The 557,404-nt window shown below is 33.1% G+C and overlaps 73 protein-coding genes, 5 long non-coding RNA genes and 3 other non-coding genes across 119 annotated transcripts in view; 45 read left to right on the top strand and 36 right to left on the bottom strand.

Annotated features, from left to right (window-relative positions):
• Positions 1-2,432: 2,432 nt before the first annotated feature.
• Positions 2,433-2,516, top strand: TRNAL-CAA (transfer RNA leucine (anticodon CAA)). Its single transcript has one exon. It is a non-coding gene; the product is annotated as a tRNA-Leu (tRNA).
• A 909-nt stretch (positions 2,517-3,425) lies between these two features.
• On the bottom strand, positions 3,426-6,958 carry LOC103500575 (nitrate regulatory gene2 protein-like). Of its 2 annotated transcripts, XM_008463930.3 has the most exons (5): positions 5,811-6,958; positions 5,512-5,687; positions 5,205-5,428; positions 4,236-5,096; positions 3,426-3,809 (listed from the first exon to the last, which is right to left on the bottom strand). In XM_008463930.3, exons 1-4 carry the CDS (start codon positions 6,697-6,699, stop codon positions 4,268-4,270), a joined length of 2,118 nt encoding a protein of 705 aa, XP_008462152.2. In that variant the 5' UTR covers positions 6,700-6,958; the 3' UTR covers positions 3,426-3,809; positions 4,236-4,267. The 2 variants fall into 2 exon arrangements, with proteins under 2 accessions (XP_008462152.2, XP_016902857.2); XM_017047368.2 differs by having other exon boundaries at positions 3,426-5,096.
• A 1,276-nt stretch (positions 6,959-8,234) lies between these two features.
• Positions 8,235-11,225, bottom strand: LOC103500577 (uncharacterized). The gene is made up of 6 exons (XM_008463931.3): positions 10,556-11,225; positions 10,293-10,425; positions 9,937-10,040; positions 9,686-9,830; positions 9,432-9,572; positions 8,235-9,284 (listed from the first exon to the last, which is right to left on the bottom strand). Exons 1-6 carry the CDS (start codon positions 10,594-10,596, stop codon positions 8,481-8,483), a joined length of 1,368 nt encoding a protein of 455 aa, XP_008462153.1. The 5' UTR covers positions 10,597-11,225; the 3' UTR covers positions 8,235-8,480.
• Positions 11,226-15,838: 4,613 nt separating this feature from the next.
• On the bottom strand, positions 15,839-25,762 carry LOC103500578 (uncharacterized). The gene is made up of 14 exons (XM_051082886.1): positions 24,415-25,762; positions 23,883-23,990; positions 23,525-23,733; positions 23,211-23,421; positions 22,864-23,101; positions 22,570-22,720; positions 22,146-22,490; positions 18,273-19,506; positions 17,830-17,937; positions 17,485-17,693; positions 17,171-17,381; positions 16,825-17,062; positions 16,540-16,690; positions 15,839-16,463 (listed from the first exon to the last, which is right to left on the bottom strand). The coding sequence occupies exons 1-14, from the start codon at positions 25,679-25,681 to the stop codon at positions 16,119-16,121; spliced, it is 5,025 nt and encodes a 1,674-aa protein (XP_050938843.1). The 5' UTR covers positions 25,682-25,762; the 3' UTR covers positions 15,839-16,118.
• Positions 25,763-26,045: 283 nt separating this feature from the next.
• Positions 26,046-30,503, bottom strand: LOC103500798 (G-type lectin S-receptor-like serine/threonine-protein kinase At1g67520). 3 transcript variants are annotated; one of them, XM_017047358.2, is made up of 7 exons: positions 29,163-30,502; positions 28,032-28,139; positions 27,719-27,927; positions 27,423-27,633; positions 27,071-27,308; positions 26,804-26,954; positions 26,046-26,753 (listed from the first exon to the last, which is right to left on the bottom strand). In XM_017047358.2, exons 1-7 carry the CDS (start codon positions 30,433-30,435, stop codon positions 26,382-26,384), a joined length of 2,562 nt encoding a protein of 853 aa, XP_016902847.2. In that variant the 5' UTR covers positions 30,436-30,502; the 3' UTR covers positions 26,046-26,381. The 3 variants fall into 3 exon arrangements, with proteins under 3 accessions (XP_016902847.2, XP_016902848.2, XP_016902850.2); XM_017047359.2 differs by having other exon boundaries at positions 26,046-26,732; positions 29,163-30,500; XM_017047361.2 differs by having other exon boundaries at positions 26,571-26,758; positions 29,163-30,503.
• A 2,899-nt stretch (positions 30,504-33,402) lies between these two features.
• Positions 33,403-37,219, top strand: LOC103500579 (putative pentatricopeptide repeat-containing protein At3g23330). Of its 3 annotated transcripts, XM_051091194.1 has the most exons (4): positions 33,404-33,687; positions 33,846-34,229; positions 34,321-36,720; positions 36,834-37,219. In XM_051091194.1, exon 3 carries the CDS (start codon positions 34,355-34,357, stop codon positions 35,861-35,863), a length of 1,509 nt encoding a protein of 502 aa, XP_050947151.1. In that variant the 5' UTR covers positions 33,404-33,687; positions 33,846-34,229; positions 34,321-34,354; the 3' UTR covers positions 35,864-36,720; positions 36,834-37,219. The 3 variants fall into 3 exon arrangements, with proteins under 3 accessions (XP_050947147.1, XP_008462155.2, XP_050947151.1); XM_051091190.1 differs by having other exon boundaries at positions 33,403-33,687; positions 33,809-36,720; XM_008463933.3 differs by having other exon boundaries at positions 33,403-33,687; positions 33,846-36,720.
• Positions 37,220-39,851: 2,632 nt separating this feature from the next.
• Positions 39,852-41,405, top strand: LOC103500580 (mitochondrial arginine transporter BAC2-like). Its single transcript, XM_008463934.2, has 2 exons — positions 39,852-40,417; positions 40,533-41,405. The coding sequence occupies exons 1-2, from the start codon at positions 40,184-40,186 to the stop codon at positions 41,226-41,228; spliced, it is 930 nt and encodes a 309-aa protein (XP_008462156.1). The 5' UTR covers positions 39,852-40,183; the 3' UTR covers positions 41,229-41,405.
• A 569-nt stretch (positions 41,406-41,974) lies between these two features.
• On the bottom strand, positions 41,975-42,877 carry LOC103500799 (pyridoxal 5'-phosphate synthase-like subunit PDX1.2). The gene has a single exon (XM_008464228.1). The coding sequence runs from the start codon at positions 42,875-42,877 to the stop codon at positions 41,975-41,977; it is 903 nt and encodes a 300-aa protein (XP_008462450.1).
• Positions 42,878-44,912: 2,035 nt separating this feature from the next.
• Positions 44,913-50,531, top strand: LOC103500581 (kinesin-like protein KIN-13B). The gene is made up of 12 exons (XM_008463935.3): positions 44,913-45,315; positions 45,663-45,884; positions 46,336-46,479; positions 46,723-46,824; positions 46,908-46,985; positions 47,102-47,183; positions 47,397-47,556; positions 47,633-47,935; positions 48,679-48,897; positions 48,996-49,347; positions 49,433-49,498; positions 50,059-50,531. Exons 1-12 carry the CDS (start codon positions 45,160-45,162, stop codon positions 50,233-50,235), a joined length of 2,061 nt encoding a protein of 686 aa, XP_008462157.1. The 5' UTR covers positions 44,913-45,159; the 3' UTR covers positions 50,236-50,531.
• A 1,300-nt stretch (positions 50,532-51,831) lies between these two features.
• Positions 51,832-55,021, bottom strand: LOC107991904 (uncharacterized). Its single transcript, XM_051091208.1, has 2 exons — positions 53,039-55,021; positions 51,832-52,943 (listed from the first exon to the last, which is right to left on the bottom strand). The coding sequence occupies exon 2, from the start codon at positions 52,600-52,602 to the stop codon at positions 51,973-51,975; it is 630 nt and encodes a 209-aa protein (XP_050947165.1). The 5' UTR covers positions 52,603-52,943; positions 53,039-55,021; the 3' UTR covers positions 51,832-51,972.
• Positions 55,022-61,173, bottom strand: LOC103500582 (uncharacterized). Of its 2 annotated transcripts, XM_017047369.2 has the most exons (9): positions 60,947-61,173; positions 59,737-60,363; positions 59,572-59,660; positions 58,114-58,467; positions 57,357-57,650; positions 57,030-57,275; positions 56,727-56,948; positions 55,930-56,494; positions 55,022-55,509 (listed from the first exon to the last, which is right to left on the bottom strand). In XM_017047369.2, exons 1-9 carry the CDS (start codon positions 61,080-61,082, stop codon positions 55,298-55,300), a joined length of 2,745 nt encoding a protein of 914 aa, XP_016902858.1. In that variant the 5' UTR covers positions 61,083-61,173; the 3' UTR covers positions 55,022-55,297. The 2 variants fall into 2 exon arrangements, with proteins under 2 accessions (XP_016902858.1, XP_050947159.1); XM_051091202.1 differs by lacking the exon at positions 60,947-61,173 and having other exon boundaries at positions 58,114-58,451; positions 59,737-59,790.
• A 1,082-nt stretch (positions 61,174-62,255) lies between these two features.
• Positions 62,256-63,524, top strand: LOC103500584 (60S ribosomal protein L37-3-like). Its single transcript, XM_008463937.3, has 4 exons — positions 62,256-62,375; positions 62,464-62,599; positions 62,922-63,023; positions 63,259-63,524. The coding sequence occupies exons 1-4, from the start codon at positions 62,373-62,375 to the stop codon at positions 63,303-63,305; spliced, it is 288 nt and encodes a 95-aa protein (XP_008462159.1). The 5' UTR covers positions 62,256-62,372; the 3' UTR covers positions 63,306-63,524.
• Positions 63,525-64,067: 543 nt separating this feature from the next.
• LOC103500585 (uncharacterized) lies at positions 64,068-71,454 on the bottom strand. Its single transcript, XM_008463938.3, has 16 exons — positions 70,900-71,454; positions 69,516-69,909; positions 69,257-69,434; positions 69,002-69,141; positions 67,700-68,915; positions 67,479-67,582; positions 67,242-67,386; positions 66,829-66,897; positions 66,689-66,734; positions 66,433-66,606; positions 66,171-66,355; positions 65,535-65,614; positions 65,285-65,420; positions 64,787-64,958; positions 64,615-64,697; positions 64,068-64,518 (listed from the first exon to the last, which is right to left on the bottom strand). Exons 1-16 carry the CDS (start codon positions 71,003-71,005, stop codon positions 64,381-64,383), a joined length of 3,366 nt encoding a protein of 1,121 aa, XP_008462160.2. The 5' UTR covers positions 71,006-71,454; the 3' UTR covers positions 64,068-64,380.
• Positions 71,455-75,670: 4,216 nt separating this feature from the next.
• LOC103500590 (ras-related protein Rab7) lies at positions 75,671-78,459 on the top strand. The gene is made up of 7 exons (XM_008463944.3): positions 75,671-75,944; positions 76,181-76,207; positions 76,313-76,412; positions 76,888-77,034; positions 77,129-77,209; positions 77,330-77,475; positions 78,201-78,459. The coding sequence occupies exons 1-7, from the start codon at positions 75,892-75,894 to the stop codon at positions 78,265-78,267; spliced, it is 621 nt and encodes a 206-aa protein (XP_008462166.1). The 5' UTR covers positions 75,671-75,891; the 3' UTR covers positions 78,268-78,459.
• Positions 78,460-79,877: 1,418 nt separating this feature from the next.
• LOC127151455 (uncharacterized) lies at positions 79,878-82,073 on the bottom strand. Its single transcript, XR_007824425.1, has 2 exons — positions 81,929-82,073; positions 79,878-81,800 (listed from the first exon to the last, which is right to left on the bottom strand). It is a non-coding gene; the product is annotated as an uncharacterized LOC127151455 (long non-coding RNA).
• An 828-nt stretch (positions 82,074-82,901) lies between these two features.
• Positions 82,902-84,032, top strand: LOC103500588 (uncharacterized). Its single transcript, XM_008463942.3, has 2 exons — positions 82,902-83,435; positions 83,619-84,032. The coding sequence occupies exons 1-2, from the start codon at positions 83,298-83,300 to the stop codon at positions 83,769-83,771; spliced, it is 291 nt and encodes a 96-aa protein (XP_008462164.1). The 5' UTR covers positions 82,902-83,297; the 3' UTR covers positions 83,772-84,032.
• Positions 84,033-84,103: 71 nt separating this feature from the next.
• On the bottom strand, positions 84,104-88,941 carry LOC103500587 (uncharacterized). Its single transcript, XM_008463941.3, has 4 exons — positions 88,522-88,941; positions 87,905-88,420; positions 85,348-85,851; positions 84,104-84,891 (listed from the first exon to the last, which is right to left on the bottom strand). Exons 1-4 carry the CDS (start codon positions 88,939-88,941, stop codon positions 84,373-84,375), a joined length of 1,959 nt encoding a protein of 652 aa, XP_008462163.2. The 3' UTR covers positions 84,104-84,372.
• A 2,215-nt stretch (positions 88,942-91,156) lies between these two features.
• On the bottom strand, positions 91,157-97,354 carry LOC103504255 (uncharacterized). The gene is made up of 4 exons (XM_051082901.1): positions 96,834-97,354; positions 94,589-95,106; positions 93,593-94,148; positions 91,157-91,991 (listed from the first exon to the last, which is right to left on the bottom strand). The coding sequence occupies exons 1-4, from the start codon at positions 97,254-97,256 to the stop codon at positions 91,473-91,475; spliced, it is 2,016 nt and encodes a 671-aa protein (XP_050938858.1). The 5' UTR covers positions 97,257-97,354; the 3' UTR covers positions 91,157-91,472.
• Positions 97,355-99,838: 2,484 nt separating this feature from the next.
• LOC127151458 (uncharacterized) lies at positions 99,839-102,797 on the bottom strand. The gene is made up of 2 exons (XR_007824426.1): positions 102,648-102,797; positions 99,839-100,531 (listed from the first exon to the last, which is right to left on the bottom strand). It is a non-coding gene; the product is annotated as an uncharacterized LOC127151458 (long non-coding RNA).
• On the top strand, positions 100,243-103,313 carry LOC103500592 (rop guanine nucleotide exchange factor 12-like). Of its 2 annotated transcripts, none has more exons than XM_008463946.3 (7): positions 100,243-100,564; positions 100,925-101,041; positions 101,164-101,318; positions 101,486-101,560; positions 101,660-101,932; positions 102,012-102,332; positions 102,665-103,313. In XM_008463946.3, exons 1-7 carry the CDS (start codon positions 100,243-100,245, stop codon positions 103,070-103,072), a joined length of 1,671 nt encoding a protein of 556 aa, XP_008462168.3. In that variant the 3' UTR covers positions 103,073-103,313. The 2 variants fall into 2 exon arrangements, with proteins under 2 accessions (XP_008462168.3, XP_050947186.1); XM_051091229.1 differs by having other exon boundaries at positions 100,415-100,564; positions 100,936-101,041.
• Positions 103,314-104,075: 762 nt separating this feature from the next.
• Positions 104,076-104,784, top strand: LOC103500591 (30S ribosomal protein S17, chloroplastic). Its single transcript, XM_008463945.3, has one exon. The coding sequence runs from the start codon at positions 104,169-104,171 to the stop codon at positions 104,661-104,663; it is 495 nt and encodes a 164-aa protein (XP_008462167.1). The 5' UTR covers positions 104,076-104,168; the 3' UTR covers positions 104,664-104,784.
• A 1,010-nt stretch (positions 104,785-105,794) lies between these two features.
• On the bottom strand, positions 105,795-110,521 carry LOC103500593 (homeobox-leucine zipper protein GLABRA 2). Its single transcript, XM_008463947.3, has 11 exons — positions 110,321-110,521; positions 110,004-110,218; positions 109,800-109,917; positions 109,501-109,710; positions 109,045-109,407; positions 108,833-108,934; positions 107,464-107,676; positions 107,173-107,350; positions 106,785-107,056; positions 106,320-106,406; positions 105,795-106,224 (listed from the first exon to the last, which is right to left on the bottom strand). The coding sequence occupies exons 1-11, from the start codon at positions 110,399-110,401 to the stop codon at positions 105,847-105,849; spliced, it is 2,217 nt and encodes a 738-aa protein (XP_008462169.1). The 5' UTR covers positions 110,402-110,521; the 3' UTR covers positions 105,795-105,846.
• Positions 110,522-116,566: 6,045 nt separating this feature from the next.
• Positions 116,567-119,538, top strand: LOC103500595 (protein CURVATURE THYLAKOID 1C, chloroplastic). The gene is made up of 6 exons (XM_008463948.3): positions 116,567-116,884; positions 117,910-118,001; positions 118,401-118,487; positions 118,638-118,700; positions 118,805-118,842; positions 118,989-119,538. The coding sequence occupies exons 1-6, from the start codon at positions 116,782-116,784 to the stop codon at positions 119,041-119,043; spliced, it is 438 nt and encodes a 145-aa protein (XP_008462170.2). The 5' UTR covers positions 116,567-116,781; the 3' UTR covers positions 119,044-119,538.
• A 507-nt stretch (positions 119,539-120,045) lies between these two features.
• LOC107991897 (uncharacterized) lies at positions 120,046-125,543 on the top strand. 8 transcript variants are annotated; one of them, XR_001764193.2, is made up of 8 exons: positions 120,048-120,447; positions 120,569-120,897; positions 121,021-121,307; positions 122,189-122,279; positions 123,469-123,776; positions 123,869-123,925; positions 124,005-124,362; positions 124,571-125,543. It is a non-coding gene; the product is annotated as an uncharacterized LOC107991897 (long non-coding RNA). The 8 variants fall into 8 exon arrangements; XR_001764197.2 differs by having other exon boundaries at positions 120,050-120,897; positions 124,005-124,031; positions 124,187-124,362; XR_007824431.1 differs by having other exon boundaries at positions 120,054-120,194.
• Positions 124,364-129,642, bottom strand: LOC103500596 (protein NRT1/ PTR FAMILY 1.2-like). The gene is made up of 4 exons (XM_051091249.1): positions 129,140-129,642; positions 128,810-129,027; positions 127,304-127,857; positions 124,364-125,466 (listed from the first exon to the last, which is right to left on the bottom strand). Exons 1-4 carry the CDS (start codon positions 129,288-129,290, stop codon positions 124,515-124,517), a joined length of 1,875 nt encoding a protein of 624 aa, XP_050947206.1. The 5' UTR covers positions 129,291-129,642; the 3' UTR covers positions 124,364-124,514.
• A 7,832-nt stretch (positions 129,643-137,474) lies between these two features.
• On the bottom strand, positions 137,475-139,240 carry LOC103503139 (probable inactive nicotinamidase At3g16190). The gene is made up of 5 exons (XM_051091273.1): positions 139,057-139,240; positions 138,854-138,967; positions 138,521-138,755; positions 138,313-138,429; positions 137,475-137,791 (listed from the first exon to the last, which is right to left on the bottom strand). The coding sequence occupies exons 1-5, from the start codon at positions 139,102-139,104 to the stop codon at positions 137,712-137,714; spliced, it is 594 nt and encodes a 197-aa protein (XP_050947230.1). The 5' UTR covers positions 139,105-139,240; the 3' UTR covers positions 137,475-137,711.
• Positions 139,241-140,368: 1,128 nt separating this feature from the next.
• LOC103503272 (transcription factor bHLH68-like) lies at positions 140,369-144,697 on the bottom strand. The gene is made up of 7 exons (XM_051091275.1): positions 144,298-144,697; positions 143,887-144,205; positions 143,699-143,791; positions 143,342-143,407; positions 142,568-142,633; positions 142,273-142,332; positions 140,369-140,833 (listed from the first exon to the last, which is right to left on the bottom strand). The coding sequence occupies exons 1-7, from the start codon at positions 144,393-144,395 to the stop codon at positions 140,654-140,656; spliced, it is 882 nt and encodes a 293-aa protein (XP_050947232.1). The 5' UTR covers positions 144,396-144,697; the 3' UTR covers positions 140,369-140,653.
• Positions 144,698-147,786: 3,089 nt separating this feature from the next.
• LOC103500597 (protein THYLAKOID ASSEMBLY 8, chloroplastic) lies at positions 147,787-148,749 on the bottom strand. The gene has a single exon (XM_008463950.3). It carries the CDS (start codon positions 148,615-148,617, stop codon positions 147,844-147,846), a length of 774 nt encoding a protein of 257 aa, XP_008462172.1. The 5' UTR covers positions 148,618-148,749; the 3' UTR covers positions 147,787-147,843.
• Positions 148,750-154,408: 5,659 nt separating this feature from the next.
• Positions 154,409-157,448, top strand: LOC103500598 (auxin-responsive protein IAA27-like). The gene is made up of 5 exons (XM_008463952.3): positions 154,409-155,418; positions 156,068-156,303; positions 156,457-156,598; positions 156,941-157,002; positions 157,156-157,448. Exons 1-5 carry the CDS (start codon positions 154,826-154,828, stop codon positions 157,191-157,193), a joined length of 1,071 nt encoding a protein of 356 aa, XP_008462174.1. The 5' UTR covers positions 154,409-154,825; the 3' UTR covers positions 157,194-157,448.
• A 1,938-nt stretch (positions 157,449-159,386) lies between these two features.
• On the bottom strand, positions 159,387-162,645 carry LOC103500599 (uncharacterized). 2 transcript variants are annotated; one of them, XM_051091292.1, is made up of 7 exons: positions 162,425-162,642; positions 162,111-162,300; positions 160,891-160,920; positions 160,649-160,750; positions 160,073-160,210; positions 159,898-159,952; positions 159,387-159,655 (listed from the first exon to the last, which is right to left on the bottom strand). In XM_051091292.1, the coding sequence occupies exons 2-7, from the start codon at positions 162,212-162,214 to the stop codon at positions 159,587-159,589; spliced, it is 498 nt and encodes a 165-aa protein (XP_050947249.1). In that variant the 5' UTR covers positions 162,215-162,300; positions 162,425-162,642; the 3' UTR covers positions 159,387-159,586. The 2 variants fall into 2 exon arrangements, with proteins under 2 accessions (XP_050947249.1, XP_008462175.1); XM_008463953.3 differs by having other exon boundaries at positions 159,441-159,655; positions 160,073-160,180; positions 162,425-162,645.
• A 322-nt stretch (positions 162,646-162,967) lies between these two features.
• LOC103500600 (uncharacterized) lies at positions 162,968-168,297 on the top strand. 2 transcript variants are annotated; one of them, XM_008463954.3, is made up of 14 exons: positions 162,968-163,086; positions 163,447-163,495; positions 163,818-163,962; positions 164,224-164,438; positions 164,523-164,560; positions 164,637-164,716; positions 165,084-165,151; positions 166,178-166,493; positions 166,818-166,930; positions 167,019-167,084; positions 167,286-167,376; positions 167,488-167,555; positions 167,675-167,712; positions 167,839-168,297. In XM_008463954.3, exons 1-14 carry the CDS (start codon positions 163,025-163,027, stop codon positions 168,029-168,031), a joined length of 1,542 nt encoding a protein of 513 aa, XP_008462176.1. In that variant the 5' UTR covers positions 162,968-163,024; the 3' UTR covers positions 168,032-168,297. The 2 variants fall into 2 exon arrangements, with proteins under 2 accessions (XP_008462176.1, XP_050947258.1); XM_051091301.1 differs by lacking the exon at positions 163,447-163,495 and having other exon boundaries at positions 162,977-163,086.
• Positions 168,298-169,573: 1,276 nt separating this feature from the next.
• LOC103500601 (aquaporin TIP2-1) lies at positions 169,574-172,313 on the top strand. The gene is made up of 3 exons (XM_051091309.1): positions 169,574-169,972; positions 170,054-170,304; positions 171,704-172,313. The coding sequence occupies exons 1-3, from the start codon at positions 169,846-169,848 to the stop codon at positions 172,070-172,072; spliced, it is 747 nt and encodes a 248-aa protein (XP_050947266.1). The 5' UTR covers positions 169,574-169,845; the 3' UTR covers positions 172,073-172,313.
• Positions 172,314-172,683: 370 nt separating this feature from the next.
• Positions 172,684-174,310, bottom strand: LOC103500602 (photosynthetic NDH subunit of subcomplex B 3, chloroplastic). Its single transcript, XM_008463956.3, has 6 exons — positions 173,995-174,310; positions 173,782-173,892; positions 173,636-173,692; positions 173,324-173,386; positions 173,083-173,145; positions 172,684-172,973 (listed from the first exon to the last, which is right to left on the bottom strand). The coding sequence occupies exons 1-6, from the start codon at positions 174,205-174,207 to the stop codon at positions 172,887-172,889; spliced, it is 594 nt and encodes a 197-aa protein (XP_008462178.1). The 5' UTR covers positions 174,208-174,310; the 3' UTR covers positions 172,684-172,886.
• An 84-nt stretch (positions 174,311-174,394) lies between these two features.
• On the bottom strand, positions 174,395-174,468 carry TRNAN-GUU (transfer RNA asparagine (anticodon GUU)). The gene has a single exon. It is a non-coding gene; the product is annotated as a tRNA-Asn (tRNA).
• A 1,124-nt stretch (positions 174,469-175,592) lies between these two features.
• Positions 175,593-180,345, top strand: LOC103500604 (tRNAse Z TRZ4, mitochondrial). Of its 2 annotated transcripts, none has more exons than XM_008463958.3 (12): positions 175,593-176,009; positions 176,107-176,196; positions 176,359-176,403; positions 176,517-176,571; positions 176,727-176,770; positions 176,883-177,365; positions 177,450-177,718; positions 177,803-177,950; positions 178,039-178,089; positions 178,529-178,929; positions 179,013-179,691; positions 179,851-180,345. In XM_008463958.3, the coding sequence occupies exons 1-12, from the start codon at positions 175,647-175,649 to the stop codon at positions 180,157-180,159; spliced, it is 2,937 nt and encodes a 978-aa protein (XP_008462180.2). In that variant the 5' UTR covers positions 175,593-175,646; the 3' UTR covers positions 180,160-180,345. The 2 variants fall into 2 exon arrangements, with proteins under 2 accessions (XP_008462180.2, XP_050947276.1); XM_051091319.1 differs by having other exon boundaries at positions 175,744-175,887.
• On the bottom strand, positions 180,276-182,930 carry LOC103500603 (uncharacterized). Its single transcript, XM_008463957.3, has 4 exons — positions 182,723-182,930; positions 181,920-182,008; positions 181,701-181,798; positions 180,276-180,704 (listed from the first exon to the last, which is right to left on the bottom strand). The coding sequence occupies exons 1-4, from the start codon at positions 182,730-182,732 to the stop codon at positions 180,614-180,616; spliced, it is 288 nt and encodes a 95-aa protein (XP_008462179.1). The 5' UTR covers positions 182,733-182,930; the 3' UTR covers positions 180,276-180,613.
• Positions 182,931-183,599: 669 nt separating this feature from the next.
• Positions 183,600-186,318, bottom strand: LOC103500605 (uncharacterized). Its single transcript, XM_008463960.2, has 9 exons — positions 186,111-186,318; positions 185,497-185,573; positions 185,050-185,278; positions 184,773-184,927; positions 184,638-184,683; positions 184,472-184,563; positions 184,278-184,374; positions 184,107-184,163; positions 183,600-183,994 (listed from the first exon to the last, which is right to left on the bottom strand). The coding sequence occupies exons 1-9, from the start codon at positions 186,261-186,263 to the stop codon at positions 183,869-183,871; spliced, it is 1,032 nt and encodes a 343-aa protein (XP_008462182.1). The 5' UTR covers positions 186,264-186,318; the 3' UTR covers positions 183,600-183,868.
• A 5,928-nt stretch (positions 186,319-192,246) lies between these two features.
• On the top strand, positions 192,247-193,216 carry LOC103500606 (dehydration-responsive element-binding protein 3-like). The gene has a single exon (XM_008463962.2). The coding sequence runs from the start codon at positions 192,366-192,368 to the stop codon at positions 192,969-192,971; it is 606 nt and encodes a 201-aa protein (XP_008462184.1). The 5' UTR covers positions 192,247-192,365; the 3' UTR covers positions 192,972-193,216.
• Positions 193,217-194,950: 1,734 nt separating this feature from the next.
• TRNAR-UCU (transfer RNA arginine (anticodon UCU)) lies at positions 194,951-195,023 on the top strand. Its single transcript has one exon. It is a non-coding gene; the product is annotated as a tRNA-Arg (tRNA).
• A 596-nt stretch (positions 195,024-195,619) lies between these two features.
• On the top strand, positions 195,620-197,788 carry LOC103500607 (ankyrin repeat-containing protein NPR4-like). Its single transcript, XM_008463963.3, has 3 exons — positions 195,620-196,125; positions 196,236-196,651; positions 196,729-197,788. The coding sequence occupies exons 1-3, from the start codon at positions 195,672-195,674 to the stop codon at positions 197,734-197,736; spliced, it is 1,878 nt and encodes a 625-aa protein (XP_008462185.3). The 5' UTR covers positions 195,620-195,671; the 3' UTR covers positions 197,737-197,788.
• Positions 197,789-199,879: 2,091 nt separating this feature from the next.
• Positions 199,880-210,105, top strand: LOC103500608 (cycloartenol synthase). The gene is made up of 18 exons (XM_008463964.3): positions 199,880-200,170; positions 200,405-200,590; positions 200,750-200,839; positions 201,336-201,530; positions 201,609-201,693; positions 202,340-202,506; positions 203,669-203,857; positions 204,074-204,187; positions 205,607-205,729; positions 205,805-205,927; positions 206,453-206,551; positions 207,496-207,552; positions 207,638-207,684; positions 207,771-207,914; positions 208,146-208,323; positions 208,894-208,974; positions 209,119-209,202; positions 209,745-210,105. The coding sequence occupies exons 1-18, from the start codon at positions 199,949-199,951 to the stop codon at positions 209,856-209,858; spliced, it is 2,298 nt and encodes a 765-aa protein (XP_008462186.1). The 5' UTR covers positions 199,880-199,948; the 3' UTR covers positions 209,859-210,105.
• An 8,004-nt stretch (positions 210,106-218,109) lies between these two features.
• Positions 218,110-225,950, top strand: LOC103500609 (isomultiflorenol synthase). The gene is made up of 15 exons (XM_008463965.2): positions 218,110-218,445; positions 220,604-220,879; positions 220,962-221,150; positions 221,252-221,336; positions 221,990-222,156; positions 222,245-222,436; positions 222,531-222,764; positions 222,916-223,038; positions 223,336-223,491; positions 223,795-223,841; positions 224,105-224,248; positions 224,361-224,538; positions 224,915-224,995; positions 225,316-225,399; positions 225,645-225,950. The coding sequence occupies exons 1-15, from the start codon at positions 218,245-218,247 to the stop codon at positions 225,774-225,776; spliced, it is 2,289 nt and encodes a 762-aa protein (XP_008462187.2). The 5' UTR covers positions 218,110-218,244; the 3' UTR covers positions 225,777-225,950.
• A 1,464-nt stretch (positions 225,951-227,414) lies between these two features.
• Positions 227,415-235,333, top strand: LOC103500610 (pyrophosphate-energized membrane proton pump 2). Of its 3 annotated transcripts, XM_051091341.1 has the most exons (16): positions 227,510-227,674; positions 227,818-227,926; positions 228,135-228,505; positions 228,731-228,934; positions 229,879-230,030; positions 230,128-230,275; positions 230,347-230,479; positions 230,801-230,973; positions 231,791-231,911; positions 232,039-232,229; positions 232,396-232,833; positions 232,943-233,107; positions 233,195-233,350; positions 233,414-233,525; positions 234,480-234,699; positions 234,893-235,333. In XM_051091341.1, the coding sequence occupies exons 3-16, from the start codon at positions 228,413-228,415 to the stop codon at positions 234,990-234,992; spliced, it is 2,406 nt and encodes an 801-aa protein (XP_050947298.1). In that variant the 5' UTR covers positions 227,510-227,674; positions 227,818-227,926; positions 228,135-228,412; the 3' UTR covers positions 234,993-235,333. The 3 variants fall into 3 exon arrangements, with proteins under 3 accessions (XP_008462188.2, XP_050947294.1, XP_050947298.1); XM_008463966.3 differs by lacking the exon at positions 227,818-227,926 and having other exon boundaries at positions 227,415-227,674; XM_051091337.1 differs by lacking the exon at positions 227,818-227,926 and having other exon boundaries at positions 227,459-227,624.
• Positions 235,334-236,029: 696 nt separating this feature from the next.
• LOC103500611 (auxin-responsive protein SAUR50-like) lies at positions 236,030-236,749 on the bottom strand. The gene has a single exon (XM_008463968.2). The coding sequence runs from the start codon at positions 236,680-236,682 to the stop codon at positions 236,065-236,067; it is 618 nt and encodes a 205-aa protein (XP_008462190.2). The 5' UTR covers positions 236,683-236,749; the 3' UTR covers positions 236,030-236,064.
• A 989-nt stretch (positions 236,750-237,738) lies between these two features.
• LOC103500612 (uncharacterized ATP-dependent helicase C29A10.10c) lies at positions 237,739-259,224 on the bottom strand. 4 transcript variants are annotated; one of them, XM_008463969.3, is made up of 21 exons: positions 258,725-259,224; positions 258,084-258,468; positions 254,505-254,621; positions 254,323-254,402; positions 253,426-253,572; positions 253,195-253,343; positions 252,965-253,095; positions 252,725-252,847; positions 252,492-252,565; positions 249,471-250,058; positions 249,202-249,313; positions 248,937-249,074; positions 246,123-246,449; positions 244,460-244,736; positions 243,060-244,336; positions 241,715-242,117; positions 240,733-241,643; positions 240,534-240,599; positions 240,325-240,450; positions 239,211-239,455; positions 237,739-239,117 (listed from the first exon to the last, which is right to left on the bottom strand). In XM_008463969.3, exons 1-21 carry the CDS (start codon positions 258,847-258,849, stop codon positions 237,983-237,985), a joined length of 6,936 nt encoding a protein of 2,311 aa, XP_008462191.2. In that variant the 5' UTR covers positions 258,850-259,224; the 3' UTR covers positions 237,739-237,982. The 4 variants fall into 4 exon arrangements, with proteins under 4 accessions (XP_008462191.2, XP_016902852.2, XP_008462193.2 ...); XM_017047363.2 differs by lacking the exons at positions 258,084-258,468; positions 258,725-259,224 and adding an exon at positions 255,752-257,460; XM_017047364.2 differs by lacking the exon at positions 237,739-239,117 and having other exon boundaries at positions 239,261-239,450.
• Positions 259,225-259,901: 677 nt separating this feature from the next.
• Positions 259,902-263,627, top strand: LOC103500613 (probable mitochondrial adenine nucleotide transporter BTL1). 2 transcript variants are annotated; one of them, XM_008463973.3, is made up of 6 exons: positions 259,902-260,228; positions 260,360-260,557; positions 261,251-261,345; positions 261,758-262,091; positions 262,391-262,628; positions 263,164-263,627. In XM_008463973.3, the coding sequence occupies exons 1-6, from the start codon at positions 260,199-260,201 to the stop codon at positions 263,412-263,414; spliced, it is 1,146 nt and encodes a 381-aa protein (XP_008462195.1). In that variant the 5' UTR covers positions 259,902-260,198; the 3' UTR covers positions 263,415-263,627. The 2 variants fall into 2 exon arrangements, with proteins under 2 accessions (XP_008462195.1, XP_008462196.1); XM_008463974.3 differs by lacking the exon at positions 261,251-261,345 and having other exon boundaries at positions 260,051-260,228.
• A 756-nt stretch (positions 263,628-264,383) lies between these two features.
• LOC103500614 (pre-mRNA-processing protein 40C) lies at positions 264,384-277,572 on the bottom strand. The gene is made up of 13 exons (XM_008463975.3): positions 276,721-277,572; positions 276,443-276,606; positions 276,019-276,056; positions 272,382-272,460; positions 271,282-271,746; positions 271,081-271,164; positions 270,141-270,281; positions 269,790-269,896; positions 267,806-267,929; positions 267,293-267,436; positions 266,099-266,245; positions 265,658-265,780; positions 264,384-264,946 (listed from the first exon to the last, which is right to left on the bottom strand). Exons 1-13 carry the CDS (start codon positions 277,334-277,336, stop codon positions 264,638-264,640), a joined length of 2,541 nt encoding a protein of 846 aa, XP_008462197.1. The 5' UTR covers positions 277,337-277,572; the 3' UTR covers positions 264,384-264,637.
• A 1,599-nt stretch (positions 277,573-279,171) lies between these two features.
• Positions 279,172-282,745, bottom strand: LOC103500615 (uncharacterized). Its single transcript, XM_008463978.3, has 7 exons — positions 282,443-282,745; positions 281,852-281,931; positions 281,093-281,556; positions 280,629-280,932; positions 280,138-280,542; positions 279,852-280,057; positions 279,172-279,558 (listed from the first exon to the last, which is right to left on the bottom strand). The coding sequence occupies exons 3-7, from the start codon at positions 281,375-281,377 to the stop codon at positions 279,313-279,315; spliced, it is 1,446 nt and encodes a 481-aa protein (XP_008462200.2). The 5' UTR covers positions 281,378-281,556; positions 281,852-281,931; positions 282,443-282,745; the 3' UTR covers positions 279,172-279,312.
• A 1,082-nt stretch (positions 282,746-283,827) lies between these two features.
• On the top strand, positions 283,828-289,458 carry LOC103500616 (uncharacterized). Its single transcript, XM_008463980.3, has 9 exons — positions 283,828-284,195; positions 285,317-285,520; positions 285,655-285,757; positions 286,115-286,194; positions 286,266-286,343; positions 286,533-286,624; positions 288,448-288,559; positions 288,846-288,971; positions 289,048-289,458. Exons 1-9 carry the CDS (start codon positions 283,965-283,967, stop codon positions 289,162-289,164), a joined length of 1,143 nt encoding a protein of 380 aa, XP_008462202.2. The 5' UTR covers positions 283,828-283,964; the 3' UTR covers positions 289,165-289,458.
• Positions 289,459-290,338: 880 nt separating this feature from the next.
• On the bottom strand, positions 290,339-291,379 carry LOC103500617 (uncharacterized). Its single transcript, XM_008463981.3, has one exon. The coding sequence runs from the start codon at positions 291,144-291,146 to the stop codon at positions 290,403-290,405; it is 744 nt and encodes a 247-aa protein (XP_008462203.1). The 5' UTR covers positions 291,147-291,379; the 3' UTR covers positions 290,339-290,402.
• Positions 291,380-292,194: 815 nt separating this feature from the next.
• LOC103500618 (uncharacterized) lies at positions 292,195-301,653 on the top strand. 2 transcript variants are annotated; one of them, XM_017047378.2, is made up of 14 exons: positions 292,195-292,695; positions 292,778-293,095; positions 293,721-293,900; positions 294,452-294,608; positions 294,729-295,063; positions 296,071-296,197; positions 297,299-297,421; positions 297,590-297,634; positions 298,537-298,616; positions 299,373-299,469; positions 299,569-299,658; positions 300,308-300,361; positions 300,459-300,524; positions 301,304-301,653. In XM_017047378.2, the coding sequence occupies exons 1-14, from the start codon at positions 292,316-292,318 to the stop codon at positions 301,472-301,474; spliced, it is 2,223 nt and encodes a 740-aa protein (XP_016902867.1). In that variant the 5' UTR covers positions 292,195-292,315; the 3' UTR covers positions 301,475-301,653. The 2 variants fall into 2 exon arrangements, with proteins under 2 accessions (XP_016902867.1, XP_008462204.1); XM_008463982.3 differs by having other exon boundaries at positions 292,196-292,695; positions 294,452-294,587.
• Positions 301,654-303,527: 1,874 nt separating this feature from the next.
• LOC103500619 (V-type proton ATPase catalytic subunit A) lies at positions 303,528-309,609 on the top strand. The gene is made up of 19 exons (XM_008463983.2): positions 303,528-303,893; positions 304,460-304,586; positions 304,805-304,860; positions 304,942-304,998; positions 305,080-305,191; positions 305,290-305,327; positions 305,421-305,522; positions 305,624-305,680; positions 305,773-305,844; positions 305,951-306,052; positions 306,142-306,337; positions 306,755-306,861; positions 307,850-308,044; positions 308,146-308,232; positions 308,327-308,431; positions 308,541-308,638; positions 308,759-308,837; positions 308,942-309,030; positions 309,151-309,609. Exons 1-19 carry the CDS (start codon positions 303,816-303,818, stop codon positions 309,263-309,265), a joined length of 1,872 nt encoding a protein of 623 aa, XP_008462205.1. The 5' UTR covers positions 303,528-303,815; the 3' UTR covers positions 309,266-309,609.
• A 3,219-nt stretch (positions 309,610-312,828) lies between these two features.
• Positions 312,829-319,890, top strand: LOC103500620 (7-dehydrocholesterol reductase). The gene is made up of 13 exons (XM_008463984.3): positions 312,829-313,167; positions 313,389-313,611; positions 313,752-313,807; positions 314,229-314,331; positions 314,428-314,493; positions 315,328-315,441; positions 317,239-317,365; positions 318,073-318,173; positions 318,527-318,652; positions 318,739-318,803; positions 318,889-318,970; positions 319,531-319,613; positions 319,686-319,890. The coding sequence occupies exons 1-13, from the start codon at positions 313,073-313,075 to the stop codon at positions 319,750-319,752; spliced, it is 1,308 nt and encodes a 435-aa protein (XP_008462206.2). The 5' UTR covers positions 312,829-313,072; the 3' UTR covers positions 319,753-319,890.
• Positions 319,891-320,692: 802 nt separating this feature from the next.
• On the top strand, positions 320,693-325,808 carry LOC103500622 (KH domain-containing protein HEN4). The gene is made up of 7 exons (XM_008463985.3): positions 320,693-321,565; positions 321,654-322,085; positions 323,725-323,976; positions 324,652-325,029; positions 325,122-325,195; positions 325,279-325,387; positions 325,467-325,808. Exons 1-7 carry the CDS (start codon positions 320,810-320,812, stop codon positions 325,608-325,610), a joined length of 2,145 nt encoding a protein of 714 aa, XP_008462207.2. The 5' UTR covers positions 320,693-320,809; the 3' UTR covers positions 325,611-325,808.
• A 128-nt stretch (positions 325,809-325,936) lies between these two features.
• LOC103500623 (GATA transcription factor 24-like) lies at positions 325,937-331,245 on the bottom strand. Of its 4 annotated transcripts, none has more exons than XM_051091408.1 (8): positions 330,960-331,245; positions 330,278-330,590; positions 329,639-329,725; positions 329,397-329,530; positions 328,316-328,447; positions 328,112-328,217; positions 326,465-326,533; positions 325,937-326,344 (listed from the first exon to the last, which is right to left on the bottom strand). In XM_051091408.1, the coding sequence occupies exons 2-8, from the start codon at positions 330,584-330,586 to the stop codon at positions 326,309-326,311; spliced, it is 873 nt and encodes a 290-aa protein (XP_050947365.1). In that variant the 5' UTR covers positions 330,587-330,590; positions 330,960-331,245; the 3' UTR covers positions 325,937-326,308. The 4 variants fall into 4 exon arrangements, with proteins under 4 accessions (XP_050947365.1, XP_008462212.1, XP_008462210.1 ...); XM_008463990.3 differs by having other exon boundaries at positions 325,937-326,356; positions 330,960-331,244; XM_008463988.3 differs by having other exon boundaries at positions 329,397-329,557; positions 330,960-331,244.
• A 2,614-nt stretch (positions 331,246-333,859) lies between these two features.
• LOC103500624 (mannosyl-oligosaccharide 1,2-alpha-mannosidase MNS1) lies at positions 333,860-342,327 on the top strand. Its single transcript, XM_008463991.3, has 15 exons — positions 333,860-334,397; positions 335,402-335,449; positions 335,561-335,734; positions 337,152-337,264; positions 337,681-337,746; positions 337,910-338,081; positions 338,762-338,851; positions 339,206-339,330; positions 339,473-339,538; positions 340,247-340,355; positions 340,442-340,540; positions 340,855-340,935; positions 341,030-341,200; positions 341,457-341,685; positions 342,005-342,327. The coding sequence occupies exons 1-15, from the start codon at positions 334,245-334,247 to the stop codon at positions 342,043-342,045; spliced, it is 1,737 nt and encodes a 578-aa protein (XP_008462213.1). The 5' UTR covers positions 333,860-334,244; the 3' UTR covers positions 342,046-342,327.
• A 1,385-nt stretch (positions 342,328-343,712) lies between these two features.
• Positions 343,713-350,036, top strand: LOC103500625 (metal tolerance protein C4). Its single transcript, XM_051091422.1, is given in 15 exon segments — positions 343,713-343,769; positions 343,772-343,837; positions 343,891-344,272; positions 344,411-344,465; positions 345,135-345,267; positions 345,373-345,428; positions 345,793-345,907; positions 346,043-346,100; positions 346,204-346,322; positions 346,838-346,957; positions 348,221-348,322; positions 348,410-348,482; positions 349,006-349,073; positions 349,473-349,533; positions 349,610-350,036. Coding segments are annotated over 15 exon segments (1,575 nt in total). The 5' UTR covers positions 343,713-343,727; the 3' UTR covers positions 349,735-350,036.
• A 1,897-nt stretch (positions 350,037-351,933) lies between these two features.
• Positions 351,934-354,321, bottom strand: LOC103500626 (60S ribosomal protein L7-4). The gene is made up of 7 exons (XM_008463995.3): positions 354,201-354,321; positions 353,267-353,445; positions 353,085-353,182; positions 352,936-352,993; positions 352,703-352,782; positions 352,508-352,610; positions 351,934-352,418 (listed from the first exon to the last, which is right to left on the bottom strand). The coding sequence occupies exons 2-7, from the start codon at positions 353,441-353,443 to the stop codon at positions 352,203-352,205; spliced, it is 732 nt and encodes a 243-aa protein (XP_008462217.1). The 5' UTR covers positions 353,444-353,445; positions 354,201-354,321; the 3' UTR covers positions 351,934-352,202.
• A 5,410-nt stretch (positions 354,322-359,731) lies between these two features.
• Positions 359,732-376,658, top strand: LOC103500627 (calcium-transporting ATPase 9, plasma membrane-type). Its single transcript, XM_008463997.3, has 34 exons — positions 359,732-360,016; positions 360,231-360,506; positions 362,892-363,008; positions 363,099-363,138; positions 363,486-363,595; positions 363,677-363,808; positions 363,896-363,985; positions 364,413-364,482; positions 364,818-364,888; positions 364,972-365,055; positions 365,145-365,222; positions 365,317-365,388; positions 365,845-365,928; positions 366,021-366,103; positions 366,184-366,292; positions 366,366-366,421; positions 366,525-366,567; positions 366,750-366,833; positions 367,605-367,742; positions 368,060-368,125; positions 368,224-368,322; positions 368,540-368,650; positions 369,230-369,397; positions 369,860-369,919; positions 370,637-370,801; positions 371,012-371,128; positions 372,195-372,293; positions 373,022-373,159; positions 373,696-373,796; positions 373,893-373,938; positions 374,028-374,162; positions 374,620-374,727; positions 374,816-374,907; positions 375,681-376,658. Exons 2-34 carry the CDS (start codon positions 360,309-360,311, stop codon positions 375,784-375,786), a joined length of 3,270 nt encoding a protein of 1,089 aa, XP_008462219.1. The 5' UTR covers positions 359,732-360,016; positions 360,231-360,308; the 3' UTR covers positions 375,787-376,658.
• An 807-nt stretch (positions 376,659-377,465) lies between these two features.
• Positions 377,466-380,645, bottom strand: LOC103500628 (protein MANNAN SYNTHESIS-RELATED 2-like). Its single transcript, XM_017047366.2, has 6 exons — positions 380,192-380,645; positions 379,655-379,784; positions 379,464-379,534; positions 378,991-379,076; positions 378,188-378,761; positions 377,466-378,014 (listed from the first exon to the last, which is right to left on the bottom strand). Exons 1-6 carry the CDS (start codon positions 380,291-380,293, stop codon positions 377,736-377,738), a joined length of 1,242 nt encoding a protein of 413 aa, XP_016902855.1. The 5' UTR covers positions 380,294-380,645; the 3' UTR covers positions 377,466-377,735.
• Positions 380,646-385,686: 5,041 nt separating this feature from the next.
• LOC103500629 (exocyst complex component EXO70B1) lies at positions 385,687-387,725 on the top strand. The gene has a single exon (XM_008464001.3). It carries the CDS (start codon positions 385,701-385,703, stop codon positions 387,723-387,725), a length of 2,025 nt encoding a protein of 674 aa, XP_008462223.1. The 5' UTR covers positions 385,687-385,700.
• A 1,668-nt stretch (positions 387,726-389,393) lies between these two features.
• On the top strand, positions 389,394-392,399 carry LOC103500630 (uncharacterized). The gene is made up of 8 exons (XM_008464002.3): positions 389,394-389,710; positions 389,875-390,118; positions 390,279-390,341; positions 390,534-390,667; positions 390,911-390,948; positions 391,031-391,076; positions 391,517-391,681; positions 392,096-392,399. The coding sequence occupies exons 1-8, from the start codon at positions 389,581-389,583 to the stop codon at positions 392,254-392,256; spliced, it is 981 nt and encodes a 326-aa protein (XP_008462224.1). The 5' UTR covers positions 389,394-389,580; the 3' UTR covers positions 392,257-392,399.
• Positions 392,400-392,999: 600 nt separating this feature from the next.
• LOC103500631 (uncharacterized) lies at positions 393,000-395,236 on the top strand. The gene is made up of 2 exons (XR_007824540.1): positions 393,000-393,804; positions 394,903-395,236. It is a non-coding gene; the product is annotated as an uncharacterized LOC103500631 (long non-coding RNA).
• A 559-nt stretch (positions 395,237-395,795) lies between these two features.
• LOC103500632 (ATP synthase subunit epsilon, mitochondrial) lies at positions 395,796-398,382 on the top strand. Its single transcript, XM_008464003.2, has 2 exons — positions 395,796-396,056; positions 398,158-398,382. Exons 1-2 carry the CDS (start codon positions 395,873-395,875, stop codon positions 398,184-398,186), a joined length of 213 nt encoding a protein of 70 aa, XP_008462225.1. The 5' UTR covers positions 395,796-395,872; the 3' UTR covers positions 398,187-398,382.
• A 1,869-nt stretch (positions 398,383-400,251) lies between these two features.
• Positions 400,252-406,698, top strand: LOC103500633 (exocyst complex component EXO84B). Its single transcript, XM_008464004.3, has 7 exons — positions 400,252-400,873; positions 402,245-402,342; positions 402,684-403,737; positions 404,250-404,762; positions 405,045-405,233; positions 405,508-405,644; positions 406,271-406,698. Exons 1-7 carry the CDS (start codon positions 400,730-400,732, stop codon positions 406,431-406,433), a joined length of 2,298 nt encoding a protein of 765 aa, XP_008462226.1. The 5' UTR covers positions 400,252-400,729; the 3' UTR covers positions 406,434-406,698.
• A 754-nt stretch (positions 406,699-407,452) lies between these two features.
• Positions 407,453-411,958, bottom strand: LOC103500634 (uncharacterized). 2 transcript variants are annotated; one of them, XM_051091466.1, is made up of 9 exons: positions 411,500-411,953; positions 411,175-411,354; positions 411,014-411,089; positions 410,458-410,587; positions 410,117-410,231; positions 409,665-409,756; positions 409,488-409,557; positions 409,282-409,366; positions 407,453-408,838 (listed from the first exon to the last, which is right to left on the bottom strand). In XM_051091466.1, the coding sequence occupies exons 1-9, from the start codon at positions 411,662-411,664 to the stop codon at positions 408,744-408,746; spliced, it is 1,008 nt and encodes a 335-aa protein (XP_050947423.1). In that variant the 5' UTR covers positions 411,665-411,953; the 3' UTR covers positions 407,453-408,743. The 2 variants fall into 2 exon arrangements, with proteins under 2 accessions (XP_050947423.1, XP_050947416.1); XM_051091459.1 differs by having other exon boundaries at positions 407,453-409,366; positions 411,500-411,958.
• A 1,289-nt stretch (positions 411,959-413,247) lies between these two features.
• Positions 413,248-415,304, bottom strand: LOC103500635 ((R)-mandelonitrile lyase-like). The gene has a single exon (XM_051091475.1). The coding sequence runs from the start codon at positions 414,698-414,700 to the stop codon at positions 413,300-413,302; it is 1,401 nt and encodes a 466-aa protein (XP_050947432.1). The 5' UTR covers positions 414,701-415,304; the 3' UTR covers positions 413,248-413,299.
• A 16,968-nt stretch (positions 415,305-432,272) lies between these two features.
• LOC103500638 (protein STRUBBELIG-RECEPTOR FAMILY 7-like) lies at positions 432,273-437,869 on the top strand. 2 transcript variants are annotated; one of them, XM_008464009.3, is made up of 16 exons: positions 432,273-432,600; positions 432,854-432,986; positions 433,063-433,134; positions 433,220-433,285; positions 433,626-433,697; positions 433,786-433,857; positions 434,219-434,290; positions 434,379-434,444; positions 434,536-434,598; positions 434,702-435,003; positions 435,597-435,880; positions 436,050-436,327; positions 436,455-436,587; positions 436,892-437,028; positions 437,135-437,291; positions 437,372-437,869. In XM_008464009.3, the coding sequence occupies exons 1-16, from the start codon at positions 432,504-432,506 to the stop codon at positions 437,516-437,518; spliced, it is 2,151 nt and encodes a 716-aa protein (XP_008462231.2). In that variant the 5' UTR covers positions 432,273-432,503; the 3' UTR covers positions 437,519-437,869. The 2 variants fall into 2 exon arrangements, with proteins under 2 accessions (XP_008462231.2, XP_008462233.2); XM_008464011.3 differs by having other exon boundaries at positions 432,451-432,600; positions 433,063-433,139.
• Positions 437,870-438,979: 1,110 nt separating this feature from the next.
• Positions 438,980-442,135, bottom strand: LOC103500639 (uncharacterized). The gene is made up of 8 exons (XM_008464012.3): positions 441,617-442,135; positions 441,449-441,513; positions 441,260-441,358; positions 440,982-441,029; positions 440,553-440,622; positions 440,332-440,403; positions 440,093-440,203; positions 438,980-439,626 (listed from the first exon to the last, which is right to left on the bottom strand). The coding sequence occupies exons 1-8, from the start codon at positions 441,839-441,841 to the stop codon at positions 439,489-439,491; spliced, it is 828 nt and encodes a 275-aa protein (XP_008462234.1). The 5' UTR covers positions 441,842-442,135; the 3' UTR covers positions 438,980-439,488.
• Positions 442,136-445,873: 3,738 nt separating this feature from the next.
• LOC103500641 (RING-H2 finger protein ATL60) lies at positions 445,874-447,191 on the top strand. Its single transcript, XM_008464013.3, has one exon. The coding sequence runs from the start codon at positions 446,093-446,095 to the stop codon at positions 446,909-446,911; it is 819 nt and encodes a 272-aa protein (XP_008462235.2). The 5' UTR covers positions 445,874-446,092; the 3' UTR covers positions 446,912-447,191.
• A 1,365-nt stretch (positions 447,192-448,556) lies between these two features.
• On the bottom strand, positions 448,557-454,858 carry LOC103500642 (pumilio homolog 23). The gene is made up of 12 exons (XM_008464014.3): positions 454,718-454,858; positions 453,704-454,009; positions 453,214-453,577; positions 452,666-452,932; positions 451,956-452,123; positions 451,428-451,571; positions 451,073-451,192; positions 450,800-450,985; positions 450,185-450,333; positions 449,691-449,873; positions 448,858-449,547; positions 448,557-448,720 (listed from the first exon to the last, which is right to left on the bottom strand). Exons 2-11 carry the CDS (start codon positions 453,970-453,972, stop codon positions 449,160-449,162), a joined length of 2,238 nt encoding a protein of 745 aa, XP_008462236.2. The 5' UTR covers positions 453,973-454,009; positions 454,718-454,858; the 3' UTR covers positions 448,557-448,720; positions 448,858-449,159.
• A 10,570-nt stretch (positions 454,859-465,428) lies between these two features.
• On the top strand, positions 465,429-469,640 carry LOC103500802 (pectinesterase-like). Its single transcript, XM_017047375.2, has 3 exons — positions 465,429-466,073; positions 466,674-467,205; positions 468,781-469,640. Exons 1-3 carry the CDS (start codon positions 465,516-465,518, stop codon positions 469,470-469,472), a joined length of 1,782 nt encoding a protein of 593 aa, XP_016902864.2. The 5' UTR covers positions 465,429-465,515; the 3' UTR covers positions 469,473-469,640.
• Positions 469,641-474,406: 4,766 nt separating this feature from the next.
• Positions 474,407-479,782, top strand: LOC103500643 (alanine aminotransferase 1, mitochondrial). Its single transcript, XM_051091496.1, has 15 exons — positions 474,407-474,958; positions 475,422-475,472; positions 475,713-475,763; positions 476,025-476,090; positions 476,169-476,230; positions 476,568-476,646; positions 476,725-476,829; positions 476,940-477,050; positions 477,216-477,353; positions 477,520-477,594; positions 477,743-477,863; positions 477,967-478,121; positions 478,275-478,349; positions 478,777-478,980; positions 479,353-479,782. The coding sequence occupies exons 1-15, from the start codon at positions 474,902-474,904 to the stop codon at positions 479,467-479,469; spliced, it is 1,467 nt and encodes a 488-aa protein (XP_050947453.1). The 5' UTR covers positions 474,407-474,901; the 3' UTR covers positions 479,470-479,782.
• A 2,980-nt stretch (positions 479,783-482,762) lies between these two features.
• On the top strand, positions 482,763-484,040 carry LOC103500644 (uncharacterized). The gene is made up of 3 exons (XM_008464018.3): positions 482,763-483,160; positions 483,546-483,670; positions 483,777-484,040. Exons 1-3 carry the CDS (start codon positions 482,987-482,989, stop codon positions 483,916-483,918), a joined length of 441 nt encoding a protein of 146 aa, XP_008462240.2. The 5' UTR covers positions 482,763-482,986; the 3' UTR covers positions 483,919-484,040.
• A 302-nt stretch (positions 484,041-484,342) lies between these two features.
• LOC103500645 (1-phosphatidylinositol-3-phosphate 5-kinase FAB1B) lies at positions 484,343-494,667 on the bottom strand. 2 transcript variants are annotated; one of them, XM_008464020.3, is made up of 12 exons: positions 494,025-494,667; positions 493,004-493,679; positions 491,873-492,613; positions 491,400-491,553; positions 490,922-491,266; positions 489,589-490,473; positions 489,166-489,497; positions 488,183-488,306; positions 487,934-488,101; positions 485,809-487,320; positions 485,183-485,449; positions 484,343-485,094 (listed from the first exon to the last, which is right to left on the bottom strand). In XM_008464020.3, the coding sequence occupies exons 2-12, from the start codon at positions 493,609-493,611 to the stop codon at positions 484,756-484,758; spliced, it is 5,475 nt and encodes a 1,824-aa protein (XP_008462242.2). In that variant the 5' UTR covers positions 493,612-493,679; positions 494,025-494,667; the 3' UTR covers positions 484,343-484,755. The 2 variants fall into 2 exon arrangements, with proteins under 2 accessions (XP_008462242.2, XP_008462241.2); XM_008464019.3 differs by having other exon boundaries at positions 485,809-487,344.
• Positions 494,668-501,752: 7,085 nt separating this feature from the next.
• LOC103500646 (uncharacterized) lies at positions 501,753-505,689 on the top strand. Its single transcript, XM_008464021.3, has 5 exons — positions 501,753-502,404; positions 502,857-503,009; positions 503,106-503,247; positions 504,901-505,142; positions 505,268-505,689. Exons 1-5 carry the CDS (start codon positions 501,964-501,966, stop codon positions 505,472-505,474), a joined length of 1,185 nt encoding a protein of 394 aa, XP_008462243.1. The 5' UTR covers positions 501,753-501,963; the 3' UTR covers positions 505,475-505,689.
• Positions 505,690-511,943: 6,254 nt separating this feature from the next.
• Positions 511,944-533,370, bottom strand: LOC103500651 (uncharacterized). 3 transcript variants are annotated; one of them, XR_007824694.1, is made up of 4 exons: positions 533,295-533,354; positions 533,046-533,098; positions 532,876-532,934; positions 511,944-515,939 (listed from the first exon to the last, which is right to left on the bottom strand). It is a non-coding gene; the product is annotated as an uncharacterized LOC103500651 (long non-coding RNA). The 3 variants fall into 3 exon arrangements; XR_007824695.1 differs by lacking the exon at positions 533,046-533,098 and having other exon boundaries at positions 533,295-533,370; XR_007824693.1 differs by having other exon boundaries at positions 533,046-533,363.
• Positions 515,414-520,463, top strand: LOC103500649 (AT-rich interactive domain-containing protein 4-like). Of its 2 annotated transcripts, none has more exons than XM_008464023.3 (15): positions 515,414-515,566; positions 515,682-515,870; positions 516,097-516,150; positions 516,304-516,392; positions 516,479-516,755; positions 516,885-516,941; positions 517,075-517,106; positions 517,332-517,467; positions 517,551-517,721; positions 518,075-518,716; positions 518,907-519,044; positions 519,130-519,228; positions 519,419-519,519; positions 519,703-519,793; positions 519,977-520,463. In XM_008464023.3, exons 1-15 carry the CDS (start codon positions 515,414-515,416, stop codon positions 520,091-520,093), a joined length of 2,346 nt encoding a protein of 781 aa, XP_008462245.1. In that variant the 3' UTR covers positions 520,094-520,463. The 2 variants fall into 2 exon arrangements, with proteins under 2 accessions (XP_008462245.1, XP_050947454.1); XM_051091497.1 differs by having other exon boundaries at positions 516,479-516,692.
• On the top strand, positions 529,414-532,337 carry LOC103500650 (subtilisin-like protease SBT1.5). Its single transcript, XM_008464025.3, has one exon. It carries the CDS (start codon positions 529,745-529,747, stop codon positions 532,076-532,078), a length of 2,334 nt encoding a protein of 777 aa, XP_008462247.1. The 5' UTR covers positions 529,414-529,744; the 3' UTR covers positions 532,079-532,337.
• Positions 533,371-543,528: 10,158 nt separating the features above from the next.
• Positions 543,529-546,947, top strand: LOC103500652 (ethylene-responsive transcription factor RAP2-12). Of its 4 annotated transcripts, XR_007824696.1 has the most exons (4): positions 543,672-544,114; positions 545,036-545,977; positions 546,112-546,238; positions 546,597-546,947. XR_007824696.1 is itself a non-coding variant. In XM_008464027.3 (3 exons), exons 1-2 carry the CDS (start codon positions 543,838-543,840, stop codon positions 545,926-545,928), a joined length of 1,170 nt encoding a protein of 389 aa, XP_008462249.3. In that variant the 5' UTR covers positions 543,529-543,837; the 3' UTR covers positions 545,929-545,977; positions 546,112-546,423. The 4 variants fall into 4 exon arrangements, 3 of the variants coding, with proteins under 3 accessions (XP_008462249.3, XP_050947459.1, XP_050947462.1); XM_008464027.3 differs by lacking the exon at positions 546,597-546,947 and having other exon boundaries at positions 543,529-544,114; positions 546,112-546,423; XM_051091502.1 differs by lacking the exon at positions 546,597-546,947 and having other exon boundaries at positions 543,664-544,111; positions 546,112-546,423.
• Positions 546,948-553,458: 6,511 nt separating this feature from the next.
• Positions 553,459-557,404, top strand: part of LOC103500654 (GDSL lipase-like) — a 7,741-nt gene continuing 3,795 nt past the window's right edge. The window contains exons 1-5 of one of the 3 annotated variants that reach the window (XM_008464031.2): positions 553,459-553,974; positions 554,069-554,190; positions 554,288-554,515; positions 555,581-555,836; positions 556,859-557,216. In XM_008464031.2, the coding sequence (XP_008462253.1) occupies positions 553,710-553,974; positions 554,069-554,190; positions 554,288-554,515; positions 555,581-555,836; positions 556,859-557,109 (1,122 nt within the window). In that variant the 5' untranslated portion in view covers positions 553,459-553,709 and the 3' untranslated portion in view covers positions 557,110-557,216. Of the gene's footprint in view, positions 553,975-554,068; positions 554,191-554,287; positions 554,516-555,580; positions 555,837-556,858; positions 557,217-557,404 lie in introns of those variants that run through there. The other 2 variants (XM_017047367.2, XM_008464029.3) reach the window with 2 other exon arrangements.

The raw sequence follows: 557,404 nt of genomic DNA on the forward strand, positions 1-557,404 counted from the left end.
AGGCTGAGAATTAAAATTGAATAATTGAAAATACATGAACTAAAATCGAACAAAACTTTATAGACCAAAATGGTATATTAAACAAATTAAAATTTATTATTATTATTTTTTTTTAACCATAGACATTGAACTTAGTGGAGTGGAGGAATTATGGTCCAAAGTCTAGTTGAATGTAATTATGGTCTTCCTGACTAAGTATGTGGAGGGGTTGATTTGGATGAATACCTAACAAGTTTACTTACATTTTAAATTGATGAAAATTGATGGTGGGAGTTCTTTGAAAAATTAAAAAAAAAAAAAGAAAGAAAGAAGATGAAAATGGTGGAAAATAATTGAATTCAGGTTTGAATTTTAGAGAAAATAAGCAATTTCTTCTAGTAATTCTATGTTTAAGTTTTTAGTAATCTATTTGTAGCCTTCAATTCATTCTGTTGATTCCAAATTTAAAAAGATGTGATAGGTCAATGCAAGAATAGAATTATTTTTTGTGGTGACCAAAGTTTAATAACAATCTATTTTATTTTATTTATTCTTTTTTCTTTTTTTTTTTTTTTAATTTCTTTGAGGAAAGTTCTAAATTAAGATTAAGGTCTTGATAATTTTGGAAGATGGGAATTTGAAATTGGAAAAATTGGTGCTTATGGAAGTTTGGAACTTTGGAATCTTAAATTGGAGGAAATAAGAAATGAAGCAAATTAGGATTTGGTTACCAAATAATTATTGAATAATGAAAAGTTTTTCCTTATAATATAAAATGGAAAAATTGTAATTAATTTTTTTAATCATCATTTTTAGTAAGTTGTTGAAGAGCACAAGAATTGAAGCATGCATCTACCCATAATCTACCATAACTTAATTTACTTACTACTAATGGATTATTCAAATGTTTATTTTATTATGATTAACTAACTCGATGTTTATCCAAAACAAACCTAACTAACTATCGGTAAACAAACGTTTTTAGAGATTAAATTGTTTGTTTGAAGTTTGAATCTTTTTATTTCTCTTAAGAAAAGTGTTTCATTTTTTATATATATTTGTAAATAAAATGAAATTTTGATATTTTTTCTCGGACAAAACATGAATTATTTAATTATGGTTGTATTATATTGAATTTTTTTGTATTTGTTTTAGAGTATTACGGAATAATTAAAAAGTAAACTTTATTTCGTGGTATTTACATGATTTCATATCTATATTTGTTTTACCGATGTAACAAAGTCATACTTTTTTCTTTCTCGTTTATTACGAAGCAATTTAACGTGTAAATGAATGTCCATTTATTTGTAAAGAAAATGCTACACTAAAAATTATTATGTAAAAAACAAAAGGTAAAGCAATATAAACCTTTTCTTAGTGTATAAAAAAAAAGGTTAGTAGAAGACAAAAATACGACGATCAAATCATAAACTAAAAAGTGCATTAATTTTCAGTTCCGTCCATAGTTGACACTAAAATCGAATTGCTCGTGACTAGTGATACAATTATTTTGCTTTTATAATTACAAAAGGAGAAAAGCTTTTAAATAATAATTTTTTTAAACTCAACTTTTAAAACAAATTAAATTATAGGTGTATGGTCAAATCTACGCCTTTGTCTAACTAAAACGATATACATATTTTAATATATCTTAGTAATAGTTTAAGTACTCCACAAAAACTAGTTGAACGAAAACTCGCCTTAAAAAACTTATTTTTCTTCGATAACCTTTCAACACATTTGTTATTAAAATGAATCAATAAACTATATTTTAAAATGAATGTTAGTTACACCTTTGAGCTTACAATAAGAATAGAAACGAGCATGTAACACACGGGAGACACAAAATTGAATTTATATAATATAAAAAGAGCAAGGATTTTTATTTTAAGTATAATAAAGAGATGAAAGATATGACTTAAAACGGTATGATTAGAATTTGGTCAAGTGACCTTTGCTCTTCACTAATAGCCTATTTAAACCTAAACAAGAGGTTATTACATCCAAATTTTGTAGAGAAAAATAGCTCTCTTTTTTTTTTCTCTCTCTCTCTCTCTCTCTTTTCCAAATTGAATTATAAATGCTTATATACTATTTAGTTTGACATTTTGTTATATGAATATGTAATGGATTGTAAAATTAATATTCATGAGAGTTTGAGTGATGCTTATTGTGCTCAATGAGTAGACTTTTGTTGGGTTGGTAGACTTTTTTATTTCATTAAAATTTAAAAAATGTTACTATGGGTAGAGATTATTTGAGTCCATTGGTATTGGGCATCCAACAATGAGTTGTTTTTTCAACTTATCACTAAAATCAAATCACGCCTACAACATGGTGGAAATCCAATTCACACTTTCGAATTGTTTTTTCATTAAAAAATTGATCTTGGATTAAATTGTGATTTGGAATCTTAAGTTTTAATACTATGGTTTAGGTCTCATATCAAAAGTGTCAGGATGGCCGAGTGGTCTAAGGCGCCAGACTCAAGTTCTGGTTCTCGTGAGAGAGCGTGGGTTCAAATCCCACTTCTGACAAATTTTATTTACATTCGTTTTTTTTGGTTAATGTTCGGTACATTTTTAATATAATTAAATATAATCGAGTCTCCCAAACACATAAAACTAGGTTTATCATAACACTAACCCTCCATAATCCAACCTTTACCCTCAAACGGTCCCTAAAATTTTACCCTAACAAATACGTATATGTATACATGTGTTGTATCATGTACGTATATATGTATAAGACTTAAATTTTGGTTCTTGATAAGACCTTTTTTTTTCCTTTTGTTGGGCTTACATTTTCTAGATTCTTTGTTAAAACATGTTAGACTAGGATTTGAGACCTAAGTTTAAAATTTTAGGTAAGACAACACAAACTCCTACTTTTGGAGTCTTTTAGTTTCAAATTTTAGGTTAAACAATACCCACTCATCTATAATTTTTCTTTCTAGTTCATTTTGTTTAAAGATTCTTGGTTAAATAAGAAGTTAGTAATTCTTTTTCCTTTCCTTTTGTTCAAATCTAGTATTTTAGTAATTCTTTTTCCTTTTCTTTTGTTCAAATCTAGTATTTCCCACGACTCCGAGTATTAGTTATTGTTCACATGGTGCCTGTTCTTGACAAAATTTTAGTTCATCAACTTTATACTTCATTCTTTAGTTTAAATACACACTTCAAACCATGTTTTAAAATTTAGATCTTGGAAACATGAGATTACAAAATAGTATTTTAAAACTTAAGAACCAAATAAAACACATTCTTGTTAGAACCAAACACCACTTGTACTTCTTAATTTTCGCTATGATTAGTTTATCTAATCGGATGATTTGAAGACATATCAGTCTAAGATCCTAAACCTAAACCAAAAACTCTTTCATGGTAAGTATAGATTAGATGTTTGGTTTCCCAAGTAGTTTTGTGCACATAAAAACAACAAACAAGTTGGGTGAAAATGTAAGCCTCTAAATCAGCAGCAACACATCATTCCAAAGTTTCATGTGCCAAATCGCCAAGTGTTGGCAACAAGAAAGGCCTTACCTCTCTTTTTAGATAACTCTCGCACCTTCCATTCATATTTCATTCTTCCATACTAATTCCAAAAATCAAACACTTCCTCTCTTGCTCCCCTTTTTAGCCATTTACAAACCGTCTTCTTAAAGAAAGAAAAAGAAATGTGTTATCCAACCCATCCCTTTCACAGAGCCACCGCCTTCGGCTTTGCCAGCCACGGAAGGCCGGTTGTAGCGGCGGCGGAAGAGGCCGTCCGGCAGCAGAAAAGTGGCGGTGGATATAAGTGTATTTGCTCGCCGACGACTCACCCAGGTTCTTTCAAATGTAGATTTCATCAAGGAGATTATAAATGGGTTAGTCGGTCCAGATCGTCAAAAGCAAAACCCAACATAGTTTAACTCTTGAAATATTTGTATAAATTCATATAATATATACATACACAAAACTTTAAGTTATGTATAGATGAAATATGTGGGTAGGCTCTGTTTTTTAAATTCAATAGGCTGCAGCTTGATTTGCTGTGTTGGTGGGTTAGAATTGTGTTGAAATCAAGTGATAGCGACTAGAAAATTAGAAAGAAAGTGTTTTTATTTATCCGTCTCTCTCCAATTACTTCATTTTTTTGTACCAAACTTGAAGCCCACGTTATAGTTCTGTATGTAATTATAATATTTATAGTATTATATTACTTTAGTATAAGTTTATATAACAAGAAGCAGCAGGAAGAATCAAGAAAAGCACCTTTAACTTGCTGACTCTGTTCATGTTCGTGTTCATGTTCCTGTTCCAACTCCTTGTGTTGTTGTTTGATTTTGTGACCCATTGGGTATTGGCTGTGATATTGATTTCAAGTGCCTATACATGCGTGAACAAGCAAGAGAAAACTCGAACAATGCCCTGAAAAGCTCTGGCAACTGATTTTTTAGGCTTCCCAAAGACTTTTCCCTCACATGGAGGCATAGTTTTTGGTGTTCTTCCCTTTCCTCCTCCAGCCTCTTCTCCACGGCCTCCACTGCAGCTTGCCGCTCTGCAATGGCATCTTTGTCGCCAGGTTCTTCCATGTCCACTTCATCGGCATTGGAACCTCTCCGTTGCACATACTTCTTCTGCCAGTCCTTGAATTGCTTACTTTTCCGGGCAAGCTCCTTCTCAGTCTCCTGACATTTTAGCTTCAACTTCATCTCTTCCTCCTGGCTTTGCATAATGGTGTGAATCACAGTTGCAAAAGTGAATATGGTGTTTCGTAGGACCTCGTCGGGGAGCTTCTCGAGATGGTCTTGCCAAGCATGAAGGAGGCTTTGAATTGGAGGGCTGCGAACCCTTGGAGGAGAAGAAACCTTCTCCTTCAAGCTGCTTTCAGTAGGGATCAGATTCAATCTCAACCAATTTGAGAGTGCTTTGATGTAATCTTTTTGACGGTTTACAAGCTTCTCCAATTGAGAATGCCACTCTTGCACCACAGCCCAAAGCTGCACTGTTCGTTCATGGTGGTGATCACTTGTTTCCTTTGGCGATTGAGAGATATCCAGCATTCTAAGAGCACCCACAACCTTCAATTGGCTTCCATGGTGAAAATGCATTGTTTCCCACATACTAGCCATTCTACAATTCAACCCACAACTTGATTTAGTCTCATCATTACTGACACATTACCTAAAACAAAATTATTTTGAAACGGTATCAAAACTAATGAATTCATCATGGTTTTACCCATTGATAAGCTGAACAAGTTTAGGATACAATTGTTCATCACGAATGCGGTTGATTTCAGAGACAGTGGAGTCCATCGATTGCATATCCACAATGTATCTGGTGTGCAAATGGCTGACAGTTGCCTTAGCTTTCTCAATTGCTTCAAAATTGGATCCCTTTTTCTTAAGTTTGTTGAGTGCAGCAACCTTCTTTTGATACTCAAACTTCATGATTTCACCTGCCTATCTAAATAACAGTCAGAACAAGGGATTTTTTCAGTGCAATACAAGAACAAGAGACATTGAAGGATTAAAAACACTTTAACCTTCACTTCCTCAAATAGTTTCTTCTCCCAAGCGAGCAATTTATCCAATACAGTGGCATGAGTTTCGTTTTCCTCTGTATCAAAATCATCATTCAAATCATCGTTGTTGGGTAACCCTCTAAATGATCTGTTCCATGTTATAACACGCATCACTCTAGCAGAATGATCGATATGTCCTGAAAGATAAAATTTCATAAACAAGTTGGAATGGTTTGTCAAGCAATAAATTGAAATTCCTCTGTTCCTTCAAATGATTGAATGTTAAAATATGAATTTGACGTGGAAATCAAGAGAAATACCTCGATTATCGGCAAAATTTGAGTGGAAATGAAGCCGAGTTGCTTCAAGCATCTTCGAAACATCGTGAGCACTTTCAGAGGCTTTAAGAAAATGATCATCAAGCTCCATGAAGATCTGTAGCAGATTTATATTCCCTTTAACGATCCTTTTACCCTCGCTCGAACCTGGATAACCTACTTGCTTCATCTTCTTCGACGTTTTCCCCGCCGAAGACGACGGCGGTTCTTCCCCGGATTTCTCCATCGCCGCTCTCCTTTCTACCGTTTCCGTATTAGCACCAAAATCCTCGACCCCGCTCAACGTCGGAGCTGGCATATTATCAACGGAGAACAGATAATCGTAGGTCGAATCCTGAGGCGACGGTACGGGAACACGACGGCTTTCGCCCGAAGCCGGAAATGGCAGAGGCGGACCGTTTTCTTCTTCCGCAAGCTCCCCGGGACCAGTTCTACCGCCACGTCCACTACCGTCTCTATTGCTTCTCCTCCTCCGCAATGGACCAACGGAACATTCAATCTCAAAGTCATTCTCATCTACCTCCTGAATAACCGGCTCCACACGCTTCGGTTCAACCTTTGACGCCTTGATTTCAAGCGACATACCAGGGGAACCAGGAAGCGGAGGCGGAGGTGGAGGCAAGCTATTATAACCCGCCGCAACAGCCGATTGAACAACAGCGGAGCCAGGGAGAGACGAGGGAGCCGGCGGGCCTTCACCATGAGCATAATCGCTCAAAACAGCGCCGGTGTTCTTCAAGGACATGGCATAAGAAGAATGAGCGGCAGCGAATGCATTCCTAGCGGTGACGGCGTCTTTCATGAACATCTTACGATCCTTACATCGAGAAACCACTTCTTCATTTTCGATCTTGGATTGAGAACAACCCATTGGAAAGCGGTATGGGAGAAATTAGTGTGAGAATTGAACATGAAGATGGGCTGAGCTTTAAGACGAATGGGAGAATCAAGATCCACTTTACGCTTGTGATGTTGTTCTTCGATAGGCGGAAAAAGCGAAGCGGTTTCTTTCATTTCTTCATCGTTGCGTTTCTTCTTTTAGAGGGAAAAGGCGAAAAGCAGAGAAAAAGCCACACTCACGGAACAAATGAAGAGGATGAACAATTATACGTCGTCGTTTCTAGCGCCTTCCTCCACTTTCATTTCTTAATATTTAATTTGGTTTACGCAACTAAATGCAAAGGTTTTCTCTTTTTGATATTCCAATGTTGTTTTCATTGACGAGAATAATTACTTTTTTTAAAAAAAAAAAAAAAATGGCTAACCGAATTTGGTTCTCTTCCTATTTTGTTTCACTTTTAATCAAATTACAATAAAGTAATTCTTTTTAAAACCTTTACAACCCTAATTCTCTTTTTTTAAAAAAAAAAAAAAACTTATTTACACTAGTAAATATTTTATTAACTAAACTTTTTTTATATTTTTTTACTATACGTAATAATAGAATCAAACTTCTGACTTTGAAATTAATAATATAATTATTATATTTATTTTAGCAACCTATCATGATAGATCGAAGAGTTAAACTCCGATCTCTCTAGGAACATAGTTTGCATGTCAACTCACTTAACTAACATATACATCATATTAAGGAAACATTATTAGTATTTTGATATGCATAATGGATAAGCATTGATTTATAATATGATTTATTTTCTAAATAAATTTTCAAATTTTTTTAGTACAATCAATTCCTTTTATAAACTATTTTAATCTTGAAAACTTAAAGCTAAATATATTTTATTTTGTAGGCCAAATATCATTTCAGTCCTTATACTTCTAAATTTCTTCAATTTTAGGCTTTATACTTTCGGTAAATCTTAAATTTAGTCCTTTCATGTATTATCATTGAAATTGATCAAATAATCACAATAATTTGCAAAAAAAAAAATGTAAATGTATTTATAAATTTTATAGTGAATATGCTAATAAAAAAATAAAATGATGATAAAAAAAACATTATAATAAACTAGTAATAGAAACTAAATTTAAGATTTATTGAAAGTGTAGAGACTAAAATTAAAATTTAAAGCCATAATAACTAAAATTGAATAAACTCTAAAATCGGGGAACCAACTTGATGTATATTAAATAATTTTTCATAACTTTGTTTTAAATTTTCCTATGAAACTTAGCATAGATGTGTCAAGAACATTCTCCTTGTTTGAATAGCGAAAATGAAGGAAAAAAGAATCGACAATGCGATGAAGATTTTGGTCATTTTTTGAGTAAGTAGAAAATTTGTCTGTTAGTTCTAAGAAAAAAGTGGCCAATGATAAGAAGAGTGGGCCAATCATGAAATTCTTTGGATTAATTAACGATTCCCAAGGCTGTCTTCTTTCTTGTCGTTGATTCTCCGACAAACCCTAAACTTTATCATCATATGAGTAAAAATGGCACTCAAAATATCACACTTCAACGTGAATTTATATACTCTTAAGAGCTACACAATATATATGATATGATATGATATATCAAAGTATTAAGATAATACTCCAAACCTTTAGCAGAGTACGTTGTCAGAAAGGATTAGAATTTTCCTATAGAATTGCAAGTGTGCAATTGGTCTAGTTTCCAAGTAAAGTATCTTCTTTTTACCATATAGAATACATGGAGCCTTTTTAACATGACGACGTAACGGATCGATGTCTTTTACTTCTCTTTCAGTGCTGCAATCCGAGCTGCGAGTTGGTCGTATTCTGGGAGCTTAGGATGAACAAAGGAATTTGTTCTGGTATGCTTTTTTGTTGACTCATTTTGGTCTGTGGGAAGTGACACTGCTCTGGTTGTGGGCCTTTGATGTTCAATATTGTCTTTCTCTTGCTGTCTTTGTGGTTTAAGGTTGCTTTTTCCTCTACTTTTTGATTCTTGATTTGTTTTCTTCTTACTATATTGCATTAAAAGCCCATCTAATACCCTTTCTTCATCATCCCTTGCACCTTTCTCTTCCCCTATCATGGTTTCTTTACCTTTGTTTCGACTTGAGCTAATTTTTGTTGTTACATCGATTGTGGAACTCCCAACGTCGTCAATGTTGATGTCTCTTGCAGGCTGTGGTTTCACATTTCTTCTCCTCACGGACCTCGGTTTCGGCTTCTCTTCTGTGGGTGATTTTGGATTATTACTTTCATCGTTTTCGATAGTTACTTTTCGAGGTTCCTTTTCATTTGCTTCTGTTTTAATAGGTTTTGTTTTAAGGTAGGGAGGTTGGACAAATCTATGGTTGAAGGGTTTTTGATCTTCTACTTCATCCTCCGAAACGCCTTTATGAATATCTTGATCGGTACTATCTCCTGTCGAGGTTTCGGTTGTGTTGCCTTCACTTCTACTATCAAAGATGGATTCATTATCACTATTGTTCTTGTTTCTCGGTGAGTTTGCCTTTCTTTCATACACTGGAACGGAAACAACCTTTGTTTTGTTTCTTTTGGTGGCTCCACTCCGTTCACCATCAAGCTGTGAAAAGAATAACCATTGCAGTAGACACAACCATCAATAGAATGAAGAGAGATTATCGACACAAAACATAAATTCACTCGAACTACTTTAGCATTCACTCAAGTCAATTGAAAAACAGATAAAATTAGATACAAACAAGCTTACTTCGTTTTGGGGAGGAGGAGTATACAGCTGCTGTTCAAGAGCCTTGGAATTCCAATCGATGGCTGTTTCCTGTGCTATCTCTTGGAGCAGCTGAATCTTCATCTCTTTAGTTTGAGTTGTTGCCCTCGACTTTTCGATAAACTAAAACGAAAAGCAAGAACACCAAACAGTCTTTTACCGATGATAAAAAGGAAGAAACTCCCACAAGCAAGACAGTTGAGTTTCATTCATGGATAAGAGCTACTAAGAACTACCTCTTTATTAGTAAATGAGCCGAAGGAACTTCCATATTTCTCAGTAAAGAGATTTCGAAGCTCTCGCAATTCAGGCAAGTCAGCGAATCTCGCTGCGGCGTAAATTAACGTTGCGACCGCTTCTTTGCATTCATCTGGACATTCACTGAAGAGAAACAAAAACATGGGAACAACATTTAAATCTATCTCAACAGGTTCAAGCCTGAGAAAGAGATATGTAATGAAAAAAAATCCATGGTATATCTATCTACCTCTCCTTATTTAGGACAGGAATTTGATTGGAGATTGTGCCACAAAACTCATCAATCAGTTCATAACATCTCAAGACATTTCGCTCAACAAGAAACCCTTCAGCCTATTTCACCAGTAACAGAAATAGATTAGCGACCAAAACCAGAGAAGATAAGCCAAAATTTCTCTTTGACAATAACTCAAGGTAAAAGAAGAATGTGTAAAGGAGGACAAAAGCTCTGTTGAGTGGTATCTAAAAGTAACACATAAAGCGAACCCACAGAAGAGGACTAAAGCCAATAAAGACGAAATTAACCAGAGATCAAGAATCTAAAACCCAGCTTAAGAACAGAATCCGTCAAGAAGATGAACTAACCCTGTTGAAAGCATTGTAATCAAGACGACTCTTGAGAAGTTCAACTATGTCGTTCTTCAAATACTTGAGAACCGCATTCTTCTTCTTCCGAATTGTATCCAATCGCGTCTTCGTCATCTTTACGCAAGATTTGCTACATTATGAACAAAGAAAAAGAAATCAATAAAAAGAAACCCCAGACAAAAAAAAAATCAGAATCAGAATCAGAATAAAAAAAATCAATCCCGAGGAGAAAAAGTTAAAAGAAAAGGCTGCAAAAATACCATTTTGTATAGAACTTAGGCTTCAAGAACATGTCGAACATTGTGATCGCAAAGCAAAATTGACAGGAAACGGAATTTTAGGGGGTTAAAATAAGGAAGAAAACCGAAGAATCAGGGAAATGGGGAATCCAAAATCCCCAACAACAAAGGCAAACAAGAATTTCCCAAATTGAAATCGGTAAAAATGTACTAAGAATCTAAAACCAAGAAACCCATAAGCACAAGAAACTAAAGATCAAAAAAACAAACCAGACGCCAAGAAAGAACAACCCCGAATGAAGGACAGTTATAAGAAGGAATGAAAATAGAACAGTCCCACATCCACCATAGAAGGATCTTCAAGAAATAATAAAAAAGGACGATGAATAATCAACCAAATGGAATAACATAAACGAAACACAGAAACGACAGAGCAAGAGAAAACAGAGAAGCTTAACGACAAAAACAAAAAGTATCCCCAAAAAAAGGGACAAAAAAGAAACCCCCAAATGAGAAAACAGTAAAAGAAAAGAAGAAATGTGAATGAAGAAGAAGAAGAAGAAGAAGAAGAAGTCCGATAAAAAGGTAATGGATGATCCCAGCTGTGAGGAAGAAGAAGAAGAAGAAGAAAAAGAAGAAGAAGAAAAGGGAGGTGCCACGTCGGAGGGTGGCATTTCCAACTAAAATAAAAAACGCGCGGATCCATGAAATGGGGTAGTGAAAAGACGATAAAATCCATGAATTTAATTTTGGTTTCCTATTTTGTTGGTGAAAATTGGTTGGTAAAAAGTAAATGAGCCAAGTCATTTGGAGAAGTAAATCCAATGCGGTAATAAAAACAAAAAAGACGAAGGGACGGGAATTTAGCGGGGAAGACAAAACGTGCAGCCGTCCGTTAATAGCTGGCATTCCTTAAACGGGGTTTTTTTTTGGAGTTTTTTTCACAATGACAGTTCTGCCCTTCCTTACAATTCCCACCACAATCTCTTTATCTCATTTTTCCTAAATAATTAAATTATACCCTTTCCCATTAATATTATAAATTCATTTCTTAATCATTTATCTTTAGAACTAATATATATATATAAAGACTTTGGGCTTATTTCTTTTTTTAGTTTGTGATTGTTTTTAATCTCACTTTTTTTAAATCACATTTTCAACTCCGACGTCAATCAGAATTTGAACCTAAAACCTCTTATCCTTAAAAATAAAGAGATGTCAGTTGAAAGCCAATTTTCTTTTTAATAAAAAGGATAGTTGAATTTTGAACTAGGGACGAGCATGATAAATTGAAAAGTCGACCGGCCAAATCGACGTCGGTTCATTGAAAAGCCAAAGAGGTCGATCTAAGGTTTCGAAAAGTTTCATATTGAGAATTTCCAAAAAAGAAAAAGTATTTTTAAGTGTTTAACCAACCAGACCGACCGACCCTTACTTATCGAAATCGAGATCGGTTTGATACTTTACTAAACTGACTATGGTTAGTTTAGGATCAATTTTTTTATAAAAAAAAAAACCGACTTTGAATGATCGATCTAATCACTCCTATTTTGAACTATGATTTGAGATTGTAAACTACTCGATCTCTATTACAAAAAGTGTGTAATGGTTTATATGATAGTAGTGTATATATATATATATGGGGTTAAATAATTGAAAATATTAGTATCTTAATCTTAAAAGAGGGAAGAAGTTGTATGCTTGGTGTTGTTGGATCCATGTTGTGTTTTTCTTTTCATTTGAAATTAATATAAGAGAGTGTCTTTGGTGTAGAATACTAAGAACAATTATTTATAAAATTTGATTAAAATAAATAGTGACATGCATTAGTGAGTGTGTGATTAGAATTAATATTGAATAATTTGATTAAGTTTATGATGTGATGGTAAGAGATTATGAGTCATCATTAAAGTTCAAAGGTTTATTTTTCTAAGTTGACAACCTTGATTGTTAAGATTTGAAGGGAAAATGATAGGCACATGTGAAAATAGTTGACTTCATCATCAAGAACATGCTGTGGTGTAGGGGAGTGGAATGAATAATAACAATTCAAAAGAATGAAAAAGAGAAGGAAAGGAAAAAACACTTTATTTTAACGTGATTTAAATTATTATTTTGGTTATATACTTTCAATTTTAGTTTTATAATATAGAGTTTTTTCAAAATTGACAAATTATTTACTACTAAGAGATAAAATTCATTATACTTAATTTTTATATGAAGTGTAAATATTTTGTCAAATGTTTTTATTTTTTTAAAATAATAAATATCAAAATTATTTACCCAATATAGCAAAATACATTAAATTCTATATAATATATTTAAGTTTTTTTTCCTTTGCAATATATATATATATATATATATATATATATATATAAATTTAAAATGAATGCAATAAAAATTATTTTCAAACATAACAAAAATAAAACAAAATATTAATAGCAAAATTTCAAATTTTATCAACAGTAGTTTCTAATTATCATCAATAAAATTTAAAATTTCACTACACTTCATAAATATTTTAAATTTTACCATTTACAATAATTTTTCATAAAAAAAAAGTAAAAACTTTTTAATTATTTATTCTTAGATAGGACTATTAAAAAGAAAAATTGTCAAAAATAGAATATTTAATAAAATATTTATTCAATATATGGAAATTAAGCATAAAAATAAGAATAATTATAATAGATAGCAATTTTTAGAATAATTATTAAGTATGTAGCAATATTTTTAAAAAATTACAAATACAACAAAGTATATCAGTGATAGCTATCAACGATAGACTCTTATGGTTTATCAGTGATAGACCAACATTTACTACCTGGTCTATCAGTGATAGACTCTTATCATTGATAGATCACCGATAGATTTTGCTATATTTACAATTTTTTTAAAATGTTGTTATATACTTAATTATTTTGAATAGAATTACTACATTTGCAACTATTCCTAAAAAATAAACGTAAATGACTTGTTAATTTTTTAAAATTTTTAAAAAAGAAATCCACTCTAATAATCAGCGGAAATTGAGGGAAAGCATTGGGGTGAATTGCCGATTGGCCAAAGTTTGTGACTCGGCGGCCATGGAATTGACTTATTTAGTAACTTATTTCATAAGGTAAGGATTTATTTGATTGGTGCCTTTTTTTTTTTTTTCTTTTCTTTCTATTTTCTTCCTCTTTCTTTGTTAATGAGCTGTAAAAATGTTTAGACAGTTGTTTTGTTTGTTACCCAAACTAAAAACTTTCATTTCCTTTTTTTAATCTCCATTATTTATGCTTTAATTATCTAAATATGCCTTTCAACTTTGCATCTAAATCATATTTGTAATTATTTTCCTTTCCCTATTCCCATTTCTATTCTATTCTATTATATTGCCTTCCTTAATTCAATGTGTTTGTTCTTATCCATGAATTAATGCCTTAATTAGGCTAAAATTAAATTAATCTTCAATTGAAAAAGAAAAGAGATTTTATAGATAATGTGATAGTGATCTACAATTAGGCATAAAAGGTATTGGATTAGACGAAGCGTACTTTATAGATAGAAGATTAAACGTTCGTTTTTTTTTAACTTATGGAGGGGAGGGAGAGGTTTGTAACTTTAATCGGTTGACCTACGAAAAGGGTGTTAGTGTCTAATCTCCTATCATTGATCGATGATGATAATTAGAGACGATTGTTAATATTTTGTTTGGTTCAAAAATTAAGTTTGGTTGTGAATGAGTGAGTTAACAACGTTCTATTTTGATAGGTAGCCACTTTGGCCTCGAAAAAATTTATATTGTTATTGGAATACCTATTGTTCTCATCTATTATTTAACACGTCATTAAATTATTTTGTAGAATTTACGTAGTTCTTGAATGTCAATCGTATGACATACAAATGAATGTTTGGGCATGATTTTAAGCAAATTTAACACAATGTAAAAGAATTTGTAAACATAACTATAAGAGTATGTTAGAATTTGCAAATCATGCCCAAACAAAAAATAAGCAAATTTAAATCGTCGAGGTTGGCTCCTCAAAAGATATGATGTTTGAACTCTTACAATATTATTTTCTTTTCATTTAATATTATATCATCCATTGTCGATAAGAGTGTGTTATTTAAAGGGGTGGATACAAAAAAAATTGAAGAATTTTCTTCTCTTCGACTATATAAGTACGGAAAATTTCTTTTTAACGTCATAATTAGTACCGGCCAAACGAAATTCCTCACATAGGAAATTCTTCGTTAAAACATTTATAACATTTTGTTTACGTCATAATTGACTCAATATCCTATTTGGAATGTCTAATTCGAATAGAGGTAGAGGTGGAATCTCTTTGTTCTTCAATTTGGAGATTGAGTAAATGAAATATGTCTCCTTGAAACTTGATCAAAATAGACTTCTCGATATGTTAACATGTCCTTCAAGAACTCGAACCAACGGTTCTTCCAATTCCCACTGCTCCAGAACACACTGGATTGATGCGAAATCAATAACTGGTTTGTAATGTTTGAATCCATTATTGCAAGAGTGTGTTCTCTCCTACATCGCCGTCGTCTTGTAATATCGGACTGGTGGTGGTTTTTTGTCCGACATCAAAGAGTGAGAAAAGGCAAGAACATAGCCATGGAGTTAACGTGGAAGTTGGAAGACTTTGATTCACATGAAGTCAAGTGAAAGTTGATGGAGTAATCGATGAGTCCAACCAATTGACCGACCAGTCCCTTCCACCCAAAGCTGACCAATTCCAAGAAACCTATCAATGGAGTCTCTACAAACAAAGTCTTTCAAGTCCAAATTAAATTTATATGAATGTATTAAGTATATATGGTCCTCCAAAATTTAATGTAACGTCGTTGTGACATTGAAAAGTATTACTTTTTTTTTTTTTTTTTTTTTAAAATATAACAAAATAATCACAATATGTGTGTGATAGACCACGATCGACTACCATATGTGTTTTTCATAATACAAATAGAACAAAGATAGTAATCTATTGCAGTTCATCGTGATATTTTGTTTTATATATATATATATATATATATATATATATATATATATATATATATTTGTAAATATTTTGGTTCATTCCCTTACATTTAAAATAACAACTTCATTTATTTATTTATTTTTAAAAGATTATTTGATTATTTTTTACAAATTTTCTAATGATTTTTATGAAACCATCTGAATTTTTTAGTCAATTAAAAAAAAAGTAAAACCATTTTTATTTATTTATTTATTTTAAATAAAAAGCTGTATCAAGTATAATGTTGTCTTTGGATTCCATAACTCTAGCCGTAACAATATTTTCTCAAACAAATGTAAAAGGTAGCTCAATTGATACATATATTATCAACTTCTAAGTTGGAAGATTGAATCTTCCACCCACACATTTAATCTAATACCTTTGAAGAAAAGTTGAGCATTACAAACTAATTAATGAGATTCACGGTTTAAATAAGGGAGATACACGTCCAATTACTACCTGCAATACAATAACGGTAAAACACTGCTAGAACTATATATTATGATAGATATAAGGTGACAATATTAAGTTGATTTGAGACGCATGATCGAGAGCTTCACCTAGCAACCATCATTGACAGTGTCGTAGAATTCAACGAAAAAATTTCTGGTGTTTGTTCTATAGGTCGTATGAGTTTCACTATCCACCTCTTCCATTTCCCCTTCGGAGGAACTCGGGTTTTGAGCAACAAAAAAAGCAGGTTGTTTGGGAGATGGAAGTTGAGCGAAATCATTGTTGATCATGAAATAAATATCCAACATCGTCGGCCTATCTGCCGCGATTTGTTGGACACATAAAAGACTAACATGAATGCACCTTAGGGCCTTTGCTTTTTGATCATCGGAATTGCATAAACCCAAGTCAATAAGCTCTTCTCCTCTCCCATTCACCCACAATTCCCATGCCTGAGAAGATACAAACATTATCATTTAGTTCACTCACACATTCATAAACAAAAACAAACAACCCTTTCTAACTTACATATCCTACGAGGTTGAGTGGTCGTTCTGAGTCATAATTGTTGTAGTTCTTTTGACTTGTTATGATCTCCAACAATAATATTCCAAAACTGTACACGTCGGACTTTATTGAGAAAATACCCTCCATTGCATATTCTGGTGATATATACCCACTGCAGTATAATATAACTAAGTTTATCATGAAGTGCAGATCAACATCCATATTAACTTTACATGAATTAATTACTTTAACGATTTTTTTTTCTTCTAATGCATATATATAGCTAGATATATAAGATTCTCTTACTATGTACCAACCACCCGACTTGTGATTGCTTCATTGTCTGATGGCTTAAAGACCCTAGCCATACCAAAATCCGATATTTTTGCATTCATTTCATCATCGAGTAAAATGTTGCTAACTTTTAAATCTCGATGAATTATTCGTACTCTTGAGTAGTAGTGAAGGTAGAGTAGTCCTTGAACTATTCCTTGGACGACGTGCAAACGTTTTTCCCAATCAAGTATTAACTTCTTCTCCGAATCTATAGATATAACCGCAATCATATGGAAAAAGAATAACAGTTATATTGATGTGCAATAATGAGAAAAATAGAGGAGAAAGGACTAGAAAAGAATGTAAAATGACTAACCAAAGAGGAAAAAGTCAAGGCTTTTGTTGGGCATATACTCATAAACCAACAATTTCTCTTCTTTATGAAGACAGCAACCAATAAGCCTAACCAAATTTGTGTGTTGAAGTTTAGCAATCAAAATAGTTTCGTTCTTAAACTCAACCAATCCTTGTCCTGAGTTCTTCGACAGTCTTTTAATCGCTACTTCTTGCCCATCTGTCATAACTCCCTGCATATGTACATTAAGTTTTATATAGCAATTCAACAACAACAATAACATATCAAAACACAATTAATTTGTTATATATATAATCAAACATACAAATACATACCTTATAAACAGGTCCGAAACCACCTTGTCCAAGCTTACAGTCATCTCCAAAATTATTTGTAGCAGAGAGTATGGTTTCGAAGTCAAAAAATTGCAATTCAGGGTTCTTTTTACCATCTCTAATTTGTATGATCGTTTTTCTTAAAATGTTGTAACCTTCGGATATCATTCCCATCCCCCGAAGAAAACCTTTCTTTGCTTTTCTGATAGCTGTGGGTTAATTAAGACATAAACAATCATTTTGTAATATATCCAACGAAATTAAATGAGGGTTTTTTTTTTTCTTTTCGTTTTTCTTAAAAAGAATAATCAAAATAATCAAAAAACATTTAAAGAAACAATATACCTTTGAATATTTGTGTTCTCCATTTGGCGAATATAATAAAACAGAGTAGGAGAAAAGTTGCAGGTATGGTTAGAGCCACAGTTATTTGCACCCAAACCTTCCATTTTCCTACATGATTAAGCTAATTAATTAGAAGTAAACCCAACATCAAATAAGAGAGGAAGAAATAGGGGTTGTAATCTCATTTGTTAAGCAAACTAAACAAACAAGAAAAGCAAAGAGAGAAAGAAAGAAAGAAAGCAAGAGAATAATCTCTAGCTAGAAAGTGTCTGTCTTTGTTTTTTCATAATAAAAGTTACCTTTCTTCAAACTAGGCGTTTCTCTTTCCTTCGTGTCAATTTTTTTTCAATCTATAGGAAGAAAAAAGAAAGAAGAAGAAAGAGAGAAAGAAACAATCAAGTCTAGGATTTTGATATGGAATAATTAGATGCAAGAAACCTTACCATTTGGAGACTGGTTATTTGTGTTTGGAAACTCGTAAACATATGTGTCCAGTGACCAAATCTGTTGTGAACTGTCGTACCCTCGAATAAACTTGGCACCTGACTTCCAAAACTCACAGCCGGAGTCACTTTCGTACGCTGGAATCCCAAAAGCGATGCAATCACAATCTTTAATGCAAATAACTTGGCACTCAAACTTGGTTAAGTTCCCACTTAGTTTGTAGTAATAATTAGAACCATTAATCCTCTCCCCATTGTAATAACGATTTTCCCACCGAACGAACGAACCATGGCCATTATAGAACTTATACCTGCACTCCGGTATTATGTCCTGCTTTCTCCACACACAACCATCATCCACCCCATCTTGGCAACTGAAAACATCTCGATTATCGTTGATTGTCAAAGACCCTTCATTTTCTAATCTTATTTGCTGTAGTATAAGTTCCCCTGACTTTCCGTAACGACATGAATTTCCAGGGATGTAATAAACGAAATACGTTTCGTTCTCATTCGAAACTCGACCGAAACTGATTTCTTCCAAGTGTTTGAACGAACTTTCTTTCCAATTCCCACTCCTCCAAAACAGAGCATCTCGGACAAACATCACTAACTCATATGTATTGTTCGGATTCATTCCCAGACTCAGACCTCCTGGCTTCGGAGATTTATAGTTTCTCCATGATATTAATGACCAAGTGGAGTTAGTTTTGTGATTGATCCCAATTTTCATTCCGGGAACCAGAGTATCTGTTGGATGATCAAAGCTCTGCCAAACAATCTGCTTTACTGACCCATCTCTGTTCAACTCTCGTAGTACAAAGTTGCCGTCGTCTTGTAATATGGCGCTGCTGGTGGTTGGTTGTCCGCCATTAAAAAGAGAAAAGGAATAAATCCCACTTCGGATTTTCAAGCTGCCATTCAAGTCGATTGTAAGGCTCATCGAATCAAAATTGATGGGAAATGGGGAGTTTCGATTGGCTATCCAGATCGGTCGTTGCTGGTCAATTCTGTTGTAGGAAATTCCCAAATAAGTGGAATTAGAACGTCGAGGAATGTAAAATCCTAGAATAAAAGTGGCGGTGGATGAAATTAGTTGAGACCCAATTGATAGGGGTTGGCCTTGAGTAAGAACATTATTGGTTTGTGTGGTCTGGCCATGGGAAAACTCCGCCATGACAAACGCTACAAAGAAACAGCAGAATACAAAGAGCTGAGGAAATAGAAACATGGTTGTTTAGGTAAGCATATAACGATAGATTTCAATGTTATATCCTAACACCACTTCCGTTTTTGTTCTTATGAACTCAAATATAATATGAACATAAGGGGTCTCCATTTGTGTTACTTGGAAATATTAGATCATGAAAGGAACTTTTGGCTTGCCTTGACCCACCATCATTGGAAAAATTCAAAACACTTCCAATAAAAAATAGACTGAATTAGAAGTAAGGGTGAATATTGGTTGGGCTGAGTTGTTTTTCGACAAAATCGTCATCCAATCAACTAAGAAAGAAAGAAGTACAACAATCACAAGTATGATATTTTTATAATCTAGGGATGATATAGATTTCCATCACCAATGTATTATCTTAAATGTAGATTGTTGAAAAGCATCTTTAAATAGATTATTTTCTACATTTATGGTTGGTGTGTTTTAGTAACTAGAACAACACATTCATGAAGCAATGGAGGTTTTCCTTTCCTACCCATAACTTCTATTCATGAACTTAGTTCAAAGCTTCATAAAAGAATTTAAATGACAAATTTAATTCATCAAGTTTCAATTTTATGTCTTTTATACATATAGAACATTCAACTCCGAAAATAATATTAAAGGGGTCTCTAAAGTTTCAATTTTTGTGATTAGTAGGTTTTTAAAAACTATTAAATAAAAAAGAAAAAGTTATTGTTTGGTATAGTTTTCTTTGAATGATTTAATGCAGATAATACCCTTAAAAACTCCCAAAGTCGGTCAATGCCTTTACTTCCTTTTGATTAAAATATCTCTCTTCCTTCAATAATTGAAAGGAATTAAGTTTGTCTTATTTTTCTTTCTTTCTTTCTTTCTCAAACCATCTAATTAGTTGCTTAGGAAATTTACATTTTATATATATATATAATGGATCTTTTAAAAAATATAACAAAGCATTGAAAACGGAAAAATTCCGACCCACAATTGAAGAAAAATAAAAAATTAGATATTAAAAAATTTGGTAGATGATCTTGAACCAAATAATAAAACCAAATAACAGTTTGAAAAAAAATAAAAAATAGATCTTTTATATTTGGTACACGATCATGAACCAAATAATAGTTTGAAAAAAATAAAGAAAAATTGCAGAAAAAAGAAGAAAAACTATAGAAAGAAAAAAAAATCGTTAAAAAGGAAAGGCAAGCTTAAAATATTTATCTATTTTTTTCATTTTGTTACACAAGTCGTAAAATATTTTGCTAGTTTGAGTCACACTTGTTGATTCTGCCCTATAGTTGTTGTTGAAAGAGAAGTAAATGAAATATGTTTCGTTCTCATTCGAAACTCTATTGAAATTGATTCCTTTATTGTTTTCCAAGAATTTGAACGAACCGTCTTTCCATTTCCCACTCCTCCAAAACAGAGCATCTCGAACAAACATCACTAACTCGAAATATTGTTTGGATTCATTCCTAGTCTGAAAGCTCCTAGCTTCAGAGATTCCTCTTTTCTCCACGATGTTAATGACCAAGTGGAGTTAGTTGGTCTGAATTTTAAACAAAATAATTATCAAAGAAGATAATTTAAATTGGAAATACGATCAAAATCTCACATAAGTTAGATAAGTAGATGATTGTATTCATAAATTTATAAAAAAGAATAACTATCGTATAATAAAAATCCAAAACTCAAAATAAATAATATAGTTATAATCATATCATTGTAGAGTCACGTGGAAGTATATAGACTTTGATTCACACGAAGTCTAGTGAAAGGAGATGGAGCAATTAATGAATCCCACATTGGTTGGTATTAACCGACTAGTCCCTTCCATCGATGGCTGACCAATTCCAAGACACCTATCAAAGGAGTCTACGAACAAAGTCTTCAAATCCAAATTATTTATATGGATGTTAACTATGTATGATCGTCCACAATTTAGTGTAACGTCGTTGTGACATGGAAAAGTATTTTTTTAAAAAAAATTTACTTTAGAAAATTTTAAACTCATTTCTCAATATCTAAATTAGTGAAATAATTTTAAATTACAATTTTATTTTAGAATAGTTCTTACAACTATAACAATAATATCACAATCTATTTTGTGGTAGACAACTATCGGTTACCATATGTGTTCATCATACGTAGATCATTATACTGTGTTATTATTTTTTTTTTTTTTGTAAAAATTTTAGTTCATTTTGTATATTTGAAAATAATCCTTATATTTATTTTTAAAAGTTTAGTTATTTGTTTTTTACAAATTTTTTCATGATTTTTATGAAACCATCCGAATTTTTTGAGTCAATTAAAAAAAATAGAACCACTTTCTTTTTATTTCTGTTTAAAAAATATCAAAAAGTAGTAACATTTTCTAAAACAAACGTAAAGGGATAGAGATTTAGCACTACAAACTAAAATGAACATAGCTCGGTTGATACATACATTTTCAACCTCGAAGTCTAAAGGTAGAATCTTCCACCCACGCATTTAATCTAATATCTTTGAGAAAAAGTTGAGCATTATAATGATATTCATGATTTAAAGAAGGAAATTACGTCCAACTACTTGAAGTACAATAACGGTAAAACACTCATGGAAGTACATATTATGACAGATATAAGGTGATAATCGACAATATTAAGTTGATTTGAGACACATGATGATCGAGAGCTTCACCTAGCAACCATTGTTGAGAGTGTCATAGAATTCAACGAACAAATTTCCGGCGTTGGTTCTATAGGTCGTGTGAGTTCACTATCCACCTCTTCCATTTCCCGTTCGGAGGAACTCGGGTTTTGAGCAACAAAAAAAGCAGGTTGTTTGGGAGATGGAAGTTGAGCGGAATCATTGTTGATCATGAAATAAATATCCAACATCGTCGGCCTATCCGCCGCGATTTGTTGGACACATAAAAGACTAACATGAATGCACCTTAGGGCCTTTGCTTTCTGATCATTGGAATTGCATAAACCCAAGTCAATAAGCTCTTCTCCTCTCCCATTCACCCACAATTCCCATGCCTGAGAAAATACAAACATTATCCTTTAGTTCACACACACATTCATAAACAAAAACAGACAATAGCCCTTTCTAACTTACATATCCTATAAGGTTGAGGGGTCGTTCTGAGTCATAATTGTTGTAGTTCTTTTGACTTGTTATGATCTCCAACAATAGTATTCCAAAACTGTACACGTCGGACTTTATTGAGAAAATACCCTCCATTGCATATTCTGGTGATATATACCCACTGCAATATAACATAACTAAGTTTATCATGGAGGACAGATCAACATCCATATTTTAACTCTACATGAATTAATTACTTAAATGATTTTTGTTTTCTAATGCATATATCAATGAACATATAGCTAGGTATAAAGATTCACTTACTATGTACCAACCACCCGACTTGTGTTTGCTTCGTTGTCTGATGGCTTAAAGACTCTAGCCATACCAAAATCCGATATTTTTGCATTCATTTCATCATCGAGTAAAATGTTGCTAACTTTTAAATCTCGATGAATTATTCGTACTCTTGAGTAGTAGTGAAGGTAGAGTAGTCCTTGAACTATTCCTTGGACGACGTGCAAACGTTTTTCCCAATCAAGTATTAACTTCTTTTCCGAATCTACATATATAACCGCAATCATATGGCAAAAGAACGACAATTATATTGATATGCCATAATGAGAAAAATGGAGAAGAAAGCACCAGAAAAGAATTGTAAAATGACTAACCAAAGAGGAAAAAGTCAAGGCTTTTGTTGGGCATATACTCATAAACCAACAATTTCTCTTCTTTATGAAGACAGCAACCAATAAGCCTAACCAAATTTGTGTGTTGAAGTTTAGCAATCAAAATAGTTTCGTTCTTAAACTCAACCAATCCTTGTCCTGAGTTCTTTGACAGTCTTTTAATCGCTACTTCTTGCCCATCTGTCATAACTCCCTGCATATGTACATTAAGTTTTATATAGCAATTCAACAACAACAATAACATATCAAAACACAATTAATTTGTTATATATATAATCAAACATACAAATACATACCTTATAAACAGGTCCGAAACCACCTTGTCCAAGCTTACAGTCATCTCCAAAACTATTTGTAGCAGAGAGTATGGTTTCGAAGTCAAAAAATTGCAATTCAGGGTTCTTTTTTCCATCTCTAATTTGTATGATCATTATTCTTAAAATGTTGTAACCTTCGGATATCATTCCCATCCCCCGAAGAAAACCTTTCTTTACTTTTCTGATAGCTGTGGGTTAATTAAGACATAAACAATCATTTTGTAATATATCCAATGAAAGGGTTTTCTTTTCTCTCTCTCTCTCTCTCTCTCTCTTTTTTTTTCTTTTCATTTTTCTTAAAAAGAATAATCAAAAAATATATAAAGAAACAACTTACCTTTGAATATTTGTGTTCTCCATTTGGCGTATATAATAAAACAGAGTAGGAGAAAAGTTGCAGGTATGGTTAGAGCCACAGTTATTTGCACCCAAACCTTCCATTTTCCTACATGATTAAGCTAATTAATTAGAACTAAACCCCACATTCAAACAAGAGAGGAAGAAATAGGGGTTGTAACCTATTTCTGAACCAAACTAAACAAACAAGAAAAGCAAAGAGAGGAAGAAAGAAAGCTAGAGAGTTAAGAGTATAATAATCTTCGGAAAGTATCTATCTTTGTTCTTTCTTCGAATTGGGTGTTTCTCTTACATTTGTGTCAATTTTTCAACATAAAAATTGAACTAGGTTTGTTTTGGAAAAAAAGATACTAATTTATTAGCATGTGCTTACTACTAAAAAACAACACTTGAATATCAGTTTAATAACTCACGTAGCTATCTTCTTTGTTAATGTTTAAATTTATAAAAAAAGAAAGAAAGAATCAAGTCTAGGATTTGATATGGAATAATTTTGATGCAAGGAAGTTTACCATTTTGAATCTCGTAATTATCTGTGTACAGTGACCAAATCATTTGTGAACTGTCGTACTGATCTGTACTAAACTCGGCACCTGACTTCCAAAACTCACAGCCGGAATCACTCTCGTACGCTGGAATCGCAAAAGCGATGCAATCACAATCATTAATGCAAATACTTTGGCAATCAAACATTGAGAAGTTCCCACTTCGTTCGTAGTAATAACTAGAACCATTAATCCTCTCCAAGTTGTAACCATTAATCACCGAAAAGAGCGGACCGTAGTCATAAGACAACTTATTCCTGCACTCCGGTATTTTGTCCTGCTTTTTCCACACACAAGAATTAGCCACTTCATCTTGAGGGGTGAGGCAAGCGAGAGGAAAATATTTTTGATCGTTGATTGTCAAAACCCCATCATTTTCTAATCTCAATTGGGGTAGTATAAATTCCCCTGAGTTTCGGTATTCATATGAATATTCATATGAATCTCTATGGACAGAATATCGATCGAGTTTTGGGATGTAGTAAATGAAATACGTTTCGTTCTCATTCGAAACTCGATTGAAATTGATCGTTCCTTGATAGTATGACAAGAATTCGAACGAACCGTCTTTCCAGTTCCCACTCCTCCAAAGCAGAGCATCTCTGATAAACATCATTAACTCGTACGTATTGTTTGGATTCATTCCCAGTCTGAAATCTCCTGGCTTCGGATATTCATTGCTTCTCCATGATGTTAATGACCAAGTGGAGTTAGTTTTGTGATTGATCCCAATTTTCATTCCGGGAAGCAGTGTATCTGTTGGATGATCAAAGCTCTGCCACAGAATCTGCTTTACTGACCCATCTCTGTTCAGTTCTCGTAGTACAAAGTTGCCGTCGTCTTGTAATATGGCGCTGCTGGTGGTTGGTTGTCCGCCATTGAAAAGTGAAAAGGAATAATTCCCATTTTGGATTTTCAAGCTGCCGTTGACGTCGATTATGAGGATGATCGACGCAGAATTGTTGGGAAATGGGGAGTTTCGATTGGCTATCCAGATTGGTTTCTGGTCATTTGTGTTGTAGGAAATTCCCAAGTAAGTGGAATTAGAACTTTGAGGATTGTAAAATCCTAGCACAAAAGTGGCGGTGGATGAAATTAATTGAGACCCAATTGATAGGGGTTGGCCTTGAGTAAGAACATCATTGGTTTGTGTGGTCTGGCCATGGGAAAACTCCGCCATGACAAGCGCTACAAAGAAACAGCAGAATACAAAGAGTTGAGGAAATAGAAACATGGCTGTTTAGGTAAGCATATAACGATGGATTTCAATGTTATATCCCAACACCACTTCCGTTTTTGTTCTTATGAACTCAAATATAATATGAACTCTCCATTTATGTTACTTGGAAATATTAGATCATGGAAGGAACTTTTGGCTCGCCTTGACCCACCATCGTTGGAAAAATTCAACACTTCCAATAAAAAATAGACTGAATAAGAAGTAGGGGTGAATATCATTGGACAAAACAGCCATCCAAAAAAGTTCTTGTTTGGTGTAGTTTTCTTTGAATGATTTAATGCAGAGAATACCCTTAAAAACTCCCAAAGTCAGTCAATGCCCAACCTTTTCCTTTTGATTAAATTGTTTATTCCTCCAATAAATGAAAAGAATCAAGTCTGTCTTATTTTTCTTTCTTTCTTTGTTTCTCCATTAAATACAAACCTTTAGATAATATAGGACTTTTCCACCCACACACACTAAAAGTAGAAACTAAACCTTTCAAACTAATTAATGAGATCATGACTTATCAAGGAACGAAATATATCCATGTCTTCTGGTTGAATATATAGACAAAAACAATCTCAAACCTACATGGAATACAATAACAGTAATAATATAATACTCATAGAACGTAACTTATGACGACAGACATAAAATAATTGCCATGGCACTATATTTTAAGTTGATTTGAGAACACACATGCATGAGGGCTTCATCTAGCAACCATCACTGAGACTGTCATGGTATTCGATGAATAAATTTCCGGTGTTGGTTCTACAGGCGGTCGTATGAGTTCATTATTCACCTCTTCGATTTCAGGTTCGGAGGAGTTTGGATTTTGAGCAACAAAAAAAGCAGGTTGTTTGGGAGATGGAAGTTGAGCAGAATCATTGCTGATCATAAAATAAATATCCAACATCGTCGGTCTATCCGCTGGGATTTGTTGGACGCATAAAAGACTGACATGGATGCATCTTAAAGCTTTTGGTTTCTGATCATCAGAGGTGAACAAACCTGAATCGATGAGCTCTTCTCCTCTCCCATTCACCCATAGTTCCCATGCCTGAAAAATACAACCATACAGCTATTCTTTAAAATCATTATAATTTAAAGTCACAGACAAAAATAACTTACGTATCCTATGAGATTGAGGGGTCGTTCTGTGTCATAATTATTGTAGTTTTTTCGACTTGTTACGATCTCCAATAATAGTATTCCAAAGCTGTACACGTCCGACTTTATTGAGAAAATACCCTCCATTGCATATTCCGGTGATATATAGCCACTACAACACACAGTATATTGTACTTTTAAGTTAGTTTTCTAATTAAACATCATTCATGTGTTTCAAATAATTTTATGTATGTTTGTGTGTATATATATAAGAGATTGATGACTTACTATGTACCAACCACCCGACCTGTATTTGTTTCATGCTCTGGTGGTTTGAACACTTTAGCCATACCAAAATCCGATATTTTTGCATTCATCTCATCATCAAGTAAGATGTTGCTAACTTTTAGATCCCGATGAATTATTCGTATTCTTGAGTAGTGATGAAGATAAATTAATCCTTGAATTATCCCTTGGATAACATGCAAGCGTTTTTTCCAATCTAATATTAACTTCTTCTCCAAGTCTGCATATACTCCCAACCACAGCAAAAGAAGAAACATATATTATAAATGGATACATATCAGAGAATAGTATTATAATTATTAAAGATCAGATCAAGACACTATATATATACTACCAAAGAGGAAGAAATCAAGGCTTTTGTTGGGCATATACTCATAAACCAACAATTTCTCTTCTTTATGAAGACAGCAACCAATAAGCCTAACCAAATTTGTGTGTTGAAGTTTAGCAATCAAAATAGTTTCGTTCTTAAACTCAACCAATCCTTGTCCTGAGTTCTTCGACAGTCTTTTAATCGCTACTTCTTGCCCATCTGTCATAACTCCCTGCAGTACATTAATCAATAACTATTATAACCTAAAGTGTGTGTGTGTGTATATATATATATATATATATATATATATATATTACCTTATAAACAGGTCCAAAACCACCTTTTCCAAGCTTACATTCATCTCCAAAATTATTTGTAGCAGAAACTATGGTTTCAAAGTCAAAAAACTGCAACTCAGGATTCTTTTTCCAGTCTGTTATTTGTCTGATCACCATTCCTAATATCTTACAATCTTCGGTTATGAACCACATCCTACGTAGAAAACATTTCTTGAATTTTCCTAGAACTGTGGGATTAAGACACAAATACAACAATATAATATTGTCAATTCATGATATAGTAATAATATATAATATAATCTAATATATATCCAATAATGAATAGATTTACCTTCAATGATTTGTGTTCTCCAATTTGCGTATATTATAAAACAAAGTAGAAGAAAAATTGTAGAAAGGGCTAGACCGATAGTCACTGGCACCCAAACCTCCATTTTTCCTAACCAAATTCATAAACTTAAGTTAGATAGATATTATACCAGTTTTTATTGATTAAAAAAATTACCAAAGTTAATCAGTGTATATTTTTTCTTAGTATATAAGAAATAGCACACAATTGGTTATATATCATATTCTTTGGGTTTGTTAGAAACAAATATTTTTGGTGCAATTATACAAATATATAACATAATTAAGTAATAAAAGTAAACATAGCATAGTGTAAAATAATTTACAAATATTGCAAAATTTAGATGATATCGGTAATTAATGAAAACTGTAAATATATAAATGAGTGAATTTAATACCTTCTATCAATATAAAAAATTTGTTGGTAATCAATATTTGGGAAATTGTCAAAAATGGCAAATTAAACAAAATATTTAGTAAAATTTCAGATTCTATCGATGATAGATATTGGTAGACTGTTTCTATTAGTCATATTGATAGACAGTAATAGAAATCCATCATGGATAGAATCCAAAATTTTGTTATATGTTTAAATATTTTAATTCATTTTATTATATCACAAATATAGTTGGTATCTTTTATAAATACTCGTAAATAAATAAAATATCATCTCTATTTGATCTAATATGACTAGTAAGGCTAATAACAATTCTAATAAATGTTCGAATTGTACATAAATGTTTATAAAGATTTAGAAAGTTGTTTCATACGCGTCCATAAGAGAAATATTTAATACGGTAATAACCACCTCTTGCTATAGTAAATACTATTTAAAATTCGAATGGTATACTATAAAGGTTATTTCAAAATCCTTCCTTTGCTACAATTTTTACTATTTACTCTTCAAACTAATTAAATAGTTTATATCTCAAACACATAAGAAACTATGAATATAATAACTCATTCTTTGCTCGAGACGTTCTCTTAATTATTAATATAGACTAAGTTTTTTAAAGAAAAAAAATCTATCAATTTATGAGTGAAAGTGAAACTTTAGTATGGAAAATGTAATGAAATTAGGTGTTAATCAGAAGTTTGATGTAAACTTAGTTACCGTTTCCATAGTTATATGGATAGGGGTGTGGACTTGGAGCCGGAGGGTCGGACTCTTCTCCGTCTAGAAACCAACCCTGTCTTTGACCTTCATCCATCAGAACAATCTTGGCTCCTGACTTCCAAATCTCACACCCGCCGTTGCCATCTTCTAGTTTGCTAACACCAAACCCGATGCAATCACAATCATAAATGCAAATAGTTTCGCATTCAAATCTAGTTAAGTTCGTGTCCTTGTAAGAAGAAGAAGAAGAAGAAGAAGAAGAAGCATTAATGGCATCTTCTAATGTGTGAACAAACATCGTTTTAAAGGCCACTCCATAAGGGTACAACCAATTCCTACACTGAGGCATTTTGTGCTGCTTTTTCCACACGCACCCTTCGTTATCTTTTTCCAACAATGGGCAAATGGAATGCTCGTAATCATCATTATTCATATTCATCCTCAAATTCCCATCTTCTTTTAATCTGAATTGGGTTTGAATCACACTTGTTGATTCTGTTCTGTAGTTGTTGTTGAAAGAGAAGTAAATGAAATACGTTTCGTTCTCATTCGAAACTCTGTTAAAATTGATTCCTTTATTGTTTTCCAAGAATTCGAACGAACCGTCTTCCCAATTCCCACTCCTCCAAAACAGAGCATCTCGGATGAACATCACTAACTCGAACGTATTGTTTGGATTCATTCCCAGTCTGAAAGCTCCTGGCTTCGGAGATTCCTCGTTTCTCCATGATGTTAATGACCAAGTGGAGTTAGTTTTGTGATTGATCCCAATTTTCATTCCGGGAAGCAGTGTATCTGTTGGATGATCAAAGCTCTGCCACAAAATTTCCTTTACTGATCCATCTCTGTTCAGCTCTCGCAATACGAAATTGCCGTCGTCTTGTAAAACTGCGCTGCTGCTAGTGATTGATTCTCCGACATCAAAGAGTGAAAAGAAATAACTCCCATTTTGGATTATCAAGCTGCCGTTGGCGTCGACGACGAGGCCCATCGAAGCAGAATCGTTGGCAAATATTGGAGAGTTTGGATTGGCAATCCAGATTGGCTTCTGGTGATTAAAGTTGTAGGAAATTCCCAAATAAGTGGCATTATTCAAAGAGTTGGGATTGTAAAATCCCAAGACAAAGATGCCGGTGGGTGATATTAACTGAGACCCAAATCTCAGTTCTTGGCCTTGAGTAAGTACATTATAGGCCATTATAGACTGAACCTGGGAAATCTCCGCCATTACAACCGCCACAAAGCAACACCAGAATGCAACAAAGTTCATCGCTTTGTTAAGATGTCCCAGAACCACTTCAGTTTTTGGTTTATATGGACTCAAATAATATCAACAAATTTAGTGATATCCATATCAGTAAATTGGAAATATCAGGAAGAAACCTTTTGGGCAGCCTTGACCCACCATGATTTGAAAATTCATAAGCTTCCAATCGAAAATAGACTGAATTAGGATAGGACTCCTCCAAACGAAGTCTTCCATCTCCACCAAATTTTTAGTTGATCATTTCTAAAAACAAAAAACTCTTGTGAGTTTTTCATTTGGGTTGCTTGCAGGGCAAACTAAATGTTAATAATTAGGCTTGCGGCCTACACATTTTACTTTTGTTGTTCGTAAAAATGGCAAAAACGAAGTTCATCCCACGTATAATAGATATAAAATGTCATAAGTTCTATCGTTAATGATATGTATTTGATACAATATTAATATTCATTTAATATGCTGAACTGTTTTACTTGATGATGCTGCACTCGATTGATAATGATACAATTATTTATACTACTAATACACCTTTGTTTGATGCAAACATAGCCATTTGAATCAAAATATCAGCATATATAATAACATATTTAAAAAATTATAAATATAGCAAAATATATCAAAGTTTATCAACAGTAGAAACCTATAACTAATAAATCATGTTGTAAATATTGGTCTAGTAGTGATCTATGTATTGATCTATTACGGATAGATTTTGTTATATTTACCGTTTTTTTAAAACAATATTATCTAGATAAGTATTATAATTATTCTATATGTAAAAGCATACACACAAATGAAAAAACAGAAAACAAAAGTCTTTCTTGCACCAATTCTCTTTTCCATTTTGTCTCTTTCTCTTATTTTCCTCTCTTTCTAATGTTTTAGTAGCCATCAATTGGAAAAGAATACTATGAAAATTTGATTTGATGTTTCTGACAATGAATATAAGAAACCTGTACAGCTCCAAGCCTTCTTTTTCTTTCTATGATGTTATCAACTACTGATAAAAATCTGAATATATATTTATGTGTAAAACTGTTTTAATCTTAGCTTCCAGCTTAGGGACCGATAACACAATATTGTTCTTTACGTGTCATTGATAGCAACCTAAAATTATACATTCATTTTACTATATTTGAAAATAATTCTTAAAAAATATACAAATCATATATGAAAATATATTTCTCAAAACCTTTCAAAATGGAGACATTGAATATCACAAATGTACAAACCATCCGGTTTTGATGATGAATATCATTGCTTAGGAGTTTCATTACGAATTACTTTTGACTATGGAAACGTGACATGTAACAATGATATCATCCTAGCTAGGTAGCATTTGTTCATGAAAAGTTAAGAGTTTGAGGAATATTTTTTTAACGTGGAGTGACCGAGTAAGATATATATAACACGTCTGTTTGAACATATATTATAGAATTTTCAATTAATCCTCACCCAAATGATGGTAAGGACAGATCTTTTTTCAACTTATGCTCAACCAGTCCCCGTCCCTTTCTTGAATTTTCTGATAAAGGTTCGTGGCTGAATTATCAAGACCGCCATTGTTGATTGAAGTCATTGTGTGTTTTTATTTTCTGGTTTTCCTTCTCCTGATACCAACTTCAAAGTATTTTTGCTAAATAAGAAACTCAATTGATAAAAACCAAAGACGAACAGAAGAGAATTAGCTTTGGTAAAATGGCGATTGGGAATGGAATTACAACTCAAATTCTTCCATTTTATTTCTGGCTTTCTATATTGCTATTATTGCTTTATAATCCTGTTTTCTTTGGTCGAGTTTTCCCTCAGTTGCTGGCACTACTATTAAAGATCATAACAAGTCAAGAAAACTACAACGTAATGATAATAAAACACAGAACGACCACTCTCAATCTTATAGGTAAGCTAAAGAAGGAATAAGTATGTGAATTAACTATATATGTTTGCATTTCATGCATGGGAATTATGGGTGAATGGGGGAGGAGAATAGGTTATCGTTTTGGGTTTGTGCAACAATAGTGATGAAAGTGCGAATGCTCTAAGGTGCATTCATGTTAGTGTTTTGTGTGTCCAACAAAATTCCGGTGGATATAGGTCAACAACAATGTTGGAGGTTTGTTTCATGATTGATAATATGATTCAACCCAACCTCCACCTTCCAAACAGCCTGCGTTTTTTGTTGCTCAAAACCCTAATTCATCTGAAAAAGAAGTATTCTTGGAGATGGTGGAGGAGTGTACGTACTGGGCTCACACAGCCAACTGCAGAACCAAAACAACAAATTTTGTTCATCGAGTACTATGTCAGTTTCCAGTGATGGTTGCTAGGTGAGGCCACGGTGCTCATGGTTTTACTTCAAACTAGTTTATGAAAGGCATGACTAGTGACATCTGTGCTCCATTATTATTTTGATTTAGCACAACCAAGGTAAAGATTCAAATCATAGACTTCCTAATTGCTAACACGTACTGTTTATTATTATTATGAAATGTGCTAAATGAAAATGCTATTATTACTCGCTTTCTACTAGCTATCAAGTTAAAATGTCTTTCGTTGTTGTTCCAAGTTGGAAGACAAATTTGAATATTATTTTCCTACTTGCATAAATCGTATGAGAGAATGTTCACTTAGACTATTTGATAATATGATATTAGATCTCAAAATTAATTGATAATAAAAGAAGTATTGAAACATGAAGTTATTTTCAAATCAATTGACCATAGAAGTGCGAGTGATAATTATTTTTTAACAAAACAAAATGAAATAAACAAAAATAGTAATCTTTTCTTAAAAAACACCATAAAAAATAAAACAATTTATAAAATATTTACGTAAAAGTATAATAAATTTTATCTTTGTATGGTTTTGTTTGTAAATTTTCTTAAACTCCAATTTTGAAATTGTTAAAATAATTTATCACATTTAAATTTACTAAATGGTTATAAGTCACGTTCATAGCACGTGCACCATGGTGTAAGTAGACGCCGATTAGGGATTTGCGAGCCGTGAATTGCCGCGCACGAGTGATCGCCGAGTCCTCTTTCTGCTCTTCGACTTGCGCCATTTTCTCAGCCATGTCGTCCAAGCTAGGCACCTTATTTTATGGAAAATTATAGCTTTCTATTTCGATTTCACCATCCCTGTCTATGCTATGATATGTAATTATGATATGGAGAATCGAATTTTGTCTATATATTTGTAGGAGGGAAAGCCAAGCCTTTGAAGCAACCCAAGGTTGAGAAGAAAGATTAAGACGAGGTATGCTTTGAATTTTTTATTATTTTATTTTATGGGTCTTCTTTATTTTGAATGCAACTTTTGGGATTGAAGAATTTCAATCTGTCTTACTTTTGTTTTTTGGTTCTGTGCTTTTGGGTAGAAATCAGGATATCTTATTGTTTGTTCTTAAACGCTAGGTGGAATTTGCCATGTAACGAGCGAATCGACAAGTCAAATGCCTCTTTTTTTTCTTTTTTTTTTTTTTTGGCTTAGTTTGACTTGTAGAATGCCTCTCCACCTTGTATTGTGCCAAAGGAGAATTTCTTCATGTTCGTTTCTTTCCTCCTTCAAATTTGTATTCTTTGATTCATATCCTCCGTTTGGATCGTCCCATTTCTGTTTATGTTCATCTCGGAACCAGAGCACTAAAACTCACTCAGTCCGATCATCTCCAAGACCAGCTCTTGGGCCCACTTTGAAGCAGTCGCCGATGTCTTACTATGCTTCTCTCCTACAATCTTGTGTGGTTCGAAAGGCGATAGAGCCTGGAAAGCAGCTTCACGCTCGTATTTGGCAAATGGGTATTAGTTTCAACCCTCTTTTGGCTACTAAATTAGTCAATCTTTACTGCATTTGCAACTCTTTGACAAATGCTCGTCTCTTATTTGATAGAATTTCCAAACGAAATCAGTTCCTTTGGAATGTTATGATTCGAGGTTATGCTTGGAATGGACCATATGAGATTGCAATTTCACTTTACTACCAAATGCGAGATTATGGGCTTGTGCCTGATAAATTCACCTTCCCCTTTGTGCTTAAAGCTTGCTCGGCTCTTTCTGCAATGGAAGAGGGAAAGAAGATACATAAAGATGTTATACGCACTGGGTTGGAGAGTGATGTGTTTGTTGGTGCGGCCTTGATTGATATGTATGCTAAATGCGGTTGTGTAGAGAGTGCTCGACAGGTGTTTGATAAAATTGATGAGAGAGATGTTGTGTGTTGGAACTCCATGCTTGCAACTTATTCTCAAAATGGGCAACCTGATGAGTCACTTGCTCTATGTAGGGTGATGGCCTTAAATGGATTGAAGCCCACTGAGGGGACATTTGTCATCTCCATCGCAGCTTCGGCTGACAATGGCCTTTTACCTCAAGGGAAGGAGCTTCATGGTTATAGTTGGAGACATGGATTTGAGTCAAATGACAAGGTGAAAACTGCATTGGTGGATATGTATGCTAAGAGTGGCTCAGTAAATGTGGCTAGGATTTTGTTTGAGTTATTGGAGGAGAAGAGGGTAGTTTCTTGGAACGCCATGATAACTGGGTATGCAATGCATGGTCATGCTAATGAAGCTTTGGACTTGTTTAAGGAGATGAAAGCAAAAGTTTTACCTGATCATATAACTTTTGTTGGAGTTCTCGCTGCCTGCAGCCATGGAGGGTTGCTTAATGAAGGGAAGATGCATTTCAGATCAATGATAAGTGATTTCAATATATGTCCTACTGTTCAACACTACACTTGTATGATTGATCTACTTGGTCATTGTGGTTGCTTGGAAGAAGCTTACAAACTCATAATGGAAATGAGAGTAGAGCCAGATGCTGGTGTCTGGGGTGCGTTGCTTCACTCGTGCAAAATCCATGGCAATGTGGAGATGGGTGAGCTAGCATTAGAGAAGTTGATTGAGCTTGAACCTGATGATGGTGGGAACTATGTGATTCTATCGAATATGTATGCTCAAGCTGGTAAGTGGGATGGAGTCGCAAGACTAAGGGATCTCATGATGGATAAGGGGTTGAAGAAAAGTATTGCTTGTAGTTGGATACAAGTGGGAAACAAAGTTCATGCCTTCTTGTCGGAAGATGCTTCTCATCCCAAGTCTGAAGCAATCTATGCCGAGTTAAAACGGATGGGGAAGTTGATGAAAGAAGCTGGCTATGCACCGCAAGTTGGGTCAGTTTTCCACGATGTTGAAGATGATGAAAAGGTTGATATGGTGTCCTGTCATAGTGAAAGATTGGCCATTGCTTTTGGACTCATCAGCACATCTGCGGGAACTAAGCTCTTAATTATCAAGAATCTTCGAATTTGTGAGGATTGTCATGTTGCAATAAAGTTCATATCGAAGATCACTGAGAGGGAAATTACTATCAGAGATGTTAATCGTTATCATCACTTCAAAGATGGAGTTTGCTCTTGTGGTGATTTCTGGTGAATGGTTGGAATTTTTTTTAATACTCCAACTGGGAGGTGAACATGAGAAGTAGATGTAATCTTATTATACTGTGGATGAGAATTGAAGAATTCTGGGTAAAACATTTAAGGTAAAATCATGTTCGAAGCAAGGATTTGCTTGCTACCAATAACCTCGAAACCTTGAAAACTGTGAAGTAAAAGCAATAACCTTTGCCATTAAAAAGACCTTACTCCTGAACAAAAGAAGGATTGAGGCATTGGGCAGCTGCCTTTTTCATCTTCCATTTCCAAATTAAAAAAGAAAAAGTAAAAAAAATCAAGGCACCAGTGCATTAAAAATCTCGTACTTTGTTCGAGTCTTGACTAATAATCTTGAAAGGACTTCTTCAGCTTACTCTTACTCTTCTACATCCAAACTGGCAAATGAAGTCTTAATGTTGTAAAGGATTTTATGCTTCAAAAGTTTCAAATGTTGGGTACCCAGCTTGAAGTTCTTATCAAAATTTCATTGGGACAAAAAGACGTTTATTTTTAAGTAATGCAAACCTGATTTATGGATTTGACGTAGCTTTTTGAACCAAGACATTTTGCCCATTCCATTCACCGTGGGGATGGGAGGTTCAAATAAAATTATTAATGGATGCCCCCTCACTTGAAAGCCTACTCTATTCTTTAATCATTTTAGTTAATGGTTGCTTTGATGCAACTATCTGCGCCTTAATTCGTCGTGGAGAATTCTTTTTTGTAGTCAGCTAAGGAGCTTGGCAAGATAGTGGTTGAAAGGCCCGTATTATGCTCAGAACTATGGTTTGAAATTTACTGGATTTTCTCAACAGGTGGATCTGGCCAATATTCAAAAAGAAGGAAGAGGAAAAGGTGAGAACTTGAACTTTAAAGCTGAACTTGTCTCATAACTTTTCTTCTGGTCCATCAGTTGGGTCGGATCGAAGATTGCTATGAACCATAGTATTGAGTTTGATGTTATGCAGGCGCTCAGGGAGCTTATAGAGCAAAGGCCCAACTGATGGGAACCTTTGGAGGTACTGGCCTGAAAAAAAGTGGGAAGCAGCGAGAGTTCCTGACACAATATACGTAGATTACTTGTGCTGAAACGAAACTGCAGTCAGCTGAACTCTTTCTGATCAATTGATTGCGTCACATGTTATTCTGCTGCATGAATCTGAATAACGTAAACTTGACCGTGCTCCTACTTTCATGTTGTGTCGTTCTTTGTAAGGGTCTGGATGATCATATGCTCTTCTCCTTGCTTCTTAAGCAAAAAACCAAATAGCCGGAAGAAATCAATAACCTGAACTTCAATGATCATATGGAACAATCTTCTTGGAAAGTAATGCAACACGTTATGGGTATCTAAGTAGGGCCATCGGAAATTATTACATTTTATATGGTTGTTCTATGATAACACGCAACTGATTACTCTATCACTGTATTATGGTTTGATTAGCTTGATGAAAGTGACGAATACACAAAGGAATGGAAGAGAGGAGGGTAAAATGTCAAGTCACCTTCTATAAAGGTGATTCATCTCGACCTTTGGGGTCTTTGACTAACCAACTTATAAATTGATATCAAACAATTCGACTTCGATAAACTATTGAAGAGTTGCATATTATTGTTATTTGATTTTTTTGTACTTCAGACATAGACTTTTCAATTCTAACATATTAATAATACTTAAAAGCTTAGTGAAAATGGATCGGTGTCCTCAAATCAAATTATTGTCTTGAGATCATGGGAAGTTGATGTTTATTGCAACACTTGTCTCAATGTTAGCCATGTTTTCATTTTTTTTTTTTTACTCTTTTAGTGCAACAATAGCAAAAAGGGGATCAAACCTCTCATTTTAGATAAAAGATTATGTCAATTATTGGTGAGCTAAATTTATTTTTACACCATCTCTTTCCTATTGAGATAGAAATGGTAAAAGTTTTATCTTGCTTGAAAGAGAATTTGAGATGTGAAAAAATTCCCAAAAATATTTTAAAAGAAGATCAAATAGCTCTTTAAATTCTCGAGGGAAACAAATGTTCTTTTTTCTTTTTTTTGCAAACTAAACATTAAATGCTCTTTTATATCGCCAACAATACAGTTTAGTTCAACAACATTGGTGTACGATAAGGACTAAATAGTCTATGATTCAAACTATCACACCTTCATTTGCACTAAAAGGTTTTTTTAATAAAAAAATTCATTTTATGATGCATAGAGATGTTTCAAAAAAAAAAAAAAAACATGAACCAAAATATCACTTATAGATGTTTTAAGCACTTATAGACTACTAGTATCCATCTACCATTAATAGACATTTATAAACACTATTAAATATCTATCACTATCTATCATTCATATAATATGAAATTTTATAAATATTTTAGAAGTTTTTTTTGTTAAAATAATTTTCAATATATTAGCAAATGAAAATGACATGTGAAAGCTTTTTTTTCTTTTTTTTTTTTTTCTTTTTTTTTTTTTTTTTTTTTTTTGCTGCTTTGGGAAGGAAAAAAAGAAAAAGGGAATCTCCTGTAGAAAGTGACAATATATGAATAAAATGGTATTGAAAGTATATGGATGTGTTTTGCATAAAAGTTGGGACCCTTTGAATCTGCCTTTATTTATGCAAATATTAATGTGATGTTGTTAACTCATTTCATTAATTTCTGCTATCATTTATTTGACATTCTTGCTTTTTTTAAAACGTGAAGAATAATAATATACTTCTTCTACTAGTAAGTAACTTCCTACCCAATTTATTCCTTTACAATTGTAAAATTTAAAATGAGTTTTGACATTCTTACTATTTTATTTTTAAATGTGAACCGAAAAGGTTACACTTTTTGCAATATAAATTATAAAATCAATCGTAGCAGCAGCAACAATAGTAGTAGAAGTTGTATGGTATATATTTGACTATATAAAAATTCCTCTCTTAGGGACGGTATTTAAAATTGTTGGAATATTACTTATACATACATTTTTTAATATTCGAGCATCTCGAGATTGAGTATTACACATTTAATACAAAAACAAACGTGTGGTAAACCAGATGATCACTCTACGAATATTTGATTTTTGAAAACTAAATAGTTCTTTAAAATTTATCAGAGAAAAAAAATGCTAGTATTTAAGTTGAAGCGTTATTTCTAATTAGTCAATTATATTCTTCGAACAAAAAAAATGATGAAAATTAAAAGAAAGCTCGTTAAACTTTCATAGAAATAATAATTTAGTTCTTTTAAGTTTTAGTTGGTAATAATTTAATTCTCAATATTTTTTAATTTATAGCAATTTAGGCCCTAAAATTTTAACGAGTAATAACTTATTCTCTATATTTGAAATTTATAAAAATTCTAACTCCACCGACCAAACCAATTGTCAATGAAAATTTATTAAATCTTAATAATATGTTTAGCAATAAAAACTAAATCATTACAAAATTATAAACAATTAAAATTTAAAAGTATAATAACTAAACCTTTGCAAACAAAATTTATCAAAATTCACCTATAATTATAGGTTAAAAATAATTTTAAAAAAATAATGTCTAAGTTTGAAAAGACCATCCCCAAGACTAAATTTTAATTACAAATGATCTAAACTTAAAAAAATTTGGGTAGAAAAGGAAATTACTATTTAACCCAAAAAAAAAAAAAAAAAAAGTTAAAAAAGTATCCAAATTTTAGAAGTAAAAAGGGGATGTGAAATAGCGATTTGTCAAATGGCCACGTGGTAGTCTAGTAGTGCTCCTCCGAAAGTTGGTGTTGGCCATTCTCGTCTTCTTCTTCCTTCTCTCTTCTCTCTTCTCTCTTCTCTCTCATTAAAAAACCAGCAACAATATGTACCTTTTGTTTTTGCCCACTTTTCGTCCCAACAAAATAAAAATGTTCGAACACGACAATTCTAAATTGTGGCCCTTCTTCTCTTTTCTTCTTCTTCATTGCGCCTTTCTCAACTTCCCTTCACGTTTTTCTTCCATTCATCTAATTTCCTCCTCCTGCACATAAACAAAATTCATCCTATATTACAATTTTGTATGTATTCGAATATTCAAAAGCTCTGTTTTGGTATATTCCGTTCAAATATATCTACAAATTCAGAACCCAGATGAGATTTGATCTCTTCTCCCATGAATTCTCAATGAAATATGGTGACATGAGCTTAAACGACAACAGATTAACAAGGCAATAGATTATCAGCAACAGGTATTGAAAAAATATTGAAAAAAGCAAGAAAAAAAGTGAGATTTGAGAGTACCTTTCTGTGATTAAAGTTTTGTTGTTGTTGGTTGGTTGGTTTGGAGAAGCGATAACATATTGTAGTAATGGATTTCTGGCCAGAATTCCTTGCAAGCAGTTGGGGTAGAGAATTTGTCGCCGGTGGATTTGGTGGCATCGCCGGCGTAATCTCTGGCTACCCTCTTGATACTCTTAGAATAATGCAACAACAATCGATATCTGGTTCTGCTTCGAAAATCTTTCGCAATATCATTGCTAACGATGGCCCTGCTGGTCTTTTCAGAGGCATGGCTGCTCCTTTGGCCTCTGTCACTTTTCAGGTCGGTCTTATTATGATCTTATCCTATCTCCATGGATGTTTCTGTTCTCAAACTCCCTTCGATGGCGGATTGAGATTCAAGGGGCAGATACTGATTGATGTTTTTGCATTTACAGAACGCCGCCGTGTTTCAGATCTATGCCGTTCTTTCTCGGGCATTCAACTCCTCCTCTCAATCCAATGGAGACCCTCCAAGTTATAAGGCTGTTTCATTTGCAGGAGTTGGTACTGGAGCTCTTCAGAGCTTCATCTTGTCGCCGGTGGAGCTTGTGAAGATCCGCCTGCAATTGCAGAGTTCAAGGCATGCAACTTCTTCTTCTTCTTCTTCTTTTTCTCATAGAGGTCCATTGAGCGTCACCAAGAGCATCTACAAAACAGAAGGATTGAGAGGGATTTACAAAGGACTTACCATAACCATACTCAGAGATGCACCTGCACATGGCATCTATTTCTGGACATACGAGTGCATGAGAGAGCAGTTTCATCCTGGCTGCCGAAAGACCGGCCAAGAGAGCGTCGGAACAATGCTGGTCGCCGGAGGGCTTGCCGGAGTTGCTAGCTGGGTTTTTTGTTATCCACTGGATGTATTGAAGACAAGAATTCAGGGTCAAACACAAAGTTCATCTCGAAAGTACAATGGGATTGTGGATTGTCTTAGCAAAAGTGTAAGAGAAGAGGGTTATAGAGTGCTATGGCGTGGACTAGGGACAGCAGTTGCCAGAGCGTTTGTGGTAAATGGGGCCATTTTTGCTGCTTATGAGATAACTTTGAGGTGTTTGTTTAGCAATGGAAGCAATCATAGACAGCAATAAAAGCTATGATTGCCCAAATTTGTCACAATCACAGAGTCCTAAAATGAAATGAATTCCCTCACCCTTTGATTTCTTGTTTTCATCTTCTATTTCAATTCTGGTATAAAAATAATGTAGCAAAGGAGGATATGCTTCAGATTTCATACAAAGTTATGCTAAAGCCTTGATTCCCCAATTTATCTAAATTTGTATCCCTAATTTTATGTGATGAAAAGTTGGGTTCTGAGACGTTTGATAATCCATAAAGAATCAATTTAGACAAATTCAAGACCTATAGGTAAAACCAAAGTGTTCCCTTGTGTTGTCTGGGAGAAAAGAAAGAACTATGCAAGAAAAACTGTGTAGATGTAATTGGAATCAGAAAAAGGAGACTAAATTACACGAGTTAGTCAAAATATGCCCCCGAAAAAGAAAAGTTCTTATACCAAACGAAAGGTAACTTTATGAATCACACATTAAAAAAATGCATTGAAGTCATCACGTCAGTGTAAAGCAAAGATCAGGGAAAGAGATAACAAGCAATTCTGGAATTTTATATTGCATGAAAATCATTTCAATCTTTTAGAGTTTCACTGTAATGAATGAAGAATATATTCTAAATCATAGCTATGTATTCTCAACAATCCGGAAGAAGAAGGTAAAAAATGTTCATATCTGATTTGAATCTATACAGTAGAAGAAGTATATGCTCAGAAACATACTAAAGAATTTTGTAAGAAGACGATTATTTACTCTATTTGGAACAACTATTCAGCCACTGAAGCAGACTGTTCGATCCGATTCTCACGCGGCGCCAAATCAAAACTAGCTCGCACCAGAGCTTCGGGATTGCGGTGATTCCTCACTGCCTCAACCATTCTCCTTAATCGGTCGCGAGGATTCGGGCATTCGAATATCTCCAATCCAAGGAAGATACCATCACAACCTAACTGCATCATCAAAGCGGCATCCGCCGGAGTCACAATGCCTCCGGCCGCGTAATAGATTGCCGGTAGTCTGCCAAGTTCCCTGGTTTCTTTGACAAGATCATAAGGCGCACCGATCTTTTGTGAGTAAGCGAAAACCTCATCCTCATCCATGTTATGTAAATATCTAATCTCCGACATCACAGCCCTCACATTACGCAACGTCTCCGATATATTACCTGAAGAAGACCCCATATTCCCCAGAGTCTTCACTATTGCCGCACCTTCCTTTATCCTCCTCAACGCCTCGCCCAGGCTTCGACTTCCACAGACGAAATACGAGTCCTTAAACTTGTGTTTGTTGATAAAATTCTCGTCATCCACAGCCGAAGCTTCGTCGCTCTCATCGAAATGCCTCACACCAATACAATCAAGAATCTGCGCTTCAACGAAGTGCCCTATGCGGATCTTTACGATTATCGGAATGGAAATAGCGAGCGTAATTTCCTTGAATAGCAACGGATCAGGAATTTGCGATATGCCTTCGAAAATCTGTTGGGAGAACAAAACACAACACGCCCCGGCTTCCTCTGCAATTTTTGCTTGATATACGTCCTTAACTTCCACAATGACTCCTCTATGAATCCGAGCTAGTTCTTTCTTGAAATAATTTGGACGCTCCTTGAATCCAAAGGCGGTATTTCCATTGGCGGCAAAGGGCGCGATCGAACTTTCTCCCGGCATTATTCCCAAAGACTTGAAAAAAAAGATTGCAAGAATTGTAGTTGAAAGAAAGATTGTGGGAAAAAGAGAAATCCAACGCCTGTGAACTAGAAAGAATCAAAAGGTTAAAGGAAGAAGACGAACGAAGAAGAATGTAAGAGAGTTGGAGAAGATTCTTCGATTGGATTTCGGCAGAGTTTCAATTTGTTATGCTGATAGTGACTGAAAATGATGAAGGAGTATTTGGGAGGATGAAGTTGTGTATTTATAGCAACGGAGGAAAAAGGAAATAGAAAGAAAAATGATCTGGAAACGTACGTCCAATTAATCGGTGTCACGTGTCATTTTTCCTTCTTAGAAACCCTTTTTCTCTTTAATAGAGAAGTGGAGTGGAGAAGGATTTAGCTTATGGTATGTTGAATCAAATGCACTTATCATTGCTCTATTTTTGTGCATCTTTCTTAACATTGATTCTATACTTTTAAAAATAATTAAGAAAAGTTTTCTTTCTTCTTAAAGTTTAATTATAAATCAGTTGCATGAATGATCTTTTAAGTCAAAAATAATAAAATATATAACACACGGATAAAATAATTATTTATATACTACAAAATTTGGTAAAAGACTAAAAGTCTCATTGTCTAGTGCAAAAACGGACGACTACTATCATTGATAAATGTTACCAATGTATATCATCAATAGTTATAGCTTTCAATTTGAGAAATGTATTGTCAATTGTTATCACAGATAGCCACTATCACATATGGCTTCCAATTTGAAAAATGTGCTAGTTTTTTAGTTTATAGTTGAAAAATGTCTGATTCCATATTTTTTTTCATACCGTTTGAATTTTTTCACATCAATTCTTTTATTTTTTTTCTAGAAATTGAAGGTTTTTCTTTTCTAAAAAAAGTAAAGAGTTAAATAGATGGATGACCGTTGAAGAAAATACTTGACGACATTAACATATCATTAGGGTTGTTTATCTGTAACCATGTTTAAATCATTATTAAACTCATTTGTTATTGAGCTCTTCAAGTACATCATTAGAACCAAAATACATAATGGCTCATGTTTGTTACCCGTACCTAGTCAGATCTAAAAGAAATAACTCATTTGGTTAAAAACAAAATAGATATTCCCATAAATATGGACGAATCCATGTGGGACTAGAAGGGGCACATGCCTTTTGAAATTATGGATTTTTTTATTTACACATTTTAAAGTGAATCATAAACAAAAGATACATTGTTATCTATGTAACACAAAGTCCACATTATCTAAAAAAAAGTTGAATTAATAAAACATATGAGCAAAAATAAATCTAAAGTAAATAATATCATATGCCAAAACGAGTATAACTTAACTACAACATGTTTGATCGTTCAATTCTTCTACTTACACACTTTATATATATCATATCATTGTAAAAATAATTTTTTAAAAAATGTGTACTCGAATATTAAAGAAAATAAGAGAGATAAGAGTAAAATCTTTATATTTGTTTTCAAATATAGCAAAATAGACTAAAATATTTATAAATATAATAAAATATCACATTTTATTATGGTTTATAGTTGAGATATTTTGTTATTTTTGTAAATATTTTAACGGTTTTATCCTTTAAACCAAATAAATATAAGAATTAAAAAAAAAAAAAAAAAGCCATGTGTTTAAAGAAAATTTAAAAATTTAAAGAGAGGATTAGAAACGTATATATATATAATCCAAGGGCTGCGTTTCAAAGAAGGACACGTGGCAATTAAACACGCGCCAGGGCCCCACATAATTTGAACGAGGAGGAGAGCGCGGAAATGATAAGCTTTTTTTAAACTTAAATAAACTCCTCGGGACCCACCACGTGGCATTTAAATTATTGGCCAAATTTCAAAATGCCTAACGTATCCCCACTAAAACGTTGTCGTTTAACTTCTTCACCACCGTCTCCACCCTCCACCTCCGTACTCCTACCGCCACTTTAACGATTTTACATTCCCACGCACACTATTTCACGCGCCGGGCGTGTGTCTTTCTCTTCGAAATATTCAAGGCCCATTGCCCTTTGTCTTTTGGCTTTGGCTTTACTCAAACTCTCTCAAAACTCCCCAACTCTCTCCGCTCTGCTCACACCCACATTCTTACTCTTTTAACTTCTTTAAGGAAGCCATCTGATTTTTGCGAGTTGGGATTGTTGTAGGCTCTGATTCAAGCCACTGAGTTGAATCGGATCCGATATTTGTAACCGGTGTTTGTTTATTGGGGAAGGTTTGTTTTTTTTTTTTTTTTGGATCGGGTTTAGAGAGATGAACGGAATGGGGAGACAAGGCCAGAGATCTGGAGCAGCTGTGAGGAATCACCAAAGACAGTACTCCGATGACTATTTGGACGCCTCGTCCAATGGAAGATGGCTTCAAACAGCTGGTCTTCAGTCTCTCTATTCCAATACTTCTGCCCCACAGGTTTAAATTTCTGTTTATCCTTCTGGGTTTTTGTTGCTATGTAGACCGTGTGATTGTTTTTCAGTTCAATCGACGAGCTATGTGGAAATGGATGGCATTGGTTCACTTTCTTTTTCCATGTTTGTGTTTTCTGTTGGATCCCATTTCGAGTGAGAAACCGGAGTTTGTAAGCATTGCATCTTCTTGGGTTTCGATTGCTTTTGGCAAACTGCTAAAACTGAAAGCATATTATCCAGCACCTGTGATGTTGTCTTTTTACTTCTATTTATTGTTTTCTAGATGTGGGGTTTAGTTTTTTTTAAATGGGTTCTGTTGATTTTTGTACCGACTGGTTGAAATGAAAGCAGGACTATGGTTTTTCTGTCGGTGGGGGAGGGCAAGGACCGAGAATGTATAATAGAAATGCACAGAGAAGCTTTGGTGGGATGAATGAGTATTACATGGAGCCATCAACTCCTCCAGGCAATTCCCGGCCGTCAAGCCAGCGGAAAAGTCGCGAGGATTCGCCAAGCGATTTCAGTCCCGGACTCTTGGATCTGCATTCCTTCGATACTGAATTGCTGCCTGAGGTGGAATTAAACTCATTTCCTCATTTCTTATTACCCTCTCGAATTTCTGATCCTTTGTTGTTTTTCAGAATTCTCAAAAAATAACTTAACGATCCATGAGATTATGGATTCACAAAGTGAATTTATCTTTCACCTACAGCTATATTAGGCCTGCCAATCCTAAACTGATAATGCTGGTTACTGATGTTTATCTAAGCACACAGTCCTCTGCATTTGGAACATTAAACTTGAAAGCAACTGTTATTTTGAAGTTGATATTAAGTTATTGACCTTGTCAAATTAATTCTGGATTGCCCTATTTCGATTTTAGTTCTATGCAATTGTAGAGGCTAGAGAGGTGGTAAGAAACTTCTATGTCCATGTATTTTGGGGCTTTTGAAGCTGAACTAAAGTTATCCCATATCACTTGTTGGGAGGTTTGAGAAATCTCATGTTGTGTTATCTCGTGCAGGATAGAGGCTTTGACGATTCTGACGTCTTTATTTCAAACAACATCCAAACAAGTAGACCTCAGGATATGACAGAGAACAATCTCCTGAAAAGTGTGGCTGCAGACAAAGAGAGGGCAAACTCTGTTGCCAAGATCAAAGTTGTTGTATGTACTCTTCTATGAATGTCTTTATTTTATTCCCATCTCTGAATTTTGTATCCCGTTTGCTTCCCTGATGTACAATGCCATACTTTTGCAATTTATATCCATAAGTTGCAAACGTTGTTCCGCATACATAATGTGACATGTATATCACATTTTCAGTTAATTGTTTCCCGCAGATTGATTTGGTGACAAGTCATTTTCAATTACTTCATCTATTTATTAGCTTGTTCGTGTTGAATGCAGGTGCGTAAAAGGCCACTGAACAAAAAGGAGTTGGCGAAGAATGAGGAAGATATTGTTGAAACAACTGCTAATTATTTAACAGTTCACGAGACTAAACTCAAGGCAAGCTTTGCTACCTACTGCTTTCATAAACTTCTGAATTGCAATGCCGTAATCATTTTCGTTCTCCTTTTTTGGCTAAGCAGGTGGACCTTACAGAATACGTGGAGAAGCATGAGTTTGTCTTTGATGCAGTGTTGAACGAGGAGGTTTCAAATGATGAAGTGAGTATATTACAATTAATTGAATTGGAGCCTATAAACTAGCTGAGGAAGAAAATGAGTACAGTAAAAGTTAAATACAAGTTCTTAGCATGTCTTATGTTCTTTTTGGGATCTAGGTGTACCGGGAAACAGTGGAGCCAATTGTACCCATAATATTTCAACGAACAAAAGCAACCTGCTTTGCATATGGACAAACAGGTGATTAGGTGTTAGTTGGCACTTGATACTTTTTCTGGCTTGCTTTGTCAAGAAATCCTCGTTTTATATATGTAGAAATTACTCTGTACTTTTTAGATGCCATCAAATTCTTGTTTCCAGAACTGAGTTTTGAGGTCTTGTTGTTCTGCTAGCTTGAAAATATTGTAGTGTTCTTTCCTGAAGTCTTCATCTTTGGCCCTTTCTATTGTACAGGGAGTGGCAAGACTTTTACCATGAAACCATTGCCTTTGAAAGCGTCCAAGGACATCTTGAGGTTAATGCACCATACATACAGGAACCAGGGATTCCACTTGTTTGTGAGCTTCTTTGAAATATATGGGGGAAAGCTATATGATCTTCTCAATGATCGAAAGTAAGTTACTGATCCTTCCCTTCTACCATGGAATAGTAGTTGTTAAGTTTATTTAGCTAAAGATTCTATGTTGCAGAAAACTTTGCATGAGAGAGGACGGTAAACAACAAGTTTGCATTGTGGGTTTGCAAGAGTATAAAGTATCTGATGTGGAGACTATTGGAGAGCTCATTGAAAAAGGAAATGCCACGAGAAGTACTGGAACAACTGGCGCTAATGAAGAATCGTCTCGTTCTCATGCCATACTCCAGCTTGCTGTCAAGAATTCAGTCAGTGGCAAAGAATCAAAGCCGCCTCGCTTGGTTGGAAAACTCTCTTTTATAGATCTTGCAGGAAGTGAACGTGGGGCAGACACCACCGACAATGACAAACAGACAAGGTATGGTTATTCCTCAATCTTCAGATTTCCGCTTAATTGTTGACACAGTTATTTCTATATTTTATACTTCAACATAAGTTGTATGCATGTTTCACTTTACAAGGGAAGTCACATGTGGGATTGGTTTGGATTGACTTTTAGTCGAAGAAAAAAAAATGATAGATTAAGGTTTGACCAAAACCTACAAAAATCATCCAAACAGTTTTTAGTTTAGATTTTTTACATTTCAAAAAATTAAATTGACATATGAGAGTAGTTCAAACCAATTGAACCAATTTGCTTCCATGGGTTCAATTTTTTCCCATTTTTTGCTTGCATCTCTAGGAAATAGTATGCGTTTGATATCGTAGACTGTCGGGAGTTCAGGCATCACCTATTTCATTAAAAACTTCGGTTTTTCTAGATTTCCTCTACCTTTGTTGTGATAAGGGACACTTTAAAGACCCCACCCATGAGAAGAATGATAACTGTTAAAAGGACGTGTTTTTTCTTGAAGAAACTCAAAGCTAAACGTGGGATTAGTAGACCTCCTTGTTCTTACAAGTGTTAGTAAATGGCATGACAGGAAATCTGAAAGTAATCACACTTTAGTTAATCCTTACAGGATTTAACCAAGATGTGAAGTATGGGGTTAGTACATTATCTTTTGTTAGCTAAAACTCTGTTCGAGTTGATTGCATTTTCTACCTCCATGTATGGTATCATTTCCTACCTATTCAATTACATTCTCTTAAACAATGCAGAATAGAAGGTGCTGAAATCAATAAAAGCTTACTTGCTTTAAAGGAATGCATACGAGCTCTTGACAACGACCAGGGCCATATACCTTTTAGAGGCAGCAAATTAACTGAAGTTCTAAGGGACTCATTTGTTGGCAATTCACGAACTGTCATGATATCTTGTATATCTCCCAGCTCCGGATCATGCGAACACACTCTCAATACGTTAAGATATGCAGACAGGTAACCAGTAATTAACTTTAGGGCATTAAATTCGTGATGATGCAGTTCTATCTCCATAGACTTGTTTCTACACACCTGTTCTGATTATTATACTCCAGAGTGAAGAGCCTTTCAAAAGGAAATAATGTCAAGAAGGATACATTTTCTTCCACTTTAAACCTCAAGGAATCAACTACTGGACCCTTGACGTCAGCATTACCTTCTGGAACTATGTTTGAGAATGAACCAGCATGGGTTGGACGAAATGAAAGAGAGGAGGTTGATGCATCAGAGGAGATCTTTGAGCAAAGAAAACCTTCGTGGAAGAAAAATGGGAAGCTTGAGCCATTCAGAACATCTGTTGCGGTTGAAAATGTACAAAAATCCAATAATCAGCCGAAATGGAAGGACATGCCAAAGGCAGATTCTCATAACTCAAATTCAGACGATGATTTGAATGAACTGTTGCAGGTAAAACGGAAGAAACTTATCTCCATCATCAAATTGCAATCCTTTATTGTTCCAGACATTTATGCACTTTTTTCATCTGTCACAGGAAGAGGAAGATCTTATAAGCGCTCACAGAAAACAAGTCGAGGAAACAATGAATATTGTTAGAATGGTAAGTAACTGTGCTGGTCAGCATACTTCTTGCTTTCAATATGAACCTAGTTTATAGATTCTTCTGCTCAATGAAGTCACACAATAGATCGCAGCTTAAAACTGATCCCATATTGTGAATTACTCGAACCCAAAAGCTAAATCCATATCTTCACTGAGACCTAGAAAGGAAAACTTTATGTCAGCAATATGATTGTGCCTATAAACTCAATATAATCGTAAAGTTCAATTATAAAAAATACCTTTGAACTCTGGTATTTGTTGAAAAAAATACTTCTATACTTTTCAAAAGTTACAACATTGCCATTAAACTTTAAAAAATATACTTGAATCACCGCATCATTTTAAATCATTGCCTCACAATTCTAATTCCTGAATTTTGTTCAAAATTCTAAAATTGTAGTTTTGAAACATTTATGAAAGTTGGGAGATATATGGGTATTTTTGAGGGAAAAAGGAAGTTAAAAGGTATTTGTTGTAAAATTCGAGCCTAAGTGAGTAGTGACAGTGTGCAGTTACTTTGGTTATGATCATTAATCATATACAATTTGTGATTTGCAGGAAATGAACCTTTTAGTGGAGGCAGACCAACCAGGAAATCATCTGGATGGTTATATATCTAGATTGAATGCAATTCTATCACAAAAGGCTGCAGCAATCTATCAACTTCAAAATCATTTGGTCCATTTCCAGAAACGTTTGAAAGAACATAATGTACTTATATCTTCATCTGACTGATGAACTTGTGCAGAGAAATGCAGCTCAAAACACCATGTGAAGGATGCATTCCCGGAATACCAAAATGGGGATGTGTTTTTTTTTTTTCTTTCTTTCTCTTTTTTATTACTTCTGATTTTCATGGGAACATTCCTAGAAATTGGATATCCAATTGAGGTTTTTGTGTGGTAATTTCCATTACATAGCGATTGGAGTGATTTAATACCTATTTCTTTATCCACACAGGATATACTATTTGTAAAATTTGTTACCTTATTCTCCTCCAATATAAGAAATTTGCAATATTTTGTTCACAAGATTTCTTTGTAGAGTGAATTATGTGATCAAAATCAAGCGTTATGTCTGTTTTCACATAAAGATGTTTTTTAAAATAATATTTTGGTCGTGGGATTGCTATTTTAGTTTTTAAATTTATTTTTCTGATATTTAAATTTTATCTTCCACGTTGAATAAAATTCAATGGTTTTACTTTACGGTAATTATAATGGGTAGCAATTTTTAAAATAATTATTAAGTTTGTAGCAATATTTTAAAAAAATTGCAAATATAGCAAAATCGGTGATAGACTGGCTTTTATCGTTGATAGACTCTTCTAATTTATCAGTGATAGACCAACATTTGTTACTAGTCTATATAGATCCCTATCATTGATAGACTTTTATAGATTTTGCTATATTTGCAATTTTTTTAAATTGTTGTTATGTACTTAATTATTTTGAATATAATTGCTACATTTGCAACTATCCCTTTACTTTATTTATTTTCTTCTTTTTTCTTGTTGATTACCTTTTTTCCATTTGCTCCACCATAAATTATAGAAACACGTTCATATTTCTTTTTTTTTTCGAAATTTTTTAAAAAATAGAAAAAATTGATAAATTATATACACTCCATAAAATAAATAAAATTCATTACACCTGGTTTTTCTATGCAGTATAAATATTTTGTTAACTGTTCTACTATTGCTCTTTCCTTCTTTTCGAAAATATTGGATTTAAACATTTAATAGTACAGGAATGAAATTTGTTGATTGCTCCAACGTTAATCAAAGTAAACAAAGTCTAATATTTATGAACATGTTACCTTCCATTTATAAATGCCTTTGTTGAATTTGACGGATCCAATATGATCCATTTTCTTCCCTTTCCTATTAGGATTAAAAAAGTTGTATTTTGCAATCACAAATTGAATTTAAAACATTACATGCCTGTTGGGAGTAATTTAGTAAGACAAATAAAAAGTTTTCATACATATAAAAAGTGATTCCAAATACATTTTTCATGGAAAGTTTCGTTTAAATTTAAATTTAAATTTTAAAATAAAAAGAACAAAATGTGTAGAGATGAATTGTCATTTGGGCAGTTTTTGGATCATAGAATCTTTGTTAAGAGTTAATGAAAACTATACATAATTTCCTTCTTTGGAACAAGTTGTAGAGTGACATAATATAATGCCTTTCCAAATCAATCAAGTTTGTTTCTTATATTGCTGAAAACCACACCAAATCAAGGAATTGCTAAAAGCACAATAAATTTCTTCTTTTTTTTTTTTTATTGGAAACTTTTTATACAGAAATGAACAAAATGAGGCAATGAATCAGTAATCACACAAAAAGGCATATTCTCAGAAGCAATAGAGGAATACAAATATGGAAATACAATCAAACCAGATTTTCCAAAAAGAAGGAAAAAGGGGGGGAAAATAGGTAAAAGATATAGTTCACTAACATGAAAAATTCTATAATCTCATGGACCCCATTCTTCTCTTTGAGCTGTTCATACTCCTAGCTGAAGGCTCAGGAACAGAAATTTCTGAGTGCATGTCCATGAAAAATTTGTCCACAATTTCAAGATAAACAGGACTTCTAAGGCGAGAGTAATAATGAATTGCTTCTTCTATATCCAATTCTTGTTCCATATCACTCCTATCCAGCATCTCCAATTCTTTCATTTTTTCTACTAAACCATTACTTCTTGTACTACTGTTTTTAACATCACCTTTTCTAAGATGGGAAGCTCCTGGTTTCTTCTTCTCTTTCACAGCCTTCTCTTGTTTGCTCCTTGGAGGGCTTTGTATTGCAACGATTGTGTCTTCTTGCTTCACATTTTCCTTGGATGCGATCACACTGCCTTTGTCAATGCTTCTCTTTGCAGCTTTTTGGAGTGTGGACTGCCACTCATCGTAAAAATCAATGTAGAGTCGATCTGTTGGATGGGTATGTTGTGGCTTTCCTTTGCTGCAAGAGAAGGTGATCAAGGAAGTGGGTTTCTGCAGCTTTTGAAACCCTTTGAAGAATAAATCCTTGAAGCTTTCAAGAGTTTTATGGAAGAGGTTGTTGGTTTTGTGGATGGTTTCCTTTAGCAGCATTTGGTTGTTGCTATTGCTATAGCGTGGTATAAAAATCAAAGAACTTTGCTAACTCTCGGTCTGTTTGCAAGAAGAAAGAAACCTCTCTACCTCTCTCTCTCTCTCTTGCTTTCTTCACTAAATATTTCTGCAACACAGAGAAGAAAGAAAGAGACAATTCGTGTTTCTCGTGGTTACCTAAAGACCATGCCAGAGTAGGTGGAAATTCCAAGTCTTGCCTTTAACTTCCTCTCCTTCCTTTTGGGCCATTCTCTCTCTAAAAGTTGAAAATCTTAACCGCTTCAACTTTGTTAATTTGTAGCACGGAATCCCATGAGCTTGAATGCTTCGTTTTTGACTACCTGTAGTGTAAAGAGCAGGGCATTCACTAAGATGCAAAGCTAAAGATGGTGGGTGTTAAAAGTGTAATGACATTAAATCCACTGTTTGCATGTACCTAATTGTTGTAAAGGCAATCCCCGGCCCATGAAGGACCCATTTGGCAAATGGTCCCAGCAAAAAATTAAAGAGGGATGTCCCCATGAAACAAAAGGGGAATTGGCAACATATTCATTTTTGGTATTTCAGACTGTCCTGTTTTCAATCAAGTACGTAACAGAAAGATTAATTCAAATTAGCAGAGTCAATTCACCATTGATCAAATTTTGAATGGCAGGTTTGCTGCATACTATCTTTTTTGTCCTATCAAACAATACGGCAATTAAGACAACTTTAGAATTTAAACAGAGAAAAAGTGAGACAAGAATGATTCAGCCACAGAAAATGGCTACCAATCAAGAATGAACATTGCAAAATATAGAATTGTACATTCAAATTGTCTTATTTGTATTTGTGATATAATATTCTAAAAAAGAAAAAAGAATCGACAACTTGAACCAAGTAGGTATTATATTGTCGACTAAGAACTTACGAGTGCGTTTGGGCCAAGGAAGAGTAGAAAGTTCGGAAGTATGGAGTTGTGAACTCTAGTCCCTACTCCTTGTTGGACCTAAAGAGCCAAAGAGTTTGCAAGTCTCACACTAGAAAACATCAATAATTATACCGTATTGACTCTTTACATTGTGGGTCCCAAAAGTTTACAACTCCCCAAAACTTCATAACTTCACTCTTTGGCTCAAACCTCCCACTTTAGAGGTTTGAATCCATACCCACACACATTGAACTAAAAGAAAAATACTAAAAAAATTCAGAAAATGAAAAATACAGTTAGTTGCAACTTGTAGGTACGGGTAGTGGATTTAGGGCAATTGGCCTTTCATGGGGAAACTAAAAAACATGGCGAAATTTAGCAATTATTGCTGTTAATTTTGCATACTAAGTGGGTTTTACTAACTCAACCTTGAAGACAATTCCAAATTCTATAACGTTCATAATTCCAGACTCGACCTGATGAATCATGAATGAAAAAGACATGCTTGATTGGGGAGAAATTTGTACATTAAAAAGACAAGGGATGATCGCATCTGAATCAAGATATCTATAACATTTCATTTCATTTAGTAGATTTCTGTAAAAACAATGGACGCTGAGAGTTGTAACTTTGAATGACACAACACATTCTGCATTAAATTTCATTCAATGCAGTTGAGAAATCGTGGTCATAATTATGTGAGGCTTCTTTGGTCCCCAGTATGCAAAGAGATTGGTACTACCAAGGCTCTCAACTGATGATAGGATAAGGTGCATCACTAATATCTTCAGAGCCAAGTCATTTTCTAAGTAAAAGCAACTGAATCCAACCTCCTAAACCAATCTAACTCCTGACTGTAAACTACTTTCTTTCAGACGCAGGGAATTATTGTATAACTTTATCAACGAAATTACAAATCAACTTTTTGACTTGAATTTATTAACTTTGACTACTTATAACCACACTCAGGCACAAACTTATATGGCCACACGCAGAGGCCCTATTTAAACGACCCCTATTAAGTAGGAAACCTGGGATTTTCTTTAAAGTGAAACCATCAATCACCATATAAAAAAATTAAGGATTGGATAACAGTCCATGATTATTGGTTGGTTACCTTGGAAAAGAATCTATAATCACGGAGCTTTTGAATAGGCAAACTGTTGCTTGATATGACAGCAAGATTTGTCAAATGCCCTGCATGTGAAGACTTGATAATCTATTTGGTAAAAGAAAACAAATCAGGCAGGTAGTCATTCAAACTGAAGCTGTGGCAAAGCATGCAAGTGGTGGGTATGGCATCAGTGAAATGCAAAAGAACAAAGCTAGATCTTATTGTTCAATACTTACCCAGCTAGGCTCCTCAAAATAAAGTGTAGAGATCAATATGCTATACATCTTGGTTCTTAGTTGTTAAAAACTTACACATTGTTGAAACATCTCAAAACTGTTACAAGAACCGATGGAAGAAAGCCACCACCAATATAATTTGTTGGGAAGAAATGTAAATAGGGGCTAGAAGTGCATCATTTGTCATAGAAGAAAGGTAACAATATATACATGTATAAGTTGGGCTTGTTTCACAGATCCCACAATTCAATCGCGAATCTAAGTTACAGCTCATTTGACCTTTCCTACTGGGACCAACTGCCATAATCAAAATTATCACTCAAAGTAAAACAATGGTGAAGAAAGGGTCTGTGTGGTGCCTTTCTCAAGTAAGTAGGGTATATGAATCTGCCTTCAATAATGAAGGCAGATTCAACATAAATTTGTACTATGGATTCACTGTCCCATCTTTCTGTTAACTTTAAAAAACTGATTCAACCTTCGATGGACTTCACCATAATTCTCAGTTGAAGCAATGAGACAGTCCTTAATCCACTTCGGAAGCTTGTCAGCTGGGTGTGAAAAGCTTCTCTTTGAAGAATTAGATGCATACCGAACATCAACCAGTAAAATTGCTGCATAATCATTGATATGTCGAATCGCTCTACCTGTAAAAAAGGCAAGGAAGGCAGGCATTAGATAAAGACAAGATGAGAGCGCAATGGTTTGGATGTAGAGAACACTACATTATCACTACAACTCTAAAAGATTTAGGGAAAACTACCAATTCGGTGGCCAGGATTACTCTTTCCAAGCCTGATCAAGATCTCATCTAGGCAAGATTCTTTTATTGCTGTAGTTAACTAAGTGGCCAAGTATAAAGCATAATCAATAAACAATCAGATTTGGAGAGACTAAAAATGCTAGCACTGATTTCAACCAAAACAATCAAGTCAGCCATTCTCTGATTGAGCTGAAAGTAATAGGCACTGAGCAAACCCAAACTACACAACTCGATTCAATTCGATAGTTCATTTAGGAGGATAACTTATGTCTCCCATAATGAGAAAACGGAAACCATTACTTACCGATTGACTGATTAACGGCTTTCATGCAAAGATTCTCGTAATATTCTTTTCCTCTTTTGCAACTTCTCAAGATCTCTAAACCAGTTTCAACATCTCCACTAGGAACATCATTATAAAACTTCGAACTTTTAATGGAATTTGAATTCCCCAGATTTTCAATATGCTTCACTCTCTCCATTAACTCAATGTCAGATGGACTTGGGTAGGGTAGGCCAACCATGACAATACACCTACCCATCCCATCGCTTAAGTTGATGCCTTCAGATAATTTTCCCCCAACAACAGCAAATAGCACCGCGCCACTAGTAGACAAAATATTTTGTTTTGGATCCTTCTTAGACAATGCGTCGATGTTTTCCTTGTATTCCTTAAGAACAGATTCCACATCAGTATTTTTTCTAGGCTCTCTGAATATACGTTTTTTCTTCAGAATCCTGTCAAGGATGCCTGAAGTTTTCCATAAACCATATACTTGTTCTTCATAATCAAATGAAGAGAAGAACACAACAATTCCTTCTGGAACCACAGTTACTATATTACAAAGCAAAAGCCCTAGCTCCTTTACCTGTAAAGTCAGGGCCATAAAGCAATCAGCTACTGTAAAACAAACAAGGAAACAAGCTGAGCAACTGAACAGTAAGAAAAAAAGCTAACTACATTATATAAAAAAGCTAACTACTTTATATCTGAGCTATCTGGAATAAAACAACAGGAACAATACAAAAACATGATAAAATACAAGGTAAAAAGTGAGAAGAAAATGGGTACAAATCAACTAAAGCCTGTAATATCCTTACAATAGCAGATGAGCTTCTGCTGTTGTAGCTAAAATCAAAAAGCTGACCAGAAGGACCGGAGGAAACAGCCATAGGCAAAATACTTTCTGGAGGAACAATGTGACTACATGAAAAAAAATTCAACTGAGAAGGGGGTAACCATGGAAAGAGTCGCTCTCTTGTTTCTTCTATAGGTTGTAAAGTTCCCCCAGCAAGAACAACAGCATGTGCTTGATCTACAACCTACAAGATTAACTTAAGTCTCAGAATAAGGTATAGTACCCAAAATTCATGATATAAATTTCTTTTTTTTTTTTTGCAAACCTCAGAAAATATCTTGTCCCCCCTAAGCTTCACAAATTTTATATATCCTCCATGATCCCCTAAGCATGTTGGTCTGTTCTTAGAGATGATCATTTTTCCATCTCCATCAAAGTTAATAAGGGATAGCAGCATGTCAGCTAATGCCCTAAAGCTTGAGAGAGTACTTTCCTTCTCGTAACATTCTCCAGAAGGTTTTATTCCCAAGTCATTTCTTGGTTTAGTAGTTCTTTCTCCATACCCACTAACCTGGAAAATTTAAATCTTAACCCAATATAAGAAGAATCATTCAACATGTGTGGATATAATTAACAAATAAGAAAGACATACCTTGTGCATGATGTTGCTTTCCTTAATATACTGTAGTAGTTTTACAAAGTTGATATTATCTATGTTGAGAGAGAAGAGAAAATCATTTATAGCCATTGAATAGTCCAAAGCACCATTTTTTCCAGTACTATTATTTTGACAAGGTTCCACATAAGACGCTTCCTCATTGTGCACGAGTTTAAGGAGAGCCCGAGTAACTATTATTAGAGTTTGAATATATCTCCGATTCCCTGGTCCCAAAAGACTGCAAAATCTTTCAAAATACCTCTCGATGTGGTGATGCACATTCTCCAGCTGTAGGTAAGTTTGGAAATTTGTTACCAGTAGGAAACAAAGTACTTAGAAACAGTTCTATAAAAATTAGACATGCCATTGCCCACTGGGTGCTGATTGTAGGACATATAAAGGGACACCAGGCAATCGATTCTATACAAGGATTAAAAACTCAAAAACACTTAACTAGATAAATAACCTGGTACCATGGTTTTATTTCTTATCAAAGTTTAAAAATTGTATTGTGTTAGAATTAGTGACTTGGCCCACGGAAAGATTTAACCTAATTTCTTTCCTTTTTTATCATAGCTTGTTGTCTATTTATTTTCCCCTTTGTATTCTTCATTCATATGAAATAATAATAAGAAAAGTTAGATCATGGTTTTTCTCTTGGGGCTCGGGTTTCCATGTAACTCGGTGTCTATTTTCTTTTACCGCTTTTAACATATTGAATAACCGAATTCAATAAAGCTGGTAGCCATACCTGCGAATAAGTGATCTTTGAATCATACATACTTATGAGTGAATCAGCTAAATTGTGTGCCTCATCAATAATTACAATGCTGTTCTTCAAAACAAGGCCAAGAGATTCACGGGATGATTTTGACAGAAGAGACTGGTAAGGTAAGACGATAAGATCAGCACCCTGGACCAAACTTCGGGAGCCATAATATGGACACGTTCCCACCTTTCTTCCAAGGTGAATAAGATCTTCAATGTCTAAGGCTTCTCTTTGAGAGATCTGACTCCTAAAATTCTTCTGTAATTTTGGGTTTCTAAGCATTGGGCACCCATAAGAAGCCTTGGTCCGGCACATTTTTCCTGCACCAGCTAACTTCTGTAAATGGATGTAACCATAAGTTCATAGCAAACCCAGAAATCTCCAAATCCAATGATAGAAAGTACTATTAACATTATTCTTTAACAATGGGAGAGAGATGCATGCGTCTGTGCAATATGGTGGCAAGCAATTCTACAAAAATTCTGTCTCCCTAGAAATCAAGGACACAAACATCAACCTAGAGCAGACCTTGTTCGAGTAAGGTCGTGCAATGCTATAAAACTTAGAGAAGACAAATTTACAATCGATAAAATGATAAATGAGTAAGGATGAACCCAATGAAACTATTTAGCAAACAAGGTGCCAGATGAAAAGTCTGCATTTCATACACCTAAAAGTACCCATGTCTCAAAAGATCAATGAAAAATAAATAAATTTCATCATTTCCCATCAGTTTGATTTCCTTCCTAATTTTAGTTTTTTTTTTTTTTTTTTTTTTTTTTTAAAGTGAGCGACATACTATAGTTAATTTAGTCAAATATGTGCACATTATTTACAATGTGGACCAAATTCTACTGCTAGTAGCAGGATGGTAAATGCTAGAATAATGAGCAAAACTAGGTTCCAAATTAAATGATTCTTCGAAGAAAAAAACCTCTTAATTGCCAAATACATGCAGACAGTTATTCTCAGAAAATAATTGAGAATGAGAAGTCTGGAAACAAGCACTGTTTTTTAAGGTTTCGACTATTCTTTAGAAATTATAACTTGGCAAATGTAGAGTCTTCATAATCTCAATTTTGATAATTATTTTTTTTATCTTTCATTGTGATATACAAGGGCATACAAGAAAGCAGACCAACCTTTAAATAGGACTTCTCATCCAAGAATAACCCCTAAGTAATAATTACAATAGGTCTAAAAGGCCTACCCACAAAAGGAAGTATTAAACCAAAATTATACCAATTAACATTTTGAGAGCAATCAACCCCTTGAAAATTCCTACTATTTCTTTTCAAGCCAAACACTCCATAAAATCGAAAAAACAAACAAACAAACAAACAAAAACAAAATAAATAAACTTGCTAGAGGACTTTCCCTTTATAGACAGGTTATAGATAAAAAGTTCCAATCTACCGCTGACGCTAGACTATCACATACCTTGGCTTTGGATGTGTCAGTAGTCTTTTTCTTTTGAAGCTCCAAGCATTTTTCATTCATGTGACTTGCACTACCAAGTTTGAGCACCTCTGAAACATGCATCAGTAGTGTAAGGAATACAGACACGTGCAAACACATTAGAGAAAAGCCAGGAGATATATGTACCTTCATTGATACAAAAATTCTTCCTAGAACCCAGGCAAATGACATTCAACTCACTTGCAAAGACAGTCTTCCTTAACTCCCTTATAAATTGTGATAGTTGTGAGTGTGTTCGACTACAAAAGTAAACTTTCAACTTTTCTTTATTAGATTCCTCTTGTTCTTCTTCATCATCACTAGATGAACTGTTTGGAACTCCACTGACCTTCCTCTTTGACTTCCCACTACTAAGAGCCACTTCATCGTCGCTTTCATAATCCTCCACCAAAAACTCTTGATCATCCATCTCCAGACTATCATTTGGAGTCTGCATATTCTTTTTTTCCCTTGTAACAAAATGGTCTTCCTCCTCTTGTGGAAACAAGTTCTGATGATTATTCTTGGAACCTTCTTTCTTATGTCTTCCTAATCCCATTCCAAATTCTTTTATCTTATTCTTCTTCTCCTGATTGTGATGATCTTGACTTACAACAAACTTCCTCATCCAATCAGGCTCGTCGTCCAAATTAAACTGGCTTTCATTTGGGCTGGTCTTGTCAGGCCCATCTTGTATCTCACCATTCTGTTTCTTCCTTTGGTCAGCCAACCACTGTAAAGCGCCACATATGATGCTTAGAGTTTTTCCCGTACCTACAGCAGCAGAATAAATTTCAATCAAGAAATAGAAAGAAAATATTTCTTTTCCTAAAGAGGAAAAAATTAAATAATTTTTTGCTTAAACTGAATTCTCACTAGCAAATACCCTCGAGTTTTACAAACACTGCAAATTGCTCAAATGCAACTACTTTTATCCCAATTCTTCATCTCAAGAAATGCCGCATTTCCTCCATCCACTCAAATTTCTGATCTAACAACAGTATAAATTTATCCAACAATAAAGCAAAAGACATACATCGAATCCTATACTTCAAGCTCAAGCATTGTTCTAATTAGTATAGAGATAAATTCACCCAGACTCGGAATGGGATCCTACATTTCTCAAGTAAGATCGTTGGTGAACGTCTACAATCGTAAGGATTCAAATATCAGGAAACCACAACTGAGCATCATAACCCAGTAATAATAGGTAACAGTAATGAAAAAGGAATCTCGTAACGTATGAAACAGGAGCGACAAATGCTGTTCGAGTTTCATTCCATTCCCCATCCCAAAAATACTTAACCAAACCAAAAGCTACCGATGAAACTAAGAAATAGAAAGAAGAAGACGTAACCAGTGGGGCTTTCAAGCATGGAGATTCCGCCTTTGTTGAGATATTTGTACAGCGCCTTCATGAAATCCAACTGGATCGAGTAGGGCTTGTACGGAAATGCCGGAAATTCGGGTTCCGTTTCGTGTATTCTCTCCATCTTCTTCGATTCACGGTCTCAGTCGGCAGCCCAACCCTTTCGCGCCTTTTCTCTATCAGTTTTATTCAGTTGCCGTAGGGCGCGAAGCCGTATTTATACACAATGTTGTTTCAAGTAAAATTGCCTTAAAAGTGCAAAGGTCAATTTTCATCTTTAATGATATCAACTAACCAACCCCCATTTGGGTTGTGTCTAATAGAATTATTACAAATTAAATTCAACTCACAATCTCTTTATTAGATATTGAAATTATGTTTTTTAAATCCTTATCAATATAAATCTAATGTTTTTTTTACGAATGTAACTATTTATTATATAAACACGACACCTAATTAAGTCGGTGTAAATTTCAAATTAAAAATTATTTGAAAATTATTTGTGCTAAAAGTGTAAATATCTATAATTATAATAATCAAAATTCTAAACTTATATAGATGCACACGCACAAAGTATCGTTGCGAAGACATGAAGGTTTCTCTTTTCATATTTTGATAGTCTACAATATTACACGACAAGCTTTACCCTTTCGTGGTTGGTGATATCAGTGCACTAAAAATTAGCTTGAATATCACTTTAAGTCATTATTGTTGTTAATATAGATCATTCGTTTTTTTACGATGTTTGTTTGTGGTTGGTTCTTTGTTAACTTATAGAAAACTAATAAAAGTCGGGTGCAACTTTTTATCAAATAAGGAAAAAGTACATCGCTTTAAAAAATAGTTCAATATTTCGAAATAAAAATTGTTAAAATGAATACTTTTTTTTTTGGATAAATATTCAATATTAGAGATATGGTGTATTTATTGGGAGTTGGAAATTCAAATCACAAACTTTTTAGTTACTAATACACTTTAATGTCAGTTAAAAGTAAATTCAGACTACATTTTAATAATTTATCCAAACATTGTTAAATCTTAGTTTTACATTATAATCCTCTCAAGAGTGATCAAAGTGAAGTTAATACATAGGATTAACATAGAAAATAAATGGCTTAATTAATCAAAATATATTTCATCCACCAAAAGTGAAATTCATTACAAAATGGACTAAATCGAACTAATGGGCCAACCGACCCAATTTAAAGTGGGCTGGAAACTTCTAAAGCTTTGAATATTGGGCCGGTCCAACTTTCTCAAAAAGTGGGCCGCTTCATCAACAGTTTAGAAACTGAAGCTCAAACCCTAAACGGTGTATTTCGGTCATATAAAAGAGCCATTTTCCTTACTGCTATCCCCATAGCCAAACTGCAGAGAGAATTCTTCCTCCCTAGGGTTTCTTCGTCCTGCATCAATGGTACCTCTTTTCACCTTTCCTTTCTTCATTGATTTACTCGTATGCGTAGTTGGTTTCATCACTGTATTCTTGTTCGATTAATTTACAGGGAAAGGGTACGGGCAGTTTCGGTAAGAGGAGGAACAAGACCCATACTCTCTGTGTACGGTGCGGCCGCCGCAGCTTCCATCTTCAGAAGAGTCGTTGTGCAGCATGTGCTTTTCCGGCTGCTCGCAAGCGCAAATGTGAGTGATATCCATTTTTCTGCATTTTCGTCAAGCTTCTTTTTACTTAGATTGATCTAAATCGGATGTTCAACTCGTGTTTAATTTGATTCAATGTGTGGCTGCTTTGGATTTGTTTAGTGAACATTCTGTGTATACAGTAGTTAGTAGTTAGTATTGAGGTGCTATCCATGAACGGGGAGGCTAAAGTATGTGTGATAATTGATGAGATTCGTTCTTTTGGTGATGTAATATGACTTCACGAGACGTTTGTATGGGTTGTAGTGTTCCATGGTTTGTGGATTGGTTTTGATTGCTTTCTTTGGCTTTGGGCTTTGTTTAGATAACTGGAGTGTGAAGGCAATTAGAAGAAAGACAACTGGAACTGGAAGGATGAGGTACTTGCGCCATGTTCCGCGTAGATTCAAGAGCGGCTTCAGAGAGGGTATGATGATATTGTGTTCATTATTTATTAATATCAGAGCATAGGTTTTGTTATATCTAATCTTACTTCCCCATTTACATTGAGCTCGTTTTTATTGACTTTTTGAGTGTTTATGAACTGTTTGATTGCCCTTGCAAACACTCGAAGTCAATTCAAACACACCCATCATTTATTTTGGGTTTTAATACCAATTTTTAACAATACTCTGACCGAAATGTTTTGGGTTTGTGGTTAGGTACTGAAGCTGCACCCAGGAATAAAGGAGCTGCAGCATCAGCGTAAGGTTTTGGAAGAAAGTTCAATTTAATTTCAGTACCCACCTATAGTTTTCAGTAGGGGTTTTACTCATCTGAGAATCATTTCATATAATTTTGTTTTTCTAGTTTTTGGCTTTTTATGATTTAGTTGAACGATCGCTGTTTCTTTAAAATGTACTGTTTCTTTAAAATGTATTGTTTGAATTTTGGACAAACGACGAATCAGATTGTTCGTATTCTGCTACTTGCTTCTGCATTTTCCAGTATGTTCTATTACCTACTCCTATTCGTTCCAAAGTTGTGCATCTTTTGGGAGAATCGTTGTCAAATCACTAGAATGAATTTGGGTCATCTTGAGGTTTTAATCATGGCGAAAAGAGATGGTCGGATAGTAGAAAATCTGTTTTCTCAAAGGTAGTTTGAATACAATACACTTCAAGGTGGGAGACATTTTTAATTTTTAGCTACAATGGTTTGCGTTATTTTTGTACTTCAACGAATCGGTAATTTTAGGAATATCCAGTTCGGACATTTATTAAGGAATTTCATTTCTTTTATAACAATGACTGCTCTATTGATGCAACTTCGAGCTAACCCGCTGTGCGAAATAGGGAGAAGGGGTGTGTGTATGATATATCAACTTAAAATTTATCATAATTGCGATTGTATCGTAACCATTGGTTTTATGATTGTAAACTTAAAATTTTATGATTGTAAACTCGTAACCATTGGTTTTCAAATGAATTACCAAATTGCTTGATAAACACTCCTGATGGAGGAGAAAAAATTTGAATCAATGACAACCAAACCAACCCTTCCAAAATGGCAATCACCTCAAATGCGAACAAATTTACACTATACAAACCACCACAACGGAAAGTTGTTAATGCTGCACAAAAACAAAAATGGGGGAAGAAGACATTTCAGATGTGGGATAGCCTGTAGAAGGGAATAAATACTACAATTTCCAAAATGGGGGCCAGTAGACTCTAAACTGCAGAAACAAAAATGTAGTTGCCGCAAAGCAAAATCGATATGGTGCTACGGAATGCTGGAGTGATGCTTGTCCAAGAACATAAACTGTGCATGACAAAGCTATTTTAGATGTGTGCATCGAGTTCGCCGAACTTCTCCTTTCTTTCGTGCAGCTGTTTGAAGACAGAATCAAGCTCTGGAAACAAGGTTAACAGCAATAGCTCAATGAGGTCCAGTGCCAATAGCTTCGTGCATACAGCTGACTGCAGTTTGCATTTTCACACAATCAAGAACAAGTCAATCCAAATTCAGCAGAGGAAAAATGATTTTACATTGCTCATTTAATATATGCAAAATACCTGAAGGAAGTAATACAGATCCTTGGCACATTGCTCGTACTCCTTTCGACCAACTAGCCCCACAATAGCAGGTGGAGCATTGGCTTCATTACAAAATTTAATAGTAAGTTGTGATCAAAACAGATGTTAATGTGACGGTAACTTTAAAATTGAGCTTGAAGTGTGAACGTACTGATCATCAAGTCATATACAAACTTTGCACGACGATCGGCTTCTTGCTGCTGCAGTTCCTCAAGGGATTGAGGAGATAGGATTTCGTTGGAGTTGTTGCCGGAAGTGGAACCTTCAAGTGATGGTGGTTGCTTTGGACGCTTGGTTATGAATACCCCACCAGGCCATAAAATCTATTTGATTCACATTCATACCCCCATCAATTAATCAGAGGATTTCTATGATATACATTTTTTGTTTGAGAAGCTCCAAATCAAGTGAAATTATTCTAAAGTTATGGGAATTGTCATGGGTAACAAAAAAGAAAGTGAAACTATTTACAACATAAAGTAAAAAAAAGTTAATGGGTTTAGGAAGTTTGAACAATTTTGCTATATTTTATAAATAATTTTAATATTTTGCTAGATTTGAAAATCGATGAAGTTAGAGATCATTCTATTGTACAGCCAACAAAAAGTACATCAACAATGAGAAAAGTACATTTCTGTCTCATAAGTACCTGTTCGAGGCGGTTGATAGCAGAGGCCATGGAAGATCCCTTGCGAAAACGCTGGATTTTCTGAATCAACCAATCCTCAAGAGCATCCCCCATGCCCAACTGTAGCACCTGTTTTGCCACCCAAAATGCCTTTCTCCTGTAATACAACAATAACACACACTCTACTATCAACCAACCAACTAAGAATCTACTACAAAAGTAACATACGATCTCAATGGATGAATGATAATAAGTATTCATAATCCAGTACCTGATCCATCCCCCATCTTGTAGCTGGAATATCACATCCACCAAATCAAATATTGGTACTGTTAAATTTGGCGGCACCCACTGCAAACAGGTTCAAACCAAAAACCACATGTTACCTTACCCCTGAATGAAACAAATAGCCTGACTACGCACATATAACTTATTCCTCAACCAGAATTTTCAGTTTCATCAACCAACTTTTTAATATTTTCAATCTCAATTGTAGCTGTACTGTTATCTAACATTTGAGAAGTAAATACGAAAAGGGAATATAAACATAATTTATATGAAGCTCATAATCATTGTATGATAATACTCTTCTTTTTCTTTTGTTTCATTTTCAATAATGGTAAGTCATTTAATTTCAAATAAGATAAACAATTTTATATGTCTATTGCTACTAAACAAAACATATGGTATTTTCGACCCAATTAATAAATCATATTCTTATATCAGTCTATTAATTTATCAATACAATTTCACATTTTGTGAGAGTAAGAACCCAATAGAAACAAAATAAATACATGGAGTGTGAAATTGAGATTTCCAAATTTTCTGACAGGAGATTAAAGAAATATTTAGCTTGATAGTATTGCTGCAAAAAAGCTTGAAAACAAGAGAGGGAGTAAAAGATTACCTCAGTGGGCAACATTGGATCAGTAGCAGCATCAAGAAGCAAATCAGAAGCCTCTCCAGACTTTTCATTCTCATTCGGGCTCTCAGTTTTCCCTGAATTTTTATCAGATAATGTTCCATTCTCCTTCTGATTCTCAGTTCTCCCAGGGTTCCTATCAGACAATCCACTTTTCTCCATAGTAGCATCTGAATCAATATCATAGTCGTCAAAATAATTTACAAACTTCCTGAAAACTTGTTTTTTACTTGAGAAATAGACGTGCCTTTTGAGTTCAATCTCAAGCCATTAGGCTGAAGTTTGGTTTTCGCCTGCAGTTTAGGCTCCAAGCATTCAGCTATTGCATGGTCTCTCCTCAGTGGTAATAATCCTGATAAAGGGCTGTTCGGGTTTGAAACACTTCTATTATACTCTTCATGGGATTTATCAGATGGATCAACTGTAACATTTTCCAACAAATATTAACAGATTAACACAAACAAAGGATATGATAGTTGTTTATCAGAATTAACAGGATTTACCTGACAAAGTTTCGATGATGGAAAATGAATCCAAAAATATGTATGTCTGTGACGTATAAACATAGTAACAAAGATTAAACATCCTGGATTGAGATTCCGGTTATCAACGCTGATATCCAGTAGGTAAGTAAAGATCTAACCTGAGAATCAACACTGAGAAAGTCCCAAACTTCAATAGACCCTGAGATTCTCGGGAGCTGTATAAGCCTCTGAAGAAAAAGAGAAGAAAACTGGTCAAAAGCTGTAAATAAAGAACTTAACTATCATACAGGAAAAATGACTACCCAAGAATAAGAGTTAACCAAATACTCAAACAGCATAATATGCTGCACTCGGCTCAACAGAACTGACAGCTGAAGCTTACATTAACAACAATACCGAAATCTCAACAACCAAAAAGTGACAACATAGAATGAACTAGTTCATGAAAATGGATAGACCCAGTTGAAAAATGCAATGATAATGCAACTCATATTCATTCTGTAATAAGGATATACACCTAATAAGGTAGACAAAATGATGAAACAGGTATTCAAGTAAGAAAAACTTGGACCTTTAAATATTTATCGAGTAAATTACATCGTTCCTGAATAACAGGAAAATCTAATCCCGTGGAAAGGAAATGTTTTGGTGGCAAATGTAAATTGTACTCTGAAAACTCTTTTAGACGCCTATGCAACTCCTCAAAATGGCTAAACCTGCAAGAAGAAGAAAGACAAGTGCATGCAAAAGGTTAAAAATAATAAATGAACTAATTAAAAAATAAACCCGGAGAATTTTTAGTACCAACCTTCTTTTTATAGACCAGCTATGATTACTATTTACATCTGTAACAGATATGGAATATACAGCAAATGTTCTCGAACCGCTTTTGACTATATTTGCACCCATCACCTGCATGCACAATAAACTCACAAAGTCACAAACAGATCATCATATGTGAAAGTGAAATTTCTACATGCTTAAGATTATAAACTATCAAGTTTTCAATAATAACAAATAAATAAATACCTCACACTTCAGCCTAAAGAATGAATCCACCATCTGAGAACTTTGTGAGTAATCGCTAGGAAGAATCTGGGAAATTGAAAGTACAGATGAAGAAGCCGCTGCTCCGCTGTGAATTCTTCCTGAACTCTCCATATCAGAATCATCACTAGAGTCGTCGTCATTTGCAGGTCCTAGAGGAGAATTTAGTATATCCTGCCCATCACCAGATATAAAGCTTGTTCTCTCAACCTCTTGCCAAACAGGTAGCTGCTCACTGTTATGACGGGATCTTTTCCTTCCAGACTGATTCCTTGATAACCTATTATTGTGATCTTTCCCTTTAACTGCCTTCTTAACTCTACAACCATCAGAACTCTCAAGCGGGTGATGAATGTGTGAAATTCCAACATTTCTATTGTTTCTAGCATTCCACACTTTGGTTACAGGAGAGTCAAGGCCTGTAACATTGGTTGTTTCCTCATCTTCAGAAGTATTTCCATCTGAGTCGAGATCATTCAGGTGCATGACATCACGATCATTATCTTGATAATGCATCTCGGTAGAGTCATTTAGAATGTCTGAATCTGTTCGACAGGATGAACCATTAACTGTAAGCGGGTCACTACAGCCTAAGTGAACAGTTGTATTTTTAGAGGAATTAAGCTTGCCCTCATTTTCTATATCAATCGTTTTAGAGATTTTCTTCTCACGCTTCACTGAGATTGAAAGAGGCTTCCCTTGAGGGGGGCCATGCTGGGCGTTCTTGTTGAGTTGATTCTCATTTTCTTTCATTTTGTAGTTTCTCCCTTTTGCCCACATGTTTTCAAAATGCTCAGGAGCTAGGGCCTTAACCTTTCTACGAGAAAACTGATCCAACTTTTCACCCCATTCTCCACTGTTATGTTTCTGAATAGTGCTTTCGTGAACATTTTGGGATGTCGGGGGCTCAGAGTTCCAGGACCGGGAAGATCGAGTATCAATCGAGAGAAGTGGGTCCTTGGAAAAGCTAGCATTGGAGTTGAATTTTGTTGGTAAATTTGTAGGAGTGGTGGATTGTGCATTTTTCATCTGCACCAGCTCAACACCAGCCATAGAAGGATCAAGGAACTTGGAAAGATCATCAGAGGGAATGCTTGAAGATCCATCAGGTTTGGACCCTAAATTTTCATGCATCGATTCCACTGTCTTAGGCTTTTTCATATTTATGACTAAGGATTCTATTCTTTCGTTAATAAACCTGTTATCAGGAATTTTGAAAATATATTACAGCATCTAGTCAGAATGACATTCTAACACAATCAAGGAAAATAAATAGGTTAATACCTTGGGCTAGCTAAGTTTAAAACTGGCCGCATTACTGCAGAAGCAAGAAGCTCCCTCGCTGTATAGCGGAAGTATAAGCACTGGAGATCCTCATGCCTGAATGTATATAAAATAAGACCATCCATCACATGCTGCAAGACCTGTGTAAGGAAAATAATTCAGTTACTATGACATACAATTAAGTGCAAGGTACTTCCCCCTTGCGCAAATCCTATTGGATCTTATATCATCCGTAGTCAAATATAGAATTGAGACCTTATGCTGAGCTTCAGAAGAAAATAAAGCAGGGTGCAACCTGTTCTCCATAGCCAGGTGTTGTCTGAGTTCTGTATCCAATTTTTCGATAGTGATGTTTCCTAACTGTCGTTTCTCTATTTTTAATTTAGTTGAACGAAAATTTTCCAAGTGTGTGCAGATGAGATTAATAAGATCCCTGCACCCAAAATTAGCACCATTTTAGACAACAAAAGCCTTCAACTGTTGGATATAGTGCATAGATATGTCAGAAATTAACCTCATTAGAAGATCAATCAGATTAATATTCCTAAAGCGTCCAGCGATTTCTCCAAGCACACCATTGACAATATTTATCAATTCCTCTGGACCTTCTTTATCGGGTGTTAAACGAGAATACCAAAGATCTGTCACCCACTCTGAAATTAAATGTCTACTGAAGTGATCTATTGCATCCTCAGCAACACGTGAATTCACTTTCCTTCTCCACTCTGACTTCTTTATAACTTTAGGACATTCTAGAGGTTTCTCTTGGGAAATAGCATGTTCTGGTAAAGGTCTACGTATATAAGTAGCAGCTTTTTTCCTCATTTCTAAATCTAAAGAGAAATAGCGGACGAGGATGATAAAAAATGCAGCAGCAGGTAAATTTACCCAAACAGAGGAGCTTGTCACTGAAACAGGAACAAAATAAATGTAAGATATCCATCCCCAAAAAGGAGAACACAAAAGTCAGCAGCAAAAATAATGCACACGCTATCTAAAGACTACATCCTTGAAGTGTTGACATTGAGCATATAATGTCAGGCTTTGTAAAAGACTGCATCCTTAACCTATGAAGGCAAACCCACCTGGCTTCCCGGAGAGAAACTCAAAATAGATTGAAAACCCTCAACCAAGTCTCTTCACATAAACTTTACAGTGCTAAGCTCTAACAGGAATATGTGTCAGAGAGAAAAGGGAGGGGCGGGGAGGGGAAACTTTTCCAATTGTGCAGAATGGTTCCCATCAAAAGAAGCTCGAACACAGAATACACACACATATATAGATATAAGCATCACGCGCCAATGGTATTCTCTTAGAGAACTCCACAAACTATTTTCCATTAAAAACTGATTCAATATGAAAGTGGATTTCTTCATCGAAAAACAACCAATTCATTATATAAATTCAAGAACAAACTATGCAAGTGCAAAATAAATGAACCGTTATTTCAACAATAGTGCACAAAAGGAGCAGTAAACCAAACAACAAACGGGATTCAAATTATCCAGTTTAACGAGTGGGATTTTGTAATCCTCATATAATTACCAGTAGCCTCTCATTTTCTCTACGCAAAACAACATAGTTAATGCTGCTTTGAAACCATAACTCAATGAAAGCAAGTAACCATAATAATGTTAATGAACAAGAATTGTATCCACAACTGAAGTAGTGTTCTTCTGAGGCCTAAACATGTGGTTATGGCCATAAATGGTTAAAGGGGCTTGTGAGATTCAAGTTACTACAGGTAATCCAACAACAATTCTTTTACAAAAGAAAAAGATAGAAGTCATGAGCATCGAATTGAATCGTACAGCATGCAAGCTAAAACAGATATCCCAAGATGGAGTAACTTCAATCAGATCATAACAAAATTAAGCAAAAGAAAATTCATTTCTTACATGACATCATATATGATAAACCCACAATGCATATCACCAGAAAAAGAACCCGTTTCTTTGCTTCCTCGAGAAGGTCCCGAGGCGTAACCTGATTCTGCGAGCTCATTCCGGACCAGAAACAAACCAATTTGCAGTCGCGATATATTAAAATGGAGGGAAATGAATTCAATCAAAGTAACCCCAGTAACCAAATGAAGAATCTTTCAAATTTCAAGCAGATGATCACCCAAGTTCCACACGAAAAAAAACTCAGAAAGCCCCAATCGGAGATAGAAGCGATCACGAACTGGGTATCGAAAAATGAAGGCAAAGAATGAAAATTTGTGAAAGAATTGGGGAGAAATGGAAAAAATAAATCAAATAAAACCACATGGTTAGTAATGGGTTAACTTCATTGTCAGTTTCACTTTTACACTTCGTTGGGGATTATTGGGATTCGATTTTGGGCATTGGAATTTCATCTGCTTCTTGGACGATTGGGATTTTTGAGATGGGAATATCGGAGATTTTTCATACAATCATCTATCATCCTCTAATTTTTCAATAATTGTTTTGGTCCATTCCTCTGTTAATTAAAAATCCGTAACAAAGCAAATTTTGTTTCTTGAAAAATTAGTGAATAAATAAATCTATCACAAGACGGAACCGAATTCAAATGGTTGAAGTTGAACACAATTTTGAATGAATTTTGGACACTTACCTTTTACGCCTTTTAAAATTACCTTTTTCAAAATTTGGTATATCATTTACTTATAAATAATACAATTGAGAGCAAGAGATTCAAACAAAAAAAAATATATATATATATACATTAATGTGACAAATAGTTAAAATTATTCGATATGAAAAGATAACAACAATAATGATCAAGTGGCTTTAGAATTTTTACCGAGAGAACTCACAAATGTTTACAAGTGACCTACGAAGATTTACTTTTTCATATTTGGTATGTTGTCAATTGAGTTTTTGACTGACCTACAAGTGGTTTTTTAGTATAAATTCGGGGTGGGAGAATTTGAACATAAGACGTCTTGTCTTCTAAGTACATACAAATGTCAATTGAGTTTTTGTTGGATGTTCCTAATATTTTAAAAGGTAATTATAAGAGTAAATAACGTGAATATGTAATTTATTTAATTTAGTTGTTTTCTCTTCCATTTCTCCTCTCTCCAATTATTCGGTCTTTAGGGTTTTTTTAGATATAAAATTATAATAACCACCTCTTTACTACCGTGAAAACTATTTAAAAGTTTTCAATTACCTGTAGTAAACACTACTTCAAAATCTTCATATTATTTGCTACAGTTTTTTACTTTTTATTATTTTACACTCATCGTTTTTTTTTAATTCTTTGCTAACTCATGTTATTACAACTCAAAGTAAAATAATCTACTTGTAACCTAACAAAAATAACCTAAGATTATAATAGCTCATTTCTTGTCCCAAACACCTCCTTATGCTTTGAGTTGAATTAATTCTAAAAAATATCAGTATACTAGACAACGTCGTTTTCAAGTAGACTTTTATATGTATGTATAGATATATATGCTATGATTTTTTTAGGGAAACTTGAGAATATTTATTTGATAAAAAGAAGATTAGGAAATAGCGTGCAATACACGTTTTTTTTCTTCTAAATATAGATAATTATAAATATCATCTTAACTAACATAACGTTTATACTATTTTAACCTTGCAATTATAAGTTCTATTTCCTTCCTTCACATATTATATTTTACATGGTAGTGAATTCAAATGATCTAAACAACGTAAATTACATTTTCGTTTTTTCAAACATGTATTGCTTGGTGCAAGGCTAAATTACAAGTTTAATCAATAAATTATTTTTTCTGATAATTCTATATGGTATTCACATTATAATAAACATCCAATAAGTTTTAAAGATTTATGTTTAATAGGTATTTGATATTTCTTTTCTAAAATTTTCAAACATATTCAACTCTTCATTACACACAAAAAAAAAAAAAAAGTAATAATAAAGAATATTATTTTTTAAAGTCGGAGAACATTTGGTAACGTTTCTATTATCTGTTTCTTGTTTCTTGTTCTCTGTTTCCTGTTTCTTCTTTTTTTAGAACAAGAAACAGTAATGCGTTTGATAACTGTTTCTATTTTTTGTTTCTTGAAAAAAAAAAACATAAACAAAAAAAGTGTTCGATAACTGTTTCTGGTTTATTGATTTTCTTCTAGATTTATTTTTTATTTTTCACATCTACTTCAATTAAACATTAAACAAAAATATAGGTCTATCCATCAAACATAACAAATAAAATTATCAAAAGTTTATTCATTTAATACGAAGAAGTATCAATGCACGAATAAAAATAATAACATAAACATAAAATTATATTTATCCTTCAAATGTTACCAAATTTGATTGACAATATCATCTCTTACTCAGGCAATTTCTCTTTTTAATCCATCAATTTCTACAATCTCATCGTTATTTCGTGACATCTAGAATTTAATATTAATTTTAAAGTAAGTTATTATGTCTTCAATATTCAGAATTGAAAGAAACAAAACAAAATTTAACCTTTAACTCTTAACCTATGATGCTTTAGAGAAAAACCCACAACGAAAGTCCAGATTTGCACAAAGAGAAAGATGAAAACTATGGATCCGACGAAGAGGAACAATCAGGCAAAAACAATGGATCCGACGAAGAGGAAGAGTTCGGGTTGTCGAGAAAGACGGTGAGAGGTGAAGAGGAAGACAGTGTGCAAAGAAAAACGATGAGTAAAAGAGGAAGAGGATGATTATTTGGAGAAGACGATGGAGATAAAAGGATAAGGAAACCAATAAAAATAATTGAAAAAAGAAAAATGAACCAATAAAAATAATTGAGAAAAAGGAAAATAAAAGAAATAAAAATAATTGAGAAAAATGAAAAGGAAACCAATAAAAATAATTGAGAAAAATGAAAGGAAAAAAAATAATTGAGAAAAAGGAAAAGGAAACAAATAGAAATAAATTGAGAAAAAGGAAACCAATAAAAGTAATTGAAAAACGGAACAGAAGAAACTACTTTTTTTTTGTTCCCAATAATTCTTTATAAAATGAGAAACGTTTCTACTTTTTTTGAGAACGAGAAACAAGAAACGTTATCAAACACTTCTGTTTCTTAAAAAATGGAAACAGAAACAAGAAACATGAAACAAGAACGTTACCAAACAGACCCTTACATTCCAAATCGAATCTTTAGAAACTTATTATACAATTTCCAATGTAAAAAAATACTTAAAACTTTAGGATACGTAAACACAACCAAAATTGAGAAGTGTGAAAATTTTAACATGTGAGGTTTTGGACTTTATGATATGTTGTATTAGAAGATATAAGTTTTTAACAAAATTAGCCCAAACTCAAATAGAAAGAAAAACATATAACCTTTGATTTCAAAATCGATACTAAAAGTTCATTCAAGTGTTTTTTTTAGTTAAATTATGATTTTTTTTAGCACAAATTGAAGTGGAAAATTTGAATTTGAAATATCTTGTAGATACATGAGTCAGACGAGCTAAGTTTTTATTCACAATCTATTAATTTAATCAATCAAAACCTAGGAAGTGATTTAAGTGACTAATAAACTTAGTAAGTAATTGTCCATATATAAAGGAAAAATGACTTTAAGTAATTATCCATATACACCGTCAAGGTTGGTGAGCATTGTGATTGAAAACCTACCAATATGATGAAGAAGGGAAGAAAAACAACTTCACGACTTTTCTCATTCTAATACCCATTGCAATTTCACGCTCTAATACTTCATTGAACTATGAATGCAATGACTACAAGTATTAAAATCGTTCTAATACGGTATTCTAACACTATTCAAACACACGTACTTTAAGTATTTTTAAAATGTTCATTTTATTCGTCTAATTTGAACTTTTTTGTTCACTATAGAATTTGTATTTTGAAAATGTTTATCTCATTTTTAAAAGAATAAAATGATGACTTTTTAAAAGTTTTTTATGAACCAAAATCAACAAATTGAGAAATATAGAATTGAAATAAACATTTGAAAAAAGCAAAGATCACTGCTATGAATATATAAGCTGAAAATATAAAAACCAAAGTATATTACACTCTTTTTGTTGCACGATAAGTAAAGTTCCTATTTTTCTCGTACATATCACAATTATTCATAATCATTTTTAATATAATCCTTTTCAAGAATACTAATTTGACAAATCACATCATACTAATAAGATGGTTTCCAAGTGATCATTCATGTATGCACTATCATGTTCGACTTCATAGTGATTTTGGAAGGGATTCAAATAACTTCCTCGTTGATACATCCTCAAAACATCTTCAAGTTGGATAGTGAAGATGTCATTCAATTATTAAAAAAAGAACTGAAATTCTACATCCACTAAAACCTTAACAAGAGAGGTATTTTCCGTGCATCACCTAAACGAATCTGTTGTTTCCAAAGTTTTGATTCCAAACTCGAATATCTAATATTCAATTGGTTAACTGGATCATAAGATTAGTTTTTTCTTGTTAGCTCTGTAAGTTTGTAATTCTTATGTATGTATGTATGTATGTATAATTAATTAATTAATTAAAATGGATAAAATGATATTAATCCAATTTTAAAATTTGGGGCTAAAATGATATTTGTTTTGGAGAAACTAAGAAAGAATTTAGAAGAAAGGGAAAGGGAATATTCGATTAGGAGAGCCAAATTTCAAAATTAGGAAGAAATGGCATTTAATGTAAAAAGCCTCAAGATTATGAGGGTATTTTGGGGACATAGCAAACTCAACCGCCCATTGCTGTCCTCCCGTTGTTTCCTACTATTTTCCAATTTCCGGTCGGCCTTTTCCCTCGACACCACCAATTTTAGTTTTTCAGAACTAAAATTTTCCCCTTCTTCTTCATCATCCTCTCTTTCTTTCAATTCGTAATCTCTAAAAATTCCCTAAAATTTTCACCAATTCCCTGTTTTTTTTTTCATCCATGGCTTCTCGTAGGCGCATACTTTTGAAAGTCATTATCCTTGGCGACAGTGGGTGAGCTTTCAATTTTCAATTTTTTTTTTCTTTTGTCGCATTTTGATTATGGTTTCTGTATCTCAATTGGGTTTCTTGAATTTGAGAGAATTGAAGAGAGTATGGTATGGTGTGGGAATTTGGAAACTCATAAAGCCTGTACCGCCTTTTTTTTTATTGACCCTGTTGTTCCTTTATTGGATGTGATGGGGGTTCTTTTTTCTTTTTCCTAATTAAGTTTCTTCAACTTTTGGCAGCGTGGGGAAGACATCGCTAATGAATCAGTATGCTTTTGAACCCAAAGCTTTGAATCTTTGGTTTGGAACACTTTTTATTTATTGAGTTGTTTAATTTCCTGTTGGCGCTGCTACTTTTATTTGAATGACCAGGTATGTGAATCGTAAGTTTAGCAATCAGTACAAGGCGACTATTGGAGCAGATTTTCTCACAAAGGAAGTTCAGCTCGATGACAGGTTATTTACGTTACAAGTAAGTATGGCTATAGTGGTTGTACTGTTTTCTTCTATTGGGTATCTTTGGTGCTATGAGGATTGGGGAATGTGTTTATAGTTAATGGGCTCTGATGGTTACCGTGGTTACCAAGCGTTACCAATTCATGCTAGGATTGGTCATTCATTGGCGATCTCTTGAAAGTCTAGTTTGTGCAATTTGTGACGTTAAATCATAATATTTGAAATGAAAAGCAATGCAAAAAAATGGCAGCTGTGGGTTGCTCCCTTACTCTGATAATAATTATCTTTGTCATTCCTCTCTGACTTGGTTAAATTTGAGATTGAACTGTCACCCCTCCTTCCCTTGGTTGGAGTTTGGTTTAGTTTTATATAAATATACGACATATCCTGTGTTTTATTTGTTTATTTTTTGTTGAGAAAGTGGTGTGGTTTTTCCTCATAATGTTAATGTATTGAGATGGTCGATTTACGTATGTAGTGTCAAATTGCAGATTTGGGACACAGCTGGGCAAGAACGGTTCCAAAGTCTTGGAGTGGCATTTTACCGTGGTGCTGATTGCTGTGTTCTTGTTTATGATGTGAATGTTATGAAATCATTTGATAATCTTAACAACTGGCGAGAAGAGTTTCTAATTCAGGTCGGTGTCGTTGATTCAGTGTAGATACTAGATAGATAGAAGCCTATGGCATCATGTGTTTGTTCATAATGACCGCTTGTCTTTTAATGATTAGGCGAGTCCGTCTGATCCTGAAAACTTTCCTTTTGTGGTATTGGGGAACAAGGTCGACGTTGATGGTGGGAACAGTAGAGTGGTGAGTTTTGCCCAATCTTGCTTTTATCATAGTTATCTGAATTACAAGGCCAGAGTGAGGATTTTTCTTTTCTGCTTTGGTGTAGATACTTTTCTAAGAAGGATTTGTTTGGTATTGTAGGTTTCTGAGAAGAAAGCTAAGGCGTGGTGTGCTTCAAAAGGAAACATACCATACTTTGAGACGTCTGCAAAAGAAGGATTCAATGTCGATGCTGCATTTCAGTGTATAGCTAAAAATGCCCTTAAGAATGAACCAGAAGAAGAAATGTTAGTATACTACGCTCCATATGAATTCAACTGCAACTTCATTTCCCTCGTGATGAAATATTTTTATTGATTACATATGCAGCTAAATTTTATCTTTAGAAATCTTATTGAAGTAGGTTGGTCGATAACATGAATACTAGAGCATCTTAGCAAAATAAGTTAACAAATAAAACCAAAAGGGGGAAACTGCTGTCGTCATTTTAGGGTTACGTTCTGTTCTTCGATATCTGCTGAAAACTTGCTCCAACAGAGCTCGGGAATATCCCCTCACATTTTCTTGTTAGGATTCAAGTTGTCAATTTGTTTAAAATATTTACTTCAAAGCACGCTTAAGGGATCTCTTACGATGAAAACTGCCAGTTTTGTAATGGATATCATGAGTAGAGTTGCCCTGTGTATAGCCAGCCATGTGCAATAGACATTGGAATACCTGACATTCTGCATCGTTCCAATTTTTACTGGAAGTTGCTGAAGATTTGAGTGACCGACAACTGATAAACGACTCCTTCAAATGAATAGATTGCTAGCACATTACGATGATACACTATCTATTTAGAATTTTCTGATCTTCATCTAACATAGTTGTTGTATTGTTCAACCTCTACTATGTAGGATTCTTCGTAGAGTTAACATCTGTTTTCTTGTAGAAGAGTCAAGAGTGAGTTGAAGTTTGTATTCCTTGCTTGTCATTAATTAGTGTTTTTTACTTTTTGGGGCAATGGCAGATACCTTCCCGACACGATTGACGTTGCAGGTGGACGGCAGCAAAGATCAACAGGGTGTGAATGCTAAAAATGTTAAACTAACTAATGGATTCTGTCTACTTCCTTCACTGTATTTTTTCTGTTTAATGTTTCCTCAAACTATATGGTCCAATTGTATTAACATGTAGTGGTCTAGAGATTGCTGGTAAAGTGTTCTACTTCTATTCTATGTTGAACTTGTATTAACATTCATTGATGTTTATATATTTTGCTTTAATCATTTGGGTGTCAAATAGAATCAAATACTTGAACCAATGTACACAAGGACATAACCCATGTGAATTGAGGTCACCCAAGCTTGACCCTTTGATTATTCAACATGAGAAATGTTCATCAAGAACCCTAACTTGATGCATGCTTCTTGCTGTTGATACAATCTTTGTTTGCAAGTCTCCATTAGCATATTCTGAATTGAGGTTCATAAGTTGTACTAATTGATTGTTGACCTTCCAAGTACTCAAACTATATATCAGTCAATGAGATGTGTTTATATCAATTCATTTGACTCAAAAACGAAGAAATCTCTTGTCGAGTAGCGTATATTATTTTCATTTAGCATTTGACTCATCATTAAAATGATTTACTATGCTATCCTATTTTACAGATTAGCACATCATTATTTAAATTCTTCTTTTATGACATACAAGTGAACAAAGGTTTTTAGAGTGCGATAGATAAGTTGGAATGTTTTTTTCGTTAAAAAAATGATACTAGTAAAAACAATTCACTCTATTTTATAAGAGAATAGATCACTAATTAATTCTTTCATTGTTTGCTTATCATCCACGTTACATAGACAAGAAAGGGGACAATCTTTTTTAGAAAAGACAGGTTAGGTTGATCTAATAACTAAAATAATTAAAAGAGACAACGTCTTGAGAAACTCGTTAATCTAACGATAATATAGAGAATTATCTTTACGTTTTGAGAAATTACTCTATTAGTCTTCGGATTTCTACATTATTTAATCCATAAATGTATTTTTTAACTTCAATAATTTATCATTCGTTTGTTAAAATAAGAATACAAATAGAATTTTAATAGATTTTTGTTCCTATTTTGTTAACGAACTACACAAACATGAGGATCTAATGTTATTGTACAAGACAAATCAAAATCAAACTTAATTTAGATAATGCCATAATCAAATATTTAAGTATGAAGCTTAACTTTAAATTTCTTAATCAAATAATTAAGTAAACAATTTCAAGAAGAAAACAAATATATTCTAATTAATCAATAAATTATGATCGTTCAATTGTGGAAATTTGGGGAAGAAGAAGATGGAATGGATGTTTTTACACATTTTGTCGGTACATAAGTTGCCCTTTTTCACATCTCAATAAACAAACAAATAAATTAACAAAGGTGAATAGAATTAATGATAATTATATCATAAAAGATGATGAACTATTGGTTGGTTTATTAATGTTTGTCTTGATCTTGTGGTTGTAACTACTACATCACTAGCAGCCGAACCCAATTTGGTTCCACTTTATGGGAATCTTTTAGTATTTAAACTATATAATATATAGTTGGTGACATTATAAATTCATTTAACAAAATTAATTATTGTCTTTAAAGTTTTTAACTTTTTAACTTCCCAATGACAGATTATTTAATTAAAACATCAAAACATTTGTTGTTAAATCAAATTATATAATAAGAAGATCCACTACAATAAGAAACATGACTAGAAGGTTCAAATTTCCACCTTGTAAATTAGATAATAATTTGCTGCCGACACTCATTCTCCCTACTAGTGGTTGTCCTTTGGCTTCAAGCTTTTAGGCCTTGCTTGGTTCTCCGACCTTATAGCATTTCATCTCCTTCCTGCTTGGCCCTTTCAGCAAAAGAGTTGAAGAATTATCCACAGTGCCTATACAAGTTTCTATTGAATGTGTTAGTGCTTTGTTCTTTCTCCAACCCCATTTGGGTTCCTACTATTATGTGGTTTTTGTTGTTCTGAAACTATCTTCAATTATCGTAATCTGTGTTAGCATAATCTTAAGAAATGATTTCTACAAAATCTGAGTCTGATGTTACCAGTTTGGCGCCATCATCGCCTTCGAGGTCACCAAAGCGCCCAACATACTATGTTCAGAGCCCTTCAAGATGTTCTAACGATGGGGATAAATCTTCCTCAATGCATACCACTCCAATCTATAACAACAGCCCAATTGAGTCACCTTCACACCCGTCGTTTGGCCGGCATTCGAGAAACTCATCGGCGAGCCGATTTTCGGGCATTTTCCGGTCATCTTCTGGCAGAAAAGGAAGTAAGAAGCAGATTAGTAATGAAAAAGGATGGCCTGAGTGTAATGTAATCATGGAAGAAGGACCTTATGATGACCTTGAAGACAAAGCTCTGTCAAGACGTATTCAAGTTCTAATTGCTCTCCTGAGTTTCATTGCTTTGTTCACACTTTTCTGCCTTATCATTTGGGGAGCGAGCAGGCCTTTCAAGGCTCAGATTTCTGTCAAGGTAATCAAGTTACTAATTACTGTGATATGATTTGTATTCTTTACACTGTTCTAGATGATATCAACATGAGTTTAACAAATGATGTGATTACCTATGTTTACTCGAGAAGAAATAAATGATATGGTAGAAATTTTAACATAAAGATTCTATGTTTGAAGGAAAATAAAGAAACTAACTGCTTATATAACTCATTTAATCATCTATATCTATTCATAAAAATTCTTTTAACTGAATCGAAATTCAAATTTATGAAGCTAGATCATTTGGTTAGCCTCTCTTCTTGACCATGTCAAATTTCCAGCCCTTCATGAACAGAGACGTTCATTCTTTCGATAATGTAAAATCTGATTTCTTCCAGAGCTTGGCTGTGCACAATTTTTACGTTGGAGAAGGTTCAGATTCCACTGGGGTTCCTACCAAGTTGCTGACATTGAATAGCACATTGAGATTAAGTGTATACAACCCTGCTACAATATTTGGAATTCATGTTACCTCCACACCAATTGATCTCATTTATTCAGAGATTGTTGTGGCCTCTGGTCAGGTAATAAACTATGCCGAGCTTCTGTTTTGTTACTCATAACTTTGAAACTGATTGGTTCGGAAAAGAGCTTGGATTGGAGTCCAGCTTGCCTTAGGCAATGAAATTATGAATTTAAAACAAAGTCCGGTTTAGAATGAATTTCAGTACTTTAAACCCGTAGTCATTCCAAACGAGCCAAATATCATCTTAAAGAGGAATTTGTGATTGTTTCATCCTCGATCGCCAAGGACATAACTTTCATGACTTGTGAATTGTGATCCTATGTGCAGTTGAAGAAATATTACCAACCAAGAAACAGTCACCGGAGAGTATCTGTCAACTTGGAGGGAATAAAGGTTCCTATGTATGGAGCTGCATCAACTTTGACTGTTCCCCCAACAAGTAGCCCGGTTCCAATGACATTGTCGTTCAAAATCCGGTCACGAGGATACGTGGTAGGGCAGCTAGTAAAAACAACACATATAAAGCAAATCTCTTGTCCTGTGGGTATTGATTCTACCAGCAACAAAGCCATCGTGTTCAAGAAGAATACCTGCACATATGAGTGACTGTTCACACTGGAGTCCTAAATTTCGTATCGATTTGATTAGTCTGTCTCTCAATGAATTTGATAAGAAATTTGTCTGCAGATTGCTTTTTTGTTCGTTTGTGCAGAGATACCTCAGTATGAATAAAGAGTGGTTGCCTTTGTAAAGATCCATCTTTTTTATTCTGTTCAAGAAGTGTTACTAAACTGTAAAGATTCGTCTTCCTTGCAATCATTTCTGGATGGCGTCAAATGACTAACAATAACAGGAAACTTTCAAAATGAAAGCACACTTAAATTTCATTTACAGAAGATCAAGTTTTGGAAGAGAACTGATCAAGAATTCTACACCGAAGGTGGCCTTAAATGTATTTTTATCTGAAGAATAGAGAATATATGGTAAAGTTATGTCAAGATGAAGCTATGAATATGGGAATACTTGTGTTTATGATGTGAATTAACCAAAGGAACTATGACCAATTTAGTGCTATTGATATTTTTCAATTGATATTTCTTGGTTCATTAAAGATCTCTCAATCTCCAATTTATTTCATATTGACGAGCTCTATTCCAAAACTAGTGGGGGCCGGGTGGGTTTAATGCCAAAAAAAAATTCTCTCTTTGAAAGTAATAGAGAATATGATCCCTTTCTCTCTTTCCAATGTGGCAGGAAGACGTTTCCATTTCAACGTTTTCTTCAGCTATTTTTATCAAGCAATTGGATAAATTGTTGCGATTTTATAAAATTAGCATCAACAGGATATCGTTCATTTTGATCTGCTTCCAAGTTAATCTCAGAATCAGATCTAAAGCCTCATCCTTTAAAACTGCTAATTTATCCATTTAGACTGGTGTCAGTGAAGAGTTTGTTGGGGTTCAGACCGCCTTTCATCGGATGGCATCAAAGAATTCACGTGGATCCTTTTATATATATATCTATTAATTTCAACGTGGATCCTTGACTTTGATCCACATCATAGAGCGGGTAATTTTTTTTCTTTCTATTATTTAACTTTAGGACAGGACTTAACAGCCCTATCCCACATCAACCCATTGACAGAAAAATCCAAATCAAAAACTTGGCTTCATTATTGGCCTCAGCACCTTTATCCTCTACCCATAATTATCTTTAGCGCAGGGAAAAGGGAAAGTAAGAGATAGAGAGAGAAAAAAAAGATTTTTCATTAATAGAATATTGTTAAAAGTCCTTAAAGTGGGGAGAGAGAATGACAGGAAAATAATATTTATCGGAATATGTACCATCTTAAAACTTGAATTTCAAAAGATTCCATCACATTTGGAAGAGGGGCTTCCAGAGGCTTTCCTTGTATATAATCATTGTCCATTTACTTCCTTCATTCGTGTTTCTTTGTTCGTTTATACCCTTGGAATAAGAAGCACTTGAGTTTGGGATAATCTTTTCTGGGTTTTGAAGATAAGACTCAAAAGAGATCTCCGAGAGCCAATCCCTACCAGTTTTCTCTTTTCAGCAAAGGGGAAAGGATGTTGGAAGGTAAAGCTTTGGTACAGGATACAGATATGCCTGGCAAGATGCAGATCCAAGCCATGGACGCTGCTTCTAAAGCTCTGGATCTCTATGATGTTTTTGACTGCAAATCCATTGCTGCCCACATAAAAAAGGTCCTCTCTCTTTCTCCCTCCCCTCGTTTGATGTGTATGTAGGAGAAAATGGTGGGTTGCAGATGTTTTTTTCTTGACTTTAATAGCAGAACCGTGTTGGTTCTGTGTCTGTATAGAAGACAAGAGGTCGGTAAGAGAATCTCAGGCTTTGATCCTTAAACTCTTTTGGTTGTTGATGTGCAGGACTTCGACAACAAATATGGAAGCGGATGGCAATGTGTGGTTGGTTCAAATTTTGGTTGTTTCTTCACCCACTCCAAGGGGTCTTTCATCTACTTCAAACTGGAGACCCTCAACTTTCTCATCTTCAAAGGGGTGACTTCTTCGGCCCCATGATTTTTAGTTGTGTTTTCTCTTAATTTGAATCTCTAGAGAGTTTGAGAAGCAGAAACAATCGCTTTCCTTTCCTGTGGCTACGTCAATTCGATTGAAAGGGTAAGGTCGAATTGAAGAAGCGTAAGGGAGATGGTAGGAAACGTACAAATTGACATTGTGGAGTTGTTTGGATGTTTATGTTCAAAAAGCTTTTAATGCTTTTGTGGGTATACTATGTAAATATTGAAATCAGGGGAGACGGTTCTTAATCCTTTTCACGTATTTTCATTGCCCCTTTGCTTCGTTTTCTATTTTCTGTAAAGATTGGCTAATTATTGGATAAAGAAAATCAATTACAGAAAATCTCCTTGTTGATTGAAATGGTAATAAATTGTCCAAGACTTGTCAATTGGAATCGTATTTACAAATTGAAACCCCTAACAAGGCCGCCTGATAAATAAGGGGCCAGCTAGAATGAGAAATGGACATATTTTTCATCCACTAAAGACTGCATGACAACGATCTTTCTGGGAAACAAGAGAGATCGTAAGACAACAATAAGATTAACACCCTTGTTCAAGAGTTTCAATGACACCAGGAAATGGCTAAAAGTATAACAAAATCAAATCACAGGAGTAATCAGAGGTTCATTCCTGAAATGTGCCTCCAAGTTCCTAATCACAAGGTCCGCCATTGCGATGCTGGTCTCAATGGTATCTGTTCCCACATGAGGCAGAAGAACTACATTATTAAGCTCAAGCAATTTTTCAGGAACATGGGGCTCATTTTCAAATACATCTAATCCCGCCCCACCTAAACGTCGTTCAAGTAGCGCTGAGACTAGCTCAGATTCATTGACATGAGCACCTCGTCCAACATTGATAAGAATGCCATTTGGTCCTAATGCATCAATTACTTCTCTATTGACAATGTGCTTAGTTTCTTCAGTCAGAATGCATGACACAAACAGAATCTGGGAATTTGCAGCCAAGTCTAAGACGCTGGGAAAGTATTTGTAACCACTGTGATGCTTTTCAGTCCTTGAGAAATAACCGATGTTGCAGCCAAATGCTTCTGCTCTTTTGGCAATGGCTGAACCAATCCTTCCCAACCCAAGAATGCCAACGGACTTGCCATTGAACTGAAAAGACAACTACTAAATCAATCAACCAATCAAGTAACATGAATTAGCAATAGTGTTCATAGTTAGGAAAAAATCTATCGCCATCAAGACTCGATTATACGTTTTGGTCCAAGATTAAAAGAGTGGTATAGATAGGATTAGGAAAAACCAGATAATGTGAAAAGCTAAAAAGAGTAATCTTGGATGTTCAATCAGATTTGAGTTTATGGAAAATTGGAAATGACAAAATAACATCTCTCTAATATCCACCATAATATCTATTATCTCAAATTCATGCCACACAACCCGAAGGTTTCTCTCCTCTAGCTTCCAGCTCAATCAAAACAAGCAATATCATCAATGATTTTCTCTATAAGCCTATAATCCAATTCCAGACAGTAGATAATCCAACGACTAAAAACTAGTTCACAACAATCTTTAACCTATCGTAATTCGTAAACAAAAGCAGCATACCCTCGTTGCCAATCCGAATTCATCTTTCATCCAAGACCCACTTCTGACGAACCGATCAGACTCAGAAATCCTCCTCAGAACCGCCATGGCCAGTCCAATCGCAGCGTCGGCGACATCGTCCGTCAACACGTCGGGTGTATTAACAACCCTTATCCCCTTCTCCAAACATTTCGGCAAATCAATCTTGTCCAGTCCGACGCTGAAGGTGGCTACGATTTCCAAATTGGGGAATGTATCAATCAAATGAGCGTCGGCGCCGGACGTGGTGCAGCCGACTACTGCTCTGATTGATTGAGCGTTGTGTTGAAGGAAGTCGGAGTCGAGAGGATGGTTCCAAAGCTTGAAGAGATTGAATCGTCTCTCAAGGTTTTGTTCAAGATAACCGAACATTGGAGTGGTCATTGCAACTCCTATACTCTCCATTCTCAAAAAGCGGCGAAAAGTTCCGGCGGATCGGAGCAACAATTTCCAAACATAAGCAGATATCATCAACCAATTTTCCGGGACCAAATGTCGTTTTTATGTACCAAAAACATTTTTAAAAAATTATAAATATAGTAAAATATATTAAAGTTTATCTAGGATAGATATCTATTATTAATAGACCATGATGCAAATATTGATTTATCGGTAATAAACAATAAGAGTATCAACGATAGAAGTTTATGTAAATTTTACTATATTTGTAATATATTTAATTATTATTATTATTCATAGAGTTTCTATACATTGTAATTACTCTATACATAAACTTTCTAATTCTCACATTCTTCAAACAAATTTGCTTTCGATGTCACGTGAAGATATCTTTTTTTTTCTTCATTTTTTCAATTATTACTTTCTATATACTTTTCATATTTTAGAAATTATGTAAAACGTGTAATATTACGTTTACCCTAAGTTTAACGCGATAAATCAAAAGTAGTATGCAAAATAGATATTATTTTGATGAGGTGAAACACATTTGACTACGTTTCATGTTGTTTACCGGCGTTCTATAATTATTACGAGAATATATGTCAATTTTTTTTTAAAAAAAAAAGACAAAAGAAAAATGGTAAAATAAAAAGTGTGAAATCTTAAAGATTCAAATATTTTAAAATTTGAATATGAGCCATAGAGACAATTTAAAATGAAAAATAATAAGCAATCATTTATAATTAGGCAAATAAGGCCTAAGATAGAAAGGAAATGAAAAGATTGAAAAATTAGGCAAATAGGACAAAATTTCATAAATGTCTAAAGATTTGAATATTCATATGTTAAAATTAGACTATGTTTGTTCATCCAATTTCCCCCCTATAATCATTCACCTATTTGCAATTATTTCTTAATACCAATTTCATGAAATTATTTCCTTTAATAAATGTAAATATGACATTTAATTTCGAAGATAAATCCAACCATTCAATTACACATTACCTACATAATCCAATTCCACTAAAAAGAAAAAAAGCTACTTTCTTCTCGTAAAAACTCCATGATCTTCTTCTAATTATGAGTGACGATGTTGAATGTTGTGAGCTTATTCCTTATAACAATACTCCATGTTGAATGTTACACACGAGATCTATGATAACACTGTTTCACACATAAAATCAATCTTAGTCGTCAAATAAAACATTATATACCTATGTATGTTTCATCAGAATTTTTCATTAAAATCTCGAGAAATTTTGGGTTCTCACGTATTTCGGTAAAATTCGAAGAAAATTATGAGTTAAAAAATTTTCAACTTTATGTTCATAGTTATATACGATTCTATAATTTCATTTGTCATCGTTATTTTTTACGGACGATGAATATTTCTTAACGTGCTATGTACCTTTTCATATTTATAACTCTTCTCGATTTCAATTTGGAAGTTTCATTTTAAAAGAAAATGAATTTGAAAATATATATATATATATATATATATATATATTTATAGAATATTTTTAAATATAGTAAAATAAATTAAAATATTTATAACATATATCATTTTGGATTTTATCGGATTCATGGACTTCTATTACTGACTGATAAATAAAAGCATATTAGTGTGTATAAATGTCTACCATCGATAGAATTTAAAATTTTGTTGTATTTTGTTAAATTTGTTATTTTTTATAATTTCTCCTGTATTTATTTTTTATAAGAATTTTAACCGTCATTTCACCTCAAATTATTCCCTAAACTTCTTTTATTAACGAATTTCAGTTTTCTTTTTAAAGGACTCTAACATGTACTTTTACACGAACATTTAAATTTATTTTACTTTATAGAACAATGATTAAAATTGGTCAATTACAATCTAAAGTCACGATCAAATTTTTATTGATATCCATCGAGTTTTTCAAACTTTTTATTAATATTTTCATAAAATCGATCTTCTCGACGTTTCCATCGAAATGATATTTCAACATTTAGATGTACTTTAACTTCCATTTAGTAATGCAATTACAAAACTTGTAAACAGTAGCAATTACTTTTTTCTGTTAGTCAAACCACAAATAAGTAGAGATCTCAACATTGTAAATAAATATATATATATATATATATAACAGAATTAACTCACAGGAGTGATGAGAGGTTGATTCTTGAAGTGAGCTTCCAAGTTGGCAATGACAAGGTCAGCCATGGCAATATTAGTATCAATGGTATCAGATCCCACATGAGGCAAAAGCACTGTATTCTCAAGCTGATGAATCAATTGTTCAGCTACATGGGGTTCGTTTTCATATACATCTAATCCCGCTCCTCCCAAACGACCCTCCAGCAGTGCCGAGATGAGTTCGGGCTCGTCGACGTGAGCACCTCGACCCACGTTGATAAGAATGCCATTTGGTCCCAATGCATCAAGTACTTCCCGATTCACAATGTGCTTGGTTTCTTCCGTTAGAGCACATGAAACGAACATAATCTGGGAATTCTTAGCCATGTCTAGGAGTTTGGGGAAGTATTTGTAGTCGGTGTGTTGATGCTTTTCGGTCCTTGAGAAATAATTGATGGTGCAACCAAATGCTTGAGCTCTCTTCGCTATGGCTGACCCAATTCTTCCTAACCCAATTATCCCTACTGATTTGCCACTGAACTGATCAACCATGCACACATATATAACCAAAGTTTAATGTTTTGTATTCAAATTAACAGACTTTTTTATTTAAATGAGTTGATCAGCCATAACTAACAAACCTTAGATGTCAATCTGAATTCGCGAGTGAGCCAGGAACCACTCCTAACAAAGCGATCACACTCACAAATCCTTCTCAAAACCGCTATGGCAAGTCCAATCGCAGCATCGGCGACATCGTCCGTCAAAACGTCGGGAGTGTTGGTAACTCTAATCCCCTTTTCCATACATTTCTTCAAATCAACTTTGTCCAACCCCACACTGAACGTCGCTACGATTTCCAAAGCCGGAAAGGAATCGATCAAATCGGCGGTGGCACCAACCTGAGTACTGCAAACCACCGCTCTGATGGATTTGGCGGTGTGGGAATCCAGCGTTGTAGATTTCCAAAGCTTGAACAGATTGAACCGCCTTTCCAGCTGTTCTTCAAGGTAACTCGACATTGGGTTGGTCATAGCAACTCCAATGTTATTGCGTTCCATTTGTTGATAAGCAAAACAAAAGTTGCTAACTTTGGGTAGTGATCTTTTTCTTCTTCTTAACACATATCAACTCTCAAATATATACCGTTGGTTTATTGCCTTAACTTATAAGCTAAGTATTTTTTTAAAAAAATTAATAATAAAAGAAATCTGATCGCCTCTAGAAGGATTTCACTAAAATATAATAAAGTTTTAGATTTCTCTATACATTGATGTCTGTTAATATCAGTCATCTCTTTTCTTTTTACGAAAAATTTTCTTTCTTCTCCGTTATTCTAACTTTCTTTTTAACTATGTATATGTGTAGGGATATATATATATATATATGGTTGAGAATTTAGAATGTGTTTTATATTTTTGTTCTATTTTTGAGAAGTAGTGTAAGTTTTAAATTTTTTTATTGAATTCAAGCTCTTTTTTAATTTTAGATTTAGAATTATAGTAAATAAAAGATTAAAAAAAACATTACTCAATTCATTTAGAAACAAATTAAGTGAGGTTTTGATACATACAAAAATATTTAGGATATGGAGTTGAACGGTGGTAAATAATGAGTATGAAATCTATAGAGTTGGCGTGAACTCATAGAATCTATGATATAAAGAGTTGATAAGATATAAAGTTAATGTCTTTTTAGTAGTGTGGTTTATAAACTTTTTGGACCAAATAAAGAGTGTCGTTCACAATTCAATATATGTTCCTACTCTCTACTCTCGAACGACTCCTTGACCAAACATACTCTAAATAATTAAAATATTGATATACGACAAATCTCTAAGTGCGACAACGAGAAGCATAGTCTAAAATCAAAGATTAAGATACTTAAAAGATCATTGCTAATATAGAAGTTGATATATGCCCAACTTATTCAAATCTATTCTTTTTATTAAAAAAGTTGAAGTAACATGAACTTGTTACGTGTCAAATAATTATATTTAGATAATTTTATTTATTTTGTACAAATATTCCTAAAAGATAGTATTAGATAACCCATTTATACTTTAAAAAAATGTCTCAAACTTAAAATAATCTTGAAAAAATAAATGTTCTTAAATATATTAATTGATTATAAAAAAAAAAAGTGTTTTCCTTTCAACTTGTGTACAAAAAAATTATTAAAATAATAAATAAAATGTATCTTTAGAGTATCCTTTCTTTCTTCTTTAATAATAATAATAATAATAATAATAATAATAATAATAATAATAAAAGGATATGGAACTTTTTTAGGACTCTTTTAATAAAGAAATGAAAATGTTAACTAAAGAAATTAATAATAAAATGTTGAGGTACTCATAATAATTCCCCTAATAATAATAATAATAATAAAATGTCAAATACTTTTTTTTTTTTTTTTTTTTTTTTTTTGCAATTGGGAAAAAAGTTCTTTAGGAATATGATAGCAAAAAATTATATCAATCTAATTTAAATATCTTTCTACAAGGGAAAGAAAAAAAAACACAAATATAAGGGAAAAATAATACAAACAAGAGATATAATAAAGTCTTAACTTATACCTTTCTCCTCCTTTTGGCTAAGATCAAATGTCATGATAAAGTAATGAAATATTTTTTTATATGATATTCCTAAAGTTTATTGGTTAAATGTAAAATTGTGCACTGCAAGAATCGAGTTTTGAAGCATCTTTCAGAACCAAAATATGGTATGAGCTCAAAAATGAAAAAAAAAAAAAAAAAAGAAAGTACATTTTCTTAATATAGTAAAATGAATAAAAATATGTATTTTTCTTGATTTTTCTTTTTTTATTTTGTGTACTTATCCATTCGTATATTTAGACATTCGTATTTTTTTCTAAATATTTTGAGCAATGGCATCAACTTGCCCGTAATTATTAATTTGATGGTTGTTAATTTTTATTTTAATTAGTTATTGAATATAATTATATTATTCAATACATGTATCGTTGGTATTCTGTGTTATTTTAATTATTTAGTATAAGATTTTATTATTACTTATTAATAATCTAAACTAATCTATATTATTTTTATATTTAATAATATTTAATTAAAAGATATTCTAATAGTAATTAAATAATTAAATTCAATTATGACTATATTACTTATTTTCGGATATTTTCGATAAATAATTATTTGATTTTGATTTTCATATATAAAATTGAAAAAAAAAATAGAGAATCTAACAAAATATTAGGGGAAAAAACAAAAATTAAAGTTCTAAAATGTGGAAAGAAAAAGAATCAAAGTATTAAGGAGTTTTCAATTTTGCCTTTCAGTTTTGGATTATACACAATTGTAATAGAAAACTTCGCCAAACAAATATCACATATAGCATTGCGCCCAATAACGTTTCTTCAGATATCATCACATATCATATCGACAGATAAGGGCTGAAAGCAATAATCTTAGAAGATTCAAATTATGAACATCACCAGGTAGTAATCATCGAATTGAATCGTTCACTCGAGGTGTTTGTCTGATGGTTACTGGATGCGGATGCCATAGAATTCTCCAGGCAACAGCATTAGGCTAATATTTGTTTCAATAACAAAACTATACCACCGGAGTTAAGAGAGGTTTATTGGAGAAGTGAGATTCCAGGTTTCCAAGAACAAGGTCAGCCATTTCTTTGCGAGTTTCAACGGTTCCACTTCCTATATGCGGCACCAGGACAACATTTTCGAGTGCAAACAGCTCTTGGGGGACTTCAGGCTCATTTTCAAACACATCAAGTCCTGCACCGCCTAATCGGCCTTCAACCAGGGCAGCTACTAATTCAGGTTCATCGACGTGAGAACCCCTCCCAATGTTGATGAGAACACCTTTTGGACCCAATGCATCGATAACTTCTCGATTAACGATGTGGTGGGTTTCTTTAGTTAGCGCGCAAGCAATGATCAGAATATCAGAGTTGGAGGCCAACTCGAGAAGGTTTGAGTAGTACTTGTACTTGGAGTCTTCCTTTTTTGTTCTTGAGTGATAAGATATTGGACAGTTGAATGCTTCAGCTCTTTTGGCAATTGCTAAGCCAATCCTTCCCAAACCAATAATGCCAACTGATTTTCCAGAGAACTGAGAGGCAATAGCAATGCAATTTTTAGTACTTTTATAGATCAATAGGTTAGGTCAATTATAATTACAAAGATATAACTGGATACCTTATCCCTTAATAGAAGGACAAATAAAAATGTTTGCCAAAGTAGCAACATCACAACAAAACAAGACATAAAAAGTTTCGAAAGATAAAAGGATCCGAAGTCTTTTCTGCTTGCGTTATCTTTGGTTCTGAAAATTAGCAAGAAATGTTCAGACATAAACACTAGAAAGTAGTTTTCATGTTCAAACCTTATGTTCATCCTTTTCTTCAAGCCGATAATTAACTGTGGGCATTATTGGCACAGGGCGAAGTTCAAACCAAAATACATATATAAATATTGGCACTGATTTCTTATTCTGTTAGTGAGAATGAATAGCAAGAGGAAACTCTAACACTTGTAAAACCAATGAACTTTCCAACAAACACATTAGCTAATTGCAGATGCAAAAATAGAAAGAAAGAAATGAATATGTGTGTGTGTGTGAAAATTCTTGCACTGGTACTATTAGATAGAATAACGTTTGAATAAAGAAATACGCTGCACTTGGCTCAAAAAAGAAAACAGAAACATAAGTTCATTCAAGTCAATTGTCAGTGAAGCAAGGTGCAACCTATGCATGGGTTTGCCAAAAGGGAAAAACTAAATACCCTTTTGTCCCTGAGATTCAAATTGTCCCTAAATTTCCAAAGCTAACACTTGAAACTCTTAAGATTTGAATTTATTTTCTATTTGGTCATTGAAGTTTTAAAAGTGACATGTTGATCCCAAGATTTAAATTTGATTTATAACAGTCCCATGAAGTTTGAAATTAGTTTCAAATTGATCACCAAGTATAAGGAAAAATACATATCAACGAAGTCTAGTCATCATTCCATTATATTAAACAATGTTAACTCCACATACAGACCCTTATCAAACTCCCGGGACCAATCATAAATCAAATACAACCAGACCAAACATGTCACCCTGAAACCTCAAATGAATGTTTTGACAATCCATGAACCAAGTGAAAAAGAAGTTCAAATCAGGGAACAAAAGCCTATCTTACTCTCTAAACAACAACTTCTGGCCCCAAATCCTAGATAATAGTTATTTCATACAGATGAAACATTTCTGCTAGCTAAAGCCACATAACTAAGTATACAGTCACAGAAAAATTAATTGGTAGAACTTAGTTCTTCTGATCTACAAATGGGAAGGATAATGGAATTATGGAAACCAGTGCATTTTGAAAAAACAACACAGGATTTTGAACTTCTGGAAAATGTGTGGAATTACTTCAACGACTAGAGTCAGGTCTTAGGGAACTTCTTCCTTGGTTACATAACCTACACTCTGATTGTGTCAATGCCACAGAACAAGAATTCAACCACTTGAGTATTAGTACCACTTCTTAATTGAATCAAGCAATCGACCATTTGGGTTTGCTATCACTAACAACAATATAAATGATGAGAATGCTTCAATTAAACATGTTAGATAATAGTACCAAATCCAAGCAATAAACCCCTCCTTCATTAATGTCCCACCAAAGAAAATACCAGGTAGCATTAATTAAGCACAAAAACACAGAACCTTGGTAGTCAATTTGTAGTTACCAATCTTCCACTTCCCGCTCCTGATATATCTATCACATTCACACAACCTCCTCAGCACCGCTATAATCAACCCAATAGCCAAATCCGCAACGTCTTCAGTTAAAACATCAGGAGTATTAGTGACCCGAATCCCCTTCTCCTTGCACTTCTTGAGATCAATCTTATCCAATCCCACACTGAAGCTGGAGACAATCTCCAACTTGGGCAAGGCATCAATCAAAGTGGCATCAGCACCAGCTGATGCATTCCCAACAACAGCACGAATCGAATTGCAATGCTCGGTGAGGAATTGCGTCCTCTGAGGAAATTGCCAGAACTTGTAAAGATTGAAGCGCTTATCGAGCTCCTGCTCAAGGTAAGCGTTCATCGGACAAGTCATCAGTACACCGATGGATTCCATGGGCTGAAAATTTAGGGTTTCGGAGGAGATGGAGTTGAATGTAGATGACGAACGAATGTGGAGAAAAGAGGAAGATTCGACGACGCGCGTAAACAAACAGAAAAGAAATGGTAATACCGAATTTATATTATAATTTTAGTAATTAAATTAATTAATCAAGGTGATAATACCTTCGACTTTAAGGTCAAACGACGACGTTTGCTGGGATTTCCAAATACCGTTTATTTCGTTAGGCGAAGGGTTCGAGGTAAGGGAATTTGTAAAATTATTACTTCACAATTTGTAAATTGGTAAATATACTATATTATAGTTCAGTCCTTACAAAAAGGGGAAATATCCTTTTGGTCCTTGACTTGTAGGTCCTATTTTTAACTTAGCTTTTACATTTAAAATATTTTAGTTTTTTTAGGGACGTTTGAGGTAAAATGTGACTTATTATAGTTTTAAATCATTAGTAATCATCGAATTGAATCGTTCACTTGAGGTGTTTGTCTGATGGTCGTTACTGGATGCGGATGCCATAGAATTCTCCCAGCAACAGCATTAGGCTAATATTTGTTTTAATAACAAAACTATACCACCGGAGTTAAGAGAGGTTTATTGGAGAAGTGAGATTCCAGGTTTCCAAGAACAAGGCCAGCCATTTCTTTGTGAGTTTTAACGGTTCCTCTTCCTATATGCGGCACCAGGACATCATTTTCGAGTGCAAACAACTCTTGGGGGACTTCAGGCTCATTTTTAAACACATCAAGTCCTGCACCGCCTAATCGGCCTTCAACCAAGGCAGATACTAATTCAGGTTCATCAACGTGAGAACCCCTCCCAATGTTGATGAGAACACCTTTTGGACCCAATGCATCGATAACTTCTCGATTAACGATGAGGCGGGTTTCTTTAGTTAGCGCGCAAGAAATGATCAGAATATCAGAGTTGGAGGCCAACTCGAGAAGGTTTGAGTAATACTTGTACTTGGAGTCTTCCTTTTTTGTTCTTGAGTAGTAAGATATTGGACAGTTGAATGCTTCAGCTCTCTTGGCAATTGCTAAGCCAATCCTTCCCAAACCAATAATGCCAACTGATTTTCCAGAGAACTGAGAGGCAATATCAATGCAATTTTTAGTACTTTTATAGATCAATAGGTTAGGTCAATTATAATTACAAAGATACAACTGGATAACTTATCCCTTAATAGAAGGACAAGTTATAAAAATGTTTGCCAAAGTAGCCCATCACAACAAAACAAGACATAAAAAGTTATGAAAGATAAAAGAATCTTAGTCTTTTCTGCTTGCGTTATCTTTGGTCCTGAAAATTATCAAGAAATGTTCAGACATAAACACTAGAAAGTAGTTTTCATGTTCAAACCCTATGTTCACCCTTTTCTTCATGCCCATAGTGGGCATTATTGGCACAGGGCGAAGTTCAAACCAAAATACATATGTAAAGATTGGCACTGATTTCTTATCCTGTTAGTGAGAATGAACAGCAAGAGGAAACTCTAACACTTGAAAATAAAACCAATGAACTTTCCAACAAACACATTAGCTAATTGCAAATGCAAGAATAGAAAGAAAGAAATTAATGTGTGTGTGTGTGTGTGTGAAAGTTCTTGCACTGATACTATTAGATAGAATAACGTTTGAATAAAGAAATATGCTGCACTTGGCTCAAAAAAGAAAACAGAAACCCAAGTTCATTCAAGTCAATTATCAGGGAAACAAGGCGCAAACTATTCATGGGTTTGCCAAAAAGGGAGCTAAATACCCTTTCTCCCTGGGTTTGAACTGTCCCTAAGTTTTCAAAGCTAACACTTTGAAACTCTTGAGATTTGAATTTATTTTCTATTTGGTCATTGAAGTTTTTAAAGTGGCACGTTTGATCCCAAGATTTAAATTTGATTTATAATAGTCCCATGAAGTTTGAAATTTGTTTCAAAATTGATCCCTAAGTATAAGGAAAAATTGTCTAACTCGTTTATAAAATACATATCAACAAAGTCTAGTCATCATTCCATTATATTAACCAATGTTAACTCTACATAGAGACCCTTATCAAACTCCCGGGACCAATCATACATGGAATACAACCAGACCAAACATGTCACACTGAAACCTTAAAGATCAAATGAATGTTTTGATGACCCATGAAGCAAGTGAAAAAGAAGTTCAAATCAGGGAACAAAAAGCCTATCTTACTCTCTAAACAAGAATTTCTCACCCCAAAATCTCTAACTGCAACACATTCACTAGGTTTGAGACTATGAAACATTATTACTTAACTCAAAAATTCTCGCCTCCAGGGAGGCAAGAATCTCCAAATCCTAGATAATTGTTATTTCATACAAATGAAACATTTCTGCTAGCTAAAGCCACATAACTAAGTATACAGTCACAGAAAAATTAATTGGTAGAATTTAGTTCTTCTGATCTACAAATGGGAAGGATAATGCAATTATGGAAACCAGTGCATTTTGAAAAAACAACACATGATTTTGAACTTCTTGAAAATGTGTGGAATCACTTCAACGAGTAGAGTCAGGTCTTAGGGAAACTTCTTCCTTGGTTACATAACCTACACTGAGATTGTGTCAATGCCACAGAACAAGAGTTCAACCACTTGAATATTAGTACCACTTCTTAATTGAATCAAGCAATCGACCATTTGGGTTTGCTATCACTAACAACAATATAAATGATGAGAATGCTCCAATTAAACATGTAAGATAATAGTACCAAATCCAAGCAGTAAACCCATCCTTCATTAATGTCCCACCAAAGAAAATACCAGGTAGCATTAATTAAGCACAAAAACACAGAACCTTGGTAGTCAATTTGTAGTTACCAATCTTCCACTTCCCGCTCCTGATATATCTATCACATTCACACAACCTCCTCAGCACCGCTATAATCAACCCAATAGCCAAATCCGCAACGTCTTCAGTTAAAACATCAGGAGTATTAGTGACCCGAATCCCCTTCTCCTTGCACTTCTTGAGATCAATCTTATCCAATCCCACACTGAAGCTGGAGACAATCTCCAACTTGGGCAAGGCATCAATCAAAGTGGCATCAGCACCAACTGATGCATTTCCAACAACAGCACGAATCGAATTGCAATGCTCCGTGAGGAATTGCGTCCTCTGAGGAAATTGCCAGAACTTGTAAAGATTGAAGCGCTTATCGAGCTCCTGCTCAAGGTAAGCGTTCATCGGACAAGTCATCAGTACACCGATGGATTCCATGGGCTGAAAATTAGGGGTTTCGGAGGAGATGGAGTTGAATGTAGATGACGAACGAATGTGGAGAAAAGAGGAGGATTCGACGACGCGCGTAAACAAACAGAAAAGAAATGGTAATACCGAATTTATATTATAATTTTAGTAATTAAATTAATTAACCAAAAGGATATTATAGTTTAGTCCTTACAAAAAGGGGAAATATCCTTTTGGTCCCTTGACTTTTAGGTCCTATTTTTCCACTTGGCTTTTAGTTTTACTTTTGAGGTAAGAAGAGAGTTATTACAGTTCTAACTATTAGTTAGAGTAGTTTATGTTTAGGTATAGATTATTTTTGTTTGAGAATAAAGTAGTAAACACTGTAACAAATAATAAAAAAGAATGACGAATGTCAAATAGTAAATAGCAAATGAGGGTCGGTTTTGAAACACTATTTACTTTAGTTAGAGGTAGTTATTATAGTATTGAATAACTCTCGTTCCAAAAGGCTGCTTTATGTTTTGAAACTTGTCATTAATGACATATGTCTTAATCAATTGAATTATGTTTCAGTTAACAACTATTTATACTTCAACTAATCTTTTTTTTGTCAGAAATTTGTACTAAACTTTTCATTTTTGTGTTTCATAAGTTATTGGATTCTAAAAACGCCTTTGTCGAAAATTGATTTTGAATATTGAAAACTTATTTTATTTGGATAAATGAATTTTGATGGATTAGAAATATTAATTAAAGTGTAATTTAATTCTCAAGAAATTATTTTAGAGGTCCATAGAGTAGGCTTTATGTTGTTGGTTGAAAGCTAAAAAAAAGCTAAACCCTAAGCCCTTTGGTTTCAACTTAGACTTAGAACAGTCAAACATTATTAAATTCAATAGACCTAATTTAACCTCATAAATGTGAATATGACCCCTAAAGTGAACCATATCCAACCCCTAAAAGGTTTAAGCTTAAGTTTTTTATTATCTTAAAACATCAAATACAAAATAAACTAAAATTTCCAACGCCAAAAAAATATTAATTTGTAAAATTTAAATGTTATATAAAAAAAATTATTGTAAATGATAAAATTGTTGAAAATATTTACAAAATATAGTAAAACTTTATATTCCATTAATGATAGACAATAAGAATAGAATATAAAATTTTAATTAAAAAATTAAGTAAAAAAAATGTATGGAAGGTTTAAAAAATTGATGTTGATGGGAATACTAATATTCTAATTTTACGAAAATTTCAATGAAGAATATCAATAAAAAGTCGATTTCGATGAATATTTCTAGAAAATTAAAAAAATGTGCTTAAATTGTTAAAAAAATATTTTATTATTTTCAAATATGTGAACATGTCATAATGAAGATATCGATTCACCTCTCTTATCCTATCCATATTGAATCCATAAAATCCTAAAGATATCAATGAAACTACAAACACATGGATAAAAAAAAAAAAAAAAAAAAAAAAACGAAAACTTTGTTCTTCAAAACGACGTCGTTTCCGATATCAATTACGTGGGTAGAGATAGAAAAGAATTATACATATTATATTTTTAAAATGTTTGAAAGAACAATTGTTTTAGTTTTCATCACTATAAATTGTGTTTTGTTCGTAATTGACATGTTTTTTTTAGTACTAAAAAAAGTAGTTGTTATAAAGAATATATTGAAACAAGATCATTTAATTAAGAATTTTGAAACTAAAATGTGAGTGTTTATCTCTTAAATTATAAAATAAATAAAAAGCTCAATTGGACAAATTATTCTTTTGACTTTTAGATTATTCCAAGAAGTGTGGTTAAAGGGGTTTTTGTCTTCTTCTTCTTCTTCTTCTTCTTCATCATTAAATGGAGACTTAGGTCGATGCAACAATTTATTCTAAAAATTAGAAAAACATACCTAACATTTATCCAAAAAAAGTTTCTATAGCTTAAGAATATAATTGAAAAAAAAAATTCAATTATGTTGATTAATGTATTCGAGGTTTGTTTAATTTTTTAAAATGTCAAACTTTAGTACCATAATTTAATCTATGTTACTTTTCTATAGTTGATTTTTCTCCAAAAAAAAAAATGGTTATTCATCGATATTTTTACTATAACTTTTGAATACATATTTACAAATTATATTTTCTTATATGGAAATAATTGTTATTATATATATATATATATAAATCTCTTAGAGACTAAATTTTAGATTTTTTAAAATTATTTAGACTACAATTGAATGAACTCTAAAGTTGAACAGAAATTAATAATAGATTTTCCTTTTACACAAATTTCCCTGAGAAAAAGACTAACATATATAAATAGAAGTTTAGAAAAGGCAAGAAATTGAATGTGTGTGTGTGTGTGTGTGTGTGTGTGTGTGTGTATGGATTGGTCTTCCTTCTTCCTTCACTTAAAATGGATATTCATTATAGGAAAAGAAGAGAGAGAAGATGGTTATGAATGAAGGATGGTTGTGTTTCCAAATCTTTTTCAATTTTAGCAAAGTTTGACCTAAACCATCCAATTGAGGCACTGCTGAAAGGAAAGAGAAAAAAGAAAAAAAAAAAAAACAAAGCAAATTCTTCCACCAAAAAGCAAAAAGTAAGTTCAAAACATTTCTTTCTTTCTTTCTTTCTTTGTCTAACCAAATCATCCTTTTCTTAAGAGGAACCTCACATTGCATCGATCTCCTTCTCAAAAATAGAAGGAGAAAAGGAAAGATCAATCCAATAACCAAAAAGTAAAACTAGAGAGAGAGTAAATAAAACAAAAACTTTCCTTATTCTTTAGTTCAAAGGAGGTAAAGAGAAGCGAAACAAGAATATCCTAATCCACCTTTTTTTTTTCTTCTAGTTCTTCTCTAAATCCTGCTTGCTTCTCTTCCTCCTTTTTCTCAATTCTCTTCATTTTCTCTCTATGCTGTCTGTCTGAAATCCACATCACCACCCAGTTGCCGGTTTGTTGTCTCTTGTGTTTTCAGTCAAACGTTTCGTCAAGAAACTGAGAATGGTTCGTGCTATGGAGCAAGAGCACGAAGGTTTCAGGTCCAGATTCTTTCTTTTCAGAGGAACGCATGAGAATACAGGCAGACATGCCAAGAGCTTGAGTGTGGAGAGTGCAAATGTATTTGACTCTGCCAATGAAGATGATTTGTCGACGTCGAGAAGCCAGGGATCGACACCTGTTCACAACAACTCTTCTGAGAAACACCAAGCTGGGCCACCGCTGGCACCGTCCAATCGATCTGAAAGGGCTCCAAAGCCAAAGTTGAGCAGCAAAGACGATGATCTTGCCACTGAAAAAGAAGCCAGGGAGAAGATGGCCTTAGGTTCGTGTTTCTTTTTAGTCCTTGAGACTTTCAAAACAAAAATTCTGATCCTTGTAACTGTTTTATAATCTAATATCTACTTAACCAATACTTACCTTAATCAACTTCAGCACATGCCACGTTTGTACACATTCTTGTTAATGTTAAAGACAAAAATAGTTATTGTTTCAAGCGTTGGGACAAAAATAGAAATTTTAGAGGTTGAAGGGCTAAAACAGAGCTAACATAAAGCTTGAGGACCAAAAAGGACTAAAATAGTTGAAGGTTAGGTATCAAAATAAGGTCATTAGTTATTCTAGATGGAGGGCTTTTTATTTGATTCTGCAATTAATTTCCTCTTCCAATTGGGTTATAATTCAGAAATGGAACAGATGAAAGAGAGGTTTGCAAAGTTACTCTTGGGGGAAGACATGTCTGGGGGAGGGAAGGGCGTTTCCTCAGCCTTGGCATTGTCTAATGCAATCACAAACCTTGCTGGTACGTCCCTAAAATTTCTTCCATTGTACCCTTGAGAAAATTTTCCCTCGGTTTTCAGCCTCAAAATCCAGCTGAACCAGTACAGAAATTTTTGTTAGATATAAATTCTTTCAATTTTGCAGCTTCTGTTTTTGGAGAACAATGGCGTCTTGAGCCAATGTCAGCAGAAAGAAAAGCAAGATGGAGAAAAGAAATCGATTTGCTCTTATCCGTTACAGATTACATTGTAGAGTTTGTTCCTTCACAACAAAAATCCAAGGATGGATCGAATATGGAGGTAACAATCCAATTTCAACTCTGTAATTAAAATCCATTGATATGAGTCTCACAAGCTTAGATTAGGAGAATATTATTCCTTTTAATTCTCATTAATATCCCGACCTTAAGCCTAATGCTCCTACCTTTCTTTTTCTATCTTACAAGTAAGGTTTATTATTGTTGTAGATCATGGTGACACGGCAACGAAATGATTTGCACTTGAATATCCCAGCTTTGAGGAAGCTTGATGCCATGTTAATTGTAAGAACTATGGCTTAAATCTACTTTACTTTTTCTTGTTGTTTCTGCTTCAGTCAAACGAATCCTATGTGATATTGGGTCTGCCATGACAAAATGCAGGATTGTCTGGATAATTTTAAAGATCAAAATGAGTTCTACTATGTATCAAGAGATGCCGATGACTCGGAGAAAGGAAATAACAAAAGGAAAGATGATAAATGGTGGCTACCTACGGCCAAAGTTCCCCCAAATGGTTTGTCAGACATGTCGAGGAAGTTTCTGCAGTACCAGAAGGATTGTGTCAACCAAGTTCTCAAAGCAGCCATGGCTATAAATGCTCAAATCATATCAGAAATGGAGATCCCTGAAGACTACATTGAGTCTCTCCCTAAAGTAGGCAAAGTCAATTCTGTTTGTAACAATTTCAAAATGAATCTTCAATCAAAATTAAGTTTTGTTTGTGGTTTTACAGAATGGAAGGGCAAGCCTAGGGGATTCCATCTACAGAAGTATAACAGTTGAGTTCTTTGATCCGGATCAGTTTCTCTCCAGCATGGACCTAACATCAGAGCATAAAATCCTAGATCTCAAAGACAGAATTGAAGCCTCCATAGTGATTTGGAGAAGGAAGATGAACCAGAAAGATGGAAAATCTACTTGGGGTTCAGCAGTGAGTTTGGAAAAGAGAGAACTATTTGAAGAAAGAGCAGAAACCATCTTGCTAATACTTAAACACCGCTTCCCTGGAATTCCACAATCTTCACTAGACATCAGCAAAATTCAGTTCAACCGGGTAAAAGAACGCTCCTTCCTTGTCTATAATCTCATCTAAAATTATCAACAATCCAAACACAATTTATACAAACTAAAATGAAAGCTTCTCAACTTTAGGCTACAAAAACAGATGCTTATTATAATTCTGCCCAACAATATCTTCTCCTAAATAAGATGATATATGTTTTTTGCCCATATAATCAAATAGGAAATAACAATCCTGTGCCCATTTCTTTGGAGTGTGAGATCATAAAACACTGTCTAAAACAACATGTCCAAACATATCGTAAATACCTAGTTTCATAGTGTGATGAACCACCACAAACAAACTTACTCTTTGGTGAACTGCAGGACGTGGGGCACGCCGTTTTAGAGAGCTACTCCAGAATACTGGAAAGCTTAGCCTTCACAGTGATGTCACGAATTGAAGACGTACTCCACGCCGATAGGTTAACTCAGAACCCATCACAAATAGCAACAAGGAGGAAACCGACGAGCGAACCCCCAATGGAGAAATCAGAAGAGTTGAACAACAACGGCCCAGAAACGCCAGCTTCAATGACGCTGTTGGATTTCATGGGGTGGGGACAGGATCAAAACGAGTTGGAGATGAAGAAGGAATGGTTTGGGAATTCAGATGATTTAAACGCGGATTCAGATCTGAAACAAGGGAATAAGCCAGGGAATATAGTGACGAACAAGAGGGTTTCATACCTGGAGAATTTGAGCGCTGTGAGAAGTCCAACGGCGCGCCATTGAAGAAGAAGAATAGATAGAGAGATGATTTGGAGGCAAAATTCCATGATTTCAGTTATATACATTCCTTTTGTGTAAATAGGAAGAAGAAGAAGGAGAATGAGATCAACCCCATTTTTTTCTCTCTTCTTTTTTTAATTTGGATTTTGGAATCACAACTCTTTGTGTTTGTGTAAAACCAAAATTGTTCTATGTATCATTTGTATCAATTAATGTAGTCATTTTAGATTCATACATTCAAAAATATCAACTCCATTTTCCAACTACTATCTTCCTCCATCTCACCTCTAATCATAATTCAAAGCGGATACAAATTCATGTTAGAATGAAAGATTCGAGTATAGCCTATTCCATTGATCAAATGCATGTATCTATACTATTGACACTTTTCAACTCAAGTCATGCTTGAACAATTGTTTTTTATAAATGTTAATTACAAGAGTGTACACAAATCGAGTTGGGAAAAAATATGAACCAACCCAAACCAAAAACTTTGAGTTGGACCGAATTTGAATAAATAATTCAATTTTCATTATTTTTATATAGTTTTTCAACCAAATTTTTTATCTTTTTTTTCTCAAATTTCAAGTTTACAATAATGTCCATTCAAAAGTTTAAATTTTCATATTTCGAACATTGAAGTTGGAAGGTCCAAACGAAAGAACTAAATGATTATGACACATGTCTAGGGTTTATATATATTGTTGAGTTGAGTAATCCAAGTTTTTGAAACACCACTAGTTATTTATGTTAAATAATTAACTGAGTACTCGACTTTCTTAGTTCGAGAATATTTTTTAGAAAAAAGAAGAGAGGATGTGTTTAGAAATAATAGCAAGTTAGGGTGTTGGTGAGTGAGAAATATTTTGGGATCTTCTTGTAATAGTTATTAAGAAGATTTTTCAAAGAATTTGAGAGTTAAAGAAATAATAATAATAAATAAGTAAACATTTAATAGTAAACGACATGTCGTTTTATACAGCATCGTATTTACTTACCATGTGCTCATTCACACACGATTCCTCCTCCTCCTCCTCCCGTTCATCTCTTCTTATCTTCGTCTTCTTCATTTCGGATAACACAAAAATCCCTAAAAAAAATGTCTACAACTCTAACTTCCTCATCCCTTCTTCAAATTCCTCCATTACAAAGCTTGAAGAAGCTCTCAATTTCTTCCTCTTTCCTCCATGGCTCAACTCCTCTCTCATTCCTCTCTAAGCCCTCTTCCTCACCGTCGCCATTGGCCTCCCAAACCCCCAATTTCCTTCCCTCCATTAGGGCCATGAGGTCCCTGCAAGGCCGCGTGGTTTGTGCCACCAACGACAAAACCGTCGCCGTTGAGGTAGTCCGATTAGCGCCTCATCCGAAATATAAGCGTCGGATTAGAATCAAGAAGAAGTACCAGGCGCATGATCCGGATAACCAGTTCAAGGTTGGAGATTTTGTGGAGCTTGAAAAATGCCGTCCGATTAGTAAGATGAAGACGTTCCTGGCTATTCCGGTTCCAGCGAGGACTTCGAAGAAGAAAGCGGCGGAAGGCGGTGAGGGAGGAGAGCTTGGAATTCCATTGGAGTCTCAGCAAGAACAGGTTTGATTGTAATTGGTTGATTTTGTGGATCTGAATGTTGTTTGTGGTTTGATGAATGACTCGTGAATGTTGTATTGATGAGACTGGACCCAAGTTGTCCGAATTTTATAATATTTTCTTTTTCGAATTCTTTTTTGAGTCTACATCTCTGCCATTGCCATTGCCATTGATGATGAACAAAGTGTTGTTGCTATTCAAATTTTCTTGATTCTTCCTTTTGGTTGAGAAGATAGTCTGATTTGAATTTCATGGTATCGTTACGACTAAACAAACTCTAACATTTTAGTCCCAAACTTTTTAAGAATATCCTAATTCTCTAATCCCAAATTTAGATGATTTCTTTTGAATTCGAGTTTTTTAAAATGGGTTTTAAACTAGTTTTCAAGAATTCTTCTAAAATGTACGAAACAAGAAGAGAATCGAGAATGGGTAACGAAAGTGAGGTCGCAAGTGTCATGCCAATAAGAACGATCGAGAAGCCAATCATCAAAAGGTTTTTATGAGCGTTTTACAATGTAGTTATGGAATGTTTGCATGAGTGCTTCACTAGGACGTTATGTACAATGAGTCACAATGGCACAAGACAATGTCAAAAGAAAGTTTAATTCCTATTGAATTCTAAAATTTGCCATATTTATAAAGTTTGAGTGTCTGAGACACCAAATAAAGTTCAACAACAAGATTGACTTTTTTCACTAAATTTGATCTTTTAGTTTTATTATGCTTACTACATTAACAAAGGAAAAACACAAAGAAGATGTTTAGACATTATTGATCAATAAAGCAAGGTAATTGTCACATATAAGTATATTTGGATTGATACACATTAAACTTTTTATAGTACTTCAATATTATGTATTATTTTTTCTTTTTAATACAACAATTATGGAGTTTAGAATTGAATTTCGTATTTATCATTATTTATCAATAATTTAATATATTTAAAACATGCAAGTTTTTAACCTACGTATATATATTCTTTTAAGAACAAAAACTTACGGTCAGTTTTCGAAAACAGTAAAGAAAAATTCTTGAACCGAATTATGGAGGGATTTGAGAGAACTTCAGTACTGTTTCTCCAACGGTTAGCGGGAGAAAGGAGGGGGGAAACACCTATATAATGTTAGAATTTGAAAAGAAAAGAAAAAAGTGTTGATTTTAATATTTTAAAAATAATAAAGGTTGATACTCAATCATCTTCACCTTGTAGGCTTGCTTTAATATTTTCTAAAGTATGTGATATAATATTGTTAACATACTCGACGGACTGCGACGTTGTTTCGGCTGTTGGAGAGGGACTCACTAGGATTTGAGAAGCTACTGTTAGCAATGAGCCTCCAGTTTCCCTCTCTTCTTTGCTAGAACTGATAACCAATGGCCTTGTTGGGTGGCCATCCGGAAGTATTGAGAACCCTGTCGGTAATGTCGTGATGTTGCCTGAGTCGAACCCGGCCATTACAGACTTCATACTGTTCATGTCAACTTCAGCGTAGACAACCGTTGATTCGTATTCATTTGTTAGACTATCTTGTAGAATCCACTTGTTGCTTTCGTCTGATTTTATTGCCTACATTAGTCATTTGTAATTGAATTATATCTCAACGGTTTATAGGTTGTGACGATGTACAACTTGCATGTGAAAAGAGAGGAGAGGATACTCACTTGGATAGTAACTGCATTGCCTCGATTTTGTCCTTTGGCAAAGTTTGCTAACATTTCTACTTGACCGCCACTTAACATCACATCCCACTAAAAGTTTCATGGTTCAAAACGGTTATGTTAAAACTCTGAGATAATTAGATTTACCATAAGCTATTAATGATCTAAGAAGATATAAAAGTAAAACTTCATGTATTTAAACTCCGATATAATGTCATTTCCTTCTAAAACCCTCAAATCTAATTTACATTCATATTTATGTTAATAACAATTAAGGAGGTATATATGTTTTAATTAAGAGGAGCGTACTATATATATATAGACTAACTCTACTAATGTTTTGAGTTTGTATTATCTAATATATCTATCTATTAAAATAGAATATCTCTCTTTGCATGCGACTTACAATAGTTTACCTTACTTGCTTACTTTATTTGTCGATTTGAAAAAAGAATTAGGGAGACAAACCTCGGGACGGCGAGCTTCATCGATCAAGAATTCGAACAAGATTTTAGGGGAAACAGGTAGCCAAACAGAAGCAACTGCACACAAGATCAAACCAGTAGGTTCATGTGGGTTTTTCAAGTTCTTCCTGGAAGCAATCCGTATGGTTTCACCTATTTTGCTCTGAACTTTGGTCCATGTATGGCTGCTGGAAGCACCGATGGCTTGATAAATACTAGAGGTCATTCTCTGAGCCAATCGAAGAACACTTTTTCTCCCACCAACAGTGGTGATTCCTATATATTATTAGGTTTTTAGAAACTGAGATCGACGAGACCAGACAAAAGCATTATAATATTGAAGGGATATATATTGAAACATTAAGAATAATGGGTGAAGCCTTTTAAATTACCGGTGGAATCCTTCATGGGAACGTTGGTGGCCATGAAGAAAACCTGCCACTCACAATGCATTTGTAGCGTGGACATCCAATGCGTTGCTCCGAATATCAAACCGCTATTGACGATGGTTCGGTATATGGTGTGAAGTCCAATAATCTTGTGACATTCCCAATGCTCCACCCATGTGACCTGAAAAACAAAAACCACTCCTATATATAACTCAAAAACTACTCGATACGAAGAACCCCCCAACGTCAATCGATAAAATTAGATGATGATGAATTAATAAAAGGGCCTTGTACCTTACAATGACCGTCAGATGTGTCTTGGATGATGCAACCAGAGGGGCGTTTCCTACAACGAGAGGCGGAAGATGAGTCGAGATGGTCTCCGACTTTGTCGATGGAGACATCAGCAACGACCCACTTACCGGGGCTTAGTTGCTTGCAACTTCGAACGAAAAAAATCTCTCTTGGAGGGATGGTTGGAGTCAGCATTTGGAGCTCAGCAAACATCTGCAACCCTGGCAGAAAAATGAGCTTCCTGCCATAACTACCATATAATCCTATATCATTATAACTATATCTAAACTCCTTACATACCGTCATATACACACGTCAAAGTTTGTAGTTTGAATCTCTCTTTTATTATTTTAAGTTTCTCATCTTAATTACGATATATCAAGATGTATATGAAATAATGAGAAAAAATGTAGTGATAGTAAAAATATTAGGTTAGATATTTTTCTATTAAAAAAAAAAAAAAAAAAAAAAACTATTTTTCAAAATTTCGATACACGATTTAAATTCTTTTAGCAATTTTACCTTGTTTCCTTTTATTTATTTTCTTTTCCTGTCTTAATTTAATTAAGTGACAAATACTTCTCGGACGGATTAAAAATATGTTCTTTGTCATCCACATATTTGGAAACGTATTTATGGATATTTCCAAAAGCAAAGAAAACAACTCATACACTTGCCTTTTTCTTCAAACAAAAAAGAGAAAAAGAAAAACGATTTATTGAGCTACTTCAACATAATAATCATAATATAATCATAATGTCAATAAAAGTTTAGCTCAACTAGCAACAATGTATGTTGAGGATTAAAAGATCGTTGATTCAAATACTTCTCTTTCATTTATACCGAAAAACATAAAAATCATAGTAATAAATGACAATAAGCAAATTACAGGTTTCCTCTTTTAGCACTCCTATAAAATATTTGAATCAACAAAATATTGACTCTGTGAATCAAAACCACTAAAAGATAAAATTTATTATGCTTAATTTTTCTATAAGTATAAATATTTCGACAAATTTCTCTATTTAATTTCAAGAAAATCCAAAAACAAAAAGGTAAATTTATAATAATAAAAAGTCTACTAAGAAAACTTCTCACCATTTTTTCTAAGATTATAAATACAAAATTTTAATTTCAAATAAAAAAAATTAAAATTTTAAATATATAAAATTTAAATTTGAGAGTATAATTACCATTAAGGTCAGAATGAACGTTGAAAAACCAACCGACGGAATCAAAGAAAAAAATTTAGATGGAAAATATTTTTTAAAAAATTCCAAAAACTTAATATTGGTCCGTACACTTTCGTGGCTTTTTCTGATTTTCTTTTCTCTGCCGGAAAAGAAAGAAATAAGAAGAAGAAACTCACCAGTTGAACTGCACCATCCCTGTTGTTACCGTCGCCATTGAAGACGACCTCCATAGTCGACGCCTTCGAGATCATCGACGGAAACATTTCCTTCCATTGAACCTTCACAAATAACCCATAAACAAACATCTCATCAATTCCATTAAAAACTCACAATCTTTCCAACACTACATTTTTCACTCAAAAATAAATTCATTCATTCATTCATTTACCACATCCATGAAGCTCTGAACCAATCGATGAAGATCAGCGAACACCACACCCGTTTCTCTCGACGCTTCCACTTCTCTCTTCCCTCTCTCATTTCCTACCGCCAATTCCTTCCTATACACATCGTAATTCAATAGCTCTCTTCCTGTTTCAACGCTTCTCACCCACAGCGGCTCTTCCGAATCCCCCATTTTCACCACCTCCTCAATCGCTCTCTTCCCTATCAACATAACTCTACCTTTCTCCAATCCCAATATACTCTTCGATTTCTCCAAATTCCTCCCCCTCTCTATTCCTCCTTCCTCCTTGCTGTTCTCTGTCTCCGCCGGCGCGTATTTATCCAGAGCTGTTCTTAATCTCTCCACCTGTAAATCCAAATTTCAGTTTGAATAATCGATCTTATAACTTGTAAGAGCAAAAAACAAAAAAAAAAAAAAATCTATGTATGTATAATTAACCTCAGCTTTGAGTCGAGCAATTTCAGTTACTAATTGCTGTTGTTGTTGATCAGAAGTGTTGAAAACTGGGTCTAGGGAATTAGTTGAAGCAGAACAACAACCTTTAGGGCAAGAAGATTTACTTATCATTTCTCTCATCGCTTGATTTTCCTCTCGTAATTTCTCCATTTCTCCTTTTAATAAAGCGTTTTCGTGACGCTCGTGAATAGCCTGTTAAAGAAAAGTAAGAGATGAAGAACAAACAGAGAGGAATAAAGAAAGAAAGAAAGAAAAAAAGTGTTGAATATGTTTTGAAAAACCTTGATTTGGGTTCTACGATTCTGAAACCAGAACTTGATTTGTTTACATGAAAGACCAAGTTTCTCACTGAGTTGTTGCCGTTGTTTCTCATCTGGATGAGGTGATTCTTTAAACAACCTACAAAATGCACAAAACAAATATTAGAAGGAAAGAAAGAAAGAAAGAAAGAAAGAAAGGGAGTTTCCATTAATGGGTTTCTCTACATTTCCATTTCTCTGATTTGCTCCGAAGTATGACGATTCTTCCTCTTCTTTGTATTCCCCTGCAATTTATCTTCATCTTCATCATCTGGGTCGACTCCCAAATCCTCCGCCGACCTCGATCCCGCCGGCTCAGAGTTATCACTACAGCTATCGTCCCTCCTTCCCGTCGTGTCTGCTTCCACATCCATCGGCCCCGCATTCTCAAAAACCCCAGCCTAAGAAGAAAAACAAAAAAAAAAACAAAAACAAAAAAACCCATTAGAGCTAAGCTGCATTTTTTGGAGGTAACCAAGTAAAGCAAGCAAGCAAGTAAGTACGAGAGTGAGGGAGAGAGCCGGAGAAGAAGGAAGGGTTTTAAGACGGCGAGAAGCATGGTTGTCGGACATGACAACGGCCATGAATGGCGGTGGGATTATTGATTAAAATTGAAATTGGTTCTACAAATAGTAAAAAGGGATATTTTGCGGAGAAAGAAAGAAAGAGAGAGAGAGACAAAAAGAGAAAGAGAGTATGAACTACGAATGGTGTTTAGTGATCGATGAGTGAGTGAGATAAAGACAAATTGGAGGTGGGAAAACTTCACGTTTTTATTTTTAAGGTTTACAATCAAATACAGAAACATTTACATCATGCACTAATATATCATATTGTTAATTACATCAACAACAACAAGATCGAAAGAGAATGATTTGATCAAAAGAAAAATGTTATATATTGTTTGTTTAAAGTTGTTAAATAACAAACCCCAAAAGAAAGAAAGAAAGAAAAAAAAAAAAACACACTCTTACACTTTTTTCAGTACCCGAAGTGGAAAAATAAGAGAGAGAGATGCTGAATGGTACAAATTCTGGATGAATGGATGGAAACCTTTTGAACCCAATTTTTCTTTTCTTTTTTTAACTTATTCTTCTCTCTTAAAATAAATAACATAAATAAATAAATAAATAAATAAATAAAGGATTTTTAAGTTACAAGATTATTTATTTTATTTTTATCATTTTGTTTTCCAAATAAACGTGAGTGATGTAATTAAAACTACATATTTTTCATTTTTCCACATATAGGGTGTGTTGTTGTTTTGTAAGTTTGTGTGTGTTTTTTTTTTCTTAATATTTAAATAGTTGGAAGAAAATTAGATAAAACGAAGGACATAAATTTAAAATTAACAAACCGAAGATAGAATAAAACAAAAACAAAAAAGAATGAAATAAATAATGAAAATGAAATTGATGAGTTTTTTTTTTATTATTATTATTTTTAAAATTAGATTAATAGAATTAACGATTTTATTTTTGTATTCATTTTTAATTAGTAAACATAATTTGAATGAGTACGAACATGTTTTTTCTTTTTTCTTTTTAAGAAAATTGCATCAGATGACAAAAGAATTTAAAAAAAAATAGCTCGTAACACCTCTCTTTTTTATATTACGAATATGACAAATATGATAAGTAATTAATAATATCAAACGACTATCAGAGAGTCATCCGTTTTTAAATTTGCTACTTTTGCAATTTAGAAAATGTAGTGACATACGTTCTACTATCATAAATTTTTTTGCTATTTTTGCAAACATCCGTTCTTTTTATTTATTTATTTCAATCATTGGTTCGTAATCCTTTCTTGTGAGGCTAGGCTATCATGTCTTGAGTACTATAATTAACAAAAAAAAAAAAATTGACAAATTTGACAAAATATTTATAAAATATAGCAAAAAGTTTCAGATTTTATTAAGATAGAGAGTGATAGAATCCAAAAAATTTTGCGGCCAAAAAATAGTTTTAAAAAAATATATATAAATATCCCAAATTTAAAGTTAATAAATTTTATTCTTGTGTAATTTGAAAATACATCCAAAAACATCATATTTGAAACTTCAAGTTGTTCACATATTAACTCTTAAAAAAAAATTAAATTTAAAACATAAAAGGTCTAATACATTATCGTAGACATAATAGAATATTTTGGTATATATATTTGAGTGTGACGTAACAATTTATCTAGTTCTATAATATTTGAATATCAAAATTAAAAAACACATATGAAATTAAATTTTGTATATTTTTCTAAATATTTGTTTCATTCGTTCATCCGTCCTTAATGTTAATACCTATTAGTTGATTTAAAAAAACGAATTAATTAAGTTCTACTACGTTACCTTTATTAAAATAGTATATAAAAATTTCACTTTATCATTGATTTAAATGAAATAAATTTTAAAAAAAATTGAAGTTAAATGGGTAAATTGCAAAAAAAAAATTAAAAAAATAAAAACTTAAAAGAATTATATATAAAAAAAAAAAGGAAACAAAACAAAAAAAAGTACTAAAAAAGTAAAAATGAAGGAGGAAGCAGAGTTTTTCAAAAAAGTTAAAAAGGGTTTCAACATCACATTAAATACGAAAATAAAAGGTTTGGAAATAAATTAGATATTATTTAAAGAAATAGAAACCAAGTGGATTAATTGAGGGGCACAACCGTACCAAGGCTGGTTTTGGTATTGAGTGAATCAGTCAAACATTTCAGCATTTGAAACACGTGCCAATTCATATTTCTTTCCTATATAATATATATATATATATATATATATATATATATATACAGCGAACCGGTAAAATATTTACATCGTCAACCCACGACTAATTGATCATATGTGTGCGAGTAATTCTCTTCTAAACGATTGTGTACTATAGTCATGATTGTGTTGTTCTTTTTTAACGATGGAAAAAAATGCTTTAGATTATTTAACGATCATGTCGACTATATGCTAAATGATGGTATTGATCATAACAAACAATTGTGTTTATTATGATAAGTGATCATGTAGCTCTAACGATCGTATTGATTATGGTAAGCGATCATTTAGATCATATCAATACGATCACGTAGTTCTTTCTAAATGATGGAATCGACTTCAAATTTTGACAGTTGCGTTAACCATGGTAAGCGATCGTTTAGATCATGTAAAAATGATATTTTAAACGATGTTGATATTCTAGAATACGAGGAAGATAAAGTAGCTTTGAATTAAAATCTTGCTAGATGAAATAGGAAATTTAAATAAAAAAACATAAATCATTTAAAAATATAAGAAAGAAAATACGAAAGATTAGACGAATAAATAGCAAATAAGAAGAAGCAAGGAAGTGTCTAATCGTCCATAATATTCAAGGACATACGTGAAAATTGGGAAAATATTTCACTGGCTTCATGCACTTCTATTTTCTTACGTGTCTCGTAAATATTTTTGGGCTCGATTACATTTATGTTAGTTATCCTAATATGAATTAAATTTTGTATTTTGTTAGAGTTGTTAGTTTGTTGTAAAGTCTTCGTATCATGGCATGATCATAACTTACAATTCCCTTGAATTACACGTATCATGGGATATAATCAACCAAATTTTCGATACTTTAGCTTATATATCGATGAATTTCAAAGCCTATCGAAAATCAGTAAGAGAATTGATTAATCCTTTATTTGGTGCATATGATTGAGATACTTTAATTTGTATAATGCTTGTTGATTGAATCTAATAGGGTCTATAGTACCAAAGAACAAAGTATATATACAAATCCCACATAACATATTATTGTTATTTATATACTTTAATGACGTCATGTGCTATATGAACAAAATCATTTTGATGAAAAATCAAAGGGAACCTATGTTCTGTCCTTTTCATAAAAGACATTAAAATAATTATGTCTCTCATTATTTGTTTTTCTCTTCTTCTTTTTTTCTTTCTTTACAAATATATATTTCTACTCTGTTTATCGTTAGTTTTGAATAGAAATAGTTAAAGTTTGATTGATACAAAGAGTGGTGTAAAATTTGAATCAACGAGAATTTTTTTTTTTTTTAATTTATTAAGTTCGAGGATATTTATGAAATTTTTTTATAGTTTAAGGGTATTTTTTTAGGGTACAATTTTGAAGATGAATTAACTTTATATATGGAAAATGAAATTAACTAATGCAAACCTAGTAAAAAGTTAAAATATATATATAACATTGATTAATGATTATATGAAACAAAATGAATTGTTTTAGCCTTGGCTTAATTACTTTGTGTTTTTCCTAAATTTTAATCTAATGTTCAATGATTTGAGAGAATGCAAAGGATAAAAAGTGGTATTTAGAGGGGGGGGGGGGGAGAGGAAAAAGGGAAGGGGAGATCGTGCGGCTGTGATGGGTGGAGAAATAATTGATGAAATGAGAAAAGCAGCAGTGGATCACAGCCTCACTCACACGTCTTGTCCCTCTCCATATTAATATTATCATTAATAATTTCCTATGCACTTCAAATCGCCCTTTGACACGTGCAGCATATGTATTGGTTTATTTCATTAGTAAGGTGTAAAAAAAAAACGTGCTCCTCTTTCAATTTTTAAAATATGTATTTTCAAAAACAAACAAACAAACATATATTTCTTTTACTGAAACCTTTATATATATATATATATATATATATATATATATATATATATATATATATATATATATATATATATATATGACATGTCACTTTCGTTAAAATATGTTTTTTTTTTTTTTTTCAAAAACAAACATTTTAAAAAATTAATAAATAATATTAGATAAAATACATTTTATTCGGATTATTTTGACTTCTTGTCAAATTCTTTATTGTTTTTTTATCGACTCAAGAGCTTAAACAAATAAGAGACAAATTCAAGTTGACCAGTGAACACTTACTTTAATATTATATTAAATAAAACAAAACATTATTTTAAAAGTCAATACAAACACACTGTTAATATGCTTTGAAAGACTACTGAAGTCGAAAAGTAAATATAAATATATCCAAAATATGAATGTATGTATATTAAATGGAGGATGTGCTACACAATCTCTCCCAACGTAATAGAATAATCGATCCTACATGCGATTTTTTTTATATTTGAAATGGTAGAAAAATGTTTGTATTGAGAATTATGTATGTAATATGTATCGTGTTTTTAAATGTAAATTAATTAAAGATAAATAGATACAATATTATGGTATTTTTCTCAAGAGGAAAACAAAAGGGCAAAGGAATCTAAGGAAATCGTAAAGGAGGGGACCGAAAAGGACGATGGAGTACGATAAGAAGGGTATTTGAGGAATAACATAAAGTTCGCAATAATAATAATAACAATAATAATAGTATGGAGACGAATAAGCCACGCAACCTTTTTTTTTTGTATATGACAACAACAAAAAATGAACAATTGTATTTGCTGCCCAAGTCTCTAGGAAGAAAAGTCAAAAGTTTAGAATTCGAATCATTAAGATGGAGTTATTACTCGTTTAAGATAGGGTGATAAAGTTTCAAACTTACTGTTAATTTTTTGTAACCTTGAGAATTATTCCTATTGTAATATATTAAACACGAGATTCAAAGGACATAAGACTTATAAATTGTATCAAACTATTGTGAGTACGTTTGTAGTTCAACCCCTTATGTGACATGTTAGAATGAGAAAAATGGATATAAAGAGTATTGAGTTTTCAATGTCGAAGTATTGTATAATTAAACATTACCAACATAAGGTCGTTAAAGTTTAATATGTTCATGTTAATATAACAAAATTTTGTAGTCTCAATTTTGTGAAAGAATGATGTTGATTAAAGAATGTCTTTTCTTTTTCATCGATATTAAGATCAACATATATACGTTTGACAAACAATTTGAATTATGCTTCTGAAAACAATTTTACATTATATGATCCAAACAATACAAATTTTGAAAACTAACATGTTTATGTTTTTATTATATCCATAATTTAAATTTTACATTTTAGATTGCATAATATATATTAAATAAATATAAAAAAAAAACATTTAGAATACCATTTGTCATATTGTAAATTCAATTTATTTATTTTTTAATATAATAAGTATCCATTATTGATGATAAATTATATAATATTACAAAATAATAATTAAATAAACTTTTTTAGGCAAAATACAAAATTAAGTATTCATAATTTGAAAAAAGAAATAGTGTTATGATTTATAATTAGAATTTATTTTGAAAATAATCCTAAGTATTATATATGAGGTTTTATCAAAACACTAAGCTCTTTCTTTCTCTAAATCACAGCGATTAAATTTGTAATTCAACCAATTTTTTAAATATAAACTTATATTTAGAAAAATACGTTAACAGTAACGTATTCTCAATTAATTCTTATTGGATAAGTAAGATTAACCCACCTACTATAACACACACATTTATATGTATTCAATTTTGAATTTGCTATCAAATACATATCTGGAAATATAAAATGCTACTTTTGAATACACTCGTTTTAATTTCTTTTTCTAGATTCAAACCTACCTATTTAGATTTATATATTTACTTTTGATTTTAAATTTAAAATTTGTAATATGATTGTTTATATATTATATTTTAACTTTAGAATGTAGTTTTAGTATATTTTGAAATAGGTTAAGATTTTAGTTTATATAAATTTTGTTCACTAAAATACTCATTTAGCTTTTGCTTTACATTTTACAATCACTATATTTATTTTTGAAGAATATTTTTATGTGTAATATATTCCATATTCCAAAATTTAGAAGAAAAAAAAAACCTAAAAATCAAATCTTGTGGTGGAGACCGAGGGAAGAAGCCACCAACGCCTTATCTTTCTAGAGGTTCGTCAATCCAAGGCCAGGAATTCCAATTAATTCCAAATTCTCGACTTAATTTTTGATTTGGGTGTCTAAATTTGAGCTCAAAGTTCATTGATTTCACCTTCTACTCACTAATCATGGCTTCCATTGTTGCTACTCTACCTCCGCCATTGTTGGCGCCCCGCAAAAGCTTTACTATTTTGAACATTTCTCAGAAGCTCTCTGTTTTATCCACTGCTAGTAAGTTTATCACTCGATTCTATCCGATCATATTGTTGAATTTATCCTCCGTCGAAATTGATGTCCGTTCGATCGTGTTTATTTTTGAGCTGCATTTCTTATAACTACTGTGCATGGGTTTGAATTTTGAACTAAAGGGGTTATTTGGATTTGATGCTTGAAAGCTATTATAGCAGGAGTTTAGGCCTTAGTGAGAAATGGGGCTTGTAGTTGTGCTAGAAAATGGTGATTGCTACTCTTTTAAGACATGGCCTAGAGGATGTGGAGATGAAGAGGGTATCTGTTTATTGGTTTGGAACTTTTGAATCTTCAAATTTAGAGATTTTGCACAATTGATTGTTGATATTGAAGATAGAAATATCTGTATTGGTAAATAATCCTCTCCAACATTTGGAAGCTTCACATTTCTTGAACCATTTCTTCATAGAAGAAACCTTTGGAACTTCCTTCTAGACTTGAGTTCAATTTTCAGGATGAAAGGAATCAGCACTGGTATTTTATTGTCACTAAACGAAAGTAGTAACCTGTGCACCTTAATTGTAGGTAGTAGCCTAGACAATTTGAGAGTGCTAGCTTGTTTCCATACGCTAACATTCACAATTTACCTCACAACAACTCGCTTCCACAATCCTTTTAGGTCTGTTTACAGCAGACTATTGTAGGGATTAGGAGTTTCTCGTCACAGCTTCGGGTGGTTGGTACTGACATCCCTATTTGGTAAAAGTTTCATTGATGTCTGAAATTAGGGGAGAACCCAAAATGTTTGGTGAAAGGGAAAAGAAATAAGTTATTGTGAAATGTTTGGAAATTTGCATTCAAATTGTTACAGTTTCTTTATATGAAGATTTCAAGGTTATGCGTAAAATCTGCTAAATATAATTCCCTGCTTCCTAGCCATCTATTGTAGGCAATATTTTGGAATGGCACCTCTTTGTAACTTCATGCAACTAATTGGAGTTCTCCATATCTTGTTCATCATACTACTTCTTGTTAGTAAATAGTTTATCAAAGGTTCAAAATTGCAGAAGGACGTTGTGGCAATGTTGTTGTAAAGGCTGTCGGAGGCAGCTCTGAGTCTTCTACTTCCCTTGATATTATTAAGTCTGTTCGAAATGTTGTAAGCACTTCATTTCTTTTTCCCTCTTTCTTTACATTCTGTGGATGACAAATTTTACCTTAAATCTTTTGAGTATTTATAGTTTGTTTTTGGTGTGTTCTAGTTTGATCAATAAAAATGCCAACGAAACCATAATCGAACTCATTAAGCTATATCTTCTAGAGTAAGAGGTCCGTAGCTTGAATCACATTAGTTCCACTTATAGTCAAAACGCATAAAATAATAATTATAATAATTTTCATGCGAGCAATGATACTGTAAATATACTTCTAAAATCTACAAAGGGAAGGTTAATTAAAACTTTGATATTTGATTGAAGGTTCTATAGATTAAATATAGACTAAAAATAGAACAGAAATGATATTGTAAGCGTATATGTTTCTGGTTAACTTGGAACAGTGGGATCAACCTGAAGACCGATTCGCACTTTTCGGCCTGGGATTTGCAGCTGTAGCAACTGCATGGACAGCAACAAATCTTGTTACGGTAAATCTAAAAACAATGACCTATTTGGACAAATGAGAGACAAGATAATCACATAGCACGTGGAATTTTCAACCATGTCAGTGATTCCTCATGTTTTTTTCCTTTCATCTTCATCTCATTAACTTGTTTATTCTCATTTGCTGCTTGTAGGCCATTGACAAGCTACCACTGCTTCCAGGTGTATTAGAATTCATAGGAGCACTGGTTTCTTGGGTAAGTAACAACATATATATCGACAACTTCTCTAAAGCCATGGTTTTCTCTCCTTACAACTTCCATTACTGACCAATGTTTTTGTTCTCCACTATCAATTCCAGTGGTTTGTGTATCGCTACCTCCTGTTCAAGCCAAATCGGTAAAGCAAAATCGAGTAGTTTTTCTTCATTTGGTTTACATATGAAGTATTTTCGACATTTTCGCTGTCTTTAGCTTGTCGTTGTGAAATGACATTTTGTTGTAGTAAACAAACTTGAACTGACTTGTGTGTCTTTTTCACTGCAGGGAAGAGCTTTTGCAGATAATCAACAAGTCAATATTAGATGTATTTGGACAGTAAAATTGGCCGATTTGGACCAATCTTCATTATATTCCATTCTTTTTTACAAAGTAATGATGATGAAAGAGGGTTGGTCCCATTCAACAGTCAAGTGTGAATTTTTTAATCAAGGTTGGTGTTTTGTTCATCAATGTATTGCAATCCCAAATCTTCAATCTCTGCAGTCTATGTTTATGTTTCAAAATTTCAACACTTTATTTGTTAGGATTTAGAAAGACGTTGCATACCCGCAATGTTATGGGTTTGTAATTCAAAATCTATGTTTTGATTGACCTTACCAGGTTTGGTTTGTAATATAAACTAGAGGTACAAGGAAAAACCACTCTAACCGACCAAAATCATTTGTTAGTTTGGATTGAAATCGGTTGATTTGGCGGTTTCGGTTGAAAATATGTCAAAGTTGAGAAGTTGTGGTTGGGTTTGTGAGAAAAAAATATGTGGAAAACCGAAACGGCCGCTAAAACATATGCAATAAAATAACTAGTTCCGTTGAAAGTTGTTTTAATTTTAAATAAATATAAAATGTGTTGCATACTTTCCCTCCTTTTTTTTCGCTTTAGTCACTAAACCGAAACTCGAGCAAGTCAAACCGCTGGTCTAAGTGGTTCAATTGGTTCAATTTCTTCTTACTTTTGATTCAGTTCGAGTTTCACAAATTTTATTCCAAAATAATCTATTTGATTTCAGTTTTAAATGCAAATCGAGTTGATCCAAACTTCTGTACACTTCAAATAGAAACTCATTTTGTTTTCACATTTCAATCCAATCATCATTTTCACGATTCTCAGCAAATTTGACGTCTATTCTGTGGTTTTAGAATCATATAATTCAATTGACTCAGAATCAGTTAAAATCACGAATGAATTTTAATTGTTAATGTCTATAATACAAAATCATTTATTGTATCGACCTAAGCATAGATCAACTAATATCCGAATAAAAAAAACTAATAATTTATTCATTTGTTTATCAAAAGACACTTAATTTTTTTTTTTTTTATAATAGTTTTTTACTGCCGCCCGCGAAATTTTTGTAATATCCATTCCGACACCCATTTATCTTTTGCTATATATCTATTCGGTTTTCCTTCGCTTAATTTGTTTGTTCGGGTCCAATTTTTGATCGAATCGCTTGCATTTGTTGCCCTAATGGTGGGAAAATGGGGTTTGGGCCCTCTTTTCTGACTCTTTTTTCTTCAATTGCCGATAGCTTCATGCTGCTGAATTGATTTTTGCATCTAATATAAACATGTTCACATATATATGTATTCTGTGTGTTAAGTTGATGTTAGACCCGAAGTTTCCGAATCTAATCGGTTTAAATTCAAATTCTTATTATTTTTGGGAGTTCTTGCGGTTTAAGCTAAACTCTTGAACCTTTGAGCAACCTCCTTAGCTAAATTCGGTATAATATTCTGTTGCTTTTTCACTTTTTTTTTTCCCTTATTCCATTAATCCCATTGAGCAAACTTATAATGTGAACTTGCACCTTTCAATTTTTATGTATAATTGTTTCTTATGGCTAGTTTTAGATGCTCACCTAGACAGTTCGATGGCTATTCTGATGGAAACAATCATGGCTTTTCTGAAGGAAACAACCAAAGTATTTTGATGGCCAAATCTTCCTTAATTTAAGAAACCATGTAGTGCAGTTATGCGTGCTTTTTGCAGTTTGTGGGGAAGCAGATATTGCAAGTAGTCTCTCTCCACCCTCAGTGATGCTGAACCTTCAATTATAACAATGAACTTTTGTTGACATAGCTCTTCAACTTTGTTTTATTTCTGTTGTTTCTATGGTTGGTGAATGGAACGATAGGGATGGAATAGGGAGGACTTCGACCTTGAAAGTTTCAAGGTATAACAATTATAAAACACAAACATTGCAAATTCATCTCCGAGTAGGCACTTCTTTGCTTAGTATCGGATGGATTTTAGCTATAGTGAAAATATCCATTTCTGATCAACTCCGTATTCACAGGTCTAGTCATGTATCAAGCTGCAGTTAACCTGCATACTAGTTATGGTGACAATGCACAATCCGATCAAGTAAAATTATCAGGTGCAACCAAGTATCAAGCTAAGTTCTCCGTTGGCCTACATACAAACTTGCGATGAAAATCTGCTCAACCCAACTTCTCTGGTCCAACCAAGTATCAAGCCAACCCAAATCAAATACTAGTTCTGGTGGAAGTATATAATTTGCTCCAGCCCAAGGGACTGTTTGGAGGACTCGATTGTTTGATTGCCATGAAGATGAGACAAATGGTTAGTTTTTGCAGATAATTCGGTTAATTGAGTTTGATTCCATTTTTTTTTTGTGCATTGTAATAAAGCTTTAAAATGGGTGTTGGTTAACCTGTGCATCTGGTAAATGAGATGAAACTTTTTGCCATCCTCGTAAAGCCATATTAAAAGATCTACTAAACATTAAATCTTAGACACATACTTTATCTGTATCTTTTCAGCTCTTTTACACGTCTTACATGTGTTAGGCTAATATTGTTGCAGATGTGGGAGTAGTAATGATTCAAACTTGGAGGCTGAGCGATGTATTAGACGTCCATTAGACCTAACAAGAACTCTCAAGGACAACAAAATAACACAAAACTACTGAAATGATAGAATTATGTTTTGTGATATCATATGAAGTTACGATATACCATAGCCTTTCGAGCGGGCTGCCCTCTCCCAAAAATTTCACATTAAAAATTCTACAAAAAGTGAAGTTTCTCCCTAATTAGGGGTCTTATAAATTCCTCTAATGTTTAATGAATGTTGGGAGCTTCCTGAGGGAGGTAGATGTGAGAAAACTAGTTAGGATATATATGGGTAATATTAGTAGGATCGACGCCTTACAAACTAGACATTTTTACTAGTTAAAGAATTGAAAAATGAATCACTTAAACATGCCTTAATTGGTTAATACATATACCCTTAACCCTTCAACTAAGACTTCAGAGGTTCAAATCCGTCCCCTACATGGTCATTGAACTAAAAATAAAGGGAAAAAACCAAACAGTTCAACTAATAAATTTCAATTAGTTTGAAACTTCCGTTCTAACTTAAAATCTTCAAATTAATTAAAGAGGAAAAGAGAACAGGGGATCGTAATCTATTCAAATTAATCCAATGATTTCTTTCTGTAGGTTTTCAAAGAATTGTTTGTTGATGGTGGTTTCTTCAAGACCTAGGATACTGCTATACATGATGAGGATGGTTACTAAATCATAATAGGACGTAAGTTATCACTAAAATACAAGTGCTTATACTTCCATTTTGTAAGGTTCCTGCTTCTTCAGGTGCTTTGCCAATACGCTATGATTCTAGTTCATAGTTCATAAATCGGTTGCTCTACTGTGTAACTCTTACCAATGCTTGTCGACTCTTTGTGTTCTTCACTTTCATGACCTGTTTATCAGATGACATGCTTATTGGTCTGAGCATGTCATGAAGTAGTTAATTGATACTTATTAGACAATAGCATTATCTTCTACCCTGTTCAATAAAACATGTCGTTTTATTCCTTGTCGGGCATGATAATGTCGCGGGATCCCCCGGTGTTTCGATTTTTGCCAGTACAGTGGTACATGCATCTGACAGCTAGAAGTTGTTAACAAAGCATTTCAGCGATGTGTTTGGATGCTCACATCATGTTTGAAAACATTTACATTTTGAGCTTCATGTTCTTGTCAGCTATTATGTGCATATCTTAGTACATTTTATCAAAACCCTCCTAGTTTGGTGTTACGCGTCCCCTACTCAACAAGTGACAATAGGTAATAGAATTGACATGTAAATTTGTATGTTTTGAGATATAAGTATACCCGAAGTGGGTAACACAAGGAATTCAGAGGCCAAGTGTTCAGCCAATAACAAGATAACTTGGAAGTTGGAAGTACCCCACCTGCCATTAACTCATCAAGAATCCACTATTCTTCTTATACTCCTTCCTTACATGACTATAGTTATATAACTACTCCAGCCATGTCTTTCCCCACTTTTTCTCTGTTCTTTGTAATTAAGAGGCCGCTTGGTCTACCAACTTCTCAAGTTAGTGTAAACAACTCAACTTTATTATTGAAATTTGCACATTTATCGAGTAATTTTATCTTTCTATCTTTTTCTACTTTTCACATTTATAAGAACTTTATCTTTCGCTCTATCTTTATTATTCACATTTATCGAGTAACATCATCTTCCTCACTTAATACTTTTCACATTTATTAGGGAGCCCCATCTTACAGATCTACACCTCAAACACAAACTTACTAACTTATTAACTTCACTAAGTAGGGCTATTGATAGAAAATCCATTTTACCCATTGTATGTTTTCTCTCCCTCATGTTTTAGGCCTGAGCACCGATATCATGAAAGTCGGAGGATATAAATTATCAAGCGTTGGAGATTGAATCCGTGATTTTGCAGGTTACCTCATTGTTGTCCTTTGTACTCTCTCTCTCTCAAGGAAAGTGAAAGACAACCCCCACACCTACTACAAGAAAAGGAAGAATAAAGAACATGAAAAGACCACCAGCCAAATCACTTTGTGCAGCTTCTGTCTGTCATAGAATGTTGTGTGTTGGGATTACCAGACAAAGACTATGGAGAACGTGTTTGTGCAATTATTATGCTTCAGCATAACACAAAAATGACTGACGCCTGATGAGTCCAAGCCTACTATGAGCTCAAATCAACTCCCCACATGGGCTAAAGACAACTTTGCTCCATTCAAGGTATAATCCAGAGACGACTTCTCTAGTAAAAAATACGTTGTTAAGGCTGGCTGATACACTAATAGTAATACAATGACAATTTTTTGTTCTAGTTATTGTTCATGTTACTGTTGATAGACTCGCCGCCTTGGAACACCATGGGAGGAAAGGTGATTGCATCTTCATCAGCCATTGCTTCCCATTTCTCAATCTATCTAATCGAGAATAAAAACTTCTCTTGAACTGCAGGTCAACAGAAAAGAGCGGAAGAAAAAGGTATTGGATCTATTGGTGATGAAAAGTGAGACATCAATTATTTGATAACCTGTAATTAGTGTTGTCAAGCAATTAATTAACCGAAGAAACAATCAGCTTTCTACTAAGAAAGTTGTAGATTTTGGAGTGAGTTGGGAATAAATAATGGCAATCAGTTTGTGTTGTAGGGTGAGACCACTCGTAAGAGAGACCGAAAACGAGAGTTCAAAAGAACCCATTTTGCATGGATGGGGAGTTCAGTTGGTTAATTTTACTCGAGTTTGACATCACCAAAGAGTGGAACAAAACCCATTTCCTCTTCTCGTTTGAGTCATCCGTACAAAAACCCAAGGTAACTTAGAAGATAGAATGAAATTATAGAATATGCAAATGCAAACTTAGGATTATACATAAATACATACATATAAATATATAAATATGTGAATATGCCCTTTTTGGCTGTTTGATCAAACAAATATACACACACACACACAAACTCCATATTCAAGCCTCCAATCCCTTGACCTTATGCAACTCTCCTTCTTCTTCCTTAACCCTAGCATCCAACATCGACAATTCGTCCTCATTCGAGCTTATCTTTCCATCATCCATGGCGGTTCTTCTCTGATCCACACTCGGTCCATATGCCCAACTACACACAACATAATACAACACATTGATAACACTCAAAATTGCAAGAAGCCAATAATACTTCTCGAAATGCCCTTTGTTTATGTTCTTCGAAACCCAACTCTCTTTTCCACCCTTGGAAGTAACATTATCCACTGTACTCATAATCGCACTCGCCAACAAATTGGCCACAGCCATTCCCAATCCAAACAACGATGAAGCAACGCTCGACATCGTCTTCGGAAATTCAGAGTAATAAAACTCTGTTTGTCCGATCGCATTCAGGGCTTCCGCTAATCCATTCAAGCAATGTTGTGGAATTAGCCACAAAGCCGACATGTCGACCACGGCGTCCAGATCATCCACTATTCCTTGTGCGATGGCTTTTCTACGGCGGACGTTTTCGACGATGGCGGAGAGTGCCATGGACATGGCGGAGCAGATTAGACCGGCGCCCATTCGAGATTTGACGCCGAAATGAACTGGCTTTCCGCGGATTTTGGAGGCGAGAGGGAGAATGGCGCGGTCGTAGAGGATGACCCAGATGACGATGGTGATGATGACGAAGGTGCCGAAGGAACCGGCGGGGATTTGGAAAGTGGAAGAGATGTGACGGTCCATGGATTTGGCTTGAAGAAGAGGGAAAGAGCTTTGGCTGACGTTAATGGACATCATTACGCCGGTGGACCAGATGGGGATTACTTTGATTAGGGTTTTGAGTTCTTCTACTTGCTCTACGGTGCATAAACTCCATGGATTTGCTGCCGTTCCGTCGCCGGCGATGTCTTGCTCTGGATTCTTCACTACACAGGCTTTGTTCAAAAACCTAAGTAAAGCATTTTCAAATTCAAATATCACATTCATGTTAAAAGTTAATTAACACAAACATTAAAGTTTAGGTTATCCACTTGATCCATCATCGTTATTCATTATCATTTGATTAAAACATAACATATTGAATTAAAGGTTTAAATTCTACTTATACTTCTAATTCTTTTTGTTCTATGAATTTGTCTAATTCTACCTTCACATTTGTTCAATCTTAAATTTACTCTCTAAAATTAATATACTAAATTCTATAGAAAAATTGTACGATTATGAACTAAAATTAAACAATTTTAAATTATAGTCATAAAAAAAAAGTTATTTTAACTTAAATTAATTTGTTTCATTCCAAAATTCTAGAGAATGAATAAATATTAATAAGTAACTTTTTTTGTTTGGACTAAAAGTGTCATAATTTAATTCATAAAAGGTAGAATTGAGATTTCCTGGAAAAAGAAAAAAAGTTGAATGGTAAATTTTGAGGCTTAAATTTCAAATTTTAGCCGATCTATTTATTTAGTGGATATATTTTATTTTCTATTTGGGGAATTTGTATACATATAAAAAATTAAAACTATTTATAAAATACAGTAAAACAAAACTAAAATGTGCTAAAGAAAATTAGATTAGCAATCATTTAATTTATTACAATAAAATTTTATTTTTTAAAATTATATATATATATATATATATATATATATATATATATATATATATATATATATATATAGATAGATATGAAGGGGAATAAATACTAATAAGTAACCTTTTATTTTGAACTAAAAGCGTCCTAAATTAATTCATAAAAGGTAGAATTGAGATTTCTTAAAGTTTGAATGGTAAGTTTTGAGGCTTAAGTTTCAAATTTTAACATGTGGATATATCTTATTCGAGGAATTTATATGGATATAAAAAGTTAAAACTATTTATAAAATATAGTAAAGAAAAATTAAAATGTGCTAAAGAAAATTAGATTGATTTTACTATGTTTTTGTAAATAGTTTCAATTTTTTTATATTTAAAACCATTATATTTTATTTACTACAATAAAATTGTATTTTTTTTTAAATTATAAATAGAGAGATAGATAGATATATAGATATATTAAATGATGTTGTTGAATAAAAAGTTTGAAAAGCAAATATTAATTGAAATTTTAGTCAAACATGGTTTTTTGAATGTTGAAAAGACTACACTTTTAATAATATGTGTCTAAATATGGATACTACTTTGGAGGGTTTAAAAGAAACATGAACATCAACCCAATTTATATGTATAATTAGCTACTTTAATTATTTAAAAAAGAACACTTTTAAGAAAAAAGGACTAATCAAATTAACTTTTATAATCAAGAAATCATATATATATATATATATATATATATATATATATATATATATTATACTTCTAAAAGCATAGGAAGCACTTCCAAAGAAAAAAAAAAAAGAAAAAGAAAAAGTGATATCACTTTAGAGAAAGAAAAATAATTAACAAATAAAAACACATGCTTAACATTAATTGTCATTGACAACAAAGACCCACAATATATAATTTTATATTATCTTAGGTTCTTAACAAATTAAAAAAACAAAATAATAAGTTTTCATTTACTTTATTGCCCATCAAAATCAATAAATAATGCCTCAAACAAAATCACCTTTTCAAATCATTTCCCAAACAAACACATGAAATTAAGTTATAAATTTAGGGTTAAGTTTAGAATTTAGTGGAAGATTTGAATTTTAGAATTAATTTGTTTGATAAAAATTAAAATTCTAATATTTGAAAATTAGGGACTATTTTTCTTTAAAATAATTAGGGACTAAATTTATAAATACCTGAGCTTATCGGAGGGTTGAGTGAAAATGGAATCTTTATGATAAAACCACTTAGTGGACGCCGGCGACGCCGGAAGTGGGAACTTCCGATTCTTAAAGGCGGCGACGGCGACTTGCGCAAAGCTACTAAACAAGCTCTTGGTGGCTTTTTGTTTCACATAAATCGACGAAGCCGCAAAGAACAGAACGGTGGCGAAAAGCATAAGACCCGCCGGAACTCCAAATCCCACCTTCCAACCAACGTGATCTTGAATGTAAACGATCCCGGTCAATGCGATTAGAACGGAGAATGAAGCCGATGCGTAGTACCACCCAAAGAATCTCTCCAGCATTCTTTTGTTGTTTGGATTATCCCGCCGATCAATTTGATCGGCGCCGAAGGCCAGAGTACAGGGTCGGACGCCGCCAGCTCCAATGGACATGAGGCTCAAGGCGACAGCCAGAAAGGCCATTTGGGCCGCCGTTGGAGATCGGCAGGTTTCCGGGTGGAGTTGATCGCACGCGGGTGGTTTCGTTGACGGAACCATCGCCGTTAGCCATAGAAGTAACATTCCCTGCCGGAGACAGAGAGAGAACGAAACGACGACGTTTAAAAATCATTAGTTAATTCATTATTATTTTTATTAGGGATAGATTTCAAGAATGAATAAAAAATTTGTTGTAAGGTTATATTCGTAAATACCTTAGGTCAATAATTGAAAGGGAAATTATCTAAAACATGTTTAATGTCAAATTAAATATAACTAATTAAGACTAATCAACATGTATTCGTAATTGAAAATTAAGATTAAACACTCTAATTCCTAATGTTCATAAAGATGTATAGTTTGGTTATGATATTTAATATAATGTTCATAATTCCTTAATTATTACTTAATGTCTCTAAAATACTTATATTAAAGGAAGAATTTTGAAGTCCACGAAATGCTATATTTACATATGAATTAAGATTATAAACTTTCCTTAAAGAGAAAGTATGATTAAATGCTCTCAACAACCTGAATGGACTTGATTAATTAGGATCTAAAAATGTGTAAACCCAATTCAAACAATCCCATCAATACTCTAATACTAAAATGGAAGTTTAGTGTAAAAATTTGAAATAATAATAATAATCTCACCGAAGGAAAAAAAAAAAAAAAAAAAAAAAAAAAGAAAAGAAAAAAAACTGTGCATTATTTGATGAATGAAAGAAGAGAGACATAAACAAACAGTAAAGTATTATTCCATCTCATCACTGACACCTTTATTTCTCAATATCTACACTCTTTCTTCTCACTTCTCAAAAGTAATCCCTTTCTTCTTTCTTTAGAAAAAGGATTTAAAGAAAACCCATCTCGAGTTTCAAAAATAAATGTTGAAAAAACTTGAATTAAATGCAAGATCGAAGGTCCATAGTTTTCAACGCTAGAAAATGATGAGAAGAGAGAAGAAGAAGGGCAAAAATTTGAGAACAAAGAAGTAAATAAAAGAGAGAGAGAGAGAGAGAGAGAGAGAGAGAGATACCAAGAAAGTAGCAATGGAGCCAAAGCCAATAGTGAGGAAACGACCCAAATAAGAATCAGCAAGAAAGGCACCAAGAAGAGGCATGAAATTGATAGCAGCAGACCAAAAAAACAGGATATTATTTCCTTTAGCAAATCCCAAATTGTAATCCTTCATTAAATACAATATCATGTTTGGCATTAATCCGTAACTCCCCACTTTCTCCAATGATTCGTTAACTGCAAATCCCAAGAGTTTTGTGTTTGGAAATGAAATGAAATGAATACAGTAATTGAATTCTCCAGTATATATATATATATATATCCTATTTATATATGTGTGTGTTCGTACCTATGATGAAAGGCATAGTAAGAAGACCTCCTTTTTTAGTGGATTTGGAAATGGCTTCTTCTTCTTCTTCTTCTTCTTCTTGTTCTTGCTGATGTCGTTGTTGTAATTCTGTGTTTAGACTCTGCATTGCTGCAGAGTTTTGGTGATCCATTGCCCAAAATCTGGTTTTTTAGATTTTGGATTTGGACTCTTTTTTAGAGTGAAAGAAGAAGAGATCAGTGGAGAGAAAGAAAGAGATCAGAGAGAAAGAAAGAGATGGGGGTTTTTCTCTTTTGTGAGTTGTGGACATTCCTATAAAAAGGGGCCATCTTGGTGATGAGATCGCTGTCTAGATTTTTGCAAAGTTAAAATTAATTATATATGGGGTTTTTTTTTTTTTTTTTTTTATTGTAATAATGAATAAAAGAAAAGTGTTTTGTTTGGAAGAACTTTTGAAAATAATGTAGTGAAAGGGAGTTGAATTGAGCTGGCGCTGTCTGGGCAAGAAGCGCTTTGAGTCGGCGGTTAAAAGCCTCCCTGCCCCAACAATGGCTTACCTTTTTTTTATATATATAATATCTTATACGATACTTGTGTGTATTCTACTCACATTTGATGCAAAAATAACAAGATTTCTATGTAGTAGTTTCTCTACGTATCCACCCCACATAGTGATTTGTGTAATTTGTTTGACTAGAATAGTTGTAACGAAGTAATGAGATAAAGGATGAGACTTTTCATTCAAATAAGATGTTCTTTTAGATTATGGCTTAGATCATATTCATACACTGAATGTAGTGATAATTCACTTTGATTTGAATAGTATTATTAGTGAGACAAAATATATTTCATTTGTTTAAGCATATTCCTTGTTGTTAGGTTATGATATTAAAACATACCTTTACGTGAAAAATTATATTATTTCGTCATGCAACTACGTCGTCTCAAAAAATTGTAATGATCTAACGATGGAAATAGACATTAGTTAAATATGTTAAAGAGAAAATAGACTACGATCGTATTGGAAGTTGTTATTTTGACTCATACTTTCTAGTGTCTTTTTCTATCTATATCGAACTTTGTATAAATTTTAAGAGTAGCCTCTTTGCTCTTGATATTCATCTCCGTCATTTAGTATTTTATTTTTATTTCCATTTGAAATACTTTAAAAAAAGCTAGGTCGTCGTTGTTATTAACATTCACTATTGGGTGTGCGATCGATGTAACTGTTCGTGACCTTCTATTTTCATTGCCTCCTCGATATTTCAAGTTTTTATGAAATCTAGTAGGTTTTCAAAAAAAGTAAAAAATAAACTACATTTATATTAATTCCATTAAATTATATCTCTTAGACAAATGTTTTACAACCTTAACCTTATGTTAAAAAGAAGGACAAGTTTTAAAAAAAGCAAGAGAGATTATTTAGGGAAAAGATTTAAGTTAATATTAGAATTAGGGGTAATCATCAGTCGGTCGGAGTCAGTTCTTTGACAAAATCGACCCTAAACCAACCATAGTCGGTTTAGTCAATACTCAAATCGATCTCAACATCGATGAATAATAGTCGGTTAGTTGGTCAGGTCGGTTTACTACTTAGAAATATTTTTTAGAAATTATCGATTTGAAACTTTTTGGAACCGACTCTTCTCGTTTTTCGACTGATCGACCAACTTCAATTTGGTTGATCGGCTCGGTTTCTCGGTCCATTATGGTCACCCCTAATTAGAATAAAAGTAGAATGGTTGAGATAAAATAAGGGAGAAAAAGAAAAAAAAAAGATATATATATAAATATATATGTAGTGCGGTAGGCTTTACAATAATTACGATGGTCCACTGGTCATGGTGTCATTTTAAATTTCCATTTTTCTTTCTTGCGTGTTCTTCTTGCATTACAATCACGGATTGGGCCATTATTAGAAAAAAGAAAATATATATATATATATATATATATATATATATATACTTTTTTACATAATTAAATGCTAAATCTCATTTTAGTTAAAGAGTTATAGAAATTCCAAAACAGCTAATGATACTAAAAAAGAAACAAATTTAAAAATAGATACTGAATTACCAAAACAAAATAAAATAGTTTTTCCCACCACCACCACCACCACCAGCAGCAGCAGCAGCAGCAGGGCAGCCCCCTAAAGAAATAAACAATAATTTAAAATTTAGAAGAAAAAAAAGGAATATATATTGTTGAGTGTTCTTAGCCTTAGCTTAGAGATGGATGAGATATGGTATGAATAGATGAATTTGTAAGTGAATCTTTGACTTTTCCCATCTCTTCCTTTCCCATAACTCTCATCGTTTGTCTTTTAACTTCACCTTTTTTCCTTTTTTCCCCCCCCCCTTTTTTTTTAAAAAAAAAAAACAATTACTTTTTTCCTATTATACTATTTGTCTTAAATATTTAAAAAAAATTATGAAATTAATTAATGTCAATTTTTTTAATTTATAGAGAAAAAGGCAAAGATTGTATAATTAAGTTATTGAATTATTAAAATCTGAAAGGAAGAAAAAGTGAAGACATTAAAACTATAGTCAACAGGACAAGTTCTGATATTCATTTTTATTATTATTATTTTTCCAATTACACGTGAATATACAAAAATGAATTTTTTTTTTTTCTGAAAATAATTCAAAAGAACAAAGAAAAAGACCCTTCCTCTTCACTTTATAACAAAATTATTTATTTATTTTTATGCATTCGTGTGGTTAATTATTGTATTCACATTATATATATATATATATATATACACTTTGTTTTTCATGTATTTACGTATATCAGTTAGTCGGAGTGATGTATTAGTTTAACAATAATTAGCCTCTTTTAGACGTAGGTTCAAGCTTAATTTTTGAGCTACAAAACTCCAAAATTCTCCAAAATTCTCCATTTGCTGGAACTTTCCTAAACCGACACTATAGTCAGTCCGATAAAAACCAACTCCAACCGGCCGTTGATTACCTGTAGGATGTAATGTTCGAGACTAAAAGTTAGTAATATAAGAATTATATATAGGTGGGGGGGGGGGGGGGGGTATAGGGGAGTGGAGATGAAATGGGAGTAAAAGAGTAGAAAGAGAGAGATTAGAGATTACTTGTGGAAGGTGGGAATGGGGTGAACATTATTTGGTATTGGGAAATGGGAAATATGTAGTTTGCAAGTTACCAATTCAACTTTTCAAAAAAATATGGCCTACCAACAACCCCTATACTTACTTACTTACTTCACTTACCATATCATCATCAATCATCATCATCATCAACATCAACAGATGTCCATTTTCCCATAGTCATATTATGGGGGAAATGGTTTTCCCATTTGATGAAAAATTATTGATAGGTTAATTGGGTTTTGGTATTTACTTTACTTTCAAAGAGAGATTAATTATATTTAAAGATAGAGAAGAATGTGGTGTACCTAAATGTCCATATATGGAACATTTCCCATTCACTTTAATCTTAAAAATATGTTAATTATTTTGTTTTATTTTCTCTTAAGCACATTAAAAAATTTAATTTTTCTTTATATATATATTTTTTTTATGGCTAGTATTTAAAGAGAATGCAAACAAAATTCATAAATTACAGAGAGGTCAGAGAATATATATATATATATATATATATGAAGAAAAAGAGAAGACAGAGAGTACAATATTATGTTTTAAAATTGAATTCCAAACACAAATGGATGTTTTTGTTTCTTTCTAAGTAAGGATTTTCATCATTTTTAATTATTTTGATTGTGATCTGTGAGAGAGTATTTATTGCACAATATATATATATATATATATGTGGAAGCAAAAATTAATAAATCAATAATGTGAAAACCCATTTTTTAAAATTTATATATATTTATTTATAATTGATTTTTTTTTTCTTTTCATATATCTATATTATATTTCTTTTTTGAATTCTCCAACTTAAATTAAAAGACAAATAAAACAATTATATACATGTTTTCAAAATCTAGTAAAATATTATAGTAATATCATATAATAGATTATGATTTTTTCTTTATTAAAGTGGAATGAGAGAAATGGAATTATGAATTTAATTAACTACAAAAATGGAACCTAATTTGATGAAATTAAACAAATAAATATAGCTAACATATTTGCTTTATTAAATTTTCTTTAATATTCTATATTCTTTGTGGAAAATTATTGAATAATAATAATTTTTTTAAAAAAAAAATGTTGTAAGGATGTCTTAAAATAGAAAAAGAAAATGTAGGTTGGTGATGCTCTAAGTTACAAATGTATTAATCTATAACAAGAAATATTTTATACAAATCAACAAATGTTGTATAATTCCTCTTTGGAGAAACAAGAATGTGACAATCAAATAAATAATTTTAATTTCTATACAAAAGAAAGAAAGACACAGTTTTGGGTGTTTATCAAAGTGATCAAACTATTGGAAAAATAAAAACAAAACACGTTAATGTTTTATCTAGACGACATGATCTTTCTAACAAAAAGATGTGATTTTTTTATTAAAAAACAAAAACATACTTACGTGTACTCTCAGCAACTTGATCTTTGCGTAATTACGCTTTACCACTTGACAATTTTATTTTCCTTTTCTCAAAAAATATTTTCGAGTTGTTTTTCTACACAGGGGTATACTCACCAAAATTTATTAACATTTATATAAATCATAATTTCATATTTTCATAAAGTCACTACAACATGTGAATCGAATTGGACATTTATATTAAAATCTAACGAATGATTTAAGGAAAAAATAAAACCGAAACGACAACACATATTTTAACTTATTTACATTATACAAAAAGATTAAAATATATATATATATATATATATATATATATATATCGAGATTAAAGAACTATATCTATCGAGACTACCTAATTTGTCATCCTTTTTATTTGTTTTCATAAGAAGGATTTGGCGCATAGTTATCGATTTTAAATTCAAGGGTTACTTTAAATTCGAGATTTCTATCACTTAGTAGATTTCCATACCAAAAGCTCGAATCTTTGTAGTTGTATTGTTGTTGGATACCGAAGAAGCCCTATAGACTAAGCTTCGCTCCATTAATGATATCTATTTTTAGACGTGTGACATTTATTTAAATGGTTGATATAGAATTAAAATTTTTTTAATAATTGATTGAAAGTGAAAAAAACAATAATTGTAGAAATAAATAATGAGAATTAATAGAGAAGAATTCAAGTGATTTTGAAAGGACATAGGAAGAGGTAGGCCATAAAAATATTTAACAAACATTATCCCAATCTTAAAGTAAAAAATAATAATTAATAATAAAGTTAGGTTATAGAATTTCAAGACACACACTCCCACACCTTTATAATAAAAACCTCTTCTTCTTTTTTTTTTTTTCTCTTCATCTTTTAACAAATTAAATTTCTAAATATGAATGGTGCTTTGAATCTTCTTCTTCTTCTTTATATATTTATATATATAATATATTTCATTAAATCAGTCATTTTCAATTCAAATCATTATTGAATAATTTAATTCTTCTGTTCATCCTACCCCTTTCCCATGGCTCTTTCTTGTTTGGAATTTTTTGTTTCATTTTTAAACCCATTTTCAAATTTTTTTTTTTTTAAAATAATAATAATTGAGCTTTGTTGTTGTACTTGTAATTAATTTTGTTGATGTGATATGACATGTTAATTAGATTAATAAATGATAATTTTAGAATAATTATAATAATTACCCAACTCATAATTTTTCGTTTTTGCCTTTCCACCTTAAATTACTTTTTATATTTCAATTATAATCTTATTTTTATATCTCATAAACTTTTGAGATCGGTTACGTTAAATTTTGTATTTTAAACTTTTGTAAGCGTTTTAATTTCTACGACGATTAATAGTGTTGAATGGATCAATTTGAAGGATATAATTGAGGGTGTCCTTGTCCGTGGGGACTAATCTTAAAAACGACGTCGTCTTCTATAATATATATGTATATATTATTTGTGGTCAAACCTTAGGTTTGACTTAAAGAATGGCTTAGGTTGAAGGATTGGCGGCCCAGTTGGCCCATTTGGCCCAGTGGGCCCAGGTATTTGTTGGACTATTTTGACCATTTAGAGAGCCCACTTCCAATGCCTAATTTGATTTGACCCTTTAACATAACAGCGACTATTCTATTAACATTTCTCAACAGCTGGATTTTTATTTTTATTATTATTATTTAAGTAATATTATGTAATCAATTATTAATTTTATTTAATATTATATATATATAATAAAACCATATGAAAAGGAAAAAGAAAAAAGTGATGTTGAATAAAATCACATGATTTGTTTCCTTTCACCATCTTACAAACTGTTTCTTATAAAATCTTTATATTTTTCTCACTAAACTCATTCCCACTCAAAATCATTTACTATTTAGTTCGACGAAACTCGAGTCTTCTTCAACTTTTTATCAACATCGTTTATTGGCATAGTAATAAACCCGTCTTTCAAATCCCTCAAGAGCTAGGTTTAAGTCTAAAGTTTTCAATTTCTTTTTGAATTAAATTATAAAACTACTCCTGTTGACAAAATTTCTACGTTTTTCACTACTTTTTTTTTGGGTGATTAATTGTGTAAAATTTCATGTCCAAGTTATATATATTTAAAATAAAAATAAAAAGATCAAGAAATAAATTTTAAGTTTAACTTTCATTCGAGTAACGATTTAGTCTAATATACTTTCAAATTTGTAACAATTTAGTTCACATCGAGAAAAATCTCATGCAACACCAAGTTTGGACGTGTAAGCCTTATTTGATAATTAACTTTTTTTTTTTTTAAGTTAATTAGTTTAGAAACGTTACTACTCTTGATGAGTGTTTTAAACAATTAAGTCAAGTTTGAGAACTAAGAAAATAAAAATTTTAAATTTGTGAAATATGGTGTTAGTTATAGCGACGTTCTCGAAACTTTTAGTCGAAAAAATTAGGCCTTAAAACTTTTATAAATATCGAAAATGGACTCTCAACCTTACAATAATAGTATAAACCGGCCATTCAAATAACAAAAAAATTGAACCCTCAAACTTATACAAGTGTTACAATCGATAATCATAGCTTATCTTAACTAACATTTATATGTACCGAGAATAAAAAAAAAATCATCAGTCGTTCCTTAATTATACAAACGTTAAAAGTAGAAAGAGAGTAAATAAATACAAGGGTAAAAAATGATGTTTTTGTATGTAAGGTGTTGTCCTATTTGTTCTATGGGAATTTTGTAGATTTCTTTTGTTTTCAACATCATACTTATATGGAAACATGTCTTGATTTTTCTTCAAAAACTAATAAGTGAAATGAAATGAAAGTTATGTCGTATTTTATATAATTTAAATATTGAAAGTTTAATGTTAGGACTTAGGACAAAGTTTTTAATGATTTTAAAATGTATTATTATTATTATTATTATTATTATTATTATTATTATTATTATTATTATTATTATTATTATTATTATTATATTGGTTTCTTATTTGCTCTTATTATTTTGTTGAAAAATAAAATGGAATGTCGAAAGCAAAAAAGAAATAATTATAGAAAAATAACAAAATAACTTTCTCATTGATGAAATAATTGTAAATTAATTAACATGTGATCATTTGGCTCTATTTGTTAATTATATTTTAAAAATCTTTTTAATTTTATTTTTTAAAATTTTGAATGGATTTAAGGATATGTTTTTTTTAAATTGATAAATATTGTATTATTTAAGTAATTTAAGAAAAAAAAAGAAGAGTACATTAGAAAACAAAGGAAAATCATTTTATTTTGTCATCAATTCCTAATATTCTATTTTAATTTTCAATGTATCAATTATTAAATGAATCTATTTTCTTTTTCTTTTTCATTTGTTAATTCAATAACATGAAACGTGTTTACTTGCAATTCTTTATGAAACACTAAAATTTTCTTGTGGTACTGTCAAATTATTTAGAGAGAGTATTTAAGAAAAATGTTAAGAGCCTAAAAAAGAAAAAAAGAGCAAATTTTATATAAAGAAAACTTATAAGACTTATTTAAGATAAGAAAAATAGCAACCTTTTGATCTGATTTCAAGAGTATTCCATTCCTATCTCTGTAGGAAGTTTGAACGTCAAATCCTAACTTACTCGATTTAGAGTAGTGAACTACTCAATTTATCGGGAAAAAAAAGAAGACGGGTTTTGACAATTCATTCACGTCGCAAAAGTAGAAGTTTCTATTTACTTAAGATATTTCATTCGTATTACTACGTCTAGAAGTTTATGATGAAAAAACTAAGTCTATATGGATTCTATTACATACACAAAATTTCACACAATCAAATTCTCATAAAAAAGAGTTAGAAGTGCAAAAGAAAAGGAAGTTTGTTTTCTTTTATTATACAGAGGAAGAGAATCAAAGTTCTTGAAAGCTCGAACGAAGCAAGAGGGAGAGATAAAGATTATTTCGATATGAATGTCGTTAAACGGTGGACCAAAAGAAACACAAGAAGCATGGCTGAACATCAAACACCATGGATTCATTGCAGTAAATGAAAATCACCAGCAACACGAAGATTGTATAACAACTGGAATTGGGTTAGTTCAAGCCTCAGAATCAGACTCCCCCCATTCATCAACTCTCTTCACCTCAACTCCCACGTTCACCATGTCAGTGATATTATCTGATACATACCAAGAACATTTATCTTGAGATTCAATATCGAAATCATGGCCCATCTACATCTATCATCAGCGGACAAAAGGTATATCAAACCACCGATCAACCCAAAAACTCAAACCGACATGCTAGTTTAATTCAATCATATGTTAGGATATTCTAACCAGAACAAACAAAAAACACTCAAAATATATGAAAAGTAACAAGATAACCTAGCCTTACGAAAGGGCTAATCTCTCTCTCCCAAATTCTCCACAAGAAATCCATCAGAATTCTTCATGCCCTTCTTCCAACCTTATTAATTCCCTCTTATTTATAACTAAAAGCACTAACCCAACTTACTAGCTATTTACTAATTTGCATTTCTAATATCTCTAACTAAGGCTCAAGCAATAACATCGTACCAATACTTATTCAGTCTAACAAGTGAATGTCAATATCAATTTGGGAGTAAAACAACTACAACATTACAAATCACTACTGATTACCGAACTCAAAAGCCAAAGAGGAGGAAATTAGAGATACCATGATGAACTTTGGGAGTCGCAGCTGCAGTAGCATCATAAAGAAGAGTGATAGAATGGTAATCCAAAGCTACAGCATCAAAAACAGTCTGTCTGATACAGTTTGGGGTTTGAACACCTACCATTAGATTAATTCATTCAACCATTCAATCTACAAATTCATATTGAAACACAATTAGCAGGAAATATGTATATATAAAGAATGTTACCACAGACAACCAAATCAGTAATACCCGCCCCTTGAAGAAGAGAACGTAAATTAGTATTAAAAAAGGCACTAAACCTAGTTTTAACCAATTTATATTCTCCTTCTTTAATCTCAAGCCCTTGTACTAACTCCGCCCCTTTGCTTCCTTTCACAAGAGGATTCGGCTTCCCATTCCCATAGTAATGGCGGCGAAATCGTTCAACATCTCGTCCTTCACCGTCATGTTCTCGAACAACCTAGGGGGAAAACAAACAGTAATTCAATTCATGATTTGAAATCCGGCCAAACAGAGAATTAGGGGTTCTTTTTTTTTTCTTTTGCAAAATTAACGGACCCAAATGATGAACAACCCACGATTCCTTGCGATTTCGACAGCGGTGGAGACGCTTGGGATTATAGTGGAGGCTCCTGGTACAGCGAAGACGGAGTGTTCGTCAATGAAATCTCTCTGTAATTGGAAGAAATTAAAGAGAATGATTGTGGGAGTAGAGAAGGGGATTGAATTAGGAAGAAAATAAAAGGGAAAAAAAAAAAAACCTGCATGTCGATAACAAGAAGAGCAGTGCGTTTCCATTGATCCGCCATAGCTAAAAGGAAGCTGAAAGAAAAAAAGAGATGAAATTTTGTGGGGGAGAAATGAAGATGACACTGAAGTTGCGTAAGAGACGACAGAGACGACAAAATTTGACCGTTTCCCTTTCAAAATTAAATATATTAATTCGTTTTTTCCTTGGGAGTTTAGAAGAGAGTCCTAAATAAGTCGACTATTAAACATGAGTTAATTACATGGATTATATAAAAACATGATTAACATTAAGTATAGTTCATAATTAACTATTAATGAAAACGTCGGATCGAATTCTAGTACTAATGTGTTACAAATCAGCTCTTTTTGCATGCATCCTAACGTGTTACAAAGAGCAAAAAAATGCTAACATTTAAATCATCGAAGTAAGAGTACTGAAGAGTGAAACCAATTAGATGACTTTGTATTGACTAAAAGAAGGCAACTAGACAATTAGACATTGATGGTTAGGTCAATCAAAGAGAATTTGTAACCTTAATTTTTATTTTGACGATGATGATGAGATAGAAAGAAAAAAAAACATGTTGGAAACATAACTTCCGTTGGTTTGTGGAGATAATCTTTCTTCTTAAGAACAATAATCTAAAATAAATAAGAACAACGTTGTCGTATCGTGGAAGAGGTAGAAGAATATTTGAAAATTTGAATTGGATTTTAAATTTTATATAATTTAGGGTTGCTAAATGGGAAAAGTGGGCAGTGTTTGAAATCCATTTACTGAATTAAATAAAACATATATAAAACCATAAAGTATTTACTTATTTTTCAATATTAAATTCTTGGATTTGTATAATGCTTCTTTTTCATCTTTTAAAATTTCAATAGTTTTTTTACATGTCAAAATTAATGTTGAAAAATTGGTGGGGTTATTGAATTTATCAAACTCATTCCATCCTTTTATCATTTTTTTTTTTTACTTCATTTCGATTGATTATAAAATATTAATATAACAAAATTTCATAATTTATCAACATTCAATATAATGATATTCTTTTTTTTTTTTGTATAATTTGTTCTCTTCTCTCATCACTTGTTTACATATATGTACTTTAGAAAACTTAATTTAATTAAGCCAATAAAGCTAAGAACACATGTGTGTGTATATATTATAATCAACAAAAAGAATTAATTACCGAAAAAACAATTAGTTAAAAGTGAGGAAAGAAAAAGAAAAAGAAAGAAAAGCAAAAATTATAAACTTAATTTTGCCCTACACAACAACACAACACAACACAACATACAGTGGGTTACAACTCAAAAGTGTTCAACAAAAGGAAACCCAAATTAATTAGCCTTTAATAACAACAATAATAATCTCTACAATTTATTAATTAGATCAAGAGAAGGAAAAAAAAAAAAAAAAACAAACTTCATTAAAACATTTAAGATCAATAATTTAAACCCTAATACGAATATATAGCATCTTGAGCAGTCAGCCCAAATTTAGGGTTTTGAGAAGGGGGGGTGACTGGTCATGATGTTATATATTAATTAATAATGGAAATTATATAAAGTGACGATGATGATGTTGATGATATGAAATATATATTAAAAAGGAGACCAATATGGAGGTGCAATGTTAATATTATTATTATTGATATTATTATGATTACTATGGTGATCAGCTCCAACAAGGTGTGTGCATGAGAGTGGCACCAAGCACAGCCCTTTACTCCTTAAATCCTTCACTAATCTCTTCTGATCTTCATTCTTCATCATCTCTTCTCCCTACACAAATAATATATATATATATATATACATATGTTCAAAAGAGAATAGGTGAATTAATGGGGGTCACTTTTAATTTCTCTTGAGACACGAGTCATTAAAAAGATGGATTGGCCAAAAAGAAAAAGAAAGAAAGAAAGAAAGAAAGAAAGAAAGAAAAAGGTGTGTTAATTTAATTAATAATCTCCATCATTCTCTAACTTTATAATATCATTTTTTTTTTTAATGTTTTGTTTTTTGGGATTCCAAAACAAAGAATTAATTAGGCAGTCTCTCAAGCAAGACTCTTTTTTTTGCTTTTCTTTTTGGGGTCTACTTTTGAGTAAGTATTCTAAAATTTATATATAAAGCTAAGAACCTTGTTCCCTTTTCTTTTTTCTTATGTCTATTTAGATGCTTTTACAATATTTTAGATTTAGTCCTCCCCCCCTCCTCTCCTTTCCTTTCAATTCTTTCAACCAAATTTTTTAGAATCAATTTTCTTTTCTTAGTCAAATTCATCAATTTCATCCAAAAATCACTTTTTTATATGGTCGTGGTGTGTCAAGATCGATCCTATTTTAGTGATATCTTAGTGTATGTAAAATCGTTCTATTTTAGATAATTATTGTGTGTTTGAGAGTTTTTCTTTACGATAAAATGTCGGTTGACATGTTAAGAAAAAAATCACAAGAAAAAGAGCTCTTAAAGTAAAGTTTGCCCTTCTTCTTTAAAAGCTATGCTATGTAACATCATTGTTATAAAGTTAAATATTTGAAATCTAATTTTTAGGAAAAGAAAAAGTTTACCCTTTTTACCTAAACTTTGTACCCAACTCTTTCGATTTATGGATTTTGTCAACAAATTAAACAAAAGAATAGTTAACTCCTTCATAAATTAAGCTCTCATTTATAAAGAAAAGGGGTAAAGAAAATATTAGACATTCAAGAAAGTTAACCATTTCCAATTAAGCTCTCAAACATCATAATAAAAAACCTTTATAGTAAAAAATATATACACCCATTAATTCAAAAGTATAAATTTAAAGAAAAAATATCATACTATATATAACATGTATTGACCCATGTTCAAGTTATATATATAGTAATTCTTTATATTCATACTAATCAAACTCATCAATAATCTATGAAAATTTATGATCTTTATCAACAAAAAGAAATTAAGCTCAAAGGTCAAAATTCTATTTAGTAACAATTTCGTTTTATTTGGTTTGGCTTTAAAAACACGCATATGACATAGTTAACAAAACTTAAAAAGTAAAAAGGAGGAAGTAAAATTTTGTAAACTTAATTTTCAAAAATATCCGTTAAGAAAGCCGTTTTAACTTTGTTAGTATTCATACAGCAACACTTCAATAATTCAATTCATAAAAATGTTAGAATTTGTGTGTGTTTACATACATACATATATATATGGTATATATATATATATATACTTACCATAGGTTGTGAATTCCTTGGATCTTTTGGAGCACTTTGTAAATAAGGGTAACTAAGTGCCTGCCAGTCAAAAAAGAGAAAGAAAAAGTTATATCATGAGGATCCAAAGAAAAGAATGTTCAGAAAAGCATGGGTTTTGTTTATATATATATATATATATATATATATATATATATATATATATATATATATATATATATATATATATTTCTCATATTGTGTAGTTATATAATGATAATGGGGTTTCTTTTTCAGAGTTTTAAAAGGAAAAACAAACATATAAAATTGGCAATACCTCAATTTGTCCTTGAAGAAATCTGATATATCCAATTGCTTCTGACAATACAGAGGCTGTATCAGTCTGCAAAAGGGAATTAACCAAAGAAAAACAAATAAAGTTCAATAATAATTATTAAAAAAAAAAAAAAGAAAGAAAGAAGAAAAAAGAAAGCCTGAAATCCTTTTGATCATTGTTTGAAGAAAAAGCAAAAGTGGGTTTGAGCAAATAAATTGATCTTTTGAAGTTTCTCTCTATTCCAACATTTATGTGCAAAAAAACAAATGTATGTATAGTTTCATTGATCTGAAGAGGTTGAAAGGAAGTTTGTTAAATAGTAATAAAATAAAGGTTCAATTTGAAATAGGGTTCCAATTACATATGTTTCGAAAACTAATTTTGATTGACGGGTGGATTCATATAAATCTTATCAACGTGGAAAAGTTAAAAAGTGAGACCCGAACTTAGGTCTAGAGAAGTTTGGAAGACAATTTTACACCACTAACCTAACTAATTTAATTAGACATACCTATATTAAAGTAGACTGTTTATATAGTATAAAACTTGATGAAAAAAAGGAATGCATATAAGACGTTTACAACATTGTTAATGTAAAAACAAAGAAACAGTTTTGATGATAACGAACTTAATTTAACTAACGGTATGTTAATTTTCATCTTTTACTTAACATAAAAGATATCTTTTGGAATAATTTCAAAGTTGCAAAGACTTTTTTTTGTTGTTTATGGACAAATTTTCAAAGTTTAAAAACGTAACGGAGGCGGACTTTACCTTTCCAAATGGAGAAACTATTTGATGAAGAGCAGTAATTCGATCTACAAGCTTCTCCTTCCTCACCTGTTATTAATTTCCATAACCCCAAAACAAAAGTAATGTAATTCATAAAGATCCAAACTTTCATGCAAAAATCAAATATTTTTTGAAAAAAAGATGTTATCTTTCATCTACCATTTAATTTAAACCTTAAACTTCAAAAACTTTAAAGTAAATAAGAAAGGAAAAACTTTAAAATATTTCAACTTTTTAAAAAATTTGAAGAGACAATTATTGGCTTTCTCCCCCATAAAACAAAAGTTCTAATTCATAATTAGCTTTTAAAGTTAAAGATTTCGAAGAAGTACTGTTTACCTTAAGAGGTGGTTGGCTGGAAGATGGTGGATGAACCCTAGCCTTCTTGCACGCTCCACCGGTAGAACCGCCGACGGAGTGGTTTTTCGACGACTGTTCGTTTCCAAGCGAGGGATAGAGAGTTAACTGAAGTATGACAGGTTAAAAACAAAACAATATATACGATTATAAAAAAACTCAAATCTCACCTCCGACGAGTGGTCGGGATCGGGACCAGCAGCACGGAGAGCGAGGTGGTTGGTGTTGTGATCTTGGTTGTTGTTAGTATGGGAAGAAAAGTCGAGAAATTTGTTGGTATGATGAGAAGAAATGGAAGTAGGGTGAAGAATATTGTTGTTGGTGGAATGAAGTTGTTGCTTGACAATAATATTATCAACAAAATTAGAGGCTTCAAACTGTGAAGAAGAGGTGTTATTATTGTTCAAGATTTGGTCTTCCCAATTCTCCAACTTTTTTGGTTGATAATGACTCATTTGGGTTTGGTTCAAAACCCTATCTTCATCTCCTCTGATTTCATCAACACCAAAGAAAACAAAAATTAAAACACAAATATAAATGTAATATTCCACAGTAAAGAAGATTAATGAATTTAATATTACAAGAGAAGTTGGCTCCAAGATTGAGGTTGATGATCAGCAAAAGAATTGAAAGAAGAAGGTGGAAACATAGCCCACCAATTAGGGTTTCCAGCCATCATTTGTGTTTAAGTTTGAGCTCTACAAATTTTATGGGGAAGATGGATGATCAAGATCAACAAGAGAAGAAGAACAACAAAATGTGAAATTTTGATGGGAAAATAATAATGGATTTGAGATAACTATATATATATATATATATATATATATATATATATGCATTAAACTTAAATATTTTTCTTCTAAGGAATATGGGAATTTTTGGTGTTTAAAGCTGTGAGAGAGAGAGAGAGAGAGAGAGAGAGAGAGAGAGAGAGAGAAAGGTTATTGAGAAAGGAGGGGTTTGTATATTGAGGGAACTTTAATTTGCAACCTTTGTGTTTTTTCCTTTTTGGTTTTCATTTTATTTGGCATTTTTTGTTCACTATTTTTGGATGGTTTTAATTCTTTGCTTTATTATTATAATTATTAGTGGAGTCAACAAAAGTTAGACAGAGAGAGAGAGAGAGAGGGGCTTCTCTCTCTATTCTTTTCGTTTCATATATATTATAAATTATATTATTATAATATTCACAAAATATATCAAAATTTCAAATTTTATTAACTACAAATATTCATCGATTGACGATCTATTAGTGTGATGTAGGTATGAAATTTTACTATATTTTGTAAATATTTTAGTTCATTTTTTCTATATTTGAAAATTGTCATTGTAAAATAATAAATCTTAAATTATAGATTTGATCTCTATGATTCGATAAATCGTTGTTAAATAGTTTAGACATACACCAGTAGTTGATGAGATTTTATCAAATTGTATGTACCAAATTTTGTAATCAACTTTTCCAAAACCATATGGATCAAATTTAGAATTTAATTAACCTAAATAATATATATATATATATATGGTATGATATATATCAACAATAATTCTAATAATTTGTATAAACAATTACTAATAAAACAAATAAAATAAACCTTTTCAAAGAAACTAAAATATTTGTAAAATATAACAAAACTTAGATCCATCGATAGTAGGTACTAATGGACTCTCGTGTCTATAAGTGATTTTGATGGACATTTTCATGCATAGAATAGAATATGAAATTTTTGTTTAAAAAAAGTTGAATATATATTTTTCTTTTTTACATTTCTAAATGATAAATCAAATGACATGAATTTCAAACAACGATAGATAATAAAAAATTTCGAATATTATTATAATTGATATGTAGTTTTTAATTAATTCTAATGAAATGATATTGGTGATAGAGATTTAATAACAAATAAATGTGCAACTTAATCATATATAATATAGTATTTTATTATTGATGTCCAATTTACTAAAAACTTATATTCTATTATATATCACCAACTATTTTAATTCCAAATAATTAACGTTAAACATCTATTATTTGGAATCCAAATCCGATATTGCATTTCTCTAAACTACTTTCCGTAATCTTAAAACTAAAGGTTTGCTCTTACAAATTCATATAAATCATTTCAATATATTTAATAGTTTTTATGAATATTGAACCAACAAAAGCAAAGTTACAAACTATAGTTGATTTAGTTCTCATGTTCAAATGTAATATTTGATTCATTCGTTTATGTATTCTAAATTTAAGATGTTATACTATACTATATGAGTTATACGAGTAAGTAGGAAATGATTTGATAAAAAGACGTAGATTCATACTTAGATTTTGTGAAGCTTTTTTTCTTTTTTTTTTTTCTGTCTTGAAGATCTTGTAATCAAGACAATGATTAAAACATAACACAACATTAATTAGATAATAAAGACAAAAACAAAATAAATTATACTAAAGTGTTTAATTAGGACAAAATATTAATAATAATAAAAAGAAAATTATTAAAAAGATATGAACTTTTCCCACTTCAACTTTTCTACTTCTTGTCTGTTTGTTAAAATGGCACAATGTTTTCAAACCCTTTTTTCCTCTTTCATTTCCATCTTTTTTTTTTTCTTCCCCTTTTCAATTCTAAATTAATATATTACACATAGTAATTAATTATTTTTAATTCTTAATTTTCTTTCTCAAAGTCACAATAGTGGGTCTATCCCTATCTCAATATCTTAAAATTTTCAACTTGGAAAAAATAATTTTAATACATAGTAAATTTATTTAATTTTTTTTTTTAAAAAAATGAATGGTGGGGGTTGAATTGGACATCCTATTATTACTTAATATATATATTTTTTTAATAAAGCTCTAAACCCAACTTTATATTTCATTTAAAAAAAATAATTAAAATTAATATAATGTTAATATATAATAATAATTATTATTATTATTATTTTATGAGAGGGGAGAAAGATAAGTCAAAAGGGGATATTGTTTTTTTGTTTTTCTCTTTTGAGGTTGTTAAAGAAAATAATTCCAACCACTCCCACCTCCTCCCAAAATTAAATATTAAAATTCCAATCCATTCTATGCCCATCAAACTTCAATTTCAATTCCCAATATGATTTGATGTATCTATTCCGTATTTGTAATGCCTTGAGTTTAGAAAAAATACATAGATGAACCAATATCACATCTCAATGAGAGATCTTGAGAAAGATTAAGAAAGATTTAAAAGAATTAAAAATTAATATCTGCACTTTTCTTTTTGATGGTTCGATTATAAGAACTTTACAATTAAGTACTTAAAATAGTAACGATGATGTTGCTAGATTTTAGAGAAATGTCGAGAATCTGGACTCCGAATTTTGGGTACGAGACGTTAGTAAAATATTGTGTTTTAGAGTTAAAAAGGAAATGGGTTGTAATGGGCCTAAAAGAGGCCCAACAAACCAACCATGGAAGTGGGCCGAGAGTAGGCTCAAACAATCCACATTGCACAAATAATAAATCAATCCCTAATGATTTATTAAAGAAGAAGAAAAAGTAAGTCTTACTTTTTCTAAAGAGGCTTTTTTTCTTTCTTTCTTAACTTTTAAAAATTCTTGTCCAATCTTTTCTTTTCAATTAACTGTCACTTCCATGTGTTACTTTAAACATGTTTTCAAATTGAAAATATGATTCATTTTCAAAAGTAAAAAACTAAAGAAACCAAAATATTAGTTTTTTTTTTTTTTTTTTTTTTAAAATTTATGTTTATTTTCTTTTATTTTTCTTATAGTTGAGTTAGTTCTTATATACAAATCACTATATAAATTTAAATATTTTTTTAAAAAAAATTATCTTAAAGCAGAACAAACAATTACTATTTTCTTTATATACTTTATTCATAAAATTACTTCTATATATATATATATATATATATATATATATATATATTGTTGTTATTTATGTGTGACTTTATATTTAATAGTGCATACCTTTATGAATTAAACTAATTCATTTTAACATAAATTTACTTTGAGAGAAAAGGCTAAAAAGGATTTTGTAGGGGAAGAAAGCTTTTGTCACATCACAAACAAAATAAATCCAAACTAAATAGAAATAATAAATTGTAATAATCAAACATTATACAAAATTTTCATAAACTCCCCACTAAGTCTTGAAATTCCCTATTTATCTCATCAGCTAATTCTATTTCCCCAACCCTCCTTAAACCCTTACTCATAACCTTAATCATATAATCATCACCTTTAATCATCGATCCCCAACCGTTCCTCCTCATCATTCGATAAATCCTCACCGTCGATTCCCTTCTATTCCCACTAATCACCGCCTTAATCAACTTAATCAAACCCTTATCGTCATCCCCCCACTCGATTACTCCATCTCTGCCGTCTAAATCGCAAACCAGTCGGTCGATTTCCTCCGCCGCTCCGTTCCTCGACAGCGCCGCCGCCACCTCCGCGTACAGCCCCAATTCGGCGCGGTACTCTGATCTGATTACGGCGAAAACCTCCAAGGCTAGGGCGCATCGTTCCTGCCGGAGGAGCTCCTTTAAGGTGGCGACGAGGTCGGCTTTGAGCAATCGGGAGAGTGTAGTGGAGAGGACTTGTTGGAGCTTCGTCGGGTCGGATCTCTCGGCCCGTTTTAGGGATTGAATCGCTTGGATTGCTTCGATGCTTAGGGTTCTGCCTTTCACTAATGGTCCTCGGTTGTCCCGTGGGCCGCAGCGTACTCGAAAGGAAACGGCGACCGCGGCTGTAGCGGTGGAGGTGGGGATCGGAATTGAGATTTGGGATTTGAGAAATGTGGAGTGAAGAGAAGAAGCCATGGCGGTGTGGAGATTGGGTTTCTTTTTTTCGCAATGACTGTAATACCCTTTGCTGAGATTTGGGGGAAAATCGAATATCATCGGAACTTTGGGCTTGGGCCCATTGATTTTTTTCTATTGGGCCATTAGTTGGAAAAATAGGCCCAAAACCTTTGTTAATATTTTTAAAAAAAATTAAAATGCCAACTTAATTAAACTTATAATTAAAAGTTGAGAGAAACCTATAAATTCAAACATATGATAAGAAAATTAGATAAGAACATTAACAAATTAAAGTTTTGATCCTATCTGAAGAAACATGAATTGAAAAAAATAATGTAATTAGATTTTATAATCAATCCTTTAAATGAAAAGGACAGGTCATAATTCACATATTGAAAAAAACTTCCACATTTCCAAAGTGATTAGCCAGCTCAGCCTCCAACACATGCTTTGGAATTGCCATCTCATTAACCTTTTTTTAATACATAAAATTATAATCAATTTATCCTTATCTTCATTGCCTACATATCATTCCCCAATAGTTACCCTCTTTATTTCTCATCAAAAGCAATAATTTTTTTTTAAAAAAATATCATTCTCAACAATATTGGCGTATTAGAGTCGATGACATTAGTCCTTTGGAAAGATTGTAGAACGCTAAGGCTTGAGAATCTCGAAAGGGATCGACCTAGGTTAGGGTTAGGGAGGAGCACCTTGACTTATTAGTTAATTAAGATTTGATTTATTTGAAGTCGGTTGAAAAATGGATATGTGTGCTCGTAGTCCTGTTTGTGTTGTTTTTGTTAGGAGTAGGTGTTTACCTTTAGTTGAGTTGGGGAAAGGAGTAGGTGTTTTCTCTTACGACCGACTACCTTGTTATGACTTCACCCCCTATCGTTAAAGACCCTATCGTGATATATGTTAATAAGACCACCAAAAGCTTTTTGTAGTACAAGATGGTTTGATCATCATCACGACCATTGTTGCACTTATAAGAAAAAAAAGTCTTTTTTTCATAAACCTCAAACCAAACTCTCTTTAAGGAAAGACAACCCTTAGCATGTGAAATACTTATCTCTTAGGGTTTATATATAGTTTTTATTGGTTTAGATTTTTAACTCTTAAAAGCTATACTTTTGTGTGTGTATATATATATATATATATATATATATATATATATATATATATATCATAAGACTATGAAATACCAAAAAAGGGCACACATGACAAAAACCAAATAGATATTGTGCAAATTATTGGCTAGCATTTACTCATATGTATACATGAGGGTTTATTTTTAAATTTTATGTGTGAAGAAAAGAGAATTGTGATCCAAAATAATAATAACAATAACAACAATAACAATAACAAATGTAAAAAATATGGGCTCCCAAGTAATGTGGGATAATGTATAAATGAAGGCCAATAATTTTGATAAATAACAAATCTTTTGTAAATCAATTGAAAGCTCCATATGAATCCCTCATTTGTCACAATCACATCCCTAAAATTCTCTCTATGTTTTTTTTCTTCTTTTTTCCAATATTTATTTAATTTCTTATTTCTTAAGTTCCTTTTTATTATTCCTCTTTTGATTAAGCCTCACAATTTTTTATAGTTTGATCAAACCAAAGTCGACGATTTAAATCTTTTAAAACGTGTTTGAAATGAATAATTATTATCAAAAAGTCTTTTTACTACTCTTTGTTCTTTAAAATCAGTGTATTTTAGTTCCACGCAATTTATCGGTAGGAATTTACAAATTTCCATTTAAATAATAATTCAAAATTTTTTTGTAACTATAAAAATAGTTAGAATGTCAATAAGAGTTCACTGTCTCGACATACTTGTCTAATGCATTGTTTGCCTATGATCACATGTCCAAATCATATTGTCTTTATGTTTTCTACTCAGTTTAATCTATTGCTTTCATTTTTATGTCGCCAACCTAGGTGTGACATTTCAGCATTTTCATATGCAAGTCTATCAAGGTTAAAAATGTTCAAAATGTATTATATGTTAGACATAGTAGTTAAATCCCCGACCGAGTCTTATCCTCCTCTTGTAATCTAAGCTTTCTTTGCAATTTACAGTCTTCAATATTTTCTTTCATGATGGTCTCAATGATTTTCTTTCTCTCTCACGTTTTACAAACACAATTTTCTCAAGAACGTGAACAGCAGCCACATCATACCACGAATTTGTCCACGATTTTCGAATTTCACACGATTGACTTGTTACCTGAGTGCCGCGCAATAGTTTTTGAAAGGTTGTAATCGTGACACTAAACTCTACTGATATCTATATATCTTTTACGATAAGAGGTCTCGGAATCAATTCTACCCGTCTCATATCCTACTCAATAAGACCTAGGCTTTGTCCTTAATATTCCGAAACTGTAGGAAGTGGTGGCTTATTGGCTTTCACGTTTATAATATGCCTATGGGTAACCGACACGTAGGCTCAGATGAAATATTTTCTTGCCACGTGGGCCTAAAAGTGGGGCCCTCTTTCAGTTGTTGTGGCCATCAAATCAGCAAATAGCGGCTGACTCCTCATTTAATTATTCTCATTCAATAAATATTTGTATAAATAAAACACCAAATTTCTGTGCTACAATTATTGTCTTTCTTCTCTAAAATAATTATTGGAATTTTCCCCCTTTATTATTTTTTAAGATTTTTTTCTTACAAAATTAATACATCTCTAAGAAAAGGTTAAAAATATTTTTGGAACATAGTCTAAATTTCTTTTTTTTCTTTTTTTTTTTTTTTTTCTGTTCAAACTTATTGTCAAATACAGTGAAAGAAATAATGATAGCAACTATATTATAATTCTTTAATTAAAATAAAATCCCTTAATATATTAGGAGGGGAGAATTTTGAATGAAAATTGCAAATTTTCAAATTTATAAGCAATAGTTCTACCCCTAATTTAATTGTCGGCTGGTGTTTATTCGCTTAAACATCTTATACGATGTTCTGAATGATCAAACACACAAAATTTTTCTAGTTAAGATTTGTTTCATAATTTAAAGAAACGAACCCTTTAATTCTACGAATGCCTTTACACATATAATAAACCATAACAAACCATGTAAGTCATCGTTTGCATTTTCTTTATTATTGCTTACCAAATCTCATAACAATTCAATTACAAAATAAAAAACCCAATAAACACATCATTTTACCCCTTTACGAGTAATATTCACACGACTAGTTAGAATTAGAGTCGTATCGAACTAAACTAACTAAGAATTTTAGCTAGACGTGTAAGTTCAAACAATCATTCACTTATTTAAAAATTTTTCACCTACAATGATTTTCACCTCTCCGACTGTGTCTCGGGTGTTCGACCTCTTGCTCGTCGCCACCCAACCCAACCCCTACCCCTTTTTGAATTTAAAAAAGAGAAGAAAGGAAAAGAAAAGGGGGGATGAGATTGAAAGCGTGTGAAATGCACTTAGGGGGTACGAAGGCAATGGCAGGCGTGGGGAACAAATGGGTCACACTCCTCCATTCGCTCCTTGTCCCTCAATTCCCACTATCATTATTTTCTCTCCTCTTTTTCCTTTTTTTTTTTCTTTTAAAAGCTTTATTTCAACTAACAAAACCATAATTATTTCTTTGAATAATCATCAAATTATGTTTTTTTTTTGGGATATCTTTTTAAAATTTTATTTGATTAAATTAATTTGGGTTTCAAATGATGAGATTTTGTTTATTGGTATTAATTGTGTGCTCATCATGTTTGGGATTGAAAATTTTTTAAGTTTGTGATTAATTAAATAAGAAAAATAGCGAGACGCGTAATACCAATTAGATTAATGTTCATGCATTTCGACCGAGTTGTTTTCATTATTATTTTAAAAGTGAGTTTGAAATTACTCTCTTTGGTGTGTTTGAGAATCTTTAAGATTATGTGGACCATTCGATGTAGCATGGACTATTGTGTGTTTTATTATACGTATATGTATGTTTGGAAGTGATTTTAAAATTATTAAAATTTTGCTCTTAGAACACATTTTTCGTATTATTAAAACTCATTTTAATTTTATAGTAGTTTTGAAAAGAACAAAAGTGATTGGCTGAAACCCATTTTTGCAATCGTTTTAAAAAAATATTTTTTTTATAAGAAAATTTTTAAATGTTTGGAACAAATTTAAAATGTGTTTTAATAGTTAAAAATGGCTTTTAACTTTTTTTAAAAAAAAAAATTATGGTAGGGAAAAAAAAGTTTTTTTTCCTCACAAATTCTTCCTTTCCTTTTTTCCCTCTTCTAAAATATTATTTAATTACTTTTATTCAAATGAGAAAAGAAAGAAAGAAAGAAAGAAAAAACCCTTTTTCAAAAAAGGTTAAAAATAAACTAAAAGGAAGAATAAAAGGCATTGTGTCATAGCAATCAAAGCAAACCCTAAAAGCATGAAAACATTAATATATATATAAATATCAAAAGATTTGCTTCAAACTCCCTTTAGGGATACTTTAATTAAAGAAATGAAAGCTAATTAATATCAACACCACTTAATATATATTTTTTATTTAATTTATTGAAATTTATTTAGAATTTAATTATGATTTTAAAAAATATAAAATCATTCTCCGATGAACCCTAAATGAGATTGACGCACGCCCTCTAACACATTCTCGGAGTTAAGATTATTCTTAATTCTCACTTTCTGGCTTGATATATATCTTTATAAGTAGAGATTACTATGGACATATTTTATATAAATAATATACGAATCATTCGCTTCTATATATTTATTAGTCAATTTTATCTTTATATATATATATATATATATATATATATATTTAGGATTGATATAGTTCTAGAAACAAATTATTAAAATAAAATCTATCGTCAATGGTGAAAATAAAATAACAAAATCGATTTTCTAACTTATTTTGAAATTCACCTACCTTGTTTTAGAAATCGAACATTATCTTATAAAAATAATATTAAAAAGACAAGGACTAGTGTGAGTTATGAAATTGATTTCAATTATACAATTAAACATTGAAATGTTTCATTTTAATGTCGAAGTTTGAATTTTGTTTTAATTAGGAGAGACCATTCAAATCGTCAAAACTGAATCGTTTCTTAAAACCAAACTCAACCATTTTTAAAATAATATATATATATATATATATATATATATATATTTATTTATTTATTTTTATATTTTTATATTATATATTTAAGAAAGAGAGGAAGACCGATTTTAAAACCCACCCGCTTTTAATTTAAATAACAAAACCAAATTGAACTGAATTATTTTTTTATTTTTTGAAAACACCAAAATCGAATTTGAAACTGAACCGAACTGCCTAAGTAGAGAAAGTTCAGTTTGAACTAATAAATTGGTTTGGTTTTGCTGCCAAATTAAAGCGAACCGTTTCCACCCTAATTATAATACCAACACCATAGGATTTTGCACCTCAAATTCATAGAGGGAAACTTTTTATATAATTATGTGAACAAAGGTAAACACATGCATATAAGAAAAAGAATGCACATAAGAGTATGACATGTTTGGGAACAATATCTATTGTCATCTTTTCTTTCTTTCAACCATGACATCCAATTTTTCATTATTTTACTTTACAATTTTTATGTAGATTTGTTCAAACCCCTGTAGGAGCTTTTGAATAGATGAAACCTAATTAAAAAGTTGGGAGAAAAGAAAATAATGTCATCTTTTCAAAGAGAATGAGATATCTAAAATCGAAGAATTTCAAGTCATCCGGATGTTGGTGAAGATGTAATTTAGGACTACTACGAAACAAACGATGGAGGGTTAGAATGAAGATTTTGAGAGTGAAACCAAGAAGGGGAAATAAAAGATGCGAGAAATTTAAAAAGTAAAAAATGGCAACAAAACATAAATGGAAAAATTTCAGCTTCTGCCGATAACTGGCTCGACCATGAGCCGTGTTCTGTTCTATCCTTCTACTTTTATCGAAACCCTCATCAGAAATGACTCAGAACAAACCATTTCATCACAAAAATCACTCCCAATCGGCTTTTGCTAACACCCTTTATATATATATATATATATATTATTTTGAATATGATGCTCCATTGGTTAGAAAATGATGTTTGTTTACAGTGCTTTAATGTCCATTTAACTCTGTTTTTCACTTCAATTGGGGAAAAGGGAAAGTTGCTATTGCTACAGAAACAGCCAACAAAACTTCTTTTTTTGTATAAACAAAGCTTACTCACACCATTCTCCTACTCTCTTTGTGTTGAATGAGCTTCTGTTTCTTGGTATTTTGAACAACTTGGTTCTGTCATTTTGATGTCTAAACCTTTGGAACATAATTACATAGGATTAACGGAGGCTTCTTCGATGGAAAGAAGCCCTGAGAAGAATCCTTCATCGTCGTCTTCTTCTGATTCTACTGACTCTTGTTCTCATGTTACTAACGAGGAGAAGAAATGTGCCACTGTGAGTTTCAAGGATACTGAATTGAGGCTCGGTTTACCTGGTTCTCAGTCGCCTGAGAGGAAATCGGGAAGTGAGATTTCGTTCTTTGGGAATGATTTTGAGGATAAACAGAGTAATGGGTTCTCTTCTTCTTGTCCTTTGAATTTGAAGAATCTTGTTTCTGGGTCTAAGAGGGGTTTCTCAGACGCCATTGATGGGTCTTCTGCAAAATGGGTTTTCTCTGGAAGTAATGGATCTGAGGTTAAGTTGGGTGAAGGGGCTGTGCTGTTCTCGCCCAAAAGTGGGAAGCCGACGATTGGTGGCTTAGGGAGCAATGTTAATACGCCACAGTCTTGTGTTACTTTGAAAGCTGTGAAGGAAGTGCTTCCTGTTCCTCAATCTTCAAATTCTGTTCAGGAGAAGAAGCCGCAGGTTTCAGAAAATGGCGGTGCTCCTTTGGCTAAGTAAGCTAATCCTAGAAACATTGTTTTTAGTTAAGTTCATGTACATTTGTTTAGTTTGATGGAAATAATTGTTGGGTTTCCTCTTTTTTCTTCACTTTGTTTTTCTCATGGTGGTGTTTTTGTTGCTGATAATGGCATTTTTTTCTTCTGGGCTGGGTTCTTTTCTTGTTAATGCTATACTTACACTGTTCGGTTTGCTATGTCTGCATGTTTTGTTGGTTTGGTTTGTGGAAAATTGAAATTAGAATTTGTTTAGTTTCTTGTGAAGAAACTTCAGTCTGTAAATGAACTTCAAGCACAATCAAGGTTAATGACGTTGAACATGGAGCTTGGCCTATTGGGAGTTTCTCCTGCCCCCTTGATGGTCACATGCTCTCAGTCTCGATTGGGTTCTTGAAGAATGCGTCTCATAACGATAGATGCAAAGAGAGTAGGCATCAGTAGTATGTTCTTCTGTTTGGTCAGAGAGAGAGTATCGGGGCTCTCTTATCTGTTACAACTTCGCGAGAGTTAGTTCATCCTATATGATCTAATGTCTACAATATATTTGAAGTTTTTCTACGGATTTCGCTTTGAGAATTTTCTTCATACCTGCGAATTATACTTGGTAAATGATGAATTACCAACTGGAAAATTCTATGAAATGCAGGGCACAGGTTGTGGGATGGCCACCCATTCGATCCTTCAGGAAGAACACCATGACCACTACCAATTCGACAAAGAACACTGATGAAGGCGAGGGCAAATCAGGACCATCTGGTTGCCTCTATGTAAAAGTTAGCATGGAAGGGGCTCCATATCTAAGGAAGGTAGATCTCAAACTGTACAGCAACTATTCTGAACTATCATTGGCTTTGGAGAAAATGTTTAGCTGCTTCACTATTGGTAAATCTACCTCCCTCCTAACAAATATTTGATTTCATGATCTTGAACGTTTTATTTTCCCTTTAATCTTTTAACATTGGCCATCTTTTCCATTGTTTTATGAACTCAATATGGAAAAAATACTTATCTGATGTTTCGACTCCTATCCTTCAGGGCAGTGTGGTACTGAAGGACATCCAACTAAAGAGCGTCTGAGTGAAAGTAATTCGAAGGACTTCCTTCATGGATCTGAGTATGTGCTGACATGTGAAGATAAAGATGGAGATTGGATGCTTGTTGGTGATGTCCCTTGGGAGTAAGTTTTTTCCCCCTTTTTATTTGTTTTATTGGCTTCCTTTATTTCTTTTAAGCTCGGAAATTGTCAAAAAATTGTATGAAACAAAGAATCGGTGTAGATTTAAAACATGAATGAAAAGTAGAACGTGTGGTGATTTACATGCTTCAAACACAAAGTCTAAGACTCCTCACATGTTCAGATAGCGCTGTCTAATGTTTAATTCAATCGATGAGTCAACTTAAATCCAAATCTTTGTTTCTGATCCATTGATCTGTTTTCCTGCTTTTTCTTAACTGAAAAACATGCACGTTTAATTTATGCTTACTTTCTCCCTTACCGTTTCGGGTTCGGATTTGACAGGATGTTCACGGAGTCATGTAGAAGACTCCGAATCATGAAAGGTTCTGAAGCAATTGGGCTAGGTAAGTTGAGTCAACTGATATCAAGTATACTCGTTTTTTTCATAATCTTCTTTCAGTCATTTCAACGTTTTTGTCCCGAGAAAATCAGCGGGATTGTTTTGTGTGTAACCAAGCTCAACAGATCTAAAGAAATGACTGTGCATTTAATTGCAGCACCGAGGGCCACAGAGAAGTGCAAGAACCGAAACTAGCGAGATGAAGTCCTGAACAAGACCTAGAAGACAACATCTCCTGGGATTGTGAAGAAAGCCCGTTTTCAAAAAATATATTATTGTTCATTATGTTATAAACTAATGTTGTATCTTATGAAATGCTAACAATTTCCTGCTTGGTAGATAAAGAATTTCACTGAAAAGACACTGAGTGTTGTGTGTTTAAATGTTAATTGTTATTGTCTCCCTCTTAAAGTAAAAGAGTGAATCCTATGGAATCTGTTTGCACTTGCACCTCTCTTCTCTCTTTCTACATAACTTCTCCCCTACAAGCACAACAAAATATCATTCAAATCGCTTTCATTTCAATACCTTATTATTTATGCATTGATGATAGGCTGCATTACAGAAACTGCTACAAGCAAAAACAATAAATATGCAAGAAAAGGACATTAAGAACAGGATTTTCGAACCCGAAGACAACTCGAGACATGCTTTACTTTCTTGAGAAGGCAGCAAGAGGAAGAGCATCAGCAGGGGTAAGAAACTTGTTGTCTGGCATAGGTGTTGGTTGGTGAAGATGAGCAACGGTCTGTGGTTGGACTTCGGAGGTGGGATCGGGATGCTGGTTGTTGCGTCGTCGTTTCAAGAAGCGAGAAACGAGGTAGCAGAGGAGACGGAGAGAGGAAAGAATGGCTATGAGGAGTAAAGCTGAGAGGAGATAGTCTGTTGGGGAGCGAGATCTTTTGCAGCCAAACAATATTCCCAGACAAACCATGGCAAGAAAAGGGGAAGCAGGAAAGGGTTCTGATGGACTTCTGCAATGGCTGCCAATTTCAATTAGAGAGAAAGCTGAAAGCTTTTTTTTAAGCTTTGGGTTCTTTCCTTGTCCAAACAATGCACAACACAAGAAACTTTCAGGCCTATTCTTGCTTGCCTTCATCAGCCACTGTTTCATCACTTTTAGTCAAGCATGGAATCATTTCAATTCAACTACACCATCCAAATATAAATATATAATACACACTAAAAAAGGGAAAGTGAAAAGAAAAGTAAACAAATGTGCAGCAGCTGCTCCATGGAGATTTAGAACTCTTGGCCTTGGAAGACGGAGTATATGTCAATTAACGTTCGGTCATACTCATGTTGGTAAGTAAAAGTAAGAAAGTTAAACTACAAATTAAGTTAATAAAAAAAAACGTCTACTAAATTTTAAATTTTTTATTAGTTTTAAAAAAGATTAAAAATTTTAGACATTAATTGATGTATTAGATATCATAAGAAACCTTAAACTTTGAATTTCATAGCTAATAAATTTGCTAGCTTTTTCCAAATTCGAAAGTTTGAGAATTAAATTTCATAGTCTTAAAAGTTAAAAGGACTGAGCAAACAAGGAATAAATTTAGTACTAAGAATTAAATAAGAAAATGGTTGTATTTTAGCAATGGGTTGGGTTACTGTTCATATAAGAACTTTTGGGAGAGAAGATGAAGAAAATGCGTTCTGACGAATAATATTATACTATACGTAATCTTAAAATTTACGTATATATTCCTCCATCTAAATTATTTGGAATCTTTGGCTGTCTAACATAATAGTTTTTCTTACATCAATTTTCTAAATTTTTCTGTCATTTACCATACAATGCCTTGAAATTTGAGATTCCAAATTTTTGACTTATAATAACAATAATATAATAATAACAGTTGAATGTTCTAAGATTTACAAACTAGATTACTAAGAAAAGCTTAGGTCCTTGTGATAACTATGAAACTTTTTCAAATTTGTGCTTATTTTCTTACCATTTCTTACTCATGATATTGATATATATATACACACACACAATATACTCTCCTAGATTTTAGACAAAGAACATAAATCCAATAGATTGAAGTGATATCTATATGCTGAATTTATTCAAATAAAAAAAAAAATCAAAGAAGAGTTAAATTTAGTTTATTGATATCAAAAGATTGTCGTTTTTCTTAATAGAATGATTGCAAATATGAAAGATCAAACATCCAAGCTCAAACAAGAGTATTATCCACTACCACTAAGCCGAGTTCATTCTTGATACCTTTGACCTTTTTGATAAAAACTAGAAAATACCAAATAAGAAGATTATATATATGAATTAAATTATTGAGTTATCTAAAAGTAGGGTTAAAATCAGTAGAACAGGCACTAAAAAATTATCCAAAGTGAACTATCAACAATCAAGTGATGGGGGGATTGACTCACAAGAAGAAAAACTAGATTTTGAGAACCATAAATAATCAATGCAGAGACAAAAAGCAAGGTCGTATATATTTCCATAAAGTTCTAAAAGATGAACAAGTTTTACAAAGAGCATACAAAATTAAGGATTTTATACTATACTGATTCAGGACCATCTTCATCCCCAGGAAAGCAGGAACTATCAGGAAAGAAACTCAAAAGACTCGTCCTTCCACAGTCCTCTCTGCTGGAAGTTGTAATAATTCACGAATCCCTTCACAAACCTGCAATTTTTTTTAGAAAAAGTTATGCTTTGTCCCACAAATGAATGTAGAAAAAGTAGAATCGTAGCGACACAAATGAGAGTTTGAGTTTTAGAATCCCTGAAGAAAAAAAGTTCGACTTTCACCAATAAACTCGATTGGAGGAGTCAAAATGAAAAAAAGATGAAGTACAATAATCAAATTGAATCTTGTGATTAAGAAACAAAGAGAGAACAGAAAAATGTTGATTATGAAATACATACCAACTTGATCTGCGCTTTGATTGATGCAATTAATTGAGTGTACTCTTCTATCTGTCTGCATGGTTACAACAAAAACATATGCAGGGTCTTCAATAAACGAAAATTTTGAAACCTTAAAAATTAATGTTGTAAAAGCAGTAATCTATATAATACCCGCAATACTTAAAACATTTACCTGGTTAACCTTTCTTCTTTGAGAGAAATGAATTTCAAAGCTTCAGACCATGTGAACTCCACATGAAACCCAAGTCCAATATCTACAAATATGCTTCGTGTATCTGGCCTGTACAAGTAGAAATTATAAGCTTGAAATCTGCAGGAGAAAGGTAAATTAAGCGGGAGTAAGAGAGTCGCCCTCATGATTGAGGCCATACCTCAAAGGCCAACCCTTCTTGGGTGATGGTCTCCCTCCTAACTAAAGTTTCTTAGTAGGAATTGATTATAAATATCGAAAATGGAAACAGATGTAACTTGTAACCAGGTAATATTGTCGTTGTCCAATCTAACCACCATAGGTTAACCTAATATTCAACGGCAGCTAGCGAGAAACATGACCTAGAGATAAAGGGATCCAAACTCAAAAGTGGACACCTACCTAGAATATTAGAATCTTTTAAGTTTTCAAACAACCAAATGTTACAAGGTCAGGTAGTTGTTTTATGACATTAGTCAAGATGGCCTAAACGCTATAGATGTTTAAAAGAAATGAAAAATGACTATCAGATTCATTATCTAGTTCTGTAAAACTTACACATCGCCTTGTACGTAGACTTCAGAGCCAAGATTGACCAACGTTCTGAGATTAGTTATACTATTTTTCTCCAAATTCTCAATATTCCGGCGAAGGTCTGAGCTAATGGTATAAAGATGTTAAGTTCTAAAATCATAAATTGAGAATGCAACATATTACAAGCGAAAGAAGTATGACAGGATAATTAAGAATTAAGTGAAGCCATAAATCCAAGGAGGCGTCAAATGAATTAAAAAGGATACAACACTTTCTGCTGCTCAAACACTTTATCTCTGTCAAAATAACAAACAATATAGAAAAAACCGTTAGATGAATTTTACAACCACACCTCCCGAGTTTTCAAATTTCAACAAATACTCACAAACAATGCTTTTCCTTCATTTCCTCTCCCCAACAATGAAATTAAATTTCATCCAAACTAAATTTAAAATTTGTCTAAAAACCAAGTAACACAAAAATTCAACAAACAAAATACCAAGACCAGATTAATGTCTATTTGATCACACAAATACTCAAGTTTTAGGTGAAAAACATAAAATCTTGAAAACCAAATTAAAAAAGATGTATAACTAGAAGGTCTAGTGTCTACAAATTTAGTTTTGTTCAACAACAATAGCTAGCCACATAAGTTAAAAGAAACAGAAAATTTAATACCAAAGAATTGTTCTCAAAACTAATATTATACTCTTCTCTTCCATCAACAACTCAAATTCTCAAGATGGTTGTTATCCTATATACCAACAGAATAAACACAAGATCAAACGTCGACCTTCTGAATTGATAGAAACCAATTATTGAAATCTAATAAATACTAGTCAATGAAGAAATTCCGAGAGCTCCCACCTCCCTCAAAGCCAAAGGAAAGAAACAGAAAAACGTCTTTGAATGACACAGCAATCAATTCATATGAAATCAAGTTAAAGGAGAGTTTGAGATCTCTCATTCTTCCCAAAGCCCAAGGCAACAAAAAAGATGCCTCCCTAAACCAGAGCGATGTACATTATTACATATATCCATCATGAATTCACTGATATTATGGCTACTACATGGATCCAACCGACTTACAAGATTTCTCACACAACATTCCTCTCCTGAATCATCCTCTTACTACTACCTCCATTAATCACCAATGGCCTATCACGATCATCCAAGATTTCTACCAAAAAAGTTAATCCTTCAAAACACGTGATTAGAGTCATTAGACACCAACCACCACAAAACTTCATTTTTTTAACCAATTACTAAAATCTAATAATTAAGAAATCTTAGGCAACATTGATATTTAATGCTATTCTATGAAAGACAGTGAAAATAAATAAATAAATTAAGCCACACGTCGCCAATTTAAATTGTAAAATCAATTAAGAGGGGGCGAACAAGATTATACATTTCGCTTGATAAGCAATGCTAAATTGGTGTCCTTCAAAATGCACGAAATTGAGAAATTAAAACAAACGAATACCTTTCAGCGATTGCATGCACCAAATCAGGTTTCAAGCGACGGTCAACAAATTCCTCGAACCGTTGAACTTTCTCATTCCGAAAGCTATCGGTTCCTACATCCATGATCAATAAATAACAACTGATCGTAACAGCCTTGTGGGTGTTCTAAAAATAGTTATGAACAACAAAATGGCAGAACTTCTATCCTCCTGCAGACACAACAGTTGACGTTCTTGATATCAGGAAAATTGACGATAAAATTCCAACGAATTTATCAAACTACAAGAAGCGGAACAATTCCGAGAATCCATTAATAATTTATGGGGTATTTACCACTTCAGCTAAGTGGGTAGGAGATTTATTAGAGATGGAGCGCAGAGGCATCGGCGAGAGAGATGAATGAAGCCATAGAAGTGAGCGGGAGAGGAAGTGGAGCTAACGGCAACAACGGCAAGCGGCAGCTGTGTGCGCGGGAGAATGGTGAATCAATGCGCCAGTGTCGTATATGGAGACCGAACAGCCTTCTAGGGTTCTTTTACTCGCAAGTCAAAGATTTGTAAATAAACAAAAGTCGGTTAAATTGCAAAAACTCTTCCTTAATTACAATTATACATTATTAAAACTATATCTTTATAATCTTTTAAAAGAAATATTACTATAAGTTTAATATTTTTTAATCTAATTACCATAAAGATTAATATTATTTAATCTAATTACCATAAAGATTAATATTTTTTAATCTAATTACTAAAAAGATTAATATTTTTTAATTTAATTACTATAGTTAATACGATTTAAGTATTGGTTAGTATAATAAAATTTTGTAATTTTAGACGGTAAAAATAAAATTACAAAATTCACGTGCATCGCACGTCTTTCTTTTGCACGTGGGGAATGTTACGTGCGAACTCCTTTCTCGTCCACCGTGCTTGAATGCTCTCTTCCGGTCGACAAAGCCAGAGTTTGCGAATGATAGTTTGCCGGTCTCTTTTCAGGTACGATTCTCAAAAAACTCTGTTCGGATTCTGAAAAAATATCCTCAAGCATGCTAGAATTTGTTTCTTTCACTTCAAGTTTTGTAATTCTACAGATTTCTTAGCTTACTGCTAACCTAAAAATGCCAGATACTTGCCTCCATTTTTTATCTCTTGATGAAACTGAAAAGAATATTCAGTGTAATGGAACTTTGCTAGTTAGAACTCAATCAATTGACAGGAAGTCTCGATTGACTATATTTGATAACAGTTCATTTAATCGGATATATCTAAGCTCGATCAATGGACGGAAATTATTTTTCACTCTTTGGAAGATTCGTTATATAACTAATATTTAATATGCTGTGCCGTTTTTTGTAGAGTCGACCGCTTCTTGAAATATACAACTCCGTATGTCCTACACCAGACGGTAATCCATTTATGGAGTATTGATTTTCTGCTTCATTGAAGAATGCTATATACATATTTATATAGAATGCTATATACATATTGATATAGTATTTATATACATAATTTATACAGAATGCTATGTCCAAATTCTTGTATTGTCATTTACCATTTCTTATCGACTTAAGTTTTAGATGTGAGTGGTGATTGAATCGGATTAGATTACTGATAACCATTGGTCCGGATTGGGCATACTGAAATGATGTTCTTCTTAATAAGCTGGGAGTGGAATTGCTTCTACTGCTCACGTCGTTCTAGTACTGACTTCTATTTTAATGTGTCAGGGACTTTATGCTTATAATGGTTGGAGATTGAATGCAAATATGACTGGTAAAACGGAATTTAAGAGTGCCGCTGACCAGAAGAAAAAGCGCAAAACAATCAGCCAAGCATGGAGACCAGTGTGTACCCACGCTTGTTCTTCTGAGGGTAGGTTGAATTTATATTGCAAAAGGATATAAGTATTAGCTGTATACTTTGGGACATCCAACAAGCTCCTAAAGTTACCAAGTATAAGTTCTTTTAATGTTAGCAAAAGGCATGGGAATTTGTTGTTCATCTTAAGCATAATAGTGAATAGCCCCCAACTGGATTAAAAATTTTATGATGATAGGTGTTACACGTTAAACAGTTGAATTAATCATGTGCCTAGGGGATTTATTTAGTGGGAGATAATTGTTCTTGATGTAGATTTGTCGGTTAAGGATGATAGAGTTGAGTCAGAGGATGGAAGTCAAGTTCAAGAAATGGACTGCAGAATGCATTCCAGTACAGCTAGTGCTCAACCAGTAGAAGTAGTTGAAGAAATTAATGTCGTGACTGAGCTAAGTGTAAATGTTGGTGGAGACACGAACTTGGAGGGTCAATCTGTGCCTTCTGGTGAGAAGTTTTCAGTGAAACTGAATGTAAGTGAGCATATCCTAGTACCTTAATCAGATCAATTTTTTGAGTTTACTCTTCAATTTAGTATTCTTACGTTTAATATGCAGGTAGGGAGCTCTCTAATTCGATTTGTCAGAGGGAAAGGGTAAATTTGATATCTAAATATTGGTCATAATATATGGTCAGGGTTCTCATTCGATTTTCCATCTTGTATTCCACAGTGGATCTACACAGGAAAGGATTGAAGAAGAGATGGGAGTCAAGATAATGATTCCATCATCTAAGAGGGAAGAATTCGTTGGTAAGATTCATCATTTGATCCATATCATTTTGCTTGATTACATGATACATTGTCTAGATTTAGTTCTCTCGTGGATACATTGTCTAGATTTAATCAGATCCTTTTCTTTTTAAATACAAGATATGCTGTTTAATTCTCCTGTGGATGTTTCTTATTTTAAATACAAGATGTACTGTTTAATTCTCCTGTGGATGTTTTTTCTGATCAAATTGCTCACTTTAGTTGTTTTGAAATTCAATTCTCTGTCACACCAAGGCTGATTAATAATCTTGCCATATATACATAATACATTTTTTTAATTATTCTAGCTTGAATAGAGATCTAATATTATTCTTTTGAATAAACTCTGCTTTATTAATTATTACAGTTATTGAAGGTAACTCGGTTGACAGTGTAACCAAAGCTTCAGAAAAAATACAATCAATAATTGACGAGGTAAGTTGTCCATTTTTGTTTTTGTTTTTGAATGCAAGTTCTTCCGATATCTGCACTTTTTTTTTTATGATGCTAAAGGTACAAAACACTAATGCTCAGCTACAAACTCCAAAAGTAGCAAGAGAAAAAAAGAGACAAATTAAAATTACAAAGAAATTATAAAAGCAATCCAAAACAAACAAATGTCTTGGGGAGGCAAGCCTTATAAAAAGATTAGGTAAAGAACGAAACAAAACCTAACCAGCCAAAGAAAATGCTTGCTCTTGAAAAATCATAGAACGCACTTGGACCAAAGAACCAAAATTAAAACTTTGACTGCATAAACCCATAAAATAATTTGAGCTTGGTGGTAAAGAAAACCCAAAAAGGAGCTGAAGAACAGTAATATTGGAGATAGTTGAGAAAACCCTCTTGAGGTAGAAAGAATAAAAAAACCAGAGTTTGGTTGAAGAAACAACAAGGTTCTTTATTCCTCTTGATACCATGAGGAAACTCTTTTTCTTTCCATATTAAAACCAAAGAAACAGTTCGAAAGCTTATAAGTGGTGTGATTAAATATGGAAGCTGTATCATCCGCAACCTTAAAAGTCTTCTCGTTTACCGAGGACTCGGGGGGCTCATTAATGCTTTAGACATAAACAATTCATTACCAACAAATTTAATTGCCTTAAATAACTTTCCAGCCACTGAATAGTCATTAGAAACCCTTCATGCATGAAGAACTCCGAACCATTTTTCTTTATTCATTCCTTCGTTAGTGCTATCAGCATTTAGTTCATCTTTTATATCAAAGAGGATTCTTCTTCTTCTTTACCAGAAGGAAGGCAATTCTTCATGGTATGGTAGGAGGCTCTGGTGTTCGTTCAATGAGAGTCCGTTTTTTTTTTCTTAAAATTTTTTTCTTTCTGTAATATTTTCTTCTTTTGCGGTTCTGATGAATCTACAGGCATGGTATATTGTTCAGACTTCTTTTTTGTACTAACAAGTATACTAGAATGCATGATTGATCTTTTTCTTTTAATTCAGGCAACTAAAAGCCCGAGTCTTGATTACTCACATTTTGTGTCCCTTCCTCTGGCTATACACCCTGAATTAGTCGAGAAGCTTATTAATTTCCAGAACTCCATATTACGAAGTTCTGAGTCTTGCTTGGATGAGACCGAGGATAGCGATACAAATGAAGATAATACAGACAATGAAGTTGAGGTTCAACATACTGTTAATGCACCAGATGTTGCAGTTGAACTTCAGGTGGATGATAAACGTGAGCAAATCAAAGCGAACATAAATATACCTGTCGTCAGCTATCTTCCTAAAACTTCAAAGGTTTCTACGCCATCTGGTATGATAACCACTGAACATTCTAAAGGCTTAGGAACTTGTATTTCACTTAGATCTATATGAACTATCCAATTTTTTAACATCACAGTGAAAACATATTTCTATTCTTTTTCTTTTCTTTTTTTTCTTGTCGTCTGTCAAGTGTCAAATACGTTGCTCTGTGAAGAGCACCTGGCTTTGTTAACTCATCTATTAGTTAACATATGGTCAACTATATGTTTTTTCCTTTTTTAAAAAAAAAAAAAAATCTTTAAGGATACTGAGTAACATTATTTTCTTCCCCTTCCATGAAAGTGCCAATCTCATTTTTATTTGCTCTCTACAGATTTGGGCATTGACAAGTCAATATTTATAAAACCTAAAACATTTCACCTAACGGTACTTATGTTGAAGTTGTGGAACAAGGAGCGAGTTGATGCTGCTTCTGAAGTCTTGAGGGTGATTAAACTTGCTACCCGAAGATATTTGTACTTACTAGCGGTACATTTGTAGAGCATGCACGTGACTGACAAATCATTTCTTTCAGGGTATCTCCTCTAAAATAATGGATGCTTTGGATAATAGGCCAGTACTAATTAGGCTCAAGGGGTTGGTGAGTTCTCTTAAATTCAAGCATCAAATTCTATTAGATTGTTTATTGATATGGAAAGTAATGCTACCTATGTAAGTACTGGTTCAACCATAACTATTGTTCACTCAGGATCAGTTCATATTTCAACTGATTAAAAATGTATGTATTTCGGTTTGTATGTTAGTCGAAATTGTTTGATTCCAATAATGATTGTCATATCAGGATTGTATGAGAGGTTCTTTGGCCAAAGCCCGTGTTCTCTATGCTCCTGTGGAAGAGATCGGCGACGAAGGAAGACTGTTACGTGCCTGTCGTATCCATTTTATAGTTTAATCTAAAAGAATTTTCTAGCTGATTCCTTTTAACTCAAGTTCTTAGAGTAATCAAGCAATATTTTACTTTTGAGTTTCTTGAGCTTTTTTAGAAGTCGTTATTGATGCATTTACCGAAGCTGGACTTGTTCTGGAGAAAGATGCAAAACATAAATTAAAGGTATGCTCAACAACTTCTAATCCCTTTAACGTTCAAATATCAACATATTTGCTATGTGATCCGATTCGACAATGTCGTCTACTAAAGAGTATTTTTCCCCCATCATTCTCAATATTCAGTTGCACGCTACTGTTATGAATGCAAGACATAGGAAAAGGTACACGATTTCATTCAACTTTTCCTCGATCCTCTCTCCTTTCTAGTTCCTTCTATTTGCGAATCTCTATGTTTACAATCCTGAATTGTTTGATTTTATGGCACCGCAATCGCAATCCTTGAGCAGTAAGAAGAAAAAGAAGTTCGATTCATTTGATGCTCGTGAGATTTTCAAGCAATATGGTTCGGAGGAGTGGGGTGAGTATCATATCCGTGAAGCTCATCTCTCACAAAGATTTGTGTTTGATGAAAATGGATACTACCATTGCTGTGCTTCCATACCTTTCCCTCATGAACAACAACATATGCAAGTTGATTGATCATTTACCTAAACTCCAATCACAATCCTTTCAAGTTATAATTACAATTTCTTTCTGTTTGTAGAATTTGGCTATGTGCATTTATTTCAACTTAGTTCTTAAATGCTTCTTTTCTTCTTAGGAACCAACTAGAAAGTTCTGAGTTGAGAAATAATACTTTTAAAAATGTTCTTCTCCTCCTCCCTTTTTTGGGTGACAGTTTCAAGAATTTCATCTCTAGAATTCCCTTTTATTTAATGAATCAATTATACTTATTGTTTTTTTAATTTTCAAATTATGCAAATTATTTGCATTTGAGATCAATATTGGCTTTTTATTATATGCCATAATATATCTTTTGTTCTAATTTATTACATAATAATAATGAAATGAAGTATATTAATGATTAAAACGTTGAATTTAATTTTATCGTAAGTTATAATTACAATGTAGAGTATTTTTATTAAGAGTTTCAATAACTGTAAGGTCATTCATTTCATGGTGGTCAACTACAAGTTTTTTTGACATTCAAATGTTGTAGGATCGAACAGTAATTTGGATACTTGCATATATATATAAAAGTTATTCATAGGAAATTAAACTACAAATAATTTCTACAAATTAGAAATGTGTCATTCAAATATGTATAAGGTTCATTCATTTGTACAATGTTAAACTATATATATATATATATATAAATTATATATATAAATTATGAATGATGTTAAAAAAATATGATCCTAATAAATCTATCTGGCTTCTATATGGAACCAAAATGACAACTAATAAACAGAATCCAAAGAGGATCAGATATTATTCTATAAGCCTTATCCACTCATATATTTAAAGAAAAAAAAAGTTTAAATGAGGCTTATCCACTAATATATATTTGAAAAATATGATTATTGACAAAGGCCATCTATATCTTCAAGATAGGTGCCATGGCCTTTACTCTTCACCTTCTTTTGTTTGTCTCCATTCTATTCCTAAAAATCTCTCAGCTCTATCATTTATGAAGAACATGAACCAATTATTGATGAGCTTCTACACATTTCTCTAAAACAGCCCTCCCAAAATCCAACTAATATTCTAACCTGATCATGTCAAAGAGAACATAGCTTAACTGATATAATAATGTTTTAGCAACTAAGTTTGTAGGAAAAAATGCAACTAATAGATGTGTGGTTCAAAAAATGCGGTTTTGTTGGTCGAGACATGCTACGGCGAAGGAATACTTGTCTTGAAGTTGGTTGTTCCGATCATCAAGCTTGTGTTTAAAATATCTTTTGACGTTTAAAAAGCATGATGTGGGAACTCGGACTTTCGAATCTTAGGAATAAGGTCATGTCGATTGTTGTGGAGTTAACTAACTTGCTTTGGCAACAAATACTTAAACTCTTTGTCTAACCCTCTTTTAGTGTATAGTAAGTTAAAAGAACTTGTAAACACATTTTAAAATTCAAAGACAAAATAGACACAAATATAAAAGTTAAAAGCTTAGGCCTCCGCATAAGGCCGAGGAAGAAATGTAAAGTACTTTGCATTGCCCTTGTTACCCATATGATATAGATTAAAATTTCTTTTATCATACATTCAACTAAGTAGGATTGTGAGCCACATCACAAGTAAAGATATATCATAGGAGACATATTAAAAAGGAAGTTTGGGGACATGTTCACATGGGTATATCAGAAAAATGCCCTGAATGACAGAAAAGAATGAGTGATGATATTAGCTTTAATTGTAATTGTTTGTAATGTCTATATAAGAAGAACAAGAAGAAGAAGAGAGAAAGGTGAAAGAGTTCGTAAGGATCAAAAGATCAAGAAATATATATGGCGTGGTTCACCATTGGAAGCTTTCAAGATTCCTTGAGCTTGCGCTCTTTTAAGGCTTATCTTGCTGAGTTCATCTCCACCTTACTCTTCGTTTTCGCCGGTGTCGGCTCCGCCATTGCATATAGTCAGTTCCTCCTTTTCCATCTTTTAGAACTCTCCGTAGTCTATTCTCCATAGTCTATTTATTTAAGGTTAATGTATGCAGATAAAATAACATCATCTGGAGCTTTAGATCCAGCAGGGCTGGTTGGGGTGGCAGTTTGCCATGGATTTGCTCTGTTTGTTGCGGTCTCCATCGGAGCTAACATCTCCGGTGGCCACGTGAACCCAGCGGTGACATTCGGGCTTCTTCTTGGAGATCAAATCAGCCTAATTACCACCATTTTCTACTGGATTGCTCAGCTTCTTGGCTCCATTGTCGCCTGCTACCTTCTCAAATATGTCACTGGCGGCCTCGTAGGGCCCGTTTGGTAACGTTCTTGTTTCCTGTTTCTTGTTTCTGTTTCCATTTTTTAAGAAACAGAAGTGTTTGATAACGTTCCTTGTTTCTCGTTCTCAAAAAAAGTAGAAGCGTTTCTCATTTTATAAAGAATTATTGGGAATAAAAAAAAAGTAGTTTCTTCTATTCCGTTTCTCAATTGCTTTTATTGGTTTCCTTTTTCTCAATTTATTTCTATTTGTTTCCTTTTTTTTCTCAATTATTTTTTTTCCTTTCATTTTTCTCAATTATTTTTATTGGCTTTTTTCTTTTTCTCAATTATTTTTATTGGTTTCCTTTTCATTTTTCTCAATTATTTTTATTTCTTTTATTTTCCTTTTTCTCAATTATTTTTATTGGTTCATTTTTCTTTTTTCAATTATTTTTATTGGTTTCCTTTTCCTTTATCTCCATCGTCTTCCCCAAATAATCATCCTCTTCCTCTTTTACTCATTGTTTTTCTTTGCACATTGTCTTCCTCTTCACCTCTCACCGTCTTTCTCGACAACCCGAACTCTTCCTCTTCGTCGGATCCATAGTTTTTGCCTGATTGTCCGTCTTCGTCGGATCCATAGTTTTCATCTTTCTCTTTGTGCAAATCTGGATTTTCGTTGTGAGTTTTTCTCTAAAGCATCATAGGTTAAGAGTTAAAGGTTAAATTTTGTTTTGTTTCTTTCAATTCTGAATATTGAAGACATAATAACTTACTTTAAAATTAATATTAAATTCTAGATGTCACGAAATAACAATGAGATTGTAGAAATTGATGGATTAAAAAGAGAAATTGTCTGAGTAAAAGATGATATTGCCAATCAAATTTGGTAACATTTGAAGGATAAATATAATTTTATGTTTATGTTATTATTTTTATTCGTGCATTGATATTTCTTCGTATTAAATGAATAAACTTTTGATAATTTTATTTGTTATGTTTGATGGATAGACCTATACTTTTGTTTAATGTTTAATTGAAGTAGATGTGAAAAATAAAAAATAAATCTAGAAGAAAATCAATAAACAAGAAACAGTTATCGAACACTTTTTTGTTTCTGTTTCTTTTTTTTTTCAAGAAACAAAAAATAGAAACAGTTATCAAACGCATTACTGTTTCTTGTTCTAAAAAAAGAAGAAACAGGAAACAGGGAACAAGGAACAAGAAACAAGAAACAGAGAATAGAAACGTTACCAAACGGGCCCGTAATTTTCTCAACCATTTCCCTCTCAAATATATATTTCGATTCTATCAACAACGATAAACCCATATAGAAGTCTATCGTTAAAATGCTAAAATTGAAAACTATATGCAAAACAAAATTTATGAATTGAGTGTGGTTCGAACGCCCATGTTGAAAAGTTCGGTCACGTTTGCACATGCAGGCGGTTCCGGTCCACAGCGTCGCCGCCGGCATCGGAGCGGCGGAAGGGGTAGTGACGGAGATTGTCACCACCTTCGGTTTGGTTTACACTGTCTATGCGACGGCGGCAGACCCAAAGAAGGGATCTTTGGGCACAATTGCGCCGATTGCCATTGGTTTAATCGTCGGAGCAAACATCTTGGCAGCCGGACCGTTTTCCGGTGGATCGATGAACCCGGCCCGATCTTTCGGCCCGGCGGTTGTCAGTGGCGACTTTCACGATAACTGGATTTACTGGGTTGGGCCGCTCGTTGGCGGTGGCTTAGCTGGGCTTATCTACTTTTACGCCTTTATGGCTTATGGGCCCAGCCCAATTCCAAACGATTTCTAAGGCCCAATCAAATTAAACCCATTTTATTCTCCTTTTGCTCTGTTCCCTTTGTAATAAGAGGAGGAAAAGCAAGTTTTTTTGCCTTTCTTCCTTTCCATTTTCTCCCCTTTTGGTGTTTTGTTTTAATGTCTTTAATTTATTTGAATGCATGGTTTGGTTCATTGGATTCTCTTCTTCATTCTATTTCAATGTAATAACTCATTTATTGTGTAATGTTTATATTATCTATTAATTCTATCAACCAAAGTCTTGCATGTTCTTCCATTTTGATCACTTTTGTTCTTCAACATACATTAGTCAATTCTCTTTTACTTGTTATATAGACTATTAATTTGATATTAGTTAGTGTATGTTAATTCTTCAGTGGCTTGATGTTCCTCCATACCTTCATTTGTTTCGTCTTGAAACAATCTTGGTTTGAAGAAGAATTTGGCTATGAATATGTTAGTTTGATTGATTATCAAGATAATCAAATTCAAGCTAACGTTTTTCTTGGTTAAACAATATGAGGAACAGTGATTCGAACTGGTGGCCTTCTTCAATGTTTTAGCTAGTTAAGTTATGATTTTGTTAGTACCATCGTGGTCATAGGCAAACAAACAAACACTATATTAACGAGAAGGAAAGCACCACTTAACCATTTATTGCCCAACAAAAGAATGGAACTGTTGAATATAGACAAGGAATAATTACATTGATGATACTGAGGCAGGGAGCTTGTCTTTGTAGGCTCCAAAGTGGATGAGTAGTTAATATCCATAGCTCAATCTTCACAGCTGACTCCGATAGGTCAAAAAAGAGTAGAAGAGTTAAATTATGCAGACTCAGATAACTCTGAAAGATCTACTTCTTCATAGCCCCATTCATGAGCTTTCCACTCAGGCAACTGTTGAACAACAAGCTGCATCCAAAGAAAACAAACAATTAAAACTCATCAACTTTTTTGAAAAAGAGAAGGCTGTGAGACTATTCTGCTCAAGAACATCATCAATCAAGCTTCAACTATTTACCATCCCTCTGGAATCTGGTTTCCCCACAGTGGTTTGACAAGCTAGTCTCCAGTTTTTAGGTTTCTGTACATGAAAACAAAATCATTATACTTCTATCATTGTTTTGATTCAGCCACAAAATGATGTTAAAAGGATTCGAATGAAAAATTCGAATGAACTTAACATCTACATGACGGTGTCCATAGTTATTGATTCGTTTTGATTTCTCAGTTTATAGTGTCAATGGTATCAGTGTTTTTACCCTTTTGAGTTTGTCTTTCTCTATGTCTGTACGAGGATTCAGTAGCTCTTTCCCTTCAACAATCTGAAACGGTAAATTTTTCAGTCAGAAGACTTGTTGCAGAACATTAGGATTGAATTTCTTCTTCATTTCTTTCATTTTCCAATGGCCACAGCACCAACTTTTAAACTCCTCTACCTTCTAAGTCGGTCTATCCAAGTCATGAATTGAACAACTTTACCATAATGATCAAATAAACAATGATTCAGATAGTAGAAATGAAAAGGGCAGTGATTAAATCCTGTTTAGAACATGATCATGCAGAAAAATCACCTCCACCATACAAGTCCCACAGGTTCCTCCACCAGCACAGTTCAACAGAAATCTCGACTGTAAAACAACATCAAAACCATAATACGATAATCAAAACTAATTGAAACCCCAGGTTCCTCAACAAGTTAATGATCGGGGAAACTCACATAAGGTCCATACAAGTCAATATTAGAATCCAACATTATGTTTCTAAGCTTTTGCCCGCCACAAGCTCGACGAAAGTGCACATCTGGAGTTCCATCAGGAAGCAACACAGACTGAAAACAAAAAAAAAAAACACACACACACACACACACAAAACCATACTCAGTAATCCAAAACAAACCCTCAAAATTTGACATTGCAAGTTTACAACTTACATTAACGAAAGCCAAATCCACAATCGGAGGCTCCTCAGGGTCAGTGGCTTCAGATTGACTCTGGGAAACAGTGCCAACAGCTCTGACTTGGGTTCTACGGAAAGTAAGAGAGCGAAAGCGTTTAAGGGTGTGGGAGGAATTCGTAATGTAGTTGAAGGAACGAAAGGAGGATGAAGATGATAAATGGTATGAACCCAGATGGAGAGTCTCCATTTTGGGGAATTGAAGGTTGAAGAAATGAAGTGTTTCAGTGAAAGATAAATCATTATGGCTGTGTTTGTGTGGTTCTTTGTGGCCTTATCTGATGTCGCCGTCGATCGTTATGGGTAAGGTTCTACAAAGCTGAAGTGAAATCGACAGATATGAAGGGTTCCAAAGACAAAAAAAAAAAAAAAAGAAACGCTAGAAGGAGGGCTTGAACCTCCGACCTTGTGGTTAACAGCCACACGCTCTAACCAACTGAGCTATTCCAGCTTGTTGGTTGAGTAGTAATACATAACTATATATCATATAATAATATTGTTTTTGAAAGTTTTAATACATTTAATCCCAAATCTTTAATATATAGATTATTGCCATTTAATTTGTTAAGAATGTTTGATTTTAAAAACTAATCACTTATTGAGCTCGCTCTTTTCATAATGTTTTTTTACTTTCTATGCAAAGATTATGGACTTGGCGTCTGACTTCATTTGTCTATCTATTAGTGCATTTTGAGTTTTATACTAGTATGTGTTTGTGTTTAGTTGTGTATTATGGTATGTACATAAGTTTGGTTCAGTGGTGCTAGTTGTGGGTTGTCCAGGATTCTAATATGAGTTGTATGAACCTAGTATGTAGTTGTCGTATATATTTCTATGTCATACTTGTTTTGGTTATTGTAAAGTTTGGGCTACACTTCATATTTAAGTATAGTTTGTTTGCATTTTTGTTTTGTTGTATATTATACGTTAGTTCAGTTTTATTATAGAAGGATTAACAACTATCGTTAGAAGGACAATGATCTTTGTTGGCTTCACGCCTTCTTTTATAATAAGAGTACGTGGTTTGGGAGGGGGGGGGGGTGAGTTTCTACATGTCTCTCTTGAACTTCACATGAATTATCATATTGTCCTAGGTTGAGTGCTTGTGACTTTTCGGGTGTAGGTGTCCGTTTAAAAGACAATGGATGGGACCAAAAGCACTAGCCTAAGAGTGAATATGTAGAAAATTTTAAATTTTCAATGACCGAATACACTTACCTTAAAAAATTATAACATAAGGGATGATGCAAATATAACAAACAAAATCAAAATATTAACATATATAACAATATTTTTATACACGTCTATCGCTAGTAGACTTTCATAGTATATAAATGATAGATATATAGTTATCATTGGTAGACCATACAAATCTATCAATAATAGAAATCAATTATTGATATATTGTTTTATATTTACAATTTTTTAATGTTATCGTATAGTTGATTGTTATCTCTAGAATTGCTAGCTTAAAAATGACCTAAACCCTAATCGGTGGGCCTTAATATGTATTGGAGTGGATAATGGGGCCGATGTATCCGTACATATCTCTCGTCCCTTTTTCACTAGAAAACTGCCTTAAACCTCTCGCTCCGTAAACAAGGCCCTGAGATTTCATTACACTATACAATGCCATTGCCGCACCCATCAACTCTTCGCTTCCTCTTCTTCTCTCCTTCTAAACTTCCCTTTTTCCCTTCTCTTTACTCTCCCAAATCCCATTCTCTCTTCACCGTTCTCGCCTCTTCTCCACCAAAACGCCGCCGTAGCACTACTGCCCCTCCGTCTCTCAATTTCAAACGTACAAACAGTAGCAGTTTCAGAGAGACCAAAGGGAAAGAGAACTCGGTTCCTATGGAAGAGACTGAGGGTACGTCTTTTGGGTTTAACAAGAAGAGGGCAGAGGGCAGAGATAAAACTGATTTGCCTAAAAAGAATCTTCAGCTTAAAGTTAGAAAGTTGAATCCCGTCAATACGATTTCTTATGTGCAGGTTCAATTGGGCTTTTCTTTTTTTTAGTTCGTGGGTTTGATTTTTGAATTGGGTTTCTTTTCATCTGTTCATTGAAGTTGTATTTGAATGTTATTAGATACTGGGAACTGGAATGGATACTCAAGATACGTCGCCTTCGGTCTTGCTTTTCTTTGATAAACAAAGATTCATTTTTAATGCTGGAGAGGTATCAATGGACTGTTAATTTCTCTACTCATTAGGCTCATGCCATGTTTTCTTGAGCTAGACGATAATAGTTTTATGGTTACTCATTTTACATTTATGGGATACAAATTTATCCCGAGACTTCCTGTTGAATCGTTAACATTTTATGTCATTCATGTTACAGGGGTTGCAACGATTCTGCACGGAGCATAAGATTAAGTTATCCAAGGTACTCCATTTTGAAAAGTCTTATCCTTTCTCTCCTGAATTTCAGGTTTACTCTTCTATAACTGATTATTCTTGTATTCTGAACCTTGGTAATTTTATCGGTTCTTCCTCTAGATAGATCATATATTCCTTTCCCGCGTATGTTCAGAGACTGCTGGTGGACTTCCTGGTATGTCCGTTGGGTGATTAGATATCGTTATGATGTTATATTTTTTTTCTTTCTATTAGCACTTGTGATACTATTGGATAATTTAGGTCTTGAAGAAAAGATAACATTACTGAGTTTGAGTTGAGACCTCCTAAGTTCTATAATTTACCTTGCAGGTTTGCTGCTGACTTTGGCTGGCATTGGAGACGTAGGAATGTCTGTGAGTATAACATTTACTTGATACATTATCAAATTATTCGAGTTGAAATCATTTAAAATGAACGAGCTGTTATGCTTGTTCTAACTTATACTTTAGTTTCTATTCTATGCAGGTCAATGTCTGGGGCCCTTCTGATTTGAAGTATTTAGTTGATGCAATGAAGTCTTTCATACCAAATGCTGCCATGGTTCACACACGGAGCTTTGGACCTACAGTTCATTCTGACGCGGATGCTGTCGATGAATTGAGTAAGTGTCGTGATCCCATTGTCCTTGTTGATGATGAGGTAGTCAAGATATCAGCGATTTTGGTACATCCAAGGCCAAATGGAGGATTAGGGCTGTTTGATGAAGATGACATGGGTCATAGTCAAGAACAAAGAAGAAACCATAATTCTGAAGCTAGAAGTTCGACAACCAATACTTCATCTACAATAAAGCCAGGTGACATGTCTGTAGTGTATGTATGTGAACTTCCTGAGATTAAGGGGAAGTTTGATCCATCAAAAGCAGCTGCATTAGGTCTTAAACCTGGGCCAAAATATCGTGAACTACAACTTGGAAATTCAGTGATGTCTGATCGCCAAAAAATCATGGTAGGATCGGTAGCTATATCTTTTTTTTTACCTATAAGCTTTTAAATGCTGTGTCTCAATCCATTGATTTTTCGCTTGGATTAGGTTCATCCAAGTGATGTCCTTGGCCCCTCAGTTCCTGGTCCAGTTGTGTTACTTGTTGATTGCCCAACAGAATCTCATTTGTCAGAGTTGATGTCTTTGGAATCTTTGAGACCGTATTATGAAGACTTCTCGAGCGATCAGACTGAAATTGGTAAGGTTGTAACATGCGTTATTCATCTAAGTCCTGCTTCTATTCTTGGTAATCCTAATTACCAGAAATGGGCGAAGAGATTTGGGTCAGCCCAACACATCATGGCTGGCCATGATAGGTGAGCCTTTTTCATCTTGACAAGGATTTTCTGCTCTTACTTGCATATATAGAAAATTCTCATTCTCACTTTATTTTCATGCAGAAAGAATGTCGCAATTCCAATTCTAAGAGCCAGCGCAAAGATTGCTGCAAGGCTTAATCATTTGTGTCCTCAATTATTTCCAGCCCCAGGCTTCTGGTCCCATCAGCAGCTTACTATGCCAGGATCAGATTCATGTGCTTTAACTGAGGTTTGTTGTAATGTCTTTGGTGGTCTGTGGTCTTGGACTTTCTCTCGTTGTGAAATAACTAACTTCGCCATTGTTCTTCCTGTCCCAGATAGAAGTTTCAAATCATTATAAAAGCACCTTAGCTGAAAATCTTCTAAAGGTATGTGACGATGGATTAGCTAAGTGTGTCATGCTTGTTATTGACCAATGATTAACTGCTGCTGTTTTTTGGTTATTTTTAATCTATGAACTTCATGAAATCATTTTAACTTTTACATTTAGAGCAGATTAAACACGTGTGCTTGTAGTCAAGGTCCCATCACACTGTCGCTGAAGCAATAGTAGAATGAAACACCAAGTTAGTTTTACAAGTTGTTTTGTTCATTGGACATCTGTTACTATATTCCTAACATGCATCGACAATTTGCATGGCTTGTAACCATGTGATATGAAACCACAGTTGTAGTCAGCATATAAGATATGCTTCATTCACATGTTATGCATGGTGATCCTTGTATGCTGCATATCTGAATGTTTGGCAACAAGATTTTACACTTGGTGATGCAAGTTCTTTAACAATAATGTTGTTCGTGAAACAGTTCACTTTGCGCCCTTATGCACAACTTGGATTGGATCGATCTAATATTCCCAGTCAGGAATCTTTACCAGAGATTATTAGTGCGCTGCATTCTGAAATACCAGAAATTGTAGATGCTGTCGAACACGTTGGTCAGCTTTGGCGGGGTTCTGCTGAAACAGATGAGAGAACACCCGTTGAAGAGAATAATGCAATGGTTGAAGAACCATGGCTCAATGAGAATAAAGTTCCAAGTTGTCTGGAAAATATTAGGAGAGATGACTTGGAAATTGTTCTTCTTGGTACAGGGTCGTCCCAACCATCCAAGTACAGAAATGTCAGCTCTATTTACATTAATCTTTTCTCAAAAGGAAGCATGCTCTTAGATTGTGGGGAAGGAACCTTGGGTCAGCTTAAAAGAAGGTAATCACTGTCGCACTTTCTTTGGGTTCATTTTGTGTAATTCGATTTCTCTTCCTTCTAATAATTAGCCATCTGATTTACAGATATGGAGTAGAGGGGGCTGATGCTGCTGTGAGGAGCCTAAGATGTATTTGGATTTCTCATATCCATGCAGATCATCACACAGGACTGGCCAGAATTCTAGCTTTACGGCGTGATCTGTTGCGGGAAGTACCCCATGAACCTGTACTAGTAATCGGGCCAAGACAGCTTAAAAGATACTTGAATGCGTACCAGAGATTAGAAGATTTAGATATGCAGTTCCTTGATTGTAAGGACACAACAGAAGCTTCATTGGAAGCTTTTCAGAATGTTGCTTCAGAAATTGATTACTCGCCCTCAGAAAGTCCCATCAGTTCCACAAATGAAAACAGCACACTGATCGATGGAGCCATCAGACGGAAAACTGAGGCTAGTTTATTCGTCAAAGGATCTCGTATGCAGAGCTACTGGAAGGGTCCTAGTAGTCCAGTTGATATCAGCACGGCTGTGCCACTTCTTAAACGCTTGAATGAAGTTCTGAATGAAGCTGGCCTGGAAGCTTTAATTAGCTTCCCAGTTGTGCACTGTCCACAGGCTTATGGCGTAGTCTTGAAGGCTGCTGAAAGGGTTAATTTAGATGGAAAAGGGATACCTGGGTGGAAGATTGTTTACTCAGGTGACACCCGACCTTGTCCCAAGCTGATGGAAGCATCTCGTGGTGCTACACTTCTTATACACGAGGCAAGTTTTAGAACCCCTGTATTGAATTCTCTCAATCTGTAGTTACTTGCTTTTGGGGGTTTTTTCCATCCTCGTTATATGAATGTTATCACTTTGCAAGAACATGGTAAGATGACGGAATGACACCTTGTATAACAAGTTTTTGTGGGTTTGTTATAGGCGACTTTTGAGGACAGCTTGGTGGATGAGGCCATGGCAAAAAACCACAGCACAACCTCAGAGGCTATAGACATAGGAAACTCTGTTGGAGCGTATAGAATCATCCTTACGCATTTCAGCCAAAGATACCCAAAAATTCCTGTGCTCGATGAGAAACATATGCACAAAACTTGCATTGCATTCGATTTGATGAGTGTTAATGTGGCAGATCTGTCGGTACTTCCTAAGGTTCTTCCCTACTTGACACTCCTTTTCAGAGATGAGATGATGGTAGATGAATCTGATGATGTTGTTACTTTGGAGTCGTAGTCAGCTAGGAGGAAACATTATTTAGTTTCAATTGTTATAGGGCTAATTCATTCTTTTGAAGATCAATATTTACATCTAATTTACGCCACTATTTAGTACATGGAATGAGCCAGATGTAGCTGAATGTTGCTCTGAAGATTGCAAATTTGATTTACACATGTGAGTGATATTACACAAGGTCAAAAATGGCACTGTTCAGAAATTTGCATGTATACAAGTAATGGAAGAAAAATAAAGCTTTTGAAACTACACGAGAGAAGATAACGGAAGCCGTTGAATGAGACATTGTTCTTTAAAGAAGAAACTAAAACCTACAACCTGCAAGATTAGTATTTTGATCGAGGACAATACATTATGAAAAATCAGTGTCCCGTCCCTTCAAATCATGGATAAGAAGGGTTGGTTAATAATGACTTGACCCAGCGACTAACTAAAAACTTCGACCAGGAACAATTTAGAGTTGTTCCAATTTATCGCCAGACAAATTGGCCTGGCTCACACTTCCAAATCCCAGTTCCGTCATGTCTTGCTTTGCCATTAAATTCCTGCATTGTTCCAATTAAATGTCGTGAATAACCATACCCATACAAGCAGTGTAATAAGGAACAACAATTTTAGGAAACTGGATAAGTAGCCCAGAGAAAAACTTCCACCAATTGCATGGCATTTGGTGATAGGAATGAAAACCAGCTGTGCAACGCCATAATGTTGTAGCTCAATAAATAATTTTGGTGACAGTGTTCATATCGATATTACAATGAGTGTGTCCTTACTTGTCATAATAGAGAAGGAAAAGAGACGAACGCTCTATATCCAGTTACCTTCCGGTCCTTCCCATTTTCACTTGACCAACGTATCCCAACTCTCTAAAGGAATAGGATCTATGGGGATAATAATATTTACTTCAACTGAAACTAAACCCCATTTGCTATCCCCTAATCCATTTGACCCTGGGAGAGGAAATCTCTGGCTGAGGGAGTGTAAGGGCCAGAGTTATAAACTGAGGGAGAGTATAGAATTAGTTAGAAAAGGAGGGAAAGGTTCATTCAAAGTCTTAGGGTATATGAATTAGTTAGCCCGTAGCTGCGCTAGAGAAGCAAGGGAAAGTCGGCATTTTCTATAAGGAATTTGGTTAGCTGACTGGTGAAAGTGCACGGCTCTGGAAATTGTAGCTACTTATACTTTGTGTGTGTGTGTGTTTGTTTGCGTAGGTCCACCTTATTTCTTAATTTAGAGACTTTTAGATTTTGGCATGATAAAAGCTTATAAATACTAAACCGTGCACCTACTTTCTTTTGTTAGAGCCACATAAAGCAAAATGCAACTTGAGCTTACACCACAATATTGGCACTATCTGTTCTCCTAGAATTTTGGTGGAAGGGTTTTTCATTGACTCATTATGGAGGAGTCGTGTGTAAAACTTAATGATGAAGGATGACCAATACAATTATAATCTATAATCTATAATCCGGGTTCTCAGAAATAAAAGTCCATGAATCTAGAGAAGGGCAAGGAACACATAAAAAAGTCAAGAACCTTACTTTTCCATACGGCATTCAAGGTATTTTTTCGATAAGTGTCTGCATTTTTCAGATTTGTGACCAGAGGTTTTAAGACAATTGAGGTATTCTTTCTTCTCCTGCAATAATGTTCATGCATCATAAACAAGCAATGGACACAGTAACCTTGAAAAAATATCCCAAATATCGTATATCCTAGTAATGACTATATTGCTTAAAAAAACAACAAAAAAGAACTACCAAGTCGCAGAGGTGCATATGATCCAAAGGGAAGACTCCTTTCTCTGGGGGTACTGGTCTCAGTCCTCTATTCCCTCCAAATGAACCACCTGCATAAAGATCACAGTAGTTCTCAACAAATCAAATTAGCCGAAAAAGAATATATATCCATCCTATGCACGTCTATAAAATTGTAATTTGTAAATCAAAAAAATTATTTTAAATTAGAAACGGAATGGTTATCTTGCTTGGCACCACCGAAGCATTTTAGCTCTACATTTTCATCTAATACCACGCTTGGTATGAGAATGGTTCATCGTGATTCATTTATGGGAAAACACAAGCCACCAAATTTACAATCCAAATCACATTGTCATTGATTGTCTTACAATTCAATTCCACTTCTACCGGTTGTGTATACTCTGCGGTTGTGTCGAGCACCGACAGATTTAGTATAGACCCGGGTTCGACCCTCAACTTTATATTCTTTATATGATATATATAAAAATGTGAAGAAGTAACAATATCAGAAGATAGCAGTAAAAATTCCCCTCTCCTAGGCCCCTTTAACCCCATCATATGCAGCTATATCTAGATCTATTTATTTTCCAAATGAGTTTGATATCCGAAAAACACTAAACACGAGCTCATAAAAGAGTGGATCCCTGATCCGGACCTTATAAATTTACCGACAACAATCAAAAACCTTAACTCACTCAACCATTCAAATCCCTACCTTCCTCGAAACTAACATAAATTCAGCCACAAAAAATGGAAAAGAAAAATCATGCTATCACTCTTGCCCTCAGGGACTCATAAAGTACCTGCACTCATTATAGAAACTCCTGATAGCTCGAAACAGAAAATTTCATTCGTCCATACTACGGAACGCCAAGTCGAAAACTAGCTTGAATGACCAGCGCCGGTGATACGCTATTGGATCGTGATAAACTACCCTGAAGCCCTGAAGCCGACCGGGAAAATCACGGAGGAAGCTCTGAAGCGGGTAGCGGCTTGAAATGGTGCCCCTTTAAAGGAAAGGGGTAAAATTGGTATTATTGATAAATAACTGGGCCGACGCTAGCATTATAAAGGCCCAATTAGGAAAATAATCCAGCCCAATTATAATATGCAGTAATTATTTCTTTTAGAATAATCGTCGAGCATGTATCAATATTTTTTAAAAATTGTAAATATAATATTCTTTCTATCGCTCGTAAACTCTTATGGTTTATCAGTAATAAATCACATTTATCTATCGGTGATATATTTGATTATTTTGAATATAATTATTATATTTACAACTATCATTTCACTTAGATTAAATTTATTTTCCATACCTTGTTTGTTAAGAAGAAGATCATGTATTCAAACTAGTACGTTGTTGTTTTCTTCTCAATTAATATTCATTTATACCGTTAGCTTAAGTTTTTGGGTCGAGAACTAGAGTGGAATGAAAAATATAATTCATGTTACCGTCTTTGTCTAGCCAACAGGGAGAAAATCCTCCTCACTACTTCTTAACCCAATCTCTAACTTTGTCATTGACAAAATTCTACCTCTTACAACCATAGTGTTACTAAAATTCACTTTGTGTATTAAATAGAAAATTGAAACTTGGATAAGTTTAAAGAATCAACTAGTAATTTAGTCCTACTCACTTTCTAATGTGAGATTATTTATAGAAGTATTGAGAAGGGATACAATGAAAGGGAGGTAATCTTCATTTAGTAATAATCACTTTACATCTGTAAATTTGTGGAAGTATAGAGAAAAAAAAAAGTATGTACAATTTGATTCTATAAATGGTATGAAAAGATTTTCCGAAAAAAAAAACGTGGGATTCCTCTGTTCTAGCAAAAGGTTTTTTTTTTAACATCACATTTTCTACAAAATGTGATCTTGGTATACCTCCTGAAGGGGGAAAAAGAATTGACTTGCCTCATCAAAATTCTGAATTCAAATCACCATCATGAATGATCAGCTTCATCTGCAGGGTTTGACATGGATTGACTGTTGGCATTGTGTGCGCAAGGATGCTGAATTATTACTATAATCGAACCATTAGAACTTTCGCTGCGGGATAGCGAGGTTGGCTGCGTCGTTTACGAACAGATTGTCAAAATGTGTTTGTAGGAGCAAGATATGGTATGAAACATCAAAATGGATATGAGAGAAGATGAGATTATTAGCTCAAAGAAAACTTACCACGCCAATGTGCCAATTATGACTGCTAAACCCTCTATATGTTGCTGCATCCACTTCCTGTAAATCTAGCAACATTAGTAAAGCCGAAAAAAACTGATTTCAAATTCAACCTCGATGAAATGCGTACGATTCTAAACTATTCTACTTTATGAATAAGGAAGAGTAACTTACAATACTGTAAATTGGAGGGACAATCCTATTGTTTTCGGACTTAACAGTTGGCATAATAGAGAAACGGGGAGCCATGTCTTGTGACCTAAAGATCCACCTGCAGTATAGAGAGGAAAAGGCTAATAAACTTAAGAGTGCACTTCGGATTGTACGGATATCATCTCTTAAAAGTATGATGGTATGCATTTATATACCCGATGTAACTGAAGATGCAGAATTGGGCCCATTCTCGTACTAACAAACGAAGCCAGTAAATTTCAACCGAATCATCCATGTTCAAGAATATCTGAAAACCAAACAGAAGATTGAGGATTTGAATTGTATATAAAATCGATTCAAAATACGACATCAAATTCATACCAGAATTTCTGCCATTGCAACTATTTGCATGATTGCCTGGAATTTTCTGTATAATACAAACAGACAGCAGATTTGGATCAAAATTTACCACCTAAATATAATATGCAGATAAGGGTTTACATAATAAATGCATACTTGAACATCTTGTATTTCATATGAATGGCATCGTGCATTACTTGAACATCCTCCTCCATAATAAAACTGAGTTGTTCTTGCAATACCAGTATATTTTGATATATGTGGTGGAAGATCACATAGAAGGAAATGAAGTAATTAAGCAAAAGTAGGACCTGGATCAAATAGGAAGCTGATTTTAAGAATCAAGGGAAGAGAAATTCTGCAGCACCAATCAATACTTAAGCATAATATTAACAGCTGAAAGTTGAGAGGTTACAGGGTTCAATAAACTCACAGAGAAGTAAGGTACGGAAGCTCGGTAACCTACAAGTGTCAAATAAAAAACACAGCCAATTGAAGCAGTCGTTCGTCGCTCAGTAACAGAAAGGTGTTCAGACATGATGCAATAACCATGGGAAATAAGTAAAAAAGACACAACAGAAGCTGTCTGAAAGAGCACTCCAGTTACATATACCCCAAATGACATCCATAAGGAACATGTCTGAATATAAAAGCACGAATACCTGAAATCGTAGATTTAATAGGAGTTCATATGGGCCAAGAGAAACTAGAAAAGCAAAGAAAAATTACAAAAAGTGCAGATTAATCCCATTCCAAATCTAATTAAGTGTAGATTTCATCTCGATATCGAATACGAATACTGACAGTTTTATAAATCTAACGCCGTTGATGGAAACAAAAACGAAAGGAAAATTTGCATCGAGAAATGCATTAAACGTACCAGAAAAGGAAAGATAAGGTTAGTTGCAAGGCTTTTAGAAGAGGAACGGAGGCAAGTGACCACTGCAAGTTATTGGTCTGCTCTCGTGCAACAACAATCCATAAACAAAAATGAAAAAGAAGTCATAATCAATTCAAAATCCATTCCTCAAGCTACAAAAACGACGATGATTGAAAAACCAAAAGTAAACGCTAAGTATATAATTCTCATAAAAGAAGAACAGTCATTTTCTTAGAGATAAAATTTCTAATCTCTGTAATTAGTTATAGTTGAACTGCATTGAATTGTTTACAAAACAAGACCAACAACTAACTTGAAATTAAAGTACAGAATCAAACCCGAAACGAGTTAAAAAAAAATTAACAAATTAATCGATATAACCTCCGAATCTCGTACTCCGTTGAAACCAGACAAACTCTGTTAATATATCAAGATAAAGAGATACATGAAATAAAGTATGATTTAATCGAATTGAAACGGTCAAAGTAGGCTCCATCGATACAGCAATTGAACATTTAGTGTTCAGTTCAAGAATTCAGGACCAACAAAAAGAATGATGAAAATCAAGCAAATCAAGTCTAAAGCTGAAGAAGAATGAAAGTACTAAGTTGAACCTGAAAGTGACGATTCTTGTAAGTGTTAACAGTCCAGGAGCAAGCGGAGAGAAGCCAGATGAAGGAGAAGGCCAAGTAGAGAGAAGGAAGAGGACGATACGACTCGTCGACTCCGATGGGATGCGACACGCCAACAGTGTCGGACACGTTCATTCTGGGAAATTTGAAACAAAAAGATAGTAAAGCCCTTTTCTCGGTCGTGGATAGAAGTGGGCATTCTTTTTGCCCATTTATATGCACCTCTTCCATTAAATAATACTCCTTTTTGCATGCTTCTCATCATTACGTGGAAATTTCAAACATAAAAATTAAAAAAATAATAAATTAAAATTCAAAATTTTAACTTTAAAATAATAGAAATTAAATTCTAACGAATTCCAACAATCAACTTCCATCGATGTCTTTATCTACTAAGTTAGACCCAAACTGACCCGATTTTGTTATTCTTCAACAAATTTTAATAAAATTTATCAAAAATAAAACATTTGACAAAATATTTACACTTCATAACAAAACCTCCATGCAAGGTAAAATAATTTGAGTGTTAAAAGATGAAAATTATTTTATTCATTTACAAATATCTTGAGTTTCATTTAATAACAATAGGGTGTCATAAAACTAATTGTTACTTAGCTTAATTAATATAAGAGTACTTTTTATAACCAAGATTAACATAATTAATTAAACATTTCTAAAAAAACATAATTAAGATGACACATATAAAAATATGGACACGTGGAAAACAATGGTTGGTGGAGCGATGTCTACTAACTACTTCACCTATTTTTTCGAACATCAACTCCATCACAAAGATTGCTAACTCCTAATTTTGTATTAAATTAAATTTATATAAATAAGTTGGCTCAAAGTTTGAGAATAATAATTATGAAATTTTGTTACATATAAGCATGATTAAATGCTAATATAAAAATGATTTATTTCTTTAAGACGACCCTAGTAAAATATAGCAAATCAATTGAAAACTAAAGGTTGGTTGAGTGATGTCTACTCTAATTAAAAAATTTGTTGAAATTTTAGAAATACCAATTTCATCCCCACAACAATAAATAAATAAATAAACAAATTGCTTTATTTCTTTAAAAAATATATATATAATAGTTTATTTTTCTAATGAAATTACATGTTGGAATTTAATATTAATTACATTTGGTTATTAGAAACCATAACAACAATGTCACGAGTTACAAATAATATAATAATTTGATTAATGAAAATTAATAATGGTTATAAAGTTTTGGAGAGAATATGTGTATTTTTTGGTATAGATTAGAAATATTTAGATTTTGTGTGAAGATTATTAAAGGATTGGGACAGCAAAACATAGAATAATCTTCATGGGACGTGCAGACCATCATACAGCCTTTTGGTCGGAAAATGTTTCCATCTACGGACTTGGAAAGACCCACAAAATAATAATAATATAATCTTATCATTAAAAACATGAAATACCCAATTATTATTTTTTAATTATTAAAAAAAACAATCAACGTAGACTAAAGAGAAAGAAGGAAAAACTTAAAGAAAATTATTGTTGGATTTACACGTACAAAACTAGCACCATTTTGATTTTATATTTCAAAAGTACCATGGTTTTAGAAAATTGATAACTTTTTTTTTCTCGGTAGATTTCGATCGAGGTCGACTCCAAGATTCTTATCAAATTTTAAAAACCTCTTTCAAGGAAATTTCTTTGTACATCTTGGACCGAATGCGTTACCGAAATAGTGTGTTTATTATTAAAATTTTGAAAATAAAGAGATATATCAAATAAATGAAATATCCCTGGAAACCCAATAGTTTTGATATTCTTACAAAACCCTAAACCCTTGACACTTTTTTTATTTAGCCCCGAGAACTAAGGGAGAATTCCCAAAATCTTTCGAATTTTTCTTGATTCTTGCTTAGTTTGAATTTTCCAAAACCTTTCGAACTAAGTGACAACTTCCAAAACTTCTAATATTGAAGTTTTAGGAAAATGATTACGAAAATATAAATGTAACATTTCAGTTACCAAGTGACATTGATTTATAATTAAATTGAAAAACCATTTTATTCAAATTGTTTTTACCTTCAAGCTTATAATAATCCTAAAAGTTGGACTCACTAATTATTATATTGTATTGTATGAACAAATAATGAAAAAAATTAATGTAAAGAGAGGTTGACATATGAATGTATAGAATTAGGTGAACAAACCTTAACAAATATTCAGTTTCTTATTCCTTTTGATCTCTAACTTCTAATCCAATTCAAGCCATGAGAGATGATCATATTCAAACCCATTAGAAAAGCATTATCATTTTTCAAATGCTTTGTTAAGCAGTTATGGTGTTATTGGTAAGAGTAGGATACCCATCTCAATAATAATAATAATTATTATGATTACTATATTAACATTGACTCAAAAAAGTACTTTTCACAATTGAAAAAAATGTGTTCATGTTTCTTCTTTTGGTTGACTTCTTGGTGGTAATAATAATAATTAGTGTGGTGGGTTTTAGATCACTAACTAGATTTTCTCTCCCAATAATCAAACTTAATTAAAAACATATTTGTAATCGCTAATCCCTTTAAAGTTTCTAATTGTGTTGTTTATTGGTTATCATATTTCAACAAATTTATTCACCTAATTTCAAATTTGATACCGAACATTGCACATATGACTTTAAATAACATAAAGTTACGATGTGCCACGTACAAATTTAATTAGTATAATAGGATACGAGTGAGGGTGAATGTATTTAGTTAAGCTATGCTCACTTTGAATTGTAAATCTTGAATTAATTACGCTTGTAAATAAATTAAACAAGGGTATATCGATCATTATTTCCTTTTTTACTCCTCAATGTATTTGATTTCTAAGTTTCAAAATTTTACACCGTAGTTATTAAATTTAGATGTTGATTTTAAATTATATTTAGTCTTCAAAATTTTGAAATTTCATCAATCAAGATAAGAGTTTTGTTTTAATATGGTGATTGGTTTTTATATTTCAGGATTTACAATTTTTAACTTTAATTTCTAACTAAATATTCACTTTTAATTTACGATGTTAATGCGTTTATTAATTAATTTAAGATAACTTTGGAGTGAAAAATTAATTCTTAATTTAAATAATGACGAAAAGTAATTAAACTTAATTAATTACAATTATTTTTAATTAACTAGCTAATTGGCTTTACCTATTGAAGTTAGGAAATGATTATTTTCTTGAAATTTGAAGGTTAAAAATGTTATGGTCTAGAAATATAAAAATTTGAAATCTAAAAATAAAATAGATATTTTGGACCAATGTCAAATTGTTACGTTATTACCAAATTAACGATGAAGAATACAGATAATTGAATTCGGAACTAACTAAAGTTTGACATGTGTCCCAAGATCATTAGATCAAGTTAGTTTTTTTTTTTTATCTAATTAAATATTATTTATTTAAGCTAAAGTTTAATTGTGTAAGAATAACTTAATTTAGGTCGAATACTAAATATGAACCAAACTCGTGTACTTGAGTCTCATGAGTTTGATCCATGAACCAACAAAGCTCAAGCCCACAAAGTCTACCAAAAAACTATAATAAAGAAGTTTGACATAAATTTTTAAATAGTGAAATTGGGCAAAAGTCTTTACTCCATAAAATATAAAGAGAATTCACTAAATTTAGAAGGTTTAGAGTTGTTTTGAACATAAATGAAGCGTAAGTATTCAATCGAGACAGAATTGAATATTAGAAAACGAATCGTATCCCATCATAATCAACATCAACACAAATTTAACCCCACAAAATACGTTTGTCCGGCGAACAACCATATCTAAAATAATAATAATAAAAAAAATCTATTTATGATTATTATCTTTAAATAACAACAATATGAGAAGAGTTTAGGAAGTTTATGATCAAACTCAAAACGTTTTCATCCATACGTTGATCTTCCTTCTTTCTTGTTGGGCCTAGAGCGGCCCAATAAGGCACTTAGCCATTCAACTGTACGGAGCTTAATTTTCACAAAATTATTTTATTCTTTTCTCTATTAATTTATTTAAGTTTAAAATATATTTTTTAAAAAAAAAATATTCAAAATTTTCGTATTTTATACACTGATAGATCGGTTAAATATATTTGTTTTATACAAAATAATTCTTTTTATATTTATTAGCCAATGACGAAAAAATTAATAATAATTTTCTATTATTATTATTACGTGATATCAATTTCAACCAAATTGTCATATTTCTAATCAACAATAATAATTCATTCTCAAAAAAGAAAAAAAATGAACAATAATTCAAAATCATATATATTAATGATTAAATCCTTATAATTACTACTCTATGAATTATGATACCAAAGACAGTGCAAATAAATACAAATCGTATAAAATGATACAAATATATTTTTATTCTTATTTCTAAATCAATAATCAAAATCATATATATAATATTCTAAAAAAATCATATATATAATTTTTTTTTCATTTAAAAATGGAATATTATTTATTTTTAACTATATTATTTACAAGATTCTCTTAGTTGTCTTTAGGCATTAGGGGTATATCTTTCGACTAAAATCCAACATTATTTATTTTAGATGATCTTGATTCATTAATGATTTAACTTGTTATTTTTAGTCTCAATGATATTGATTGAAAAAAACACTACACTTAAATATATTAATGATTCAATTTGTTACCCTTTTTTTTCTTTTATAACAAGTGAGATTCGGAGGTTTGAACTTCGAAAATTTAAAGGGAAGTCATACTTGTTGATTATGGTTTAACGTTTTCACTTTAACAACTCTATGTAGATTAATTGATATGAAAATAACAAACGAACATATAGTGTACTTTGTTCATGTAGAATTCTTTAAGTTTAAAAGTGTCTAGTAATCTTGTGTTTAGATTAAAAAATTTGTAATTTTGATTTGTTGGGTTCGTGTTTAATAAATTATTGACCAATTCAGTTCTTTTTTAAGAATTTAGTTTAGATAACTATGTCTTTTTTTATTTTATATTTTTCAAAAAATTATAGGTCGGTAAGTAAATACGTTATTTCTACCCATGAAGTTTATGCATCTCGTCATCTACTATCTACTAATGTTCTACAAAAACTAAGCATAAATTAAAAAACTAAAAGAAAAAGAATTTTGTTTTTTATATTTGACTAGAAGTTTAAGCATTTTGTTTTATGATATGTGAAATCGTAATTAAGAAATTGAGAGAAACTTTCCGAATGAAATTGCAACTTTATATTTATATAATAGATTGGAACAAGCGTAACTTTCTCGTTTATGCATTATTCACTACAAAAACTTTTATATCACTGTCATCACCACCGTCGTGGCACCATCTAACACTCCATCATTGGACATACGAGCTTCCTTCCCTATTACAACACCACACATGTTTTATTTTTCAACAGTGAAAAAAAATCTATAAACTACGATAGTATGAGTAAATACTACTTCAGTTAATTGATTGTCACATTAATGTTATTTAAAAGGTTGTGAGTTCCAACGATATAAAATAATTCTTTATGAAAGAAAAAAAAAAAACGACTAGTCTTAATAAAGGAAACAAGTGCCACCGAAGTACTAGAAATTTTTTTCATTAATCTACTATGCAACTTTGAGCAAAGATCAATTGTACGACAATGATAACAATAACATGATAAAGGGATGTTGGAGAGTAACAGTGAGCATGATTAACCGAAAACCCAAACCGACCTATCATATCAAAGACGGTTGGTTGGAGATAAAAAAGGAGTATGGTCGGTGTGTGTTTGGGAAAAGTCTAAACTTATAACTTTAGAAAAAATTACATGTTTATATCGACGAGTCGATTTAAACATTACTAAACCAACTATAGTAAGTAAGGTAGAGGTTTGGTCTGGAAATGGATTTTGATCATTAATGGTCACTCGTGTTGGAGAGAATAGGTATGAAAGGAAAAATTCTAATAAATATCTAATAGATAATTAATATAAGATCACTAAACTTTTCTTTTTCACTTATCTTAAAATGGTCACTCATTAGTGTCCACTAATTAATACTTAATCACACTATTTTTTGTTCAAATTTGAATTAGAAAAGAAAATCCTTTTCGCAAAGAGCGGCCCCGACGAAATTCCCTACAAAAGCCTTCAACTCTCCTCTGTTTTCTCATATCCTCCATTGTTATACTTCAACAGTGCTTTCATATAAAACAAACTAAAACCCACTCTCTCTCTCTTCACAAAATCATGGCAAAACCAAAGAATTCAAATCCCCAAAACAAAACCACCCCTCTTCCCACTACTCGGCCGGCCGGCAAAAGACCAAGAGATTGCAACAAACACCCTGTTTTCCGAGGCGTACGGAAGCGGAGCTGGGGGAAATGGGTATCGGAAATCCGGCAACCCCGTAAGAATTCCCGAATTTGGCTCGGCACTTTTCCGACTCCGGAGATGGCGGCACGTGCTCACGATGCCGCCGCTTTATGCATCAAAGGCGACTCTGCCATCCTCAATTACCCTGAACTTGCAGACTTTTTGCCTAGGCCGGCGTCGCTCATGCCGCAGGATGTTCAGGCTGCCGCCGCCAAAGCCGCAGCGATGGTCCATTTGAATTCCGCTGCATTGCCGTCGGAGGAGGAGGAGCTGAGTGAGATCGTCGAGTTGCCGAATATTGAAGACGATTTTGGTACTGAGTCGTTGAACGAGTTCAAATTGGTTACTGAGTCATGGGAATGGTGGGAGTCCGTGGCAATGCCGTTGGCGGCGGAATTCGGTTACGGTTATTTTTCCGAGCAAACGACGGCGGAGGAAGGTTGTTACCCGAGCAGTTTTTACGGCGTACTATGGGATTAATTTTCTGGGGTAAAATTCGTGACATTTCAAGCGGTAAAAAAAAGTTATTAGTCAGTAATTATCGAAGAGTTATTTAAAATTTTACTTACAACTTTTGTAAAAATATTATACTTTGTTTGTTTTTTTGCTCTTTCTTTCTTTTATTTTGTTAGTGAAGAATAACTTAATTAAAATAGTTTGTAAGATGTAGAAAATGTATTGAAATTAAACACAATGATAATTTTGTTATTTGAATCTTCAATTTCCAGGTTGTGTTCTTTTGGAATTCAATAATTTCCAAAACAGTGACTACACAACTAATAATGTAAATCAATGTTTCCTAAAAGAAAAAACAAAATAGAAAAAGCTTTGTTAGAAAAAGAGTTATCATCGATTTATTATTTTCTTAATATATTTTGTTGAAAAAACTTATCATGATTGAAACTAAGAAACTTGATTTATCGCTCGTTAGAGTATGACTCAAACAATAGTTTAGGTAACTTTTATAGGGTCGTCTGGATGAAATTGGAGTGTGAATCATAAATTAGCGGATTAGGCTATTTCTAATGTTGCGAGAAATTGTGTGGTTTGAAAATCAATCTTCTTAGCTTCTGTCGCTTATTTGTTTTGATGCGTTGTGTTGTATCCAATATTTTATTAGGAGACTTTGTAAATAAGGTGTTATATCTAATAATACTTCAACATCTAACTATAATAATACAATACCAAAATTTTATGTATTCTTTAGTAACAATTTTTATTTTTTATTTTTTAAAATTACGTCTGTTTTCTCTCATTCCTTTACGATAGTTCAAATTTTAAAAACAAAAGCAAGGTTTTTATAAACCAAGGGTTTTTAAATTTTGATTTGTTTTTTCCTAAAACGTTGACCAAAGTAGAAAACAAAACAAAAAATTTAGAAAACGAGTGCTTATAAGTTTAAATTTTAAATTTTAAAACTAAATGAGTATTAAACAAGCCATAACCTTTGGATAAATTCGAAATATATTTTTATCTTTTTTTTTTTTTCTAAATTGACATTTTCAAATATAACAAAATGAACTAAAATATTCACAAAGTGAGTTATTATACTCTCAGATCATTATAGTTGAGTTAGAATAGTTCGTATCATGGGTATGTTATTTTAGTTTGACTTATAATAATATGTATTTGTAGTGTAAATTATTTTAGTTTGAGAATGAAATAGTAAACACTATAACAAAAAATAAAATGTCAAACAGTAAAACCGTAGCAAATCGAAAGTTTTAAAACAGTATTTCCCTAGAATTAGTTATTATAGTTTTGTACCGTCGTAGTCCCAAAAGACTCATAAAAATATATTTATCAATAGAATTTGAAAATTCACTAATATTTTGTAAATATTTTCAACAACTTCCTCGTTTAACAATAATTAAAGAAAATTCATAATAAGGAGACAACGATTATGAAAAAAAAAGAAGAGAATACACAAAGCCAAGGAAGGAATAATCATTACATCATTATTAAGCTAAGGATTATATAGAAATTGTAAGAAAAAGAAAAAGAAAAGAAAAAGAAAGTACCGTTGGGGTTGGGAGGAAGGGATAGAGAAATGAGTGGTGGAAGATGGACGGAACGGGAATTGGGATTTTGTCAAATGTACCGTTAGTGGGACCCCTCCTTAATAAAAAAAAAAAAAAAAGGACAAAAAGGATAATTTGTACGAAAATTTCTTATTTATTCAATTTAATTTAAAATGTCTAGAAAAGACTTTTTTTTAAAAAAATGTTAAAAATCCTAACTTTTTCCTTAAATCTAGTGGTCATGACGTGGCACTATAAAAAAAAAAAATCACTCCCACTACGCCCTATTAAAATATCCACATTTTCGTTGCTAATTTTTTTGTTATTTAAAATAAACTTTTTTTTTTTATTTTTTTAGATGAAAAGAAGAAATAAAAAAAACCTTCAAAATTAATGACTATAAGAATTTATAAAAAAGTTTTGATGTTGAAAGCATAAGCGCCCATGGCCTAATGGATAAGGCGTCTGACTTCTAATCAGGCGATTGTGGGTTCGAGTCCCACTGGGCGTGCTCTTTTTTTTTTTGTTCTTAAAAAAAAACATTAATTAGTTTCACCATTAAATCCAAATATAGAATTATTAGATAATCAGCTTTAGTTTTAGGTTCTAAATTAAATTAGTTAGTATTTCAAAATTAATCAGTTAATTGTCCTTTTTCTTTTCCCCTAATACTATAAATAACTAATTTGAGCTATTAACTTGACGTAATACCCTCACCACTGCGTCATATATGTTTAGTTCAATATTGTGCAAAATAGATTTAGTGTATATATAAAATCCCCCTCTCTCCTACCTAGTAAATTCCAATTCATGCACAACCAAACAAAAATCCTTTTGAGCAGAAGTCAATTAGTGTCTCATTTCCAAAGCGTGGAGAGAACTTCTACAAAGGCAAGGTATTGTAGGCCACCCCCTAAACTTCAAGGAAAAAACCCATTTCTTTCGCCCAAAAACATTTGAATCAAGACACGTGTAGTGTGAAAACAACATTAAGTGAAATGTCGATTGACCTTTTGCAAGTCAAGCATAAAGAACCTTCCAAGAATTTTAGTTTGATTGATGGATCATTACCAAACTTCCACCGATAAAAACCTCTCATTCCTCCATTAGTCCTCCTTCATTCAATCTCTTATTGTCTACTTCAACTGATTCGTTTAGTATGGATCAGGATCTCATTCAAGCGATCGAGACGAATGCAGGGTTTTTGAGCTTAGTGAAAGAGAATAATGAAACGATCATATGGCAACGAACCGAGGAGGCTTTGGACACGGTGTTGCATCTCGTGTCGAGATTGGGACATGTTGAGATGGCGAAGGAAGTGGTGGAGTTATGTCCTGAGATGGTTGTGGCAGAGAACAAGAACATGGAAACGCCATTTCATGAAGCTTGTAGATATGGACATGTGAAGATTGTAAAAGTGCTTTTTGAAACCAATCGTGGGGTTGTTTATAAACGGAATATTGAGAATTTAAGTGGGTTTTTTGTTGCTTGTTCCAACGGTCATCTTGATGTGGTGAACTTTTTGTTGGTTGAAATTGGAATTTCAAGTTGTTTGGAAGAAAATGCTTATGATCAAACTTGTATTCATGTTGCTGCCTCCAATGGACACACAGGTACATACAACTCACATTTAAAACTTGCTTTGTCAAAAACCATTTACAAGTTTCATTCTTACTCTCAGCATTTGAATTTTACGTAATTTTTTGAGGTTTATGAACGACAGATGTAGTAAGAGAGCTAGTAAATGCAAGTCCAAGAGTAGCAGAAATGGCAGATTTGAACGGAAACTTGGCGTTGCACATTGCTTGCAGCAAAGGGGTAAGAGAGATGGTATGGACATTACTACAACGAGATGCAAACATGGCGATGCATTACAACAAGAACGGGTACACGCCATTGCACTTGGCCGCCATGAACGGGAAAGTTGCAGTTCTTGAAGATTTCTTGTTGATGGCGTCTTCCGCGTTTTACCAATCGACCAAAGAAGGAGAAACTGTCTTCCATCTCGTTGTTCGGTATGGTCGATACGATGCCTTTGTGTACTTGTTCCATGTCTGTAATGGAGGCAACCTCTTGCACTCTCGCGATCGTTATAGTAACACTCTGCTTCAACTGGCTATCGCCGGACATCGATATCAGGTGATTAATATAATGTCGTCTTGATTCATATATACAAAACTTGAACGAGCCATCTTAAATATATATATTGATTGCAGATAGCGGAGTATCTAATCAGAAAAACAGGGGTTGAGATAAATTCCCGAAACTACAGAGGCCAAACCGCCCTCGACATACTCGACCAAACCCAAGACACACCCGAAATTCGCCGACTCGAAGACCTTCTGATCAAATCGGGTGGCCGGAGAAACGCCGAAATTCTATCCCCTTCACAAGACACCACCACAGAAATATCCTCCACATATCGGACCAACGCGGCCGCATCTTCCTCCAGCCCCTCCTGGTGGAGTCACGTGGACGACAAAAGCCAAGAACTTCTCCCCCCAACAACCCCAATCCGATCCGAATCCAAAAAATCTAATCCTAAAAAATCGCCCCAAATTACAACAACCAATTACAGCTCCTCCCCCGCGAAACGGCAGCGTGTCAAAATCTACACGGAAGGCCTCCAAAACGCAAGAAACACAATCGTTTTAGTCTCGATTTTAATCGCAACCGTCACATTCGCCGCCGGGATAAACCCCCCGGGCGGAGTGAACCAACAAGTTGACGAGAAAAGTAAGAAAAAACTCGGTCAATCCACGGTGGGCGACACGACAGCTTTCAAAATCTTCACCGTATGCAACGTCGTCGCTCTGTTCATTTCCTTGGCCCTTGTGATCGTTTTGATCAGCGTGATTCCGTTCCGGCGGAAGCCGCAGATTCTGGTGGTGGCGGTGGCGCAGAAGGTGATGTGGGCGGCGGCGGCGTTTATGGCGACGGGGTACGTGGCGGCGATATGGGTAGTGATCCCACACGATGAAGAGGAAGGAGGGAAAGGGAAATGGGTGGCAGTGGTGGTTGTGGCGGTGAGTGGGGGTATTTTGGGGACTGTATTTATTGGGTTAAGTGTGATGTTAATTGAACACCATTTGCATAAATTGAAGAGGAGAAAAAGGATGAGAATTAGGGAAAGTAAAGAGGAATCCGCCATGGAAATGGAAGATGTAGAGAGTTTGAATTCTGATATTGAGCATTGTTGTGAAAGAGGATATCGCTCTTTCTAAACCTTTATGATCAATACTTTTCTTTTATTGGAGTAAATATAAATTTTGACTATTTTGTTTTTATAATCAGAAAATGAGATTCATATGTAACTAAATCAAAATAATAAATAATAGAAAGTTAGTAAAAAAATGGTCGATTGAATTTCATGTAATTGAATCGATGACTCTTTTTTTCGAAGAGTCAGATTATGGAACTAAGTTTCATTAAGATCGCAGAACTTAGATAATTAAACAACAAACACAATCAAATGGAACTCACTTTACAAGTTGAATGTTCGATGAAAAAGCCAACAAGAGTTTAGTTTTATTGACGTCATTGTAAGTGAATAAAAAGATTCATGATTCAAGTCTCCTACTCTCAATTCATACAAGAAAAAAGTATGATAAAACAAAACCAAGTCTAGGACTCGTGTGTCGTTTGATCAATGATATTTACTTGAATCCTTCAAACACCCTTTGAGAAAATTGGTTTGGAAAGGAGAGAAATTTTGCAAAAAAAAGAAAATCATAGAGAAAAAAGTATGAAAAAATATTTTGGAAATCACAATTTTATTGTAAAAACAAAATTGAAGAGAAAAAACATTGAGAAAATGTTTTGGAAAGAGATTTTGAAAAGAGGGTTTGCAAAGAAGAATGAAAGAGAAGAAAGTTTGAGAAAACGTTTTGGAAAAGAGAATGATTTGCAAAAACAAAACTGAATCGAAGAGAAGAAGGTTTGAAAATATGTTTTGGAAATAGTTTTTAGAAAAGAAATGAAGAAAAGTAAGTTGGAGACGACATCCTGTAAAAAGTTGATTAAAGAAAATGTTGACTGCTTGTGCCAGGACGAGCACCAAGGCAGCATCTCCCGCGCACAATGTGTGCATGCTGCCTTGCCGCTCATTGCTTGGTGCTCGCGGCCGAAGCCTCCACGCTCTTGGAGTTCTTTGAAAGTTTTATGAAATGTATTTTCTTTTTGTACACCCAAAATTGAAGAGAGAACTTTGAGAAGAGTTTGTAAACAGAATTTCAAGTGAAATATTTTGTAAAGAGCTTTTTTAAGCTTTGCTTGACCGCTCGTGCCATGCCGCTCATTGCCTGGCACGCAGCCAACGCCCTCGGCTCTTCTTATAAAAGAGTTTTCTGGAAAGAAAAAGCAAGAGAAAAGGTTCGAACGAGAAGAATTTTGCAAAAGCAAAACTGAAAAGAAAAAAGTTAGAAGAATGTCTTTGAAGGAGATTTTGTAAGTTTTTTGAGAAACCTTTTTGAAAAAAAAGTTGTACGGAAAAAGGCCTGCAAATAAGGTAAAAAAGTTTGAGAGAACATTCTGTAAACAGAGCTTGAAAAAGAAATATGAGCATTTTTTAGAAAACTTCTTAGAGGAAAACTTTTTGAAAAAAAAAATAAAATTAAGAGAAACGTTTGAGAAAGAATTTTCGTTTATATTCAAGGAAACAACAAGAATCAAAATACATATCTATATCAATTTCAGTGTAGTCCATTATATGCACATCATGAAGAATTCTAGACAATTGAGTGCAACCCATAACCTCAGAAACCACACTAACTTTGGCAATTATTTTCTTCTGCCAAATTTGGCTAACAATCTAGATGAAACCTCCAATAATCTTTATCTCAAATAAACTTGCAACTTCAACCTAACAATCGGTCTCCAATAACGTAAAATGCAGTAATGCCATAACCTACATAAACCAAGAGAATATAGGGAAAGAAAAATGGTACCTTAGAGACGAGAGTGTTAAGCACAAGTGGAAGTGAAAGGAGGAGAAATGAGAAGAACGGGATTGTTCTTTTGATATATATATATAAAGTAGCCGTTGGCGGTTGGCGGTTGGCGGTTGCCGGTGAGAGAGCTCTCCGTTTGGAATGAAGACAGCTGGGTGGACTTGAAAAGCATATTAGTGATAATAAGAATTAATTAATTAAGTTGATGGTTACGACTTGAAAAGTCTTTATTATGAAAGCATTTAATTAATGACAATAAGATGATTAATTATCATAATCACAAACAATTAAAAGGAATGGGTTTAGGGTTAATTTCGGCCAAACAGTGGACCGACGCGAACCGGTCCATATCGGTTCGGGTCAATATAATTTTGCTTAAAAACCGGCCAACGTGTTCATCAGTTGGCGCCGTGGCTGGATTCTTGTTCATAAATACAGGACAGCAGCCACACCAAAACTCTTACAATTCTTACAATTCAACCAAAAAATGTGGCAGCTTAAAGTTGGGGCCGATACCGTACCTTCAGATCCTTCTAACGCAGGCCGATGGCTCTCAACCCTCAACAACCACGTCGGCCGCCAAGTGTGGCATTTTCATCCCGAACTCGGCTCACCGGAAGATCTTCAACAGATACAAAATGCTCGCCAGCACTTCTACGATCACAGATTCGAGAAGAAGCATAGTTCTGATATCCTCATGCGTATGCAGGTCCTTCAGCTTTCAAATTTCATCTTCACACTTCCTTGATCCATGCCCCCTTTTCTCTAATTTGTCCAAAAACCAAGTCTGCTACATCATTTTAATACTGAAAGTCACTAGTTATGGTGGTTTCCTAGTACAGGACTTCTAGAGGGTTTTAGGGATCTTTAGTGTTTAGTATTGTTTTTAACTACATTTTGGATCAGGGGTTCTAGTTATCAATTTCTGATTTTTCAATTGCAGTTTGCCAAGGAGAATTCATCCTTTGTCAATTTACCGCAAATCAAAGTTAAAGAGAAAGAAGACGTGGTAGAGGAGGCAGTAACGCAGACACTAAGAAGGGCTATGAATTTTTATTCAACAATCCAGGCAGATGATGGTCACTGGCCTGGAGACTATGGCGGTCCAATGTTTCTACTTCCTGGTTTGGTAAGAGAATTTTTATGAAGCAGCATTTGCAATGTATATAACTTTTTAGAATTTGGTTTAGTATATCTATGTTTAGAGCTTCCGAGGAACATGTATGATATAGCACTGTTCTACTGCATTGTTAACCACGTAAAATGTTATGTTGGTTTATCATTACAGGTCATTACTCTTTCCATTACAGGCGCCTTGAATGCTGTCTTATCTACAGAACACCAACGTGAGATTTGCAGATACCTATACAATCATCAGGCAAGATTTTTTCTCTTTGTTTTTACCTTTTGGTGGCCTAAAATCTTAATGAGTACTTTTTCTGTTTAAATCAAGCGTTATTTGTGTTTAACCACCATGGTTGGGATTAATAGCCAACAAGAGCCTATGTGAACAGTGGAGAGATTAGAGGGAGCGGGTTAAATTGATAGTGGTTGCTTCCGCAAAATTTAATGTTTCACCAGTTTTCTTGACGAGAATGTAGGAAGTAATTGCCCCGTCAAAATAGTTCAGGTGTGGGTCCAGAAATTCATAGATATCAAAAAGAAAAAAGGGAAAGGAATTGCTTAACGTTTGTTTGTCCAACTTCTATTTCATGTTGATGATATTTTACTGCAAAAAGAATAATTATTATGCCTAGTAGATTGCTTATTTTTTAGAGTTATGGTGTAGAATCAACCAAACAGAACTAATATGAAGATCCATAGCATGTGGAAATGAGTTCCATAACTTAATAGGATGATTTATGTCAATGCAGAATAGAGATGGGGGTTGGGGTTTACATATTGAGGGCCCAAGCACTATGTTTGGTTCTGTGCTGAGTTATGTTACTTTGAGATTGCTTGGCGAAGAAGCTGAAGATGGGCAGGGTGGTGTAGAGAATGCACGGAAATGGATCTTGGATCACGGTGGTGCAACTGCAATTACTTCTTGGGGGAAAATGTGGCTTTCAGTATGGTCTCAAGTCTCTGATTCTTTGATTTATGATCTAAAATCAATAGTTGGTGTAATTAATGTTTGCTGATGATAGGTACTTGGAGTATATGAATGGGCTGGAAATAATCCACTCCCTCCAGAACTATGGCTCTTGCCTTATCTTCTCCCTTTTCATCCAGGTCAATCATCATTTTCTTTTGTTAATTAAACATGATCAGCTTATTCAAGCAGAAACACATGTTCTTATTAAAATGGTGATTCAAAGGACATTGTTCCACCCATAGTGGCTGCTTCCAATGTAATCTTTGTGTGTGTGTCTCTATGTGTTTTCTTTTAACTTTCAAGCAGAGCCTAATCTACCTTTTGAAAGAGGACTTGTTTAGCATACTACAGCTACTAAAGTTTGGAGGAAATGTCATGATCAGGCTCTATTTTGCAAGAAACAGAAAAAACCTAAACACCCTTGCAAAATCCAAGAGCATTGCAGAATCTGTTGGATTGGAAAAATAACAGAAGTACCCCTTTTCACCAGCCATATGAGCACGTCTTCTTTACACTAAAGATTTCAATTTTCCTCGTAATTTGTTTAAATTAAGGCAGAAATTAGTGTACAATTCGAGTTTTATTCCTAAATACAATTTCCTTGTTGATTCTGATATTCTATTTACACATGGATTGTCATATTCATTGTTTTATGTTTACCATTGGAGCATGAACTATTTAAGTCCAATTCTAATGTCCCCCTTTTTTGTCTTCTTGTCGATGTTTTTATAGTAATTTTTTCACTTGTTCACGGCTGCTAATTCTTGTTGGTTTATTTAATAGGAAGGATGTGGTGTCACTGCCGAATGGTATACTTGCCCATGTGTTATCTGTATGGCAAGAGATTTGTTGGTCCTATAACGCCTATAATTAGATCTTTAAGGAAGGAACTTTATCTCGTCCCTTATCATGAAATTGATTGGAATGAGGCTCGCAATCAGTGTGCAAAGGTGGGTAAGGACGTGGTTGAAGTTCTCTCTGAAGGTTTATTTATTTATTTATTTTTAAATTCTCAACTTCGTCCTAGTAAAGCTTCAGGTCTGGGTTTTGGGAATATACATATTTCGGTTCTTGGTAGATTTGCATATCAGTGGATTATTCTTCAGAATTTCAATTTCTTGACTTTAAATTATTGGGAAAAGGATAGTGAAGCCCTCCCAGGTATTACAAAAGATCTGTCTACTGCATTCCAATTCAAGGCCGTATATTGTACATTATCACAAAAGTGTGTTTTCGTAGGAATGTGACATTGTCTTAAAAAATAAAACTAAATTAAACTTATTTGTGAATAGCCTGAGACGACCTTGTTTGAACAAGATTTTTTCTATAAGTTGTACAAGTGTGTCCTTGAGAATATGCTGGAATTTCTCTTTCCTGGGGAAACCAAAGAAAGATTCTACAAGCATTGCCCAAGAAATTTAGAATTTTGAGAAACTTGCAATGTTATTCAATGAAAGAAAATGATGACAATGGCCCCTTTAAATAGACCCAAAGGGGAAGAACTTATTCACACCTAACTAACCAATCCTAACCTCATTAAATAGACCCAATGTAGAGTCAGGCGGATTGTCCCGTGAGATTAGTTGAGGTACGCGTAAGCTGACCTTGACACTCATGGATATATAAAAAAAGAGAGAATTAAATAGACCTAAAGAGGAAGGGCTTGTTCACACCTAAACTAAAAATAAAACCAAAGATTAATAAACTAAAAATAATAAAATATCATATCAATATAAAAGAAAAGGAATTCAATCACCCTAAACCTTTAGGAATGGTAAATGCCTTGTAAATGTGGATGTTTTGTGCAAATAATTTAATGTATAGCAATCACTTACAATTGGCCTCATCCAATAGGTACTTTGGGGATGCTTTGTACGTGCAATTCTTTTCTCAAGTTAATTAGATATTCTCATATTTTCTTTAGTTGATTGATAAGATGATTACCTGGTGCAAAGTTTGGGAGAAGATAACAATATTCATGTTCATTTGCAAATATTTAGGTGCATTGACAGTAATGAACTAGACGTGCATTCTGATTATAAATTTGTTGCCAGTTTTCTCTGAAGGATGCAATTTTTTGATAGTCACAGTTTGTTTTGTCATTATTGTTAGGAAGATCTGTATTACCCACATCCGCTGGTTCAGGATGTTCTGTGGGCTTCGCTGCATCATGTCTATGAGCCTCTTTTTATGCGTTGGCCTGCAAAAAGACTGAGGGAAAAGGCTTTGCGGACTGTAATGCAACATATCCACTATGAAGATGAAAATACTCGGTATATATGCATAGGACCTGTCAACAAGGTATGCTTTAGGGACTATAAATTATGTCTTAAAAGAAATAACAGACTTCCTCGGATATTGAAAAGAAAATATATATATATAAACAAATTTTGTGGCCATCTATGAAGGTCTCTTTGATGCAATTGGGTCAGTTCTTTTCTTCAGGTCTTCAACACCACCCAGATGGAATTCCTCGTTCAATCATTGTTTCCATGATTGCCTACTTCATTTGTGCAGGTATTAAACATGCTTTGTTGTTGGGTGGAGGATCCACATTCAGAGGCATTCAAATTGCATATCCCAAGAATTTATGACTACCTTTGGCTTGCTGAAGATGGGATGAAAATGCAGGTTCATAAATAATGTCAAATTGCCTCTCATTGACATTATAAATTCTATTTTCTCCTACTTTTTTTCCCCTTTTATGAGAGTTCAGGGTCTTAGAAGATGTGACATATACATATGGTATAATGGGTATAAGAAAAAGACAGTCTTTCATTTGCTCTATAGAAGAATGATTTCTCATTGAAGAAAGAAAGAAACATGTGGAAAAGAAAAAAACAAAAAATACGCAGGAAAAAAAACAAAGATTGCAATCCACTCTTTTAAAACTTGCAATACACCTTTTTCTTCTTCTTTTTTTTTAGCCAGAAATACAAACTCTCATTTGTAGTTCACAATATATCAGATTTCTACTAAGTGCCTAACAGGGCATTGTGATTGAAAAATTAAATGTAACACGATATTAATAGATGCACGTGAGGCTGTTAGATAATATAATATTAAATTTTAGGTTCCCCCATAAGCTTAAGATTTTGGGTTAACCGGTGACCTGACATGGTGCCGGAGCATATTGTTCAGAAAATCTTGCTTTCAAACCCCTACAATATTATTTGTTCCCCAATTAATATTGATTTCAACTTGTTGGGTCTTCTACATATTTCAAGCCTACAAGTGAAGAATGAGGGAAGTGTTAGATGGTATAATATTAAATTTACCTTCACCCATGAGTACAATATTTTAGGTCCATCAATAATTCAATAAATGCTACCAAAGTCTTTAGTACTTAGACAATAGATAGCAAAAGTGGCTTATTTCGTGAAAACATGTCAAAAATGAAGCAAAAGAAGATGGGTATCTTAAAAGTTTTGAAGGTAGAGAAATCCTTGTTGTCATTTGTCAATTCTCAGAAAAAGTAATTGTTCATCAAGCATGAACCGGGGATCAGAGGAAGGGGAATAGGTTATAAGGGAGAATGTGACTAGAATTTGTCTGTGTTTTCTTCCTATTGTTCAGATAATGTGTGCACACAGTTGACAGTCCCAAGAATACTAAAAAGTTAGAAGAACATTGAAAAGGACAAAAACTATACATCATCAATGCAGTAGGAAATAATCTCTCAGCAGATTAGTTCCATTATGGAAAGAATGAGCTGCTTGAGATATCCGAGCCTTCCTATTAGATTTTTCATCACCTAGCAACATTTGGAAATTCAGAAGATATAACTGGCTGTCTATGTAGATTCCAATATATTGGAAGATAGACAATAATTAAAATACAAGATAAACCAAGTGTTCGAGGTACTTGAACCCTCCTAATCTTGAGATACTTTCAAGCCCTACATTACATTCCCAAAATATTGTTTACCACCCTTCTTTTCTGCTTGCTGTATTTATAACCGAGCTTCTCTAACGAACTATTTAACTAATTGCTAATATACCCCTAATATTCCTCTAATACCTTTGCTATCACTATGTTCGTTTACTATAGGGTTACAATGGAAGTCAGTTATGGGATACCGCATTTGCTGTTCAAGCCATCATGTCAACTAAGCTTGTTGAAGAATATGGGACAACTTTAAGAAAGGCACACAAGTATATAAAAGACTCCCAGGTTCTTATTAAAAGAACCTATTATCTACTCCAGGTTTTCTTTGTTTGTATAGGTGTTTAGTTTTCGACTTTGCAGGTCCTAGAAGATTGTCCTGGGGATTTACAGAGTTGGTATCGTCATATTTCAAAAGGTGCGTGGCCATTTTCAACCGCTGATCATGGATGGCCCATCTCTGACTGCACTGCTGAAGGTTTGAAGGTATTGGCTTGTTTTTATATATCAATTTTTAACATAGTTTAGATAGATAATACTTCTTCCCTGAAGGCAGGAGTTCTTTTTTTCATCAGACTTTTGCCTCCTATTCTTAACCTGATATTTTAAATTTATTTTTTATATTATTTGATAGCTTAAGAATCCATATGTTAATAGTACTTGTAGAACTTACACAGGGCAATTGTCAATTATGTGAATAGTAAAAGGTGTGAATTAGTTCGATCAAAATGATCTTATAATTTTCTCCCCAAAAAAGCTATGGAAGTTTTTTTTTATACATATATATGTAGGTATAAACATATTAGAGTTTGGAACTAAATGGGGAAGAATACTAATTTTTCATGAGATGGTTTCTCTAACCCACCTTTACTCATCAAGTAAAGGAGAATGAAACTAGATTGGGGCAAAAGAATTTCTGGCATTGCCTCACCTTTTACCATCCTGAACGATTATCAGACTTCACTGGCCATTATTTGTTTCCTTAGTAATAAGATTTGTTTATTTTTGTAGGCTGTTGTTTTATTATCAAAACTTCCTTCAGAAATAGTAGGGAAGCCGGTTGATGAAGAACGGATGTATGATGCTGTAAATGTCATCCTGTCCTTACAGGTAACTGTGGTTATTTTATTTTTATTTTAAAAAGGACAACTTTTCATTGACAAAAAAAAAAAAAAAAAAAAAAAAAACCCGCAAGAATTGGAGGCTACCTAAAAGGAAGGAGTCCAATCAAGCAAGATAAACTAAGTGAATAATTACAAATAAAAATCTTTCTAACCAAGACATGGTACCTAGCCAGGGAATACATATAAAAAAGATTAAGCTCCTTCCTGTTAAAGGAGAGAGGAGAGAGAAATATTTCTGTTGACTGAAAACACATGTTAACGCAAGCTGAACCACCACGAACCTAGGGTTTCTTTTCCTGTCAGCCACTACTTATGCCAATAAGCCTGTGCTCAGATGCCAATTGATGAAGCTCTTTCTTAGACAGTTCTTATCTCATAAAATCTTTAACCCTTGTGGCTTACAATGGTTTGTGTAAAACCTACTTTTAGGTAAGTGCAAGCTCTTTTTTAGATGTTAATAATGCTCGGATGCCAATAACAGAAAACAACTAACTAAACAAACAAATAGAACGAATGTCCTCTGGGCCTACTTCAACTTCTCGTGTGGCAGCATTTCCCTTCAAAATAATAATAATAATAATAATAATAATAACAATAATAGTAGTAATAATAAAATAAATAATTAAATAAATAATCGTGTGATAGATGGTCACTGAGTCTCGTCCTTCATTGTCTCCCCTGAATAATGAGATACTGATTCAAGTAAACTAGGTTTACGGCTTTATTTCTTTTTTTAGTAATACACAAGTGTTTGTTGGAAGTGGATGCGGAGGTATGATATATATCAGATCCTCAGTCCTTTTAATCTAAAGATATACTAAATATTTTAGGCTTCTTTCAATTTAACAATAAACACACTCTAGGTTTTTTTCTTTAAATCCAAGTTCATTAGTCTCAGCCTTCCTTTAATCCAAATTTATTAGCCTGCAGAATACTGATGGTGGTTTTGCCACTTATGAACTCACCAGATCATACAGGTGGCTGGAGGTAAATACAATTAATTCTTCAGCACATTATTTTCTCACCCTCTTATTGTAGCATGGGATATTTATTATTTGCGTTTAATTTTCAGCTGATGAACCCTGCTGAAACTTTTGGTGATATTGTCATCGACTACCCGTAAGATTTTAAAACGCTCACGTCCATTGATTTAGCCTTTTGTTGTATATATCTTGAAATTGATGTTGGATCAATTGAATATATAGATATGTTGAGTGTACGTCAGCAGCAATTCAAGCACTTGCAGCGTTCCGGAAATTATATCCGGGTCATAGAAGCAATGAAATTGGTAATTGTATTGCTAAAGCTGCTGACTTCATTGAAAGCATACAAGCAACTGATGGATCTTGGTTCGTTTCAATTTCATAGTTATGCTTTTTAATTTTATTTTGTTTAACTTAATACATTTGCTCCCGTTATTCTACCATTCATTTGCTCGATGAGTAGGATTTTAATCTTAAAAGAAGTATTAACTCCCTTTGAGACCATTCTAGTAGAATGTTATTGTTCAGTGCTACTAATAGTGAGCGGTCTATGCTAATATTGTATGCATGAATAATGTCTATTTACATACATGATAGGTATGGATCCTGGGGAGTCTGCTTCACATATGGTGGTTGGTTCGGGATAAAGGGTCTGGTTGCTGCTGGAAGGAGATACGAAAACAGTTCTAGTCTTCGTAAAGCTTGTGACTATCTGTTGTCTAAGGAACTTCCTGCTGGCGGCTGGGGAGAAAGTTATCTTTCCTGCCAAGATAAGGTTGTATGAAATTTCTCTGGCTCAGGAATATAATGATGCTGCTTTTTTCTCGCCTTTCTTATTTCTGCTCATTTAATTTTATTAATTTCAGAGGATGGACATTTCCTTCTCTTCATTTTTTCAAGAGGGGGATTTACTTGATCAAAATCGCCTATTACCTATTTTTTTAAAAAAATTCAAACATTGAGCTGATTTTATGTCATAAGTCATCGCCAAGGTTCCCGAGTAGAGTGACATTTGGAAATGTGGGCTACTTTTCATATTTTGAGTTATGATAGCCCACTAATCTTGCTGGATCACAAGATGGCAAGTTTTCCTCTTTTATGCCACGAAATGGTTTGTACTTCCCAAATGAAGAATAACTCAATTGACATATGAGAAGAGCATATTAGTCGCCTGAATTTTGTGGTTTCAAATTCCCCTACCCCAAAGTGTACTAAAAATGGTTTGTACATGTTGGGTCTGACTATGCAGAGACTTCCTGATGATGACTTGTATTATGATGTTTCTTGGATGGAACATAAGTATTATGTAATCCTGTTTCACGAAATCTCATTATCATTTGAACAGGTGTACACAAATATCAAAGACGATAGACCACATCTTGTCAATACTGCTTGGGCTATGTTATCCCTTATCGATGCTGGGCAGGTATTAAATATTGTTTTATAAGCACTAGACCTATTAACGAATTTATCAAATTAAGCATGTTAGGCATAATTTGGTAGTTTCTAAGATGTTCTTAAAGCTTTTGATATACTGATGTTAACGATTACAATTTTGTCACGTGATTAGGCTGAAAGAGATCCAACACCATTACACCGTGCAGCAAGGATACTAATTAATTCTCAAATGGAAGATGGAGATTTTCCTCAAGAGGTAACTGGACTTTACTCGTTCGGTTAAAGTTCATTACTTTAAGCTTACCAATGTATCCATAATTGATTGGAAGTTGATTATTGAATTTGTTTTCCGTCATGACATTGACGTGATAGAATTTAATTCTAGATAAAATATCAATTTATACCTCTAAACTAGAAGAATTGTATCAATTTACACCATGAACTATTGAGAACCATCCATGCATTTACTCTAATTATTCATTTTGCAAAACTAAAATTTGAAGAAATCTAAGAATATTTGAAAATCAATGCATGGATGGATAGATGGATGACTAAAGGTCTAGAGGGTCTAAAAATTATTTAGTTTACAAAATTTTAAAGTTCAATCGACTTAACTATAAGCCAGCAAATATCGGTTTGAACGAAACCTAGAAAGGAGACATAGATGCACTCACGAAACTTAAGATATAAATTGATATTTGTCATTTATTTTACATAAGAATTTAAGCCGAAACATTCTCTAAAATTACTGCTGCCACATTTCTCTGTTAGTTTATAGTTTTTTTTCTCTTTGTACAGGATATCATGGGAGTTTTTAACAAGAACTGCATGATTAGTTATTCAGCTTACCGTAACATTTTCCCTATATGGGCTCTTGGAGCATATCGCTGCCGGGTACTACTAGCCTCCTAAAAAAAGACTGTTTTACTGCCATTGTGAGTCACAATAAGTACTTCTTTTAGATTTTTGCAAGTGCTTGTGCTTTCCTAGAGCTCCTCTAAATTCAATCACATTAATAAATTTTCTTTTTTCTTGCTCGATCAATTTGATACATCATTAGGTGATATATTAAGGTAATGTTATTTTTAAAGTCTAATGATGCATTGAAAAATAAACGGAAATGATAAGAATTTTTTTAATAAAATTATGTATTTAGTCTCTTAGTTTTCTCAAGATTGTCTATTTGATTTGTGAACTTTTTAAAATGTTAATTGTTTCTCAAACATTCAATTTCTTTTTGTCTATTAGGTCTGAAATTTCCGTTGTGTAGACACTTGTCTTGAGACAAAATACTATTTCATATCTAGTTATCTATTAATTTTTTAAAATACCATATACGTTTCACACGTATTGTATTAGTCACGGAATGAAAGTTTAAGAATCTATTAGACATATATTGGAGATCTAGTAGACACAGAAATTAGAAACTTTTTAAAGTTATGAATCTTAAAAGTTCAAATTTAAGGTATTTTTCAAGCATGTATATTCAATAAGATTGCATCGATTTCTTTCAAAATAGGTTATTAGTGAAAAATTCTAGGCATAGTTTGATAAGCATTTATCTAAGTTTTTTTTTGTTTTGTTATTTACTTCGATCACGTTCTTAAAAACCAATCCTAAAACTAGAAAAAGGTAATTTTATTTTTCTTAAAAGTAATAAAAACTAAATGCTTTATTTAAAATTGGACTTAAAAAGATATTGGGAGGGAACACATTTAAATTTAAACTCACATGTTTAGGTTACCCCATGGATGAATTAAAAAGAACACGAGTTGCTTTTAACCTACGTAACTGATATGGAAGTCAAATTTCATCTGAGTTTGGTGTCTACTTGACAAACCTTGAACTTGAAGTGTTTGTGAAAAAGTTGATGACTATAACCAATTGTTTGAACATGGGCTGTGTTTTGTCAAACAATAGATTTTAAAGTTTTCGAAAAGTAGAGATAAATTAGAATGCTAAGTGAGGGAACATTTTATTAAGTTAATTTTCTACGCTCGCAAGATCTTAACTAAACAAATACCGATATATATCGAGAATCAAGACAATTTTAGATTCAAAATCGAAACACGACATTAACTTTTCAAGAACTTGTCAACATTATGGGCTTAATTGATACCCTATTAATTATTATAACAAAAATAGCAACATGTTCTTGCAAATGTGAATATTCTACTATATTTCTTTTTAAAAACAATATAAATATAATACTGCTAACAACAAACAAGAGTGACAACCATTTAAAATATGATTTAGTCACCCATCATTGATAGAAAAAGCTTAGGTGCAACGTAGTTTCACCCAACCAAAAGTCTGTCACGTGACAATTTATGTTAAAAATGATTCATATATACATATATTGTATAAAAGAAAGAGAACATGAGATTTACGTGTAGCTTAAGATGCACTTAAGTATTTTTTTTTTTAAAACAATAATAAGTCTTAAGCTTTTAGTCCTAACTGGTACACCGTGAGTCAAGTAAGTATAACTCAACCAAAGAGTAGTGGTTTGAATATATATATATTTGTGAGGGTGAGGTAGAATGAGGTAAGAAGTCGTTGTTAGCGGTAGGTGAGGAAGTCCATGCAAAGAAATTCAATGCCCACATTTGTAATTAGCAATATACAAACAAATACATTCAACTCTCTAACCCAACCTTACCCCTAATGTCTTTTTCAAATTTGATAACAGAAAAAAAATAACAAAGCAAATTACATCTTTATAAAGTTATAAAATATTATATTTACACAACACCAAAAGTCTCGTTTGACTTACTATAAACCCTTTCAAAATTTTGTAACATCTCATAAATATAAATAAATAAAAATTCATAAGATACCCACGTCATTGAAAAATTATTTTTAAAAGTTATTACAAGTCTATATATATCTATTCAATCTTTAAAATTCAATTCTCAAACTTTCAATTTACTTTTTTTTTTTTTTTTTTTGTCTCATACGATATTTTTTAATTTTCAATTTTAACTAATAGGTGGACATAAAATTAGAATTATATATTTATTAGGTAAATTTATTTCAATATTTAGAACAATTTCTGAATTTATTAGATAAAATAATTAAAAGTTGAAAAATGTCATTAATTAGTTTATAAGGCACAAAATTAAATAGTTGTAGAGCCCATTACCTAATTTCGAGACCAAATGGATTGTAATTGATATTTAATTAAATTCTTATATATATATATATATATAGACGAAGCAAATTGACCAAATTAAAAGAAAAAAAAAACGTTTAAATCATAAGATTGGAATAAAGAAACATCGAAGATCTGCCTTAGCATTTAATTTCATTCCCACTTCTCGCACATGCTAATTTAAAATGCCTTTTACCCTATTTTATTAAAATACCACTAATAATAATAATAATAATAATAATAATAATAATTAATAACAACCATAAATATTAAAATAAAATAAAATGCCGTAGGGTTGTGTTCAAATAAATAAATAAATAAATAAATATTGGCTAACTTAATAATTATTTAGGTTTTATTTTCTTTTTAAAAACTAAGCTTATAAATTAGTGTTTTTAAAACTAAGCGAAATATTAAAAAATAAATAAAAATAAATTAACTAATTAAATAAATAGTCTCTAAGATTTAGAAATTAAATTTGCTCAACAATTCAAATGTTTCAAAATGTTTAGTTGGTTGAATGAAAACCATGGAAAATAAGTTATAAAAAGAATAAATATAATTTTTAAATATAAGAAACTAAAAACCCAATTTGGTTTTTACATTGGTTTCATTAATATATGTATTTGTTTTCTCGTACTTAAATTATTTGCAATTATTCTTTCAAAATAAACCTTTTAGTGCATTGGCAATGTTTGTTAGTATATAATTGTAAAAAATAACAAAGCAAACAAAACATCTACGTCTCGTGACAAAATCGAGTGTGATTGGATTTTTTTTTGCGATTGGATGAATAGTTCGTGTTTTTTTCTTCTAAATTTATTATAAAAAAAACCCATTATTGCAAGTTTCTAAAACCTATTTCATTTCGTTTTGAGAATCGAAGACGTATCTTAAACGTAGTCATTAAAATAAAGGCTATGAACTTAATTGTTTGTAATTCTTTTTAGTAAAGAAATTGAGTACATTTTATAAACAATAGCTTAATTAAGTTGAAAAGGTAATAATATTAATATTGTTGGTAGCAAATATTATAATAGAGATGTTGACTAATTATATATACTTATTCTACACAATGGAGCATTAATTAGTGAAAGAGAGACTCATAAATCGGTCTATTTTCATTCTTTATAAATATGATTGGGAAAAAAAAAATGATGCCGGCGTTGAATGTGTAATAATAGGTCAAATGTCCAAATCATAAGGTAATGTTATATGATATTTATAAACATATATATATATATATGAATAATGGGGTTATTAGTAAATATGCACAATAATAGCACTAATAATTAAGAAGTAATTATAATTGGAGGGGTAAGATTAAATGTATGCATGGGTCCATTATAGTTCTTAATTAAAGAGTAACTCAACTTCAATTATAGCAATGGTTTCAATTACAACTTAGGGCACAAGTTTCAATTATATTATATATAACTTCTAACTTAAGATTCAATTTCAACTACCATAACTTGTATGGTATAGGTAGCATGTGTAAGTGCATGTAAGCCGAGTCGTTCTCCAGTGTCAAAAAGTTATCATTGTACTTATACGAGACTTTGATTGTTAGTGAGGGATAAACCGTTGTTGATGAAAAACTGAATAATTATTTGGTTAAGTATGGAAATTAACTCGTAGAAGTCTATGATGAAGCAATAAGTTTATTTGACTAAGTATGGAGACTGGCCTGTGAGAGAGCTCTCTTTTAGTGATGGTTCCTTTAGCTTCATGGAAGGAAAAGTTTCTTCTCTAAAACTAGAATATTGACATTAATTAAATTAGTGTTGAGCGGTATCTCCATTTATAACTTTTCTCGGTTTGCAAAGATATTGAGAAGCCCATAAGAGACTTCTTTTGGGAAGAAGTAGAGGAAAGAAAAGGGGTCACACTTGGTTAGTTGGGATGCTATGGGGATACCTATAGGTGTTATAGCTCGAGATTCGAAATTTAGGGTTATGTAACAAAGTCTCATGTGTTAAACGACTCTATTTAACATTTTGGCCTTAGAGGTCGAAACTTTGTAGCATACGATTATTGCGAACGAACATGTTTCCCACCCTTATAGTAGGTGGCCACATGAAAAGATATATATATCTTCATGTTTCTAATTAGCTTTGTTTAAATTAATTTTAATTTTTTCAAAGAGAAAAATCTAATTAATTAAGAAACAAGTGTAAATATAAAAATAAATGCGTGCAAAGTAAGTAATTATTATAATATATACACACAACTCATATATTTGACAAAGTCATACAATATGTGTATATATATATATATTTGTATGTATATAATCAAGAAGGGAATCATAAGCTTTGCTATAACTACAAGATTGGATATTGATTGCGTGAAGACCATGACATGAATATGATATTACAAGAAACAAAAATCATAAGATGCTTAAGCTTTTATATATATATATATATATATATACATATATATATATATATATTGAAATATCTCAAATCCATGATATTGTTTGACCTTATAATATATATTATGATTTTAATTTGTTTACATTGATAGCACATTCACATTGTCATTTCATATTAACATCGTCCCATAGGAACTATTTTGAGAGGTGTCCTTCTATTGCCGTCATTAATAATTTATTACTAAGATTCTTACATTTACAAGATTATTTGTGGACGTGGAGAAATAGAACGATCCTCTAATTTGAAGGTCGATACTAATACAAACATTATGTCACTCGAATTATATATTCCTTTTTTACTATATTATTTTTAATTTGCATTAAGATTTTGAATGTTTTCATATAAACATATTTTATATTTTCAAATCCCCGCTAGTACGATATTATAAGTAGTAAGGAATAAACACATATATAATTATTATAGTATTGTATATTCATAAGGAAAAAATTGATCTCTTAGATTAAAACATGTTGACGATGAAAATATATACAACGGTCCTAATAAGAATTATGATCAAAGTTGTTTTCTCACCGTGGGATTATTGCACTAAAAATAGTCGTGATTGATATTTTAAAATTGAAAATGATATTGGATACTACATTATAAAAAAGTTATAGAGAATACATTTAGTTTGGTATTTTAGAGTAAAGGATTTTGAGGCAGAAGAAATTAGAAGTCATGAAAGGCAGGAAAATATGAAATCCAAAATTATATTGTTATTGACCACTCCCTCCCACTAATCACTATAATGAATTGATTGAAGAATAATAATAACGGAACGTATTTGTTTGTATCTATAAACAAATGTACATACAGAAAATCAATCGAAGAATTACTGTAAATAACAAAATTAATGATAGATACTATCATAAGTATCATGTACATTAATATATCATTGATAGACACACTAACAGAAGTTTATTATTGATGTCTAGTGTCTCTATTAGTAATAGGTTTAAAATTTTATTTTATTTTGTAAATTATGGTTTATTTTGCTATATTTAAAAACAGTCCAAATCAATTTATATATTTATTTGATAAAACAAGATTATATTTCAAAATTAATTAATAACATGAAGAGTACTTCATGATCTATCGATCTTATAAAGTATTTGAAGTTCTTTGATTTTTTTTTCAATGTAGAATTCTTAACAAGACTCTTCAAAATGATGTCTTTTTTAGTTTACTACTATTGGATTCGGTATACTTTTTATAGGATTGAATATTTACGTGTTTGACTTCTGTGGGTTCTGAATTATGATAGTATGTACATAAAACGACGTTCCATCTAAATTAGTTGGTGATGAAAAGAATAATTTATCAATATTTACATAGAGGATGGGAACTTTAATTCTTCTCAATATTAAATCTCAATGATATTAAATAAAGAATGAATGAACTAACAAAAGTAAATTAATACAAATGGGTTGAACATAAAACTATAATAAGGGGGAAAGAAATAGTGTTTGTGGAAAACTATAATGGAGATCCATAAATGAAGGATATTTAGAGTCTAAGTCAACAAAAAAAAAAAAAAAAGGTTCAAAGAAAATAAAAAAAAAAAACAAAAATGGTAATTAAGGTTTGAAATTTTGATTTCTCCATTTTTTTCCAAAGCAACGACGTGTGTATACATATAATAATATTTAAAAAATAGAATATTTACACCGATAGAAAAAATCAAAGTGTAATAAATTTTATCTTTTAATGGTTTTGTTTTATGGAATATAAATATTTTGGCAGATTTTTCTACTTTGAGAAAATTCTGTATATTTTTATCCTTTACTAATAAATTAAAAGGTTTATTGTTTATATTATAATCATATTAACGATATTATAGTAATTTTTTAATGTTTCATCAAATTTTTACGGTATGAATTCAATTTTTTATGATATCAAACTCATAAACATATAGAAATATCGTTAAAATTAAAAAGTTGTACTCAAAATGGAAGAGCAGATTTTACATAAATTTTAAGTAAAGGAAGAATGTAGGATGAGTCGATTGTGAATAATAAGAAGAGAATTAGGACGTTGAGTTGGTTATTATAGTTTGTGAGTTATAATAATATAGGTTTACAGGGCAATTTCAAATAGAAATAATACCGCATATATAGTTATAGGTTATAAATAGTTGTAAACATTGTTGTTATATTTCAAACCCCAATGGAATGAGTTTGTAATATAATTAATGTAACCCAATCATGCTTAGATTGAGCCTTATAAACCTGATTTGTAACGTCCAAATTCATTATGTCCTCACTGTTTTCAACCGTTTTTACACTTCACGATCTTACTTATATTTTTACCTTGATTTCTCGCTCATTTAACATCTCTTATATTTTCGATAACCCTAATTACATTATAACATTAAAGTTCAGAGTCAAATGAAGCATAAGTATTTCGTAGATACTTTTGTTGTTGATATCGGTAGGTGAGCACGTCAACTTGAGAGAGAGAGAAAAAAAAGGAAAAGTCCAAAATGCCCCTCGAATGAATTTAATATCTATGGTTTGTTTGCATTGACCAACCAAACTCATATGACATAATGTGCAAATAAAAAAACAAGTGGAAGTTAATATCAATTACTCAAAAAATTGTCTGAAGTCATTTAATTGTTCAAGAAATGGTGAGTTTATTGGTCAAACTAATTTAATTTTTTTCTCTTTTTTTTCTTTTTTGTTGATACCTACCTGTCATCACCACATATACAACCAATTTCCATTATGTATTATACATGGAATTTGATTTAATCTTTTATATATATTTGAAAATTGTATGTTTGAAATAAGAGATTCGATAGATTTGATTGTGCATTGAAAATGTGTTTTTTGAATTTGGAAGGAATGAATTTGTCTTTATATTTATTTTACGAAATTAATCATGGTTGGTAATTAACCTTTGATTGTATGTTTTTAATAGATGAAACTAATTTTAAAACAAAGTTTTTACAAAACAAAAAAATAAATCATGTTAATTAAAATGGTTAATTCTTATAAATATTATTAGGAAATCATATTTATAACTAATATTAAAATTAAAATATTTTATTGAATATTAATTCTAAAATTAATTGATTAATTAGCTACGATAAGATTACATATATACAAAAAAAAATGACAAATGGGGGCAAGTAGAAAAAGAGGACGTCTAACAGTAACTTATTCTTGAACGAAGTATTGAAATCGGTGTAAGACTTTGTAACAAACATGAGTTTAGGCTTCCAATATCAATTCTCGAACAAAAAAAATACCACATTAGGAAATTGAATTAATACCACGTGGAAGGTTGTAAATTAATTTTTTTTTCACCAAAGTTTTAAATTAAGAAAGGAAATTAAAAAAAAAAGGCTCAATAATTAAATAAAAAAATGAATCTAATTATTGATCAATGTAATGTATTGTATAGTATTTGGTGGGTTGACTTATGGTATTAGTTAAATAGGCATTAAGAGAACATAGTTGAGAGATGGGAAACCAAAGTTATAAGAAATTAATTAATTTGCACAATAGGACACAATAATTCATTATTTATAAATATGTCATTATCTATATAAAGCAAAGAAATGGCAATTGTGGAGATAGTGGAGAAAGATATTTGAAGTGATTGAAGTTGAGAATTTGATAAGGTTCTAAGGGTTTTTCATTTCTTTCTTTCTTTCTCTCTTCTGGTTGAAGCAGCTCCAAAATTTAGGTTTGATATATCCACCAATATGTGGAGGTTAAAGGTGGCCGATGGCGGAAACGATCCTTACATCTATTCTATGAACAACTTTGTCGGAAGGCAAATATGGGAATTCGACCCAAACGCTGGCACTCCTGAAGAACGAGCAGAAGTTGAACGTATTCAGAACGAATTCACTGCAAATCGTTTCAAGGGTTTTCCTAGCGCTGACTTGCTTTGGCGTCTCCAGGTAACGTTTTCGTGTTTTAAAACCCATTTTGAATCATACTTTTAATCACTAAAAAGTAATTCGATTTTTCATACTATCCAAATTGGCTTTGAATGATTAAAAACATTTTTTTTTAAAAAAAGTGATTTTAGTCATTTTAAAATCACATGCAAACATACCAAAGTTCTTCAACCATCACTCAAAATCTTCATTTCTTAACCTCTACAGTTATCTCTTTTTTTAATTCTAAAACGCTCACAACTTTTCCACCAATACGAACATAATTTAGTAAGAATTGATATGGACTCGTTTTCTCATCATTAGAGGTTTAAGTTTTTCGTCAATTTTATTATTAATACTCGAGTTCAACTTAAGCCTCTATGTATTTATATTTTTGTTTAAAAAAATGTGAACTATGAGGATAGTATATATCAATAACGATAAAATCACATTTAATCCATCTACAAATTAGTTAAAAACGAACCTAACTCAATTAACAAATAACGATTTCGAATCCATCTATTTCAATTGAACTAAAAAAATTACTAAATAATTAATAAATGATATATATATATATATATATATATATATATCTTTTTCCTCTTGGAAGCAACAACTTTCCATATTCTAAGGCCTGCTTTAATTATTCCTCGTCATTCTTAAATATAATATTTGATTTTCTTCTCTTTCTCTTCGTCATTTTAATTTAAAAGTATCATCACATTTTGTTCAATTAATACATAAAGTTATGTATTTCAAATTTTTCCTTCAATATTATAAACAAATTATCAAAAATTAAAAAAAAATTGATAAAATATTTACTCTACATTAATATACCTAACCCCATTTTTTTAAAGTTGAATAAAATTTTAATTTCTAGTAATTTATGCCAATTAACAAAGTGTGTAAATTTGAATTCTACGTGCACTCAACAAACAAATAAAAATAAAATAAAATAAAAGTCCATTTTAAATGATTGTATTGAAGTGAATAACTTAATTTGTTTTTCTTTTTTTAAAAAAATGACATGAATAATATTTTTCTAATATTATATTAGTGTATTATGTATAGTATCATACCAATATTTTAATAAAGAAATGACAAATTTGTTTATTATTATTATCATTATTTTGACCAAGTTATTTTTTTAAAAGTTATGTGGTACAATTAAATAATAAATTTAACTCCTTTGATTTAGTCAAAGTTAAAGTTTTAGTATTTTCCATAATTTGGTAAGTTTTCATAAATAAACCTTATCATAAGTGATTACTTACCATATAGATTTTTTAAATCATTCTATTTAATTTTAGAAGTAGTTACCATAATAATTAAGAAATTCATATTCTTTTGCATTGTGTTATATCTGTTAATACTTTTAATATGTCTATTACACACATGAAATTGTAAAAAGATGATTCGATAGTAATTTTGAATGGTGTGTTTGGATTGCATTTTCAAGTAATTAAATTAAGAAATAAGTTGTTTTTGGAGAAAATATCATGTGTTTGGTAATTATTTAAAATAAATTTCGAAAGAATGAATTTATAGAATAATGTAGTTTAGAATAAATACCTAAAACCAACTTTTAGAAAAATTAACTTTGTGTGTTTAATGGTTAATGTTTCTAAGTTGGTCTTTTTTCTTTTTTGTGACGTTGTTGGTTTATTTTATCAATTGTTTTATGGTAACCGTTACTGGTCAACTTTTGTCAATTGACAATCGTTTTTCTATGCCTGTTATCGGTCAATTGCCAATGACTATTTTTTTTTTTTGTAATTGTCATTGCTTGACTTCCAATAATCATTGTCACAAACTTTTGATTATCATTTTACGGTGAATGTCCACAACCACCTCAAACCACCATTCTCGATGAACGTTGTCGAACTTCTATCAAAATTTCAACGGAAAAATTATATATATATATATATATATATATACATACACATACATAAATCTTTTACTATATTACAAATTAAACAAATTTTTGCCTAAGAACACATCTGAAAAACTAAAATTGCCAAACACTACGTGTGTTTTTTTTTTTTTTAAGGAGTTTTTAGAAAAATGTTTAAATGAAGATGTATTTTTAGAAAACATTTTTTTCTTAATTCATTCGAAGGAGGTCCGAAATCTGAATGAGAAAAAGTGATTTTAAACTAAACACTTTTTTGGGTGGCAGCTTTTGAGAGAGAAAAACTTCAAACAAAGCATACCAGCGGTGAAGATCGAAGAAGGAGAAGAAGTAAGTTACGAAAAGGCATGGGATGCAATGAGAAGAGGGGCGCACTTCTTAGCGGCCATACAAGCGAGTGATGGGCATTGGCCCAGTGAGACATCCGGCCCATTGTTCTACAACTGTCCATTGTTAATTTGCATGTACATAATGGGCTTTTTGGATGCCGCTTTCCCTCCCGAGCATAAGAAAGAAATGAAACGTTACATTTACAATCATCAGGTATTCCATTTTCTCTCCTTCGTGGACTTGAAATATTTTAAAAAATTTGTTGATTCTTAACGCATAGTTTGTAATTTTGTAGAACGAAGATGGTGGATGGGGGTTACACGTAGGTGGTCACAGTAATATGTTTTGCACTACCTTTAATTACATCTCTTTACGTCTACTTGGCGAAGGACCTGATGTTGAGCCAGTTGCTAGAGGTAGAAATTGGGTTCATGAACATGGAGGTGTTACCTCAATTCTTTCGTGGGGAAAGACGTGGCTCTCGGTATATATTAATTGATTATTATTTTTTTTGTTTGTTTAGTATTATTTTTTATTACTATGAGCTAATTAATTAATAAAAAATTTTACTTGAATGATCTAAAGATATTGAACGTGTTCGATTGGTCTGCAAGTAATCCCATGCCTCCCGAATATTGGATGTTTCCCACTTGGGTCCCCATTCATCCATGTAAGTTCATTTCTAATCAATTAGTTAATAGTAGTTTTGAAACGGTTAAAATCATTTTTTCATATTTTAAATTATTTTAAAATTTACTAATATTTTTGGTATGGAATTGTAAAATAAAATTTCTCGACAAATGTAATAAATTGAAAAAAAAAAGAGAGATATAGAGTTAGTTACTTAATAAATATGAAAAAGAGAGATCGAGAAGAATATGAAGTTCTTTAATAGATGTGAAAAGTAGAAACATAGAAAAATACGAAGTTATTTGATAAATGTATATTTCGATAATAAACATTATTGAAACTGAGTTGTTCACACTAACTCAAGAAGTAAAGGGTCCAAAACTTCACGTTTCTTAATACAATTGCTAAATCATCAAAATTAATATCGAATGTAATTTAAAAAACATGTTTAAGGGTGTTTTCGAAAATAACAAATGTGTTCTTTTAATATTTTAGAATTGAGAAATAATGGAGTATTCCTTAGATCACATCTATCTTTGTGTAGCTCAAACACAACAGCTGAAAAGAAATCTACCATATGTTAGTTTTTGTTTTATAAAAATGACTTTTTTTAAAAAAGAATTATGTGTATAGATGTTACATAGATTGAAAAATTCATATTGTGATCGACTTATATTTTGTGTGATGTGGCAGCAAACATGATGTGCTACACTCGAATCACCTACATGCCCATGTCTTATTTGTATGGAAAAAGGTTTCAAGCTCCTTTAACGCCTCTTGTTTTACAATTAAGAGAAGAACTTCACACCGAACCCTACGACAAAATTAATTGGAAAAAAGTTCGCCACATGTGTGCTACGGTAACATAATAATCTAATTCTTCAATAGTAATTACCTACTTAGCCACCATTTTCGTCATCGCTTAAACACAATCAATTAAATTTTCAGGAAGACTTATACTTTCCACATCCCTTTGTTCAAGACTTGCTTTGGGATACTCTTTATTTGTTGAGTGAGCCATTGATGACTCGATGGCCTTTTAACAAATTGATTCGCCAAAAAGCCCTCGATGATACTATGAGACATATTCATTACGAGGATGAAAATAGTCGTTACATTACCATTGGTTGCGTCGAAAAGGTTACAAACTAACTGTCAAATTGAACGATACTCTGATCCTTACCAATTAGTTAATTAATTAATATGGAAGTTTTGTGATTGTGGATATATACAGCCATTGTGCATGCTTGCTTGTTGGGTTGAAGATCCAAATAGTGACTATGTGAAGAAGCACTTTGCAAGAATTCCAGACTATTTATGGATGGCTGAAGATGGAATGAAAATGCAAAGTTTTGGTAGCCAATCATGGGATGCTGCTTTAGCCATGCAAGCTCTTCTTGCTTGTAATATTCCCCAAGAAATTGACTCTGCACTCAACACTGGCCATGGATTCATCAAGAACTCCCAGGTAATTAATCATTCGATTTTCGATTACACTTAATTAATTACTTTGCAGTAACTAATAGTATACTGTGTATATATATATATATATATATATATATATATATATATATATATATATATATATATATATATATATATATATATATGAATTGAAGGTTAGAAACAATCCTCCTGGTGATTACAAAAGTATGTTTCGGTATATGTCTAAAGGAGCTTGGACCTTTTCTGATTGTGATCATGGATGGCAAGTTTCTGATTGCACTGCCGAGAACTTGAAGGTCAGCCTTCTAATTTAATCTTATCTAACCTTCCCTTTTGCTTCACAATTCATATTGAATTTGTTTGTCGAGTTTAGCAAATATGTTTTTCGGAGACAATTCGAGTTTTGACAAAATCAGCCGTAGTAAATTTTTGTTTCCGTAACATGAAATACAACTTTGTTTTCGTTGAATTTGTTGTGTTTCAAATTTGTGTTTTTAGATTTTCTACCAAACTGACCATAATTCACTCTTTAATATCTTTTTGTTCTTGTCATGTTTGTCCTATTAACAATTTAAAATTATAAAATTTACTAGTGTTGTCTACTACTATCGTTACTACCACCTGAAATGGTCGGTGAGAAGATGGAACCTGAGCGTTTCTATGATGCTGTTAATGTCATCCTGAACATGCAAAGCAAAAACGGTGGTTTACCAGCTTGGGAGCCAGCCTCAAGATACTATTGGATGGAGGTAAGTAATACAAAATTAATGAACTAAGTGCCACTCTAAAATATATCTTTAATCACTCTAAAATTAATTCAATAATTTAATTTAAATTGAAACTTCTAAATACACTTTCCATGCTATTAAATTTGATTTTAATTAATGATTAAAATCATTTTCTCAATAACTTGTTTAAAAAAATTAACCTATTCTACAATCATTTCCAAAACATATCATCATAAAATCATCATTATTAACATCCCTCTTTAACCTCATCACATTCATCTAATATTCATCGTATTATTAATTCATCTTACACATTTTGTTCAGTGGTTGAATCCAGTGGAATTTCTCGAAGACCTAATCATCGAGCACCAGTATGTAGTGATTTAATTTTGTGAATATTGATTTGTCATTTCACAAATGTTTTCAACTATATCAAAATAAACAAATTTATTTACAAATATAACAAAATATAACCTTCTATAAGTGATAAATCAGGATAGTCTGTTTCTAGGTCTATCTCGATTATCTCTTATAAAAAGGTAAAATTTTGCTATATTTATAAATATTTTTTATTTCTTTAAATTTCGCTAATTAATTTAGATACTATATAACAATTAACGAATGGTTAATTCAGGCACGTGGAGTGCACGTCCTCAGCGTTACAAGCCATATTACTATTTAGGAAACAATACCCCGGACATAGAAGGAAAGAGATCAATAATTTCATCAACAAAGCAGTTCAATTTCTTCAAGACATTCAATTGCCTGATGGTTCTTGGTAACACACATTACATTACATTTAATTAAAATGTATAATGTGATTTATAAGACAATGTTTTTAACTAATGTATATTAATAAGAAATTTTGTGTATATTATTATTGTATATAGGTATGGAAATTGGGGGATTTGCTATACTTATGGAACTTGGTTTGCACTTAAGGCATTGTCAATGGCAGGGAAGACCTATGAAAATTGTGAAGCACTTAGGAAAGGAGCCAATTTTCTAATAAAGATACAAAATCCAGAAGGAGGGTTTGGAGAGAGCTACTTGTCGTGTCCTTACAAGGTAACAAAATCGAACTTTTTAGGGTTTTTTTTTTCGAGAATTAGTTGGTTATTATAGTTCGTGGATTATGGTTGGATGTGCTTGAGGAGTAAATAGTAAATAGAAAGAGATAAAGAGATGACGAGTAAAAAATAGTGAACAATGTAAGAAATTAAAAGTAAATTATTATATTAATTAGATGTATTTTCGAATATAACAAAAGTTTAGATTTTATCAATAATAGATATCGAAAGACTAAGTAGTATGTATCGTCTATTATCTATAGAATTTGAACTTTTACTATCTTTTATAAATATTAAATTTATCATTTTCGACAACTCTATTGACAATGTATATTATTATTATAAACTGATGGGATTGTTATTGCACCCAACAGAGATATATACCGTTGGATGGAAAAAGATCAAATTTGGTGCAAACGGCATGGGGTTTGATGGGTTTGATAAGTTCTGGACAGGCAAGTTCACTACATCTCCATTTTTTTTTTAATTTGAAATAATTTTCCTTTCTTATATGAATATCATTGTCATCATCATACGATATTTTCAAATATAACAAAATAAATTAAAATATTTACAAAATATTTCAACATTCCACATTCTATCAATCATTGATAGTTATTATACTTTGTAGTTATTTTAAACCGTTCTACCGTTTACAATAATTTTTCTATTATTTAATTATTTTAATAAAAAATTTCTTTCCATTCAACTATTATTAAACTTTAAATTCATTCTTAATTTACCTTAATAATAACAAGAATTAATTACTCAACAGGCAAGTGTAGACCCCACTCCTATTCACAAGGCTGCCAAGTTTCTCATCAATTCTCAATTAGAAGACGGCGATTTTCCACAAGAGGTCAGTATTTTTTCGTGCAAAACCTACTTTTAAGGTGTTAAAATATGACTCTCAAACTTACAGTAATGATAAAAATTAAAACTAAAGATGATAAAATTCGAAACTTAAAACTTATAATCAATATGGTTTATACAATCGTATAAATTTAGTGTATAACTACAAACTATGATCGTAGTAGCTTTTGCACGATCACGTATCATTCCATTAAAATTGAGTTTAATTACGTTCTTGTAATATATTGGCAGGAAATTACGGGAGAATTCTTCAAAAATTGCACATTACACTTTGCAGCATTTAGAGAAGTATTTCCAGTGATGGCATTAGGAGAATATTGTAACAAAGTTCCATTGCCTTCCAAGAAAAAACAAGAAATTTAATACTTAAATTAACCCTACAAAAATATTATTGTTATTATATATCCATAAAAATGGAGACTTAGAAAAGAAGAAGAAGATAATTTTTCTTATTTTTCTGGTAAAAGATCACATGTAATATAATAACTAAACAAAGGTTGATGCTAATTGTACTTAAAAAGCACAACTTTTTAGTTATGCATTTGTGTTTCCCTCCCAATTTTTTTCGTAATTACTTTTCTTATAAACGTTGATGTATCATTTGAAGTTTTAGCTAAATTTATGAGAACAAAAGATTTGAACAAAGTTAAGGTCACCTTTTTTTTTTTATAACATAATCCATCAATAGTTATGTAAAAAATGATGTCTAATTAATTTGGTTTGTTGTTGGAGACGTGCGATGTTAAGATAAAGGTTAAAAACCCATGGATGAATACAGACCCAAGTTTGCTACTATTGTTTATCGGTTGATCGATTTTTCTTTAAAATAATATATTGGTAATTGTAATAGAAAATATTTTTAAGGTCAATAATTAAGTGATAGATTCTATCAATGAATGGTACATACTGCATATTGTAAGTTAGCTAGAAGACTAAAATAACAATAATCATCCTCATCATTATTGTAAAACAATTTAACTCAACCAAACCTACAATCCAGACATAAACATCCAAGATCCATTCAAGACAATCTTACATTCCAAACATGGACATCAACCTTCACATGAATACATTTTTCAATGATCTAATTTTATTCTCGATAATCTGAATACCTCGAATAGTCTAGAGACCCTGCTAACCCAAAATCAAGAATGAGAATAGAATAATTGGAAAGTTGAGAGTTGAAGGGAATATAATAAAGCTAAAACGAGCTTAGTTTAACTAACACCGATGATCAAGAGATATGTGGTTCAAATTCACTACTCTTCTTTGTATCCAAAAAGTAAAAGGATAGAAGGAATGGATAACCTTTGAAAAAGGAAAGAAAGGGAAAAAAAAAATGAAAAAATTACCTTTTTAGTCTCAGAGTTTTGAAGATGTGACGTGTGTTTGATTCCTGAATTTTCAAATTGAATATTTTTAATCCTTGTTTTTTTTTTTAAATTAGGTGTATTTAGTTCTAAAGTTTTTCTTTTAAAAAAAAGATTTTAAAAACAACTACCATAATTTATTACAATTGAAAAATTATATTTAATGACAAAACTACTAAAAATATTTACGCAAAATATCAAAGTCTTTATTACCATTATTTTAAATTAGAAAAATAAATACTAAAAAAATCACCATTTTCCCTCTAAAATTAGATTTTTTTTAAAAAAATAAATTGATAAGTTATTTACACTCCATATAACAAAACCACTAAAAAGATTTATTACACCGATTTTTCTATAAAGTGTAAATGTTTTACCAAATATTCTATTGGCGATGATTTCTCTTATATAAAAAAAATGGTAATAATACATTTTGAAAATGAAGAAACACATATTCTTAAAAAAAAAAAACCTACATACTTAATTTATTGGAGAAAAAGAAGAATAAAAAGAGAATAGAAAGGATAGAAATATTTAGAATAAAAGTAATTATTGAGATAACGTAAAGAATGTTGGAAAAAAGACGATAAAGTAATTAATGAATTAAATTGGGTGTGAGCGTTAAAAAATGGGAAAAATAGATAATGGCAATTTGATGATGCTCAATCCTCATCGTTGACCAGACCCCGGAGACGGCCACAGTAGTTTGCAATTGGATCAGCCCAAACGCTCTCTATACGTTTTGAGTTTTCACAACGCCAATCACCACCATTGAAGAATTCCGAACCAACAACAACAACAACAACAACCGGATACCCATTTCGCATTGCATTAGTTCAAGGTGCGCATCATCACTCCCTCAGCATTTTGCCCAACTCCATCATTTTGGAGGTAATCAATCTTCTCATTAGATCTCTGTCTCCAATCCTTGTTCTTCTGTTCCGAGATCGGCTCATCATTCATTAATTAGATCGTTTAGGGTTTTGATACGCGTGGTATTGTATTTCATTTACATTGTTCCATTTCGTTTGTAGATTCTTAAATGCTGTTCAACTTAAGTCGTTTCATCTCATTAGAACTGGGTTTTGTTTTGGATTCGATTCTCGTTTCAAAGTTATTGGCTTTACGACTCCAACCAATTTGGTACTAATTCGCATTAACTCGATTTTGCTTTTGAATTACGTGTTCTCTAACCACTTTATTTCAGTTTCCGCGAACTCTGTTTTATTTTTGGTTTTTTCTCTCTTGATAATCTTGCTTGGGAAATTTCTGTTCTTCCGTTCCAAACAGTAAACCCCCATACGACGATTTAAGTTTACCTATTTTCGTATTTTGTTTTCATCTGTATCAGGAGGCTCGGTTGGTTTGAATTACCACCCTTAATCCTATTTGCTGGATACCAAGGTGAATGGAAGTAGCTTTTAAGTAGATTCGAAGGTTCTGCAGTCCACGAACGAGGAATTCTTCGTTGTTCTCTTGTAATCGGTGCTTTTGATATTCTTATCTGTGGCTGGTTAGTCCGAAATTTCCAAAATTCAGCGACCAGGGTCAGGGGGCGATTTGCCCCAGGGTGGCGAGTACAACCCTTATCCTGTTGCAAGGAGGGTAAATTCCTCCCATACCGTACTCATGGACGATGACATTGAAAGTGCTAGTTTGGGGGTGTACCAAGACAGGCAAAGGACTTTCCCTGACATGCGTAGTAAAGTCAACACCCCATTGGTATGTACTATTAACCCTGCCAATCATCTGCGTCGTAGTTCCTTCCAATGTATGTTGATAAATTTACTGAAAAATTAAAAAAAAAAAAAACTTGCTGATAGAATGTTGTGTCTAATGACGACTAGAGTTTTTGCTTTCATTTACTCTGATATTATAGCACAATTTGCACTTTTTTGCATTGAATTTTTGCAAAGATATTATTGACCTTCACCTTCCTTTCGGCAGATATTTCGAATTTTGATGGGGATAAATATTCGTGTTCTTCTAGTACTTCTTCTCTTTGCATTTGGAATAATATTCTACATTGGAGCAAGCACTTCCCCTATTATTGTGTTTGTCTTCTCGATTTGCATTGTTAGCTTCTGCTTTTCGGTATATCTCACCAAATGGGTGCTTTCAAAAGATGAAGGGCCGCAGGAGATGGCTCAGGTACATCTTAAGACTTGTATGATAGGCTTCTTGGAGCTCTCTTGCTTAGTCTTCTTATGTATTATGGTAGAAGGTTTGATTTTGATTACTTTTATTTTCTTTTTGCCATTGTATTTTGTGCATTATTCCCTTTTCATTAATTTAACATCGTCATCATTTAGCTTCAATAATTAGCATGTAGTGCGATCTAATGGTTCGCAGACTCTTCACTTGTTTTTGGGACAAAGTTGGTGATTCTACGTCAGTGCTTTATTGATCTATACTAAAGTCTTAATTATGGGACCAGATAGTAGTTAACTTATTTGATAAGACCATTATTTTATGATGAAAACATTTTGTTACTAGTAAGTTCTTACAATTCAAACTAAGTAGTCAATCTTTCATAATCTCTTTTGGCCATTGGGGCCTTAGGTAGCCTGCCTCACCCCGCATTGTAATATTTTATCCTAGTAACAACAATAAGGAAGGAAGGAGGAAATTCGACATGACAATGTGAGAATCAGTCTTGAAGATTACTATGGGATACTCCTCTGGAATTATTACTTGGTCTTTGTTCGATTTCTCCAAAAGTTCTTTGTAGAACTTGATTGGAAATTTTATTCAGTGCTAAGCATATGATCTTTAATAGTATCATTTAGTAAATTATGAATTCTCTGTTGATTAGGTCACTGAAAAGGAGGATTATAAATGGTCGGTGTACTTTGATATCCTGTTTACCATAAAGATTTAGGCAAGTGGTTTATGGGTCTTTTATTCGTTTATCCATTCTTCATGGTAGATGTCACTTTTCATGATGTCTGTGACGATATTATGTTGGGGATGTCTCATTTATCGAGAAAACAATGTGGTCCATGTTACTTTGAATCTTGCATACTATGGAATTTGTCTCCTGATTAAACCATTGTTCTTGACTTTTTTTAGTCTGTCTTTTTCATTGTTCTTAGATTTCGGAGGCAATACGTGATGGGGCAGAAGGTTTCTTTAGGACGCAATATAGTACCATCTCTAAAATGGCTATGTTACTTGCCGTAGTGATTCTTTGCATATACTTGTTTCGTAGTACTACTCCTCAACAAGAATCTTCCAGAATAGGGAGGTGGGAAGTTCTATTACAACTAAACTTAGTTTGAGCCTTTTTTCCTGCATACAAATTTTTCCTGTCAAATATTTTTACTGAGCCTTTTCCTTTGCAGGTCAACAACTGCTTATATTACTGTTGCAGCATTTCTGTTAGGAGCCTTGTGTTCAGGTATTGCAGGGTATGTTGGAATGTGGGTTTCAGTTCGTGCAAATGTCAGGGTCTCTAGTGCTGCCAGACGGTCTGCAAGGGAGGCATTGCAGGTTGTCCTTTCTTCCAGATGACTATGTAAGAGAGTTTTTTTGTCCATGTCTTACTTGGGAATGTTCTGCAGATTGCTGTTCGGGCTGGTGGTTTTTCTGCCATAGTTGTTGTTGGCATGGCTGTTATTGGTATAGCCATCCTGTATGCTGCATTTCATGTTTGGTTGGATGTGGGTTTGCCAGGTTCAACCAAGGTTACTGACTGTATGTGGCTCCTTCCTTTGCTCTTTTTATTGGAAAGCCTAGTACTTAATGTTTGGCACACGCACACACACCATTTGGGGTCTTAGACCTCCCCAAACAGACTGATATTGAATTAAATGACCTGTCGGTGCTTCCTGGAGTTATTGATACTTTTAATTTGTTAACCTCAGTACTGCCTCATCAGTTTCATTTGGATCTTGGTTGTGATCAGTGTGGACTATTTAAGTATGATAGGCTGTCATGTTTTGCAATAGTTGTAATTTAAGTAGCTATTTTATTAGTTTCTTCATTCTGGTTGTTTATATGCAATGCACCTTGCAGTGCCTCTTCTCCTTGTGGGTTATGGTTTTGGAGCTTCTTTCGTTGCCCTATTTGCTCAGTTGGGTGGTGGTATCTATACCAAAGCTGCTGATGTTGGAGCAGACCTTGTTGGAAAAGTTGAGCAAGGAATACCAGAAGATGATCCAAGAAATCCTGCTGTTATTGCAGATCTGGTGATTGTTTCTCACTTCCTCTCTTTTTTTCTCTCCTGATTTGAGAAACTGATTATTTTGGAGCTCCGATCTTGTATTATATCCTAGTATGGCTATTTTTAATACATTAATTGCATCAAGTTTTCATTTGTTGTTTTCAAAGCACAAGACATCAAGGCGACAAGCCTTTTAATCGTCTCAAAGTGAGAGCTAACTCTGGAGTTAACTGAAATGCACCAAATGAATAAGTAAATAGGTTTGTATACATATAGTCACATAAAATCCCAAAGAAAAATGGTAAAAAATCCAAATTCTCCCGAAGCATAGGTTTTTGGGCTTTCTTCAGAGGATACAGTTGGGAGGCTTTTGAAATTTTTTTTGTGGACGAAGTTGCAAACCAGAGTGTAATGGAATCATCGGTGGAAGCCCCCCTTCTATCACCTTTGCAAAGTCCATCAAAATTTTCTTATTTGGTTGGGATTTTTGGGCTTCAATTGATAAGTATTCCATCCAAATATTCATTGGTTCAGCTTCATCTTGCAAAGCTCTTCTTATCTGACTCGACCCGAATTACCCCCTTGGTTTTATTATGGTCTTGGGATTACTTCATGTATGTAGTAGTGTAGCATTTATTGCAGATAGACAAGTTGTTATTTTGGTCTTGATGCCTCAATTGATAAGTCCTAGAGCAGGTTGCTCTAAAGACGAGGCCGAGTCTGCAAATGAACATACGTATTATTTGTTCAAGACTGTATTCCTGTTTCTTTTTACCTTTACAAAATCGATTGTAAATTTTTCCTTTTGGTTATTGACTAAAGTATTTTTGGTTAATCTCCAGGTTGGGGATAATGTGGGTGATTGTGCTGCCCGAGGTGCAGATCTTTTTGAAAGCATTGCTGCTGAAATTATTAGTGCCATGATACTTGGGGGAACAATGGCTGAACGCTGTAAAATTGAAGGTCTTTCAATATTTTAAAAACTGTGTTTGAGGAATTTTCTAAGCAGTTCTTACAATAATCAACCTTCTTTGGATGATTTCAAACCACGTCTGACTGTTTTCTTGATGAACTCTTTTTGTTCATTCAGATCCATCTGGTTTCATTTTATTTCCGCTGGTAGTACACTCCTTTGATCTGGTGATTTCATCAATTGGCATTCTCTCTATCAGGAGGGGTACTCGTGAATCTGGTGTTAAGGGTCCCATAGAGGATCCAATGACTATTCTGCAGAGAGGATACTCTGTCACTATCATTCTAGCTGTTCTGACGTTTGGCTTGGTAATGTACATGTCATTTCTGTAGGACCACAAGTCATGTAGTTGCATTCAAGTTCTAAAAAATAATTTAGAATCTATGCCTTGTCTTTAAGCATCAACCCTGTAGTACTTTTGTCAGGGTAAGTTATATACGTTCTAACTCTGCCAGTGATTTTGAATATTTTCAGTCTACACGGTGGTTGCTTCATACTGAACAAGCACCTTCTGCATGGTTCAACTTTGCCCTGTGTGGCTTGGTTGGCATTATAACGGCTTACGTTTTTGTCTGGATCACCAAATACTATACTGACTACAAGCATGAGCCTGTGCGTTCATTAGCACTTTCTAGCTCTACAGGCCATGGGACAAATATAATTGCTGGAGTCAGTTTGGGCCTAGAATCAACAGCACTTCCTGTTCTTGTTATTAGTGTGTCTATTATTTCAGCTTTCTGGTTGGGACGCACATCAGGACTTGTGGATGAAACTGGAAATCCAACAGGTGGGCTATTTGGCACTGCTGTAGCAACAATGGGAATGCTCAGCACTGCTGCCTACGTTCTCACAATGGATATGTTTGGGCCAATAGCTGATAATGCTGGTGGAATTGTTGAGATGAGTCAACAGGTAACCCTAGGTCTCGAAGAAATATTTCTCTGGATATGGTTGTAAAACTGCATGTTAAGTCGTTGAAATATTTCTGTTGGTATTATTTTTTAATACATGTCTGTTACAGCCAGAAAGCGTTCGGGAGATTACTGATCTTCTTGATGCAGTAGGTAACACAACTAAAGCGACCACAAAAGGTTTTGCCATTGGCTCTGCAGCACTTGCATCCTTCTTACTTTTTAGTGCTTATATGGATGAGGTAGCTTCATTTGCTCATGAACCTTTTAAACAGGTAAGGCATTGAAGCGTGGGTACTGGGTACGTGGTCCTTCTCTACTGATTCCTTAAATTTTAACATGTTCCCATTAAATGGTTTCAGGTAGATATTGCAATTCCGGAAGTTTTCGTTGGTGGTTTGTTGGGTTCCATGCTTATTTTTCTCTTTAGTGCTTGGGCCTGCTCTGCTGTTGGTCGAACAGCCCAGGAGGTTGTAAAGGAAGTGAGAAGACAGTTCATTGAAAGGCCTGGTATAATGGTAAGTGCAAGGCTTTAATAGTTGTATTTTCTTCATAATCTGAATCTAACATGTTATTTTCAGGACTATACGGAGAAACCAGAATATGGGCGCTGCGTTGCTATTGTAGCATCGGCATCTCTAAGGGAGATGATTAAACCTGGTGCTTTGGCTATCATTTCACCTATGGCAGTTGGTGGGTTAACTACTTATATTTTTGTGAAATCCTTTTGATTTTTGTCTCCGTGGTTTTGCTGTTCACTTGTTGCCCTTTTTCCTTAGAGGCACACACATGACACAACAATACTAATTCTATAAATACTAGAACACGGATACTTTAATAATAAATAAATAAATACATATAGGTCACGGGTATTTGCTTGTCGAACAAATATCTGGAGCTTGTCCAAATGTGTTTGTGTTCGACACATCTTAGAAACCCCACTCTGCCTAAAACAGGCACAAGGGCGTTTGTGCTTCACAGCAAAGGGAGAAAATGGATGTGATTAGATTGTAGCATCTATAATATTAGGGGAGAGTGTTTGGCTCACTAACAACTTGAGTTGAGTGCAAACTGGTTAAAATAATCAACTCATTGCATCATGGATTGAACTAGTAGTAAACAGGAGACATGGTTTCAATAATTGGCTAAGAGGCCAAGGGTTCAATCTATGGTAGCCATCTTCCTATGAATTAATTTCATATGAGTTTCCTTGACACTCCCAAATGTTGTAGAGTTTTGCTGGTTGTCCAATGAGATTAGTCAAGGTGTGCATAAGCAAGTTCAAACACTCATGAATATCAGAAAAAAAAATAAAAATAATGATGAACTCCTTGTTTGGTTCACATACTTCACAATACTATTAAATAACTTCACACCACCGACTTCAACAATATTCACCATTAAAATTGGGACATTTATCAACTCTCCTTCCAATATGTTTCTACAACTCCACGAAGGAAAAAAATATTTTTGAAATAAAAAATACTTAGACATTGTGTTTGCATTTTGTATTGAAGATAACTTGGACATTCAAAGGGTATTATTTGGCACTTTCTGCATCTTAGTCCACTTGTCTTGGTTAGTTTCCATTTGATGGAGTCTGTTTTCGTAGTATGGTTGAGGAAGTTGTTGTGGTATCAATTGCAGGCTTCCTGTTTAGAATATTGGGACACTACACTGCCCAGCCGCTTTTAGGGGCGAAGGTTGTTGCTGCGATGCTAATGTTCGCGACAGTTTCTGGTATTCTCATGGCCCTCTTTCTGAACACAGCAGGGGGTGCCTGGGATAATGCCAAGAAGTATATAGAAACTGGCGTTCTCGGAGGCAAAGGTAGCGATTGTCATAAAGCAGCCGTTACTGGTGACACGTAAGTTTTATGTTGCTGCTTTGAGTTTATCAACTTATATATATGAGATTCAAGGCAAAGTGAGCTCAGCTCAACAGTAATTAACATTACCTTTTTCTCTAAACATCGTAGTTTGATCTCCATCCTTACAATCGTTATACTAATATATATGTGTGATGTTCAATTAATTAAGATGGTAAGCTTTGCTTTTCAGCGTTGGTGACCCGTTCAAGGACACGGCAGGGCCTTCTCTTCACGTTCTCATTAAAATGCTCGCAACCATAACGTTGGTCATGGCCCCAATCTTTCTCTAAAGATTGATTGATTGCATATGCTTCAAGCAGATCCTCCGGTTTTTGTTGGTTTGGGTTCATCTTCATAATATCCTTCTAGGCGCGCTTCTTCTTGCAGTACACATCTTACATTTTTGTTTTTCATCCTACTATTCAAATAAAATTTGTAGTTTTCTTTCTTTCCTTCTTTTTCTTTTGTTAGAGCACTGTTTTCTATTTTTATTGTCCTGTTATTTTCCTTAAATATTTTTGCGACTAATTTTCCAAATGAGAGTTCTGTTTACAATATTGTGTATAAATTTAGAATTCAAATATACTACTCGGGAACTTTACAATCATAAGTTCACTCTTTTTGACAGTAAGCCAATATTCATCTGACTCAACTTGACCCTCATAATTTTTATATCTTACTAATATATAATGTTAAGAACAAAGATTGGTATTGAGACCGAATTGGACCCACGACAAGATGCGTAATGCAGATCTTACAAGGGCAACGAAATGTAAATATTAAATGGGAAATGCAAAATATCCACAGCGATTGTGACTGAAATGATCTCATCTATCAATGAATTTTGGATGATAGCAAGATTTTGCCCATTTGAACATGGTTTAACTTGTTAAGGCACTGTGTTCTCTCGATAGATAAAATATTTAAATTGATATTAAATGATAGTAAAAGAGTGTTTGGAGGGCTGAGTCGTCAAGTTATAAAGTTTGAAGTTAATATGTGTGTTTGGAGTATAAAATTGTAAGATGAAATTTCTTTATTGCTGTGTAAAATGGAAAAGTAGGAAAGATAAAGTTTGATAGATGTGCAAACTTTGTTAGCGGTTATTATTGAAGTTTAATACCAACTTATGAAGTTAGTGAGCCAAACACCTCCTAAGATTTGAATTGATTTGTCTAGCAGAAACTACCTAATGAAATTGTTAAAAATATACATCGCCATTGTTCATAAGCTCTACATCTGTATCACAATGGTTGCAAAGCCATAGGTGAAGTAAATTATGAAGGACTAAATTATAAGAAAGAAGTACAAAATCAGATCATTACATGAAACAACAAAGGTTACATTGATACATTGATTGATTCACATAAGTGATGTACAAATTTGAGGAGGATGATGATGATGAGTTAGATCACAATCAGGAGAGCAACATAATCTAATGATTTCATTATCATCAGAAGCAAAATGGTTATCGTTTTGTTGTTGAACAATGTTGAGAATATCTTCAAAGACAGAGACATGGCATGGAATCTGAAGAACACCTTGTTGATGAAAACCAAATTCTTCCTCAGCTTCTTGCAGCAATATTCTGAATGCTTTGTGAGTTAAGTAATGTGTTGGGATTACAAATCTCTTCATCTCTTTCCCCACACACACTGCCAAATACCCTTTTGGAACACCATCTGTAAACCAAACCCCACTAGTCTTTAACAACTTGTTGTTGCTGCTGCTGTTGCTCTTTTCACCATTTGCTAATCTCTTCCATTTCTTCACTATTTGTTGAAGCTTTACAATCTCTCTTATTTTGTTTGACTTTTTTGGCCAATTCTTTGATTCCATTGTTACATAGCATATTTGAAGCCTCTTCTTCACCCAATTTATAATTCTTTCTCTCTTGATGAGTACGATTTGGTTGTTAGATCTTGCAGGTGCTTGGTTTGCTGATTTCCCATGTGAGCAAAAATAAAATATTTCAACCATGCATCCATAACAGAGAGTAATGGCCAATCCAAATCAAATCATGTTGTACTCAGATCTTATAACTTGTTGGTTGTTTAATAAATATATAAGAAATGAAACCAATAAGCTACTAATAAGGAAATGGAACGTGAATCACCAAAAAAGAAACAAGCACATCAAGGAACCACATTAAATTCTAAGGTCAAATTGACATAGTACAACCCACATCAATTGCCAGATTAGAAAAACATGCATATGTACATTATGAAAATGAATTCTAACATAAAAAATCAGTATACAACTTAATAGGACGACAAAAAATGTAGTGAAACAATGATTAGGTGACATCCGTTTAACCTTATATAGTAAAATTTTGTATCCATTTTTAACAAATTTTTATTTATGTGCAATCTAGACTGCACAAAAATAGATATAAAATTTTCAGTCCATGAAATAATACTTGTACAAAAAGAATCTAAGAAATTTTGTTCCAAGCAACACAAAAATTAGGATAAAGTAGGTGATTAGAGTTCATCCATCAATCAGTACAGTTACTGATTATAATGGTCAGAGTTTGGTGTTTCAATGATTTTAGTAATTAATGTGCAAGTACATTCAATAATTAGCAATTTCAAAGAGAAGTTTGGCATTATGTCCCAGTCAATATATAGTGATGAATATTTTTCAATCTTATATTCGATTGTTTGCCTAAAATAAAACATACTTGCAATTATCTTAGATAGTTATACTGCCTAACTAAAATTTTAAAACTTAAGAACTGATCCGAGAAAAAAGTATTTCTAAAAAAAAAATCAATTTTATTTTAACTCTTTTGAAAAAGATTGTTTTAGATAAACTTTAAAAATATTATAAAAAGTGTCTGGAGTTGGAGTAGTAAACAGTAAAGAAGTTTGAAATGATTTTTAAAATATAAGAAAATCATCTGGAAACAAACCAGGGCACATAAATGCAAAGTTTCAGTAACTTTAAACTTAAGTACTCCTTGATAATTGCACCTTCGAGATCATAAAAATGTAATATATATCATACTTTAATCACTAAAATAAAAGAAATATGTACTGAGCTTTCCTTGTGCTAGAAATTGTAATATATATCTATTATATTGCACCTTTGAGTGTTCGTTACAGTTAATCAACCAAGGGGAGGAAGTGAACAAAAAATTTTCATTTTTGTTAACGATCAAAATATTGACAAAACTCTACAAGTCAGTCCAAAAAAGAGGTGCAAGAATGATATCTTCAACCACCAGCGTTCCATAATTGAATTAGGTATGTTCCAAACCTCAAATGGATAGACACCATCAGCCTTTTCTTCCCTTTGGAGGTTTCATGCTACCACGAACATTTGAAAGTGAATGTGGTTTTTTGTCTGAGATAAGTTTCATTGACATTTCGGACTTCTTCGAAGGAATTAGTGATGAAAAAAGGATGGCATCAACAGCTTCACGCTGTTTTTTCCTTTTCACTATCAATTCCTTTTCAGTGTCACATCGACTTGGTGCAGCACTATTGTTACGTTCCTCCTTGGAGCTTTCTTCTACCAAGGGAGCTGGAGATTCCAAATTAATACAAATTGTATCGTGCTGGGGCGACTCTTTTGGTCTTTTTAATGTATGATTATCAACCTTACCTCGTTCAGAGTTATCAAAATTACTCGACTTTTCACGGTCTACTTTCCTCTTACCACGACTGGTATTGCACTTGTTGAATTTCTTCTCAGCACTCTTTCCACTTTTACTTTCGAAGTCTCTGCCGTGTTCCATGCGAACAGCGCCCTTAGCAGCTTTAGAGGGTCGGTTGATACCGCCAGCAACCGGAGGAATAGCATCCTCTTTAACAGAGGCGTTATCCTGACTGGAATCAATATCGTTAGTTTTAGTACATTGAGTGGGAGTATCTTTCCCTTCACTTTCAAAGGTTTTTTTCCCACTACGTTTTGCATGGTGCCTTGCTCTATTGTCAGTATGCTTCGGAGTTTTTGAATTATTCTCCGTAGTCTGCAGATTAGAATTTCTAAGATTAGTAGTTTTGAACATTGAGTCATATGGCTTTTTTACTGATACAACCAAATTTCTCTCTTTAGCATCCTTCAAAAGAGCTCCCCAGTCAGGGTTCACGTGCAAAGTCCTTGAATTTCCTAATACCCAAAGAGAAAGCTTTGCTCTTGTCAGAGCAACATTCATACGTCTAGCATCAGCAACAAACCCAATACCACTAGAGTTCTTTCCAGAATGAGGACTTGAATCTCCTGCTCTTACAGTTGACAGAATCAGAATATCAACCTCACGACCTTGGAAACCATCCACAGTATTAAATTCCATGTCAACTACCAAAGAAGCTCCAAATGAATGGGAGAAACGGGATCGTAGTAGTGACAGTTGACACTTATAGGGAGTTATGATGCCAATTCTTACTCTGTTGAACTCAGTCGGATGGCTGTGATGCATAACAATTCAAAAGTTTAAAGCAGGAAGCAATAGGCTCTCTCCGAGTATACATAAACAAATTTTAAATAAGCAAGTCATCTACCTCTCTTTGAAAAACTTCACTAGCTCAACTGCAGCATCAGCCTCGTGCTCATTATAGAGTGAAAATGCACCACCGCTTTTACTTCGAAGCTCCTTGCCATCGACAATGTCGAAGAAAACATATGGTCCCAAACCTTTTGTCTCGTGAAACAATGCATTTTTTCCAGACATCCCATCTCCATTGAGTAACTTTCCATCATAAAAATGCTGAGATGGAAAGTGACAGATTTCTGGATGCATCCTATACTGAGAATGGAACATTGACAGTTAATGCATTTCAAATTTCCTATCATTAAGACCCATACCATCTATTTTGAAGCCAAAAAATTGAAAAAAAAAAGACGATGCATACAATTCATGAAAGTATGACATCAGTAGTCCAAAAGCAAGCCCAATCAAAATTCAACCAAAGGATTTTCCTCCTTCGTGGAGGCATCCTTTAAAGAGGCAAAAAAATCCCTCTGGCTTGTTTCCAGAAGCAAGCCCGTTCTCCTTTTGAAAGTTGTATGGAAATGGTTCTTTGTAAATCTTTTTATCAGGGTAAAATATTTAATCCTTTTATAGATTATAGTCTAACCAAATTAGTCGCTGGCTGGAGACCATTTTTGGAGGCCATCTTTTTTCTTCTTTCAATGTGAAACACACTATTGCTCTACAGATTTAATGAAATAATACAAAAAGAGAGGGAAAGACACTATCAATCCATTAAGAGCCTACATAAAAACTCCTCCAATTGACCACTAGATAGGATAAACTGTAATTGTGATATATGGAGGCATATCCAAAGATGGAAAATAACCGTGCAATTTAAACTAAATATTAAAATATTCGTCGATATATCCTTAAGTTTGGAGAGTTTGACATCGATATCTTTGATAAATCTTATAATAAATACCCATAAAACATTAAAAATTTATCATCAATAAATTCTAGTATGAAGATATACATATATACCAAAATCGAAATCTACAACATAGTTTAGAAGTTAAAATAACTTGATTGTTAATCCAAAGAGTTTTTATAAACTTTTGCATTTACAAAAATATTTATTGATATATCTGTAAAATTAAAATATCAATATTGAGATTGATATTTAATTCTTTTAATTAGTTTACCTGTCTTGTCAGCATGACAACTGGATGGCCAGCCCTTTGTAATCGCTCAAACATACTGCATTCATACAAAAACTTACTTGCAACGTTAGAAAGAACAGTCGCAGGAAGCTGCTTTGGATCTCCAACCTTCGATGATAAATAGAAGACTCAATATAGATGCTCAACAATGACATGGAATTTGGAAAGACAATAAATTAAATACTCCTCACCATTATGCATCTGATTGCACTTGATTTTAAAAGCTGAAGAGGTATTAAAGTAGCAGGTTCCAAAGCCTAAAGCAAGAAGGAACATTTAAAAAGAGCATGGAAAAGTCAAGGCTTAACTAGTCCACTTAAAGCTAAGTTCTATAGTCACTAAAAAAAAGGAAAAAAAAAAAGACTAAATTCTAGACAGAAACAAACTTACTTGAGCAGCTTCATCAATCACAACAGCATCAAATAGAGTGTTTTCTGATGAACTTCCAAACTTGCAACTTAGTATTGACTCAGCACACACTGCATAAAGGTCTCCTCCACAGCCACTTAAAGTACTTACCACTATTTCAGCTTCCCTTAGTATTGACTTTCGCAATTTGTGCTTCAGTGCTTTGACTTCCTCGTTAGATTTCTTCTCAAATGCCTGTGCTATACTAATATCTTTATATATTTGTTTCTTTTGTTCATATAGTTTTCGAAGCTTTGATTGTAATTCCTTCAAAGACATCTCCTTTTCATCATCCCCCGCATGGTTTTCCACAGAACTTTTGAGGTCAGGATTTTCATCCCTCAGGTTTGCACATTTGACTTCATAATATCTAATACGATCTACCAACTTCTCTAGATTACTACGAAGTTCCATAGATGAGTTTGTCCCTAAATCATTCTTCGCATCATTAGAATTCATTCTCTCTTCAGCCAACCGCTGATCAACAAGAGAATCAATATAGAAGGGCAGTGAATTTGGATGAACCGTTTTAGCGTTTCCAACTCTGACAAGATATGGCTTGTACATCTTACCATCACCGTCATAAAGACCAAGATTGGAAATTCTGGATACCAATTCATCAACCGCTGCATTGGATTGAGCACAAATAAGGACCCTTCTTTTCATGGTACAATCTATTGATATTGAATTCCTTTGCTTGTCCTCATTCAATTGTTTAGCCAATGCTGCATTTTGCCATGCCCTTGCAACTGCGACAGCCTCACTAATCTTTGGCCTTGAATTGTCTTGTTTCAAACTTCTATTGAGAGAAGATGCAGCAAGGTTAGTTTTTTGTGAAGCAGAAGCAAGCAAGGCACTGACAATGGCCAATATAGTTCTTGTCTTCCCAGTACCTGTTAACAGAAAACAAGCATAATTAGAGAACACAATAACTGCTCAACGTCAGATCTTGAATATAACGTACCTGGTGGACCCTGAACGAGGGATAATTCCAGGTCATTCTTCATATTTCTTGATCCTATGGAAACGTCAATTGCTTGTAGTTGACTGACATTAAAGGATGACTTCAATATCTGTTGCAATGGTCGGGACAGTTTACTTAGATCAACTACTTTGGATTCATCATGAGGAATAGAAGAAGTTTTGGGATTTAATATTGTTGGAACAACAGGAATATCCTTTATTGATGAAAGTGCCTGAAATTCTCGTAATTGAGGTGTAATGCTCATAATCCGACTTGCATGCCATTTACTACGTTCAATTAGGTTCTTTCTGGCTTGATGTAATCGAGAAGAACCACTCAATAAATAGAACCTAATTATGAGCAGATTCATTTTTCTTTTATTATCTCTCTCGCGCCTATCCACCTGAAAAAACAAACAGGTAAATTTAGAATCTTTGTTAACATTGAAGGGGAGGAAGGAGGTCAACAAAAAGATGCAGATATTCCAACAATGATGGCAGAGTTCAGTTTCTCTATATTCTATCAAGGATCATTCAAGCAGTTCTTCGAACGAATCTTACTTTCCAGCTTCTAGAAATCAACTATAATGCATACACAATACTTTAGATTATACCCTAACAAATATTTAGGGTTGAGTAGTGGCAGCAGACCTACAATAAGCCCAAGGGAGGTTCAAGCTCCCTCAAGTTGGAAGAGTTATATATTTAAGTTTTAATAAAAGTGTCCTAACCGTGTCCATGTTCTAAATTTTTAAAAGATGACATGATGCCAAGTCGGTGTTATATCATATCTGTGTCTATGCATTCTTAGATTGTGAGAATAAAGAAGACTCTGGAAGTAAGTGAGGCTACAGTCTGATTGATGAGCTGGATTTGAATAAATTGGGTAAGATCAATCTGTTTTCAGAAAAGGAGATTGTAATACAATATGGGCCTTGGGCTGTGTTGTCTTCTTTTTCAAAACCTAAAAAATCCAACTTGGCATCCTACCCATGCGAGGAAACTAATCTCGCAGCCACTACGTTCTGTATTTCACCTATGCCACAGTCACTTTCACTGGGTAAACTCACATCACTATGCTATCCTAGTTGTCCGCTACCGACGGCTGCAAATACCACTGTCTTCCTCAATTTTTCACATGTGCCACCACATACCCTGGCTAATGTACTGGACCAGATGGGCCTTATATTTAAGAATGCTAAATTTCAAATTCTAACAGGGTAAATGCTAATACAAGAAACACTAAAATGCTACAAAATACAAGTAACACTAAGATGCTATATCACATACTATCATTATTCTCTCCACTTTAATAAATAAAAAGAATTCCGTGTGTCACACACTACCTTTCCAACCATATGTGCACCCTGCGGAGATTTTTGAGGAGGCTCTTTAGTTAGCAAAATGAGGTCATTTTCGGCAAAGTTTTTAGAAGCCACTGAGTTGTTGTCATCATAGGCAAAACGAACAAGATGAAACTCATCAACTCTCTCCACCGATAGTACAGAAATCTTGCCCAAATACATCTCATCCCAAGAAGATATCTCAACAAAAGAATTGCGTAACTGAGCTTTAAACTCCTCCAAAATCAACGGCCGAAAAATCTCTACATACTGTTCCGGTGATTGAAAACATACAGGAACCTCTTGTAAATGTTTAACCATATGACTCTTATCTTCACTCGCTGATGTCAAACCAATCATGGCAAAGTAATCTAATTCCAATATAGATCTATACCAGTCGTCAAGCCTTGGTGGTTTAAATCTTTTTGCACCGATCATCTGCCTTTTTAAATGGACAGCTCTATTCTCATCAGGTGTTTTAAGTTGGATGACTCGTCGCTTGGGAACAATGGTGATTGGTTTTAAAATATTTGTTTTCTGGTTTCTGGCAGAATTGAGTTCAATTTCCAGCGGATCATCAGCAGCATCTGACACTACTTGTTTCAAAACAGCACAATCTGCTACAGAAACTGCAGTTTCACAAGATTGATTTTTGCTTTTGGAACCAGTTGCTTTATTAGATAGGACCTTCAAATTAATTCTACCATTTTGAGCAACATTTTTACTTAGAATGCATTCAGAGTCCATTTCTTTAGGTTTGGCATCCACATCCTTAGATTTCAAGAAAGATGACATTGCTGGGCTGGCTTTTGAATTGCCAGAGGCACGCTCTTTGAGTGCAAAAGTAGAGCTACATTGATCATTTATTTCTTGGTCTCTATCCACTGCGTATTTTGAAGGCTCAACAACCAAAATCTTACTTTTTCCAAAATCACCTCGGGTATCATTTTCATTACTGGGAGCTATACCTACATCAGATTCAGATAGAAAGGCTCTCATCGGAGAAACATGCGGTTTTGATTCATCGTCTGAAAGGACAATCAATTCACCAAAATTTTCCTTCTTAGCCTCCGAACTGTTGACCAACATCGGCACATCTACATCCTCTACACCAGGAGACTCAAATGTTGTGGTGGAAAGCTTGCGGCCAGATGGGAAGTCTTCAAGCACTAAAGCGTCCGTTTGCAAATTGGTCTTGACAATATTGTGTTTTTCGCTCTTGGATAATAAAATCGTTAGGTGAGCTACCTTCTCAGTTAACTCATCCGTCGCAGCAGCATCTGAAGAAAAATTAAACAAAAGTGTACTTAAAAAATTAGTGACAGTATTGGGTGGTAATTATGATAAATGATATTAAACATCATTTCTGTGTGAGAAAAAAAAAAGGAGTTTCTAGAAAAAACCTTCGCCTAATGATATAAGGTGTTCGATAGCCCTAATTGTTGATGTAGCAGAAAGACAACATGATCCCTTAATGAAGTTCAGCAATGAAATTATAGCACGTCTCCAGTAAGTGACAACAACCTTAAGAGATGACTTTCCCCAATCCATTAGATCATGAAGCCAATTGAAACCACATGCATCTTTCACTTCCATCTTGGTACCAGAGAGTTCAACTAATGATGGGTTAAAGCGTTCAAAAACAATGGGGATGATCTCAAGTAAGCGGACACAAGTCATCTGTAAACAAAGAAAGTATCATGATAATATAAATTTGCAATCAGTAAATAAGTCTGTCAGTCTATGGTAAGTAAAATATTAAGATAAGATCTTTCCAACATGAGGAAGTTTGTAAAGAGGTCAGTAGAATTTATCGAATCCATTTCCTCATCCATGAAACTGAGAGGAAAAAGATTGGATGTTTGATACAATTTTTCCTCTTTTTCTCTTTTTCTCTTTTTCTCTTTTTACTTTCCTTTTCTTTTTATTTTTCTCCCTCTCTCTTTCTTGTTCTTTCTTCTTCTCTTCTTTTTTCTCTTCAGATTTGAAGTATGTTCCAATGAGTCTTGAGGATGGGTTAATTTCCAGAATTATTCAAAATTTAGAGTCACTTGACACTAAGAATTCTGTAGTCTTTTTTTCACTCTTCCAAGAGTTCATTTCCATGAGCATTCTGGCTTCTTTTCATTTATCAATCAAATTTTTGCATCTTGTCTTGATGATTTAGGAAAATAATCGTTTCTTAAATAGTCTCTTGAAATTATCACTTTAAGAGAGCACTAATCTAAACTCATCTTTGCAATTGGCAATTTATTCTTTTATCAAATAGAGCTGGAATTGATTCGTCATAAAAGGTTCTTTGCATAATAGAATATCTTCAAAGGAAGTTAGAGATTCTTCTCAAGAAAAACAAGAGCTCAATGATGCTTACTATGTCCTTTCTGAGAAGTACAACGTAGAAGCTATAGCAGCAGATTTGGAAGGCCCTCCATAGTTTTCTCAAGTTTCTCTAGTTGGTAGCAAAAGCCAATAATAGTCATTGTCGATAGGGTGTGTTTAGTTAGTAGGTATAGAAATAGTTTTGTTCATGGCGTTCTCCAAATGGGTGTATTTGCTGTTTCAAAATTTTCTTATTTGCTCCTCCTGTATCCCTTGAACTTTTAATTATTTCCCTTACATCAATGAGAGATTGTTTCTTGTTTTAAATAATGTTCTATTTATCCATCCACTTTGCAGTTAAGCTTTTTCACGCATGAATGGGCTCAGAATCAAGTAATCTAGTTTGTGCATTGTTTGTTTAACGTTCTTGGCAAGTTAATACTTGTGTACTTCTTCACTCCAGCAAATGAAAATTTCTGTTTTTTTTTTTGGTGAATTGTTTCTTTTAATTTTATCAGATCTACAGAAAAATTAACCAGTTAATTTTTTATAAGCAAACAAGCCTCTTATTCCCAAAGGCATTCCTTAAAAAATAAAAAAATAATAAAAACAAGTAGAAAAAGAAGAAGAATAGAAAACAACCAAGACATTTGGCTTTGAAGGAGGTATGAAGCTCATAATTTTACAGGCTACAAATAAAATGAACAGATAACCAGTTACGTCTTGAAGCATATAAAATGGACATACTTGACAATAACTGTAATCGAGAAAGCCCTTGCCTTCAACCAATAGCCTCAAAATAGAAGGCCACGCTGCATTAGATAGTAAACAACTGAACTGTTGGAGTAATTTAGAATTAACTTTTGAAGATTGTTTGCCGAAGTTCAGCATTGATGCATCAAAAACTGGTTGTCTAAGAAATCCGCCTTGGGAAGAGGTATTTGTGACATCCGTATGATTGGATAAATTTTCTGGCAAAGCTGAATGAAGTGAATCACCTTCTACTAGCTTACGAAGTATGAAGAACAAATGATGCAGATTCTGAAATTTCACGAGGATAGAATCCATTTGAACCTGGACAATACGAGCGAAATTGTATATCAACAATCACAAATAGGAAGGAAAAAAGGCCACCACCATCACGTTCACAGTTTAATCGTGAATCTGTAATCAACCCAAAAAGCCAAATCCAGTATATATTACTGGTGCAGTTCAATTATGTTAAAACTTAAAACATTTTGGGGTTTAATGCCTAAATCACATATGAAATTCTTTTGGCATGCTGATGATAGGACTATCAGTAATCAACAATTATTTAGCTATGACCAAACAAACAGAAGAAAAATTATCAAATAGTTTCATAATAATAAAAAAAAAACGACAACATATACTGGTAGCAGAAAATGAAGGACAAATTAATAGAAAACACTATTATATCGAAAAGCTCAAAACTTTTGTTCAAGCCCCAGAGGATGAGCTTTTAGTTTCTGATGAAAATTATGGGGAAGCCCTCGTAAACTTGTTTCAAAGGAATGAATAGTGAAAGGATGAATCTGTACCCCTTTCTCCTTTTATCTCCTGCTGAAACGGTGTAGTACCAAAACTCTAAAGTTGAACCAAATGAATCGATCTTCAAAATGAGAGAGGATCTTATTTATAGAGGGAATTAGATACAAGATGTTTACCTAACATAACAACTAACAGTTAGTTAAACCCTAAGCTTTCAGCTAGCTTTTACAAAAGAGCCTTTTTGGGGCCTTCCGCCATGAAATTTCAAAAAATTTGAAGAGTTCTCAATTCAAAATATTTAAAAAGGTTGGCATGCCTTCATTGTTCCTTTAAAATTTTGGTTTCTTTTTAGTTGTCTTCGTTTGTTTAGCGCTTATCTTGCATCTATGTATTTTTGTATCCTTGTATCTATTGAATAGTAGTCTCTTTTCGTTTCCTTAACGAAAAGATACGTGTCCTTTAAAAATAATAACAATAATAATAATATTTAAATAAAAAATCCAATAAAGAGCTCTCCATGAATCTTGGCTTTTGACACTAAATCCCATCTAACCAAGTGATTATTCTTTCTGATAGGGAAACAATGGAGGTAGTGGCCCTTCTTTCCTTACGTGAGAGTCTCCCCTTTAGATTCGGGAGAAGAGATGTCTTGGAGCCACAGTTTGAAGCCACAATCCTTTAGAGGGCTCTCATGCAAATCCTTCTTTCAATGTTTAGTGGATCTCTCCCCCTTAGGCGGTTCGATTTTTTCAATGCTCTGGAGGATTAAGGTCCATAGAACAGTGACTTTACTTAGTAGGTTCTTCACGGTCATGTTAGCACGTTGGACAAGCTTGTCAAGAAGCTAACCTCACTGGTTGGTCCTTTTTGTTGTATTTTTTGTCAGAAGGCAGAGGAAGATTTAGACCGTATTCTCTGCGTTGTGGCTTAGTGGGTGGTTTCTAGGATTCTCTTTTCCAAACATTTGGTTTCGCAAGTGTTTATCACAGAGATATCTGGCCTTCGATCGAAGAGCTCTTCCACAATCCACCGTTTGAAGAGAAAGGTTGTTTTCGGTGTTTGGCTAGTGTCTGCACGATTCTTTGGGTTTTATAAAGTGAACGAAATTGCTTTAAGAACCTCACCAGTTTCTTCTTCGAATATAGGGTGAATGGAATAGCAGAGTGTTTAGGGGGGTTGAAAGGGATTCTAGGGAGTTATAGTCCCTTGTCATTTTCATGTTTCCCAATGAGCTTTGATTTCCAAGGATTTTTGTAATTACTATATAGGCAGGGTATTGTATAGCTAAAGTCTCTTCTTGTAAAGGGAGTCCCCTTTTGTGGGCTTAGTTTTCTATAGGCCCATCTATTCTTTCATTTTTTTTAAAGAAAAAACGTACTTTTCATTCATGAAAGTTGTTGTTCTCATAAAAAAGAAAAAAAAGGTGATTTATCTTGCTTCCATATGTCCTCGAAAATACTGTGCATCATCCCATAATGAAAAGTGTCTTTGTTTTCTATATCCTTGTATTATTGAACATTAGTCTCTTTTCACCATTCCCTTAAAAAACGTGTTGATTTTCCCCCAAGAAAAAAAGTATGGCATTGTTGAAGTGTTGATCTAATTGAATTTACCAAACTCATAAGCTTAACCTCTTGGGTCCATCAATGATTTGACATGGTATCAAAGCAAAAAGTCATGTGTTCAAGCTCCTACAATGTTATTTCCTCTCCAATTTGTATTAACTTCCACTTATTGGATCTTCTACAAATTTAAAGTCCACAAATGTGGAGTGTTAGAGTATTCATATAAAACTAAATTTACCTTCATCGTCAACTTAAGCTTTTGCGTCATCACCAGAAGCTTTTGTGTCATAAGTACACATGCATGTTGAAGATATAATACTAACAAATTTGGCAAAATTTGAACAACGAATTTGGATACATAACTAATAAGAAACTCCGACGACATATGTAGATGCAAATATAACTATCAACGAGAAAGAATACAATAAGATTTAAATTAAATAATACAAATGAATAATAACCTAGCTCAGATTAGAATTTTGATTACCAGTTTCAGAGCATGTCTCATTCCCAAAAAGACGGCAGATAATGAGTGCTCAGAAGAACAAAGAAATTCCAATCCACAAGACAGGCCCTTTGTGTTTGAAATTTGTTCCAAGATATGCTTTCCAAACTGCCTTACTTTCTGAATTGAAAAAATATATTCATATACGTGCATTTTTGGATAACAATAAAAATGAGAAGGAAAAGGATAAAACAAAAGACTGAAAATCATTTAAAAAAGGAAACAAACGAAGAAGATATTGTATTACATCACTAGAATCAAAAAGCGAAAGGATCAGACTTTCCCCCATTCTTGGCTCCCAAGTCCACTGCTTCCTCAGCTCTCCTTGCCCCAAGAGAACTAAGAAATGAGCAGTCAACCTGAAAGAGGCATAGACTGAAGTGAACCAAGTATCATAGAGCCTGTCACCAACTAGATAAAGCACAATGTACTAAAAGCTTAGCAGCATAAAAATAATTCTGAAAGGTAATTCTCAACAGCTCAAATAAATTGTACGTGAAGATGAATTGCAAAAACCTTGTAAATGTTTTTATTAAAGGAAGGGACATCGTGCACACTTTTAGTGAGTTTTTTGGCTCTTTCCCATCCCCACCATCATCAGAACCAGTTGGCACCTTCCATCCCAGTGAACTGGAGATTTCAAAAGAAGACGACGATATCCAAGTTCTCAGTGGAAGTTCAGATTCAGCAGTGGTTTCAGATTCTACCATAGAAAAACGTGATCGAGCCCAGAAGATGGCTTTCGAAAAAGATATTGGCAGAACCAAGGGATCAATATCAACCAGAACATCAATCCATAACATAGGTACGCACATCCACTGTTTAAATTCTGTTGAAATTATACTGCTCTGCAGACTGAATTCACCCCAACAATTATCATCCATTTCATTGGGAGCAAAAATAAGTGTGTTTTCTTCTTCAGCAATGACGAAGCTATAATTCACGTTACTTTTATTGGAGAGAGGTACTATACAACTATCCAGCATTGAATGAATCAATGCAGCAGCATCTGATACTATAATAGATTGTATAAGCTCAAATGCAGGTTGCCTCAGTGAGCTGTGTAGAGAAGAATCCTTCAGTGATGACACAAGAGCAGGGCCCCTGGTCAATAAAAAAAATGACAACATGAGCAACAAAATCTAATAGTGACGTGAAGAATGAAATTTACATTAGACTAAATAGTGATCTAACAAATCTGTAATCATGTAATTTCTTTGTCCTCGGCTATTCAATTCAGTAACCACAAAGTGGCAAGTATTTATAACTTGTTAGAAGCCACTCACATATGTAGCAAAACGTTATAACAACTATCAATTAATTTCCCTACTAATTATAGGATCTTCAACGCTGACCAGGACTTGAAACTTGTACACTTCAGGTGCCTCTTCATAATTTTTCCAAACTAAGCACTGTGTTCGCAACCTTACACACATCACTCAGATTTTCAAAGATCAGATTCAGATTATTTAAGAAAGTAAATTAGGAAAGGAATCAAGTGAGTGGACATGCATACACACATACAAAAGAACTAAACAGTTAATTCAGGTCATGAGTGTCTATTTGTTTTTTTAGGAAGGATAAGAAACTTTTGGTCAAGAAATGAAAAGAAACTAATGCTCGAGGATACAAGGAATAACGAAAAGAACTAAAAAAAGAAGCATAGGCAACAACACAGAGACATAAAGCACACTAAAAGGAAACAAAAATAAAACAGTACTTAAGAGTGATGAGTGTTTATTTCCGGACCAATTCTCAATCTTCAAGTAATGATCACCTATGGTTTTCCATTTACCATTGTTAGTGATATATAATTAAATTTTCCTTCAACCACTAGCTTAAGTTTTTGGTGAATTAATAGTTTAATATGGTCAGAGTAGGTGGTCTAGGAAGGTCCTATGTTCCCCTGCATCGTCATTTCCTCCCCAATTAAAATTGATTCCCACTTATTGGGTCTTTCAAATATTTCAAGCCCACGAGTGAGGGGGAGTGTTAGTGATATATAATTAAATTTGCCTTCAACCACTAGTTTAAGCATTTGGATGAATTGGTGGTTTAATAACCATCGATATGCAACCAACTCTTTCACCGATTTCCACCAAAGCTTTTTCTCTCACAAAGGGATTTATACTAATGCTGACTCCAAAATAATTTTCAAAATATTGACAAAGATCACCTCCAAGAGCTTTTGTTAAGGTTTTGATCTCGTTGTTCGGTCAAATAATGGTTGATAGAACCTGGTTTTTGGTTTCTTCAAAATTCAAGTTGTCCTAGAAGAAGTCTCATTTCATGTCAAGTCACTCACTTTATGTGTTATTTTGGTCTTGTTTTGGTTTTCTCTTCTTGTTCCGGGAAGCTTTTGATAGCTTTATGTTTAGTATCCTCTTTTGTAATTTGAGCATTAGTCTCATTTTATCACCCTAGAGACTTATGAAATCCTCATTGACTTACACAATCTCAAATTCTTTTCTAACCCATACAAAGGAATCATGAGAATTTCTTTTACTACCTAGTACCTACACCACTTTTAAAAAAAAAGAAATGATAAAAAGAAACTAATGTTGAACTTTGAAGATACAAATATATAAAAATAAGACGAAAAACCCTTTTACAACAAAGCGTAAGATCTATGCAGAAACTAAAACAATCCTCTTAAAACAAAAGAGGACAGAACTCAAGCAATCTCTTTACTAAAAAACCAAGGATGAGACTAATCTTGAAAGGCTCAAAGAAATATTCTAAAACAAAACTCCGCAAGGTAATTTACAACTCCACGAGATCAAAACAACTAAGGATAAGCTTCTAAGATTACAGTTGATCTTAATCGAGATATCAAACACCCAATGGAAGTGAAAAATGGGCAACCAACACCGAACAACACTGCACTCAATAAAAAAGGCGATGAAGGTCTTCAAAATAACCACGAAAAGCGACACAAGCATAAAGATGGAAGCTTCCTCTGCAAAGATGAGTAAAAGCAAAACCTATAGCCTCCAAAATATGTTTCGATCTGACAACTAACAAAGGTTTTTTCAAAATAGGTTAAGGTTCAATCTTCCTCAGGTGAAGCTTGGTATGAGTTCCTGCTCGAAGTCGATTTTTGCGTAAATGAACCATAACTAGATATCTGACTTCAAATACTTGACAGCGTCTGAGTTGATCTGCCTTCTACCTGTAATTGTCACGGGTTTTCTCCAGAGGATCATTTACTTTTTTGCAACACGTTTAGACATCTCTATGTTCCAAATAGTCAACCATTGAAAATTCTCTCCATTCCTATTTCCAATCGTACATCCAAACTAACTTCATGGTCCCATCATTGTGCCTGTAGTTGTTCATTTCCCATTTTCTTCCTATCTTCATACATCTTCCTCCGCCTTGCATGCAGAAACTTAAGTGTGGGCTTATCACCCAAATGCATAAATTTACATGGAGTTTCTTTCTAAAAGAAGGGAATCCATGCATCAGATAGTTCAGAGTGAATGGTAGAAAAAAATATGTAGTACACATTTTAAATCGAAGTCTAGGCTAACTCACCACATGTGTGCACACTCGAAAGGAGGGCATGGCGGATTCATCTTATATCCTCGGTGAACAATTTGAAGAGCTATCTGAAAATAAAGTCTACCAATAAATTTACATGCACAAATACATATTACACATGCATACAACCAGAAAACAGTACATACATTAAATTTGCGCGTGCAATACAATTCTTAATTGTTGAATAATGAAATTAGTATGACCATCCATGGGGTAGAAAAAACAACCTGACAAGCCTTTTGCCTGGTTAAGACACTAAAATTACTGCTAACTGGCACTTGATGAAGAAGGAAATAAAGGAAATGCGTACGTTGCTTTTCATGTTCCCCATCTTGCAAAGCCTCGAGAGACTGAAGACATACCACATTTAAGTTCAGTACTGAGAATAAACCGAATTAAAAAAAGGAAAAACAATATATCAGCAGCAACAAAAAGTAAATAATAAGTCAAAGGCCCCAAATACTTGCCCGCAAAAACGGCAGAAAAAGATCAAAAATGTCTTTATGGCTTTTCTCATTTCGAGTGTGGAAGCACTGACCCAATAAAGTGTTACGCATCACACTAGGAGATAATGTAGATCTCAACCAAAGCTCACAGCCTTCAAAGGACATTTATTAAGAAAAAAAAACTGTCAAAACCTGTACCATTTACTGAAAACTCACACACACATGAAAACGGCAGAATGTGGCTCACTGACCAAGCATCTCAAAGAGTAGTCTTAAGCATGTAACTGCATGAGCAAATTCAAGTGAGTCGCTACTTATATGATTAAGTACGATGTCAAGAAAAATGGGATAACGCTCCAATATCCCTTCCTCAAATGCAGGAGGCTCCAAGAATCCAAGCCTTCAGAAAAAACATAGTATATGAGAAGCAAAAGAGAGAAAGATATCATAATTATATCAAAGGTTTAGCAACCACTTCCTACAATGACTTAATCCCAAGCCATACAGATAAACGGTCTAGCTGTACTCTTGGCCTTGGCATCAGAGAAGTTGATGGCAGAGCTTCTGTTTCCAGAAAAGTTATAAATTTCTTAAGCAAAGGCTGCAAAGGTTCCAAATCTGTCGCCATCCTACAACCAAAATAACATATCCATAAAGTTTATTCCTTCATCTTGGCTAAGAAACAAAGGATAACATGCTTGGATACTTCAAGTTTGGACACAAGTGTTCACATGTTACAAAAAAATTTGATAACTACCGAGTGGAAAGTAGAAATTGTGATGTGAAATAAGGTTAAAGGTACTTGGTTCCTGGTGTAATACCAAAGTCTAATTTGATTTGAATGAAAACAAACTTTACCTTACAATGAGGGGAGATGAACTTTATTTATAGGAAAAAAGTTATTGCAACTAAAAGTTTGTAAAAGAAACGTTAACAAATCAAAATAACAAACAAACTTATTACCAACTATCTAACTAACTAACTCTTAAAGGGTGTCATGGTACACCATATTCCATCCCCCAAAATCAGACTCGACATCAAGGAAAATAAATATCTAATATTACAAGAGATAAAGGAAATCAAACAAAGCTAAAGGACTTGCTAGAGAACCCTCTAAAGGATTCGGACTACAAACACAAACATCCCTTCTCTCAAGCCTAAAATTGAATCAATTTCTTTAGAAATCAAGTCCAATGGTTCTGATCCAATACTACTAACACTTGTATCTAATGCTTCATTTGATTCATTGTATGGAGAAGAAGAAGATAAACAACAAAAGTGCTATTTTACAGACTGTCCATGGTTATCATCAACAGAATGATAGGACAGGTAATATTCACAGTAAAACAGACAGATGACTAATTCTTGTCAAGAAGTACCTTAGTTTTCCCATTGAAGCAGCTAAGCGATGACCTACCGAACGCACTCTTCTATTGAAAAAGAAAAGGGCATAAGCACCCTGACAGACAATATGCACCATATAAGAATCATAAAGAGAATAGTTCTTCAAAAAAAAAAAAAAAAGAATAGGACAGAATAATTAGGTATTCCTCTTTAGTACCGGAAACTGCTGCTGTCCATCCAAAGCAAGTTCATGGATATCATCTACAGATTCGATGAACTTTCCAAATTCAGTGAACAGAGATTGATCATCCAGAAGAACAGGAAACATTAAAACCTGTTGTAAGACCAGAACTTGTGCAATCACTACACATGTGGAAAGAAAAGGAGTTTGCAACTTTGCAAACATTACAATGTGAAATGATGACAACAACAGCATGAATCCATGTATACTATATTTTATTTTTCTATACCAAAAAAAGAACAACACCAACAACAACAACGATAATTAAAGAGTATAGATATTCCTTAGATATCTCAACAAGAAGCTTTACAAAGCAAACATTGTTGAAAGAAACCTTAGAAAGTGAAGGGTGGACCTTTTTCTTCTTTCTTTACCTTCATTGAGAAAATAAAAAATAAAAAGGATACGAGGGCGTACAAAAAACCCAGCCTACAAAAAAAATCGTGGAAATTTATCTTTTAACAATTTTTCTCATTCGACTGTTTTTCTTCTTAAAGAAAACAACACTTTTCAATGATATAATGAAAAAGGTTATTGCTCAAAATACAATGTCACATGAAACAAAAAACAAAAAGTACAAGATAATTAAACGCCTACACTGAGAAAATAAAAGCATTCCAATTCAGAAAAATATCTTGAATAGAAATTTTAGCAAATGGTTAAGAAAGAGAACACCTGGACGAGGCATTGATCCTTGTAACTTCAAACCAATTGAACCACTACAATTTATCGTGGAAGACCATTTGATTTCTCTCAAACCAAATTTTTCTTTTATGCAAACAACGAGTTTCATTGAGAAAAAAATTTAAAGAACGTATGAGCATACAAAAAACCAAGCCCACAAAAAGATGGGAGATTACACTACAAGAAGAGACTCCAACTATGTAATAAGGTGTCTACAGGATAATTACAAAAGTCCTTCAAGACCGAAGCCCAAAGAGAAACATGAAAACAAAGGAGGGACCAAACATCCAAAGGCTCTCTCTCCAAACTCCTAAACACTCTCCTATTCCGCTCGCCCAATAAGACCCAAAGAATTCCACCCACCCTGAACACCATAAAAAATGACCCTTCCTCCCAAATTTCAGCAAGTATGGCTTTAGCTACACTTTTTTGGAGGAAGCACTCATGATCCTATTCGATACAATATAAACTATTCCTCAACCTACTTTCCTCCATGGTGCAAAATAGAATAAGAAACAATAGCATAAAAATTTAATTACCAGACTAAGGCTATGAAAATGTCAAAGAAAAGAAGGAAAATCATTGAGAGACACCAAGCCACATGGAGAAGTTAATTGAACACGATGTAATCGCTATCTGAAATTGTTGTCTGGTACCATGCTTTGCCAGCTGCCTCTACTGTTGCAGCCTCCTCCTTCGGGATAATGTTCCTTTTCTTGTCAAGCTTTTCCTTCTTTACTTTCATGTTATGCCTCGGCCAGTAAAGACATTCTCCTGTAGTCTTAGCATATGAATTATACTTCAACGTGGAGCTAAGGCTCTTGAGTGGGTTCATCTCCAATAAAGGTCTCTTCACATCCTTCTTGATGTGCTGTTAAGATTGAACCTCGTCATAATTGATGATCCTAGCTAAATCAGCATTGACCATTTCGCCCTTGGAAGAACGTAACCCTTCTTTTTCTCATAGAACTTCTTAAACAATCCATAAATGGAATCAAGATTTTCAAAAGCAGTTTTGGTCCAGATAACAAATCTTCCATGATGACCTCCAGGAGACAGCTCCAAAAGATTCAACCTCCCAACATTCACAACATCAATACCCAGAATGTTACAGAAGGCCTTCACAAGCTTAGCACTTTCATTACCATGAACAATCAACAGTTCCTTTTGTAAAATGTAATGAAGGTTCCTCTATCAGGGCAAATAGTGCTACTGTACTTAGCTTTCTCAGTATCAGTCAAAGAACCGATCTGGACAGTTTTCTAGAGAAGCATATCAGTACTTGGCCTTAGCTTTCTCAGCATCAAGCAAAGCACCGATCTGCATCAGGCAAAGCTTGTTATCATCACACACTTTTTCAGCCGATCCAAGATGTTCACACATCTGTGTAAAACTTGCCAAAATAATAACCCCATTTCCTAGGAATCTTAATCCTCCAAATGCTGAAAAAACAGACACAATAAAGGGAGATGATCCAACAAACATAAAAAATCAGGTTTACAAGAGAAACTGCTCAGAGGGTCGGGATCCCAGACACACAAATCTCTTCTCCCACGCCTAAAGTTAACCTCCCCCAACAACAACAAAGAGACAACGTCAGTCGCCTCCTTGTTCATCAAAGAGCAACTAAATCCAAAAGGAAAGGAAAACAAGCCTCCGGACCAAATCAAGAAATTAGAAGCAGGGGAGGAAGGGGGTGTTGAGATTGGTAATTTGAGGATTCATAACCAATATCGGTTAGCTAAATGGCTTTCCATGATAAACCTTCAACTTGGAAGGAACGTTATGATTCTGCTCGTTTGAATGCATCTTCATGGTGTTCATTATCCAAATATATTCTGGATTACTCTTCGCAGGAAATTTTATTAAATTGGCCAGCCTTTATAGCCTCCCCACTTTGAAGTCCTCGATCATTATGTCTTCCGGATCAGCCCTCTACTTCAACCAGTTTTCTGCTCAATCAAGGATTATTCTTCTTTGTTCTCGACCTTCTGCCTTTGTTTTGTGTTTTTATTTGGACAGATTATTTTATCATTATGTTTGGCCTTGTATTTGAGGCTTTTTGATTTTATATTGTATTGAGAATAGGAACCTAGTATAAGGGATTTATTTTCGCTTCTTGGATATGATGAGGGCGCTAAGAGAGTGTCAACCTAGTTGAGATGTCTGGGTGCGCCTGCTGTTCCTCCCCCCAATTGCTCTTTGTTAACCCTCATGTACATTGAGCTCTATCTCTCTATTATTGTGAGACTCGTTTCCTTTCCAAAAAAACACCCCCCCCCCCTAATTCACCGACCTCCCAACAACATCCGACCTAACCAAATGCAAATAAAGTTGCACTTAAGTTTTTTAATGTCCTTGCAACCTTAATAGGGGATCTAGACAGAGAAATAGTAGGTGGAGATGCACTTACAACCAACTTAATCAAATTGTCTCCTGGCTTAGGAGAAGTAGTTGTATTTCCATGAAGCCATCCTTGTTCTCATTTTTTCAACTACCAATAGTCACGGTGTATCGGTGTTGCTTTTAAGAAAAAATTGGTAAAAATGAAAGAATATAAAAGGCATAGAAAGGCAAAGAAAAACGGAGTCCACACAAGTTACAGAAAAGCTCTCCAATCCAAAAGGAAAAAAAATCATTATTACATTGAAGTTGGATAACATACACATTAAATCTAGCTACCTCACAGACCTCTTTCTCTTCACCTCTCTATAAATTCTTCTATTTCTCCCAAAAAAATGTATCAGCATTTGAAGTTATCAATCAAGTCAGCAGTAACTAGGAAAAGATTGGAAGTAGAATTCATCGCTCAGATGTGTGTTAATAAAGTTAGGCAGTGGAGGGAGGAGCTGGGGCCGGAAACTGACAAACCTCATATACAACACTGACAACTTCAGAATTATCCTGTGCAGCATCGTATTCACCCTGTGATATTCTGTGATTGATATTTCTCAAGTACTGAGTGACCCTTTCTTCGTCAAGTCTTCTCAATACATCAAGAAGGGGTCCAATGGAACTCAACTCGTACTCGGAACTATACATATCTTTGGCTTGGTGATGCTGGCATACGCACTGAATACACTGATTCATTTCCATTGAGATCCTCTTCCATAGGCGTCTGAGAGGAGAGTCGTGGCTTTCATCTTTGAAATAATTGTAAAATGTTTCCAGAAGAGGCCCCATTATATCCCATGATCCGCACCAAATGTGACTTTCTTGGGGCAAACTAATCAAATAAGTAAAGGCGTCTGCAAACCTGATAGAACACATAGCAATTAGCAAATTAGAGCTACTTAACTCGAAATGACATAAATCAATTTTCACTCGTAAAAACACAGAGAGTAGCAATTTTGCATTGTTGAAACTAAATACTAATGATGCCGCAAAAATGTTAATGTGATAATCAGATTCCTGTTCTAGCAACATCTAGAGTAACTAGAATAAATTCACTGAAATGGGAATCATGGAGAAAGTGCAGAGTGGAGGAAATGGATGAGAAACAAAAGACATACCATTCCTCTTTAAGCTGTTGAAAACGATGAGGTTGCATATGTGTGCCATGGCCAGTTTCATCTTCTTCCTCGATGGCTCGCCAGCGGGCCAATAGTTGTGTCTTCGTGGAAGCCATCGAAGTCATTGACCGGGGAGAATGTCTGAAAGTGGGATTGATAAGATCAAATTGGAAGGAGACAAGAATGAGTATAAATAAGAAGGGAGTCCATGGCGGTGGATGACTGAGCAATGACTGAGAGAAGATAATAGATTGGGGATTCGGAAAGAGGGTCTTGTTCTTCTTTGATCGACGAAGCTTAGACAGTGAGTCCGATGCCGGTGACGATAGGGCGATGATTGTTGAATCAAGTCGCCCTCTCAGTCTCACTTGGCGGTTTTGAGGGCGCGGGAAACGAAACAAAAGTAAAGCCGAGAGGAAATCGAAACACCTTCTCGCTCGCACTCACCAAAACGCATATCTACACCCTAAAGCATTGTACCCTCCCTTTTCTAAGAAATTGGTTCTAAATTTGGTGTTGTTTCAAATAATAATAATAATAACTATTTATACTATATATTTTAAAAAAAAAAAAAACTAAAACACAAAAATTAACATTTTTTTCATTTTTCTATTTTTTTGACACTTTTTTTTTAAAATTGGATAGTCTCGAATACACTTAATATTTATAAAACGTAACAAAATGTTTACGGCGGACTATAATATTACATATAACTTGTTATATTTTACAATATTTTATAAATAATTTTGGATGTTTTGTGTTTGAAAATTGTTTTTTCTTTTATTTTTATGTAATTTTGAATTATTTATTTTGTCGAATAGATAAAATGTTGAAATAAATGTATTTATAACCATGTTTGGAATGTGGTAACTAATAAAAATAAATTCAAAAATTGTTGTTGTATACTTTGTATTCTAAACCTATCATGTCATACTTGAGGTTAGTATTTTGATTGAGTGTTAGCAGAAAATTATAATATGTCGACGTTAAGTTAGTAATTTCTTTCAAATCATATGAAACTCGATATTTTTAGTAATTAACGTAAATGAATTTAAGGTTTTTTCGTTATATTTTGTAAACGATTTTCTAGTTTTTTTTTTTTTTTTGGTTATCCATGCCGATTCTTCTTTATAAATAATTGCTTTGAATTTTGTCATTTAAGAGTATAGTTTTTGTGTTAATTATATAGTTTACTATATGGTGGGAAGGGTTAGAAAATTTGGAGTTGAGGGGCTGTTGCGTAATGAAGAAAAAGTTAAAGTCTTTCAACACTCTTTTTGAAATATCTATAAAGTCAAAAAGGCATTCAATTTTTAATATCTCGTCTTCACTTCAACATCAAACTCACAGTCGTTTCCCGGCGGAGTCGTGTTGATACTTGAAGCGGGACCGGGGTCGGGGTCGGGGCTGAGACTGTGACGGAGGCGGGAAAAACCAAAAACACTCTTAAAATATCTTTCCCCAATCTCCTTCAATGTCACAAAATTCCAAATCCCCCATTCAGGCACGTGAATTTCAACCTACCTTTCCCTGTTTCTGCCTCTGTTTGTGACGTTGTTGAAACTTGTTTGAAGTAATGAATCAAACTTTTGATTGACCTCTTTTCTGTTTTTTTTTTTTTTTTTTCAATCTCAGTATCGAGCTTTACTATCCAAATCCATGGCGTTTGAGTCACAGTCCCACAAAAAGGATTACTCCCCCGAGGTAAGCGGTGCTGGTGTTTTCGATGATGTTTATGCCATCCCGATGCTTCCCAAACAACAACTTGAAATCGATAGCAACGCGAAACCCCACTTCAATTTCCAGCTTCCGGATCCTAGGCTTGCCATTAAAGTGAGCTCCCTTTGTGTTTTTATCATTTGTGTTAATGTAATACATATCATCACTTAATGCAATCTTTCCAATAACCTTTCTAGCTTGAAACACCCATTTTGTTGCTCTTCACCTTCTCATTGAAATGTTCAATGCTTCTTCTCGCTACTTTGTTGTGTTTCAATGTCATTTTTATGCATTTCTGTGGTGGGTTATAATATTACTTCTTTGTTGTTGAAAGTCGACTTATTTGTTCTCCACATTGGAGCAATTGCTACTTAGAACAGAGCAACTGGGTGAAGTCGTCTGGCTTTCAAGTATCACTTGTTTTCCAATAACTTTAGATGGATTAAACCTATGATATTTTTGGGTTTGGCAATATTCTGGGTTCGGCCTTTCTATTGCATGCTCCTTTTTATGGGTATCCGATTTCTGTAACCTTTTTGCTCCATCAAATCATGTCCTTCCAGATGTACTAATGTATATTTTTCTCACAGAAACCGTGTTTTTTCATATCTAATTTGGGACTCTAATTTCTTAGACAATACTCGATGCAAAGAGAGCATACATTATTGGTAACTTCTAGTTTCTCCACAATGCAACAAATATCAAACTGCATATCGAGATTAATTTTTGTCACCAAGGCAAAAATAAAAGTAATTAATCATAACCTTTTATTGGTCATCATACGTCTAAACATGATTCAACACTCAGGATTTCTTTAGGACTAGAGAAGTTGCTGAGTTTGTTAGTGGGGCCATGGCAGGGGCTATGACAAAAGCTGTGCTTGCTCCTCTTGAAACAATCAGGTTGGCCTTTCCTGTAATTACTTTCATCTTTAGTTCCCTGAGTTTTTTTGTACATCATGTAATGGCTGATAATACCATGTCAACGTGTAATGGCTGATGATATTGCCAACTGTTCGGTTATTTGAGTTATCATTCAAGGCAGAAAAGCAAGGATAGCAGTTGTTTTAGGGATCAAACTATATTAACGTGTTTAGCTTTACTGGGGCAATGTATAATCTGGTGACTAGCGTGGATAAAATGTTAATTGAAGTTGTTTCTTGTATTTGGACATGAAAACTATTTTTAGGGTTCCGTATTCTCTTATTTTGGCTTGTAGAAACCTTCGATGTCATAATCTCTCTCTTCATATCTACATTTGTTAATCAGTTCATTTTGATAATATATCACGATTACTTCATGTAATAATTTGCAGGACGAGAATGGTTGTTGGTGTGGGATCAAAAGATATTGCCGGTAGTTTTATTGAGGTTATTGAGCAGCAAGGTTGGCAAGGTCTATGGACAGGAAATGCAATCAATATGGTTCGTATAATTCCTACGCAGGCAATTGAACTGGGAACCTTTGAGTGCGTAAAACGAGCAATGACATCATCACAGGAGAGGTGGAGTAAAACTGAAAAACCAAGCATACATTTTGGCCCTGTCAATTTACAATTTTCACTCTCCTGGATTTCTCCTGTCGCTGTAGCTGGTGCAGCTGCTGGTGTTGTTAGCACTCTTGCATGCCATCCTCTTGAAGTTTTAAAGGTATGGACGAGTGTCACATTTTCTTTTGGTAGTGTAAAGGCTTCAGATGTTGTAATAGTATTCATTTCATGTACAAAGGATTTTAACATATGCTACTTTAACCTTTCACGTGACCAAGATATTGACTGCTTCAGTGTGCCAGTTCATTAAGATCTTGCTCATATGTTTCTTCTATAGACTTTTGTTGCCCAACCTTCTTAATGAGAAATAATTCTCCCTGAAAGCTTCGAAAAATTATTCATTTTTAATCTTTTTTTTGGTTATGAAAAATGTTGTTTTCACTTACTTCATAAATGCAGGATCGCTTGACAGTTAGTCCTGAGGTTTATCCCAATTTAAGCGTTGCAGTTAACAAGATTTACAGAGATGGTGGCCTTGGTGCATTTTATGCGGGTATTTCACCTACACTTGTTGGAATGCTTCCATACAGTACAAGCTATTATTTCATGTACGAGACAATGAAGAAAACATACTGCCTAAAAAAGAAGAAGAATTCTCTAAACCGCATAGAGATGCTTCTGGTTGGAGCTCTTTCAGGTAAGTAATTTGACTTTACCTTAATGGTGAAATTGCTGTTTTAGAATAATTCATGAAAGAGCAAGCCATTTGATTCTATTATTTTTGTTTAAACTTGTGCTTCTATTTCAACTGTTATAGTCCCCCTATTGACCAAGGCAATTGAGAGGAGGTGTGGTTAACTGGAAATTTCTGTATATGTACATATGCTTTTTGTGATGGAATTGAATTTATGCCATGTTTATCACAGGAAAGTACAACAAATCAATGAATACCGAAAGTGGGCTTGATTATGTTTGTTGTTTGCATGTGTTCTTTGTGAACATTTTGAAATATATGGGACCACCTTCAAGTCTAATTAGTAAATGCAATTTGATTAAAGAGCGAAGGGTGATCAATTCGATTGTGTTTGAAAATTACATGGAAACCACTAACTAATACCGTTATTATTACCATCACAAAATTCTTTGACTGAATTTATTCTTTGATGTTAAGGTGATACACATGTTCTGTGATGTGTACTTATTTCATTTGGATGTGATGTGGATGCGTGTAGGTTTCACTGCAAGCACAATCAGTTTTCCATTGGAGGTGGCTAGAAAACGGCTGATGGTAGGAGCTCTACAAGGGAAATGTCCACCAAACATGGCAGCTGCAATTTCTGAAGTGATTCGAGAGGAAGGGCTTAAAGGACTCTACAGAGGATGGGGAGCTAGCTGTTTGAAAGTCATGCCTTCTTCTGGCATTACCTGGATGTTTTATGAGGCTTGGAAGGACATGCTTTTGGTCAACAGGAACCATCTATAACGTTTCTCAGCCCCTACAGTTTTTTTCAGAAAAATTTTCCCCTTTTATTTATTTTAAATGTTGAACCTGGACCCACTATGGTCTAATTTTAAATGCCTTTGGGTGGGTGTCAGTTGGTAATACAATATGAGTGGCTTGGGATGAGTGCACTATTATCTCGAGATCTTGAAGGTCTATGTTAAATGTTGAGTTAAATTTTGATGGTTTTAAAAAGTTTTAGAGCATAGTTCGTAATGTTTATACTATAAAAATAAAGTAAATTTGAAAGGGAAGTTTGCAGAAATAGAAAAAGAAAAATAAATTTATAGATGATCTATGTCGTTATATTTTCTAAATTGAAAAATTTTAAATTTAAAAAGAAATAATCATTTGATAACTCCCTAATATATTTAACTATTTATTGCGATATCGCGATATAAAGAAAAAGGTCATGTAATTTTTAAATGCATTAAAAGAAAGAAATGTATTAAAAGAAAACTTTCGAAGTCTAAAACTTTAGGTTGAAATTCTCTTTTTAAGTGTTACCTTCTCTTCTCTAATAGTTTAAATTTTAAGAATCTATAACTTTCAAAACTTACCTTTACAAATGAACCAATTAGTTTTTTTTTTTTTTTTCTTTTCCAAAATTTTCATTTTAAATACAACTTGAGATAAAAAAAAAAATTAAACTTGAAACCACTTAAAACTCGAAAAGATACTAATAATTTTAAACTCACATTAACAAATCCTACCTTTAAAAAAATCTATACGTTTGAATAATTTTTAAAGGTATTCTTAATGATAAGTTTGACTGAGTTGAAAAGAATTTAGGAGTTTACTTCAACTCAAATTACGAATTTCACACGATATTGGTCCAACCAAATTAATATATTTAAGTAATACTTACCAATTAGTTGCTAGCTCCTATGAGTCAAACAATAAGATCATCCTACCACAAATATAATTTATCGAAGAGCAGACCAAAAGGAATTGTACCCTAAAACTATTTTAATTGCTAAATCAGTTCCTTCGGCAACATAAATATATTATTGAGTAAACTAACAAATCACCAAAAAGGTGCACCTGAAAAATCTAACTATATCAGAACTGAACGTGATCCCCCCCCCCCCCCCCCCCCCCACCCACCTCCATGAAAGAATGAATAATCGTGATGGGAAGAGGAAACGTCTGCCCGTAGACTAAAGAATTCAAATGAGATGAAAAAAAAACGCTTCAAACTTTCTTCAGTCATGGATTCTTGGTTTAGAAGGGAATTTTCCAGCGTCGGTGGTTGCTCTATTCTTATAGTCGTTATATTTTTCTCCCTTGTGATCATTTGCCAACTTCTGCTTCCGCATTGTATCATCGGCATATCGACGCCAAAGTGCCTCCCTTTCCTTCCTTGGGACTTTACCATATCTGGGATCAGGCTTCAAAATTCGTTTAGCCATCGTCCATGAACTAAGGACCGTCTTTCCATCTTCCGATACCTGAGCAACTACTTCAGCTGTAAAGGCTTCAGATAATAGATTTCGGAACTCGTTAGCACACCGCTGCAGAAAAATTCAAACGAAAAGAATGAGTGAGTGAGGGAAAAGTTCTGGAAAATCATTATCCAGTTACACATGCTAAATCTTTTCCCATTCATTTTGTTTAAACATTTACGAAATTAGCTACAAAAATTGGGAATGAATGGTGGGTGTAGTGCAGAGCAAAACAGCAAGGGATCACCTATTTTCTCATAGGATCTACAGATAACTGTTTCCTCAATTATTTCCCAAGTACATTTGCTTTGGAATGGAGACTATACCATCTACTTTTATACCAGTTCGAATTAGAAGTTCAGAACCCATAACTATTTCCAAAATCTAGAAGCTTTTATTAGTATGCAAAATCATCAAGATAAGACGAGCAGATTCATAAACCTTCCACAATTCTATTGAGATTGAATGTATGTATCGTTACAAGCATCTGCTGAAAAGAGAAGCAAAGAATGTAGAATCCAATCGATGGAATAACGTGATAATAAAACATTTGGGACAGCAATAAGATAAGTATACAGTTTTCATAAAATTTAAATCCTAGTAGAGAACATATGAGCAGGAGATAGCGGGAAAAGATGAGAGAAACAAATATTAGATTTCCCTTCAACAGTATTTGTTCTATAAGTTGTACTACTGTCTTTGAGTTATAAAGATCTGCTCAATTTCAGACTATATACTTATTTTGAAAAATCAATAGTCCGCAAGTTGAAGAAGAATTACCTCTTGCAGCATCTTTACATGTTCTCTGAATAATTTTTCTGTCTCGGATGAATCTAAATCAGGATTGGATGCACGACCTTGTGGATCCTTCTCCAGTTTAACTTTTGACTCGGTCCAAGAGGCCTAAGCCAAAAAAAAAACAAAAAAAAAAAGAGTTCTATATTGCTGACACTGCAGAATAAAAAAAACTGGAACGTATTTGAGTACTTTCACCATCCACGGAACGTACTTGACTACTGTTCATTAGCAGGGAGGAATGATCGGATGTTTAATAGAAATAAATAGATCCAATAACTTATGCTTAACTTTATGGCAGACAAATTTCAGTTAAAATTATAATCATATTAAATGCTTTTAAGTTCACCAGCAAAAGACATCTCAATCACTACTAAATTCTGTCTGATCAAGCATATCACGCTCCATTTTTCTTAATCCATTTACCTGAGGATCTTTGATCGATTCAACAAGCAATGCTTGAAAAGATGCAACTGCCTCCTTTTTCCGTACTTTTAGGCGTACCCTTTCCATTTCTTGCTCTTCTCTTTCCTTCCTTTTCCGCCATTCTCTCTCCCTTTCCTTCAGTTTCTCCTGAAATAAGCATTTGAAATTTAGTATGAGCATTCAACATGGAAGTGTTGGTGCTTTATAGTACTACTAACAACCTAGCACTAGAGTGAACTTTCTTCACTAAAGTATGTCCAACCCCACTTGGCTAACAGAGCCAGATTCCTAGCTTTTAGGCCCCTAAAAGTTGAGGCCCCATCTGTAAGAGCCTCGAGACCAAATCCCATTTCACCAAGTGGTTAATTTTGCTTACCATACCGGATGATGTAAATAAATTCCTTGGAGAAAAGGATTTATTATGAAACTAAAGTAATGAACAATAAGAAGACAATATGCAATTTATAGAGAATCGAAAAACAAACTAATCCTAATCCTAATTAGTTAAGGAAACTGAAACTTATCTTCATTTGCAAAGAACTAATCATAATCCTAATCAATCATGGAGTTGACTAAGATACCCTAATTACCCAATCCCACTACATCATCTCATGGGGTTTCTGGTCTTTCACCATGAAAAAACAAACTTAAACTAAACCATGATAATGATCTTTACTAGATCATGACTAGTAAGGAGTTTAGTACAAAGAGAAGTAACCATAATAAAGAGAAGAGAAGGTATTGAAAGAATAGAATAAAAGCAACAAAATTAAGTTGGAAAGATAAAAGCTCTCCAATTTAAGTTGAAATCTTGGATTGTGTGGCTACCATATTTAAATGTAGATCAACAGCTAGGGAAAAAAATCATTTCTCGGAAAAGAAACAAGATGTTGGATTATATCGAAGGTCAACGTCAAAGAAGGAAGAATGAAAGCCCTAGACTAAAAAAACAACCCTTGACATGGACAAGGGCTCGTGGCCATTAACAAATAGTTGTGGCAATAAAAAGGCGAAGATGGTGAACATCTTAAAGAAGTTCCTTGTGCTTTGGCCATTAGGTGCCACTCATCAACCAGAGCGTCACCTATCACCTCTCAGCTCTTGCATCTATTGAACCTTGAAAACACTACCCCAAATAACCAATGATAAAAGCAGGTTCTTGTAACAAGGAATCAGAATTTCAAGTTAGCTTACCTGCTCCTCCTTTCTAGCTTTTGATTCACGCTGCTTTTCCTCCTCAGCAGCCTTAAGTTCAGATATATACTCATTGAATAACATCTCACGCTCCTCATGCTTAACAGATCTGTATCTTGGATCTTCCCGTAGACTGTCTTTTACCTATAACATGACAGACGGGGAGGAGGGGAAAATAGTTACACCTCTATCAGAATAATGTAGCGTTGTAGTCCAAAGTGTTTTCATGTTCATTACTATTTACGGCAAATGAATATCTAACTTTTCAAAGACTATAACCTCGCTTAATCTAACTGATTGGATCAGAAAAAGAATTACTTAAAATCTTTCATCAAGTTTATGGGTCCCAAAGCTGGTGCAGCATAGTTGAAATTTAATAAAACCTATGAATTTATCAGGTTTATTCTCTCTACAACCTTTTCTTACAATTCAAAAACCATTAGTATTTTGGATAGACAATCATATACTGTTCAGAAAATGAACTACCAATTAAGGATAGCATGGTGCACCCACCCTGAACCAACGGGAATTGACGTTGATATCTTCTCTCTCCTGCAGCATGGACTTGAAACTAGTGGTGGAAGCGGCCCATAAAGCTTGTGCCTTTTCAACGGCAGCCTTCTTCAGACAAAGGACCCTACAAGTTAAATAGAGATATCATCCCGCTAAAACCCAAGTCAATGAATTAAAGTTAAAAGGACAGATCAAACATAAATATGAGATTCTGGTTACTAGCCTACTACCTTGTTGACTCAAGTTGCTTTTTCAGAGGTTAGCAATAGTAAGCACTTTCTGTGTAGAAAACAGTTCATATTACATTTGGAAATGAATCCACCTAGAGTAAAACCATATCAGAAGAGGGCAGCCATATCAAAGGCATGACAGCAACCGAATTTTAAATTCCAAAAGGCATGATCACAAGACATAAAAATCATAAAGAATAAATGGCAATGTGGGGCATTTAAAATAAAAAGCTCCTAATACAATATGTAAAAAGGCCAAAGTTTCAATTTGCACAAAATAAATAATAAGTATGATCCAAACATTTGTTTGACTGTGATGTTGATCCTCACAGTCAAACCTGAGTTAATTAAATAAGAGGCATGTTAAACATAGATCTATTACAAAAGATTTAACTGCAATGAAGTTATTTTCAAGATAATCCAAACATATTTAACATCTGGAGCAGATGGGCACCGTCTTTTTAGTAAGTAATTCCTTTTGCGATGGGCTCATTTTACTTCGACTTACATATTAGCTTTAAGGGACTGGGCAATTGTGTTGCCTTTCCTTTTTGCTTCTAGTTGCTGATTTTCATTGATTCTTGAGCTTGGCCATTTGATTTAAAAGCACAAGACTGGTTTCCTCACGTTACTCTGTTAAACCTCAGAGAAAACTAGGCTTTTATTAGAATGTGAAAAAGATGTACTAGTGTTCTGTCCATCTTCACACACTTCGATTAGTGGGTGTCTTACTTATTTCTTCATTCTCTCAACATTGACCTGATTTGGATCCACCCCATTCATAAAGATTATACGGATATTCCTAAAGTCCACCCATCCTTCCCCGTCTTCTCCAGACGAGATAACAAGATTTTGGGGTTTCAAGGAAGCCTCTTTTCTTTGTAGTTTTTGGATCCAAACAAACCCCACATGTAATCCATTTGTATGGGGACTTTGAAGCTTGAAAAAGGTCATCCATGGAGTCTATCAACCACACTATCACAACTGTCAACTCCTGTGATGATATGATTCCAGAACTTTCACTACTCTTCACCTGTCAAATTCGCAGTAGAACATCTTTTTTTGCACTCTTATTGTTAGTGTGTGCATCAAAATCGTCAAGAGCTCTAACAATCTCCTACCTTGTCAACAAACCAAACTTTCACGGATGACCGGGTGAAGGAGGGTGAGCATGGTCAACAGAGCTTTTTCCATTAAATCAAGATTCTCAGATCAAGTAAGTTGGTAAGCTGCAAGTTGAGGGGCTGTTTATTTTAAAGTATGCACGGGAATATGATGTTTGTCAATAAGATGCTTAGGATTAAGATGTTCTATGTGATTTACCATGCACTTTCTCTATAGAAATTTCAGTGCTCAACTTTGACATCAAAATATCACCTAACAAAGCCATAATTTAACAGACTGAAGGAACAATTGCCAACCATGTTAATAAACTTTTTACATTCCAGATTTCATTTGTGCTTTCAAGATAGAGGATTTTGTTTAGCTCATTGTTATTGTTGTTTTTTATTTAGCTGTTGTTTGTATTTTTTTTTTTTTTTTTGCCTTTTTGCTCTATGTATAACTCTCTTGTATTTTGAGCGTTAGTCCCTCTTATAATTATTATTACTACTAAAGAGGCTTGTCTCTATTTCAAAAAAACTTTATAAACTTGAGGAGTGAATTACGAGATTAAAAATTCCAGAAGAAAGCACCAAAAAGAGTTGCAAATGTACTGGACAAGAAAAATGTTCTAGTTACTCAATAAATGGCACCTTTCGTTCAATAAATTCTCCCGATCCTTACGATCCAAAGCTTCAAACCGTGAGTCATTTCCCCATTTCTTTTTGAATGTTTGATAACTGGTTGTGTGATCGATATCCTAAAAATAAATAATAAATACAAATTGGTTAGAACTCAGAATTAAGGACATATTTGACTTTAGTTAGAGGGATTTTAAATTCTGACAAGAGAAACAAACTGAACTTATGTTTACGAAAAATAATAATAATCATAGCTTGCTCAAGAGGTTTTGAACTCAACCATCTCAATTCTAAGTTAATTCAAAAGACCGAACTACAAATATAGCAACATAAGACAGGGTAATCAATGTGGAAAGAGATAACCTCAGAGGCGCTATCTAGTAACTGTTTAAATCCCTCTATTGCAGCCTTTTGAGCAGCTCTCTTTTCCTTGCGTTCTTCCTCAGCACGGGTCTTAACATAGTGTTCAAACAAGGACCGCCTAGCTGAATAACTGGGAATAGCCTGTCATTGAATAAATACTTCTCAAAACAATTAACAATTTCTTCTCATAACAAGCTTACATTGAGATAAAAATGAAAGAAAACACAGGCATACAAAAAACCAGCCCCCAAGCGCAACTATAAGATAGAAGGTACTCCAACTATACAAAATAGAACCTATAGGATGGGTCAATGCTGAGAAGACATTGATTTTGAAGATAAATATTGTTCTCGGTTGGACCATTTTTTTTATAAGAAACAAATTTCATTGATTAGCTCGTCTCAAAACTTCTCTTCGGAGCTCTCCATTTCATCGTTTGGACGGTTTATTTCCACAGGAAGTCAATTGGAATTGGGAGCTTTCATATTTCCTGTGTAATCATTTTCTGTTTTTCTTTTGCTTTGAAATCAGTTTTCTGTTGTATCTTTGGGAATTATAAAATAAGAAACTAAAAAATAAAACCATGTTCTGGTCCCTAAAAAAATGAAAATCATAAAACAATTTAACCATCAAGACCACAGACACCGTCCCAAAAAATAATAATAATAATAAAATGTTGCACAGATAGATAGAAACAAGTACATCTTAACTCTTAAAAAGTAAAAGAATTTTTTGACCATCATAAAGAGACGAGGAATACAAAAGAACAAACTTGTTGGAAGCTATAACAGGAGAAAGTCATGCGTTAACCAAGAATTCAAATGTATTGAAGTAGTCTAGCATAGACAAACAAAATCAAACAAACCTGTATCAAGGGGTACCACTGGTAGCAGCCCCTTATTCCCGAACAAAGTAATTCAAATCTTTATACTCAACAAACCTTAAAACGGGGATCAAAAACTATCTTCGGCAATTCCTTGTCCCATTTAGAGAATGGTGCCACTCCTCGCTCCTTAAGCATTTCCTGCAATTGCAACATAATGAGCAACATCCACCAAAGGAACAAAAACTCCATCAAATATTATCGAACTGTTAAAAAGATTTTGATAATGATCCCAATAAAAGGGAAGTTAGATGATACCTTAAACTGGATAATTAATTGCTCATTAGTTGGCCCACTGTCTACATCCTCGGAGTCCGAGGAAGAGTCGGATACATTTCCATCAGCATTGGCATCTTTTGGCTTATCTTTGTTGTTCTCAGTCTGCAGTGCCTTGACTGTAGCATCAGCATCTCTAGGCAGATTTACATCTGATTGAGCTACTGTTGTCGCAGAAATAGGTGAGGAAGCCACCGGAGTTCCAGAGTCTTGCAATTTTTTCTTGATCAAATCCAAAGCAGAAGATGACCCTGGTATTCCTACTGTTCTAAGAGGTGTGGCTTCACGACCACCGGTATTAATGGCAGGAGTATTGATACTGCTAGAGGAAGTTCCTAGATCAGTCAATGCATTGTTATTTGGCAAAGGAGCTGAAAGTTCTTTTGTTTTTTCATCATTTTGTTGCCTCAATTCAGACACTTCATTTGGGATTTGCCAACTGCTAATCTGATTCAGAGAGAGAGTCAAATTGGCACAACTGAAAGATGAAAATTAAGTTCACGGCTGAAATTTACTACTGATCTAAATCAGAATAAGAACCTTACAATCCACAGCATTGCGTAAAAGACATAGAATCGATGTCGTGATTTTGAGGTTCATTTTTCGTCCAATGAGTTCATATAAACAAATTGACCTCAACCATCATGCTGTAGATCTATCCACTTTTTTTTCTTAATCAAGACAACAACTTTTGTTGAGAAATAAATGAAAGAATACACAGGCGTACAAAAAAAACCAGCTCACAAAAAAGAGCCTTGCTAAAAGAATGGACTCCAACTCAACAAAATAGAACCTATAGGCTAGTTATAAAAGGTCTTTGAAATCGAAACCCAAAAGAAATATGAAACCCAACCAGGGCCCACATTTCACTAGGATCCAAACACACAATTTCGAGTAGTTTTTAAGAACTAACAGCAGTGGACCATTTTATCACGATGCACAAATGGTTAAGAGGAGGGGAAATACATCCATACATTTAATTCAGACAGGAAAACTTCCAAACATATAAGAAAGCTCAATACAGAGTTCAGTTCCCTATGAGGTGGAAGGGGTGATTTTGAAGAGGGAGAAAAATAGCATACCTTCGTTTTGTTGTTGTAGTAGTACTTTTTACCATCACCCATAGTAACCAAAACCCAATCTGTACCAGACAAGTTTGACCTATAGACAATGGAACACAAGCATATTCAATAGCTAGAAAGACTAGAAACCCACAATTTGGCCTATATACATATGAGTGAAAAAATGTTTATCATTGTTATAACAAAAATAGACTAATGTTCCAAAATACAAAACCAGGAGTAACGAGAATAATAAAGCAATAATCAAATCAAAACATCGTAACTTAAGTAGATTATAAGGGAAACATAAAAGCATTCCAAATCCAATTAACATTAATATCCTAAATAGAAGTATCCCATGGAGCCTTTAGAAAAAGAACGCCAAGAAGCCTTGAGATGAGCTTTACCATATATTGATCACCTTCAAGATGATCATCCCATGATCTAAACCTCTGATGCATAGCTTAATCGACGAATCCAAAAATTTTGAGGGAAAATGATTTGGTTAAAACTAGTAAAAGTCAACATCTAGAAGGAAAAAAAATTAACCCAAAAGTTAAGCTAAAGCCAAAATGAAGAACTGGTATAAATTAAGAGAACACCTATAAAAAACACAACAATAATGGGTTGGCCTAGTGGTAAAAAGGGAGACATAGTCTCAATAACTAACTAAGAGGTCATGGATTCAATTCATGATGGACACCTACCTATGGATTAATTTCCTACAAGTTCCCTTGACACCAAAATGTTGTGAGGTTGAGTGGACTGTCCCGTGAGATTAGTCGAGGTGTGTGTAAGCTGGACCGAACACTCATGGATATAAAAGAAACACTCATAAAAATACCTTGACAGTTTGTATTAAGATATGATGATGGTGCTATGGGAGTGTCAACCTAGTTTAAATGTCCGAGTGCACCTTCTGATCCTTGGTTTTTGGGTTTTACTCATTGTATCTAAGTAATAGTCTCATTTTATTTAGTCAATGAAGAGGCATGCTTCCACTTCAAAAAAAAAAACACCCATAAAAGTGTGAGGATCAATAGAAATTCCTTAAATTTCAATTAGAAAAGCGGGGACAGCACCCACAGATGCCAAACAGTATCAAGTAAATGGTCCTTAACAAATGAATAAAAAGAAATGAAGAAAAATATGGTTCATATTCTCCTCCACACTTCAACAATTTTTGGTTTAGGAATAATAAACAAGAACTCCCAACAATCCTGAAATAAATGGGCATATAGGAAACTGAGCAAAGTCCTGCCATATTATTTTCGATTAAACAAATTAAAGACTGTTTAAAGGGATTGAAAGTTTTGTTTCTTATAAAATAAAATAAAATAATAATAATAATAATAATAATAATCCTTTAGAATATTTTTGGAATTATTTCAAATCTAACTTTAAACTTTGTGATGGTCCACCAAGGGGTTCTATAACTTCCCACTTTTGTATTGATCATCTAGCTTTCTCCCATCCACACACAATGGTTTATGTCATGGGTCAGAAGGTTCATTTGCAAACTTCCAAAACATCGGTTAAAAGTACTGTAGTCACCTGTGCAATCAGTCAAGATGTGTGCAAGTTGTCCCAAACCCTCACCCCTCATGATTACTTTAAAAAGTTGGTTGACAATTATTTAAAAAAGATTTGAAGACAGGACTTTTTTTTCAGATGTTTGGCACTAGAAAGGAAAAAAGAAATTTTTTTTTTTTGTTTGGATGGAAACAACTGCTTCCATTAAGAAATGATGAAAAGGGCATACAAAAATCAAGCCCTAAAAGAACTGCTAAAGAAAGGAGTACCAACTATGTAAAATGTTACCTAGGAAATAATTACAAAGTTTTCAAAACCAAAACCCAAAGAGAAACATGAAACCCACCATAGACCAATGTCACTAGAGATCCCGCACCTTAAATACTCAGTTGTTCCTCTCCCCCTAAAGGTCCCACAACAAAGCAAAAACCCCTGCAAAACATAAGATACTATCTTTTTCTTTGAAGAGCAGGTGTAGGAGGAGCTCCCTAATCGTTGCTCTAAGATCCCTGTGTCGAGCTATCACAATATCAAACTTCTGAAAGAAGCAATTCCATGCATGCCTTGCAAACTCACTTTTTGTTCCTTTTTAACTAAAGTTGGAAAAATCCTAAAAGATAAATAGGCGTCTTAAGGTGTTAAATATGTATATTTAGAAGGCAAAACAGAGCTTCTTTGGAGTTGTGTGACCAGGGTGTCATGGGGGTTCACTAAGGGAATCAACTGTGTTCTAAGACAAAAAGCAACGCATTTGATGATATTTTTTCTTTTTAATTCAACATGTACATCAAGTTATTTACTAACTTCCCAATCACATCTCCTATCCACACGATTGAAGTCAACGACATGGATAAAAGTTCCAACCTACCAAATTCCTCAATCCTAATTCTACTCCACCAACAATTTTCATTAGAGGATTTCTTTTTAGAGGAGTTCACTCCAGCGAAGTTTCGTCCAAGGACCTAGCAATTATCAACCTACCAAGCACCAAAGGGCATTTTGTAACTCTTACCTTCACACAACCCAACTGGCCGTTCATCGGTTCAATCGATTTAGTCGATTTTTGTTAAATGATATAATTATTAAATTTGCCTTCACCCATTAGCATAAATTTATTTAAGCTTTTGGGTTAATTGATGATGTAACATGGTATAAGAGTAAGTGGTCTAGGTAGGTCATGTGTGTTAATTCCTCCCCAATTAATATTGATTTCCACTTCCACTTGTTGGCTTTTTTCATATTGCAAGCTTAAAAATGAGGGGGGTTTATATTATGTAATATTAAATTTGTCTCCACTCATCAACTTAAGCTTGGCTTAGTTTTTGGGTCGACCGGTGATTTAACAAGTTTAGATGGATGGAACATGAAAGGTTGAACATGCAGTAGTACACATGCTTGACTAGACCACAGCATGTAAGGCTCCACGAAGAAATGCCACAATCATTGCCCTTTTACCAGCAAAGCCACATATATAGTCTTAAGCATCAAAATCCTAAACTTCCCTTAGTTACCAACCCTATGCCCACATGGGTATACTAAAACCAATTCCAAATATCTAAATCATCTCAAAGTCCAATCAAAAGTCTAATATACCTTCATTAGAAGCCATCAAGAGACAATACATTTCTACCAGAGACAACATCATCAACATAGAAATAGAGAAAGCCACAACAATATCTATCCTCATCAACAGATTGGGGATACGACCACAAAACAAGGATACCTCCTAAAGAACAACAAAATATAGGTCCCTCTACTCCAAGTATTTACATATAAAGGATCAAAGGAATTTCTTGATTTTAAACAGGTGGAAGCCCGAAACAAAGCATTATACATGACATATAAGTAACCCATTACAAAGACCTTGTCTAATTTTGATGCCGGAATACCGCCAAAACATAAATGGACCATCATAGAACAGTGCTGACAAGTTTTATGCATTGATATTTAGATCGTAACAATGCAGCCCATAAAATTACAGTCGTGTGGCATAACAAAGATCTCCAATACATGGCTGCAAAGCAGGTAGTTAATGCTGTTGTAGAAGTAGCTAATAAAATAAGTAAACATGCTTCAGTTTCATATGGACAATCGCATTTCCATTATGGTTAATAAGGCTACTTACATTGAAACTGATGTTGCCTGCGCCACGAGATTTTCAGCCTGCAACAAATTCAATTACATCAAATTTCCATATATGTATGCAGAAATATTAATGAATGAGATGCACCAAAATTGAAAGAATAAAAAAAAAAATCAATTCTACATAAACAAATAAAGAAGCCAGAATACGGTCATGACATTCCTACATTGTTTATAATAACCTGCATGCGAGCCTATCATAAAGTTAAATAATGAATCAGGATGATAACAAATGTTCATTTCAGCCAGTTACTCAGCCCGTGTTCCACCCAAAAAAAAAGAACTAACGGAGTGATGCTAAAGCAGAGAGGGGTAGGAAATAGGGAGAGATATTTACAGGTAAACAACAAGAAGGAAAAACAAAATTTATTTGCATTCGAAGCTATAGAGAACTTCCCGAAAAATACCTCCCCTCTGAAACCTGGAGGTTTTTCATAGGTAGATTCTCCGGTCAATGCATTGTAGTAATAAATTATTCCCGCCTCAGTCTTGTGGGCAGTCCAATCCTCCGAGTGCTTGTTTAAAGAGATGTTCTCAGAATGCCCTACAACTTGAGTGTGCTTCTGGCTATCTGTTAAATGATCAGACAAAGAATGTAGAACAAAAGCTTAGCGGCATATAAAAACAGAATTATAAATAGCTTTGCCATGATATAAAGATAATAATTTGACAGCCTACGGCATACCAAGTTCGGGATGATTTGAGTCTGTCTGAATCAATGAATTGCCAATAAGCTGATTTCCATGACCAGATGGCACAGGAATGGCAGATGCAACTTGAACAGGGGTAACACCGGGAGGTTGAGGATCCGGCAATGGAACAGAAGGAAGGGGCATTCCACGAGCAGGAAAAGGAAGAGGGCCATGATAAGAAGCAGAGTACGGTATAAAGGGAGGCCTGGGCATGGCTCCCAACTGAGGAGGCTGAAACCACATCGCATGAGGTGGAGAAACAACAGGTGTTAGAGAAGGATAGGAGCCACAAATTTGTGGACGAGCAGAAGGATGAATTGGGTTATGAATTGCATGCATATTGGGTCCCGGAATAGTAGAAGCAGAATCGGTTGGCGGAAACAAAACTGCCGGACCTGTGGACACAAGTGGCGTCGACGGTGACATTCCCGGTGGACCAGGAACCATCGGAGCTACAGGCGGTAGTTGGTGAATATGGAAAGATGGGGCAGGAGGAACCGGTGAAGTGGAAGGGATCAAATTAGGAATTGAAGAACCATTAGCAACCGAATTTGAAGTAGGAGGAGCAGGTAGTGACACAGATTGGGAGACAGTTGAAGCTGAAGACATGGTGAAATGAAACGCAGCTAACCAGCAACAGGCGGGACAACCTGCAACCACGAAGAAAACCCAGAAGCCATGTGTATGAAGTTCACGATCTACCTCCAATCTTTGCACGATTGTGCAATGGTTGTTCACCTGTTCGCGTTTTTGCAACGCCTGTTCGTGGTCGTCTTGTGAGAATTCCTTTGTTTTTCGTTTTCCTTATTTTTTTTCTTTCTGGCGATCTCGGGCCTGTGCGTTTCACGATGACCTAAAATTAGATCTAGTTCGGTCCGGTCGGTTAAAGTATAGAAAAGCTGGTCGGTTCATATATTGGTTGGGTTTTTCTAATGGTCCAACGAAATTAAATTTAGAGTTTAAAAAAAAATCGGATAATTATAATAGACAACAATTTTTAGAATAATTATTAAGTATGTAGTAATATTTTAAAAAAATCGAAAATATAACAAGGTTTATCGGTCATAGACTTTTATGATTGGTAGACTTTTATGGTTTATCAATGATAGATCGATATTTACTACATGTTCTATCAGTGATAGACTCATATTATTGACAGATTTTGCTATATTTGTAATTTTTTTAAAATGTTGCTATATACTTAGTTATTTTGAATATTATTGCTACATTTGCAACTATCCCAAAAATCAATAAACTTTGATATTTTGATTGCTTTAGTGTCATAACCCTTATTGTATGTGTCAAGCGTCAAAATATTTGCTCTATTTTCTCGATCTTGTTTCTTCTATCCTCTTTCTAGATTTCACTTTTCCATGGTTGTAATTTGCTTTTCCATGTTCCTAAATATTTGTTCCTCTTTCTTTTACGAATGTAAAAAATTAGCATTATGCAAACTTATACCACTTTTACTTCAATCAACATGCATCCTAAAAAAAATTATTTAATGTATTTTGAGTTAAATACAAAATAGAGAAACAACTTTAAATTGAGTCATGATTTTAAAGACAACCAATGTGATAAAAATATATACATACATGACCAAGATTGTATTGATTAAAATAGTTAATTTGTTGTTTATTTCTTATAGTAAAAGACTAACATTACATTTTTTTCTTCACATTTTTGTATCTTAATTCATTGTTTTGCTAATTTATACAAGAATGTTTTTCATCATTGAACTTTTTAAAATGACGTGGGAAGTCATTACAAGAGAATGAGATAAATTAAACTATTATTATATTAACATGGTAATTTAATTCATTTACTGTCACTATGTAAAATTTTCAACATATCTCATAGAAATAGTGTCTTCGTGATTCATTATGAGTCTCATTTCATGTTCTTTTACCAAATATCCATAAAAAATACTCATTTGAGTTTCATGGAATGTAATACTATATTATAGATTTAAGATGACGTTTCATCTAAGTGACTGTAAATAGAATAATCAATAACTATACCTCTCTACCTTTCCATCATTAAATGCAAGACATGATTCACAAAACTTTATAAAGTGTAGAAATTATTCTTGTCAAATTATTTATGAAGCGTAGAAATTATTCTTATTCTCTCTATTAATATATATCATATTCCCATAAGTCCACATGAATACTTGACCAAAAAGTCCACACCAGAAGTACATGAAAATAAATTAACGGACAGCATTTAAGTTTTTTTCACCATCGTCAAAGTTAACTTAACTCAACGATACTCGCACAACTCCATCTCTGGTGGTCGGAGTTTTAATCCCCCAGCCAATGTTGTATAAAATAATAATAAATAAACTCGTCCCCTTGTAAAGACAGAGAAAGGGGGTCAGAGTTGGTAACCGAAGAGTTGTCAGCTTATCTAAAGATGAATTGGGTACATTAAAACAAAAGGAATTCGAAAACCCCCCCAAATTCAGATTCATCTTAGTAGTAGGGTCCATTACCGTACTTATCTGCAGCCATAATCCAATTACATAAAACATAATCACAGATACAACAACTCTGTGATGCAGTGCAGCAGCAGAAAAAAAGTAATTAACAAGGGAAAAGAAGGGGAGACGGGTCTCTCCGCAATTTTCCATTAGACACATCTAACTTGTTCATTTTCTCCTCGCACCAAAGCAGCTGCTCTTTAGTAATCCTCGACATCTTAAGAAGCCTTGTTATGATCTTAATGTCCACAACTCCAAAAAGTAATTGCATGTCTTCGTACGTTTGAGGACACGTTTTCTGTTTCCACCCTTTACTTTTCTTCCTAACCTCTTTCAGCTTCGTTTTCTTCTGCAAACACTCGAATCCCTTTTATATTATTCTCCAAATTCAATTCTTGGATACATGATCATGTCATAGTCATTAAAATCCACTTATTTCTCTTACAGAGAATATAACTAGTGCCGATACATAATTAAATTATAGGCACTAAGTTGGTTTTTTGAAAATGGTATTTGCCTTCCTTATCAAAAGAAGAAAAAAAGAAAAAATAGGTATTTGTCTTGTAACCAATTTAGGTATGATTGAGTTGATATTGTCACATTTGACATTTCAACGAATTTAAGTACATTTGAATTTCATACCTTGTCAAGAGAAGATCGAACACGAGCAAACAGAGCAGCATCCTGGGTGTGGTTCCGAAATGATAAAGAAGCAGAATTTGAAGTTTTCTTCTCCATCTTCAGGAAGCGGTGGAAAGTAAAGATTGAAGCCTCAATAATGAACAGCAGGTCAGGAGCGAGGATGAGGGAATCAGATTCCTGTTCCTGAACCCCGTTTGGATCTGAAGCTGAACAAGAAACAAAAATAGAGTTGATCATATACAGGGTATCCTAAACAAATTCGGAGGGGTCTGTGTATTCACAATACCTTGTATGTTAGGAACATGCAACATTTTAGGAAAAGTTCGACGGGTTCGAGCATAAATTGTAGGCCTGAGAGCTTGTTGAAAGGGTTCATTTTCAATAAACCTTTGCAAGAGGACTTGAAATTGCTGAAAGAGCTGAGCAGTAAGATTATAATGAGTAGTAGAGTTTTGGGGTTGGCATGATATTAAGTGGTTAAGTTGAGTGTACTGACAGTGAAGGGCCTCCCAGGACAAGCAAATGTGAGCAACATACGCTATTTCTATGTGGTGATTGGAATCAATCGGAGTCAATAAAGGATCGAAATCCTCCATCTCGTCTTCAGGTTCTTCAATCCTCTTCAGAGAAAGACACCGAAGAGGAGATGCACTCTTTTTCGATGCAGATCTTTGGGAGGTTGATTCGGAACCTAAAACGTAATGACAATGGCAATGTAATGTAAGAGCAACCTAATTTCACTAGCTTAAAATAAATTCATTGATTTTGGGAACATACCAGATTCAATGCTCTTACGATCAAAGAAACGCATTCTCTCACAGTAATCATCATAAACAGCACCAAACCCTCCCCACCATTGTCGACCTTCTGCTTCCACGTCTCTCCACTCAGGCTCCCCTTCACCTACTTCTTCTTCTTCTCCTCCTTCAGTTTCTTCTTCTTCTTCCTCAGGAATCAAGACCATGAAACTGTTCCTCCTCAGCTCCTTCAGTCTCCTCTTTACCTCCTCCATTATGAAATCATCCTCGTCCTCTTCAGCTTCCACTTCTGCAATACTCTTAGGATCTGTGCCATCCTCTTCCTGGCATGCATAGGAAAAAATCAAATGCAGAATGAACTTGATAATCAGAATACTAGCAAGTGAAGATTAAGATAAGAAAAGGACAAAAACTCCATCTAGTTTTACCATCGTCAAAAAGAGTATGACACTGATCCTCAATAAAGGGGAAGTTAGATGATACCTTAAACTGGTTGATTAATTGCTCATTAGTTGGCCTGGTTTCTACATCTTCAGAGTCCAAAGAGGAATCGGATACATTTCCATCAGCATTAGCATATTTTGGTTTATCTTGGCTGTTTTCTATTTGCAGTGCCTTAAGTGCAACATCAACGTCTCTTTGTAGATTTAGATCTAATTGAGCTGTTGTTGGAGCTGAAATAGGTGAGGAAGCTACAGGAGTTCCAGTGTCTTGCAATTTCTTCTTGATCAAATTCAAAACAGAAGATGACCCTGATATTCCTACCATTCTAATGTGTGTGGCTTCACGACCCCCTCTGTTAGTGGCTGGAGTGTTGATAGTGATAGGAGAAGTTCCTAGGTCGGTCAATGCTTGATCATTTGGCCAAGGAGCCGAATGTTCTTTTGTTTTTCATCATTATGTTGGCTCAATTCAGTTACTTCATTTGGGATCTGCCAACTGCTTATCTGATTCAGAGTGAGAGTCAGGCCGGCACAATTGAAAAATAAAAATAAGATCACAGATAAATTTTACTATCGATCTAAATCAGTACGAGATTTATGTGATCTTGCGCGTGTACAAACAAAAAAGCTGTTGAGAACTAGCAAAAGCAGTGGACCATTCTCCCATGATAAACAAGCTGTTAACACAGCAGGAGCCATGCATCCATAAACTTATTTCAAACAAGAAACCTTTCAAACATATATCAAAGCTGAATCTGAGCTCCGTTGCCCTATCCGGGGGGAGGGGGGAGTATCATACCTGCGTCTTTTTGTTGTTGTGAAACTTTTTACCATCGCCCATAGAAACCAAAACGCAATCCTAACCTCAGAAGTTTGGGTCTACATTCAATACAACACGAGCATACGCAGTTGTTAGAAACCCATTTGGCATGATCTTTATTAGAGCTACTAAGAGTTAACATCTAGGAGAAAACAAAATTAGCCCAAAAGTTATGAGAACCCCAAAATGATAAACTAGTGTAAATTAAGGGAAGAAGACCCATAAAACTGCGATGATCTATAAAAATATCTTAAATCTAAATTAATAAACCAGTGAAAGCACCCAGAGATGCTAAACAGTATCAAGTACATGGTCCTAACAGGTGAAGGCAAATCAATGAATTAACATATGATTTATATTCTCCTCTGCACGTCAATAGTTTTTGGTTTACAAAGTAATAAACTTCAATCGATACTGAAATCAATGGGCAGGTAGGAAAATGAGCAAAATCCTGCGATATGGTTTTATTTCATTTAAACCAATGTGATATAGGTATCAGGGCTAAGAAATATTTAAAAAAAAAAAAAAACCCTAGTTTTAACTTAGAGCATCAAACCCTAGCTGCCTCACCTAGCCGGCGCCGATGGAAACCGACCGGAACCCTAGCTACTGTCTTTAACAGCACAGAACACCTCCGGCGTGTTTGTGGTCGAAGTATCTGTTCCCGCCCGTCAGATCACCCTTTAGTCCACCCCAACCGTCGACTTTGAAGTCCGTTTGTGGTTGTGTTTGCAGACATTGTTCGTTGGCTTCGATCGCGGTTGTTCGGCGGGATCGTGGCAAAAGATCTGTGTGTTTGCGAGAGGATGGAGATGAAAATGGGAAGAGAGTGGAGCGAGGGAGTGAGGGAGTAGAAGTGTACGACTGAAAGAGACAAACTATATATATATTAACTTTATTGCAATGCTTTTATTATTAAATAAATTAAAAGGGCAAAAGTGAAAATGTTACCGCCATTCTATTGTCTTTGGAGAGGCGGAATATAATAATAAAAATTAGTTTATTTTTATTGTTTATATTATATATAATAAATAAATAAACGTTCATTATTCACCCGTGTTCGAATTGTTATGTGTCACTCTCTCGTTCAACTCTTATCTCACATATTTTGAGATTCTAATCGATCGATACCGATCAAATTGTCTATAAATAGTAGCATTGATGGATTGATAACATACAATACACGGTTAAGAGAAATTCATACAATTTGCAGATAACAGATAAATATGAAAATTTAAATCTTTTATAAAAAAATTACTTCGTATGACAATAAAATTTAGAAAAAAACCCGTTAATAACACATATTTTTTATATATTACGAATATGACAAATATTACAAGTAATTAACGATATCGAATAGCTATTAAAAAATTATTAAATGATTATCTGCTTTTAAATATATTATTTTATAATTTAAAAAATATAGTGATATTGATTTTTATTATCATAAATTCTCTTTTACTATTTTTGCAAATGTCGTTTTTTATAATTTATTTATTTTAGTATTATATTTATTATTCATTTACAATTATTTCAAAAAAGATGAGTTGTTTTGTTTTTGGTATTCTTTATTTACAATTATCTCAAAAAAAAAATCTCAAAATTATCTCATATGACAAAAGGATTTAGAAAAAAACCGTTCATAACACCTCTTTTTTACATATTGTAGATATAATAAATAATTAACTATATCAAACAATTATTAGAAGGTTATTAAAGATTTATACGTTTTTAAATATGTTAACTTTTAATTTTAAAAATATAGGAATATTAATTTTATTATCATAGTTTTTCTTTTTGATATTTTGCCAAATATCATTTTTTATAATTTATTTATTTTAATATTATATTTATTATTTATTTACAATTATCTCAAAAAATATGAGCTGAGTTGTTTTGTTTTTGGTATTTTTTGTTTACCTTTTCCTTCATGAAAATAAAATTTATAGAAAAGATTACTTTATAAGAACCCGAGAAGGAAGTAAAGACGATTTGTCTAAATTTCCAAACAAGACCTCCGCAATCTTCTCTTTTGTCACTAACATTTATATTCCATTTTCCTACGGCTCCCCGTATCATCTGTGATTTCTCCATGGAAGCGCTAGCAAGCTCCGTGAACATTCCCAAGTTTCCAGACCCATACTCTTCTTCTTTGTTCAGGAAGCCTACCAATCGAACTGGGTTTCTTAGAATCAACGACTATAATAACTTCGTTGGCCTTCGTGCTCTCTCCGGCGAAGCTGAAGAGGCCAAGCCATCTGATAATAGGTTTGGATTATTTTCGGAAGAAGATGTATCTTTTGAAGATGTCCCTTTCAGCGAGGTACCGTTTCCTTACTCCTCGTTGGATACCCAGTTTTGTTATGCACACTTTTTATATTACAGTAAGCGGCGTCCGTAGAAATATGGAATTAGGTTTTGATTTTTCTGCGTGGAATTGTGACTGGAAATTTACGACAACAAAGGCAACTCCTACGAGTTCATATTTTGATTTTTGTACGGATATCATTTAACTTATAGGAAAATGAATTTCAAATTTTTTTAACATCTTGCTGGAATCATAAGCCTTCCTCCGGATTACTTTTTGTTTTCTCACTATTGTTCTAGTTCTAGATCACTTGTTAATTATTGTCCTATGTACTTGGGATTGTTTGGCGGATAAAAAAACTTCGTTTGTTGTCACCTACAAAAAGAGAGATTTTGAAAGAGAAGTAGAATGGGAGTTTAGAGCGAAAGGTAGAAGAGAGAATGTAAAAGAAGTTTGAAAAGGGCCGTAAAATTTTATTTTGAAAAATCAGGATAAGTCAGTAATCATTTTGGCAATGAGAGGAATTTGAGGTCCCTTGGTTTTTACAACGTGGGATTTTCAAGAAGCGTCCTCAAGATGGTCGGTCTCTTAGCTTGATACCAAACTTGAGATAATATGGGTTGCATCTTAAAAGTAACTGGCTACGAGGGGAGCAACTCAACTACCTCATAAGGAGTGCGAGGTCCCTTGGGTTTCTAATGTGAGATTCTCAATAGTTGCGCCCCATGAATGCTTTAGTCTTAGTGGACGTGAACTTTGAGACATTTGAAGGTGGAGTGATGCACGAACATAGTTGATGAACATGAATCTGGAGGCATTTAAAAGAAGCACCAGAATGCATTCCTTAAAGCTTGGTTGATAATTTAAATAATGTTGTAATCAATTCTTCGATGCTTGAGAATATGATTGGATGTACTACCAAAACCCACAAGCACCACAACTTTTAATTTTAATTTTTATTTTTATTAAAAAGTATTAATTTGATCTATTTTGTTAGATAGAAACAGATCTATTGCTGGTGATTTTGTTTGTTTCATGAAATAGCTTTCATTTTGTAATGCCATGAGAATGAGTAGATGTCATATATTAATAAATTGGCGCATATTTGTTATGATCGTATCTCTTGCTTCCTTTAGGACGAGCTAAATTTCACTCAGAACGATGAGAAGAATGCAAATGAGCTGCTAAAGATGGATGTGTCTCTTACGGTTCCATCTGGTGGTGGAAGTGGAACTAGAGCTGGCCTTTTCAGAACACCAATATCTGGTGGTGTGCAGAGTGCAACCTCAGCACATGGTCTACCTAGACCAGCCTTAGCTGTTCGCAATCTCATGGAACAGGTTAGGCTTAACTTTCATTCTTGTCTAGTGTAGCAGAAGTTCTCAGTGTCGTATTGTCTGTATATAAAATTTAGTTGTGGTTGCTTTCTAAACTTCAAAGACTTTCTGAATTAGATCTTTTTTGTACTTTTAAGGCCAGATTTGCTCATTTGTGTACTGTGATGTCTCGGATGCACCACCGCAGGCAAGGATATCCATTTGGTTCTTTAGTAGATTTTGCAGCTGACTCCATGGGCCGTAAGTCAATTAGATTCAATACTGGCCTGATAGTTTTTACCTGTCCATTAATAATTTAGTTCAAAAGTATTGAGCATATCTAATGGCATTTGTAAATCATGTATTTTGTGTTTGTTGTTTGGTTTGGTCTTTCTTTGTTTCTATGGCTGGGAGATTGAAAAGTCACACAAAGAAGTATGATCAATGGGTTTCTTTTGGGCAATGGTATAGAGTATGACGCACAATATACTTTTTTGACTAGCTTTCTCTTTTCTAGTCCTAATCTCAATAGTCACTTCTATGAAATAATGACCTTGTGCATTGCTTCTTGTTTTATTTAATCTTGGTAGTTATGTGTTTTTTTTTTCCTTCATGCAGATCCAATTTTTTCATTTTCACCTCTGGCCATCCATACACGAAATTTGTTGGCAGACCCAAGATGCACTGTTGTTGTGCAGGTGGGCACTTTGACAAACAACATTTCTGCTCGTTACATTTTAGGTTTTCATGTGACATAATAGCCTTGCAGATACCTGGATGGAGTGGCTTGTCAAATGCCAGAGTTACTATTTTTGGTGATATATACCCCCTTCCAGAGGATCAACAGGTTAGTTTTACTTTGAAGATATAATTATCTTATAGTATAATTAACAAGTTGAAATTTTGTTGCTTGCCTCTAGTTTCACTAGTGAAGCATCAAACTAATTGCATAGGCATTCTAGTATTCATGCTTGATCATCATTCTTCTCCAATATACGCATACTAGCAATAAAATGATACTCATGAGTTTTTGCAGGAATGGGCTCATAAGCAATACATAGCGAAGCATCAACAAGGACCTTCTCAACAGTGGGGAAACTTCTATTACTTCAGGATGCAAGATATCAGGTTCATTTTTTGTTCTTTTCTTAGTGAGTCTTTGATGTGCAGTAACGCGATAATACTTCTTATAATTTTCAACATTAAAACTAGTTTGAAATTTTTTTGAAGTAGATAAGAATATTGAAAATGCTTTTGGATGAAACATTTATTTAGTTGTCAATGCTAGAAAACTAATGCTTCACTTGTCCCAAACTCACCCTTTCATTCAGAGTTGTGGCTTTGTATGTAATTTACATTTACACAGCTTATGGTTGGACGTGGTCCCTTGCAATCTATAATGTATATAAAAATAAATGGTGGGATTGGAGGTCTAATTTTTTTTAGTTCATACCTTTGTTTTCCTGAATTGAATAAACAAAATTTTAGATGGGTTGAAAGGCTAAAAGTTACAATTAAAAAATTGCAACATGTGTATGAATCATTTACCTATTCATTGAATTTATGAATATTTTCCCAAATTTATTAAATCTTATTCAAGTTGGTGTGGCTGTAATCCATGAGCTCTTTCACAATAAAATGTTATACAACTGATTAATAGAGGTGTACATAAGTTGGTTGCATGTTTACGGTATAAAAGAATCCCATTCAATGATTCAGGTATTATTTAATCAATATTTATACTTCCATTTATCAACATTTAAGAAATACCATCATTCTTCTTTCATAGATTGAGATTCGGATATTTGAGAAATATCTTATTCTAGTATATTGTATTTTTCCACGTTGTGTAAGTTGCTTTGTTAACATTCTCAATTCATTTTACTTAAACACTTCTTTATTTCATTAATTAATAAAATTTACTGGAGCATTTGTTTCGAAGTTTTAAAAAGAAATAGATTTTGTTTTCTCCATTTTGAGGCAACTTAGCCATGTTAATTAATCTAAGCATTTTGTTTCATGTATAAAATGATCTCCAAATTATCAGTAGGTAGTTGTATCACAGAAGTAAGAGCTTTCTCATCGAGATGGAAGTTTTTTCCCTCTTGTTATTCATAAACGGAAATATTCAACCTTGTTAGGCGAGAATTTGAAAATAGTAAGTTTATTTTAGTTTATGGGAATTTGAAGACACTATCAAAGCTCTTAAAACTTAACTAAGTTACATAAACCATGTGAAATGAATGCTGAGTAATTGGTAGTACTTTATAAATTCGCCAATCTTCGTGTGATCTGACTTTAAATATGTGTAATATCCTTTTGGTTGTTTTGTTCGGACTATGGACTTTGGGCGGCAACTTACTTACACTATCAATGATTTACTGATTTCTGCTATTTACATTTCCGCCTCTGTTTTATGCTTTGTTTGCTTCTATTTTGGCTGTATTTTTGTACTCAATAACATTCATACATGTGTCCTATCATTTCTCTATTTAATTAAATACTTCGTCTCTGTATAAGCGTTGAGGGCATCCATTCTGCTCTGTTATTTCTGCACTTTTACTAATCTTTCCTGCCTCTCTCATCACATAGATGTTTTACAGAAAAAAATGTTTGAATGACATTTGGTTCCTAGATAACTCGTCTAGACTCATTGATAGCTAAATCCCTCAAGCAGATGCCTTCGTATGTTGGGTTCAATTTGTTCTCTTCCTTTCCGTTGTTTTGTTTTGTTTATTTATATATCAACATAATTTTAACAAGGATAAAGTTAAGGGTGACCAGGTAGTAGAGGGGAACAGTTACTTGTGCTATATATTTGATTGTAATTAAATATTATTGCCGGTGGTCGCAAAAAATACATAAGCTCATGCTTGGCATGTTTACCAACGAGGAAGTGGATGTTAATGACAAGAAAAATTATCGTGCTTGATCTTTTGGTGTTTTTGCAGTGACATTTATTTTATTGGAGGCTTTGGGACTGTTGCGTGGGTGGATGTGAAGGAGTATGAGACCCTTCAACCTGATAAGATTGCGGTTGACGGAGGTGAGCAAAACCTTAAGGTGAGGATCTAAGTTGCTAATTCTTCTTCTGCATCTTCTTTTTCTTCTCAAAAATATTAATTCAGTTGTAATCTATGAATTGAATGGTTTGAAAACATGGAGTCTTAAGAAAGTACATGTAGAAGTACATTGTCATTATTGCTTTGAAGACTCGATATCCAGCACTCCCATAAGGGTGTGTACAATGTTCTTTCTCAAAGCAGGCTAACGAGGGATATTTTTTGGGACTGTTTCTATTTGGGTTTCTTAGTATTTGTATTTCCCCCTACATATCCCCCACGTGTAGGAACTGAACGTGATGTTCTCAAAGCCTTTGAAAGAGCTGCTGTCAGCTGAAAGTGAAGTTGACGATGCCGCTTTAATATCAATAGACAGCAAGGGAATAGATATTCGAGTTCGGCAAGGAGCTCAGGTACCAAAAGATAATGGTGTGGAGATTTTTACATCTTCTGGCAACCTGTATAATCTATAACCTATGCCTTTTACAGTTCAATGTCCAAAGACTATCTTTTGAAGGAGGGCATGCCGTGGAAACACTTGAGGAAGCCAAGGTTGCACTTTGGAAGCTAATAAACAAAGGTGGAGTATGCAATTTTAAAAAATAATTAGATGGTTTAACTCAATAAAAAAGGATGTTTTTCCATCTCTCATCTCGAGGCTCACAACCTACTACGCCCAATGGACGATGCGCTGTGAAGTACTGAAATCATATAGGCAAGGTATTGTAGAAAGTCTGGATCAAGAATAAGCCAGTGAGTTCTGTTGATTTGTTCTGTTTTTACTTCCCATTTGGTGTTTATTGCATAAGTGAATATGACATCCAAGTAGCTTGTTGAAATTTTACTAGACGTGTTGAGGAATAATGTTATAATCTAATTTAACTATTCGATTTTGGAATATCATTTTTCTTATCATTATTTGGACTATTTTCCATGTATTCATTCTCCCTTATTTGTTTTGGGGTTACCATTTTTATATGCTTACACGTGTAACATCCCCAGGGTCCATATATATATGTACGTATGTATATCATTAATTAATGAGCATTGCCTGTTTCCTATGTGTAAACTGCAAACTGTCACTCCATGGCTCTTTGGTGCAGTTAAATTGTACTCTACTGGTTGAAATTGTGACTTCTTAAACTTTATGTAGGATGATCTTAAGACGTTTTAGAAAGATGAACTCATATTAACATAAACTTGTAGGCTATCCTAGTAGCCTTCCATCCAAATGACTATTAAAGTTGGCAACATGATGAACAAAGTTTATTAAGACCAAAAAAAACATATTGAATTGACTTTTTAAATGTTAAAAGGAAAAACAAACGTATAGGTTATCTTATTAATATATTTTAAAACTTCATTTGGTAGGTTGAAAAGACATAATCATGAATTACCATCTTAGCTATTTGCATGACTTCGTTTATGCGAAACTGCTACTTTCAAAATTCAATCACACCAAAATGCAATGGTCATAGGAGAAACTTGGGAGGAAACCCCTCAACATTTTTCAAGGCTATACCTCTCTTGGTATAATTTCGTTTTAACTAAGTGAATTTTTCATAAGCTTTTTTCGTGACCTATTAATTATGTGCTAGAAAATGATCGAGTCAAAGAATGAGTTATTAAAGTTTGAGTCTTATAGTTTTAAACAGGATTTTATATGGTCTTATGTCAAACGATCACACAATCACTCAATAATATAAATAATATACATGTACATGTTATTTAAGTGACTACATAACTCAATAATGTACATGTTACTTAAGTGACTACGTAATTACCAGTAATGAAAGAAGATTCTATTATAAATTTTCTCAAAGTTATTATATAGTTGCTTTCTCTTACCAATTGGGTTTCTTTTTAACTAACAAATCTGATTTAATTGTGGTAACCCGTTTTAGAAGAGCTTGACGGCCAGGGAAGGGATTGTTAAACCTGGGAACGGGATTCTCATTCTCCGTTTTCCCTTCACTTTTCTCGCCGCCTCCTTTCGATTTCTCTCGCTTCTCTCTCAACCGATCTCTTCTCTCCCTCCTCCTTCCCCCGCCGCCGCCACCTGATACATTTCGCGCCGTCTTCCATTCCGAATTCTGAGTTGGTTCGATTCGCCGTGGAATTCTTCCACCTTTCGAGGTCCCCAAGAGCTCAAAATCCACATCTCTCCAACCGGATTTATTATCCCAATCCCAACCAAACCTGTCGCTGATCTCCGACAACTCAGAAACGACGTCGTCACGGCCACTCCGACCGGCGCCGGTCAGAACGTTGTGAGCGAACTCCCACTGGACCCGGTCTTGGTAAACCGGGTCTTCCAGAACTTGGTCTGCTAAAATCGCCCACTCTTCGAACTCTCTTGCTCTTAGATTTTTGGAGATCCATTTCAGATAGGTTGAAGGAAGGGTTCCAAGCATTTTGCCCTTGTGTTTTCCAAACCCTATCACCCGGTCTCTGCCTGGAATCGGATTTTGCCCTTCTGCCTCGCTTCTAATTGTATTTCCACGGCTTCGTCTTCTCCACACACATGCCGCCGCTGAAGCATTTCCCGGCAAACATAGACTCGTGGAACCGGCAAAAACACCAACCATTTTTAACTCTCGACTCTCGACGGACGAACTATATCTATACCGACTCAACCGTCGGTTTTTACATTTTATTTAAAAGATACCGAGAAACTTGAAAATAAAAATATAATAATATTTGTTCTTTTAAAAGAGTTACACATAAAATCGTCTTCATTGATTGTTAACGTCTTCGTTGATTGTAGTAACATCGTTAAGAAGCATATTATATTTTAGATGTTTGTGACAAACAAGTCTTTAAAGATGATCCAACATCATTAGACAACTTTGATTTTGTATTTAAATGCACTTTTATCAACTTTATATATATATATATACATACATATATTATTGGTAGTTTGAAATGCACAACAAAGTTATTGGTTGGAGTTTGTTGTTTAAGATGATTGTCTAAGTTGGAAGTCAAATGTGATATTTGTTGAAGTTGATCGATAGAGGTGGTCTTTTTTGTTATTGGTTGCCAAAGGTAAATGTTGGTGTCGATTGTTAGAGGTGGTCATCACTTGTCATTAAGATTGACAATCAAATGTGATTTTCGTTAAAGTTTATGGTAGTGGTAGTAATTGGAGTATGAAGTTCAATGTGGTTTTTGAAGTTAATTACCAAAGGTGATTTTCACAAAAAATTTATAGTTATAGATGGTTGTCGGAGACAGAAGTTGGCTACACGAAGGTGAACTTGAAGTTGGTTGTGAGAGTTTGTTGTTGGAGCCTGGAATTCATATTGCAAAGATGGTCATCAAAGTTGATTTTTGTTGGAATTTGTTATTAGAGATGGTTACCAGAGTACAAAATTTTTCTACCAAAATTTGTCACGCAAAGGTGGTTGTCGGAGCCCAAAATCAATAATCAAAGTTAGACGTGGAAAAGTAATCATCAAAGTTAAATAGTCGAAAATATTAATGGTGATCGATAAGTGAATTCATTCCATTGAAAATATTAATAAAAAAAAAAAAAAGGAAAAGTTGGATAGTATACAAAATCAAATCCACCACCAACTTTAATATGTAAAGTTGGCGAGCCATACACCTCATAATTTTTGTTTACACACTTACTTCTAATTTAACCTTAATCTGACTCTAACCGGTGGGGGAACTGAGAAATTATCGGAGCTTGCGCGCTTCTTATCCGAATTTAATTGATGCGGAGTTGTGTGCTTCGGCTGAGCCTGGCACGATGCTGTCGTCTTTGCAACTTCCCACTGGCCTCCGCAGTTCATCACCTCTCTTGTCTCCAATTCCTCAAGGGCAAGCTCGTCGTCAATGTCTTCCTCTTCCATCTTCCTCTTCCCTCACCGCTTTCCCCGACATGTCGACGCAGCCCTTGGAATCCATCGCAGCGGAGCCTTCCACATTCAACCAATGGCAGAACAACAACGGCGACATGGCCGACGATGACTACGAAGATAAGGACATTTCTAGGATTCCCGTTCCTAGACACAAACACATTCCAGTTTCCAAAGCTCAGTTGTTGGATGCCATTGTTTCCACCTTCTTCAATTCCAACCATGCCGACGATGATCATAACGACGCTCAACATTTTCAGCTCATCTCTTCGTTAGTTCCATTCCACCACTCGTTCTCTCCATTTCTTCTCCCGAAAATCAAGGCAATCAAGTTCACTTAACCGCTTTTGCAGGTGCCTGGATTCCATTCTTCATGCTGAACACAAGAAGATTTTAGAAGAAATGCGGAGTGATTACTCTCTTTCTCAGTCGCTGGAAAACGAGGCTACCCCAGCAGAGGTTTCTACTAATACTGATGGCCAGCTTGTTTCTAATGAGACAGAGGTGTCTACCACGGCCAAAGATGCCATGGTTGGGATTGAAAGCATGGAGGATCTGGTGCAGAAAATTGGCGTTAGCAGTGCGATGCCTTTCGGTTATAGTCTGGATTTCCGTAATCTATTGAGTTCTCCGAAGGGTGGAATAAATAGTTACATCAACGGGGAGTCTTCGTATGTCTTGAAGTCTTCAATTTCTTCACATCGTTTTTCCAATTGAAGTTAATGAGCTTACAAACATCAAACGTTGCATGTGTTTATGATCAAAACAAAAACTTCAATCGAGTTGATCTCTATTGTTCTTTATTCATTAATAAGGCTTCTGCATGAGATCTTTGCATACTGCCAGTAATTGCAACTTGAAATGATATGACTACACTTTCACTCAATGAACACGTAGAAGACGAGATTTGTACTTGTGGATTCCCTTTATGGTCCTTGACGTTCGAATGCTCAGATGAGCTAAGTTATAACAACTTGCATGAATCGGCCTATGCAATCCCTTTAGGATATAGAAATACCGTCTTTCTTTAGTTCATGTTTCATGTTTGCGACTCTGACATCATATCATGACATTGACAGCAGATATTTAAAATGAAATGCTATTCTGATAGAATTCACCATTCCTGTACGCATGTTGCTTAAGTGATTTTAGCTAGGGACAATTTTAATCTTTAAAATAAAATGTAAGATAATTTGTGTAGTGCTTATGTGGTTGTACATTCTCTCCTTTTTCTACAGCTAGACTGATTCAACCTGAATCTGAATGAAATATTTCCCTCTTGTGTATTTTTGTTAGAGTAGCAGTTGCCACTCGTTTCCAGCGTTCTTTTATGAAACTTCTTAAAAATGCCCAATTTGAAGAACTCTCAGCCATGGACCTGGTCTTGACATCAGCATTGAATACGGACTATCTGCTGACTTTGCCTATATATGTTGACTGGAAGAGGGCATCTGAATCCAATGCAATTATTTTCAGGTTCTGCAATAGTCTATTTTTATTCTCTTTGTAAAGTTCGAGACATAATGCTCGTTGTTTATTGTTTATCTTAGGCATCTTGTACGTTCTAAGTTCTTAAAAAACATGCCTCTTTAACGAGTTCATTTATTATATTTGCTTGGGTTTGTTTAATCCCGATGTGATACAATAGTCACGTTTTATCTGGATCTATTGTTAGAAGTCAGGAGTGCCAAGCATTTTTTAACTACTGGATGGTTGTTTTAAAACAGTACACTTGCCTAGATCTGATAATTCCATCCCGTTTCACTCCTTTTCCTTCTTTTTTAAAATTTTCTCAAAGCATTTAAAAAAAAAACCTGTAAACTATAAAACAATACTTGGTGGTTGGGTATTAGTATCAGTATCGATAGCCTACTTGGCTATTTGATATGAAAATATGGCCGTTAGAGATGTCATTGTTTCTCATCTAATTTTTTGAAGCAATACCCTAGTCAATTATATATAGCGTCAGCATATATTTTCCTGTTCCAACATTGGGCAGGTTCCAATTGTGATTGTTTTCTTAACAGGCGAGGATATGCAACTGAGAGGCAGAGAGGCCTATTAATTGTTGATAAACTAGATTATATACAGTCTAGACTTCTACGCGGACTCTTTTCCTTAATCTCAAAACCACTGAGGAGACTTGGTACTTGGATTGCTGAGGTTGACCATTTTTGGATATTGGTTGCCAACTTTGATCCCCTTTTCTTAAACATCTAACGTGTCGATACTTCTGTAACTATGTTGAACTTCCAGCATCATTCATTGTCATTCTTTTCATGTTTCCTTTTTTCTTATCAACAGGCTGCCCTTGGTGCTCCACAGATGCAAGAAATACAAGAATGGGTTAAGAGGTTGAGGCTTTGGGTGAGGGATCTTCCTATGTCTCAGCAATTATTTCGTTATGATGAAGAAGACTCTGATGATCTACTGAGAGACAATCAGATTTCGGATAAAGACCTTCCAATTTGGCTGGCAGCTCAGAGTGCAGTATCTCGTTATGAGGGAATTCTTTCTTCTACAGGACCTCGTGGAAGACTCTTAAGGAGGCTTCTGACATGGATAGGGCTTCTTCCTCCTATGCCAGAGCAACCATTCAAGCTTACTGATGACAGTAAAGCTTTTGAACCTTATTTAAGGTTTGACCATTACGATTGGCCCATCTAGTTATTGCTCTAATCTTGTTGTATAAGAAAGAAATTTCAAGTTTAGTTCTCTAGCTATGCCTTTTTGGCAATGCTGCTAAAAGTGCTTGTTGACAATGTGCTCATGGCCTGTGCCATGTCAGATTTTATCACTTTTTTTAGAAATTGGTCTCATTATGTCATAAAAGGATATATTATAACGAGCCCCTCTTAATAACTATCTCCGAGTTCTCTTTACTTTCGCCCCTCTTACTGACTGTACTTTGAACCACTATCCATTAAACATCTAATGAACTGGTATTTAGTGAAAAATACGCCCATATAAGGTCCTGATGTTCTTATTATATTCTGTAAGGTATCTAGATAAGTATAATAGTATGATATAGTAAGGGGTATAGAGGTAATTATATGGGAAGTTAGTTACAAACTTTGTTATAAATAGGAGGGGGGAGAGTGAGTGAAGACAAACTATTTGTGGAGTGTTCCAGCGCTTGGGCAAGTGCACTCAAGAAGGAGGTTCCAAGTTTCTTTATATTTAGGTTTATCTTGTATTTCTTCATAGTTATAGTTCAATATATTCAGATCTTGATCTTCTTAGGAAGTATCCTACTATATTCCTAACGTAGTACTTGTCTTTTCATCTCAAATGTATTGGTGAGTAGATAGCCATGATTTTATTTTTTATGATGTTTGTTACTAGTCTAGCCGTACGAATCATTTATTGTTGATAATATTATTATTATCGGTTACACTTACCACCAATGCTTGTTTAAATGCTGTTGGATCATGGATGCTGCTTATTGGTCCCATGTTCACTTTAACACAATATGATAATGTGTTGAGAGAACCAGTTCACCTTTATGGACACATAACTCAGTCACTCTGACATTCATTTGGAATTGTTGCAACCTTTTCCTTTTTTTGTGTGTGTTTGTGGCCTAGTAGTTGGATTAGCATTTTACCTCTTGAATAACTTTGCAATAAAATTGTTTTTAATCCAGGCCTATCTTCATATCACGAATATCACTCAGTGATATATGGAGGCCTGCAATGAAAAATTGCGGGAACGATATTTGGAAACAGTTGAAAACATCCATTTCAATCCTCCTCTCTCAATCAGTGCTCCAGGTATTCTTTTTCTTTTAATTTTCTTAGTACCTCCTCTTCCTTTTAGCTGAGCTGTTGGAATAATATGGATTCACCCAAACTTTGACGCAAGCAGAGAATGTTAATAAAAATAGAAAGAAGTGCAACCTGGCCGATGAAAAAGAATTCCCACCAGGAATAACTATTGCACGAAGTCTTTCCAGTTCAAATTAATAATAAAGCAAAAAGTTAATGTTATTACGAAAGAAGCTTTTGTAAAGGGAGCTTCAGCTTGAGAAAGGCTTCAAAAGGCCGCTCTTTGTTTCTTTTGAGCCAAAGAGACCACATAAAAGCTCTAACTGCATGATTCCCCTATACTTCATGGAGCAAAGCATCTTTGAGGAGGCCAAAGGTGAGAAAGTAGATTTCATCAGAGAAATACCCATCCTTTAGCAGCAAAAGGGGAAGGTGAAACAAGTGGTCTTAATATTCTACTTCAATTAGACAGAAACAGTAGGTATTTGGGGAGATGTACCAGTAAGAGTTTTTCATCTGTCACTTAGGATTCCATCTCCTATACACTACAATTTTATTTTATTTTTTAAACCTCTTTGGGTACTACCCTTCCTATATCTAATTGATTGTAACTTTTTCAGAATAGACGAAATGTTTGAAATAAACAACTTTACAGAGAAATCCCCAGAAATCTAGCTTGTCAAAGAACTTTATCATCTGACAAACAAATGCTCACTGCCCTAATCTTGTTTCTAAGCGGGGAACTTTCAATATATCTAATAAAAAGGAATGCTCGTAAGCACAAAATCTAGATCCCACACATCTTTACTCCAACAGTCACTGCTCACCATTTTTTTTCTTTTTCTTTTTAAATTATCACGGAATATCTGAAAATGAAAAACACTTTTCTTTATAATGTGTTGTGTTAATGTTCTGATGTGTTAATGCAATGCACTATTTGGAGTTTATTGATAGTTATTGGTCATATGTTGAAATATCCATTATTATTTATTATTTTTTAAACAATAAACGAAGCTTTCACTGAGAATTTTCATTTGTTTATTCTTTCTTGTCCTGCGGTCATTAATCTCAAAGAACTTTATAACTTGCTGTTTGCTTGTGAATTAGGAGCCAGCTTTCGAAGAATTGATTTTACTTTACACCAAAAATGGAAGAAATAGTGGAGATAGGACTGAGGTTCCATCTTTGCAGTTAAAGATCTATGAGAAGATTCCTATTCCAGACTTACCAGTATATACTTCTCACACTTCAATGTCTGTTAATGCTTTCATTTTTCTTTCATACAATGTATTTTCCCTTGTTTTATACTGCACATTTCTTTTTGCATTTCTTATTTGAGACGTTATTCTCTTTTTATTTATACTCATGAATTTCAATCTTGGTTAAAATGACTTGCAGGTGATCTTTCCTGACAAGAAACTATCTTTTCGAATTATAGATGCGGTATGGCCTATATTTGATTTTCTCAAATGCAATTTTTAGAATGGCTTGAATTAATATCCATGTGGACTAAAACTGAAGAGTGTGTAGAATGTCAGTGCATGGTTCTTTGTAATTGTCATTTTATTAGCTTAATTTTTTTTATCTCGTGCTTTTTATTCCATAATATGATATTTACAATGAGTATTAGATGGTTTTACTAATGTTTTCATGCATGGAGGAGACAAATGTTATCTGTTGGGATGGGTAGTGATTATTTATAATTGAGATTAGGGTTGGAAGAAATGTCTTCGTTAAGATACCCGGTGATTGAGTGGCAAGTAATAATTAGGAAAATGAATATGAGTGGCAAATATGCGAATGAGCTTAGACTTTCCTAGGTACCTGTGTCAAATTTAGTAAGTTGATTTATTGGCTATTGGTGTGCAAGGATCAACAGAACTTCTATTTTTCCCTCTGGTATTGCTTCTCTAATCTGGATGAAATTGTATAGAGTTCCATGCTTAATGAGGTTAATAGACAAAATAAACAAGCAACTTGTTATGAGTGCATATCCAAGACTGATCATGGTCAAAGGCTTTCTTTCCCAAGGGACTTTATGAATGCAAGGCATAAGTAGCTTTAATTAGAGGAGGAATGATTTCTTGAGTCATCCATTTCCGCCATAGTTTTATTAATGATCATGTTCATATACTGATGTATTTTACATCGGTGCCTTCCAATATTGAGCAATATCAACCCATATGAAGTAAGTTCAGTCTTAATTATGAATTAAGTTTTGTGGTCAGTCACCTATTTGTTTTATTATCTGTATGGTTATTATTAGTTGATTATATACAATGTTGAGATGGTTCATTGTTATCATTTTTGGCTTAATCTCTTGATGTGATACCTTCAAATTGTAGCTACGCTTGGATGCTGCGACAATATTGGGACTTCTGGCTTTCTTCATCAATTACAAGTTTGAGAACGTCTTGTCCTCACCGTATGCTTTGTCTTAACTCCATCTTTTATGGAATATATGCTTATTGTTAACTTGCTACATGATTATAGTTAGTAATTTGCTTCCTAGGATAACATATCTGTTTCCTCGGGCCACATTTTATAACACCTCTGTATGACAAATTTTTAAAAGATTATGATATGAGTGAACTTGCTCAGGTATTTACCACGTGATTTCCAGATAGAGTAGGTAGTCTAGATATCTGTGCTCTTAACAAACTGTTGTGGAGATTATCATGAATGCTTGCTCTTGGTCTCTTTCTAGACAGAGTTTTTTGGCATTCATCTAATTTCTCATGTATTTTATATTCTAAAAATAACATTGATTCTATGTGAAACGTGCAGCTTTACAAGCCTATACACACGATAATTGTTAATGTATGCTACATGAATATCATCTAAATTTGTTGGTACATCAATTGTTGATTTAATTCTAATTGGTCTTCAATTTTGGCATCTCAAGAAACCTAGAAGGTTAGCTTATGAACGATTAAATATTGTTTTGACGGGTTACTGTTTCTTGATATAATATTAAATGGACAGTATTGAATAAATTGGTTAAATTGATTTTTGGAGGTATGCATATCTAGTTAAATATTAGATTGAGGTTGTAGCCTCAAGAGGTGGAACATTTTTTTTACTTGTGCATGTCACTTATTTGAAACCTAAAGAATAATTATTATTTCTTCTTATTTTTGCAGTGTTTGACTTTTTACTCTTGCGTTTGTTTCTGCCATAGGTCAGCAATTGTTCTTGATGTGGTTGCTTTCAGTGCTCTTGTCATCTACATCACTCGAGTTGTTTTGGGTTACAAACAAACCTGGGATAGGTATCAAGTGAGTCAATTTTATTGATGCTAACGTCTCATTTTAACCCAGCTTACTATATGCATATGATGGTTGATCGCTACTTTTCTAATTAAAAGATTCGAACAGTTATTGGTTAACAGGACGCTGTATGAGAAAACTATAGCAAGTGGTTTTGGGTCAGTTCATTTTCTGTTGGACGCTTCAGAACAACAGCAAGTGAGTTTTTTGTTCTTTTTAAGTTTTATTTACAACTGCTCAACAATTTCCTGAGATGCCTACATCATGATATCAATTTCGAGTATACAAAGATGGAAGAAGTAAAGTCATTGTCTACCGTTAGGGTTGTAATATTCGAGAGAACATAACTAAAAAAGGGTAAGCTTCAAAAGTGGGATTCCTTTCACCTCTCGTAAACTAGTTTTCCATTATCAATGATGTCTGAGTTCAAAATTATTGTCTCATTAGGATTAGTTATTAGGATTGAGATTAGTTTCTTTTATCGATTAGAATTAAGATTAGTTTGTAATAGGTGCTTAAGCACCTTGAAGAACCAAACCCCCAAAAGTTAGTTATTGGGGTGGGAGAACCAAGCCACCTAAGTACCACATTGGTCATTCCGTTCTAACCGATGTGAGACAAAGACATCCAATTCTACCATGGTTCCTAACAGTTTGCTTTACGATTCTCTAAAAATAGAGAAATATTCTTCGGTAACTTTTGATTTCTAATAAAGATTTTGACTTTATTATTGGAGGTTTCTCTCCTTTTATCCCTTAGGCTACCTCAAGTGATATTATAAAAGAGAAATGATGTGGATATAGTTCCACCTTGAGTTGCTTTGTCTAACATTCATTTTCTGGTGCAGTACAAAGAAGCTATTTTGGCGTATGCAATACTACTCAAAGAAGAAAAGGGAGAGGTTTCTGCCTTTTCTTGTGTAGTGTAGACTTAGATTCTTATATGTTTACATTTGCAAGCTGATTGGTTGACGGAAGAATGAATTTCTGTAATTGCAGGTAACATGTGGCAAAAGCGTTGGGGACAAATGCGAAAAATTTCTGTACGAGGTTTTAAAAGTGAAGGTATGATAGATGGGAATGAAATTGTATTTGCTTATTGTTCAACTCTAATTGGGATTTACCTGTGTTTTCGCAAGCTGAAGGTGCACTCTAGAACTTAAAAATAAGAAAAATAACTAACTAAAAGGTCACGTCATGAAAATAGGAAAAAAGAGCTCTCTATTCGAGATGGAAAGCATTGTCAATTTCCTTTTATTAAAAGTATTAAAAAAAGTTTCCTTTTATTAAGAGTATAATTTTTTAATAGGAAAAAGTAGGAAATTTGAGCCTAAGGCACACACCACAAACACTTAGGTCCAACCTTCGCTAGCATAGAAGTTGTTTTGCTTCGAGTTTATGGTGGGTGTGATTCTAAAATAGTTAAAAACCATTTGTTATGTTCAAAATACTTTTTAATATATTTTTAGGGCGTGCTCGGTTCAACTATCTTAAAAATAAGTCATTTTGAAAAAAAATTGAAGTGTTTGACAATCATTCAAAATATTAATCGAAACATTTCAAAATTTATTTGAAATAAAGGATTTAAATAAAAATGATCTTTTTGGAAATAAAAACATTTGTTTTTCTCTAGTTAATCCAAACAACCCTTATTTGTTCAAAACCAATTTTCATAATTAGAGAATTGCATTTGAACGTGTAAAATTAATATTAGATTAGTTTCGAGGGATTAAGTATATACTCAAAAGTGATTTTAACTCTTTCAAAATTATTCCCAAACATTTTTTTAAACACACACTTCAACTATAGGGTGACTAAGCTGTCGATACTTATAAATTATGCAGGTTGAAATGGCGATAGACAATGCAATAGATACGTTGTCGAGATTAGGGTTAGTAACCCTAACAGAAGTAGAGGCGGAAGATGGGAGAACAAGAGTGCAGGCTGTAGGCTGTGGGAAGGCTTATGAGGCACTTAAACAACATTGGAATAACTTACTTGCTTCAGCTTTATGATGTTAAATATTGATGCCTTTGGGATCACTTTGTGGTCTCAACATTTGTTCTGATGAGAATATGCAGTTTGGCTTTCAGCTCTACTTTTCCTTTTTACTTTTTCTTTGTAAAGTTCTATTCTATAAAAACTGCACCAAGTGATGTTATTTTTGTTCGTAGTACTATTTTCAATTTAGTAAGGATAGTTACGATGTTGTGTTGTTAATAAATTAAAATATTTATAAAATATAATAAATAATAGTTTATAAACTATAATTATAAAAAAACACCGATAAATGACAAATTGTAATATTTTGCTGTGATTTAAAATATAGTTTCACTTTTATATATAGGTTTTTGTTTTTCTATCATTTTGTTCCTACTCTATTTGCATCTCATCTCTTAGTTTTAAAATCCATGATTCTTCTTTTCATAATTAACCCAATTTCATCCTAAACAAACATTCATAAATAATATTTTTTTTTCAATAAAATATAAAAATAACTCAAGTAAGGTATGATGTATACAGTAGGATGACTTTTTTGTTTTCCTTTTTTAATTAATTCATTTTGTGTCAAACCAAACAAAAGTATAGCTATTTAAGAAGAGTTAAGTCATATTCTTTCTATCTATCAAATATATATTTAAGAGGGTCTGTTTGAACTAACTCCTAGTAATTTTAGAGAATTAAAAATGTTTTTTGTATTAAGTGTTTGGTGCTAAGTAAAAATTATTTGTTAAACAATTTTGTTGAGTTATGCGAATTTTTTATATATTTCTAAAATGTATTATATAAAAAGTGACGGATCATAGATTATAGACTATTTTATTATGTATCAGAATTTGTAGAATCGTTTATAGTTTGTGGTATAACCTAACATTCTATTGTTGGAATCTCTTTTAATAAAATGTAAAATAATAGAAAAGATTTTATTAAAACCATCTTCTATATATAAAGAATATCTTATGATAAAATATCATTTTAAGTTCTTAAATTAGAAGTAACCCAAGGCATTGAATATTTTAAAAATAAACCAAATATCTAGACTTTCGACAATGACACCTATTGACAATTAGATATTTTTTAAGTTTCGGTCATCATTCAAAACTTTCATAATTGAGTTTTGAGTTTAATTTCAATAATCACAATAAATTTAAAGTGTTGCAATCTTATCTTTTGATTTTTTTAAAATTTTAATCTATGAATTTGAGGATTAACATTTTTTATCTCAAAATTTAAACTGAATATTAATTTTCTGTTTTTTTTTAGTATTAGTGCTTATTAATTAATTTAAAATGTTTGAAAAAAATTATAATCAATTAAGTTTTATTATCTTGTAAAAAAATAATCTTAATAATTTATGGCTAATGTTTTACTTCATAATTTTCTAATAGTATGAAGGGTAAAGTTTGAAACAAAAAAAAAATAAATAGAAACAAATTTCAAATTAACCATAAATTATAATATTTTAAAACTTAAGAACAAAACTAAAATAAATAGAAGAGAAATGTTGACAAATATTAAAAAATACCAATCTATTTACAGAAATAACGAAAAGAAAAACACGAATAAGCTTCTGTCAACGGTGGATCTATATCATTTTTTGTTCATAAACTTTCATCACTAATAAACTTCAATTAGTTTTTATCAATGATAAACTTTTATTAATTTTTATCGTTGATAGACTTCTATCAATGTTCATCAATAATAGAATTGTATTAGATAGATGCTAATAGATTTGTATCATCGTCTATGTAAACTAAACAAAAAGTTAAAAAGATTTACTACAATTTATAAATAGTTTAACTCATTTTCTTATATTTAAAAAGTAAAAAAAAAAAAAAAAAAAAAGTAATATTTTAAAATATAAAGCGTAAGAGCAAAAAAGTATTTTACCTTTTAAAAAGGGTGAGAGAAATCGGGTCGGGTCGGGTCGGATGGAGGAACCCGTGCATAAATGTATATCCAATCCAAGTGGAGAACGGGCAGCCACGTCGCTGACCGCAAACACGGAATCTCACGGGTTTGCAATGTCCCTCAACGCTGCCAATGTCAAATAAGAAGTTAGAAATATACCACACCATCTTACCCTACACCCTCCCTCACCCAATTATCGCCGTTCCATTCCATATCATCATAATTCATTCATAAACGATTCTCAATACCAACAAATCCTACTCTCCACACTCATCTTCTTCCCTCCCTCCTTCTCTCCTTCGCTCGCTCTCCCGCGATCTCCATCTCCATCTCCACCTCGATCGGGACTTTAGGGTTTTGGTCGATTTCTGTTTCTTCATTTGATCCTTTTTCTTACCTGTTAACAATTCGATCTGATTTCTTTCCGATCATTTCTCTTCCACAATGCCGTCTGTCTATGGAGCTCGTTTGACCACTTTTGAAGACTCTGAGAAGGAAAGCGAGTATGGATATGTCCGGAAGGTCTGTTTCTACTTCACGATCTGTTTATCTTCACTTCTTATTTGTTAATTCTGACTGCCTCGATTGTTTCCTTGATCTTCTTAGATGTGATTCTATCGGCTTAAGTTGATTTTACATGCATTCTCTTATACTTCAGATGCCAATACTTGTTTTGTTTTTCGTTACTTCACTTCCCGTCTCGATGTGCAATTTTTGTCGTTTTGTTTTGTTCAGATTCGTATTTGATCTTATTTTATGGATCCGGTTTTATTGTTTTGTTTTGCTTTGTTTTGTTTTGTTTTGTTTTTAATTTAAATTTAAATTAACTGCAGTGTTATTACGTTGAGTGATTTCGTTATTTTTGTTGGATGTTGCTAACTGAACGTTACTGTGTATGTCCTTACTATCTGGTTATACAAGTTGATAACAAAAAGAAATGAATTATGGTCACTGTGATTGTGGTTGGTCATATGCTTGTGGATGCATCGAGTTTCATTCCTTTAGTTTTTTCATACATTTGATCTTTTAAATTTTTGTTTAATTATCATTTTAATTTCTCGGATGGTAAACTCGCATATCATTCACAGGTATCTGGACCAGTCGTCGTGGCAGATGGCATGGGAGGTGCAGCCATGTATGAATTGGTTCGTGTTGGTCATGATAATCTGATTGGTGAAATCATTAGGTTAGAAGGAGATTCTGCCACTATTCAGGGTATGTACATGAGCACGGGGATAATTTCTCTCTCTACTAAGTTGATCCCCCTTGTTTCAGAGGTCCATTGGCACACTTTCTTCCTTCATGTCTGATATGTTGACAAGACTTTCGAATATCCTCCTTCAGTTACCTTGCTTCATTGTTATTGTATTAGTATTTGTGTTAAATGTTATAAACCGCAGTAAATTGATTGCACTTTTCTATTCTTTTTGTAGTTTATGAGGAAACTGCTGGTTTGATGGTGAATGACCCTGTTTTACGTACTCATAAAGTAAGCACTCCATCTTTTAGTTATTCTATTTATCCCTTCAGTTCTTGAATCTTAATTAATTAACGGCGTGTGAACTATCAGCCTCTGTCAGTGGAGTTAGGACCTGGAATACTGGGAAATATATTTGATGGCATTCAGGTTTGTATCACTTCATGCCACATGTTGTATTTAGATTTTTACTTTGATTTCTTCTCTTAACTTAAAATTTTGAGAATGTAGAGGCCATTAAAAACAATTGCAAAGAGATCGGGAGATGTCTACATTCCTCGTGGTGTCGCTGTGCCGGCACTGGACAAAGACACACTCTGGGATTTTCAACCCAAAAAGATAGGTATGATATGACCATACAATTTGTTTTATGCAGATGTGTTTGATTATATTTGTCAGATTGCAATAAATTTATTACTCACAAAAAGGAAAAAAAATCAGGTGAGGGCGACTTATTGACAGGTGGAGACTTGTATGCTGTAAGTTCTGCCATCTTTGTTCATTAAGATCCCTTGAAATGGCGATGTTTTGGGTTTCTCCTATGACCTAACATTGATAATTTTTTTAATCAGACTGTCTTCGAGAATAGTCTAATGGAGCACCGCATTGCACTTCCTCCTGATGCTATGGGAAAAGTTACCTATATTGCAGCGCCCGGTCAATATTCATTGAAGGTTCCAAGACTTTTTATTTATTTTATTTTTCTTTTTGATTTTTTATATCTGTTCATTTATTTTAGATGCTTCTTTCATATCCAAAAGCTTATTATTTACAGGATACTGTTCTAGAGCTCGAGTTTCAAGGAGTTAAAAAGCAATTTACCATGCTTCAGGTTTCTAATTGATGTTTTATTTATCATTCCTTCACAATTTTATGGTTCAATAAGTTCTTATGTTTGTATGTATGTCTTTCTATCCAATATAGACTTGGCCTGTGCGTACTCCTAGACCAGTTGCATCGAAGCTTGCAGCCGATACCCCTCTTTTGACTGGACAGGTGAATAAGATAGTTGATTGCTTTGCCATTGATTTTTTCCCTTGTAGAAGTTGTGTATTTCTAAACTTGTTTTTATTATATTTATGTATTTGATTTTCATGTGTAGCGCGTTCTTGATGCACTCTTCCCTTCTGTTCTTGGTGGAACATGTGCCATTCCTGGAGCGTTTGGTTGTGGAAAAACAGTCATTAGTCAAGCTCTCTCCAAAGTAAGTTATTTATCTTATATCTGACTTAGGATTTGGCACGATCTTCTGTGGTGTTAAAAGTTGCTATTGTTGCTGAACTTTTCATGCAGTATTCCAATTCTGATACAGTGGTATATGTTGGTTGTGGAGAGAGAGGAAATGAAATGGCTGAAGTTCTTATGGATTTTCCTCAATTGACAATGACATTGCCTGATGGTCGTGAAGAATCTGTCATGAAGCGTACCACTCTTGTAGCTAACACTTCTAATATGCCTGTGGCTGCTCGTGAAGCTTCGATTTATACTGGTAAATTTCTGCATCTTTTTAAAAATCTTTCTAGCATTCCTCTTTTCCCATTGAGTGCTGCTAGTTAACCACAATTATTGTCTGTGATCTACTTGATGCAATTTTCCTGTTGTCATTTCTTATTGTCCTTGGCACTGCTATTAAGAAGAAGTGTTATCATTTACTATAAAAAGTTATTTTCATTTTATGGAGACTCAATATCGTATTTCCTGTTATGTTCTTTTGAGTTGTGGCAGATAAATTTATTGCATTAAGTATATCATGGAATGAGCTCTTTCAATTGATACGTACATTACATTTTTCATTGTATGTTTATTCTATATTTTTTGCATTTGCTTCTTTTAAGTTTTGTGGAGCCTGGCTGACATATTTTATTATATCAATATCACCATATAATGACGTATAAAATGTGTGCAGGAATTACTTTGGCCGAGTACTTCAGAGATATGGGATACAATGTAAGTATGATGGCAGATTCAACATCTCGATGGGCAGAAGCACTACGTGAAATATCTGGACGATTGGTAAGTATATGGAGCTTGTTTTATAATTTGCTCATTGTCTCTTTTAATGTACTAGGACAGGAAATAAAATTTGTATTTGATGTGTGTTGAAAATAAATGAATTAGATTGATTTGTGTGATGGACTATTCTGATCTTTCGTTTTCTCATCAAGTGCCATCTTCTCATAAAGTAGCAACTAGAACTGCCTAACTTACAGCTTTTTTAATTTAATATTACTTTTATTTAAGTAACACGGACCACAGCGTTGTATAATTGATATGTGTACACTCATTTCTATGATTTTTTGTTCTTTAGTATTTGTTGTTGACTTTAAATTGCTGCATTGGAATTACATAGTAAACGACCAATAAGATATGTGGAAGCTAATGGAAACTGAAACCATAACCTGTTAAGATTCAATGTTTAGGTTGAACTAATATAAGGGAACTCGTTTCTATCATTCTTTGTGCTACAATATTTACACGTCAAAGAAAATAGCTACATTGAAATTTTAAATTAGAAAACAAGATAAGGTATGTAACATCTCAAAGCAAAGAAGCAAAATGTATATCCAATAAGATCCGTTGTCCAGTATTAAGGTGTGTGAAAGGGAATACAAAAGTAGATAAACAAGTTCCAAACGATCACCGTCTTCCAATAGCAAAAGAAAACTCAGAATCAATACATCCATTCAATTATTTATATTTAATTAGATGTTTCTCATCTCCTTCAGTTTTCTTTTCTTCAAAAGAAGAATCTATTTTGTTATATTCGTAAAGATCACACATTGTTCAAGTTGCCTCTTGTTAAGACGGTCTTACACTGTAGTTAAGCATCATCTGATCAAGATGTTTAAATCCAGCGTTTATAATGTGTGCGTTTATTAGCTAGGTTTTCTAGCTTGAAATTGTGACTCATGAGATGCCTGTGCACAATATTGTAGGAATGTGTTATTGTATCGTGTTCCTCGTCTTATTCTTGTTGGACTTGTCTTTGCTTATTTTTCAGGCAGAAATGCCAGCAGATAGTGGATATCCTGCTTACCTAGCAGCACGTTTAGCCTCTTTCTATGAGCGTGCCGGTAAAGTGAAATGTCTCGGTGGGCCAGAACGAACTGGCAGTGTCACCATTGTCGGTGCAGTTTCTCCACCTGGAGGAGATTTCTCTGATCCAGTTACATCTGCTACCCTCAGTATTGTCCAGGTGAATTTTTCTCAAGACTATTCTAATCTGGTTCTTTTTAATAGATCTCCAATCAATATTTTATTATCTACGATTATTATAGTTATTTAAATTATTTGCAGGTTTTCTGGGGTCTAGATAAGAAGCTTGCCCAGAGGAAGCACTTCCCTTCCGTGAACTGGCTAATTTCATACTCAAAATACTCCTCTGTATGTTAACAAAGCTCTCAATATTGCGTTTGCCTCTTTGTATCTTTCACACGAGTGCACCGAATAATGGATTTCCTTTTCATCTTTATTTTAGGCGTTGGAGTCTTTCTACGAGAAGTTTGATCCAGATTTTATTAGCATCAGGACGAAGGCTCGTGAAGTCCTTCAGAGGGAAGATGACCTCAATGAAATTGTCCAAGTATGTCTTATAATCCTATTCTAGTAAACTTCGTTAGTTATAACAAAACACTTGAGATTATTTTTAAATGTGCGTCACAGAACGTTGTCTAATTTCTTGATTATGGCAGCTTGTGGGGAAAGATGCCTTAGCCGAAGGAGATAAGATCACCTTAGAGACTGCAAAGCTTTTGAGGGAGGATTATCTTGCTCAGAATGCATTTACTCCGTAAGTCTTAGCTACATCTTTGTTCCCCGGTCCCTTCAATTCAATCGATTGTAGGTAGAAGAACAACAGTTTTCTAGCTTTTATATAATGATAATAAAAATAAAATTGTGGGTGTGACAGGTACGATAAATTCTGCCCATTCTACAAGTCGGTCTGGATGATGCGTAATATCATTCATTTCTACAATTTGGCTAATCAGGTACTTGATTACTCTTTTACCAATCCGTTCATGTTTAAATGGTGCTGTAGCTATAAAGGGTAGAACATTCACATTTCATAACTTCGGTTCGATGTTGTTTGCAGGCAGTAGAGAGGGGAGCGGGTATGGATGGCCAAAAGATAACATACAGTTTGATTAAGCATCGGTTGGGAGATCTATTCTATCGCCTCGTGTAAGTGAAAACAATACAATACAATACAATGGCTACGTTGATTGTCTATGAATTGCGTTGGATGGATGGATGTTAGGTTGTGATGTCCATTGTGACAAAAAATATTTGGGGATCTTGCAGGTCTCAGAAGTTCGAGGATCCAGCTGAAGGAGAACCAGCTCTCATCGAAAAATTCAAGAAGCTACATGAAGATCTGACAAACGGTTTCCGTGCTCTCGAGGATGAAACTCGATAGACAACAAGAATTTGTTTGCCGACTTCGTGCCAGGTCTGGTGTTTCCTCCTTTGATTTTGTAGAATAATATCGATGTATTATGTTGGTTTGGGTTGCGGTCGCAACTTTCGGTTAGCTATTATTTAATAATGTGCATTATTTTTCCTCCACCCCTCCAAGTTTTTCCGGGTTCGTATTTTGGCGTTCAGAACTGAGATTCTTATACTATTCCCTTATTTATCTTATAATATCTGTGCAATAAAATGGATCCGAGTTTGTATTTTGGCGGTTGTTTTTTTCTTCTGGGACATAAATGGATGTAATAACATTTGGGAAAATGAATGTCCATTCTCCTTGGTTGTTTTTGTTTTGGTGGTAGGATGGGATCACTTCCCCATCGTTATAGAGTAGTATAGAGAATTCTCTTCCACACTTTTTGAAGAAATTACGATCTCTGCCTTCAATTATTAATTATATTTATACCATTATATAATTTAAAAGCAATTTTTCAAGTATGCATTAGGTAAAAAGAAAATATTTGTAAGATATAGCAAAATTTCATATTTTTATGGGTAATTATAATAGGTAGCAATTTTTAGAATAATTATCAAGTATGTAATAATACTTTAAAAAAATTACAAATATAGCAAAATCTATTAGTGATAGGCTTCTATCGCTGATAGACTCTTTTATGGTTTATCGGTGATAGACCAACATTTACTACATGGTCTATCAGTGATAGGCTCCTATCATTTGATAGATTTTGCTATATTTGCAATTTTTTTAAAATGTTGCTATATACTTAATTATTTTGAATATAATTGCTACATTTGCAACTATCCTTATTTTTATCCATAATAGATTAACTTTTAGTATCTATCATTCTTATAATATAAAATTTTTTAATTTTCTTTCCCTTTTAAACTTTTAATTTAGTCTCAACGAATATAATTGTTTTATTGAAGGTTCAAAATTTATTCTCTTCATTATGTTGATGTATTAAAAAAAGAAAAAGAAAAGGTGAATTCTCGAAAATATTAAGTTAGGTTAATTATGTCTTAAATTGAACATTTTGGTCCTTCGAAAAGCTTTTTTTTTTTTTTTTTTTTTTGTTAAAATAAACTTAATTTTTTGATAAATCTAATTACGAATATTAATGTTAATTTTAAATGTAAATCACGAGTAGTTACTATTCTTTTGTTCCCTTCACCTATTTTATCAAATATTCCTTATCTTATCTCATCTCTTCCTTTCATCCTAATTTCAAAGATATAAAGTTGAGATTTGTCCACACAACCAAATTTTATTAATGACAAAGTATGATGAAAGCTCGGTGATACTTTGAGTTCTTTGAAGACTTTAAAAATATTGAAACATGCATCATAAACTCATCAATTTAATTACCCAACCAACTCGTACGACAAGCATGTTGTGATTTGATTAGGATTTAGTGAATGAGAAAAGTAGGATAGGCTGCATTTGGAAAACATTACAAATTAGTGATATATATGCAAATAAACCAACCAAGAATTAAGTCATGATGAGGTGGGCTCATTGGATGCTGCGGAGAAAATGGAATTCCATCATTTATTTATTACTTTTTTAATACGAACAATTGTAGATATATAAAATCAAAATTTCAATCTCAAATAAAATTCTAGAGGGTGTCTATAGTAAAGATTATCCTAAAACTATAATAACTACATCGTTTTACATACTATTATTTTGTAGTTTTCAATTAGTTATCGTTAATACTATTTCAAATTTTCATATTTTCATTTACAATAATATTTACTATTTGTCACCATCTTTGTTATTTTACATTAATCATTTTTTAATTTTTTATTACAGTGTTTACTATTTTTCATCTAAAATTAAAATAGTTCACATAATCTATATCTCAAATACACATGTATTACGATAACCTACTACCATAGTAACGAATTCCTTATCCATTTGATATTTATTGCAAAAATGGTTTTATTAGTATAAAAAGTAAGAATTTGTTTTAATTTAATTTTTTTTAAGTACAAGAGCAGTTATGGCTATACATATTTAAAGATTTCTTTTTTTCTAAACCTATTTAAAAGTTCTTTCCCACCATACAAATTTGTATACATATGATTTAACATAACTTGCAGAATCTCAATTATTGCACCAATGACATAGGTTCTTTTCATCATTTAATGACAGAGATGAAGTTGATATGATGAATGATGAAAGCACACATTTGATTTGCATCTCTTTTCAAATAAAAGTATTGGTTTGTGTAAAAAGGAAATCCTTTAATTCATTTCGGTTTTGTTCATTTATTTGACTCCCTAACCTATTTTAATTTAATTTAATTTAAATTATTTTTACCTTTTTAATCTTAATAGCACAAAGTTTACATTAATGTTAATATTATTTATTTCTTAGTTTTCGTCCACGTTACTTTTTGTCTACCTCAAATTAAGAGTAGAGTAGCTTTGGGGACTAGGAAGTAGTAGCAGCAGCAGAAGAAGTCATAATTTCACATTAATTTTTTATAGCAGCAGCAGAAGAAGTCATAATTTCACATTAATTTTTTAAAAAGTTGTTTTAAAAGCAGTACTCAAGTGCATTCCAATAATACTTAAAAGTACACTGATTGCTATTTGAAGGAAAGAGTGCTTAGAACTATAACAGGCTATTATTCACGATTTGCTATGATATTTACTATTTGGTACAGTTTTTACTATTTAACATTTATCGTTTTTTTTTTTGTTATAGTGTTTACTATACCTTAAACATAAACTATGCTCTTTAGATTATAATAACTCACCTCTTGTCTCAAACAATATTATTTTTAAGCATTCTCTATCGGATGAAAAATTTGTAAAAAGAAAAAATATATTATTTTATTTTTGGAAGCATTCACATATTAATTATTTTGGAATGCGAAGACTCCTTCATATACCTATTGATTTGATCAATGGGTTTGGACCCATATAGACAAATGAGAATATGTCTCTGTTTTAGGCGAGGAGAGATAAAATAATTATGTATAATTTTACTGAAAATTTCTAAACGTTTATTTTTAGAAACGTCCACTATATAAGTCCGTCCAGTTTTCATTTCTATGCAAAATCAATAGACACGAAATGTCTTAAAGACAGCGTGCTCCACAACTCAATCGTACTTCGTCATTCATAGGTCCTCAATCGATCCATCCTGCCATTGTTCTTCTACCTTTGTCGTACCAATTGCAGAATCTGAGCGTGTTTGTATATTCGAAGACCGAAGTGCAATATCATTCTCAAATATAATAACAACAAAACTAGAGCTTTATATATATATATTTGTTTTAAAATAAAACTAAACTAACCGTGTGTTTGGATTAGCTTTTAAAATTTTAAATTTAAAAATAAATTATTTTGAAGAAATTTGATACGTTCGATAATTTTTTAAATGAGATAAAAAAATAATCATCCTTTTTTAAGAAAATAACCAAATGTTTAAATTTTATACTCATTTTAAGGAAGCATCAGAAAAAAATGCACTTCCACATACATGTTTTCGATATATAATTCAACCACACTCTAACCTTCCTACAACCATATAGCAATAGTCTTAAGAAATAGTTAAAAAGACCAAAAGTTGAATCCATATTAATTTCGCAGTGAATACAAATGTAGAAAAATGGATAGCCTACCATTTGGGTCGAGACTACTAATTTAAATCCTAACAAACGAAGAAGGAAAAGTACACATCTCGTCTTCAATATTCAAATCCCAACTCCAATTGAGTCAACTCATTTCTCAGGCGAGCTCACTACAGTCTCTCAGAGAAAACTCAGGCGCCTAAAAAATGGCGGAAGGATCCAACACCGTACACTCACCCTTCCTCACTTATGTTTCCATGTTATCTCTTCTCACCCTCTGCCCTCCCTTTGTTATCTTACTGTAATTCTCTCTTTCTCTCTGTTTTTTTTTTTTTTTTAAATGTTCTTTACTGCGCTTTCCATCCTTTCTCTCATTCATTTCTCTATTTCCCGCTTCTATGTTTCGATATTCAACTAATTTCAATGATTCATGACTGATCTTGCTTTCCCGTCTCATTGATCCAATCAAACAGCTTAGTAGGACACGCAATTCTTATGTTTGTGTCTGTTTCCTCAATGCAGATGGTACACGATGGTTCATGCTGATGGGTCTGTTTCTCAGACTTGGAATTACTTATATCAAAATGGGTTTGAGGGCTTTATTAATATATGGCCATCGCCCTCTGCTACTGCTTGCAAGATAATTGGATGTTATGCTGCCTTTGAGGCTGCTCTTCAGCTTCTTTTACCTGGAAAGAGGGTTTTGGGCCCGGTCTCTCCAACAGGAAATCAACCTGTCTACAAGGTGTCTGCACATTAGACTCTTGATCACTTTGTGTCAGTTCTTTGCATTTCATTGTGCAGTAGAAGTTACTAATGCCTCGGAATTCATGGTGTTGCTCAAAGTTCTTTTCATAATTTATTGCTCCTGTTTTTGTTCTGCAGGCAAATGGCGTGGCTGCCTACATAGTGACACTGGTTACTTATGTTGCTCTTTGGCGGTATGGTATTGAGTCAGATTTCTACAAACTTATTGCCCCTTTAAGAATTTATTGCAGTCTGTACCTTCAGCCAGACAATTTACACTTTTTGTAATTCTTCGGTTGTTCCAATTTGTTTTGGGAAATTATTTTTTCATTGTGTGATTGACTACTACCTATGTCTAATAAACGGTTATATTTTGCTATATTTTGTAAATTTAGTTCATTTTGCTATATTTGATGAAAATAGTCCTTTTTTTGTAAATATGTTCTTTTTGTCTATATCTCTCGATCTTGGTCTGTTTATGATTGTATTCCTCTAACACTCAGTAAAGTATTTTATGGTATTTTGTGTTAAAATTATGTGTTTATACATGATTTTGGTAGGAAATATCTTTTCTGCTTTCTGATTTATTATGATGTTATTCTTGTTTATAATCAGGTTTGGGATATTTGATCCAGCTATTGTTTATGATCATCTGGGAGAAATATTTTCAACTCTTATTTTTGGAAGCTTCATCTTTTGTATTCTTCTATACATAAAAGTGAGGACTTAGATTTTTGTGCCCATACCTGTTGAAGTTGAGTTTATATGTATATGTGCTCTCTGCATATGTAACACTGGTGTTTGCATATATAAGGGTCATGTGGCGCCATCTTCCTCTGATTCAGGTTCCTCTGGAAACATTATACTTGATTTCTACTGGGTAAGCTTTCACATCCTTTTGATATTTATGACTTGACGTAACAACTTCTTTTTCTTTAGTTAAAAAAAAAAAACAATTATTTTAAAGATGAATGAAGTTCAGAAAAGGCCACACACATGGAACAACAAAAAGGAAAAGAGAACCTCAGCTGTTGGTTGTAAGAAAATTAGGGTGCTTAAATATTTTTGAAGAGCAAACCTCATTAGAAGCTTTAAAATTTTCGAGCTAGCAAACTCCCTCTTACGTTATGATGCTACTATGTATCAGATATATAAACATAGCTATCATCTCTTGCTTTATTAGGTGTTCACTGCTGGTTATTTTACTAATCACCCTGCCATTAGTTTCTTGTCTGCTTGATATGTATGCTATGATAACAAAATTGGAAACCCAACTGGCTTGGCGTAACCATGTTTCCTTTTGTTTTCAATTTTTATTTAACTTCGGATGATTCCTTGGAGTGAACAATATCTTTGTGCCATACATACTTACTAGAAGAAGATCTATTCTATAGGTTGTACAACAATGTCCTTGAGTTCTAAGGATAAATATCCTTTTATAATGTATTTTGACAAAGCTCATATGCAATATCCACTAGCATTTCATTTAAATGCTTTCTACTGTGTCGTGAAGTTATATATTTATGCAGTTTATAGACTTCCAATTTGGGAATTGAGAAAAATATTTTTCTCCATACTTCGAGAGTTCATACAACTTGTCTATGTTTTGCTCCTCCTTTTATTTTTGTAGTTTTGTTTGATCACATGATTGCATTGGCTAAGCAAGGTCTTGTTGATATTCTATCACACACTTTTCCTATTTACTTGCTTGCAGGGCATGGAATTGTACCCGCGTATTGGCAAACATTTTGATATTAAGGTTTTCACAAACTGCAGATTTGGGATGATGTCTTGGGCCGTCCTTGCTGTGACCTATTGCATAAAGCAAGTAGGTAATCTGAAAGTTCCCAAGTATGAAAGATTAGCTGACACTTGTGGATGTTTTCTTTTCATGTGAGGTTTACTAAATACCATTTATAATAATGGGATTCAAGCCTCGTTTAATTGGTTGGCACCTTTTGTAATATTTCTGAGGCAACAGAAGTTAAAATCTGTTACCTGTGGTGCTTCTTTTATTTTGTTTTTTATTTTATATTTCTATGATTCTGTCTTATGAGTCAAGTCTTTTATTGTCACGGTTCCATTAGTTTGTATTAATCACACTTCTAAATTAAAGTAGTTGGTAAACACTGATCCTCGGAACTTTGGATTTGCGTTTTTGCACAAAGGAGCTTTTGCATCTGGGGGCATATACTGTCTTACTGAAAGTACTTGAGCTTTTATTTAGTAGTTTCTGGGGAGTTTGTAGGTAGTATGCTACTTTCTCTTAGATACATATGATCTGATAGAGCCTTGTGTTCTGATCAATAGCTCCTCCCTCATCCGCCCTTCCGTGAGAAGGATCGATTTTTATGGCTTGCTAGGGTGTGTGCTATATTGTGTGATGTTTGGAGTGAGCAAAATAACCGAGTGTTTAGAGGGTTGGAGAGGGATTCTAGTGATGTCTGGTCTCTCGTTAGATTTTACATTTTTCTTGGCTTTGATGCTTCAATTTTAAAGTCTTGTAGGTATTCTGTAGGTACTATTTTTAATAGATGGAGCCCTTCCTCTAGTTGGTATCCCTTTCTTGGTTTAGTTTTTTTTGTATGCCCTTGCATTCTTTTATTTTGTTACAAAAAGATAATAATAATAAAAACTTGGGGAAAGGTTGTATAACTTTGATGACCAGAGGGAAAGAGAAATAAAATTCACAGATGTTAAAGAGGCTTGCCTCTCTCAAGGCCAGAAACCATTTACAGCTTTCACTCGCTGACAGACAGACTATTTTCTTTGCCCTCTCCTCTACATATAACCCAGATCTTTTCCCACTCAATACGTTTGAATCATATCCCTTCGATCATTTCACTAAAAGTAACCAACTATGACGAAGTTGCTGAGTCTTGACAAATATTAGAAGAGCAATTGTTCCATAGAAATGTTCAAGAAAGTAGTTGACTGAGAACACTATAAAAAGAGTCTATAAGCGCTTTAAGCTTGGTATACTTACTCAGTTATGTGAGTGTATAATGCTTTGACAGTGTTTTCTTTATAATTGGGACCAGGAAAAGATTTGTGTGATTATCATAATTTTTCACATGGTGAATTTTTCTTTTCTGGTCTGTCTTCTTTTTCTTTTTTTCTTCTGGTCTGGAGTTTTTGTACGCTAATTCTTGTGTTTCCAGTTTCATTGTTTTCTCTTAATTTCTCTATTATTTTACTGGTTATTCTTGTAGCAGTGAGTTTTTTCTCAACAAGACTGAAGAAGCCAAAGATGAACAATTGTATTATAACGAGAAAAGATACCCTCACCCTACTTTTAATAACTACTCTGCCTTCGATCCACAGCACCCTATTTTCCCACCTTAGATTCACTCTTCTTCCTCTTAATATAACTAATGGAAACTAACTGCGTTAAATTCCGGTCAGAAAATTTTATTTGTAATAATCTTGAACTGTCAGAGGAACATCCTTAATTAACTGAGTGGTTGTGTGTTTTACTCAAAAGTTAGTTTTCACCCTTCTATTTCTTGCTCTTCAACCACTTATATGTATATAGTACTTCTGTACTTGTGTTGATTCTCTCGGGTATTCAAAGTGGTGATTGATGTAAATTTTTGCATAATTATCTTCTCTTCATCTATTTCAGTATGAAAAGAACGGGATACTAGCTGATTCGATGCTTGTAAATACTGCATTGATGTTGGTTTATGTTACAAAGTTTTTTTGGTGGGAAGCAGGGTACTGGAACACAATGGACATAGCGCATGATAGAGGTTAGCTTATATTGTATGGTTTTTTTTTAACATATTATTTTCTCATACCTTTCTGTTATTAATTAAAGGTTAAATCATAAAAACACCCTTAAACTTTAAGGCAAGTTTTAATTATGCCTCCAAATTTTGAAAAGTTCATGTTGAGATGTTGAGAGTGCCCATAAGAAAAATCAAGGAGACTCACTCCTTATAAGATTAAATGGGCTACTCCTCTCATAATCAATTGGTTTTGAGATGGAACCTCTTACTATCAAACATGGTATCGGAGCCATAAAGCCTAAATGGGTATTCGGTCCAAGATAGGTGAATCTAAAGACATCTTGAGGGGGTATGTTGAGATGGTGAGAGTCCCAAATTGGGAAAACCAAAGAGATTCACTCTCCTCTCATTGCCAATTGGTTTTGAGATGAAACCCCATGCTATCAAACAGTTCAAACTTTTCAAATTCTAAGGTCATAACTGAAACTTATGGAGTATTTTGTTTAGTTCAGGCTTGGTTAATAGTGCTGGAGCACAATTGACTAGTTTTTTATTATGAAAAATGTGATATATTAGTCTGCAACTCATTTGCAGTTGAACTGTACTGGTATCTGATTTAGTTGTCCATTTATCTTTTCGGAATTAAAAATAAATAACATATATTATCCCTTTTGTTTTACTTTTATCAATCTCAATATTCCTCAAAATTGGAAACTTGGATTTTGCAGCTGGTTTTTATATTTGTTGGGGATGCTTGGTATGGGTTCCGTCTGTGTATACCTCTCCTGGCATGTATTTGGTCAACCATCCTGTAAACCTTGGCACTCAGGTATCCTTTCTTCTGGTTAACTTCGAACATCGAGCACTTAATTTAAATTGAAACATGCTGGATAATCGCATTGTTTAGAGATTCGTGGAAATTCATTAGCTTTTCGATGGATGCTGGTTAGCCAATGTGGAAATGATAATTATTTAATGTATTTTTAGGCATTTGATATCGAATAAGAAAGATGATTTGAATAGCTAGATGCTTCATTCGTTCTGGTTGCATAGTTTTTTCTTAATCCAAAAACTCAGAACTCACCCAATCAGACGAGCTTGAAAGCAGATAAAAACATACTTCTATTTTTATACTTCTTTGTGGACCGTGCTACTTTCCTAACGATCCCTTTTGGTTTTCAGTTGGCAGTATCTATTCTAGTAGCGGGCATTCTTTGCATATATATCAACTACGATTGTGACAGGCAGAGGCAAGAATTTCGCAGAAAAAATGGGAAGCGCTTGGTTTGGGGAAAAGCTCCATCAAAGGTTTTGATGAGATTTCTGTGCCCATAAGAATTCATATAGAACTAACTTGCGATATTATGTGATCAAATCTGGTATTAATTTGACAGATTGTCGCTTCATATACCACTACATCTGGGGAAACGAGAACTAGTCTTCTTTTAACCTCTGGATGGTGAGTTTTCATTATCATCATTTCCTATACATACATAAATGTGGCTGGGGAAGTATTAAGCATTTTGCTGTTGGGGTTGGTGCAGGTGGGGTTTAGCACGGCATTTTCATTATGTCCCAGAAATTTTGGCTGCATTTTTCTGGACGGTTCCAGCACTTTTTCATCATGTAAGCATCATCCATTCTCATTAATACCTACACATACTTTTCACCCGACAGAAAAAAAAAAAAAAGAAACATTCTATAAACTAATAAATGTATCGATTTAAACTCTAAAATTTTGGTGATTGATTCAATTTATACTCTTGGTTCCGTTTGAAAAAAGTTTTGAAACTTACAACCCCTAAACTTTCCTAAATGAATGAATTTACGAATTTTAGACAATTTCTTTTGAAAACCGTCCATTCATTTACTCTAATCGTCTATAAATAGAATCAACATTTGAAGAAGTCTATGCTTGAAAATTAAAAGATAAACAATTTTCAATGATAATCATAGTAAATGCTGTAAATTGATTAGCTTATGATAATTTAGGAGTTTAATTCACTCAAATTATGAGTTTTAGATGATAATGGTCGAACAAAATCTTGAGAAGAGTTTTAGTTGATACATGTACAAAAGTGAGTTCGCTTTTAAATTAATACGAACAAATCGATATTTGCTCAAGGAAAAACTAAATCATCTATTTATGGCAATTTCCTTGTTGGTTTGGATCTTCTCTTATGCAGTTTCTACCATACTTCTATGTGATATTTCTTACTATCCTTCTGTTCGACCGGGCTAAAAGGGATGACGATCGATGTCGCTCCAAGTAAGTAAATCTGTTTGGTTAAGCTAATAAGGGATGGGAAGTAGTATAGTTGATGATTTTGAAATCATGCAGGTATGGGAAATATTGGAAACTCTACTGCGAGAAAGTGCCTTGCAAAATCATTCCTGGAATATACTAATTGTAGTTCTTACTTTGTGTATTACTTATTACAGCCACAATGCCTTCTGCATACTCTATTATTGTAAACTTCATGTCCCTCCTCAAAGTTGGGATTAGATTTAAACTCATATTATTAAAATTAAGTTCTTTTAAGAAATTACTGCCCTTCTTTTTCAACCCTCTTTCTGTTTGGTTAATTTCTGTCTAAGAGTGTTTGAATTTTATTATTATTTTTTCTTTTATGCATTTGGAAACGTTAGATTAGTTATTATAGTTAGTAGGTTATAGCATTTAGGGTTTGTACTGTAAACCAATTTTGTTTCGATAATAAATATTAAATTTTGTAAAAGATATTCTAAAATTATTTACAAATATAGCAGATTACGATCTATTTATAACAAATTTAGATAGGTTATTATGTATGATACAGATCAACAGAAATAATAGTCATTGTTCTTTTTGTTATATTTAAAAATAAGTGTAAGAAAAATAGTGAATATTGGAGTAAAAAGAGATTTTGATATTGAGATAATATTTACTCTACCTAATTCAAATAACTTACACCTTTAACTTCGGGATGGTAGCTTAAACGACCCTTACTGACTTGTCTTTAATAACTAATAAAATTTAATATTTTACTTACGACAAAATGTACTAGTGCTATTTAAATAGTTAGTCACGCTAGTGCAATGACCATCTTGACCGCAATCTTTATTTTTTCATTAGACTACAACTTTAATGACAAAAGCACAACAAAGAATAGGAAAAATAAATATCACCGTATCCATTTCATTCCTTTTTATTTTTTCTTAATGTTTCATTTTTACTTTGAGATTACATCATGTCTATTACATATAAATATTTTTGTTATATTTATAAATATTTTTTCTTATTTAAAAAACAATTATCCACATTTTAAAACTAACAATTACAAAACCATATTTGAACTTCTTCTTTTAAATAAGTCTTCAAACACGTTTAATTATAAACTATGAATATTTGGTGATTGGTGGGAAGCGCAGTTGGCGCTGGATTGGTAGTTCAATCGATCAATGTTGTGATCGACGTTTCAATCAATGGACACCAATTTCAGCCCTAAACGTCCACCGGACGCCATCTCCGATCACAACCTCTCCGCCGGTCGCTCCGTCCGCCCAAGACAATTACCTCCACCTCCGCCACTACCGCCGCCAGTATCCACCACTGCACCGGCAACATTAGGTTTAGACACTATCTCCAGAGATGCTCCCGTTCTTAAACCCTCATCTCCCTCCGATACTCTCTTTCGCCTCCTTTGCCCAGCCTCCAAGGTTTCATCCATCCTTCGTCATCTCCGGGATATTCCCGGCGCTAGGGTCCACATTGATGAATCTCTTCCTTCATGTGACGAGTGCGTGCTTGTCATCCTCGCCGGCTCGCCTTCCAAACCCGCGCACACTAATCCAGGAAATGATAGAGAATTCCGTGAGCATGACGTCAATCGCAACGTCTCTAGTGATACGGTCGCTGGAGATTCGGACGAGCGGTCGCAGGCACAGCAGGCGCTGCTACGAACTTTTGAGAGTATAGTTAGGATGAACGAGGATAGTGGAGAAAACCAAGAGATACAGAAGAAAAATGCAGATTCTGCTCCAAACGATCGGATTAGCGGTGGTGAAACTGATGGATTGGTAGTCTGCAGGCTGCTGGCGCCTAGTCATCAGGTAGGTCGCGTACTTGGTAGAGGAGGCAGAACTGTGGAGAAGATTAGGCAGGAGAGTATGGCTCATGTAAAGATTTTCCCCAAGGATCAAAATCCGGCATGTGCGTCGCCGCAGGACGAGTTGATTCAAGTAATACGCATGAGTTTCTTCGGCCTATAACGTCGCACTTGAAATCAAAAGTTTCAGTGATTATTATCAACTGTCTTTTCATTTGCAGATATCAGGAAACTTTCCGGCGGTGATGAAGGCTCTTTCTTCTGTTTCCTCCTGTCTTCAGGATAACCCGAGGGTGGACTCGAGCAACTCTTCCTCTACAAAATCATCGGGGCCTACGTCCCATGCAAGTTCTATGCCAGTACAAGACGAAGAACCTTCTCCTAGGAGGAGATATGGTAGTCATCATAATGCAGATTACCGCTCCAGGGGTTATTCTTCCATACCAGGACATGAAAATGTTGGAGCTGGTCCAAGAGCGTCCATGGAAGAGGATGTAGTGTTTAGATTGCTTTGTCAACCCGATAAAGTTGGAAGCCTAATTGGAAAAGGTGGCACTGTAGTACGGGCGTTGCAAAACGAAACGGGTGCATCTATAAAGATAGTCGATACACCCGACTTGGATGAACGCTTGGTTGTGATATCTGCACGAGAGGTATGACCTTGTTAAAGCTTCAATTTTCTTGGTTATCGTTGGTTTTTGTGCACGTTAAAGTCAATTCTTGTAAAATTACTTGCATTAGTTTACATGTTCCACTATTTTCCATTTTGTTTTAGTTTTTATTTTGGGTCATAAGTAAAAAGATCTAAGATATTGGAGTTAAGGAGATTGGCATGGAATCCTCTCTGTTTTGATCAGCGTGTTGTTATTACTTACCACCAATATCTTCCATATATGAAAAAATGGATTGAATAATTATTTCTTTGAGGAACAAGTAGAGAGGCAAACCGGGTTGAATTTGAAAGCCTATGTATTCCTTAATATTATAAATTACGATCTTAGAACTTATTTTTTTAGACAATCCATCTAACACCACAACATATAGGTGTAAAAGAAACTCGTAAAACTAAGTTATATACAAGTGGCCACCATAGATTGAACTAATGATCTTTTAGCCCTTCATCAAGGTCATGTCTTCCATTTACCATTAGCTCAATCTATGATGGTTCACGGTCCTAGAATTTATTTGAGTTCATAAATTACCTTCCTTTTTTTATTATTTTATTTTATTCTTTGAGGCTTGTTGTCATAATGTTGGTTAGGTTTGAGGTTGTGAGGTTGGTTCATTCCCTGCTTGGTCTTCCTTTTGGGCACAATCCGACTAGTCGTCTTTCTAGTATCTTAATGTGGAAAAGATTTAGAAAAGTTTGGCATTGTGGAAAAGGAGAAGAGATCCAACTAGTTGTTCTTTTAGTATCTTACGGTAGAAAAAACTCAAAGAAGGTTGCCATTGTGGAAATGGAGTTTCTTGTCAGAAACTGGTAGACTAACTCTCAGTCATTAGTGTTAAGTGGGATTCTTCCCTACTTCCTTTCTCTTTTTAAGTTCGTGTGTTTCTTAGTAACGCTTTGGAGAAGCTTAAATTTGTTTAAGAGGGTGGAGCAAGGGAGGGCGTCTCATTTGGTTAGGTGGGATTTTGAAACTCGTGGATTTGGGGGCTTAGGTATAGGAAACTCGAAAGCATGTGACCATTTGTCTTCTTTGAATGCTTCAGTGGCTGTGGTCTTGGCTCAGCTTGCCCCCTTTTTGGGATTCCGCCCCTTGTTACTTATTAAGGAAACACGCGATACTGTTGGTTTTCTTTTTTTTCTTTGCTTGGTAGTTTCAATGTTTTGTTGGGAAAAGGGATACCTTTGGTGTCCTAACCCTTCGAGGGATCTTTCCTGTCACTCCTTTTTCCTTTTTCTTGAACTCTTAAACGAGTTGGTTTTTTGCCTTGATGTAGAGGATGAAAATTTTCAAGAAGTTGAAGATTTTTGTCTGGCTCGTTCTTCTTGATAGGGTGAATACCTTGACAAGGTGTCTAGGAAAATGCCTAGTTTGATGGAGTTGTGGTGTTGTATTCTTTTCAAAAGTGCAAAATATCATACTTTGGACTAGGTGTCTAGAAAGCTATTGAAAATATCTACAAATAGCAAAATATCATAATCTAGATCACTCATAGATGTATTGTGATAATTTGCTATATTTGTAAATATTTTGGTTCATTTTGCTATATTTGAGAATAATCCCTAAAAGATACGGTGCATTTTCTTCTTTTTTTCTCCCTCTCTTTGCCTTCTTAATTTATCAGAGTTTGGAGCAAACATATTCTCCTGCACAAGAGGCTGTTATACGTGTACATTGTCGAATTGCAGAAATTGGATACGAACCAGGTGCTGCCGTTGTTGCTCGATTGCTTGTACATGGACAACAGATAGGTTATTTGGTGGGTCGAGGAGGCCATATTATTAATGACATGAGAAGAGGCACTGGTACCAGCATTCAGATATTTCCCCGGGACCAAATTCAAAACAATGGACCTATGATTGACGAAGTAGTACAGGTAATTCACATTTCTTTAACATTACTGTGCTTTTTTCCTCAGCACAAACTATTTCCTTCCCAAGATTGCTGTATAATGTTTCTTGCTGATACATATGTATGATTATGGAAATGATCGATCATCTTGTACTTTCTTTTTCTAGTTTCCTCAGTTCTTTCTTATTCATACGAAAAGCTGCAAAGCCTATTTAACGTATCAACCTAGAAGTTAGGCATTCAACTTTTTCACCCCAAATGTTGGATGGTCATTTTGTGGTCTATATGATAGTTAAGATACGTGTAAACAATTTTTGTAAGAAATAAGAAGATGAATTTTAGTACGATTGCTTATTATATCCCCTTTCCTTTTCATGTAACGGCTGCATGATCGTATGATTAGTTTAAAGCTAACGAAGGAAAATGAATATGTTTTCACATACAAATAAACTGACTGACGGGCAATCACCTTCCTCTTATGTTATCTATTTCAAATTAAATTAATGGATCGATTGCAACATGCATGAGTGCTAACCTTCAATCTTGTTAACCCTTAGATGGCTTGTAATGACTAACTAAAAGAAGTAATTAGTTTATTTCTTATCAAAATATGGCCAGAGATCTTTCTTTCTGTATAGATTTACTATCACACTAGTCCAATCTTCTGTTGAAACCTGATTTATGTTAATGTTCATTGCAGGTGATCGGAAATTTGCCGTCCGTACAGGATGCTTTGTTTCATATAACAAATCGAATTAGAGACACTTTCTTCCCAATGAGACCACACGTACCGAACTTCAACAATCCACCTTACCTGTCTCCCCACCCAGAAACACCTCCCTTATTTAGGCCAGGAAGTAATGCACATTCCCCCGGATACTATCCTTCTCAAACTGGAGCTCTTCGTGGGACCGAACGTCTTCCTTACCATTCCCACCCACTCGATCATCAGCCTGCATATCCTCATAATGTTGGTTTCGGTGGTAATAACATGGACGGAGTTCCATATCCCCATGGCATGGAGAGACCAGGGCCAGGTTCTTTTGAGAGACCTTCTCCTAGATCATGGACTTCTCAGGTCATTGCTTGAACTTCCCAAGAAACCTAGAACTCTTTATCGTGTCGAACTGATTGGGAAATGTGTTTGTTTGATTGTTGGATCATATTCAGGTTAGTAGTAGCGAAATACCCAAGGGACCAACTGATGGGTATGGCATGGTTTCAAGGAATGAGTCCTACGGCAGGTAACTAATAACGAAGTGTCGGAAGATGTTACTTCTTAAACTTGGTGTTGACGGCTATTTATTGGTTTGATATTGTCTTTCAGCGGAGGTCCTCATTTTATGGGAGGCACATCTATGGAGATGGTGATTCCACAAACTTTAATTTGTCACATCTATGGAGAGAACAACAATAACATTGCTCATGTTCAGCAGGTTGGTAGAGTACGAAAGTTGGGCACACGAATTATTGTGTTTTGGCCTCTATAATGTGTTTTATGTGGTACTGTGGCAGATATCAGGAGCAATGCTGGTGGTTCATGATGCTAAACCTGGGATGTTTGATGGTAAAGTAATCATGTCCGGCACACCCGAACAGATTCGAGCTGCCCAGAGACTTGTCCATGCCTTCATCTTGTGCGGAAAGACACAATCATGATGAAGCATGAAAATTGAATTGTCTCAAAGTTTTTAATCGGAGTTGAAACACATACATGATACATGTGAGTTAGTAGAGTGCTTTCTCAATTTATGTAGGGTTTGAGTCCATTTTCCCGTTTCAAACATGTTTTCCAGCCACTAGCCGGAATTGCACAATGTAGAAAATCAATAAGAAAAAATACAAAGTTAGTTTCAATTTTCGTAGAGCATATAATTTATAGTCGTGTTGTACCATTCATATCAGATTTGATTCGACCCTTATGCTAGTAGCGGCCATTGGAGACTCTGTAGAAAGGAAGAGAGAGAGTTATGTGCAAGAGAAAATTCTGGACAAAAATAAAATCTGATTAAGAAAAACAAAACAAAAAAGAACCGTTTCATTGTACACCCGCAGGAGATGATAATTTACAAGATTCTAGGAATTGACAATTTGAAATGGTTCGCAATGTGATAAAACAACAAAAGGCTAATAAAATTAATTGGTACGCGTACACGGTTCGCCCTTGATTCAGCCAGCTTTAGAAGATACAAGGGGTTTGTTCCTCTTGTCGATGGGTGTGAATCCATCCATAGCCATCAGTGAAATTTTAAATCTGTCAAGTGTTGACTAACTCATTTCAAACTAATCTCTATAGGAGATATGTATGGTTTTTGCTAAATTCCGCAACAGCAATCTCATAGCCATATCTCACAATTCTAAACACCTTTCGGGTTGGACTCGGAATCTCCATTCTGCACAGCATTCTAAAACAAATTTGAATGATTTGACGTAATGAGTGGTAAGAACAGCACAAATTTTAAAGACTACAAAAACAATAGTAAAGAAAACGATGATATAATACAACGCTCCACCTCATTTCTATTGAAGGTTGCAGTTTGTCCACCCTGATTTGGAGTTTTTGAGAGGTCCCGAAGAGTTCCCTTCACAGTCCACAGGGTTAGAAATTAGAAGTAATTGAAACAAAAACATTAAGGGCTGTTAGTCGCTACCTAACAGCCTTCAAGAAAAGATTTACCAAGGCGAAAAGCAGAACAGCTAAATGCACCATATCATTTTCTAAATCATGTCCATCGAAAATTTTGAAATTGGTTTACCAACACCATTCTTAATGACTTTTATAGGCTTCTAAGAAAAAGGAGGTAATTTAGGTCCACAATATACCATTAATAAATATCACCACAGAAAAGTCAATCCAGAAATATTTGGCATTTTCTAACAATCCGTGACTGGAAAGGCCCTTAATTGTCTAATAGGCCTAAGGCCCTCAATTGACACTTCAATTTGTTGAATGTACTTTAATTTTGGTTGACTTCAGTACAGTATAGTATAGTTAGTATAGTCTAATATATAATCCTAAATATAGACCATCCATGCTGTCTATTCTTTTTTCTTTTAAAGATGATAAAAGCATCTTTATTGAAATGATGAAATGAGACTATTGTTCAAAGTACATGCGATAGATACAAAGAACAATAACACTTCAAGATTAGGAAGTGTACCCAGATATCTCAATTATATTAATAACCCGTTAGCACCCTCATTATATTCAAACATACCATAGTAATCCCAAGATAAAGCGAAACCCTCATCATATCCACCCCCATCCATGCTGTCTAATTCTAAACCCTACACAAGGATCGCTTTGACTCTCTTAATCCCAACATAGAATGCAATAACCACTACACGTCATCCACAGTACTGATTGGAATCCACTTCTTGAAGAATCTATGCTCCAGGGACTTCGAAGAAGCTCTATCAAGGATTGCAAAATCATTGCAGTTATCGAAATTCTAATGTAAAAAGGCGTTTCTCAGTTCTACAACCACAAAACTCCGTGGCACCTTAATAACTTTTGCTTAATAGGAAGGGAATTAGAAGGCATCCAACTAAGGTCTACCTTACATGAAAGGAGAAATCATACAAAAACTACCAATAGCATTTAGAAGAATAGGGCGATTATATTAGCAAGCAATCTAGCCACTTTGTAGTCCTAAACCATGTTCTGTTGGCTTAATTCATATACCGTATGTGGGGTTTTGTATTTTGAAGAATTTGCAACCAGTTGATGATATTTATCTGGATTGCATAAGAGACATAAAAACGCTTAAACCTTGGTGTATTGTTTTATCCAGAATGTCACTCTCTCTTTCAATTTTTCATTTTGTAGAGCCCATTACAAAAAAGAAATTGATGAGTTTATTGGCAGTTATGTTCCAGAATGTCACCCATGCATGCAACAGATGTTAGAGGCCAAGAAAGATCCATCTATAGTTTATTGGCAGCTATGTTCAAGATCTCACATCTCAGATTTGCTAAAGTTGATACAATCCTTTAAGCTTAAAACACGATATAATAGGCATTTTCAAAAGAACTATGTCACCAGATTAAAAGATGTTACCGTCTGTTAACCCTTTTTTTAAGCTCTGTGTGTGTGTGTGTGTGTGTGTGTGTGTGTGTGTGGGGGGGGGGGGGGGGGGGGGGGGGTGAATGTTGGATACCTTGTTTGCCCACATGAGTCCGCAAGCATTGCAAAGGGTTCTTGGCCCATCAGGTCCGCGTCGCATCATTGGTGTTGACTTCTCACTAATACCACAATGTCGACAGCTACAGGCCAGTAAATTAAAAAAGTGAATCGATCAATAAAGCAATAAGCATGACTGTTTAAAGAGTAGTCGAACTAGAAATCATAAATAAAAACTAACAGAATTTCTTGTTGTTGGGATCCATTTCCATCACTACTCCAGCTCTCATTTGATTCCCAACTTGCCATGGCCAATGATGAATCTTCATGACTGGGTTTAGAAGATGTGAACTGGCCTTTATTACGCTGCATCCTATAAGAGTAAGAACAACAAAGTGAAAACATTAAATATAAGCTCAGTGGTCTTTTTCGAATTTGCCAATATCGTTTATTAACATAACCTATGTACAACGAGAAAGCGTATAAAAGAAATCTGTCAGCATACAAACAAAATAATTTCAACTTCTTGCGACAAAGCATGCAAGATGCAGTTTTGGTCAGCAAGTAAGAAAATACAGGTTAGTGAGTCAAAGTTTTCAGTTGCACTTATAATCATTGAATCAGTAAAGTAATGGGCTAGATGTGCAGTCTATGACAAAATATTTTCTCCGAAATTATAGTCAATAGCTACTTGAAAGCATGTAGCTTTTTTTAATGAAATTTTTTTAAAGGTGTTTTGATTGATTTTGAATTGGAAGTAAGTTTGTTTTGGTTTTCTGTTTCGATTCAAAAAGATAGAATCAGTAGACAAACTACTAACTGAACTACAATTAGCAACTCTAAATACAACACTGGATACTTTACTTGACGCAACTTTGAGACTAATTCCAAGTCAGCCACTACCTAAAACTGTTTCCAGCCCCTTAAGCCCTCTTCAATTCTCATAAACAGGCATGATGAAACTGAGCTTATAGGCAGTGAATGTTGTAAAGTAATTGGCAAAAAACTTTGCTAATTCAGAGAGAGAGGGGAATCATCAGGATGAAAGCCAATGGACAAACTAAAGATGCATAATCCATTGATCATGTCATCAGAATTTTACAAGTTCATCATTTGACTACCCAGTTCAACAAGACTACATGACACTAAACAGCTTCTACCATCAGCTGAAAAACTATGCTCAAGTCAAACTAAGCCTCATAATAGGAACATACAGCATTAACTCCCAACTCTTAGAAGAAAATATAACCCTATTGAAGATGAAATAATAGATAACTTAAGGGAGAAAAAAAATAATCCAACAATAAAGGAAGGTGAGATACCTAAGTGCTACCTCTTTACGAACTGTATACCGAATTTTCTTGTCAAAATTACGTTCCTTTCGCTTTTCACGAAATCTAATCAAAGAAGCTAATCTCTGAGGGACACTTAGACGTGGGGGAATATTGGCAAGTGCCTGGTTAAACGCTTCATCAGTGAGATGCTACAGATGAGATAACACATCATTCTTTAATAGATAGTACAATAAGATAATAGTAAAATGTTGACAATAAAAAATACATACCCTATCATTTGGTTGATTAGTTATTGGGATCGACGGAACACGCAAAGGTACTTCGCGACCTCCCAATAATAATAATACGGCTTGTACCTGAAAAGGAGTTCTTAAGATTATTGTGAAAATGGGAAACAATTGAACCAATATAAAAACAAACTACATATGCTACCGGATGAACTAATAGGTACATGCGAAATTGCTAGCATGAATTTATTTAGATAAGCAACCAATATTTCTATTTAGCCATAAAAATGATAATTAGGGTAGCTTGCTTGCACCTCAACTGACTAGCATTCACGTATTATCATTGCATAAACCATCCAATTAATCCCATCCCGTCCATCCGCTATGAAGCCCAAATCAAAATGTCCACTTAGTCATAAAAACCGGTAATATCGATAAACATGTCGGTGTCAATTTAGAATATCTCAGTCACAATGAAAAGTGAAAGATACTTATGTCACAACATCTAACGAAGACTGTGAAGGACCAATCTGACTCAGCAATGTTTTCAAAAACTACGAAGAGAGCTCGGAAAGGTTAATTGTGAAAATGTAGTGTTGTCTCAACATCAGAGTATCACTTCAAGAATTCTCTAAACCGTTTTTACTTAATGCAGCTAACACAAGCAGTAAACAAATAAACCTTTTCAGGCGAGACAGAATCGAAAACATAAACTTGACCCTGATAAGACAGGGTGAGCTGGTCGCAGTTCTCGCCTCCTCGATCCACCATTACACCACGATTCTCAGCAAGATCACCATGGTCCGATTGAACTTCCCTTTCCACAACCATAATACCATGACCTTCATTTTCATGTTCATCAGCCAATCCATTCCCATTACTCATATAATGCAAGTCATGGTGTTCCTGTTCTTGCACAGATTGCGTGTGCATCGAATGCGGTGCATGGCTAATATGCATCCGTCCATCACTTGGATGAATACTGTCCATTTCACTGCTCCCGCCAAAACACCGGAAAAAAAAAAGAAAGAAAGAAAGAAAGAAACCTCGATTAATCGTCGACAAGCATTGTGCATGAGATAAAAATAGGAGGCAAGTTCATCCTAACCCTACCGAATTCAATGCCAAACTCACAATAAACACTAAGTAACCAAAATGAAGAATATCCGTGAGTGCGTACGAGAACATCGAGTCGATAGTTCAAAACCATATTCAAAGTTCATTATGCCTAACACAATGTCAATGTGCTGTGAGTTGAAGAAGTCAATTTCCTCCATTCTCGGTAAAAATAAACTCAGGGAGAGGGAGTGATCAGATGCGAAGAGTGGTAGAAGACGATGAATTGAGATTTGGTTAAAATTACCATCAAATAGAGTGGATAATCCCACAGATGATCGCGAAATCCACAACAAGATGATTCCAATCTCCTGGTTCTGATGCGAAGTAGGCTTGAAAAGTAGACGATCGTCGATCACATTGGTTTTCAGGTGGATGATCTCTCCTCGGGAAGGGAAGGGCTGAAGATGCGATCTGAACCAATTGGGATCAACGGCGGATGGAGCTCGGAGAGATGAGAGAAGGTTCTAGAAACTAGCGACAGACGTGCGCTGAATCTCTCCCGCTTGCGCTTAACACATATTTTGATTCGGGATTTTTATACTATGTGATTTTATAAAGTTTTTTTTACCCATTTCCTTTTTAGTTTTATAATTTTTTCTCTCTTTGTTAAAAAAATAGTTATCTTATTATTTTGAAATTTTATTTTAAATAACAAAAATATTTACTAATATAAAAAAATAATTTTGTTCATTTTGTTACATTTGAAAATAATTCTATTATTTTTATAATTTTAAAAACTAAAAACATGATTGTTGATTATTTTTGGGCACTTTCAAATATGTCAAACCATGCACATTTTAACATTCGTGATAGTTTGGATTTGCGAGTAACTCGACAACATAAGATAATAGAGGTTTTTTAGCATACTTTTATGTTGTAGAGGCTAGTAATACGTAATTTACCCATTTAACTTCTCACCTACCTTTGTGAAATGTCCATTGAAAATATGGAATGTTTCATATACTTAGTCTTTACGAGGTCCTTACGTGACTTGCAGGTTCTTAATGACTCATGTTTAAGTATTATGTCAATCCTATAGAGGTTCTTTTATTGTTTCTCTTAACTTCCTCACAAGTTTTATTGAAGTTTTCATGGTTGTACGAGCTGCCTCACAAATCATTGGAGCTTTCATCATTGCTCGTCTTAGCATTCGAGTGAGTTGTTTGAGCTCATTCGTATGTTTTATTTAGATCTCGTATGGACCTTTTAAGCTTCTCCACTAAAATTCTTGTGGATCCATTCAGTTTTTCATGGTCATTTTAATTGAACCTGACTTATATTTGTATGTCATTGTTTTTTCTTGAGTCTCATATTTCTTTATAAACCATGAATTTTAGCACGACTAAATAGATCTACGCAACAATTTGAACAAGTGACTTCTTTTATTATTTTTTTTCCTTGAGTCATAACATAATTTTTCCTTTAAAACTACAAAAGTGTTACCATTGTATGAAGCAATACTCTACTTGTGATTAGTCGCAACAAATTTACTAGTTTAAGAACTTATATTTATATATAGTTTGTAACTTTTAGTTAACTAAAGAAAAAAGGCAACTTCATTAATAAATATGTTAGAATAACTTTGCATTGCCCACAAGCAAGGAATCTATTTGTACAAAACAAAGGCTTGTGGTAGAAGGCATTAGAGAATTTGACATTCATAGTAATATACCAAATAAAAGATAAAAACCTTAAGTAGAGAAGAATTAAATTTATGCTAAAAGACATTGTTGGAGAATATCAGCTAGTGGTAAAAAGACAAAATACAAATCCTAGGAGACTAGGATGAATCAAAACATCAAAGGGTTCGAAATAAGAAAAACAATTAAAATCAATTAAACGAGCTGTAGACGAGTAAAACTTTTACCTAAGATGCTTAATTTCAATGCATATCGAAAATCGATTGTTAGTTTATCTAAATGTCTCGTCATTAAATTAAGAATCAAACGATGTGTCCTAGTTATTTTGATAGGATAATATTTCCCTTCTTTACAAACTTATGTGGTCTATAAAACAATACTTTCAAACTCAACTTACGGCCATTTAAAAAAACTTACCTCTAAACTTAATTTGGGAGTTTAGTGAATGTTGGGGTAATATTGAACATGATGAAATAAATCAAACGATAAGAAAAAGGGTTGAAGATGAAAGTATACATAGGTTCAAACAAAGTCTACGAGCAAATTTACAACTCATTTGAATGAGAAACTCATGGAGTTAATCAAAAGGGTTGTAATAAAATGAATGAGAAATAATAGCATAAAATTTGAGGGTTTTCTTTCTAGAGATGACTAGACATTCAAAGAATTTCACCGATTCAAATTTTAAGAGAAACCTTATTTATAATTAAAAATTTCATACCATTCCCCAAAAATATAATAAACATATATATAAAAAAGAACACATTGACATAATTCTGTTTGAACGGGTGTAAAAAACAAAGAAAGAACGAAACCTTAAAAACCACTTATACTAAGTGGTATCTTCAATCACATAAAAACGAATATAAGATAAAATAGGCACGTGTTAACAACTAGAACATTCAAGAGATATTTAGAGAACTATAATATATCAAGATTATTAAGACGTTGGAATATTTGTCTCAAATCGAGAATGGAACAAAAAAGTAACTTTAAAGAGTGAAGCGATGAGAATATAACGAATTTCCAATAGCAATTCAGATTCAAAACATTTTAATCCAAACATGAATTATTTATTATATTCAATTCAATTCCCGTACAAGTGTCCAAACACCCACTTAATTAGTTTCCAATTATAACAATTATGAATTCAATTATAACATTTACAATATCATTTCATTTCATTAATTAGTTTCTATATGCTATGAAAAGGATGCAATGAATGGAAGAATGAAATGAACTCAATTAATTTATTTAGGGCTTTAATTGATACACCACATAAAAGAAAAGAAAAGAAAAGAAAAGGCAAAAGTCTTTGGATTGCCCTTTCCCTAATATTACGGTGTTTGTTAAACGTTAAGTTATGTACGTTGACGTTTACCACAACTCAATACGTGTCAAAGTATTATTGGTAGATAACTTACTGGTCAGTGAAGAAAATCAGAACCTCTCTCCCCATTTTTTAATTTCCAAACAATCAACATTTTTCTTTATAGTTTCAAAAAAGAAAAAAAAAAAAAAACATTTTATTTCTTTTCTACATTTACCAAAAATCCCCATTTTCTTCTCGGCGATCTTTGTTCAATACCATCCTTCAGCGGCTCTTCCGTTTCCATTTCCATTTCCATTTCCATTTCCACTTCCCAGTTTTCTTCCAAACTCAGAAAAGCACCTTCGTGCTCTGCATCTACGAAGAGATCCTTTCAATTACTATCATTTCCATAATTTCCAGACGCTTCAATCTCTGCCATTTTTGTTTCTCTTTCTTTATAAATCATGGTGTTTCTTGGTGTTATTTGATAGATCACTCGACTCCGAGTCGGAAGTTATTTGCTGATAGTGAATCTGGGAAAGGTGATTTGTTGTGCCGGAGCCTGTTCTGAGATCCCATGGCTAGGACCAGATCGTCTACGAGTAAATGGAGGTATTGTCATCCATCGTACTACCTGAAGAGACCCAAAAGATTGGCTTTTCTTTTAGTGGCATTCGTTTGCGCTAGTTTATTAGTTTGGGACCGCCAGACTCTGCTCAGAGAACATGAGGTACTGTTTGAGTTTTGGGTATTGCTTAATTTTCAAATCGTAGAACTTACGTAAATGTTAGTTTGGTTGCTTTGAATTTTGGGGGATTTATGTGGAATTTTTGTGAAGGGGCCGTGTAAGTTGGGTTGCCTTATCTTCAGGACCGTGGAATATGAGAAAAATGCAAACAGTTTAGATTCTGAATTTGGCACTTCAATGTTTGAATGGGTTCTCTCCTCCTCATCTCCATTTACTGGTAAACGGCGACTTGTTGGGTAGAGAATTTATCGAGAAAATACGAATCTCAGTAGCTCGTTTTGTCCCTTTCGCGATAACAGTTAGTTTTGTCTTGTCAAGTCCACGTCGCAACTCACCCAACCCACGTTGTCGAAACTGATAATTCGTCATGTTTGCCAACTATTTCAATATATTGCTACCAATGGATTTTAAATTACATGTCTGAGGATTAAAGTATAAATATGCTTGACAAACTATCGAGTATGAATGTTAATGCCGGTTGGCTGGGTCCTCATTCAAAGAGCGAAAAATTCACTTTTGCGTTTGTCACTTCATCTTCGTTTTTTCCCTGTCATTGAACAACCTATATTCTTTCCTACTCACGAGTGACTACACAATATCAGTTATAACCGTTCGTAGTTATTGTCCTTTGCAATTATAATTTATAACCAAACTTGTCTGGATTAGCTGTACTATCTAATCTATCCACGGATCCATTTTGGAAGTGATATCCAGGTCGAGCTAAATGGTCACACTACTTATAATTTTATGTTTACCAAATTGCTTTTGTCATCGACCTTACTTGAACAAGATCTATTCTATTGGTTATACCAATGTGTCCTGTCACATAGTGTATTCAAAACCTTGATTCTGTTTTGAAGTTTGGGGTAATCCCTGCATATTGATGTTAGGACAATTTTCAATGTAGTTCCTTCAGCCTAAGAGTATTTTCATTCCTGCCTTTTTTCATTGCCATCTTTTGATGTGTATTCATTACTCTTGTGTAGGATGAGCTTACAAAGTTAAAATCTGAGGTGGTACGATTGAAAAGTCTGGTAAGTGATTTGATGCATTTAACCCTCCTCAATACCACGCTAAGCTGCTTATGTCCAATCTTTCCGAATTTAAGTTATGGCCTTCATAAGTGCAAATGGCTTTATGGTCAGGTAGAAGAAGATAACTTTAAGGTAGAGAATGCAGTTGCCAGAGTTCGTGAGGAGGCCAAGGAGGAGGAGGTTGATGATCCTATTGATGCTGAGCGAAGGGAAAAAGTCAAAGAAGCAGCAATTCATGCCTGGAATTCCTATGAAAAATATGCTTGGGGACAAGATGAACTGCAAGTATGATGGGCTTTCTTCTACGTAGTATTATAATTTGTTCATTTGCCATTGTTCTATTTCATTATAAGTTAACAGTCAACATCTATGAATTGGTTTGAGAGTCGAAATTTATATGCCCAAAGTCCTGTAATTTTTTTTATGTATATAATGTTCAAAATTTTGCACTTATGCTCTTTCCCTCTATATTTTCTTTTGTCCTGAAACAGAGTTATAAAAAAGCTGAATCTACAGCCTTTCTTTATGTTTGCCGTAAGGCATTTGTATGTGTGAGATTATCGTTAGATCCTTGGCAATATTTTACATTTTCTTTGTAAATAAATTCGTCTATGTATTAGACTAGTTTGAAAATCAAAATAGAGATTTGCAACATGAGCATAGCTCAACTAGTTAACATTAGCCTTGACCAAAAGATTAGCAGTCCAAATCTCCATGTGATATGTTTTTAGCTAAAAAATCATAACTAAGAATTGCAAGAAATTTCTGCCTCCTGTTTTTCTCTTCGGTGATTCTTGTGGTTCTTTGACAGACTGAAAAGGAATTATGCATTTAATTCCTTTTTCAATATTTTTGTTTCTGTAATTTGTAGAAATCATTAAGATGGCCTGCATAAAAGAATTGATGTATCCATTGTTTCTGTCAATTTTGTTGGAACAACCAGAATATTAGCTTGGGAATGTTGAACTTGAAATAACATAACCGAAAAGTAGAATGTACAAGCATCTACATGCTTGACTCTGGATATATATGTTAAAATATAATTTTGCATCTGTTCGAGAGTTGGAGTGCTTGTTATGTGATATGAAAGGATATGAATAATGAGATAGGGTGAAAACTGAGCCTTGACCAAAAGATAAGAGTTGTATTGCCTGTTATGTCTTCTTGGTGTTCTCAATCAAAACTCTTCAAGGATTATTCTAATCGGGATATTGTCTTAACTAGAATGCTTTTACTTTCTCTATCTAATCAACATTTGGCTATTTCTGTTTTCTGGGTGCACCTCCTGATGCAAAGGTTTTATGTGTTACGTTGTTAATCTCTTTGTATCTTGAGCATCAGTCTCATTTCATCATATCAGTGAAATGTTTGTTTCCATTTCCCAAAAAAAAAAAAAAAACTATATGAACTGATCATCGCTTGCAAATTCATTTTTGTTATGTTCTTTGATTACTCCCCCATAGTGGTCAGTAAGTATTAAGTGATTTGGTATGGATGTAGCACTGAGGATGCCGTTATTCATACTTTGACTAATCAAAAGTTTTGAATTTCACACTGACTGCTCTTCTGCGATTTTCTTTAGAATGATTACTCTTTTGTCTTCCTATGTTATTTTCATTTTCAACTTTATCAGGTTCTGCATTCAAGTTAATGAGTAACAGCTTTCTATTTCCTGATTGCTCTTAATTTTGGGTGTGTCCAGCCACAATCAAAAAGTGGGATTAATAGCTTTGGTGGTCTTGGAGCAACAATAGTAGATTCTCTTGATACATTGTATATCATGGGTCTCGATGAGCAATTCCAAAGAGCTAAAGAGTGAGTGTTTTGAATTTATTTTCCCCGTTTCTTAATGCATTTGACTCATTGACTCGCTTTACACATTCTAGATTTTTTGTTTCTCCTGTGAGCCAAAAGAGCACCAAAATGTTATTAGAGTTGTTTTGCTGCAAACTCAAGCATATTTTTTCTTTCATGCTTCCCCCACCTTTATTTATTTTTTATTTTAATTTGTTTTTTTTTTAATCTCTAACCTCCAATTTCCTTATTTCCATATAAACCTACGGTTACGCCAATTTGGTAGTCCTTGTCAAGATCCAAATTTAATACTATTCAACTTAAGTGTGATCTATAGTATAATATGCTGGGTTTGGTCAATGCGCTATGTGTATTTGTGGTGTCCAGAAATATTTGCGGACAATTCTAATGCCTCTAAATATTGCTTCACTTTGTAGGTGGGTTGCAAACTCATTGGATTTCAACAAGAACTATGACGCCAGTGTTTTTGAGACAACCATAAGGTTGCGTTATAAGGTTTAATGCGTCATTGATTTTATTTGCCTTTGTTATTGGGCAGAAGATCCCCGGACTTGTGGCATTTTTTGCTTCTCCTAATGAGAAATTCAAAAAGAGATGATGTCACAATTTGTTTGCTCATAAGTGCTTTCTTTTGATTGGAATCAGAGTGGTAGGTGGACTTCTCAGTGCATACGATCTCTCCGGTGACAAACTTTTTCTCGACAAGGCAGTAGATATAGCTGATAGGTTGCTTCCAGCATGGGATACCCCTTCAGGAATCCCTTATAACTTCATAAATTTGGTTGATGGAAGGCCTCATAATCCTTCATGGACTGGGGTAACTTTCTTTCTCTCTAGTTTTCCAGTGCATTCAATGTTTTCAGTGTTAGAATTAGCAGGCTTGTTGTGTGTTGAAAGCCTAAGGGTAATTTTGTAATTTATGTTACCCTAATTATTCTTTCCTTTTTATTTAGGCTCTTGTTGCCTATTAATCTTCACCTCTTGTATCATTTGTTGCATAAGAAAACTCTCTACCATGGTTTTTCTCCCTGTACTAGGGTTTCCACGTAAATCTGTGCTAGTTCTTTGTCGTTACCATCAATAGTTAGGATAACACATTCATGTTCAGTCCTAAGCTATGATATGTTGCTACTTATATATCTTTGTAATGGTATTGCAATGCCTTTTACCTCTAAACTTGCACGTTGAGGTTGCTATTGGGCATAGAAATTCCCATTTTTAATTCCACGATTGATCATGAATCATGATCTCTGACTTCGAAGTTGTTTTCTTTAACCTTTGGTGAGTATTCATCATGTTTTCTAGCTGATGTATTTTGTTCAATGTTGAGTTCAATCGTTCCAGCTGGAGGTTTCTTTAGCTATATTGTTTAAGATATGACTTGCAGTTATAATCCATTTTTTAATAGTGGTATTTCTAATTCAAATACTTTACTACTCTTTTTAATTTTTTAATAATTGTAATTTTCTTATTAAACTAATAATTATTTTTTCTTAGGGTTTTAGTATCCTTGCAGATGCTGCTACTGAGCAGCTAGAGTTCATTTCTCTGTCACAAAGGACTGGTGATCCAAAGTATCAGCAAAAGGTTAAATTTTAATTGTTTTCTTATTGTGGTCTTATATGATCTCAATACACTCGATAGAATGGTAGCCCTAGTGCTGACTCTAAAAAAAGCCGGTGTTTCTATATATATATTAAAGATAGGACGGTGGCTCTAATGTGGTGTACCAATGCTATTGTTGAAAGTGTTATTTGTCCTGAAATGTATTCTTCAATGATGTACACAATTATTGTTGATGAGGACGCTAATAGCAATTAGTGTTCCACTATTTGTGGCTTTGATTAATTCATTGTTCTACGGCTTACTTGATTGTCAAGTGCTATTCTGTGCATCAATTGGCTTCCTAGAATATTGAACGTTTGGTGTACAACATGTCAGGTTGAGAATGTAATAACACAGCTCAATAAAAATTTTCCCGATGATGGGCTGCTTCCCATATACATTGATCCAAATGAAGGAAAAGGATCCCACGCAACCATAACTTTTGGTGCCATGGGCGACAGGTATTCAATCGTTCAAGATTGAGATTTTTTATTATGTTTTTGAGCATTTTGTTTTTTTAGGTTTCCCCCCTCCATTTCAAGTATTTTTTTAAACCACACTTAATTCTTCGCTGGTATCCTTTAACTCGAAGATTTGTTGCAGCTTTTATGAATACTTGCTCAAAGTGTGGATACATGGAAATAAAACTTCTGCTGTAAAGCATTACCGGTAAGAAGCCATTTCATTTATAATCACAGTTCAAAGTGGATATATTTTTCTGTGAAGATGTTCAGGTTATTGAAATTTGGGAGAAAAATGATGGTATGTCTTTTTAGAGAGAGATATTTGACACAAGGATAATTGTAAAGGTAGCAAAACTAGTCGTCATTTTTGCATATATGTCACCAAAGCAAATAATTTGCAAACATGACAATTTTTTTTTATATCTAATAGTGAAGAAGCGAGTATAAATAATCGTTGATAACAACAAATTTATAATATTTAAATTTGTTCTGTATATCCACATGTTGTTTCCTTGTATTTTGAGCATTAGTCTCTCTTCATTATGTCAATGAAAAATTATGTTTCCTTTAAAAAAATGAAGGTACAACAAATTTACCATTTAATGGTAAATGAAGTAAAATAATACGATTTCTATATATCATATTTCTATATATCTTACCGATAGTAGACATCTATCACATATAGACTTCAACCAGCTATGGGTCTATTATTGATAAACCTCAGTCAATGATAGGTCCATAAGTGATAGACATCTATCACTGATAGGCCTATTAGTGGCAGATCTTAATTAGTGATAACCCATGAGTGCTTTGATGGGTTTAGTAGTATTATTTTAATTTATTCTTAAACTTCCTATCTTTTAATATGGCAGAATTTGATATACAGAACTGTTTGTTGGTATTTTGAATTTAGGGAAATGTGGGAGAAGTCAATGACAGGCCTTTCAAGCTTGGTTAGGAGGACAACCCCATCAGCTTTCACCTATATTTGTGAGAAGAGTGGAGCTTCCCTCAGTGACAAGGTAAAGTCTCAGCTAATCTTTCTCTCGTTTATGTTAAGAAAATCAACTGCCATGAATTTCTTTTCCCCTATGTTTATGACTTGCAGATGGATGAACTTGCATGCTTTGCTCCAGGAATGATAGCTTTGGGATCATCTGGTTATGATTCTGAAGAGTCTAAGAAGTTTTTAACGCTTGCAGAAGAGGTAAAACGTTTCCACCTTTTCCCCTTATGGAATAACGAGGTCTGCTTGTTTCTGATTATTTGACACTCTCTGGGAACTTCGGTTTTGGTCCTCAATTGTTTGCCTTAGACAAACATAAATCAATTTGTTGAAATGCGGTGTGTGAACATGTAAATTGGGGCATTTGGATGATTTATTTATTTTTGTTTGACTGGGGATTGATCCTAAAAGTTTTTTTCTGCACATGTTGGGTTCTAAACTCTGTTTGTTTACTAGTTTGAAGTTGGTTCTTGAGTTGTCGTTAATTCTTCATTTTATTTTTTATTTTTTTCTAGCTTGCTTGGACGTGCTATAATTTCTACCAGACCACTCCTACAAAGTTGGCTGGGGAGAACTATTTCTTCTACTCCGGAGAGGTTGGTATTATTAATCCACTAATGTAATATCTCTCACCAGTTTCTTCTTTGTACTGTGGTTTAGTCATGATTCGATTTCTATATGTAATTTTAGGATATGAGCGTCGGAACATCTTGGAATATACTGAGACCAGAGACAGTAGAATCCCTCTTTTACCTCTGGCGCCTGACTGGCAACAAGACATACAAAGAGTGGGGTTGGAATATATTTCAAGCATTCGAAAAGAATTCCCGGGTGGAATCAGGTTATGTTGGGCTGAAAGATGTGAGCATTCTCCAAACTCTTAAAATATTTGTCACTGTTTTAGTCATTTTTAAGGGGGGTGTTTGGCCCAAGAAATTTGTGGGATCCCACTTCTAAATAATATTATTTTATACCTTATTAACTTCTTAAACCGTAGGCTTGTAGATAACTCTCGCCACTTCATAACTTCTTAGAGTTTATTATTCCACCCCTTGCCCAAATATCCTCTAAAATCCCTATGAACTCCGAATGATGTGCCTGTGACCGGTATTTTCAGGTGAACACAGGTGTGAAGGACAACATGATGCAAAGTTTCTTCCTTGCAGAGACTCTGAAATATATATATCTTCTCTTTACACCACCTTCAGTCATTCCTCTAGACGAATGGGTCTTCAACACAGAAGCTCACCCTCTACGAATTGTAACTCGAAAAGAGGGAGGACACGTTGAAAGATTATTAGACGAGAAACGCAAGCCATTCATAAGGCTGCGTAGCAGGAAGGAAGGTCGGTCTGATTGAAAACGTGTTTTATTGCATTCTAATTCTTGGTAGAGTTGATTTTTATAGTTGAAAACCTCAAGCATCCTATATTATTATAGTTATTGAGATGATAATAGAGGCAGTTGTTGCTTCTGGGAAATAATGCAGCTCCCATATGTTTAGACAGAATTTATTTGTAAGATGTAATACTTAGAGATAAATCTTGATAAGGTTTTTGTTTTGCTTTTCTTTTCTTTCTGGGCTCTTGGAGATATTTATTTGCTTAACTTGCTTGAAAAAATTATAAGCTCTTCTTCCTCTTTGGATTCCATTTTCTCAAACAGTTGATATGGTGGAGGGGACATGTATATGTAGTGTCCAATAGAAACAAGGCAGCTCTGTAATGATCAAATGGTGCTGCATTCAAAGTTAGAAACTGCTGTGATGTGAAACAGATATGCTGAGGATGATTTACAAATGGATTATCAATAGAATCCAGGGGGATTTTTCTTCCCATTTCCATAGAAAAAATATACATATCATTTTTGATACATATACTCTGAAGTTGTTTAACTAGTTCATGTATTCTCAATTGTATAATTTTAGTCAATATACTCTCAATAAATCTTAAATTTAGTCCCATAATTAAAGTTCATATTCCACTTTCTTTTTTATTTTTTTCAACATATTCATATTTTTTATTTTCTATGCACAAAAGTTATTATTATTTAATTAATTTGAGTAAAAGTTAATTTTCTGGGACTAAATTTTTTAAAAAAGATTGAAAAATATTAAATAACAATAACCGTTAAAAAAATATGTAAGAAAAATATATACAATTTCAAATTCTATCCATACGGACGGACTCTATTAAAACTATTACCGGTTGAAAGTTGTATTTTAAACGCAAGAAAATTCTCAATCTTTTTCGGAAAAATATAAAGTCGTTTGTGGAAAAAAACTCTTTGCAAATTATGATTGGGTATGGGGGCCCAACTGTCTTAACCTACTTTTTTTTTTCTTTTTTCTTTTGTGCTTATTCCATTTACTTGTCTCTTTCGACATTTAATTATAATTTATAAATTCTTTATTTTTCTTGGTGTACATTTTTTCGAGCATTCTTTTAAATGAAAATATACTAAAACTTTATAAAATATAGCAAAAATTATTCTAACTATTTGTTAATTTGAAAATTTTACTATATTTTGTAAATAGTTTATTGTGTTATTCATGACAATAGGTCGTTGAAGTCTATCAACAGTAAACGATATTGGTTGTATAGCCGGTTAGTGATATTACCTATCATTAATATTTTTTTCTTTCTATATTTACATTTCTTTAAAACTATTGTTATATATGTAATTATTAACTCCAAAATATTGTTTATTGCAATTTTTTTTTGTATTTCTCTATTTTTGCTTTTCTCTTAAAACGCTATTATGTATTTAATTATTAACTCTAAAATGTTACATGTTGTAATTATTTATTTAAAGGAGAAAAAAATAGTTGAAATAGATGCAAATATAACATTATATCAAATAATTTGCAAATATAACAAAGCTTAGACACATTTTCCATGGTCTATCATTCATTTTTTAAGATAGATCATATCATCGATAGAAAAACATATCAAGAGTAAAAGTTGAACCTGTAATTTTTAGAAATTTGGAATACACTTAATAATCGTTTACAATTACGTCTTTTAAAAAATCTCACCAAATAAATATCGATTTCAAACTTACAAAATCGTTTCTATAACACAAATTTTAAGTACAATCAAATAGATAGTGATTAAGTCATGGCTTTCTTTTCTATACAGTTGCTCCAAAAGTTTTTATTTTTTCTTGAATCAAATTGCCTTTCAATTTTTTTTAATATGTGATGTAATAATTCTTAAATTTACTTAGCTATGCTTGAAAAAGAAAAGGAAAAATAAAAGAAAAGATAATGAAATTATATTATCAAATAACTTACATTAGATAGCATTTTTTTTAGACTAAGGACATACATTACACATAACTCATCACCGTCGTATCCAACCGGTCTACTTCGTAGCAATTGCTGCGAATGCAAATTTCTGGCCCGCCCTCGATTTTGCCACAGAACTCTTCTTGTTCATCGTTGTTCTTCAAATCACCCGCCGGCTCCGGCCATCTTCAATTGAATGCGAGAACATGGTTTGATATGTTGGTAATGGAATCGTGAGATTGATGTTGCTGTGATAATAAAGAATCGGGACAAAGCGAAAAGCAACCCTTGCACAATCGTTTTGATGCGAACATCCTACTTATTGCAACGTTTCGGTTTTCACCACTCTCACCGTTCTTCTTCTTCTTCTTCTTCTTATTCTTCTTCCTCATTCCGTTCTCTCTGCACTTCCTCGCCGCCTTCTTTATTTGACTCCAAAACACCACAGCAGCAGCAGCAGCAGCAGCAGCAGCAGCAACAAGAATGTGACAGTCTCCGCATTCCACTTATCGGAACTCACTTTCAGTCGCGGAGGCTTTCGTCTCCTTCCAGTTGTTCGAGACGGTCCGTTTTGTTGGGATTGATTTCATTGGACTCTAATCCCCCTCGTCCTCTTCTTAATCATCATTACGCTTTCTATCGCGGTATGTTCATTTTCGACTTCGCATTTTCTTTTGGTTTTAAAGTCATTATACTTTTTGCTCGAAATGGAGATGTATTTACTCTTGTGCTCAATTCGTAACTTTTTTTTTACCTCCTTAAAAAACTGGGTTTTTTTGCAGGTTTTTTCACTAGAGCTAAGCCTGTACAAAGAATTGAATTCAATGATTATCATAGGTAGTGGATCTTTTTCTTACGCAATTCCCTTGAACGTTATGTAGTAATATAATTATGAAATACATATACATTAAGACGTTTATCTCTTCGTAGTTTTGTTATAATTAATGTAAAGGCAAGCAATTGCCGTTATATCATTTCATTTCCGTGCTTGGCCTGATCGTGTCTTATTCAGTTTTGAAGTTTTGATCTAGTGTTCAATTGTAACTACACCGAAAAGTTCGATTGCTTTGGTCAGTGAAATGTAATATTTTCGATCTTTTCTTTAAGAATCAGCACCTTTAAACTCAAACACTATATCAGGCAGCTAAGATTCATAAAATTTGAACGTATGAAATTTTAATTTGAAATGAGCCGGTTATACTGCAGAAATTTTCATTTAAGTTGTTAGATAAGTAGGAATGTAATTTTTTCAGTTTATTTTTCAACATATAGGATCTTATAGGTAGCACTCAATGTAAATGTGTGTACTTTTGATGAAAACAATCCTCAGGAAGAGATACAGAGTAGAAGGCACGTGAAAAAGGAAATTAACTTATAATCACACAGGAATTGGGATTACCTTATCGTCACTGTTAGTATGTTTTCTTCACACATCCCATAGTGGAAGTTATTTTTAACTCATTGACTTATTTTCTTCATTTTGCCGGTATAATATTTTTATCCTAGTCAACGAGCAGTTACCACTGCTTTGTGGTGCAATTTCCTTGTTTTCTCTCTGAAATTTGGGGTTTGGCTTGCCACATCAAGTCATGTCATGCTGGCAGAAGTTGTGCACTCTGTTGCTGATTTTGCAAATCAGGTATCTTAACCATTCATCTAGCAAAGCATAACTCTCCATGTCTAATTTTAACTTTAGTTGTTAATCAACTGAATGCAGAGAAATTAATTATTTTTAACATTGTAGGCACTTCTTGCTTATGGTCTGAGTAGCTCAAGGCGTGCCCCTGATGCTATCCATCCGTGAGTTATAGATATCTTCATCTTTTTAGTTTCATCCAGTTTGTATACACATAATTTCGAATGTAAATGGCAATATTGCTTTCTACTTTATACAAGAAGTTATTTTTTTCAATCTTTCCGTGCTGGTGGATTTGGCTGCAATTTTATTCTAATAACCAAATTGAGTGGTTTTCATGCTGTGGTGCAGAAATAGTATGACCTATTACTATTATATTTTCAAAATGCAGTTTGGTTAGTTTTTATTAAAAAAAAAAAAGATACAGCCTAGTTTTGCTCAAGAATTATAGTTTGTGGCTGTTAGTTTGTGTTTTCTTCTGACAACAATTTTAATGGAAACATCTGAGGTATTTTCGTTGTTGAACAGTTATGGATATTCTAAGGAAAGGTTTGTTTGGTCATTGATATCTGCTGTTGGAATCTTTTGTCTTGGTTCTGGTGCTACCATTGTTAATGGAATCCAAAATTTGTGGACTTCACAGGTAACTGTTCGATTGAAATTTGAATCTTGCTTCACATGTTACCACTTTCAATTTTTCTCTTTTCCCATTTGGTACTTAGCTCATTTGTTGTTAGTGGCAACTCTGGATGTTATCTTCTAATTTTGTTTGCTTCAGCCTCCTGCCAATATACATTATGCAGCCTTGGTGATTGGTGGTTCGCTTATTATTGAAGGTCTGATTTTATCCTTCTTTAAAAGGAACATCTACAACTGTTCCTAATACTAATTGGATATTATCTAATTTGATTTTACTCCACAATCATTTTATCTGCTCAGGTGCTTCCCTGGTTGTTGCCATACAAGCTGTCAAGAAAGGTGCTGCTGCAGAGGGAATGAAACTGAGAGACTATATCTGGCGTGGTCATGATCCCACATCTGTAGCAGTTATGACAGAGGTGGTGACTCTTACATACTGTGGATTGATGAACATTGTTCCTAAGTGTTAAACTACTCATGTGGTAAAAATTCTTAAGATTATTAAATTAATGAAGCACGAAATGTCAGAAGTACCTAAGCTTGTTTGACACGAGGGAGCGTGCATTCACTTAGTTGATCTAAGAATTATTAAGTTTTAAAGTCAAAAATTTAGAATTGCATCCAATATGATAGAGTATTTTCTGACCTTTTAGTTTTTGGTTGTTTAAGATAGTTTTTAAATCAGTTGAATCTGTGAACTTTTAATGTCGTTGAATGAAGTATATTAATTCACGGAACTACAGAGTGGTACCATTTGATGTCAAATATATCGATGAAGGATTCTTTTTTCTACGTCTGTGGGTTCGATTTTCTGTTGGGCGATTATTTTGTGTATGCTCTTGTACGTTCTTTTATTTCTTTTTCCACGAAAGCTTGGTTTCTTATGAGAAAAAATATGTTAGACATTCTGAGCCCAGTTTTCTAAAATGTTCAGGATGGTGCTGCAGTCACTGGTCTTGTCATTGCTGCAGCATCTCTCGTTGCAGTTAATACCACTGGGAATGCAATTTATGATCCCATCGGTTCCATTATAGTTGGTAACCTACTTGGAATGGTATGTTTCCTGCCTGCAACTGTAAGCAAATATTTTTTTCTCCATATTTGTTTATTGAAAATGACATTTCATAGTGAATATCCAAAAATATGCTGGCATTCTGCACTAGATTACAAAGTGCTTCTTGAATTTCCCTTTGAGACTTGGAGGCTTGTTTGTCAGGTATTATCGATTAAATTTAGGGAAAATATCCATCCATACCCCTAAACTTTGGAGTTCTATCAAATAAAATCCTAAACGATAATTGTATCAATTTAAACTAAATGTATTAATTGACACCCTCCTTCCGATTTCGTTCAGAAAATATCACGTGAAACTTCTCCTTATTTCAAGTAAACTTCTAAATTTTCTTATGCGAATCAATTTAGGTAATTTTTTAAAGCTGCATTTTAAAATTTTCAATGTATCAATTTTACATGTGTGTAGATTTCTTGAAATGTCAGATTAATGAAATAGGTGACTGGAACCAATGCATAGATTGATATTTTTCCTTCAGTTTATTTGGAAAGAAGACTTACGGATTATCTTCTGTTTGATATGTTCTTTAAGTTTGTCTGTGAGTAAACCTTACCAAACACATAGGCTTGCTTAATTTTCTTAAATAAATGTATGAGCCTCAAATTTTAGTCACAGAAAATTTGAAACATGCATAACACGTGTTTGTTTTATTTGATAAAAGTAAATTCACTACTTTGGTATGTACTGGGTCTTCCTTAGGATGTACCCTTACCTAGTTTTCCATCCAAACATTCGATTCCAGGGTTGACGTATGATTGATCACGATGTCTTGTAGAAAAATATATTTGATAGTGAGGATTGAGAAGTTGAAATAATGAAAAGAAATGCAGTTGAAAAAACTGACCTCTCCAAAGAAGTCCAAGCCCAGCTACCTTTTGCTTCCAATACCCACTGGCTAAATCTTGGAATCGCAAGTATAGCCACAATCAAACTCTCTTATATCATGTTCTGTAATACAAATAAGTGATAGTGAAGCGAGACAAAAGAAACAGCTTCTAGAACAAAGGAAAGGGTAGATTAATAATGGAGTGGCAAAGGAAATGCATTATACGGTAGATTAATAACCGGTGGACTACAATGGTATTCTCTGTAGTTTACAATTTCTCCCATTGGAATATTATTGTTCTCTGTAGTCACAGTGTCAGCAAGCACGGAAATTTTAAAAGAGGTTTGAGCTAAAAGTTACATGAATAATAAACAATATAGTAGTCTGAAAGTTATTAAAAAAAATTCCAAAATGTGCAGGTGGCCATATTTCTCATCCAACGTAATCGGCATGCTTTGATCGGTAGAGCAATGGATGAAAATGATATGCAGAAAGTTCTCCAATTCTTGAAGAATGATCCAGTATGGTTATGCTTGATAAATCTCTCTTTGGATCTCTGCTTTAATATTATACTTCATGATTTCAAATTTTGAAGTCTTCTTCTCTAGGTCGTTGATGCTTTATATGATTGCAAAAGCGAGGTGATTGGACCAGGATTTTATAGATTCAAAGCAGAAATAGGTGGATTTTTTTTTTACTTAATAATTTTTTCCTCTAATTTTTTTTTTCTACACTCCAATGTTACACAGATTCTCTATTGCTTAGGTTCTTTCATTGATTTTAGTCAATTTAAAAGGTGAATCAAGTATCCATTACTTTCATCATATATGTTATGCCTATGAATTGCCTTCCTTCTGTATATTTTATTCCTTCTATGGTTCGTGGCTCGTGACATCCTACATCAGATGTAAATTATTCCAACTTCTACAGCTGCCTTATCATACCGTTCTGTTATCACTTAGTTGTTCAAAGATCAAAACTTACAGAAAACAATTGGTTGCAAACGAGAAAGCTGTTTCTTGTATTCTAATTGTGGGATGAAGTAGATTGATTTTAACTAAAGCACAATCAAATTGTATATTTTTCAACATGCTGAAAACCTGCGGTCATTGTCAGTTTTATTTCCAATGATTCTATATTTCAGGCAGTTTATGAAATTATGTACCATCAATATATCTTGATTTTATCTGGCTATATGAAGCAGATTTCAATGGAGTCATGGTGGTGCAAAATTATCTAACTAGGACTGGACGTGAAGAGTGGGCTAGAGAGGTTGATACTGTTTCCTTATCTTCAGCATTCTCACTAGTGTTCGTTTTTGTTTGATTTGATTTTTTAAACTCAATAATAGTTTAAGGAAATCACTGCAATATGATTTCTAGATGTTATCTCTTGTCCAAGAAAATATACATTGGACTCTGCTTAATCATGTTGCATGACTCTTCATCCATATGTCTTTAATGTTACTAGAAAATTATTTTTGTGAACTGATCATCATTCAATCTGATAATTAGAAAACCTGTCAATGTTTGGACAAGTTCTTGTTTTAAAGAGAGAAGGAATTTTGAAATCGCCATCACATTATCTATTTTCATCGTTTTTACTTTGTAAGCATTCATGTCCAATGGTAGTTTCTTAAGATGATGTCTGAACTATATCCACATCGAACAGTTCCGTCGAGCTGCGAAGAGCAAGGATGATTCGACTTTGCTCAAAATTATGTCAAACTACGGTACGTATGAAATGAACCTTCAATATTTAACAAAATTGGGATCTCAACATGTTTCGTTCACAAATTCTTGTTGCAGGTGAAGAAGTGGTTACTGCTTTAGGAAGTGAAGTTGATAGGCTAGAGAAAGAGATTCAGGAGCTCGTTCCTGGCATTCGGCATGTTGATATTGAGGCTCATAATCCTACTGGGCCAACCCCATGAGTCACAGGGAAGTCTTTCTTTTCTGTTAATATTTTACGATTTGTCAATATTATGGCTCGCTTTTAATCGATCCTGAAATGAAGGTTTGGCTTGCCAATGAGGTTTGTGCGTGTGTGTGTTAGTCAACAAGTTTCCACTTGAAGTTCACAACCTTCCAGATAGGAAATTCGTTAATAATGCACTTCAGATCTAGGGGGTTTAGGTTGGCGTACTCTCATGAACTCTTGTATGTTCAGCCTATTCAAAGTTCACATTATTTCCCTTGCATTAAAAAAAATTCATTATTAAACTTTTGATATTCATTCCAAATGTTTTATGAAGATTATTGAGGTTTTTTTTTTTTTTTTTTGGTTTTTTTTTCTATGAGATGGATTGCTTAGTTAAAGGTCAACTCGTAAAATTGTTAACTCCCCAAATACAATTCAATATTATGAAAATTAGAATTGAAAAAAAAAATGGTGATAAGTATTGATCCTAAAACTTTTGTTTTATCTATTTTATTTTGATCTCAATTAATATTTATTTAAAAATCATAAAATCTGTTTGGACTCTCTTCCAAATCAGTTTACCATCTACCATTCTTTTAGATAATACTTGGGTGTATTCGGATACTACCTGTCTTTGTGCATTCTTTCTCACCACTTGAGTAAGACTAGTTTAAAATATTCTTAAAGAAATAAATAAATAATGATAATTAGTCTCATGACAAGTTATAATTGAACGATTCAGTGGAATGAAAAGATTGTCGATGTTAGGGATGCATCTAAATATTTTATATCTCACTTTTCAACTTTTCAATTTCTTTAGTTGCATTTCTTTACATCACATATTTCGATATTAGGTTTGAAAAGAGGACATTTTCAAATATAGAAAAACAATCAAAATATTTACAAATTATAATAAAGCTTTGAATTTTTTATATATATCAATACATTCTATCGATGTCTATTTGTGATATTGGTAGGACATTAATTATTAGTGATAGAACTTAAAATTATTACATTTTGTAAATATTTTAGTTTTTCAATCATCATAAATTTATAATAATAATATTTAAAAATAAATAAATAAAATAAACACCTTGGCAACTTTCTTTATAAGTTATTTTAGAATAATCAAACCAAGATTACACTTAAAAATATATAAAATATCTAATATCAAAAGCTTATTGATGTTTATTAGTAATATATTTGAGCTTTTACTATATTTTATAAATATGTTTTCATTTATTCTACTATATTAAAAAAACAGTAAGTAAATTTTAAGAGACTTAGTTCAAATAGTTGCAAAATTAAACAAAGGGAGACTGACAGTCAGAGGGTAACCACCAAACTAACTATAAATATTAAAAAATAAATAGTTTTTTTTATATATATATTATATAAAGATAATAAAGTTGAGGAGGACTTGAACCCTCTAGAACTTATGTTAAATCCATCGGTGAACCTCAAATGAAAAGTTCAAATGGGAGGTAAGATATATATAAAAAAAATGGGATGGGCTCCAATTATTGGACGTGAAAGAGAATGCAATCGGTAAAAAAGGGACTAAAGCATGGAATATGGATGTTCGTTGCTCCTTTCTGTTTCTCCCTTCTTTCTCATAAAAACCAAACTCAACTTTATTGTACATATCAATGAATGATTATTGTTAGAATTATGTTTGGATTAGTCTACCATCATTGTTTGTCCATGCAATATTTCACTTTTCAGAAAAATTACTTTTGGAGTTTACAAATTGTGATAAATATGTGTGTTTTGAGATTAAAGGTTTAGAGTATTTTCTATTTGTTTAATTTCTTTAAAAAAAATAAGTGTCATTTGAAAGAGATTTTCTTCTAAATAGAAAATAAAAGCCAAACTATTTACCCCATAAAAACCACTTTTTTTAGATTTTTTTTAAAATTTAAAATGTAACAAGAAAAACTTGAGAATCAGATCAGATAAGCCTCTTATAAACTTGAAACTAATAATGAACTTTTTTTCAAACTCGTAGAATCTTATGTGCAAAAACAAGAATTTTCAACTAATAAAAATGTGTTTACAAATAAGCTACAAAATCATCAACTAACAAAATTTCCTGAAAACATTCATTCTATCAACCGACTTTAATGTTATCAATATCCATACCAAAATATGACAAAGAAGACAAAAATACTAACTAATAATGAGAAAAGGGAACGGAGATTACAACCAAGAGTATAAATAATGTAACTTGTCTAATTCCAAGAAATCCCCCATTGACATCTTTTAAAAACTTTAACAAAGGAAACAAAATTTTCAAGAAATTGATCCACGTCCTCCAAACAACTAACAAACAATGATAAGCTTGACGATCAAGTATAGAAAAGTTCAGATGATATGAGAGCAATGAAATTTCGCTTCAAATTATCCCATCAAACAAGGACAAAATTAGAAGCCTCTACTAACTTTCTCCCTCCATAGCAAAAAAAGAAAAAGAAGAAGAAATTAGTTCATTCTTCTGATAAGCTCATTGATATAATTTTCACGATTTCCAGCATCTCCTCCTTCAACATAGTGGTTCCTCTTCTTCTTCAAACCACCCAATGGCGCCTTGAGCTTGAAAGGCCACAAGAAGTTGTTTGCCTCTTTAAAATGAGGTCCAACCGTCATGATCTCGTGAATAAGATCTTCAACGCTCAAAATTCCATGTTTACCTAGGGCCTTATGAGACAATGGACCAAACTAAGCATACAAGGAGTTTCTGAAGGAAGGATATGAATTAAATGATGGATGAAAGAAATAATGCAAACCTGTTCGACGATTGAGTTGTCTGTCAAAGCAGTTCTCTGCTTGTTTAGTTTCCCAAAGCCTCTCTTGTAGATGAGTTCTTTCACACTCTTGAGATTGGGATAACTAACAACAGAATGGAATATGATAATTTCATTTCAGATGCAAGACACGAACTTTCATGTGCGATAAAAGAATCGAATTGTTAAGAAAAGTACCCATAAGTCACGTAAGGCTCAACCCTGTGAAGCATATTCAGTGTTGCTTTGTTGACTTTCAGAAATACACCATTGAATATCTGTGCCAGATCAACACGTAACTCCAATTCAGGGATGAAAAATATCTTCTCTAAACATATTAAACACATCAAGCAAGAACGTCTACGAGAATAATCATCAAACATCAAATATGATACTGCATGTGCACTGAAGCAATTGTACTAAAACACTACCTGTCTCAGTCTCAAAAGCTGCAAAATCTTTCTCGTCTTAGGGTCAATGGCATTGATACTGAAAGTTTAAATTGACAGATTAAATAATAGAAAATCAAGTGAGTATCCAACAACAACAATTCAACAGGCGTGTACAGTATTAAACATACCCACGGATACGAATAATGAACAAAAGCTTTGCCTCAGGGTCAACGTAAAATCCTCCCTTCAACCTTGCTTCACGCTTCAGCCTAATGAGCTCTTTTTCCTGATACCACAAACAATGGTTTATATCTCTCCATAACTGGACTGTTAATCAGAGGAGACTGTCAGTTACAAAAGTGATAAGTACCTGCTCCTCATATTCCTTTGAGTACGATTTAGCACGGTTGTAAATCAGTTTCCTAGTCTCGGCTCTCTTCTTCTTTGCTGCCTCAAGTTCTTGCTTACTGGCCAAAGACCACTCTTCATTTCTCTTTGCTTTTTTCAAGACCGACTCTGGAACTATGGCCTTCGCTTCTTGGCCCATCTCTGTGCCGAAAGAGATAATTAAAAATGATTAAACACACTAATATGCTAAAAAAAGAAGTACCGTTGACACGGGACTAGTAATAATACCCCGAAGTCAGCATAACAGAACGATTAATAGCACAAGATATGTTCATGGAAATTCTACATTTACACTTGGAAGAAGAGGCGTACAAATAGAGAAACTGGGAAAATGGTATATTCCTTAAATTCAAATGAAAAAGGCATCGTATACATGTGATAGCCAACAATGGGAATGCAGAAAATTTCTTGATTCGTAATCATATAATAATTTCGCAACAGTAGAAGAACGGGGAGTGACAATGTACCAAATTCGTCGAATTATAATCTTCAGGGACAATGATATATTGAAATGGCATGAAAATCCCAAAATCCTAGACGTCAGAAAACAAAATTCTAAAAAATAATATATATCTATCGTCTAACACGTAGATGTAGACAAATAAAAGAGCTGAGTAGAACAGGAATCGCACTCAACACCATGTCGATGGTTCTTATTAGTGAATCGATATTAGATCTTCAATTAATGAAGGCAGAATTATACATTTGCCAGAACACGCTCTCAATAATATTGTGAGATGAAAAACTGTGAAAATCTTTTCAGCAGATAAGATCACATCAACTAAGTACCTTACTGGTTGGGGGAAAAATACAAAAATCAAATACCGTCGATTACGATGAATCTGATAACAGTGTTTAAATCAAGAACAAAGATTGCTTGAATTAATGCTACTCACCCTTTGTAGCTGTTGTGATACTGGTTACTGAAGCAGAATTAGGGTTTCCTGAGCATAGAAAAGGGAAGAAGGCGATCAAATGAAAGGGTAGGGTTTTGTAGGGTTTGTCCGCGCCAAGACTCTGTGTACATCAAAAGCCCAAAACCTGGAAATACTAAAGCCCAATGATTGGGCCGAAAGTCTTGTCTCGTTTGTCATAGGCCCAGCCCAGATAGCTAAATGAGGACATGCCTTGTGTACCCGAAAAAAAAACCAAACCAAACCAAACCAAACCGTTTGGTAAATGTTCAAACCGACGTCAATATCAATGATTAAGAGTCGGTCGATTTATGTCATGTCGATTTAACACCTACAAATATTTTTTTTAGATTCTCGATTTGAAGCTTTTTGAAACTTATCATAGTTGATCTTTCTCATTTTTTTATTAACTGACTTCGGATTGGTCGGTGGGCTCGAATTTTCGGTCTACCATGCTCTAAAAGTTGGTGGAGTTAATTTTTATAACTTAATCAAACGGCTTTATGTTTAGGATACTAAGTACATCAGTGGTGTACATCTATTTATAATCTACACTAAATAATAGCAAATATTATTTCAAATCGATGGTTGATACAGTATTTTCTATTTTTAATCTTTCTCTGTTTTCTTTTTTTGCTAACATTAATTATCGTAACTACTAACAATTATAACTTATTGATTCTAATGGCCAAATTGTGTCCCTAAGTTGAATGCTTATTTAGATTTCCACCTCCATAATTTACACATTGTGCTTCTTGAAGAGGTTGTTACCACCTCTAGATTGTTTGGTTATAATGAAAATTCGATTTGATTAACCAATCAGAAGTGAAATTGTGAGATTTTAGATAATTTTCATGAGCACCATTTGACAGTTGCCATCTTCTACGAATAACATTTTGTGTGCCAATCGTTTTAGTGAATCAATTTAGTTTATATCAACCAATCGTTGACCTTCGTTTTAGTGGAACCTCAACCCACAATTTAAATTGAGATTCACTATATTTTATATGTTCTTCTCAAATATTACATGACTATTCCAAAATAGCGTGGATGTAATATTTTTGAAATATTATATTTATAATTCAAATATCAAATTCAATATTTGATTCACCTTATTTTCAATTGTTCTCAAATAGTACGTACGTTCTTCCCAACTTTTATATTTCGATGTCCTCAAATTTTACATAATGTTTTCAAACATGGTACATAAATTTTGTTTTTCTCCATAAATCCCTAGTTCAACATATACTTAGACTTTGCAAAGTGAGGTGATTTTATATCGAGATTGGGATTTTGGGTTAGAAACACGGAATTTGAAAAATATCATTTGTGCTATTTGAAATGGCTACGTTACATATTTAAGGAGATAATGTATACAAATATTTACTAGCATGGATATCTGTTCTTATTTGTCGACAAAGTTAAATAAATTTGATGATTTGGATGTGACAACTAAATAAAACATATGTTTTGTGTCGGTCTCAATTCTTGTCTTGGTCATTGTCACCAGACAAGAAGGTGGTGATATATTGTGAAGTGTAGATAAGTTTTGTGTTGTTTATAACAGTTTTCCAACTATATGACAATGTTTATTAGGGCTCTACACATGTGAATGACGGTGGTTAAATGACGATATAAATCATGGAAGACAGTTAATCATGTGTTTTTTTACCATGACTTTTAAGCTAATCAAAGCGTGACTTCCAAGTTAATCAAAGCATACGCTACTCTTGAGTGTATCTATGTTCGAATATTTTCATAAGTCAAAATTTTATTTATGGCACAAACTAATTTTAGCAATTGTATATCTTGGTTTTGCACAATATTATGGCAGAAGAATTGTTAATTAAATAAGAACTTGGAATCTCCAAAATAAAGTCAATAAAATTAAAAATTATAAAAAATAAAACATTTGAAAAAATATATACACAACATATAAAAATCAAGTGTAACAAATTTTGTCTTTTAATGCTTACGTTCTATAAGATGTAAACGGTTTGTTAAACTTTTATATTTTTTAAAAAAATCCCTAAATTTAATTTTTAATCCAAGTTCATTTTTACACCATTGTTAAAAATAAAACTAAATAGTAAAACAGACTAAAAGTAAATGAATTAAATAATAGTATTAAAATAAAAGGGGACATTTTGAGAAATAACGAAGTATTTAAACTATTTACAAAATATGATAAAATTCATCGGACTCCCTGTAGTTTATTTAAATCTTTTGCTATATTTTGTAAATATATATATATAAATCGCTTTATTCAAAATTTTCAATAAAAAAATGAACTTTTCCAAAAAAAAAAATTAACACAATATTTACATTTTATTGAACAAAACGATAAAATTTATTAAACTTAATTTTTCTATAAATGAGAAATATTTTACCAAGTCTTCTATTTCTTACTATTTTCACAGTATTGATTGTATCTATTTGTTATTTTAATATTATTCACCATTTTCTTAAATTGTTTTTCTTTTTTTAATTAAAATTTGAAAGTGGACTTGGACGGTTGGACTCTTGCAGTGTGTCGTTGCGTGTGTGTGCCAGCTTATGTTGACTCAGTTTGGTTCAAGTGGGGCATTGCCCATTGTACCGTTCCCTCCCGCCCCACGGCGGCAATTACGCGGGTCTTTTTTTTTTAATTAATTTATTAATATTATTTTACGCGGCAATTTATTTATTTACTATTATTTTGAATTACAAGACCTAATTTTAAATAAATGAGGGGAAATAAATGAATATATACACATTTTAAATATTCACTTAGGTTGATGGGGGGAGTCGGAAACACGTTTTCACAAATATATAAAAATCAAATTATCAATAAGAACATTTTTTAAATAGCAATAAAATATAACCAAATTCATCGAATTCTCGTTAGTTTATTTAAGTTTACAAAAGTTGTTTCTTTTTAATTTTTCTACTCATAATAGTTTTCCTTGTAAATATTTATTGGAGCTTTTTCAAAAATAAAAAATTTTAACAAATTTTTTATTATTACTAAAAGACAAAACTTATTATACTTGTTTTTTTTAAAAAAAATTGTAAATATTTTTTCAAGTGGTAAATTTTTGACAATTTCTCTGTTTGATATATAATTTTAGGACATTTTTAGAAATATCAAAATATTCAAACTATTTACAAAATATAGCAAAATCTATCCAATTCTTTAGAACTTATTTAAATTTGTTGCTATATTTTATAAATAGTTTTCCTTCTATTTATAACGATTTCTCTATAATTAATATAAATTATAGTAAAAAATTTAAATATCTAAAAATAGTTTGATAAGTTTTGATATATTTTATAAATAGTTTTAATATTATTATGTTATTTTAGAAAATGCCCCTAATATTTATATACAAATATGTATATATAAAATTCACGATCATTTTTAGTTTGCCTCCGGCGGTTTTAGCATGAAAATTGCCTCTCTTTTTTCGCTTCTTCTTTGTTAATTAATTAGATAATTAAGTGAATTTTCAAATACGATAAAACCAACCAAAATAATTAGTAAGTAGGGTAAATTTTCATATTTTATCAACGACAAATATTAATACTTTTAAAAGTATACAAAGTAAGGTAAATTGTTGTTAATGTCTATTTAATTTTTCTTTCGAGTTTGGTTTTGGGAGAATAGTTAAAAATGGCAAAGTGAACAAAGTATTTTCGTCCTTTAACGATTTTTTGCTACGAACCATAAATAGTTTGTAAAAGTGGAGGATGAACCTCGTAATATTTTGTGGTGTGTATATTTAAACAAATTCGTATTTTATCCAATTATAATCAACTTTAAATTATAAGTTTTTTTTTTAAAAAAACTTGTATGTTGAATAATTTTGATCAATATAATTTTTTCCCTTTAATTTGAGGGCTACATTCTATAAATTCGATATACATTTTTCTTATAGTAATATTTTTTTGTTTAGATTGAAGTATGAAATTAAAATTGTCATCAAATCACTCCGTAAAACTAAAAATATTTTTTAGATTGTGAATTACATTTAGTATCTCTATCTTAAATTTACCTATATCCTACCTTTTTCGTAGAAAATGAATATATTTTCAAACGTATCAATATTTTCGTATTTTAGAAATCTACATATCATTGTATCCATTATATATAATTAACCAATCGTATTTTCTTACAAGACTTCTAAATATTTTACAAGTATATATATATACACTTTGTAAAACTTAACTTAACATTGTTGAACTCATAAGTTTGTAATTAAGGCCTCTCAAAGTGTGTGAAGCTTATAAAACCAAATTAGTACTATGCATTAGTTCTAAAAAGAATGTGGGTATACTGTTACCAATTGAATGTTTGAAACATGCATTAACCTTTTGTGTCCAAAAGTGCCTGCAAACACGAATAATTGGAGCCAACTCAAAGTAAAAGAATAGCAACAAAAACACGTCAATTATGTATAGAATAGTTTTTTGTTTTTGTTTTTTTGTATGTTAAACAATATATAGAGTACCGAATGAATCAAACATCTGATTTAAAAGTTAATAAATAAAAAATCATGCTAGTGGATCTGTATTCATTTCAATTGTCTCAAATAGGTCGTTTGCATCGTTAAACTACCAATAGTTGGAGAGTGCATTAACTTATGATAATTTAATAAAAGGGTACAACAGTATATTATAAACAAGCCTTGAAAAAAAGTTTTGTCAAGGTGCAACCTAGTGTATTCATACAAAAGCATTCTCGAGCATCATTGAATTAATAGGGAATTGAGTTGGATCGAGGCAAGTACGTAACAAAACATGCATGTCACGAAATTTACAATACAACAATTGTAAAGATTGGGGATGAACCTCCAATCTCAAGGTGGAAGGTCATGTTAATTAATACACCTGAACTCACTTTTGTACACACATCATATCGTAACAACGTACTATGTAAATACTCAGTATCAAAATTATAATTATTTCCAAATAAAAAATAATAACGTGAAACCATTTTTCTATGAACATGAACGGTGGATTTGACCTAGTGATTTCCTAAAAAATCATCTTTCAAAATTGACTACTTAACCAACACCAATACCAAACTTTTAAAAGCTATATAAGATTTTTCCACTCATAAATATAGAAAAAAATTGAAGGAAAATAAGAAAAGACTTCACAATTGTCAGGTGGGATCAACTTTGTTCATTAAATTCAAAATTCATCACTGTGAAATTATTTTCACAAAATAATAACAATCAAACAAATTTGATATAACGAAAATATTAAAAAAGATTGTTAAAAATAAAAATTTGATAAAATATTTATCCTCTGTGTAATTAATTTTAGTATGGTAGGAAATGAAAATAGAATTTATATATTTTGATTTTAATTTTGGACTTTCTATTTTGGGGTATGATGACATTTTCTTTCCAAAATTTTAAAATATTAACGTTGAATCGAACCGGACCGGGCCCGCCCAAGACATCACTTCGTACCTCCTACTTAAAAATGCGTGGAGGGAAAGTTCGATGGTGGTCTCCGTAGGAAGTTTCTTCGAAATTTCGTATCGAGGAACGATAACACTGAGGACAGTGTACAGATCAGTTTTGTGCTCATCCAGCTCGGAGCTCCAATGGATCTCCATTTTCATGCCGATTTGCTGCTTTGCTTTTTCTCTAGACCTTCCTTTTGAAGATCAATGGACTGGTCATTTCTCAGTCTCAGATACACGGCCACCACGCACCAATTTGGCTGCCATTGCCTTACCTAGTTACGTGCATTCGGTTTCAAGCACCAGTCCCACCGTTTCGCTTCTCTATTGTTTCCTAAATTTGGTATGTGATCGCTCCTTTTTTTTCTACTATTCATTCCCCCAATTTCATCGCTCTTCCAGAAATAGCATAACCGTCAGCCAGAATTAACATCGACGACTTTTTTTTTCTTCTCTTTTCTTTATTATTCAAGATTGTTTACGTGTTTTCGATTTCTGAGTTTCTCGAGTCTGATCGTTTTTCCCCCTTTTTGTTTCTGGGCGAATTGGCTCGGCAGTTGTAAGCGTCGGTTGACTGTGCGTATGTACTGTGCCATCTCTCTTGCGACGTAATTCAATCTGAGCCGAGCCAAAAAATGACGTCTCGTGATTCCTCCAGTTCCGGCAATGGCCTATTACCTCTTACTGTTTCCACGTCCGGCCGACATCACGATGTTGAGGGTGGACTCTCCTCCGGCAAAAGCATTGACGAGGAGGAAGAAGAGGCTGTATCGGATCCCTTCGACATTGACAACACCAAAAATGTCCCTCTCGAGATACTCAAGCGATGGAGGGTAATTATCTTTCAAATTCTGTTTTCTTGTGAGTAATTAGATGATCGAATCTTTGTAGAAGAAATAAAAAAGATGATTAGAATGAAATTAATTATAGATATCAGATAATTGGATTTACTATTGATTTCAATAAATTTAATGAGAATTAGAAAAATAAATTGTAAAATTCTACTTACTTTATTAGCACGATGAAAAATTGTTGTTATGATTATTATTACTATTCCTTGTTTCAAATGAAAACCAATTATTAATTATTCGCTCTATAGTAGAATCGAATCAATGGAAATGTAGATGATAGATAGAATGTTCTTATTCTCATGTCGTATTTTTTAGGATAGATTAAAAATGCCAATCGAATAAAATAACAAATGTATACCTCTGTAAAATAGAAAAAAAAAAAGTGCAGGGTCAACCAAGTGTGTTGACCTTTTCCAAGTTCCAACTGTTATTTTATATTTTTTATTTTTAAATATAAAACGAACTTCATACCTTTTTCTTATTGAAAATAACCTACTAGAAAATAGAAAAACTACGTGACTGACCAATTGGCTCGGTGAGCTTGATCTAATTTGATTTAGTGTTGGGCTTGGTTTCTCGATTTGGCCCATATTTCAAGAGATTTAGCGGCTAATTTGACTCAGCAATCGTTTCCCCTCTTACCGCTGAGTACACAATTTAAACTAGGTAAGTTAGAAATTCAAGGCACACAACATTACAGAGTGAGGTTGTCAAGTTTTGAGAGTTGGAAAAAAAAGTGGGACCCACGATATAAGGAGTTGATATTAAATTGATGTTTTTGTTTAGTGTTAGGCCACAAACTTCTTGAGCTAAACACGAAAGTCTTCATGTCTTAGTTGTTTAACTAGCAGCACCAAACCTTTAAACCCTTCATTTTGTGGTCTTGACTTCCCCGCAACAAATACCACATCTTTTATCCGTAGGCATACAACAGTCAAACATTTCAACCCCAAACTTAAAATGTTCATTCTCAATTGTCTTACTTTTTAAGATTTTGACTTCTATAATTTTCTTAGAATTGTCTCAAGAACTCTTAATCCAAACTTGGTTAAGGCCCAAGCTCAATAGTCATTATTTGGGCCTTGGCTAGTCCAACCCAACTCAAAAAGTCAACTCTTGTTGACCAACCCATTTACCTTGTTAGATTAGATAAAACTTTGTACTGAACGTGGATTGATCCATTAGATTGGACCTTTGTATCATGATTAACTCATTGGACATTTACTTCCAACCTTCTTCCTTAAAGGAAAAAATATATGTATATTTTTAAAATTTTTACTTTTAAATTAAAAAGTACCAGCGTTAATTATAAAACAAAGTCTTCACTTGAGTTTTAATATTTCATAAGTAAAGACTTATTCTAACTTTTGGTTAAATTTTAATATAATTATCATTTCATTAATCTATCATTAAATAATTATATGTTTTTATCAATCAAATTTATAATTCAAGCGATGTATAAATCAAATTTTATATCCATTTTTTTGAAGAAAGAAATTATTTTTTCTTTGAAAGCTGATCATGTATGAAATGAATCACTTAATTCAAAAAAAGAAAAGTATGAAATGAATTGTGACCATCTTTAGAAACTGGTTAAGGGTGTTTGTCCTTGGGCTGTGAGGTCTTCTTTGTTTTTCTTTTTGTGCAATTCAATACCTTCTATTTATTTTATTTTATATTTTTGTGAAGGGTGATCATATATGTAATTCAATAGGACATTGAAGTATGACATTTTAGCTAGATTTAGGATATCTAATCTCTTTTGAAGAATACTTTCTATCTCGATGGCCACCCAATGTCCCTTAGAGTGGTCACTCGTGGAAATAGTGATGTAATATTGCTAAATATAAGTTTACCACCCAAGTATTACTCGTTAAACTATCTCAAGTCAATAGTTTAACTTTTAAGTATTAGAAAACTGTGCAATAGGAGAGATCATGTACCAAGCAAACACATTCAAATGGTAATATTAAAGGTTCAAAACAATTTTCTGGTACCACTTATGAAGGATTTTGACGTTGAATAAGTTTCTTGTTGCAAAATACTACGGAATGAGAGGATTGGGAATTTATGCAATGGGATGCACAGAAATGAACTTGGAAACTGCAGTCATCATTCAAAAGAATGTAAAATGTGATGCATATTTGCAAATAAGCTCTTTGTGGGAAAATTCTTCTTTCCTATTGCATTTATTTTCTTTTAAAGCTAGTCTATTTGTACGCTTAGTGATAAAATATTATGAAAGTTCACAAGATTATTTGTAAATTTGATTTTTATGTTTGTGAAAGACTTTTCAGTTTTTTGTACATGGAAACTGGAGTATGAACCAGTAATTTTTCCTTTTTTCTTTTCTTCTTGGGGGTGCAGCAAGCTGCATTGGTGCTTAATGCCTCTCGGAGATTTCGATATACTTTGGACTTAAAAAAGGAGGAAGAGAAAGAACAAAGGAGACGGATGATTAGAGCCCATGCACAAGTGATAAGGGTAATACTTCGACTCTTCACCGACATTTTCTATCACAGGTTCGGTCTTTTATATCCTTACGACCTTAACACTTTTTGTTTCTTTCTTCAGGCAGCGCTGCTTTTCAAATTGGCTGGGGAACAACAAATTGGTATTGTGCCTCTAAAAGTTTTCATATTTTTCACAAAAAACTTTCAATATTGTTTTTCTTATTATCATTATTGTATGTTACAACAAATTGACTCTGCCATCCTTTTCATGCCTTATTTCTTGTCTAGTTCCCTAAAAGTTTAGTGTCAGCACACATGCTAACCGAAGGCCTTAAATGAATCATTTTGAAATTAGTTTTGATTCTGAAACTTAGGTTGGTGTTTAAACGTCTGATTAATTGCTGCAATGCACCGGTTGTAATCAGAAACTGGGAACTGAAAAGTGAAAGCATATTGCTTCTATTTAACTCAATTCCTATTCTTCTAATTTTATTGTCACCGTTGGTAGGTTCATCAGCATCACCTCCATTGTCAAGTAGTGACTATTCCATTAGTTTAGAACAACTTGCTTCATTGACTCGTGATCAAAACTTGACTTCTTTACAACAGCATGGAGGAGTAAGTCCATTATGGTTTGTTTCTTTGTATCATAGTTACCCTTTTCATCCTTAAACGTAAAGATTTTATCTTCTTTGTAAGGTTAAAGGCTTATCAAATTTGTTGAAAACAAGTACCGAGAAAGGAATATCAGGAGATGAAACTGATTTGCTGAAAAGAAGAAACGCATTTGGATCAAATACGTATCCGCGTAAAAAAGGACGGAGCTTCTTGGTACAAACTTGTTCTACATTTGCTTCTGGTTTCTTTCTGTCTTGTGTTAGTAAATGACCATCATTCTCACTGTTCTATGTTCGACAGAGATTTCTTTGGGAAGCTTGGCAAGATTTAACCCTAATCATCTTGATTATAGCTGCAGTGGCATCATTGGCTTTGGGTATTAAAACAGAGGTTGGTTTGGGTTATTGAACATCTTCTCCTTTTTGTTAATCATTTTTAAAGAAATATATTTATGTCACACGTTGTGACTAATATTTGTGCCAGAAGTTATAATATCGGCAGGTTCTTGTATACGGATGCTTTGAGTTTTATTAACTTTGGTAAAGATCAACATGGCGAGACGTTTTATTGAATTTACACACTGAAGTTGGCAAAGATTAGATGCAATTATGTTAGGATGAATTGCCATACTTCTACTATTTACTAGATCACATAACACAATTCGAGTCTAGGGTGAAGCTATATCCCATGCATTTAATGTTATTTTCAATCTGGCATGCAACATTTTTTAGTTTCTTTCTTCACTTGTTGCAACCTCTTTTTCGGCTTGGAGTAAGTTTGGTGCATTCTGAGTCTCTGACTTTGCCAATCATCGCAGGGTTTAGAGGAAGGATGGTATGATGGAGGAAGTATTGCCTTTGCTGTGTTTCTTGTCATAATGGTAACAGGTATTCTATCTGATTCCTTTCAAAGAGCTAGTACGCTTGTTCTTTTGCTGAAGAAGAGGGAAGAGTTTTTTGGATTTTATTGGTGACAGAATAAAAAATCATGTGATACATTTTAAAACAATTTAAAATTGATTTCTTACATGCTTGTTTGTTTCAACAGGTTCACTTAACATAGTTCATGTAGGCATTTGGATTCTATATATGTTTTGATGCAGTATACTTGATTTGAACTTGAGTTTTTAATGGTGCTTTTATCTTTTTGATAAATGCCTCTTTTTGAGGAATGCACCGTTCTGTTCTTAGATTATTTTTTAATTGTTTTTTTTACTTAACAGCGGTTAGTGATTATCGACAGTCTCTTCAGTTTCAGAACTTAAATGAGGAAAAGCAAAACATACAAGTAGAGGTACATGCTGGCAACTTGATGCCACTTTTTCTTTTAAAATAAATTTTTATATAAACCTGCTAACGAAGCAAAATTTGATGTAGATCTTGAGGGATGGTAGAACTTTAAAGGTCTCAATATTTGACCTTGTTGTTGGGGATGTTGTACCTCTTAAAATTGGAGACCAGGTGGCTGCCCTTTGTGGTTTATTTGTTTGTTGGTTACTTTAAAGTTCAATCATATTTTTCTCATATCCAGACTAATTTGAACCGATTAGATCCCTGCTGATGGAATATTGATCACCGGCCATTCACTTGCCATAGATGAATCTAGCATGACAGGAGAAAGCAAGATTGTAAGTTTAATTGCTCCATCTCAATCGTAGGCAATCACAGGATCATCATTCCTCTTTTAATTTCCCCCATGACTAAGCTGATATTGTCTCTCAGGTTCGCAAGGATCAGAAGGCACCCTTTTTGATGTCTGGTTGTAAGGTTGCAGATGGAGTTGGTACCATGATGGTAATGTTTTGCTCTGAGGACTTGTAACTATCAGCTGTTCTTGTTTAGTCTGGTGCAGTTCTGGAACTATAAATATTAGCATGCCTCTATGAATGACTTTTATTCAAGTTCTTTTTTATGGAAAAAACAGGCCATTGTTTTATTATAGAATTTTAATTTATCTGGCTAGAACTTTGCATGGGCTGGAGGACTGACTTTTATTAGGTTCCCTAACTTAATTTTCTGGTTTTGGTAGTAGGAAGCGTGGCTGGTTAGAGATTGGTTTTGTCCTAGGTTTGATTCGATTCATTAGGTCTGTCAGAGAACTTGGCTTATGTCTGATCATTGTACCTTTGTTTTCCGTGTAAATTTTTTGTTGTTGAACGTTTCATAGAGAAGATGCATATATGCTTGTAAGCTTTTGTCATAAAGTATGCAAAAATTACAAATATGGAGCTTCACTATTTTCACGTTCAGGTAACTGCCGTTGGAATCAATACTGAATGGGGATTGTTGATGGCAAGTATCTCAGAGGATACTGGGGAAGAAACTCCCTTGCAGGTTAATGTCTTGAAATTTGCTGCTTAGGAGGCTTTGGAATTTGCTGTCGGTGTGTTAGAACTTATAATTTATCTTTGAATGACGTATAACAGGTCCGGTTGAATGGAGTTGCAACTTTCATTGGCATAGTTGGGCTTGCAGTTGCAGTTTCTGTGCTAGCCGTCCTTTTGGGCAGGTGACATAGTATTCACAATTATAATTTTTATTCTTGAGTTTTCATGATTCTGTCCTTCGAAGTATAACTTTGAAATTTAGGTACTTCACGGGAACTACACACGATGCAAACGGGAACCCTCAATTTCGGCATGGCCATACGAGTCTAGGTGATGCTGTTAATGGAGTTATTAAAATCGTTACTGTTGCTGTAAGTTTAGCCTCTTGATGCTGTTTTTATCTGCGTATTGTTTTTTCACTAATTGCTGGTTAAAATCATTCAGGTTACTATTGTGGTTGTTGCAGTACCCGAAGGCCTACCTTTGGCTGTCACCCTAACGTAAGTAAATTAAATATGCAGTATTCGTTTCACTGCAGTTTGTGTTGGATTTGATCCTATTTCTCTTAGGTAATTCTGATATTTTTAATCTTTATATTTCCAGACTAGCGTACTCCATGAGGAAAATGATGGCTGATAAAGCACTGGTTCGTATTATTATTGATTTCCATCTGTTAAACTTGTACTTCAAAATATTCTTTTGACGTTACAACCTTACTTGAATAGAAATTATTATGTAGAGTATATTATTGTGTTTGTCTTCCAAGCAGACTCCTTCAAACTTTCTTCTTCATCTTTCTCAATCCCAAGTAAAAGAGTTGATTTGCAGGTTCGTAGGCTGTCTGCTTGTGAAACCATGGGCTCTGCAACAACAATATGCAGTGATAAGACTGGAACATTGACTTTAAATCAGGTACGTTTGAGGCTCAACAATTAGATTTGGGTGTAAGTTTAGCAACGCGAGAACCACTTGCTGATATTTTTGGTCTACAAGAATAATAGGCATTTACCCGTTTCAGTAAAACTACATCATGTCAATGTTATCTCATCTTTGTTAGTAAGGTTCTTTTGGATCATTTTTTATATAATACCTGATTTGAAATTTTGTTTATTTCAAGTCATTTTTGGACAATCAACTATATTCTTTGGTTCTTCATTTTCCATTTTCTTGTCTCCTGATGGTGTGATAGAAGAAGAAACCGTTTTTATATCGATTTTATGTGTGTGTGTTTTAAGTTGACTATGAACTTGTGCGGTGGTTGTTTCCTTTTCTGATTTCAGTTATCTATTCTCTAAGTCTGAACAAAAACATTAGTTCGGGTTAAAAATTTATTTTAAAAAATAAAATGTTCAAATTTATTGGCAAATTTAAGTATCGGGGATGATATTTAAACTTCATGTTATTGATTATTAAACATTTTCAGTACAACTGGTTCAGAGAGAAAAATAGGTTCGGAAATTTATTGACAAATTTGAAAATGGTGGAAATGGCGAACATCATCCAACATACTTGTTTCTCATTTATTCGTAATTGATTTAGATTAGGAAATGAGAATTTTCTTGCGTGAGAACTTAAAGACTTAATGTTTTTCTTTTATTATTTCTTGTTCGTGGGGAGGTCAGCTTTCTACTTTTACTGCTAAATGATGATTAATTTTTTTCCTCTAAAAAATGGGAATTATAGATGACTGTGGTCGAGGCATGCGTTGGAAGGAAAATGATCAATCCCCCAGATGATCCATTGCAGTTGAATTCATTAGTACTCACTCTGCTACACGAGGGTGTTGCTCTGAACAGCACGGGCAATGTTTTTGTGGCTAAGGTGAACTTTCATGCAGTGCAGAAAACATTTTTCTTAGTAATTTTGGCTTGTCCTGGGAAGACCACTTGACTGCCTCTCGGAAGTTACGGGGTTGAGGCAATTTCTGTTTCTTTTCTTTTTTCTTTTTTTCCGTTTAAAATTTCAAGGAAACAAAACATTATAATTTTTATTTTGAGTTGAGCGGGGAACGCATGTCCTTGTGTTTTATCTTCCATTTTTCTTTTGTCATCTGTGGGAGCTCTGTCACTTGTTTGTACATTCTGTGATTGATTGAGTTGAACAGCTAAAGTTCTTTTTGACTGAATTTGTATTGACAGGATGGTGGAGGTATAGAGGTCTCGGGATCTCCTACAGAAAAGGCTATTTTATCGTGGGCTGTAAAGGTGTGTTTATATCATGTCTTTTTTCTATCTTTTAGTTTTTTGCCTCTATTTTGTGTATTGGTTTAAACCCTTATTCATTTTCTAATCCTGTCGTGCAGCTGGGAATGAAGTTTGATGATATTAAATCAGAGTCCAAAGTTCTCCATGTTGTCCCTTTCAATTCAGAAAAGAAGCGAGGCGGTGTTGCAATAAAGCGGGTAATTATTATGATCATGAATTTGGAGCACATGTTCTTCCTCACTCCTTTATGGTGTTGACTTTGAGGTTGAGCCACAAGTTTGTGCATTGGATGATTTAGAGAACACTGGAACATTATTCTTAAGCAATCTGTTGATTGTTTTTAAGTTTTAAGCACTTTCTTTATTGCTTATTACATATGTGTCCATGGAAGTTAACCATGTGGTTTCTTGGCAGGCCAACTCAGAAGTTTGCATACACTGGAAAGGAGCGGCAGAGATGGTGTTATCTTCGTGTACAAAGTTTATGGACTTGAATGGTGAAGTGCACTCAATAGAGGGCAATGAGGTCAGTGGTAGCAATTTTCTACTTAGAGAACAGTGTAGTGTTGCCATCTCCCTCCCTGGTTGAGATTTTTACTAGGATTGTAGGATGCTGAGGGAACTGTTTATTCTGAAAACTAATTTTGGGCAACTATATGAAACTGAGTAGATTGAGAAACCATGTAATGACTTTAAATCATGGTAGTCCTCTGGTCATTTGGAGAGTCTTAAAGATATATGCATATGATCCTGGGGGAATATCTGATTCTAAATTTTCATTTGCTTTCATCTTGTGGAACACGACAGTCTTGTTGGTTGTATTTATTTAGTGGACCAAGATACAGTTTACTCATTTAGTATTTTATCACTTCATCAATGCAACAATATTCTAAATTTGAATTTTGATTGATTGTCAACCCATAATATGTTCTTTCAATCCAAGTTCTGTGAATTTTTTGTTCTTCTAGCTCATAATTAGAGATATGGTACACATAAGGTGAATGTAATTGAAATATATTCTTGTTCTTTTAAGTGCATCTCTTATTTTTAAACTTTTCATTATCGGACATTCTGAGTGAACTTCATTTATTTATATCCTTTCCAGGATTATTTCAAGGCAGCTATTAGTGACATGGCTGCAAGAAGTTTGCGTTGTGTTGCCATTGCATATAGATCATATCAATTGGAGAAGATTCCAATAGATGAACAACGTTTGGATCAATGGGATTTGCCTGCCGATGATCTTGTTTTGCTTTCCATTGTTGGTATAAAGGTAAGGATCAATCCCTGTGATACAATATATTGTTATTATTGTCAGTTTCATTTGCCATGAATCATTCTCAAACAGATTATTATCTTTTAAATTTAGATGTTGGCCTGATCTTTTGATAAATTGATTTTTCAAGATAGAGAGTTTTCTTCCTTTTTTAAAATAATGCAGTAGCTTCTTCCTTGAACTACTAACTACGTAGGCTCTTGCTTTATGAAATATACATGGCTTTCACTGTTCAATATGGTTGAACTTTAGACGTTGAAGTACTCATTGTGGGTGTGAGATGCCCATCTCCTTTTATTCATCCTTAGTTTTTCCTTTTCTTATTACCATCATCTTATCTTTTTTGGACTTTTGGTTTCTCATTTTGAAGTGCCAAGTTATGCTATTTTCCCATTTTCATTGAATTATCAAAGGCAATTCTTATATCTTTCACAATCTAATAATGTCATCTTGTTGCAGGATCCTTGTCGCGATGGTGTTAAAGAGGCTGTTAAAGTGTGCACAGATGCGGGTGTCAAGGTACTTTATTATGTGTTTTTTATTCACAGTGCTTTGTTCCTTTCACATGCGGGAATCAAATGTCTCGATGTACGGATGCATATACATATTCTTGAGTGAGCTGGATTCTTTATAGTCTATTGACCCTAAATTTCAGATGGTGAAGGACATGGTTAAACCTTCATCTGGCTTTAGGAGTTTAGGTTTATGTTCATCTTGGCTGTGTTTTTTGACGCCGAAGTAGTTGATGACTCTTTTAGTTAGTTGGGGTGTTTGGTGGAGTGGACTATTATAGTCTATCTCATGTTTTAGGACTCCAATTATGATAGTTGGTGTATTATAGCCTGCAATTAACTAAATTATTATTATTTCAAATTCTTCTTTGCTACAATGCTTATTATTTGTTACGATATGTATTGTTTCTCAATCATCATCTCTTTCCCTCTTTATTACATTGTTTACTATTTCTTATCCATACTAAAATAGCATGCACCACAAATTATGATGACCACTAACTATAATAACCAACTCAATGCTCGAAACACCCTTTTTAGTTCTTTAGTTCATAATCAGAAAAAGAGCATATTTTTTTTTCAATTTCCTTTAGTTTTTATTTTATTTTCTCAAGATCTGGGACATGGCATGTCTTAATTATGCATTCATCAGTTGGCTATTAGCATGTGAAATATGTCATATATTCACGTGTGTGCTTCATGTAATACAACTTTTAAATTTTAGGTGCGCATGGTCACCGGAGACAATATACAGACTGCAAAAGCTATAGCAGTTGAATGTGGAATACTAAACGCAAATGAGGATGCTTCTGAGCCTACAGTAATTGAAGGAAAAACATTCCGTGCATTGTCGGAGAAGGAAAGAGAACAAGTTGCTCAAAAAATAACGGTAATTGCATGTGTTTACATGAAAATACGATGTTCATTAGCCATTGATGTTCTCAATCCCTGCTTATAGGATGACATAGAATAACCATGCACTGAGAGTTACATTTCAGCAAGAGGACATCTTGTCTACTTGGCCTCCAAGCTTTTTTGTTTCCGTTAATGGAGTTTTTGTTTATTATAAATAAGGGTGAACTCCATGAATGATATACAGGTGATGGGGAGGTCTTCGCCTAATGACAAGCTGTTGCTTGTTCAAGCATTAAGAAAGGGAGGGGACGTTGTTGCTGTGACTGGAGATGGGACTAATGATGCCCCTGCACTCCACGAGGTTTGTAATCTTTGTGGTTTTCTTATTTCATTAGTTCTACGAACAATTCTCTATTTGTATTATGTAGAGATTTTATTGCAATTTTTTTGTCAGATTTTTTCGATTGCTTATTATAGCACTAATATCTAAGTATAGAACATTGCAAGCTATATGAACTAGAAAGGTGCAGTATACCATCATGGGTTGGCCTAGTGGTAAACAAGGAGATAGTTTGAAAAACTAAGAGGTCATGGGTTCAATCTATGGTGGTCACTTATATAGGAATTAATTTTCTACGAGTTTCCTTGACACCAAAATGTTGTAGGGTCAGACAAGTTATCTTGTGAGATTAGTCAAGGTGAATGTAAGTTGGGTTGGACACTCACTGATTAAAAAAGAAGAAACTAGAAAGGTGTAGTAATATATTACTCTTTAACATTTTCTATAGACAGTATAATACAATATAAATAATGTTTTTTAGTACAATAGGATTCAAACCATAAACGTTTTGGTTACTAGCACACTCATATACCATTGAGCTACACTCGATTTGACTACAATAAATGTTAATATGCTGCCCACAATTTTTATGGGCAAGTCTATTGTGTGTGTCCATAATGGAAACTATGTCCACTGGTAGTATGGAAATATGTCTAGAAACATTTGAGTTCTTGTTTGATTGAATACTAGCAAGTAACATGGTGGTCATCTACGTAGGAATTAATTTCCTACGAGTTTTCTTAACACCCAAATGTTGTGAGGTTAGGCGGATTGTCCCGTGAGATTGGTTGAGATGTACATAAGTTGGACCGGACACTCACAAATATATAAAAAAACTTATAAGTAACTTTTTTCTTAACTATTATTATTTTTTAAAAAAATCAGAGTTCAGATATATAGGACTTACTGATGGTAGAAGACCGACATTTCTTTCTTTCTTTTGAACTATTATTTAGATTGTATTTCAACGAAGGAGTTTCTTGCATATTACAGTGTTTGTTTTGATTGATATTGCATGTGAAATTCTGTTACTGTTTAACTGAGTTCATTTCACGGTTAGAGCAATTTTTAACCTTTTGAATTCTAGGCAGATATCGGTCTTTCTATGGGCATTCAAGGTACTGAAGTTGCTAAAGAGAGTTCTGATATTGTTATCTTGGACGACAACTTTGCTTCAGTTGTAAAGGTTTGTGTGTTTCTCCCACTTTTATTACTGCAGTTTCTTTTATGCTCTGTGGTTTTGAAGCTAATAACCACCAAGAAGTGAATGAGTAATAAAGAATTATCATCCATCATCCTTAGCTGTACTTGTTACTTATTGGAAGATCGTATATGTCTCAGCTTTACAATACCGTATCCATTATATTTATGCATGGAAGCAGGTCTGACATTTTCAATCAATGAAATCTGCTTCTGTAATAGTATATCGCTACAGTATAATATAACTAATAGCATAAGTTGGTATTGGTTGCTAATTTAATGTGGTATTAGAGTAGATATGTTGGAATCTTAGTGATGTCATCTCCTTTACAATTAATATTGATTCACATGTTGGGCCTTCTACAAATTCTCAAGTCCACACATGAGAGCAAGTATTAAAAGTACTAATACAAATCAATTTACTGTAACCCATCAACTTAAATCGGTTAAGAATTAAGTTGTTGAGCTGATTAGTGATTTAACTTGTGACATCATCTTCCCAAGTTGAGATCATGGAGATTGCTAAATTTATTGCATTTATTCTGCACTATTGACTTGCTAGTTCATAATTATACCACTTATGCCGATTTATGTAACGGGATATGGTGTGCAAATGTTTCCAAGAGTGATTTGGTGGTTGGATATTTTTTGTGTTCTTGTTTTCTCCTCCAGGTTTTGGTATTTTCTTAAGGATCCATTGTGTATTCTATGTAGGTTGTCAGGTGGGGGCGTTCTGTGTATGCGAACATTCAGAAATTCATCCAGTTTCAGCTCACTGTAAATGTTGCTGCTCTTGTGATCAATGTCGTTGCAGCTGTGTCTTCTGGTGATGTTCCTCTGAATACCGTGCAGGTTTCTCCTCTCCCCTGTACCAATCATTTTTTACCTTTTGAAATGATTTGTTCCATATCACATTCTTAAAGCATGTATGACAGTGGGAATTCAACCGACATGCAACAGAGGATAATTGCTTAATTTTAGAAGTGAATAAGATTAAATATTCTATAGTCTATCATCGTGGTGGGAGTTTAAGCTAATCTTTAGAGCCCGAGGTTCTATGGTTGAATCAAAATTTCATAGTATCATTACGTCTCAATTAAAATTGATGGCAACTTATTACCTCTTGCGCTAAATTTGAGTTTGAAAATGAAAGACGGTGTAAAAATATAAAAGGATGTGAGATATACTGTAACTTATTGATTTAAGATGCTCAGTAACATTTTGATACCAATTGTAATTTTTGATTAAATTGCAGCGAGCCAAAGAGCAATACAATATTGTGAATTTGTTTCTATATTTATGCGTATACCAAGAAGAAACTCTTTGTGTAGAACTATAATTTTCTGTTATCGTTGATTAAGGGATGTATGTTTGTTTTCCTTCTTAAGCTTCTCTGGGTTAACCTGATCATGGATACACTTGGTGCTCTAGCATTAGCCACAGAACCACCAACTGACCACCTGATGCATCGGTCGCCTGTTGGGCGTAGGTAACAATCAATGCCGCATATGCTGTAGGGTACTAAAATCATTGCTGTATATTTATTGTCAATTGTTTTAACGGTAATTTCTGCTGATTATTACAGGGAACCCCTTATAACGAACATTATGTGGAGGAATTTGATTGTGCAGGTATGTGAGCAGAAGACGGGTGCTTGTTATCTTTGAAACTCGTGGATCGATTTCTTTTTCCTTGATTTTCTTTGCCTTTGTTGGTGCAGGCTTTGTATCAAGTTGCTGTACTTCTTGTTCTCAACTTCTATGCTATTGATATTCTTCAATTGAATAAAGATAGCAAGGAGCATGCCTTTAGTGTGAAGAATACAGTGATTTTCAATGCATTTGTCCTCTGCCAAGTAATTATAACTATGAAATTTATGCAAAGTCTATGCGCATTTCCTTTTGTCTCAACTCAAATGTTAATATAAGTCTTTATCTGCAGTTTGGTTGTTTGTAACTAGTGAGTATCTAATCTAACAACTTTGTATTTGGTTTAACTTTTCAAATATTTAATTTAAAAATAACTCAAATAGTTTTTTATAACACTTCAAAGAACATAGTTTTTATTAGTTTAAATAAAAATAATTTTTTTTGGTAAAAAACATTTTTTTTAGCTAATCCAAACAAGCGAACTAAGTAGAAAACATTTTAATTGTTCTTAAAATTCAAAATATTCATTTAACATTTTTCTTCTAGTTTGCTCCCTTCAATAGAACGTAAGAGTAATTCTTGTTGTATCACGTTCTTCTATTTTGACTCTCTTTTCCTTCAAGCCATTTGAAACTCGTTTGTTTTTTTCCATTGAAAATGCAGATATTCAATGAATTTAATGCTCGAAAACCAGATGAAATGAATGTGTTCAGCGGAGTGACGAAAAATTATCTCTTTATGGGAATAGTCGGAACAACGTTCGTGCTTCAGGTTCGAAGCATTCGTCTTTGTATCGCTCTGTATTGTCCATGTAGAGGCCTTTTTATTTAATGCTTTCCATTTTAAAATTGCCATGCAGGTTCTCATCGTCGAATTTGCTGGAAAATTTACTTCAACAGTAAAACTTGATGGGAAACAATGGCTTATATGCTTTGCTGTCGCCCTTGTCAGGTTGGCTAACTCTTCATTCTTTTCTACCTTTCAATAGCCTTTCCGAAATCATAACCAAACATTTTAAAAATTTTGGTTGGTTATAAAACAAAAGGAATTAGGAAAAATTACTTTGTTATAGTCTTCGAGTTTTGAAGAGAAGAAGAAAAGGTGTATTTGGTCTTTGAGTTTTAAAAACTTGTCTTTTTACTCCTCAGGCTTTTTAAGTGTAGACACATTTTTGAGTTCTCAATATATATGTCCCCAAATTTGCCCCAAGGCATCTTGAATTTTTAAAATAAGTTTAGAGAGAGAACTAATTATATTAAAAATATTTCTGTAATTTAAAATAATAATAGTACTAATAATAATAATTAAAAACATATATATCCCAAGATTTGACGAAATAGTTTTATAACTTCTGGATTAAAAAAGTATGTTTTGAAAACTTTAGGGACCAAACACATGTTCGACATTAAATTAAAATATAATATGTAAATTTTTCATGTGATTTATTTGTAAAAATAAGTTGTTTCTAAAATGGGAAATTGAGAACTGAATCACTTTTTTCATTTTTGGTAGTCCGTTTACCTATTAATATATTGTTAATTACCAACAACAATATTAAATGATAGATTAATATATTGTTAATTACCAACAACAATATTTAAATGATAGATTAATATATTGTTAATTACCAACAACAATATTAAATAATTGATTAAATGACCAACAACAATATTGAATGAATTTTTTTGTTCAAGTAGTAATTAAATTATCTCATCTCTTTTCAGCTGGCCGCTGGCGGTTGTTGGCAAACTGATTCCGGTTCCGGAGACCCCATTGGCTAAATACTTCACAAAGCCAGTTCAACGATGCCGAAGGTCACGTGCTGCTTAAATTTGGGATTTCTTTCTCTCTTAAAAATAGCATTATTTTGAAAGACAAATTCATAATTTAGTATCTCTAGGTTAAAATATACCTTTTAATCTCTATATTTTGGTTATTATTATTACTATTTTTTTTTTATTATTTGCTATAATTTAGTCATCATACTCTATTAAGTGTAACAGTCAAGTCCTGAGGTTAAAACTTTTTGAGAAAAAAAGAGAGAAAATCTCTCTATGGACTCGAATTAAAAGTGCTTTAATTGTTTACCCATTCATGGACTTGAACCAGGTATTTTATGTCGAGGACTTGATTGTTACATTTTTTAAAGCATGGACTAAATTATTGCAAAATGAAAAAAAAAAAAAAGTATATATAAGAACCAAAATATTATTGGAGTAAATATAAAATTTAACTAATGTTTTATTGAATAATTTGGTGTAGACTCTTCCGTATATGTTTTCAAGTAATTAATTAAAGGGTCTCGTTTTATGAAGACACGAAAAGAAAAAGAAAACCACTTCTCTTTTGGTGATTTCATGACAATTAAAATGCAATAAAACTGAGTACGGACAGTGAAATTTCATCTTTTTTTCGTTTTGGACACAATGTTTTAAAATTACTTTCGAGGGCAGTGCTATTTTTAGAATTTTTCTTCTTAGTAATGCTGTTTTTTTTTTAGAAGAATCCCATAATGTTTCATTTGCTCAGAAGTTTGAGTTGTAATAATGAATAAAACAGCAGATTGTAAAGATATGTGCTGAAGGTTTACTCATCAGACTGCCTGTGTACATATCACCTTTACTAACCCATAAGATAAAAAGTGAAATTGTAAATTTTACTTTTATATTTTTACAGTGTATTTGTTTCCTTTCTTTTTGTTATTTCATGGTAATTGTAATGTTTAAGGGCGATTGATGATAAATACTCATAGTGATGTTATCAAAAGTTTGGAGGAAGAATCTTCAGATTTTGAAGAAATTTATGTATTTTACTTATCTATATTTCAGTCTCAATGTTGTTATGATAGTGGGATTTGGGAAGATGTTTCCGAGAAGAGGATGAGATGGGGATGTGGGTTATTATAATTCACTCTTTGTTTGGAACTCGACAGTTAACTATAGTGTTACCATTTCTATTGTTTTTATTATAACATTTATTTTTCTTTATTCATTCATTTTCCTTTTGTTTACTGTTTTATTATTTTCTACTTAATTTGAATCTCAGAAACAAGCTATTACGGCTTATATTAAAATAGTCTGCATTTCAAATACAAATTGTCATAATCACAAACTATAACACAGTATAACCTTTTTTTTTTTTTTCCTTCGTGTTGATAGATCATAATAGAATATTCACATTGACCTTTGAAAAAACTGAACTGCAAAACAATTTGTGTTCGTTCGACTGTTTTTTTAACTTCTCTTGAGTTGTCTCTTTCTTACATCAATTTGCTACACTACAAACCAATGATTATAATAACTAACTAGGTACTTGAATTGTTCCTCCTCATTTGTCTGTCGAACATTTTCATTAAGTATGAGGAGAGGAGGAACCTTATTTATTATTACTTTTCTTAGGAGTTGATAATAAAAGAAACCAAAAACTAGAGGAATACACAAGACTTGGATTGAATGCAATATTATATAAGTTGACAGCTTCTCCAAGGGAATGTGAAAGAATCCATGAACTTGAACACAAAATGTAGTACTCTCTCAATCTCATTACTTTAAATGGAAGCCTTTATAAAACAATAGTTGACATCTTAATCGTTCTGCTGAATGTCTTGCAAGACTACCTTAACAAATAATTTTTTCTGTTTAGGAATCACTTAAGAAACAATATGGAAAACATATGCAATACAATTGGGCTGTCATCTGCTGGCCACAAAGCTCGATGCACGCAACGCAAATGAGAGATCGATACTGTTGCTCGTCTCTTCATTTATCTTTACTATGAACCTAGCAAAAGCACGAGTATGCCAAGTGATTCTTCTTTGTGATGTAAGAGGAGATGAAATTGGAAGCAGAGGCAGTGGGTTCTCTAATGGTGGCTGGAACCAGTATTTGATTCTTTCCCAAAGCAATCCTCTTTCCTGCAACATTTGAGTAGAAGAGACCGGAAATCGCTGGTACGAATACATCGCTTTGGCTACATAAGTAGAAGTCGATCACTTTCTCATATTCTGAACTCTTTGAATTCAAAAACTTTGCCTTCTGATCAGCAGGCATTATGCTTTCCTACAAAAGTAGAAAGGTTACTCTCACAATCAGTAATGGAAGAGCTGCTCAACTCTCAGAAAGAGAGAATATTCATAGTTTCCGTTAGGGTTCCGAATTCTAACCAAAACAATATTTAAGAAAAGGCAGTGGTGCGGAAGATAAATCATTTGAAGAAATCATTGTGTACTAACCTTTGTGTAAGTCTTTGGAAATAAATCCTTGAGATCATCAAGACTGTTTTCCCATCTCGGTTGAGTCAAGTATATGGTAGCATCCTTGTCGAAACCAATCTTCTTCAAAAATAAAGCTATGTCTTGTGCAGTGTAACAACTTTTGCTTCCAGATGCCTCTTGACATCCATTTTCTCCCAACATTTCAATCCTCAAGTCGACTGCTATGAACTGACCATTGGACTTCCGACTCAAAGTTTTTAACCGCTCCATCATGGATTCAATCACCTCACTTATTTCTGGCTGCAACTCCAACGTTCCAAACATTGCCAAACATGGAACTGATACACCATCACTTGATGTGGATGATTTTTTCATATTTACTGAAGGGAAGTAAGTTGCGAGTCTTATGTTGCCACTTCTTTTAAAAACCTTCTCAACATGTTCCGAAATGTAATCTGCTGTAACTCGGTTTGGTACTTTAACAGCCGAAATCTTTTTTGGAGAGATGTCAGATGGCAGTTGTTTTACTACTTTCACAACTCCTTCCAGGCTTCCAATGAACTTCTCGACATCATAAATATCCTCAAAGTTCCTGGAAGATTACGGTACTGTTAGATTTCAACCAGAATAGTCTCTCTAGAAATACTAGACAGATTAGAAAGCACAAATCTTTGAATATGAGTGAAGCAATAGCAAATTGCAAGACAATAGAAGTGGAAACAAAGATCCTTTAGACAGAGGATCTTGCTCCAGCAAAAACGAATATACAATCAAATGGGAATTTTTCTCTACTGTTTTCCTCGTTAGAACATACAGCTTACCATTTATCTCCCAGCTCTTTCCCTCTGATATCTGGGACAACAAGAGTCGCACCTAGATATCTAGCCACAACTACGGCATCAGCAATCTGAAAACATACAATAAACATCAAGGACATTCAGTAAAATGAAGGGAAGGCAATGCTAGATGACAAGTACGAAGATCTGAGAAGAACCAAAACAATAATGCAACAAATGGGGAATTTTAGAGCAAGAAGCCAGAGTATTATGCTGGAATTACTTCATAAACATGATGGTTAGTTAGCCATTAAATAACATGAACCTCAGTACTGATGTTCAATGCTCCATTAAGTTAATTGCTTAAAAGTCGCAACCAATTGTAGTATAGCTCAACTGGTTTAAGCATACACTCTAAGTGGTTGGTCAGAAACAAGGATCCAATCCACAACGTTTACGTTGTGGAATTACAAAAACAAAAACAAAAACCAATTGAATTGAATCATTCGATTGAGTACCTGCGAGACATGGTATTCAGGACCATCAGTCAATGAAAAAGTGACATACCCCTTTGATTCCTGCCCCTCATCTGCTTCCAAATCCAACAAAAGAATAATGAGAAAATGGGATGGATAAAAGATACAAAAGCACGATAAATGGCAGTTAGGTTTCACTCATTTTTCAATTCGAATAGAAATGGAATACTAACCAGATTCGGGTTTACTCCAACATTGTTTTAGCTCTAGCACATCATTTTTCAACTGAACGTCACTTTTTTTGTGGATGCTGCGCATTGTTGTTACTTTTGTAGCATCCTTAGTTGGCCCTGGAAATTTTTCCTTCAAAACAAAAGCAAGATACAACGCAATCAACCAGGATTCTAGTTTCTTAAACTTGATTTATGAGAAGCAAAAATTCACTCAATCAAATATACAGAGGAAAAATGCGCTTGGTTTTACTGGCAGATTAGAGAAACTAAACAACCATAATCTAGTAAATTCCGTAATCAATACTCTTAACTCGGAGAAGCAGAGATACTATGGTTGTTACTAGTACTATACACAGAACAAAATCCCAACAAAAACAAGCAAGAACGACAGTAAAAAGCAAAAAAGAAAAGAAACCAGAATTAGAGAAAAACAGAGAATAGACGAATTGTACAGCAAAAGATCTCGAGATGAGAAGGGAAAAATAAAAACAGAGGAAAAAGCAGATCGAAAAGGAAAGGGAGGTTTAGCGGATGTACTTGAACGGAATCAAAGTGGTCTCGCTTGATCATATGGCCAAGCATGACGAACATAGTGAGAGTGAGTATGCCGGCCAAAACTTGTCTCAGATCCACCCCCATTGCAGCTGAGAGATCTTGGTCTTGAGGTTACAGTAACAGTGTATGAAGAAGAAGAAGAAGAAGAAGAAGATTAAGCAGTGGAGGATTGAAATGAGAAGTTGATGATGGGAAAGCAAAATGGAAGGATTGAGAAATTTGGAATGGAACTGTGGATGATGCTGTTTCAACCTCTCTCTCTCTCTCTCTCTCTCTCTCTCTTCTCGGATTATCAAACAAATATCAATCTCTTCTTCTTCTTCTTCCTCTTCCTATTGTTCTTCAACACACAATTATTTATTTATATTTACAAATACAATAAACACCACCGACACTTCCCTCCCAATTTCACTGCCCCCTTCCTTAGTCTTCCTTTTTCATATCCCTTCCTTTTCTTTTACTTTTTTAACAATTATCAATTTATACCCTCCAAATTAGGGCTTTTTTCGTCCATTAATCAATACATTTTTTATCCATTTATCATCGTAGACACAAAGTAACGGTGTTTTTACCGATAAATTGTGATATTTTAATATATTTATAAATAAACAAAATTAACAAAATATTCACAATCAACGTAATAAATTTTATATTTAGTGTTTTTGTTACAGGGATAAATAGTTCATTGATCTTTCTATTTTTTTTAAAAATCTTGTAAATATTTTAATTATTTTCACAATAATAACAATAAAATAAAATATGTTTACACATCACACACGGTTTTTTATTATGGGATGTAAATATTTCATTAATTTTATCACAAATTACATTAAAAACAAGCAAGTAACATTTTTAAATATAGTGAAATAAACTAAAATATTTACAACATATAGCAAAAATTTTTAGTTCTATCAATCATAGATATCGATAGACCTTTTTACTACTGTTTGTCAATATGACACATAGAAATACATTAGTATTTATCAATGTCTATAATTAATAGAATATGAAATTTTGTTATATTTTGTTAAATTTGTCATTTTTGACGATTTTTCAACAAATAAACTATTTATTCCATCAAATATATATAAATGAAAAATGTAAATTTATTGTAAATGAAAAAATTACTATAAATTATTTATAAAATGTAGCAAAATTTCAGATTTAATTTTTTAAAAATAAATATTTTGATTTATTCCGACCTATTGTAAATGGTATAATTTGGCGTACCATATATATATATTATTTTAAAATTGTCGGTTAATTATTATTTTTATTTCAATAAATAGAAGGAGGATCTAAATCTTTCAACCACGAGAAAGTACATAATGCTTTGTATCAATTAAATTGTCGTTGGGTCCACAAAAAAAACAAGCTTAAATAATAACTCTTTGTGTTGATATATTATATACTATGGAATCTACCAATTTGGTAAAAGGATGGAAAAATCATAACTTTACCACAACCTTATATAACATTCCTTAACATTCCATATTAAGTTCATTTTCACTCTAGTATATTTATAGCTTACATCTACCATCATATTGGAATCCACGGTGAAATATAGGCCGCTCAAAGTTGTTCGAGCTACGATTCATTTGATCCTAGAATCGATCTGAAAATCATCTCGTCATGTATTTACAAAATATGAACACTTTTTTTATAATTTATGTAGGATAGAAGACGTAACCTTAAACTTCGAGTTGTCAACTGAATTATATTCATCTCGGTATTTGCTTGAGAAATATTAATCTTCAAGGTCCTATACAAAATTTATATCCATTGCTCTAAGAAAGAAAAAATTTTAGTAATTAAATATCTCTTACAAAACTTACCCGACACAACAGTTAATAAAAATAAAAATATCATTCAATTATGAAACTAATTATCCAAAGGAAAATTGTTACAGATGAATTTTGTTATATCTTGTAAATAGTTTCAACGTTTTGCTATTTTTAAAAATGTTTCTTAAAAAAATTATTATTATTCATGATCCTTGTTCAAGGTTTTTTTTTTCTTTTTCCTTTTTAAGAAGAAAATTAACCTAGTACCAATTATTATTGAGATAAGTTTGTTTTCTAGATACAATTAAAGATATAAAAATTTAAACGATGATTATTAACGCACGTCTTATATTATATTAATACAATTTAGAAAGATTTGAGTCACAGATATCGTGATTGTTAAATTGACAACATATATATTTTACGACGATAGACTTGGTTTTCACAATTATGTTTACGTTTGTTTTCTTCCATAAAAATGAAAAAAAAAGAACACACATGTAACACAACATTTTGGGATAGTAACAAAAAAATCTTCATGGGCTGCCGTTCCCCAAATGAGAGTGAAGACTGCAGTCATGTCTACATATATATTATATATATACATCGCCCACGTGGAGCCCAATGATTGGTTGGGTAGTAGGTCAAGATTGAATAATATTTAGTAATTTACATAATTATAAATAAATATTCTTAAATAAATAAATAAATGGTTAGTGGGGGCTGAAACCAAGGGTTAGAGTTCGAACCATTTTCTAAAGTTAAGATTTCTGACACTGATTTTGTCTTATCCTTAACTCCAACTCTCCAACTCATCAGTCCCTACCTACTCTTATTTATAATAATTATTATTTTTATTTTGTTTTTGTTTTTTTAAATGCAACAATATCCCTTTTTTATTTTTTAAGTTCTCAATTATAATTCCTTCCATCAATTTTTCATTTTTGTATTGAAAATTTGATGTTGAAAGATTTGGTTTTAAATACTCATGTGTTTCTCAAGCCTTATTCTGATACTCTCTGTCTAATTATAAATTTTCTATTTCTCAAGTTGATTTATATATTTGTATAAAGTTAGTAATATAATTAAGGACATATTTTAATTGGATAGAGAAAGACTTGTTTTTCAAATAAGTTAACTTTTTATTTTATTTTATTTAAACTGTTTTTTATAAGGAAAAAAAAAGTTGATTAAAATAAACCCTATAAGCGTTTCAATTTTTATTTCAGGGGATTAAACCAAATGAAATAGTTGAAATCTTTTTATAATTACTCTAAAAACACGAATTTATAAAAGCACATTTGAAAATATAAAATCAAATATTACATATTATTTTAATGACAAACTACATGGTTTTAGTCGATTTTTGATAATTTTAACCGTTTTAAAGAAAATAAATCAAAATATTTACAAAATTTCATTAATAGGTATTTGTGATATTTTGTAAATATTGTGCAATCAGTATAGTCCGAATAATATTTTTAAAAGACTGGAACATAAATTTAAAAGTCAAATGATGGTTAAGAAAAGTTGGAGAAAATAGAAAAAAAAAAAAAGTGATGAGTAGATAATTTATTTTTAAAAAATAGTGATAAATTAGAGTGGGGGAGGATGGGGTTGGTGTTTGGGTCAAATCTGTTTAACGGTTTATAGGGCTGAGATTGCGTGTACTTTCCGAATTAGCGGACTAATTAAACTAAACTTCCATTTTCTTTTTGGCATCCAATCTTTTATTTTCTTTTCCCCCAAAAGATAAATAAAAAGTAGTGATTGAGATCACCTTGAATTTGAAAATGCGTCGGGTTGTGACGTCGTTTTCCTCCGGCCGGGTGATTTTAGTTGACTAAGATTCATCCTCCTCCTCCTCCATAAGTGCCTTAATTTCCGATTCCGATCACGACCGGAAAATGTGTGTCCGCTTGATTCCGATCCGACGTAGCTATAGATATATGTAGGGTCTGTATGAAAATTACATATTTGTTATGTTTAGATATGAAAACAAAATTACTTCTCTCTAATTTCTCTATAGTCTGTGAGTAGTCCTTGTAATAACGCATTTTAAATTCCAATATCATTGTAGACCAATGCATAGAGATTCCTTTATTCTACCACTTGCCACTATAAATCTAAATCATCTTACTATTCATCTTCTCTTTCATTTTCATTTGTGGATTCACATGATGATTCGACACGAATAAGATAAGATATTTATGGGTAAAGGACTGAATTTTGTCCATGTGTCTATGTATGTTTTTAGCCAATTTGAACATACCCGAAATTTGGATTAGGAGTTAAAGGCTTGAATCTACTAAAAGAAACGGAAAAAAAGAAAAAAAAAAGGAAGTTTTTGTTATGAAAAAAACTTATTCTAAAATTTTCGTTCCTCCGTATGATTTGAGTTTAGTTACAATAGGATCTACACGGTTTCGTCAAATCTAATGCTTATGGTATTGAATACTCGACATGCCTAACTTGAACCTAATTTAACTAAGACATATGGTTCGGTCAATCTCTAGAGATAAGAGGTTCAAATATACCCACCTCGTTTGTTGTTGAACTGAAAAAGAAGGTTTAACATGTTTTATTTACATGCAATGAGTTGATGTTGGCCAACTTTATTAGATGAAGAATAAATGAGCAGGGTGTTTGGATAGGTAAAGGATAGTTTAAGAATAATTTATGAGGCTTAACTACTTATAAAGATTAAAATGAAACTTCTAAAATCAAAAACTAAATCAAAACTACAAAAGCTAAATTGAAACTTTTATAGAACTATACAAACAACCATATGAGCCAATATTGTAATTTAAATATATATTTTAATTTGTTCATATTATCTTAGGAAGTTTTCTAAATTTTCATGGGTTGTTCTAATAGTTTCATAATATAGTGTTGAGACTCCAACACCTCAGTTGTAATTGCTATCATTGCCACAGGAGAGATCTCCAACCAAGTAGAAGCATAAATGAGTTTAAAAGAAGCCACAAACTGTGTACTTCGATATTGATTTCTGGATGGGCAATTATTATTACCATTGACTTCCACAACAAAACAGTGAAATATAATAACTTTAACTTGAAGTGTTTTGCCCTTCTCTTTTCCAGTGAAGTTAATTCTAAAGTATTTTGACTCGCATGCTGAGGCCATAATGTCATTGAATTTCAAACCATTTTCCAGGAAAATAGTAGCAGAAAAATTATAAACTATTTTATCAATTACTAGCTGAATTCTTAGGTTGACCAAGTCAAATATTGGAAGTCAGGTGGGCAGGAAGAAATTACTTCAACCTTGACTCAGAGTGCTTTATGAATTAATGGATTATTATAAACATTCTTATGTCTTTTAGGAGCTTTCTCATGGGTGGTTGGTTGTTGCTTCAGTTTCTTTTAAGTCTTTAATCCGATGTATATAAAATTCTTAAGTTTAAAGACTGGTTTAATTTTCTTTACTTTTACGTGCACATACAAAAGGTAGTTGATCAGAACTTGTGTCCTACGGTGGGTGAGAGATTTTGCAAGTGAGGTTTGGTTTGAAATGGCAGCCTTTTCATTTCCCTGATTGTTAAGTTTGGTGAAGAAAAAGTGAAAGGAGTGACATTCAAGAAACCAGACAACCATTTTTTAAACTCAAAACAGTAAAAAGAATAAATAAAATTGTAAGACAATATATAAGCTTAAGTAGTAACCGGACCTGTTATTTCATCGTCAATGGATGAGATGGAAGCCACTGGAAAGCTTGTTGCAGCTAGACAGCTCTTGAAAACTGGCCTCGAAAGATCGAGAGACATCGAATCTAAATTGGCCAATGCTGGACCAAGATTGAGAGACAAGGCTCAAAGACTCGCAAGTTTGGAAGCTAAGCTTGTTAAGATTCAGAAGTGTAACTCTTTTGGTGTTGGAGACCAGATAGATCATGCCATTGGACTTGCGACCGCGCTTCTTAATGTTTTCAACACTGTTTCTGAACTTCAGAAGTCACTCACGGCAGATTCTTGTTCTCAACTCTCCAGTTACCTTTCTGTTATGAAACGGTTTGAAGAAGCACTTGAATTTATTTCTGATAATTGCAGCCTTACAACTCAGTGGTTGGATGGAATTGTTCGATTTGTTGAAGACAACAGAATAGTCGATGATCAACGTCTTCTCAATGTCAAAAACTCGTTGGCAATTCTTTGTGAGTTGCAGACAGTTGAGAACGATGCTCGTATTGATGGAGGGCCTATCGATTTTGCATTGAACAAGCTTGAATTTGAGTTCAGGAGGTTATTAAGAGACCATAGTGTTCCTCTTCGTCTGGCTCCACCCTTATTGGCCAGTGAAAACCAAGGCTTCATTGGTTTCTCACTATTGCCAGAATTTGTAGTTCAAAAACTACAATTAATTCTAACTAGACTGAAAGCCAACGATCGAATTGAAAACTGTATATCGATATATATCGAAGTTCGAAGTTCAAATGCTGAACTTAGTTTAAGAACTCTTGGTTTGGATTATCTTGAAACATCGGTTGATGACTTGAGCAACATGCGGAGCATTGAAGATCATATCAACAAATGGAGCAAGCATCTTGAGCTTGCTGTGAAGCAAGTATATGAACCTGAATGTAAACTCTGCAACGACATATTCGAGAAGATCGAATCTGAAGTCAGGACTAGATATTTCGCTAAGATTGCATCACAGTCGGGATTTATCTCCCTTCTCCGATTTGGGAGGAAAGTCACCCAAACAAAGAAGGACCCCATCAAGCTCTTAAACCTACTTGACGTTTTTTTGGTTCTAGACAACTTAAGGACAGACATTAACAAGTTGTTTGGTGGGAAAGCTTGCACAGAGATTCAAGCTGCAACAAGGGATCTCGTAAAACGAGTTGTAAACGGCATATGTGAGGTTTTCTCTGAACTTCCAATACAAGTTGAGTTGCAAAGACAGAGTTGTCCTCCAGCAGACGGTGGCATTCCAAGCTTGGTAAGCTTTGTCACAGATTACTGCAACAAGCTACTTGGGAACCATTACAAACCAATCCTAAACCAGATTTTAATCATCCATCAAAGCTGGGGGCAAGAGACATGTGAAGAAAACCTTCTAGAGAATCAAATTTATCTAATCATAAAAGAACTTGCTTTAAATCTAGATGCATGGGCAAAAGCCTACCAAGATATGTCAAAGTCCTACTACTTCATGATGAACAACCACTGCCATTTTAGCAATCTAAAAGGCTCAAAACTGGGTGAAATGATGGGAGATGAATGGTTAAACGCACACAACCAATACAAGGAATATTATGCAGTACTTTACCTGAAAGAAAGCTGGGGAGAGCTTCTCAGCCTTCTAAATCAAAAGGGTGAGCTTCAATTTGAAGGCGAAAAATGGGAGGATACCGATCTGTTGAAGAAGAGGGTAAAAAAGTTCTCTCAGGCATTTGAACAAACATGTAGAAGGCAATCGAAATGGGTAATTTCAGATGAGGGTTTGAGAGAGAGAATTTGCCTACTTTTAGTGCAGACGATTGTGCCAGTTTATCTGAAGAATTTCGAAGCTTTGATCGAACAAGATCGAGGCGCAGCTAAGTATTTGAAATATACTGCAGAGAGTATGGGGAGTGTGATCAGCTCCATGTTTCGGCCCCCAACGTTGAGTGTGCAAATCAGAAGCAACGGTCACACCCATTCTCGCTTCATTACCAAAATCAAGAGCCTTGTCACTAATCAGTTTCGCGCGTCCGTTACTGCTTCGTGACTTTATATATATCTTTTTAGTTTCGTTAAATATTTAAATTTATGACATAGATTAATTTTAAATTTGACTCGTCTAAAGTTATTTTAATTAACCAAACTTCTTAAAATATTTATAATTATAATAAAATATCATAATTTATCGGTGTCACACAAATAGTAATTTATCTTAATTTATTATCTATTAAATATAATCAATTATATTTTACTATATTTTGTAAATATTTTTGTTTATTTTTTAAATTTAAAAATAACCCTAATTTACTCTCTAATCCAACTTACAATGATGTCTCGTTGGTAATTTTACAAATACAACAAAAATTTTAATGAGATGCGTTGGGTTTGGAAGTCTTCCTCCTTCTTTCTAAAGGGGGCCGAAGCACGTAATCGCCGGCAAGGCTACTTCTTTTTCTTCAAATCCTCCGGATCGGATCGGTATCGGCTTTGCCTTTTTTCCTTCTTTAGATTTCCGACCCCTTCCCTTATATAAAGGCTCCATAAAGAAATAAGGATTGGGATTCACGGATTGGATTCTCATGAAATTCATAAGCAGTTCACATCTTGCTGCCCTTTTCGAGCTAGACCTCTATCGAACTAAACCTGACTCATTTATAATCAAAATATCGGGAGGGCACCGATGAACGGGGGCTGATTTTTGAATTCCGAATGCCGAGAACGGGGGCGTCAAAGAGAAGAGGTATATCCTTGCACGGCGACGAGACCCTTTTCTCGGTCCGAGCATCCCACTCGGATAATGAAATGAATGATAAAAGTTAAAGTGTATCCGACACGAACATTGTCTAATGATTTTATTTTTAGTTTAAATCACACCTTCATGTGTGATGCATTGTTTTGCAATATAAATTAACTTTCACACTTTTGGATGATTGGCAAAATTTAACGTCGAAGGTAATTGCAATGAGTACAATTTTCTAGACTAATAATTAAGTGTATAGGAACATTTTAAAAGAATTGAATTTTAAGAGTTTGATCTAAACTTTATTATATATTATATGTATAAATACTTTGAGCGTGTTTGTTATATTTGTCACTGTCGATATATAACTATCACAAAATGAAATGATTTATATTTGAATACACCAAATTCTATCACCATTTGAAACCCCAAATTGTTTTGTTATGTTGTCGATGTTTACTATAAGTAAGGGGAATGTTATCCCGGCTATACACGTGTGCTTCTGAATTCTACTACTAGTCACATTTCCTCACATGTGGTTCAAAATCTCTACTATACTTCTTGATCTCGAGGCAATGGCGATTTATGAAGGTCTTCAACTTGCCCTTTAAAACGAAGTCACTACTATTTCCATATTTTCTAATTAATCATAATTAATACGATCAATTGTTTTATTTACTCTTATCCAAAGGTTCAACTTGATTTTGGAGATTCAACAACTTATTTTAGCGTCATTTCAACTTAGCATCACATCGCGAAATGCTTTCGCTTATATTTCAAATTTTCTTATTTGATCGGTTTTCGATCATTCTTCTTATACCAAAAATTTTATCTTTAAGACTTGAGACGATCCTTATTATTGTTTTTTTTGTTCCATCTCGAACAAAAAAAAAATAATACACCAAATTTGGATGGTTTGGTGGGAGAAAAAATACATAGCTTCAAAATCAATAGTTAAGTGGATAACTAATGCTTAAAAAGTTGGGGGATAATTCTCGAATCGACATGTCGTCAATAAATGATTTGAGAGTCTAGGCAAGAAGAAAACCGAGAACTGCACGAACAATTTATATGACATGTCGGCGTTGGAACTGTCACCACTCGGCTTCGCTTGATTAGCAACCAACTAGATAACCATGGAGTCGATTAAAGCTTGATCAAAATGAAGGCAATGGCAGCAACTTCTAGCCGTCCCGTTCAGATTTCCCCATGGACTTGCTGTTCCTCATTTCCCCGCCAAATCAACACTTTCAACACACAGCACCGGCGTCTTAGCTTTACGAACTTCAAAGGTCAGTCCGTCTTCTTCCCTTTCGTCGCATTGACGCCATTGCTTGATTTCACCACTTCCTTAACCCTCGCAGTTCCTGTCAATCAAACAGGAAAATCCATTGGAATGAACTCAGAGCCTTACTTGTTCGATTTCTAAAATTCTTCCTCTTTTTTTGTATCGTAGGGCTAGGAATCGGTTGGTATAGTTGTGGAGTTTGTGTACGGTCACCTGGTTGCGTGGTTGCTGCTGTAGCGGGACGGAAGGAGAGGGAGGAAGCATCTTCTGTGTGGGATGAGAAGCCTTACGAATTGCTTCCAAACGGAAGGATACAGTACATAGATGAACTAGATGTAGCATCCTTTCTAGATCCGCCTAAAGAGCTTATACCATTAGACCCTGCTTCCTATAATCCCGCTGCGTATCTTTGGTAGTAATTTCCTTTAGAACTTATAACCATCTCAATCTGCTTCTGTCTGTTTCATATCGTCATAAATTGATTACAATCGCTATAAATTTGTTATGTTCAGTGGTTCCTTTTGAAGTAATTTACCTGTAATGCAGTTTGAAATTTGTCTTATGATTGACAGGAAAAAGATTGAGGCTATTCCGGAGGAACGACGACATAGACTTTTGCACCTCCTAACCCCTAGGTTACATATATTTGTAATGCTTGTACAGTAGTTTATTGTCTTTCTTGTTCCTCATTAATGCAACTTCTCTTAATTGGAATATATATTCTTCTAATCTGGTTGGGAACTATTTTAGCAAGAACAGAACTGTAACCTTTTAAGTTTTGTTAAGATTTTGGAAATTCTGAAACCAGCAATATAATCATAATGTAGGTGTATATCAAGGGCCTGGGGAATTGCTGGCTCGAGATATGAGGATCCAAAGTTAGTTAAAAAAATGGCATCTAGTTTGCTGCAAAATGAAGATGGCATGGTGCTTGAATATTATAACTGCCTGAAAAGTGGAGGCAAGTAGTTCAGTACATACATAATATCCTAGGTTATTGTGTGGAAAGCATACAACATGTCTTAATTTTGAAGTTTCTTTCACTTTATAAGGAAAGTGATTTGATAAAGGATAAGAAATACTGAAATTTGAGTTTTAGCAACTGATCTATAGTTCAAATATTCAAGGTTTCATTTAATCTTTTCCTCATATTATGATTATATCATCCAAGCCTAACAACTTTGATTTTGAATATCTTGAATAGGACAAATACCTATTGGTTGGATTAATCGTTTCAAGAAGGTGAAACTTATCAAAACCTTGACTCTTCTTTCAAATATACAGTACAATTGAATTTATCTATTTACATCTCCTTGTTTATCAGGCAATCTTTTCTTGCAAGGATGGAAAGATATATGGGCGGATTATTAGTAAGTCTCTAGCCTTGGCAACGATATGACTCCTCTTATGACATTACTAAATCGGTAGAACTATAGATTTTATGGCACTAAAACACTACAGAAGCCAGCTGATCCAGTATCTATTTGAACTTTCATAAGTTTATTTCATTGTTTTCTTTGTTCGTAAACATGGGTTAGACAAGACTATTTTATCAGACCACTATATTGATAGGATGTGCATTTGTGCCCTTGAGTTTTAAGAATAGAGTTGATGTGAGAGATCCAATTGTCCCAACTCCATTCCTATGTCCGTTTGATAAATTGAAAAAAAAAAATTATTTGGTGATCAAGCCTTAGCATGGATGGTGCCTATTGACTGTATTTTGGAAATTAGAATGTTACTTCTACTAAGCCACTAAAAATTTCCTTCTTGTTTCAATGCCGCTAACATTTAACATTTCACGAATCAGACATGCCCTTACTAGCTGGATTTGCAAATTCCTTTAGTCCATTGTACTTTGAGGTGAAACAGCTTAAGGAAGTGATGTCAACTGAACATCCTTGTGACTTGGCCTTTGATTTTGGTGATGGGCTGTTCGATATTCATGAATACCCTGAAGGCTTTCCGGTGCCAGGTATGATATTAAAATGTATCCATGATACTATTTCAACCTAATCTAATGTTATCTATGCAAGCTAATTGTGACCAAAATCATTTTCAGAACGAAATGATAACTAAAAGAACAGTTTGCTTTGCATTCCCCTATTTTCTCGGGGCTTATCATGAAGTCTCTAGTCTTTGCAAAATGATCCCCACTATGTCTATGAAGTCTTTAATTTGTTTCTTGAAGGAGAATTATAACTACATACCATTAGGGACAAAATTAGTGACTTGAGAGATATGTTTTGAATCTTTGGAGTTACACTCATGAATTTGGATGAGTACATTTCACAATTCACACTGAACTGAAATGATAGCTCTCAAGAAGCATGCTTGTCCTCGGTTTTCCAAGTTTTCAATACTTACATATATTTTTTTCATTTTGCAGCCAAGCATCTATATCCTTTCAATGATCAAGTTGTCGTATATGTTCGATATTTGGGACCTGGAGTGTTAGTTGGACAGGCATGGCAAGAAGGAAAAGCTCTGGAGCAGGTGCCGCAGAAATTATGTGGTGAAATATTGATGATCAAAGATTACAATCAATAACATCCACTCCAAAAGTAATAGCCAAGGGATTTTATTCAACTCTTCCCTTTGAGAAAAGTACTTTATCACGTTTGTAATGGATCGGTATAAAGAAAATAATCAAGTTTTGTTAGTTGATATATATAATATTAAATTTACTTTCATTATTAGCTTAAACTTTTAGGTTAGTTGGTGATTTAATAGGTATCAGAGGAGGTAGTCGGTCTTAGTGGTTCTTCCTTTGTTCAAACATCGATGATTTAACAAGTTTATGTGAAAAAATATTCAAGAACAAAGACAGTGAAGGTGAAAGAGACTCTGACTATAAGTATTACTAATAAAAATATATATGTCAGATCTGTCGGAAGAATGGAGGTATCGTTAGGGTTTAGGTTTTAAAAAAATCCTATTGGTATTTAGAACAATTGTTTTGAAATAGGGTTTTGAGTTTCTTATTAGCGGAGCATTAATTATTTGGTTGAAATATATTGGCACAACCTCTTGAGTCTCTAATGGTCACTTAGAGTTATCTACTTGCAAACGCTTCAAGTAGATGTGTTCTTTTCTTTCATCGTCTTTCGAGTATCATATATATTATATGATATACAATTTTTGTAAGAAATGATAGTGCGAATATCTTTTCATTCAGTTTCCGGTGATGAGTTAAACAAATGTGTTTATTTTGTTTTAATAATGGAAATGGATATAATTTGAAATCTACTTTTTTTTTTTTACAATAATTGCTACAAGAATTCATCAAAAAAAGTTATGGTAAATCAGATTTGGGATTGAGCTACCACATTAGAATGTTCTAAAGCCTATAACAGTTTCACTTTGCGGACGACATGTCGTGTCCAAATGGGTTATTTTATTTTATAAGTTATAAGTCGGAGCCCAATTTAAGACGACTACGCGTGGTGTACGATTCAACCTCCCCCACTTCACCGCAGCCATTCTCGAAGAAATTCCGACAAACTTCCGACGTCTACGGCCATTATCGCTATGTTCTTCTTCCACTCTACTTGCCATTAAGTTTCTGTTTAGGGATTCAGTAAGCTCTTTCATTTCTGAATTCTCTTTAAAATTCGATACAAATTACCCAAAGATAGTTTTTCTTGCTTCGAATTTGTTCCAACAAATTGAATTTCTTCTTTCTTTTGGACGATTTGGGCATTCCGTTTCTTTTCTTTACCAAGAATGTGCTATATGAGCTTGATCAGAAGTAGAATCCATGAGTCCTGAAGAGTGATTTCATTTTCACTTTTCTTCGAGCTAATTAGGTTATTTGGTTATTTTCTGTGTTTGTTCTTGTTCTGTGCTTCCTTACTTCTTGTAAGGGAAAACTTTCGTTCTGAAGTTCAATATTTTTACATTACATTGCAAGCACCTCGAATATTATCACAGAACAATTGTTTGACTTTAGTCAAATTTGATGCTGCTTCCAGTCTAATTTCAGGATACGCTTGAATGGAAGCTAAAGTCTTGGTTGATCTTCAGATTATTGGTACAGTTTTGGAGGATCAAGATTACTTGGAGAAGATAACCAAGTTACAGGGTTACCTCGATGAGGTGAAACTTCTGCTTATTAGTTTCTATATTGAAATGAAACCATAGTTGTTACTGTATTTCCCTCATGGTCATAGAACAGCCGTTCTTCAATCAATTTATCATAACTTGCATGCTTATTTCTGGATGGCTTATTTGTTAGGCAATTTCTTATCAATATGATTTTGAGTATTTCGTAATTTCTTAGTGCAGCCAGAAAATTGCGTGTCGTTTCTTCTAGTGCACTGTGCAGTGGCGATTCAGGACTCCCTGAGCCATGAACAAGAATTAAGGAAACTAGAAAAGGATAGAAGACAGCTTAATCTAGAAATAAGGAATAAGGAAACAAAAAATAAGTAATGTTCAAGTTTTAACAGTTTTGGTATCTTTGCAATGGGTTGTTCTTTGATTGGAAAAAAATGCTTTTTTATATAGTATTCTCTCTATCGTTCATAAAGAGGAGTTTAGGGGGTAGTTTGTTGGATTGTTTGCCTAAAAAAAAGGTATATATTAGCCAAAATATATATATATATATATATATATATATATATATATATATATATATATATATATATATATATATAGGTAATGAGTAAAGAAATGAAAAAGAATGAGTGAAGAATCACACCCTTACCATTCTATTTGAAACTCGTGAGTCTTGTAGACTTTTACATGTCTTCTCCTTCACTTAATATCATTCTGGATTTTGATTATATGTATCTTTATTTCTAAACAGCTTGGACAGATTTATTATTGTTAGAATACCTTGAATATGTTTTCTGGTGCTTAGAACGATCATACATGGGTTTTTCTAGGGTTAGAGGAGTGCGCTATACATAAACTTTCTAGTTCTAGAGGCATTGCTGTAATCTTAAGTTTAACAGTTTCTCTTTAATAACAAAAACTGCTCTTCCCCTACGGTTTAAGTTTTCTCCTTATCTTAACAGTTATAATTATGAAAAATGATGGAACCAAAACAAAGTTCTGTTAAAATTTGACTAATTGATTGAATGAACTTTTGTTTCCAAGATTCTTAATTTGTAAAGTAATAATGTTCTTACAAATCATTATTTTGATGTCTGAGTTATAACCCTTAAGCTTGGTGGTTCATATTCCATTCAGGTGAAGAAGATTGTGAGTGAAAGCTGTTCCCAAGAGGTTTTAGAAGTGGCGTTAAACTCCATCTCATCCCTAATTACCATCCTCTCCTCCATGTCATCGTCTACCAAACTCCATTCTTCACTTTGATGGTATAAGAAAGTGAATTAGATTTGGGATTGAGCTTCAAAACATGTATGATGATGTGAATATTTACTCGTGTAAATAATATAACATGTTGTATTCTTGCTTGTTTCTCTTTGCTCATCTTCGTTTTGTTAAGAGCAAAGAAAAGCTTACGAGCATGAACATGTGCAAATTTATGAAGGTCAATGGGCTTCGTAATTTTTTTTCCCCATTGATTTAACGATTTATGGAAGATGGATATAGTAAATTTAGGTTAAGCTGTACAAAACCAGAGAATTTTCATTATAGTAAATACTTTACAATTTTCAATTAGCTACAATAAACACCGTTTCAAAATCTCCCTCATTTGCTACCATATTTACTATTCGATATTTATCATTTTTTTTATTCTCTGTTGTAATGTCTACTATTTTTCTTTTAAACTATTACACCACAAACACATACTATTATAATTCAAATTAAAATAATCACTAGTATAACTCAACTATAATAACTCAGATGATTTCATTCCATGAAAGTGGTAATTATAAATATTTAATATCTTATATGATAAGGATAACTATCTATTTGGTGAAACCAAATCACAATGATGCAGTGGTAAGTGCTTTGGACTTTGAATCTCTTTTTTATAGTATTTCATTCTTTTTTCAACGAAGCAGCATCATGGGCCTTGAATGGAGGCCAGCTAGAACGAGCCCATTACATTTGACAGAGCATCTCTTCGGCCCATGAGCCCAAACACTATTCATCTTGTTAAACCACGAACAAATCGAGACTGCCGAGAGTGTAAGAGAATTGAGTAATTTTTTTCGAGACACAGGGAGTTTAGAGAGTAAGTCGGAGAACAATGGCGTCGAATGCAGCGGTACCCTTTTGGAGAGCGGCGGGGATGACTTACATAACATACTCAAACATTTGTGCCAATCTGGTCAGGAACTGTCTCAAGGAGCCTTACAAGACCGACGTTCTCAAACGTGAGAAGGTTCATTTTTCCGTTTCCAAGTGGGTGGATGGCAAGCCCCAAAAGCCCAGTATGCTCTCTCTCTCTCTCTCTCTCTCTTTTCCTCTTATTTTGATTTTAGATCGAGATCTAGGGTTTTCTAGCTCTTAGTTGATATCTTGTTTTTGTTTATGATTTGTTTTCAATACATTTATCTGTTATCTATTGGATTTTTTATTTTTTATTTTCTGGGGTTGATTATTATGCTCGATTGTTGAGGATTTAGGGGAAATTTCAGTTCTCTTTGAGGTGATATGAGGATCGCACATTTCGTACGGATACAATTCGCATAGTGGTTTTCTAGGGTTTCTAGTTTGTGTTCACCTATATGCGTATTTGTTGTGTTGTTGATGCTATTTGTGTTGTGTCAGGCTTAGTAATTCGTCGCTTCCATGTCGTGCAAGTCGTTTTTGTGGTTGGGTATTTGTTCCCTTGAGTTGTAGTGGAGCGTCTCTTTTCTCGATCCACTTCATTTTCATTGTTTGAAGGAAGCATTTTCTTATAAATAATGTAGTTCCAAACCTGTTTAGAATGTATTATTCAATTGAATAACTTGATGTCTATATGACTTACTTCCTTTGCCAATGGGGTTTAGACTTTTAGCTTGGAGGTCTTTGCGGATAAATTTTACGGGTGGTAATTCTTCTTATAAGAAATTTATAGCTGGTATTGAAAATCTGTAAAACCTATTGATTAGACTAAAACATACCAAAACGGATATTCGTTGGCACAAAGAAGCTGTTAGTTATCAGTCTTGAGGGATCAAGGATCGATCGCCATATGCCAGTGGCCCAACTCTGGCCAAATTAGAGAGCTAGACATAAAAAAACTTAATTCCCACCCTCGTGTGCCAATGGCCCGACTCTGACCAAATTAGATATTGGTTGGCACAAAGAGGCTGTTAGTTATCAGTCTTGAGGGATCAAGTAATGACCGTCATTTGGAAGTGGCCCTTTCCCTGACCAAATTAGAGATTAGACATAAAAAACCTTATTTCGGCCTACTTTGATCAAAGGTTGGCTGCCTCATCATTTCTACTTCTTCTCCTCTTGGGTAAGATTCATTGACGTGTTAGCTTATTTTGTTTTTAAGGTATGATTGTTTAATGGCAAGTTTTGTCTCAATTCCTAAAGTATAGGTACTATCTACTATGTTTCAATCTCAAATGTAGAATCCATGATGGTCTTCTAGTGTAGGGCTATTTCTTCTTCAATTTTTATATGATTTAGTGTAAACTCTCTAATGTCTGGGATATACATTTGCATTGTTGCTCGTGAAAGTCTTATATACTCCTTGTCAGTTGATTACTGATGTGTTTGTACGATAAACGTTTTTTTATTACTATATGTGTGTGTGATAGACATAGGAAAAAGGAAATGTTTGTGGTGGTAAGATAACCACTGTGTACAGTGCGAGTGAAGTCAATACTCTATTGTATCCCACCACAAGAATTACTGTCCAATTTTTTCACAAAGGGGTCGACATGAGTTGGGTGGGTAAAAAAAACTCGATCACTGTTTCAGTGCACCAACAATTGAAGAGGTTTATACCTCGTTATTTGCGTCAATTCCCCTAATTACTCTCTCCTATAATAATTACCTACCCAACTCAACTTTCTAAAAGTACTCCAACTCATTTCTCCTAAAGAGTTTCTATGCACATTGGACTCCATCCTGACATTTGCAATTTCAAAGGGAACTCTGTTCATTGCACAATTTTGATTTGTTCATACTTGTTACCTCTCAATTTTTTTCTAATGGTTTTCACTCCCAGCTAAATTCTAACAAAAAAACATATTTTCAGTTTTCAAAACTTGATTTGCTTCTTAAAAACATCAGTAAAAGTAGACAAATAAAACGTAGAAGCTTAAACCTATGGAAGTGTTTAGATGTCTTAAGTTTGCTAGAGTATTAATTTTGTGAACAAAGTCTCTGAATTTTGAGTATCGTTTAAAAACAATATGCTGTGTTTAATAAGTTTGAATATTAGGAAATTGCCAATTGAGTTGGTTATCTCTTTGACGCAAAATTAAAAATTCAGATACCACCTTTCAGTATTTAGTATAAACCTATATATCTATATACCTATATACGGTTGCGTATTTACTGATAACTTTATCTTTGTTACATCAGCTGTTAGGTCGGACACTCCTGAAGCGTGAAGGTGTTGGTAGTTGCCATTTCGAAGGTGCTTCTGTTTTTCTTATCAACATTCGTAGGATTGAATCACTTTTTGAAATCAAACCTTTCATGGAAATGGATTGATGAATCTCTTGAATTTCCATAGGTTTGCAAAATGTAATAAATCTTGCTATTAAATCAACTATAAAGTTCTTTATGTTTGGTTTTTCCATGAAACTACACTCCGTATCCTGCCACTTTGAGCATTGGATCTTCATAAAATAATTTTTTCTGTGTTGTATTATAGTCTGTCCTGATGTATCTTTTAGTGTTCTTATTCAACCACCTCTGTTGGAGGTTGAACTAAAAACACTTCCATTCTTATATTCTAAACCAAAAGCAGTTCCTTACCAGAAAAGCTCCCATTTTTTTAAACACATTTACAATTACAATTATATGATAGAGATGGAATAATACAGCAATAATTAATTCCCCACAACCTGTTGGGGCGGTTGGCTTTATTCCTTACCTTAAATAATGGGTTTTATTTTTTTATTCATTCATAGCCGATTCATCATTCAATGCCTGTCGTCGTCGTCTAAACCATGCTTCCAAGTCAACTCCTTAAATTTCCATTTCAATGCCTACAATATTAGCTTTCCATATCGAAATAGTTGCAAATATAGCAATCAATCTTCAAGTTTTAAAGATAATAAAAAGGCAATAGTTATGCTTCGTGACAAAGATTCATTACACAATTGTGTTGTGCAAATATGTTGTATCATTTTTAACGATTTTTCTTTGTTATATTTGTAATTGTTATACCTTTACTCATTATAATTACTCATGAAAAAATAGCATATTGCTGTATATTTAGTTTATTTTCTGATGTAGTTACTCTAACATGATATAATTTGTTTATTTACTTCAATATTAGCTTAAATGGGCATTGAGTTAAATCAGTGATTCATTGTGGTAGGAAGTAAGGAGTTGTTATTGTTCATTTGAAGGAGAATAATAGGTGTTTGAGATATGTTCCAAAATCTTTTTCCTTTTTTTAACTGTCTTCAAAAGTTTCTGATCTGTCCACCTACAGATATTTGGTGAGTTTGGTATACCTTTCTTTTTTGGGTAAACTACATATATATTTAATGATTTAAATCATGGATGGATTTGGTTACATTTTCAAAAGACGCTTTTAGTAACCATTTCTTTTGGATTCAATAAGTTAAAATTTTGGATAATTTATATTCTGTATGAATTAAGACGTTGTCAACTGTATGATTCACCTCATGTAAAACTTATATTTTAATTGATTAAATTTCAAAATTTTTATGAGACAATCAATTTGACTTCATCGCTATGCATTAATTAATTCTCAAAATGTAAGTTTCCTAAACGTTGGTTTTACAAAATACATGCAAGAGTCTAAACTGTTTCAACTAATACAATTATGAGTTCAATATAAAATTTTCTTAAACAGAACTTAAGATGTGTTACGCTTGCAAAATTTAGAGTTCAAATTGATGTAATTGTTAATCTAAATTGATAATCCCAATAAGAAAAATGAGAATTTTAAATTTTCGTTATTAAATATTTTTTGTTTTCTAGTTAAGAAGTTACAATTTCTAAAAGGTTTGCCAATATAGCAAAATTTCATAGTTTATTCATAGCTTAATTGAATATAAAACCAATATATTTACATTCATACGAAGAATTTAAGCAAAATGATCATACTCAACCGTCGTAATACTCACACCGTCAATTTTGAGATCAGAAGTTCGATCAAACTCCACTCATTAGTAATGATACCTTTAAAGAAAAAACAATTTTAAAATAATAATTACAAAAATATAGCAAGGCATAGATACCTATGTTTATCATGATCTATCACAAATGGAATGTAATTTGCGATATTTGTAAATATTTTTAAAATTTTTTTTAATTAGAATACTTTAAAAAATAGAGAAATTGTATAAGATGAAAAAAAAAAAAAAGCCCATAACATTTTTTTTTTTTTTCATATTGAGACATTCACTATATTTTTATAATTTTTTTATAATATTTTTTTTACTATTTTTGCAAAAGACCCTCGAAAATATATATATACGGATCGAATCCCTCAAATTTTGATTTTAAGGTGAGAGTATAACGCTACAAGCAGGAGCGTATCCCAATTTCCACAACATCCAGGCAGTCGACTAGACCCCACCTGACTCGGACACACAAAATATACATAGAATCTAGTGTGAACCATAAACCGAACCAACCCGGTTCACATCTTTACCTTCATTGGTGTGCAAGAGCCGCTTTGTGACTCTGCTCCGGCTCGACTTTTGGTTCAATAGAAAAACCGGAAAAACAGAGACTAAGAAAGAGAAAGAAAGAATCGTGCTGTTCTCTTCTGGCTGCTGCCCCCCCACCCCTCTCTCCTTCAATCATCCTTCTCATTTCTTCCAATTTCTCTCTTCACTTTCCTTTTTCCCCAATTTCCCTCCCATTTCTCCTTCGATCTTCTTCTTCCAATATCAAAAACCCTTTTTCTCTTTCTCTTGATCTGATTCTGTAGTTGGATCACCTTTCCATGGCCTCCGTCAAGACCGCTCGGTCTAGACCCACCCCTGTCAAGGAAACTGGCGCTAAATTTGAAGAAGGCATCAATTTCTTCAGGTCTGACAAGTTTGATGCTGATTCCTATGTTCAGACTAGATGCTCTCTTAACGAGAAGGTTCGTTCTGTTCGTTTCATTTTACCCATTTTCTTTCTTTCGTTTCAAGTTTTTTTTTTTTTTTTTAAATGTATGTGTGTGTGTGTGTTTTTATCCTATTTCAGTTGGTTGGGGGGATTGCATGCCATCTCGGTAGTCGCATGTTTGTTTTAACCATTTTAAGGATATCTGTTGAATTTAGCTTTCCTTCTCTTGATTCTATTGGTTGTGATTTGTTCTCTCTCAGAGGGGTTTTCTTACTAAATTTGATTGTAGGGATTTTTCCATGAAATATCTAAGATGGGAATATCTGAAATCCTGAATTCCTGGAAGAATTATTCCTTCGGTTAATGTTACAGATGTTGAAGATTTACTTAGCTTCGAACTATAAATAGCTTCCTCGTACAGGAAAATGAAAGTTCACACCCATCTTCCTATAGCATGACCTTATTTATAATCTCTCTCCATTCTTGTATATCATCATCATCCTGCAGCAGCAATATGTTCGCATAAAATGTCAGGCCGTTCTGTCAACCTCACAGTCATAAAGGATTTTTAAAGGAATACATGATTCATATCATATGCTTTGAATCAAATGGCATTGCCATCAATTCTAATTTCTAAATACTCCTATTGAATTTTAATGAACAGAATCATCTGTTTACGAGCAAAATAACACAAATTAATTAGAATGGAGATGGAAAGATATACGTTAATCAAAGTTCTTATGGTCTTGCTTTAAAGACACTTGGTTCACAACTATTATTTGGTAGAAAACATTCTTCATTTCCTTCGTGACTGTCAATTATGAAGTTTAATATTGTATCGGAAAGAAAAACTCATATGCTAGACACTACAAATCTAATTTATTAATCATTTCTGATCTTGAGGAAAAGGGACTACAGAATAAGAGTAGGATTCCAAGGCTGGAACCATTCCAAAAGGAGGAAGGTTGTGAGCGTCGAAGGAAACTATATATAGACTTGGGAAATTTTGAAACCTTGTTAGAAACTTTGAAAAACTTATAGCCTTTGAGAACTGGAAGTTAGTGCCATGTACCAGCAGGAGATGAAAGACTTTTAACAATACAACTTGCAGTACATAATACATTATGTTCAAAATCCTCGACATTGCAATTCATGATTTGAAAATCTTGATCATATGACCCTGGTCAATTTGTGCGATCTTTTTGTTTCTTCTTCTTATTATCTTTTAATCTAGATTAGTTTTATCTGGGTTCTCTTCTTGGATAAGGAATGATTAATGAGCTTGTTACCCCCCCCCCCCCCCCCCCCCAATTTCATGTTTAGTTATTTATTTTCTATATCATGCCAAATAGAACTTTCTCTGTTTAATGAAATCGATGATGTTAAGTATCTGACATTTTTATAGGAAATTAAGCAATTATGCACTTATCTTTGGGATTTGAAGAAAGCTTCTGCTGAGGAGATGCGTAAAAGTGTCTATGCAAATTATGCTGCCTTTATACGGTATGTTATAACTAAGAGCCAATATATTAGATATACATGACTGTTTTGAAGGTTGAACCAGCCGATCCATGGGTGGAGGAAGAATTTCCTTTGATTATTGTGGGGGATAAATTTAAGATGTGAAGTAATTAGTTAGCTTGCTTGATCATTTGAAGAAATACAGTGCACTGAAGTTTTGCAAAACAGATGATGTGGCAAAGATTGAACTGTATATTTTGTTAAGGAATAAACTGAGATAAGCCCACAAAAAGTTTCAGTGCGTATTTTAATGGTCACTTCACTATTAATTTTATTCAGTGTAGTAATAGTTTATATTGATATCGTGTGCTATTTGCTGACAGCACATCAAAGGAGATATCGGATTTAGAGGTGGAGCTCTCATCCATTAGAAACCTTCTGTCTACCCAGGCTGCTTTAATTCATGGTTTAGCTGAAGGGGTTCACGTTGATTCAGTATCTTCCTCTATTTCTGAAAGCACAACTCCAAATGGGTTTTTAGGTTCAGGGGATGGCTATTCTTCAGATATTGAGAAGTGGTTAGTGGAGTACCCTGATACTTTGGACGTTCTCTTAGCTGAACGAAGAGTTGATGAAGCTTTGGCAGCCCTTGATGAGGGAGAGAGGATAGCTACTGAGGCGAAAGAAAACAAAACTTTAACCCCAGCTGCAATTATATCTCTGCAATCAGCAACTGCTGAACGAAGGCAAAGGTTAGCAGATCAACTTGCTGAGGCTGCTTGTCAGCCTTCTACCCGTGGGGTTGAACTCCGTGCAGCCGTATCAGCACTCAAAAAATTAGGAGATGGACAGCGTGCTCATTCTTTGTTACTAAAAGCACATTTCCAAAGATATCAGTACAATATGCAAAGCCTTCGGCCATCCAGCACTTCATATGGAGGAGCCTATACTGCCGCTCTCTCCCAGCTGGTTTTCTCAGCCATTGCTCAAGCTTCTAGTGATTCCTTGGCTATTTTTGGTAAAGAACTTGCTTATTCTTCTGAGCTTGTGATGTGGGCTACAAAACAGACGGAGGCTTTTGCACTTCTTGTAAAAAGGCACGCTTTAGCTTCATCTGCAGCTGCTGGAGGTCTCAGAGCTGCTGCAGAGTGTGTTCAAATTGCTTTAGGCCATTGTTCGTTATTGGAAGGTCGTGGTTTGGCACTTTGTCCTGTGCTTTTAAAACTTTTTAGGCCTAGTGTTGAACAAGCACTAGAAGCTAATTTAAAAAGAATTGAAGAGAGCACGGCGGCCTTGGCTGCTGCTGATGATTGGGTACTAACATATGCTCCAGCAACCACACGGCAATCTGGCCGAACTTCTAGCACTGTTCTTAGTAATGCTGCATTCCAACATAAATTGACTAGCAGTGCTCACCGGTTTAATTTTATGGTCCAGGTAAAAATTACTCGATTGTTCTTTGATGATGCTAATTTGGTGTGTTGGTGGGTGGGTTATTTGTGTGTATATTATTTCTTTGGTGATTGTTCTGACATTATTTATTATTAATCTATTGTTCTTTCTGGGAAGTAATATATACTTGATCGGGGAGATGTGATGTAAATGGAGGTCCTCTTTGTAACTAAGTGGATTGCAAGTGAGTAAATCTAAGAATTGGATGAGCGCTGTATGGACTTTATATGGCTAGTCCGAGGTAGGGGAAGATAGGGAACTCTGTAATTTTCCTCTTCAGGTCTACTTTTGAACTAAGTGGATTACATCAATACTCTTGTATGTTGTGTTTTCATGCACATCACGCATGTGTGTTTTTGGGGGGGATTTGGAAGGAAGTCGGATTAGACATGTTTGATGTTGCACTTTGGAATGGCATATTGTTTTCGTTGTCCCATTTTTCTTATTGGTCCTGACCCTTTTTTTTTTTTTTTTTGCATCAAATATTTCCATTGCAGGATTTTTTTGAGGACGTGGGACCTTTACTTAGTATGCAGTTAGGGAGTCAAACTTTGGAGGGATTATTCCAAGTATTTGACTCTTATATCAACATGTTAATCAAAGCATTGCCTGGTGTGGAAGAGGAAGCAAATTTTGATGGTGCTGGAAGTAAGATAGTGCGCTTGGCTGAAACAGAAGCTCAGCAAATTGCACTCTTGGCAAATGCATCATTGTTAGCCGATGAACTACTACCTCGTGCTGCCATGAAACTGTCTCCGCCAACTCAAACTGCTTATAAGGACGATCCTCGTCGACGACTTTCAGACAAGCAAAACCGTCACCCAGAACAAAGGGAGTGGAAGAGGCGGCTAGTTAGCTCTGTGGATAGATTGAAGGATACTTTTTGTCGACAGCATGCCCTTGATCTAATTTTTACAGAGGATGGAGACAGCCATCTCACTGCTGAGATGTACCTAAACATGGGTGGAAATATGGATGATGTTGAATGGTTCCCATCTCTTATATTCCAGGTACTTCGTGTGATCCTTCCTTTGTGTTGGGACTCTTGTATAATTTGTTAGTTGATTTATTTCTGATCCTGTGTCACTAATGCATATTTGAACATGAGAAAGCTAGCTTTAACTTGCCTTTTTCTATGAGAAATGAAATACCGTTCGCCAAGAATCAACTTTACCTATTAAAAAAGAAGTTTGTTTATTCTGCCAAATTAATTTTCTAAAAAACATACGACATTGCAGCCATTGCTTGGTTTTTCGTAGGAAGTCTAACCATGTTGTTTGATCACAATTCAGGAACTGTTTGTAAAACTGAGCAGAATAGCTAGTATGGCAGCAGATATGTTCGTTGGCAGGGAAAGATTTGCTACATTACTATTGATGAGGCTTACGGAAACTGTCATCTTGTGGCTTTCGGGTGACCAAAGTTTTTGGGATGATATTGAGGAAGGCCCAAGGCCTCTTGGCCCTCTTGGTCTTCAGCAGGTGCGACCGTAGTTTCTGCCTGTTCCAGATGACTTTATGTTACATAATCATATGGCATAATGTTTTAATGAATATTTTTTACCAACACCTCACAGCATCAGTATTTGATTTGTAATCTAGAGACTTGAACTGCCTTGTTGTGTTGTCTTATCAAGGAAAAAAGTGTTATTTGGAGAGCTGATATTACTAATATTGTGATTTAGAATCTCTTACCGATCACTAGATACGTTTTTCCATATGGATAATCATAACTAATTGTTTCGAATTTGTGCAGTTCTACTTGGATATGAAATTTGTCATGTGTTTTGCTGCCCAAGGTCGATACTTATCCCGGAATCTGCACAGAGTTGTCAATGAGATCATATCAAAAGCAATGGCTGCATTTGCTACAACAGGAATCGATCCAGATAGGTACACCATACACATTATTCTGAATGCTAAAATTTCTATTAAACTTCCTTAAAAAAAGTTTTGTATCTTTTTCTAGAATTTTGAATTTTTTGAAACTGTCATGAGTTTGAAATGTCAGAATGATGTGTATTTAAAAGAAAACATAATAACTCACCAAAATTTGAATTTGGTTGAAATGTCAGATAATCAGTTTTTCCACGTTGGGGCTGGGGGTGGAATTGAAAAATTCATAGAATTATGAAGTCCGGATAAATGAGAATCATGAATTCACGAGGAGTTAAAAAGACAAAAATTGATATTTTTTAGTAGTGGAACACACACTTTTTTTAGTAGTGGAACACACACTTTCTCAACTCGCTCTCCCCAACTCCTCCAATACCCCCTGAGCCAAACACTCCCTTGTGGAGTAATGGAGTAATGATATTCTAACTCCAAAGATAAACTAGAACCGTGCAGTATGGGATGATACGTTGGCTTACAATTTAAATAACCATTTACCTTTTATTTCTTCTTGGGAATTCAAGTAGATGCTATACATGTATTGAAATCTGCTTTTTTCTGTGATGTATTTGCAATTATATAGACTTTTGTTCAGTTCTTCTGATATTCAATCTGTTTCCTGTCAGTGTACTACCGGAAGATGAGTGGTTCAATGATGTTTGTCAAGATGCAATAGAAAGATTGAGTGGAAGGCCAAAGGCTATAAATGGGGACAGGGATCCTAACAGTCCAACAGCGTCGGTTTCAGCACAGTCGATATCTTCTGTTAGATCTCATGGGAGTTCTTAAGAGTCACAATTTCTCTTTCTTGTAAATTAGACCATCCAAGTTCTTCTAGTGGATTTGGATTTGTGAGCATTGATCTGTCAATTACGCCCATATTCTTTGAATCTTATTCACCTTCCTGTTTCTATTTTAGAGGCTTCCCTACTTTTGTACTAGATAAATTTGCACAGCGATAGCTTGGCATGAAGTTTTTGACAAGCATCTAGTTTGTAAATGATGGTCGAACGAGTTGTTTTGATATTATATATTTGTCCATTCTTTAACAGAAGCAGGATTATTGCCTGTGATTTTGTTCATTTGTCTTCTAACATTGCAAAACTACACTGATGTTTGAATGTCGATTAATACTAATTCAAAACATGGCGATTACATAAAATAAATAAAAAAAAAAATGTTGGGGCTTCTTTACTTTTGTAAAATGTTTCGTTTTAGTCCTTATAACATCAACTTTTGTTCATTTAGTCCTCTTACTTTTGAGCAGTGGCTATTTACGTTTTTTTGTTTTATTTTTAAAAGATAAAAATGCAATTTATTTATGTCTCTTACTTTTAGAAAATGATTATTTACATTTCTTTTGTTTTTATTTCATTTTTCAAAGATCAAAATGATTGTTTTTCTGAAGTTAAAAGATCAAAATAAATCTAAGTGTAGTAACCAAAAAAAAAAATCAAAACCAAAACTACACAAAACAAAGTCACATTTCAAAAGAATAAAGATAGAATAATAAACAAATGAATAAATGATATTTGAATAAAACTTCTCCATCTCAATTTCAAACTTTCTTCCAAACGTTGCAATTCCATCCCAAGGAAAAGATTACTAATACTCGAACATCGACTCCTCTTTCTCAATTTAAAACACTTCTAACATGTACAATTGAGCACTTTCAATATTGTGTAAATCACTTCGCCTCATTTTAATCGCATTTAAAATGTGAAAGTTTTACTTTCTCCATTATCAATTAGCAACTTTTCTTCCTTGTATTCATCACACTGGCTTCCCATTTTCGATAACCAAAGCCATTGAACGAATCACATTTATTTTCATTTCATCCTTTCATAGATAAGTCCGTTAACTTCATAAAGGAACTCTTACTTATGTCTAGGAAATTGGAAAGACGAAACAGTTTTAAAACACTAACAAGGTAGAAGTTTCAAATATGACAACTCCACGAAAGCACTACAAAGCCATCCTGATTGAGAATAAGTTAATATATTGATCAAACAAATCACTTCTACCAATCCCACCACTATGCCTAGCATAGCAAGCCAACATGCACACTCAAGTTTTGTAGCCGAGTTGGATACGTCCAGCAAACTCGCCAATGACGAGTAGATGGCTCGAACTGGTTCTTTGAATCATAGTCCTGTGGCCTGTATAATTTCGTGCGGTTGTTGCTTCAGTTCAAGTAATTATGTTTTCGGGGGAGGGGGGATTATACGAATCTCCACTTCGCCCCACTTCGCCCTTAATTGATGTTCAATTCACCTCCATGCATTTGAAGCCTTCCTGAACGCTGGTAAAAGAAACTTCAGATAGCACCTGAAACTGGACCTCAAATGGATAGTAGCCTTGGTCAATTCATACTTCAATCCTGTATGTAAATGCCACTATATATTTCCATGCTTAAGAAATGGAGTTGGATCCGTTTGGATTGACTTTCTAAGTGGACGAAAAATATATTTTAAGCACTTGGAAAGTTAATCCAAACAAGCCCTCAATGTGAATATTTCACCATGAATTGATTGCTGACCGAGTATGATGTTGTGGTGATGAATATGGGAATGTTAATGGAAAAATAAAGTAATGGCGTGATGAATTGTTTGGTGGCCTACTTGCCCTACATTCCTACTAGAGTGGCACCATGATATGGAAACTCCTACTGAATTGAAATTGCGCCAGGTGAGATGAAGTGGCTGAACTTTTATATGTGAATGCTCTAAGTAAACAAGGAAATCCATTTAAATAAATAGCTACATACTCATACACAAACAATAAAGATAGAATAGGACTAATGCACAGCACACATCCTACAAATGATAATAATATCTGAGGCCCTACTATGTAATCCAGCCACTTAAATCTTTCTCAGGTACTGAAAAGTAAATGCATGTCACAAATAAGGGCTACAGTAGCATGCTTCCAAATGGAATGTTCGTGACACCAAAATGAGCATTCATTCCCATGGAGATGAAAATGCTGATGACTTGATATGAAATGGATCATGGATGCATGCAACTGCTGCAAGATGCATCCTATCATCTAGTGCTTGAATTTGTTGGAGCAAAAAGAACAGAGTACATCCCCTTCATGCTATTGGTATGCCATAGCTTGTGGAGTTCCGTTCACGCCAGGAGCAGAAACAGGGTAGGCAGCATCCTTCCGTTTCCCAAACGGGTTCTTTGAAAATGTATTCATGAGTCAAGAGAAGAAACGTGTATGCAAAATCATGAAAAGAACAATAAATGAAAAAAGTTCAAGAAATCACATTTATACATATGTTTGCAAAACCTATATCACAACGTTGACAAACATCAACAGGAATTGCAATTGAATGTTAGAAATAAAAACTAATTGTTATAATATGAGAAGTTGATTGGTTATAATGTACAGCATCACATTCAGCAAAGAACAAACAATACACTTGCAGATATAGAATTTTCTAAAATTAGATTTAAGGCATAACACCTATAAGTAGCACAATTCAACCATGTAATTAGAATATTAGATAAATCATTCACTCCAACACATAGATTGTCAGGCAACAGCTTCCAATTTTCGAGTACCAGTAGAATAGGTAAGATCGTTCTACGGCTAAAATAATAAAAAACAATTTGATAAAGAAAAGGATATTGTATTCTCATGCCCACAGAGCCGGAACTAGGGATAACAGCACCCTGCAAACTATGATGCACATTGGTGGCATTGTTCACGTCCTAAATAGGTGAAGTAGATAACCAAATTAGAAAGCAAAAAAAGAAACATATGTTGATAATCAATAACCTGAACATGACTAGTGAAGCTTAAAGGATCAACAGTCAACTAAAACCTACTTACTTCAAACTCAATGAAGCAGACCGTGTGCCTTTCCTGCCTCAGAATCTTCATTTGCTTAAATCCAGGTTGTCTGTGTTATATGTAATGAACAAGTGATCCAAAAGATTCAGTTGGTTTAGGTTGATTTATAAACATGATTAAACAATTGAAAATTGCACAAAGATGAGACTTGCATACACGCTAAAAAGACCTCTGAGTTCCTCCTCATTTACATTTTCCCCTAGATTGCCAATAAACAGGGTATTGCAAGGAGGATTATCTTTAGTGTTCTGTAGGAAACATGAGAAAAATGAGATACATAAATATTCCAATACTCGAAAAAACCTGCGTACTATAATCTTGTTCTTTTCCCAGTGAAATGGATAAGACAAAGCATTTCATGACGTCTTCATCAGTTCATCATAACTTTAATAGTTAGCTTTACTAAAGCCTCCTATTCCAGTGATAGTAGTTGGAAGTGGGCCATGTCAAAGTTCAGTGTCAGCTGGAGCATCAACGTGCTAATGAAACAATATGGATCGTGATCAAATGTTGAAAAAAGAAGAAGGCGTGGCAGGAGAATACACACAACAGACGAAGTGAAACTCCAACAAGAATCATAATTATGTGCCATAGACTTGTAGGATTACCTGAACAGGCACATAGCTGCTAGGTGCTGGTACAGGAGCAGGAGCAGGCATAGGTACAGGAGGAACAGGGTAACCTCCATAGGGATCGTATGGAGGAGGTGGCGGAGCCATATACCTAGATAACCACAGAACCATAAGGAACTTGACCAACAAAATCCAACGCCATTTGGTAGGGATGGGGGACACACAAAACAACCATAAAATGTCTACGAACATGAGCAAATTGAGCTATTAACAAGTCCAACTCTTTTTCTATAACCATAAAACACGACACGGATAATTGGAGATATGCTAACTTTGAAGGGAAACCACTTTCTGGCTTTCAGATACAGAAGACTCACCCATGAGGCCCCCAAATGGGGGGTGGAGGGGCATGAAAAGGTGATGGGCTTGAATATCCGGTGTGGGCATAGTCACCACCTGTTCTCAATCGTTTACTTTGGTCGTAAGCACTTGCATCAGCAACAATGCCTACGAGAAGAACAGAGATTAGCAAATCAGGCAGGAGCAATCTTTTGCTTCTTTCTTTTTCAGAATGAAAAAAGAGCAGCAAGGTGTTTAAAGCTTGAAAACGTTACACACACACACAAACAAAAAAAGAAACTGAAGGTATATTGATGTGTCATTGTTAGAAGACATCACAAGAAAGCCTCATATTGAATAAGCAGAGATGGATCTCTCATCGTTGATAGAAAAAAGAAGCGTAGTTGTATGTATCTATATAGTGCCCAAGGTAACTTGAATTGCGGAAGCATGTAGCATTACAAGTCAAGATCAACAGGAAAGTAAATATGATAACCAAAATCTAAAACAAACGTAATGCGTGATAATCCTACAATCAGAGCTAAAAATAAACTTAATGAAACCCAACAAGAATCACAAAAGTTACTAAATCACCTCGTTTAACAAATAGATTTTTCTTGGCCATCTCAGTATGCAACACTGACTTAGACTCCGCATCAAAAACCATATCCTGAACCACAGATCAAAGAAACCGAAACTTCAAGATTGAGAATTCAATAATTCATTAAACAGAACAGCGAGGCAAAGACATTAACCTGGAGGGCATCTTTCGCAGCAATAGCAAACTGCGCATTGGAGAAGAGCGCAAAGCCCATAGGCTTTTCACCTTTGAAATTCACTTGCGAAGCCTCGTAACCAGGTAACCATCTAAGAAGATTCTGCAGCTCTCTCTCTTTTACATCTTCAGGAAGCCCTGTTATAAATATAGTTCGAACCTAATACAACACAACACCAAAAAATAAAGACGATTGATTGAGCAAAATAAGCAGCCCAACTCACTGAAAATTGAAGCAACACAAGACAAACCAAATTAAGCTCGTTAACTATGTAAAACCTCTGGGGAAAAGAGAGAGTCAGTACCTCATCGGAGGCATGGCGGCCGGGGTTGTCGACGAGGATCTGAGGAGGATGGGGGTGGGGAATAGGAGGGGGAGCAGCAGCAGCGGCTTGTGGAGGAGGAGGAGGAGGGGCGGCGGCGGCGGCAGGCCATTGCTGGTGGTACGGGTGGATTCCAGTACCGGCCATGCGTAAAAACGAGTGGAAAGGAGGAAGAGGAAGCAAGAATGGAGTATGGAAACAACCAAATTTGTGGGTTTCAATTCAACTTCTTCTTGTTCTTCGTATTGACAAAAATGGTGAATTTCTTGGAGTTCTGGACAGTGCTGCGATACGGATTTGGAAGTTCCCGGTGGAAAACCTAAGAAGAGGATCAAAAACGCCGCCCTGCGCGCCAAAGCATTGTGAGTTGTCCTCCGCCGTTGGGCCTTTATTAAAACACTATGGTCCAACTACTGCCCGCCAGCATAACCAATTTACTTTCCAATCTACCATTTAAAATATTCATACATGTATTCTTGGTATAAATCAATTTATAAAAAATTTATACGTACTAGTCTACAAATTATATATAGAGTAGTAAAAAATTATCATGATCGATGTATAGATTATTATCTTAAAATACTATTTAATGTAATTATTTTTATTAAAATTAAATATTTTATATAAATAATATATTTATCATTTTTATAGTTAAAATTTGTAATGCATCGAATAAATTTTAAAGGTATAGAATTCAATACAATTTAAAAGTAGTTTAATAGATAGAACTTAATTATCATCTCAAACATCGATGATTTAATATCTAATTATTCTGTTAAAAAAAATATAATATCTTGATTAAGTGTTTGTATATTGACAGACATACAAGATTAATCATTTTTTTTTTTTGTTAATTGCTACTATATTTAAATAAGTTTTTAACACACATAAAAACTATGTCTTGATAGTTTGTAAATGAAGGTTTAAAAATACCATCACATACTTAATGACAAATATAAACAAATAAACTACCTGTCTAGCCAATGGTAGATTATTAGATACAAAGTTAAAGCTTATACATACACGTGTATTATATTTGTCAAAAATATAAAATATTTATGCTTCTCCGTAAAATCAATTATAATTAATTTTTGTTTTTAATGAAATACATGACATATTTACCATATATAAGTGAATCCATATTAAACCATGTTTAAATACTTTTTGTACTAAGAAAACTACCGTTTTTGTTTTCCTATATTTTTATTTGTCACTGTATTCCTAAAAGCACAATGTAACCATATTTTAAAGGTCAATTTATCACTTATAACACAACTATGATATATCTTCTACAAACACTATGAATATACATTTTTTTAATAAATCATTTTGGGATCCAACCTCTACTTTTTTTTTAAAAAAAGAAAGATCATATAATTACACTACTCATCCCTTAATTAGAGTATTGTTAAGAATTATTTTGTTTTAAAAATCAAGTCCATAAACACTATATCTAACTTCATCTTTCTTCATTTATTACATACATTTTACAAATCGGTTCTTTAAAAAAAATAAAATATCAAAATAAAAACTAGAAAAAGTACTTTAAAAAGTTGTTTTTGCTTTTTAAATTTGGTCTATTTAATCAATTTTGATTAAAGAAGATTCAAATCGATCGAAGATATGACAAGAAAATCGACCTAATTTGAAAAAAACAAAATGATTACAAACAATCTACGAATAGAAACCAAAAATTAGAAAACACAAGATTTATAGAAGAATATGTGGTAAGAAAATATCATCCCCATAAGGGAAAAGAAAAGGAGAGAATTAGAGCATATACTAATATACTACACGATGCGTCGTAACAGCAGAGCGTTGGTTGATAATTTGCAAACCGACATGTCGTCCAAGCATCATAACCGTAGCTTGAGGATTAGTACCAGGCGAAACCCCAAAAATCGAGCCATCTACAACTCTCAGCGCCTCCATTCCCATAACCCGATAATTAGAATCCACCACTTTCCCCGCCACACATCCGCCATGGTAGTGCCATATCGTGCTCACACTCTGCCGGCAAAATTCCCTCAACACCAATCCATCTTCATCTCCATCCTCCGGATAAGCCGGCCCCACGAACCGGAATTCCTTCCTCCCGAACCAATCCCTGAATTTGAACCCCTCCATCGCCTGGCTCCGTAGAATATCCCCGATCTTCCTTGTCCCGTTCACACACCTCTCTAGGTCCACCGCGTTCCCGAAGTAATTGAATCGCACCACCGGATTCACCCTCACGTCCGTCGACGCCAGCCGCATCGCACCGGACGCAACCGGTCCGGTTATTTTTTCCATTAATGTCGCCACCGTCAGATACACCGGCGGCGATGGTGTTCTAATGAAAAATGACCTCGGCGGCGTTGTGAACGGGATTACGTTCGATGCTGCTTCAAGGTATGTTCCTGATTCTGTAATTCCGGCTACTTGAATTAGAGATTGCTCCAATGGCATCGGCGCTAAAATGGAAATTCCGGTTCTAGGGTTGTCGTAGAGGTAATGGCCGACGTAGGGTAAATGATGAGCTACTGGAATTCCCCAAGACGAGAGATATGGACGCGATCCGATTCCACTGAGTAACAGTAATTGCGGACTTCCGATTGCGCCTGCTGATAAGAATACTTCTCCACGTGCGTGTAGCATCGCGTGATGATACTTGCCGATTTGGTCACGATAAAGAACACCGATTGCTTTTGGTTTTCGTTTGACTGTGGAACCTAACAGAATTCTCTCAACGGTGGCGTAGATGGCGACTTTGATGTTGAATGGCGTCGCATAAGAGAGAAGATCGGCGGCGCTGTGACGTCGGCCTAACTCGTCGAATGTAGAGCCCCCGATTTTGGTTCCTATTACATGGTCTAAACTGAAGCCGTTGTACGGTGTGATTCCAGCTTCGACCATTCCGTCGCGAACGGCTGATTGCCAGTTCTTGAGATTTGGTTTGAACACGATTTCCTTTTCGACCCATTCGTAGGACTGATTGACGATGGCGAGGTCCCATTTAAGTTGTGAGTTTTTGAAGAAGGCTTGATCGGCTCGGCTGTAGAAGCCGGCGTTAATGGCGCTACTGCCGCCGAGGATGCGTCCTCTGGCATTGGGAACTCCTTCTTCTGAGGTGAAGGCTTGCACGGGGGAGTAACGTGAGTGGACGTCGTCCATTAGAGTCGTCAAGAATCCTTCCTGAGACATCAAATTGGAATTTCCGTGAGGAAAGCCGCCGCGTTCAAGAACAAGAACTCGGAATTTGTTTGATAATGTGGCAGCGAGTGGACAACCGGCCGTTCCGCCTCCGACGATTATGTAGTCGTAGTAATCTACTTTGGGAAATTCCGTCGCGTTGGACACAAATTTCAGGTAATCGGGATCTGATTTCACATAAATTTCAGATTATTAATTCATTTTATTCAAGAAATTAAAAAAAAAATTGTTTCAATTATACCTTTTTGAGAGGAGTTTGGAAGAGCGGATGAAGCTGAAAAGATGAGCAAGAATGTAAGGATTTGAGAGTGGAAGAAAATGCGAGACGCCATTAATGGAGAGAGGAAGGCTTGTGAGTGCTTCTTGGAAGAAGTAAACAGAGGCATTTTCTTGTATTCTTGAGAGTGGTAATATGATGATCAAGAATGGTTGTTGGTTGGGGATTCAGTTGAAATTTTTTTCACATTCTCAAGAGAGATTATGCCCAATTAAATGAGAGATTTTGTTACCTCTTTTTCCTTTTGGTCTATATATATATATGAACTGAAGCAGCTTTTTTATATGATTTATTACTCAATGGAATTGGAACGTTCATCTTTTTTTTTTTTTTTTCCTTTTTCAATTCAATTTGATCATATATTTGATTTTTCTCATTTCAATTTTTAAAAATCAAACCAATTCTATCCCAATTTCTTACAATATTTTTTAAAAGATAGGACACTTTTAATAGGTAAACCATATTGGATGTGATAGGTATAATATGCCTATGTATCCATTGAGTGATGTGGCATAATAGAATGGTGCCATGTGGCACACATATTGTTTGGTTTTATTTCATCTCTTTCAATTCTAGTTATATTCTAATGGCTTCAACTTCTGTCTCTAAAACCCCTAATACTCAACCTCCATTTTATGCTTGTGTCTTTCTTAGGGTTAGATTTAATAGGTCGTGGACAAAAATACCCTAGTGGTAGCTATATAAAGCATACGAGGGATTGGTGTTAACTCATACAACCCTTAGGAGTCTAGTGGTAGTCCAACTGACCGTTATAGCATAGGGACTTATGAAGACTTTATAAGTAACTTATAAAACTCATGAAGAAGTTTAGTGGTAGCTCATAGGATCTATGAAGAGCTTAGATGTAATTCAAATGGCTCGTAAAAGAGTCTAGTGGTAGTTAAGATGACTTGTGAGAGACGTTAAAGGTAGCTTGGGAGGATATTAAAGGATATATATTGAAGGATCTTGAAGTAATTGAGTTTTGACTTCTCTATGTTTTCAATGGACGACTTATAAATGACCGAACAAGTAATACACTAAAGCGCTAGTAACCTTGAACGATCATAACAATGTAATTGTCCAATGAATAATGGCTCAATGTTTCCATAAATATAAGAGGGTAAGTTACGAGCCCATACTTAGTTTTGCATTACTGTTGTTAGCCCATATAAGACTACCAAAGTTGTTGATCAAAGGTACACCCACGGTCTCCTACTACTATCTATTGTCTAATTACTCACGAACTCAACATTGCCTTGAGCGTTATCGTGTGTGTTATTTGATCCATACCAAATGTTTATTTTTTTCACTTGCATAATCTTCTACAACCATCAATTGTCAAACTACTTGTGAATATGTATAAATATAACAAAATCTCACAGTTTATTTTCAAGATAAACCTAATAGTAGTCTATCTATCGTAATAGACTTCGACATTTGCTACATTTGTAATTTTTTTCTAATAATTTTGTTATTTAAAATGATTTCACATAAATAAAATCAAGTAGACTCAATTTTGTTTAAAAAAAAACTAAAACTCGAAGTAACTATTTTTTAGGAAAATTATCTAAATCTAATAACAAAAGAAGAGTTTAGAGTGTCTGGTTATACATAATGGGACGTGACTGTAATATAACATAATATAAAACTCATGTTTCAACTTAGCCTTTTAAGTTAAATTTATAATATAAATTTTATTTCGTTCCAATAGTTTTCAATTCAATTTCTTTTTTATGCTTCACTATTTAATTTATATTTCATCCTTGACTACTCATATTTTTCAACCTCCCTATACATTTTAATAATTTTAGTTACATTCTAGTTTTCCGAACAACTTACTAAAATAATTTTCGTCCACGTGGAAGAGAATGAATTGTATGGGAAAAGAAGGGTGAGGACAAGAGGTGGAGTAAAAAGGTATCAAAACACAGAAGTAAACCGAACCTCCTGCACGTGCACAATAAAAGCCCAAGTACGCCTAACCTTGCCGTAGCTTCCTCCGTACAATTTACAAACTTAACCCTTCTCTTTTTAGCAGTCAAATTTATTTTATTTATTTTTCTTATTGGCTGCGCCATTTGCTATTTTTATACTATCTTTTACTTGTCAAAAAAATTAAAATTAAAAAGTGGGTTTAGTGAAAAGAAATAAAATTCGTGAGTGAAATAATATCGAATTGTTGTGTGAGGTTGAAATGAAGAATAAAATCCATTATGGTATGACAATCTAATCGAGCTAAAACGACAATTTGTAAATTGCACCATTGATTTTTCATTTTCTTAATTTTTAAAAGCAACTGTTTTTATTTTTATATCTAAAATAATAAGAACATTTATATATGATTCTATTTCATTGTTAAGCACAGTGTCTTGTGTTTAAATTATGATTAAAGCAATATAAAGATAAGTGAAAGAATCAAATAGCCGATACTTTTTTTCTTTTAAGACAAAAGTTTAAATACCTAACTAAAACAAAAAAAAAAAAATGAATTATATAAATAATTTGAAAGAAAAAAAAACTAATGAAGAGAAAAAAAAAACACTCTAAAAGCATAGGTATTAAATTTACGATTTGTTTTTATTCAATATTGGGATTTCAATACACACACACACACACAACATTTTGAACTCTTTACCCAAGCAAGTTCTTGGGTTTAGGGCAAGATTGATTGTAATTAAAAATGAATGTAAATAAATAAACCATAATGAAACTTATTAATTATCAGATCCAATGGGCACCTTCCATGCAACTGTGTTTTATGTAATTTAATGAACTGTTCAATATTTATGAACAAATTATATATATATATATATATATATACACACACACATATATATAGTGTAATTGACAGTTATTGTAGGCATGGTTTTATTTTGTTTTAATACAACTGTCAACTCACATGTTGTAGTTGTACAAAGTAACCTTATGCTATAACATGTCACTAATTAAACCCCTAAAGAATATGATTAATTATTTCATAAATCTCCAACAACAATATTATAATTCTCAACTATATGGCATGTCAAATTCTCTTGTCTACTCTTGCTTAAGCAGATAACGTGTTTAGTTTATTTTGTGGGAAAAAAATACAAAACAAAAACGATTTCTTTTTAATATAATAAAGAATAAAAAATTTGTCATGAACAGCAAAATAGTAAAATTATTTATCATCTATAACAAAAAAATTGTAATATTCTATAAAAAATTCGATAAATTCTACTGTATTTTGTAAATAGTTTTTAACATTTTGTTATTTTTGAAATGTTATTTCTACTGGTTTTTTTTAAATTTAAATGATAAATATTTATTTAATATTTTTAAATATATATAATAAAATAAATTAAAATATTTATAAAATATAACAAAACTGCTATAAGTAATAAACATTGACGACATTATATTATAATGTTTATCCTTATAATTGATAGACAATGATAAATTAAGATCAATATCTGTTAGTATTTTCCATTATTTATAAAACCTAATTTTTTTTTGTTATTACGTAAATATTTTCAAAAATTTTATTATTTACGACTACTGCTCTTTTCTTCTCTAGGGGCTTCTAGTTCTAACAAAAATGGTTGGAATATATATTACTTTGCATTTACTTTTTAAAATTAAGGTTTTAAGTAATATTTTATAGTCACTAAAATACGAATTTATTATATATTTCATTTCCTCGATTTTTAAAAAGGAAGTAGTCAAAGAAATGAACTATTTGGAGATATTGTACTTTTTATTTTACTTTTCACAAATTAATTTATAAGTATAGTCTATGAGTATTGCAATCCAAAAATAAAACAAACATAGAGAAAGTTAAGAGATTAAGCATGCATTAGATACTAATTCAAGAATAAGTTAAAAGTTCATAAGAAAGATTCGAGTTTTAGTTCCGTAGGGAGTCGAAAATAAAACCATCCATCAATATTGATATAATTTTCAATATACTCTTATAATTTTAGAAATAATAATCAAGTGTATAATAACATTTTAACAAAATTACAAATATAAAAAAAATCGTTGATAAACTTTTATGGTCTATCACTTTTGCAATATGATCTGTTAGTTATAAATTTTTACTATTGGTATACTCCTACCGTTATAGACTATTACAAAATTTGTTATATCTATATATATATATATATATTAAAATATTGCTATATCCGAATTTAATTCTTTTATATTTTTTTACTATGCCAAACCAACGACTTCCCTTTTATTACTATCATTAACTATTGGAAATTCATAAGCAATCATTTTTTTTCCTTCTAATTTTTGCTTTAATAATTTATAACCCAACAACTTTGAACAATGCAACTAAACTAACTATTGAAACACTATACACTTAAATATCACATATATTTTCAAAGTTATTCATCAACAATCAAGCCAAAATGAACTTAAACCCTTGATTCCTATCAAATTTGCATATGTTATCGACCTTGGAATTAGAAAAGTTCGATCTTCCACCCATATCGAAAAAAAATGACCACAGGAGACGATTACGACATACACACACATATATAAACTTCAATTATTATTGTTATTATCATCGATCGTTATTACTTGAAGTGGATAAGCTGTTTAATACACAACATATATGTATAAACTCACAGCGATACTCTTTGGTGTATACTTGCAAATTACATGTTAGAAAGAGACATTAAACCCCCCCCCCCCCCCCCCCCACTTATAGTTATAGATTAGATAATCATAATTAACATCAACTAATTTAAGAAGAAAAAAAGTGCCTGAGAAAGATTAGGGGGTGGGTTGGGTTGGAGCAGTTCTTGAAAGCGGAAGGCAGAGCCATCGGGGCTTTGGTGAAAAAGGCAAATACGTACAAACCGCAGCTTTTAAAGTCCAATCCTCTAGTTGGAAACCCAATATCAAATCAATGATAAATTGGGTTAAAAAAAGGGCAGCAGCACCCAGCAGAGAGGATTGAAAAATGGTATATGATACAGCCACAGATGATGAGTATTCACTCATATCGTAACCAAAGCCTATGCTCCAGAAAAAAGAAAAGCAATTTTATATATATATATATATAGAAATTGCAGCTATTGATATCAATCATCTCCTTGGATGTACCAACAAAGAAGCATGGTGGCGCAACGCCGCAAGATGTAGATACGGGCGCGTTGTTCCTTCACTAACGAGGCGCACCGCCGAGAGAAACCGCCGCCGTGTCGGCGCCCTGTTGAGGATCTGATCTTAATCCCGGCCGATTCCACCATTTTTTTTTTTATTTCTTTAAAAGAAACGAAATATATTATTTCCCAATTAAGCTGCAAAAAAATGCAGGCCGGTGTGGGATATAATTAAGCAGCTCTGAAGCTTAGAATCTGAATCCCCCTACGTATTTATACCCACAGCTAGCTATTGAATTATTAATTGATTGGGAAAATAAAAATATTTAAGGTCTTCTTCATTCTAATTAGTGCACTTGTTTTTTTTTTTTTTTTAATTTATTTTTTTACATCTCACCAAATTTTAAAATGGTAAGTTTACAAAGATATTCAAACTATAATGTTATAATACATATTATTTAAAAAACTTCGATTAGCTACCGGAAACATTATTTCAACTCATAATTTGGTATAATATTTACTATTTGCTACGGTTTTTACTATTTGATATTTATATATATTTTTTATTATTTTCTATAATGTTTACTATTTTTTTTATAAAACTAAAATAATTGCATCAAACACATATTATTCTAATCAAATTATAATAACCAAACTATATATAATGACTCGCTTCTTGCCTCATACACCCTTTAATTATTATTTTAACTTTATATATAGTGTTTGTTTGAATTGGTCGTGTTTGGAGATCTGAAATATAATTAAAATTAATAAAAATTAAAAGAGCGTAAGAAAAAGCAAGTAATTGAAAACTAAACACAAATGAAATATTGAAACATAAAAACCAATGAGTAAAATTGAAAACTATCCAAACGAAATGATCGCAAAATAAACTAAAATATAATAAAAAGTTAATATCTATAGCTAATAAACAGAAGTCTATTAATATCAGATCATTGTTAGAATAAATTTCATTATATTTTGTAAATATTTTAAACAATTTTTTGAGGTAGGATAATTGAAAAACGATAAAATAATAATATTAAAATAATGTAGTATATAGAAATGGGATTATTTAACCATGGTTAGAGTGAATTGGTGTGTGTGAATCTCAACACGAATAACGGAGCTTTGGGAAGATAAGCAGAAAAAGAACGGAGTTTGAAATCAGGGGGAATGAACGTGGGGAACAAAAGAGTAAGATATACGTAAATAAAATAATAATTAAAAAAAGGCGTTATTGATTATTATTGATTAAAGGAGTGGGAAAGGCAAAGGGGAAATTAGCAGGAAAAGAGGGGAGTTGTTTGAATGAGGACGAAGCATTGTAGATTTTGTATTATTGGGAATAACCAAACAGGGAACCGCCAAACTCACTCTCAAATCCTTAGGACAGACGTTGGTTTTGTTCCATTTTCAATTTTCAAAAATCTTTATTATTTTCTTTTCTTTTATTTTATTTGGAATTCATAATAATTTTCTATTCTGCCAACTGTCTTGATCTTTGGGATTTCAATTCATTGTTTAATTTACTAATACTACTACCACTACTATGATTGATTACTACTCCTTCACATCTATCTTACCAATATCTCTATGTTACTATTTATATATATCTATTTCTCAACTAGTTTTATTCTTTTGAGAAGATTGAGATTCGTCTTTATGATACTACTTGGTAACTATTTGATGAGATTTGATCGTGGTGATAAATATTTATTATTTAAGTAAGTCATCATAATGTGTGACTGACAGTTTTACATCTATTTAACGTATAAAGATTAGGTTGTAAGAATATATTATTATTATTATTATTATTTGTAAAAGTGATATTTTTGCTAAGAAGAAGAGTTTTAGGATGGGTACGAACAAAATACAACACGAGAAAAAAAAAGGATAATAGTAAAAACTAAAACAAATAACACAAATGCCAACGAACTCATGGAAATATGTCTCGAGGTGAAGAGTCCTCGTGAGAGAAGCTATATAGTTCACTTAGAACGACAACTAAAAATTTCATGTTGATAACGTAGGGTGTGGGTGCATAGTGAGACATTGTAGGCTTTCAAATTATGTTTCCTTAAGACATGGTAAATAATTGCGTACCAAATGACTTTTTGAACTTTTAGTTAGGTCTCGACTGCATTCTAGAACTGAACTAACAAATCCAAGTCAACTCTCTGTTCCAATGAAAAATCATATAGAAACATTGATCCTGCAAAAGCATGTCATCTAAGACAGTCTTACTAAAAGGACAACGATAAAAAAAAAAAATGATTCCTAGACGCAACACCACTATTACCACATCTGTAACTATATTTTTAAATTCACATCTAAAATGACTATTACGAAACATGTGTATTTATCCGTCAATTACTGTTAGACAATCACAATTGTGACGACGGCCTTGCCAAATTAATGAATTTTCTTCCTCATAGCGATTATGGATTTTAATAGTTGATCATGATCGTCATCAAATAACACGTTATGATAAAGTATATGTCATCACTAAGGAAGATAATTAGGTTTTCCTATATTTGCCAACATAAACTTAACTTAAATAGTCCCGAGACATGTCTTCAAGAATCATGTGCTGTCAAACGTGTCCTTGTCATACATTGAATATATTGTACATAACTAATTAATTGAGTCCAACTACATTGATCATGTGTTGATTGACAATCGATCATATTCCATTAGAGAGGATTTTAGATTTGGATAGATTACACTCCATTTTATTTGGATGATGACGATCAGTTAGGGTTTTAAACAATATTATCTTAGCACACATCATTCCAAAGCAAGAAAACTCAATCTTTTTCACGTGCTTTTGAGTTTCAAATACCACACAGAAGGCTTTAAAATAGGCAACAACGACTGATCTATAGAACAAACATTGAAGATAAAGGTCTGATTAAATTAATTAATATAAAGTTTAGGTTAAAAATAATCAGTTAAACAAATATCAAAGTTAGATGGTGAGATATGATAATCAGAATCTATATGATATTGTGGAATATAAGGGCAATGAGGCTAATTAGCTGGTCAATACACAGACCGCAGACAACCTCAATCTTTATTCGATAATGTTGCTTTTCACTTCACTTGTTATGTGATTACATTTTTAAATGATAATGATGTTAGTAATTCAATTAATGTAAGATTTTGATCCTTTAACTCTTGACTTTGTTCAATCTGTTAATTAGATTTGTTATATTTAACTTGAGAGAGAGAGAGAAAGAGTAGAGAGATATGTAGGGGAGAGATTCTTGAAGTAATATAATTTAAAAATGGTAGATGACTAAAATGATGAGCACACCCCTATTGATATGGAATATGACCTACTAATCTCTCGAAAACAAATATTTGATTCCTCCGATCAAAATAAAGGGATGGAAAATTGTTTTAAATGGTAAAACGGTTGAACATATTTACAGATATACCAAACCTTTTACTTTTTGTTAGTGATAGACTACGTTGGATCCATTTTGATATTATTGTAGAGATACAAAGTAAAATTATGCTATATGTGTAAATAGTTGTTTTAAATGATAAAACCTTTGAAAATATTTATAAATATAACGAAATATTACAATATATCAGTGGATATTAGACTACGATAAACTACTATATATGGATCAATCACGATACATGTAGTAGTCGTTGTCTATTACAATTTATTACTAATATAATGTAAAATTTTGTTTTATTAAAAAGATATTATAGTACATTTTGCTATATTTAAAAAAGTAATAGTTGTTCAACGTAGAAGAATGATAATGCAACAATGATTAAAACATTGGTTCGAGAATTGAAATACCACGTAAACACAATTACGAAAGTTAATGACTACGTGTGAAAGCTTGAAACGAAAATAAAATTCAAAACTTTTTAATAAGTTTTTAAGCTTAAAAAATACACTACTAATTTGCATAAAATGTTCATTTTGCAATAATTAACATGTTTATAGACTTTTAAAATGTCAAATAGTTATTGTTTTTAACTTTCAATATTAAAATGGATGAGCTTTACATGTAAAATAAGTAAACACTAAATAACATTGAGTTAATAGATGTAATTTGAAAACTTGAAGTTTTTTATTTTACTTGTAGTCTAAAGAATTGTTAGATTACACATAACCTAGCTAAGTTGGTAAACATTTAGAAAATGAAAACATTTGGATGTATCTCTCAATATTCAACTATCTGCATCATATACACAATAAATTTGATTAAATTTTTTTAAAAAAATAAGCAAGAAGATAATTTACCACGTGAAACATTACGATCGAGCAATTTTCTTCAAGTATAACATATAGAATGCTTATAAGTATTATTTTAGTCGGTCAGACGACAAATGGTAATTTAAGCCAATAAATAAATGTAAAAAACGTGATCATGGTTCTATATTTTGAACTTTGTTATATTTAGTCCACATTGTCTTTAATTGTTTGCAATTTTGATTTTCGTAGACTCGGTAAATTTAAAATTTATTATTTTCTAATTAAATTTTATTGAATAAAATAAAATAAGAAAAATAAAATATGAATGGAATATTTTTTAAGAAATAAATAGCATATTAATATTGAGCTCTAAATTTAAGATTTATTCAAAATACAAAGATTAGAATTAAATAACTACATGTATAAGACTAAAATCGAACTTAAAGATACATAGATAAAAATAGTCGAATTTTAACCACTAATAAATATTTTTGAGGCCCACCCCAAATAAAATGAAAAGGAGTAAGTTGTAGACGTAACAAATATATTAAAAATATTAACATATATAACAACATTTTAAAAGGATTAAAAATATAGCAAAATCGGTCAGAGTCTACTTTTATTAATATACTACAAAATTGAATTATAACATTAAATAAAAAAAATAATTATAATAGGTAACCATTAATGTTTTAATTATTTAATTTAAAATAATTAAAAATATAATAATATTATAGATATAGTAAAATCGGTTAATGTAGGATAAAAGTCTATAATTAATAGACTACGTTGAAAATACTCCTTTATCACTCATTAATAAAAATGGTCGATTTTCTTTGTAATTTTTAAAAAATATGGACATATACTTAGGTTATTATTCGTAAATTGTTACCCATCAATTTTTTTCATTTAAGTACCGCGGGCGTCCTTAAAATACTGGAAGAGGATGGCGGGAAACGGAATGGAGAGTGAGAGAGCCGAATGGTTCGCGGAGCAAACTCGGGATTATTCCAGAGTCATCCGGCGATCGGAATGAGAGAAAACAACAGTTCTAGAGCGCATGGATTCTCTTTATCGCTCTTCGAGTTTCAACTGCAGGCTGAATGTTTCGCATTAGGTACGGACGATATCAAATGCTGCATTTCCATCTGATGCCTGTGTTCGCGATTCTTTTGAATATCTTTTCTGATACCAGATTTTGAGGTTGCAATATGGAGATTTGTGATCGGCTGTTTAAAAGTTGATTTATGGTTAAATATGAACTTGTTCATGTTTCTTCTTTGTTTGAAACTACTAGGTTCCTACCGTTACGAAATTCGCGTCAATTCTTCAGCGGAAACGTATAATTTGAACTATTTTTCTCGATTCAAGAACTGGATAGTCATGTTTTAAAGCGGTAGCTAGATGTCTGAAATCACTGCCAGAAAGACGAAGGTACTGAAGCAAGAACATAGATGCTAAAAGCTTTAACAAGCTAAGGTAATTTTGGCTCGTTGTTTGGTCTTCAGTAGGTCTTATCATCCGGCGATCGGAATGAGAGAACTACAGTTCTAGAGCGCATGATTTCTCTTTATCGCTCTTCGAGTTTCAACTGCAGGCTGAATGTTTCGCAATAGGTACGGACGATATCCAATGCTGCATTTCCATTTGATCCCTGTGTTCGTGATTGTTTTGAATATCTTTTCTGATTCTAGATTTTGAGGTTGCTATATGGAGATTTGCGATCGGCTGTTTAAAAGTTGATTGAGGATTAAATATGAACTTGTTCTCGTTTCTTCTTTGTTTGAAACTATTAGGTTGCTACCGTTTACGAAATTCACGTCAATTCTTCAGCGGAAACGTATAATTTGAACTATTTTTCTCGATTCAAGAACTGGATAGTCATGTTTTAAAGCGGTAGCTAGATGTCTGAAATCACTGCCAGAAAGACGAAGGTACTGAAGCAAGAACATAGATGCTAAAAGCTTTAACAAGCTAAGGTAATTTTGGCTCGTTGTTTGGTCTTCAGTAGGTCTTATCATCCGGCGATCGGAATGAGAGAACTACAGTTCTAGAGCGCATGATTTCTCTTTATCGCTCTTCGAGTTTCAACTGCAGGCTGAATGTTTCGCAATAGGTACGGACGATATCCAATGCTGCATTTCCATTTGATCCCTGTGTTCGTGATTGTTTTGAATATCTTTTCTGATTCTAGATTTTGAGGTTGCTATATGGAGATTTGCGATCGGCTGTTTAAAAGTTGATTGAGGATTAAATATGAACTTGTTCTCGTTTCTTCTTTGTTTGAAACTATTAGGTTGCTACCGTTTACGAAATTCACGTCAATTCTTCAGTGGAAACGTATAATTTGAACTATTTTTCTCGATTCAAGAACTGGATAGTCATGTTTTAAAGAGTAGCTAGATATCTGAAATCACAGCCTGAAAGATAAGGTACTGAAGCAAGAACATAGATGCTAAAAGCTTTAACAAGCTAAGGTAATTTTTGTTCGTTGTTTGGTCTTCAGTAGGCCTTATCACTGCTTATCGCACAATCTAATTGTTATTTAGTATAGTTGAAAAACGAGTCTCGAATTGTCGAACGCTTTCAAGTCGGAACATAAATAAGCGTTAGCAGTATGGAAGCGATTGATGCTGTGACAAATGCTACTTGTGGAGTCTTGAATAAGTACATTTCTTATTTCTAATTAAAGACGCTTCCCTTCTCGATTCTGCTCACACTCGTCTATCAACTACTAATGTCGTGATCTAATCTATCAATAGAACTGGCGAACTTAGATTTGAAGCATTTCTCTCTCGTTTTCTCAACAACCTTAACAAATGTGGTCGGTTTTATATCCTTTTAATTTTAGCTCTTGGAACTTGACAAGATTGGGCGGCGAACTGAAGGCTTTCTCAATGATAGAACAAATTTCATGGTCGATGTGTTGAAACTTTGTTAATAATGGAAGATGATCCTTGTGTGCTCGTCAGGCTATGGGGCCGCGTAATTCAGTAAGGTATCCTTAACTTGATCTAACTTTTTTGTTCAATATTCCATGACGGATTTCCTTGGAATTTTGTTATGCCATACATATATGCAGATAGCTTCTTCTGATTTCTGTAACTATTACCGAAATTCTTTACTAAAATATTGGTCTGAAATTTGAATTTCATTAGAGATCAAGAATCCTGGACTTAAATCAGATCGTGTACTCAGAAGCTCTTTTAATAAACGCTTTGTCAGTATACATAGCAATTCTTAAAATGCTTGATGTCGTTTAGGAAAGCTAAATGTGGAATGATTTTCAAAATGGGGCGGGGAGCTTCCGTACATTAAGGAATTTTTATCTTTTATAGACTTGGAGATTTCTGAATAAATTACACACCTTCTCCCAAAGTGGGACTCCCGTGTGTATAGGTATTGGGTTAGTAATATGAAAGGGCATGAATCTCGTTGTGGGAGGTTCATTGACAATCCAAGCCCATTATCTTCTACACTTTGCAAGGCCCAACATTGAACTGATCTGTTTGACTGATTAATTGTGTAAAAGAATGCAATATGGTATTTCTTTGGGTAATTGCAATGAAAAATTTTCCTACAAAGGATATAGACTATCATCATTAAACTTTAAGAATTGGATTTAGATAGTGCTACATCTTCACATTCCTTTGTATTGTGCTACATTGGTTACTACTTTAGGTGTGATTGTTATATTTGTCATTGACCTATCTCTTTCTTCTTTCTTTTGGTTATAATCATTAAGTTCAACTTGTCAATAAATACTAGTTCGTCTCTGTAATATTGTGTTAGAGAGAATGTAAATGAAATAGACTGCCTCACTTGATAATTCTCTCTCAAAGATGCCATTGCTTCCTTAATATTAATAAGTCTGGGTTAAACTTTGACTTTACACAGGAAATGGCATAATCAATAAAAACAGAGTCAATAGATCGTGGCCACCAGAAAAGCTCAAGCTGGCATTGACTCGGTTGAGGGAAGAGAAATGGTGCTTGACTCGCTCCCGAAGGTATTTTTTCTGGAAACATTTAAAAGTAATACATTGTGGGATTAATTAGAACAATGCTATTTATTTATTTATTTGCTAAAGTAAGAAGATTTGAAACAATCTAGGAAATTTGGTTCATAATGGCAAAAACCAGTGGATTTGGCAAAATCCACTAGTTTTTGCCAATATAAATATATTCTGAAAATTTTGAATTTAAATCAAAATACTATATATATTTAAAATCTTAAAGTCTAAATATTATACCGTATACATATTGCAAAAATTTAAAGTGAAAATTAAAATAGTGTCTAAATATAAAAAAATTAAGAAACACACAAAAATCATATAAAAATATATAATTCGAAATTGAAATGACATGTATATTGCAACCTGTAACAACTAACAAATAAGATAAGAAAAATTTACCAACACAATTTGACATAGTGTTTGTATGCACTATCAACCTTAAAATCTTAAAATCAAATGATTGATTGTCTCATTAAAAAAAAGTTTTATTTAAAAGATTTAATTTACGGCGGAAGGCAAGTTCACTGAGGAACATAATTTTAAGAAAGAATTGAGATTTTGAAATTTAGTACCAATTTAAGAAAGAAAGAAAAAGACATGTTTGATAATTGTTTGGTTTTTTCTTTTTTATTATGTTTTTAATTTTTAGAAATTAATGTCGTAAACATCGATTATATTAGTATTCTTACTTTCTCATCTAGTTTTATCCATGTTTTCCAAAGGAATAGTTAAATTTTAATAATTAAAAAAATTTAAAACTTTTTTTTAGAATTTGATTCAGACTCAGAAAATAAATTTACTTTTTAAAAAAGAGAAAGAAACGATTATTATTGGGGACTTAAATGCATTATCAAACAATTATGTATCTTAAATAGAGTAAAAATGAGGAAGGAAGCAGAAAAAGGAAAAGAAATAACACTATAACGAACCCTTATTTGTCACCCAGTTAGCCTGGGCCGTTGGCCAACTCTCTAACAATAAACATGTCGGAGATACACGGCATGGCGATTTACGCGTCACGACTTGCCTTTTGGATTTGTCTCTCCGACTCCTTTCAAATTTCAATAGATCCATGCATTGTTGATTATTATTGACCTCTCACGCTTCCTACCAATTTTCAATATAGATGGAAATGACTTTTTAAATAATATATATATAGATATAAAATATATATATATATATATGACAAAATGGACACCTATACAATTCAATCATTATTCTTTCGATAGGTATTCCAATATATTTCCACTTGTTCTTTTAATGTTATTTTGAGTGATAGACATTTGTAACTACCAAGATTAGAATCTATTTTAGTTAAAGCATTCCATATTATAACTTATCTACAAATCATTAAAACCAGTTTTTAAACGCTTAATCCTTTCATTGTCATCTTTTTCAATGTAGTTGTTGTGAATATGGGATTCATTTACGATTGCTTGTCATATAAATTTATAATATTCATCTAAACAACTTCGTGGCAAGGAAAATTTGAGAATATATTTGTCGCTTTTCAAGGCATTTGTATTTTTTACTTGTTCTATCATAATTGGACAAATTTATAATAGTTTTTTTTTTTGGGACAACATATGATCTTTTTTGTATTACATTTAAACATGGGAAAAATATTGAAACCTATAACTTAAAAAATAAGGTATCCTATTTGGTAGTTGAGTTTTGTGTAAGTTGTAAAATAATTTCTCTAAGATATTAAGATATATTAAATATAGATTATTATATTACAAAAATTATTGTAAAATATAAAACTGCTAAAAGTATTTACAAAATGTTGAAAATGTTTAAATTTTATTAATTATAGAGTTATCAATATCTATTATTGATAAAATAAAAATTTTGTTATTTTTTATAAATATTTTAGTTTACTCGTAGACGATTTTACTCGGATCTAACAAAGGTTGGGAGATAGTTTTACAGCTAGGCTAACTTTTGAAATTGTTATTATTTTATATTTATATATATATATATATATATATATATATATATATATATACACATGTAATATAAAAAACATAAAATAGAAAGGAGCTTATGTTTCCTGGGTCTACATTAAATCCGTAAAAAAATTTAGAAACAGATGGATATAAAAGTGTGAACAATATTTATAATAAAACAAAGCTTGAGCGTAAATATATACATGATAGCGAAGGTATGTCATTTTGTAAATGCTATCCTTTTACAAAATTTTAATTTTATTTTAAAGTAGGTGAAATCAGAGTTGGTAATCTTCTTTTACAAAGAAGAAGAAAGATTAGAAGGTGAGAGGGATAACTTTAGGATTGATATTGCAGTCATTTTTCGTATGGTGTTCGTTCTTGTCCGAAACAGCTTTACTAATCCACGATGTTCTAAAAGTAAACTAATGTCAATAGACTGAACTTTGAGATGGAATACAAAATGACGTAAACCCCCATGATTTCTTGACTTATTGACGCATAAAACACAAACAAATAGAGTGAAAACAAATAGAGTGAAGTGAAAGGAAAAAAAGGATGATCAAGCAATAGAAATTTCCAAACTTAGAACATGTTTCTATCTTTCTAGCCGATTATGGCAATATTTTTTGTTTTGTTGCATTTCGGATTTAAGTTTCAAAGTTATAGAAATATAGCAATTAGTGCTTTTAACATTAAAAAGTCTATATATATATAAGCCTGTAATGTGTGTATAATTATAACTATAATAAGTTTCTTATGTTCATTTGGTTGAATATTTTATGAGAGATTCGGTGAAATAGTGAATAAAATTACAATTCTAAAATTAAATTATTAGGAAAATAATGAAGATAAAGAATAGATTTAAGCAAAGTGGTTGATGCTTTGGCGTTGGGAAATGGTATGTGAGGCCATTTGCTTGGCTTTAGACTCTGATCTTGCCTTCCTTCCACTTCCATCCAAGTCCTGTTCTAACAAACAATGAAAGAAACACGTATCACACACTTCTCACTACACCAAACCCATATATTACTGATGGGTTTAAGTTTAAGAGAACGACATTTTGCTTACTAAATATTCAAGATTTTCAAACCCAACATCAATGGCTTATTGAAATTTATAAATGAATACATTAAACAAAAACAATTGTTAATATAGTTACGCACAGCCAACATTTTAAATTGGGGGAAACTTTTACGCTATGTTATTGTACAATTAATGAATTTGATCCCATCTCTTTTGTTTTTTTGTTGTTTTTTTTTTTCTTTCTACTAGTTGTCTCAACTTTAAATTTGACTTTAACGAAGGCAAGTGGTAATGGTGTCTCACTGGTCGACGTTTAAAAAGTTGGGTAAAAATAATTAAGTGAATAATAATTCAAAAATTAAATGTACGAAAAGGCAAAACATAAAACTTGGAACCTCTCTCTATAATGTGGAGACTAGTGATGTAATTCAACACTACAACTATTACTTGTTATATTTCAATCAAAATGATAATATACGGAGTTATGCATAAATTTCTGTACGGTGGTTGATTGATTGATTTATTTATTTTTATGGCATGGTAGTTGAAACTCAATGTTGAATTATTAACATTCATACCATCAATAATTGTTGGTTTGATTTTTATTGGTTTGGAGGATTAGACTGTTTAGAGTCAAAACTTTGTAATTTCAATTGTTAACCGTTAATTAATCAAAAGCTTGAAATATTGTAAAACACACTTCTAATTAAGAATTCAAATCTTGTAATAAAAAAAAAAAAAAAAAAGAAAGAAGAAGAAGAAAAGAACGAAGAAATCGGTGTGAAAGAGACCGTTTCTCACTTTCTTTTCTTCAAAATTTGTTTCCATGTAATCTACGATTCCTGCGATCCAAAGTAGATTACTTACACCTACCAAGTACCAAGGCTACTTTTGTCTTTTTACCTTCTATATATAAGAAAATAATAAAAAAAAATATATCCTTATTAAACTAAGAGAAAACTGTGATAGATACAGACAGCTTTTCTGTGGCTTTTGATTCTTCTTGGCTAATCGTGCCTGCCAGCTTCACTTGAGCGTGGCTGTACAGAGTATTAAAAATTAGATAACCACTTTTTCCAAGTTTCACAGGAGAGAGAGAAAGAGAGATAGAGAGATAGAGAGAGAGGGGGGGAGGGAGAAAGCGAGTGAGATTCAGGAAAAGAGGGTGGTTGATTTGAGGCTCTAATTCCTGTTCTGGGCAGAGGCAGGATGGATTGGAGGTGGAGGGAGGTGATATCTCTCATCATTCTTTGCATTCTATGGTCGAAGCCTATCTGCATTCAAGGAACCACAGATCCAACAGATGGTCAGCTGTCTTCCCCATTCATCTTTCTCTGCCATCTGCAACTTCATTTTCACTTTTTGGCTTTGCTTCTACTATTTTTTTCTTTGTATTTCTTCTTTGCCTCCATATAATTAGATTCTTTAGGAACATGGGTGTTTGACTACTTAATGCCTTCGTTATTTGCACCGCACGTTGTGGATGAATGTTCATCCATTCTGAAATTCTGTTCCTCATTCTGAATGGCCTGTCTACTATTGCCAATTTTGATCTACAGCCTCTGCTTTAAAGGTTTTGTACACCAGTTTAAACTCCCCATCTCAGTTAACCCAGTGGAACGCAAATGGGGATGACCCTTGTGGACAATCATGGAGGGGGATTACTTGCTCCGGCTCACGGGTTACAGAAATGTAACTTTTTAACCCTAACTCTTTCCTCATTCGATTTCACATTGATGCTTATGGATGTTCACATTTTTTTTGTTAGAAACTTATCTGGCCTTGGACTCAGTGGATCGCTTGGATACCAGCTTGGAAGTATGACATCGGTAACCAACCTGTAAGGTCAAGAAGCCTTATTTTATGGACTTCAACTTGTTTCTTCTTTACTTCTTATTGATATGGTCGATCCTATTATGCTGCAGGGATGTGAGTAATAACAACCTTGGAGGCGAGATTGTCTACAACCTTCCACCTAACCTGAAAAGACTGTATGTTTCATATGAAACTTTTTGTTTCTGCGTTTTACATTAACTCATGAATTGTCCACTACCCGCTAGGAAATGAGCTGAGCCCTGTATTCCAAAGGTCCGAAATCAAGTACATAAGATAGATATTAGTAGTGTATGACAACCACAGAAATTTATTATTGAAGGATAGATGGGTTTCAACCGAAAGAACGGAAACTATTTTTTATGACGGTCATCTCCTGAAAGCTTAAGCTTGTGGATTGTCCGAATAGCTTATGAAGCATAATTTGAGTTCAATAATTGCATATGTGCTCAATAACCACAAGCTTACATGATATTCTCTTCACCTATTCTTCTGCAGAAATCTTGGACGAAACAACTTCAATAAAGGCATCCCTTATTCCGTTTCCTTGATGACTTCTCTTCAATACCTGTAAGCAATTTTTTTTACCATCAATGGGTATTGCTTGTTTTACATTAGACTTAAGCTGTCATTGCTGTCTTATTTATTGAAATTGTAGAAACATCAGTCATAATCAGCTTCAGGATCCATTGAATGATGTGTATGGCCAGCTAACTTCCCTATCCATATTGTAAGATATCTTCCCTACTTATTTGATTCTGATGAAGAGAATTATGACTGCTGATTTGAGCTGACCAAAAAATTCTCCAGTCCAGATTCTTTCAAATATTCAATCCCTGTTTACGTTGTTTGAATGCAGATTTTTATACTTTGTGGGCTAAACAATTTTGAGTTTTTTTCAACCTGATGAGTTCTATTTCCACTCTATTTAATGGCATTTTCATCTAGAATCTGGAAGATTAAAAGAAGTTATAATACATCGTTCTACAACCAGAAATTTACAGTAATGCATGAAACATATTTTTGGTATGAAAATGTTTGAGTTTGTTATCTTCCTCCTCGTGACTATTGGAATTTTGTATTTCAATCAGGGATCTGTCTTTCAATTCTATGTCAGGCAACCTGCCTCAGAGTTTTAGCTCACTTTCTGGCATCAGCTCTATGTAAGTCTTCACTAAATTAGATCCTACGCTACTAACATCTAAAGTAGTATTGTCCTTTTTTCCGATCCACTGATTAACTTCTGAATAGGTATTTGCAAAACAATCAGTTCACTGGCACAATTGATGTCCTTGCAAGTCTTCCTCTTGATAACCTGTGAGTTCAATGTAGTTAAGTTAACATGCAAGAGACACGTCTTTTCCCTACTCTTATTAGTTATTGAACGTATTGGTTTTTATGTTTTAAGGAATGTTGAAAATAATCGTTTCACTGGATGGATCCCTGAACCACTGAAAAACATCAACCTGCAGTGAGTATATCTGAAATTCTCATTGGCTGGACTTGTAATTTTTTCTTATTCAAATACAGATTATGACTCCATAAGGTCTCCATATGATTGACAATTTTATCAGGAAAAATGGAAACTCCTGGAACACCGGTCCTGCACCCCCTCCTCCGCCTGGTACACCCCCAGCCACGAGAAGAAACCGAAGTCACAATTCAGGTGGCAGTCCATCCAACGGTGGTTCTAGTGAAGGTCAGAAATCAGGTATCAGCGGTGGTGCCATTGCAGGAATTATTATTTCTGTGCTCGTCATTGGAGCTGTAGTAGCATTCTTCCTCATCAGGAGGAGGAGATCCAAGAGACCATTGACGGATATTGAAAAGCTCGACAATCAACCCTTGCAACCTCTTAAAATGACTGCGGCACAAGGTGAGCTTATAAATTATGAGAATTGTTATTCGTATTATGTCATTCTTTTTCATATTCTCAATATTTCTTTAATGTGTGCTGAGTCAAAATGATTATAAGGTATCTACACTAACTTTGAAAATTCTAAATTGGAGAGAGTTTCAAATACGAGCATCCCTTGTCTTTTTGTATAGTAGAGAACACTACTATAAAAAAGGAAAAGATAAAAGACAATACTGACAACTAGTATTTACACATTTACAATCAATCACAAATATTCATGCCTTGGTTCTTCCTTCAATTAGTTTCCGTCATTTCTTGTTCCAAAAATTTGGTCAAGGATATGGAAGAGACGGTCAAGAAAGAACATCAGAGTTTTCAATTTACAATTGCTTTTCCAACCGTTGGTTTTTGGTGCTCAGAATAAACTAAAAATTTTAAATTTTAGGATGTGATACGGCAACTTCTTTTTTCCAGTCACTTGATGATCCGTGATATTTGAATTTGATGTTATTTCTTTTTGATTGCTTTCATATGATTGTGTAAAGTTGGAAATTTATGCCATCAAAATATACTTTGAACATTAACCTGTGTTTTCAAACATTGTTATGCAGAAACAAAATCGGAAGATTCTTCCTCCACATTTTATCCAACATCATTTGACACTCCTGCTGCAATTAATCTTAAACCCCCACCTATTGATCGTCAAAAATCATTTGACGAAGATAACTTTTCAAAACGAGCCCCAGTCAAGAAGGCTAGTGCTGCAGTTCCTATTAATGTAAAGTCGTATTCAATAGCAGACCTTCAAATGGCGACAGGCAGCTTTAATGTTGATAATCTTCTTGGTGAGGGATCGTTCGGACGCGTATATCGGGCTGAGTTCGATGATGGAAAGGTTACTACCTAACTTAATTTGATCTAATGATAGATCTCCCGCCTAGAATGTGCTAGATTTATAATTCACACTTTAGCTTTAGCTGGTTTTATCTCGTATTATTCCTCCAAATGGCTTCTGGCCTTTGAAAACTCATCTATTCTACTTTGGATGATGTTTTATAATGCAGGTTCTTGCCGTGAAAAAAATAAATTCATCTGCACTACCTCGGGAATTATCCGAAGATTTCACTGATATTGTTTCTAAAGTCTCCCAATTACACCATCCCAATATAACTGAACTTGTCGGTTATTGTTCAGAGCATGGGCAGCATTTGCTTGTGTACGAGTTCCATAGAAATGGCTCGCTTTACGACGTCTTACATCTATCACTATCAGATGAATACAACAAACCTCTGATATGGAATTTACGTGTTAAGATTGCTCTGGGAACAGCGCGCGCATTAGAGTAAGTTGCCACCAAGCCTTTTATGAATGACTATAGGGTCTTGTGGGAAGACAGTTTGTCAGTGTTTGAAGACTAAGGTTTCCCATTTCTTAGATGTGACGATGATACTTATCGAGGAACTTTTCAGGTATCTTCACGAAGTTTGCTCCCCATCGATCGTTCATAGAAACATCAAATCTGCTAACATATTACTGGATGCCGAACTCAGCCCCCATCTTTCTGATTCTGGCCTGGAAAGCTTTATACCAAATACAGATCAGGTCAATCTTAAACTTAATGAATCTTATTTTTTGTCATATACTTGGATACACAAATGCAAGTTCATATAATCTTCTATTTTTGTATCCACGTTTTTTGGGGTTTTTTCAAAAATAGAAAATATTGATACTCCATAGAACAAAACTATTTATTTACACTTGTAAATATTTTATCAAATGTTTTATTTTTGACAATTTTTTTAATAAAAAAATAAAATGATTATTATTATTATTATGAAAAACAAAGAAAGAAAGAATGTATCGTATCTTCAGCTTATTAACTTGGCTTGTGTCTTATAATCTGTAGGCATTGGATGGGAGTGGAAGTTCAGGATACACTGCGCCGGAGGTTACCATGTCGGGCCAATATACTCTAAAAAGTGATGTGTATAGTTTTGGAGTAGTCATGTTGGAACTGCTGACTGGACGAAAACCATTTGATAGGTGAATATTTTAGTTAACTTCACTTCCCATTTCCGTCTTCGTTTCTCTTATTTTCTGACAACATTTTTAAGCCGTTTTGACATATTGATATGGTTGTGGTAATTAGTTCAAGGCCAAGGTCGGAGCAATCTTTGGTTCGATGGGCAACACCTCAGCTTCATGACATCGATGCTTTAACCAAGATGGTTGATCCCGAACTCAAAGGCCTTTATCCCGTTAAATCTCTCTCCCGATTTGCAGATGTAATTGCACTTTGCGTTCAGGTACAGTAAATTTACGAGTTTGCAATTCAATTTAAAACATAATTCAACCTACTTATTTTGCCTATTTTTAATATTAACAGACGGAACCTGAGTTTAGACCTCCAATGTCGGAGGTGGTCGAGGCGTTGGTCCGCTTGGTGCAACGAGCAAACATGAGTAAGAGAACATATGGAAGCGACAACGCAACCTCTCCCAGAGGGGAGATGGGTGGAGAGGACACACCATAAACAAAGACAAAAGTTTGTATCCGTAAGCCCCAAAATCTCTCTTCGTTACCTTCTTCTTTGAGATTATTTCTTTCTTCATATTTAGAATGGGGTGGAAACCAAGGAATTGCGATGGTAATTAATAATGTATGTCTGTTAATATTACATGTCTGGTCTTTTAGGTCTTTTTCATACTCCATAGGCTTTTTACTTTTTCTTTTAGTATTTTGATAGAAGAAAAAAAAAAAGAAGACTTCATTTTCAACATACGTATATTTTGAAGAAATAATTGGCGGAGTTTCGGTTTTTACTTTGTATGAACGTTTTGTTTGCTTTTGATGATCAATTTATTATTTATTTATTGTTTGGAAATTTGTTGAGTAAATCGTGAAGATCGTGACGTAAACCTTCAATCTTACCTTTTCATAAATCTTGGTGGCCGTCTGTGTCTAGTCTACGGTAGAATTTCTCAACGGTGGAAATTACAGCCGCATATGTTTAATTGAAATGCTTTTTCTAAAAGAAAAAGGGATTGTGTTATTATTTATAGAAAAACGGACTTTTAATTACCAACTACTTTGTCGAATACAAGATAATAATGAATGCTATAATATTATTCTGTAGAGTGGGTGAAAAACATTCCTCTTCGCCCCCAAATCGAAATTACTAGTTTTAGCTTCCATGCTTTTTTCCTTCTCTAATTAAAAAGAAATTAATTATTGTAAATGGTAAATTAGTTCGTATTATACCAAAATTTCAAACATAGATAAGCTTCTAGATAAATTTTGCTATTATATTTGAGAACGCCCCTTACCAGAAGAAGTAGTAGAAAAACAAAACAAAATTTAAAGAAATAAAGTGACTTAAACTTGGTCTCCGCAAAATTTTAAAAATAATAATAATCACATTTTATTAAAAATAGAATTGCTCGATAATTGTTTTAAATAGTTTTAAATAAGTTAGAAGGGAAAAGTTGGAGAAATAGAGTTCATAGAATAATATCATAAAAGATAAAATAGTTACATTATGAAACGTAAATATCCTTGTCATTTTGAAAATCAGCCTAAAAAGCAACAATGTCACCTCACAAATCTTATGGGAAAGAAAAAAAAGTAGTAAAGAGATCTGGTTTGAGAAAAGTTATTTATCAGCAAATGATACAAACTTTCAAAGTAGAGATTGCCATAACTTTTAAACCTATTTTTTAAAAAAAACAAAACGTATGGATCAAAATGCATATATTCATCAAACCTCGGAGACGAGAAAGATAATTTTTTAAAAAAAATAAAGTAGAAAAATCATTTGTATTAATTTTATATTTTTTAAGTAACCCGAGCTACTTTAATTTAATTCAAGTATTTCTCGATGACATTTGGCTAACTATATTACATTTAAAGAAGACTTACATATGTGTGAGAACTATATATGATGGTGTTAGGGTAGAATGAGTGAAGGAAAGAGCCCAGAAGAGAAGTAAGCTCATAAGAACAACATTAAAACATTTTTTCCAATCAAATAGTTTTAACATTTTATAATCAAATGAACGAAATAAGATATGCAAGGATGAGCTATTAAATTACAAACAGGAAAACAAAATTCACAAAAGACTTGATAGTTTCTATAAGCAAAGAAAAAGCTTTGTTTTACTGACCAGTATGGGATCTGGTGCCAACGAGATTTCAGTTTGCATTCAACCGGGCCGATTTTTGTCCCTGGGAATGGATAAGATCACACACGAGCCAACAGATTAAACCCACCAAGCCCAACAGGGAAAATTAGGCTATGCACTTCCTTTTTTATAATGGTAGAACAATGTAAATTCTGAGAAGAAGCATAACAAACCACCAGTCCAAACGTATGTGATGGCTCTCGTGTTTCGTCTTTTATGATTTTTGTTGATCTTCTTTTCATCCCATGAATGGCAATGAGCATCATCTCGTTTGATTGAATGTCGCACCTTCTTTCCCCCCATCTGAAGATGGGATCACTGATCACAATGCATCTTTGTACTTTAAAACATTACCAATGTTTAAATCAAACATCTTGCATATATCTCTAATTGCAGTTATATCACCAGATGCCTCCATTTGGCTCAGAAATTTGTCAAGTTCCTTCGATGGCTGCATGTCCTAATTATAAAGATAAAACAGTATTAGCATTATCCAAGTAAGAGCGATTTAAAGCAGAATACAAGGATTGAGTGAAAAATATTGCATGAGGTATGTCTTTGAAGATAATAATCAATTGTAGAAAAAAGGATTGGATCAAATGTAAAACAACAAAGAAAAAAACAAAGGAAAGATTCACATGATAGCCTATGAAATTTAAAAATAGAAACAAACCAAATATTTAAATAAGGGGCCAACTAGAGTTACAGTTTGGGATAAATAAGATGCAAAATGAATTTCCCATTTCTTTACCAAAGACGGTTATAACAAATGGCACATGACTTATCAAGTAAAAAGACTTGCCATATGGAAGTTTATTGAGTTGCTAAGACATTTAAGAGAACAGGAGAAATTCAAGATCATTGTCCAACTCCAGTCAAGAATAGAAGTGTTAATACGTGCGAAGATAAGAATACTTTGAACTTACCAATGCTGGACCTGAATACTGTTGGACTTTGTCCTCGTTTTTCTTACCATCTGAAGATGAGTTGCCAGGGTAAGATCTATCTGAGACCAACTGAAGGAGCTTTTCACTTCCCTAAAAGTGTGTATATATATATATACACGTTTGAAGAAAAAATGTAGAAACATTAAGTACATCTAATAAACTCTTCAGCAATTAAATAAAATCCTAGAGTCAATTCACGAGAACTAAAACAGTTGTACCTGCAGAGCTCGCCAATGAGAATATGTGCGAAACAAAACCCAAAAGAAAGGAATATTTGGCAGAGGTAAAATCTATGATAAAACAAACCGGTATAGAAATCATTAAATGAAAAGGGAATTGAAATGTAGCAACGCATCTCAGAACAACATCAACATAGAAAAGAAAAATATGCAGGAAAAAATCATGGAGGAGGATATACAAAAATAAATACAAAACATACAGTAAATGCACTTGCTAATGGAAACAGCGAGACTGAACCATAGAAGTATTTCCGGTGGATGACAGTTCCCCTGGTCACAATGTACAGAAAGTTCACATCAGTAAGGGACATAGATCTAAATTTTGAAACAAGAATAGTTTTCTAAAAACAAAAAGTACTCGAGGTATTTGAGATCATAATAAGCTATATGTCATGGAATCACAGGCTAGTATGTATGGATGTTGTGCTGACAAGATCTTACTATGATCGTGATTCATGACCAAATCTTAAACGTCCAAAGAAAATAGATTATCTATAGACATTCACATTCTTCATTGCAGATAATAACACATTATTGAATCATCGATGCATTACTTCACAGAGGAAAAGAAAAAAAAAACGAGTGTATCGGTATTGAACAAACACGGCGGATGAAACAAGAAATCGCACCTGAAGGCAATATGCCGTAACCTCCTGCGAACGAGCCGCGGATTCAAACTGTAATGTCGCAAGAAATTAGTGAAATAACATAACGAATTGGAATAATCATAACAAATCCTTTTCGACTTCTCCTACTAGTTATGGAACCAATTTTATATAACAATATTATGTGTTGAACAAGACGTCGGACAATGAATCTCGAGACGAAAAAGAAACAGCGGTATCGCGAAATTGTTTATAAAAATATTTTTAAAATAACAAGGTGAAAGAGATGAAAGAGATTAAACCTTGATGGATATGTTATTTCGACGCTCGTAACATCTTTAGTTATAGACTTCAAGAATATCTCAGACGGCTTAACTCGAGATAAAAGCTTCAATCCAATCCTACAAGCAGAAAAATCAAGACAGCAGTTGTTCGTTAATTTCACTAGAAATATACCATAAACTAATAGAATCGTAGTGACGAGAATTCACCCGTGAAGTTTATTTTTAAACGATCCATCGGGAGCCTTTTCAAGAGCAGTCCAAGCTTTATTCATCTAACAAATAGAACGTCAATGACATCGCCAAATTCGATTCAATCAAAACGAAAACCATAACAAACAAACGAAACTAAACGAAACTGAAAAGAACATGAAGAACCTTAAAAGAGATGAAATCGGTCACAATCTCCGCATTGTTACTAGCGTTAGCGATGGAAAGAGCGCCGGATTTGGAAGAAGAAGAAGACGAAGAGATTTTGGTCCAGAGATCTTTGAAAGTTGAAGGAGTCTGAGCAGAAGCGGAATCCGAAACGGTTGGGTCGATGGATCTGCTGAAACACCAATTTCTTCCTCTGATTGGAAACACTACCAATCTGGCTCTCATCGTTCCAAAATTCCAATGGAGAAAATGCTCGTTCGCTCGTTCGCTCGTTCGTACGTACAAGAACTCCTCTCTCTCTCTCTCTCCTTCTATCTCTCACATAAACCCTAAATCCCCTAAGCAAATTGGTTTCTATGAATTGGAAGTGGAAAAAATATTGAGAGAAGTGAGAAATGAAGGAATTGAGAGTTTAAATAGTTGCTGTTGTTGCGGGAAATGCAAGAACGCCGGATGGAGAAAAATTCCGCCGCATACTTTCACTTTCGTTATGAATGAGAATTTCTTTTCCCATCCTAATTCTTTTTCTTAGTTTACCCTTCCATTTTTATATTCATTACATTTTGACCCCAATTTATTTTTTAATTTGCTTTTTTTTCTTAGTTTTCTACTTTATTAAATTCGCTTTTTCAGTCTTTAATCTTCTACAAGTTCTTACTTACTTTTTATATTTGGTAAATTTATAAAATCGCTTTATAAAATACACGTTTTTTAAATCGATTTTCTACTCGTTTTTTTTTTTTAAATAGATTCTCTATAATCAAAATGTACTTTGGAGCAAATTTTCAAATTTTATTGTTGTCTCATGAGAAAATTCAAGATCTCTTTGTTCATTAAAACGGACCTAATTAATATTATTTGAGATCTTTACAAGTGGAATTGAAGTGAGAAGTGAAAGAATTGTTCCATATTGATTAGAGACCTACTTGTTGTTGCTCAATTTAGATTCCATCGTTTAATGATTAAATAAATCAAACGAATGAAAAACTCTAAACACGGAAGAGAGTTGACCTGTAAAATATTTTTAACATCGATGGAGAATATATTGTACAGGACTATATTATTATTGTTCTTCTTATTATTACTTCTGTTGCCAAACATGTTAAACGTTTATGCCTAAGATGGTGTCCAAAGTGTTTGTTTTGACAAATCATTAACCCTTCCATTTGTTGAAATGATTAAATTGTTGTAGTTAATTGGCTATTATTTTTATACATGTCTTTGTGATGTCAATAATGTCTAGGACAATTTTGACATTCGAGGTTGTAAGGCGTAAAGCTAAATACAACTTAGTTATTTTTCTATTGGTTTATAGCCTTCGACTTGGTTGATTGACTCGAACCATCAATGTATCCTCCAAATACCCTATAGTAGACCTACTTAGAAACGAAACAAAATAGAGATGTCGTAATAGCATAGAAAGACTACAATGGAAAATTGGCCTAAACACATTGGTGATTTCTCAAAATATTACACATGCATAGATATTGTGTATATATTGTTGGGCCTTTTGAATCCAACTGGACAGAGAAGCAGGCCCAGCCCATACAGAAAACTTGCATATTCTTGAGTGCCCAATTCAAACACCAAAATGAAAGACATTGGCATACCAGAATCTAAAGTGGGCCCAGCACAGCCCGGTCCACAAAGGTAATGCGACCTTCCATGTAGGACATGGGGATTAAATGGGCTTACCAAACGATACAGGTGACTGGGCCCATTAAGGGCCTTGAGCGGCCCACTCGTGGTTTGGTAAAGAGACAAACAAACTTCCAAGAAACAAGGCAGAGCCACTCAATGCCATGGCAGAACATTGAAAGTGCTTTTGTTATATAAAACACAGAAAAAATCATTAGATTTCAATCATTTTGTTGCAAATCTCACTTTACTTTTACTTTTAAAAATACAAAATTAAAAGTTTGTTATCTTTCCACTCATTTGTTGTTTGGATCTGTTGGTTATTATAGCCCATTCCATATTTGAGACACCAACTATAATAGTGATCTACAATTAATAACAGTAGATTAATTTAAAACTCATCGAGTTTACTGCTTTTTACTTAAACAAAAACAGTTTCACTTAAAACACAAGCTATTGTAATTTAGACCCAGATAATATGCACCTCAAATACTAACAACTCATGAATCATAATAACTACGAACTATAATAGTCAATTATATGGCCCAAAAATCCCCTTGATTAGTTGTTAAAAACAATTTCATTTGTCTATGGCTACAATTACTATTAGAGTAGCAGACTCATAATGGAGGGGTGTGGGTGAAATATGATTATGGTGGAAAGTACTTTGGGTTTCAATTCAACTTTGAAAAAAACAATGATAAAAATTGGTAAATGACATATAGGAATGATGAAAGAAAATAGAATTGTAAAGAATCATTGAAATAAAATGAAGACAACAAAATATGCATAAATCAAAATAAGTAACTCTATGTAATCATATTCCCTTAGTCATGATTCTTAATAATAAGCAAACATAGACAATATCTTTTTAAAGATATTTGATTCTATTGCAAATAAAGATTTTAAAAGTGTTTTTAGTTTTCAAATTGTTCCTGGCTGATTAAAAAAATTACTTAACTAAACAATAATATAGCAAAAATTTTAAACAATTACAAATATAGTAAAATCTATCATAATATATCAATGATATAAACTTGTCTAGGTAAAATCTATCACATGTCTGTCATATTTAACTATTTAAGTATTTTAAAAATACCAAACCAATAGTTCTTGTTTTTTTAAAGAAACTTGATCTTTATTAAATTTTTTACGAGGAATCTCTATTCCAATCTTTAGAATTTCACGAAAATAAAAAATGAAATAGATAACGACCATGCAAATGAGAAAGCCATCTACAACACCACCCCGTCTCGTAGACATCTCATATATAACGTAGGTGAGGAAGGGGTTGGTTCCATGTGAGCGTGGTGGGTGAACGAGACACGATATAATATGATGATGATGATATAGCCACACAACTAAACACTGCTGGTTTATGTTTTAGTCTTAAGTTTACTTTTTATTTTTACAAAGTCAACACCCTAATTATTATTTCCTCACAAAATAGAATTTAAGCCAATAGAAATAGAATTGATATTTCTTTCTTTTTTTTTTTTTCCAAAATCCCAACAAACTGCCCAAAAACTCTTCAATTCCCAAATAAGCCAATAGAAACAAATGAATATGGGAAGATTAGTGAAAAATAGCTCATTTATGCATTAACAATTTTCACTCCACTTATGAAATTTTCCTTTTGAATTTAACATCATTTGGACTCTTTCAAGTTTGAATCTCCAAGGTCTTGGTCAAAGTATGGGAAAGTATATTTAAATTAGTCGGCTAAAATTGTAACATTTTAATCTACGCTTTAACTCTAAAATTAAGAAATTTTAAGTGACGTACAAAACTATGTGTAGTAGTTATTACTTGTGTTTTTTTTTAGTTTTCAAAATTTAACTTGATTTTTTTTTTAAATATTCCTCAAAAGTAGATACCGAGACAAGGGATTTAGATTTAATAAAAGACAAGCCACATGTCATGTTATGATAGAACAATTTGGTAGGATATACCTCGAAAAAGCACCAAAAAATATATATATATTTTTTTTTTAAAAAAAAGAAAAAAATTATCTTCTCTCTAATTATTATCCATCATAACTAAAAGTTTGGAAGAAAGAAGAAGATTAGATTAATGATAGTATTATTTAATTTATTTGTTAAGCTTGAGCTTATCTAGGGTTGAACACGATAGACTGAAAAAGCAAGCCGACTAACCAAAACGAAGTTGGTCAATCAAAAAATGAGAGTGGTCGATTGGAATCGATTTCGAAAAGTTTCAAATCGAGAATTTATAAATATTAAAACGATTGACCCAATCCGATAGAAACCAATCAACTCTTATCTATCAACATCGAGGTTGGTTTGACACTTTACTAAGTCGACTAAAAAAACCACCCCAATCAATCTATGATGACGCAAGTATCTATGATCATCTTTTTTTTCTTTTTTCAAATGTTTAAAACGAAAAGAAAAGGTTAAAAAATTAATTTTTGAAAATTTAGAGATATTTTTGTTAAGCAAATTACAAAGTTAAAAAGAAGCATTATTTTTATTTTTTGCAATTTAGGCTAAATTAATTGAAAAAGAAATGTAAAAGCAGGCAAAAGAGACTGACCAAGTCAAGAAGCACTTTCGTGGAGAAGGGGAAGACGTGATTCCTTTTTATGATCTCAACACTTCTGTTCGCTCAACTGTTCTACTTAACAAACCATTTCTCGACAAACTCTTCCTTCTTCTTCTTCTTCTTCCACTTTCTCTCCATAAGCACAACCAAGAAACAAAAGTCCACCCCAAAGTCTTCCCTCATTTCTTCTTTAAATCTCTCCTTCTTCATCTTCCCATTTCAACATTTCCCAAATCCCAAAATTCCATTACTTATTTCCAATTTCGGGCATTCATGGAGGCACAAGCATCCACAATCAATCATCCATTCGGCGACTCCTTTGCAATGCAGCTCACCGGAAAAATCATGTTCGCTGCCATTTTAATTCTCTGTTTAGTCATTGCCTTCGTTCTCCTTCTCCAGCTTTACTCCCGTTGGTTCTTATCTCGCCTTCACCAATCCTCCTCTGATTCCGCCACCAATCAAGAATCTCCTGTTTCCACTACATTGCGCAAGGGCCTTGATTCCGCCGTCCTCCACTCGATTCCGGTGGTGGTGTTCTCCCCGGCGGATTTCAAAGAGGGATTAGAATGTGCTGTGTGTTTGTCGGAGTTAAGTGAAGGTGAGAAAGCTCGGTTGCTTCCGAGATGTAACCATGGCTTCCACGTCGATTGTATTGATATGTGGTTCAAATCGAATTCCACCTGCCCTCTTTGTAGAAACCCAGTGGCAATCACAGAACCGAATTTAGAACAGAATCCAGAAACTGAATCTTCAACGGAGTCTCCGATTTTTCCTACTAATGTTCTGTTTTGGGGGAATCAAATGCAGGTTAGTTCAAGAGGGGTTTGTTTAGAAGAACCTCAAATTTCTTCTTCTTCTTCTTCTTCTTCTTCTCCTTCTTCTCCTTCTTCAGCAAATGCAATGGTGGTAATTGATATTCCAAGCCAGCCCTCTACATCCGGCGCCAGCACTTGTTTCGCCGATGAAGAGATGGGATCGGTTGTGACGAACAGATTGAGAACATTGAAAAGGCTTTTGAGCAGAGAGAGAAGAATTGGGAACAATCCCATTTCTTCAGATATTGAACAAGAAGGGATAGGGCAGAGCTAAAGAGAATTAAGAAGAAAAAAAAAATCGATTGTGGTTTTTTAAAATCTCTTGCACATATAGAAGGTTAGAAGAATCGGATTTTTTTTTTTTTTCATTTTGAAAATTGTTTTTGAGTTTCAAGCAAGAGACTGTGAGGTTCATAGTCCGGCTGTTGCCATTGTAAAACTTGGAATTATGTGGATGAAAACAAAGAATTGATTGTAATGTGAAAAACAAGAAGTGGGTTTCATTTATGTTAAATTTGAGAAATGGAGAGAAGAGAGTTCATCTTCTTGGGTTTTGATGAATGTTCATTCTTCTCTGTTCTGTGCAAAATCGTATCATGAAATCAAACCAAAGTTCAAATTCGATTTTAGTTTTATGTTTTTGAAACTCACATGCTTGTTTTCTCTCTCTTTTTGTACCATTTAATTTGAAATCAAACCAAAGTGGCAAATTCGAGATTAATTCTTTACATGTTTTTAAACTAACATTTGAAGTTTCACTTCTTTTATCTCGAAATGATTCGAATTCTTAATCAAATTTCAAACACTAAAATTAAATTTTAAATTTTAAAAATTGGACTTTAGTTTTTTAGAACACTATATAATAGAACAAGAAAGTTAGAAATAAAAACAATATTTATAAACTTTGTTTTAATAAATTAAAAACTAAAAGCAAATGGGCTCCATGGTTTCCCAAAGGAGCCTTTAAGATTACGTTTTTAATTTTTGAAAATTTGAATGAACAACATAATAAATTAATAGAAAGTGGGGTTCAAATTTTTTATTTTATTAATAATAAGGTTGATTAAGTTTGGCCTTCACAGTTAGTATATTTAAAAGTCCCATCCCGCCGTTTGTTTGATCACCAAAAATGAAAATTCTGTTTTTCCTCTAATTTAGTAAATTTGAATTTGGTTTCTTGTAAAAGGTCGTCAGCTGACAGGATTGAATTCTTTGCATCTAAAGCTTAAATGAATAGAACATAGGAGAATCTTGTCAAACTCGAACCAATTGGAATTAATAGCATTCATTAGTACCATTTAATATTTGACTTTATTTTCTCATCGATCTAGAAAGCTTTAGGCCAAGTTGATTAGTACTTGTACATTTATACATACACATGTCCGTATAGAGACGGACAGGATATAGGAGAGAAAAAAGTAGGTCTGGCATCTAAGAATCAAGAACAATGATGACATATAGAGTATGAAAATAACTTCACTAAAACGGTCTCAATGACCTAATACAAGCATAACTTACTAAATACGACACACCAATTACCACCTTAAAAGAAAACAGAATTGAAAAGATATGATAATAAAGTTGACTCACCATTATCATAAATTTCATTGGTAAGGTAATAAGCAAAGACATGGAAACGAACATATGCAAAATTAACCAACCTTGACTTCTTAGAAAATTTTCTTTTCTAAAAGAAAGTATTTTTATATCCGTGAATGTTCGGTGAATGTTTTGTACAATCTGCTTGGTACTACACTATTTAGGTATCAAGGAAATTTAATTACTAAGAAGGTGGTCACCATAGATTAACCCTCAATTTCTTTCTTTTTCTAAAAGAAGTTAGACATCCAGTAAATAACTTTTTGAATACAATTGAAGGTCAAATAATCATCAGAAAATCGTCAGAAAATTACACACACTGAAGAGAAATGAAGATTTTATTGAGTTGGGTTGGGAGACATAGTATAAAGCTGAAAATGTTGCATATTTAACAAAATTAAATAGAGGAAGACAGTACATAACTTGATTCTACATTAAGTTGTTGTGACCATTTCTTCTTCCACACAATGCACGAGGTCCTCATCTGTTGTGAATAAAAAGGCATAAACATCCAAGTTCTCCGACAACATAATCTCGGACAATGAAATTTAGCAAATAAAGATCAAGTATCTACCGACATGAAGATATATATTTTCTTAAAGAAATTTTTTGATTACTGACCTCTCATATTTCTCTGATTACTTGGAAGATCTTGTATAGTATATGCTCCATCAAAATATCTTTCTCTCACCCCACTGAAAATTGAAAAACATTTCCTTTCTTCTACATTCCCATGAAAATCTATGCTCCAACTCCAAAAAAGACTGTTGCTAAAATTAGATAATCCTGGTGAAAACTCTTAACCTACAACTCACTACACTTTCTATAGCTAGCTTAGCTTTGAAGATTTTTCTCTCTTCCGGGCAATGCATTTGTGCTAACTTCTGCAGGGTACAAGTACAAGGACCATTTCTTGTTCCTAGCTACATTTTTCGTTTCCTTTTTCCAGAAGCAGTTTTCTCGGACTGATCCTTATTCCGTTTCCTTTTGGAAGTTTTTGTTTTCCCTCCTGAGGTATCAATATCCATGGAAGCTCTTGAATATTGTTTACCACCGTGCCTACCTTTTTCTGACTTGTTCTTAAAGCCAGACATTTTTAGAAAGGGTATGCCAGATGTTGTGTGATGCTCAATCTCTTGCCGCATGGTCTTCACGTCCTTTGGATGTGATCTATACTTTGAATTATCGGCAAGGAAGCCATCGGCTTTCGATGATTTGGACTTGCCAGACCCAAATGTATCGTGAAATTCTTTGTAAACTGATTCCCTTGATGCTTGTTTTGATCTCCACTGGTCAGGTTGGGATGCAAACCTGACACAAAAAAAGGATTACGTACAAAAATATTAAACATTGTTCTAAAGAAATTGCTACAACCTTTTATTATAACTTATGAAAGAACATGCATAAAAAAGATCTAGGTCATATCCATAACATAAAAGGCATTGATTATGTACCCTTCAACATCCAACGTCCTCAAGAGATGAGGTCCTTGCTTCGTTTTGGAGAGATCGCATCGTACAGCTACCAACTCAGATACAATGGCCTCCCGTAAAGACATGTTACTGAAATTATAGCACTTTTCAACTGTAAAGGAACTTGATAACTGCATCGAAAGCTCTCCAAAATGCCCCCTTAGCCTATTGGTTCAGAGTAGAAAAGGCTGTCATTGACTGAGTGCAAAAACTAACAAAAGAAATCCAACAAACTGAATGAAACTTCTCTGTTTATTTACAACCAACAAAATTATCAAACGCATTCTAAGTAATTTGGACTTCAAAGATGAAGGATCAAACAATCAAACAACTGTGCCTGAATGAAAATCTTAATTCAAAAGGTAGCTATACGAAATTATAGAAACGTGATAATATTGAGAGAGAAGTATCAAGGGCCTTGAGAAAGGCAAGCTTATGGTACATTAAAAGCCATCAAAGTAGTTCAGCAGACATACTTCATAATTAATCTGCGTTTTAATTTAGCAGGGGCGTCAGAATTTAAGAAAGCTTCAATAACTCGAGATCCACTGGGATCTTTTGCTACTTCAAGGACATGGTTGTCTTCCATTGATGTGATACTTGTGATGTAAGGTTGAATCAGTTCCTGCCAAAAAAAATGCATAGACACATGTGACACAGGGGAAGAAGTTCGTGACAAATTAAAAGTTCATGACATCTACAGATGAACTCTAATGCTATTCATGTTGTTTCCCAGTAAACATAATATGTTTTCTATAATGATGATAAATTAACAGTAATGGTTCCATAACATCGACCTAAAAGGATGAAAGTGGTTCAATCCTAAAAACAGAGACTGTCGACGCGGATTGTATAACCATAAAGAAAACAAGTTAATCATAATAATTTTCTACACTGTCAGAGAAAACAATGGAATAGAATGTGAACTATACAACTCATCCAAATTTGAGATAATTGCTTGCTAACTAAGTTGCTATATGGTCCTTGATAATTGATCTCCCATGACCCTAGATTTAGAAAAATGAATGTTTTGTTTGCCCTAAGAAAATCAAAGAAACAAACAGCGATACCGGGAAAGAAAATAAGCATACCGTTCGATATCGAAAAACTGCCTGCAGGATTAGAGAACCCCTGACATGCATTTTTACTCCACTGGGAAAATTCCATTTGGCTTTATCTTCGCAGAAGAAGTATCTGTCGATAAACAATATTCGAGGAACAATACATTTTGGAGATTCGTTGGTTGAACATACAGCACGAACAAGAGCCTCACAACACTGTCCAATATCATAAATTCATAATTAGAAAATTGGGCAAAAGATCAAAAAGGGACACATTCCAACATACAAAGACTAAATATAGACCTTTTGTTCATGTGTTTGAAGCCTCTGACTAGTAGCAATAAGTGAAGCAACAACTCCTGACCTTCCCATTTCAAGAAGATCTCTAATCTTTGTTCCAATCTCAGACCATACCAACTCCATCTATGTAGGAAAAAAAGAGCATAAAAAACCAACTCCTTAAGAAGTATTGAAACAACATGTTCACACTAGTCTATGTAATGCAATACGCAACAGAAAATTTTTAGAGTTGTATGTCAGCATATTTGCATGTGTGCCCTAATGTGTGAAAGCGACTGGGAGCAGAGAGGTCAAATAAGATATTCATTATCAATGCCATTTTCAAATTACAACAAGTAGAAACATGCTAAAGACATACTTGATCTTTGTATTTTAGGTGAGAAATTAGTGCTTGGACAGCAAAATTTCCACAAGGATCCGATGACAGCTCAAACAATGAATTCTGGAATACTTTTGTGACAAGTTCATTGAACAAATTTTCTGGAGCCACTTCCAAAATCACCTGCAAATTCACACTACCAGAATCAATACATCCAACTCTAAGAACGTGTTATTCCTTTTCATGAGCTAAGACTATGGACAAAATATTGTTGATGAAAAGAAAATCATCTGACAGGTGCACCAGAAATGCAAATTAATTTTACAGAGTGCAAAAGATGGAGCTTGGCACTATAAGTAAGCATTTCTTCTGCATGTTCTAAAACCTCCTTTTATTTCTTCTAAAACAGAAAGTTGCATACAGAAATAGTCGAACTTTCACGAAATAGATTGGACATAGTAATTTGGTCCCAAATTAATCAGCTATAAGTATTTAAATACATGTAGAGCGGGCAAGTTTACTCCCATAAGTTCAAAACTTAACCCCATAAAAGATTGTCCATCTCACCTCCATTAAATGGCTGAATGCAGTTTCTTTCATCAAATCCACAACATCTGGAACAACAGATATTTGTACATAATTTCCTTCCAAGACATCTTTTTCACTACAGCCAAGAAGGATGGGAATTATATGCCTCAGCTCTTCATCTTGTCCCACCAACAACTTCAGAATAGTCTGTAAGATAGTGGAACAATATCACTTCAGTAAAATTAAAGGGCAAGCTGAAAAACAAACCAGGTAAGATGCCAGTTAATACGACCCATTGGTAAACCAGAAAGTCTCGAAGGTTATAAAAGCAGCAGATTCATGAATGATAACAAGATTGAAACATTTATTTAAAAGAATCCACCATTTACATTTACCTCATAACTCCATTTAGATTTTTTTATCTTTTTATTTTTTCTTTGAAACGGAGACAAGCATTTAAATTTGTTTATTCACATATATTTATCTATGATCACATGTCTAATACACATTTTCCAGCCAGATTTAACAGCTGGTGGCCCGATATTGACATAGAGGCCAGTCCTTTTATAGTCTTATAACTAAGTATGAATTACTCATACACCTAAAATGTTTGTCGTAGATGCTAGCCATCAAGTGGCCTAATGTACAAAATCATGGAGCCTTCCCCCGTACCCTCAATCAACTTGAAATTCCTAAAAAGCATAACAAAAGTAATTTATGAAACCAAAAAAATACTAATAGAACAAAACCTGAATAACCAAACTGCCGTACTGATCAACTTGCACGATCCTGACATCCTTTCTTGCACCTTTCAGCATCCCAGAGATAAGCGACTTCAGTAAATCTGGGAAACCTCGTTGAATATGGAACCCATGATCTCCATTAAAACGAGGTGCCTTGACATTCAGCCGCTCTGAAGACTCTGGAGGCACTCCTTTGCAAAGATGGAGAAGACTTCGAAGAACATGGGAACCTTGACAGTTACACATCACATCTAGAGAGTTTGCTACAATTTCCTGAAAAAGAATTTATACACTTAAGGCATAAGGCATGAATTGTGTGGGTGCAAACTTGCAAGTATGTACGTATATACACATTATACTAAATTTACCCACACACTTATGCAATGTGCATATTAGAGATTATTCAAGTTAATTATTATGACAACCAAGAAACTTTATGCCTAAAGCAAGAAACTATCAGCTGCTCTGAATCTCACAGAAAACCGAAGAAATAAAATCTGAACCTTCGTCATCCAAAAGCTAGAGGAAAAAAATGAACGACTAAAATTTCACACCTTACATATGGCCGTTAAAGTATCTTCAACCAGAGGATAAACGTCTTCATCTTGTAGGTGCATAGCTAAAGACTTGATAGCTGTTTCAGCAACATGTGAGCCGGATCTATCCATTGCAATGAATGGAAATTGATTGGCGCAACTGTGGAGGAAATTACAAAGGGCTTCAACATTACAGCCTTCAAGAAGGCTTTGCATAGTGTGACTTATGATATAATCTGTGGCAAGTTCAAATTCTTTCCCTACAGCTTCCTCTAGAGCATTGCCACAAATAACTGATCGTTCTTCAAAGTCAACATTATCACTTTCAAGTAAATTGGAAATCTCTGTGAAGTATTTTGTTGTTTCAGGATCAACCTGTTTCCTTTATAAGATAACTTTCCCCGTTAGTACAGAGAATAAGTAGCCAAAAAGTGCACAAAGTTGAAGAACAATTACACTGCAGATTGTCCAAGAATAACTAGTTTACTTGTAAATGAGGTCACATTACCTAATGAGCGAACTTTGTGGTGCAGATATACTTTTGCTGTCGGTGAACTTTTTATTGGAGTTCGGCCTTCCACCATCCGTCCCAGAAGCCTTCTTGTGGGTGTTATTCTCATCAAAACCATGACCTCCACGTTCAGCCTTCCTGTTCATGGTATTTTTCTTTCTCCCGCTTTTATGCGCTAATTTATCTTCACCCATTAAATGGTCTTCAGGTACAATACAGGTTTTATGTCTTCTCGATGTTAAAGCTCTCGAACCAACAGAAACCATAACCACCTAGGCCCTACCAACCACGTAGAAAAGAATTCTGACCATACACCAATTTAAATCATTAGTGGTGGAGCAAAAAACAGTGCATAAAATGTAGAACTCAAAATTTTAGATCCCCCACAGAATAACCAATTGATTCCTAATTTTTTTTATTTCATAATACTACTTCCATCCATGAGTTTCTTTGTTTAGTTATCTACTTCCTAAAAATTTGATCAATATTCAGGCCAGGTCTTGAAAATAAAAAGTAGTTTCTAAAGTCATGTTTTCGCTCTTGGAATTTGAGAATTAATTTTTCTTAAATAAATGTGACAAACTTAGTAAAGAAATTATGAGTAAACAAACATAAATTTCAAAAACAGTAAAATTAAACCGTGCCTTATGAATTCACAACAATTGCAATAATATTGGACGACTTCGTATCTCAAATACCAAGAGAATTGCTATTAACAAGCGAAAAGAATAAACTAACTCTCTAACTAGCAATCTTTCAAATGCATACTTCATCAATTACGCAGAGGGGAACATACTATACAAAATTTAGCCATCCGCGTGAATGAAAGAATGACAAATCAAGTCAATCAGCTGACTACCAACACAATGCAAACTATAGAAACCAATTATCATCCTTCATTCGGATCACAGCAGCACACTAATTTCGACTAAACTATCTAAAAAATATACGAAAATAGTAAAATTCCCAGCAAGCTAAGCAAATATATTAATGGGAAAAGGAGAAACTTACACTGAAACGCGTTTTCAGAAACCCAAATCGCGGAGCGGAAGCAAGAAGAAGGTGGCGGGCGATTTGGCGCAGTGAGTCCCGGGAAACTTTCGCCGTAGAACTAAAAACCCAATGTTCAAGACTCGGGGTTTAAAATTTGTGTTATTTTTTCATCTATGAAAAAATAAATTTAGTAAAATAATAATATCTATCGAACGGGCTTGGTTAGGGTTTGTGATGGGCTCGTCGTCCGTTGGGCCTCTAGTTTTGGGAAATTTGTACGGAGGCCCGTTTGCAGGCCCATCTGAATTTTGACCCAAGATTAGAAAACAATGAAACTTAGTTTTTTGGGATAGTTGCAAATGTAACAATTATATTCAAAATAATTAAGTACATAGCAACATTTTAAAAAAATTGTAAATATAGCAAAATCTGTCAAAATCTATCAATGATAGGAGTCTATCATTGATAGACCATGTAGCAAATGTTGGTCTATCACTGATAAACCATAAAAGTCTATCAACGATAGAAGCCTATCACTGATAGATTTTGCTAAATTTGCAATTTTTAAAAAATATTGCTACATACTTAATAATTATTGTACAAATTGCTACCTATTATAATTACTCTAGTTTTTTACGAGTGAAATTGTAAAAACTTACACTTGAATGAAGTATAAATATTCTATCAATTTTCAAATTTATTTTTTAACTCGTTTGTTAATGCTCAAACTTTTTAAGCCAGATTTCATTTTTGCTTTGTCCATCGCTTGATTTTCAAACTTGGGATGTTCTTCCTCGGCTACTACAAGTTTTAGTCGAAGATAGTTGCACATATAGCAATTATATAACAACACTTAACAAATTGCAAATATAGTAAAATCTGTCAAAGTCTATCAACGATATGAGTCTACCACTGATAGACAATATAGGCTTAGAAGACTGAATTCACCTAAAACCATTGGTCGTCGCCCAAGTAGATATGGTTGGAAGTAGCTCTAATTAGCTAGGTTTTCAGCTGCAAGATCGCGAAGTGGGATAAACTCTCAAACTCGAAAGAGTGAAAATAAATACCATTTTGGCTTCAACCCTTACATTTACTCGGGTCGAAAGCTAGGGTTTGAATGAATACAAATGCAATTGCTGCAGCAAGGTAATTCTCCACAGGGTAGTACCTTTCAGATTGAGAAGACAAGTACGTAGAGGAAGCGAATGACCGTAAAGCAGCTCGTCCGGACTACTCTTCTATCTATAGTCTCCACACGAGAATGAATTATGAAATCAACTTAGTCTATCACTGATACACCATTATTAAGAGTTTATCAACGATAGAAGTTTATCACCAATAAACTTTATTGTATTTACAATGTTTTAAAAATGTTGTTATCTATTTAATAATTATTCTAAAAATTGCTACCCATTATAATTATCCCTTCGTTAAATTTTGAAGATTTTAAAAATAGCCAGTTACCATTTCTAGCATGGTCCTTGCCCTTTTTATTTTTGTCTTTACTTATTTTTTTTTTTTTCTTCTCTTATTGTTTCGATTTATATTTAAAATAATAGTAATTAATACCAAAGGGACAAATATGTCTTTTTCCAATATAAACCCTTAGAACTCTATTTGAAATATAAAGGTAATGACATGTTATCGTACAAGGGGGAATGAATTCAAAATTACAATTGGTTTTAAGATAGAGAAACGTGTGATACTGGAATTATATGCCTTAGTTTTATTTTTTTGCCCTTATTAGCCATATCGTGGTTTAGCTTTAAAACTAAAATACGTTCGTAAATAACAACGACAACCACTTGTTAAAAGATAGAAACAAACACGAACATTTTCATTTTCATTCCAAACTAAAAGGTATTAGTAAAAACACAAAAGTTTGGCCAAAACGTAGCCACACCCAAAATAGCAAGAAACGGGAACAATATTTGAAACGTGAAAATTAGTTTTCATTGAATTTTTAATAAATGTTAAATTAGGTTTTCAAAATCGATTTTTATTCCAGAAAAATGTATCATATCTAAAATTTATGGAGAATACATCTTTTAAAGGAAAAAAAAAACACAAACAAATAATACTATTTTTTTTTTCAAGAGAAGCGTTTTTAAAACAAAGTATATAAATTAGAAAAAGCAGTTTTAAGAAAAAAAAATGCAAAAAGAGATAATTTTAGTTTCAAATTTATTTAAAGGGATGGGTATGGTATTATTTGGTGCCTACCAAGAAGCCAGCGAGATAGTGCTGTGTGTTAGGGACTAAAAGGAGCGAAATTAGCGGTTGTTCTTTACAGATTGCACCCACAAGGCACCATAGGAATATCAATTTTCAATATTTAATTTCTTAATAAAGGATAAGCTTTTATATGTATATATATATATTATAATAATTAGACAAAAAAAAATTGTAAGACATAATTCAATATAAAATTATATTTACGGATATAACAAAATATGGATTCAAACTTCCAAAGTTTATGTAATTAATAAATACTGTCGTTGACATATAGAATTTATCACTTAGTCGTTTATCATCGATAGGATCAATCGTAGATAAATTTTGGTTATTTTTACATTTTAGTCAGGAGAATTGTCAAAAATTGCAAACTTAAAAAAATACAAACAATATATAGCAAAATTTAACAATGATAGACATTGATAGATAATAAATGCTTCTATCAGTGATATTGATAGACAGTAACAAAAGTCTACGGTGTTTATCATTGATAGAATCTAAAATTTCGCTATATGTTATAAATATTATAGTTTATTTTACTATATTTAAAAATGTCTCTTTTACTTAATATACTGACGTTTGGGTCTCAATCCTAAACTATGGTAGTTGAGTTATAGTAATCTGTATTTAAGATGCAAACTATTTTATTTTTAGTTATGGTAATATGTCTTCGAAATATAAATTATTTTATTTTGAGAAGTAAATAGTAAATATTGTAGCAAATAATTAAAAAAACGATAGTAAAATAAAGCTTTTGAAATATTATTGACTGTAGCTAATAAAAAGTTCAAAAGCATATTAAATGTAACAAAAGAGGATTGTTATAGTCTTACATATGATAGTATTTATCCCAAACGTAGCGTTCCCTCGTAAATATAATTTAAAACAAATTTTTGTATTATTTATTTACATTATTGACCAAAATAAAAGGTGATGTGGAACCTTTTTAATGTTAATTATGTGGAACCTATGACCAGTAAAAAGCTCTTTATAATCTTGTCAATATATTATATAATTCAAACCTTTTCTTTTGGTGCTATGATTAAAGCAACTTCTTCTACTTTAGTACTTGCAAATTATTATTGAGAGATTAAAGTGTTGTGCTTTGATATCAATCGATAATTATTTTATTTTTTGTTACTTAAAACCAAGTATAAGAATTTTATTGTGATTTGTAACTTTTTTAGATAGGAAGGTTAACTTTTAGTCAAATTCGAAAAACATTATTGAATTTGGGGAAACGGGATAGAGAATACATGTCTCCGTCCTACTTCGACCTAGTTGTCAAACGTAGATGTAGAATAAGTTATTGAATTTTTTTTTTCTTTTAAAAAGGTAAATCACTGAGATTTGTTATTTCTTTATGAGAAAACATTATTGAGATTTTTCTTTAATAATGATTGGATGGCAATCAATAGCATTTACTTTGCAAATGAAAATAAGAGAAGCATCAAATTAATAATATTTTTTATCTACATTTAATAATCATGAAGAATCCTATAAATGTACCAAATTAATATTTTTCTAATAATTCTTCGACAATTATTGGAAATTATTATTTGTGGCGTTTTTCATTTAAACGAAACAGCGGCCAATTGAATGAGGGATGTGATCATATGGCACTGTTTAGTCGTGTTTTCTAAAATCGGCATAAAATCAATAATCATGGGAAATTATAATTAATATCAACGTTGATTTTGATCGATATTTTAGTTAATGTGATTACAAGAGTCCATAATCATATAATTTTTTTTTTTATTTGTTAGATGCTAAAATGTAGATAAAGAATGGATGTATTTGACCTTCGTGTGTGAAAGCAATTACAAATTAATGATTTGGAAGAAAAAAAGTTTGATAGAAAGGCGTTGCAGATCGATACAGTGTTTATCAGATAGATTGTATTTGTTACAAAATCAACAATTAAAAAATATAAAACGTATAGTGATCGATATACGTAGTTCATTAACAGTGTGTTAGTTGCGTATGTCTGTAGGATAGGGGAAGAATGGTATTACTAAAGATAATGTTTTCAAAATACAAAATGGTGTCACTATCTTGGAGAGTTTATATATTGCACTTTTCAAAACCAAACGATAAAAACCGTAGATATAACTCATAAATAAATGCATATGCTAATCAATACGAGAACATGAGAGTACTAGGTTATTTGTAACGTCACACAACAAACTCAAGACATTTCAACAATATTTACACAACGAGTAGAAGATTTGAGTATTAAAATGAACCTACTTCTCCCTAAAACCGTTATGTTTTTCAAATGTAGTTGACCTAAGGCTCTTCTCCACAAGATTGGAAACTTGCACTGGAACTATCCTTTGACGATGAGTACATGTCGAAAGGTTCACTCCATTTGGTATTTTTCTAGTCATTCTTCTTTTAGTTTATTTTGGATATGTTTGAATAAGCAACGTATCTGCTTAATGTCAGTTATATTTTTTGGTCCAAAAACCCTTACACTCTCAAATTTTTTGAACCTCTCCTTCCTAACCTCACTCGAGTGGCTTCTCCCCTCTTCTCTCCTTCTTAGTCGAGCTGCTTCACACCTTTCAACTTGAATCTTGGGCTCTTTTCAGTCGAACCTTCACCTAATGAATATGCGGATCTGGTCTTCAGACTCTATTACACATTTGAAATCGTAAATATTAGGTATTGAAAAAATAAATTGGTTTTATTAGAAAGATATGTTTCAAGATGGATTACAGCATCGTCCAACCCATTCTTTATAACACACAAAATTGAGATTTGACGTGGAATTGTGAAGAATCGGAACAATATATTACATTTTACACACATTATTGTTTTGAAAAAAATGTCACGGTCGGTTGTTGAAAAGGACAAATCACGCAATTAGGCGAGATTGGTGTTGCTTCCTTTGCTGGGCAATCCCAATTAAACTTTTAAACAATAAATTAAATACAATCATTATTTAAATTCTTTTTGGTATAGTTTTTATTTGGTTTATGAACTTTAAATTTTTAAAATTTTATAATTCATACTGAACTATATCAAAACCAAACTAAATATTTAAGAATCGAATGTTTTACGTTTAAAATTAAGTTTATAGATAATATTTTCGTATGTTGCCATTTTTTATTGTTATTTTCAAAATTGAAGTCAATTTTTAGAAAAAAATAATTTTTTTCCCTAAACGTTGTCTGTAAATTTAGAATTTAAGAATAATTAGGGTCTCGTGGTTAAAAAAATTATGATGGTAAAATGCTTGGATCTTAAGAATCGAAAACATAATTATTGTCTAATGAATTTTTTATTATAAAGAAAATAAGAATAATTTTTGTATGACAAGTTTTGATTGAACGATTAAGCGAGATGTCTGAAAATAAACGTTGTTCGAGATGCATGTAATTATTTCTTTTTAATACAAATGTGATGGGTCCAATAACTAAAATCACTAATTGTGCAATGACAATGAACTTTTATTTTACTTGTACTATCATTTATTATTAATTACACGAAGTCATGTTTGTTGTCAAATTGAGTCGATGATGAAATGCAATGGGTCACCTAACATCTGCTACATTAAATTTTTATTGTTTATTGATTCAAATTTCCAATTATCTAACGATATAGTTTTCTTTGGAAAGTTTTAATTCATCGATTGACCAAAAAATTTAAGTTAGTAAATAAAGATAAATTTAATATAATATTTAACACATCCTTATTAGTAGACTTAAAATGTGAAAAAAAAATCAATAGGTGAAAATTGATATTAAACAACGAGGAAATAACAATGATAAATGAAATAAATTAAAAATAGACGTCAATAGACTTCTATTATTGTCTATCAATAAACAACAACAACGCAGAAAATCATAGAACGACCTGTTATGATACCATATTAAATCGTTGATCGATCATTCACAAAATTTATAAATGTTTAATTTTGTATAGAATATAGTAAAATAAATTAGAATATTTTCAACGTATATCAAAATTTTTTGAGATTCTATCAACAATAAACATTAATAGCTTCTATTACTATCTATCAATATGACTGATTCAAACATACTAGTATTTATTAGTGTTTATATTAAATCTTGCTATATTTTGTCAAATTTATCATTTTTTTACCGTTCCCCGTATAAATTAAAAAATTAATAAAAATGTGATTGAATCACATGAATTAAAATTTAAAATTCTCTAAACCATTGAAATCAAATTAGGTAAAGAAAAAAAATAAAGGAATGGGAGAACATTCTTTTTACATGTGATTTGTCTGTTGGTCCGACATTGTTTAAAGATGTTGTATTGTATTAATTAAAATAATCAAAAATAGAAAACACAATAAATTGAGGCATAACATAACATGTTAGGTGTTGAAAGACGACGAAAGAGAAAAAAAATAATAATAGTATTAATAATAAATTAATGTTAGTATCTCTCTCGTGGGAGATTTTATTAATATATGGTTGATTGCAAAAACTACCACTAAAGTTGTAATTGTGCTGTTAAAATTTCAAAATAAAAGACTAAATCCTCCAACTTATTTCGATTATAAAATTGAACAATTATATAATTGTATAAATTATATCGAATTGGGTGATCATCAGTTGGTTAGAGTAAGTTTTTCGACCAAACTACTAACCACGGTCGGTTTAATAAATGTTCAAACCGACTCGATCATCGATGAGTAAATGTGATTTGGTTTTTTCAGATCGGTCGGTCGTTTTAACTTTTCGAAACATTTTTTGTAATTTATCGATTTGGAATTTTCACAAACCAACACCGAGCAACCGACCAACTTCGACTTGACTAGTTGATTTGGTTTTTCAATCTGTTATGCTCACCTTTAATAGCGATTATATAAGTTTGATGATTTAAATTTTCAATATGTTGTGCTCTCCCTTAATAGCAATTATATAAGTTTGATGATTTAATTTTCATCGCATAGATTCAATTTTTATCCTATTCAAGGACGGATCTAAGAAATATATTGAAAAGAGGCTTAAAAAAATTATAGAAAATAAACTACATGGGTAAGATTCGAACTTGAGTTGAAAAAATGACTAACAGTCAAAGTAACACTAAACTAACTATAAATATTAAAAATTAAATACTTTTTTTTATATATATAAGTTGAGAGACTCGAGTCTCGGACCTATACTAAATTCGTCGGTGACCCTACTTTAATGATATTTTTACGATTTATCTTTAGATTTAATATATATATATATATATATACATATACATATATAATATATATTTTTAACCAATTAAATTAATTATTGTTGAATGAAAATGGACCGTTGGAAACTCTGCAGTTTTAGTAAATAATACATTTCCGGCAAAAACCGTTTCGTATTTTCACGCTTCTGCCAAGCTTCCCTCGAACTTGAAGAAACAATAATAATTATAATTATATTTATTTATTTTATTTTGTAATTAAGAAACGAAGTCCCTTTTGAGAACCCTATTTTGACCGTTGTCAGTACCCGACGGCTGCCCTCCTTCCTTCTACTTCCATCTTTATCTATCACATTTGTGTTTTTGGGTTAATGTATTATTTTAATTTCTGCATTTTTAAATTTTTTTCTATTTCAGATAAATATTATTAGTAATAAAATATCAAAATTATTTACGAGATATAATAAAAAAACTGAAATATCTTATTAAATACGTTATAAATAGTTGGATAGATTTTGTTATATTTTTACTGTTTTACAATTTTTAAAAAATGTCTCTTATTTTTTTCTGTATTTTCAATTAATTTTAAACTTAGCATCGACTCTTTATTTACCGTTGGTTTTCTGTATAAATATTTTGACATGTATTGGCATTTTTATAATAAATATTGAAAATATATTCACGTATTATATTTTACCGTATGAAAGTTGATAAAAATTGACTTCGAGATGCTAAATTTAGAAATTATTTTGAAAGTACGATAATAAAATACTTTGGAGTTATAGAGGAGACCAAATATGTGTTTAAACATTTATAGACAATTCAAAATTACTAAAGTTTGTTAAAAAGTCGATGAAAATTGTAACTTTACACCTAGTTTAGTAGTGATTTGGACCATCAATTGAGACTCAAACACTGACCACATTGTTTTATGCACTATTACACCTATTTCGAGTATCGATGGATAGAAATGACATGTCAACATTACGTCTTTGACAAAAGCATTACAAATTTTATATTATAATAGTTTTTATCATTCATTTGACAACAACAAATTTATAAATATGTAATGTTTCTATACTTAGGTTGAAGTTTAGGTTTCATTTATGGATTCCTTCTTCTTTGTTAAAAAAAAAAAAAGAAAAAAAAGTTAATAATTGCTTACTCACTAAGACTAACGAATCCACACTCACCCTTGTTTAATTAATGGATAAAAGCAAGTTAAATACCTTTAAATATAATACCATCCCTTTTTCTCCCAATCTTTGTTCTACATGTTGATATATTTTTATCACTACTGAATACCGCAAACAAAAACATGAACGAATATTTTAAAAAATAATAAGTAATTTCTGTAAAGTTTCTAAAAGAAGATTAAAACTGCTCACAACTTTAACATCGGTTTTTAGATCTTTTGTTGGAAAACAAAAAAACGTCTTTTCATTACATGTTTCTTCTCTTATTTTTTAAGGGGGTCATGGGTCATCCCTAGTTTTTCTTTTTCTTTTTTTTTTTTTGGGGGAGAATTTATGTCTTAAAAAACACAATAATAAATAAAGCAAATATTGTTAATACTTTTTATAATAATATATGTAGGTATAAATCAAATCCTATTTTTTAAAATAGAAGAATATATACTTTTTTTCAATAATAAAAGAAATCATACTTTTCCAGGCTGTCAGTAGCCATCGCTTGCAAGTGGACAATCGATTCTTAACGTATCCTAAAAAAAAAAAAGGAATAATGATTTATCTTTAGTCATGGATAGGATAGTGTTCAAAATTTAAATTTATATATGACTTTTTTTTATTTGTTTTTCTTAAAGCTACTTCTCCATGATTTATATTTTTATTTTTAATAATGTATTTAGATCTTTCAAGCTAATATGTCGAGTTTGATGTTAACGTGGGGATCCAACAAAATAATATCAAAGTTAGACGAAAATGTTGAGAACTTTAGTTATCCAGAAAAATGTCGATGTCTATGGAAGTTTGTGGAATAAATTAATTAAAACCAATATTAAAAAAAAATACATTATATTTTTAAACAAGTTAAAAAATCAATTTTTCATGATATATGAAAAATATTGATCCGTCTATCTCTAATGTTGATGTCAAATTCATGAAAATTTTATACGTTTTTTAGTATGTACAAATATAAAATATATTTATATGCAAAGTTATGTAATGAATCTCGATTTGTTTTTTTAGTAAAATAAGGAGTGGAATATTTGAACCATGACGTATTGTGAGTTGAGTTCTGTATATTTTGGCTAACAACGATTTTATAATTACTCATTGGTTATAGAAAGGTAAATAAACAAAGAAACACTATTCAAAATTTGAAATTCTGTCTTTTTAGTTCTTAGGATTGAACTTTTCAAATTTATAACCATGAAGGGTCACAAGAAACAATGAGCCAAATTTAAAATATTAGCTTGGCTCCGCATGTGTGCATTGGCATTGCACATTGAAGAGTATTAATTAATTATACACAATTTTCTTTTTTTTTTTTTTTTTATAAAAAAACACGCAAATTTAAAATTTTGAATTTTATATTTTATAGATTAAAATATAATAATTAAAATGAACATAGCTCATTTAACAAAATATTTGAAGTTGTAAATTTGATTCCTCTTAGTATACTATAAATAAGAGAAAAGTAACAATTTGCAATAAAAAATCTAGAAGTCTAAAAAGATACAAAAATAAATTTAAATAACAAAAAGCTAAGCAAGTTTCAAATATGTCAAAGTGATCTTTAACTCCACGATAATTGATACGATCTTGATTCTTTGAGGATGAATCCTCACTCTTCCATCACTGTTATTATATTAGAAGAAAAAATAAGAACTTTTTTTTGTATTATAAGACTCGCAGGTGTTTGAATTTTTTTTTAAGATGAAGTATAAAGGAATTATACGAAAATACAATATAAAGATATAGAAAAACACTTAAGTTCTTAAATCACCAATTGACCTAACATTTTAAATTTGAGATACGAAAAAAAGCTAAACAAGTGAAAATGTATACTATCTGGAAAGGAAATAACATTGTAGCTTAGGGCTTGAACCCAAAACATCAACGACCTATTTTGACACCATCTTAAATTATTGATCGATCAAAAAGCTTAAACTATTAGATAAAGATAAATTTAATACAAATACTGTGATAATTTAACTAAGACATAGAATATTAGATTAAACTTAAAAAAGAAAAGGAAATAATTGAGAAATTACTATGATACATTATTTATTTCAACTTCATATTGTAATTTTACAATAAAAGAAAAAAAAAATCTAAAATTATTTGAAATTTCTCAATTGGGTATTTGGGTGTCTATATATTAAGCCCTTTACTCTTTTCCACCAACTCACACCATCTTCCTCAAATCTCCATCTCTTCATTTCGCAAAAATGAAAGAGACCGACGCCATGGAACAACCCATCGCCGCCGGCGCCGGAATCTCCAATTCCAGCGACCTCAAAAAAAACAAAAAAGCTTCAAAGAAGCTTCTAATCTTAACCCTTTCTTCCACTCTCCTCATCGTCGGTGCCGTCATCGGCATCGTTGCCGGAACAACAAAATCGTCGAAAGACTCCGGCAAATCCCACGCCATCGTGAAGAGTACGTGCAGCAGCACGCTGTATCCTGATATGTGCTATTCTGCAATTTCGAAAAGTGAAGGGGCAATGTTGAAAGTGAAGAGTCAAAAGGATGTGATTGAAGTTTCGATTAATATTACGGTGAAAGCTGTGGAGGAAAATTATTTTAGAGTGAAGAAATTGTGTGGGTTGAAGAACATTAGTCATAGAGAGAAAATTGCTCTCCATGATTGTCTTGAGACCATTGATGAAACGCTTGATGAACTTCATAAAGCTATTGTGGATCTTAATGAATACCCAAATAAAAAGTCTCTTAACCAACATGCTGATGATCTCAAGACCTTGCTTAGTTCCGCTATTACTAATCAGGTAACCATTTCCTTTTTTGTTTTTCAAAACCATATTTCTGTTAGTTTTTTGTTTTCAAAATGTGGGGTTTTTACTTTTTCATCAATAAATTAGTAAATTTATAAACTTGTTTTTAAAATTCAAATAGTCCACCAACAGTGCTTTATTTACTATTTTTAAAAATTAATTATTTTTTAATTTTTAAATGCTGGCAAAGCAAGAAAAGAACATCATAAAGATAAAATTTAGAATCGAAATAATGTTTATGAACTTTAAACTAAAGAATGAGAATCGTAAATATACGAAAGTTTGAATCTTGTTACTAAAACACAAGTATATGTGAATTATTGTTTCCCATCTCAGCAATTATTTACTTCTCTATTTGGCCAACTTTCTTATTTTAGTATTTCAATGTCTTAAAAATACGTATACTTGTTTGGCCACATATACTTATCAAATGAAAGTCCTATAGATAAAAGAGATTCAAATCATATATCTGATATGTTTATTTCTCACTAATACATAGTTTAATGCTACAAAACAACAATTAACTTTACGAGCTTCAAAATCTGCACTCATTTGGATTACGATAAACTTAATTTTTCTATTCGTCACCCATAGGAAACGTGTCTCGATGGATTCTCCCACGACAATGCGGACAAAACCCTACGGGACAAGTTGAAAGCGGGGCAAATGGAAGTGGAACACATGTGCAGCAATGCGTTAGCCATGATCAAGAACATGACGGACACAGACATAGCCAATTACGAGGCTAAAATGGGAATAACCAAAAATAGAAAACTCATGGCGGAGGAGGAAGACAACAACAATAACGACGAAATCCAGTGGCCGGAGTGGCTTTCAGCCGGTGACCGACGACTACTGCAGTCGTCGTCCGTGACGCCGAATGTGGTGGTGGCGGCGGACGGTAGTGGAAACTTTCGAACGGTGGCAGCCGCCGTGGCGGCGGCGCCGGAGAAAAGTAGTAAGAGATATGTGATAAGAATTAAAGCTGGGGTTTATAGAGAGAATGTGGAAGTGCCGAAGAAGAAGACGAATATTATGTTTATGGGAGATGGAAGACGGAACACCATAATTACCGGTAGCCGGAATGTGGTCGACGGCAGCACCACTTTTAAGTCGGCGACCGTGGGTAAGTTCGTTTTAATTATTAATATTTTCTTTTTTTGCAATTTTTAATTTTAATTTAGACAAATTATGAAAAATTTATTTAGGCCGCCCGCCACACGCACGTGATTTAGTCTGTCTTGGCGATTTTTTTCGAAAATCCCCACTGAAAAATTATATATATATGAGCAATAATTTCTTTGGTAGGACAATACAATATTTTATTTCTGTAAGATAGTAAATAATTATAACAATAATTTATATAACTTTCTACTTTGATTTATTTTAGTAATGATATTTTCGAAAGGTTTATTCTTTATCTTTATATATGTCTTTTGTGTATTAAAATTTCTAAAATGTGACTATTTTGGTATCTTTATATTTGGGGTCACTTTTTAAAAGTACAAAGTAAATTATACCCATCTTTAATTTTAAAAAAGCTAAAGTTAAAAATGCATGGATGAAGATTTATATTTTGAAAATGCAATAATAAAAATCATAACCATACAATATTTTGGATCTAAGATATTGATAAAAGTACTTTTAAGTTTTCCTTTAATCTTATGTTTTTTTTTATTAAAAAAATTTTAAACATAGGAAAAATGAAGAAGAAGACAATTATTCTTCATTGAGCTTAAGCAACTAATTTTCATCTTCTATAATTAAGGGAAACAAAGGAGGGGACAAAACATCCCTACTTATTGAGGGATTAAAAGAAAGATTACACTAGAAAGCAAGATTTGGAATGGCTACATTTAATTAATCACCTAAAAGGAATAAAAGCAGCACTTACTTATGAAGTTGGCCAAAAGTAATAAAAAATGGCAAAGTATTCTTTTTAAAAAAATTGATATTTTCAGTGAACCCATCTCCTCTTTTTAAAAATATAATTGCAATAATAATAAGAGCGAGTTGATTCGTTTTGAAATTAATTTCATGAGTCTCTATAAATTTGTAATCGTTTAAAATTTTGAGAAAAAGCTGACAAATAATATTTAAAAATTAAGATAAAAATTAAAATTTTAAATAAATAATTTTCAAATTGAATGGTTAAAAATGAAAAAATTATCGTAAATATAAAATTATTAAAATTATTTATAAAATATTACAAAGGAAACCAAAATATTATTATTTCAATTTCTTTTGTTTGGTGTTGTCCCCATCGTGGAAGAATCTCCTTGTTTCTCGTTGAAAGACACCTCCACCTAATGCACGGTGGTAGCGCACATGGGCAAAAGTTACTTTTGCCATTAAAATACTAATATTTCAAAAGACAAAAAAAGTTTTAAAATTTATCTATAAAATTATTGTTGTTGGAAATAGGTAGACGTTTTTGTTCTTGAGATGTTTATAGAAACTTCAATATTAGACTTTTGGGAAAACAGCTCACAAGTCCAACAAATTAGAATATTTCATCTAAACTAACTTTTATTATCAACATAAAAAAGTTTCTTTGAAATGACGTTTCAAAAGATTACAATGTTAAAAAAATATTTGATTATGATTGAGTAAATCTATGATTCTTTTTAGTGATTGTATGAGATTTTGTACCTTAAATTTTTTTTTTTTTTTTTGTCTAATTCTATTATGTTTTTGACAGCTGCGGTAGGTGAAGGATTTTTAGCGCGTGATATCACGTTCCAAAACACCGCTGGTCCATCAAAGCACCAAGCGGTGGCTCTCCGTGTCGGAGCAGATCTCTCAGCCTTCTACCAATGCGACATGTTAGCTTACCAAGACACTCTCTACGTCCATTCCAACCGTCAATTCTACATCAACTGTCTCGTCTCCGGCACCGTCGATTTCATTTTCGGCAACGCCGCTGCCATTTTCCAAGACTGTGACATTCACGCTCGCAAACCAAATTCCGGTCAGAAAAACATGGTCACGGCTCAAGGTCGGTCCGACCCGAACCAAAACACCGGTATCGTTATCCAAAAATCACGAATCGGAGCAACGTCAGATCTCCGCCCGGTCCAGAAGAGTTTCCCGACTTTTCTAGGAAGGCCGTGGAAGGAATACTCTAGAACCGTGATTATGCAGTGTTCGATTAGCGACGTCATTGACCCGAAGGGATGGCATGAGTGGAGCGGTAGTTTTGCGCTTAACACGTTGTTTTATGGTGAGTATCAAAATACTGGACCGGGGGCTTCGACCGGAGGGAGGGTGACGTGGAAGGGGTTTAGGGTGATTAGGAGTGCCACGGAGGCGGAAGGTTTTACCGCGGGTAAATTTATTGGCGGTGGGAGTTGGTTGCGCTCTACGGGCTTTCCTTTCTCTTTAGGATTGTGAGGGTGGTAATTTTATTTTTGTAATCGGCTATTCATTTGTGGTAATTTTTTTTCTTTTAATCTTTTTTAGTTCTTATGTGTAATTTTCGAATTACACTTATTGGTGACAGTGTAAGTTTGGTAAAAAGTAATAATAATTGCCAATGAAGAGCCTGTGTTCACATGTGAAGGAATTTGGTTTATTGCTTGCTTAATTACTCAAGGGTTACGTTTAACATTTTCCATATTCTAAAGAAGATAAAAAGGTCTTTATATTACTAAATCTGCCTAATGATAATAATAATAATACACAAAAGTTTAGTTGGTAAAATCTATGTATGGAGATGCAATTAGAGATGAGTTACAATAGTTTACTATACCCAACTGCGGTTGAAGTCCAACCACCCCTAAATTCTTATGTTTGTGTCTAATACCTAAGCTTGAGAAAGATACTTTTAGTTGGTGTTGTATTGTTTTTATTATTTCACTTTATTGTTTAAAAGATTTTGAAATGGTTTTAATTTTAGATTTTTAGGGCTTATTTGGTAATGTTTTCGTTTCTTGTTTCTTTTTCTAAAACATTAAGGAATCTATGGGAACGAAAAAATAGTTTTTCATCATTTAGATTTCCTTTCTCCCTTCATGGCTTCTCCATCTTCTCTCTTCCAAAAATGTTTCGTGACTTCTCCGTCTTCTCTCTTCTCCAGTAAAGTCTTATTTGGTGTTTTTCTTCATTCACCGACCAGGGCTCCATCTCTTCATTCACTTTCTTCAATCTCCTACCCATCCCATCTTTAAGCACCCTGATGACGGATCCATCATCTTCGACGATCCTCAGGTTGTACGACTTAATCGCAAAGAGTTGGACCGTGTAAAAAGAACATGTACGTTGTGAAATATATACCAATAACATATTGCACAATTCACAGTTATATGTTTAATGTAGGACATTGTTAAGAAAACAAAAAAAAAATAAGAAACAGAAAACAATAAACAATTAGTTTTTTTCTTCTTCAAGAAACAAGAAACATAAACCGTTATCGACCACATTCACGTTTTTTGTTCTAAAAAATGAATAAACAAGAAACAAGAAACAAGAAACAAGAAATGGAAAACATAAAACATGAAATGAGAATGTTATTAAACATACCCTTAATAACCAAAATCGTTGTATCATAAGTAATTGTTTAATTTTAAAAGCGTATGAATTTATTATCAAATTTCGAGTCAAATAAGCTTTTTTTTTTTTATATTCACAGTATAATAAAATAAGTCTCACTCATATTTTCATAATGCTATAATATTATTATGTAACAAGTTGTAGGGTAATTAATTACAGGCATGGCCATAGATTTGAATGTGTCTAATACATATCATTACATTACATGGTCAAAAACTATCAACCTACCAAATAGTCTTACTAGTAGTGGTTGTAGTAAATAAATTTCAATGGTCTAATGTCTTCAATAATGCATTTATAAATAATAATGGTTGCTGCTTGGATTTCATATATGTTGGATGACCGTTTCAATAACTAAGTCAATACAACGAGCATATAGTTCAACAAAACACAAAAAAACAAGATCACACTCTTAATTAAAGTTTACCACTCTTCCATGTGAGGCTGGCGAATGAAGTTATTATAGACTGTGTCGACACTCATCTCTTGTTACATGTAATGTTTGGTGTTTCATAATTGTTTTTTGTGCTCATAAAGTTGTAAAGTTCTAGATTGGGTGCAACTCGATTATTTTTCGATATATAGCTATTCATTAGTTTTGTTGGATGGTAGTTTGTACCTTAATTATATTGACATTTTTCTTTTGAAACTACAAACAGGTAACGAAAATGAAAAACAAACCGATAGAGTACAATGAAGTTGTGGTAAAACCATAAAAAATATATGGAAAATAAAACTGCAAAACCACCCATAAAACACAGCGATAGTTACCATTACACCTTCGTAAAATTGTTTTATAATTAAAAATTTAAGGGTATAACAGTAACTTTTTAATTTACGGTTAAAAGAAAAACGGGTCAAATGTAAACAAATGGCCCACATTTTAGCAAAAAGCATGGGACCCATATATTTAGCTATCGGAGGGTCCCGGTCCGATCTAAAAACTACACTCACATGCTTAATGCATTGAATAATCTTTATGGATTCTAATAATTGTACATTTTTCTCCTTCCGTTTACATTAATATTTGAAATGAGACATAACTTAGTCGGTGTTTTTTTATGTTAACTAATAATATCGATCTAGCAAAACATTTTAAAAAAGAAAATCAAGTATAATGAATTTTGTTTTATAGAATATAAATAGTTTATCAATTTTTTTTTATATTTTAAATAATCCATTTCCAAAACTTATCAATATTGGTGTTTATGGATAACTATTTCCGAACGAGACATTTAACCTTTTAAAATTTTGAATTTAAAAGAAAAGTAGTACTTTACGATGTTTTTTTCAATCCACCAATATAAAAGTATTATGATTATAAATCGTCCTTTTACACATGAGAGTGTTAGATTGATTTTAAATCTAATATTATACTTAAAATGACTTATATCGTTTTATCTTTTGGACATATTATTGCACTGGAATAATTTAAGTAAGAGATAATTCTTAAATCAATTAAAAGATAATTTTATAACTAAACCATGACGAGAGGTGTCTACATAATTAAAAGACTCTATTAGTTGTCTCTCTGTCTCATTAGGGAGTCCTTGAATAATTATAACAATTATGAGATGAGGATTATGTTTCTTTTATCTGTTAATTTGGTGTTGAGATCTAAATTATTTTATGAATCTAAAAACAACAGAATCAATATGGGGCTAGATGATGCGAAGATAGGGAGGGAAAAAGTTGGGGTAGGGACTCAGAGAGTACGTACAAGAAGAGAGGAAACTTTTCGCCTCGTTTTTTTTGTTTGTTAAATTACAAAACTTATTAGGAAGTGTTTGTCCTAAACTTTATAAAACGATTAATAATTCACCTGCTTTATTACGAAGTAGTACCAAAATAAAAATGACGGAAAACGAACTTAACCTTCATGCAACAACAATGAACTTGTCATTTTATGAAAGAAATGACATGAAAAACAAAGAAAATGACGTTCATTTTGTGTCTATCACTTAAACTCTATTGTCTATCTTCAAACAGACGATTAAAGTAAGTTTTTTAAAAAGTAGATGAACTTTACCTTTCATAACCGCTTATGTCTTTTATTTATGAAAGATTTAGATAGAAGACTTACTCTACACATTAATTTACACAAATGTCTCAAAATTTTATTAGTCTTTGAAAATTTTAATGACCGTTTTATCCCTCACATTAATTATAAATATTATATATATTCGAAATTATATAATAATATATGTCATAAGAAAAACAACGAAAAAGTAATTTTGATTATAATATTAACATAATAAAACTAACCACATTATATATTTACATAGGATATCTAATAAATACAAATCTTAAATAAATGTAATGATCCACTTTTTTATTTTATTTTTCTATTTTTTAATTTATTATTAATAATAAAGATAGATAGTTTGTTCTTTTGGATTTACACTTTTATTCGAATATGAATTAAAATGTATGGTTTGGACTTTGGTCCGTTGAATAGGCTAGTGGGCTGGGTTCAACATAAACCTCGAAGGCCGAAGTGAGCCTATTAGGCTTCTCGGCCCAATTTCTTCTCTCGCCTTCCCTTTTGTAGTTTCTTTTGGCCCACTTCTCATCATTGCCCTTGGACCCTTGGTAGTAGCGTACCTTTCATATCTAAGAGCACATTATATAAATTTTTAGGAATAAAAAGTGGAAAGTTGACACAAGATGAAAAGGAAATTAACAAATCATACAGTTCTGTTAGTGTCTAATGATAATCTGAATAGGCAACTTCTAAATTAATAAGAAAACAAAGTATATATTTTAATAATTAGATAAATTATCCCTTCACAATATAGGGTAAACAAACACGTGGCACTAATTGAATGGTGTGGATTTAAAAATAATAATAACAATTACAAATATTTAATTCGTAAAGAAAATCTAAAAAAGTAGCTTCGAGGCGCCGTATTCAAATTTGGCTCCAACAAAGCAATAAATAATTTGGCATGGAATTTTTCGATAGTCGCGTGACTTGTTGCCCAAGTCATAGACCACAACCCCTTGTAAAATGTCAACTTTGCCCTTCCACTCAAAATAGATCTTAGTTAAAAGAAAAAAAAAAAAAAACACTAAACTAAAATAAAATCAATTAGTTTTTTCAAAAATAAAAAATACCGACAAACTATTTATATCTTATAGATTAAAATAATATTTATTTCAAACAAAAATAGAAACTATATATTAAAAAAATGTCACCTTCCCTAAGGGCTTCATTATCAAAAGAAAAGAAAAGAAAAAAACAGTTGACAAAATTGTATTGAGTTTAATTAATCATTATTGCTAGTGAATGCATACTAAATATATATAAATAAAATATAACACAATTTTCTACAAACATTTAAGTATTTGTTTGGATTTTCTCATAAAATTGTTGAAATGTTCGTTATATTTGTAATTATCTTATTAAAATTGTTATATTTGAACATAATTCTTTTAAAAATTTGTCTTTATTTTTAAATATAAAATTAGATAATAAAACATAAAATTAAACGTGAAAAAATATTTTATAAATTTAATTTTTTTTAAAAAAAACAAAAATATTTTGATATCCTATAATTTAAAAATGAATTTAATTAGACGAAAATAATATGTGACGCTTGCAAATATAATAAATAAATTTAAAGTATTAACAAAAAAAAAAATGCAAATGACAAAAGTTTATGATTGTTATATATCAATGATTAAATGCGTTGGTATACCATTGTAATTACCTATTTGTAATTCTCTAAAAACACTATTATGCCCTTAATTATTGTTATTAAAGTAGTAGGCCCTCCAATTTGACGATTTTTTATGGTCAAATTTTATTTGAGAAAAAGAGAGGAAAAAACAGAACAAAAAAGATGAAAGAAAACGAAAAACCGGCGTTCGCTTCGCGCCTCAGTTGATGTTGGAGAAATGGAAAACTGCCATTACAAATTCGAGATTCTAAAATCAGAGCGATGGCGTGTGGTATGGAAGAAACTGGAATGGGCATCAATGGCGGAATGGAAGAAGAGAATGATGAGAAGAAGAACCGTTGCTTTTCCATCTGGGAATTAGATGCAATCTCCATATTAACGTTGCAATCCATGTGCGGCTCAAACATGACTTCGTCAGCTTCGACAGTGACAAAAGCATACGCGTGTACCTTATGGAGGAACCTTCCTTTTCTTCCGCCTTTATAAATTTCGACGCGGAAGTTCGAGCTCTGTAATTTTCAACCATTTTTGTACTTTCTCTTCACCTACAGCACTAACTCCTCTTACGTTTCTTCTTCGTTCTTGTTCATGGCACCTACTTCCAACGATTCCCTTCCGGTTTCCATTCACAACATCAATCCGAAGGTTCAGCTCGCATATTCATTTCGTTCTGTTCTTTCTTTTCTTTTTACAGCTAAATCGTTGTCGTTATTTTAGATCATCACGATCTGTTTTGTTCTGTACTTGCGCTTCCTGAACTGAAGTCTGGACCACGTTCGGGATTTTGTCCTTTTTCCTTCTTTTTGGTGAATCGATCAGTTTTGTGTTGTTTTTTTTTTTTTTTATGAGAGCGAATCCGTTTTCTTATGGCTGTGGTGTGGCCATCTTAATTCATTTGGTTGATTATTGGCGATGGGTTTTTACACGTACTCAAGTGGCTGTAGGATTTGATGGAAAATGACAACTCCTAGATGTTTTGAGATTTGATTCGTCCACTTTCTGGTTTACAATCCGTTGAACTGTGTTCCCTTGCTGCTTTCATGACTGTTTGTTCCACCCTGTTGTTTTTCTACAGTGCCAAAAGCTTAATGTCTGTTTTGTTTTATAGGTTCTGAAATGTGAGTATGCTGTCCGTGGTGAGATTGTCGCTCTTGCTCAGGTAACTTTGTATGCTAATTAGAAGGGTTAAAATTAGTAATTAACAATCCACAAGGTTAGGCAGGAAATCTTAGCAAAATATCGGCATTGGGTTGAAGGACTTAAAGTACTATTTCATTACCAATAAAATTGAGATCTGATATCTCGTTTGGGTTTGTTTAATTAGCTCCAAATATGACATGTATTGCTGATTTTGTGATTGTACCATCCATCTGATTACTATGTTTTATCCTCTTAACAGAAAATACAAGAAGAGCTATTGACTAATCCAGGCTCACGTCCTTTTGAAGAGGTACGATTACTTTTCTCCATTTATTTTGTATTAGCATCGTCGCACATTCATCTATGTGTCCTCAGGCTCCCCATTTAAGCCTAGCATGGGACATAACTTTCAACTTTTGGGTTATGCAAATTACATGTAGCCCAAACACGTTCTTTCCGAATGGTAGTGCAAGGCTTATATGATGATACGTGCTTAACAACACAAATTTTGTTGGTGCTATAAGGTTTTTGAATGACCCAGTTACCATTAGTCTATCACTTTATGATGCAGATACTATACTGCAATATAGGAAATCCTCAGTCACTTGGTCAGCAGCCAATAACATTTTTCCGCGAGGTTTGCCAGTTTACTGTCTATTTGCACTTTTCGTTCTACCTTGAGAAAATGAATTCCTGATTACCTTTGTTTGATTAGGTTCTTGCGTTGTGTGACCATCCATCTATTCTGGAAAGAAAGGAAGTAGAGGGTTTGTTCAGGTATTGCAATTTTAATTAACTCATTCCTGATGAGGAAAGCCCCTAAGTTACTCCACAACATGTTTTTCTTAAGAAAATCGTGCCTGATTTTGAAACTGGTAAATTATGAAAATGTGACAAATAGAGTAAACGTTGTTTTCAAGACATGCTATATGAGCTTCAGGGATGTAATTATTTCTAGTTTTTTTTTCCTTCAGACTACAACATATAGTATCAACTTTATGTCAAATATTATTTTGCTCAAATTAGACATTTTCCTTTGCTCTTAGTACGCAAATTCTTAGTAATAATGTTTGTGTTAATTCCTTCATGGACGTCTTTTTTTAACTTGTTGCAGTGAAGATGCTATTAAGCGAGCTTCAGAAATTCTAAAACAAATTCCTGGGAAAGCTACTGGTGCTTACAGCCACAGTCAGGTTGTTATCATACAGAAACAGAGTTCCAACTTTCATAGAATTCAGGTCATCTTACATTTACTCTATTTGTCACATCAGGGAATTAAGGGGCTACGTGATGCGATTGCTGAAGGAATTAATGCTCGTGATGGTTTTCCAGCAGATCCTAATGATATATTTTTAACAGATGGTGCAAGCCCAGCGGTAAGTTCTAAGATACGAGACTGAGTCTTTATATCTAGTAGTGTTGACACAAGATATTAACCTCAGAGTAATAGGATATCAAAGAAGCTCTTCTATCTGTTTTTTATCAGGTCCATATGATGATGCAATTGTTGATAACTTCAGAGAAAGATGGAATACTCTGCCCCATTCCTCAGTACCCTCTGTACTCTGCTTCTATAGCTCTTCATGGGGGTACTCTTGTACGTTTTATATTATTTCAAATAACTTTTTTGTTTGATTTGATTCCTTTGATTTAACTTGTAAAGACTTTGGTTCGTTCTGAATTGGGTTTATAACATTTTGTGTGCTGCCAAACTTTTTGTTGTGTAAATATCAAGCAGTTGAATTTTATTGGTGGTTTGCAGGTTCCTTACTATCTTGATGAAGCATCGGGGTGGGGATTGGAAATTTCTGAGCTGAAGAAGCAATTGGAGTCTGCCAAGTCTAAGGGTATTTCAGTTAGAGCATTGGTGGTTATAAATCCGGGCAATCCTACTGGGCAGGTTTGTAATTGGATGGGTTTTGAATGCAAATCTTGGAATGAAATTACTTCAGACAGTTTGCTATAACTGTTACTCTCATCTCACTCGATGGGTTTTTTTCCCTTTACATATTCTCGTACTTCCTTAGATATCTCTAATTTAACGTAGCATCTGTATGATTCTTCAGGTTCTCACTAAGGAAAACCAAGAGCAGATAGTGAAGTTCTGCAAGCAAGAGGGCCTTGTTCTTTTGGCAGATGAGGTACATCTAGAACATTAAAGGAAGCCTGCAATGTAAATTTTACTGCATGCATTAATTATACTCGAGTTCTTAACATTTTATACTTTGGTTGACTAATGTTACGGTAGCCATCACTGTGGGTTCATGTAAGACCTGATGAATGGTGCAGGTATATCAGGAAAATATCTACGTTCCAGACAAGAAGTTCCACTCTTTTAAGAAGATTTCACGCACCATGGGTTATGGTGAAAAGGACATTTCCTTGGTATCATTTCAGTCTGTCTCAAAAGGTTTGTTGCCTTTGTCAATATCTATTTTAGGCGTGGTGTGGAGAATTCTATGCAGCCAACTGGTCTGATTTTGTGCGGTATTTTTTCTTTTTTCTGGCTTTAGGATATTATGGTGAATGTGGAAAACGGGGAGGTTACATGGAGATTACTGGGTTTAGTGCTGATGTGAGGGAACAGATATACAAAGTGGCATCTGTTAATCTTTGTTCTAATATTACCGGCCAGATTCTTGCTAGCCTTGTAATGAATCCACCAAAGGTATTTTCTGATATCTGAGCAAAACTAAATAATAAATTTATCTGGATTGTTAAATGGCAAAAATGTCTGCTAGAAAGGGCTTAAAGTGCAGTGCTTAGCTTTGGATCAATTTCATTTTCCTTGTTTGTTGAAGACCGTTGATGATTTGTGCAGGATGGGGATCTCATCTATAAATCGTATTGTGCAGAGAGAGATGGAATTCTCTCATCTTTGGCAAGGCGTGCAAAGGTCTGTGGAGTGAGAATATTCTCTTTCTGTTTTTATTTTGTTTTGTTTTGTATAAATCTGCTCGGTAGAGAAGAAAAAGAAGAAGAGCTTCTTTTACGTAGACCTTTCAAATTTTTGTTTCCTCGTTTCTTTAAACATGGGGGGTGGGTATGGGAAACCTAATACATAATAATGAGGCGTTGGCAAACTGATTTTGGTGATTCTGCGTAGAGCCTAATGATCTGTGACACAGGGGTACGTATTGAGTTTGTTTGGGTTATGCTTGACTTGAGACAGGGTTTGTGGCGTTATGATTGAGGATTTGATTCTTTTATCCTTTTTCTTAGTTAGTGGTGGACTTCTTTATGTATCCTTGTATTTTTCTTTCGTTCTTCCTAACAAAAACTTGATTTCTTAAAATAAATGAATAAAATTGATTGCACTGCAGATGTTAGAAGCTGCACTCAACAGTTTAGAAAATGTTACGTGCAATAAAGCAGAAGGCGCAATGTACCTATTCCCCTGTATTAAGCTGCCTGTAAAGGCAATCAAAGCAGCAGAAGCAGCGAACACGGCCCCTGATACATTCTATTGCCGCCAACTTCTCAATGCCACTGGAATAGTTGTTGTCCCTGGTTCCGGCTTTGGTCAGGTTCGTGTCATTGGCTTAAGCTCTCAATCTAAAATCCCATATCGTCATCTGCTGTTTTTTGATTTATCCACCATTATGTTGCAATGCCTTCAATTTAAGTTATTTATGTATTTGTCATCTTTGTGTTATTTACATTTTTTACTCTAGAGTTAGAAGTGTGCTATATAAACTCTAATCCTAGAGGCGCTCCTCTATCCTTAATGATTCTCTATAATAAAAATGTTCTCTCTAACACATTGATAGTGAACAACGTAAATCTCTATGTTGATTCTTTAATGTTTACACTTTTCTGTCTATCTTTTTTTGTCATTTTGTAACACATTTGTACTACACAACTAAATGATCCATTATGCACATGTCTTCTTGATGCAGGTCCCCGGTACATGGCACTTCAGGTGTACAATACTACCCCAAGAGGACAAGATCCCAGCTGTCATCTCTCGCCTGACCGACTTCCATAAAGCATTCATGAACGAATATCGTGACTGAGTTGCAAGACTTTTTGAAGCTCTAGGGACTCGTCCTGCTCATCAAGGTGCAACCAATTTTCCTTACTTAGCAACTGATATGTGTGTTATGTCTTTTTGGGTTATTGAATAATGTGAGGTTAGTTACCTAAACAGTTTACTATGACACAGTCTTCCTGTGCCCCAAATTTTGATTGTTCAGCTAAGCATCGTATCTTTAAATAGAAAATAAAAAGAACAAAGCTGTTACAGCGTACAGGCTAATTGTAAGGAAAGTACACAAAGAAAATCTCTACATTGAGATGATCCCTGGAAATCAGACTTTTTATTTTTAACTTTTTCCCCTTCCTCTACTACGGGTGAGATTCTACCTTAGATTTCATGAAAAGGAATAGAGGCCTTATCATGCTCATTTCGGTTTGGAATTTGTGAGTCATAACCTTTTTAGCATTTCTTGGGTAGGCTAGAAAATTTAGACCTCGTTAAGTGAACACTTTGCTTTTTATCTTTAGTTTTTAATAACTAGACATAGTTAATCTCAATTTCTTATCATGATTTAGATCTTTATTAAGTACTAGAGTTTGAAGTTTTGGCCAAAATTTAAAGACAACAAGTTTTGAAAACTATTACATTGGTAAAAGGTAGATAAGGAAACAAAAAAAAAAAAAAAAAAAAATCAGACTTGGAAAGAAAGTGTTTATAGAATTTATTTTTAAAAACCAAATAGTCTGGGGATTAAAGGACTACCAGAGTTATATGGATAGAAAGAGCAGTGGCTAAATTGAAGTAACTGGGCCATTTTGTGACATTGAACAGAACTTGGCCCAATCTAAAATTGATGGATGAAAAGAGAAATTGGGAGTTATATGGGCTCGTTAATATCCAAAATATGTGCCATTTTCTTCAATCTGAATTGTGAATTGTTTGTTTTTGGGGGGACAGAATATTAGAATATTCCATAGCATCAACCATATGTGGCAGTTGCTGCAAACTTTACACTACATGTAGGGTTTACTATATATGAAGTTCAAATGATATACCCTTACTTTTTTATAAAATTAATTCCTCAATTCACATCTTATGTTATGTTATTTTGTATTCATTTTATATGTTTTGGGTTTCCACTTGATATTAGATTTGAATCATCTAGAAAAAGTCAAATCTAATATCAAATGGTGGTGTCATTTCAAAGAGGGATCAGGTAACTGTTGAAATGGACTTTGAGGTTGGGAAATAACGATAAGAGATTGACAGGAAAGTTTGTATTTTTGCATAAAGAAATTGTAAGAATTAAACTATTTTAATTAATAATTTAGCTATAGATCTTATATTGTTATTATTATTATTATTTGAGTTTACATTGATAAGTAAATGATAATATTCTTTAAATTTCAGAGATATTTTTCTCACATACTCAATCATCGCGTTGAAATTATCAAAAGAAAGAAAGGCTGATTCATATTTCATCGACTTCTCTCAAGCATCCATTTTAAACCAAAAAAAAAAATACAAAAATACAAAAATACAAAATCTAAAGTGTCCAATGAGAAAATATTCTAAATTACAAATTTTTTAAAAATATCATAATCTATGTGTGATTTTAGTCTATTGATAACGGTAATATTTTGCTGTGATTTGAATTTTATAAGTTTATTTTACTAGATTTAAAAATAACCCTTCGATCGGTGTATGATATTAATTAGAGGTTTTTTAAAAAAATATAACATATTTGTACTACATAGAACAATTTTGAAAACGAAAAAAATTATAGGTCCATAATGGAAAATATAGAAAATGCAAAGTTAGTCCATAATGAAAAATATAAAAAATGCAAAGCTCATAGATCTATAATGAAAAATATAAAAAATGTTTCGTATGCATTTAATATATTTGGTATACGTCCGTTTAGATTGGTCACGATCAATCTTTTTTTAGGATTGTTTGATATAGTTTAAATTTTGCTATCTAAATCTTTTGAATTAAAATAATTTTTTTTAAAGATATTTTATATTTAATATTAAATAACTAAATAACTGTTTGAAAAAAATAAAAAATTATTTAAAAAAAGTAGAGGAAGAGAAAAAAATAAGGGAAAGAAAAATCAATAAAAAGGTAAACCTAATATTTAAAAAAACGAGCAACTTTGTAGACGTTTTTATTTTATTACACGAGTTTTAAATATTTTACCATTATGAAAATGTGCACTTAATTAATTATGAGTGTTTTGTTGATGAAGGTTTAATTGGACTATCCCACATGGTTTATTAAATATTATCATTTCAATCTGACGGTTTAATGCAATACAAAATTCCCTTTTTCTATAACAAATTTGCCATTAAAATAAACTAACATAATATTTAATTACAAAGTGGCCAATGCCCAAACAAAATAAATAAATAAATAAATAAAACCAAATTACACCCACCCAACTTCCAAAAGGCATCTGACCAATTACCAGAGAGAGAAGAATTGTATAATAATAAACAAATAAATAAATAAATATAGAGAAATTTTTTTCATAAACATAACAAAAACACAAAAATATTTACCGTTGGTCTAACAAAATTTTCATGTAGCTGACTGTTCTTTTAAAAATATGAAATATTTTTTAAATATTATTCGTATGCAAAAAAAAAAAGAATAACTAAATAGTAACTATCGTATACCAAAAAATGTTAAAAGATATTTAAATGTGTATACAAACAAATCTTGAAAAACATCGTGGTTTAAGTACTAAATTGCCCAACCAAATGCGCCATTTTTTATATTTACATTGTGGATCTGTAGCCTTTTTTCGATCTACAAAATTGTTCTAATGTAAATATTTTGTCTATATTTTTTAAAAAAAAACCTCAAAATATTGGCATTTCAATTCTAATTAACACATTTTCAATTCGGTAATTCCAGTCTTACACTTTTAACGAAATACTAGAATTAGTCTTCACTCTTAGTTTAGGAAACGATTTTTCAGAATTTTTTGGATTATATATTAACAAAATTTATAAAAAATTTCGAAAACATTTTCCTATATCGCATTTCTTTTATTATAATATTGTTAGTATTGTTTAACTAAATTTGGTAAGGATTAACTTTTAAATTTTGAATTCAAAATTTATTAAAATTATATAAACTAAAATTAGATAAAGAGAAGTATATTATTGATTAAAATTGAACAAACTCCCAAATATGGACACGAGGATCGAAGAAGTCACCGGCAGCAACAGGTTACAGGTTGAAGATAAGCCCACATGGGCCCTCACATTACTATATGACATTAGATGTATATTTCATTTATATTATAATGCTCTATGATGACACTTACATTACCATTCTTCAATAATTGGAATATTTTTTTTTTTTTAAATCTCTAATACTTTATGCACAAAAAAGTTGGAAATAACACAACTTCTATGTTAAACCCAAAGAGAAAAAAAAAAAAAAAAAAGCATTAAGTATATGAAACTTAAAGTGGAAATAGAAGAAAACAAATTAGAAAGTTCATCATTCCACCTTCTTCTTGTTTTTGTAGTCTCAAACTAATGGCACTAACTTCTTCTTCTTCTTCTTCTTCTTCTCCTCTGAATTTCTCTCATTTGAAAACTGGTCTTTCAGTTTCATTTAAGCCTGTTACGAGAATTTGGATGCTTAAACCTACAAGATTTCCTCTCAAGAATTCGCTTCCCCTGCGGATCAGATCTTCTTTTAAGAACAAGGTCAACTTCTTCTCTTTTTTCTGTTTTCTGTTTGATTTTCTTCATCAACTTTGCTCTCTTTCACATTCTTCTTTCATATCTTTGTTTCTTAAAATAATTGTTTCGGTTGAACCTTATTCTCTACATCTACTATAGATTAACCGTCTATACAGTAGCGCGTAAAAAAATTTCATTGACAGAGTGTTTTACGGCTTGAACCTAAGTCTAGAAGGATGAGTGACAGTTTTACCACTAGATAGTAACTATATTATTTTGGTTTATATATAAAGAGGATAAAGTTGAGAGAGGTTGAGTCCTCCTAGATTTATACTAAATCCGTCAATGCATGTATGAACGATCCGAGCTAATAAATTCACTATTACTAAGTTTAACGAAAAACTAACAGGTTTTCGAGGATCAGTCAGAAGGGGTGATTTGTTACGCAGACGAGAACGGAGAAATCATCTGTGAAGGATATGATGAGGGTCCTCGGTTTCACCAAAATGTTTCTGAAAAAGGGAACCATCAAAGGTAAACGAATCAACTATTCTAAACTGCCCAATGTTCTGAAAAGAGAAAAAGCGAAAAAGGAAGCTGTAATACTGATATGTGTTCTTGTTTTTTTGGTCACAACTAGAGAGACAGAGATTATTGATCTACTACTAAAACAAAGTTGGATTCAACTAGGGAAAGGTGTTGAGGGAGAGCGAAGCCATGCTGAAAAAGGAGTAGCTGTCAGAAAAGACTTGAATATTAATGGCTTCAACTCCTTCTGCTAATCTAAATATGGTTCATTCTTTTGGATCATATTCAAACATAAAGATGTATGTACTTCCTATGTTAAGTGTAAAAAACATTGTTTTAATTTGAGTAATTTTTATTAGTACTACTTTATTCTGTATCTGAATCACTTCGACCCAAAATTGCATAGCTTTTTCTTGAATTTATCCAACTCTTAAACTTTTGAAATTTATGTCAGATGATGGTGGCTGAAGATGTGTAATTTGTTATACTCTGTTATAACGGTTATAGAATCGATAAATAAACAAAAAGGCGTAAAAAAAGTAGAGAATCAAGACAAAAAATTATGATGGGTTATTTTCGCTTAATGGATATAGGGAGAATAATTCATATTACAAATAACAAAGCAACAACTCATAACAATAACTTGGCAGCAGAGATAAAGAATCCAGACTATTAAGATGAATGATTGAAAATTTAGTTTCATTGATGTTGGAACTGAAGTAACTTATCTTGTAAAGTACAACATATGGAGGTAATGTTTTTTTCTTCTTTTTTTCTTTTTTTGGAAGCAATAGACACTGATGTGGGGAACAGAAGCTTTACATTGTAAATCTAACTACAACACTACCTATTTTATACAAATATCTTAATCAAGAGGTTAACTAATATTGTACCTCCTTTCTTAATGGCTTTAGCAGCCTTCTTTCACACCTCCTAATGAATTCTCATCACCTCCTCTTCCTCTTCAACAATGATAGAGCAAAAGAAAAAAGGGGGAAAAGAATCTACCTAAAAGAATCAATTTACTCAAGATAATAAACAAAATGTAAGAGGTTGGACTCTGAGATTCACTCACATCTATCTACAACGTATTACGACACAGATACGGCATCAGATTTTCCATCAGGCATGTTCTCCTCACCAAAATCAGATTGAGACTGGCTCGGAACGATAGACTGCGGAAACCATTGGTCTGGGACCATCAGGAAGTAGGTTGTCATTGCTTTCCTGAACCTCTTCTTGTATTCCTTGGGGGAGATCACGGTGGGAGATGAGTTCTTTGCCCCACCAAGAATGCCTGTAGCCTTTACCCAAGTCTCGAGGTGCTTGTCCCATGTGTATTGTCTCATGAAATCGATGATTCCGATAACCAGTTCGTGTTTCTCCTCATCCACCCCAACCAGCAAGGAGTAGTCCATCACACCAATTGACTGCATCACACAGGTTAAACAATCTGTGAGAATGCATTGGAAGATTGTTGACAGAACATCAAGCAAATACACATATTGATAAACTTACGGCAAGAAATGAAGTATCATTCCAGACAGCTCTCTCCAACAATCGTTTTGCTTTGTTTCCAACGAAAATTGGAGAAGTACACATTGCTTCAATCAAATTTTGGTCTAAAAGAACTTTGTTATTCCCAGTTGAGTCGGCATTATAGCGTGATCTTGAGGATCCTTTGAGATCATAAAGTCGCGTAACATTCCTTCTAAACAGAAGATTCTCCATAACCAAAACGTCCATCTTTGATTCTTTACCTCCCTTAAGATGTTTTGCCGTAACCTTCCACCATGAAACCAACAAAAAACAGTAAATTTCAGAGAAGATAACCTCTCAGTTATCAAAAGTGTAACATTGTAGGCTAATTAAAATGGATTCAACGTCCGCACAAAATGCCCTCTTTTCTAGATTTTATTTTTTCTAAAAGATAATCCGTACTGTAGTCCATAAAGGAACATATTTTGTGTTCCAAAAGAAGAAAAAAAGTTCAAAAACTCGCATTTCATCATTTCTTCCATTTAGCGGTTAAAATATGAATTAGCCATTTTTAAGACTACTATCAATCTATCTGTTTCGAGTCCTGGAACGTTCTAAACACTCTTAAAATTTCATAACCTGATTATCTAAGGGATTAGAAGTACCTGATAGATTCCAAGAATCTTTGCTAGGCATGTAGGACTTCTCGTACCAATTGATTCAGACAAATACTTGAAATATTCAGGTGCAAATTTAATGAATGACTCCAGTTCTGTCTTGGTGACTTGCTTAATAATAAACCGATCATCCAATGTTTTGGCAAAGAAAACATTACTCTTACCACCTTGGGCGCCCCACTTCTTACAACGACTTAGAGACTTTACAAAATCAAGTTCTGAACAACAAATCCTTCTCAAAGCTTCAAATCGTTTTGCATAGTAACAGGTAACAGAATATTTTACTCCACCATGTGGACCATATTCTTCAAAAAAAATTCTGGGATTAAGGGACTTTGGGTATAAGAGTGGATCCAAACTAATAGAGGTACGAGGTCCAGAGATGGATGAAATAGTGTCATCTGAAGGTCCCAAACTTTTAGAAGTATCAAAGGAGAAATCATCAGAGGACTGGAAAAATGAGTCTGTGTAAGATGATAAGGAAGGCAACGAATCACCACAATCTCTCACTTTTTCTGCCTCATCAATCAACTGGGAATGATATTCTGGTGACATTAGAGCGTAAGCTATGATACTGGAGGGTTCATCATCATAAACCGGAACAACAGTTTCACTTATACCAAGGGGCAAGAACAGTCTAGCTCCACCTTGAAACTCTAACTCCCAGAATGAAGACAGAAAGACAGGATTGTGTTTAGCTAGTGATTCAAGTTTCTGACCACTAGCTAGAAAATTTTCATTAAATAAATAATAAAAGTTTGATGAAGCCGTATCTAAGTAGCCTTCAAAGTCTTCTGTATCATCAAGTGCCTTTGAAGGAAGCGACGGAGAAATGGCATGGGTAACCCTGTCCACATTCTGATCTTCAGAACCATCATTCAATATAGTAATATCGATGGCTGATGAATCTTCCGAAGTTGAATTGGACAAAATAAGGGAATTGTCTTTTGTTATTCCAACTACTGAACCATTGTCACCTGTCCATGCAGCCTCTAGTGTATCTGATAAATTTACCATCCTAGAAAACTCCCCATCAGCCTGAGCTGCCTGAAGATATGTCTTTGATTCTAGGGTTTCAGATGGAGCACTAATGCTTGTGCTGCATAAATGTTCTTCTCCTTTATCTGCATCTGAATCTCCAACTTCTTCAACTTGAATGTCAGGTTGAGCCGAGCTGGTTACAAATTCCTTTCCGTTACTTGGCCCTTCATAACACTGTTGATAGGCAAGGTGAGAGTCAGAGGATTTAAGGTCTTCAACCAATTTTCTGTTGGTGCTAATTTCGGGGAGCTTCTCGCTGTCAACCATAAGTCTCTCCTCAGACTCTGCAATAAAGCTGCCAGCAGAGTTTCCGTTATCTAAATTGGCTGCTTGGATCAATTGCTGGTCCCATACATAAGCTTGAATGAGTAACTTCCTACGTAGATAGTTGATCTCAAGAATGTCCACAGCACCCTGGCCCTGTTTTCCTTCCCCGATCATAGTTTTATGGAGTGATTCCTTGATCACACGCATCAGAACCAACTAAATTAGCAAGAAATTAGATAATGTCGACATGAAATTCAAATGTAATAAGTTCTTTATATTTTTAAATATAAAAAACAAGTGCGGTTTTTGAGACACAAGAGTAGTTCTTAATTATTTCAACAAAAATAAAAAGAAAAAGTTCTTCGTGAGCATATCAGTTTAGTATCACTGAGAAGAATGCATGTACACAATGAATTTCGTAAGGGAGAAAATGACTGAGGAGATATTTACTTAGGTTTGTTTTAATTTCTTTGTTTTTTTTTTTAAAGAAAATGTAATCAGGGCATACATCAAAAAGTATATGCACCACACAGTAAAATGGCAGGTGTTCAACAACTTTGATCCATCCTAATTCCTAAAAGATACAAGCGGATAACACAAATGGGCCATTGAAATGTTCAAAAAGGCATATGCACCATACAAAAAAGAAGTGTAAGACGAGTTCAACCACTATGATTCATCAACCTAAGGGATTCAACTGAAAATTACAGTCTAACAAAATTGCATTTCCATACAAATTTAGGAAGGATGATTAGATGTCAAAGACCATTCTAACTTTAACAATTCACCATTCTTGGAGGCTTACCTCAAATTTGGCCTTCTCTTTTTGTAAGATTGCCTCCAACCCGGCAATCTGGCGTCTTAGTTCCATTTTTCTCGTGCTATTGATGGTCCTTGCACCAGAAATTTTTTCTGCAATTTGCCGAAGAGTGTTCAACACTTCGGAAAACAAAAGCTCAGCCTGGTTCACCACCTGCTACAATCAGATAATTAAAATCATCCACGTGCATTGAAAATTATATCGTAAACATCTCAAATCTAGATGTTATTGGACCTCATCCTTTTCTTTTCGTATCCACTCCTGATCCTCATAGTTGAAATCCAGTTTTGATGGTGGAAGGTATACAGAATGCACATCAGTTGAAGTATAGCGGAAACAAGCAATCATTCTCCCATATCTGTACAAGTAAAGCAATGAAAGAAGAATTTTCAACTTTGGCTACTCTGATATCCCCCATAGGTTGAAAAAGAAGATGCAAAAGTGAAACGAGAGACAGTATACTCTCCGCTTTGGCTAGTTTGGTATCCTCCACATGTTGAGAAAAAAGAAAAGAAAAAGAACTTTTCACATGGAACCCAAAAGCTTAATGATGGGTAATGATAAGTTTAATATTATATCAACACTCTAATAGTACCCCACTTGTGGACTCGAAGATTTGTTGAAGGTCCAACAAGTGGAATTCAATATTAATATTAATTTGGTTGGGGAAGAAATGACTTTACAAGGGTTCAAACTCAGGATCTGTTTTGATATCAATAAACCCAAAACTTAAGTTGATGGAGTTTGAGCAAATTTAATATTATATCTAAAACTCTAAAACCTACATCACTTTCAGTGATCTGTGGACCCTATATAATAATGTTCTGAATCAAGTACAAAATAATAAGCAGACAACTACGAACAAGAGAAATAAAGGAATCAGCAATCAAATTGCAAAGTAAAAAGTTAATTTGCATCACAAACCGAGAACCAATATGTAAATTTACATTTATTTTAAAGAAATGAACTACGTAAGACTATTTAAAAATTTAATTACAGAAATAAGAAATTGACTGCAATTATTATGACGATGATCGGTGTTATTTCAGAAAGTGACTTTGATATGTCCATGAAGACTATGGTTTCTCTCGTTTCATGGAGTAGTGCATGACATTGAAAGGCATATAACTACAATTATAGATTGCCAGTTGCCTATTATAAAATTTGTTTTATAACTTTTTAGAAATTCAGATATTTTTGATAAGCCAAATAATTACCCATAAAAACGAAGGCAGTCTCTATGTAAGGAGTGCCCACAGCTTGCCACTCTGCTAGCAGCAATGTGGTTTGAAAAACTGAGCTCTAAGAACTTCCCAAATGAGAGTCCCCATGCAGCATCTGACATCACTACTCTTCGAGTAGCTGGGGGAAAACCATTGTTTCGTGGGCATCGTAGGCATCTATGCCACATCCAAATCTTCCCTTCCCTTTCACCTGGCAAGAGAATTTCTGGCAACTTTCTAACAGATATTGTGAGGGTGCCCTGTCTATGAGTATAACAATGAACATGTGCTTCTGCTGGCATTTCACAAGCATCACATCGGTATGCCTGAAATGAAACAAGGACTTATAATTTTCATCAAGCATATCCACGATTGCAATAGAGAGATATCTGGTGTACATTAAAATAAGACAGCTACCTGATTAAATAATTTGTCCCTTAAGAATCGGCCTAAAGGTTTATCGAAAGTCCCATAGTATTTGATTCTAAAGAGATGTGATCTCTCACAGACACTTCCTTTCAATATGCACCTTGATGATGAAGAGACCAAAATACTTTGATGCGCAGAAGATGCTGTAGCGAAATCATCTTTCCCTGTTCCCAGCTCCTCTTTGTAAGTTCCAAGCTCTTGTTGATTCTGAATATTCTGTTGCACATTTAATGGCTCCGAGCCAATTGGCTGACTAGATACCACTGCGTTATGAACGTCTTCAGAATCAATAGAAAACTTGTCATTCCCCAACAACTCAACAGATCCTAGTTCTTGTTTCTGATAACCATTAGCAGAAGATTCTTCCATTTCACCCCGGGTACCCAATGCATTTCTCTCCTTAATTGTACTATATGAAGAGGGCTCATCATCATAAGACTCTGAACCAATAGTCCAGGGCACGGGATGAGAAGAGAAAATTGCAGTAGAATTTGCTGCAGATGAACTAGGTTGGGAGAGTTGAGAACTAGGACCATTTTCTACAAAAGGTATAGTGCTGTTGCTTGATAAGATTAGATCTGAGGAAGGTAAGCTTTTGGATCTTTGTGGTTCATCGATAGGTAAGCTAGGTTGCTGCCCCTGATAGCCAGGAAGACTGAAATCAGGGACCATTGATATGGATCTCTCGACAACAGACGATTTCACAGGAATTGCAACAGTAATTGGGGAGTTCAAGGGAAGCTCTGGTAGAGAGGCTCTTTCATCAGCAAGAAAAGATGTTTCCAAGGCCAAATGATAAGCAGCAAAAACTCCATACTGAACGACTCGCTTTGCTTTCTTCAGCTCATCCATGTCAGCACCTCTAAGTAAAATCTAAAAGAAATAAATATGCAAAAGTTACAACTAAAACCAATGGTCTGTAATCACACATCTATTCTGTATGGCACAACAACCAAATATTAAATTATAAGTAGCACATCCACAGGACCACTGAAAAAATGAATCAATTATAGATCTGAATACCGCCAAGTCATCACTTCCTCAGTCCTACCGACCCCCAAAAAAGAAGTGTGCAAGGAAAGTAATTCTGAAACCTTCAATCCATTTTTCCAGCAGATAATCCCAAGGATGGAAATCAACAGCAGAGCAATATTCATGCAGAAACTAAGTTCTGCCAAGCCCAAGCTCTTTTCCACCCTATTAATTCTAGAAATTCTTGTTAAGTTACTTTTCAACCCCACAAAGACGCACATGATCTTCTGCATTATTCTCAATAAAAAATATACACACAAATTTGGCAGTAGATATATAGTGAACTTACAGTACAGCCCAATGGCTTTGGGCAGCCTTCAAAAAACATCAATGTCTTCACTGATCTTTTCCCCGTTGGTCCAGAAGAGGTCAGATCTTCCGTGAACCTTTCTACATGAAATAACTCACAATATCCCAACTTTGGTGATGACAGTTGATCGATTGAAGGAACTATCTGTGCACCCGTGCAGCGGGCTATACGCTCCAAAAGAGGTCTCTTGATATTGAGAACAAGCGATATATCTTTTGCAAGTAGGTACTCTTGTGCAAATCTTGACACTGATTTTTCAACTAAAAGAACATCAGGGCGGTGTGCATCTATTTTTGCAACTGCCATCTTCAAATGGTCAATCTCCTATAAATGTTTGGATCAAATTAGCATAAGACACGGGAGAAAAGGAAAAAAGAAACAAATGAATGCATGAGATTACAGATTATATACAATCACTGGCAATATATCAACTATAGACTGAAACTAAAAAAGTTACCTGCTGCAACAGCGTATCAAAACTTGATAAGTGATTGGAAACCCGTTGGTATTCGAGTGCACCTCCAAGAATCAGCAAGCGAGACTTCTCTATCTTTGAGATCATTCTCCGATGAGCCACATTTTTCTTACAAACTACCCCTTTTACCACCGTGCTAAAAGAAAAGTTATCAAACTCCTTGTCAGAAGGTTTAAGAACTAGAAGTATTAAATTATTTTCAAAACCAAAAGTACATGCAACTATGGAATAAAGACAAATGGGTACGATAGCAATCAACATAGGTATGGATCATATCAAATAAAATATATATAAAGATTCATCGGTCAACAAAAATGGCCAAGATGGAAAGAATCAAAACATACAATAGGAGAATAGTTTTTCTTACTAAAACCCATACACACAGAGTTAGGTGTCATAAATGACCTAACAAGGCTAATGACAGATAAAAGGTATATATACACCAAAACAGTTACCTATTGCGGCGAAGTCCCGATGCAATACATTTGACTTTCACGTATCCACCTGGGTCCATCTCACCGCATCTACTCATATCTGGCTTTAATAGTGTGGCAGCCTCCCAAGACAAGGAAGTAATTATCTCCAGCCAACTCTCCTTATCACTGATCTCACCCAAAGGAAGGTTCTCAACCTGCAACAATTGAGCAACTAAAGCCCTAAAATGTCCATCAACAACATTCTTCATGACATTCTTGTGCTCCTCACTAGACCTATCCTTACTACGATATTCCCCACTACCAAAACTGCTAGAGGCTCGCAAATACCCCCATTCACCAGCATCATGTCCCTCATCATCATCATCATAGAAAGTTTCCCTCTCATCTTCTTCGTCTTCAGGTTCAGGTGGGATCCAAAGAAGCCCATTACTCTCAAAATCAACAGGTTCAGACTGGACATCATCTGTAAAGTCTAAAGAGGATTGCCCCGGATCTTCTCCATAAATAAAATTTGTTTCTTCTTTTTGGTCGAGATCTGAAATTCCTTCCAGACCACGTGAATAAAAACTTTCCTGCAATGGAGAGCTACTTAAACTTCTGACATCGTTGTTTTCCCCATCAAGCTGCTCATTATGTGGTCCATGCTCAATTCCAATATCTTCAGATTCGGGTTGACCAAAGTAACTTATGGCTTGAGGTGAATGGCTTGCTTCAGTATCAGACTTATATGCACCATCATAATCATCCTTGCCAGCACTCCTGATAACAAAGAAACCACCGAGGCACATGAGTAAAATAGCCACAAAAGATGTTTCACTCTATGCCTTCCTGCCAGGAGCATCAACTATTAAAATAACTCACAAGTAAAATGATATTGAAATTTCAAAATGGAATCCCGAACATTTAACTACTCTTAGATCCTATAAGACTTGGAAATGTGTGGCTCTCATTTTTTCAAATCTCTGACCAGTTAATCGACTTCAAGGGTCTTCTATCATTAAGTTCAACCCTTGAGGTTAAATCAAAATATTGATTTGTAACAAAAAGTGGAAATCTTATAATAGAGGTGTCTAGAACGATCAAACTATTGATGGGATTGAAAAAGCCGAGCAACAACCAAAAATTAAATGCTAACATTAGAGATAAGACCTGTTCATGGAATAATTTTGTGGTATATCTCCTATGCTAGAAAGAATGTCAATGCTCCTTCCCAATGCCGATTCACCCTGCTGATCTCTGCCTGTTAAGATAACAGGTGAATGTTGTGGGCTGAGACCAGAATGCTCTAGAGCTTGTTGGTTGGCCTCAAAGGAATAAGGCACAGAAGCAAAAGTAATGCTGCTGTCAGCAGTGCCACTAGATCTAGGACTGGACAAACTAGCCGCTGATGGTGAACTGGAGATATCTTGGTTAAGCACCCTGATCTCATGATCTGAAGCAGCTATTCCCTGATTCCATTGCTTGAAGCAATAGTTACAAACACGAATTCTCTCCCTCTCTTCACGAGGGATCCTCGGGTCACCTGATGGAGCAAGTATTGAGTTTGCTGTACACTTAGCACAGAACACTCTTCCACAAAGTCGGCAATGGTGTCTACGGTTGATAAGGGTAAACTGTGAGTCACAATCGTAGCATACCCGGCAACTCTGATCGGGCATCCAAAAAGCCCTCGATACATTAGCTGATTCAGATCGCCAAGGGATCCAAGACTTCCAATTACCAAGAATATCAGTCAATGTCTTGTCTGGAGAATCCATTGACCAGCAAACCCACGATTCCGTTCATTATGATTCGCTCATTTGAAAGGAGACCCAACAAATTCAACCTGAAAACAAGAAAAGTCAATCACCCAATGAAGTACATAAACTTCTGAACCTCGATCAAACTGATTCAACCATAACGCAAAAGAAAGACAACCAAAAGAAAGAAACAGCGAAATGGGAACTTCGTCGTTGAAGAAATGAAACCCATCCCAGAATTCGCCTACTAAACCTACTCCCATACTTCACATCGACATTAATCTTCCAACAACAAAATACAAAGTAGTTTCGCCATTAAAGAACCATTTCCCAGTTTAAGATATAAATTAACTCCAAAGTAATGAAAGCGTGAACTAATTAAAATCGAATAACAACACCAGCAAAGCAAGATCAAGAATCTTCTCAGCTACCTTCAATAAGTTCAATCAAGCTCCTTCAAAACCAACCGAATTCAATCACTTCCAGCACCGATTACACCCAAAACCAGCTCCCCTCTGCAGAAAACAAAAATTTTAAAAAAAAAAAAAAAAAAAAAAAACACTACTGCATATTCAACAATATATCTCCACCACCCTCCAAGTTCAACATCAAACAGTTGATAAAAAGGTGTCAAATTCCGATTGGCTTCAACTTGAACTAAAATTGACCACCGCCAAAATCCTCCTGAGAGAGGAAAGGAAAGGAAAGGAAGAAGCCAACACAACTTCAAAGTTGGGTTTGAGAAGAAAGAAACCGTGATTCACTACCAAGAAAAGTTCAGACAGTGAAAAATAAAAGGGGTTGGTGAAGAAGAGAGTCAAGATGAAGAAGGCGTAAAGAGTGAGAGATTTCTCGCAGATTCCAAAAATCAATCAACAACACTAACATTCACCCATCATCGCCACCACATATCAAAATTTTCCATTCATCTCATCCATCCACATCAATAAACACTTCTCCAAATCCTCCCCCTAATTTAATTTTTTTTCTTTCACAGTTCTTAGCTAACTCAATCATGCGGTTTTCTTCATAAATTTTGATTTGTTTTTTTTAAAAGCAAAACACCCAAGAAAACAAGCGAAAGAAATGGGAATCATAATATTATTTATTATTATTTTTGGTATCATATTTATTGCTGTCAATTAATCACTCTTTTTTTTTCAATATCATAATATGAATAGTTCCGTATAAGGAATAAGGATTGGATAACAGCTTTGAAAGTGTGTTTTTCTTTATTTCTTTTTCAAAATAGATTTTTCCAAAAAGATAAATTATATTTACATTTTTATATATTATATGACATTATAAAATTATTTTATTATTTATATAAAATATTTTTAGCTTTTTTGTATTTATAGTTTTTTTTTTCATGTTTTTTTTATATATTAATGGAATTTTTCTTTGTTTGAAAGAGTACTTTTGAATTAATATGGTATTAATTTTTGGTTAAAACCAGAAATTGTGGAAACTTATTGGATTCAATATGGGTTTGTTTTGAAATTGTGGTATTAATGAGATAGTGGAGAAGATTTATTGTTATTTATCCTTTAATGTGTTTTTAGACCATGTCAAATTATTTTTCATCTTTTATTTTGTTGTATGAAATTATATTTTTGTTCATATTTCAAAGAGTATATGCTTGTGGCTAAATTTGTTGAGAGGTTGTTGATGGTTTAGTTCTAAACCTTTGGTTATTGTAATTTCAAGTGCCTTGAAATGAATTTACAACCTACGAGTTGAGTTGTTCAAAAACAATTATCAAAAGTTTGCAAAATAACTCTTTTGTAATTCTACTATTAGGTTATTATGACATAAACGAAGGATCTCATGGCGTGTCGTGCATTTCAAAAGCCTCCAAACGATGTGGCTTATTGCGTCTGTTGCCTTTGCAGTAGGGAGATTGTTCCGAGCTAGCTTAGACAGGTTTTGAAAAGTGATAGTTTTCCATTTATATTTTTTTTAAAATAATGTTTTGACTTTTGAACAGAGAATATATCAAGGGAGAAAACAACTAATACGTAATTTTATTTATATGATAGACTTCTATTAATATATATCATTATAGAATCTGAAAAGTTGTAATATATTTGAAAAAGTTATTCTAAGAATGTGTGTTTTTTTTCCTTCTAACGATGCATGGTTTTTTTTATAAACAATTGTATGCTTATAATTCGTCTCAGGATAAAATATTTTCTGATTATTATTATTATTATTATTATTATTATTATTTTAGTTGATATTAATACAAGCAATTGGTTGTACAATTTGAAGATCAACTGTGCACAAATATTTATTTATTTAACATTTTAAGAAATATTTATTTGTTTGTGTGTTTGATTTGTCTTCCTTGCCTAATTAAAAAATTAGAAGTTGAATTGCAATCATCTGTCAATTAAATCGTGTTTAAGGTAAATCTTTGTTTCTAAACATGTCAAAACAATTCATTTGTCAACCAATATAAAAATTAAGAAATGAAAAGAAAATTTTTTACTCGACTCTCTGAACTAAAAACATAAATCCTTGTTTTAGCATATTAGTTTGAGACCGATATACAAGTATGAGTAGTCATTTAATTTTAACTCGATAATTTTTTTTTTTAAACTTTTTTCCATAATACTTAACAAAAAAAAAAAAAAAAAACTAACATGAAATTTTATAACATCTACAATTGATGCATTCCTTTATTAGCAAGCACTTTAATTTACCATGCCTTATCGGTGTAAGTTGACTTTGTTTAGCAAATACCCTAATTAGTAAAGTGGTGCACATACTTTTTCCCTTTAGTTTTATTGACTATGTTATCTAGAAAAGAATAATAGTGATGTGTCACAACCAATAAGAAAAATGCTGGAAAGAAAAATCACCATATTCGATTAGTAACTATTTTGATTTTTAAAAAAATAAAGCTTATAATTATTTTTCACTATATATTTGTTTATTTATTTTGTTATTCAACTAGCACTAGCATATCAACACCTTCGTTCTTACAAGCTTTGTGATTCAAATTTATCTATTTCAAACAAAATTAAAGAAAGAAAGAAAAAACAGTGTAAGTTATGAATTATCGATCAAAAGATTATAGATTTGAATTCTAAATAAAATTTAGAATAATAAATAGAATTTTATCAAGAATAATAAAAATTTACAAATTACTTACACCAGAAAAAAAAAAAAAACACAAAAACTCATTAGACTTATTTTATCATATAAATAATATTTTTGACGATTCCTTTAATTTTATGTTTTTAAAATTTTAAATTAAAAAACAATGCTACAATTTTTTTTTTTTATAAAAATAAAATAATATTTAAAAATTTGGGTGAGAAAAAATTATCCAACGCGTAAGAGAAATATGCAAATGCCTAAAAATAAAAATAAAATTGCAAATTGCCAGCCTGGCAAGCTCTATCTTCAACAACAAGCAATTTTCTTTATTTTCTTTTTTAATTTCATTACATTATAGTTTATAATAATATACGATTAATGGCCCAACTCAACATTATATTTAATCATTAAATCTCATAATTCTACTCCTAATCTTCTCTCCCTGTTTTCATAATTCATTTCATTATTCTAAATGCAAATTTTCCCTAAGTCAGTTTGGATTTTCTTTTCCCTTACCATTTTAAATTGGAGTTTCAATATTTTTTTTCTTTTTAAATAAAAAAATAATGTAATATTTTATTTTTGATGGACAATTATTATTATTATCATCATTGTAAATATTACCATTAAAAAAAAAAAAACAGTATTGGTTGACAAATTTTTAAATTAACCATTTACTATTTTAGTTGACCGTTTTCTTAGTTTTAAAAGAATCACATCTAATCGATCAAGCTCCACTTTTTAATTAAATTGACCCTAAATTTAATATACGTTATCAAATCTTTCTTTTCTTCTTGGAGCATTATCAAATATACAAAAATCAATGAAAATATAACAAATTTTCAGATTGTCGTCATAAATTGTTAAAAATTAATAATATTTATAGACATCGATAAAAATTTATAAAAACTTACCGGTATTTATTAAAATATAAAGTTTTGTTATGTTTTGTAAATATTTTAAATATTTTTTTTGTTATTTACAATATTTTTCGTATTTTTAACCCATTGTTATTATTTTTTAAATATCATTATGCCCATTGTTATGATAATTAACACAAATAAATAAAACTTTCAATGAATCAAAATTTAACAAATATAATAAATTTTTAGATTAATCATCGATAAACATAGATAAAATGTTGAAAATTAATAATATTAATAGACATCGATAAAAATTCATAGAAGCCTGCTACTATCTATCAAAATATAAAGTTTTGTTATGTTTTGTTATTTACAATATTTTTCATATTTTAAACTCATTATTATTATTTTTAAATATCAGACTGCCACATTGTTATGACAATTAATACACATAAATAAAACTTTCAATGAATCAAAATTCAACAAATATAACAAATTTCCAAATTTATCATCGATAAATACGAATAAATTGTTAAAAATTAATAATATTAATAGACATCGATAAAAATTCATAGAAGTTTACCGCTGTCTATCATAATATAATGTTTTGTTATGTTTCGTAAATATTTTCAATATTTTTTTGTTATTTAAAATATTTTTCATATTTTTAACTCGTTATTGTTATTTTTAAATATCAAACTGCTCATTTGTTATGATAATTAACACAAATAAATAAAACTTTAAATGAATCAAAATTCTAATGTTTTTTAAGGTTTATTGTCTTTTAGACCATAGAATTATATTTTGTGGTTATTTTCAAATACAACAAAACATACTAAAATATAACAAAAAAAAAAAAATCATACTTGATAAATATTTTTAAAAGCATTATCATTTAAAATAACTTTTCGTTCTATTTTTTTTTTTTTAAATTTTAAAATAGTATTTTGCCTAAGTAAAACCTTGGGTTAAAAAAAAGAAAAAAGCAGTATTTATCACTCCAAGGAAAATTTGAGTAGAAATCGTATTTGGTTGGGAAAATGATTCGTTGTTTGTTGTTTACTTACTCAAAGGATCAACGCTCGCAAGCTTCCATGGTGAGAATGATTTTTCGAACGTCGTGAACATTATTAGTTCTATGATTTTTCTCAATTCAAAGCAGATTCCGATTTATTGTAAAATGTAACTAAAGAAAGAAAAAATTAAAAATCAATTTTAAAAGTAATAATCAAATAGATAATATCGTTTTAGAAAACCTATCAAATTAAGGACATAAGAATAATTCGAGCAATCCGACAACTCGAACTACCTAACTCATATTATATGGGTTAGGTTGGGTTGAAAATTTTGGGTTAACCCAACTCAATTCGAATTAATATAAAAAATATAAATATTAATAAATATATATATATATATTATATTTCATTGTTATTTATTTATTTAATAAAAGTTAAACAATATTGAATTCCGAAATTTTTCTTTTTTGTTTATCTTAATGCAAAACATATTTGATTTACAGTTGATGATTTCCATTTACAAATATTAAAATATAAAAACGAAAAAAATAATAATAATATAATCAGACAACCCAACCTATATTTTATGGTTGGGTTGGAAACTTTATTTGGGTTGGCAATCCAATCAACCCGAAAATATATATGGGTTGGGTTGAGAACGTCTCCTAATCCAACCCGTTTACACCTATATATCAAACAAGGTCTATCAGCGATCCATGTAGTCTATCGCTCTAAAACTTCCATGGTCTATCAATGGTAGACCATGTAGTTGGTAGCTTATCAACGTTGTTATATTTAAATATTTTGATTTTGATCTTTATATTTGCATGTCCCTATTTTAAATAGTAAAAAATGTAACTTTAAAATAAGGTGATATTTGTAGTTATATCATCAAAATTAAATAATTAAATTCTAAAACTTATCTAAATTCGTACCATAATTACTGCATCATATAAATTTATAGATTCAATTTTTATTATTTTTAATCATAAATTAGATGATCTAATTTTAACGCTTTTAAAAATTTTAAATTACTTTGTTGTTATTAAAGTTTAATAACCTAATTAAAATTATACCATACTTTAGGACGGTTACACTAAAAAACAACCATTACTATATATATATATATATAAGTTATCAAATAGCTCGTATTATTAAATTTAAATTATTAAGGGTGGAATCATGAACACAATTCCCTATAAATATTAGATTTTTTTCTATTAGTCCAAAATAACATGCAGATTCTTGTCTTTCTATTTTGAAGGAAATACCTTACAAGTGTGGGCACAATTAATACTTGAAGGTCTTAAGGCTTTTGGGATTTTGGGCTTTAGGGTTATTGGTTGACAAATGGGTGTGATGATGAAGTTCTTGTGAAGGTGCAATGAGAGAGATTGTATATATAGAACATCATATCAATTATCATCGACGTAAACTCGTTTTGTTATAAAATATATAAATTAGAGTAAATGGACACGTACAACATATTTTGTGGAGTTAAATTTTAGTTTATATAAATTTTAGGAAAATTACATCATATGACAAGAAAAAAACAAAACAGCCATAACACATCTTTTTTTCATATTACAAATATAACAAGTAATTAGATATATCATAGGATTGTATTTGCTACTTTTACATTTTATAAAATGTAGTAATATGAATCTTATTATTATAATTCTTTTGTTATTTTTGCAAATGCCCATAAATTTTATGCATATGTGGTGAGTTGAGATTTTGGAGCACTTATTCTGAACTAAACTTGGTTTTTTGTTTTTGCATGTACGTTAAAGCTTGACTCATTGATTGTATATGTTGGATCGATTTTTGACTTGATATTGTACGTTGCATTGGCTTAAAATTGACTGTTAGTTAGTTGATCTTCTCAATGTGTTCATATTAGTTAGCGTGGAATGTTTACGTTCATTGGGAAGTCTATCGCTCGAGAATTCTACTTTTTATAAAGCCTTAAATTTGTAAATCATTCAATAGCCTTCAACTTATCTATTTATGAAGTTTCCAAGTAGGATTAGGGTTGGTTTGTCAATAGCTTAGGCATTTGGGGAAAATTAGTTGGGCTCTTCTAAAGCTTGTTTGCATTTGGTCTAGAATAAGTATAGTTTTGGGCTTAGTTAAAACTAAAACCCAAATATCAATACTCATTTGGATTTATTTGATCCAACGATCATACAAAAAAGACTTACGAATGATCAGATTTGAGACTAATTAAATGTACGATACTTTATCGATCAAAATTCTTTAACAATAGACAATGAGAGAATTTTCTTGTACTACTGTCCAGCTCAAATTTCTCTCCTTGCAAAATTGTAATTATGTGGTTCCCTTCGATGATGATCTCAATGTTATATCATAAATTATGAACAATTATTGGGCAATTTGGACGAGTTTTGTACGCAAGTTTTGAGAAAAAATTTTGTAATTTCTGTTGTAATAAAATATGTAATTACAAAAAAATAGGTACCTCAATTCATTAATCCATTAATTTCTTAGGTGAACAATAAAAAAATGCAGCATCATTTAGCAATTTAAAAAAGGGTTTACCGCTACCATTATCAACCACAAAGATTAAGATTGATCAATAAACATCGACAAATTTAACATTAGGTCTAGAGGTTAAAGTCTCCCTCACATTTATGCACTCTTTGTATGTAGAATTAAAATAATATCAATACTAGTAGCTAATTTAGTTGTAAAATCGTCTTCCATTCTTCTTTAGATCCAAAACGTGTCTCACATAATTTAAAAACGCAATCAAATCGATCACCAAACTTTCCAATTGAACAGTTGTTGTTGGTTTATAGTTTTGTGAGAGACCCCACAATTCAATACATTAGTAGAATGTTTGGTGATCTGGAATGTAATGAGTTTGTAATGTAATGTAGTCTAAAATCTATATTTGAAACGAGCAATTTGGATTCGATTTGTAATACAAAACTCATTTTATTAACGGTTTTTAATCCGACCATGATTTTCACTATTTGCACACATTTCATTTTAGATCTCCAAATAGGCACTTTGGATGGAGAAACATGATCTAAATTTGATCAAATAAGACTCCCACATTTGTCACCCCAAATAGGGTGTGTTTATTTATATTTTATTTGGAGAAAAGGAAGTAATATTCTCCAAAAAGTAATTAAACAAAAACAAAACAATACCATTTCTTTTTTTTTGTATTTTGTCATTGGCAACTAATTTATCCAAAACCATAATCCCTAATTAAGAATTAAGGTTTTTGATTTCGCGCAATATCAGTCGTCGAAAAACATTCACTCGCCGGAATCTTCAAATCGGAGCGCCACCGTCGCCGGTTGTAATTCTCACCCTCTTAAGACCCACAAAAGAACTAAGATTATATAACACAAATGTGGTGGAGATCGGCCTCTTTCATCCTCGACAAGCAGCAGGCTGAAGGCGCTTCAAAGCCTCCCGAAACCCTTTCCATTTCCCCACCCACGCAATCTTCTATGGCGGATGCATTTCAGAACCCTAACCCTAAAATTTCAGCCTATTACCAAAGTAGAGCTGCCCACACCGCCGTCGTCACCAGTGATTGGCTTGCTCAGGCGCAGGCCGCTGTCGGATTCCAAACCGACGATCAGTTACTGTCGGAAACTGATACCAAGGACTCTGCATCCGGTAAGCCGTTTAGTGTGATTGATGAGTTTAATAACTGGAGGAAACAGCCGGATTTGGCCGAGGCCGTTGCAGCTATTCGGGCTTTGGCGGCCGTCATAAGGTCTAGTCAGGCCACGACTATGATGGAGCTCGAAATTGAGCTGAAAAAGGCTTCAGACTCCCTAAAAGTGAGTTATTCTCTGGTTAGACGTTTGTTGTACTGTATTTTGATGTTTTAAAGGCATAATTGGGAAGTAATTTTTGTTGGATGTGGAGTGGTCTAACATGTATGTGCTAGTCATCCGTTATCATCTTCTATGCCTTACCTGGTGTAGAAGTGGTGTCCATGAGGCTCTGTTTTAATTTAGTAGATGGATGCATTTTAGGCAAGCATCGTGTTGAAGAATGGGTATATTATATTAGTAAACTGGCCAACATTGTTGTAATCGGTGAAACGCTTTGTTACATCTTGAGAACTGATGGTACCGTATCATGAAAGCCATATGTTTGGTTTGTCTGTCCAGTATGTAGTGAAAAGGGCTGTACAAGTTTTGGATAGAATAGTTCATACTAAGAATGATCTTTCCGTGCTTTCTGTTTGATGGGTTGATACAATTTAATCTCTATTTATCTCCTCCAGTCGTGGGATACAACTTCAATATCATTAACAGCTGGCTGTGATTTGTTCATGCGGTATGTTACTCGAACCTCGGCTTTAGAATATGAGGACTTCAAGTCTGCTAAATCTCGCCTGATTGAACGTGCAGAAAAGTTTGGGGAGATATCCTGTAAGGTAGAGGTTATTATGATAATCTTTAATCCTTTGTAATAGCTGAAAACTATGTACTTTGACGGGAATTTTAGTACTGAAACTGGTTCTGCATTGCAGGCACGGAGGATTATTGCAATGCTTAGTCAGGATTTCATTTTTGACGGCTGTACAATTTTGGTCCATGGTTTCTCTAGAGTCGTGATGGAAGTTCTGAGGTTGGCTGCACAGAATAAGAAGCTCTTTAGAGTGTTTTGCACAGGTTAGGCTCTTTTAAGGCTTTAACCACCTTGCAATTTATGTTGTCATTGAAGTCTGAATTACTTAGGCAAACTCTAGGAGTTGTGTGAGTGTTTTTAAGGAAGTGGATCCCCTGTGATAAACTGGATAAGGAACCCCGTTTATTTTTTTTTCTGATGATTTTTCTATTGATAGGAAAAAGGATTCGTTTCATTGATAGAATGATAATATGAAATGATGAAATCCTATCCAGTGGATTCAAAAATCTATTCCAATGGGTAGTAAGGGTTGATAAGCTATAAATATAATAATTACAAAAGGGGCTCAATTTACACCAGGTTAGAGATAGATACTTTATTATTTTTTTTCTTATGATCTTTTCTTTTGATAGGAAAAGATTCATTTCATCGATAGAATGAAACTACAGAATGATGCTATACCAATGGGTAGTAAGGTTGATAAGCTATAATTACACCAAGTTAGAGATAGATAATTAATGTGATGATAACATGATTGGAGAGATTGGGAACCTTTTTCTTTGTGGTGTAGATATGAGAGTTTCGTTCCAACTAAATAGACCACTAGAAAGCTTGAATGGGGTTTAGCCCTAGGATCTTCTTTTATTTCTTGGGTAGCCTAATAACCATGACGGAGAGGCAAAACTCGCAAGGAATTCAATCTGCCAACCAAATGCTTCTGATCCCAATAGTATATATCTTGAGCAACGCGTGCACAAATGAAAAAGTGATGCGTAGAAATTAGAATACAACAGCTGGGAGAGATGTTTATCCATGGAGATCTTCTTTGCAGCTTGTCATGCATCAAGGCAAGAGTAGTTGGAAAAATGAATAAATAACAAATGAGGAGGTTGGCCGCTCTTGCTTATATAAGAGTAATGGCAACCCCTTTAGAGATGCATGAGTGTTGCTAGAACTATGTCTTTTTTCCACTTTCTTTAATTGGAGCACAAAAAGAGGGGATTTTGGTTTACCATCGAAGGGTCTAGGGAAAACCCAGATATGAGGCTGTCCATTTTCCTTCTTTGCAAGCAAATTTAATTGCTAATGATGGGAGTATGGAGCAAGGTTTATCCCCAAAAGTCATGATTTTTGACCGTTTATATAAAGCCTAGAATCTTCTTCAAATGCCCTGATGATGTGAAAGACGAACTATCAGATCCCCACCCAAGATGTCAACTACATTGAGTCTGGCAAAGTGCCATTTGGTGGGTACACAGAAGACTGGATAAGGAAAAGGCTATGAGCAGTGTGAACTATAACTGTAGCTAATGCTTCATCATTCATGTACTAAACTTTCTATCTTTGTTATGTTATTGTGGGGATAGACAATGGACCAGGCATTTAGATGCCTCAGTACAGATCAGCTCCCAGGTTAGTTCAAGAGGGCTTATGTCTCCTCCTACCCCTACCTCTCTCACAGCAGAGATGAATGACAAACTAACTTTATTGCCCACAATATAAAATAAGTACTCGGTTTAGCTAACCAACTGTAAAGGTTATTCTTTCTTTTTACCCTTTCTCTAATACGCTGGCTTAGGTGTATGATTAACTTTTGGTGAACAAGAAAGCAATATATTTCCTATCGTGTCTAGTACTTCATATTGATTTTTTTATTAGCCTTCATATTTATTGAAATTCAATGCTAAAATATGCAGAAGGAAGACCGGACAGGACAGGTTTGCGTTTATCCAACGAGCTAGCCAAACTTGATGTCCCTGTAAAGCTCCTAATTGACTCAGCAGTAGCATATACAATGGATGAGGTTGATATGGTCCTTGTTGGGGCCGATGGAGTAGTCGAGAGTGGAGGTATAATCAATATGATGGGCACATATCAAATTGCATTAGTGGCACATAGCATGAACAAACCGGTGTACGTGGCTGCTGAGAGTTACAAGGTTTGTCTTCATTAGATAACTTATAGTATTGGCATCCATAAATACCTTCTTACCACTAAATGATTATACTATCTTGAAGAAAGGCAAAAAAAAAAAACAAAATTGATTCGCAATTATTTTTGCAGTTTGCTAGACTGTACCCATTGGATCAAAAAGACATGGCCCCTGCTCTGCGTCCAATAGATTTTGGGGTTCCAATCCCATCAAAGGTTGAAGTTGAAAAATCTGCTCGAGACTATACTCCTCCTCAATACCTTACCCTTCTCTTTACAGATTTGGGTGTTCTCTCTCCATCTGTGGTGAGTGACGAGCTCATCCAACTATATTTATAGTAAAACTCAAAAGTATTTATTTTGCACCATATTTTGCACCTTGAACGTGGGTGCTTTAACTTTAGAAATTCTTTTTGTTTGTATTCACTCCTTTTTCCAAATGTAGTCTAGTATTTGGCATGTGAATTTTATGCACGTCTGCTCATACATGAGAACCGAACATATATGCTTTCTAATATAAAAAGAAAAATAGTGCAAGTTATGTTCTGCTGTAACGTAGTTGTAGTCCAGCTTCACGATAACCATACACAAGAGTTCCCTGTCTTCACCAATATTGTGTCATTTGTGCATGCATCTGTAATGCATGTGTATATGCATGTTTAGGGTTTTGTGTATGTGTATACATGTCGCACATACACATGCATATTTGGATTGCATATGTTTAGTGTCTCTCTAGCCTATTTGAATATAGCCCAACTAGTTTTAGGATTGTCTTTGACCCAAGGGGAGGTCACAAGTTCGAATCCATAATATAGAAAAAGGTCCCTCTCTCAATTGAGGAATTGGAATGATATGAACCGTCACTAGGATGGTCTACCATGTTTTTTCTTTAGCAAAGTAGGATGGTCCCTTCTCAAAAGAGAGAAATGCTCTCTCTTTCCCTCTTTCCTCATTAGAAGGAACTGGAGTGATAAGGATGTCATTGGGATGGTCCCTTCTGAAAAGTAATAAACATTTAATAAAATAAATCATAGGAATAAGTTTCTATTGAGATGTTCGTCCATAATTGTACGTATTTACTAATTTGTGTAGGCCAACTCATCATTCTTGACTTGTTGCAACTACTATGACCTGGCAATTTGCTTTCTTTGATAAACTTGATGAGATTCGGATTCCCTTCTTTCACCCGTTGAAATCAACACCATTGAACTTTAGAGGATTCATACGAGACTTTAAATTGATAGAAGTGACAGATTAGAGAGAGAAAAGTATTGTAGAATAGTTTTTGCTGTAGGTGTTATTTAGTAGCACGGATAAGATGGATAAAGGCGGAACTTTTGTTCTTGCACATAAATGAAGCTTTTCACTTGCTGTTTTAGAGCAGCTTCTTAAATCTTAGGTTTAGCCAGCAGTTTCTCCCTCAATTCCACCACATCAATCTCTTCAAAATGATTCTCGGGAATCCAGTTTCCACTCTTAGGATCTTTCATCCAAAACGTCTTCTTCTGTTCAACTACCTCATTATCATAACAGCTCGTTTCCACAGCTGCCTTCACCTTCCTAACCACCATTGACGCAGTTGTTTGTGCCTTAAGTTGCTCAGATGCAATTGAAGAGCTCATTCGCCTGCTATTACATTGCTAAATTAGACAAGAGCACAAAAGAAACATACACAAAGAACGATAGCGAGAATTAAATACATAACACCTGCACGAGAAGGATCGACCTTATAAAGTAAAGACTATTTCCAGTAACCTTAGTCATGCCTTAAAGAAGAAGAATGTTGAGAGGGAAAGAGGAAGTTTTCCTTCTCTATATTTGGCTACGAATGGAAAGAACACACACACAATATTTATAATTTGGAAGAGGGAGAGTGAATTTTTGTTTGAATAAGCTATTGTGTTGAGTGAGAATATTAGAATCTCTATTGCTTTTGAAGGATAAATACCCTGTTGCCAAATTGGAATTTTATTATGAACAGAACACCCACTACTAGTTTTGTTATTAGATTATGTTGATATGTAAATGCATGGAGTAGATATAGATATATGGGAATACTTTGGTTAGATAGAATTTTAAAACCATTTTTTCAAAAAATGTATACTTCTGATTTTATTTATTTATTTTTATTTTATTTTTTTTTAATAATTTTTGTTTCATTATCCTACAAAATAAATAAATAATCTTATTGTGCCATTACTTTTGAGGTAGCAAATAAACATCTTTGAAGAATACTCTAAATAAATACAAAATTTATTAAATTGTGATGTGCTATTTGTTTACAGCTATTGATTTGTTAGAGATTCAATGTAGATATTTTAGTAAGGGATCAAGTGGTTGTTAATGTACTATCTTTTTAGGCTAAGACGACACACGTTTTACTTATTACTTATGTTTATTCGTATAAATCTACTGTCTTCAATTTTTTGGATCTCGTATAGTTGTGTTTACTAACGAGTTGGAATCACCGAGCTAGTATAATACATCTAATCACAAAAAGGAAAAAGATATACAATAATAACTCTAAATATACAAAATAACTTTATTTTGGTAATTTTTATGATGCAATTGGCGCTTAAACGATAGATATAGCTGACACTTATTTCTAGGGACAATTGCAAATATATTAATTATATTTGAAGTATTAGCATATATCTATATTTAAAAAAATATATAATTAGAGCGAATTGTTTAAAGTCTATTTTATCTTTGATATACTTAGCTATATTTATAATTATTATCTTGAAAATTGGGTATTCATATTTCATCTTATAGCAAAAAAAAAAAAAAAAAAATGAAATTTTGGTTGAACACAAGAAGCCCTACTTGACATTAATTGTACCAACCAAAATATAAGTTATTGGTTAATATGTTATTGGATAAATTACGCTTTTTCTAATTCAAATTTTGAAAAATAGGTGGATTACATTTTCTAATATTTAAAAATCTACTTCTTTAGTCCTTCAATTTTTAAAAATAACTTTAAAATACCTCTCAAATAATTAATTCATATTAATTTAAATAATTATACGTTACTTTAAACTAGAAGAATAATTTTCAAAAATTACTTCACTCTAATTTTTTTTTCTAATTTTAAATATCATATAGCTATTTAAATCTTTTAAACATGTATGATTACTAAATAGATGCATTTTGAAAATTTAAAGAATATAAATAACTATTCACACAATATTTCAAAGCAAAAATGATATATTTTTAAAATTTAAGGATCAAATGTAAAGATTCCTCGAACCTTCCTTCTATGGACAAATATTAATAGTTAGATTCTTTCAATTGTTAATTTGAATATATATATATATATATATATATATATATATATATATATAGATGGTTTTTGAATTGTCAAAAAAGATGAAAATTAGCAGTTTTCAAGGCATCTTTTTCCCTTACTTTTCCATTTTCCAACAATTCAGGTTTCAATGCTTTAATGCCCATTTTTTCGTATTCTATCTCATCTACTTTCTATTAACAAATAATATACTCTTTTCCAAAGAAAAAGAAAAAAAAAAGGGGAAGAAACACAAAGAATCAATTGCAAAAATACACTTCTAAACATTTGTTTTTCTTTGTCCTTTTGTGAAGAATTTAAATTGGATTATATGCTCCAAATCATTCATGAAGTTTGATCATACTCAATCAGAATACACTTTGGAAATCAATAAATATCTTTAAAAAAATATTATTCAATCTCTTTAATGGACATAGAATTTCATTGTTTTCGTTAAGATTCATTGAGACTGAGATTGCAAAGAAAAGAATAAGGTATTAAAAGTTGTTACAGAACTAGTGGTTCCATTGTCCAACCAAATTGATTGATTGAGGAAGAATAATCTAAAAGATGTTCGATTCATTTTTTGCTCCAATATCACGTTGCTATTTTAATTAGATTTAGAGAAATTGTTAAAAATAAATTTTTTTGATAAAATATTTATATTTTATATAAAAATCAAGTATAATGATTTTTTTATTTTCCCGTGTTTTTGTTATATATTACATAAATAATTTATCAATTTTTATATTTTAAAAAAGTTTAAAAGTTTAAAAATTATTTTATAAAATATAATACAATTTATCAGATAACGATACATTTAAATTTTTTTGCTAAACTTTATAAATAATTTCACTTTTTGTATTATTCATAACTTAGGTTATTGCTCAACTATTCAAGAAAACTACAATAATTTAAAACAATCTCGTGGTTATGAATTATATATAGAATTTTCTTTTCAAAAATAGAAAAAATTGATAAACTATTTACATTTAACAAAATCACTAAAATTAACTACATTTGATTTTTGAGATTTTTGAGAGTATAAATATTTTATCAAATATTATATTTTAACAAATTTCCCATTATTTTTCTATTTCGGGGAAATTTCCCATATATATATATATATATATATATATTTGGAAACAAATGCTAAACAATTAAATTACATCATCACTCATGGCCCCACTGGACAAGACAAGGCAAAGCAACCAATTAGGAAACTCATTCTAAAAAAAAGAAAGAAAGAAAGAAAGAAAAAACAAACTATAAGCATTCTTCTTGATTACACATGGTCATGATGTTGTTGCTGCTATAGATATGTTTTAATTGTAAAAAACCATCAATTTAATTACTCTAAAGTATAAACATCAATGTTGTTTAGATTGACCATATCCATCATTCAACAAAAGTCCAATTCATTGATCGATTTATTTATTATTGAATTTACATATTTAATTTGTACTCAGTATCTTCTCCACATAATTTTATAAATTTTTTTTTATAAATAATCTTCTATAGTTTGGTGTTTAGTTAAAAATGATTCTATTTTATTTTCTCTAAAATCAGAAAAACAAAAACAAAAACAATGGTAATAAAGTAGTGTTACTAAATTGACTTATTGGATGTAAGGATTTATCATACTATTAATTATTATTATTTAGAGAAAATTATCGCGTTTAATAATTAATTAATTAATTAATTAATTAATAAACACTTTTACTTGGTCATTCTTTCTTCGTAACTTCATTAATTTTGTTAATACAATTGAGTGGAAGGGCAGGTGGGTCTTTCTATAATACCTACTTTACACTTTATTTATTTATTCTTTATATAGGATTTTTTAGTTAAAGAAACTGGTCAACGTAATAGTTTTTTTTTTTTTAATCTTAAAATGCATTTAATTTTAGAAATCTTGATGTATAAATTTTAATAGGTTAGTTTGTGTATCCTAAAAGTTGAGAAACACTTTCTTTTAGACTTCAATAAATGTGGGATTTTTTTTTTAATATATTTTATTTCATAGGAAATGTTCAACAAACTATATTCAAATTAGTTTCACATTCTTTGTAGTCTTGAGGTCTAATTTGTATGGTATAATGAATTATAAATAAAGTTTGTAATCCACTTATTAAAGCCTTTATTTTATGGATTAAAAAAATTGTGACAAAAAGTAGATGGAATTAAAATATAAAATTTGGGCAAAATGTACATCCAACAAAATATGCCCTTTTGCCACTTAAATGAATTAGTAATAAAGATAAAGCAAAAATTTCATTTACAAATAGTTTAATTGTTTAAGACTACTGTTTTAAAATACTAACCTCTTGAAAGTTATTTCTTTTGATATTAATTTATATTATTAAAGTTTAGAGATTAGCAATCACACTTAACTAATAATTATATCAACTTATATCATATCCTCCATTTCGACAAACATAGTATAAGATTCATAATCTTATCTACCGAACCTTTAAATTTATAAATCGAATCAATTTAGAATCTAGAAGAAGAATCAACGTATCGATTCTAATTTTTCATTTTAGTAATCCAACATGTGCAGAAGCCTACAAAGTATAGAGATTGATAAATGAACGAATTTCTAATAAATATAAATTGATTCACCTATGAAATTATAAAAATTATATTAATTAAATTGTAAGTTCTAATAAAATGTTTTTAAAACAAAATACGAAGAGATGTACGAATCAACAAATTTATGGAGTGATTGAGGTAAGAAATTGAATAGTAAACAATAAAAAGTTATGAAAACTAAAGATTTGTGAATTACTAGTGTTCTTCCTATAAGAATAAAGTTACAAACTTTTTGTGTAAAAAAAAAAAGTAAACTTCATAAATCCACATTTTTCAATTCTTATTTCCAGTAAACTTCATAAATCCACATTTTTCAATTCTTATTTCCAAACTCTTTGAACTAAACATATCTTAAGGTAATCTTACGTAAACGTGTAAATTGATATAATTTACGATTTCATGGCATAAATGAACATTTTTCCTGAGTTTTTGTAAAAGAAAAAGAAGAGAGAATAAAGTCGCAATCCAGACAAGTGTGAAGACTGTATTCAGCAGGTAATAAATATTAGAGATAGAAGTAAAAAAGAAAAATAAAAAAAATGAAGAACAGCAAAGTTTGTGGGCAATCGGCCCATAGTATAAAGAAAAAGAAAATAATTTTGAACCACAACAATAATAAGTGTCTCTTTCTCATTTTCCACGTTTTCATTTTTATAACAAAAACACAGCTTTTCCCTTTTGTTGTGCAGGAAAAATCATCATAGTGGAAACCAGATGTCGTGTAGTGAACCATGTCGTTTACTTATTTTATTTTTTCATTTCATTTTTTAATTTTTGTGAATAGCATCAGTTTTATTTTATAAATACGTCATATCCGATTCCTTCACACTCTTATCATCTTCCCTATTCTCTCTTTTTTTCTTCCTTCTCTCTTTCTTTCTACAGTTCTATACTTTCCATAATGCTCCCCAAATTGAGCAGTCCTTTCAAGAGGAAGGAGAGAAATGATAATTCCAGTAGTTATCTGAAGGGTGTTGGGTTAGGAATTCTTGTACATCGATCACCAGAACCAAATCTAGTGGTTAAACAATCCAGAAAATTGTCTCCTTCACTTGTTTCTAGTTCTAATAATAACCCATCTTTTCTCAAAACATGCTCTCTATGCAACAAGAATCTGGACCCTCAAGAAGATATTTACATGTACAGGTACTAATTAAACTTGTTCTAACTTAATTTTTAGTATTACCAGGATATGATCTTCTAATTAAATCCTTGGATTTTGCCTGTAGTTCAAGATCATGGAATTTGGATAAGGATTTACCTTTTTCTTTTTTGCTTGGAAGAAGTTGTTTCTCGATTTGTAGTTGAGTTTTTGTTGCTGATATTTTTTTGGTTGTCCTGTGAAACAGGGGTGATCAAGGTTATTGCAGCATAAAGTGTCGAAATCAACAGATTGATATTGACGATAAGAGAGAATTAGAAGCTTCCACTAGAAAAATGGTGGCTGCTTACAGACAATGTCTTAAAAATGAACCAAGAACTGAAACACGTCTCCTCTTAGAAGATCTCCGGCAACATAACCGGCTTCCTCATTCGAGAATTCGACCAGTTGTTTCATAGTTGATTCTCCTCTTTTTTCCAATCTACTGCAAATGGAAACAGTGTAACTAAAATGGATAAGAAGAAATAAAAGGAGAAAAAGGAAGTTAGTTAGATCTTAGTTGTTTTCAATCCGTTGCTGGATTGATGTTGTATCAAGGAGGGGATAAAGGCTGTAAATTTTGTAGCTCTATGAGAACTCTTCGATTTTTGGTTAAGAGTAGTACTATCGTATTACCTTTCTTTGTGTGTGCGATAATGATGCAAGGCTAAAGAGACACTTGTTATGGATAATGTACTAACGTTATCCTCAAAATATCTGGCACTCTATTATTGAGTAGTTCGAACCTAGATACGGGTAATTTACACTGACAGAGTGTATAATTGTTCATTCAGGACCTTCTTCTCTCATAACTTCCTCAAAAGAAACCAAATAACGTGTCAGTATAAATTATAATTGAATTGTAAAAACTACACTGAATATCACCATTCTGTTCCCTGGTTTGATCTGCCAGAATGTTTATTGATATAAAAGAGTGCAAGTCAAATGACTCCATAAGTTACAAGTAAAGAAACCATGGTCTGAAAGTTCCCAGTTTGGGTTACTTCTGTTGTTTTTTTTTCCCCGGGTAAAAGTCCAAAAGAAACGTATCATATATATACTAAATCAGGAGAGAACCCCAAATGCTAACTAAAAAGGATGAGCTAAAATGAGCGTAATGATGTTTTGTTTAACTAAAATAGATGAGCTAAAACGAGCTTAATGATGTTTTGTTTAACTAAAGAAGATGAGCTAAAATGAGCGTAATGATGTTTTATTTAACTAAAAAAGATGAGCTAAAATGAGCTTAATGATGTTTTGTTTTACACCCAGAATAAGAAAAAGTAGTAGACATAACACGTTCCATAAAACGATTAAAAGATGAAATAGAATCACTAGAGAGTGTCTTTTCCTTTCACTCATAAGGTTAAAACAAGAAAAAATTATCTTAGAAAGCTTTCGGGTTTTTAGCTGAAACGGTTTAGTGTATAACATTTAAGTTAGGGAAAAGGTAAGCTATGGAGGGGTTGACTGAAACTTCTTGAATGATTATAAATATAAAACAATGTTCTTAAGTTTTCAATAACCTCGTCTGGATTTCCTCTGAAGTAACTTAGGGCATTCTCATCTGGTTCCTCCGAAAAGTTGAATTGTCCAACCTCAATCTCAGATTTTGAAGTCGTTAATTCCACAGGATTTATTCCCACCTCGATGTGGTTCTTTATGTGGGTCATGATCTCATGTATATGTGAGAACTTATGTCTGTTTATAAAAGCTAACAATTTTTTAAGTAAAATGATTGGGGGGAAATGTTTTTATGCTCTACCCTAAATTCTAACTTCGAAGTACCCGTTGGCACAAATGTGTCTTAGGCTGCTACTTTTCTGCAAACTCGGAAGTGACAGACCAACTTTATGCAAGCTGTTTAATACATATGAATTTGAAGAAATCTTGGCGTATTTGAATCAGTCCATGCATGAGCTTACCAACTGCTTTAATTCTGTTATGCTTCAAGACCTTGCAAAGCAGAAAGAACGACGGTGCTTGTGCGTCATTTCTTTACAGAAAACCAGCTTGAAATAAGAGCAGAATCACGGATAGAAAGAAGAAAGCAAATAGGATGTTCATCCTTGGATTGAGTACCTTGGAGCAAGAAAATGGTGGGTGGTTCATAAATTGGAATCTTAAGAGCAGTGGTCGAAATTCTTGGCCTCGTGGGTTAGACCGTACGATTGGTTTGTTCAAAATTCTTTAGGAAAAGTAAAGAAATCAGTTACTTGTTTTAATCAACGTAAGGTACTTTTCAAATACACACTACGGTCTTTTCCTTTTATTAAATTTTAATTTATATATATATTTTTTTCTTTTTGGGGTTTTGGGAATTAGCTTTCTTACTTTATCAATCAGTTCATCAAAGGGCCTTTAATTAATCCCTCATGTTGGGTGTGTGTATTTTCCCATCAAAATTTCGCGTTTATTTGCAGTGTTTGACCTCAACTTGGAAATTCCGGAATTGGATGTATTTTATCTGACACCCACTAATCAATAGATGGGAATTATTTTTTTAATAATTCTGGTGACTCTGAGCGTTTTGAATTTGTGTTTTCCGTGAAATATATTGGGAGATAACTCCTTTTAGTTTCTAATTATTTTTTGGATTGTAAAATTTTTAAAGATATGAATTTAAGGGCGTAAAGGATTCGCCTCTTTGGTGGACTCGAATGTTGATCTTTAAAGCTACGGACTACTTAGGGTTTTCGATTTTCCTAATTTTTTCCATTCGCTGCTCGATCTTCCTTTCTCCAGTCGGTGAGTTCGCCTAATTACGTCTTCTAGGTTCTTCCTTAATTTTTTTTTTCTTTTGCCATTAGTTATTTTCTAAGATTTTGCATGTTCTCTTCTCAATTTTGAACTCTTGAAGGTTGAATTCCGAGGGCTCTTATCGCATTCGGAGCCCATCGGCAGAAGCAGACTTGTTGTCCTTTTTTTTTTTTCCTCCTTTGATCCATTCTTCTTTCCTTTCAAAACGACCAAGTTCTCTCTGGGTGTGTCTGTTGAATTGTGTGATCATATTTTTTAAGGAGTTTCCTATTTGTGGTTAGAAGTTTCTAAGCTTTTTGTGTTTGAGATATAGCTACTCTAGAGCTAGCATTAGGTTTCAGTCAACTCTTTGGGAGACTGTGGCTTTAAAATTATGAGTTGATGCTGGAGTCAAGAATTTTAAACTCACTGGAAGTTTTGGATTTGAACTCTCCTGTAAGAAGCTGGAGAGAATACATTGGTAAAGAGGCTCCATTGCTCTTATATAACTGCAATGGTTTTTCATTCTCAAGTTCCTGCTAGATATACTTGTAGGCTTCTTGCAATCCCTTCTGGGAGTATTCCTGAAGATAAATCTAAGAAGGATAATCCAGAGGATCAACAGAGATATCCCTTTCCACAATTAAATTCTTCTGGGCGTTTGGAGGTGCGATTTTTTTTTTTGTTTACTTCTATATGATTAATGTGTAACTATATGTTTCTTCAATTACCCTGTTAATACTCTACTGTGTGGTAATTATCTTTCTGGACTATTTTTGCAGGTCCAGGTTTTGTCAAATCCTAGTAAAGATCAGTTTTGTAGGACTCTTGAATCGTATAAACCGAACATTGTTTACTTACAAGGGGAACAACTCGAGAATGATGAAGTTGGTTCTTTAGTATGGGGAGGTGTTGATTTGTCCACTGTAGAAGCGATAAGTGGGCTCTTTAATTATCCGTTGCTCACCACTGTAGGTTCTACATTCTTTTATTAATTTTCAGCTTCATATTTTTCTTGCACCCGTTTGTAATTATAACCCCTGCATAAGGAAAAGAGTTAACAGAAACAAAAGATAATGATAATAATAAATAAATAAAGCATGCTCTTGGCTGAAACAAACCTGATCTGATAATCATCACAACTTCTTATGTTCTTAATGTTTCATTTACTAAAGATTTTGGTGTGTGGACCTTCAGGTATATTTGGATATAGCAAAGGGAGATGAAGTAGCTGATGCACTTCACTCCAAGGTGAATTTTATTCAGTTCCCATATCTACCTTCAGTGTTTACTGCCATTGGCAATTTATAAGATTTGAGGTGCTAAGAGTAATAGCGTTACTTTGAAAGCTGCAGACTGGAATTTCTGATATGCCTGTATGAAGTGTGAGCTATTTGTTTTCAGGGTATTCCTTATGTCATATACTGGAGGAGCACATTTACTTGCTATACAGCATGTCATTTTCGTAATGCATTCCTTTCAGTTCTTCAGAGGTACTCCATTAGCATGACAATACAGATTAATCAATTAATGCAGTGGAGGATAATTGCTGATAACTGTTTTTCTATTTGAATTGCAGTTCATCTGCTCACACATGGGACGCATTTCAACTTGCACACGCTTCATTTAGGATGTATTGCTTGGGAAACAACTTTGTTCTTCCTAGCAGTAGTCATAAAGAAGTTAGTGAAGATCTGGGTCCACATCTTCTAGGGGAACGCTTGAAAATAAATGTCGAACCCCTCGAGAAAGAGGTAGCTGATGATGAAGAAAGTTCGTCAGAAGGAATTTCTGTGAGTGTTCTTGATAATGATGTTGAAATGAGATTTCTTGTATGTGGAGAACCAGGGTCATTGGTAAGCAAGAACAAACATCTACTTTTAATTTTCCTTGCTAAATCCCTACTCAATGATGTACAAAACTAGTATTAATACCCTTCTAGCTTCCTATTGGCATGACATGTAGGTTTATTTTTCTCTTCTTAGGATGCTTATGTATTAGAAGCTCTGGAGGATGGTCTTAACGCCCTCTTGGACATTGAAGTAAGTAATGAAAACATGTTATTGCTAGGACTTACGTTTTTAATGGACAATCTAGCTTCTTGATTTGCTTGTGCTATGTTAATAGGAGCAAGAGCTTTCTTCTTACACTTTTCTACCTATTTTTGTGTTCTAGATTCGGGGGAGCAAACTTCACAGCAAGTTCAGGTGCCTTGGTTTTTAAAATTATTGTCCAGCTTGTAATGTTTTAATTTGGTTTTGTAAACTAAGATTGACTGGGATCTGCCTAATGGTTGATTGAGATATACACCACATTTGAAGGCGTGTTTTATGAATGTAGTCACTGCAATTTTCTTCTGACCTTTGAATGGAGTTGTAAACTCCACATTGTGTATTAGCTGTCAATTGTATTAATTCATCTGATGTGCACAGTGCCCCTCCTCCACCTCTTCAGGCAGGAACACTCTCTAATGGTGTTGTGACCATGCGCTGTGATTTATCAACATGCAGTTTTGCCCACATTTCATTGTTGGTATCAGGTAGTGCACAAGCTTGTTTTGATGATCAGGTAACGTAAAGCTCTCTGGTTAGGTTCTCATTGTGTTTTGCAGCTGTCAGATCTTATATAACTTCTTATTGGTTTCTATTCAGCTATTTGAAAATTATATAAAGAATGAGATTATAGACAGAGGCGAACTAGTGCAGACACTAATCGATGGTGAAGGAAGCAAACACTTATCTGAACCACGTAAATCTACTTCAATTGCTTGTGGGGCAACGGTTTTTGAAGTTAGCTTGAAGGTTCCTTCATGGGCATCTCAGGTTGTCCAATCACTTCTCATCGTCTTCTTTTATGACATTGTATCCTTGGGATTCTGTTTCATAATTTAGCGACCATGTTCATGAATCAATAATGTATTATTTCACCTGAGAATCAGAATGGCCAATCTTCTATCTAGTCTTAAATGCAGTATACTGATTTTTGTGAACTTGTTTCTCCTGGCCTGGTGTTTGTAAAGAAATTAATGGTTGCTTGATATCTATCTGACTCCAGTGAAGATGTATGAAGCAATATCTCCTATGCATTTATGATGAGTGATGATTATGATCTAGTTCTTATAATGAGTTTTATTTAAAATCTAATGAGTTGGTGCTTGTCCACCGCTGTTTTGCAGATTTTGAGGCAGTTAGCCCCTGATGTTTCTTATCGAAGTTTAGTGGGACTGGGCATTGCCAGCATCCAGGGTTTGTCTGTTGCTTCTTTTGAGAAGGATGATGCTGAGCGCCTCCTTTTCTTCTGCTCAAGGAAGGAAAAAGATTTATTTCTGAGCAATTTAACTGATAGCACACTTCCAAGCTGGTTGAAGCCACCTGCTCCTAGAAAGAGATCAAAATATATGAAAGATACAAGCCTTGGTTCTCATGATATTATTGAACATCTGAAGGTATTGCCTGGTAGCAGAATACATAGCGCGAACATGGAAATAGGTTCAAGGAATGGTTTTAGCACTCCCATGTTTCCACTTCCAAGAAGGAGAGGCATGAAAATTGCTGCAATGAGGCCCATTCCTCACGTTAATCGCCATAAAATGATCTCTTTTCATGGAATATCTGAGATGGGAGGGCACAATGGAGGCCTGCTTAAAGCTAGTGTTCCTTCTAGTAATCCCACAAAGCATGTGACTGTAGGTTCAGCTTCAGTTTTCCAACAAAAAGTATTTCCAAGTGCGTCTCAATATAAACAAATCATTCCCATGAATCCACTACCTTTGAAGAAGCACGGTTGTGGCAGAAGTCATATACAGGCTTGCTTTGAGGTAATTTCACTCCCTTGGAACCTCTGCTCCTAGATAATAAGCGCTTAAAGAATGTTGAGAAGTTCTGGTCTTGTGCTTAAAGAAAAAGGAGGTAACATTAGATTAGTTACTAATCATCAGGTGTTTGGCCATTGTTTGATTTCTACTAAAATTATATGAACTAATTTTGTTTTTTCTTGTTCTCGTGTAGGAGGAATTTTTGAAGGATTTGCTGCAGTTTTTAGCTCTTCGAGGTCACAGTCGACTTATTCCTCCTGGTGGGCTTGCTGAGTTTCCAGATGCTATACTCAATGGAAAGCGTCTTGACCTTTACAACCTGTACAAGGAGGTAAGCTCCTTTCTCTGAGTTGGAATCATGGAAGGATATAGGGTATTCGATATTAATTGAAACCTGAATGGATGCTGTTGATCAGGTGGTTTCAAGAGGTGGCTTCCGTGTTGGAAATGGCATTAATTGGAAAGGACAGATCTTCTCAAAGATGCGCAATTACACCATGACCAATAGAATGACTGTACGGATTTCATGTCTAAAAACACAATTCTTATCCTGACGATCTTTTGGTTTTATGTTACTGCATTCTTGAATGTCTAGAATGTTTAATATTCATGACAAATAATGGGATTGTTGTTTCTTGATGCACATGAGAAGAGTTTAAGAAGGTTTCTGTGGTAATAGAAAATAAAAAACTAATTATCCTGCAGGGTGTTGGAAACACGCTTAAAAGACATTACGAGACTTATCTTCTAGAGTATGAATTGGCACATGAAGATGTGGACGGTGAATGTTGCCTGTTATGCCACAGGTTTGTATACTTCCATTCCGTTCTCCAATATTAGTCTCTTTTTCTTCCATTTTAAAAATGAAACGAATATTTCCTTGTAGCTTAGGAGCTAACATTGAAGTTTTCTCTCTTCTCGAATTGTAAACTAGATAAACTTCATATGTTCCCTTACACTGAAATGTTGGATTGCTTTGCTTTTAACAGTAGTGCAGCAGGGGACTGGGTGAACTGTGGCTTTTGTGGAGAGTGGGCTCACTTCGGTTGCGATAGAAGGCAGGGTCTCGGTGCATTTAAGGTATCTTCTTCATCCTACTACATCTTGGTAATACAGACTTCAATGAAAGCACAGACTGGACTAGGACAAGAAAAAATTCCTTTCTACATGCATCTCTGTCTTATTTTTACAAGGTAGCCAAATATGGGATGAGATTGAGTGTTGACTTGAATCATAATGATGCATTGTGCATGATTTTTGCAGGATTATGCAAAAACTGATGGCTTAGAATACATATGTCCACACTGTAGTGTCGCTAATTATAAGAAGAAGAAAGTTGCAAATGGTTTATCTCCAGGCTTCTCCTCAAGACCAATGTGAAGTTGATTTGATTTTGAGGTCAAATTTGCGCCGACCTATAACTATGAAAGAACCAAACCGTTGCGGCCGTACATATAAAGCTCAATTTCCTTAACTACATGTATCACTGTGCTATTAACCTTAATCTACAAGTATATATATATAATGTATCCAGGAAAACAGAGAAAAAGTCCAGCAGAAAACTACTGATTTTTTTGTATTTTAGGGTGCAGTTGAGTAATACTTGGGTAATGCCATAGGATATAGGAGGGGAATGAATACTACAGTTCTCCAACTTAGTTGAGGGCTAACTTAGACTATGTAGAAGATGATGAATTGGACAATCCACTTGAACTTACATGAAAGCTCACGATTTTCCCCCTTTTAACAATCACGTGTATGCTTACTATATAAAGGTTTATGCTTCTTGATTAGTTTATTTACTTTTTGAGAATATTCCATTAGAAATTCAAATCTATGAATTTGTACGTGAGGTTGAGATATTTTAGCTGCAGTCCAAAATAGAATGGATCAGTTGGTGACCCGGCATACGGTTGTTGCAAATGGGGTTGGTTTTCTGGAATAAGCAAATTAGTATGGTCCAAAGTTCAGTTTTCAAATGGGCTGTATAATTAACTGACCCAAATGAGGTAATGGACTAAATTAGCCCTCATTGACATCAAGAAACTACTATATGACAAAATTTGTTTACGCTCTAAATTCTAAGTTGGGAGATATTATATTCAAGGTTAGCCAAACTTGTAATGTAATAATAACATATCCAAAAATTGTAATATTAACATCGTATTTTTTCTAATTTAAGAAAAAATAGATTTATAGTTATTAAGTGGAAAAAGAACATTCGAAACAAATACAGATTTTGAGAATGGTCTCCTAATATTAATGAGCATTAGCCAAACAGAACTATAAAAAAGAAAAGAATAGTGTTATAATCAAATCTAGATGGGGAGTTTGGTTACACCTACTTGACTAAAAACATTTGAGAGATTGTCGAATTAAGAATTTAAATGGTCTTATATCGAGGTGATTCAAAAAAAACTGAAGAGAAAAAAAATTCTAAATCACAAGTGTGAATAAAACCTAGGGAGGGAAGAGTTTAGTTACATTGCGCACCCTGTTGATCGAGAAGCTCTTTTTTTTATTTGTTAGTTTTAAAGGGAGGGTACTAAAAAAGAGGTAGAATAAGAAGAAAGCAAGAGCAACAACTAAGAATTTCATGAATAATTGTGTATTTGTTTCTATTTCTTCCCAATTCTCTCAAAAACTAACTTATTTGTTGACTGGGTTGAAACTATTTTTGGCCTAACTTTGTGGCTCTATCCTACGGTGACAAATTTATTTACTGATTTAACTAAATATCCTATTAATGTGCGGCCAAATTCAACTAACAGTCAAGTATTATTCAAACATATACCATATAAATTGACATAATGAATGTAGATGTCCCACACACATGAGGCATGAACAAGAGGAACAGAAAGATCAACTTGATCCCAGCAAACAACAGCTCCACTGCTTAAATGATACTGCCGGTGCATTAAATGCATCACTCTTATTTTTAGGCAAATCTCAAATTATTTGTAAACTAAAATGTGGGTTTCCAGTTATGTTTTCATTAAATGGTTTATTTGAGAATGGAAAGTTCTTTTAGTTGAATTAAATTGTGAATAAATCTAAAAGATTAGGGAACAATAATTGAAGGGAGAGAGAAAGAGATGTTTCCATCTTCTGGAAGCGTTGAGCTCTAAAATATTCCTTTCATTTCACAAAGGGAAGGGATAAGAGCAACGAAGCAAAAGGGAAAAGCTTTTCTTTTCTTTTTCTTTTGTAATTTGTTCTGTTAAGGGTGCAAATGGTTTTGAAATATGATCAAAAAGGTAGTTGTCCATTTAAGATCCACAACTCAAAGAGTCAAGAGGCCCCATTCTTTTCCTTCTTCCTTCTTTAACACTTTATTACCAAGACTAATCATGACAAAGGTCAATAATTGCATGCTAAACTGGACAGACACTTGCCCTTTCTTTTCTTTTCCCCCTAGGCAGTATGATTTTTTCTTAAATAGTTGGTGAAAATATAATGAACTTCTCTTTGTCTCCTTTGTTTATTTATTAATTAATTGTTTTGTTTTGTTTTCAATCCATCATCCAACTCCAAGTTTTGATTTAGGTTTTTATTTAGTCTTTAAATTTTAAAATATTATATTTTTTCTCTTCAGCTTTTTGTTTAGTTTGCATTTGGGTATGTTCGTATATTTTACTTTTAGTTCATGTTGTAACTTTTATCATTGGTTGTATGTTTGTATGTTTTACTTTTAGTTCTTGTTGTAATTTTTATTATTGATCGTATGTTCGTATATTTTATTTTTAGTTTTTGTTGTAAATTTTATTATTTTTATAATTAAATTAGTTTTCATTAATCTTCGTTCATTATCAAAATTAATTGAAAGTTGACATCAAAGATTAAAAAAAAACATTAGTTAATAGAGACAAAATGGAAATTCAACATTTTACAAATTAAAAGACCAAATTGAAAACTATAACCTACTATTTATTTTCCCTCAAAACCTATACATTATTAAAATTTTCAAAGCATTAATAATAGCATGTTTAATGTAAATACTTAGCTGTAAATCTAGCCATATTCAAATTTTTTTAATGAAAACATTATCGAAATCCAACTGAAAATCAGATATACTTCCAAGTACAATAATAAAAGTTAACTTATGCTAGTAATACTTAAGTGTAGTTCAAATTACACTTGTTGTTATGCAATTTTTGAATCATAAACAACAGAATATATAATTATTATTATATATATGAAATAAAAAGTAAACTAGTCTAGCGACAACGAGGGATGAGGGATTAAGAACTTAGATAAACTCTTAAGAAAAAAAAAAAGATGGGTGGATGACTCCAATATATCTAAATATTTTTCTACTTTTAAACTTAATAATAAGTAAGGTTATAACATTTTCAAATTAAAGATAAAAAATTATATTATCTACTAAAATATTTCTTTCTTATATTCCTTAGTTTGAAGTAAATCAATAATTTTCCATAGTAAATACTAAATAGTTGATCAATTCTAGCAAACTTTATTCGATCAATTTTCGATAGATGATTGCCTCGCATTTATTTTTGCTAACCTACCATCTGATTATGTTATCTTCATTACAATTAACATAACCTATTTTAGATTGGTACTTCACCTTATCCTTCTGGGTGGAGTTAACATGTTGGTGAACTTTCAGCCAATAATAGTTTTTATACTTCTCTGTATTATGTCTTTTATTCATTTATCTCATGAGACTCTAGAGTCTATACAAGTATTTAAAACCACTCATAGTAATATGGACAATTATTTAGAAAGAGGTACAAGTAGCTAACCAAAAATTAGTAACAGTAACTTAATATAATTTTTTTTTCCTTTTTCTTGCGTAAAGTTTAAAGATAGATAAAACTATATGGAAGCGTAAAATTAGTAACAAAATTTTTGTTAAATCAACGCATTAAGATGGGACAGAATATATATAAAAAAAGAAAAGAAAAGAAAAGATGGAAAAGAACAAGCACGAAAGCTTAGCAAGGGATGTGCAAATCTAAGAAAAAGTGGTGCTTTTAATTTTACTTTGAGGTTTCAAATCTAAATTTCAAAAGATTGAAACTTTAGATCACCGACGGATGTAGAAGTTACTTTGTCTGTTGCCTTTATTGGTGTGTTATTAATCTCTCCCTTTGACTTCATTATTCTTAATTAACAAAACTTGGCTTATTTAAACTTTAGTACTACAAAGCGAATGCTATCTCTGATGTTTGTCACTCTGTCCTTTCTTTCAACCTAGTGGCCATTACTTGTTTAAAATATGACCAGAACAAAGCTTTCCATGGGCCTGCTTCAAGCTAAATTCAGATAAAGAGAGTTTAAGTACAAATATTTCAATTTAAATTTCTAATTGATTGATAATTTAAAATGACATTGGATTACAAATTCCTATATTCAAATTCTTGTAATACCATAAGTCATTTCATTTTTAATTAATATTAATTTTATGTTGAGCGTAGTCTTAGGAAAGGTTTAAAACCCACTGGGAACCAAAACCAAAGAAAAATGGGGTGGGCATGGTAAAGAGTGTTTTAAAAGAAAAAAGTTGGAGTCTTGAGTTATGGACAAGATGGTGAATATTTACCTATTAGAAATAACCTATCCATATATCGTTTGGCACTCTGCAGCTTGGAGCGTAGGAAAGTATCCTAACATCGTCCAAGTTTAACATAACCACAAAAGAGTGTCAAAGGAAGTCCCATTCAACAACTTGAATAAGAATTAGTTAATAATCATCTAAGGGGAATTTTTTCTTACTTTTGTGGGCTTAGTTAATCTATACTTACTGTACTAATTTAGACATCAAGGTGTAGTAGGTTTGGCACCACATCAATGTGAAGAACTCTCACACACGTCAGTTAAGATGGTAAGAATTTGAAGAAGTGGGTCGGTGTACAAATCCACCAGAAGTCTACAATGGGGTTGCGTCATTAGACTTTCTATAACTTTTGAATATATAAATGGGGAGGACTATCCAAAGTTTAAGCCTTTGATTTAACAAGGAGGGAGCTTAAGTTTGTACTGGTTGATGAGTCCCCACCACCAAATTCAGATGGTTTGTTTTGAGGTGTTCAAATATTGGAAGCTAAGGAGGAAGAAGAGACAGGCAAAGACTCAAAGGAGAAGAATGATGGTTTTGGGACCAATTTTGTTTCTGATGACAATCAATAATGGCCCACAGCTCCATTATGATTAACCACACTGTCCTACCATGCGCAAAATTTTCACCTTACATTGGGCTCCACCTCACACAATCTAGCCAAACTGAGCAGGTTCTCAACCAAGTACTATTCATCTCATAATTTTGAACATAATACAAAAATTGACAAACAAATATTTTTTGCCCCCACTAAAAATCAAATCTGCCTCCATTCTAGGTAATTTATATTCAGATAGTCCTATAAACATTATCAGTTCCGTTGTGAAATATTACTCCAGAAGATCAAAACAGTGGGACTCACGTTTAGAGAAGAAAGAATCAAACCCCATGTTCAAACTTCAAACATGTGGTATGAATTATGTTTTGATTGATTAAATGAGTTTACAAAAGAAAAAAGTAGGTATTTTGCTTTTGAAGTGATATATTACATTTGTTTAAACATGAAGATTAAAGTCTTTCCTCCTGCCTTCCTACCCCACATTTAGATATTGAAAAGAAATAAAGAAAGAACGAGGAAAGAAAAAGCTTTTCCTGCTGCTCATCGAATGTATGCCCAATCACATTCACAAGTGATGCATCTGAAGAGGCGAGGTAAAACGAAATAGGCTTTGAGATTGCATTCTAAATTTTATATGTTTGGTTCTAAATGATACATTTGAATAGCTTTCCCTCTCTCCCATCATGTGCGACTTCTAGGAGACTTGGTTACCTGTCCTACAGATGTCGATTCATGTCTAAAGTTTAATTTTTTCAAATTCTATGAGGTCTTCCTAATAAGTGGAATTTTGTAAGCCTTCTAAGAATTTTTCTAAAGAGGATAATCAAGGCAAATCCAGCTCTCCGACGTGGGTTGGATTTCTCAAGTCATCGTGACATTTATTGAATTTATTCAATAAAATCATAAAAGTAAAAACTTAGATGCAGTCTGGTTGTACCCATTTTTTGTATAGAGAGTCTCACTTATCTTTAGTGCAACTCAACTAGTACCCAATAAAAACGTATCAAGTGGTATTGTTTGTCATTTTTAAATGAGTTTTTTCTTTTTTGGACAAAGAAGAGAAAAGCATGTGATTAAATACAACTTAAATTTCATCTTATGTGATTAGGCATCGTCTAAATTTCACCTAATGATTGTTCAATCCTATGGTGGTTCCAAAGGGTTGAAAGAGCTTCATCAAACCGAAGTAGACTTAATATATGTATCTCCAAATTTAGTACTAAGTGATGATATATCAACGCAGAGTAAATGTCTCCCAACAACTATGATATGTAGGAGATAATAATTATTATGTTTTATAGCGATGTGGCCTCCGAATAAATTGGTTCTTCGACCAGGTTTTCAAACTAAAATCTCCAATTGACTAATTGAAGACTAACTAATTGAGCTTTTAATAAGATATTTAATTTTACGTACACCTTGGTTGTCTCATACAACTAATGATTGGTGGGGTAGCTTTTATTCATGCGGTGCTTTATGACTAACAACATCGAATTTCATCCACAAGTTATTTCCAGTCCTAGCCATCCAATTCGTTTCTCCAATATGTGTTTTATACTTCAATGTTTGTGATTTTGCAAAGTCAGACAACATCATGAAATTACTAATCAACTGGCAATGCCTTAAAGGTTTTAACTATTAATCAACTGGCAATAGCTATTTGAAAAGTAACACGAGACTATCAAATTACTATTAATCAACTGGCAATAGCTTCACACCCCCCCCCCCCCCCCCCCCCCGGTCTCCAAGTTAACACAACAGTCTGTAACGAAATCTCATCTAATTATAACACCTAACCTAATTCATTTGTAAAAATGTAAATTTTTGTTCCTAAAGCTTAAGGTACGAGGGCAGGATTCTTTTAAATATAATTATGTTTTCTCCTAATCTTGTTTTCACACCCAGAGGGCTACGTTGATCACGGAAACCAAAGCCAACAAAAAACTTCAACAAACGTCTAAGGGATGGTATAAATTATAATATTGTAATTTTGTCCTAAAGAAAGCAGATTCTTCATGGGACTTTCTCTGGTTGTGAATGTGGCATAAATTATTGAATAAAAATCTAAATGTGCTCAGCCATCTTGGTAGGAGTGATATGTTTGTCTGTTTAGTTAAAACGACGCCATAGTTTTTATTCATCACACTATTTACTTTCCCCCATCGATGAACCTACCCTAGAAGCACCAGAGAGAAAACACAATTTTTTATTGAATTCATCAGAATTTTCCCTTTTTAGTTTTTAAAAAAATATATGGTGTATCAATTTGTACCTGTACACATTAATATACTTTTCAAGTATTTTTCAACTGGTGGTTACTTTTCAAAAGGAAAATCATACCTACATTTTGGTACGGTTTTTCTTTCAAAGAAAAGAATCTCTATTATTAAAAGTTCACTTTAATCTTTTATAAGTATTATAATTAGTTGACGATAAATTATGTTACACTGAACTAAATCACTCAATAAAAATTGTGAATACAAGTAAAATTCAATTGATTAAAAAAATGATGAGAAATTATATTTTTCTAATTAAAACAAAACCTATTTCTTTTTCTAAGAAGATGAGTTAAAATATCATTTCCATACTTGCATTTTATACTTTGAAATTTGTTCAAATTTGATGTTTATATTTTCAATTATCAAAGTCTTGTCTATATAGTTTCAATCGATTCTAAATTTAATTCACATTTTTAGTTTACAGTTAAATTATTAGAAAAAAGTAATATAGCGTTGTTAACTATAAATTTTGAAAACATATTCGTACATTAAATAATGTTATTATTGTTTAATAGATTTTTCATAAAAATTAACTTTATATGAAGATCAGTTGAAAACACAATTATTAAAATCAGACAATATATTAAAATTAAATAAACTCCAACCTATAATACCAAAAAAATGATATTTTAATTAAAAACAATTACATGCAAACAAATAAATATTAAATGAATCCTCTTTTAATTGAAAAAACTAAGGATAGGTTTGGTAGAAAATTTGAAAAAATAAATTTAAAAAGTAAGAGATTCAATGAAAATAAGTATAGTATATTATCAAATATTTGTCTTGTGGCAAATTCAAAATTTGTATTCTACTTTTAAAAGAATGCTTAAATATATTTCGTATTATATATTTATAAATCATAAAATAATCTTCCTTAGTGACAATAAACTATTGTTAATTTATTTATGAATATAATTGATGTTTAAAAAATTAATTAAATTGTAATTTTAATCTCTATTGTTTAGAGAAAGTTAAAGTTTGGTCTATAGTTTAATAAAGTATCAACCTTTATAAATACTCTCCAGAAAACTATTTTATATGATTCTATCAAATCAAAAATTGTATTTATATTATATGATTCTATCAAATCAAAAATTGTATTTATAAATTGTAGAGACTAAATTCTATTTTTTGAAATCATAGGAACCAAATTTGTAATTTAATCTAAAAACTTATAAAATTATTATATAATTTATTATATTTAAAAACATGAATTGAGCTGGTAACCTACATATAGTTTTTCTAAATATTTTTAGATGTATTTACTATAACTTTAACTTTTAAAATATAAAATTCAAATTTTGGATAAATGAAAACATAAAAAATATTGTTTTTTTTAATTTGGATTGTTTGAATCACATAAGTTTGGAAAACAGTTTTTAAAAGATGAATCTAAATTATATGCTATGCGAATATCGACGAAATCAATAAATTTAAAAATATAAAACAAAATATAGATTTTCTATCGAACATACCATAAACTATATTTTATTTTTATTTATTTTATATCATTTTTCTTGATCAAAATCAATTCTCGAAATTTCGTTAACTAGATAGTAAATGTTAAAAAACGTACCACAATAAACAAAATAACCACAAATCACTGATTTTTAAACCCAACCTCAAAATGTAAATTTAAGGTTTTATTTTAATATTTTGGACTATTAAAAAATTGATTACAAGTTAAATCATGCATCTCGAGATTTGTTTTTTAAAATTTTTAAAATTATATAATAAATTATTAGATTTTAATTTTGTTAAAAAAAAACTCTCAATTTTGTATTTATAACAGGCGTACAAATCTTAAAATTTTTAAAAATTATTTTTTAAATATAATAAAATAAACGGAAGTTTATTAATATCTATATCCTTTATAGATTTTAAAATTTTGTTATATTCGTAAATATTTTAAACAATTTTATTATTTGAAATTATTTTATTTCTTAATTTCATTGTAATAAAATTATAAACTTTAAATGTTATATCATGCGTTAATTTTTAAAAATAAATAGGCATCAACTTCATAGTTAAAAGAAAAACAAATAAAAAACTAAATAGAGAGAAATTCAATACTTCATGAACTAAAATTGTAATTATATATTTATAAAAAGCTCGCCTAAGTGAAGAAAATCAAATACCTACTATTTTTCTAGGACCTTGAATTCAAAATTTTGAACCTTTATTCTTTTCGGGTTGGGCGCACTCAAAAAATTTCAACTCGAAGAAGGTATAGGGGTATGGCGATGGAATGGAGTTTCTACTTTTTGACCATTTTTTGCCAACTAATTTCCACTAAATTCCAAGGGAATAGAGTGGTAAATTGGTAATAAACGTACTTCCATTTCCAAATAAATTTTAACCAAAACCCCTTATCTGATAAAATATCAGTAGAGAGCCAGAGTCCCAACGCTCTGCTCACCTCTTCAAACTTTACTGCACTCTACGCGTTTTATTACTACATTTGTTGTCTCTCACGCACTCCCACTACACTACAACTCCACGTCCTAACCCCATCTCTCTCTCTACACCCACTTCCCTTTTTAAAGTTTTTCCTTTCACTGCCAGTGACAGTCCATTGCCAAAACCCCCCTTCACTTTACTTCTCTCTCATGGCTGTTCTTCTTCGAGCATTCTTTCTCTTTTCTCTCCTCATTCCATTTTCTTCGTCTTCTTCGATTGATGCTTCAAAGAAAACCTTCATTGTACAGGTTCACAAAGATTCCAAGCCTTCTATTTTCCCAACCCACAAGCACTGGTATGAGTCCTCTTTAGCATCCATCTCTTCTGTCAATGATGGAGGAGCCATCATCCATACATATGAAACTCTTTTCCATGGCTTCTCTGCTAAGCTCTCACCTCTTGAAGTTGAGAAGCTTCAAACTCTCCCCCACATCGCTTCCATCATCCCTGAACAGGTTCGTCATCCTCACACAACTCGTTCCCCCGAGTTTCTTGGCCTTAAGACATCTGATAGTGCTGGCTTGCTTAAAGAGTCCGACTTTGGATCTGACCTTGTAATTGGTGTTATTGATACTGGTATTTGGCCGGAGAGGCAGAGTTTTAACGACCGCGATCTGGGTCCTGTTCCTTCCAAATGGAAAGGTCAGTGTTTGGTGGCTAAAGACTTTCCAGCTAGCTCTTGCAACCGTAAACTCATTGGGGCTCGATTTTTCTGTAGTGGGTACGAGGCTACCAATGGAAAGATGAATGAAACCACCGAGTATCGCTCGCCGCGAGATTCCGATGGCCATGGTACACATACAGCGTCCATTGCCGCAGGTCGTTATGTGTTTCCAGCTTCAACTTTGGGGTATGCTCGTGGCAAAGCTGCTGGAATGGCTCCTAAAGCCCGTCTTGCTGCTTATAAAGTATGCTGGAACGCCGGCTGTTACGACTCCGACATTCTTGCTGCTTTTGATGCTGCCGTTTCCGACGGTGTCGATGTTGTATCACTCAGCGTCGGCGGTGTGGTTGTGCCGTACTATCTCGATGCCATCGCTATTGGAGCTTATCGAGCGGTGGCTGCCGGTGTTTTTGTCTCCGCATCGGCCGGTAATGGTGGTCCAGGTGGGCTCACTGTGACTAATGTAGCACCGTGGGTTACAACAGTAGGAGCTGGAACCATGGATAGAGATTTTCCGGCTGATGTTAAGCTGGGAAACGGGAGGGTTGTACTCGGTACTAGTGTCTATGGCGGACCGGCTTTGATTCCGGGTCGTTTGTATCCTCTTATTTATGCAGGAACTGAAGGCGGCGATGGATATTCTTCGTCTCTATGCTTAGAAGGTTCGTTGAACCCCAATTTAGTGAAAGGGAAGATTGTACTTTGTGACAGGGGAATCAATTCAAGAGCTGCTAAAGGTGAGGTTGTGAAAAAGGCTGGAGGATTGGGAATGATTTTAGCAAATGGGGTCTTTGACGGTGAGGGATTGGTAGCTGACTGCCACGTATTACCTGCCACCGCCGTTGGTGCTTCCGGCGGCGACGAGATTCGCAAATATATTGCAGAAGCAGCGAAGTCTCATTCACCGCCAACCGCAACAATTTTGTTCAAGGGAACTCGGCTTGGAGTTAGGCCCGCACCGGTTGTTGCTTCATTTTCAGCTCGAGGTCCAAATCCAGAGTCCCCAGAAATTGTAAAGCCTGATGTGATTGCGCCAGGGTTGAACATTCTTGCCGCTTGGCCTGACAAAATTGGGCCTTCTGGAATTCCCACAGATAAGCGTACCACTGAGTTCAACATACTTTCGGGCACTTCCATGGCCTGTCCTCACGTCTCTGGCTTGGCTGCCCTGCTGAAGGCTGCACACCCAGGATGGAGTCCAGCAGCTATAAAATCAGCCCTGATGACCACAGCTTATACTTTAGACAACCGGGGTGAGACGATGTTAGATGAATCTTCAGGCAATACTTCCACGGTTTTGGACTTTGGAGCTGGCCATGTTCACCCACAAAAGGCAATGGACCCTGGTTTAATCTATGACTTGAATACATATGATTATGTTGATTTCTTGTGTAACGCCAATTACACTACGAAGAATATCCAAGTTATTACTGGGAAGATTGCAGATTGTAGTGGGGCGAAAAGGGCTGGACATACTGGGAATTTGAATTACCCTTCATTGTCTGTGGTGTTTCAACAATATGGTAAGCATAAGATGTCTACACATTTCATAAGAACTGTGACTAACGTTGGAGACGCCAATTCTATCTATAAGGTAACAATAAAGCCACCAAGTGGAATTTCAGTGACAGTTGAACCAGAAAAGCTGGCGTTTAGAAGGGTTGGGCAAAAATTGAGTTTCTTGGTTAGGGTCCAAGCAATGGCTGTTAGACTTTCCCCTGGAAGCTCTAGCATGAAGGGTGGTTCTATAATTTGGACTGATGGAAAGCACGAAGTCACTAGTCCCTTGGTTGTTACCATGCAGCAACCTCTGCAGTAGGATCATCATAATTTTGCTCTTTCTCAACTACGTAGTTTTCTTCTCTGTATGTATAATGGAAATGCTTTTTCCTCTTCTCTTCTTTTAATATTTTTGCTCTTTTTAAGTTTTCAATATCAGAAAACTGGTGGGGTTTGGTTTGTAAAACACGGTTAAGGATGATGAGTATCTTTGGTTGTAAGACTATGGAGAATGTTTGTAAAATAGTAGTGTGTTTAGAAGAATAGACCAGAGATGAATGCAAGTCTCTTCTCCGGAATCATCTTGTGGGTTGAAATTCAATTCCATCAGAAAACTGCTTTCAAAAGCAATTATGCTTCGGCGATCAAATTTTTTATTCAAAAGAACATAGGCACACGTATGCTGAAAGCATCAACACTTGATGGAGACAGTCATTAAGACACAAACACAAGTGGGGTTCCTTGTAAAGTTAAATGGCCTATCCCAATAACCCCATAGTTTATTGTCTATTTGTAAGCTTATAGTTGCCGCACTTTTGCCTTTCGGCTTTCCCTTTCCTAATCCAGCAAACACAAGAATGCATCTATATAATAAATTAGTAAATATAGAATTTGGGATATCATATCTTTCCACATGGATCTATAGTCTGCTTTTATAATATAATGAACACAATATGACATAACTATGGTGAAGTGTAGTGTAGTGCACTCAACTTTTCATCAGTTGACTCGTGTTTCAAGCAAAATACGAAGAGTGTAACAACGGATCATTAAATCCCACCAACTGTTTGATTAAATTCCCATCAGTAATTTCAAATTGAGAGCGACGACAAATACCTGGCAATGGTCCATTGTCAATGATCGGCGTATAAGGCTGAACCTCAGCAGTTTATGAGCTGGAAAAGGGAGTAAAAACATAAGCTACCGCCGCCATATACAGAATTGAATACAGTCAAAGGAAATGAAACGTGAAGGACCAATAATTAGGATGAGAAAATCAAACTTACCTTTCCAGCTATTTGTTGGAATGGTATACAAGCTCGACATGATCAACATTTCGCTTTTACGAAGTGAATTTTCACAGTTAATGGAAATTATGAAAGCAAATTAACAAGAAAAACAACCACCAATCCAATCTATAGCTTTGCTTTATACCCGTGACCATTAGAAACGCGTTTTCATGATGATTCGTGTTCGATTCTCCATACACTTGAAAACAAAAGGTTCATAAATCGAAAACAAGCAGGAAACATTACCTCTTCTGCAATCTTCAATCCCAAAACTCAGAACTGTTCTTTCAGCTTCATCCAATTCCTTCCGCGCGGTAATTTTCCCTCCATTAGGAACGTCATCGGCAACTTCGTTATCACGGCTCGGCCTACAATTGGACCTGCGTTTGATCGGCCCAATAAACGGGCTTTGTGTCGTATTTAGCCCAATAAAGAATTCGGTTTTAGTCGGCCCGGCCCAATAAATATATTGGAAATGTAACATATATAAAAAGTCGACAAATATCTGTCCTTTCTTTGCAACAGCTACAATACGACAATGTACCTCTAAAGTTTCTTCACATGGGGCTCGTCTCTCTATGAGATATTTATTGTTGTTATTACTCAACAAAATTAGAGCAAATAGCATACTTTAAGAGAGAAATTTTAAAAATAGCACATAATAAAATATTTACAAAATTATTAAACGTGATTAATCAACTCATAAAAGATTTTAAAAATATCAAATCTATCATTTAGTGGTTATTATTGTAATCGTTATTATTCATCAAGGGAGATCATCAGTTGGTCCTCGAACCGATCACATCGTGGATGAGTAAGGGTCGGTCGGTTAGATCGGTTTCACTTAAAAATATTTTTTAGAAATTCTCAATTTGAAACTTTTCGAAACCGACCTTGATTGATTCCTCTCGTTTTTCGGCTGACCGGTCGACTTTAATTTGGTTTGTCTACTTGGTTTTTTGGTTTATGATGCTCACCCCTAATTGATAGCATATTTCTTTTTTTAAAATAAATGTTTATCGGTGATGTTAAATCGAAAGATTAATTGATGTTTTAAAATAACAAATTCATTAAGCACTATATGAGACAAAAGAGACGGTTAAAGATCAACGTTAACCTATAAAATAGGGTTGGCTTAAGTCAAGTCCAAGCCAGTGCCCCAAGATCAATTTTATCCGTTCGACATGCTTTGACCCATTCAACTTAAGAGACAATTTATCTTATCTAGAATTATAAAACTTATATCCTAATTTTAGTTGAACAAATATAGACTGCATATAAAATCCCTACAAATCCACCTACGTTATGGTTTCATATAGTAACTCTATTTCATAATTCTCTTACTAGTTTAGACATCATAATCGTTTTTGCTAATCTTATATTTCTCAAATTACAAATTCAATTATTTGTATTGTGCGAGAGTCATGTGTGCTTTTCCTTAATTAAAATTTAATATCAACGACACTATTTTCAAATTTTACATTAGTTTGTATCTTATAATAAAGTAAATAATATTTAAAAAGCATCCATAATAGGTAACAATTTTATGATAATAATCAAACGTGTAACAATATTTTTGAAATGATTATAAATATAATAAAGTTTATGTTATCTTCAACAAAATTAATACTTTGAATTTAATGTATAAACAAATGGAAATTCTATCTATTAGTTAAAAACTAAAATTTAAAAAAACAAAAACAGATAACTATGAAATTCAATTGTGAAAGGGAACCGACGCTTGACGGTTTGACGTGGTTTGATCAGTGTGTTGCGTCAGCTTGGGGCGGCTATCTATAGCCGAACCATACGGACTCCATATGGTCCAATTTCTGTTTCGCTGCCACATAATATGGCGCACCGCAAGCTCACCTTTCTCAATTTGCCGTTCTTTTTTCCATTTTTTCTATGTCATCTAATTTCAGAAAATAAAAGGATAAAATATAGTGTTTTAAATTGTTCATACCATCTCCATTAAGGCAGTACTTAAGATCCCATAATTTTTTTTTGAAATAAATAAATTAGCAAATAGTTTTTAATTTTTAATTTTTTATTAACTACAACCACAATCTTAATAACCAATAAAAAAAAATGAAAGTAAAAAAAAGTACAAAATTTATCATCAAAATAGCCTATAATAGCCTATCAACTTAAGCTAATAGATATAGATAGTTGAATTTTTGTTTTACTTTATTCACATGTCCTCGATTTTTAGTACGTTCTCTCGACTATAAAGTTTATGTTTGTTTTAGTTGGACTTTGCTACTTTCAAATTACCTTCCCCTTTTTTTAAATACATTTTTTCTTCTTGTTAGAACCAGTAATCATAAAATGAAACCCAACCAATTATTTAGCAAGATATTCGTTAAACTAAATGAGAGAGTATCATACAATTGTTTTCAAATAAAAAATTAGACGGTAAAAGATGTCAAACTCGCAATAGCACAAGTCAATTTGTTCTCCTATCTTAAGCAATAACAAAAGCAATAAAGTTTAAATATTTTTCAATACACGCAATATCCTTAAAAAAAAAATAACCATCTCCACGATAGAATGTACATCCTTCTCGAGTAACTTATTTTAGTATTCATATTTTTAGTACATTCCCGTTCAATCGCTTTCAAGTCATCTAGCATGACTCTAGATTCCAATGTGCCCACACTTCGAGAACTTGTATTCCAATGCTTTTAAATCTACTGTTATTTTAGTATTCGTATTTTTAGTACGTCGTGTTTTTACTATTGTTATTGTTTTATCACTTTACTTTTCATATTTGAATGGTTTTTATTTGTTAATTACCAAATAAACAAATATCGAAAGCCAAAATGTTGTTAATTTTAGTCTCCAACTAAAACTTACCTCTAAGTTTAAATAAAGTTTACTAACCAAAATATTAAAAAATTGTATATTCAACTATTTTAAAAGTTCTAACTAAAATCCACAAAATTTGAACAATCAATTGTAGAATAATTGGATTGGGCTTGGATTTACAAATAGTTTGGGCCTTCAATATTGGGTTAAAGCCCAGATCCGCTTTCCCTTTCGGTTATATGGTCTTAATCAAATGGGCCACGAATGAAATGATTGGGGTTGTCTGTTTGGGTAAGGTTAACAACAGTGACGGACACGAGAGCTGTGATGTAAGAGACGGAGCTTTACAATCAGTTTGTGACGTGACGTGATGTTACTGGATGGTGACCAAAGGGGTGACAGAGTCGCTGTCACCCTATCACGAAAGATTATAATTCTCAAAAGCTGAGGTGGGCAGAAGGCGTGTACTAACTCCCGTGGCCCTCCACTCCACGTCGGATGATTTATCTAGCCGACCTTGTTACATGGAACCTTCATCGTGGCCGTCCGATCAGTCAACATACTTTATATGTAATTTACCATAATTTTTAACTATGAATTTCCATTCACTCATAATCTTTAGACTTTATTTTGAATTATTACTAATCATAACATATTGTATGATATGCTACTCATACACATAGTTCAAAATTTCGGTCGATATCTCGTAATTTCGGTGTACAAAACTTTTCAATTTTCTCAATTTTTATTAAAATTACACATAGTTCAAAATTTCGGTCGATATCTCGTAATTTCGGTGCACAAAACTTTCCAATTTTCTCAATTTTTATTAAAATTTCAAGATTTTCATTCAATTTTTGAATTATATATATTTCAATTGGGTATGTGTTCAAGAAAATTCAAAGAAAGTTTTATTCTTTTTTACAATACAAAATTTTTATTAAATTATTTTTCGTTGAATCTTCACATTATTTCATTTAAAACTTGATTGATGTGAATTAATGTCCCTCCAACTTTCTCTTGGGCTATATCTACTTGTAGAGTTTTCTTTTTCCTTTTCTATCACGTCGTGATATGTTTTATGTTCGTGTTTCTTTTATTATTATTATTATTATATTATGTTAGTTTAATACAATGATTTTTCATTTTTCATCAATTAAATAATACATCAATACTAAATATTTCATGCCCATTTTATAATTAAATTTCAACGTCTGACATTACTTTGCATTTCCATTTTAAGTTTTATTTATTTACTTTTTTAATTATTATTTTCAATTGCATACCTTTTTAGTGGTAAATTTGGGCAGAAGATAATATGAGTGAAATAACGTGTGTGCATTTTGAAATTTATATATGACAACAATACAATTAGGAGTGATTATCAATCGATCGAAGTCGATTTTTTTATAAAACCGCCACTGAACCGATCATAGTAAATTTGGTTAAGATAGTAAAATAATAATAAAACGTGACGTTTCTCAAATGAATAAATAATAAAATAATAATTAAGCCATAATTCACTTTATAATCACTTTCAAATTTATCCCCCGAGGCAACTTGGACAAATGGCGTCCGATCTGGCAGGGGCAACTTGGACAAATTCGAAAGAGTTGGCGATAAGTTCGAATGAGACGCCATTTTAATATATCCCAGTTGTGCCACTTGGCTTTCTTTCTCATAACAACACGCATTGACGTGGCTCTAACAAACCTACATTACATTCATCAACTCTTTCCCTTTGTTAAATCCAGTCCACGAATCAACTTGCTCCACTACACGACAAAATTATACACGATACCCTTTGTGTGTTTTTTTACCGTGATTTGAGATTATATTGAAGTAGAGATGAAAGGAAAGCAATAATATATTACGTAGAGTTCTTTGGGCCTGATTCGATCCGATGTTGATCTAATCCACCATGTGAACACATTGGGCCCACGAAGGCCCACGTGGGCCCATTAACATATTTATATTAATATTCGAAAACTCCAACTTGTGTTGTGTTATTATGCCTTGCTAGAACCAAATGTGAATTATTAAAAGATTTGAGCGATGACACCCATTCGCACCATTTTTGTGCAGTTTAGGTAGTTGTCAATAAAAATTTGTTGGTAACCAATATATATGATTTTTCTTTTGTGGCTAAGAATATACGACTTCTCTAATATCCTTTGAGAAAAGCAACATCATCTATAGATTCAGGTTTTACGTCTTAACATTTTCTTTTTTATTTATTAAACGTTAAAGGAACGTTTGAGGCGAGGACTGAGGAGTGACTTATGATAGTATGCGTTTGCGGTACAGATTATTATCTTAGCTTTTATTGTCATTGTTTTCTTCTGTAGTAGTTGCTATTAGAATTTCGCTTTGGCTTGGCTTTCTATTTTTACTTTGTAAATATTTGGAGCTTATTGAGAGAGTGGATGTAAGGAGGAGGAGAAGAAATATGAGTAAGAACAAGTATTATCAAAATATTAGGATTAGGAAAATCCTAATCGACCAAACACACTCCACTCCTCTCTAATCCTAGGGGCAAACATCCCCTAAATATTTATTATTGAAAACTATAAAATGAAGGACACTAAGTTGAATGAGAAATTTTGGACCAATTATGAATCATCACGTTCACGTCGTTTTTAAAATCAACGATAATATGATAAACATTCAACTTCAAGACAAATGTTGATAGATTTGGACGATGTTGTGTATGCATATCATGACCGTTTAATTGAATAAACTAATTTACTCCAATTTGATATTAAATTGTCAATACTCAACATTGAATTGAATAGAGCTTAATTTGACCAAAAAGGCTAATCAAACCCACAATAATCATTGGTTGGCTTAAGAGCTAGGTCCAAATTTAATCCTTAAGGTTATAGAAAAATTTTCAAACATAAACTCATGCATATTTTTAAACGACCTATTTGAATAATCAAATGTTCCATATTAATCCACATATGCACGAATCAAACATAACTTAAAGCTCGAGTTGCAACAAAAATATTGATTTTTCTTTTCAGCAACATAGTTTGTTTTGATTTAAAATTTACAATACTTTATTAGTTAATAAACTATAGAGTTAAAATGGATTTAAGAGTTTTGAAATAATAATTTAGATAGCAACATATTTTAAAAATTACAAAGATAGGAAAATCTATTACTAATAGACTATGTTAAAAATATTAGTCGATGTATCAATGATAAGCTGAATCTATCAACGATAAAAGTTCATCGATCTACAACTTTTCTAAAATATATTACTAAATACGCAAATATTTTAATCACTCTCAAATTATCCCGTCTAAAACTTTAATGTAAATGATTTTGTAACAAATTTATAGAAAAAAAAAAACAAAATTTTAGAAATAATAATTAATTATATAACAATATTTAAAAAAAATTACAAATATAACAAAATCTATTATTAATAAAATATTCCGATACGATAGAACGAGTTTACCGTAAATAAATTTTAGTATAATTTTTTAAAAAATATTATTACATATATATAAATAGTTTAAATCTAATTACCATATTTACAACTTTATGTTAAAAAGAGTATTATCGTACGTAATCTACGGGATCAAATAATGAATGGACATTGGACTCAAGAGGGTTGGTGGGCCCTATATATATATATCCGTACGTGAAAATGACAACAATGTCTTGACTTGTCAAGTGGGGGTTATAAGGTTGTAATATAATAAATTTGGAATATTGTGAAATAAGAGTATATATTATTGAGTGCATGAACCTCCTCAAATTTATTCCCCTTTTCATAAAATTAAATCGTACACATGGCCCACAAAAATAATAATAATAAAAAAACATTAAATAAATGAAAATATTAATTTTATTAATTAAAATTTAAAAGTATAAGTAAAAGGGGAAAATTGTACCACAAAGCTCGGACGCCATCGTCAAATTTGATGGCTAACTTTATCCGTAATGGATTGTATCACCGATAGGTTTTTATTAACGATATAATCTGTTATTGCTATCCTCTCAAACTATAAATTGTCTGTAGAATCTATTTATAAAATATAGTAAAATTTATTAAATTTTTTATAATTTATTTAAATTTTTTTACTATAAATAGTTTCAAATTTTTACTATTTATGATAAGTATTCCTTCATGTAAATATTTTGAGTTTGATTACTATAATAGTAGCGAAGAAACACCCTTTATAAAGTTTTTTTTTTTTATCTTATTTTTATTGATAGATATTTATACAAGAAAAAGTTATTTATTTATTTTAACAAAATTACTTTTCAACGTGGGACTTGATTTAAATAGTAGGAATTATAAATGAAAGAAAAAAAATTTTGATTCATAGATTTCGAGTCTTGTTTTTTTGGGTCCATATACTTCAAAGCGTTATTCTTGTAAGTTCGAATTTTCAATATAATTTTAACCCGTTTTTCAAATTCTAAAATATTGTATTTTATAAGAGAAACTGTCCAAAATAAAATATTTATATTTTATAGAAAAATCAAATCAAGAGTTTTTTTTTTTTGTTTGTTTGTTCACGTGACTGTTTGAAATTAATTATCTCTCACTCCATAGTTATATTTTAGATAAAGTAATTGAAAGTTAATGGAAAGGATGAAACGAAAAATGAAAGAAAAATGGAAATTGTCTTTTTATGGCCTATTAGAGCTTCTTGTGACTTTAAGGGTATGTTTGGGGGTGGGGTTTTAGGAGGAAAAAGATTAGGAAATTGGGCCAAACCGTGTTTGGCCCAAGGATTATGATAAAGGGGGATTAGGGTTATCCTAATCCCTAAATAACCCTATCTTATCCTATTTTTACTTTTTTACAACTCTACATTACCCTACCCAAACAATCCAATCAAAAATTTATTATTGTTTTTTAAATTACTACAATCATAACTCTTCTCCCAAACACATATTACCATAACACTATTATCATAATCCCTCCTCCAAACACATACCATCATAACACTACCTTTCATATTTTCTCTCCCAAACACATATTACCACAACACTACCAATAATAATCTATTCCTCAAACACATATTATCATAATACTAGAATTATCATAATCCTAGGATTATTATAATCCTTTTCTTCCATAACTCTTTCCTTCCCCCAAACACACCCTAAATTGTAAAGAAACAAAAATTAGAATATTCGTGTGCCTTACAAGTCAACTACGCGTCGTTTTTCTAATTCCCTCTTTTGTTCTACGTTTTAATTCAACACAATTCTGTTTAAATTTTACAAACAAATTCTATTATACATATTCTGAACTTTTCATTAAATTAAATTATTAAACAAAGTTAAATTCTATCCACTTGATTTAACGATATCCAATTAATTTAATGTTAAACAATATCCCAAATATCTTCTCACGATGGGTGATTGACTATCAGAGTTCGTTTTTCAACTAAGTCGACATCGAACCAATTAGGGTTGATTTGATAAATATTCAAGTCGATTACGACTATAAACGAATATAAACCATATGTTGATTGATCAATTTAAATTTTTTATTTTTAAAAAAATGTTGTAAGTTTGGAATTTTTCCAAACCAACGCCGATTGAACCTCTCCATATTGATTTTGGTCCGTCGACTCGATTTTTTAGTTAATCACGCTCATCTCTACTGAATATGTATGGAACAAAAAGTACGTTCTATAAATAATTATGAAACTTAAAAGATTGAAGATTTATGAGATTTCAGTATAGATAATTAATAAAATATAAATTTGGTTTTTTAAATAAAACCCACTAACTATTTTCTATAATTTGTATTTTTTATGTTAGAGTAAATAAATGATCATCAATATACAAAATACAAAATATAGAAAAAAATTAAACAGACTTTGCTATATTTTATAAAAATGAATTTAATATTTTACTATATCTTTTTTCTAAAATAAAATTATCGAATCAATACTTCATAAAATGATATATTAAAAATATATGTTATAAGTTTCTTTTTCTTAGATACTACAATTTATAGATATTTTATTTGACTGATTGGTCGCAATTGCAACAATAACATTTTAACAAATGCCTTTTTTTTCTTACTTTCTTTATCTTTTTTACATCGACTAATAGTTATTCATTTTCAATGGTTCAGTAAATTATTAAACGTAAAATTAAAATTCTAACAGCATATTTAACATAAAAGTAAAAAAATTATATCGATCACGTCGATAAATATCAAACGAAAAAAAATATGTTAATCAACCAAAATGAAAAATTAATATTATATACATATATATATTATAAATAAAAAAGATTGAGGTGGTTTAATTTAATTTGAAGAAGTAGATCAAAGTTGTTGGGGGGGGGGGGGGGGGGAACAAAGAGAAAATGAAGGGTTTTGTAAATTAAAACTAAAGGTAAGATTTTAAAATTTGTTGGGATTGTGAGAAATTTGGAAAAAGTAAAGAAGGGAAAGTTTCAAATAGTCATTGTTTTGTTGGTAGAGTCAAGTTTGGTAAACTGACTATTTTTTTTCTTAATCACAAAAACAATGAAACACATATGACTTAGGGCATAGAATTAGGCAGACAAGCCTACTCCTTTGAATGCCACACCCCCTTGAAGAATGTCACATGCTATGTACTCCCAAAACAAAATTATTTGAAATCAACATTTTTGTAGTTGAAAGTTAAAACAATTTTAGCAATAATTTCGAGGTACATCGTAATGTAAGATAATTTATAAACAAAAGAATTTTAGACTTGATTTTTTTTAGTATAGATAATATATCATGTTGTTGTTAAGAGTTTGTCAGTGATGTAGTAGTATCATTAAGAGGAGTGTATCGGACCTGATAAAGTATATTATTGGTAAAGTTTGCTCTTTGCAAAAAATAACCATAATAATAATAGTAAGATGGAGGATTAAGTTTACAACTTTTTGTTTTTCAAAATAAAAAGGATGTTTGTTCAAGTGATCTAGATAATATATCTTTTATTCATGCTTGTCGATGAAATAAAATACTTTGACTCTTTTTTTTTTACCTCTAAGATATTAAATGAGCACTCGTCTTTTATTACTGTTTCTCCTATTCCGACGTATCTTATCTTGTTTTTGTTATTTTCCTCGAAAAAAAATCTTAGGACACTTTATTTGAAAATTTGATTATGCAAAGCTCACAAACGAATGTGTTTTAACTATTATTTTGATCTCTATATTATTAATTCATTTAATTTCAATCTCTGTATATTCAATTATTTACTTTTAATCATAGTTCAAAATCTTCGATTTAATATCTCAAAAGAAATATTTACTAAAACTAATTGAATTGTCATAATTTTCATAAAATAAAATATTATATTTGAATATATTTTCAAACTCGAGAATAGAAATGATAATAGATAACAAATAAAAAATTATTTAAAAAATCAACAACAAATTCAAAACATAGGGATCGAGTCATTTATTTATCTTTTCGTCATACGTTAAATATTCAATACACAATAATATGTATATATATTCTTAAATCTAAAAAAAAGTACAATAAGCTAAAAATGACCGATCAAAATTTTGTATATATTTTGTAAATAGTTTCGAACTTTTATTAATTTCGAATACGAGGAAAAAAAAAAAGAAATTAAAATAGAAAATAAAAATAAAAGGAAAGAAAAACCCTTTCACTGTCGTGGCGTCGACACTGGGGGGAGGGCGGGAACGAGCTGTATAGTTGACGTCATAGCGAAAAAGGGTAAAAAGGGGATTTCACGAGAACTGGGTCCCACTTGCAAATTGCCAACGCTTCCCACTTTCTTACAAGAAAGACTCACCTAACCATTGATTAAAAACCCTAATCAAGAATCCCTTCCTCTTAAAACTAATTTCACTTCTCATCAATTAAACTTCCATTTCATTCCAATTTCTTTTCTCAGATTTCCAAAAATCCCCAATTTTCTCTCTCTCTCTCTCTCAAAATCTTTTTTCACTCAGCTGTTTGTGTTTTCCTTCTTCTTCAATAATGTGTGGAGGTGCTATAATCTCCGGCTTCATTCCGCCGACTCGCTCCCGGCGAGTCACCGGCGAACACCTTTGGCCTAATCTGAAGAAACCTGCCTTCGGAAATCAATTGTCCAAGCCGGTTAAGTCTGATATCATTGACATTGATGATGATTTCGAGACTGATTTCAAGCATTTCAAGGATGATTCCGATTTGGAATTTGATGTGGAGGAGCTCCTCGATACCAAACCTCTTGCCTTTTCTGCTGCTGGAAACCCTCCTGTTCCTTCAGCTCGTGGTAACTTTCTTTTCTTAATTCATTTGACTTTTTGGATCGGTGTTTTGATGTTGGTTTTAAGCCTTACTGCTTGTTTGAAGTTGATCGTCTGTCTATGTTCTGATCAGTGGATGATGGGTTTTAATGCATGGCGTCTGTTTGTTCTCTTTCTGTTTTCAACATTCAGCTGGTTTATGGTAGATCCGTTATCTGTCGCCTTCTTGATTTTGGTAGATGTTTAGGGGAGTATGGTATTTTCTCTGGAAATTCACTTTCTGATCATTAGGTATCGAACTGCTGAAGTGATTTTTTTAGGAATAAACTGAAAAATATTCTACTGATTTTTAATGAAAGAAAAGGGGAGAAGAGGGGTGGAGTGCTAGATCTAGCCAATAGCCATGGATTTATATTTTTTATTTGATTATAGTCAAGCTTTTCCGCCTCTAATTTTAGATTTTTCTTATTAGTACCCTAAATATTGATGAAAGAAATTATCGCATAACAGAATTTGTTCTATGATGTTTATTGCTTTTCGATCATTTTTTGTCCTTTTAATTTTATAAATAAAAATTCTCTCAAGTTGTCAATATTTTTCGATCGGCTAACGTAATTGCCAGATAAATCGTGGCTTAGTGGTTGGTCATTCCTAAAATGCTTTGAACCTAATTTTTGGTCTCTCGCTTTATTCTTTCTTTTTCTTTTTGGTGGTCCTTCTAATTATTGATCTTATTATAGCTAATTGGTATTTGAAAAAAAGTGAATCATCAGTTGAACTTTTTCAAACATTTTCTACATACTCTGTCCTTTCTAGTTTCTGAATCCCTTAAATCCTTTTTATTTGTTGATAGGGATGGATTCATTTTTGTTACCATGTTTTTCCCTCCTCCTGATCTGTGTATTCTTTCTTCTTCATTGCTTTAATAAGGTATATATACTTTGCAGCTTCAAAGTCTGTAGAATTCTCTGGACAAGCAGAAAAATCAGCAAAAAGAAAGCGAAAGAATCAGTACAGGGGAATCCGACAGCGACCATGGGGTAAATGGGCTGCAGAAATTCGTGACCCACGTAAAGGAGTTCGTGTGTGGCTGGGCACTTTTAATACTGCTGAAGAAGCTGCTCGAGCGTATGATGCTGAAGCACGACGAATTCGTGGAAAGAAAGCTAAGGTTAACTTTCCCTATGAAGCTCCACGAACCAGTGGAAAACGTTCAGCAAAGCCAAACCTCCAGGAACCACTTCCCAAAACTAGCTTGGCAAAGACCCAGCCAGATCCAATCCAGAACAATAATTTCGTGAATAACTCCGATGAAGCATACTATAGCACAATGGGTTTCCTGGAGGAAAAACCACTTACAAATCAACTTCCCAACATGGATTCATTGGCTATGAATGGAGATATTGCAATAAAAACCAGTCCAGCTTCTTCTGATGTTGCACCCATGTACTTTAATTCAGATCAAGGAAGCAACTCCTTTGATTACTCTGACTTTGGATGGGGAGAGCAGGGTGTAAGGACGCCTGAAATCTCGTCTTTTCTCTCAGCTGCCATGGACAATGAAGATTCTCACTTTGTGGAGGATGCTTCTCCAAAGAAGAAAGTCAAGTATAGCCCAGAGAATACGGTGGTTTCTCAAGGCTCTGAGAAGACTTTATCTGAGGAGTTGTCTTCTTTTGAGTCTGAAATGAAGTACTTCCAGATGCCATATCTCGATGGCAGCTGGGATGCATCAATGGATGCCTTCCTTGCAGGAGAGACAGGGAACCAGGACGGTGGAAACTCAGTCGACCTTTGGACCTTTGACGATCTTGCAGGAATGGTTGGCAGTGTCTTCTAAGCAAATCTTTTCCAGCTTGCTAGGTTATGTAAATAAAAGCTACATATTAGTGAGTTTGACCATCTTTATATCAGTTCCTCCCTAAGTTTTTCAAACATGTATACTCCTTCCTTAAGGATGATATGATATATCTTTTGTTTTGAGCCCGTAAAAACTTGAAAAATCTCACACGACTTATTGCAGGAACATTTGTGATCTGTTATGGGAATGGACGTGAGAGAGATCTGCCTGCATAAGCAAAAATGGCCTAACAAACATAGCTATTGGTGTGTATGTTGAATGTGAGGACACTCTTAGTAGTACTTACTTGGTAGGCTTCATTTCATGTTTCTGAGTCCATAATATGGAGAACTCAAAACTAATATATATGCTTGTACTGATAAAAACTACTTGTGGTTTGTTTGTGCTGTGTATGTTGAAAACTTAATGAATCTCATTTCTTAGCCTTTTGAATTTGTATGAAATATAAATGATGGATGCGAACAGTTTGGTTCAGTCATCTTCTTTGCACTTGGGAAATATGCAATGAAAAATGTTTGTTTTGATTCCTGCCAATATGTTATCCTGTTTTTAGATCTTTTTTTTTTCACTTGTTTGTGAATTTTGATGGGATTGTGAAGATCTTTACTGTCAGTAATGGAAAGTGTTTTTATAAACTTGAGTTGCAGCTTTTTGAGGAGGAGAAGAAGAGCATGGGGGAATTCAGAGGAAAATGAGTGGGTGTGGTCTGTATAATCAAAGTAAGTGATGTGCCATTTCCTGACCATACTCTCACCACTCACATGTTTCTCTAAGCAGCTGCAGAGCAAGTTCCTATTTTAAGCTTTTTTGTTTTCTTGCATGTGATTTGATTCCACCCTTTTACCAAACTTTTCCAACCGCTGAATTCCTTCTTTTTGTTATTATTTTCAGCCCAATATTTCTTTAAAAAAGAAAATCACAAATTTAGAAAAATATTGAAAACTACTGTAGTTTTTAACTTAAATTACAAGGAATTTAAATTTTGAGCTTCTCGAATATTTGGTGTTTTTTTAAAATGTGTTTAATAGAGTTTTGAATTTCCACTTTCATTTCTTGTCTAGTAATTTCCTAATAAATTTTAATTCTTTTAAAAATATCTAATTTATTAGACTTGAATTCTATGTCCAATGAAATTCTCTGATATTTAAATTTTGTATTTTTTGTAGATGTGATTTTTTATTATAAAAAAGGCCGGTTTATAGTATAGGGTTTAGGCACCAAATATATAAATTTAAGGAGTTTTTTCAAAAAAAAGAAGAAGAAGAAGAAGAAGAAGAAGAAGAAGAAGAAGAAGAAGAAGAAGAAGAAGAAATAGACATAGAACAAAATCAGAAAATGAAATATTTTCCTAAATTTTAAAGTAATTGGATTAAATTTGAAATTTTGGCTAATTTTTTTTAAGTGTATAGATGAAATTTGTAACTTAGAAATTCAAGGATCAAGAGACAAATTTTAAAGTGTAACATGATTAAATTTATGAGCTATCCTAGTTTTTTTATCCCCATTTTTTATTTTAAAAAGGCCACTTTTACAAAAAAGATATCCAATTCAATATTTTCAAACTATTTTTTAACATATGATTTGAATATATAATATGAATAAACTATAAGGTTAGATCTACAAATGAGTACATTTGGTGGGTGGGATGACTCATCCTATTGATAAAACCCTATCCTTTTCCATTTGTGACTCTAATGGACCATAAAAAAAACTAAAGAAGAAATATGCTCTTTATGACAAAACACCAAAATCATTATTCTTTCAATTTCCCCTAGTTTTCTATATTAAGTTCTATATTATCACATCTTGGCATGATTGAGTTTGTTTATTGATATCTTCTGAATTACCAATTTTCTAATTACAAAATTTTGACAATTATTAATTGTACCATAGAAAAATAAGAATATAGCTCTCTCATTGCGTTGACCAGATTGCATTGATAACTCAATTATAGTTGGTTTCCATCCTAAATTGTAATTGGATTGTTTTACTTAAACATTTTATAATTGTAATTTGATTACGACTTAGGTGGTTTACTTTACTCTTATTGTCATCGTAATGATATTGATCGAATTGAAAGCCTATCAGTTGCCATAAGGAGAGATTCAATTGGTAAAAATTGACTTAATTGATCAAAGGTAATCAACCATAGTCCATTTGAAGGAACTGACCGTAGTTAGTTTGAAGGCAAGTTAGTCACAAAAACCAACTCCAATAGATCGATACTATAATAGGTTTTATGCAACACAAAAAAAAAAAGAGCCAAAAACAATCATATTAGACCCACTTTTCATATTAGGTAGATGGATTAGGTTTCCACATAAACTGATTAATGTTCAAAAGAAGAAGAAAAAAAATGTACTAAATTAAGAACACTTCCTTGTAATTTACTTGATTATTAAAAAAATTCATATTCTTAATATTGTTATTAAGATTAAGGATAAGAATACTACGATCATAGCTTACCGAGAACGAAAATTCGTTACGTTTACATCAAGTTTGAGATTAAGAATCTAAAGTAAGAAATCAAATTCGAAATTTCTATTCTTAATTTAATTTCCCTGTCCCCTAAAATGGGCATCCATCCATGGATGTTCTTGAATTCAAAACTCCATTTTCCCATCGCTTTTGCTGCAAACAGATTTGTACGCTTTATACTTTAAAACGATTCTGCCTTTTCCTTCTCTTTGTCGCCATCTTTTCAATCATCGCTATTGCAATCGCCGCTTTGCCTGTAATTTTCTTGTTGAAACCTCGAGAACCGATTTTTTCTCTCCAATCAGTGCGATTGGATTGGTACAACATTACCCTCAAATCTGGGTCTCCAATTCTTTCATCGGTTTTCACTCTGACTCTCAATTCTCAAAACCCTAACAAAATCGGAATCAAGTACAGTCCGTCAAGGCTTCTCTTGATCTACGATGGATCCGCCATGATCGGAACGATTCGAGTGCCGGAAGTATTTCAGCCTGCTCGTAGCGGCGAACGGATTGTTCGAACCCGTCTGTTGTTGCATCAATTGGATGTGGATTTGTTGGAGACGATGAGAGAATTTGTTGAGATGAAGATTATTGGTGATGTTGGTGTAGAGCTGTTTGTGCTTCACATGAAGGTGATTAAGATGAAGGTGAGGGTTCTCTTTTCTTCTTCTTTTTCTTTTTAATACAAAATTTACCATTGAGGCTTAAACTTATCTAAATTTTAAAACAAAACCCTTCAATTTACGAAACTTTGTTGATTATATAAGTTTTGAAAATTAACCAAATAACTATTTACAAAATACAACAAAATTTTATATTTTAAATATTTTCATCCATTTGTTATTTACAATAAACTTTTTTTTTTTTAATTTGAAAATTCAATTTTATCGTCTGGTAGATTCAATTTTTACGATTATTACAAGTACGAGAGTTTAAGTTTAATATTTTTAAATGTTTAGGGACATAATTGGTATTATTGAAATTTTGTGACAATTAAGCCATTTGTCAATTTCCAATTGAGTCTTAAACTTATTTAAATTTCAAAACAAAACCCTTCAGTTTACATAATTGTATTAATTATATAACATTGAAAAAAGATATTTTCAAATATAGTAAAAAAACGAACCAAATATTTACGAAATATAACAAAATTTTAGATTAGGATAGAATTTAATTATTTGTATATATATATATATATTTAATATTTTCACCCATTTGTCATTTACAATAATTTTTTGTTTGTATATTTAATGTTATCATTTGTTGGGTTCAATTTTTACTATTAGTGGAAGTCTTAGGTTTAATTTCAACATTTTTAAATGTCTAGAGGTCTCATTATTATTATTGAAAGTTTGTGAGTGTAATTACAAATACAACGGTTTTTGCAATTCGGATGTTTTTCTTCCATGGAAGATCGAATTGGGTTAATTTTAGATTAATGAAGGTTGAATTTATTGAGAATTTTGGTTGTAGGTTGCTTTGAAATGCGATGTGGATGTTGATTACAGAAAGCTTAATTTAAGAGAAGAAATACTTGGCAATGGAGAATCTGTAGGAAAAGCTTTGGTAAGTGCTCTCTTCTTTTTAATAAAGCAAATGGCAACTTAAAACAAAAAGAGGAATTCTACGGGTAAAGAAATATCGTAAAACTTTGAGTTAGTTTTTAAATATAGCAAAATTTTACTCTCGGTTTACTTTCAACCATAAAATACTAATATGTATGATAGTCAAAGATAGGACGATCAAAATAGTAATATTATTTTGTTAAAGAGACGTAAATTATAACTTAAATTCAAATTTATTAACACAGAATTCTAATCTCTAAGTATAGAGCACATGCTAATACCACCGAGTCAAGCTAATTTTTATATCAATATTGGGTTTTTAAAGCTTCGAATTGTCTAGCAATATTTCGGTCTTAATTTTCTTTGTAAGTCTTAGTTTTATGCAATTTTTAAAAAGAAATATGAAGATTTTTTTAAAAAAATCAAATAGGAAACTAATGTATAAGAAAAGAAGGTGGAAATTTTAGAGCAATGACTAAACAAAGTTTAAGCAAATAAGTAATTGATTTCAACAATTTCTTAGGAACTACACTTCAACTTTTGTAAGATTAATAAAGGAAACTCCAAAAGCAACCAACCCTTCAATAAAATAAAAAATGAAGTATTTAAAATAAATTTATTAATTTTTCTATACTATAATATTTATATTAAAAGAAATCAAGTGAATTAAAAATTCAATTTCTTTTGCTTAATTTTCAGGATTCAATTCCTTCAAACTCCAAGACAATGTCTTCAAAGTGTGGGGTCGCTTTTTACCTATAAAGGTGCTTAACTCACTAATAACTAAACAAGTAATTACTTACAAGTGTTTTGTTTAGTATCTTTTGGGTTTAATTCCTTTTTTTAGTGTGTTTCTTCATCATCTAATTACTTTGATTTTTTCCCTTCTAGTCAGAATTTTTCGTTCCTTTTTCTTTGTTATTTGTACGCACTTTAAATTTACGATATCAAAAAAACTTATTATTGCCAACAAAAGCATTTGTATGTACTAAGATTTAAGATGTTTCAGATTCAAATTTCTCACTCCCAACTTATACTAATAATAATAAAAAAAAGAAACCGATCGCTATATATGATTAATTGACTATGACTTGAAAAAAAGAATGTGTTAACAAAGTTATCAACGATATGATTTATATAAAAGTTTTAGTCACGTTATTGTCCAACAACATGGACAAATTGTAAACATAATCCGAAATCTTTTTGTAGTAAATCAAAAGTTCTTAAAGATCGAAAGGATAAATTGACACATTATAAATTTACAAAGCATCATTAAATTTAGAGAGAATCGCAAAAAAACAACTTTTGATTGTACTTAAAATTTGACTCTTAAACTTACAATATTGTAGAGATGGTAACAACTGTACATGTTTGAGATTTTAGTTTTTATATCAATCTAATTTATTTATTTGATGATATAATTGCAACTAACCCTATATTTTACCAATATGAACTCAATAAAATTAGATACGGTGAGATTTGATTTTCGATTACAATCAATCATAGTCACATATATAGCAAGTAACCTTCAAATAAGGAAAAATCACAAATAATTTCCAAATAATTTGTCTATTAACAAAAAGGAACATTGTTAGCATATAATTTATTAATTTAACACAAAAATGGAAATACAAATTAAATAAATGAAAGAGCATAAGGAAATGATAAACAAATGGTAATTATTGTTGGAGACAAAGTGATGGGGTTGGGTTGGTGCATACTTTATTTTTCTCATTTTTCCCTATTTGTTTATCTAACCAATTCTAGGGATTCGGAAAGAAAGAAAAAATAATAATAATTAAAAGCATCTCATTGTTTTTAATAAATATTTATAGATTAAAAAGATAGGAAACAAATTAAATATCTCCACTACATTTAATGAACAAATTGCACTAAAACAAAGATAAATTATTTTAATAGAAAAAACTTTAAAAATATATTAATGATGGTATAAAATTTTATTATATTTTATAAACATATTAATTTATTTTTCTATACTTGAAAACAATTCTAAAACTAAACGATAACCTTCAAATTTTTTATTTGAAAATTTTGAAAAATATTGAAATTACGTCCTTCAAAATTTTTATTATAAAAATATGGAAATATTGAAATTACGTAAAAGATCTTTGGAAATATTTATAATGGTGTTAGCGTACGAGTTCAATTTTTATCATTAATTTTTGTGAGAGTATTATAAATTTGAGTGCTTAATTTTTATAATTCGTTACAATCGTGTAATATACCGTTTCTCCTTATTTTTAAATCCATCGTTGTAATCCATAAAGATGGTAACATATAAATATTAGATAATAAATACATACTATCTATCAAGCTTAGGGTTCTACCAAATAGCATCCTCTTAATCATTCAACACTATCAATATTTTTCTATAAATAGAGGTATTTGGTGGATTTGAAGGAATACACGTTAGAGGAATTCCGAGGAGAAAGTGAGAGACAGTGAATTTTTTAGATTTTTAATTAATTAATTATTATTAATAATATTATATTTTTTGATATCTGTATTTCGATTCGCCTCGCTTTTACAACATGGCTACATTTCGTTGGTTTATTTATTTTTGCTAAAGGCTAATTTGGATGCCTGATCTAATTAAATGTTTATTATTTAATGGAGGAGTATGATTAAGACTTTGACTAAGAGAAATAATTGAGTTGAAAAGTTTGAATTTATTTGATTTTGTAGTTTGATAAAGTATTATGGAAATTATTTTGTATAACATTTACACATCAAAGAATCAAAGCATCTATAGCATACATTGTAAAAATGAATTAGAGATTTAAATCTCCACTTTAATCTAATATCAAACTAAAAGAAAGGTAACAAAAATCAAATTTACATTGCTATTCTATAGAGAAAATATCATTATCTAACCTTGAATTTTGATAAAAATGACTAATTTTTAATGTCAAATTCCACGTTAAATTTTATTTGTAAAAATACCATAATCTATTTATATTAAACCACTGTTCGTACTTATCATTATATAAATACAAACAAGTAATATTATGTGATTTATCGCATATAGATTATAACATTTTACTATATTTGCAAAGAATCCTTAAAACTGACTGATCTTTTTTATCCTGAAATTTTAAATGGTATTATAAGTTACCACTCACGTTAAGTTTTCGATCGAATTTTAAAATTATCAAATTTGGTGGGATTATTTAATAACTAAAATGATGTATTAATTAAATTTTATTTTATTCAAAACTTGTTTTTTTTTTTTTTTAATATATAGAGTTTTTGCATTATTATAGGAATTGATTCAATATAACTTATATTAGGAATTTAAATTCTTAGCTCAACAATAATCGAAGTTGTGAGATTCAAACTTTTGACTTCATGTTTTATAATAATGCTCGAGTTATATTGAATTTAACTAATTATCGACAAATTTGATGGAATTGAATTGCTAAAATAAACCAAAGCACCGATGAACTAAAGGTTTCTCTAATTGAAACCTAATGTACCTATATAGAGCAAGTTTGTAACCAATAGTGCTTTCCAATGTTTCTATAAATGTCAAGATATGAAAACTCCATATTTGAAATATGGAGAGAAAAAAACTTCCAATAAAATCACTTTTTCCTTTGTTTTTTAAATAAAAAATTTCAATGAAATAATGTCTTTATAAGTTCACTCCAACAAAACAAGAATCTGTTCTTCAACGAACAGTTTGAGAGAGAAGATGAAGATTTCAAGCGTACATTTCTTTTTCTTAATCTTCTCCGCAGTTTTCTTCATCGCACAAAGTTCTCGAATCGACGATGTTTCTTCATCGGAAAAACGCCTTGCCTTCTTCATATTCGGCGATTCCTTTTTCGATCCTGGAAACAACAATTTCATCAACACCACCGAAGATTTCCGCGCTAATTTCACGCCATACGGCAAATCGTTCTTCAGAACTCCGACCGGAAGGTTCTCCGACAGCCGTCTCGTGCCTGATTTCGTCGGTAATTACTCAAAGCGGATACTGAAAATCTGAAACTATAACTCCTACTCTACTCGTTTCAATTTTGTGTTCTTAGAAGTAAATTTCTTTTACAGCGGAGTATGCGAATCTGCCTTTGATTCCGGCGTATTTAGATCCTCGCAACAAACGATACATCCATGGTGTTAATTTTGCATCCGGTGGAGGCGGCGCTTTGGTTGAAACTCATCGAGGATTCGTACAATTCTTCAATCGATTAAACCGCATTGCTGCTTTCCTTTTGTTTTTTCGCGATCTTCTTTTTCCTATGATAAAAATTGATTTTAATTTTTCAGGCGATAGACATTGAAACTCAACTTAGGTATTTCAAGAAGGTGGAGAGATCGATAAGGAAGAAGCTGGGGGATTCGAGAGCGTATAATTTGTTTTCGAATTCTGTTTATTTGTTCAGTATCGGAGGAAATGATTACATCGTTCCGTTTGAAGGCTCCCCTGTTTTCGAGAAGTACACTGAAACAGAGTATGTGAATATGGTGATCGGAAATGTCACGGCGGTGCTCGAGGTAAGTTTCTATCTCAATGCCTAAATTGCAAATAAAGCAAAAAAAAAAAAAAAAAAAAAAGTCAAACCAATCCCCTGTTTACGTTTATCTACTTCGAGCCAATTATGAAAAACCTTAAAAAAAGAAAAAAAGACATTTTCTTTTATTAAATAGACTTAATATTAAATAGCAAAATAAATAAAAAATCATAGAGTAATTAATTCATTTTAGTTATAAAAAAAAATGACAAAACGCATGAAAATATTTACAAAATATATCAAAATATTATATTCTATCATCGATAACAAGTCGTCATTATCTATTAAATGTATTCATGAAAGTCTATCAATATTTAAAGGATTTAAACATCTTGTTATATTTTGTAAATATTTTGATGCATTATGTTAGGTTTAGATTTTTTAAATAGAAAAATATTAAAACTATTTACAAGCTAAATTTCATTAAACTTTCCTAATTAATTTATTTTTCTTTTTGGTGTTTCATTCTCTTATTATCCTAACAATTTCCTTTTTTAATTTAGTTGTAAAATTTGATTAGTGAATGTTCAATTAGAATTAATTAGTTAACTATGTTACTTTTCAAAGTCTATAAATAAATAATTTAGGGTTATAATAGGAAGCTTATCTACGTTATAATATATAGCTTTGGTTTCTTTTTTTTTTTTTTAAGAGTTCTCTCTTTCATGATACATTTCCTTATTTAACCATGAATTTAGTTTGATACCCCGAACACGCTACATCACTAATTAAACGAAAACTTGTTACATAACTAGTATTAGTACGATTAGTAGGCATTTTTCAATATACATATATATATTTGTATAATTCTACATTGGTACCTATGTTTATTAATTGATGAATTAATAAATAGGGTAGAAAAATGAATTGGGCCAATAAATAGGCAGTAAAAGTACACGTGGCATTAACCAATCAAAACAAACTAACAAATTCTAATTCATTAGAATTAGTTGAGGAATGAGAAGATTTAGAATTGAAATGCAATTTAGTTTCAAGTAATTGGATTGATTTTTTTTTTCTTTTTTCTTTTTTCCTTTGATGGGGATAGGAAATATACAAGAAAGGGGGAAGGAAATTTGCTTTTGTAGCGGTGCCTCCTTTAGGTTGTTTACCACACATAAGATTAATGAAAAAGGACGGTCATGGAAGCTGTTTGGATGAAGCTTCAGCGCTTGTAAGGCTTCACAATAAGCTTCTACATGCTGCTCTTCAGAAACTTGCTGACAAACTCCATGGCTTCAAATACACTATCGGTGATACCTATACTATGCTTCAAAACAGAATAGACAATCCTTCGAAATACGGTAAAATCCTCAATTCCTTTGCTCTTTGTTCCCTAAGCTTTATTTTCATTTCTTTCATGGTGATCTTTTGTCTAGATTTATACCATCTTAGACTTGGAAGTATGAAAAAACCTGAAAGAAATGATTAGAGTACAAGTAGGAGAAGTATCTAAAGATTTAAGAAGACAAAATTCGGGAGCTCTAGCTCATAATGGCTTTAAAGTCTCCAACTTCTTTGACACTTCCAATGAGCTTAATGCTAAAAAAGACTGTCCATGTCTCTCAAGTACTCTAGACCTTGTGGGAGGTGGGTGACGGTGGGAGTACTTCCTAGATTATAATAGTCTATTTTGAAGTAGTTTGTGTGTTAATGTGCAATTTATTTTAGTCGAGATAGAAAATAATGAATACCTTATATAATACAGAAGAAAAGTGAATATAGAATGGGAAATAGTAAGTATGGTATCATATTTTGTAGTAAATTGTAGGTTACTATAGTTGAAATATCAACTATTATAATTGGAGTATCACTTCATCTATTTGAAGTTGAGGGTCAAAACACTCCCTTATATGTTTTTTGTTTGAAGTATCCAATGACTTGTAAAATATAAGATATAATCATTAAAAAAAACTAAATGATAGTAAAAATAGAATAAAAATCTAAAAATGAAACATTTAATAAAATTAGAGTAAACAAAATCAAAATTTACCCTCCATGTGTCAATTCAAGCATCCTAGTTAGGATATATATTCTTGTTTAGAAAGTTAGAAGCATGATTCTAAGTTTAATGTTATCTGAATTAAATGAAAGTGTTCAATAAATAATAGTGGAGAGACCTTGAATAACGTCAGATAACGAAGAGTTTTTATTACATATAACTTTTTTTCATATCATATTAATATAACGTTGCTTGTTCAAAATTAGTATATAACATCGATAATTAGTTCGTAGAGGATGTGTGTTAGAGTAAAAGTGAATTATTTAGAAATTATTTGTTGAAGTTGTGATGAAAGAAATTTGATGATGATGTGTGTGGATGAAGGTTTGAAGGAAGGGAAGAAAGCATGTTGTGGGAGTGGAAAACTTAGAGGAATATATAGCTGTGGAGGAATGAGAGGAGTGAAAGAATTTGAGTTATGTGAAAATCCAAATGAATATTTGTTCTTTGATTCTTATCATCCAAATGAAAGAGCTTATGAACAATTTGCAAAGCTAATGTGGAGTGGAGATTCCCAAGTCATCAACCCTTACAACCTCAAACAATTCTTTCAATATATCCAATCACAACCTTGAACATTCATCTCTTTATATTAAAAAATAAACCTTTTGTATTTTGCCACCGTTTTGTATAATAATAACCACTGAATAAGGGTTCATATGATAATAATGCTTTTGTTTCTTGTTCTTTGTGTTTTTATTTTTTGTTTTTTCGTTAAGTATATATGTTCTTTTGATTTAGTGAGATACTTTTTTAATTATTTTAATTACTTGATTTTTTTAAAAAATCACAATTAATTTTAAGAATATTTTTAGCTTAATAATTGTTTGATTTTTAAAAATTAAGTGTATTTTCTTTCCATTTCTTATC

This window comes from Cucumis melo, chromosome 1, assembly GCF_025177605.1.
Source record: "Cucumis melo cultivar AY chromosome 1, USDA_Cmelo_AY_1.0, whole genome shotgun sequence".
In the NCBI taxonomy this organism is placed as follows: domain Eukaryota; kingdom Viridiplantae; phylum Streptophyta; class Magnoliopsida; order Cucurbitales; family Cucurbitaceae; genus Cucumis; species Cucumis melo.

Coding starts and splice junctions, on each gene's coding strand:
- LOC103500635 (XM_051091475.1), bottom strand. CDS start 414,700: ATGTCTCAGGAAGGATTCTTGACGACTCTAATGGACGACGTCCACTCA.
- LOC103500630 (XM_008464002.3), top strand. CDS start 389,581: ATGAAGGCAATGGCAGCAACTTCTAGCCGTCCCGTTCAGATTTCCCCA. Junction 390,949..391,030: donor GGATTAATCGTTTCAAGAAG/GTGAAACTTATC, acceptor CTTGTTTATCAG/GCAATCTTTTCTTGCAAGGA. Junction 391,682..392,095: donor TGAAGGCTTTCCGGTGCCAG/GTATGATATTAA, acceptor TTCATTTTGCAG/CCAAGCATCTATATCCTTTC.
- LOC103500798 (XM_017047358.2), bottom strand. CDS start 30,435: ATGAACTTTGTTGCATTCTGGTGTTGCTTTGTGGCGGTTGTAATGGCG. Junction 28,140..29,162: donor TCCATATAACTATGGAAACG/GTAACTAAGTTT, acceptor GAATTTGGTTAG/GAAAAATGGAGGTTTGGGTG. Junction 27,309..27,422: donor CCTTGATTTCTTCCTCTTTG/GTAGTATATATA, acceptor GAGTATATGCAG/ACTTGGAGAAGAAGTTAATA.
- LOC103500652 (XM_008464027.3), top strand. CDS start 543,838: ATGTGTGGAGGTGCTATAATCTCCGGCTTCATTCCGCCGACTCGCTCC. Junction 544,115..545,035: donor TCCTGTTCCTTCAGCTCGTG/GTAACTTTCTTT, acceptor TATACTTTGCAG/CTTCAAAGTCTGTAGAATTC.
- LOC103500642 (XM_008464014.3), bottom strand. CDS start 453,972: ATGGTTTCTGTTGGTTCGAGAGCTTTAACATCGAGAAGACATAAAACC. Junction 452,933..453,213: donor CTTTAACGGCCATATGTAAG/GTGTGAAATTTT, acceptor ATTCTTTTTCAG/GAAATTGTAGCAAACTCTCT. Junction 451,193..451,427: donor ACCTAAAATACAAAGATCAA/GTATGTCTTTAG, acceptor TTTCCTACATAG/ATGGAGTTGGTATGGTCTGA.
- LOC103500607 (XM_008463963.3), top strand. CDS start 195,672: ATGGATCAGGATCTCATTCAAGCGATCGAGACGAATGCAGGGTTTTTG. Junction 196,126..196,235: donor TGCCTCCAATGGACACACAG/GTACATACAACT, acceptor TATGAACGACAG/ATGTAGTAAGAGAGCTAGTA. Junction 196,652..196,728: donor TCGCCGGACATCGATATCAG/GTGATTAATATA, acceptor TATTGATTGCAG/ATAGCGGAGTATCTAATCAG.
- LOC103500597 (XM_008463950.3), bottom strand. CDS start 148,617: ATGATATTCGATTTTCCCCCAAATCTCAGCAAAGGGTATTACAGTCAT.
- LOC103500638 (XM_008464009.3), top strand. CDS start 432,504: ATGGATTGGAGGTGGAGGGAGGTGATATCTCTCATCATTCTTTGCATT. Junction 433,698..433,785: donor ATGACTTCTCTTCAATACCT/GTAAGCAATTTT, acceptor TTGAAATTGTAG/AAACATCAGTCATAATCAGC. Junction 434,599..434,701: donor CTGAAAAACATCAACCTGCA/GTGAGTATATCT, acceptor CAATTTTATCAG/GAAAAATGGAAACTCCTGGA.
- LOC103500619 (XM_008463983.2), top strand. CDS start 303,816: ATGCCGTCTGTCTATGGAGCTCGTTTGACCACTTTTGAAGACTCTGAG. Junction 304,999..305,079: donor ATATATTTGATGGCATTCAG/GTTTGTATCACT, acceptor TTGAGAATGTAG/AGGCCATTAAAAACAATTGC. Junction 308,045..308,145: donor CTACCCTCAGTATTGTCCAG/GTGAATTTTTCT, acceptor AATTATTTGCAG/GTTTTCTGGGGTCTAGATAA.
- LOC103500598 (XM_008463952.3), top strand. CDS start 154,826: ATGTCTAAACCTTTGGAACATAATTACATAGGATTAACGGAGGCTTCT. Junction 155,419..156,067: donor GGCGGTGCTCCTTTGGCTAA/GTAAGCTAATCC, acceptor TATGAAATGCAG/GGCACAGGTTGTGGGATGGC. Junction 157,003..157,155: donor TTCTGAAGCAATTGGGCTAG/GTAAGTTGAGTC, acceptor ATTTAATTGCAG/CACCGAGGGCCACAGAGAAG.
- LOC103500639 (XM_008464012.3), bottom strand. CDS start 441,841: ATGAGAGCCAGATTGGTAGTGTTTCCAATCAGAGGAAGAAATTGGTGT. Junction 441,514..441,616: donor CCGATTTCATCTCTTTTAAG/GTTCTTCATGTT, acceptor TCTATTTGTTAG/ATGAATAAAGCTTGGACTGC. Junction 441,030..441,259: donor GAAATAACATATCCATCAAG/GTTTAATCTCTT, acceptor GCGACATTACAG/TTTGAATCCGCGGCTCGTTC.
- LOC103500645 (XM_008464019.3), bottom strand. CDS start 493,611: ATGGATTCTCCAGACAAGACATTGACTGATATTCTTGGTAATTGGAAG. Junction 489,498..489,588: donor GGGACAAATTATTTAATCAG/GTAGCTGTCTTA, acceptor GTTTCATTTCAG/GCATACCGATGTGATGCTTG. Junction 488,102..488,182: donor TACGAAAAGAAAAGGATGAG/GTCCAATAACAT, acceptor TGATTGTAGCAG/GTGGTGAACCAGGCTGAGCT.
- LOC103500604 (XM_008463958.3), top strand. CDS start 175,647: ATGCCATTGCCGCACCCATCAACTCTTCGCTTCCTCTTCTTCTCTCCT. Junction 176,197..176,358: donor TCATTTTTAATGCTGGAGAG/GTATCAATGGAC, acceptor TTCATGTTACAG/GGGTTGCAACGATTCTGCAC. Junction 179,692..179,850: donor CTACACTTCTTATACACGAG/GCAAGTTTTAGA, acceptor GGTTTGTTATAG/GCGACTTTTGAGGACAGCTT.
- LOC103500595 (XM_008463948.3), top strand. CDS start 116,782: ATGGCTTCCATTGTTGCTACTCTACCTCCGCCATTGTTGGCGCCCCGC. Junction 118,002..118,400: donor TTAAGTCTGTTCGAAATGTT/GTAAGCACTTCA, acceptor AACTTGGAACAG/TGGGATCAACCTGAAGACCG. Junction 118,701..118,804: donor TAGGAGCACTGGTTTCTTGG/GTAAGTAACAAC, acceptor TATCAATTCCAG/TGGTTTGTGTATCGCTACCT.
- LOC103500606 (XM_008463962.2), top strand. CDS start 192,366: ATGGCAAAACCAAAGAATTCAAATCCCCAAAACAAAACCACCCCTCTT.
- LOC103500575 (XM_008463930.3), bottom strand. CDS start 6,699: ATGGGTTGTTCTCAATCCAAGATCGAAAATGAAGAAGTGGTTTCTCGA. Junction 5,429..5,511: donor AACTATTTGAGGAAGTGAAG/GTTAAAGTGTTT, acceptor TTATTTAGATAG/GCAGGTGAAATCATGAAGTT. Junction 5,097..5,204: donor CTTGTTCAGCTTATCAATGG/GTAAAACCATGA, acceptor GTTGAATTGTAG/AATGGCTAGTATGTGGGAAA.
- LOC103500634 (XM_051091459.1), bottom strand. CDS start 411,664: ATGGCCGGTACTGGAATCCACCCGTACCACCAGCAATGGCCTGCCGCC. Junction 410,232..410,457: donor CCCATTTGGGGGCCTCATGG/GTGAGTCTTCTG, acceptor GTGGTTATCTAG/GTATATGGCTCCGCCACCTC. Junction 409,558..409,664: donor CTCAGAGGTCTTTTTAGCGT/GTATGCAAGTCT, acceptor CATATAACACAG/ACAACCTGGATTTAAGCAAA.
- LOC103503272 (XM_051091275.1), bottom strand. CDS start 144,395: ATGATGGCTGGAAACCCTAATTGGTGGGCTATGTTTCCACCTTCTTCT. Junction 143,408..143,698: donor CCAGCCAACCACCTCTTAAG/GTAAACAGTACT, acceptor AATTAATAACAG/GTGAGGAAGGAGAAGCTTGT. Junction 140,834..142,272: donor CAAGGAATTCACAACCTATG/GTAAGTATATAT, acceptor TTATTTGTGTAG/GGAGAAGAGATGATGAAGAA.
- LOC103500802 (XM_017047375.2), top strand. CDS start 465,516: ATGAAAGAGACCGACGCCATGGAACAACCCATCGCCGCCGGCGCCGGA. Junction 466,074..466,673: donor GTTCCGCTATTACTAATCAG/GTAACCATTTCC, acceptor CGTCACCCATAG/GAAACGTGTCTCGATGGATT. Junction 467,206..468,780: donor TTTTAAGTCGGCGACCGTGG/GTAAGTTCGTTT, acceptor TGTTTTTGACAG/CTGCGGTAGGTGAAGGATTT.
- LOC103500632 (XM_008464003.2), top strand. CDS start 395,873: ATGGCGTCGAATGCAGCGGTACCCTTTTGGAGAGCGGCGGGGATGACT. Junction 396,057..398,157: donor TGGCAAGCCCCAAAAGCCCA/GTATGCTCTCTC, acceptor TTGTTACATCAG/CTGTTAGGTCGGACACTCCT.
- LOC103500644 (XM_008464018.3), top strand. CDS start 482,987: ATGGCACTAACTTCTTCTTCTTCTTCTTCTTCTTCTCCTCTGAATTTC. Junction 483,161..483,545: donor GATCTTCTTTTAAGAACAAG/GTCAACTTCTTC, acceptor AAAAACTAACAG/GTTTTCGAGGATCAGTCAGA. Junction 483,671..483,776: donor GAAAAAGGGAACCATCAAAG/GTAAACGAATCA, acceptor GGTCACAACTAG/AGAGACAGAGATTATTGATC.
- LOC103500628 (XM_017047366.2), bottom strand. CDS start 380,293: ATGGGGGTGGATCTGAGACAAGTTTTGGCCGGCATACTCACTCTCACT. Junction 379,077..379,463: donor CTGAATACCATGTCTCGCAG/GTACTCAATCGA, acceptor GTATGTTTTCAG/ATTGCTGATGCCGTAGTTGT. Junction 378,015..378,187: donor TTCCAAAGACTTACACAAAG/GTTAGTACACAA, acceptor CTACTTTTGTAG/GAAAGCATAATGCCTGCTGA.
- LOC103500622 (XM_008463985.3), top strand. CDS start 320,810: ATGGACACCAATTTCAGCCCTAAACGTCCACCGGACGCCATCTCCGAT. Junction 323,977..324,651: donor TGATTGACGAAGTAGTACAG/GTAATTCACATT, acceptor TGTTCATTGCAG/GTGATCGGAAATTTGCCGTC. Junction 325,196..325,278: donor AGGAATGAGTCCTACGGCAG/GTAACTAATAAC, acceptor ATTGTCTTTCAG/CGGAGGTCCTCATTTTATGG.
- LOC103500587 (XM_008463941.3), bottom strand. CDS start 88,941: ATGGAACGCAATAACATTGGAGTTGCTATGACCAACCCAATGTCGAGT. Junction 85,852..87,904: donor ATCAACCTCTCATCACTCCT/GTGAGTTAATTC, acceptor CGACATTTGGTC/CCGGAAAATTGGTTGATGAT. Junction 84,892..85,347: donor AATTCGGATTGGCAACGAGG/GTATGCTGCTTT, acceptor TTGTCTTTTCAG/TTCAATGGCAAGTCCGTTGG.
- LOC103500624 (XM_008463991.3), top strand. CDS start 334,245: ATGGCTAGGACCAGATCGTCTACGAGTAAATGGAGGTATTGTCATCCA. Junction 340,356..340,441: donor GAGCTTCCCTCAGTGACAAG/GTAAAGTCTCAG, acceptor TATGACTTGCAG/ATGGATGAACTTGCATGCTT. Junction 340,936..341,029: donor ATTTCTTCTACTCCGGAGAG/GTTGGTATTATT, acceptor ATGTAATTTTAG/GATATGAGCGTCGGAACATC.
- LOC103500649 (XM_008464023.3), top strand. CDS start 515,414: ATGGTTTTTCATTCTCAAGTTCCTGCTAGATATACTTGTAGGCTTCTT. Junction 515,871..516,096: donor ATTATCCGTTGCTCACCACT/GTAGGTTCTACA, acceptor GTGGACCTTCAG/GTATATTTGGATATAGCAAA. Junction 518,717..518,906: donor ATATACAGGCTTGCTTTGAG/GTAATTTCACTC, acceptor GTTCTCGTGTAG/GAGGAATTTTTGAAGGATTT.
- LOC103500577 (XM_008463931.3), bottom strand. CDS start 10,596: ATGTTCGACATGTTCTTGAAGCCTAAGTTCTATACAAAATG. Junction 10,041..10,292: donor ATTACAATGCTTTCAACAGG/GTTAGTTCATCT, acceptor CTGGTGAAATAG/GCTGAAGGGTTTCTTGTTGA. Junction 9,573..9,685: donor GCTCATTTACTAATAAAGAG/GTAGTTCTTAGT, acceptor TTTTCGTTTTAG/TTTATCGAAAAGTCGAGGGC.
- LOC103504255 (XM_051082901.1), bottom strand. CDS start 97,256: ATGGAATCCATCGGTGTACTGATGACTTGTCCGATGAACGCTTACCTT. Junction 95,107..96,833: donor ACTACAAATTGACTACCAAG/GTTCTGTGTTTT, acceptor ATTGCCTCTCAG/TTCTCTGGAAAATCAGTTGG. Junction 94,149..94,588: donor CTCTTAACTCCGGTGGTATA/GTTTTGTTATTA, acceptor TAATTACTAAAA/TTATAATATAAATTCGGTAT.
- LOC103500584 (XM_008463937.3), top strand. Junction 62,600..62,921: donor GGCTGCTCGCAAGCGCAAAT/GTGAGTGATATC, acceptor GGCTTTGTTTAG/ATAACTGGAGTGTGAAGGCA. Junction 63,024..63,258: donor CAAGAGCGGCTTCAGAGAGG/GTATGATGATAT, acceptor GTTTGTGGTTAG/GTACTGAAGCTGCACCCAGG.
- LOC103500626 (XM_008463995.3), bottom strand. CDS start 353,443: ATGGGCCAAGAAGCGAAGGCCATAGTTCCAGAGTCGGTCTTGAAAAAA. Junction 352,994..353,084: donor TTCATTATTCGTATCCGTGG/GTATGTTTAATA, acceptor TTAAACTTTCAG/TATCAATGCCATTGACCCTA. Junction 352,611..352,702: donor GAGCCTTACGTGACTTATGG/GTACTTTTCTTA, acceptor TTCTGTTGTTAG/TTATCCCAATCTCAAGAGTG.
- LOC107991904 (XM_051091208.1), bottom strand. CDS start 52,602: ATGCTGCTAAAGGAAACCATCCACAAAACCAACAACCTCTTCCATAAA.
- LOC103500641 (XM_008464013.3), top strand. CDS start 446,093: ATGGAGGCACAAGCATCCACAATCAATCATCCATTCGGCGACTCCTTT.
- LOC103500588 (XM_008463942.3), top strand. CDS start 83,298: ATGTTGGAAGGTAAAGCTTTGGTACAGGATACAGATATGCCTGGCAAG. Junction 83,436..83,618: donor TTGCTGCCCACATAAAAAAG/GTCCTCTCTCTT, acceptor GTTGATGTGCAG/GACTTCGACAACAAATATGG.
- LOC103503139 (XM_051091273.1), bottom strand. CDS start 139,104: ATGGCGGATCAATGGAAACGCACTGCTCTTCTTGTTATCGACATGCAG. Junction 138,756..138,853: donor GTGGGTTGTTCATCATTTGG/GTCCGTTAATTT, acceptor TTTTCCCCCTAG/GTTGTTCGAGAACATGACGG. Junction 137,792..138,312: donor GACTCCCAAAGTTCATCATG/GTATCTCTAATT, acceptor GGTATGTATCAG/ATAATATCACTGACATGGTG.
- LOC103500578 (XM_051082886.1), bottom strand. CDS start 25,681: ATGTTTCTATTTCCTCAACTCTTTGTATTCTGCTGTTTCTTTGTAGCG. Junction 23,734..23,882: donor GAGAACACAAATATTCAAAG/GTAAGTTGTTTC, acceptor ATTAACCCACAG/CTATCAGAAAAGTAAAGAAA. Junction 17,063..17,170: donor CCTTGACTTTTTCCTCTTTG/GTTAGTCATTTT, acceptor TTATATCTATAG/ATTCGGAGAAGAAGTTAATA.
- LOC103500646 (XM_008464021.3), top strand. CDS start 501,964: ATGTGGTGGAGATCGGCCTCTTTCATCCTCGACAAGCAGCAGGCTGAA. Junction 502,405..502,856: donor AGGCTTCAGACTCCCTAAAA/GTGAGTTATTCT, acceptor TATCTCCTCCAG/TCGTGGGATACAACTTCAAT. Junction 505,143..505,267: donor TGGCTGCTGAGAGTTACAAG/GTTTGTCTTCAT, acceptor TTATTTTTGCAG/TTTGCTAGACTGTACCCATT.
- LOC103500627 (XM_008463997.3), top strand. CDS start 360,309: ATGACGTCTCGTGATTCCTCCAGTTCCGGCAATGGCCTATTACCTCTT. Junction 363,139..363,485: donor GGCTGGGGAACAACAAATTG/GTATTGTGCCTC, acceptor CACCGTTGGTAG/GTTCATCAGCATCACCTCCA. Junction 363,596..363,676: donor CTTTACAACAGCATGGAGGA/GTAAGTCCATTA, acceptor CTTCTTTGTAAG/GTTAAAGGCTTATCAAATTT.
- LOC103500580 (XM_008463934.2), top strand. CDS start 40,184: ATGGATTTCTGGCCAGAATTCCTTGCAAGCAGTTGGGGTAGAGAATTT. Junction 40,418..40,532: donor TGGCCTCTGTCACTTTTCAG/GTCGGTCTTATT, acceptor TTGCATTTACAG/AACGCCGCCGTGTTTCAGAT.
- LOC103500609 (XM_008463965.2), top strand. CDS start 218,245: ATGTGGAGGTTAAAGGTGGCCGATGGCGGAAACGATCCTTACATCTAT. Junction 222,437..222,530: donor CCATTGGTTGCGTCGAAAAG/GTTACAAACTAA, acceptor GGATATATACAG/CCATTGTGCATGCTTGCTTG. Junction 222,765..222,915: donor GATTCATCAAGAACTCCCAG/GTAATTAATCAT, acceptor TATGAATTGAAG/GTTAGAAACAATCCTCCTGG.
- LOC103500618 (XM_017047378.2), top strand. CDS start 292,316: ATGCTGTCGTCTTTGCAACTTCCCACTGGCCTCCGCAGTTCATCACCT. Junction 293,096..293,720: donor TACATCAACGGGGAGTCTTC/GTATGTCTTGAA, acceptor TATTTTTGTTAG/AGTAGCAGTTGCCACTCGTT. Junction 300,525..301,303: donor ACGAGGTTTTAAAAGTGAAG/GTATGATAGATG, acceptor TAAATTATGCAG/GTTGAAATGGCGATAGACAA.
- LOC103500643 (XM_051091496.1), top strand. CDS start 474,902: ATGGCACCTACTTCCAACGATTCCCTTCCGGTTTCCATTCACAACATC. Junction 478,122..478,274: donor TTGTAATGAATCCACCAAAG/GTATTTTCTGAT, acceptor TGATTTGTGCAG/GATGGGGATCTCATCTATAA. Junction 478,981..479,352: donor CTGGTTCCGGCTTTGGTCAG/GTTCGTGTCATT, acceptor TTCTTGATGCAG/GTCCCCGGTACATGGCACTT.
- LOC103500650 (XM_008464025.3), top strand. CDS start 529,745: ATGGCTGTTCTTCTTCGAGCATTCTTTCTCTTTTCTCTCCTCATTCCA.
- LOC103500582 (XM_017047369.2), bottom strand. CDS start 61,082: ATGGAGAGAATACACGAAACGGAACCCGAATTTCCGGCATTTCCGTAC. Junction 57,651..58,113: donor CAAAGATCACTTATTCGCAG/GTATGGCTACCA, acceptor ACTTACCTACAG/CTGGAGAATGTGCATCACCA. Junction 56,949..57,029: donor GGGACAAGATATTTTCTGAG/GTTTGCAAAAAA, acceptor TTAATCTTGTAG/GTTGTAGATCAAGCACATGC.
- LOC103500602 (XM_008463956.3), bottom strand. CDS start 174,207: ATGGAGACTCTCCATCTGGGTTCATACCATTTATCATCTTCATCCTCC. Junction 173,693..173,781: donor TTGACTTGTATGGACCTTAT/GTGAGTTTCCCC, acceptor GTTGTTTTACAG/TCGAGATTTCTGTTGAACTG. Junction 173,146..173,323: donor AGAAAGACAAACTCAAAAGG/GTAAAAACACTG, acceptor TTTCATGTACAG/AAACCTAAAAACTGGAGACT.
- LOC103500620 (XM_008463984.3), top strand. CDS start 313,073: ATGGCGGAAGGATCCAACACCGTACACTCACCCTTCCTCACTTATGTT. Junction 314,332..314,427: donor GTATTCTTCTATACATAAAA/GTGAGGACTTAG, acceptor TGCATATATAAG/GGTCATGTGGCGCCATCTTC. Junction 318,653..318,738: donor GGGGAAAAGCTCCATCAAAG/GTTTTGATGAGA, acceptor TTAATTTGACAG/ATTGTCGCTTCATATACCAC.
- LOC103500593 (XM_008463947.3), bottom strand. CDS start 110,401: ATGGCCGTTGTCATGTCCGACAACCATGCTTCTCGCCGTCTTAAAACC. Junction 107,351..107,463: donor CATCTGACGGTCATTGTAAG/GTACAAGGCCCT, acceptor TTTGTTTTTCAG/GTCACATGGGTGGAGCATTG. Junction 106,407..106,784: donor ATGAAGCTCGCCGTCCCGAG/GTTTGTCTCCCT, acceptor TGAAACTTTTAG/TGGGATGTGATGTTAAGTGG.
- LOC103500601 (XM_051091309.1), top strand. CDS start 169,846: ATGGCGTGGTTCACCATTGGAAGCTTTCAAGATTCCTTGAGCTTGCGC. Junction 169,973..170,053: donor CGGCTCCGCCATTGCATATA/GTCAGTTCCTCC, acceptor TAATGTATGCAG/ATAAAATAACATCATCTGGA. Junction 170,305..171,703: donor AATATGTCACTGGCGGCCTC/GTAGGGCCCGTT, acceptor TTGCACATGCAG/GCGGTTCCGGTCCACAGCGT.
- LOC103500596 (XM_051091249.1), bottom strand. CDS start 129,290: ATGGATCACCAAAACTCTGCAGCAATGCAGAGTCTAAACACAGAATTA. Junction 127,858..128,809: donor GCTCCATTGCTACTTTCTTG/GTATCTCTCTCT, acceptor TGTCTCCGGCAG/GGAATGTTACTTCTATGGCT. Junction 125,467..127,303: donor CAACCCTCCGATAAGCTCAG/GTATTTATAAAT, acceptor TGCTTTACTTAG/GTTTTTGAACAAAGCCTGTG.
- LOC103500603 (XM_008463957.3), bottom strand. Junction 181,799..181,919: donor ATATGCACCTCTGCGACTTG/GTAGTTCTTTTT, acceptor ACATTATTGCAG/GAGAAGAAAGAATACCTCAA. Junction 180,705..181,700: donor CTTGAATGCCGTATGGAAAA/GTAAGGTTCTTG, acceptor GGAACAATGCAG/GAATTTAATGGCAAAGCAAG.
- LOC103500605 (XM_008463960.2), bottom strand. CDS start 186,263: ATGAACGTGTCCGACACTGTTGGCGTGTCGCATCCCATCGGAGTCGAC. Junction 184,564..184,637: donor TTGCAATGGCAGAAATTCTG/GTATGAATTTGA, acceptor TTTGGTTTTCAG/ATATTCTTGAACATGGATGA. Junction 183,995..184,106: donor ATAATTGGCACATTGGCGTG/GTAAGTTTTCTT, acceptor TAAACGACGCAG/CCAACCTCGCTATCCCGCAG.
- LOC103500599 (XM_051091292.1), bottom strand. CDS start 162,214: ATGGATGTAGGAACCGATAGCTTTCGGAATGAGAAAGTTCAACGGTTC. Junction 160,751..160,890: donor TTTGAGCAGCAGAAAGTGTT/GTATCCTTTTTA, acceptor TTATACCATTAG/CTCAGACCTTCGCCGGAATA. Junction 159,953..160,072: donor AAAGAAGAAAGGTTAACCAG/GTAAATGTTTTA, acceptor GTAACCATGCAG/ACAGATAGAAGAGTACACTC.
- LOC103500610 (XM_008463966.3), top strand. CDS start 228,413: ATGGACGATGACATTGAAAGTGCTAGTTTGGGGGTGTACCAAGACAGG. Junction 233,351..233,413: donor TTGAAAGGCCTGGTATAATG/GTAAGTGCAAGG, acceptor TGTTATTTTCAG/GACTATACGGAGAAACCAGA. Junction 233,526..234,479: donor CATTTCACCTATGGCAGTTG/GTGGGTTAACTA, acceptor TATCAATTGCAG/GCTTCCTGTTTAGAATATTG.
- LOC103500579 (XM_051091190.1), top strand. CDS start 33,884: ATGCCTCTTTTTTTTCTTTTTTTTTTTTTTTGGCTTAGTTTGACTTGT.
- LOC103500629 (XM_008464001.3), top strand. CDS start 385,701: ATGGATGAGATGGAAGCCACTGGAAAGCTTGTTGCAGCTAGACAGCTC.
- LOC103500617 (XM_008463981.3), bottom strand. CDS start 291,146: ATGGTTGGTGTTTTTGCCGGTTCCACGAGTCTATGTTTGCCGGGAAAT.
- LOC103500592 (XM_008463946.3), top strand. CDS start 100,243: ATGGTTCGTGCTATGGAGCAAGAGCACGAAGGTTTCAGGTCCAGATTC. Junction 100,565..100,924: donor CAGGGAGAAGATGGCCTTAG/GTTCGTGTTTCT, acceptor GTTATAATTCAG/AAATGGAACAGATGAAAGAG. Junction 101,319..101,485: donor AGGATGGATCGAATATGGAG/GTAACAATCCAA, acceptor TTATTGTTGTAG/ATCATGGTGACACGGCAACG.
- LOC103500613 (XM_008463973.3), top strand. CDS start 260,199: ATGTCACAAAATTCCAAATCCCCCATTCAG. Junction 261,346..261,757: donor GCTCCTCTTGAAACAATCAG/GTTGGCCTTTCC, acceptor AATAATTTGCAG/GACGAGAATGGTTGTTGGTG. Junction 262,092..262,390: donor ATCCTCTTGAAGTTTTAAAG/GTATGGACGAGT, acceptor TCATAAATGCAG/GATCGCTTGACAGTTAGTCC.
- LOC103500615 (XM_008463978.3), bottom strand. CDS start 281,377: ATGGTAGGAATATCAGGGTCATCTTCTGTTTTGAATTTGATCAAGAAG. Junction 280,543..280,628: donor TCGTAAGAGCATTGAATCTG/GTATGTTCCCAA, acceptor ATTACGTTTTAG/GTTCCGAATCAACCTCCCAA. Junction 279,559..279,851: donor TTCGATCTTCTCTTGACAAG/GTATGAAATTCA, acceptor GAGTGTTTGCAG/AAGAAAACGAAGCTGAAAGA.
- LOC103500611 (XM_008463968.2), bottom strand. CDS start 236,682: ATGGTTGAAATATTTTATTTTTGCTCACATGGGAAATCAGCAAACCAA.
- LOC103500612 (XM_008463969.3), bottom strand. CDS start 258,849: ATGACTTCGATGGCTTCCACGAAGACACAACTATTGGCCCGCTGGCGA. Junction 246,450..248,936: donor TGAGACATGCTCTGAAACTG/GTAATCAAAATT, acceptor CGTATTGTCCAG/GTTCAAATGGATTCTATCCT. Junction 242,118..243,059: donor GTGCACATATGGTTGGAAAG/GTAGTGTGTGAC, acceptor TTGTTTTTTCAG/GTGGATAGGCGCGAGAGAGA.
- LOC103500591 (XM_008463945.3), top strand. CDS start 104,169: ATGTCTACAACTCTAACTTCCTCATCCCTTCTTCAAATTCCTCCATTA.
- LOC103500600 (XM_008463954.3), top strand. CDS start 163,025: ATGCTCTCTTCCGGTCGACAAAGCCAGAGTTTGCGAATGATAGTTTGC. Junction 163,963..164,223: donor CCACGCTTGTTCTTCTGAGG/GTAGGTTGAATT, acceptor TTCTTGATGTAG/ATTTGTCGGTTAAGGATGAT. Junction 164,717..165,083: donor TAAGAGGGAAGAATTCGTTG/GTAAGATTCATC, acceptor TAATTATTACAG/TTATTGAAGGTAACTCGGTT.
- LOC103500585 (XM_008463938.3), bottom strand. CDS start 71,005: ATGAGCTCGCAGAATCAGGTTACGCCTCGGGACCTTCTCGAGGAAGCA. Junction 69,910..70,899: donor TTTATCATATATGATGTCAT/GTAAGAAATGAA, acceptor TTCCTGTTTCAG/TGACAAGCTCCTCTGTTTGG. Junction 67,583..67,699: donor TCTTTAGGCTGAAGTGTGAG/GTATTTATTTAT, acceptor TTGTGCATGCAG/GTGATGGGTGCAAATATAGT.
- LOC103500581 (XM_008463935.3), top strand. CDS start 45,160: ATGAACGGAATGGGGAGACAAGGCCAGAGATCTGGAGCAGCTGTGAGG. Junction 47,184..47,396: donor CTTTGCATATGGACAAACAG/GTGATTAGGTGT, acceptor TCTATTGTACAG/GGAGTGGCAAGACTTTTACC. Junction 49,348..49,432: donor ATTTGAATGAACTGTTGCAG/GTAAAACGGAAG, acceptor CATCTGTCACAG/GAAGAGGAAGATCTTATAAG.
- LOC103500616 (XM_008463980.3), top strand. CDS start 283,965: ATGGAAGCGCTAGCAAGCTCCGTGAACATTCCCAAGTTTCCAGACCCA. Junction 285,521..285,654: donor TTCGCAATCTCATGGAACAG/GTTAGGCTTAAC, acceptor TGTACTTTTAAG/GCCAGATTTGCTCATTTGTG. Junction 288,560..288,845: donor GAGGTGAGCAAAACCTTAAG/GTGAGGATCTAA, acceptor CCCCACGTGTAG/GAACTGAACGTGATGTTCTC.
- LOC103500799 (XM_008464228.1), bottom strand. CDS start 42,877: ATGCCGGGAGAAAGTTCGATCGCGCCCTTTGCCGCCAATGGAAATACC.
- LOC103500590 (XM_008463944.3), top strand. CDS start 75,892: ATGGCTTCTCGTAGGCGCATACTTTTGAAAGTCATTATCCTTGGCGAC. Junction 76,413..76,887: donor ACAGGTTATTTACGTTACAA/GTAAGTATGGCT, acceptor GTCAAATTGCAG/ATTTGGGACACAGCTGGGCA. Junction 77,476..78,200: donor AATGAACCAGAAGAAGAAAT/GTTAGTATACTA, acceptor GGGCAATGGCAG/ATACCTTCCCGACACGATTG.
- LOC103500623 (XM_008463987.3), bottom strand. CDS start 330,586: ATGGACAGTATTCATCCAAGTGATGGACGGATGCATATTAGCCATGCA. Junction 329,558..329,638: donor CTAATCAACCAAATGATAGG/GTATGTATTTTT, acceptor TCTCATCTGTAG/CATCTCACTGATGAAGCGTT. Junction 328,218..328,315: donor TCCCAACAACAAGAAATTCT/GTTAGTTTTTAT, acceptor ACTGGCCTGTAG/CTGTCGACATTGTGGTATTA.
- LOC103500614 (XM_008463975.3), bottom strand. CDS start 277,336: ATGTCTTCAGCTTCAACTGTCTCCCAATCTGTGTCACTACCTGCTCCT. Junction 270,282..271,080: donor TTTTTGATCCCCGTTTTAAG/GTTTGTTGAGTA, acceptor ATTCAATGACAG/GCTATTCCCAGTTATTCAGC. Junction 264,947..265,657: donor ATGTAAAGATGCTGCAAGAG/GTAATTCTTCTT, acceptor ATTTTTCTGCAG/CGGTGTGCTAACGAGTTCCG.
- LOC103500608 (XM_008463964.3), top strand. CDS start 199,949: ATGTGGCAGCTTAAAGTTGGGGCCGATACCGTACCTTCAGATCCTTCT. Junction 200,591..200,749: donor TGTTTCTACTTCCTGGTTTG/GTAAGAGAATTT, acceptor TTATCATTACAG/GTCATTACTCTTTCCATTAC. Junction 205,928..206,452: donor GCACTGCTGAAGGTTTGAAG/GTATTGGCTTGT, acceptor TTATTTTTGTAG/GCTGTTGTTTTATTATCAAA.
- LOC103500633 (XM_008464004.3), top strand. CDS start 400,730: ATGGCCTCCGTCAAGACCGCTCGGTCTAGACCCACCCCTGTCAAGGAA. Junction 402,343..402,683: donor AATTATGCTGCCTTTATACG/GTATGTTATAAC, acceptor ATTTGCTGACAG/CACATCAAAGGAGATATCGG. Junction 404,763..405,044: donor TCCCATCTCTTATATTCCAG/GTACTTCGTGTG, acceptor ATCACAATTCAG/GAACTGTTTGTAAAACTGAG.